General features: G+C 45.1%; 5 protein-coding genes and 1 long non-coding RNA gene across 16 annotated transcripts; 4 read left to right on the top strand and 2 right to left on the bottom strand.

Annotated features, from left to right (window-relative positions):
- The first annotated feature begins 2,695 nt into the window (after positions 1-2,695).
- Positions 2,696-219,978, top strand: OSBPL5 (oxysterol binding protein like 5). 4 transcript variants are annotated; one of them, XM_077453489.1, is made up of 22 exons: positions 2,696-2,805; positions 92,557-92,713; positions 102,004-102,077; positions 118,973-119,053; positions 129,385-129,486; positions 132,891-133,094; positions 133,185-133,269; positions 135,117-135,288; positions 143,246-143,432; positions 146,646-146,830; positions 165,717-165,798; positions 167,532-167,630; positions 169,121-169,217; positions 186,781-186,879; positions 189,761-189,858; positions 192,990-193,079; positions 195,271-195,407; positions 198,029-198,214; positions 210,080-210,197; positions 210,690-210,807; positions 213,296-213,398; positions 216,777-219,978. In XM_077453489.1, the coding sequence occupies exons 1-22, from the start codon at positions 2,791-2,793 to the stop codon at positions 216,913-216,915; spliced, it is 2,628 nt and encodes an 875-aa protein (XP_077309615.1). In that variant the 5' UTR covers positions 2,696-2,790; the 3' UTR covers positions 216,916-219,978. The 4 variants fall into 4 exon arrangements, with proteins under 4 accessions (XP_077309615.1, XP_077309613.1, XP_077309614.1 ...); XM_077453487.1 differs by lacking the exon at positions 2,696-2,805 and adding an exon at positions 19,634-19,884; XM_077453490.1 differs by lacking the exon at positions 2,696-2,805 and adding an exon at positions 24,161-24,678.
- LOC143929540 (uncharacterized) lies at positions 21,129-22,007 on the bottom strand. Its single transcript, XM_077453422.1, has one exon. The coding sequence runs from the start codon at positions 22,005-22,007 to the stop codon at positions 21,129-21,131; it is 879 nt and encodes a 292-aa protein (XP_077309548.1).
- A 15,362-nt stretch (positions 219,979-235,340) lies between the features above and the next one.
- LOC143929600 (tumor necrosis factor receptor superfamily member 6-like) lies at positions 235,341-308,731 on the top strand. 4 transcript variants are annotated; one of them, XM_077453493.1, is made up of 12 exons: positions 235,341-235,510; positions 260,527-260,593; positions 261,134-261,265; positions 263,882-264,005; positions 266,123-266,199; positions 270,922-270,945; positions 272,310-272,408; positions 282,751-282,815; positions 295,428-295,487; positions 298,232-298,311; positions 302,266-302,302; positions 305,999-308,731. In XM_077453493.1, exons 1-12 carry the CDS (start codon positions 235,457-235,459, stop codon positions 306,164-306,166), a joined length of 987 nt encoding a protein of 328 aa, XP_077309619.1. In that variant the 5' UTR covers positions 235,341-235,456; the 3' UTR covers positions 306,167-308,731. The 4 variants fall into 4 exon arrangements, with proteins under 4 accessions (XP_077309619.1, XP_077309618.1, XP_077309617.1 ...); XM_077453492.1 differs by having other exon boundaries at positions 235,342-235,510; positions 260,527-260,665; positions 272,310-272,402; positions 305,999-308,730; XM_077453491.1 differs by having other exon boundaries at positions 235,343-235,510; positions 260,527-260,665; positions 305,999-308,730.
- Positions 308,732-386,535: 77,804 nt separating this feature from the next.
- LOC143929602 (uncharacterized) lies at positions 386,536-437,481 on the top strand. Of its 2 annotated transcripts, none has more exons than XM_077453496.1 (14): positions 386,536-386,697; positions 405,528-405,666; positions 407,178-407,309; positions 407,396-407,507; positions 409,330-409,448; positions 412,210-412,251; positions 413,029-413,064; positions 415,073-415,108; positions 417,755-417,859; positions 419,751-419,767; positions 420,136-420,270; positions 424,773-424,904; positions 427,331-427,370; positions 430,433-437,481. In XM_077453496.1, the coding sequence occupies exons 1-14, from the start codon at positions 386,653-386,655 to the stop codon at positions 430,717-430,719; spliced, it is 1,377 nt and encodes a 458-aa protein (XP_077309622.1). In that variant the 5' UTR covers positions 386,536-386,652; the 3' UTR covers positions 430,720-437,481. The 2 variants fall into 2 exon arrangements, with proteins under 2 accessions (XP_077309622.1, XP_077309621.1); XM_077453495.1 differs by having other exon boundaries at positions 386,537-386,697; positions 427,328-427,370.
- Positions 437,482-468,388: 30,907 nt separating this feature from the next.
- On the top strand, positions 468,389-545,316 carry LOC143929603 (uncharacterized). 3 transcript variants are annotated; one of them, XM_077453498.1, is made up of 12 exons: positions 468,389-468,469; positions 487,964-488,093; positions 500,940-501,074; positions 504,938-505,046; positions 506,368-506,475; positions 512,597-512,692; positions 513,121-513,161; positions 515,641-515,685; positions 520,670-520,840; positions 527,962-528,129; positions 539,063-539,099; positions 541,157-545,316. In XM_077453498.1, exons 3-12 carry the CDS (start codon positions 500,973-500,975, stop codon positions 541,438-541,440), a joined length of 1,161 nt encoding a protein of 386 aa, XP_077309624.1. In that variant the 5' UTR covers positions 468,389-468,469; positions 487,964-488,093; positions 500,940-500,972; the 3' UTR covers positions 541,441-545,316. The 3 variants fall into 3 exon arrangements, with proteins under 3 accessions (XP_077309624.1, XP_077309623.1, XP_077309626.1); XM_077453497.1 differs by having other exon boundaries at positions 468,411-468,540; XM_077453500.1 differs by lacking the exon at positions 520,670-520,840 and having other exon boundaries at positions 468,411-468,540.
- On the bottom strand, positions 484,311-517,096 carry LOC143929604 (uncharacterized). Of its 2 annotated transcripts, XR_013262548.1 has the most exons (3): positions 516,983-517,093; positions 512,634-512,667; positions 484,311-484,645 (listed from the first exon to the last, which is right to left on the bottom strand). It is a non-coding gene; the product is annotated as an uncharacterized LOC143929604 (long non-coding RNA). The 2 variants fall into 2 exon arrangements; XR_013262549.1 differs by lacking the exon at positions 512,634-512,667 and having other exon boundaries at positions 516,983-517,096.
- Positions 545,317-552,689: the final 7,373 nt, after the last annotated feature.

Consider the following 552,689-nt stretch of genomic DNA (forward strand, 5'->3'; position numbering starts at 1 on the left):
CAACGGTCTGTTGTCAGATTTTCCTATGGTGTGTACACAAGCCCGTCACGCAAAAGTTGAAAAAGTACAAACACGCATGCTCGGAATGATCGCTCACCAAACACGACATTAGCAGAAGGTGCTCAAAGGGTGGCTGAAATACCTCACGTGTTTGTTGGCCGACAATTGTGTACTGTTTGCTAGACATGTGCATTCGTTTTCGTCCGAATTTCGGGTATTTTCGTTATAGTTTTAACAACCGATAACGAACGCGCAGAATCCGAAAACCGAAAGATCCGACATAAACAAATGCTTTATTTTTTGTTTACTTTGTGACAACAGTTCACTATAGATAGGAGATTCCACATGTTGCTGACAATAGCGATCTGTGTCCATCGAACCTGTGGTCGAATGTGCCTGACCTTAGCTCTATTAGTCCAAGATTATTCTACATAGAGAGAAAAGATTCGACACAGAGAGAAAAGATTTGACATAGAGAGAAAAGATTCGACATAGAGAGACAATAGCAAAAAAGGTTGAATGTGCCTAACCTAACTCTATTAGTCCAAGATTATTCGACATAGAGAGAAAAGATTCAACATGAAGATTCGACGAAGCAGTCGCTGCGAGTGGACATTTATGGTCAAATGCTCCGCCCATAGGCTGTAGAAGAATTCTAATGTTGGTTGACTAGTAATAATAATTATTAAATATAATTATTACTAGTGTCATACATTAGAATTCTACTATAGCTTGTAGGCGGAACATTCAACCGGAAATGTACGATTGCGGCGTCGTACAGTTTAGCTGCTCCGTCTAATCTTTTTAGAACATTCGACAGACACCATCAGCCTTCAATGACAGATTCGACCTTAATTATTACGGATTTTCGAACAAATGTATTTTTTAATGAAACTAAATAAATAAAAACGAATTTCGGGAGTAACTAAATAAATTTATTTTTCGAACTAAAACAACATTTCCGAAACAAAATATTTCAGTGTGCACATGTCTACCGTTTGCTCACAAGAAAGGTTCCCGGCACACGCCCCTTCAGACCAAAGTCTGACGCTCTGTTGGCCAACAATCCGATCGTGTGTACGAGGCTTTAGACTAGGATGCAATTAAAGTTCAGGTGCGTGTAAAGGAAAGCGCCCGATACTTTTGACAAATAGTGTAATGGTGTGTCGTGTTGCGCTCTACTGTACAAATCAATGGGTTTGGAAAAAGGGGGGTGTGGTTGGAAGAACCTCAAAAAATACGGCACCTCATCCCTATTGGTTAAACGAGAAATATAGGGAGAGATAAGTGTGGGGAGGGGTGTACTGTGTGAAAACATTCACACAGTACAAGCAGATATCAGTACAACAGTACAAGCAGATATCATTTCCCCGAAAAAGCCAATGGTTTGGCGAAACATGTAGGAGTTGATATCTCAAATCATGGGCGTATATATAATCTGTGCCCGTGTTTTCCTGTTTGCTCAACATTTTGCAATTTATCTGTAAAGTACCCGTCTGCACCAATTTATGTTAATGTGTGAATGTTTTTTTTAAGTTGTTTTTGTACTGTGTATTCAAATAAAATATATTGTTTTTTACATAATTGTGTCGATGTAGTCTTTGGCACCGCTGTAATCCCCCTCCCCACCCTTATCTCTCCCTATATTTCTCGTTAAATTAAGGGGTTTCTATTCAAATTGAATGCTAATGCAACACATGTAGAGCATGCACGTTGCCACGTGTCTTGGCAATGCGCATTAAAGAGGAAGTAAACCCTGATGGGTTTTTACTTCCTCTTCGTTTCCCTGCAAAGGTAAAGCATAATGGGCTACTATGCACCGCATAGTAGCCCATTATGTGTCACTTATCTGACACAGGAGCCAGCGATGTCACCGCCGTCCCCTCTTCCACGGAGCGTCCATCTTCTTTCCGGGTATCGTGGCTCCGGCGCTGCGATTGGCCGGAGCCACTATGACGTCACTTACGGAGCCGCCACTTACGGCATTAGCAATGGCATGCTCGGTGCGCCTGTGCGCCACTGTCTACGGCGCTGTCTATGGCGCATGCGCCTGTCTTTTTGCAAATATCTCCTAAACCGTGTAGGTTTAGGAGATATTTCTTGGACCTTCAGGTAAGCCTTAATCTAAGCTTACCCGTAGGTCAAAGTGGTCTGTAAGGGTTTACAGCCACTTTAATGCGTGCATTTTAGCAGCACGTGCGTGAATGGGCCCTAAACTAGAGGGTAGAGCTTTTTTTCATAAAATAAAAAATAAAGACTTTGCTCCAGTAATTCCCCCGAGTAAATAAATTCAGGCTGAACACAGAACAGTGATGGATGTTCTCTATGCGAGGACATGCTGTAAGCCTGACCTTATCTCTAATACAGAGAGTGCTTGTCCCACTTATTGATCTGCTGGTCCTATTACCATATTGCTGCGCTATCTGTCTCTGCGTCTCCTCTTGGCTTTCCCCCATCGCAGCCCTTCGCTCGGCTCTCCCTGACAAAAACTGTGTTAGAGATCCCAGATTAATTGTCCCCCTTGCTCTCCCGTAACGTCAGGTGTTACCAGCATCTGCTTCCTCTGGGTACCAGACCCTTGACAGCTCCGCAACCGATGCTAATGAACAGAGAGCTCCGTGCAGTCTGCCAGCTTTCTGCCCGTTGATTGGCCGTTCAGTCATCCCTTGTGCTGGCTGGCCTCCAAAAAAAAAGAAAAAAAAATCCCGTAACGGGCAGCAATCAGGAAAATGAGCAATAGGTCCTCCCCCGCCTGTGGGTAGAAGGAACCTGCGCTGGAAGAGCCCACTCATGCCCTGCTGTACGGTAAGTAGAATTAAGACCTATTCCTGGAAAGCGAACCGTAGAAAGCTAGAAGAGTGGCGGCAAAAAAAAAGACCAAGTAGTCCATCCATCTACAAACACCAATGATGGTGTGCAAAGTGCGGTAAGCCATACCGACCCATTACTCATCACCATTGGCCATAAAAAGGCGACCGGTTACCAGGGGTTACTGCCGTCCGCTGCATCAAATGTACGCCTTGGTGCCACGTGGTAATAAATTATCTCGCCCCGTAATGCGAAGGGCTTGTTATTATTCTTGCCTGATGGCAAATTGAGGTCTTGTGTGGAGTCTTTCAAGTGGGAAGACGCTTTTTATCAGCCGAGGCTTTTATCTCGGCACAATGGGAGCGTTTTCCGAGCTGCAGAGACGCTGTTTAATGCAGTTCTTTTGTTAAGGAACAATGTGCTATTTGGTGGCAGCTGGATGCCTTTACAAGGTACGCCGGGAACCGTTCTCCTGGAATCCATGGGAGAGAGAGAGAGATAGACTAGATACTGCATTGCACCCAATTTACCGGAGAGCCCAATGATGAATAATGACTTGTGGAAGTTTGGAGTTGTAAACTCCTCGGTGTGCTCGGGGGAGGGGGGGGAGCTGTGGATGCCGGTTATATGGAAGGAAGAGGTAGGATGCTGCAGAGATGGATTGGGGGGGGGGGGGGGGGGATGCAGAGTTCTGCAACCTGAAGATTAAAGTGCTTGTGGGACTGCAAGGTTCGTCCTGAGCTTTGCAGTTCCCCATTCAAACAGGGTATATATATAATTAGTATTTTAATGTAAATAACAATAATTATTGTTATTTATTAATAATAATGATAATAATAACAACAATGTATATAACAATAATTTTTATCATGTATTATTATTAATTATAATAATAATAACAACAATGTATATAACACTAATTATTATTATTTATTATTATTATTATTAGTATTATTATTTATAATAATAATAATGATAATAATGATAATAATAACAACAACAATGTATATAACAATAGTTTTTATTATTTATTATTATTATTATTAATAATAATAATAATAATAATAATAATAACAACAATGTATATAACACTAATTATTATTATTTATTACTATTATTATTAATTATAATAATAATAATAATGATAATAATAACAACAATGTATATAACAATAATTATTATTATTTAATAATAATAATAATGATAATAATGATAATAATAACAATAATGTATATAACATCAATCATTATTATTTATTATTATTAATAATAATAATAATAATAATAACAACAATGTATATAACACTAATTATTATTATTTATTAATAATAATAATAATAATGATAATAATAATAATACCAACAACAAGAATGTATATAACAATAATTTGTATTTTTTTTTAATAATAACGATAATAATAACAATAACAGCAAGAATAACAACAATAATTATTATTATGTATTATTAATGATAATAATAATAATAATAATAACAACAACAACAATGTATATAACAATAATTATTATTATGTATTAATAATAATGATAATAATAATAACAACAAGAAGAATTTATATAACAATATGTTTTATTATTTGTTAATAATAATGATAATAATAATAATAATGATAATAATTCCTCCCCCCTTGGCATCAGAGCCTCTCCTCCTTTACATCAGAGCCCTCCCCCCTTTGCATCAGAGCCTCTCCTCCTTCACATTAGAGAAGGCCCCCCCTCCCCTCTTGGCATCAGAGCCTCCCCTCCTTCACATCAGAGCCCTCCCCCTTGCCCCCTTGGCATCAGAGCCTCCCCTCCTTCACATCAGAGCCCTTCCCCTTTGCATCAGAGCCTCCCCTCCTTCACATCAGAGAGAGCCCCTGCCCCTCTTGGCATCAGAGCCTCCCCTCCTTCACATCAGATCCCTCCCCCCTTGGCATCAGAGTCTCTCCTCCTTCACATCAGAGAGAGCCCCCCCCTTGGCATCAGAGCCTCTCCTCCTTCACATCTGAGCCCTCCCCCTTTGCATCAGAGCCCTCCCTATACATCAGGGGTACCATTATACTTGAGAGCCCCTCATCATATCAGCGTTGGCCCTATACATCAATAGCCCCTATACATGAGTCCAGGGATGTGCAATGAGGGGAGGCACCTGCCATGAACATTAAAAAAAAAAGATCGAATTTCGACTGAGAATTAGCTGCTTGGGAGCGGGGTCATGGGCCTCCGCACTCACAGTCTGTCTTCAGTCTTCTGGGTTGAGCGACGCTGCTCATCATTCAACCCAGGAAACTGAGGACATCTTGTGGTGAAAAAAAGGTACTGCAGGCGGCAATTTAAAATTAAGGGCCAATTCACACTGCACCTCCATAAAATTGCAGAGAAGCTGGAGCGATTCACTGATCAGGCCGCTCTGCATTGCAGCTGCGCTAAGGGGGCCGTGGGATGCACGATTAATCGCATTGCGCTGCTCCCTTTATTTGAAGTGTACTAACTTTATTTGAAGTGTACAAAATGTGCACTTCATTCACTGCAATGCGATGCGCTGCACTGCCCGACATTGCAGTGTGATTTGGGTCGGTGCGCTGCGATAAAATGCAGCATGTCTGCATTTTACCACAGCATGCTGCAGCAAAGTACTAGGCTGCTTTGCAGTGTAAATGGGACACATAGGAAACAACAGTTTCCTGTGTGGCCCTGCGATGACAGGTGTTTTACAATGCGGTAAGCATTGTCGGTCATCACAGATAGCGTGAATTGGCCCCTGGGCTTTATGCACACAGGACCCTTTTTCCCTCGTCTGAACGCCTATGTGCATTCATGCGTTTGGTGTTAATGCATTCTATTGGCCAATATATTATATTATGCTGGCCAGTAGAATGCATTAACACACAAATGCACCTATGGTGCGCAGCTGTGCGTTTTTTGTGTGTTTGGTATTTTTTCCGCCCAAATGCTCCACTCCTGAACACACTGGCGGTGCGTTTTTTTTTCTGCCTCTAAACGTCTGTACGTGTCTGGACACATAAGGGCTGATTTACTAAAGGCAAAAATAATTTTTTCACTTTGCAAAATGCATTTGCTCCAGAGCTTAGTAAATGAGGGGAAGCTCTGCTGACTTCCATCATCCAATTACGTGCAAGCAAAAAATGCTGTTTTTTTTTCTTTTCCCTTGCATGTGATTTTTTTTTTTTTAGCAAAGTGGAGCTCTGGAGTAACTGTACTTGCAGAGTGCACAGTCTATTTGCCTTTGTTAAATTAACCCCATAGGCTTACATAGAGGGGAATTTAAAGGCAGGGAAAAAAAGTAAAACACCTGTAAAAGAGGCGTTTTTTTAATATCCTGTGTGGATGAGACCTAAGGGTTATTATTGCAGCCTGAGAGTCAAGTTTTAAAGTGGTAATAAACCATAGCTCCCAACTGTCCCTGATTTCAAGGGACTGTCCTAGATTTGGAGCAATGTCCCTCTGTCCCTCATTCCTCCTCATTTGTCCCTCATTTTGGTCTGATCCATATAGATGTGTATAAAATGCACTTTTTATCTTTCAAAAAGTGTTTTCCGGCGCTAAACCTTTCATCTGATTTCTAAATTGTTGCATTTGTAAATTCCAAAAGCCAATATAAAGGAATAGTAGTGGTAAAAAAAAAGCACTTGTGGGTTTAGCCATTCTTGTTTTTTTTATACAATTCTCCTTTAAGGGGGCGTGGCAAGGGGTGTGTCCTATGCCTGCATACTTTTGCTGATAGGTGTCCCTCGTTCCTATCTCAAAAAGTTGGGAGGTGTGATAAACCCAAGAGCTTTTCTTATAATACTATTTTTCAATAAACTTTTCTTTGTACTTTTTATACTTGATACTTGTTGTACGTGCCTAAAAAGTCCACCACTAGGGGAGCTCCAATTCTTGATAAACCCAAGAGCAAACATTTATTATATTGCAGTTTACCACACCTTCACCTCCTTCATGTGGACAGTGAAGGGTGAAGCCGGAGGTTGATGAGCTCATCTCTTAGGCCCCTTTCACACGGGCTCCGCCACCTCCGTTTTGTAGAATCCACTTACTGATCCTCACTGAGCAGGCGGATGACAGGTCCATCTCCGCTCCCTGTGCTCCCTGTGCAGAGCGGACACGGACACAGTGCCGCTCTCCTCTATGGGGAAATAGGGTGTCCATTTTCATGCAATCACATCCAATCCGCCAGACGGATGGAAAATTTGGCCACCATCCGTCTGGATTTGGCGGACAGGATTGGATCGGATTGGAGAGCGGCGGATGTCAGAGGACATGTCACTGCCGACATCCACCACGCCTTAAGGGTGAATGGAGCATCTGATCAGGTCCGCCTGAAAAACCGTCAGGACGGTCCATGTGAACGTACCCTTATTCTCGCCGCTCTCTCCTCCTATCAGCATGCCCCTTGCACTGCAGCACACCTGGTTGTCTCTTTCTTCCCCATCCTCCTCTCTGAGCCCTGCTGTACAGAGGCTTTACTTAGTAAAGTAAATGTATTAATGTCAGTGGCGACTGGTGCTCTATTTTTTGGGGACGGCGGTAAAACAAAAACACCCGACCCCCCCCTCCGTTCATTTGGTCAGTCGATTGGTCAGTCGACCACCCCCCACTCGAGTGGCTCAGTTGATAAGTGAAAAAACACTCCCCTCCATCGCTTGCTTGTCCGTCCACCCATCAGCCCTACACTTGCCCTACCCAGGCCGCGGGCCCCTGCGTCTCCTCCTCGGCGCCTCCTTCCCTGCTCCCAGCCAATACGGTCGCTTCTCCTCTTGGCCAGTCGCTTCCTGATTAGCCAGGAGGAGAAGCAGGAAGACAATAGTGAATATTAATTCGCTATTGTCACACAATGGGGTGGGTCCAGGCGCAGGGCTCTGTGTCCCGAGCCCACCCTTTTTTTAAGCCAATGAGTGCCTCAGGCTCTAATCATATGCTTAAAAAAAAAAAAACTCCATTGAAATCCATGCGTCCGGCGCCCTGCATGTAGATTAGGGGCCAGGCGCATGGATTAGGGAGGGCGGTGCCCCTGATGGAGCGCCCGCCACTTATTAAAGTGTTAATTAAACAGAACTGCATTAATTTGTGCCATTAATCTGTCTGCTGTTCAGCTTTAAATAAATTCTTCTGGTATTGTACATCGGATTCTGAAAGCACCAAACAAAAATGTCATAATTATTCTAAATCAGTGAACAGGAACTGGGTGACTGTTATTAAAGAATGGCTGAAGGATAATTATATAAAAGGTCAGTGATCCTTAAAGTGGTAATAAACTTGAACCCCAAAATGTCATATATTGCCGCTTAATAATTATTGTGTAATAATCAGATGTGATGGCTGCATTGTTTTTTTTATTTTGTTAGGTTTTTTTGGGGGCTTTTTGCTCTCTGTTTTCACCTGTTGATCTGGCCAGCAACACACCTCCTGTATTAGATGGACCCAACTCTGGATGAAGGAGCACAGGAAGCACAGCAGACAGCAGCATTGTCAGTCTGGGGGAGGGGAGTGTTAGATGGACTAGAAGATTTAGATATAGTATGAAAATGAAGACAAACTCCAGCTCACACTTTATAATCGCCTACAGCAAACATTATTTGTCCTTTTGGGATAAAAATTTTACATGAATAAATAAAAGCTGATTATTGAAAGCACCCCTGCCAGTGGCAAATGGTTTGTCTGATCTAATTTCTACTTTTGCAAGACAGCTTGTTCTGTTGAAAAAAAAAAAGGCTCTATTCACACTTGTGCAACTTGTCATGTGACTTTTGGATATAAAAGTCGCACCACATGTTTTACAATGAGTACCGTTCATATCTATGCGACTTCAAAGTAGTTCACCCACTACTTGGGTCTGACTTACATGTGACGCGAGTGCTATAGACTTCAATGTAAACTCTCAAAAGTAGCATGAAAGTCGCACCTGAATGTTTTCCATGCAACGGTTTTGTCTGGCTTTGGAAGCACATCCTAGTTGTTAAGGATGCAAGCGGGTGCCCACTACATAACAGCCAGTAAACAACATGGTGGTTTAGGAGTGAGTGTCTGCCGGTGTCCTTAAAGCGGGAGTCCGCCGTTTTTTTTTTTTTTTTTAAAGCCAGCAGCTACAAATACTGCAGCTGCTGACTTTTAAAACAATGACACTTCCCCGCCCAGCGCGCCCGCGATGTCGGCACCCGAAGCCGATCTCTCGATCATCTCTCGGGTGCTGCCGCCGCCATCTTGGGTATGGGAATCAGGAAGTGGAGCCTTTCGGCTTCATTTCCCGGTTCCCTACTGTGCATGCGCAAGTCGCGCTGCGCAATAAGGACGGTCCCCGCTGTCTCTGGGATCCGTGTGTTTCCCAGCAGGCAGCGGGGGACTTTCGGAAAGGGGCGTAGATTCTGCGGAAAGGGGCGTACCTTCTGCAGAATCTACGCCGGAAGTGGTGCAGATACCTGTACTGTACAGGTACCTGCACCCCCCTCCCCCCTGAAAGGTGCCAATTGTGGCGCCGGAGGGGGGGAGGGTTCCAATGAGCGGAAGGTCCACTTTAGGGTGGACCTCCGCTTTAATACTCAGTGAATAACGGGTCTTTAAGCGCTTGCCGACAAGCCGCCGTCATTATACTGCGGAAGGTCGGCACGATCCCACGAACTGTCGTTGCTATAAGCGGGATAGCAGGTGCGTCCGCTGCATTGCGGGAGTGCCGATGCTCGTGACGGGCGGTCACGATGACCGCCGACCACGAGCGATCGCGGGCACGAGCGGCAGAACAGGGATGTGTGTGTGTGTGAACACATACATCCCTGTTCTGTGAGGAGAGGAGAGACAGATCGTGAGTTACTAATAGCTAGGAACCATAATCTGTCATCTCCTATAGTCAGTCCCATCCCCCTTCAGTTAGAATCACCTCCCAGGGAACACACTTGACCCCTTGATCACACCCTAGTGTTAACCCTTCCCTGCTAGTGAAATTTTTACAGTAATCAATGCATTTTTATAGCACTGATCGCTGTATAAATGCCAATGGTCCCAAAAATGTGTCAAAAGTGTCCGATGTATCCACCATAATGTCGCAGTCACAATAAAAATAGCAGATCACCACCATTACTACTAGTAAAAAAAAAATGCTATAAATCTATCCCCTATTTTATAGACACAATAACTTTTGCGCAAACCAATCAATATATGCTTATTGCCTTTTTTATTACCAAATGTGTAGAAGAATTCATATCAGCCTAAACTGAGGGAAAAAAAATTAGCTTTTTTTTTTTTAAATGAAGATATTTATTATAGCAAAAAGTACAAAATATTGTGTTTTTTTTTCAAACTTGTCGCTTTTTTTTTGTTTATAGCACAAAAAATACAAACCGCAGAGGTGATCAAATACCACCAAAAGAAAGCTCTATTTGCGGGAAAAAAAGGACGTAAATTTTGTTTGGGTACAACGCCGCACGACCGCGTAATTGTCAGTTACAACGACGCAGTGGCGAATCGCAAAAATTTGGTCTGGTCTTTCAGCAGCCAAATCTTCTGGGGCTGAAGTGGTTAAGGAGCGGACAACCACCACGTCTCTAACAACCGAAGACTCATCAGCAGTCAGGGGGATTCCCCTCTGACAGCTGATTGTAAACAAAGGGATAGATGTGGATTTTTTTTAAATAGACGTGGAGGACCCCCCCCCCCCAAAAAAAATTATTCATACCAGACCCTTATCCGAGCATGCAGCCTGGTAGGTCAGGAAAGGGGGGGTGGGACGAGTAAGTGTCCCCACCCCTCTTGAATCATACAAGGTCACATGCCCTCAACATGGGGGTGTGCCCCCCCCCCCCCTGCCCCGAAGCAACTTGTTCCCATGTTGATGAACACAATGGCGTTTTTCTCACAACCCTGGTCCGGTTGTGGGTATGCTGGGGGTGAATTATCGGAATCTGGAAGCTTTAACAAGTGAATGATTATGAGGTGCATAGTACCCCGTCTCATTCACCAAAAAAATATTCAAAGTAAATAAAAACACACAGCCAGTTTTTGACAAATCCTTTATTCAAAAAACAGAAAAATAAATAAATAAATGTCCCCCAAAGTAGACCCAACGTCAATCATGATGAATGCTGGCCTGGGGATCCCCACCCCTTAGTACATTTAGTGTCAGCTATGAAGTGGAGCTGTCTGTTGTCCAGAACCAGCGTCGGGAGCGGACCTCTTTTTTCTATGTGGGTCGGCAGAGCGCCAATAATCAGAATTGACGATGGATCTACACCGGGAGGGACATTTTTTTTATTTTAATAAAGGACTTGTCAAAAACTGGCTCCTGTCTTTATTTACACTACTCTTTTTTTTGTGAATGAGTAGGAGCACTATGTACCCCATACTCATTCTCATATGTGGGGGCCTGAGATCTGGGGGCTCCCTTGTTAAAGGGGTCTTCCAGATTCTGTCTCCCCCCACACTCTCACAACCACTGGGCCAGGGTTGTGGGCAAGAGGCCCTTGTACTCACCAAAGCACCTACCAATGTTGAGGGCATGTGGCCTGGTATGGTTTGGGGGGGGGGGGGTGCTCGCTCACCCCCCCCCCCCCTCCTGGCCTGCATGCTCAGATAAGGGTCTGGTATTGATTTTGGGTGGACCCCCCCACAGCATTTTTCTTTTACATTCTGGTGTAGGGTTCCCCTCAAAATCAGTATGGATTGTAGGAGGGATCCCACACCGTTTAAAAAAAAAAAACCTGAGGGGCCTGGTAGGCATGGGGGGGGGGGGATCCCCACCAGTGATGTAAATAAACAGTTATGTAATGCAGTTACTTTAGAGGGTAACAAGTAATCTAACTGATTACTCTTCCCCTCATGGTAACGCAATTCCCATTACTTGGGCGGCGTTACTGCAAATACATCTACCGCCCGGGACCAGGTAGACAGGACTAGCGAAGGAGGTGAATGTCGCCGCCTCCATCGGCGAGATTGACACCTCGCTAGCCCTGTCGCCTGGTATGGATTTAAAGGGGAACCCCTACGCCGAAAAAACGGTGTGGGGGTCCCCCCAAAGTCCATACCAGACCCTTATCCGAGCACGCAGCCTGGCTGGTCAGGAAAGGGGGTGGGGAACGAGCAAGCCCCCCCCCTCCTGAGCCATTCCAGGCTGCATGCCCTCAACATGGGGGGGTGCTTTAGGGAAGGGGGGCTCTGCGGCCCCCGCACTCCAAAGCATCTTGTCCCCATGTTGATGAGGACAAGGGCCTCTTCCCGACAACCCTGGTCGTTGGTTGTCGGGGTCTGTGGGGGGGGGGGGCTTATCAAAATCCGGGAGCCCCCTTTAATAAGGGGGCCCCCAGATTCCGGCCCCCTACCCTATGGGAATGAGTATGGGGTACATCGTACCCCTACTCATTCACCTGGAGAAAAAGTGTACATAAAAAAGCACAACACAGGTTTTTAAAGTAATTTATTAATCAGCTCCGGAGGTCTTCTTCCGTCTTCGGGGTCTTTTTCCGACTTCTGCGCTCTGTTCGGGCCTCTTCTCCCGCTCTCCGGCGTCTTCTCTCGCTCTCTCCGGTTCTTCTTCTGGGCTCCTCCGCTATATTCTTGTAGCTCTTTTACTAGCGGAGGAGCCCGGTCTCCTCCGTCCTTCTTCCCTCTTCTCTCTTCTTTCTTCTTCCAATGTTGACTCAACGCTCTCTCCCACTGTAATGCCGTGTGAGGGCTGCGTGATCACTTATATATGAATGGGGCGTGGTCACCGGGCGATGTCACATGGTGGCCCCACCCCTTATGACGTCAGGTCTCAAGGCATGCTGGGACGGAGGATAGTAGAGGAGCCCAGGTGAAGAACCGGAGAGAGAGGGAGAAGACGCCGGAGAGCGGGAGAAGGGGCCGAACAGAGCAAGTCAGACGAAGACGAAGACAGCAGAAGAGAGCTGATTAATAAATTACTTTAAAAACCTGTGTTGTGTTTTTTTTATGTACACTTTTTTACCCAGGTGAATGAGTAGGGGTACAATGTACCCCATACTCATTCACATAGGGTAGGAGGCCACCTTATTAAAGGGGGCTCCGGGATTCTGATAAGCCCCCCACCCGTAGACCCCGACAACCAATGGCCAGGGTTGTCGGGAAGAGGCCCTTGTCCTCATCAACATGGAGACAAGGTGCTTTGGGGTGGGGGGGCCGCAGGGCCCCCCCTTCCCCAAAGCACCCCCAATGTTGAGGGCATGCGGCCTGGTACGGCTCAGGAAGGGGGGGGCGCTCGCTCATCCCCACACCCTTTCCTGACTGACCTTGCTGCGTGCTCAGATAAGGGTCTGGTATGGACTTTGGGGGGACCCCCACGCCGTTTTTTCGGCATAGGGGTTCCCCTTTAAATCCATACCAGGCGATGGTGTCAATTTCGCCGATGGAGGCAGCGACATTCACTTCCCTCACTAGTCCCGTCTATAGGATATTTTAAAAAAAGTCAGTTACTTTGCTGAGTAACTATTTACTTTTGCAATGTAGTAACTGAGTTACTAGCGCAATTACTTTTTGGGAGAAGTCATTTGTAACTTAACTAATTACTTTTTTAAAGTAAGATGACCAACACTGATCCCCACACAGTTTTCTTCTATTCATTCTTTTGTTTACATTCAGCTGTCAGCAGGGAATCCTGCTGACAGCTGATAAGTCAACCATTGTTAAAAACGCGGCAGCTGCCCACTCCTTAACAACCTGCTAGCCACTGGTTGTTAAGGACCCCGCGGCCGCCCGCTGCTTGACCAAAAGTTGCATCCAAGTATCACCCATCCAAATTTGAAAAAAAGTCAGAAGTCGCAATGTAAAATCGCACTGGGAATCGCACGATTTTGAAGTGTCAATGGAGCCTTACTGGCCAGATCACCAGATGAGCATGAGAAAGAAAATCTAAAAAAAGGAAACGGTATGCGGCCATCACATCTGAGTATTGGTAAGCTGCAATATAATAAATGTTTGCTTTTGGCTTTAATACGGCTTTAAGTTGGAAAAGTGAAATGACAAACAACGGAGGAAATCGTTCGTCTCTGTATAGATGAGGAATGACTCATTCCATGACTAGGAAGCCCTTTTAAATGATCTTGTGGGAGTCAGGTATATAGTGGCCGTGTATGCACCATTCATGTACTCACAGATTACAATCCGCTACATAATTACATCACAAGGGCAGAGCAACCTTCGCATGACTCAATGCCGTCAACAACCCGGAATATAAAGTAGGCGGAAAACCAATCACTGAACTCAGAAATGCATTAACATATTTGTATGGAATGGCAATTTTATTTTTATTTTTTAAGTTTGTATAGAGTTGGGGAGAATTAGAACCCCTGCTGGGTGTACTACTGGTACCCCATTAGAGAGATTTCCTCTCACTTCCTGTCCCAGGGACAACCTTTTATCAGACGGGCAATGATGGAAACTGTCAAATACCAACACCTAAGGCTGGATGCAGACTTGAGCATCTTTTGTTTTTTGATTTTGGCCTATTTTTTAGGCGTTTGAAGGGACTCTCATGTAAGTGGGGACTCTGATTAGAGGGAGGTTCTGATGTAAGGGGGGCTTTGATTGGAACTGTGATGTAAGGAGGGGCTCTGATGGGAACCCTGATGTAAGAAGGGACACTCATGTAAGGGGGGTGCTCTGATGACATGGGAACCCTGATGTAAGGGCGAACAGTGTCTGTGGCCAAATTACGTTGACGGTGAGAGGGACTTAAGGGGTGGGGTTAAATAAGACAAGGTCAGTCTATCCCCCAGTACAATCCTTCCACCTCAAGTCAGTGTGTCACCTTTACAATCCCAAGATTATTCTGTCCCCCAGTATAATCCTTCCCCCCCCCAGGTCTGGCTGTCCCCCAGTATACTTCCCCCCTCCAAAGTACAATCTGTCCCCAATATAATCCCCTCCAGGTCAGTCTGATCCCCGGTATAATCCTTCCTCCCCAGGTAAATTTGTCCCCTAGTATAATCTTCCCCAGGTCAGTCTGTCCCCTTTACAATCCCCCTTAGGTTATTCTGTCTCTCAGTATAACCCCCCCCCCCCCCCCCCCCCCCCCTTCTCCAAAGTACAATCTGTCCCCAGTATAATCCTTCCTCCCCAGGTCAATTTGTCCCCCAGTATAAACTTCCCCAGATCAGTCTGTCCTCCAGTATAACCCCCCCCCCCCCCGGTCAATTTGTCCCCCAGTACATTCTCTCCCAGGTCAGTCTATCCTCCAGTATCCCAGTAAAACCTCCTCAAGGTCAATCTGTCCTCCAGTATAACCCCCCTAGGTCAAGGCCAGGTCAGTTTGTCCATCCCCTCATTCAGACTGACATAAGGAGATTGTACGGGACGACAGACTGACCCCCAGTACGATCCCCTTAATAGTACAATCCTCTCCAAGTCAGACTGATCCCCAGTATAATCCTTCCCCCTCAGGTCAATTTGTCCCCAGTATAATCTCCCCCAGGTCAGTCTGTCCTCCAGTATAACCCCCCCCAGGTCATTTTGTCCCCCAGTACAATTGCCCCCAGGTCATTCAGACTGACATAGAGGGATTGTAAGGGAAGACAGACTGAACCCCAGTACGATCCGCACAATAGTATAATCCCCTTCAGGTCAGTCTGATCCCCGGTATATTCCTTCCCCCTCAGGTCAATTTGTCCCCCAAGATTATCTTCCCTAGGTCAGTCTGCCCCCTTTACAATCTCCCCTAGGTTATTCTGTCTACCAGTATTATCCCCCCCCCCCCCCTTCCAAAGTACAATCTGTCCCCCAGTATAATCCCTTCCAGGTTAGCCTGATCCCCAGTATAATCCTTCCTCCCCAGGTCAATTTGTCCCCCAGTATAATCTTCCCCAGGTCAGTCTGTCCTCCAGTATAACCCCCTCAGGTCAATTTGTCCCCCAGTATAATCTCCCCCCAGTCAGTTTTTTCCCAGTACAATTGCCCCCAGGTAATTCAGAATGACATAGGGGGATTGTACGGGATGACAGACTGACCCCCAGTACGAACCCCACAATAGTATAATCCCCTTCAGGTCAGTCTGATCCTCGGTATAATCCTTCCCCCTAAGGTCAGTTTGTCCCCCAGTACAACCTCCCCCCGCCCAGGTCAGTTTGTCCGCCCAGCAAAATTGCCCCCAGGACATTCAGACCGACATAGGGGGATTTAACTGAACAACAGACTGATCCCCCTCAATAGTTGATTTTTTAGGACCCCCGCACTAGTTTATTAAATCTCTGCTATCACTACAAATACAATAAATCCATTATTAGCACACATAAACATAACGTACCTTAGAAAATTCCTAGTAAGGTGCGTTAACATGGGGTGAACTGAAGTGTATGCCCATGTGAGGGCTGTGTTTACACGTATGGGATGTGCAGGTGTTAGGTGCATCCCTGTGCAGGCAGTCCCATTCATCGACGGCTGCATGGACACAGCTGTTGCTCCCAATCTTACATCAGTATGAGTGGGGATGCACAGCCCTCAAATACAAAATAGCGGCTGTATTTGTGCAGACGCAGCTTCCAAACTGACATCTATGGGACTGCCTGCACGGGATGTTTGGAACACCTGTGCATCCCCATGCAGGTAAACACAACCTTGCACGGGCGTACTTTCTAGCATGCCCCGTGAGACCCCTGATGACACTTTTTTGAGACAAAGGGACTGAGGACATAGAGTCCTTATTCCTCTTTCCTCCAGACTCAGCTGCACTGCAGATGAATGAATAGAAGTCTCTCTACAGAGAATTTCTATTCAGGAGAAGAGAGGAGGAGAAGCCGGCAGCTGCAGGGGAGCCACAGGGGATCAGTGCTGCGGGGAGGGCACATACTGTAAGAGCGGAAGGGAGGCATTTTGGAGCACAGGTGGAATGTGTGCAATGTGTGTTAGAGCACAGTGGGTCATACTTCCCTCAAGGCCCGTGTCAGACGCATAGCCAGAACAATCAGGGCCCCGATGCACGATAGGCCCCCCGACCAGAGCTCAGGGCCCTTCCCACTAATCCCAAGGCCCTTTACAGAGTTTCCCCTTTACATCAGAGCTCCCAGTGTTCCCAGAGACCCCTATACATCAGAGCTCCTCTTTATAGTACATCAGAGCCTGCAGGATTCCCCTTTACAGTGGGTAGGTACCCTGATGTAAAGGGGAACTCTGCAAACCCAAATGTAAAGGGGAACTGTGCAAACTCAAATGTAAAGGGGAACCCTGTGGACCGTGATATAAAGGGAAATGATGTGGACCCTGATGTAAAGGGGAACTCTGCAGACCCAAATGTAAAGGGGAACTCTGCGGACCCTGATGTAAAGGGGAACCCTGCGGACCGTGATATAAAGGGAAATGCTGTGGACCCTGATGTAAAGGGGAACTCTGCAGACCCAAATGTAAAGGGGAACTCTGCAAACCTAAATGTAAAGGGGAACCCTGTGGACCAGAATGTAAAGGAAAATGCTGCAGACACTGATGTAAAGGGGAACTCTGCAGACCCAAATGTAAAGGGGAACCCTGTGGACCTGGATGTAAAGGGAAATGTTGCGGACCACGGTGTAAAGGAGAATTTGGCATTCTGCTGGTTAGGTGAATTTGAAAGTAAATGCAAGGGCGGGGGGGGGGGGGGGGGCTGGGGACCCCCATAGTGGCGAACCAAGGGCCCATTTGCAAGCGTGACATTTGTGACTCTGGCAGTTTCGCACACATTACACTCATAGAAGATCCGTCACTGGGGGAACTGTGATTGGATCTCTAAAGTGGGGGGGGGGGAACTCAATTTAATTGGACTGTCTTTGCTTTGTTCCACTAAAAAACATTTCTGTGGCTCTGAATCATATCATGCTGGTTACCAAAACCTCCAAGTAAAACATATTTATTAATTCAAATTTTATTTCTAAATTTATAAAATATACAATGTGGCCTTCGTACTGTGAAGTTTGGAGACCCGTGTTTTAGAACTCATACACTGGAGCACTTTGCAGGCGCTACAGTGCTAAAAGTAGCGCCTGCAAAGCGCTCTGAAAGAGCCGCTGCTGTGTCTCCAATGTGAAAGCCCCCGAGGGCTTTCACACTGGAGCGGTGCGTTGGCGGGACGGTAAAAAAAGTCCTGCTAGCAGCATCATTGGGCGGTGAAGGAGCGGTGTATACACCACTCCTTCATCGTTCCTGCCCATTGAAATCAATGGGGCAGCGTGGCTATACCGCCGGCATAGCGCTGCTGTAGCAGCGCTTTGCGGTGGTTTTAACCCTTTCTCAGCCACTAACGGAGGGTAAAAGCGCCCCGCTTGCAGCTGAATTGGTGGTAAAGCGCTGCTAAAAATAGCTGCGTTTTACCGCCAGTGCACCCACCTCCCCAGCGTGAAAGGGGCCTTAGAGAAAATCTGTCCCCTGCAGTGGATTTGTACTGTGGGGTGGATTTACTGAAGGCAAATAGATTGTGTACTTTGCAAGTGCAGTTGCTCCAGAGCTTAGTATATAAGGTAATGCCCGGTACACACGATGAGATTATCGGACAAATGATTTTTCTTTTTTTGCATGCTAATCTCTCTAAAATTCCCATACGACAGAATAAAAATTCGGAAGTGATGTCACGTGTTTATTGTATTTTCGATTGATAGTTGTATTGATTAAATGAAAATCTGGCATCGTCCGAAAAAAATGATCGTGCATGTCCGATAGAATAATATCGGATGAACTGTCATGATCAGCTCTCGATAGCTCTGTACTAACGTTCCGGTTATCATACGATCGCTTCGAAAGCTTTATTTTTCGTACGATTATCTAAACGTGTGTACGGGGCTTAAGGCTTGACTTTGCAAAGAATGTATATAAAAATATGTGGAAAAAAAAGCGCGCTGTCTTATACAAATAGTGATATGCTGCCAGCACATCAGATAATCTGTAGATTAGTGAACAATTAAAGTAATATAATAGTAATATAGTGCAGCGCTGATGAAAAATGAAATAAACAATGAGATTATTTCCAATAAAAATCGATACAATATATAAACGTGCAGATAAATACACAATAAAATTAAGATTGCCCAACAATAATGAAAAATGTAAGCGCATATAAAGTGCATATAATCCATATAATATGGAAAAGAATAATGTGACTGTGAATCTGGGTGAAATGGGACGAAACGTCGGGACGCCGGGGCGGGCTCTGCTGATGCCACTGCATTACTTGGTTTTATCCATATGCTTTTAATGTCTTCTCAAATGTGAGTGACCATTTTATAATTTTTTTCAATAAATGTTTTACATTTAAAACAGAATCACACTATGTGACCCCATTTTTCTCCTTTTGACTTTGCAAAGAATACGCAATCACGTGCAAGGAAAATGACAAAAAACAGTATTTTTTTGCTTGCACATGATTGGATGATGAAAATTAGCAGAGCTTCTGCACATTTACTAAGCTCTGGAGGAACTGCTCTTGAAGTGTCTACTCAACCCCTTTGCTTTGGTCTGAATGCACCATAAATACAGCATGAAGTATTGGTGGAAAATCGATCTGTACGCCGCAGATCTCCAGTATCTACTCCTACAATGAGCGCCGTTTATGACACCCAGAGCCAGGAGGGGAAAGCGACCAATCAAATCCTTTGTTCCAGTGCAGGTTATGGAATGCCGCTAAAATATGGAAACATTCCGTGAAAGTCTTCTGCCTCCATTCCCCCCGGATCGCCTCCCTTGTTTTGATGCATCTATATAGTTGCAAGGTTTGTTTTCTCCGGTCTATTTTCCTCGCTCGCAGTCGTTGTTTTGTTTAATGCGTTCACCGGGGAATTGGGGGGGGGGGGGGGGGGGCGGGGAGAGGAGAGCGGTGGAAATTTGAGATTACATGTGAATTATTACACTCACTGATGAAATCTTTGCTGCGTCTTACATAGTCATAAACGATTTGGCAGCGGAGGATCCGTGTGTCCTCCTGGTATTGGGCGCCGAGAAGAATGAGGCCCATCACAGGACAGGTGGACATCCTTAAAGGGTGACTCCACCCAGAACTGATGTATCAGTTTTGCATTGTTGCCGGTAAGAATAATCACACGCTGGCTTCTTCGGATCAGGATTTGGGAGCTGGTACTACTCATGCTGCTTTTTGGCGACACAAGGTAAGTACCAACTTTTTAGGGGCCTACCTTGCTGACTAATATATCCCACCCCAGATCCAAGCATCACAAGCAGTGGCGGCTGGTGCTCCAATTTTTTTTCTTCTGCCCCGGTCCGTCAAACCCCCCATCGCTCGGTCGATCGGCAAACGAACCCCCTCCATCGCTCACCTGTCCGCCCACCAGTCCCACAATTACCCCATTCAGGCAAACAAACCCCCCATTGCTCGCCGTCCGCCCACCAGTCCCACAATTACCCCATTCAGGCAAACAAACCCCCCATTGCTTGCCCGTCCACCCACCAGTCCCGCAATTACCCCATTCAGGCAAACAAACCCCCCCATCGCTCGCCCGTCCACCCACCAGTCCGGCAATTACCCCATTCAGGCTTCAGGGTTCAGGGCACCTTTGGCAGCTTCCTCCTGTGTCTCCTCCTCGGCGGCTTCGCCCTGCATCTCCTCCTCGGCGGCTTCCCCGTTTGTCTCCTCCTCCGCGACTTCCCCCTGCGTCTCATGCTCTGTGGCTCCTCCCTGCGTCTCCTCCTTGGTGGCCTCCCCCTGCGTTTCCTCCTCTGTGACTTCCCTCTCCTCCTCTGTGGCTCCCCCCTGCGTCTCCTCCTTGGGGGCTCTCCCCTGCGTCTCCTCCTTGGGGGCTTCCCCCTGCGTTTCCTCCTCTGCAGCTTCCTCCTGTGTTTCCTCCTCTGTGGCTTCCCTCTGCATCTCCTCCTTGGCGGCTTCCCCCTGCGTTTCCTCCTCTGCGGCTTCCTCTTGCGTCTCTTCCTTGGCGGCTTCCCCCTGCGTTTCCTCCTCGGTGGCTTCCGCCTGTGCCTCCTCCTCGGCGGCTTCCCCCTGCATCTCCTCCTCGGCGGCTTCCCCCTGCGTCTCCTCCTTGGCTGCTTACCCCTGCGTTTCCCCCTCTGAGGCTTCCCCCTGCGTCTCCTCCTTGGCGACTTCCCCCTGCGTCTCATCCTCTGTGGCTCCCCCCTGCGTCTCCTCCTTGGTGTCTTTCCCCTGCGTTTCCTCTTCTGTGGCTTCCCTCTCCTCCTCTGTGGCTCCCCCCTGCGTCTCCTCCTTGGGGGCTCTCTCCTGCATTTCCTCCTCTGCGGCTTCCCCCTGCGTCTCCTCCTTGGCGACTTCCCCCTGCATCTCATCCTCTGTGGCTCCCCCCTGCGTCTCCTCCTTGGTGTCTTCCCCCTGCGTTTCCTCCTCTGTGGCTTCCCTCTCCTCCTCTGTGGCTCCCCCCTGCATCTACTCCTTGGGGGCTTCCCCCTGCGTTGCCTCCTCTGCGGCTTTCCCCTGCGTCTCCTCCTCTGCGGCTTCCCCCTTTGTTTCCTCCTCCGTGGCTTCCCTCTGCATCTCCTCCTTGGTGGCTTCCCCCTGCGTTTCCTCCTCTGTGGCTTCCCCCTGCGTCTCCTCCTCAGCTACTTCCCCCTGCGTCTCTTCCTCTGTGGCCCCCCCCTTGTGCCTCCTCCTTGGCAGCTTCCCCCTGCGTTTCCTCCTCGTGGCTTTCCCCTGTGCCTCCTCCTTGGCGGCTTCCCCCTGCATCTCCTCCTTGGCTGCTTCCCCCTGCGTCTCCTCCTCTGTGGCTTCCCCCTGTGTCTCCTCCTTGGCGGCTTCCCCCTGCGTCTCCTCCTCTGCGGCTTCCCCCTTTGTTTCCTCCTCCGTGGCTTCCCTCTGCATCTCCTCCTTGGTGGCTTCCCCCTGCGTTTCCTCCTCTGTGGCTTCCCCCTGCGTCTCCTCCTCAGCTACTTCCCCCTGCGTCTCTTCCTCTGTGGCCCCCCCTTGTGCCTCCTCCTTGGTAGCTTCCCCCTGCGTTTCCTCCTCGTGGCTTTCCCCTGTGCCTCCTCCTTGGCGGCTTCCCCCTGCATCTCCTCCTTGGCTGCTTCCCCCTGCATCTCCTCCTCTGTGGCTTCCCCCTGTGTCTCCGCCTTGGCGGCTTCCCCCTGTGTCTCCTCCTCTGCGGCTTCCCCCTGTGTTTTCTCCTTTGTGGCTTCCCTCTGCATCTCCTCCTTGGCGGCTTCCCCCTGCGTCAACCACACCAGTCACCACCGGTCCTCGCGATGTGCGCCCCCACGGGTGCCCGAGAACGGTCCACCTAGAATGAGAGCCGCGCCGCCCAGCTGTCATTTGGGCAGGAAGAGGTTAATCAATGAGGTGAAGCTTCACTTTGCAAAGAATACCCAATATCGTGCAAGGAAAATTATATATAGAAAAAACTGAATTATTGCTTGCACATGATTGGACAATGGAAGTTAGTAGAGCTTCTCCTCATTTAGGGCTACTTCACACCACACAAATGTCCTCCAGATCTATTCCAGGTGCATTTCTGCATGTGCGTTTTTGATGCATTCCAGATACTTTTTTTCCTCCTTTTTTTTTCTTCCTCTTCCTGTTTTTTTTTTTTACTGTACTGGGGTCCCGTGCGTTTTGATGCTTTCTGATGCATCCCGGCAGGGCCGTCTTTAAGGCAGGGCAAAAGGGGCAGCTGCCCTGGGCCCTGTCATTGTTGTGGGGCCCAAAGCAGCTGCCTCATACTTGCCAACTATCCCAGTGTAAATTCCCTTGTCCCTTGAAGTTTTAGTCCTGTACTGTGTCCTGATATCTCAGTGTGAAGTGATGGTACTAATGCTGCCCAGCTCTGCCCTAAGCAGCCATTAAGCAGTAACGATATGCTGTAACCGCAATTGCTGCCTGATCTGATACAGTAAACTGATTTTAAGTCTAGCTGATATTTATTGTATGTCTCAGAGCAGGTGGAGAGCAAAATTGCATGGGGGGGGGGGGGGGGGGCCAAGAAATTTTTTGCCAAGGGTCCAATCAATATTAAAGACGGCCCTGCATCCCGGTGCATTTTTTATGTGTTTTATCATACTCCAGTACAGTTCTGTGCAAAAAAAAAATGCGGCACGTTCTACTTTTTTTTTCTGTAACCGGAACACACTGGAACTGCACTCCCAGTGTGAACTATGCCATCCATGTAACCTACTTTCTATGCATTTTGGATGCAGGAAAAACAAAAGCACTGGAACGCATGTAGTGTAAACTAGCTCTTAGGCCCCTTTCACACTGATGCGCTTTTGCTGCGCTAAAATATACCTTTCCAGCGTGAAAAAAAAGTGCATGAAAATGATTCCTCTTTAAATCCTTATGTAACTGTTCACGTTGTTGCTCTGCGTTTGGAAAAGTCCTGCATGCTGCATCTTCAAAACCACACCAAAAATGCCCCTCCCATTGATTTCTATAGGAAACGCAGCAGAAACGTAAAAAAAAAAATGCATAAAAAAAGGCATCCGTAGTGCTTTATTTTGAGTCATATGTCCATAAGTTTCACAAGTGCATGCTGGGAGACGAGAATTCAGAAATGAACCAAAAACACATTGAAAATGCTTTAAAAATGCGATATGTGTTTTTTTTTTAAAAGTGCACCAGTGTCAAAGAGCTCTTGCTAAGTTAGGGGGGCAATTGCACTTGCAAAGGGTGGTTGATTTACCAAAGGCAAATAGACTGTGCACTTCGCACAGAGCGCGCTGACAGCGCAGGAGGACTAGCCACCATTATAATCTATGAAGCTCTTCACCTCATTGGGGGTGAATTTATTAAAGGCAAATAGGGGTTGATTTACTAAAGGTAAATAGACTGTGCACTTTGCAAAATGCAGGTGCACTCTGCAAGTTGCAGTTGCCCCAGAGCTTAGTAAATGAGCAGAAGCTCCGCTGACTTCTATCATCCAATCACGTGCAAGCAAAAATGTTTTATATATATATATATATATATATATATATATATATATATATATATATATATATATATAAATTTATTATATATATTTAGTACATATATATATATATATATACTTTTTGCTAAATATATATATATATATAATAATATATATAATTATAATATATAATATAATAATATATATAATTAAATTATATATATATATATATATATATATATATATATATATATATATATATATATATATATATATATATATATAATTTATTTATTATATATATTTAGTATATATATATACTTTTTGCTAAATATAAATATATATATATATATATATATATATATATATATATATATATATATATATATATAATTTTATTATTTATTTTTCTTGCATGTAATTGGTTACACTTTGCAAAGTGAAGCTTTACCTCCTTTACTAATCTCTGGAGCAACTGCAACTTGCAGAGTCCACCTGCATTTTGCAAAGTGCACAGTCTATTTGCCTTTAGTAAATCAACCCCTATTTGCCTTTAATAAATTCACCCCAATGAGGTGAAGAGCTTCATAGATTATAATGGTGGCTAGTCCTCCTGCGCTGTCAGCGCGCTCTGATCCTGCGTTGTAGCGCACATAGAACGTTCGATGTGATCGGGGCCTTGGATTGAACCTGGAGGGGGCAGTGAGAAGCAGCGCAGTGAAAGTGAATAGCATCCTCTCCTCCTCATCCCCTCTGCTGACATCACAGCAGAGCCTCCGCCGCCGTCTTCTCTCTCTGCTGCCTCTCCCTGCAGTCTGTGTGTTGCTCAGTCCTCACAGCCTGCAGCATCCTCTGTTCCTGGGGACACAGGCAGAGCACAGGGACACCGGGGCTGAGAGCTCCCAGCCTCCTCCGTCTGCAATCCTCTGGGAGAACACACCTGCTACACCGGATTTGGCAGCAGAGCGATCGATGCTTTTGCCATGAAGTTTCAGTGCTGGGGACGCAGCAGCAGACAGGGCATCTTTAGGGCAGAGCCCCGTCGCCCCTACATGTCGCCGTACCCTGTCCACAGCTGAGACGGTAAGCGGCATTGTTCTTCTGGGTTTATTCCGTGTCAGCCTGACAACGATCGTATATGGCATTCCTGGGCGCTCTTATGAATCAGCAATGCTGAGGATGTTCAGGATTGCAGGGCAGAGGCTATAGAACTGTGAGGATGGAGCTGATATATATATATATATAGAGAGAGAGAGAGATGGTACAGGAGAGAGGGTGAGAGAGGGAAAATAGAAAAGAGAGAGATGGATAGAGATAGGGAGAATAAAAAAACGGAAAGGATAAAGAAAGAGAGAATTAAATAGAGAGAAGGAGAGAACATAGAAAAAAAGAGAGGGGGAGAATAAAAAAAGAGAGGGGGGGGGGGGAGGAGATGGATAGAGATAGGGAGAATAAAAAATGGAAAGGATAAAGAAAGAGAGAATTAAATAGAGAGAAGGAGAGAACATAGAAAAAAAGAGAGGGGGGAGAATAAAAAAAGAGAGGGGGGGGGGGGAGGAGATGGATAGAGATAAGGAGAATAAAAAATGGAAAGGAGAAAGAAAAAGATAATTAAATAGAGAGAGAGAGAGAGAAAGAGAATAAAAAAGAGAGAGAAAGAAGGAGAGAACGATAGACTAAAAGAGAGAGAGAGAGAGGGAGGAATAAAAAAAAGAGGGGGGGGGGAGATGGATAGAGATAGGGAGAATAAAAAAATTGAAAGGAGAAAGAAAAAGATAATTAAATAAAGAGAGAGAGAAAGAGAATAAAAAAGAGAGAGAAAGAAGGAGAGAACGATAGACTAAAAGAGAGAGAGAGAGGGGAGGAATAAAAAAAAGAGGGGGGGGGGAAGGAGATGGATAGAGATAGGGAGAATAAAAAAATGGAAAGGAGAGAGAAAGAGAGAATTAAATAGAGAGGGACAAAGGAGAGAGGGAGTGAGAGAGAGAATAAAAAGAGAGGAAAAAAAAGAGAAAGAGGCAAGGAACGATAGACTAAAAGAATGAGAGAGGAGAATAAAAAAGAAAGAATGAGAGAGAAAGATGAGGAAATGGAAAGAGATAGGAAGAATAAAAAATTGGAAAGGAGAGAGAAAGTGAGTATTAAATAGAGAGGGACAAAGGAGAGAGAGAGAGATAGTAAAAAAGAGAGAGAGAAAGAGAGAAGAAAAAAGAGAAAGAGGGAAGGAACGATAGACTAAAAGAATGAGAGAAGGAGAATAAAAAAGAGAGAATGAGAGAGAGAGAGGAGGAAATGGAAAGAGATAGGAAGAATAAAAAAATGGAAAGGAGTGAGAAAGAGGGTATTAAATACTGTGGGACAAAGAAGAGAGATAGAGAGAGATAGTAAAAACGAGAGAGAGAAAGAGATAAGAACAAAGAGGGAAGGAAAGATAGACGAAAAGAATGAGAGAAGGAGAATAAAAAAGAGAATGAGAGAGAGAGAAAGAGAGGAGGAAATGGAAAGAGATAGGAAGAATAAAAAATTGGAAAGGAGAGAGAAAGAGGGTATTGAATAGAGAGAGAGGGAGAGAGAAAGAGGGAATGTGAAAAAGAGAGAGAGAGAAAGAAAGGCAGAATAAAAAAAAAAGAGAGAGCGTAAGAAGGAGAAAATTATAGAATAAGAGAGAATAAAAAAGAGAGCGAAAGATAGAACAACAAGAGATTTAAAGAGGGGATAAAAAGAGAGAATCAGAGAGAGACGGAGAAAATAAAAGAGAGAGAGTGAATGTAACGCAAAGCAAGGCATATTATATTATGTGTTTGTAAGTTAAAAAATACACTAATTAAAATCAGAAGGAGAAAGGAGAGAAAGATAAAATAAAGAAGAAAGAGAGAGCAAGAGAAAGAATGAGAGAAAGATAGAATAAAAAAGAGAGAGGATGAGATAGATGATAGATAGATAGATAGATAGATAGATAGATAGATAGATAGATAGATAGATAGATAGATAGATAGATAGATAGATAGATAGACAGAGAAAGAGAGAGAGAGAGAGAGACACAAGGAGAGAGAAAATAACAAAAAGGGTGAGAAAGAGACAGTAAAGAGACAGAAATAAAGAGGGGATAAATAAAAGAGAGAATGAGAGAGAGAAAATAAAAAAAGAAAGAGAATGCAACACAAGGCATATGATACATGTGTTTGCAAGTTTAAAAAAATGCATTAATTTAAGAAAAGGGAGAAAGAAGACAAGAAAAAGAGAGAAAGAAAAAAGGAGAGAAAGATAGAATAAAAAAGAGAAAGAATAAAAGAGAGCGAAAGAGCGAGAATGAGATAGATAGAGAGATAGAGAATTAAAAAGAGAGAGGATGAGATTGATAGAGAGATAGATGGATAGAGAGAATTAAAGTGTGAGAGAGAATAAGAGAGATAGAGATAAGGAGACAAATTTAAAAAGAAAGAAAATAAAAGAGACAGAGAAAATGAGAGAGAATAAAAAAGTGAGAGCGAAGGAACGAGAGAGAGAAGTAGAGAATAAAAGAAGAGAGTAAAAAAGCGGGGGCGAATGAGAGTGATTTAGAGCAAGAGAGAGAAAGAAATATAGAAATACATAAATAAAGACATTGAGAGAGAGAGACTCAGAGGAATGAGAGAGAAAACGAGAGAGAGAGAGAGAGAGAGAGAGAGAGAGAGAGATGAGAGAAGAAGAAATATTCTGAGATTTAGGATTTTGGAATGCTGAGATGTATTATTCTATGGGGGTGGATTTACTAAAACTAGAGAGTGCAAAATCTGGTGCAGCTGTACATGGGAGCCAATCAGCTTGCAGGTTTTATTGTAAAAGCTTAATTGAACACATTGAAGTTAGAAGCTGATTGGCTACCATATACAGCTGCACCCGATTTTGCACTCTTTAGTTTTAGTTGTGTATTCTGTGCCCGGTAGGGATCTGTCATTGTATATCGGATCCCTCCTGAATGTATGAATAGGGAATATGACAAGTGAGAGTCGGTATTTTTGCTAGTAGGAGGTTTTGTTAGATGAAAAAAACTTTCCTTCTTCAGGAATAATGACATAATTAGCAGCTATGGGCACAACGATTCTAAAACTCTATGGGGCTGGGGCTCCATACACAATGAAAGTCTGATTGTATGATTGCATAACTAGAAATCTCTCCATGACCAGTCCTGGTATCTTCCACGATCGTCCATGTTGGCTCCCTCTCTCCCAACCACTACACAGCAGCCATGCCTGATAATGGATCTTCCCGGTCTGTGTGATTGGTCCATATCTCTGCTATAGTGTTACGGGTCTGGTAGAACATCCATAAGACAGAACAATACTTTGTGGGTGAGATTCCAATGCACAATGAACAATCTGCATGTAGCCCCACCTCCCTGGCATTCACAAAGCATTAGTGGCCATTGCCGACGATATGAACGCCGTATCATTTTTTATTGAATTGGATAAAGTCCAATCAAACTTTTCGTTTAAATCACCTACATACGTTCCTGGTGCATCAAGACAAAAGATGTGCAAAGTCTTATACCCTGTACACACGGTCGCAAATTCCGTCGGAAAAGGTCCGATCGGATTATATTATCGGAAAATCCGACCGTGTGTGGGCTCTATCGGAACTTTTTCCGTTGGAAATTCGGACAGAAAAGATTTGAGAGCAGGATCTCAAATTTTCCGACAAAAAAATCCGAACGTTTATAGAGAATTCCAATCGGACAGAGTGCCACGCATGCTCAGATCAAATTACAAGACCAAAGCTATTGGCTACTAGCCTCAACGTAGTCCCCGCCGCAATGAACGAACGTCATCGATCGGATTTTCCGACAACTTTGTCCGACCGTCCGTGTGTATGCAACACCAGTTTAGGACAAAATCCGTCGGAAAAAATCCAACGGATTTTGTGGTTGGAATGTCTGACCGTGTGTACAGGGCATAACAGTTCATTTTCTTTAGAAAGCAACCACAGCCAGAGTAAAAAAAAAAAAAGCCTGTCCTCTGCCAGCATGCTGCAGAGAAGGACCCTTGTGTGGAAGCAGCAGTCTCTCTGAATAGGTCCGTTACCCTCCCCCCTCCCCACACACATACACTGAATGAGATGCTCGCTGTACAGCAAAGAAAGAATGAAGGTGAGGAGTCCGAGATGTCGGCTCCCGATCCTCTATCCTGTTTTTACTAAATACATTCCGGGGCTATCAAAACAAAAGAAGCGCAAAATCTTTTTTTTTTTTTTTTTTTTTTAGAAAGCAGCCTCAGAGTAAAAAAGCCTGTGCCCTGCCAGCAGCTGCAGAGAAGGACCCATACTTTATGTGGAAGCAGCGGTCTCTCTGCAGAAGTCCAACACACCCTCCCCCACTCAGTCAGAGTTCTCCAATAAGCAAAGGTTATTAGACATGTGCAGAGTGAAAACATTTGTTTTGTTTCAGATTGACTTGTTATGTTACTAATTTAGTTGCATTTGTAACGCAATTCGTTTAGTTTCGTCTGTTCATTTTTGACTGGATTCAAATTTTTCGATTGGATTCAAAGTATTCAAATTAAATTTGAAGTATTGACAAAGGAGCAAACTGGCATGTTACGAAACGCGTTACCCCAAGCGTGTTACCCCCCCCTTTCAAAAAGACGGCTATATTATATTACATTATATTTATATATATATTATATAAATCTATTTTATTTTTTAATATTCTATTCAATTTTTCCTATTCTATTCTTTTATTTTCTACCCTTCTCTATTCATTTCTATTCTATCCTTTTCTATTCTGTTCTATTGTATTATTTTCTATTCTATTATTTTGTTTTCTAGTCTATACTTTTATTTTCTGTTCTATTCTATTCTATTCTGTTTTATTCTTTCCTCTTCTTTTCCAATTTCAAATTTCGGGAGACGATTATATTCTAATGCGCACAGTCTTTGAAGGAAATCAGTAATAGTTAGTAATACGTTTACATTTCAAATTTTATTTTGAGTTTGATTTTGTTTTCAAATTTATGCAAAAAAAAAAAAAGGAGAAAGGCTGGCGCCATGGAAGTCGGCTAAAACATAGTTTTATTATTGCATGTAAACAACAGTCAAAAAGAAATCCAATGCGTTTCGGCCGTCAGGCGGCCATGATTAACCACTTCAGCCCCGGAAGAATTTACCCACTTCCTGACCAGAGCACATTTTGCGATTGGGCACTGCGTCGCTTTAACTGACAATTGCGCGGTCGTGCCACGTGGCTCCCAAACAAAATTGACGTTCTTTTTTCCCCACAAATAGAGCTTTCTTTTGGTGGTATTTGATCACCTCTGCGGTTTTTATTTTCTGCGCTATAAACAAAAAAAGAGCGACAATTAAAAAAAAAAACGCATTATTTTTTACTTTTTGCTGTAATAAATATCTCCTAAAAATATATAAAAACATTTTTTTTCCTCAGTTTAGGCCGATACGTATTCTTCTACATATTTTTGGTAAAAAAAAAATCACAATAAGCGATTATTGATTAGTTTGCACAAAAGTTATAGCGTTTACAAAATGGAGGATAGTTTTATGGCATTTTTATTATTTTTTTTTTAAATGGCGTCGATGAGAGATTTTTATTGTGACTGCAACATTATGGCGGACACGTCGGACATTTTTGACACATTTGTGGGACCATTGTCATTTATACAGCAATCAGTGCTATACAAATGCACTGATTCCTGTGTAAATGACACTGGCAGTGAAGGGGTTAACCACTAGGGGGCAGTGTAGGGGTTAAGTGTGTCCTAGGGGCGTGTTGCTAACTGTGGGGGGCGTGGCTGTATTTTACACATCAGTGATCTCTGCTCCAATCACAGGGAGCAGAGATCAGTGACACTGTCACTAGGCAGAACGGGGGAGATGCTTGTTTACTTTAGCATCTCTCCGTTCTTCCTCCCCGTGAGGCGATCGTGACCAGACTCACGGAGCTTCCCGTGGGAGAGCGCCCCCCGCCGCCTCATAAAGGGCAAAGTACAGGTATGTGATTTTGCCTGTACGTGCCCTTCTGTCGACGTATATCGGCGTGAGGCGGTCGGGAAGCAGTTAAGGCCTGACGGCTGAAACGCGTTGGCTTTTTTTTTTTTGACTGTTGTTTACATGCAATAATAAAACTACGTCTTAGCCGACTTCCATGGCGCCAGCCTTTCTGCTTTTTTTTTTTGCATAGACTATATGGAGGTTTACAGAGACTTCACAGGCTGAATGCTGTGTTCTTGAGGCTCACCGGGCATTGCACGGGTGGTAGTAGTTCGGATGCACCTGTTCTTGTTTTCAAATTTGTTTCAAATTAGATTTAGATAATTCGATATTTCTGACAAAATATTGTTTCTTTATTTAATATTTGTTTAACCTCTTGAGATCCGCGCTATAGCCGGATGATGGCTACAGCGCGGACCTTCTTTGCCGGGACTACGTCTATTGAGGGGCGCGCGCGGCGCATTCTGTGATCGGCGAGTCAATGAGACTCGCCTGATCACCGACCCGAGCAAGGGGTCGATCCCGACCCCTTACCACGTGATCAGCTGTCAGCCAATGACAGCTGATCATGTGACAAAACAAAGCCGGTAATCGCCTATTTTTCCTCCTCGCGCTGAGAGCGCGAGGAGAGAAGAAAAAACACAGACATCAGTCCCGATCACGGCCAGTGTATCAGTGCCCACCTGCCCCCTGCCAGTAACCCCCAGAGAATTAAAAAAGTGCCACCCAGCAGTGCCACCCATCAGTGCCCATAGTGCCACCCAGCAGTGCCACCCATCAGTGCCCATAATGCCACCCAGCAGTGCCATACATCAGTGCCCACAGTGCCCTACATCAGTGCCCACAGTGCCATACATCAGTACCCACAGTGCCACCTATCAGTGCCCACAGTGCCACCTATCAGTGCCCACAATCTGCCTCAACAACATTGCTGCACCTCAGTGCCACATATCCGTGCCCATCAGTGTCATCTACCAGTGCCCATCAGTGCCCCCCATCATGCCCAGCAGTGCCACCTATCAGAGCCACCTATCAGTGCCACCTCTCAGTGCCCATCAGTCCCTTCTATCAGTGGTACCTATCAGTGCCCCTTAGTGCCACCCATGCGTGCCACCCATCCGTGCCACCTATCAGTGCCCATCAGTGCAGCCTTATCTGTGCCTATCGGTGCCACCTTTTCTGTGCCTATTAGTGTCGCCTTAACTGTGCCTATCAGTGCCCACCAGTGCCGCCTATCAGTGCCCACCAGTGCCGCCCATCAGTGCCCACCAGTGTCGCCCATCAGTGCCCACCAGTGCCACCTCATCAGCGTATTTCAATGAAGGAGAAAAATGACCTGTTTGCTAAATTTTATAACAAACTATTAAACATGATTATTTTATTTTTTTTGCATCTTTTTTTGTTTGTTTAGCAAAAAATAAAACTCCGAGCTGTAATTAAATACCACCAAAAGAAAGCTCTATTTGTGGGAAAAAAATGATAAAAATTTCATTTGGGTACAGTGTTGTATGCCCGCGCAATTGTCATTCAAAGTGCATCAGCGCTGAAAGCTGAAAATTGGTCTGGGCATGAGAGGGGTTTAAGTGCCCAGTAAGCAAGTGGTTAAATTCATTGCTATTGTAATTCGGAAATTCAAATACATCCGAATCTCCGAATAGTGAAAAACGCATCCGAATTTCGATTCGGAATGAAACAAACCACACATGTCTAAAGATCATAACGTTTGCTGAGTGGGGAACCTCTGCAGAGAGGCCGCTGCTTCTACTCAGAAAGCAAGGATCAAGCTGGCAGGGGACAGGCTTTTCTACCCCAGATGTGGCGACTTTCTGGAGAAAACAAACTGTAAGACTTTTGCAGAGCTTTTGTTTTGATGCCTCTGGAATGTGTTTAGCTGATTTAAACTGGAAGTTTGTGAGAGCTTTAATGGCAGGCGAGATTTCAGAGAGGTCGCAGTGTGGTACGGACCGGCGTTCGCCTCTTTTCTGTCCTCGGTGTAGCTGATAATCTGCCGGCGGTTTTGTGGTTTCCTTACAGTGTAAATTCCGGAACGGAGCGATGCGACTTGTTACAATAAACAGGGATAAGGAGGATTTGGCTGCCGGGATTTGTTATTGTTCCTTTCACACTGCGGGAACCGGATACATTCCCGGGGAGGACCGGGACACCGGCCTGCCTAAAGATCCATGCAAAGAGCTGTGTTTTGGTTCTGTGCTATTTTTGAGGTTTTATTTATTTTTGGACAATAGCGCAGTTTTATATGTTTTTTGTTTACATCCACCTGCCTGGTCAGCCTCCTATCTGTCCTCACATTGGAGGCCACTTAACCTTTTCACGCCCGCGCTACAGCTGAAAAACGGCTACAGCGAGGGCCCAAATTGCTGGAAAGGGGCGTCCATGTACGTCCTCCTGTGCACGCGCTCTGTGATTAGCGATCCAATGACAGCTGATCACGTGATGCAAACACAAGCCGGTAGTCAGCTTTTTTTTTCCTGCCGCTGAATGCATGAGGAGAAAAAAAAAATAAGTTGATTAGCGTCTTGTGTAAACAGGACATCGGTCCCATACACAGAGAGCAACTGCTACTGACTAGTGCCCAACAGTGCCACCTACCAGTTCATATCGGTACTGCTAAGCAGTGCCCACCAGTGCCACCTATCAGGGTCCATCAGTGCCACCTATCATTGCCCACCAGTGCTGCCAATTAGTGTCCATCAGTGCCTCATCATCAGTGCCACCTATCGGTGCTGCCTATTAGTGTCACCCACCAGTGCCACCTATCAGCGCCTTCAGTGCCACATATCAGTGCCACCTCTCAGTGCCCATCAGTGCTGCCAATCAGGGTCCATCAGTGCCTTATCATCAATGCCACCTATAAGCTATGAGTAAGCACTATCTTTAGTGTGAAACGCGTCAGTTTCTTTGTATCGCTTTGCTGTGGTCTGTATTTTTGTGATCCTGATTTTTTTTTATAAAAGGCTAAATTGTTTTTTCAGAGTGCAGCTGTCCAGAACTTTTTCCTCATCTTTGCTATCAGTGCTGCCTATCAGTGTCACCCACCAGTGTCTCATCATCAGTGCCACCCATCAGTGCTGTCTATCAGTGTTACCCACCATTGCCCATCAGTGCCACCTATCAGTGCCCATCCGTGCCACCCATCAATGCTGTCTATCAGTGCTGCCTATCAGTGCCCATCAGTACCACCTATCAGTGCTGTCTATCAGTGTCACCCACCAGTGCCCATCAGTGCTACCTATCAGTGCTTATCCATGCCACCCATCAATGCCGTCTATCAGTGCCACCTATCAGCGCCCTTCAGTGTCGTATATCAGTGCTCATCAGTGCTACCTATCAGTGCCCATCCGTACCACCCATCAATGCTGTCTATCAGTGCCGCCTATCAGCGCTCTTCAGTGCCGTATATCAGTGCCCATCAGTGACACCTATCAGTGCCCATCAGGGACTTATGATCAGTGCCACCTATCAGTGTCACCCACCAGTGCCACCTCTCAGTGCCCATCAGTGCCACCTATCAATGCTGTCTATCAGTACAACCTATTAGTGCCCTTCAGTGCCACATATTAGTGCCACCTATCAGTGCTGCCTCATCAGTGCCTCCTGATCAGTGCCCATCAGACCGGCCTCATCGGTGCATCCTGATCAGTGCCCACCATTGCCACGTCATCAGTGACCATCAGTGCCAACTATCAGTGCCTATTAGTGAAGGAGAAAAATTACCTTATAACAAACTATGAAGACTGTTTTTTTTTTTTTTAGCAAAAATAAAAACCCCAGTGGCGATTAAATACCACCAAAAGAAAGCTCTATTTGTGGGGAAAAAAATCATAAAAATAAAATTTGAGTACGTTGTTGTACGACCGCGCAATTGTCATTCAAAATGTGACAGCGCCGAAAGCTAAAAATTTACCTGGGCAGGAAGAGGGGGAAAGTGCCCGGTAGGCAAGTGGTTAATGATATGAGGATCTGTAGGGGTGATCGGGTGGTATCGGAATGTTGGAAGGTGGGTTTTTGTAGGAAGAGATTCTCGGGAATTGTGTGATCTCTGTGTATGGCTCTCCCATTGTTCCTTTCCTGTGTTGGGTACAGAGAATTCAGCACTCGGCTTCTCTCTGAATTATCGGATCATGGTTCAGCATGGATTTGTGTTTTGTATTATTTCAAGATACGCAGTAAGACATCCGGAATGATTCATGTAGGTTATTATTGTGAGCGGCGCTCGTTTTCCATAAAATCTAAACCATTCCCTGAAAAAACGACATTTCCTGTAAAGACGATTCTATTGATAATGATAAATCTGTACAAAGTGAGTGATTGTCATCCACTTCTTCCTGTGTACAGATTTATTTAAAAAAAATGATAACCATGTGCCGTAATCCATAGCAGCCAATAAGTAACAAACTCTTTATAGATTTCCCTGCAGCCAATGAGAAATAACCAATTTATAGGTCCCCCTACAGTTTATACATCTCCTTGCAGATAATAAAAAATAACATCCTTTCAGGTCTCCCTATAGCCAATGGGAAATAACCAATTTAGAGGTCTCCCTACAGGCAATCAGTAATAACTTAATTTTAGATCTCCCTACAGCCAATCAGAAACAACCAATTTATAGATCTCCCTGCAGCCAATCAGAAACAACCAATTTATAGATCTCCCTGCAGACAATCATAAATAACCAATTAATAGATCTCCATGTAGCCAGTAAAAAATAAATCCTTTTCAGGTCTCCCTATAGCCAATGAGAAATAACCAATTTAAAGATCTCCCTGCAGCCAGTCAGAAACAACCAATTTATTAATCTCCCTGCAGCCAATCAGAAACAACCAATTTATTAATCTCCCTGCAGCCAATCAGAAACAACCAATTTATAAATCTCCCTGCAGCCAATCAGAAATAACCAATTTATAAATCTCCCTGCAGCCAATCAGAAATAACCAATTTAAAGATCTCCCTGCAGCCAATCAAAAACAACCAATTTATAAATCTCCCTACAGCCAATCAGAAGTAACCAATTTAAAGATCTCCCTGCAGCCAATCAGAAACAACCAATTTATAGATCTTCCTGCAGCCAGTAAAAAATAAACCCCTTTTCAGTTCTCCTTACAGCCAATCAGATTTTTTTTTTTTATAGGTCTCACTGCAGCTGATCAGAAACAATCAATTTAAAGATCTCCCTGCAGCCAATTAGAAATAATCAATTAAAAGATCTCCCTGCAGCCAATCAGAAACAACCAATATATAGATCTCCCTGCAGCCAATCAGAAATAATCAATTTAAAGATATCCCTACAGCTAATCAGAAACAACCAATATATAGATCTCCCTGAAGTCAATCAGAAATAATCAATTTAAATATATCCCTACAGCCAATCAGAAACAACCAATTTATAGCTATCTCTGCAGCCAATCAGAAATATCCAATTTAAAGATCTCCCTGCAGCCATTCAGAAATAATCAGTTTACAGATTTCAGTACAGCCAATCATAAATAATCTCTTTATCGATCTCCCTGCATTCAAGCAAAACACGATTGGCCGCTGTAGCCCGCCGCACTCACACATTCAGCATACAATTTTTGTTCAGACATTCAGCATGACTCCATTTGCGGTGGTGGTGATGTTAAGTTGAAGTGGGTGTCAGTGATGTCACAAGTAATAGCTGAGCGCGGGGTCATTCCTCCCCCTCTCTCCTGACAGTCGGGGCAGTTTAATTATCTTGTGATGTGCAGAGGGTGACAACCTCTGGGGATCGGTGACACTGAACATAATAAGGCCGCAGTTCAGCCCGGAGACAATCTGCCAGGTAGTGACAGGCGAGGCCGAGCCGCAGTTTGGTCCACGTCTCCGGATGCTCCAGACAGACACATTATAAAGCCGTGTCAGGCATATTGTAGCAGTGAACTGAGGATGCTTTGCAGGAAACACTGCAGCTGTGCTAAAGACCAGAAGCCCAATCAATTCACAATTAAGTAGAACTCCAGCCACAGTGTTTTTGTGGAGTTTTTTGCATAGAATGGAGAAAGTTTAGGACCTCTGTTAGGTCTTTATTTCTGTCCCTGCCAGGGAGATTCACTCCTACTTCCTGTTCTAGTGACACAACAGGGGAAATTCCCTTAGTGAGGACACAGCAACAAACATCTCATGAGGTTCTCACCTTCTTCTATGTTACTGGTAGTGTAATGTGTGTCTATTGGAGATGTTCAATTAATTTACTGAGTGGTGACCCGTCCATTAGGGGTTCAGGGGCACCACCCTCTTAATCCATGCGTCCGGCCCCAATCTACGTGCAGGGCGCCAGATGCATGGATTTTAATGAGTTTTTTTTTTTTAAAGCACATGATTAGAGCCTGAGGGTCTAATTGGCTTAAAAAAAAAGGGTGGGTTTGGGGTGCAGAGCACTGCGCCTTGTGCCCTGTGCCCACCCAGTTGTGTGACAATAGTGAATTAATATTCGCTATTGTCTTCCTGCGTCTCCTCCCTCCTGAGACCCGACTGGCCAGGGAGTCTTAGGACTGGTGATCACCGCCGTCCGTCTCCCGTGGGAAGGGGGGAGGGGTAGGTTTTTTTAATTATGACTGACCTTACCTGAGGCAAGTGAGGCCTGTCGTCCTTTAGATGTTGTTCTGGGTTCTTTTATGGCCTCCTGGACGAGTCGTCGTCATGCTCTTGGAGTCATTTTGGTCGGTCGGTCACTCCTCGGTAGGTTCCCCATTGTTCCAAGTTTTCGCCATTTGTAGATAATGGCTCCTCCTGTGGTTCACTGGAGTCCCAAAGCCTTAGAAATGGCTTTGTAACCCTTTCCAGACTGGTACATGTCAATTACTTTGTTTTTCATCTGTTCTTGAATTTCTTGAGATCGCGGCATGTTGTGTTGCTTTTTTAGATCTTTGAGCATGCTTCAGTTTGTCAGACAGTTTCTATTTAAAGAAGAACTGCAGTCTGCTCGCATAATTTATAATAAAAACATCTTCGCCATTCTGAAGCTTCCCTCCAACCACTTTGCACATTATTTTATATATACTGTGATTCTGTACTTGCCAAATATGCTGCAGAATTCTCCCTCCACTGAGTCTGGCTGCAGCCATTTCAACTGTGGGCAGCTGAAGCTGTTGCCTGTTCACTTCCTGGATTTACACAGAGGCACAGAGGCACACTTCCAGCTCTGCAGCTTTCATTGGCCCTCTTATGACACCTCCCCCCTCTCTTCCTGGCAAACGGTCACGAGAGAGAGAGAGAGAGCTGTGCATGTTTTTATAAGCCGAGGCTAATGACCAGACAAGAAACAGGAAGTGGGCTGTATAAGGTATTTACTGGCAGAAAAAAAATGTTTTACTATCCAATTAAAATTGGAGGTCTTCCCACCGCTGCAAAAATTAAAAGCCAGCAGCTACACATACTGCTTTTAATAATCGGACACTTACCTTTCCTGGAGTCTAGCAGTTTCGGCACCACAGATGAAGTTTCCATCAGCTGTCGGGTGCATGCCGCCTCTATTGCGAGTAAGGGAACCCAGCAGTGTAGCCTTTCAGCTTCACGATGAGGACCCTACTGTGCATGCGCGAAGCTCCGCTCCTCTCTCCTACTGGCCCAGTGACAGGGGGAGGAGGAGGGAGCCCCAGCCGTGACATCAATACCCGTGGCTGAGGCTCCCAGAAGTGGGGAAAGCATACTGGTAAAAGACAGGTATGCTGTCCCCCTTGCCCCCCGAAAGGTGCCAAATGTGGCGCCAGAGGGGGGGGGGGGAGGAGTACAATGAGCGAAAGTTCCACTTTTGGGTGGAACTCCAATTTAAAACAACAAGGGCAGAAGATTTAATAGATGGAAAGATTAAAAAATGACTGAAGTGGTTTTCTTGAGTCAACAGGTCTATTAGTAATCAAGTGAAAGTATTTAATAAAAATTAATTAAATCGCTCTCTCTGTGAATAATTACAATCCCAATATGCAAAATTTTCAAAGATCGTGACTGCAAAGAATTTATACAAATATATATATATAGTGTCCCAAGTGGTGCACAAATTGCACCAAAATATAAATGCAAAAAACTGCAAAAAAAAACTGTGATGCAATAGAGTTCATTCAATTTTCAGTGCTCTATCATGTATTCCGGGTCTTGGTTAAAATATTCCACCACCATCAACACCTGCCACACATCCTACTCACCAGAATCCCATGACACCCATTACAGGTATCATAATAGGCCCAAACGACAATCCCAACCGAAATACCCAACGGCCACAAAGGTTGTCAGTAACAGGATTCAATCAGCATTCAATTGGCATCAATCGCTGGATGTTTTCAATGGATATACTCCAGATGGATGTCCTCAGCAGTAAACCAGTGTTATTAGTGGAAAAGAAAGATGGAACTTCCATGGTGAACTACGTTTAGCATTTATTCCAAAAAGATTCCATTAAAAGTTTGAAAACAGCTTAAAAACAGCACAAATGTTTTTTCTTCAGCAGCTGGCACTTCCACGTGTTTGAAAAAGCGCCGTCAGCGTTCCAGGCTGCGTTACAAACGGAGGTGATGTGTCTCAATCAATACACCTGAAGACGTCAGAGCTCGCTGATGAAACATGAAGGGTGTATTGATTGAGACACATCACCTCCGTTTGTAACGCACCCTGGAACGCTGACGACGTTTTTTCAAACATGTGGAAGTGGCAGCTTCTGAAGAAAAACCATTTGTGCTGTTTTTAAGCTGTTTTCAAACTTTTAATGGAATCTTTTTGGAATAAATGCTCAACGTACTTCACCATGGAAGTTCCATCTTTCTTTATTTTCCACTAATAACACTGGTTTCCTGCTGAGGACATTACATCCATCTGGAGTATATCCATTGAAAACACCCAGCGATCGATGCCAATTGAATGCCGATTGAGTTGCTGACAACCTTTGTGGCCGTTGGGTATTTCGGTTGGGATTGTCGTTTGGGCCTTTTATGATACCTGTGCCGCACTAACCCCCGAAGGAGCTGCTAGTTATTTTTCTGGGCTTACCGTTACCTTCCGCTCAGGGGCGGACTGACCATTCGAGCACTCGGGCACTGCCCCAGGGCCCCATGCCACTAAGGGGCCCCATCAGGGTTGCCAGCCTCAATAAAACCAGGGACAGTATGTAAAAATCTGTGTTTTTAAAAAAAATCCCAAGATTATACCTGCCCCGCCTCTCCAGTACCTTTTCAATGTGTGTATTCTGTGTGTGTATATTGTGTGTCTGTGTGTGTATACTGTATGTGTGTGTGTGTGTATACTGTGTGGCCCCCATAATCTCCTATTGCCTGGGGGCCCATAAACTCATATTGCCTGGGGGCCCCATAATCTCCTATTGCCTGGGGGCCTCATAATATTCTATTGCCCAGGGGCCCCATAATCTCCTATAGCCCGGTGGCCCCATAATATTCTATTGGACGGGGGCCCCATGAGTTGTCAGTCCACCCCTGCTTCCGCTTCTTCTTATGACACATCTAGGGGATGTCCCGTGGTAGGTGACCCAGTAACTTGAGACTGACAATAGATCCACTTGAATGGATTTTATTTGCAAACTTCAACCATTGAACAGTCTTTCAACTTGGGATCAGAGGGTTGGAAAGGAGTTCAGGTACTCTAAATGTCAAAGTCCAAAACGTTAAAGAACTTGCTTACTTTGACTGCATCCAGAGAATAGCCCTTCACAGCTGGATGATCACTCAGATTGGACAGTCCCTCTCTGACAAGGCCTAGCAGCCAACAAGGTGCTTTACTCAGGAACAAAATCCTTATCACCGACGATGTTGCAGAACATGTAGGGAAACTAAGCTGTAGAACACTTGTAGGATACCTGGATCTTTCAGCCTGCTTGGTGATATCCACAAGACCGGATTCTCTCGGTTACTTCAGCCCTTCCAGGCTCTTGTTAAGAAAACCAACCCGTACGTGGTGTTCTTCTAAAGAGTCCTCCCCTGGAATGCTTGAAGTAGTCTGGGTCTCTCCCAAACCGGAGTCGGCACCCAACCACCTCAGAATCCTTCCTTTAGTCTCCCTGCCTTGGGCTACCCTGCCCTGAGGCATTAAAGTTGGGTGGATCCGCACCCCAGGCCATAGCCTTCCTGGGGGCTGGTCAGGAGGACCGGGACCATGTAATCAGCACATAATACTGGACCGGAACCCCGAACCACGTGACATCCGTGTCTTAAATACCCTCTCCCAGAGGGCACAGTGGGAGGGCCACTCCCACTGACCTGGCTCCGAAAGAGAGTAACCAAACGCTTGACTAGACCATAGTTCCACGCCTGCCACCAGAGAGCAGCGCCCCCCTGTGGCCAGACTGAACATTTGACACAAACGTCTAATTTAGACAAATAGGCCCAAACCAAATTGTAGTCTGGGCAAAGTTTTAACTTTGAAAAACATAGCGGGTGCTCTTCAGGAGCCCGCCGCTACACCTGTAATGGGTGTCATGGGATTCTGGTGAGTAGGATGCGTGGCAGGTGTTGATGGTGGTGGAATATTTTAACCAAGACCCGGAATACGTCATAGAGCACTGAAAATTGAATGAACTCTATTGCATCACAGTTTTTTTTACAATTTTTTGCATTTATATTTTGGTGCAATTTGTGCACCACGTGGGACACTATATATATATATATATATATATATATATTTGTATAAATTCTTTGCAGTCACGATCTTTGAAAATGTAACATATTGGGATTGGAAGAGCGCGGTTTAATTCATTTTTATTAATTACTTTTCACTTTTTCACTTTTTAATTACTTTCGCTATTTTATTTCACTTATAACGAGCTGCTCCTATCTTGTTGTTTTTTTTTTTTTCATTAGTCTTAATTGACACCATTTGCACAGGTCAAGTGTGTTTTCACTCTTAATTTTTCATTTGGTAATAATCAAGCCTGGGTGTGGCAAGTGAAATTTAAGATTTTTTTTTTACTGATCAGCGTAGGTGAGTTGACATGCACTGCCATTCAAAAACCCAGTTTAAAAGAATAGTAGTGTTTTTTTTTGTGGTTATGTCCCCTTTAAGGGGTATGGCGGGGGGGGGGGGGGTCCTATGCCTACATATGTTTGCTAGTAGGTGTCCCTCATTCCCATCTCAAAATGTTGGGAGGTATGTAGAGCCCATATATAGCGCACATCAACAGATGTCAACCTAATACATAATCAGCACCATTACAAACAACGGCAAACCTCTACGGATGCCTTAATGCATGTTAAATGCGTGTGTTGAAATGCATCGGTGTGAAATGGTCCTATGGGGTTTAGTAAGCAGTTTAGCCAACTGCAGAAGATCAATGACGGTTGGAGCCATCGATCGAGGGAATCCTAAAGGAAGAATTCATGGCTTCCCTGTGCAAGTTTACATTCGTCTTTATGTGGTATCCACTTTTCATTTGCTGCCACTGTTATCGATGTTGTATCTACTGATGCATTTAGCAAAAAGCACCATATAAAACCATGGCTATCCTATAGAAAAGCATCGATGGATGTTGTGAATGAGCCCCAAATGGGTTTAAAATGACCCTGTACTTTGCCCATAGTGGGAAATGGGTACATTATATGCTATGGAGCATAAGTGGCATGGACCCTCCTTTCACCAGCTCCCCATCTGTTCTGATCCACAGCTGGCCCACCCATGTTATTTCATAGCCACATTTTTACAGAATCACAGCCAACTAGAAAACAGCAGGGGGGGGCGCTAGAGAAACCTTTTGCTGGTTATTTGATAGCTGCAATTTTTCAGTGTTACAGCCAACCAGAAAGCAGAAGGGGGCATTAGAGAAGCTTTTTATTGGTTGACAGACACATTTTTTTTTTTGTGTGTGTGAAAGCCAACCAGGAGGGGGCACTAGAGAGGATTTTTGTTGGTTATCTGATAGCAGTATTTTTTCAGCATCACAGCCAACCAGAAGGCAGGTGGGGAGCGGGGCACTAGAGGAGCTTTTTATTGGTTATTTGATAGCCGCATTTTTTTCAGTGTCACAGCCTACCAGAAAGCAGGAGGGGGGCGCTAGAGAAGATTTTACTGGTTCATCAACATGTTTTTTTCAGTGTTACAGCCAACCAGAAAGCAGGAGGGGGGCACTAGAGAAGCTTTTTGTTGGTTATTTGATAGCCACATTTTTTGAACATCACAGCCAACCAGAAGACAGGAGAGGGCGCTATAAAAGCTTTTTATTGGTTATTTGATAGCTAAATTTTTTCAGTGTTACAGCCAACCAGAAGGCAGGAGGGGGCGCTAGAAAATCGTTTTATTGGTTATTTAATAGCTACATTTTTTCAGTGTCACAGCCAACTAGAAGGCAGGTGGGGACTGGGCACTAGAGAAGCTTTTTATCGGTTATTTGATTGTTTTCAGTGCCACAGCCAACCAGAAAGCAGAAGTGGGCGCTAGAGAAGCTTTTTATTGGTTATTTGATAGCCACATTTTTTCAGCATCACAGCCAACCAGAAGACAGGAGTGGGCGCTATAAAAGCTTTTTATTGGTTATTTGTTAGCTACATTTTTTCCAATACAATGTAACAATTCTGGAGAATGCTAGAGGGAATTAGCAACCATGATTTGCATTTGTTTGCTAACAAATCTAGCCATGTAGTGGCCATAATGCAGTATCTTACTAATACCCTGAATAAAAAACCAAAACAAAAAACAACAAAAAAAAAACATTTGTTATGAAGGGAAAATAGCCTAAAGAACATTAATCTTTTTACCAATTCATGAAAAATGAATGTACATGCAGATTTTCTGGAAGAATGTAATTTTTTTTTATGAATACCCCCTTAGTGTCTGAGCAGTCAATCATCTTGTATGCTGTCACATGACAGTAAAGGGGGGGAGGGGGGGTGCACAGACCCCCGTGTAAATCTGTAGGGGAACAAAAAGAAGGGAAATGTCACTCCCCATAGAGCAAAGTGAACCTGTTATTTTCCTAGTATGTACAAAGGACAGGTTCACTTTAAATAAGTCCACTCTTGCTGTGGATGGAACCGCTCGGCGTGGAATAAATGATGGCGCCAGCTTGTTGCTCCTTATGCTTTGGCACTGTACTGACTCAATCCATCAGGACCATCGCTGGAGCGGCAGATATAATTGATCGCCCACCTTGTCTGCCAAAGCCCCAACAGCCAAGGAAATCCTTTGGAATATTAACAAAGATAAAATCAACAGCTCCTTGGATAAAACAGCCATAATGAATCGACTTCATTTTTACCGTGCTGCCTAATGAACCTCATTATCCCGTAATCATTCCTAAGTATCTCAGTGCCTGTTGTACATAACTAGGGGAGGTAATGGCTCAATTCAACCCGCCATCTTGTCTATAGGAAAAGGACACATATACAGTATAATGTATATATAAAAAAGGAAAAAAATCATATAATAGAGTTTATATAGTATAGTATGACACAATTACTAGATTAGCATGGCAGGTATAGGCTTGCTGAAAGATCTTTAGCATTGTGCACTTTTCTGGGTGTATTGGATGCCCCCCCCCCCCACTGCACTCTTTGGTTCCTTCTACTGCCACCTACATTACACCTGCATACTCCAGTGACATAAGGGAGGGTGTATTGGATGTCTGGTCCCCTGTTGCACTTTTTGCTTTCTTCTGCTGGCGCCTAGCTTACTACGGTGTACTCCCGTGATGTAGGGGTGTATTGGATGTCTGGTCCCCAACTGCACTCTTCGGTACCTTCCACTGGCACCTACATTACTACTGTCTACTCCATATATAGAACGATGACCATTAAGGCTATGAGGGTACCTCATCCTTATTTAAACTTTACATAGATAGAGAACCAATATAATGGATTATTGCAGTACCAGAGAGGGACTTATATAATCGCGGAGAAGGTTGACGCGTTTCACTTATTAGCTTCTTCAGAACCGATTACTCCGTGATTTGTTGTTGCAAATCACGGAGTAATCAGTTCTGAAGAAGCTGATAAGTGAAACCCGTCAACCATCTCAGTGATTATATATGTATATATGTATAACTACTGTATCGAACCTCACAAATGTATTTGATGTTTTACTATGTGTTTTCTTTTGTGTATAATTTTTTTATAATAAACGTATTCTTAATTAATTTGTGAATAAAAACCTCTCTGGTACCGCAATAATCTATCGTGTTGGTTCTCTATGTATGTACTGTTTAGTCCAGTAACGTAGGTGTGGATGTATTAGATGCCTGGTCCCTCACTGCACTCTTTGGTTTTTCCGCTACCACTTACATTACTACGTGATGTAGGTGTGGATGCAGGGGTGGACTGACAACTCATGGGGCCCTCGGGCAATAGGAGATTATGGGGACCCCGGGCAATCAGAGATTATGGGGCCACACAGTATACACACACACAGTATACAATCACACAGTATACACACACACAGTATACACAGACATGTTTCTATTGGCTGAGAAGGTACTGAAGAGGTGGGGCAGCTATAATCTCAAGATTTTTAAACCAAAAGGATGTCGGTAAGGGACATTTCAGAGACATATGTAAAAAAAACACAGATTTTTACGTACTGTCCCTGGTTTTACTGAGGCTGGCAACCCTGAGGGGGCCCCCTAGTGGCCCTGGGCCCTCGGGCAGTGCCCGACTGGCCAAATGGTCAGTCCGCCCCTGTGTGGATGTATTGGATGGCTGCCCCCCCCCCCCCCACTGCACTCTTTGGTTTTTCCGCTAGCACCTACATTACTACTGTGTACTTCAGTGACATAGGGGTGGGTGTATTGGATGCCTGGTCCCCCACTGCACTCTTTGGTTCCTTCCACTGGCACCTACATTACAACTGTGCACTCCAGTGAAATAGGGGTGGGTGTATTGGATGCCTGGTCCCCCACTGCACTCCTTGGTTCCTTCCACTGGCACCTACATTACTACTGTGTACTCCAGTGATGTAGGGCGGGTATATTGAATACCTGGTCCCCCACTGAGCTAAATGCAAAACCAATAAATTGCAAAAACAGAAAAGGCTAAAAGCGAAAAAGTAAAAAGAAACTAATGTAATCAAATGAAGTGATGGTGAGGAGATTCGCAGCTGTTGACACAAACCGAGGGAGGATGGATCCAAGAGGAAGGGGAACCGCAAATAAAGATCTGCAGACAGATCCAGGGGAGATCCAAAAGCTTGCAAAAAAAACATAAAAAACAAAACACAGATGCCAAGGTGCTAAATCAATAAACGCAACTTAATTTTTTGGAACAAACATTTCCAGACTTACAAATGGGCACAGGTAGAGCAGCGGGCATTGGGTATACTGGAGGCCTGGTCCCCCACTGCACTCTTTGGTTTTTCCGTAAACAAGATTGGTTATTAAACCAAGTGATTTTTTTTACCACTACTATTCCTTTATATTGGCTTTTGGAATTTACAAATGCAGCAATTTAGAAATCGGATGAAAGGTTTAGCCCTGGAAAACACTTTTTGATAGATAAAAAGTGAATTTTTGTATACATCTATATAGATCAGACCAAAATGAGGGACAAGTGAGGAGGAAAGAGGGACATTGCTCCAAATCAGGGACAGTCGCTCGAAATCCGGGACAGATGGGAGCTATGGCAGTGGGTTATGGACGCAGTGCGTGGCTTTCCTGTGCGAACCGGCCCTGAGGACATCTAGTGGCAGAAAAAAAGTACTGCAAGGGAACTGAATAATCTAGTTGAGAAGGACTATTTATTTTCATCTTGCTGTTTTTGCCTGGGGGGTTCAGTGCTGTACTTTCCCTTTAAGAGCTGTATGTTTTCTAATGCTGTAAAAGGGTTATATCTCAGATATTAACAGCCTTACCAACAGAGCCCTTTAAGGCTGCATTTGACCCACATTCCGTGCATTGCGTTGATTCCCTTCCTACATAAAAGCACCCTGGACGCATGAAGCGCAATAAAAGTGATGCGTCATAAATACGGCTGGTCTATTGTCCTGCCATTCTTGTTTGTACAGAGACTATTGACTGCATCCAGAGAATCAATAAGAACACACAGTACAGCTACAGACGTTGTGGCTGCTGTTCATGATGTGAAAAGCCTGCGGGTTCAACTGACCTTCCTGACAAGTGTGAAGACCCCCTCCTATGGAGGACGGATCAATCCAAACTGATGCCCAGGAGGGCTCCGCAGAGGTCATTAGGCAACATGCCGAAAGTAATCTGCACCCCCCTTCTGTAGCATGCATATATTATCCAACTGAGAACAGGTGCTGCTGATTATAACCAGAAATATATATATATATATATATATATATATATATATATATATATATATATATATATATATATATATATATATATATATATATAGGAGCTGTTTGTATTTCTGTCTATCCAGTTCTGAGATTTACAAAGCTCTGCCACTCAGCTCAGCACAGCCCTGTCAGGGCGGGGGAGGTGTCTTTTTTTTCTCTATCTAGGGGTAGTGATGAACAAAAGTTCGCGAACCACAAAGTTCGCGGCAGACCCCATTGACTTTAATGGCGGGCGAACCTTAAAAACCTACAGGTCATATTTTCAGCCACAAAATATTTACTAGCTGTGCACACATAGTCCCACCACATGGACACTGACATAACAAAAGTATTAAGTGAATCTGGGTTCGACAACGACCAGCATTCTTTTTTTATCTGTGAAATTTTGACAATTCAGGAGCGCATGAGGGCCATGGAGGAGAGGCAAGATCAGGCCAGGCTATGAAGGGGATGCAGGAGATGATCAGTGCCACAGTCAGGGCAGCACAGTCCTGTGCCAGTGTCCCAGTGTGCCAACCTGTGCTTGAGCCCCTCCCTCTGCCTGGCCCTTACCCCCACCTATGCAGGGCTCCACTGCGGTGGTCCGGAGGTGCCAGTCCAGTGCTGATCCTCAGCCATGGTGCTGGCACAGCCTGCTGATTGGCTTCTCCGCTGCTATCTCCCTCACTGTCTGAAACCAGCACCGCGATAGAGACTGAGCACTGACACCAGCACCGAGATAGAGAGCACTGACACCAGCACCGTGATAGAGAGCACTGACACCAGCACCGAGATAGAGAGCACTGACACCAGCACCGTGATAGAGAGCACTGACACCAGCACCGAGATAGAGAGCACTGACACCAGCACCGTGATAGAGAGCACTGACACCAGCACCGTGATAGAGAGCACTGACACCAGCACCGAGATAGAGAGCACTGACACCAGCACCGAGATAGAGAGCACTGACACCAGCACCGTGATAGAGAGCACTGACACCAGCGCCGTGATAGAGAGCACTGACACCAGCACCATGATACGTCCTTTGACGTAATCGCATGCACCTTCTGCAATTTGCCACTTTGGCTCAAGCCTGTTGCTCCTGCCCTACTCCTACCACCCCTGCGGAAGGGCCTGCCTCTTCCTCTGCCTGTCATTTTTTAAATGACCATGTGACAAAAGTCTCTAGAGAAGTGCAGTATGTATGTGGAAGAAGGTATGTAACACCCCGCTTCAATCTGTAGTTTTTGGGGGCCACTGGTCTATCTCACCAGTTATAATACTTTTTTCTAATTGCGTTTGTCACTCTTTGTAGTATCGCTGCAGAACCGCTCAGCAGTCACAATGCTGCACAGTGGAAATGCACTATACTATGCTTTCTATATGTGCAAGTATTTTAAAGGTGTATTACGCCCCTATATACTGCACACCAAATAGTACACCTATACCAGTCCTTAAAAGGACCTTTGTGGACCTAGTAGCTAGTGATTTGCAGACTGTCCCTCAGTCCCTACACTGATAAAAGACAGCTGCAGAATCGGTCAGCAGTCAAGTATAATAGGCTTTCTATATCTGAAAGAAAGTATATTATACGTGTACAACCCTATATACTGTACACCTATACCAGTCCTTAAAAGGACCTTTGTGGACCTAATAGTAATAGCTAGTGATTAAACTGACTGTCCCTGCTCCACACAGCGTCCTGTCCCTACACTGACAAAAGACAGCTGCAGAATTGGTCAGCAGTGCACTCAGCAATCAGCAGCACAGCAGTCAGCAGCAGTGCACCAGAACCCTATATACTATACACCTAAACCAGTCCTTAAAAGGACTTTTGTGGACCTAATAGCTAGCGATTTGTGTCACTACAGTCTGTCTCTGCTCCACACAGCAACCTCTCCCTACACTGACAAAAGACAGAATGTAAAATGGCCACCAGATCAGGTCTATTTATAAGGTAGGGGGAATGCCCATTGTCCATGTGCTGAAATGTCTCAATTGGCTGTCCTGTACCCCATGATGGATGTGTCATGGGTCAAAGTTCTTTCACGTGTAAACGCATATGTCAGCCGGCTTGGCGAATCCCGAACACACAAAATTCGCTGCGAACCGACCGCCGGGCGAACCGCAAGGCCATCCCTATCTAGGGGTGACCATACTTTGCTGGAGACTTATGTCAGACCCTTTTCATCTACTGTATAGCTGATAATTTGTGGCTCTTAACACTACACGGCACCTTGCACATCAACAGATTGTGCATCTGGTCCATCTGAGCCTTTTCTGGCCGCTCTGTGCGCCCTTTGGGGGTGGCCGTCTTGGTCTCGGTGTCTACTTGCAGCTTTTGGGAGCTGGATTTGGTGACGTATATTGTGCTATCAAATATATCCCCCATGAGGAAGCCCAAGGTTGACGAAACATGTCGGGATAACTTCAATACCATCACCTTCTTATACAATAAGATACTCCCACATATATACGGCATATCACAAAACAAGTTGTATTGATACGCATGTTTGTTTCCTAATAAAAAACTTTTTATATTTTGGACTTGTGTCTTTTTTCAATCTGACTAACTATGTAACTATACTATGTATGTATTAAGAAAAATCGGCGGTGGATATTCACTTTTTTTAGAAGTAAAAAAACTGCCCAATATTACCGATATTGCTTCAAGGGGTTTTATGCCCCTGCAACTGCCGTTCTTAATAGCGGACAGTCGGCTTTATTGTAATAACATAGATGCAGCTCAGCAGCAGCTGTTATTAGAAGCAGCGGAAAGGGACATCCCCCCCACCACTCGCCCGCTCGTCCCACCGGGAGGCCAGAGCAACCAGTCAGCACGTCTGCAGGCTGGCTGAAGCATCGGCTTCGTTCGGTTCTCAGATATAGTAACCCGGAAGTGATGTCATGACGTCACTTCCCGGATTACTGGCATCTTAAAGGCACCCGTCTTAAAAAATTAAGTATTCAAAAACGCAGATCTTGGGGTGCAGAGGAGGGGTTTGGGGTCTTATAGGCCCCCGATCTCTCCATAAAGAGTACCTGTCACATGCCTATTACTGTCACAAGGGATGTTTTTTACATTCCTTGTGACGGCAAACAACAGTGATAATAATAAAACAAAAACAGATATATATATATATATATATATATATATCCTCCTGTACCTTTTGTATTGTATTTTGTATTTCCTCCTGTACCTTTTGTATTGTACTGTAATTGTGTTGTCCCCCTTATACATTGTAAAGTGCTGCGTAAACTGTTGGTGCTATATAAATCGTGAATAATAATAATTTTATATATATATATATATATATATATATATATATATATATATATATATGTGTGTGTGTGTGTATATATATATATATATATATATATATATATATGTGTGTGTGTATATATATATATATATATATATATATATATATATGTGTGTGTATATATATATATATATATATGTGTGTGTATATATATATATATATATATATATATATATATATATATATATATATATATACACACACACACACACACACATATATATATATATATAAAATGACAGCGTAAATTTTTTTTTTTAAATGTACAAAGTATCGGCAAAAACTCGGCTATCGGCGGGAGAGGTGGTCGAAATATCCCCCCCAAAAACCTCTCTGTATCCAGTGTTTTTTCTCTGTTGTGGTTCAGTAATACTTACAGGAGTAGAGCTACCCCTGTAGGAGCTGTTGATTAGGCTGGGTCCTATGTTCTTTGCCTCAACCAGGTGCGGTAAGGGTTCGGTATAATGCGGTATAGAGTTCATATAGGTGTAGTCTAGGTTTGGAACAAGTGCAGTATAGAGGACGTGGTATGGATTGGGTACACTTGGTGTTCTGCTCTCAGTGGCCCAGTGTTGCTGGCAGTATCAGCAATGGGCGAATACTCCTCTCACCAGTCCCCAGGATGCTGCAGTGCATTTTTCCAACACAATTTTTGGGGAAAAATACACTTTTTTAAAATTTCAATGCAAAAAAAAAAAACACAATACATACCCCCATTTTTGGGGGGTGAAAATATAAAAGATGATGTTACGCAGAGTAGACAGATACCAAACATGTGACGCTTTAAAAATTTACTTTTTTTTTTAAATTCAAATTATTAATTTATTAATTCATTCATTCAATTTTTTTAAATCACTTTTATTGCAGTCACAAGAAATGTAAACATCCTTGTAAGAGCAAAAGGCATGTGACAGATTTCCTATTGAGGGTCTGCCCTGGAGTGGAACCGGCCTTTCTGGTCTGGCTCTGACTCATCCTCTCATCGAGCCTACTCTGCAGGAACTAGACAGGTATTTCAAACTGTCAGGAGTGCCTAGCTTCCCCTCATCCGTATCACCTATAATAGGACACCCACGCTGCGTGCCAGGCGCCTTAGACAAATCCCTCCGAATTCGTCAAGACCAGGAACTAGCCAGAGCCTCTCTCTTCTTGGGGACAGGAGAATGGAGAGACCTTTCGGTTCTATATGCAGAACTAGGGGGTTCCGCGATGGGCAGATGGAAATTGGCCCAACTTTTCCATTTCCTCAAATCCCTACCAAGAGTTGATAGCTTCCGCAGATCTTTGGCCCCATTCGAAGAGTTGTGCATGGTGGAAGGACTAATACGCAGGTCCCTCTCCTGCTCATATGGCATTCTACTGGAACATACATCCCAGGTGGACCCCCCGTTCCTTAGAAAATGTGAGAGAGACCTCAATGTTCAGCTTTCGGAAGACCAAAAGAATCGCATACTTCTTTCAGCGCACAAGTCCTCCTTGTGCAGCAAATATCAAGAAATCACATACAAAATTCTGACCCGCTGGTATAGAACTCCCACAGTCCTGGTTGCCATCTTTCCAGGACACAGCCCAATGTGTTGGAGATGTTGCACACAAAATGGCACATTGCTGCACATCTTTTGGGAATGCCCGAACCTGACCCAGTTCTGGAGGCAAGTCCTCTGGATTATATACAATCTTACCAAGGTTGACCTCCAAGATAACCCAGCAGCAATATTTCTCAACTTGACCCCCATGTCTAGTAGAAAATATTGTAAATCACACCTTTTAAATGCGGCCAGGGCATGCATCCCTAGTGCGTGGAGGCAGCAGTCCCCACCGGTATTATCGCAATGGTTTGCAAGGGTCTGCGACATTCATCATATGGAGCAGCTTACGTCGACCATGGGGGACAGGGAGGAGTAACACAACGCCCGATGGATGCCTTGGATTCTTTTCAGGTTCTCAGATGAATATAAGACTTATTTGTGAGCCCGCTCGTTAGTGGGGAGTGGAGGGCCCGGCTCGCAAGTCCCACTGGAGTCTCTCCTCTTTGCTTTGCTCCCCTTTGACCACTCTGGTCTACCTTATCCTTCCACTACACCCTTCTGTCTCCTTTCCTCTTGACCTACCCTTCCCCTTTCCTATTCACCCCCCTGCCCTTACCCCTTAGAAACCCAGCAAAAACTTGTTTCTTTCCAACCCTAAACTCCCAGATAGCTTGACCCATCGGATGTCCTGGCCATGGGCTTCCCGCAGTCTGTTCCACCTGGGACACTTGGTGGACCCCAGAACGAGAAGACTGTTGCCTTTCTCGGAGCTCCAGGCTAAGTATGACCTCCCCCGACAGACGTTCTACAGCTACTTACAAATTAGACATTTTGCGCAAACTATAGCCCCGCTGCTCCAATTCTCCCCACCCTCCCCATTTGAACTGATCATACTGGAAGGACGTCATCGCAGGGGACTGATTTCAGTCAACTCACACCATTTCCACATAAGGGGTAAACACGCATATATGAAACGCTGGGAGAAGGAGTTGGGCACTTCCACTAGAGGCATGGCGGGGGGCGTGGAGGCAGGCAGCTAAATCTTCCCTATGCACCCTTTATAAAGAAAACTCTTATAAAATACTTTTTTTTTGGTACCAGACTCCGGACATACTACACAAAATGTATTCCTCCACCTCGGACCGTTGCTGGCGCTGCCTGAAAGACAGGGGCTCCCTGTTTCATATATACTGGACCTGCCCTCTGATAACCCTATTCTGGAACCTGACCCGACAGATCCTTACTCGGCTATTTGAAGTCCCTATACCGTTTGACCCCAAATTCTTCCTACTTGGCCTATCCCAACCTAAGATAGCTAAACCATCTCGGAAGCTCCTAAGGCACGTCCTCACAGCAGCCCGTTGTTTGATAGCCAGGGGCGTAACTATAGGGGGTGCAGCAGTCGCGACCGCAACCGGGCCCTGTGATGCAGAGGGCCCATGCAGCCCCCTCTACATATGGCCAGCAGCAGCATAGGCAGCTAGGGGGTACCAGTGCACCATGCACACGGGTGGCTGGAGGTGGAGGGTGACTAGCAGAGCTCCATGCTCTACTATCGCACTGGCTGCTGTTTAGTTGTGCATTCCCCGCATGACCTGTGTCCTCGGCCGGCTCCTCAGGGTACCCCTCTCCTGCTCCATGCATTGCCGCTCAGTCCATTGTCTGTTCTCCCCAACCAGTGGTGGAACTACAGGGCTCACAAAGGTCATACCTGTGACCACGCCCTGGAGTTCCACCGCCAGACTCGGAGGGAAGGGCCCTGGCTGGAGTTCAGGGGGGCCCTTCATGGTTTCTTGCATCGGGGCCCTGAAGGTTCTAGTTACGCCACTGTTGATAGCCCTTAATTGGAAGAATCAAATGGCCCCAACCATGGAAGCCCTCTACTCTAGGATTAAGGACGTAGAACTTATGGAAAAGATGACTGCCAGAATACGAGATAGGCTGGAGGAACATGACCAGATCTGGGGGAGATGGCGGCTGCTGGAGGACTAAGGGCGAGCCGATGGAGGTATGGTGATGTGGATCTCTGGCTCTTCCCTATCCTTTTTCTCTCTTTTCTTTCTCTTTCCACTTTCTATGTTTATACAGCGGACTCTCTCTACTGCGCTTTTAGTTTCTCGTGTAGGCCGCATACTAGACCCTGTCGGGCTATAGGGGTCTGGGCATGAACAGCTGACTTATGGTGTCTTCTGTCCCCCAGTACACCGCCGGCCAGTTTAACCACTTAACAACCGCCCTATAGCCGAATGACGGCTACAGGGCGGTTTCTTAACTCTGGGAGGCCGTCATATGACATCCTCCCAGAATTCCGCTCTCGCGCGCCCCCTCGAGAGCATCCGCGACCGCCGGGTCCACAGGACCCGGCGCATCACAGATCACGGTAAACGGCCGCTCATCGCGGCCGTTTACCACGTGATCGCTCCGTCAAATGACGGAGTGATCACTTGTAAACAAACCGGCGTCATAACATGACTCCCTCCCCCTCTCTGTACCGTTCGGAACAGCAGAGGGGAAAGAGATCGGTGTCAGCAGCGATGTGGGCTGCATCTGCAGTGTCCACATCGCTGCTCATCGAAAATTAACCCCTCAATTCCCTGCCAATACTCTGCAATACCCTGCCATTACTCTGCATTACTCTGCAATACCCTGCAACACTCTGCAATACCCTGCAATACTCTGCAATACCCTGCAATACTCTGCAATACCCTGCAATACTCTGCATTACTCTGCATTACTCTGCAATACTCTGCAACACTCTGCAATACTCTGCAATACTCTGCATTACTCTGCAATACTCTGCATTACACTGCAATACTCTGCAATACTCTGCAATACTCTGCATTACTCTGCAATACCCTGCAATACCCTGCAATACCCTGCAATACTCTGCAATACCCTGCAACACTCTGCAACACTCTGCAATACCCTGCAACACTCTGCAATACCCTGCAACGCTCTGCAACACCCGCCAATACCCTGCAACACTCTGCAATGCTCTGCAACACCCGCCAATACCCTGCAACACTCTGCAATGCTCTGCAACACTCTGCAATGCTCTGCAACACCCACCAATACCCTGCAACACTCTGCAATGCTCTGCAACACCCGCCAATACCGTGCAACACTCTGCAATGCTCTGCAACACCCTCCAATATCCTGCAATGCTCTGCAACGCAATACTCTGCAACGCCATACTCTGAGATACCCAGCCATACTCTGAGATACCCAGCCATACTCTGAGATACCCAGCCATAGTCGGTGATACCCTGCAATACCCAGCCATAGACACCCCCCCCCTCCCCCGCTGCCCTCCGGTGCTTCTACCGACTCGCCAATACGATCAAATCCAGAATCTTTTTTTTTCAGGCTTCCCAGCTTAGAGGTGAGATGCGGGGTCTTATTGACCCCATATCTCACTGTGAAGAGGACCTGTCATGCCATATTCCTATTACAAGGGATGTTTACATTCCTTGTAATAGGAATAAAAGTGAGCAAAAAAATTTTGGGGGCGGAAAAAAAATGTCAAACTAAAATAAATAAAGTAAAGTGAACAATAATTTTTTTTTTTTTAAAGCGCCCCTGTCCCCATGTGCTCGCATGCAGAAGCGAACGCATACGTAAGTCCCGCCCACACATGAAAACGGTGTTCAAACCACACATGTGAGGTATCGCTGCGAATGTTAGAGCGAGAGCAATAATTCTAGCCCTATACCTCCTCTGTAACTGAAAACATATAACCAGTAAAAAAAAATTTAATCGTCGCCTATGGGGATTTTTAAGTAGCGACGTTTGCCGCCATTCCACGAGCCTGTGCAATTTTGAAGAGTGACATGTTAGGTATCGATTTACTCGGTGTAACTTCATCTTTATGCGAAAATTGGACTAACTTTACTGTGTTTCTTTTTTTTTAAGCACAAAACTGTTTTTTTTCCAACAAAAAGCATTCGAAAAATTGCTGCGCAAATATGGTGCGAGATAAAAAGTTGCAACGACCACCATTGTATTCTCCAGGGTGTTTGCTAAAAAAACATATATAATGTTTTGGGATTCGATGTAATTTTCTAGCAAATAAATGATGATTTTTACATGTAGGAGAGAAATGTCAGAATTGGCCTGGGTGCTCCAGAACGCCTGATGGCGCTCCCTGCATGTTGGGCCTCTGTATGTGGCCACGCTGTGTAAAAGTCTCACACATGTGGTATCGCCGTACTCGGGAGTAATAGCAGAATGTGTTTTTGGGTGTAATTTGTGGTATGCATATGCTGTGTGTGAGAAATAACCTGATAATATGACAATTTTGTGAAAAAAAAAAAAAGTTAAAAAAATCTTGATTTTGCAAAGAATTGTGGGAAAAAATGACAACTTCAAAAAACTCATCATGCTTCTTACTAAATACCTTGGAATGTCTTCTTTCCAAAAAGGGGTAATTTGGGGGGTATTTGTACTTTTCTGGCATGTTAGGGTCTCAAGAATTCAAATAGGCCGTCAGTACTTCAGGTGTGATCAATTTTCAGATATTGGCGCCATAGCTTGTGGACTCTATAACTTTCACAAAGACCAAATAATATCCACCAATTTGTACTTATTTTTACCAAAGATATGTAGTAGTTTAAATTTTGGCCAAAATTGATGAAGAAAAAATTACTAATCTGCTAAATATTATAACAGAAACAAAGAAAAATTCATTTTTTTACAGAATTTTCTGTATTTTTTCTTTTATAGCACAAAAAATAAAAAACCCAGCGGTGATTAAATACCACCAAAAGAAAGCTCTATTTGTGTGAAAAAAGGACAAAAATTTCATATAGGTCCAGTGTTGCATGACTGAGTAATTGTCATTCAAAATGTGAGAGCACCGAAAGCTGAAAATTGGTCTGGTTATTAAGGGTGTTTAAGTGCCCAGTGGTCAAATGGTTAATCAATGTTAGCTCATATGCCCGTGAACTAATACCACATGCTGCATGTTTAACCTTGACCCTGCAATATTTCGAAGGCATACTGCTTTTACTGTATACATGTACTGTCTACCTTCCTACAAAAAAACGAAAACTAAATAAAATGTTATTTGAAAAAAGAAACCCAGAAAAAAAAAAAAAACTGATGTTTGTCAGGGTTTTGTCATGCTAGTTCCTCGCCTTCCTTACCGATGAGTGGCAACTATTAATGCTGTACTGGCCAGGCCTTACTTGACCAGCCCGAGAAGAGAACACCTAAGAGAACTATCCAAACGTGTGGGGCTCGCTAGTATGGAGGCCAGTAAAGAGACCTAGTGTCATCAACCTAGGGCTTTTGCTGTTGGTAACACTGAAGTACTATATTTCTGTAATTGATCTGTATAACGTGCATATTGTATCAATCGGTACCAAGGAAAGCTGAGTAACATGTTTTTGTTCAGTTTATTTTTGTACACCCTGCAATCCGTAAATAATAAAAAAAAATTAATAAAAAAGGCTTGTGACAGGTCCTCTTTATGCAGGGATCTTGTGGTCAATAACGATCTTTCTAAAATTTGAATTACGAATAGAAAAACTTGAATTAGAATAGAATAGAAAATAAAAGAATACAATAGAAAATAAAAATAGAAAATAAAAAAAGGAATAGAAAAGAATAGAATACAATACAAAAGAATAGAATAGAAAATAAAAAAATAGAATAGAAAAGAATACAATTGTATAGAAAAACAATAAGGCTGCTTTCACACTGGGGCGGGAGCGGCGTCGGCGGTAAAGCGCCGCTATTTTTAGCGGCGCTTTACCGTCGTTTTAGCGCGGTCTGCGGGCGCTAGCGGGGTGGTTTTAACCCCCACTAGCGGCCGAAAAAGGGTTAAACCCGCCCGCGGCGCTTTGCCGGCGGTATTGCCGCGGTGTCCAATTGATTTCAATGGGTAGGAGTGGTATAGGAGCGGTGAATACACTGCTCCTTCACCGCTCCAAAGATGCGGCTAGCAGGACTTTTTTCACCGTCCTGGAGGGAAAGGGGCCGGTTTTTTTCAGGCGCTACACAGGCGCTATTTTTAGCGCTGTAACGCCTGAATACCGCCCCAGTGTGAAAGCAGCCTTAATTAGAATGGAATAGAAACAATATAACCATCTTCCAAAATTAGAATTTTAAATAATAATACATTTGATTTTTAATGGTTGAATTGAGTTCAATAAGATCGAATTTGGAAAATTTGAATCGATTCGAACGCGAATAAGTGAAACTAATTCCAAAAACAAATTAAACAAATTTAACTAAAATCATTTATTTAAATAACGAATCGAAAAACAAAACGAAACAAATGTTTCCGTTCTGCACACGTCGATCTTTCTCCTTGTGCAGAGTGACTGATCTTGTCTCCGCCCCCCCCTTATTCTTTTCAGTAATGGGTGGAGCCTTCTTGGCCCCTCCCGCGCATTGCTTTCTGCACAGGTTATGTACAGCACAGAGATGATGATGTCACTGCTACTAATAAGATCTGGGTTTGCAAAGACATTTATTGCGCAATAAGTGGATTTTTATCCTTTATGGCTATTAAGGAATATATATTTAACCTCCTTGGCAGTATTCCCAAGTGTGGCTCGGGGTGAGATTTCAGTACTATTACCGGTAACCCCAAGCCACAGGGGATCGGGATTGCATCGCTGGATCCTGGAAGAGGTTACTTACCTTGTCCCCGGGATCCCGCAATGTACTCCCGCTGTGTACGGCGGCCGGATCCTCTCCCAGATCCTTTGTGTGTTCCGGCTTCCATTCCCTGCGTGCGTCACGACACGGGTGTGGGGGGGGGGGGGGGGGGTGGAACCGGAAGCAGATTCAAAAAGTGTAAAACAGAACACATACAATACATTGTAATCTTATTGGATTACATTACTGTATCAAATAAATTTACCTTAGTTTGCCTCTCCCAGTGCCTTGTCCAGTGCCCTTGCCTGCAGTTTTACTGAACTTTCTGCTGGGAAACTGGAGAATGACCATGGCATCAAAAAAGCGCGCCTCTACCTCAAAAGCGGTTTATGACTTGCTGGAAAACAGCGATATCGATATCTTGAGCAATGCTTATGGAATGCCTTCATTCTACTAAAAAAAGAGGGACATGCCCGTGGTTCATGCTGACTTTGTTTGGAAAGTTGCCGAACTGATCTTTCTGAACCACCAAACACCAACGGCTGTAAACAAAGCTGGACGTCGTGCTGCTGGTGTTGTCAACTCGGAATGCCTGACCGGTCGTCACTTCATGGACCACATTCCACCAACTGAAAAAAGTCAGCACCCACAAGGATGTGCGAAGTTTGTTGCTCAAAGCGCGAAGACACTGGAAGGAAAATCCGAAAGCAAACCAGGTTCTATTGTCCCGATTGTGACGTCGGACTTTGTGCAGTCCCATGTTTCAAAATTTACCATACCCGGCGTGTCTACTGAAGCAATATGACTAGTAATATTGCACCCTTGTTTGGCCCAAAAAAAATTCAGTGTTTTTGATTTGATTATATTATTGACTAAAATGTATTATTATTATTTGTTATTATTTATAGTTATTTGTCATATTATAATTTATGATTTTGTGTTTCAAACTTTATCATACCCGGGATGTCTACTAGACTCTGGTTTGGACAGATTTAAGTGAGTTATTCCTAATGCCGCGTACACACGACCGGACTTTCCGTCAGAATAAACTCTGACGGTCTTTCCGATGTAGTTCTTAGCCCTTGTACACACGGTGGGAGAATCCGTCGGAATGTGTCCTATCGGACCGTGTCGTCGGATAATCCGACTGTGTGTGGTATGCATCGGACTGATTCCGTCGGAATATCCGTCGGACCCAATTTTCCAACATGTTGGAAATATTTCCCGACCAACTGGGCCGGTCGGACATACTCCGATCATGTGTAGAGAGTTTTGATCGGACCAAGTGCCACGCATGCTCAGATCAAATTCCTACATCAAAGCTATTGGCTACTATCCTGAATGTAGTCCCATCGTAACGAAATTACGTCATCACGTTCTGAAAGATCGGATTTTTCGCCAACTTTGTCCAACCGTGTGTATGCAACAGTTTCGGACGAGATCCGACGGACAAAATCCGACGGGCAAAATCCGACGGATTTGGTTGTGGAAATCTCCGACCGTGTGTACGGGGGCTAACGGAGTTCTGACCGAACAGACTTGCCTACACACGATCACACCAAAGTCCGTTTGTTTCTAACACGATGACGTACGACGGGACTAGAAAAGGAAGTTCAATAGCTGCCCTTGCGTCATATTTGGTCCGTCGGAATAGCATACAGATAATCAGATTTCCCGATTGGAATTCATTCCGTCGGAAAGATTTAACACATGTTCTATTTCTAGTTCCCTCAGAATTTTTGAAGAGAAATGTCCAATGAAGCCCAGACACAATCGGAATATCCGATGAAATGATTCCATCTGACCTTTTCTGCTGGAAAGTCCGGTCGTGTTTCCGCCGCATTAGATATAATATACAATATAAAATGCCAAATTTCCATGGAAAATAATTGTACCACTTTCAGCACCTAAAATCCGACATAATCATACCGCCAGGGAGGTTAAATAGCATTTTTTTATGTGTCCGGAGTTCAGCTTTAAATCTTTAAGACTATAAATAGCATGTGCAGCCATGGCCGGAGGTCTCTGTAGCGCCATCGTTCTGAGGAGCTGCTGCACGGACATAAAGGAGCTGCGGAGAATAAACCGGAGTGCGCCACCAAAGCTTCACCCATCTTTATTAACAGTGACAGAGTGCCGTTAGCACAGGGCTGATAAGTGTCCTTATCGGGATCCTGGCTACAATATCTTAGCGTCTTCGACCTGACAGCACTATCTGCGCAGAAAAATGTAATTCTCAGCCATAAGGAAATCTTCGTTGTCACCGCCTGTCAGAGCGCGACTTATAAATTGGTGCAAACTAGAGCGGAGACACGGGAACCATGTTTGCCGCAAATAGATAGGAGGCTGTGGAATTTTAATCAGCCGATTTCTCAGCTGTCGGAACACGAACGCGTCCGCCCGGCTTGTTATATCCCAGTTAGAGTTAATAAGGGACATCGACCAAGTCAGCCCGCTCTTAATAAACAACAAACCGCCGAAGACGCACCGCGGTGAGGGGAGGGCGGCTGAAGATATTGTTTTACCTGCAATGTACACAATTTCTACAACGTCCTTCTTCCGCTATAAACATCCATCAGAAAAATGGATGCGTTGGTGTCTGTGTAATATTTCTTTCTGCACCCGCTCTGCTTTATACATGTAGATGTCAAATCCAAGACATCGGAAATTCAGTGCAGTGTTTACTTCCAATAAAATATTTGTATTCACTTGCAATAGCCCTCTCCACTTCTGGGAATGTCTAATTACTGTCTGTGCTGGCCCAGCTCCTCTGCCCCTCCACTTAGCTTTCTGCAAAACATTTTAGATTGATAATTTGGGAAGGAGTGTTTGGGAATACTAAAGATCAACAGAGGTTGCTAGGGGTTCTAATAACAAATGGATCCCCCCACCTACAACCAATACAAAGCAATGGCAATTTTCCACTGACCACCACAGTAACATGGCCAAGTAGTGGTAACGGAGACCACCACTAGTGTTAGAGAGCTCCACTGCTAGTGTTTGGGGACACCAGTGTTAGAGAACACCACTTCTTTCAGAGAACACCACCACTTGTGTTAGAGAACATCACCATTAGTGTTATGCCACGTACACACGATCGGAATTTCGGCCAGCAAAAGACAGATGAGAGCTTTTCATCGGAAAATGCAACCGTGTGTATGCTCCATCAGAATTTAGCTGGCCGAATTCCCACCAGTAAAAATTTGATAGCATGTTCTCAATTTTCCAGATGGAAAAACTTTCTATCGGAAATTACGATCGTGTGTATGCAATTCCGACGTGCAAAAACTCACGCATGCTCAGATTCAACAACGTGATGGAACTAGGTATTGAACTTCCTTTTTCTAGTCCCGTTGTACGTGTTGTACGTCATCGCGTTCTTGGCGATCGGAATTTGGTGTGACCGTGTGTAGGTAAGACAGTTTGAGCGGAATTCCATCGGAATTCCAACGGGAAAACCATCAGAGCTTTTTCCGACAAGAATTCCGATCGTGTATACGTGGCATTAGAGAATATCGCCACTTCTGTTAGTGAACACCAACATTAGTATTAGAGAGCACCACCATTACTGTTAGAGAACACCACCATTACTATTAGAGAACATCACCATTAGCATTAGAGAACACCACCATTAGTGTTAGAGAATACCACCACTAAAGTTATGGAACATCAACACTAGTGTTAGAGAACATCACCAATAGTGTTAGAGAGTATCACATTTAGTGCTAGAGAATATTACTACTGGTGTTGGAGAACACCACTACTATAGTTATGGGATATCAACACTAGTGTTAGAGAACACCGCCATTAGTGTTAGAGAGCATCACCATTAGTGTTATAGAACACCACCATTGGTATTAGAGAACACCACCATTAGTGTTAGAGAATACCACCATTAGTGTTAGAGAATGCCACCATTAGTGTTAGAGAATACCACCATTAGTGTTAGAGAATGCCACCATTAGTGTTAGAGAATACCACCATTAGTGTTAGAGAACGCCACCACTATAGTTATGGGACATCAACACTAGTGTTAGAGAACACCGCCATTAGTGTTATGCCGCGTACACACGGGCGGACTGTATGGCCTACTTAGTCAGTCCAAACACATTTCAGCGGACAGTCCGCTCGTGTGTGGGCTTCAGCGGACTTTTTCAGAGTGCAGTCTGGCGTACTAAGTATTTCGGATTTTTCGAAATTCTGTCCGTCATACTTTGGTTTCAGCGGACAATCCGCTCGTCAGTAGGCTAGTTCGACGGACTAAGAATGGCGCATGCTCAGAAAGGATTTACACGGCGGAAGGGTGCATTGCTGTGTATTGGACTTCCTATTTCTAGTCCCGTCGTACGTGCTGTACACGTCATCGCGCAAGCTTTCGACGGACTGTTTGTGCATCCGTGTGTGGTCAAGTCCATTCATTCGAAAGTATGACGGATTGTCCGTCGGATTGTATGACGGACTAAGTAGGCCATACAGTCCGCTCGTGTGTACGCGGCATTAGAGAACACCACCATTAGTGTTAGAGAATACCATCATTAGTATTAGAGAACATCACTATTAGTGTTAGAGAACATCACCACTATAGTTATGGAACATCACCAATAGTGTTAGAGTGTATCACATTTAGTGTTAGAAAATATCACTACTAGTGTTGGAGGACACCACCACTATAGTTATGGGACATCAACACTAGTGTTGGAGAATAACACCATTAGTGTTAGAGAGCATATCCATTAGTGTTAGAGAACAACACCACAAGTTTTATGAACACCACTAGTGTTAGAGAGCATCACCATTAGTGTAAGCCCTTGTACACACGGTCGGACATTCCGACGGAAAATGTCCGATCAGACCGTGTTGTCGGATAATCCGACCATGTGTGGGCTCCATTGGACTGTTTCCATCGGAATATCAGACGGACCAAGTTTTCCAGCTTGGCTATAAAACTTTCCGACAACATGATCCGATCGAACCCGATGGATTTGGTTGTCGCAATGTCCGACCGTGTGTACAAGGGCTTAGAGAACACCACCAATAGTGTTAGAGAGTATTACCATTGGTGTTAGAGAACACCACCATTAGCATTAGAGAACATCACCATTAGCATTAGAGAGCATCACCATTGGTGTTAGAGAACATCACCACTATAGTTGTGGAGCATCACCACTAGTGTTAGAGAACATCACCATTGGTGTTACAGAACATCAAAACTATAGCTGTGGAGTATCACCACTAGTGTTAGAGAACATCACCACTATAGTTCTGGAACACCACCACTAGTGTTAGAGAACATCGCCATTGGTGTTGGAGAACATCGATACTATAGATATGGAACATCACCATTAGAGCACCATTGTTAGAGAGCATCACCATTAGTGTTAGAGAACATCACCACCATACATCACCATTAGTGTTATGGGACATCCACATTAGTGTTAGAGAACACTTGCATCAAAGTATCAATTTGCTGCTGCAATTTGATACGTTGATACAATAAACTATGAATCAGTGTCTTGCAACTCCCGTCTTGGATTACAGTAGACAGAGGAGGCTGTGATTGGGTCATCCTCCTGTTGTCACACTACTGACTTTCCTATAGGTGTAGCAGATGCATAAATGTGCCACAGCAATGTACATACAATATATGATACAGCAACAATGTAAAAGTAATGTAAATGATTGTATGTGTATTTAGAGGAAAGTCTAATTCTACAAAGCAGAGTTGTGTGTGTCTATATTATCGAAGTAAAATGACCCCCTTTGTACTATATCAGAAGATTAAAGGATTTCCATCCTTAAATCGCAGCTGAGGGATTATAACAGCAGCAAGGAAGCCATCTACTTTTTACCGTATATGAAAAGATTAAAGGATTTTCATCCATGCAGTTTTACAAACACAATGAAGCACTTTTCATATGAATCTCCGCACTCGCTCACACAAACCATGGTTCTAGGTTTCCATTTGTCATTGTTCAGGGAAAGAAAACACAGTCTAATCAGAATCTGGTTTTATGGTTTAAATTAGTCACGGATAATAATCGGATCACACAATTTATTCATTTTAGACAAAATTGCACAGATATTGAAATGTGTGTGGGCTCACATCAATTCCAAATTAATTGCAAAAAATAAAATAATAATAAAAAATAAATAAACTTGGTTAGAACAATGATTGGACTGTCTGGAAAAAAGTGTTTGAGATTATTTAACCACTTCAGCCCCAGAAGATTTTACCCCTTCCTGACCAGTGTTTGCGATTTGGCACTGCGTTTTTTTTTAACTGACAATTGCGCGGTCCTGCGATGTTGTACCCAAACAAAATTGATGTCCTTTTTTCCCCCCAAATAGAGCTTTTTTTTGGTGGTATTTGATCACCTCCACAACCGCCTTCTGGACACTCCCCTACATGGATTGACTAGGGCAGAGGTGTTCAAAATGACTAAACCAAAGGCTAGTTTATTGTCGTTCAGACTTAAGGGGGGGCTGGACTGTGGTCATTGGGAGTAGAAAAGGTCCTGACGTTAGGGGGAATAAACAATGCCCCATCAGTGAGAAGAATTGTGCCCTATTGTTGGTGTGATTGGGAGGAACTGTGCCCTATAATTGGTGTCATTGGGTCCCATTGTTGGTGTCATTGGGAGGACTTGTGCCCAATCGTTGGTGTTATCGGGAGGAATTGTGTCCCATTGTTGGTGTCAGTGGATGAAATGCCCAAAGGACAACTGGGCTAGGGCACGATACAGTAAATATTCAGGATGGTCATTTGACTCTCCCAACCTTATGTTCTGAAAACTTCTTCCAGAAGAAGGGGGAAGCAGTTCATTTTTCAGCCTGTGAAACCCTGAACAGACATGAACAAACGATCACAACACCCTTGGCTACAAAAGGAGCCAAAAACCAAATTTGCGTAGCATACCGTACTACGCTAAGAGGGTGCTACACATGTGACCACTGTCATAGTGGTCCCATGATAGGAAGATGGTTCCAATGGCTACCAATCTTGACCAAGAGTTGTCTTTGACAGCTCGTTCTTTGAGCATGCCCTCAGCACAGAAACATTGGCTGCCCTTTTTTTTTAGCTGTACATATGTGTTGGGCGCTTGCAAAGGGGTTAAAGTTGAAGTTTAGGCATGGTCCAGCTTGGACCAATTTAAACATGTATATTACCATACCAGATCTCAAAGCTGGAAATTACTGTAGTAGGCACCACTACTACATTACTACAGTGCTCTCTACCTGCTTCTGGATCCTCACAGGAGGCCAGCGGCTGGTCACGAGCACCATTCAGGGAACACTTTGCATTTTCATAATGAATGACAAATGTTCGCTGATTGGACTAGGTAGAGGTCATGATCTCACCAACTTGCCTTTCCATCTCGTCCAATCAGAGAATGATTTGCATTCATTGAGAAAATGCAAAGGTTCCCCTACATAGTGCCTGCAGCAGGCGAGTGAGCTCTGGTGGTCACAGTGCAGCAGGGCAGTAGAACCCAAAAGAAAGTAGAGATCACTGTAGTTGCGGTGCCCTGTAGTAGCAGTTCCAACAGGTATTGCACATACATAGTTACATTGGTCCAAGCTGGTAACAATTGTCACCTGGAATACCTGGAATTTTTTAATGCAGATGGTGGTGACCACTAGGGGTTGTCAGCTGAAAATAAATAACCTCAAGAGGACCTGTATAATAGACCCAATCTGACTCATGGCGGTCCATTGAACATAATTGTCTTCTTAATTGAATTACTATCTGTGTGCGTCCTTTTCCCACTAATACATATTTCAAGGATCAGAGGATGAAAGTAAAAGCTTTGCCGCTTAGCCACAAACATTGGGTTTAAATGGCTTTCTAGGCCATACCCCGACAGCCCATACCACTTGGAGGATTAGCGTGTAATCTCTCCTCGGCTGCCTAGATAGAGGCCGGGCGCAGCGAGGCTTCACAGGCTGCAGATCCTTGGGCCAATATCATCGTAATTGTGACTGGGACCTCCAGCGACAGCGCCTCCATCTCACTTGCACGCATCCGCCTCATTAACTTGACAGATTGCATCCACCAGCTGAGATGATGCCACCCTTTGCCAAGTCCAGTCTGGAGAGCACTGAGATGTACATCACAGACCATAAATCTCTATGCATTGGCCACACTTCCTGTGTCTTTAGCTTAAAGCAGATAGATTGCGCTTTTAATTAACAGCCTATAAGCCCCTCGAGGTTATAAGAGTGCGTTCCGTCTGTTTCCAGGGTCGGGCCGCATTGTAGTTCTCTTCTAAAGTGACTGCTAATTAATGTGGCCCCTGCAAAGAAGAAAGTAAATACCTTTTTTTTTATTATTATTTTTTATTAAATTCTCACCTCTCCCACTACCCACGTCCCTAATTTCTCTGTCAATCTCCTGGTCCCCTACTGCACTCTGTGGATCCCCTCGCCAATCCCCACATTAATAAAGGGCACAGTAGCAAAGTTATTCAATAACATTTAGGTTGTTGGAGCACTGTGTATCACAAACAATTGCTATCCTTAAAAGCAGAACTCCAGCGAAAAACATCAAGATAAAAATGGTCTTTGCTACAACATTCACTTCCATTCTAAAGATTTTTCTCAGCAGTACATTTTTCTACCACTAGATGTCCTCAGTCTGATAGCCAGAATCATTCAACCCATCCCGGACGTGCCCCCAACCTGTGACTGGACATTGAAAGGAGAGGCAGCACAGTGATGAGTTTATCTCTCTGCTCACTCTTCTCTCTCCTTCTATCAGCATGCTTCTTGTCATCAGATGAACTGATTGGCTCTTTGTGCTGTTTTTTGCTCTCACACTCCAGCCCTGCTGTATAGGAGACAACTAGAGGCTGATACCAGGTCACATCCAGGTTAAATAGATAAATGGGTTTTTATCATCTCAAGTCAATGGCTGACAAGCTGTAAAAATCTAATTAAGGGCTCATCTAGACCGGCAGCCATGCTGAAGGAATGGCTTCTGGTGAGCACGGGGAGGAACCAATGCACAGATCCAGGTACATCACATTTTACTACTTTTTTCTATTTTGGAGCAAACTTTATTGAAAGCGGAGTTCCACCCAAAAATGGCTTTAAGCACTCCTCGCCCCCTTACATGCCACATTTGGCATGTAATTTTTTTGGGGGGTGGGGGAGTGAGGACTTCCTGTGCCACTTCCTCCTTCCTCCCAGGGACCACCAAGGCGACTCCTCCTTTCGCCTTAGGCGGCCCCTCCCTCTAGGCGATCTCCTGGGACACGCAACAGGTCCCAGGAGATCGCCTGTCCGCTCCGGGAGTGCAGCATGACTCACGCATGCACCATGCGTGCCCGGCTGCAAAGCCGAAAGCCGTCACAGCCGGGTGCCAAGACTGGCAATGGAGGCGCTAGCGGAGAAGAGGGGGAGAGGAGCGACACCCCGTTTGGCCACATTGCTGGACCGTGGAACAGGTAAGTCTCTGTTCATTAAAAGTCAGCAACTACACTTTTTGTAGCTGCTGACTTTTAATAAGCCTGGAACTCCACTTTAAGTTCTATAGAGGTGGCACAATGTGGTGGATTGCATCACACCATGCTGCACTAGAAAAAGTATGCATGTCATATTTTTTTCAGGTCATACCAAAGCAGTGTGCTGGCGTGAAATGGCATGATAGGGTACAAGGATTTTGCCTTGTCTTGCATTGGGACTGTGATTGGACTAGGTAGAGGTTATGATGTCACCAACCTGCCTTTACACCTCGTTCAATCAGGGAACGTTTTGCATTCATTGAGAAAATGCAAAGGTTCCCCTACATGGTGCCTGTGGCAGCCAAGTGAGCTCTGGTGGTCACAATACAGCAGGGCAGTAGAAACCGAAAGAAAGATCACTGTAGTTGACTGGAGATCACTGTAGTTGCGGAGCCCTGTAGTAGCGGTTCCAACACGTATCGCACATACATAGTTACATTGGTCCTGTCAGAAACTATTATATCAGGCCGAGACAGAAGTACAGTTAAATCACACTTGTTTAATAATAAATATAAAAAGAACAAACGTAGTCAAAACATAGCCAGAGTTCAGTAACCGGAACAGATAGTCAGCCAAGCCAGAAGTCAGGGATCAATGTAGTGGAACAGCAAGCAGGATCAGGAGCCAGAAGGGATGTCAGCAAAGCAAGTCTGGAACAGGGTCGCAGGAGATAATCTATGTCATGTTGACCAAGGCGAAGGCAGAGAACCTCTGGGCTGGAAGGCTTAATTAGGCAGGACTGACGAACAGGATATCATCAACAGCTGAGTAACTGTGGAGAGATAGGAGCTGGAAATTAGCCAACAGCTGAGAAAGAAGGGCTGGGCCCAGCCCTGACAGATCCAAGCTGGTAAAAATTACCACCTGGAATACCTGGAATTCTTTAATGCAGATGGTGGTGACCACAAGGGGTTGTCAGGTGAAAATACATAACTTCAAGAGAACCTGTTTAATAGACCCAATCTGACTCATGGCGGTCCATTGAACATAATTGTCTTCTTAATTGAATTACTATCTGTGTGCGTCCTTTTCCCACTAATACATATTTCAAGGATCAGTGGATGAAAGTAAAAGCTTTGCCGCTTAGCCATAAACATTGGGTTTAAATGGCTTTCTAGGCCATACCCCGACAGCCCATACCACTTGGAGGATTAGCGTGTAATCTCTCCTCGGCTGTCTAAACAGAGGCCGGGTGCAGCGAGGCTTCACAGGCTGCAGATCCTTGGGCCAATATCATCGTAATTGTGACTGGGACCTCCAGTGACAGCGCCTCCATCTCACTTGCACGCGTCGTTCCGCCTCATTAACTTGACAGATTGCATCCACCAGCTGAGATGATGCCACCCTTTGCCAAGTCCAGTCTGGAGAGCACTGAGATGTACATCACAGACCATAAATCTCTATGCATTGGCCACACTTCCTGTGTCTTTAGCTTAATGCAGATAGATTGCGTTTTTTATTAACAGTGCAGTGCTAGTCAATGCCCATCAGTGCCGCCTCATCAATGTCGCCTCATCAGTGACCATCAGTGCCGCCTCATCAGCGCACATCAGTGAAGGAGAAAAATGACCTGTTTGCAACCTTTTATTAACAAACTTTTTTTTTTTTACATTTTCAGTCTTTATTTGTTTATTTAGCAAAAACAGAAAACGAATTAATTAATTAAATATCACCAAGCGAAAGCTTTATTTTTGGGAAAAAAGTGATAAAAATGTTGTTTGGGTACAGTTACATGACCGCGCAATTGTCATTCAAAATGTAACAGCGCTGGAAACTCAAAATTGTCCTGGGCTGGATGGGGGTAAAAGTGTCCAGTAGGCAAGTGGTTAAGGGGGGCGTGGCAAGGGGTGTGTCCCATGCCTACATTCTTTTGCTAATCGGTATCCCTCATTTCCATTCCAGTTGGGAGATACGACCGCTACAGTGATTTCCAGCTTCTAGAGCAGTGATTCTCAACCAGGGTTCTGTGGAACTCTAGGGTGCCTCCAGAGGTTGCTAGGGGTTCCTTCAGCATTGGGCAATTTCTGCCTCTCAGATAAGTTCCCACCGACACCATTGATCTTTTTAACGATCTGTAAGGAGGTAATTCTTCCCAATGACCACAAACCACAAGTGTAAGGCCGTGTACACACGGGCGGACTGTATGGCCTACTTAGTCCGTCATACAATCCGACGGACAGTCCGTCATACTTTCGAATGAACGGACTTGACCACACACGGATACCCAAACAGTCCGTCGAAAGCTTGCGCGATGACGTGTACAGCACGTACGACGGGACTAGAAATAGGAAGTCCAATACACAGCAATGCACCTTTCCGCCGTGTAAATCCTTTCTGAGCATGCGCCATTCTTAATCCGTCGAACTAGCCTACTGACGAGCGGATTGTCCGCTGAAACCAAAGTATGACGGACAGAATTTCGAAAAATCCGAAATACTTAGTACTTCGGACTGCATGCTGAAAAAGTCCGCTGAAGCCCACACACGAGCGGACTGTCCGCTGAAATGTGTTTCGACGGACTAAGTACGCCATACAGTCCGCCCGTGTGTACGCGGCCTAAGGACCATCACACTAACGTATCATGAGTTGTAGATTTCTAATTTTTAGCAGGGGTTCCCCGAGACCAGAGTACTATTTCAAGGGTTCCTCTGTGTTGAAAAGGTTGAGAAAGGCTGTTCTAGAGGGATCCCACAGGTACACAATGTAAATATGTAATTTTATCCATACCTGGAATTTGTTTTTAACAATGGGGATGGGGATGAATTATCACAGGGGGGTGGAGCTTAATGTCACCGGATCAAAACATTTTTAAAAATAATAATCACGCACATGCTATTGCCTATCTCCTCTTTTACATTGTAGCGTTTCCTCCGGGGTTGCAGGTGCTCTCCTGGGCGCTCTTACTTTAATTGCTACATAGAAAATTCTATAGAGATTGGAAACATGTAAACCTGCCCAGGCAGAGACGTGTCACCCCCGGGTACAATTATCTTCCATTATACCTCTCTGCATTTCCCTGGACACGGTTGTACCGTTTATTCAGTTCTGAGTGGCCAGCTTTGGCCAGATTTATGATGTTCTTTTTTTTTTCTATCTTTCTGACGCCACATAGAATGTTTTTATCCATCTGCCTTTGCTCACAATTAGAGACGAGGTTCGAGTTTAATGTTACCATGGGTTCAAAGCGACGACGGCATGGGTTAGAGATTCCCAAGATCAAAAATCAATAGCTCTTCAAGGAATAAAATAAACCAAGGTTTTGCCACAATCTTCAGCCAGAGATTTTCTTAGCTGTGCTTGTTTCTGCCACTAGATGTCCTCAGTCTAATGGGCAGCGGTATTCAATCTATCCCGGACCAGTCCCCAACCTGTGACTGGACAATGAAAGGAGAAGCAGCACAGTGATGAGCTCCTCTCTGTCAGCCCACAATTTGATTGTGTCAGAAACCATGAAATCAGACCGAGACAGAAGTACAGTTAAATCACACTTGTTTAACCACTTGCTTACTGGGCACTTAAACCCCCCTCAGTCCCAGACCAATTTTCAGCTTCCAGCGCTGATGCACTTTGAGTGACAATTACGCGGGCATACAACACTGTACCCAAATGAAATTTTTATCATTTTTTTCCCACAAATAGAGCTTTCTTTTGGTGGTATTTAGTTACAGCTCGGAGTTTTATTTTTTGCTAAACAAACAAAAAAAGATGCAAAAAAAAAAAAAAAAAAATCATGTTTTAATAGTTTGTTATAAAATTTTGCAAACGGGTCATTTTTCTCCTTCATTGAAGTGCGCTGATTAGGCGGCACTGATAGGCTGCATTGGTGGGCACTGATGGGCTGCATTGGTGGGCACTGATGGGCTGCATTGGTGGGCACTGATAGGCTGCACCGGTGGGCACTGATAGGCATAGTTAAGGCGGCACTAATAGGCACAGATAAGGCGGCACCGATGGGCACAGATAAGGCGGCACTGATGGGCAAAGATGGGCACAGATAAGATGGCACGGATGGGTGGCACGGATAAGTGGCACGGATGGGTGGCACGGATGGGCACTGATAGGTACCACAGATAGATGGGACTGATGGGCACTGATAGGTGGCACTGATAGGTGGCTCTGATAGGTGGCACTGCTGGGCACTGATGGGCGGCACTGCTGGGCACTGATGGGCGGCACTGCTGGGCACTGATGGGCGGCACTGGGGTGCAGCACCTTTGAGCAGATTGGGTGGCACTGTGGGTGGCACTGTGGGTGGCACTGTGGGGTGGCACTGTGGGTGGCACTGTGGGTGGCACTGTGGGCACTATGGGCACTGACGGGGGGCACTGACGGGGGGCACTTACTTTTGCTTTTATTTAATTTCAGGATGGCACTGCGGGAGGCAGGTGGGCACAGGCAGGTGACAGGTGGTCCCTTGTATTGATGGCCGTGATCGGGACTGATGTCCCGATCACGGCTGCCGGTGATCGGCTTTTTTTTTCTCTCCTCGCGCTGTCAGCGCGAGGAGGAATAATAGCCGATTACCGGCTCCGTTCTATCACATGATCAGCTGTCATTGGCTGACAGCTGATCACGTGATAAGGGGTCGGGATCGACCCCTTACACGGATCGGTGATCAGGCGAGTCTCACGGACTCGCCGATCACAGAGCGCGCCGCGCGCGCCCCTCAGGGGGCGCGCAGGCCGCTCGTAACCGGGACTACGTCAATAGACGTAGTCCCGGAAATGTAGGTCCGCGCTAATGCCGTCATTTGGCAATAGCGCGGATCTGAAGTGGTTAATAAAAAAAAAAACAAGTATAAACAAGTGTAAATGTCCCTATTTTTTGGCATTATTTTTAATATTTATTTTATTTTTAAATGTATTGTATGCATTTTATTATCAGTGTGTCTATGGGCATTTGTAGAGATGTATCAAAATGTTTTATTGATATATTACATATTACATATATGTTTTTAATATTGTATTATGTTGTATATTATCGGTGCCCCCATATGAGAAGGCGGAGCATTGTGTACATGGGGCAGCCAGACTTCCGGATTCGGACGCGGCTTCCTATGTTTACTCTGCGCTCTCCATGGTGGCCGGGTTGTTATATTAGGTTCTCGGGTGACACTGTAGCTCCACCCACTGCTGACGAAGTCCGTACAGGACGTAACGTACGTACGGGGGGGAGGAGCTACATTGCAGACGTCATTGTTCGTCTGTGAACCTTGCTTGCGGTTGTTATACCGCTGTGTATATTCGGTTTTATTTCACTTCCTGCATGTTTGCTATGAACATTGTTAGTGCATTCAGCCTGCAATCTTTTTTATTCAATAAATGACCTACAAGTGTGCACTTATATCGTGTCCACTTTTTCATTTTTTATATACATCATCCATCCACTTTGGAGGTATTCCGTCTATGCTGCCGGACTGATTTATCTTCCTTACCCTAAGTGTGGTAAATAAGTGTGTGTGGCCATTTGTTCATTTAAGTGGTCCTTCTGATCCGGTAAGAGTGCATATTATTGACGGTGGAGGATTTGTCACTCTGAACATTTTACATCAGCTGAAAACCCTCTAAATATCACATGGTGGCTTCCATTATATATTAGGGCTGTTACTGATTAAAATGTTCATGTTCGATTAATCGATTTTTATTTTAATCGACTAATTTCGATTAATTATAACGAACATACAGATCCAACTACTTTTAGCTGATCTCCTTGGATTGCAACTCTGCATTAGTCAGTGGTAAATGTGGTATACACTATATACAATCACCCGACACTAGTTGGTTTCCACAATCCATGACTTAACTTCACAGTTCACACAAATATGTTTTAAATTCAAACTGTAGCACTGACGTAGGTAATTTTTTTCCCCACAGTAGTGTGACAATCCCTCCACCTCCGGTCTAACTAATCACTCTCACCTTATGGCATGGACCCCTGTGCAAACAGGTGGTCATGCAAGCTGGTATCAAAAGGGTTAACACGGACCATAAACTTCTCTCACGTCTCCTTAGATCCCAGCAAGGACGCCAGGTCATGGGTAGAAAGAAAAGATGTAAGTGCTCACCGCTTAAGTATAAGATTTAATTTTTGTGTTCAAACACAAACTACTTACATAAAGATTATAATAACAGAGCATGTAAAGCCGACAATCATGATAGTTCCGTAGGGCAGCAGCGGGTGAGGTCATTTGTAGCTCCTCCCCCGTACGCGTTACGATCAATTAGAACTTTGATGTCACCGGACTCCTCCCCCCTTCCCTTCGTTAGCAGATGGAGGCACTTGGGGAAGGGGGGAGGAGTCCAGTGACGTCGATGTCTGTGACATCATCGGATCTCCGACGGAACTCCCTGAAGACCTGGAAGCCGGCGGAGAGGTGAGTACTGATCAAAAGAATTTTGATCGATCAAAAAAATGAATCGATTAAACGAGGAATTCATCTTTCATTTCCACAGCCCTATTATACAGTGGTGTGAAAAAGTGTTTGCCCCCTTCCTCATTTCCTGTTCCTTTGCATGTTTGTCACACTTAAGTGTTTCGAAACATCAAACCAATTTAAACAATAGTCAAGGACAACACAAGTAAACACAAAATGCAATTTGTAAATGAAGGTGTTTATTATTAAAGGTGAAAAAAAAATCCAAACCATCATGGCCCTGTGTGAAAAAGTGATTGCCCCCTAAACCTAATAACTGGTTGGGCCACCCTTAGCAGCAACAACTGCAACCAAGCGTTTGCGATAACGTGCAATGAGGCTTTTACAGCGTCCTGGAGGAATTTTGGCCCACTCATCTTTGCAGAATTGTCCTAATTCAGTTACATTAGAGGGTTTTCGAGCATGAACGGCCTTTTTAAGGTCATACCACAACATCTCAATAGGATTCAGGTCAGGACTTTGGCTAGGCCACTCCAAAGTCTTCATTTTGTTTTTCTTCAGCCATTCGGTGGTGGACTTGCTGGTGTGTTTAGGATCATTGTCCTGCTGCAGAACCCAAGTTCGTTTCAGCTTGAGTACACAAACAGATGGTCGGACATTCTCCTTCAGGATCTCTTGGTAGACAGCAGAATTCATAGTTCCTTTTATCACGGCAAGTCTTCCAGGTCCTGAAGCAGCAAAACAGCCCCAGACCATCACACTACCACCACCATATTTTACTGTTGGTATAATGTTCTTTTTATGAAATGCAGTGTTCCTTCTACGCCAGATATACTTGGACACACACCTTCCAAAGAGTTCCACTTTTGTCTCATCGGTCCACAGAATGTTGTCCCAAAAGTCTTGGGGATCATCAAGATGTGTTGTGGAGAAATTGAGACGAGCTTTGATGTTCTTTTTGCTCAGCAGTGGTTTTCTCCTTGGAACTCTGCCATGCAGGCCATTTTTGCCCAGTCTTTTCCTGATGGTGGAGGCATGAACGCTGACCTTAACTGAGGCAAGTGAGGCCTGCAGTTCCTTGGACGTTGTTGTGGGGTCTTTTGTGACCTCTTGGATGAGTCGTCGCTGCGCTCTTGGGGTAATTTTGGGCGGCCGGCCACTCCTGGGAAGGTTCACCACTGTTCCATGTCTTCGCCATTTGTGGATAATGGCTCTCACTGTGGTTCGCTGGATTCCCAAAGCTTTGGAAATGGCTTTATAACCCTTTCCAGACTGATAGATCTCAATTACTTTCTTTCTCAATTGTTCCTGAATTTCTTTGGGTCTCGGCATGATGTGTAGCTTTTAAGGATCTTCTGGTGGACCTTACTGTGTCAAGCAGCTCCTATTTAAGTGATGCCTTGATTGTGAACAGGTGTGGCAAAAATCAGGCCTGGGTGTGGCTAGAGAAATTGAACTCAGGTGTGGACAACCACAGTTATAGTATGTTTTAACAAGGGGGGCAATCACTTTTTCACACGGGGCCATGATGGTTTGGATTTTTTTTCACCTTTAATAATAAACACCTTCATTTACAAATTGCATTTTGTGTTTACTTGTGTTGTCCTTGACTATTGTTTAAATTGGTTTGATGTTCTGAAACACTTAGGCCCCTTTCACACCAACGTCCCGTTCAGGCCCGCCTGTCAGTTTTTCAGGCGGACCTGAACGGGTGCTCCATAGAGCTCTATGGAGCGTCGGATGTCAGCGGTGACATGTCCGCTGACATCCGACCCGCTCCGATCCGAAAAAGTGTGACGGAGGAAAAAGCTATTTTTCCATCCGTCTGCGGATCGGATCGGGTGACGACGGGCACTGCGATCCGTCGTCATCCGATCTCCCATAGGGGAGAGCGGCGCTGTGACAGGTCCGTCCCTGCACAGTGTGCGGAGACAGACCTGTCATCTCCCTGCTCAGCGGGGATCGGCGGAGTGATCCCCGCTGAGCAAACGGACATCCACGGGGCTGATCAGAACTGATCCGCCCCGTGTGAAAGGACCCTTAAGTGTGACAAACATGCAAAGGAACAGGAAATGAGGAAGGGGGCAAACACTTTTTCACACCACTGTATATGTCAATACTTTGTGTTGTTAAAGTGTATAGACTTGTTTTATTGCGCTGTACCATTTTACATATTTAATAATAAAAGTAAATAGAAAAAACGTAGTCAAAACATAGCCAGAGTTCAGGAAGCGGAACGGATAGTCAGACAAGCCAAAGGTCAGGAAGCCGGAGATGAGTGTAGTAAAACAGCTAGCAGGATCTGGAGCCAGAAGGGATGTCAGCCAAGCAAGTCTTTTAGCAGGAGAGAGTCTCAGTGATGTTGACCAAGGCGAAGGCAGAGATCCTCTGGGATTGACGGCTTAAGTAGGCAGGACTGATGAGCAGGATATCATCAACAGTTGAGTAACTGTGGAGAGATAGTAGCTGGCAAATAGCCGACAGCTGAGCTGCCAACTCAGGGAAGGAAGGGCTGAGCCCAGCCCTGACAGATTGGCTTTTTGTGCTGGTTCTTACTCTGCCACTCAGAACTGCTGTACAGGGATTTCAAGATGATGTTACCACAAGGTCACATTCAGGTATTTACACCGTTGCACGACTTGAGGGCTTTTAGGAGGCTTTCTGAGGCAGGCTGCTGCCTCTTCCCACCAGCCACAATCTGCCTGCATTTCATAGAGAAGCGCAGAGACCAACTGATGACATCACTGGGTCTAAAATGAGAATGAATTCAATGAAAACAGAATGATGTCCAATAATTTCATTAGAATATTAATGAGGGGGAGAGGAAGAACCAGGCAAACTGTAATTGGAATAAACTTTAGATTTAAGGCTAGGTTCACATGTATGGATTTAATGCAATTGCTGATCTCCAGACACACTACAGTCCATTTAATCGTCTTTCCTATGGGTTATGTTCATATCTATGCAGTTACCTGCAATGCATTTTTTGGAAAGATGCAGGGACTTTTTTTACATGCAGCACAGTGCATTTTGGCTCTATAAACTTCAATGGAAATGCAATGGAAATGCATATAGTTACATTTTTGATGCATTTTCCTGCATGACAACAGATGCCTCTTTCTAAGCAACATCAACACATAGAGGTTGATTTACTAAAATGGGAGAGAGCAAAATCTGGTGCAGCTCTGCATAGAAACCAATCAGCTTCCAGGTTTTATTGTCAAAGCTTAATTGAACAAGCTGAAGTTAGAAGCTGATTGGCTACTATGCAACCAGATTTACTATTCTCCCATTTTTAGTTTAATCAACCCCATACACTATATTACCAAAAGTATTGGGGCGCCTACCTTTACATGCACATGAACTTTAATGACATCCCAGTCTTCAAAGGGTTCAATATTGAGTCGGCCCACCCTCTGCCGCTATAACAGCTTCAACTCTTCTGGGAAGGCCGTCCACAAGGTTTAGGAGTGTGTCTATGGGAATGTGTGACCATTCCTACAGAAGCGCATTTGTGAGGTCAGGCACTGATGTTGGATGAGAAGGCTTGGCTTGCAGTCTCTAAGGCTGCTTTCACACTGGGGCGGTATTCAGGCGTTACAGCGCTAAAAATAGCGCCTGTGTAACGCCTGAAAAAAACCGGCCCCTTTAACTCCAGTGTGAAAGCCGGAGGGCTTTCACACTGGAGCGATGCGCTGGCAGGACGGTGAAAAAAGTCCTGCTAGCCACATCTTTGCAGCGGTGAAGGAGCGGTGTATTCACCGCTCCTAAACCGCTCCTACCCATTGAAATCAATGGGACACCGCGGCAAAACCGCCGGCAAAGCGCCGCTGCAGCGGCGCTTTGCGGGCGGGTTTAACCCCTTTTCGGCCGCTAGCGGGGGTTAAAACCACCCCGCTAGCGCCCGCACACCGCCGCTAAAACGACGGTAAAGCGCCGCTAAAAATAGCGGCACTTTACCGCCGACGCCGCTCCCGCTGCAGTGTGAAAGCAGCCTTATTCATCCCAAAGGTGTTCTATCAGGTCGAGGTCAGGACTCTGTGCAGGCCATTCAAGTTCTTCAAACCCAAACTCGCTCATCCACGTCTTTATGGACCCGACCGGTCCGTCAGTGTAAAAGGGACCTAAAGCTGCTTTCACACTGAGGCATTTTATAGTCGCTATAGCGCTAAAAATAACGCCTGCATAGCACCTGTAAAGAGCCTCTCCTCTCACTCCAGTGTGAAAGCCCGAGTGTTTTCACACTGGAGCGGTGCGCTTGCAGGACGGTATAAAAAAAAATCCTGCAAGCTGTATCTTTGCAGCGCTGTAGAAGTGGTGTACACACTCAGGGCTGGGACAAGGGGTGGGCAGGAGGGACGGCTTCCCTGGGCACTGTGGTATCATGTGAGATAGGGGGCACCACAAGGAGGCTGGGGGGAGGGGATTTGTGTTACGAAAGGGAGTCTGGGAGGGGGCGTCAGGGGGTAATTGTTCAAGGAGGGCAAATTAGGGAGGTGTGCTAGAAGTGGGGATTTGGGGAGATTTGTGTTGGGAAGAAGAGAGATGGGAGAAGAGGATTTGTGCTAGAAGGGGGTATTTTGGGGGTTTGTGCTATAAAAGTAATATTGTAGAGTGGCAATATTTTTTTTTATTGTGTGGGGAGGGGCTGAAATCAATGAGCAGCGCCACCAAATTGCCAGAAAAGCACCGCTTCAGCGGGCGATTTTAACCCTTTTTCGGCCACTAGAGGGGGTTAAAAGTGCCCCGCTAGCCGCCGAATAGCACTGCTAAAACTATATATAAGTAGCGGTGCTTTACCGCCGATGCCCCCAACGCCCAGTGTGGAAGCAGCCTAAGTGATCCACAAATAAAATGCAGAGAATTATATAATCAAACAAGAATTATTTTGTATTTATTTGTTGTTTGTTCGAATGTGGCTCGATCTCAGTGCCGCTTACAGCGCTATCACATTCGCTTCTCGTTTCTTCTATGGCTACATAACTGGACTGAACGGTGTTTGCTTATAAAATTGCCCGCAGCTCTGCACCAATCAGAATGATGCTCTGCAGAGAAGAGCTGAAAGAGGCAGGCTTAGAACAATATCTAACCATCGGATCCTCCACTCCTATACCAGACATGTCTGCACAGAAAACAAGGTCACTGTCTCGTATTCTATATCTCCCTGTGGCCATGCAGCCAATGTGCGCTGTGTTCTGTTATTTCACTCCACTGACTGGAGGTAGGTTATGCGCAGCTATGTTACTGCCAGTGTCCGTACCGGACTGACACCGTTCACTGAGGGTTCTGGTCACTTTCAACTTGCAAACGTCACTTTCCATCAACTGCATAAAAAATAAAAACACTTACACACTGGACATTTAACGCATAAAAAAAAACACTACCAGGGCACCCAGGAGCAGAAGCATTTTGCCAGAAAAGAAAAAACGCTTGATGCATGTAAAACACATCTAAACGCATGTTAACCAGTGGCACTCTGCCCCCCCCCCCCCCCCTCCAATCCATGCACCTGACCCCTAATCTACATGCAGGGGTATGGATTTCAATGGGATTTTTTTTTAAGCACATTAGAACCCAAGGTTTCAATTGGCTTAAAAAAAAAAATTATAATAATAATAATAATATAATAATTATTATTATTATTTATTTTTATTTTTTTCTCTGGCACGCATAAAGTCCCTACAAAATTTCCCTTTCTTTACATTTATGTACTGGGATGTTGGTGCCTTCTGCTTGTCATTATCACCTACCCATATTTTCATTTATATATATATATATATATATATATATATAATTTTATTTAGCAGAGACAGTAAAAAGGCTTGACTTAAACCAACTTGATTTAAATCATAATTTTTAAAGAGCAACTGTCATCTCTGTCCCGCAGAGGCTCCTCCTCTGACCCGCTGTTGACTCACTGACAGTCCCATTCACTTTAATGGGACGGCTGGTGATTGGGCAGTGACACAACAAGGTGGGGGACGTGGCAGCAGCGGGTGAGTGGATGCCCGCTAACAGGCGCTGCCATGATGGATCTGAAATGACAGGTGCTCTTTAAATGTAAGGACTTATTCTTGCTGGTAGTTAGAATCTTTCATATTTGCAAACACAATTAGGATTTCTTATTTAGAATAAATTGCTGTCAGGGAAGTAAAACAGCGACATCAGAGGCAATTTTAGGTTAATCGCACATAGTTGGAGAATTACTCAAATTCTTTTATTTAATTAAAACAATAACATTATATTACATATTCTTCTATTTGCTTAACCACTTCAATACCAGGAACTTTCGCCCCTTCCTGACCAGACCAATTTTCCGCTTTGAGCGCTGTCGCACTTTGAATGACAATTGCACGGTCACGCAATACTGTACCCAGATTTAATATTTATCATTTTCTTCTCACAAATGGAGCTTTCTTTTGGTGGTATTTGATCACCTCTGGGGTTTTTATTCTTTGCTAAACAAACTAAAAAATACCAACATTTTTGGAAAAAAAAAAGTTGTTCTTAAGCCCCACTACACACTATCAGATTTTCTGCTGATTTTTTTCCTTCAGATTTACCAAAACCATATAATATGAGGTCAAACCTTAGGAGTTTCTATTTGTATGCAATCAGGCAGACCCTTCTACTACATGGTTTTGGTAAATCTAAAGACAAAAATCAGCAGAAAATCTGATATGCCCCATACACACGGTCGGACATTCCGACAACAAAATCCTTCGTATATTTTTTTCAGATTTTGGCCCAAACTTGTCGCACAAAGTTGTCGGAAAATCCGATAATTCAGAACGAGGTGATGTAAACCACGTACGTCAGGACTATAAAGAGGGCAGTAGCCAATAGCTTTCGTCTCGTAATTTATTCTGAGCATGCGTGGCACTTTGTGCGTCGGAATTGTCTACACACGATCGGAATTTAAATGAATGGATTTTGTTGTCGGAAAATTTTAGATCCTGCTCTCAAACTTTGTGTGTTGGAAATTCCAACGGAAAAAGTTTGATGGAGCCCACACACGATCGGATTTTCCGACAACACGATCCGATCGCACATTTTCGGTCAGGAAGTCCGACCGTGTGTACGTGGCATTAGTGTGTATGGGGCTTTAGTTTCTGTCATAAAATGTTGTTTTCCCCTTTACTGACGGGCACTTACGAGGCTGCACCGATGGGCACTGATGAAGTATCACTGATGGGCACTGATGAGTTGGCACTGATAAAGTGACACTGATGGGCACTGATGAGGAGGCACTGATATGTAGAATTGATGGGCACTGAGAGGTGCCACTGATATGCAGCACTGATAGGTGCCAATAGGTGGCACTGATGAGCACTTACAAGCAGAACTCATGGGCACTGACAGGTGGCTGTGATGGGCACTGACAGGCAGCTGTGATGGGCACTGACAGGTGGCACTGATAGGTGGTACTGATTGGTACTGAAAGGTGGCACTGATGGGCAACACTGATGATGAGGTACTGACAGGTGTTACTGCTGGGCACTGATTGGCACTGTAATGGGCACTGGTTGGCACTGTGGTGGGCTCTGATTGGCACTGTGGTGGGCACTGATTGGCACTGTAATGGGCACTGGTTGGCACTGTGGTGGGCTTTGATTGGCACTGTGGTGGGCACTGATTGGCACTGTAATGGGCACTGGTTGGCACTGCGGTGGGCTCTGATTGGTACTGTGGTGGGCTCTGATTGGCACTGTAGTGGGCACTGGCAGACTTTATTATTGGGGCACTGCTGGGCACTGATTGGCAGCTCATTGGCACATCTAAAGGGGCTGTGCTGATAATCAATGTGCTGATAATCAGCACAGACCCCCCCCCCCCCCCTCTGAAGGGGAAAGCCGCCGATCGGCTCTCCCTGTCAGCGCAAACCAAGGAATGTCGTTTACCGGCAACTTCCTGATTCACACGATGATCAGCTGTGATTGGTCACAGCTGATCATGTGGTAAGCAGCCTCTGACAGACACGCCGCACTTTTGCGATCGCCCGGGGTGTGAACACCCTCCAGGCGCGCCGGCATGACATCCTGCTGGACGTCATAACAGAACCACTTCCCGGCTGTCAATCTGCTATAGGCCGGCCGGGAATAGGGTTGCCACCTTTTCTGCAAGCCAATCCCGAACATTCTTGTACCCATAAAATTTGCTTACAATGCTGAGCCACAAGTAAGTCTCTCGCAGACATGCATAAACCTCAGAACAATGATTAAAAAATAAAACTCTTTCAATACATATGATTTGTGGACTGAATGCAAAAAACGGATTCCTCTTATCACACAAATTAGGTGGATGGAGGAATTTCCTCCCTCCTTAGGGGGAGGGGGCCAGAGGATCTGGCTATTTCTGATTAGTGCTCTGTGGAGGGGCAGAGATCCCGCTGACTGGGAGAGGGGGGGAGGGGTAGTAGAGTGTTCCTCCTGCCTGGGACAGTAAGCCACAGTTCAGTGTGAATAAATGTGTCCGGGTTTTATGCAGTCTGAAACCTGTACACATGATCCAAAACCTGGACTGTCCGGGTGAATCCTGGACAGGTGGCAATCCTAGGCGGGCCATCCTAGGCGGGAAGTGGTTAGTCCACAAAAAACTTTAAACATGGTCCTTTCATCACGTCTTCTCATGATGTTGTTTCATTCGGGCCACCAGGCCTTGCATCTCTTTTTTGCTGAACTAAATTATTAATATGTCTTAAATAGAAAACTATGTTTTTAGAAAGATTTTTACTTCAAGACGCATTTTATTAAAATAAATTTGATTAAAAAAATCAAAAAAATCGATTCAAATAAAATAAAAAATGTGATTTTTTTTAGCTTTCTTTTTAAAAATCATCGATTTTTATCCACCCTGACTGACCCTAAAGTATAACTGTAGGCAAAATTTTTTTTTTTTTTGGATAGCGTAAGAGAGGGTTATAAACCGTAAGATTAAATTTTTTCACCATTTCAGCGATTTCCTTTCACTTCCTGTTTGGCTATGGGACAGGAAGTGCAGGGGAATCTCTGAAATGGGACACAGATGATGAGCCCCCACCCCTGTAAATTAAGGGAACCTACTGGGGCCCTCCGGGTCACCAGAACCAGTGTCCCCAATGGAAGATGTCCCCTCTATTCATTTTCTGGGAACAACCCAAACTTTGAGATTTTCCTTCATTTTCACTTTCAATGATAATAGTAAACAGGACTAATAGAGAGGGCGAATCTCCCTAACTGGGGCACAGACAGCAATAAATACCTGACAGGGGGTCAATCCCTCTCCACTCTATCCAAAACTAAAAAAAAAAAAAAAAGTTTTGCCTTTCTACTTAAAAGGTTGTTCTGGCCAATACATTTTTTTAAAATCAGCAGCTACAAACACTGTAGCTGCGGACTTTTAATAAGGACACTTACCTGTCCAACGATCCCGCGATGTCGGGCGCCCTGAGGCCGATCCGTCCATCGGATCGGCTGCCGGCGCCTCCATCCTAATGAAGGGAAGCAGGCAGGGGAGCCTTGTGGCTTCACTGCCCATTACCTACTGCGCATGCGCAAGTCGCGCAGCGCTTTGTGAATGGCCCCGTTGTTTTCTGGGACACACACATGTCCCAGAAGGCAACGGGGCCGCTCACCGACGAGGAAGAAGTGCCGCGGAATAGGAAGAGGCAGATTAGGAAGACTGCCTAGCAACAGCGTTTCAGGTAAGTGAAAAAAATATTTTTATTTTTTATTTATTTATTTATTTATTTATTTATTTTATTAATGCATTTTTCTTTTTCTTTGGGGGGCCCTACACTTTAAGTTCTACTTTAACCGCTTGCCGACCATCTACCACAGTTGTACTGCAGCAACATGGCTCAGCTGCGCGAATCGCCGCTATGTTACATCGGTAACATAAACGGCCATTAGGGGGGCGCTTGCACCCCCCGCTCTCTCCCCTAGCCGATGCGAGTGCCCGGCGGTCTCGATCGCCACCGGGCTCCTGCGATTGCCCAGGGCACATGGAGAACTGGGAGCTGTGTGTGTTTAAACAACCGGTTTCCGGTTCTCTGAGGATTGAACTGACAAATTGTCTGTTCATACAGAGCATGAACAACGATCTGTTCATTTCCCTGCACAGTCCCCTCCCCCCTTCCATTAGAACACGTACTAGGACACACGTTAACCCCTTCACTGCCCCCTAGTTTTAACCCCTTCACTGCCAGTGACATTTTTACAGTAACCAATGCATTTTTAATCGCACTGATTGCTGTATAAATGACAATGGTCCAAAAAATGTGTCAAAATTGTCCGACGTGTCCGCCATAATGACGCAGTCAGGATAAAAATCACTGATCGCCGCCATTACTAGTAAAAAAAACAATTATTAATAAAAAAGGCCATAAATCTATCCCCTATTTTGTAAACGCTATAACTTTTGCGCAAACCAATCAATATACGCTTATTGCAATTTATTTAATTTTTTTTACCAAAAATATGTAGAAGAATACATATCGCCCTAAACTGAGGAAAAAAACATTTTTTTAATATATTTTTTGGGGATATTTATTATAGCAAAAAGTAAAAAATAATGCGTTTTTTTTTTCAAAATTGTCGCTCTTTTTTTGTTTATAGAGCAAAAAAATAAAAACCGCAGAGGCGATCAAATGCCTGACTCGTAAAGGTCACATCTGACTGAATGAGGACAGGTTCTCTTCACAGATGCTGAGATTCTTTTTTTGAGGAAACAAAAAATAGTAATTAGTAAAAGCAACCACATTCTGGGGACTGAAGAGACAGACGGAATGCAAACCTGCTTGGCTGCGATCTCCATCCATATGGGAGCGAACGTCTATCTTGTTCTAGAATGCAGAATTATTGACGTGACAGGAGGTGGGTCAGCTGACTGCATGAAAACATTTATTGTGCTGCTGGTTTCACGGCACAGATCTCCCTCCCCAGGCGTGTTGCAGCCCTGCTGCTCAGAGATTGAAGAATCAAGGAATGATTTAAAAAAAAAAAATGGTTGGAAAATATTTTCTTAACAGCTTCAATACCAGGCACTTTTACCCCCTTCCTGCCCAGGCCAATTTACCGCTTTCAGCGCTGTCACACTTTGTATGACAATTGCACGGTCATACAACACTGTACCCATATGACATTTTTATCATTTTGTTCACACACACATAGAGCTTTCTTTTGGTGGTATTTAATCACCACTAGGTTTTTTTTAATAAATTTTTTGCAAAATAAATAGAAAAAGACTGATTATTTATAAAAAAAAAAAAAAAAAGTTTTTGTTTCTGTTATGACATTTTACAAATAAATAATCTTTTTTCATGAATTTAAACCAGAATGTATTCTGCTACATTTCTTTGGTGAAAAAGACAAACATCAGTTTATATTATTTAGTCTGTAGTAGAGCCGCACGATTCTGGCCAAAATGAGAATCACGATTTTTTTGCTTAGAATAAAAAGATCACGATTCTCACGACATAAAATCTTTCACATTATACAAAAAAAAAAAAAAGGGCTAACTTTTCTGGTTAGTTTTTTTTTTTTTTTTTTTTTTTATTCATTAAAGCAATTTTTTCCCAAAAAATTGCATTTGAAAGACCGCAGCGCATATACAGTGTGACATAAAATATTAAAACAACCACCATTTTATTCTCTAGGGTCTCTACTAAAAAATATATATATATAATGTGTGGGGGTTACAAGTAATTTTCTAGCAAAAAAAAAAAAAATGATTTTTAAAGCGGGAGTCCGCCGTTTAAAAAAAAAAAAAAAGCCAGCAACTACAAATACTGCAGCTGCTGACTTTTAAAATAGTGACACTTACCCGCCCAGCGCGCCCGCGATGTTGGCACCCGAAGCCGATCTCTCGATCGTCTCTCGGGTGCTGCCGCCGCCATCCTGGGTATGGGAACCAGGATTCATTTCCCGGTTCCCTACTGCGCATGCGTGAGTCGCGCTGCACAATAAGGATGGTCCCCGCTGTCTCTGGGATCCGTGTGTTTCCCAGCAGACAGCGGGGGACCTTCGGAAAGGGGTGTAGATTCTGCTGAAAGGGGCGTAGCTTCTACAGAATCTACGCCGGAAGTGGTCGCAAATACCTGTACTGTACAGGTACCTGCACCCCCCTCCCCCCTGAAAGGTGCCAATTGTGGCGCCGGAGGGGGGGAGGGTTCCAGTGAGCGGAAGTTCCACTTTAGGGTGGAGCTCTGCTTTAACCAACAAATGTCAGAAAAAGGTTTAGAGCTTAAGTGGTTAAACTTTTTTCACTTACACGCAAAGTCTATTCCATTGACAAATTGTTACAATGTTTATACTTAAGTTCAACTGATAAAGAATGTTTTGATTGTTGGCAGACTGCCCGGTTTTTCTCCTTCCTTTCTTTTGAAGGCTGTGGCTTCAGAAGAGCAGAGAGAATTCTCTGCATAGAAAGAATTGTGAAACACTTTAGTCAAGATTGCGATAACGATCCTTGACAATTAATTATGCAGCTCTAGTCTGTAGAAAAGTTATAGTCCACAAACCATGGGGTATATATCTGAAAATCGATCACTCCTGATATACTGACGATCTCATTTCTTGAGGCCCAAAAAATGTCAGGACAGCACAAATACCCCCCCCCCCCCCCCCCAAATTACCCCTACAAGTAGACAGTACAAGTACAAGGTATTTAGTAAGAGGCATGGCGAGTTTTTTGAAGCTGCCATTTTTTTTTTGTCAGAATTTTTGGGAAAATGGAGAAATTACATTTTTATTTCACATACTGTCACCAGTGCAGTACAGCGTCTTCATATAATGGGTGTCACAGTATGAAAAAAAAAAATTATATATATATATATATATATATATATATATATTTTTTTTTTATTATATATATTATTTCTTTTTTTAACAATTTTTTTTTTTTTTTTACACACTTGGACCAGAGCAATATAATGTTACCATAGTAACATTGTACTACTCTGGGGAAGTGATCTTTTTTTTTTTTTCTTTACACATTATGTTTGCATACAGCAATACATTTCATTGCTATATGCAAGCATTTTACTAAGTAATATTGATTGATTCAATTTGTTTTGTTGTGATTAGCTGTGATTGGCCACAGCTGATCTCATGGCACAGATGGGCTGTAGACTTTAGGGCTCTTTCACGCGGGACGGATCCGTGATGATCCTCCCCGCGGACATGGGCTTGCTCAGCAGGGATCACTCCGTCCATCCCCCGCTGAGCAGGAAGATGACAGGTCCATCTCCTGCACACTGCGTGGGGAACGGACCTGTCACAGCGCCGGTCTCCCCTGTGAGAGATCGGATGATGACGGACCGCAGAGTCCATCGTCACCCGATCCGATCTGCAGACGGATGGAAAAGTAGGTTTTTTTCTCCGTCACACTTTTTCGGAGCGGGTCGGATGTCAGCGGACATGTCACCGCTGACATCCGACGCTCCATAGAGGTCTATGGAGAGTCCGTTCAGGTCCACCTAAAAAACTGACAGGTGCACCTGAACGGATCGTTCATCGAAAGAGGCCTTAATCCTACAGAAAATTGATTGGAGAGAGCTGAAACTTCCAGTTGCCAAGTGGCAGACAAGAAACCTTAGACCCCTTCCACACCAAGGGCGTTTTGCAGACGCTATAGCATTAGAAATAGCGCCTGCAATCCGCCCTAAAACAGCTCCATCGTTGTCTGTACTGTGAAAGCCCGAGGGCTTTCACACTGCAGCGGTGCGCTGGCAGGACGTCAGGAAAAGTCCTGCCAGCAGCTTCTTTGGAGCGGTGAAGGAGCGGCGTGTTTACCACTCCTCCACCGCTCCTCCATCACTCATCCACCGCTGCTCCCCATTTAAATCAATGGGGCAGTGCTGTAATACGGCCGGCAAAACACCGCTATTGCGGTGTATTGCCGGGGGGTTTTAACCCTTTCTCGGCCGCTAGCGGGGGGTAAAAGCGCCCCGCTAGCGGCCGAAATGCGACGGTAAAATGCCGCTAAAAATAGCGGTGTTTTACCGCCGATGCTATGAGCGGCATGGTGTGAAAGGGGTCTTAAGGATTTAGAGAAGATCTGTAAAGAAGAGTGGATCCAAAATCCCTCCTGAGATGTGCAAACCTGGTCACCAACTACAAGAAACGTCTGACCTCTGTGCTGCCAACAAGGGTTTCTCCACCAAATACTAAGTCATGTTTTGCATGGGGGATCAAATACTTATTTTACTCACTGAACTGCAACTAAATTTATAACATTTGTATCATGTTTTTTCTGGATTTTTGGTTGATATTCTGTCTCTATCATATAAAATACACCTAGGATAAAAATTAGACCCTTCATTGCTTTGTAATCGTACAAAATCTGCAGGGGACCAAATAATTATTTTCCCCGCTGTATCCCTATATAGGGAAAGGAGGTCTTAGGTCATGGATACAACAGACGGCTGGTGTGACAGCAGCGGGTGACATGTGGGGCTCTGACGTGACGCTTGCTCCTGCCACGGGGGGGGGGGGGTGCCGGTCGCGGTCCATGCCTGATTACGCCTCGCAGCTCTTCTGCAAACAGAAAACGACAGGAGAAGATTGCACCCTGAGTGGCTTTATGTAATCGGAGCAATAGCCGCCGTCCTCTCGGAATTCTGGGGGTTTGTAGGAAAACGGTTTTGATGTTTTATCGAGTGCCGGGGTGTCTAAATTTAGAAGCTTTCAGAGAGATAATCTTGTTCCAGCAACTTGCACACAGCCAGCGACATTAGTCATAGGGATGGTGTGCCGAGTCGAGCGGCAGAATCTGCAAATAATGATTATCTTATGGAGAGCGGCAAAACAATCCTATCGCCGCACCAGTCCCGCTCAACGCCGCTTCCAAGGCTTCGCCGTGATCGGCGGAGTTTATATAAGAGCGCCTGTTACAGCGCAAGGTCACTTTCATAATATTTATTTTGCTTGCAACATGTTTGCTTTGCATCCCTTGTGTTCTCCACTATTATGCCCCGTACACACGGTCGGACTTTCCGACGGAAAATGTGCGATCGGATCTTGTTGTCGGAAAATCCGATCGTGTGTGGGCTCCATCTGACTTTTTCCATCGGAATTTCCGACACACAAAGTTTGAGAGCAGGATCTAAAATTTTCTGACAACAAAATCCGATCGTTTAACCCTTGACCACTGGGCACTTAAACCCCTTCTTAACCAGACCAATTTTCAGCTTTTGGTGCTCTCACACTTTGAATGACAATTACTCAGTCATGCAACACCGTACCTATCTGAAATGTTTGTCCTTTTTTTCAAACAAATAGAGATTTCTTTTGGTGTATTTAAACACCGCTGGGTTTTTTATTTTTTGCGCTATAAATCAAAAAAGACTGAAAATTCTGTAAAAAAAAAAAAAACACAAATTCTTTGTTTCTGTTAAAATTTATTTCAGAGTACTGGCGAGTATTGGCAGAGTACTGGCGAGTACTGGCCAGTATTGGCAGAGTACTGGCGCGTACTGGCGAGTACTGGCGAGTATTGGCAGAGTACTGGCGAGTACTGGCGAGTATTGGCAGAGTACTGGCGAGTATTGGCGAGTATTTGCAGAGCATTGCAGTGTTGCAGAGTATTGGCAGAGTATTGGCGAGTATTGGCGAGTATTTGCGAGTATTTGCGAGTATTGGCGAGTACTGGCAGAGTATTGGCAGAGTATTGGCGAGTACTGGCGAGTATTGGTGAGTATTTGCAGAGTATTGCAGTGTTGCAGAGTATTGGCAGAGTATTGGCAGAGTATTGCAGAGTATTGGCAGAGTATTGCAGAGTATTGGCAGGGTATTGGCAGAGTATTGCAGAGTATTGCACAGTGTTGCAGAGTATTGCACAGTGTTGCAGAGTATTGGCAGAGTATTGCACAGTATTGCAGAGTATTGGCAGAGCATTGCGCAGTATTGCAGAGTATTGGCAGAGTATTGCACAGTATTGCACAGTATTGGCAGAGTATTGCACAGTGTTGCAGAGTATTGGCAGAGTATTGCACAGTATTGCAGAGTATTGGCAGATTATTGCACAGTATGGGCAGAGTACTGCAGATTATTGTCACAGAGCAGCGCTGTTTACCGCGATCCGTCATGCGGCAGGTCTTCCGGACCCGACGGTCACGGATGTTTGCAGGGGGCGCGCGAGAGCAAGATACTGGGAGGACATCCATGGACATCCACCCAGAAAACCCAACCGCGCTGTAGCCGTCTTTTGGCTATGGCCCAGTTGGCAAGTGGTTAAATTCCGATCCTGTGAAGACAATTCCAACGGACAAAGTGCCACGCATGCTCAGAATAAATTACGAGACGAAAGCTATTGGCTACTGTCCTCTTTATAGTCCTGTCGTACGTGTTCTACGTCACGCTTTCTGAACGATTGGATTTTCCTACAACTTTGTGCGACCGTGTGTATGCAAGACAAGTTTGGGGCCAAAATCCGTCTGAAAAAAAAAACAGTCGGATTTTGTAGTCGGAATGTCTGACCATGTGTACGGGGCATTACTGTAAATAGACATGTGCGATTCGGTTCGTAATAAATAGATTTTCGTACGAATTTGTTAGTACTCGTACATTCGGATTAATTCGAACATCTGAATAGCTAAAAGAACCAAAAATACAATAATTTCGAAATTACGAATAAGCAAACTAACAAACGCGCGAAAATACGAACTTATGAACGGACAAACTTAAGAAAATAAACACCAAAACAGTAAAAGAAACAAAATGAGATCTATAACGAATGATTTGCATTCCTTATTTTCAATCCTTTGTCTGTTGATAATTTCGTATGTTTGTATTTTCATTCCTGTGTTCGTAATTTCGTTTGTTCGTGTTTTCTAATCGTTCTTTTGAATGGACAGTGTAAGTGTATCTTAATACGTATGTTTATAATTTCGTATGTTATTAATTTCGTCTTCTCGAATCGTTCTTCGAATGGGCAGTGTATTAGTGAGTGATGTATCTTACTTAATATCTTTAGCCAATCAGCTTATCCCTTTTGTGTTGGAGTCAGACGGCGTTCCTGAATCTTTTTAGATTCAGTTGAGGAAGAGACGGAGTCTGGTCTGGTGACTGAGGGAGTGGACTGGAGTAAGTACAGGACTTATTAGAAAAGCAAGCATAGGATTATTATTCTTTATTTCCTACAAAAGTACGAATCAACGGAAAAGGCAATCTCACAAAAGTAACAATTACTCAATCACGAGTAGTGTTTAACCCCCTTCCCGACCGCCGCACGCCGATATACGTCGGCAGAATGGCGTGGGTGGGCAAAAAGGCGTGAAGGTACATCTCCTTTAAGATGCGGCATTGTGTGCGCACACACGCCCACCGCGTGCTCCGTGACCACGGGTCCCGTGGACTCGATGTCCGCTGAGTGCCCGCGATCGTGTCACGGGGAGGACATTTCCCCATTCTGCCTAGAGACAGGACAGAGATCACTGCTCCCTGTCATCGGGAGCAGTGATCGCTGTCCTGTGTGTGGAAGCCCATCCCCCCCACAGTTAGAATCACTCCCTAGGACACACTTAACCCCTTGATCGCCCCCTAGTGGTTAACCCCTTCCCTGCCAGTGTCAATTACACAGTATTTTTATAGCACTGATCGCTGTATAAATGACAATGGTCCCAAAATAGTGTTAAAAGAGTCCGATTTGTTCGCCGTAATGTCGCAGTTACAATAAAAATCGGAGATCGCCGCCATTACTAATAAAAAAAAAATTATAATAAAAATGCCATAAATCTATCCCCTATTTTGTAGACGCTACAACTTTTGTGCAAACCAAACAATATACACTTTTTGCGATATATATATATATATATATATATATATAGATATATATTTTTTTTTTTTTTACCAAAAATATGTAAAAGAATACATATCGGCCTAAACTGAGGAAATAAATTAGTTTGTTTATATATTTTTGGGATATTTATTATAGCAAAAATTTAATAATATTGCTTTTTTTCTCAAAATTGTCGCTCTTTTTTTTTTGTTTATAACGCAAAAAAAAATGCAGAGGTGACAAAATACCACCAAAAGAAAGCTCTATTTGTGGGGAAAAACTGATGTAAATTTTGTTTGGGTGCAACGTCGCATGACCGCGCAATTGTCCGTTAAAGCGGCGCAGTGCCGAACCGCAAAAAGTGCTCTGGTCAGGAAGGGGGTAAATCCTTCCAGGGCTGAAGTGGTTAAAGTATAACTTCAGTAAAAGTGAAGACCTTGAAACCTGACATTTGTGAAATAACAGTTCGGTATGCAATGGTCACAGGGGAAGGGCAGGGGGGGGGGGGGGCACAGTGAGAAAATCGATCCATATTTTTTGCACAATGCGTTTTTATTGCTGAACCAAATGTTTTAACGTAACGATTGCCATTAACATTGACATCTCCATCCCTCATTCTATATAATTAATTTCTATGTGATCTCTTCCATTCACAGAAAACCTCGCCAGCGCACACTATGAAGGAGGAAAACTTCCTCCGACGCAGATTCTCCTTGTGTCCGACCGCCATCGCCGCCCAGAAGAATGAGAGCAACAAGCTGACGCGGAATCTCTCTTTTGGACCCGACCATGATATCCATTCTCTGAGCACAGGTGAGTGTGAGGACCTCCAATCCAGTCCTGCAAAGGAACTTTCACCTTTTCACGGAAAATGAAAATGGTGAATTAACTCCAAATATCATGGCCTGCCCCCTCCGGAGTCTGCTGCACATAGCGCCCGTGGTGCCCCGTGCTGCCAGTGTAGTGGTCTGTACATATACATCACAATACACAGCCCCGGAGTCAGTATTCTTCATAATGCTCACACAGGAAAGTGCTCTCTGGTTGGTACAACCAATGAAAAGCACTTTTTTCTTCTGGGACACCTTATTCAGTTGGGCTTCTCATTGGTCAGCAGGGTCACGTGTCTGTACTCAGGGCTGGGACAAGGGGTGGGCAGAAGGGGAAGCTGCCCTGGGCACTGGGATTTCATGTGAGATGGGCGAGGGTGCTGCTAGGAGATTGAGGGGGAGGGGATTTGTGTTGGGAAGTGAAATTTGAGGGGGGGCATGGGGTAAGAATTGCTAGGAGTGGGGATTTACGGGGGATATGTGTTGGGAGGATGGATGGGGTAAGAGGATTTGTGCTAGGAGGGGGGATGGGGGAGGGTTGTGCTAGAAGAGGTGATATGGTGAAGGGGAGAGAAAAATTGTGCTAGGAGAGGAAATATTTGTTGAGGGGGGATTTGTGCTAGGAGGGGTGCTACGAAGAAGGGTGAGGAGAATTGTGCTAAGAGAGGAAATATTTGTTAGGGGGGGAGTTGTGTTAGGAGGTTTTTTTTGGGAGGAGTTGTGCTAGAAGAGGTGCTATGATGGGGGGGGGGGGAGAGAATTGTGTTAGGAGAGGAAATATTTGTTATGGGGGGGGGGGGGGATTTGTGTTGGGATGGTCAATTTTGGAGGGGAGGCAGGGGTAAAAATTGCTAGGAGTGGTGATTTAGGGGGATTTGTGTTGGAAGGGTGGATAGGGGAAGAGGATTTGTGCTAGGAGGAGGGATTTGGGAAAGGGGGTTGTGCTAAGAGTGGTGATACAGTGAAGGGGGAGGAGAATTGTGCTAAGAGAGAAAATATTTCTTGAGCTAGAAGAGGTGCTATAAAATTAGCTAGGAGTGGTGATTTAGGGGGATTTGTGTTGGCAGGGTGGATAGGGAAGAGTATTTGTTCTTTGAGGGGGGAATTTGGGTGTGCTAGAAGAGGTGATATGGTGAAAGGGGGAGGAGAATTGTGCTAACAGAGAAAAATATTTCTTGGGGAGGGATTTATACTGAGTGGGAGAGATTTTTTTTTGGGGGGGGGGGGGGCGCTAGAAGAGATGATATGGTGAAGGGGAGAGGAGAATTGTGCTGGGGGGGGATTTGTGCTAGGAGGGGGGTGGTTTTGGAAGAGTTGTGCTAGAAGAGGTGCTATGATGAAGGGGGGAGGAGAATTGTGCTAGAAGAGGAAATATTTGTTATGGGGGGGGGGATTTGTGTTGGGAGGGGGCAATTTGGGGGGGGTAAAAATTGCTAGGAGTGGTGATTTAGGGGGATTTGTATTGGCAGGGTGGATGGGGAAGAGGATTTGTGCTAGGAGGGGTGACTTTTTTTTTGGGCAAGGGCATTTGTGGTGGGTGGATTTGGGAGATGGGGGCAGAGATGTGTGCTGGGAAGGGGGAAATGTCAGCAGGGGGGGTGGATTTGTACTGGGAGGAGGGGAGATTTATGCTTCGGGAGTAAGCATGCAGATAAGTGCTCGATTTTTTTTTGTGGGGGAATTTTACTAACATATAATGTACATACATCTTGGGGGGAGGGGGGGCGCAGTTTGGAATTTTGCCCCTGGGCTCTAGATGACCTTGTTCCGGCACTGCCTGTAACTATATAACTATATAGCTATGTAACTATATAACTATGTAACTATGTAGTGGGAACATTGATTCGAGTAATCACATTGATCTCTATTAACCTCATGTAACATCCTCCCAGTTTTGTTTTGTCTTCTGCATATCCCCGGCCAAAAGGGGCCAATCGCGCTCTGCCCAAGGGCCCCGGGCCACTAGGGGGCCCCATCAGGGTTGCCAGCCTCAGTAAAATCAGGGACAGTATGGAAAAATCTGTGTTTTTTTTTTTTTTTACATCTGTCTCTGAAATGTCCCTTACCGACATCCTTTTGGTCTAAAAATCCCGAGATTATAGCTGCCCCACCTCTCCAGTACCTTCTCAGCCAATAGAAACACGTGTATACTGTGTGTACATGTATGTGTATACTGTGTAATTGTATACTGTGTGAGTGTGTATACTGTGTGGCCCCATAATCTCTGATTGCCTGGGGGCCCCATAATCCCCTATTGCCCGGGGGCCCCATGAGTTGTCAGTCCGCCCCTGCCGGCCACCCATATATCCTCTCCTCTCTCTCTCGGACCCTCATTCCCTCTCTTAGGTCTGCAGTCTCTGACAGTCCTCTTCAGCATTCCATATTCAGTATGTGGCCCTTTGGTAATGTCGGGGGCCACATCTGAGGCCCCCTTTAGCTCCAAAGTTGACAACTTATATGCTCTATGCATTTTTTTTCCCATTCTATGCTGTAGGCGGCGCTACTTTAGCACGATTTCTAAGCTACAGATCAGTGCGATTTGGATCTCTGATTTCATGGCGGTTTGGGACTTCATTAACAGAAGCCAATGCAAGTCGCAATGACATCACAGAAAAGTGGTGCAGGGCGTTTTTCAAAGTTGCTTCGACTTGAGTCGCAGCGATTTGAACGGTTCCATTGCTGAAAATGGGGTGTGACTTGTCGGTAGGGTGCGATTCTGAACTGTCAAAATGCATGACAAATCGCATTGGTGTGAACGAGGGCTTACACAGAAACAAAATACTAATAATACGCTCGGGGGGGTTTATATTCCATCTGCTGACAATTCAATGCGCATGGAATAGGAAATATCTCATACACAGCTTGGTGGAGACTTTATGTACATCCGTATGACTTTATAACGGTAATATAATAAAATTCTTCTTTATGATACTTTATATTCAGAACATTTTCCAAGTACAAATCACATAAGTAGAAATGGTCTGCTTGTTCTGTAACCAGCATCTGGTAAAGTGGGGGATGGGTCTGTAGCATTATATGATAACTGGGGGGGGGTGGGTCTATAGCATTATATAATAACTGGGGCGATGGGTATTTAGCATTATATGATACGGGGGGGGGGGGGGGGATCTATAGCATTATATGAAAACTGTGTGTGTGTGTGTGTGTGTACGGGGAGGGGGGTCTATAGTGTTATATGAAAACTGGGGGGGGGAGTCTATAGTGTTATATGAAAACTGGGGGAGGGTTCTATAATGTTATATGAAGACTGGGGGAGGTCTATAGTGTTATATGAAAACTGGGGGGGGGGTCTATAGTGTTATATGAAAACTGGGGGGGGGGTCTATAGTGTTATATGAAAACTGGGGGAGGGGGTCTATAGTGTCATATAAAAACTGTGTGTGTGTGTGTACGGGGGGGGGGGGGGTCTATAGTGTTATATGAAAACTAGGTGGGTCTATAATGTTATATGAAAACAGGGGGGGGGTTTATAGTGTTATATGAAAACTAGGGGGTCTATAGTGTTATATGAAAACTGGGGGAGGAGTCTATAGATTTATATGAAAACTGGGGGGGGGGGGGGGCTATAGTGTTATATGAAAACTGGGGGAGGGGGTCTATAGTGTTATATGAAAACTGGGGGAGGGGGTCTATAGTGTTATATGAAAACTAGGGGGGGGTTCTATAGTGTTATATGAAAACTGGGGGAGGGGGCTATAGTGTTATATGAAAACTAGGGGGGGTTCTATAGTGTTATATGAAAACTGGGGGAGGAGTCTATAGATTTATATGAAAACTGGGGGGGGGGGGCTATAGTGTTATATGAAAACTGGGGGAGGGGGTCTATAGTGTTATATGAAAACTGGGGGGGGTCTATAGTGTTATATGAAAACTGGGGGAGGGGGTCTATAGTGTTATATGAAAACTGGGGGAAGGGGGGTCTATAGTGTTATATGAAAACTGGGGAGGGGGTCTATAGTGTTATATGAAAACTGGGAGGGAAGCAGTCAAATGGGGGATGGGTCTATAGCATTATATGAAAACTGTGGGGATGGGTCTATAGTGATGGAAAAAAAGTATTTGAACCCCTGCTGATTTTGTACATTTGCCCAATGAACAATTTGCGCAAAGAAATGATCAGTCTATAATTTTAATGGTCGGTTTATTTTAACAGTGAGAGACAGAATAACAACAAAAATACTTATTTCACTCATTTAAATGCAAATCAATTCATAACTTTTTTGAAATGTGTTTTTCTGGATATTTTTGTTGTTTTTCCGTCTCTCACTGTTAAAATAATAATCTAAAATTATAGACTGATCATTTCTTTGTCAGTGGGGCAAACGTACAAAATCAGCAGGGGATCAAATACTTTTTTCCCTCACTGTATAGTGTTTTATGAAAACTGGGGAAGGGGATCTATAGTTTTCTATGAAAACTAGGGGGGGGGGGGGGTCTATAGTGTTTTATAAAACCTACGGTGGGGTGGATCTACAGGTTTATATGAAAACTGTAGGGATGGGTCAAAAGAGGTTATCTCGCAGTTGCTGGCCCATTTAACTTACACGGTAGAGTTAGACAGGTGGTGCCGCCTGTCATGCCCTGCATGTAGCGTTACAATTGCCATGCTGTGATGCAAAGCATGTGCACTGCTCCAGGTGCATAGCTCCCAACTGTCCCTGATTCTGAGGGACTGTCCCTTATTTGGAGCAATGTCCCTCTGTCCCTCTTTCCTCCTCATTTGTCCCTCATTTTGGTCTGATCCATAGAGTTGTATATAAAATACACTTTTTATCTTTCAAAAAGTGTTTCCCAGGGCTAAACCTTTCATCCAAATTCTAAATTGCTGCATTTGTACATTTTAAATGCCAATATAAAGGAATAGTAGTGGTAAAAAAAAAGTCCCTGTGTATTTAATTAACCTTTTTTTTGCTATTTCTCCTTTAAGGGGGCGTGGCAGGGGGCGTGTCCCGTGCCTTCATACGTTTGTTAGTAGGTGTCCCTCATTCCCATCTCAAAATGTAGGGAGGTATGCAAGTGGCATCATATTTTGTAGGAGGGCAGTCAGGGCTAGGGCTGGTACTATAGGGGAGGGCGGGAGGGACAGCTGCCCTGGGCGGAATGATTTAGTGAGGTAAAAGGGCGCAGTTTGCCAGGTACAACCATGCCAACACAAAATATGCTGCCGGGTGCCGAATGTAACACAGGGGTAGTAAAAACATAAATCTACCACCTGTTTTTACCGCCCTTCCCCCCCCCCCCGACCGCCTATGTGAAAGGAATATTAATGACAAAAATATGTGAAGTCTTCTCTGCAGACTGCAGAGAGAGTTAGAGAGCTCAGCGGATTTCGGGAAGGATCAACAGGTATTTTGTTGAACTTTTCAAACAGATCTAACATAACATTTAGGATTCGCTGCTAAATCTGCCATTCAATCAGAAAAGGTCATTGTTGGGGTTGATTTACCCTTTAACTTTTATACTCTGTGCTCGTTCTGGCTGAGTATCTCAGAAAGCACTGACCCCCCCCCCCCCCCCCCGGGACTGCTAGACAACTCATATTTCCAGGAGAAGGTCAATATTGGCAGCCAACCCTTTATTTTTTTGTACAGATCGGCTAATAATATGCACATTTGTTTCTTTCTCCGCTTCTGAAATGGAGAACAAAAAAGTCTTGAAAAGGTTATATTAAGACATCAGACGGTTCTATTATTAGAAACTGTAGAAGAGTTAACGAAGTCAGCTCTGAATCATCTAATTAAAGGGAACCTGTCATCACCGCCGAGCTGCTGCTGTCTGTTACTATTATGACGGTAAGGAGCTCCATGCGGGATTGTCCTGGTGGACCTTCACCCCATGCGGGTTTGTCCTGGTGGACCTTCACTCCATGCGGGTTTGTTCTGGTGAACCTTCACCCCATACGGGTTTGTCCAGGTGAATCTTCACCCTATGCGGGTTTGTCCTGGTGGACCTTCACCCCATGCGGAATTGTCCAGGTGGACCTTCACCCCATGCGTGTTTGTCCTGGTGGACCTTCACCCCATGCGTGTTTGTCCTGGTGGACCTTCACCCCATGCAGGTTTGTCCAGGTGAATCTTCACCCTATGCGGGTTTGTCCTGGTGGACCTTCACCCCATGCGGGTTTGTCCAGGTGAATCTTCACCCCATGCGGAATTGTCCAGGTGGACCTTCACCCCATGCGGGTTTGTCCTGGTGGACCTTCACCCCATGCGGAATTGTCCAGGTGGACCTTCACCCCATGCGGGTTTGTCCTGGTGGACCTTCACCCCATGCGGAATTGTCCACGTGGACCTTCACCCCATGCGGGTTTGTCCTGGTCGACCTTCACCTCAGGCGGGTTCATCCTTCCAAGCGGACCTCCACCCCTTTTCTTTTTGTCCTCCCTCACAACCCCTACCCCCCCCCCCCCAACGAGCATAAGCGTCAAAACAGTCAGTTAAAGTTTTAATTACAAATAAATATTTCATACATTTACAAAAAAAATGTTTAAAATATTTAAGGCATTATAAAATGCCAATGTATGTGTTTTTACAAATGCTCAATGCACATATCGCAACGTGAACAGACCAAGTAAAATCTATGTCCTTAACCAACTTCAGCTCCGGAAGATTTACCCCCTATCATGACCAGGCCATTTTTTTGCGATACAAGACTGCGTTATTTTAACTGACAATTGCGCTGTTGTGCGACGCTGTAAAATGTTGGACTTTTTCCCCACAAATAGAGCTTTCTTTTGGTGATATTAGATCACCTCTGCGGTTTTTATTTTTTTGTGACAAACAATTTTGGAAAAAAAAAACAACAATATTTTTTGATTTTCTGCTATAAAATATCCAATGTAAAAAAAATGTAAAAAATCAAATTTCTTCATCAATTTAGGCCATTTAGGTATTCTGCTACATGTTAACCACTTCAATACAGGGCACTTTCGCCCCCTTCCTTCCCAGCCCAATTTTCAGCTTTCATCGCTCTAGCGCTTTCAGTGACAATTGCGCGGTCATGCTACACTGTACCCAAATGAAATTTTTATCATTTTGTTTGCACAAATAGAGATTTATTTTGGTGGTATTTATTCACGACTACGTTTTTTATTTTTTGCGATATAAGCGCAAAAAAGCGGAAATTTTGAAAAAAAAACAATATTTTCTTTTTTCTATTTAAAAGAAATCCAATAAAATCAAATTTTGTCATAAATTTAAGCCAAAATGTATTCTGCTACATGTTTTTGGTAAAAAAAATTCCGTTAAGTGTATAATAATTGGTTTGTGTGATCACGGACATATGTACGCAAATGATCATGTACATATGTGTGCAGGTGATCACGTACATATGTGTGCAGATAATCATTGGGACATGTGATTTTAGTGGGACATATGTGGGGGACATGTGTTTTTATTATTAGGGACATGTGTTTTTATTATTTGGGGACATGTATGTTTTGGGGACATGTGTGGGGACATTGTGTTTATACTGTGTGGTGTGTTTACTGTGTGGTGATTTGTGTGTACACTAGACTGATGATCAGTGAGTAAAAAGCTGTAAAAAACAGCTCATACTCACTGATCATCAGCCGGCTGCAGCGATCCGCTCTCCTCTCCTCAGCGATGACTTCTGTGTGAGGAGAGGAGGAGCCGATTGCCTAGCAACCGGCTGTTTGTTTACATCACATGACGGCCGTGATTGGACACGGCCGTCATGTGATCAGGAGGGCCAATCACAGAGCCCTCCTGCCGATCTGAGATGCGCTGTGTCCGGGTGAGACGGGCGCATCGGGATCGCGCCGCTGCGCGGGCACGCGATCCCGCTACTTCTGATGGATGTTCCTGAACGTCCTATCAGGAGTAGACGGCTCCCACCCGGCCGTATATGTGCATTGGCCGGATGGGAAGTGGTTAAAAAGCATATATTGATTGGTTTGCGCAAAAGTTATAGTGTCTACAAATTATGGGATATGTTAATTATTATTTTTTTTTACAAGTAATGTCAGCGATCAGCGACTTATAGCGGGACTGTGATATTGGGGCAGACAAATTGGACACTTGACTGACACTTTGGAAATTTTTTGGGGACCAGTGACACTAATACAGTGATCAGTACTAAAAAATATGCACTGTCACTGTACTAATGACACTGGCTGGGAAGGGGTTAACATCAGGGGAGATCAAAGGATTAAATCTATGCCTAAGCTGTGCTTACTCCCTGTGGGGGAGATGCTTTGACTAGGGGAAGGCAGAGATCTGTGTTCCTGCTTAGCAGAAACACAGGATCAGTACCTTCCCCTCTGACAGAACAACAATCTGCCTTGTTTACCTAGCGCTGGCAGACATAGAGTCTGCGCTACACACCGCTGGGCTCTTGCTGCTTATAACCACAGCAGGAGCGGCGGGCCGGTGGCGCGCACGCGCACACCAGACTCGGGGGCGTCAGATCACGTACACCCTGCACAAGGAGAGAGAGCAGCAGCGGTCTATATTACAGAAGGAAAGTGTCACACTGGATTACTGAACAGATCTAGAAGAAATACACAAAACACACCACCACAGTGATCAGTGCTAAAAAATGTGCACTGTCACTGAGATGCTTTGAATAGGGGAAGGCAGAGATCTGTGTTCCTGCTTAGCAGAAATGCAGGATCAGTACCTTCCCCTCAAACGACAATCTGCCTTGTTTCCCTAGACAGATTGTTGTTCTGCTTCTGTATGGTATAATCGGAGGGCGCTGGCAGACATAGAGTCTATGGTTCAGGCCACTGGGCTCCCCCTGTGTATAACCACAGCAGGAGCGGCGAGGTAAGTAATTCAAGTAGATAATATATATAGAAAAATATTTTTTATTGAAGTATACATAAGATAATACCATGGCAGTTAAAATATGAGCTCTGCTAGGAGAATAAAAACCATTCCAAATACATAAAATGCAAACAGAGAATTATACATGGCATTACATAGCCGAATGTCAGTTGTATAAAATCTTGACACGTTTCGACCCATATAATTAGGGTCTTCTTCAGGGATTTAGTTTGCTGCAAAAGAATGATGTATGTATTTTTTCAGCTATAACTCCCCCCCCCTATCCAATACTAGAAGAAGTTAGGCTCACACCATCGTCACTGGTACTTCTGTAGCAGATACCTGAACCCCCGTTGTACACGATCTGCAAATGTCGCCTCAGATAAATGTAAAACCGCCTGTGATAGACCTTGTTTTTTCTATAGATCAGCGTCATTGTATCTGCTCTGTTCTCTTCTTCTAGGGAGAGACGCCGAGCACATGACGTTACAGATCGTGAAGGATGAAGGCGCGCTGACACCAACCGCCGCTAATAAGGTATCCGATGTTGATGTGAATATTTTATTGTCAATTACTACATACATACCAAACAAAGCAACAGGTTCTCTTTATTGCCCCCCCTTATATACCCACCTTCATTTCACCCCTCCTCCCACCGCTTCATTTAAGCTGTTGGTTGTAAAAGGAAAGTCCAATCAGCTTAAAGTGGAACTTTAGTCATAAAATGAAGTCCTGCAAGATCACTTCAGGCTGGCCCCTTTTGCAGGTACAGCGATATGAAACATTAAAAATAAGTGTCTACACTGTCTAATATAAGGTGACCACATTTACTGTCTAATATAAGGTGACCACATTGACTGTCTAATATAAGGTGACCACATTGACTGTCTAATATAAGGTGACCACATTTTTTTTTAATGAAATCCAGGGACAGTTTTTTATATTTTTTTCAATTGGCAAATGGTAAACTATTTTATAAGTATATTTTCCTCAAATTATATATGCAGTGTATTTGCTATGTGTTTATGGAATTATTGTATGATATATACGTTATTTCTCACATTTTGTCTATGAGATGAAGAAAATATTTTTTTTTTTGAGATATGACTACCAAATGTTATAAATATAAGATAAGAGAAAAAAACTTAGTGCGAAGTTCAGTGGTGCGCTACTTACAGAGTGCAGGGTTCAGGAATCCGTTGTATAAAGAATGCAGGGCTAAGTAGCGCTCAGAAGCGTGCTACATAAAGAATGCAGGGCTAATGAGTGGGCTAAATAAAGAATGCAGGGGTAAGGAGTGCGCTACATAAAGAATGCAGAACTAAGGAGTGCGCTACATAAAGAATGCAGAGCTAAGGAGTGCGCTACATAAAGAATGCAGAGCTAAGTAGCGCTCAGGAGCGTGCTACATAAAGAATGCAGGGCTAATGAGTGGGCTAAATAAAGAATGCAGGGGTAAGGAGTGCGCTACATAAAGAATGCAGAACTAAGGAGTGCACTACATAAAGAATACAGAACTAAGGAGTGTGCTACATAAAGAATGCAGGGCTAAGGAGTGTGCTACATAAAGAATGCAGGGCTAAGGAGTGTGCTACATAAAGAATGCAGGGTTAAGGAGCGTGCTACATAAAGAATGCAGGGTTAAGGAGCGTGCTTCATAAAGAATGCAGGGAGCAGGAGTGCACTATATAAAGAATGCAGGGCTCAGGAGTGCTCTACATAAAGAATGCAGGGATCAGAAGTGTGCTACATAAAGAATGCAGGGCTAAGGAGCGTGCTACATAAAGAATGCAGGGTTAAGGAGCGTGCTACATAAAGAATGCAGGGCGCAGGAGTGCACTACATAAAGAATGCAGGGCGCAGGAGTGCACTACATAAAGAATGCAGGGGCTCAGGAGTGCACTACATAAAGAATGCAGGGATCAGAAGTGTGCTACATAAAGAATGCAGGGCTCATGAGTGCACTACGCAAAGAATGCAGGGCTCAGATGCGCCCATCTATGCAGCCTCACCAGTTGCCATCAATACAGCCTCACTAGTGCCCATCAATGTAGCCTCACCAGTGCCCATCCAATGCAGCCTCACCAGTGCCCATTCATGCAGCCTCCAGACCAGTGCCCATCTATGCAGCCTGACCAGTGCCCATCTATGCAGCCTGACCAGTGCCCATCAATGCAGCCTGACCAGTGCCCATCCAATGCAGCCTGAGCAGTGCCCATCCAATGCAGCCTGACCAGTGCCTATCAATGCAGCCTGGCCAGTGCCCATCCAGTGCAGCCTGAGCAGTGCCCATCCAATGCAGCCTGACCAGTGCCCAGTCAATGCAGCCTCGCCGGTGCCCGTCAGTGCAGCCTCACCACTGCCCAACTATGCAGCCTCACCAGTGCCCATCAATGCAGCCTCACCAGTGCCCATCCCATGCAGTCTCACCAGTGCCCATCCAATGCAACCTCACCAGTGCCCATCAATGCAGCCTCACCAGTGCCCATCAATGCAGCCTCAGCACTACCCATCCAATGCAGCCTTACCAGTGCTCATCTTAGACAGCCTCACCAGTGTCCATCCAATGCAACCTTACCGGTGCCCATTCAATGAAGCCTCACCAGTGCCCATCCAATGAAGCCTCAGCAGTGCCCAGCAATGCAGCGTCACCAGTGCCCATCCATGCAGCCTCACCAGTGCACAGCAATGCAACTTTACCAGTGCCCATCTATGCAGCCTCACCAGTTGCCATCAATACAGCCTCACCAGTGCCCATCAATGTAGTCTCACCAGTGCCAATCCAATGCAGCCTCACCAGTGCCCATCCATGCAGCCTCACCAGTTCCCATCTGTGCAGCCTGACCAGTGCCCATCTATGCAGCCTGACCAGTGCCCATCAATGCAGCCTGACCAGTGCCCATCCGATGCAGCCTGAGCAGTGCCTATCCAATGCAGCCTGACCAGTGCCTATCAATGCAGCCTGACCAGTGCCCATCCAATGCAGCCTGAGCAGTGCCCATCCAATGCAGCCTGACCAGTGGCCAGTCAATGCAGCCTCGCCGGTGCTCATCAGTGCAGCCTCACCACTTCCCAACTATGCAGCCTCACCAGTGCCCATCAACGCAGCCTCACTAGTGCCCATCCCATGCAGTCTCACCAGTGCCCATCCAATGCAACCTCACAAGTGCCCATCAATGCAGCCTCACCAGTGCCCATCAATGCAGCCTCAGTACTACCCATCCAATGCAGCCTTACCAGTGCTCATCTAAGACAGCCTCACCAGTGTCCATCCAATGCATCCTCACCGGTGCCCATTCAATGAAGCCTCACCAGTGCCCATCCAATGAAGCCTCAGCAGTGCCCAGCAATGCAGTGTCACCAGTGCCCATCCATGCAGCCTCACCAGTGCACAGCAATGCAACTTTACCAGTGCCCATCTATGCAGCCTCACCAGTGCCCATTGAGAACAGCTTTGTCAGTGCCCAGCAATGCAGTCTCACCAATGCCCATCCAATGCAGTCTCACCAGTGCCCATGCAATGCAGCCTCACCTGTGCCCAGTAACGCAGCCTCACCAATGCCCATCTATGCAGCCTTGCCAGTGCCCATCAAAGCAGCCTCACCAGTGCCCATCTATGCAGCCTCACCAATGCCCATCTATGCAGCCTCGCCAGTGCCCATCAAAGCAGCCTCACCAGTGCCAATCAATGAAGCCTCACTAGTGCCCATCTATGCAGCTTCACTAGTGCCCATCTATGCAGCCTCACTAGTGCCCATCTATGCAGCCCCTCCAGTGCCCAGCAATGCAGCCTCACCAGTGCCTAGCAATGCAGCCTCACCAGTGCCCAACAATGCAGCCTCACCAATGCCCATCTATGCAGCCTCACCAGTGCCCATTCAATGAAGCCTCACCAGTGCCCATCTATGCAGCTTCACCACAGCCCATCCAATTAGAGTTGCCACCTCATCCCTTTAAACCTGAACACATATGAATTCCACAGGTTCTGAGGCTAATTTAATACAGATAAGGCACCAAGCGAGTTTAAAGGGTCACTAAAGGAATTTTTTATTTTTTTTAAATAACAAACATGCTATACTTACCTCTACTGTGCAGCTCCATTTTGCACAGAGTGGTCTGGAATCTGGTCTTCTGGGGTCCCTTGGCGGCTGTCTCAGCTCCATCCCACAAGGACTCCACAACTTCATGCAAGCTCCCTCACATGATGTGGAGTACTTGTGGGAGCGCGCTCCCATGATACAGCTGGTGGCCGTAGCCGCTCACTGTATCACTCTGCCCCCGCCCCCCGTCACGCCGCGTCATTGAATGTGATTGACAGCCATGCGAGCCAATGGCTGTGCTGCTTTTAATCCATCCACTCTAGCCAATTAACGGCCAGGGTGAGCGGCGAAGAGGACATAGGGGGCGAGCGCGGGACTTTCGCGAGGTCAGGTAAGTAAAACGAGGGAGATGGGGGGTCGGCACTGTCGGATGTTTTTTCACCTTAATGCATAGAATGCATTAAGCTGAAAAAACTTTTACTTTTACAAACCCCTTTAATTACCGTATATACTCGAGTATAGGTCGATCTGAATATAAGCCGAGGCCCCTAATTTACCACAAAAAAATGGTAAAACGTATTGACTCGAGTATAAGCCGGGGGTGGGAAATGCAGCAGCTACTTTAAGTGGCAAAGAGGGTCAACAATGCCCATCTGCAGCTCAGCTGCATGTCTCACTGTGTCTATTTCATGCCTCCCTGTGTCCTGTGCAGATCTGCCTACCTCACTCTGTCCTGTTTATGCCTCCCTGTGTCCTGTGCAGATCTGCCTACCTCACTGTGTCCTGTGCAGATCTGCCTACCTCACTGTGTCCTGTGTATACCTCCCTGTGTCCATTGCAGCCTACCTGTGCTAATCTTCATCCTTTGTGTCCTGTGCATGCCTCTGTGTGCCCATCTGCAGCCACCGATCAGCATGTCATAAAAACATACGGCGGCCATTCCAGTATTCAAAAGCCGCGCCTCCTTTTTCGTCTGTGATAGGCAGAACACTCAATTTCCCAGCAGTCAGTTTTCAGCCTATCACGGACATCCCCTCATCCTCGTCTGAGGTATGAGGATGAGGGGATGTCCGTGATAGGCTGAAAACTGACTGCTGGGAAATTGAGTGTTCTGCCTATCAGACGAGGAGGAGGCGCGGCTTTTAAATGCTGGAATGGCCGCTGTATGTTTTTATGACACGCTGGCCACCGTCTGTCTACATGACATGCCTGATCAGGTAGGCAGACGGCGGTGACTCGAGTATAAGCCGAGGGGGCACTTTCAGCCTAAAAAAAGGGCTGAAAATCTCGGCTTATACTCGAGTATATACAGTACCACCTTTATCAGAAACAGAAACGGTGTAATTAATATGTGTTTGGTTTTAAAGGGATGAAGTGGCAACCCTACATCCAATGCAGGCAGCCTCACCAGTGCCCATCCATTGCAGCCTCACCAGTGCCCATCCTATGCAGCCTCACCTGCGCCCATCCAATGCAGCCTGCCAGTGCCCAGCAATACAGCCTCATCTGTTCCCATCTATGCAACCTCACAAGTGCCCAGCAATGCAGCCTAACCAGTTCCCATCAATGCAGCCTCGCCAGTGCCCATCCAATGCAGCCTGACCAGTGCCCATCCAATGCAGCCTGACCAATGCCTATCCAATGCAGCCTCATCAGCTCCCATCCAATGCAGCCTGACCAGTGCCCAGTTCTAATATACAGTATAAAATATAGTTTGTAGATGCTATAACTTTCACACAAACCAATCAATATACACTTATTGGTTATTACATTTTTTTTCGACAGGCATGTAGCAGGATATATTTTGGCCAAAATTTATGAAGAAATTTGATTTTCTTTTTTATTATTGTATATGTTTTATAGCAGATATATAGCAATTTTATTTTATTTTTTTCAATGTTATTTTTTTTTTTGCAAAATAAAACAAAAAACAGTGGTGATCAAATACCACCAGAAGAATGTTCTACACAGTGTTGTATAACCACGCAATTACCAGTTGAAGTAGCGCAGTGCTAATTAGCAAACAATGGCCTGGCCATGAAATGGGTAAAACCTTCCGAAGATCAAGTGGATAAAGAAGACAGAAAATGTTTTTATGAAGATCCTGGAAGGAGGTGTTCTATATATTGTGTACTGGGGAAGAGGGTCCATGACAGATTATTTATATATTTTATTTAGTAATCTGTGGATGTGATCAGGATTAAAAAAAAAGGCATTTTGTAATTTAGTGTCAGTGTCAGTTAGTGTCTATTGTGTTTTAGATAGGATAAAAAAAGCAAAATCCACACTGTTGATTCTGGGCCCTACTGCAGGTACAGACAAAAAATAACATGATGGCAGACGCAGCCAGGACAGCGGCTTTTGGAGGGGACTGCAGGGTGGCCTCTTCCTTACTGATTATGGGCCCTTGGCATTTGAGAGAGCAGATCATTCTCTAATGATGGACAACCACGTGATGAATGCTGAGGGCGATGCTTGGGTTAATTCTCTGAATAAGGACACTTCTTTTAGAGTGGATGGAGAGGTGTAATATTAATCTTGTACAGGTTAGTGGTCGGAGGGAGTATGATGGCCCTCCTGCAGACTGGGTTGGAGAGGCTCCTTCGCTTGGGATAAAAATATTTATCAACAATCTCCCTCAAGAGATCTATGAAGATAAATTAATTCCACCTTTTCAGGTTGCTGGAGCATTGTATGAGTTTGCCTCATAGACTGTTGTAGACTATTGTGGGACAGTCTGAACTGGGGTTTGTTATGTGTGTCTCTCCCATTGTGTGCCTCCTAGGTGTGAATTCCCATGGTTAATTGAGTCACCGATTGTTTCTGTCTGTCTGATCATCTCTTTGAAATGTGATTAATATTGTGACCACTTTACATTGTGGGATGTTATATGTTGATTAGCTTACCGTTTAATTAGATGATATTTATGTTGGCTGTTCCTTTATGTTAATTATCTTACTGTTTGCATAACGTGATCAAATTCATATCTAATTTTGTGTGGTATATATATATATTCTGTGTGAGTTTACAATAAAGTGGGTTCCAGTTAGCATCTAAGCTAGTGTTGCCTAGTCTTGTGTGCTGTCTGAAACCATGAATCAGACCGAGAGAGAAGTACAGTTAAATCACACTTGTTTAATAATAAAAGTAAATAGAACAAATGTAGTCAAAACATAGCCAAAGTTTGGTAACTGGAACAGGTAGTCAGATAAGCCAGAAAGTCAGGAGGCCAGGAATCAGTGCAGTGGAACAGCAAGCAGGATCTGGAGCCAGAAGCAATGTCAGGCAAGCAAGTCTTTAACAGGAGCGCAGGAGAAAGTCTCTGTGATGTTGACCAAGGGGAAGGCAGAGATCATCTGGGCTGGATGGCTTAAGTAAGCCTGACTGACGAGCAGGATATCATCAACATGTGAGTCACTGTGGAGAGATAGGAGCTGGCAATTAGCCGACAGCTGAGTGGCCAGCTCAGAGAAGGAAGGATTGAGCCCAGCCCTGACAGGTGCTCAGCGATAATATCCGGTTCCTGGTTCCAGACTAGAGCAAGCTATATCTAGACAGAAGCACCCAAACTGGATGCTGGACAGTTCCGTCACATTTGGTGGCAAGTCGTCGGATACTTCCTGTAGTCTAGGACATCCAAACCACCTCCGGGATCTGAGGTCCGGTTAGCAGAAGAGGAGAGGAAGCTAGCTGCCATGGAAGAGGAATTTGTCAGGAAACTACAAGAGATGCACCTACAGCACAGAGGACCAGTGCCAATGCAGATCCTACTGATGGTATGACTCTGTCTGGTGGCAACTCTGGAAGAAATAGCTGGACCGAGAGCAGCGCTGCCAGGGAAAAATGTTCCTCTTTTCAGGAAAAGTACTGGTTGCAGTATGAAGTGCTGTTATTGGGGGAACAACCGCACATGGAGTGGACAGCTGAGTTAAACAGGCTGGTCCGGGCAGACATGCGGCTGGACGAGAGCTACAGAGTCCTCCGGTGGCATGTAGCCCAAGTGTGCCCTCGGACAGCCCGACAGAGGGCTTTGGCTATGGCAGCCTGGGGCTATTGTATGGGAGGCTGTTACAGGACCCTGACTTTGTGACCGATCTGAAGTGGTATTTGGAAAATGCGTGGATTACAGAGAACAGATGCTAAGCATCTCGGAAGTGCGCTGGGCACAGGAAGATTTGAAGTTTCTAGTTGTTCAGAAATGAGAGCTGGAAATTTTCTTCAGACAGCTGCTAGACTCTGCTCAGCAGCAGGGCTGGGCTCCCTTTGCCTGGGACTATCAGGAAGTACCAGCCGACAGCTCTGAAATCCCGGCTGAAGTGTCGGTAATGGGGCAGAGTGACAGTGTGCTTTGCCAACCTCCATCTATGGAAGCGGAGCTCTTATGGTGGATGCCGCAAGTGTTGACTCACCTTGTTCAACCTGTTTCTGCACAGGATGAGCTTTGAAGGAGGAATACATCTGTCCAGCAGCCAGATGAGGGTACAGAAGATGGAGCAGCCGGCTCATCTCTGCAGTGGCAGTTCAAAGACCTGGGAGAGGAGATAGTGAACCTCCACCAGTTCCAGAGACTGGGGAGTTATTAGAACTTTTCTGCTGAGGAGGAACAACCCAGTGAACCTCCAGCAGAGGAGCTGGCATCAAGGCAGAGCACTGTAGACCTCTGCCCCACACCTGCAGCAGTTCCGGAGACCCAGGGTGAGAAGGTGGCAGTTCTTCTTCCCCAGCAGAAGTCAGAGATGCAGGGAGGGGAGGAAGCCGTTCCCCCTCCCCAGCAGCAGGCCAAGGACCAGGGGGTGGAGTTGCTTGTCCTCCCTCCCCAACAGAAGATCCACAGTCCAGGAGCAGAGGAAGCTCTCCTCCGTCCCCAACAGTCAGCCAGAGCAGAGGAACCGTCTTCCCTCCTCAGCAAAGATCCATGTACCTGGGAGACAATACCAGAGAAATATTATCCCAGCAGGTAGATGAGAGTACGGGAGATGGAGCATCCGGCTCATCTTCCCAACGGCAGTACAAGGACTCGGAAGAGGAGGAAGCCGTCCTCACTTCCTAGTGACATATCCACAGCCATGATAAGGAGGTGGTTGTCCTCCCTCCCCAGCAGCAGATCCACAGTCTGGGAGTGGAGGAAGCCGGCCTCACTCCCCAACAGTTAGCTAGAACAGATGATGTGGGGTCCCCAGTTGAAGCGCTGGCAACAGGGCAGAGCCCTGCTGGCCTCTGCTTAGCACCTACAGTGTATCCACGGTTTCAGTGAAGCGGGCAGTTGGTCCCTCTCCCCAGCAGCAGACCAGGCCCTGGGATAGTAAAGACCCCCCAGCTGAAGCGCTAGCAGCCAGACAGATTCCACAACCTCTGTCCTACACCTATCGATGACAACTATTCCTTGCGACCAAGAATGGAGATCATGTGGACCGACTATGTGGGTTCACTCTGCCCAACTAACGCATGTCCAGACCAGGTGGAGGTCTGAGACCTGGTTAGTCTACTTTGGATCGGGGAGTAATGTGACAAACCCAAACGGGACAAGCGCATTTGGAGGGGGCTGCAGGGTGGCCCATACTGACTATGGGCCCTGGCTTTTAAGAGAGCAGATCATTCTCTAATGATGGACAATGACATGATGAATGCTGAGAGCAAGGTTTGGATAAATTCTCTCAATAAGGAAAATAAAGCTATCCTTCTGGAGTAGATGGAAAGGTGTACTATTAATTTTGTACAGGTTAATGGTCAGTGGGAATATAGTAGCCTTCATGCAGACTGGGTTGGAGAGGCTCCTTCACTTGGGACAGAAACATTTATCAACAATATCCCTGAAAAGATCTATGAAGATAAATCTATTCTACCTTTTCAGACTGCTGTAACATTGTATGAGTTTGTCTCATAGACTGTTGTAGACTATTGCCGGACAGTCTGAGGTGGGGGATCTCCCCCATTGTGTGCTTCCTACAAATTCCTCCTATGAATTCCCATTGTTAATTGATTTCTATCTGTCTTGTCTGATCAGCTCTTCGAGATGTGATTAATATTGTGACTATTTTACATTATGGGATGTTATATGTTTATGTTGATTAGCTTACTGTTTACTTATTGCCTAGTTTACACTGAGCGGAACGGTTCATGTCGGTACAGTTTGGGAGGGTTAGAATGGTTCTGCCTATTCAGGTGAGCGTTTCCACTGCAAGTCGGACCACCAGGGGCCATACGGGGCTTAGAAAAAATGCCTTTGACTTGAGCATTGACGTTTGTTCTGTCCACCAATCAGTGGAATGTATTGTGTGATGCCAATAGCTCCACCCTAACCGTACCGTACCATTTTCTATGGCCCCACATCTGAAGCAGGACCATGAATGGTGCGGTATGGTTCGGTTTTATGGGCCGTTTTCATAATGTAAACACTCAAAATAGCGTACCGTACCGAACCAATCCGAACCACTCCGCTCAGTGGAAACGAGGCATTAGAGGATGTTTATGTTGGCTGTTCCTTATAGCTATGTTAATTATCTTACTGTTTGCAAAATGTGATCAAACTCTTATCTGTGAGTGTGAGTTTACAATAAAGTGAGTTCCCGTTTGCATCTAAGCTAGTGTTGCCTAGTCTTCAGTGATGAGCTAAAATACCGGCTTCCTGGGTCCAGACTGGAGGAAGCTATATCTTAACGAACACACCCAAGCTGGGTACTGGACGGTTCTGTCACAAACATACATATTTGTGATATCGCTGTGATCGTCAGGAGCAGGAGAATTTACTTTGGGTTGTTCCTTGGTGGTAGATTACGGTAAAAAAATACACAGCTACATTAAAAAAAATATATATATATATTTTTTTTTTTTTTTTTACTATTTTGTGCCAGTTGTACTTTCATAATAAAACAAAGTCAGGAAATAGCCATTACTATTTACTACCAAATGAAAGCCAAATTTTTCTTGAAAAAAAAAAACTAGGTATAACCTGGATACATTAAGTAGTTGCAATGATATCTACAGATTTACTAACACATGTCAAAGTTGCAAAACTATGTTCAGACATTGAGGTTTGTTTTACCCTCCGTCATGAAGGGGTTAAAAAAGAACTACAAATTACCAAAAAAATGTGGTCTTCATTAATGTCATATAATATATATATATATATATATATATATATATATATATATATATATATATATAAAAGAGGAAAAGCCGCGCTTATCAAAAAAAATAAAAAACTAGGAAAAAGCAGCAACCCAAATGTTATACTACATTTGGCATAAAGGAAAAAAGGGTGGGTTGCGCTAAGATAATAGATAATATATATAAATTCAATGGACATATGAACAATATGCAAATCTGCTCTGCCCCTATATGATGAAGGGGGATATAGGTACATATTTGGTGAGGGTATCAGGCGCTGTATTTTCAATGCTTTCCTGGTAAAAGGAAAGAAGACAAATATGCTAGTCTTTTATAATACATCATTCCAACAATATTCAAAGTGAATTTTTGATTACATTTAAATTCCATAAAAACAGACAAATCTGCGGGTGGCATAGTATATGTGATGGTCCTATACAGTAAAAACAATTCATCATCTGAAGCTTCCCTCGTAATACGGAACTTGTATGGGCGTACACTTGGCGTTTGCAGCAGTCGGTGTTCTGGTACAGTGTGTGCCAGATTCTGAGTGTGAATAATTCATCTGGGCAGCTCTGCAGTGAACACCCGCTACGTAGTAGCACGCAGCGTGCCCTGCATTATTCATAGCGCGGATCGCTGGCTGGGCAAATATGCTAATTATCCAGATTGTCAATAAACACCAGAAATTATTAGATTCCACTTATGACGATGAAATATTGATGGTGCTGGCTGTGAAGGAGAATGTTCTTCTGAAGAGCCTGGAAGGAGGTGTTCTATGTATTGTGACTCAGTGTACTGGGGAAGAGGATCCATGACTATGTATTTATTATTGTATTGTGTAATGTGTGGATGTGATCAGTGTTTTGTCTACAGACTCATCATCACATCCGATGTTCTATAAACAACTCAGAGAATGTCATAATAACCAGAGGAAGTACAGAGAGAGCAATTATCACCTTATCCAGTAATGGCCCCACTACTATATACTATATGAGAAAACCTAGTGATCTATCTATCTATCTATCTATCTATCTATATATCTATCTATCTTCCACTCTCTAGGTAAATGAATAAAAACTGAGCGGTTTTTGCTACGGACTTTGTATGACAATTCATCTATATATTGACTGGCATTGTACCAGCACGGGGCACGGCTCTGCAATGTGCTTTCTGCTGAGACAAGCACGGCGAAGTACCAAGATTCCCCGGTGACATTTAACAGCAGGCAATGTGCCGCAGTTTATAGCTGAAGCAACAGCGGCATCGCCTGTATCCCCGAGAACATACATCACAATGTTCTTTCACAATGCTTTGCAGTCATTAAAGTGCCGTTTAAATTTACACCGGAGAATCCATACAGCACATGTCAGCATTATCCAATTACATTATTATTCTGAGTACAGAGTATTTCTTTCCTTTCCCCAAGCTGCTGAGCACCCCCATGTGACCTGTAACCTAGGCAAGAGATCACATTGTCTTTAGCATGCTGGATAATTGTTTCACACCATTGGGGACTGCATTGATTATATTGTTTTTAAACAGATCTATTTAGAAGATTTGCAGTAGAATAACAGGGTGAGCAAGACAGACCGCTCCTGCCTCTCCACCTCTTCCAATCAGAGAAGACTTTGCATTAATTCAAGAAAATGCAAGGCATTCTTTCCATGGTGCCCATACCGAGCAGTTGACTTCCTGCATTTTCAATGCTGCAAGGTAGCCGCTCAACAAAGGACTTGATACAGAATCAAGGTTAGATCACTGGAGTAGCGGTGTCTACTTCAGTGATTTCCAGCTTTTTAGGGGCATTGGCCAGGTATGTCATATACAGTATCTCAGAAAAGTGAGTACACCCCTCACATTTTTGTAAATATTTTATTCTATCTTTACATGTGACAACACTGAAGAAATTACACCTTGCTATAATGTAAAGTAGTGAGTGTACAGCTTGTATAACAGTGTAAATTTGCTGCCCCCTCAAAATAACTCAACACACAGCCATTAATGTCTAAACTGCTGGCAACAAAAGTGAGTAAACCCCTTGGGCCCTCGGGCCCAATTAGCCATTTTCCTTCCCTTGATGTCATGTCATTCGTTGGTGTTACAAGGTCTCAGGTGTGAATGGGAAGTAGGTGTGTTACATTTTGTGTTATCGCTCTCACTCTCTCATACTGGTCACTGGAAGTTCAACATGGCACCACATGGCGAAGAACTCTCTGAGGATCTGAAAAAAAGAATTGTTGCTCTATATAGCCTAGGCCAGTGATGGTGAACCTTGGCACCCAAGATGTTTTGAAACTACATTTCCCATGATGCCCAACTACACTGCAGAGTGTGTGAGCACCATGGGAAATGTAGTTCCAAAACATCTGGGGTGCCAAGGTTCTCCATCACTGGCCTAGGCTATAAAAAGATTGCCAAGACCCTGAAACTGAGCTGCAGCACGGTGGCCAAGACCATACAGCGGTTTAACAGGACAGGTTCCACTCAGAACAGGTTTCTCCATGGTCGACCAAAGAAGTTGAGTGCACGGGCTCAGCGTCATATCCAGAGGTTGTCTTTGGGAAATATACATATGAGTGCTGCCAGCATTGCTGCAGAGGTTGAAGGGGTGGGGGGGGGGGGTCAGCCTGTCAGTGCTCAGACCATACTCAGCACACTGCATCAAGTTGGTCTGCATGGCTGTCGTCCCAGAAGGAAGCCTCTTTTAAAGATGATGCAGAAGAAAGCCTGCAAACAGTTTTCTGAAGACAAGCAGACTAAGGACATGGATTACTGGAACCACGTCCTGTGGTCTGATGAGACCAAGATAAACGTATTTGGTTCAGATGGTGTGAAGCGTGTGTGGCGGCAACCAGGTGAGGAGTACAAAGACAAGTGTGTCTTACCTACAGTCCAGCATGGTGGTGGGAGTGTCATGGTCTGGGGCTGCATGAGTGCTGCCGGCACTGGGGAGCTACAGTTCATTGAGGGAACAATGAATGTCAACATGTACTGTGACATACTGAAGCAGAGCATGATCCCCTCCCTTTGGAGACTGGGCCACAGGGCAGTATTCCAAAATAACGACCCCAAACACACCTCCAAGACGGCCACTGCCTTGGTAAAGAAGCTGAGGGTAAAGGTGATGGACTGGCCAAGCATGTCTCCAGACCTAAACCCTATTGAGCATCTGTGGGACATCCTCAAATGGAAGGTGGAGGAGCAAAAGGTCTCTAACATCCACCAGCTCTGTGATGTCATCATGGAGGAGGGGAAGAGGACTCCAGTGGCAACTTGTGAAGCTCTGGTGACCTCCATGCCCAAGAGGGTTAAGGCAGTGCTGGAAAATAATGGTGACCACTCAAAATATTGACACTTTGGGCCCAATTCAGACATTTTCACTTAGGCGTGTACTCAAATTTGTTGCCAGTGGTTTAGACAATATCGGCTGTATGTTGCTTTATTTTGAGGGGACAGCAAATTTACACTGTTATACAAGCTGTACTCTACTAGTGTAATTTCTTCAGTGTTGCCACATGAAAAGATATAATAAAATATTTACAAAAATGTGAGGGGTGTACTCACTTTTGTGAGATACTGTACATATTGTAGTTACATTGGCCCAAGCTAAACTAATATAACTATGTATAAAAATATCTATAGCTGGAATTCAGCTTTAAAACATTGTGCATGGGGCAGTTGCCCCTCCTATCCCCTGGTCCTAGCCCTGTACACTAGTGTAGTGTTGACCTACAGGCTCCAGCCCAAGACATGCACTGTAGGTCACCATCACAAAGAAGAGCAAGGTGGCAAAAAATCCCTATTCTTACCTCCCATGGAAAAGTCTACACAAGCCAAGAGGGAAAGGACCAGGTAGACCACGTGATACTGGCATGTGACATCATCAAAGGCATAGCCAGAAGTGCAGCTGCACTGCAGCTCAGGAGATTGGGCTCTACTCAGGGATCCCATTAGAAGTAAGGCCATGGGCTTAATCCAGGGGGAGGGAGTAATCAGCCAGTCAAGAAGGCCCCAGGACTTAGCAGCCCCCTGAACCACACAGTCCCCCTTCCTCCAGGGGAAGAACTGATCAGCTCGGGCCACCTGGCTATTTATCTGCCTCCCACCCACCCTCTGGGCACACCTCCCATGGGATTGACTGGAGCATGATAAAAGCCCACCCCGAACTCTGGAACATTCTCAACAAGGGGAATCAATCAAATCCTAGCTAGAATAGACCAAGGCAACAGATCATAGCTCCTCTGGGTTACAGAGTAAGACACACTAAATTTACCTAGCATCTTTAGCCTAGGAGGGCGCAAGTCAAATATTAAACATGTGCAATTTGTTTGTTCGAATGTAAATTCGGACACATTTTTAGATATTCGGAGATTCGGATGTATTCAAATCTCCAAATTAAATAGTAACAAATTTTGTTGAAATTAATTCAACTTTGTTTAGTTTATTCATTTTCTAACAAATTCCAAATTTATAGAACGATTCGAATTTGAATTGGTTGAAAATGATCGACTGATTCAAATTCTGTGTGAAAATGAATAGCTGGTTGTTAAGGAGTGGGCCAGGAAGCCGGACACTGTGTCCTTTACACCCGATGACTCTTCAGCTGTCAGCGGGCTTCCACACTGACAGCTGAAATGTAATAAAAAGAATGGCAGAAATAGAAAACTAAGAAAAAAACAGTGTGGGGTTCTCCCCAATTCATACCAGGCCATTCGGGTCTGAATTTAAGGGGAATCCCACACCAAAATTAAAAAAAAAAGATTTGGGGCTTCCCCCCAAAATCCATACCAGACCCTTACCCGAGCACAGCCTGGCAGGTTAGAAAAGCAGGGGGATGAGCAAGCGCCCAACCTCCTAAACCATACCAAGCTACATGCCCTCAACATGGGGGGGGGGGTTCTTTGGGGCATGGGGGCAGTGCAAAGCACCTTGCAACCATGTTGAACAAGGGCCTCTTCCCCACAACCCTGGGTGGTGGCAGTGGGGGTCTGTTGGCGGGAGGCTTATCAGAATCTGGAAGCCCCCTTTAACAAGGGAGCCCCACCTATATGAATGAGTACCCCTTCCAATTCAACAATTCGGCCACCGTTAAAAGAAAAAACAAACTCTGGTCTCATCGAATGCTCCTGTCAACTGCCTGCTCCTCCATCTGTTGCCCCCTTGTGATGTCACTGACCGGGGCATGCTGGGTTGATGGTCCCCCCATTTCCTGGCCTCCCAAGCTTGCTCGGATAAGGGTCTGGTATGGATTTTGGGGGGAACCCCACTCCATTTTTTGTAAAATTTTTGGCACGAGGTTCCCATTAAAATCCATACCAGACCCAAGGGGCCTGATATGGATTGGGGGAGGGAGGACCCCACACTGTTTTCTTTCCTGAATTTTCTATTGCCAGGATTCTTTTGTTTAGATTTCACCTCTGAGAGGGGAAGCTCACTGACAGCTGATCGCGGTGGCCAGCTTCCTGGCCCGCTCCTTAAAGCGGATTTCCACCCATAAATGGAACTTCCACTGATCCGGTCCCCCCCCCCCGGTCTCACATTTGCCACCTTTCAGGGGGGAGGGGAAGCAGATACCTGTCTAATCCAGGTATTTGCTCCAAATTCTGGCGAAAAATTGCCACAGTATCCACGGCGATCCACGCCATGTCCGGCCTCTCCTCCATTCCCCCTCTGTCTTCTGGGAGACACACAGGTCCCAGAAGACTGCAGGGACCAGTCAGAATGTGCAGTGCGACTCGCACATGCGCATTAGGGAAACAGGCTGTGAATCCGCTACCTAATTCCCTTACCTAAGATGCCGGCGCCTCCACCCGAGAGCTGAGGGACAGGTCAGCTTCGGGTGAGGACATTGTGGGCACCCTGGACAGGTAAGTGTCCTTATTTTAAAAGTCAGCAGCTGCAGTATTTGTAGCTGCTGACGTTTAATTTTTTTTTTCTGGCGGAACTCCGCTTTGACAACCAGCTATGCTTCACACAGAATTCAAATCAGTCAGTCATTTTTCGACCGATCCGAGTTCGAAAATTTAGAATTAGTTAGAAAATGAATAAACAAAATGAAAAATAAATGAAACTAAACTAAACTATTTATGAAAAGAATCAACAAAATGAAATTAATAACATAACAAGTCTATCCGAAACAAAACAAATTTTCCTGTTCTGCTATGTCCATAAAATATGATGCATGGATCCCCAATCACTCAGGTGAGAGGGGACACTTAACAGTTAGATAACATCCTCCAAAACGGTCCTAACACGTCCTGTATTCTCTGCTATGTTTTGCAGATTGATAATAAGCTTTGCAATGGCACAGACAAAGAATGTGTATCTCCCACATCTAAATCGGCCAAGATGGACACTCTCAAGGTAAGTAACCCTCATGAGCCTTTAAAGGTCAATACCGGGCAACAACCCGGTATTGAGGCGGTTTCTGTTCTACTTTAGACACATGTATGGTGTAGCATGTATGAGCTTTTAAATATTTATTAATACATTTCCAATACACTCACCAGCTTTATGAACAATTTGCGCATGTCATTAACATCCAATGTAATTTTCCAACAAGATGGCAGCAGTACTCGTACGCAGTCATATCACGTGTCCAGGTTCCATCCAGCGCGTTTCGACATAATTAGACATCATCAGGGGGCGACATACTACACCCTGAGATGGATTCTGTTCTACTTTTGACACACATGCATGGTGCTTTGGAGGGAAGGGCGCCACCCTCACGGTCGGTCAGGTCACACGCGCCTCACGCCACCCTCCCCCTCGGTCGGTTGGACGGCCCCGCACTTACCCCATGTAGGTCACGGACAGCGCTCCTCCGGACGGCAGCTTCCCTTGCATCTCGTCCTCCCCTACATCACGCCGTGCTTATCCTCCCTCCTCTCCTCCATGCGCCGTGTGTCATCTCCCTCCTCCACAATCGGATTGCCTCCCTGTTTGGCCAATCGGGTGATGAGTCTCAGGACCCGCTTCCTGATCGGCCAGGAGGAGAATCACAATAGCAAATATTAATTTGCTATTGTCACACAAGTGGGTGTGCTTGGGCACAATGCTCTTTGCCCCAAGCCCACCCTTTTTTGAAGCCTACTAGAGCCTCTGGCTTCTAATCACATGCTTCATGACAAAAAAACAAAAAAAAAACGTGTCCGGCGATTAGGGGGGCCCGGACACATGGATGGGGGGACGACGCCCCTGTGCCCTGCATTACGGGCCACCACTGGTTCTGGCATTTGGAGAGACGATTCTAGAAGGGACATCTGGACCGGACTACAATCTTGTACTGTCTACTGGGAACCTGACCGTACCAGATGGAGGATTCAGCGCTGTGAGACCACTTATAGCTTGGTGGTCCATTTCTGAGGGTAAGAGGCCCAGTATGCTGTGGTGTTGGTGGAGGATCTGTTTAGCACTCATAGAAGAACTCTTGATATACACCAGGGGTGCTCTTCTTGGATTTATATGGATCATTGTGAAGGACTTTTGTGTATTTAGAAGTGTTATATTTTATTTTTTCATATGACATGCTAAACTCTGGGTGCTGAGTTTTGAGTAGAATGTTATTGGTGTATTGGCCAGCTGTAGACCAACAAAGCTGAGCTTGTTGAGTGTTCTGCTTAAAAGCTACTTTAAGTAGGTTGCTGATTCCTGTCTCCAATACATGAGAGAGCTGGTTTTGTATCTCAATGTAATCGGCATATCGCAGACTCAGAGCTAAGGACTCTTGCTGTGGGAGGCTAATAGGGTCACGGCCCCATACCTGCTTCTAGAAGATGAAAAATCTCCAGATAATTACATTTTTTACACTTTCGTTCGGAACTGCTGAGTGTTAATCTGCACTCAGCCTATATAAAGAAACTTGTTATTGTTGTGTGCGGAACACAGCGTAATGATTTTCCTCATTCGGTTTACATAGAAACAGGCTAAACGCTTCAAATATCCACAAAGACATTGGATGAAAACTCCAGGTTCCATTAATGTTCTTTTTCACATTTGTCATGGCTTTTCGGTCGCAGTTTGCCCCTGTGTTAGAAACATTTTGATCAGGTTTACTTTTTTTCTTTTAGGGTACTTATAGATTTTCACATACACTATATTATCAAATATATTGAGACGCCTCCTAAAACTGTTGCCATAAAGTTGGGAGCATGAAATTGTCCATAATGTCTTGGTATGCTGCCGCCTTAAAGCGGGAGTCCGCCGGGAGTTCCGCCGTTTTTTTTTTTTAAAGCCAGCCTACAAATACTGCAGCTGCTGACTTTTAAAATAAGGACACTTACCCGCCCAGCGCGCCCGCGATGTCGGCACCCGAAGCCGATCTCTCGATCGTCTCTTGGGTGCTGCCGCCGCCATCTTGGTTATGGGAATCAGGAAGTGGAGCCTTTCGGCTTCATTTCCCGGTTCCCTACTGCGCATGCGCGAGTCGCGCTGCGCAATAAGGATGGTCCCCGCTGTCTCTGGGATCCGTGTGTTTCCCAGCAGGCAGCGGGGGACTTTCGGAAAGGGGAGTAGATTCTGCAGAAAGGGGCGTTCCTTTCTGCAGAATCTACGTCGGAAGTGGGTGCAGATACCTGTACTGTACAGGTACCTGCACCCCCCTCCCCCCTGAAAGGTGCCAATTGTGGCGCCGGAGGGGGGGAGGATTCCAATGAGCGGAAGGTCCACTTTAGGGTGGACCTCCGCTTTAAGCCCTTGTACACACGATCAGACATTCTGACAACCAAATCCGTTGGATTTTGTCCGTTGGATTTTGTCCGACGGATTTTGTCCGAAACTGTTGCATACACACGGTCGGACAAAGTTGTTGGAAAATCGGATTGTACATAACTTGATGACGTTATTTCGTTACGACGGGACTACATTCAGGCTAGTAGCCAATAGCTTTGGTCTAGGAATTTGATCTGAGCATGCGTGGCACTTTGTCCAATCGGAATTCTCTACACATGATCGGAGTATGTCCGATCGGAGCATTTTGTCTGAAAATTTTACGAACAAGTTGGAAAACTTGGTCCGTCGGATACTCCGACGCAAACAGTCCGATGGAGACCACACACAGTCGGAATATCCAACAAAACGGTCCTATCTAAGGGGCCAAGCCCAACCTCTGAAAAACACCCCCCCCACACCATAACCCCCACCTCCACCAAATGATTTGCACCAGTGCACAAAGCAAAGTCCAAATCATGTACCTGTACATCGTTTGACTTCAGGTGGTTATACCGGTACCGTTTTTTAGAGCAGACGGTTGGATTTCTTGTTATAACAAAAAATGTGGCTGAGCAGCCACTTGGTGGGTAATTACAAACATGTATGTGTACATTGTCATAACATCACTTCTGGATTACTGGTGTCTTAAAGGCGCTGGTTTTAAAAATAGAAAGTATTCACAAATGGCGATTTTCGTTTAGAATACTTTCAATTGCTAAGGAGGGATTTGGGGTCTTATAGACCCCCAGATCCCTCCATAAGAATACCTATCACATGCCTAATATTATCACAAATGATGTTTACATTCCTTGTGACAGGAATAAAAGTGATAATATATATATATATATATATATATATATATATATATATATATATATATATATATATATATATATATATATATATATATATATATATTTTTTTTTTTTTTTTTTTTTTTAAAGCAACAGTGGAAAAAAAAAAAAAAAAAGCATGCCATGTTTGGTATCTATTTACTCAGTGTGACATCATCTTTTATATTTTACAAATAAAAGGGGGATATATATATATTGTGTTTTTTTGCATTAAAATAAAAATAAAAAAATCCCACAACTGTGTTTGAAAAATCGCTGTGCAAATACCATGTGATATAAAAAAATTGCAAAGCCGCCAATTTATTCTCCAGGGCCTCTGCTTTAAAAAAAAAAAAAAATATATATATATATATATATATATATATATATATATATATATATATATATATATATATATATATATATATATATATATGTGTGTGTGTTTGGGTTTGTTACAAATTGTATAGCAAAATAAAACAGATTTTCACATATAAATAGAAAGTGCCAGAAAATGCCTGGTTTTCAACTGGTTAAGGTCTGGAGGAAAACGTAACATTGTATTCATTTTTTTTTTTTACTTTTTTTTAACTTTTTTAGTCAGGTAAATATAAAATATTATAAGTGGAACTTTTATATTTACTGCATCCACTTCAGTGAGCTCTAGGTTTCTTTTTGCATTGGTATGAGGCTATTTGTTTTTCTGATAAAAAAGCTTGTTGCTTACAGAGCCATAGGGAAGAACTTACATTTCTAATGTAGCCTAATAAGTTAGAGCAGTGGTCTTCAAAATGCAGCCTATAGGCCGGCTACAGCCCTTTGCTTGCAGTTATCCAGCCCTTGGACACCATTCATCCCGCAGATACAAAGCACTATTCTTCCTACTGACACCAATGATGAAGCACCATTCCTTCCACTGACACCAATGTTGGGGTATAATTCCTTCCAGTGACACCAATAATAGGAAATAACTCCTACTGATCTAAATGATAGAACACTATTCATTTTGTTCTGGAAATTTGATAAATAGGCAATTCCTATCTTAATATTATTCATTCATAATAACAACAGCAGTAGGAAACAGACACAAAGGATACACCCAGGATCTTTCCAAATAACTGTTCTGTTTATTGAAAGTTTTTTTTTATACAAATGATTATATAGGTATCACATTAATATTGCAATTGTACTTTATGGTATAAGGCAGGCTAATTTTAATCAGGACTTGAAAGAATGCAAACATGCACTGAAAACATTATTAGTGCCGTGTGCACAGTGAGTGCAGTGTGCAATACATAGGCAAACATGCAAAATAGAATACAGTACAGTTTCCTTAACACTTCCACTGTGGCAATATTCCTTACACTGACTCCAACGATGGGGCACTATTTCTAAAACTTACATCAATCATGGAGCATCATTTTTCCCACTGATATAAACAATGGAGCACTATTCCTCCCACTGACACCATAGATGGGGCACTATTCCTTCAACTGACACCAATAATGAGGAACTATTTCTCTCACTGGCACAAATGATGGGACACTATTCCTCCCACTGGTGCCACTGAGTGGGCACTAATCCTTCCACTGACACCAACGATGGGGCACTATTCCTTCCACTGACACCATAAATGGGGCACTATTCCTTCCACTGACACCATAAATGGGGCACTATTCCTTCCACTGACACCAATGATGGGGGACTGTCCCTTTCACTAATACCAACGAAGGGGCACTTATCCTCCTACTGACCACAACCATTATATCATTTTTAATTACGGTTCTCTCACTGACCACCAAGCGTGAGGAATTGTTTACTCCCACTGACATTGGGGCACTTTGTACTCCCACTAGCCACAGTCCAGCTCGCCTAAAATCTGAAGGACAGCAAATTGGCCGTTTGTTTGGAAAGTATTGAGACCCCAGGGTAAGAGGAGTGAATTAGTGCAATCCGATCAGCCCTGTCTGCTTTGTTCTGATAGAGTACAGGTAAAGTGTTACAGGGTATGTTGGAACTTCTTTGTCACCAAAACTACTAGCAGGCAGAACCAGATTGTAGTACAAAATTTTGAGGTGAAATCAGACATGAGGTCAGGTATGAGGTTAGACATGAGATCAGGTAGGAGGTCAGACATGAGATCAGGTAGGAGGTCAGACGTGAGATTAGGTAGGAGGTCATACATGAGATCAGGTAGGAGATCAGACATGAGATCAGGCACTAGGTCAGACATGAGATCAGGTAGGGGGTCAGACGTGAGATTAGGTAGGAGGTCAGACATGAGATCAGGTAGGAGGTCAGACATGAGGTCATGCATGAGGTCAGGCAGGAGGTCAGGCATGAGGTCAGACAGGAGGTCAGGCATGAGGTCAGACAGGAGATCAGGCATGAGGTCAGGCATGAGGTCAGACATGAGGTCAGGCATGAGGTCAGACATGAGGTCAGGCATGAGGTCAGACATGAGGTCAGGCATGAGGTCAGACATGAGGTCATGCATGAGGTCAGACATGAGGTCAGGCATGAGGTCAGGCATGAGGTCAGACATGAGATCAGGCATGAGGTCAGACATGAGATCAGGTAGGAGGTCAGACATGAGATCAGGCATGAGGTCAGAGCTGAGGTCAGGCATGAGGTCAGAGCTGAGGTCAGGCATGAGGTCAGAGATGATCTCAGGTAGGAGGTCAGAGATGATCTCAGGTAGGAGGTCCGACATGAGATCAGGTAGGAGGTCAGGTGGGTATTTCAGGTCATAACACAAATCAATCATTAACACATATTAGCCAAAAAAATGAAAATATCGATTGGACACAGACTGAATGTACTCAAGTCCATTTAAGGACTTCTGATTGAAGGTAGATGTGTGCTGCAGCGTGACCTTACCTGCAGTGCTGAGTAATGACCATCAGGTGGCAAACACTCAAGGCCTAACATTCTAAAGAGGTCATCCCAAAGGGTGAAGCTACTGCTGTGCTTTAACAGTTAGGCTCGGTTCACACCAGACGCGATACGACTTGCCGTGCCGCGACCTGACAAGTCGCCCCCGTTCTGTACTACGAAACCGTTCTAAGAGGAGCGACTCAAGTCGCTCCGACTTAGAAAAAAGGTTCCTGTACTACTTTTGGCATGACTTCGGGCGACTTGCATTGACTTCTATACAGAAGTCATTTTGCAAGTCGCTGCTGAGGTCTCGGCAGGTCGCGGCGCTGCAAGTCGTGCCGCGTCGTGCCGCGTCCTGTGTGAACCGAGCCTTAAAGATGTTCTATTTTCAGAAGTTCATCTTGCGCTGCTTTGTTTACTGTGTGGGGTTGATGGTATTTGGAGTTTGGCACCGGAATTTTCCAACTGTATTATAGTGCCTTGAAAAAGTATTTATACCCCTTGACATTTTCACCTTTTGCCATGTTACAACCAAAAACATAAATGTATTCTATTTGGGATTTTATGTGATAGACCAGCAGTATTGCCAACCTATCAGAATGAAATTTACTGACACGACACCCAAAATTTACTGGCAAAGCCAAGTTTTTACTGGCATTTCCAAAAAATACCAAATGTCAGCTGTAAGTGCAAATTTCAGTATTTAGGCTACAAATAAGTACAATATGCAATTAGCAATGTGATTTAAGGTAGATATTAAGACAAAAAGCATATTTCCTATTTTATTCTCAGGGGCAGGAAATTAGAATGGGCGACACACGCCCATGAAATGGACTCTCACAGTGTCGCTCACAGCGATGTGCAGCAGCACAGATCACTGACACGTCCCATCCTGAGTCACAGTGACAGTCTCTCCATGCCAGGTGGTCCTCTCAGTCCCCTCCAGTCCAAACAGCACTGACAGTCCTGCTCCCGGCTTGCCCTGCTCCTGTCCCACAGACCCGTACACAAGGCTCTGGTCGCTACACTCGGCTCCCTTGCATCATGACATCACACGACACGCTCAGGAACCACCTCCATCAGACCCACCCCACCCCTCCCCCCCCCGCTGATACCACTTGAACACACTCTAGTAGGCACTTGGATGGTCATGCCCGTCTCCGGACTCGAGCTGTGCATGCCCAGTTCTGAGCCAAGCGTCACAGCCATATTTTTTACTGGCAACCTTTTCCTCTTACTGGCATTTACTGGCAGGAGAAAAGTACCCATTTTTACTGGCTGCCAGTAAAAATACTGATGGTTGGCAACACTGTAGACCAGTGATGGCAAACCTTGGCACCCCAGATGTTTTGGAACTATGCTTCCCATGATCCTCAGCTACACCGCAGAGTGCCATAGCATCATGGGAAATGTAGTTCCAAAACCTCTGGGGTGCCAAGGTTTGCCATCACTGTGATAGACCAACACAAAGTGGCACATACTTGTGAATTGGAAGGAAAATCATAAATGATTTTCCAAATTTTTTACAAATAAATATGTGAAAAATGTGGTGTACATTTGTATTCAGCCCTCGTGAGTCAATACTTTGTAGAACCGCCTTTCACTGCAATTACAGTCTTGCAAAGTCTTTTGGGGATGTCTCTACCAGCTTTGCACATCTAGAGAGGGACATTTTTGCCCATTCTTCTTTGCAAAATATCTCAAGCTCTGTCAGATTGGATGGAGAGCGTCTGTGAACAGCAATTTTCAAGTCTTGCCACAGATTCTCAATTGGATTTAGGTCTGGACTTTGACTGGGCCATTCTAACACATGAATATACTTTGATCTAAACCATTCCATTGTAGCTCTGGCTGTATGTTTGGGGTCGTTGTCCTGCTGGAAGGTGAACCTCTCAAGTCTTTTGCAGACTTTAACAGGTTTTCTTCTAAGATCGCCCTGTATTTGGCTCCATCCATCTTCTCATCAACTCTGACCCACTTCCCTGTCTCTGCTGAAGTAAAGCATCCCCACATCATGATGCTGCCACCACCATGTTTCACAGTGGGGACGGTGTGTTCAGGATAATGTGCAGTGTTAGTTTTCTGCTACACATAGCATTTTGCTTTTTGGCCAAAAAGCTAAATGTTGGTCTCATCTGACCAGATCACCTTCTTCCCCATGTTTGCTGTGTCCCCCACATGGCTTCTCGCAAACTGCAAACAGGACTTCTTATGGCTTTCTTTCAACAATGACTTTCTTCTTGCCCCTCTTCCATAAAGGGCAGATTTGTGGAGAGCACGACTAATAGTTGTCCTGTGGACAGATTCTCCCCCCAGATCTGTGGATCTCTGCAGCTCCTCCAGAGTTACCATGGGCCTCTTGGCACACACAGGTTTACACACAGATGGACTCTATTTACTACTAATTAGGTGACTTCTGAAGGCAATTGGTTCCACTAGATTTTAGTTGGGGGTATCAGAGTAAAGGGGGCTGAATACAAATGCACGCCATACTTTTCATATATTTATTTATAAAAAAAATTGAAAAGCATTTATCATTTTCTTTCCACTTCACAATTATGTGCCACTTTGTGTTGGTCTATCACATAAAATCCCAATAAAATACATTTAAGTTTTTTGGTTGTAATGTGACAAAATGTCAAGGGGTATGAATACTTTTTCAAGGAACTGTATTGAAAAAACAATAAGCACTATTGTCAGCGTGAACACCTATGGTAGCCAATGTAATATCAAAAAGAAATACCCTCCTGTAAAAAAAAAAAAAAAAGACTACCGTAACTCGTTAATTTGTATAGCGCTCCAAGCGAACTGAATCGCATCAAGGCGCTGTGCTGAGCTTTGTTGTCCAGCTTCTAGAAGAGGAAGGTCTTGAGTTTTTTCCTGAAGACCTGGAGGTTTCCTTCCTAGCGGATGTTGCTTGGTAGAGCGTTCCATAGCCGTGGTCCTTGGACAGCGAATCTCCGTTCCCCCTTAGATTTGTACCGAGATTTGGGAACGAGGAGGAGGTTTTGGTTAGAGGATCGAAGACTGTGGTTGGGTGTGTAGTGATTTATTTTCTCGAATAGGTATCTATAAGAATCATTCACATGTGTTAGATGTAAAAAATTGGACCTTTGGGCGACCGCTCCTTCTCCATAGAATCTTTTAGCTGGTAAATGGCGTGGGTGGCCAATGATCCTAAACTAAACCTTACATTTAAATAATAAATCTCGTGACACATGCACTGTCCACCCTTGAATAGATGGCCAGATGGAAGCTCCAATGGTTGCATCAGTGAGGCTAACGGTGTAGATGTGGCTCTTTTATGGTACTTAAGCTAAGAGCTATAAATTTGACAACAATAAACAATATCCTTGGTTAAAGGTGAAGTAAGCCACCGCATGGCGTGAGCCAATACAGATGACTTAATTCAAATGTTCTAGCATGTATTGGTTTAAATCAGGGGTCTCCAATCTTTCTAAACAAAGGACCAGGTTACTGTTCCTCAAACTTTAGGGGGGGTTGAACTGTGGCCAATGGGAATAGAAAATGGCCTGGCATCAGTGTGAGAAGACAATTTCTCAAGCTTAATGGTTGGTGGGAGTAGAAAGATCACATAGCATCTGTAGTCAATAGAAGGGAGAATAGTTCCCCATCGTTAGCATCAGCAGCCCCATCAGTGGTGCCAGTGGGAGGAACAGTGCCTCATCGTTGGTGTCAATGGAGGGAATTATGCCCCGTCTTTGGTGTCAGTGGATGGACTAGTGCCCTATCTTTGGATGCAGTGGATGGAATAATGCCCCATCGTTGTTTTCAGTGGTGGGAATAATGCCCCATCATTGGTGTCAGTGGGAGGAATAGCTCCCCACTGGTGTCAATGGTGCCTCATCCTTGGTGTCAATGGAAAGAATAGGTAGGGACTGATGTGAGTGTGCAATGTACAGGGATAGGGACAATTGTAGACACTCACTCAGGTTGAACTGGATGGACTGGTGTCTTTATTCAACCTTACTAACTATGAAACTATAATAAGGGCTCATACCATTGAGGGGAACAGTGCTCTAAGGGGGCAGATAAAGGCAAGCAAGGGGCCGCATCCAGCCCACAGGCTGTAGTTTGGAGACCACTGGTTTAAAGAATTCATATCATATGTGGACACATTCCAGAAACTGGACAGCACACGGGTGCTGCAGTTTTTTGTCCAGCTCAGCCCAAATATCTCAAAGTTTTGGGTTGTTATTACAATTTTGAATGCACATATCTATTCAGCGGCTGATCATCTTTTTTTATTTTTAGGTTCAGAAGAAGAATTATCGTCAGGAGAAGAAGAGAGCCACCAAACAGCTATTCAGCGCTCTCAAAGATCCCAGTGTGGTGATTGTGGCTGACTGGCTAAAGGTTAATTTAGAGAACAAATTCCATGTGACCTCTTGTAATCGCCAACTTGTAACGGGCAAAAAGTACAATTAGAAATCAGAAAGTCCACTGCATATTCCTCCCTTCCAGTGATGCCTCCTCAAGCTCCCGCATTACTGCTGACACCTTCGCCCGGTTTTCTTCTGGGTTCAGCATCATTGGCCATCTTGATTGAAGGTCATTTGTCCCAGGACCCAAGGCTTGCAATTTATTAAATTGGTATATAAAGTGTAGCGCTAAATGTGATAGTCTGGTTAGAATGTGCCAGGACCACCTAACTCACAAAAGTGCGAAAAAATGATATAATAAACTAGTGGCCTATACTAGAGTGATATCAAATAAGATTACAAAAATATGATAATATCAAATTCAAAAGCACAAAGAATATGATCAATGAAAAAAAAAGTATCAAATTTAAAAGATACAAAATTGTAACCCGTGCAGGTATTAACATCTCACATGTATAAACCTGAAAATAGGCTGGTAGTGAACTTGCACAGAAAACCAAATTATTACAACATAAATAAGTATAAAACATGCAGAAAAGTCTTTAAGTGCAAAAATCCCACGTGGTTTGATTTGGGCGTTCCTCGAGACCCGAAAAGATGTATGTTGACACGCAATCACTAATGTGACAGTACCACCACCTGTAAAGATGTGAGCTTACCGAATAGCACGGACCCAAAAGAACCTACGTTCTATGAGTCAACAGAGCTTGAAAGTGTCAGCTGGCAACATAGGATGTGATATTTGTAACTGCGTCCCCAAACCTTTCAAAAAAGGTCCGTCTCCACACAGGGATCAAATTTCAACCTGTATAATGGAAAAGGATAGAGAAGACCATATAGCGCATATCCATATGACCAAAAATCTTTCTGACGCGTTTCGTCTCAGTAGACTTCGTCTGGGGTGTCCCTCCACTGCTGCCTTACTCACATTAAGTTAAGTTAAGTTAACATAGAAGTATTAGACCCCTCTAATGAGAATCCAGCTGATGGTGTCACCGTTTGATTGTGCCGCCTACTTCCGGGTAACGCCAAAATGGCCGACCGGTGTGCCTTCCACGCCTCAATATCATGTTACATCCGGAATGCCCCGGAACATCCGGTCGTTATGCGTTCCACGCCCCTGTAGCGTCTGAACGGTATGATGTAACATCCGATCCGTATGCGTTCCACTCACCATCCAGTTTCAATATGGAAGGCCATCAAGCTGCATACCAAGCCTCGATGTGGAAACGACAATTTTGGTTTCTATGGGAAGAGCAGTCCAAGTCCGACCGTATACCAAGCCTCAATATGAAACCTGGCTTGCGTTCCGACGGCATATCCATATTCAGTCCAAGTCCAAGTCCGACCGTATACCAAGCCTCAATATGAAACCTGGCTTGCGTTCCGACGGCATATCCGTATTAGGGCATATATATTAAACTTTACTAGACTAAAATGTAATTAGTAAAATTGAAAAATATAAATAAAATAAAGCAGTGTTAATAATAATGGTGATTGTGATCCAAAACTGCAAGGTGTAAATTGATTCTCTCAAAGGAGCTGCATAGTATTTTAAACAAATTTGCAGGATAGGTTCTCATAAAGACCCTACCATAGTATATATATTGAAAACAACTTACTTCTAAAATCCCATTAGACACCAGTCCAAAATGGATTCTCCTAGAGTGGCCCAACACCCACCACATTAGTCACATATGTACAAACTTGGAAGTTGAGAAAAAAAAATGCAATTTATTAAGGCGCCCAAGGCATGCTGAGATTGTACACTGAGCTGTGCACTTTAATGGGTGGAATTTTGTTGGTGGCCATGAGCAATGCTGACTTTTTCCTATTTACTGGAAAAGTTGCAACTAATGCTCAATCAATTGTGATGGACAATGGTGGTGTTGGGCTATTGGTGAGGGTAAGACCTGGTAGAACTAGTACTGCCCATCATTTGCAAATAAAACATATCCGTATTCAATTTGGTCATAATTTGAAAGGAAAACAAATGTATGACCATGTAATTACCACTTTATTGAATTGATTAAATGTAATTATGGCAACGGTAGAGAAGGGCTTAAAGAGGAAGTAAACCCTGATGAGTTTACTTCCTCTTTCATTCCCTGCAAAGGTAAAGCATAATAGACTACTATACATCGCATAGTAGTCCATTATGTGTCACTTACCTGACACAGGAGCCAGCGAAGTCACCGCTGTCCCCTGTAGTCCGGCGCATCCATCTTCTCGGTGGGGTCTCGCAGCTCCGCCGCTGTCATTCGGCGAAGCCGCGATGACGTCACTCACGCGCGGCATCACGCGGCATCTTCGCCATTGACGATGTCACACATCAGTGCGCCTACGCGCCGCTGTCTACTGCGCATGCACCGTAGACAGCAGTGCCTGTCTTTGGGCAAACATCTCCTAAATCGTATAGGTTTAGGAGATATTTCTTGGACCTACAGGTAAGCCTTAATCTAGGCTTCCCTTTAGGTCAAAGTGGTTTTTAAGGGTTTACAACCACTTTAAGCAGGGAGCTACGAGATTGGAGTGGAGATACTTTAGACGTTAAAAGGCTAATAGTGTTTGAAGACAAATGTGGAAAGGTGAGAACTTATCTGATTGGTGACTCAGGGTGGAATTAATGTAACATATCTGGTGCTCATCCAGAGGTCAGCCAGATAGCTTGCTGAGAACAAGCTTGGATGACAGCTACTCCTAAACTGTATCTTTAGCCAACACTTTTTTTCTTTAGTCAGCTCCATCTAGTGGCCGTAATGTGGTATTTTTTATCATTTAGTATTTCAGGAAAATCGTGCACTATGATTATGGCCACTAGATGGAGCTGCTAATCATAGGAAATAAAAAAAAAAAAAGACACAAAGCGGTGATTATTTGTGACAACTGTGCTAATGCTTAAGGCATTTGCACAGCAATCTTTTGACTAAATAGACTTCCTAGATGGGGTTGCTATTAGTCTAGGTTTACACTTATGAGCATTTACGTGTGCATGTGGCGTGTAAGGCAGTCCATTCATTTCCATGGGTTGACCTATGCATGTGAAACACAGAGAAAGAAGCCTCCAACCCTTTTTTTTTTTTTAAATCACGCAACACTAAACCGCAAACTAAGAATTGGTGGTCTGCTAAAGAGCGGTGTAATAAAATGACCCATGTTCCTGGCACACAATAATATGAACCAGGCCTCAGAGTGAAGTATTTAACAGATTTTTGGGATGGTATAGTATTTGCTAATAAAAAAGGTGCTGTGAGCAGCTAAAATCCTCATGGTCATTTTGGGGTCGTAGGCTGGGTGAATGGGGCCAAAAGACACTTTGTACATAACACAATGCATACGACTTTCTGACGGGTCTATTTTTTATTTATTTATTTTAAGATTCGCGGATCACTGAAAAGCTGGACCAAACTGTGGTGCGTGTTAAAACCGGGACTGCTCCTGATTTATAAAACACCAAAGATTGGACAATGGGTGGGGACGTTACTCCTCCACTCCTGCGAGCTGATCGAACGACCCACCAAAAAAGATGGGTTCTGTTTTAAACTTTATCACCCTCTGGATCAGTCTATATGGGCAGTTAAGGTACATAAGGTGCAAAAAAACATTAAAGGTCAACTGATGGCTCGTACCCATTATAATATAAGAGAACTGGATGTTTTTGTTTTTTTTCAGGGTCCGAAAGGTGAGAATGTCGGGTCCATCACTCTACCTCTACCCAGCAGCCACTTAATATTCCGAGCAGCGTCTGAATCAGATGGTAAGACCGAAAATGATCAAGGCAGAAAGTAAAACCATCCATTATCAGGAACGGGATCACCTGCTGGTGGCACTGTGCTTCCCAGATTGGGAGATTTTAGTTCTGGTGTCCACCAGTAGGTGTCAGCCAGCAATTTCCAGTAATCAGTCTCCACCTGATACTGGCTGCTGGGAGGGTATTTTTCCTCTACTAGTGCCTCTCATGTCAGTGTTTTGCTTTGCCGCCAGATAGTGCTAGTCCTTTTTTTCCCTTTCCTGCTCTTGATCGTGCTCTTTGCCTTGTGTCTATACCCTGAACCCTGCTGCCTTGTTTCCACTCCCTCTTGTTCCTGATCCCAGTTTTGGTTTCCCCTTCCTATGTTCCCCGCACCTTCAGTTTTACCTTGCTTTTCTGTGTTCCTCATTTGTATATATTGCATATAGTTAGTTCGCTAGTTAGGCTTTCTGTTTGTTAGGGTGTTTCATTGGTATTTTGTCACTGGGCTTTTGGTTCACTTATCACTTATCTTTATGTTTGATGTTTGCTGGTGTTTGGATGGATATTGGTTTCATGGTGAATATAACTCATTTTAAATATGGTTTGGTCTCAGTTTCCTGAGTGTAGCTATGCAGATTTGACCATCTCTGCTGCTGATTCCTGACACCATTTCTAGTAGTGTTATAAGCAGACTTAGGGGTCTATTTATGAAAAAAAAAATAATGCTGCATGTAATCCCTGTACTGTGTCTAATATGTGTACTTCCTAAGATCACTAGCTCCATCTAGTGGCTATATAGTGGTATTTTCCTATTTGTGTTACTTCAGGAAAAAAAAAACTCCATTATGGCCATTAAATGAAGCTGACAATAAAAGGAAATGATCTTATTAGACACAAAACAGGGATTATTTGCAACAGGTGTCTAAATGCTGAGGCATACGTACAGTAAATTACAAAGTACAAAAAACGGGGGAGAATAAAAAATCACAAATGAACTGTATTCTGTCACTAGCATTAACACAGCAGTAACATAGTTTTATTACTTGTTGATCCGACCAGTAGATCAGATATTTTTCCCCTTCAATTAAATAATACTGTGGATATTTGAATTTACATTATTTATTTATTTATTTTTAAGGGGGCTCGTCCGGAATGCAAAAATTAATACATTATTTATTTATGTGCTTATATCGCTGGTTGTTGGTCTCCAGCCACTTTAATTTATTTTTGCACTTCCCGTAAAAAAAAAGGTGACAACGCTGCTTGTTCTGCAGTAAAATAACAGCAGTGTTGTCACCCTGTGGACAGAACAGTCTTAGATGGACATGTCGTTTTTACATGAGTTGCCAATTATGGATTCCAGAGCAGGGTGTAACCTGATTGGTTTCTGGGTGTTAGTGACCATAGCCCAACTGGTACTTCAATATATCGATCCAATTACTGTTCGACAGGGGCGGACTGACCATTCGGGCACTCGGGCACTGCCCGGGGGCCCCATGCCACTAAGGGGCCCCATCAGGGTTGCCAGCCTCAATAAAACCAGGGACAGTATCTAAAAATCTGTGTTTTTTTAAAATCCCAAGATTATAGCTGCCCTGCCTTTCCAGTACCTTTTCAGTGTGTGTATGTGTATTTTGTGTGTGTATATTGTGTGTCTGTGTATATACTGTATGTGTGTGTGTGTATACTGTATGTGTGTGTGTGTGTACTGGGTGACCCATAATCTCCTATTGCCCAGGGGCCCTATAATCTTCTCCTATTGCCCGGGGGCCCCATAATCTCCTATTGCCCGGGGGCCCCATGAGTTGTCGGTCCGCCCCTGCTGTTCGATGTCATATGAAGAATAGAAATTACCACATTTTGCATTTCAGGGAGATGTTGGATGGATGCTCTTGAATTGGCTCTCCGCTGCTCCAGTTTATTCAAGATTAATTTGCCTAAACATGGAAAGGATGGTGAAGTCGTGTCGCCAACTGATTTGCATCACACCGGACTTTATACGCTGCTCCAAGTGGCCACTGTTTCTGAGCAGGAACTCTTCCAGTAAGATTTCCAGTTAATTACAGTAAGATGTACTTAGTAAGAATTTTTCAGGTGTATTAAAGAAGATTTAAAGGGGTTGTAAAGGTTCGTTTTTTATTTTCTAAATAGGTTCCTTTAAGCTAGTGCATTGTTGGTTCACTTACCTTTTCCTTCGATTTCACTTAAAAAAAAAAATTTTCTTTGTTTTCTTTGTCTGAATTTCTCACTTCCTGTTCCTCCTCAGTAAGCTGTTGACTGACTAACCACCAGCTCGGATAATGGTGAGAAGTTTACTGAGGAGAAACAGGAAGTGAGATATTCAGACAAAGAAAAAAAACATTTAGAAGGGAAATCGAAGGAAAAGGTAAGTGAACCAACAATGCACTAGTTTAGAGGAACCTATGTAGAAAATAAAAAACGAACCTTTACAACCCCTTTAAAGACTGATTACATTTATGCAGTGTGGGAACACATGGGGGGGAGGGGGGGGGATTTACTAAAACTGTAGTGGTTCTGCACAGAAACCAATCAGCTTCCAGGTTTTATTGTCCTAGCTTAATTGAACAAACTGAAGTTAGAAGCTGATTGGCTACCATGCACAGCTGTACATGTTTCTGAGTGCTCCAGTTTTAGTAAATCCCCCCAATATGTGTTTAGCTGTGTGTTACCCTAAAGCATGGCAGCACATGTAGCAAAGGAAAGACACATACAGGAGAGATACAACAGCTGCACACCCCAGAACAAATTGTGTAATATGGGAAGGTTCCCCCAGGGGGGCTTTGAAACAGCAATACAAGCAATTAAGAAAGGAATTAAGTATCAAAAAAAAATATTGAAAACATGTAAGTTCAATGGCATGTTGCCATATCAAAAACTATAATCTGGTAGGGGATAACAACAACATTTGACATTTACAGAAAGCAAACACAAAATTACAGCAACACATGTCATTGTTCTGTTGTGATGATGCCCTGACGTGTTTCGTCCCATATGATCTTCTTCAGGGGGTTGGTTTGCTATAAAGAGATATATTTAGTATCTCAGAAGTAGACATTCCAACATGATTTCAATTTATATATATATATATATATATATATATATATATATTGTACAGGACGCCAAGGTTGGGTCCTGGACGGGTACTATGTATCGCCTATATTTGGGATGTGGTCCCTTTAAGGGAATAATGGTAGGCTCAGGGGGTCACCCAAAATGGGTGACAGATTCCGGGTGTAGTTTGCAGGAGTGGACTGATTCGCGGTCCTCTCTGTATTTTAAGAGAGGTAGTTGGGTCCCGGAATTTGGGAGGCTCTAAAGTGTCATTTGGGTGGGAAAGAGCCTCCCTCCCTGACCACAGGGGGTTAACAGCCTCCAGGAGGACACACAGGCCATAAAGACAGGAAGTGGTCAGAAAGGTGTGGTGAGAAGGAGAAGGAGTTGAACACCTGTCTGAGGAGCTGTCTGGCTGTGCTGTTATATTGGCTGTTTGCTGTTTGCTGTTTTGGAGGCTGCATAAAGGTCTCTACAAGGACTCTTTTTGGTGAAGACCTTTTCTACAGAACTGTAGGTGTTTTTCCTTTTTGTATTATTTTTGTGCTGAAGACAAGCGGACTTTGATTTATAGTTTTACATGCTGAAGAAAAGCTTTATTTTTGATTTATTGATAAATAAATATATTTTTGGTTTCACCTGACAACGGTTTAAGCACTTAATCCCGCGGAGCTAGTATCCCCAAACTTCACAACTGGTGTTTTGGATGCTGGCAAAAGTGCATTTGCAGCCGCAAAAACCGTTTAAAAACTGACATTTAAAAGAGACTGTGTACAAATTGTATGTCTTGAGTGAAGCCAGCCCAGACGCTGCAAGCGGCAGGCAAAGACATGGAGGAGGTCATCAGGGCTTTGGCACAAGCCACCATGACTCAGCAGCAAGCCTCAGCAGACGCAAACCGTCGCCATGAGGAAGCGATGGCTCAGCAGCAGCAGGCCCTGGCACAGGCCATAGCTGCACAACAGGAAAGCACACGGCTGCTAGCCGCCCAGTTTACTTCTCAGCAGGAGTCCACTCAAGCACAGGTGGCTGCCTTGCAGGAGACAGTACAGCGGCTGGCTCAGGGACGTGAACAAGTGGCTGTTGCCACTGGCAACCAGGTGTCTGTGAGGGCCAGCCATTTTTTACAAAAATTAATGCCCAGCGATGATGTAGAGGCCTTTCTCACCACCTTCGAGAGGATAGCGGAGAGAGAGGGGTGGCCCCGTGACCAATGGGCCGGCGTTATCTCCCCTTTCCTCACCGGTGACCCGCAAAAGGCCTATTTTGACCTCCCAGCAGAACATATCAGCGACTATGAGCGTCTGAAGGCAGAGATCCTGGCCCGCCTAGGAGTGACCACAGCTGTCCGTGCTCAGAGGGTGCATCGCTGGCGGTACAAGCCTGACCGACCACCCAGGTCACAAATGCATGAACTGGTTCAGCTAGTTAAAAAATGGCTGCAGCCAGAAAAACTGTCAGGCCCACAGATGGTGGAACGAATAGTAATGGACTGGTACCTGCGGTCCCTGCCAGATGACCTACAGCGCTGGGTAAGCCATGGAGACCCCGCAACCGCTGACCAGCTGGTGGAGTTGGTGGAAAGGTACACCGTGGTGGAGGACCTACTTGGGCCTGCCAGGCGCAGGGAACCCACACCAAGGGCAACCAGACCAGCCATAGCGCCTAGGAGAGAAGCCCTGCCAGACGCCGGGATCCACAGAACCGCATCATCTGCTACAGAACCTCGAAGGGTGGTTCCTGTCCCAAGAACAGGAGACCTACAGTGTTGGCGATGTCGGTCCTGGGGAAGTACCCGGGCGCAATGCCCACTTCAGGAGGAGCCTATGGACTGCGGAATTGGTCGGAGAAGCTCCTTCTACGTGCAAAGAGTCTGCACCACTTACCTGGATCCAATCTCAGGACAATTCGAGTGTGAAGTGCGGGTGAACCACCTTCCTGCCAGGGCGCTACTGGACTCTGGTAGCATGGTAACATTGGTACATGCCAGGGTGATTGGGAGACTTGGCCCTGTAAGGAAAACCCTACGGGTAGTGTGCATCCATGGGGACACCAAGGAATACCCCATGGTTTCAGTGACTGTGTCATATGGCCATATCTCAGTTACCCAAGAGGTCGGGGTAGTGAGAAGTCTAATACATGACATTATAGTGGGGCGGGACTGTCCACTGTTTTTCGAACTGTGGAGCCAGGTACAGATGGGGCTGCCAGGACAGCCAGGAGAGTCTGAGGAACATGGGCCTGAAACCCCCACAACCCACCCCACTGATACAGATATACCCATTGGTGATAAAGATACTGTAGAGAATATTAAGTTAAAGGATGTGTCTGTTTCAGGTTGCAAAACCGAGTTAAACTCTGAGGGGGGGGAAGTCTTCCCGTTACAGGTTATGCTGGGGGAGGACGACGAGGACCTCTCCCCATTGCAGTCCCCGGTTGAGGAAAGTGAAGGGGAAACGTCCTCAAGGCCAGTACACCAAGATCTAGATGTACCCAGGGGTGCGTTTGGCACCGCCCAGCTGCGGGATCCTACCTTGGTCAATGCCCGAGAGCAGGTTTCTGTTGTGGATGGGGTCTCACAAATGCCAGGAGCAGACCAGAGGTTTCCTCATTTTGCCTTAAAGGGGGACTTGCTTTATAGAGTGGCTGAAAGCCGTGGGGAAATTATAGAGCAGTTGCTGGTTCCCCAACCGTATAGGCGGATGCTACTCGATCTAGCCCACAACGACGCACTGGGAGGACACTTGGGGGCTGAGAAAACAGAGGCCAGGATAACTGACCGGTTTTACTGGCCAGGGGTGAAAGTTGAGGTTAAAAGATAATGTGCATCTTGTCCCGTTTGCCAGTTAACTGCCCCAGTGCCCCACTATAGAAGCCCTCTGGTACCCTTGCCAATTATCGAGGTTCCATTCGAGCGGATCGCTATGGATCTCGTGGGACCCCTGGTAAAATCGGCAAGAGGGCACCAGTATATATTAGTCATCCTAGACTATGCAACCAGGTACCCAGAAGCAGTTCCTTTGAGGAAAACTTCCTGTAAAGCCATTTCCCGAGAACTATTTCAGATGTTTTCGCGAACCGGTTTTCCTAAAGAGATATTAACGGACCAGGGGACCCCTTTTATGTCAAAGGTGATGGCGGACCTGTGCAAACTGTTCCAAATTAAGCAGTTGCGGAAGTCCGTCTATCACCCGCAGACTGATGGCCTAGTGGAGAGGTTCAATAAAACTTTGAAAACCATGCTCAAAAGAGTCGTCCAGAAGGACGGGAAGGATTGGGATATGTTACTCCCTGCCCTTTTGTTTGCCATCCGGGAGGTTCCACAAGCATCCACAGGCTTCTCCCCGTTTGAGCTAGTGTATGGGCGACGGCCTCGGGGGTTGCTGGATCTGGTAAAGGAAACGTGGGAAAGTGAGTCCTCACCACACAAAACCATTGTGGAACATATATCTCAAATGCGAGAGAGGGTGGCTAAGGTGATGCCGCTGGTAAGGGAGCACATGCAGAGGGCTCAGGAAGCCCAAAGAAGGGTGTACAACCGGTCTGCAAAAGTCAGACAGTTCCAAGTAGGAGACCGGGTGGCTGTCCTAATACCCACGGTGGAGAGCAAGTTCTTGGCCAAGTGGCAAGGTCCATTTGAGATAGTGGAAAAAGTGGGGGAGGTAAACTACAAGGTACACCAGCCAGGGAAAAGGAAACCATATCAGATCTACCACGTGAATTTGTTGAAACCCTGGAGAGACAGAGACCAGGTATCCGCGGTGGTAGCGGTACAGTCAGGAGACCAGGCAGGGATCGACCTGGTGCAGGTGGCTGCTACCTTAACTAGACCCCAAACCCAGCAAGCAAAGGAATTTCTTCAAAGAAATAGGGACATGTTTTCAGGGTTGCCAGGACTCACCAACGTCATTGAGCACGACATTGTAACCGACCCTAAGGTAAAAGTGCGGTTAAAGCCTTACCGTATCCCAGAAGCTCATAGAGTGGCAGTATCTGAAGAGGTGAAAAGAATGCTCGAGCTTAATGTCATTGAGGAATCACAGAGCGAGTGGTCGAGTCCAATCGTGTTGGTACCCAAACCCAACGGCACTCTTCGCTTCTGTAATGATTTCAGAAAACTGAATGAAATTTCCAAGTTTGATGCCTATCCCATGCCACGGGTAGATGAGCTCATTGAGAGGTTGGGGCCTGCCAGGTATATTACCACACTGGACCTCACGAAAGGGTACTGGCAGATTCCCCTGACCAAGGAAGCTAGGGAGAAAACGGCCTTCTCTACCCCGGAAGGCCACTTCCAGTACAAACGAATGCCGTTTGGTTTACACTCTGCCCCCGCTACGTTCCAAAGGGCCATGGACAAAACTCTGCGTCCACATCACCGGTACGCTTCGGTGTATTTGGATGACATTGTCATCTTCAGCCCTGATTGGGAGTCACATCTTCCCCGAGTACAGGCAGTCGTAGACTCCCTCAGAAGAGCAGGATTCACCATAAACCCAGAAAAATGTGCAGTTGGGGTGGAGGAAGCCAAGTACCTTGGGTACATTGTGGGTAGAGGGTTGGTAAAGCCCCAAATGAGCAAGGTGAAAGCCATACAAGACTGGCCCCGTCCCCTAACCAAGAAGCAGGTCAGAGCATTTTTAGGCATAGTTGGCTACTACCGGAGGTTTATACCCAACTTTGCCACCATTGCTGCTCCCTTGACTGACCTGACCAAAGGCGGAAAGTCAGTGATGATAAAATGGAATAACGATGCCGAAAAAGCTTTTCAGAAGCTTAAGACGGCATTGTGCCAGGATCCGGTGCTTGTTGCGCCCGACTTCAATAAGGATTTTGTAGTACAGACAGACGCTTCAAATGAGGGGTTAGGAGCAGTCCTGTCGCAGGTAATCAACGGGGAAGAGCACCCCGTCGTTTTCCTGAGTAGAAAGCTGACGGCAGCGGAGAAAAATTACGCGGTGGTAGAGCGGGAGTGTCTTGCCATTAAGTGGGCCTTGGACTCCTTGCGGTATTTCCTCCTGGGCAGAAGGTTTCGCCTGGTATCCGACCACGCTCCGCCTGGATGAGGCAAAATAAACACACGAATGCTAGAGTAACGAGGTGGTTCTTGTCTCTCCAGGAGTTCAATTTTGTGGTAGAGCACAGACCTGGGAGACTACACCAGAATGCTGATGCCCTCTCCCGGGTCCACTGCATGGTGTCAAATGGTGCCTCCAACACCTCCGCGTTGAGGCAGAGGGGGGGGATATGTACAGGACGCCAAGGTTGGGTCCTGGACGGGTACTATGTATCGCCTATATTTGGGATGTGGTCCCTTTAAGGGAATAATGGTAGGCTCAGGGGGTCACCCAAAATGGGTGACAGATTCCGGGTGTAGTTTGCAGGAGTGGACTGATTCGCGGTCCTCTCTGTATTTTAAGAGAGGTAGTTGGGTCCCGGAATTTGGGAGGCTCTAAAGTGTCATTTGGGTGGGAAAGAGCCTCCCTCCCTGACCACAGGGGGTTAACAGCCTCCAGGAGGACACACAGCCCATAAAGACAGGAAGTGGTCAGAAAGGTGTGGTGAGAAGGAGAAGGAGTTGAACACCTGTCTGAGGAGCTGTCTGGCTGTGCTGTTATATTGGCTGTTTGCTGTTTGCTGTTTTGGAGGCTGCATAAAGGTCTCTACAAGGACTCTTTTTGGTGAAGACCTTTTCTACAGAACTGTAGGTGCTTTTCCTTTTTGTATTATTTTTGTGCTGAAGACAAGCGGACTTTGATTTATAGTTTTACATGCTGAAGAAAAGCTTTATTTTTGATTTATTGATAAATAAATATATTTTTGGTTTCACCTGACAACGGTTTAAGCACTTAATCCCGCGGAGCTAGTATCCCCAAACTTCACAATATATATATATATATATATATATATATATATATATATATATATGGTATAATTGCTTGTATTGCTGTTTTAAAGCCCCCCTAGGGGAACCTTCCCATATTATATGACAGCACATGTATTCATGATGGCATTTTAAAAAGTTATTCAACAGGTTTTTGTATTGTTACGTTTATTTTCCAATTCCCTTCAGCGTTCTCTAGAATTATTACATCGTATCTCTTGTTACATTATATTTCCTATGCTCCTCGGCTCCATTAAGTGGCCATAATGCGATATTTTACTACTGTCCATAGGAAAAAAGCATTTGTTCAGAAGAGATAATAGCCAAAACATTTGTTGTTGTTTTTTTGCCCAATTTACACAGAACAAATGGCTGTACATATTTTTTATAAAGAGAACCTCTCCTGTTTCATAGTTAGTAAGGTTGAATAAAGATACCAGTCCATCCAGTTCATCCTGAGTGTCTACAATTGTCCCTATCCCTGTACATTACACACTCACATTGGTCCCTACCCTCAAGGAGCCCACAATCCAAGGTCCCCATTCATATACTAGGGCCAACTTTGGACAGAAGCCAATTAACCTACCTGCATGTCTTTGGTTTGTGGGAGGAAACCGGAGTACCCGGAGGAAACCCACGCAGGCACAGGGAGAACATGCAAACTCCAGGCAGGTAGAGTTGTGGTTGGGATTCAAAAAGTGACCCTTCTTACTGTTAGGCGAGAGTGCTAACCACTACACCACTGTGCTGCCCTGTTCTAACAACGCTCACCTGGACAGGCAGTTGGTGGGGGGGGGGGGGGGGAGTGTAAACCTGGAAGACTTTCCAACCCTTCCTCCATCTACAGGAAACTGTTTTACTTGTTTCCTGTATATACGTAGATATATCTGTGGGGGGCGGGGCGGGTTACACCTGTTAAAAAAAACACAGATGAAACACAAACAGCAATAAAATGTAGACGGGGTTTAATCTTTTCTCGCACTCTAAACTGCAAAAAAATAAAAAATCTGGTATCCAATCTACCTAAAATATCACTATTTTTAGGCTTGCTGAGATAATTCCGGAAAATGACGCTTTCTCTGACAAGTCTGAAAAAGACAACATAGAAGAATCAGAAAATGAGCACAGCAGGAAAACCAGCGAGAGCGACCAGTCTGAGCTGCACGGAGAGATCTCATTGGACCGGGAAGGGACCACCTACATGGAGGAACTGTATGAAGAATTTGGGGAGGTACGATGGTGACTCTTTGTGTAGGTAAAGCAGAATTGAACCCATTAATTTAAAGGGTTCTTAAAACAGTTACATTCAAGACACGCTGCGAAAGCCAGCTGGGCGCCGATAGTTTTGGCTTCTGACAGCATTCATTGAAGACACATGACTATTTTTTAAAGCAGAGTTTCTCAACCAGAGCCTCATGGAATCCTAGGATTCCTCCAAAGACTACTAGGGGTTAGGGCAGTCTTTAAAGCGGAGGTCCACCCTAAAGTGGACCTTCCGCTCATTGGAATCCCCCCCCCCCCCCCCCCCGGCGCCACAATTGGCACCTTTCAGGGGGGAGGGGAGGTGCAGGTACCTGTACAGTACAGGTATCTGCACCCACTTCCGGCATAGCTATCTAAGTCCCCCGCTGCCTGCTGGGAAACACACGGATCCCAGAGACAGCGGGGACCATCCTTATTGCGCAGCGCGACTCACGCATGCGCAGTAGGGAACCGGGAAATGAAGCCGAAAGGCTCCACTTCCTGATTCCCATACCCAAGATGGCGGCGGCAGCACCCGAGAGACGATCGAGAGATCGGCTTTGGGTGCCGACATCGCGGGCACGCTGGGCGGGTAAGTGTCCTTATTTTAAAAGTCAGCAGCTGCAGTATTTGTAGCTGCTGGCTTTTAAAAAAAAAAACGGCGAAACTCCCGGCGGACTCCCGCTTTAATATTGACTTCGGCAAACATTTTCTTGGGCCCCCTCTTCCATGCAATTTTTGCTTTGAGACAATACAATAAATAGCAGCTAGACTCAAAATCATTTAACTGATTCAGGTCAGGCAGTGATTGTGATTGGTTGCCAGAGGTTACAGTGTATCATTACTGCTTACTGACTGGCTGCTAGATGTTACAGCACACATTATGGCTCACTGTTATTTTGTAGAGGTTACAGCACATGACTTCTGCTTGTTTATTGGTTGCTAGAGATTACTGTACATTAATACTGCTCACTGATCGATTGATAGAGGTTACTGAACATCTATACCACTCACTAATTGGTTGCAAGAGGTTAGTGCACAGCATTACTGCTCACTGATTGGTTAATAATGGTTACAGCACATCATCTCCTTGCGTATTCACATGCACCAAAATTCAGGGTGCGATGGCACCGTGTTATTTTGAAGAAGGGTTCCACCTCCAGTTTGCTTACTTTTGCAGAACAGGCTGATGTTAGGCTTAACGACCACAGTTGTAGGCAGGACTTTCAAGCTTGCTCCTTTACCTCCCCAGTGGGCAGTATTCAGAAGAAGTGATGGTGGATGTGACCTCAGAGGGAAATGATATACATATGAATGCCTCCTCTATTTACATATCAATGCCGCAGCTCACGACTATTTACATGTAAACACAGGGTCTGCAGGTGAGTCACCTGTACATGGCAGTAGGGTCGAGCTGGGCAGCAGCAGCAGGAGTTTACACTGAGATATCAGGACATATCATGGGACTAAAACTTCAGGGGATGAGGGGATTTAAACTGGGATAGTTGGCAAGTATAAGACAGCTGCTTTGGACCCCACTACAATGATGGGGCCCAGGGCAGCTGGCCCTTTTGCCCTGCCTTAAAAATGGCCCTGCTAGGGGTTCCTTAAAGAAGAGCTCCAGTCATTTTTGTGTTTATTAAAAGTCAGCAGCTACAAAAATTGTCCCAGGATCCCAGCGATGTACTCACCCAAGCCGCCCCTTATCTCTGTCTTCTGTCCCCGTTGACAACATCTCAACTGTGGGCACCCAGCTGTGACAGCTTGAAGCTTCACAGCCAGGTGCCAAAAGCTCATGTGCGAGCTGCTCTGCATGTCGTGAGTGGTCCCGTAGTCTTGTGCAACCTGTGATTTGTCCCAGAAGACTAACGGGAGGGAGGGGGAGAGGAGAACCAGGTACCCGCTCCTATCCCCCCCCCCCCCCCCCAAAAAAAAAAAATTGCCATTTGATGAAAAGGAGGGGAGAGGAGGCCTTAAAGTGGAATGTTCCCTTTTGGGGGGAGCTCTGCTTTAAGCAATGAGAAATTTCTGCCTTACAGATAAGTTCCCACTGACACCATTGATCGTTTTAGCTATCTGTAAGGGGATAATTCTTCCCAATAAGCACAAGTGTAAGAAGCATTCTTTCTAATGGCCATCACCATCACACAAATGTATTCTTCCTACTGACTATCACACTAATGTATCATGAGTAGTAGATATAGTCATTTTTAGGAGGGGTTCCCTGAGACCGGAAAGTTCCTCTGTGTTAAAAATGGTTGAGAAAAGCCTCCACCACTAGGAGGTTTGGACACTCTTTAAAGTGGTTCTACACCCTGTACAATCACTTTTACATACAGGTAAGCCTATATTAAGACTTACCTGTAGGTGCTGGAAATATCTACTGAACGTCTACGGTTTAGAAGATATCTACAATGTCGCCTATGTCTATGGCGCATGCGCACTTTAGAAAGGGCAGATCATTTCTAAAGGGGGTCGCATGCGCGGGAGTGATGTCACATGACTCTGGCCAGTCGCAGCCCTGGAAGTAAGAGGGGTGAATATGGACACCTGCTGCTAGTGGGGACATGGGTGACATTGCCGGCTTCCGTTTCAGCTAAGTGACACATAATGGGCTACTATGCATTATGCTTTACCTTTGCAGGGAAATAAAGAGAAAGTAAAACCCATCAGGGTATATTTCCTCTTTAAATAAAAAGAAGCATAACCCCATCTAGTGGCCATACCCCTGCAACTACAAGAACTATATTGCCAAACGGCTTTCTGGCTACAACAGCCTCCATTCTTGTGGGAAGGCTTTCCGCAAAAATTTAGATTGCGTAATTTCAGCCATAAAGAGCATTTGTGAGGTCAAGTTCTGGTGTTGGATGAGAAGACCTGGCCAATTCATCCCAAAGGTGTCCAGTAGGGTTGAAGTCAGGGCTTGATGCAGACCATTCAAGTTCCATCACATCAAACTCATCAAACCATGTCTTTATGGAGATGGCTTTGTGCACAGGGGAACAGTCATCCCCAAACTGTTACCATAAGGTTAAAAAAGCACAATTGTCTCAAATGTCTTTGGCTGCTGTAGTATTAACAGTACTCTTCACTGGAAACACCTGAAAGCCATTATTTGGGGGGGACCAAATACTTTTGGGCACTCAGCGTATAAGGTAGGTAACCAGTGTAAGATCTAAGCTCTCCTATGTTCTGTCTGTAGGTCGGAGAGGCTTCCCAGACAGAGACGGTGTCGGATGAAAACAAAAGTTTGATGTGGACTTTGCTTAAACAGATGAGACCGGGGATGGACTTGTCTAGAGTCGTGCTGCCAACCTTCATACTGGAGCCTCGCTCGTTCCTGAATAAATTATCTGATTATTACTACCATGCTGACATTCTGTCACAGTGAGTACTGTTTGGTGTTTTAATATCTGCAAAAGGTGTGTCTAAGCTGCCTAGCAGCCCACCTACTTTATACAGTATATACCATGGTTTGTAGGTCCTATGACTTTCATGCAAACCAATCCATATACAGTGGAACCTTGGTTTACAAGTAATGCGGTTTTGAAAGACGAGCAATTTTTTTTTTTAATTGGGAGTCGGTTTGCAAGTGTTGTCTCTCAAAACGAGCAGAATTCAAGCTAATGCTAATGGGTGGTGCAGTACTGCATTTAGCCAGAGGTGCGGGGGCGTCGGGGACACTCGGAACGGTTCGGAGCTGTTCAGAAATACTCGGAAATGACTCTGAAATACTCAGTTCCCGAGTGTTTCCAAGGCTTTCCAAGCTGTTTCCGAGTATTTCCGAGTTTCTCCGGCGCCCCCCCCCCCACCTCTGGCCACATGCGGTATTGCATCTTATAGAAGTCAATGCGGAACAAATTATCTTCGTTTCCATTGACTACTATGGGGAAACTCGCTTTGATATGCGAGTGCTTTGGATTACAAGCATTCACCTGGAACGGATTATGTTTGTAATCCAAGGGTCCACTACACGCTTATTGGGGTTTTTGTTAGCAAAGATACATAGCAGAATACATTTTGGCCAAAATTTTGAAAATAAATTATATATAAAAAAAAAATAGTACATTGTAGTCAATGTAGGAATTTACAGCATCCAACCATAAAATTTGCATGAGCTATAGAGCAACAGAGAAACTTTTGTGACGCCCAGCAGCTCATGATCCATCCTAATGACCTGAGATCAGAGAAACGGTGTAGAGATGAGCGATAGAACACTTTCCTTTATATTATACAAAGAGAATTTTACATCGGATTGGCCGCTCGTATTTTCTTCTGTTGTCTTTGATATTCAGAAGCCCATCAAGAGATGAAAGGCTTCTATAATACATTCTCCTCGCATCATCTGAGACTGGCACGGATCATTATTTGTCGACCTTCTAAAGACAGAATGTCGTCCGTGAAAGGCTCGGTCCATTAAAGGATGAGCCGTGAATATCCGAGGACTATAGTCTATTCAATTATTTCACCTTTCGATGTCACTGTAACACTGATGAGACGTGAGCGCAGTCCGCGCAAGATCAATTCCGCCTCGAGACAAAACGTTGGCATAAAACAAATGACTGGGGATGAGCCGAACACACCTGGGTCGGGTTTGAGGCTAGTTCAGCGAATGTGAATAAAGCTCAGGTGCTAAATCCAAACCCCATTGAAGTCAATAAGCTGAATGTTAACCACTTGCGGACCGCCCACCGTAGATATACTATGATCTGACACTTCCAGGTCTGGGGTGCGCATGCGCGCCACCACCGACCCGCTCCCGCTGTGATTAGACACAGTGGGAGCTGATCGGCAGTTACGGTGGACCATAGGTTTCATGCAGCCCTTTGCACTAGGGTGTGAATCCAAAAGCTCAAACACACATGCCTTTCTCTGCCGAGCCATTGGTCAGTGAATGAATGGGAAGTGCTGAGTGGCTTTCCTTTCATTCACAAACTGAAACATAGTAAACACAGCTTACTATGCTTCGGTTATTAACCACTTCAGCCCCGGAAGGATTTACCCCCTTTCTGACCAGAGCACTTTTTTGCGATTCGGCGCTGCGTCGCTTTAACCCACAATCGCGGCGGTCGTATGACGTTGCACCCAAACAAAATTGACGTCCTTTTTTTCCCACAAATAGAGCTTTCTTTTGGTGGTATTTGATCACCTCTGCGGTTTTTATTTTTTGCCCTGTAAACAAAAAAAAAGAGCGACAATTTTGAAAAAAAAGCATTATTTTTTACTTTTTGCTATAATAAATATCCCCCAAAAATATCTAAAAAAAAAAATATTTTTTTTCCTCAGTTTAGGCCGATATATATTCTTCTATATATTTTTGGTAAAAAAAATTTCAATAAGCGTATATCGATTGGTTTGTGCAAAAGTTATAGCGTCTACAAAATAGGGGAAAGATTTATGGCATTTTTATTATTAATTTCTTTATTAGCAGTGGCGACGATCTGCAATTTTTATTGTAACTGCGACATTATGGCGGACACATTGGAACACTTTTTATTCTATTTTGGGACCATTTGTCATTTATACAGCGATCAATGCTATAAAAATGCACTGATTACTGTCTAAATGACACTGGCAGGGAAGGGGTTAAACACTAGGGGGCGTTCAAGGGGTTAAGTGTGTCCTAGGGAGTGATTCTAACTGTGGGGGGGGGGGGGGGGGTGGGCTACCTAGAACATGACAGAGATCACTGCTCCCGATGAATGGGAGCAGTAGATCACTGTCATGTTCCTAGGCAGAAGAGGGAAATACCTTGTTTACATAGGCATCTCCCCGTTCTGCCGCTCCGTGACATCGATCGTGGGCCCCCGGCAGACATCGAGTCCGCGGGAATAGTCACGGAGTACCTGCCGGCAGCGCATGCATGCCCATAATGCCATGATTTAAAGGGGATGTACCTGTATGCCCATTTGCCCAGCCGTGCCACTGTGCTGTCATATATCATCGTGCGCTGGTCGGCATGTGGTTAATGAACACAGTGAGTGTGTTCATTTAGAAAAGGAAGGACCCGATAAATGGCATATTAATTAGCCTCTTCCCCCAATCTCCATCCTGAAACATCCCCCACAGGAGCTGGGGTGAGAGGAGGAAAGCCAGCAGCACTTGCATGCAGGGGGGGTGCAACACGGGGTGGGGGGGGGGAACCTGGGCAGTAGGGGGAGTCGGCACTGCGCAGAGTGATTCGAGTATGCCCAGGCACACCTGTCACACCCCCGGCGCATGCCTATTCGGTGGACCTGATGTATGCCAGCACCCGCCAGTCCTTCGGTACAGAGAGAAAACGGCAATCTGCCTATTTAAACATGGCAGATCGCTGTTCTGTTAGTACAGAAGACATAGATCCTGCGTTCCTGCAAAGCAGAGGCACTGATCCATGCCTTCCACAAGTACAAGCACCTTCCCCGTAGTAATAAAACACCAGCTAGGCACACAGTTAAAATAAAAATAAAAAGACAGCACTGTGTCCAGGTGTATACTAAATGATGAAACAATACTAAAAATATCAAGTGCGTGACATAAATAAAATATTATATAAATATAATGATCTCCAATATCAACAATCTTACAGTGCTAGTGGTATATCTATATATCGGAAAAAAAGAAACTATGTGTTGTACAAACTAAATTAGATCAACACCACGTCACCTGTAAAATGACAATGAATAACCCACGTACACACGTGTGCACTGTGGAAAAAATGACAAACCAAAAAACACAAGAAGGTATAAAAAGAAATAAAAACTCACATACACATACTGAATGTGTACTGCGGAAAAAAATGTCAAACCAAAAAAAAAACAAGACGGTATAAAAATAAATAAAAACTCACATACACATATGTGTACTGCAGAAAAAATGTCAAACCAAAAAAAAACAAAAAGGTACATAAATGTGTCCAAAAAAGAGCAACAAAAAACAAAAAGTTTCAGTAATGTGTCAAAAAATATATATACAATCTTTATTCAATTCCATGTGTATCCAAATCAAACAGCAATATGACAATTCCTTCTTCTTATCACTGTCACAGCTATCACCGCTAAGCAGGGGCGGACTAACAACTCATTGGGCCCCCGGCAATAGGAGATTATGGGGCCCCCGGCAATAGGAGATTATGGGGCCCCCGGCAATAGGAGATTATGGGGCCACACAGTATACACAAACACACAGTATGCAATCACACAGTATACAATCACACAGTATACACAGACATGTTTCTATTGGCTGAGAAGGTACTGGAGAGGTGGGGCAGCTATAATCTCAGGATTTTTAGACCAAAATGTCGGTAAGGGACATTTCAGAGACAGATGTAAATCAAACATAGATTTTTACATACTCTCCCTGGTTTTACTGAGGCTGGCAATCCTGATGGGGCCCCCTAGTGGGCCGGGGGCCCTCGGGCAGTGCCTGAGTGGCCGAATGGTCAGTCCGCCCCTGCCGCTAAGTCACTTGGTGCCTTTGTGTTTCAGGGACTTTTCTAAATGCAAATTGGTGCTTTTTTTTTTTTTGGGTTTAAAATAATTCAATAAAGAAGCTGCAAAAAAGCATGTAGTGTGTTTTTGCCACGATTTGCATTTTTTAATCTGCTCAACAACAAATTTGCCCAAAAAAAGCATAAAAATGCAGTAAAAAAAAAAAAACTCAAAATGGACAGCAAAAAGCACCGCAGAAACTATCAAAAGCAAACTGCATAGGTGTGAATTGTGCCTTAAGGCTGGCTTCACACCTATGGCATTTTTAGTGCTTTTTGCATTTTGCAGATTTGCACTACAGAACGTGTTCCATAGGAAACCATGTTAAATGGACTGTAGTGCAAATCTGCAAAATGCAAAAAGCACTAAAAATGCATAGGTGTGAATCCAGCCTAAGAGGGGGAAAAAATGGGGCTCAACCGCACATTTTTGCCAACCCCCCCCCCCCCCCCCCCCCCAACCGCACATCCAAACTTTTAGCCTAACAATTAACTAAAACTCCCCTGATCCTATATCTGGGAGTGAAGACTCCCCCAGCCCTCAAGTGAATGTACATATTTAGTTAAAGAAAGATTTTAAAGGTAAACAATGTCTAGTTTGGGTCAGTGTTATGTTTGTTTTTATGTCACGTTTTACAATATGCATAACATAACTATATACATAACAACTACAGGGCAAATGAGTTTTAATGTAGAAAAATGTAAAATAATGCATTTGGGTGGCAAAAATATGAATGCAATCTATACACAGGGGGGGAGAACCTCTGGGGGAATCTAGGATGGAAAAGGACCTGGGGGTCCTAGTAGATGACAGTGTGTGCAATGCCAAGCTGCTGCTAACAAGGCAAACAGAATATTGGCATTAAAAAGGGGATCAACTCCAGAGATAAAACAATAATTCTCCCGCTCTACAAGACTCTGGTCCGGCCGTACCTGGAGTATGCTGTCCAGTTCTGGACACCAGTCCTCAGGAAGGATGTACTGGAACTGGAGAGAGTACAAAGAAGGGTAACAAAGCTAATAAAGGGTCTGGAGGATATTAGTTATGAGGAAAGGTTGCGAGCGCTGAACTTATTCTCTCTGGAGAAGAGACGCTTGAGAGGGGATATGATTTCAATGTACAAATACCGTACTGGTGACCAGGGGCGTAACTATAGGGGGTGCAGCAGTCGCGACCGCAACCGGGCCCTGTGATGCAGGGGGCCCATGCAGCCCCCTCTACATATGGCCAGCAGCAGCATAGGCAGCTAGGGGTACCAGTGCACCATGCACACGGGTGGCTGGAGGTGGAGGGTGACTAGCAGAGCTCCATGCTCGACTATCGCACTGGCTGCTGGGAGTTGTGCATTCCCCGCATGACCTGTGTCCTCAGCCGGCTCCTCAGAGTACCCCTCTCCTGCTCCATGCATTGCCACTCAGTCTGATGTCTGTTCTCCCCAGCCAGAGTCCCACCCCCCCGAGTCCGGACCACACTGCACTGCATACTTCTCCCGGATAAACAAACTTTAAGCACACAGATGCAGTTCAGCCCTATGAGAGCTGGCTCCCCGGAGGACACTGCAGGCTTGTCTGCCAGCCCCCCTCCTCCGCCATCATACACAGATGATGAAAGGTCTTTCTGGGAGATATGCTGATCACCCGTCCAGCACACTGGATGGAGCCCAGGCCAACATGGATGAGTGTGCGGCCTACAGCTTGGTCATGGTGAGTGAGAGGACCCCATCCCCCACACACCATTACATACCCCCTCCATCTCCCCCTGGGGACAGGGACCCCTTCTCACGAGGGGACAGGGACCTCCACCTCCCCTGGGGACAGGGACCCCTTCTCACGTGGGGGCAGTAACTTCATCTTCCCTGGAGAAAAGGACCTCATCTCTTCTGGGGACGGGGACCCCATCCTGCCTAGGGACAGTCCCCCAATGGGGCACCTAAAAATTAAAAAAAAATTATTAAAAAAAACTACTGATACCAGTGGTGGAACTACAGGGCTCACAAAGGTCATACCTGTGACCACGCTCTGGAGTTCCACCACCGGACTCGGAGGGAAGGGCCCTGGCTGGGGTTCAGGGGGGCCCTTCATGGTTTCTTGCATCGGGGCCCTGAAGGTTCTAGTTACGCCACTGCTGGTGACCCCACAATAGAAGGGAGTTGAACAAGACTCATGGCCACTCATTAAAATTAGAAGAAAAGAGGTTTAATGTAGAGGGTTCTTTACTGTATTACCCCGTAGACACAATCGGACTTTCCGCCAACAAAACCGTTTAATTTGTTCGAAGGTTGTTGGCTCCAACGTGTCTTGCATACACACGGTCACACAAATGTTGGCCGACAATTACAAACGTGGGAACGTGGTGATGTACAAGGCGTACGACGATCCGAGAAAAATGAAGTTCAATAGCCAGTGCGGCTCCTTCTGCTTGATTCCGAGCATGCGCAAACTTTTGAGCGACGGACTTGTGTACACACGATCGGAAATTCCGACAACAACGTTTTGTTGACAGAAACTTTGAGAACCTGCTAGCCAACATTTGTTGTCAGAAAATCCGATCGTGTGTACGAGGCATAAGAGCGGCAAGGATGTGAAATTCCCCTCCACAGGCGGTGGTCTCAGCAGGGAGCATCAATAGTTTTAAAAAACTATTAGATAAGCTGCTGAACGACCGCAACATACAGGGATATACAATGTAATACTGACATATAATCACACACATAGGTTGGACTTGATGAACTTGTGTCTTTTTTCAACCTCACCTACTATGTAACTATTACTTTACAACAAAACAACAGCATTATGGCTTTTCTGAAGAAAGCAGAAGATGTTTGATTTCAAACTGTCTCTCTATAATTCAGTCTCCTCACTTCTTACTCAATCAGTTACACTGAGTTGGAAACATTTCGATTATTTTTTTTGCCAATTTATTTTTTTCATTTTTTTAATGATGACATGAATAAAAAATGAAACAGAACTAATTATACAAAACAATTATAGATTTTTTAAAAATAAAAGGGAATCTTTATTTGACTAAAGGTGAAAATGGAAGGTACTCCTGGATGGGGGATTCCGGGTGGTGATGGAAGTTATAGTGACCTGATAAAAAGTGGGGCCTTAGCAGTGCCAGATTAAACTCCATGGAGGTCCTTAGGCAGTCAAAACCTTGGGAGCCCCCCAATGTGGGTTTCTGGAGGTTTCTCGTGGGCGCTCTCTAGTGGGATAACATTGAACTAAGTAGCTGCTACATGGAGATGAGCATCAATACTGTACATTACACTGAGGTAAGTTGCACAAAGTTTTTTTACAGACTGACAACTGAAAGAAGATGAGTTTTTAAGAGACAAATTATAATGTGAACCTAAGTCTATGACTTACCTACTTTAAGTTGTTATTGGATTGGATACATTACAATAAAGTGATTCTGAAGGCAAAAGTTTTTATTTTATCTTAATGCATCTACGCATTGAGATAAAAAAAAACTTCTGTGTGCAGCAGCCCCCCTAATACTTACCTGAGCCCCATCCCTATCCAGCGATGTTGCACGAGAGTCTCGCCTTTCCAGGACTTCCCCTCCTCATTGGTTGAGACAGTAGTGGGCACCACTGGCTCCCGCAGCTGCCAATCAAAGTCAATGAGCCAATGAGGAGAGAGATAGGGGGCAGGGCCGAACCACGGCCCCGTGTGTAAATGAACACACAGAGCAGCGGCTCGGCCCCATAACAAGCTGCTTGCTGTGGGGGGAACTCGGGCAAGGGGGAGGGGCCAGGAGCACCAATGGGGGACCTGAGAAGAGGAGGATCTGGGCTGCTCTGTGCAAAACCACTACACAAAGCAGGTAAGTATAACATGTTTGTTATTTTTAAACAAACAAAAAAAACAAAGACTTTAATACAGCCTTTTCTCTATAGAGTCTTTAATGTAACGTTTTCATTTCTTTAAGTTGATTCATTATTTCTATCTTTTGTATACAATTTAAGAAAGCCTCAAGCGTTGTAATTTTTTTTTTTTAAGATCAATTCAATATTATTTTAATTCCCTGGTGCGGGGGCCCTTAAACGGCGGGGCCCATAGGCCGGTGCCTAATCTGCCTATTTGTTAATCCAGCACAGGCCCTTAGGGGTCCTTTGCCCTTTCATGAATGGGGTTTACACCCGTGACTGCCCATACCGGCTGAGGCTCTCTATTGTACACATGGAGGTACCCCTAGCTGAGCACCTTGGCTCTATGTATTATGTATCTCACGTCTATGTATTCCGCGCTAGTCCAGGTCATGTGGTACAGTATGTATTTATCATGTTGCAGATATTATTTATCATTGCATGCGTATTATCTGATAGTCATACATCATACAGACATTTATATGTCAGGTGTGTGGGATGATAAGGTATTTGTGTATGTATGGGTATCTCGAGTTAATGAGCAATACATCATTTCCCAAAGGCCGGTTCCTTTCATTCTGTATTGCATTTCTAAGAAGAAAACCCGTTTCCACCGAATTGACCTCACACAATTAGCTATGTGATCTAGTTAGAAAATCCTCTGAGATTTGCTACTTTTTCCACTAAGGAATTTTAAAAGGCTCGTTTTTTTTTTTTTCTAGAACAGCTGAGGAAATTCTCATTGTTTCTGCAATCATCTGTTTTTTTGTTTTATTTTTACCTGAAAATGACTCCAAAAAAGATTTAAAATGGAGAATATTGGAGAGAAAAGCGTCTTTTTGCTCAGGGTGTTGATACGGTTTTTAACCACTTGCTTACTGGGCACTTAAACCCCCCTCAGTCCCAGACCAATTTTCAGCTTTCAGCGCTGATGCACTTTGAATGACAATTGCGCGGTCATACAACACTGTACCCAAATGAAATTTTTATCATTTTTTTCCCACAAATAGAGCTTTCTTTTGGTGGTATTTAGTTACAGCTCGGAGTTTTATTTTTTGCTAAACAAACAAAAAAAGATGCAAAAAAAAAAAAAAAAAAAATCATGTTTTAATAGTTTGTTATAAAATTTTGCAAACGGGTCATTTTTCTCCTTCATTGAAGTGCGCTGATTAGGCGGCACTGATAGGCTGCATTGGTGGGCACTGATGGGCTGCATTGGTGGGCACTGATGGGCTGCATTGGTGGGCACTGATAGGCTGCACTGGTGGGCACTGATAGGCATAGTTAAGGCGGCACTAATAGGCACAGATAAGGCGGCACCGATGGGCACAGATAAGGCGGCACTGATGGGCAAAGATGGGCACAGATAAGGTGGCACGGATGGGTGGCACGGATAAGTGGCACGGATGGGTGGCACGGATGGGCACTGATAGGTACCACAGATAGATGGGACTGATGGGCACTGATAGGTGGCACTGATGGGTGGCTCTGATAGGTGGCACTGCTGGGCACTGATGGGCGGCACTGCTGGGCACTGATGGGCGGCACTGCTGGGCACTGATGGGCGGCACTGGGGTGCAGCACCTTTGAGGCAGATTTTGGGTGGCACTGTGGGTGGCACTGCTGGGTGGTACTGTGGGTGGCACTGTGGGCACTGCTGGGTGGCACTGTGGGCACTATGGGCACTGCTGGGTGGCACTGACAGGGGGGCACTTACTTTATTTCAGGATGGCACTGCGGGTGGCAGGTGAGCACTGGCAGGGGGCAGGTGTCCGCTTAAATTGCTGGCCGTGATCGGGACTGATGTCCCGAACACGGCCGCCGGCGATCGGCTTTTTTTTTTTCTCCTCGCGCTGTCAGCGCGAGGAGGAATACTAGCCGATTACCGGCTCCGTTTTATCACATGATCAGCTGTCATTGGCTGACAGCTGATCACGTGATAAGGGGTCGGGATCGACCCCTTACACGGATCGGTGATCAGGCGAGTCTCACGGACTCGCCGATCAGAGAGCGCGCCGCGCGCGCCCCTCAGGGGGCGCGCAGGCCGCTCGTATCCGGGATGACGTCAATAGACGTAGTCCCGGAAATGTGGGTCCGCGCTGTTGCCGTCATTTTGCAATAGCGCGGTACCCAAGTGGTTAATGGACATGCGCTTTAAAGGGCAATGGAGCGAAGAGGGAAAATTGAAGTGTATCTAAATAAAAAATTTCTTTTTTTTCATAATTGGATGGAGTGATGGGGGGAGGGGTGGGGTCAGATCCCTTGGGCAGATTTTAACAGCTGTTGGTGTCCCAGCTCAAAAGAGTCACCTTCTCTATTCATCATGGCTAAATTGGGAAAATCCAACATTTTGCGTTATCAGAACAGGATGTTCCAACATGTTCCAGTGACGACTGGCTTAGAGGAAATATGGTTCAATTTGGAGGGATTTCCTCTCCTTTTTGTATCAGTAGGGCAGGGATTGAAAGAAAGAGAAACATTTCTGTGCTCTATTCAAAGTGGGAAAAAAAGTCTCTGATTTAAACTGTAAAGCTCCCCATACAGAAGTAGAATTTTTCACTTAAAGCGCGTTCATTTTCTAATCATTGGTGGGGTCAAATCAACATTCATTTTTAACCGCAGTGATGGGAAAATTCAAAGGAGCAGAGTAGAAAATTGTTCTTCAATAAACAAATGTCCAACAGTGGAGGTGGTTTTCATTTGGGAAAGTCCATTCGATCCAAAATCAGATGTTAAAAGCAAACTCATTTTTAAACTCCCTTTGAAGTACATTCATTAAGCCATCAAATTTTCATAAATACCTCCTCAGGTATCTTCTAGATCAGTGGTCACCAACCTTTCGGATCTCACGGACCACTAAACTCACAATTTGAAATCCTCAGACCCCCCCCCCCCCGACCTTCCCCTCCTCCGATCTCCCCAGACCTTCCCTCTCCTCCTCAGATTCCCCCCCCCCCCAGTCCTTCACCCTTCTCCTCAGATGTCCCCAGACCTTCCTTCTTCTCCTCAGATTCCCCCCCCCAGACCTTCCCCCTCCTCCTCAGATGTCCCCAGACCTTCCCCCTCCTCCTCAGATGTCCCCAGACCTTCCCCCTCTTCCTCAGATGTCCCCAGACCTTCCTTCTTCTCCTCAGATCCCCCCCCCCCCCCAGACCTTCCCCTCCTCCTCCGATCTCCCCAGACCTTCCCTCTCCTCCTCAGATTCCCCCCCCCAGTCCTTCACCCTTCTCCTCAGATGTCCCCAGACCTTCCTTCTTCTCCTCAGATCCCCCCCCCCAGACCTTCCCCCTTCTCCTCAGATGTCCCCAGACCTTCCTTCTTCTCCTCAGATTCCCCCCCCCAGACCTTCCCTCTCCTCCTCAGATATCCTCAGACCTTCCCTCTCCTCCTAAGATGTCCCCAGACCTTCCCCCTCCTCCTCAGATGTCCCAAGACCTTCCTTCTTCTCCTCAGATTCCACCCCAGACCTTCCCCCTCCTCCTCAGATCTCCCCAGACCTTCCCCCTCCTCCTCAGATGTCCCCAGACCTTCCCCCTCTTCCTCAGATGTCCCCAGACCTTCCTTCTTCTCCTCAGATTCCCCCCCCCCAGACCTTCCCCCTCCTCCTCAGATGTCCCCAGACCTTCCCCCTCCTCCTCAGATGTCCCCAGACCTTCCCCCTCTTCCTCAGATGTCCCCAGACCTTCCTTCTTCTCCTCAGATTCCCCCCCCAGACCTTCCCCTCCTCCTCCGATCTCCCCAGACCTTCCCTCTCCTCCTCAGATTCCCCCCCCCCAGTCCTTCACCCTTCTCCTCAGATGTCCCCAGACCTTCCTTCTTCTCCTCAGATCCCCCCCCCCCCCCCAGACCTTCCCTCTCCTCCTCAGATATCCTCAGACCTTCCCTCTCCTCCTAAGATGTCCCCAGACCTTCCCCCTCCTCCTCAGATGTCCCAAGACCTTCCTTCTTCTCCTCAGATTCCACCCCAGACCTTCCCCCTCCTCCTCAGATCTCCCCAGACCTTCCACCTCCTCCTCAGATGTCCCCAGACCTTCCCCCTCCTCCTCAGATCTTCCCAGACCTTCCACCTCCTCCTCAGATGTCCCCAGACCTTCCCCCTCCTCCTCAGACCCCCCCCCCCAGACCTTCCCCCTCCTCCTCAGTTCCCCTCAGGTATCCCCTCTCCTCCTCACACTCCCTAAACCTTCCCTTTCCTCCTCAGATCCCCCCAGACCCCCCCTTCTCCTCAGAATCCCCCCCCCCCAACCGTCCCCCTCCTCAGATTCCCCCAGACTTTCTCTCTCTCCCTCAGATCCCCCAGATACCCCACATTCCCCTCAGACACCCCCTCAGACCTTCCCTTTCCTCCTCAGACCCCGCAAGACCTCCCTCTCCTCCTCAGGCCCCCTTAGGAGGGACACCAGGGGTGCACCTGTTCCAGTAACGGCTTAGAGAGAATTTGGTTCAATTTGGAGGGATTTCCTCTCCTTTTTGTATCAATAGGGCAGGGATTGAAGGGTAATCCCCCCAAAGCTGAACATTTCTGTGCTCTATTCAAAGTTAAACTGTCAAGCCGGCGATACACTAGTAGAATTCCATTAGACATTTTTCATTTAAAGAACATTAGCTTGATTTTCTAATCGTTAGTGGGGTCAAATCAACATTCGTTTTTGACTGCAGTGATGGGAAATTTTGAAGGAGTCGGATGAAAACAAATCTCCAACAGATCCGAATGGTTTTCTTGCGGGAAAATGCATTTGATCCAAAATGAAATGTTAAAATAAAATAACATTTTTAACTCCTCTTGAAGGGCATTCATCAATTTGTTGTAATAGTATATAGCCAGCTTTAATCTACTCTACCAAAACCTGTATTGGCATTGCCTGCATGTCTCCTCAGGTAACTTCTAGAGCAGTAGTCATCAACATTTTGGTTCTCGCGGACTACTAAACTCACAATTATGAACCCCCACGGACCACTAACATGAATTTTACAGGCCTTATACACATAGGGTTGCCACCATTTCTTCAAGCCAAACCCGAACACTTTAGATGCCTGGGACACCTTTGGGTGCCCCAAGGAGAGTAGTAATGTGGTGTGCATAGCGTGCCGCATTGAACAGTGGGTGTGGCCAAATTGCTCTTTCTGACATCATCACCCTGCCACCCAGTGATGCCGAACTTGCCCCAAGACAGCCACCTGCAGCTACCAGATAGCAACAGATTTGTGTGACTATCTTGGTTACTTGAGGAGCCACTGCTCGGTTTGAATAATGTGTCCGGGTTTCAGTCCGTCTGAAACCTGGACATATGATTCAAAACCTGGACTGTCCGGGTGAATCCTGGACAGGTGGCAACCCTATATACACACAATGCTCCAGCTCTCTGTCCCCCTCCCCCTGGATCACACTGCTGCCTTATACACACAATGCTCCGGCCCTCTGGCCCCTCCCACTGGATCACACTGCTGTCTTATACACACAATGCTACAGATCCCTTCCCCCCTCCCCCAGATTACACTGCTACCTTATACACACAATGCTCTGGCTCTCTGCCCCTCTCCTCCTGGATCACATTGCTGCCTTATACACACAATGCTCCAGCTTCCTTCCCCCCTCCCCCAGATCACACTGCTGCCCTATACACACAATGCTCCGGCTCTCTGCCCCCCTCCTCCTGGATCACACTGCTGCCTTATACACACAATGCTACTGCTCTCTTCCCCCCTCCCCCTGGACCACCCTGCTTCCTTTTACACATAATGCTCTGGCCCTCTGCCCCCCTCCCCCGGATCACATTGCTGCCTTATACAATATACCAGGGATATGCAATTAGCGGACCTCCAGCTGTTCCAAAACTACAAGTCCCATCATTCCTCTGCCTCTGGGTGTCATGCTTGTGACTGTGAGAGTCTTGCTATGCCTCGTAGGATTTGTAGTTCTGCAACAGCTGGAGGTCCGCTAATTGCATATCCCTGCAATATACTGTCAATATTGAACCCTGGTCTAAAGCCCCATACACACTATCAGATTATCTGCTGAGTTTTTCCTTCAGATTTACCAAAACCATGTAGTAGAAGGGCCTGCCTGATTGCATACACATTGAAACTCCTAAGGTTTGTCCTCATATTATATGGTTTTGGTAAATCTGAAGGAAAAACTCTGCAGATAATCTGATAGTGTGTATGGGGGCTTTAGACTGGGGTGCCATTAAAATTCATGTGTGTGTAAAGGCAGACATCCCAATACTTATACAATATAGTGTAAGTCATGCCGGTGACATTGCTTTGTTTAAATCAAAGCCAATGATTTCAGTCCTGGCATTTGAGGGTAATTTCGACCACAATTTTGTTAAATGATAAAAATGGTCATTTTGCTGCAAAATCAAAACTTGGCTACATCAGTCTGCTCATTCCAACCAGCAAAGGTCCCAGAGCACCATAGCTCCATAGTCATCATATTGTTGATAGATTTGCTACTTAGCAGCCAAGCACGCATACAGTACATCTTGCCCCAGTTGTCTGATGCCACATTCCACCTATTATTCTCCTCTCACGAAAATCCACCGGCACTGTGATCGTTAATAGCAGATCTGCTAGGGAGGGGGCAAAATCATCCCAAAAGTGACACATTGCTTACAATGCCTCATCCTTTTTATGCCTCATACAATCCATTAAATCCTTTTAAAGTCAAAGATTTTTTAAAAAAATAATGGAAAGCCTCAACGCACAGGAACATAAAACTTCTACCGCGTCTTCTTGCAATTCTCATGTATTTAGCGCACCTAGCAGGTGCCTGTCAAAGAACAGCATGAACTAAAAATGTTAACCACTTGCTGACCGCCGCACGACGATGTACGTCCTATTTTTGAAGAGGGATATCTCGGTAACGGCAGCAGCTGCTGCCACAACCGAGATATCCATCTCTTCAGGCGGCGGTCGGCTGTACGATAACGGTAGTCTCCGCGGCAGATTCGCCGCGAGATCACCGCTATCGGCGGCGGGACGACGAGCTTGTGCACAGAAGCGAGCGCATACGTGAGTAGCGCCCGCATATGAAAATGGTGGTCAAACCACACATGTGAGGTATCGCCGCGATCGGTAGAGCGAGAGCAATAATTCTAGCCCTAGACCTCCTCTGTAACGCAAAAAATGCAACCTGTAGAATTTTTTAAATGTCGCTTATGGAGATTTTTGAGGCTAAAAGTTTGACGCCATTCCACGAGCGGGCGCAATTTTGAAGCGTGACATGTTGGGTATCAATTTACTCGGCATACCATTATCTTTCACAATATAAAAAAAAATTGGGCTAATTATACTGTTGTCTTATTTTTTTATTCAAAAAAGTGAATTTTTTCCAAAAAAGTGCGCTTGTAAGACCGCTGCGCAAATACGGTGTGAAAAAAAGTATTTCAATGACCGCCATTTTATTCTCTAGGGTGTTAGAAAAAAAAACAATATAAAATTTTTGGGGGTTCTAAGTAATTTTCTAGCAAAAAAAACTGTTTTAAACATGTAAACACCAAGTCTGAAAAAGAGGCCTGGTCCTTAAGTGGTTAAAGATGCCGGTAAGTTTCCACAGCAGGAAACAAAAAGCTGCTCACCTTTCCCGTAACGAAACAAACAAGTTCTGCAGGATTTTTCGGGTATAAACATTATATTTACAGAGTGTACAAAAATAGTTTCCATTAAGGCTGGGTTCACACTGAAGCGATGCGGGAACGCTGCGAATCCGCGGCGGGTTCCCGCATCGCATGCCTCCCGCCGGCAGTTCACACTGCCCTATGCGGACTGCTGGGAGTGTCAGTGAAATGTTAATGACACCCCCAGATCAGTTCGCATATCGCAGTGCGATCTGCAAACTCGCACAGGAATCGGATCGCATGGTGTGAACACCCATGCGATCCGATTCTGCTGCGGACCAAAAAAAGGGTCCTGTGCGAGTTTGGAGCGGGTGCGATGCGAATTCAGCCATACTATCTGTATGGCTGAACTCGCATCGCACAGAGATCGGATGTGATTTGCACTGCAGTGCGGTGCGAATAACATCCGGGTCTCCTAGCCGCAGCAGTGTGAACCCAGCCTAAGAGCCGGTTCACACAGCGGGCGATGCGAGGCGACACGACTCGCCTCGCCTCGCTCTCGCAAGTCGCCCCCGTTCTGTACAATGGAACCGTTCTGAGAGGAGCGACTCGAGTCGCTCCGACTCAGAAAAAAGGTTCCTGTACTACTTTTGGGCGACCTCGGGGCGACTTGCATTGACTTCTATACAGAAGTCATCTGCAAGTTGCCGCTGAAGTCGCGGCAGGTCGCGGCGAGGCAAGTCGGAGTCGCCTCGCCTCGCCTGCAGTGTGAACCGGCCCTAAAGGTGAACTCCAGGGAGGTATAAACGGCACAAATGAATGCAGTTTTATTTATTAATGCATTATTAAACTATTATTTTTTAATTAATACATTATAAAAAAAAGAGACACTGTTAAAACCTTGTCCCAATAAAGTAGAAAACAGAATAGGCCTCAACTGGAGTATACTCCCATGGCCTATAGAAATAGGACTATAGTACAGCAAGGAGACAGCAACCAATAGAATAAAATATAGTCTTATTTATGCAATGTTAAAAAGAAGAAGATAAAACAAAAATAAACTTGTATCCCATGTATATTCATGAAGTGAAGCCCTCTCATTATTACAGCTGATAACCATATACAGACTCAGATGAAAAGCTAAGGTGGGATGGACTTATATTTATATCTGTAAGGTCAACATGTTTTTGCCAATAATTTGGCTTCTTCAGCACCCAGACATACAGAGAAGGCAAACGATCACTCAGCGTTGCAGGATGTCTGTCCATCAACGTCTAGAGTGGGCATAGGAGCACAACAGGTCAAAAAAAAAAAAAACCCTATAAGAACGACAAATGTAACCACAGGTGGCCAGGACAAAATTTGAATATAAGCAAGCAGACCAGATGTACACCATATTACCAAAAGTATTGGGACCCCTGGCTTTACAAGCACATGAACTTTAATGGCATCCCAGTCTTAGTCTGTGGAGTTCAATATTGAGTTGGCCCACCCTTTGCAGCTATAACAGCTTCAACTCTCCTGGGAAGGCTGTCCACAAGGTTTAGGAGTGTATCTATGGGAATGTTTGACCATTCTTCCAGAAGCACATTTCTGAGGTCAGGCACTGATATTGGACAAGAAGGCCTGGCTTGCAGTCTCCACGCTAATTCATCCCAAAGGTGTTCTATCAGATTGATGTCAGATTGGTGTAGGCTAGTAAAGTTTCTCCACCCCAAACTCGCTCATCCATTTCTCCATGGACCTTTCTTTGTGCATTGGTCCAAGTCATTTGGTGAAGGGGAGGATTATGGTGTGGGGTTGTTTTTCAGGGGTTGGGCTTGGCCCCTTAGTTCCAGTGAAGGGAACTCTTAAGGTGTCAGTATACCAAGACATTTTGAAAAGCTTCATGCTCCCAACTTTGTGGGAACAGTTTGGGGTAGCCCCATCCTCCAACATGACTGCGCACCAGTGAACAAAGCAAGGTCCATAGTCATGTTCTAACAGGAAGGGGCCTTCCCTAAACGGTTCCTACAAAGTTGGGAGCATGAAGTTGTCCAAAATGTCTTGGTATGCTGACGCCTTAAGAGTTCCCTTCACTGGAACTAAGGGAGCCAAGCCCAACCCCTGAAACACAACCCCCACACCATAATCCCCCCCATCACCAAATGATTTGGACCAGTGCACAAAGCAAGGTCCATAAAGACATGGATGAGCGAGTTTTGGGTGGAGGAACTTGACTGGCCTGCACAGAGTTCTGACTTCAACCCGATAGAACACCTTTGTGGAGACTGCGATCCAGGCATTCTAATCCCACATCAGTGCCTTATTTCACAAATGCGCTTCTGGAAGAATGGTCAAACATTCCCATAGATGCACTCCTAAATTGTGTAGACAGCCTTCCCAGAAGAGTTGAAGCTATTATAGTGGCAAGGGTGGGCCAACTCAATATTGAACCCTACGGACTAGGACTGGGAGGCCATTAAAGAGGAAGTAAACTCCCTCTGCTGACATTTACCTATAGGTAAGCCTATAATATCTCCTAAACATTTACAGTTGAGATATTTACATTGCATGCAGTGCATGCAACCAGTGACATCACTGGCACATGCGCTCTCAAGGAACGGCTATGGGTGCCTTCCGAGCCCCGTGCTGTGAACGTCGAGTCATCGCGGCTCTGGCCAATTACAGTGTTGGAGCCCGTGAACCCAGAAGAAACTCGGGGGAAAATGTCAGGTGTGTCAGCGGTGTGCGGGCGCCACTGCAACAGCTTCATTCTAAGGTAAGTATTTCATAATGAGCTAGTATGCGATGCATACCAACTCATTATACCTTTGTTTTTTTTGGGGGGGGGGGTTGTTTTTTTATATTTTTCTGAGGTTTACAACCTCTTTAAATTTCATGTGTGTGTATCCCTTAATCCCGTGTATCCCTGAAGATGGAATTATAACAAGCCCAGAGATGTAAACAGGGTCAGTCACAACAAGATGTTTCAAACATACCCTGGCCGCCCGTAGCCAAACACCGCTAGACACAGATGGTAGAGATGCTGGTAAGCAAGGAAACAAAAAGCTGCTCACCTTTTCCGTGACTAGACAAACAAGTCGTGCAGGTTTTTTTTTATTAATACAATATTACATTTATTAAATATTAAAAGATGTGCAAACAGTCTAAGTATTGAACTTGGTAGCAGCTTCTTGCATTTCCGACAGGGGAATTCAGTACAGCAGAACTCAGGTAAGTGAAGGGGGAAGCAGCATTAGGAGCCAATGCTGCAATGCTAGTAGAATGCGGTCAGGAGGAGAGTGCACAGTGACCAAGAGATACGCTCTTAAATGTGCTACTTCGGTTTTACAAACCCTTTCCTTTATTATAGTTTTTTGCTCTTATTGTAGGGCTGCTGTGGAAGACGACCCTTACTCTCGTATGAAGCAAGTTTTGAAGTGGTATTTGTCTGGATTTTATAAGAAGCCAAAGGTAAAATAAAGGGAACAGTTCCATCTATTCATCATTCCTAATCCTTCCTGCCACTGGCATCCTATTTCAAAAAAGAAGAAAACAAAAGTTACATTACCAGCACATAGTAGATTTATTTCCTTTGTCACTATAAGCATAGCTCCCAACTGTCCCTGATTTTAAGGGACTGTCCCTGATTTGTAGCAATGTCCCTCTGTCCCTCTTTCCTCCTCTTTTGTCCCTCATGTTGGTCTGATCTATATAGTTGTATATAAAATGCAGTATTTGTCTTTCAAAAAGTGTTTCCCAGTGCTAAACCTGTCATCCAATTTCTAAATTGCTGCATTTGTAAATTCCAAAAGTTTATATAAAAGGAATAGTAGAGGTAAAAAAAGGCACTTTTTGGCTTAACCAATTGTTTTTTTTGTACAATTCTCCTTTTAAAAAGGGGGGGGGGGCATGGCGGCATGGGGGTGTGTCCTATGTCTACATACTTTTGCTAATAGGTGTCCCTCATTCCCATCTCTGAAAGTTGGGAGGGATGCTTTAAGGAATATATGTAAATTAAGTTTTTCAGTTTTAACTGCCATTTTCACCTTCTCAAGGAAGATGACAAAGAACATAGGCAAAGTCTGAAGTCAAACCCTATAGACATAGCTATATCCACAAAGGCTAAACCACTCCACACATGGTTCTCCTGTCCCGGTGCCTCACTTTCGGCTCATTTACACATGCAGGCCCCTCTTTCCATAGACAAAATAAAAGTTAGGCATACTCCAGTTAGGCCTATTATCCGTGATTAAAATGTTTGGGTCTTCTTCATTTGGACTATTGCAAAAACCCAGGACTTTCACAGGAATAGGTTAAGTTTTTGCATGTGATTTCAACTGCCTGGATCTCTGATTCTAATGATCATTCTGCATTTTTTTTTTTAATGAAAGGTGACCTCTGCTTTGGAATATGTATGCTTTGAGGATTCTGACAGCTTGACTTGTTACATGAATAGGATAGTCATATTCCACAGACCAAATACAGGGCAAAGCAATAGGTTTGCTCTAAGGGCCGGTTCACACAGGGGGCGATGCGAGGCGACACGACTTGCCTCGCCGCGACCTGACAAGTCGCCCCCGTTCTGTACAATGGAACCGCTCTGAGAGGAGCGACTCGAGTCGCTCCGACTCAGAAAAAAGGTTCCTGTACTACTTTTGGGCGACCTCGGGGCGACTTGCATTGACTTCTATACAGAAGTCATTTGCAAGTCGCCGCTGAGGTCGCGGCGAGGCAAGTCGGTGTCGCCTCGCATCGCCCCCTGTGTGAACCGGCCCTTATGCTCCCTACCTAGCAGAACATCCCTTAAACCTCTAACCTACCCCACGGCCACTCCCTTCAGAGTCTTGAGGCAAGAAATGTAAGCGTGGTCATTCTATTCGAGGCTAATACAGGGATGTGGACTCTCTCCCTACCCCTAAGGGGCAGCACTGGACCAATAGCCAAGCACCAGTGCTGCCATATGGGAGGAAGAGGAGTCACATGCCCTCCATATTCAAAACTACCTGATATGTCGGTTTCCCCTTGAGGTTGAATGTAGTGGCAGAACAGCAAAGGTAAGTATGTGCTGCTGGGGAGGGACAAGTGCACCTGTTGCAGATTTTCTTTTAAAATATGCAAACCCAGACCTGCAGAGTTCCATGTCCCCATCTAAAGATTGTAAACCAAAACTGACCATTATGACTTCTCGTGTTTCTGTGCCACAGGGAATAAAGAAGCCGTACAACTCAATTTTGGGTGAGAAGTTTCGATGTTGCTGGTTTCACCCACAGACCAACAGTCATACTTTTTACATAGCAGAACAGGTAAATACAGCCAGTGGGGTTGATTTACTAAAACTGGAGTATGCGAAATCTGGTGCAGCTGTGCATAGAAATCAATCAGCTTCCAGGTTTTATTGTCAAAGCTTAACCTCTTGCCGACCGCCTACCGTCGTTTGACAGGGGCAGAAGGGCTCCCCTGCACGAATCGCAGTAGTTGTATGACAGATGATTTAAGGGGTATAGGGGGCCCCCTGCATCACTGAGGAGCCGATGCACGTGCCCGAAGGCTGCAATGTCCGCCAGGCACCCGCAATCGCTTCTGACAAAGCCAGAATTGTGTGTGTGTGTGTAAACACACACATCCACGTTCTGGCAGGGGAGAGGAGACAGATCGTGTATTCCTAGTATGTAGGAACAGCAATCGGTCTCCTTCCCCAGGCAGTACCATCCCCCCTATAGTTAGAACACACTGAGGGAACACATTTAACCCCTTGATAGCCCCCTAGTGTTAACCCCTTCCCTGCCAGTGACATTTATACCGTAATCAGTGGCTATTTTTAGCTCTGATCGCTCTATAGATGTCACTGGTCCCAAAAAAGTGTCAAAAATGTCCGATCTGTCCGCCGCAATGTCGCAGATCACCGCCATTACTAATAAAAAAAAAAATGCCATAAATCTATCCTCTATTTTGTAGATGCAATAACTTTTGCGCAAACCAACCAATATACGCTTATTTCAATTTTTTATGTAGAAGAATACATATCGGCCTAAATTGACGAGGATTTTTTTTTGTTGGGAAATTTATTATAGCAAAAATGTAACAATATTGTGTTTTTTTTTTCAAAATTGTTGCTCTTTTTTTGTTTATAGTGCAAAAAAATAAAAACCACGGAAGTGATCAAATACCACCAAAAGAAAGCTCTATTTGCGGGAGAAAAAGGACATACATTTTGTTTGGGCACAACGTTGCACAACCGCGCAATTGTCAGTTAGGCCCCTTTCACAGTGCAGCAGGAGCAGCGTAGGCGGTAAAACGGCGCTATTGCTGACGGTATATCCGTGCTGCCCCATTGATTTCAATGGGCAGGATCGGTGAAGGAGCAGCGTACACACCGCTCCTTCACTGCTCCAAAGATCCTGCTAGCAGGATTTTTCTTACCGTCCTGCCAGCGCACACCGCTACAGTGTGAAAGCCCTCGGGGGCTTTTACATTGGAGACACAGCAGCAGCTGTTTCAGGTCGGTTTGCAGGCGCTATTTTCAGCGCAATAGCACCTGCAAAACGACCCAGTGTGAAAGGGGTCTTAAAGCGACGCAGTGCCGTATCACAAAAAATGGCCCGGTCAGGAAGGGGGTAAATTCTTCCAGGGCTGAACTGGTTAATTTGACAAGCTGAAGTTAGAAGCTGATTGGCTGCCATGCACAGGTGTACCAGCACCAGCGTTAGTAAATCTCCCCCAATGTGTATGTTCAAGAAGAACTCAGTATAAGGAAAATAAAAGTATGTGTATTCAAAATGTACTTTTCTTGCAGGTAAGTCATCACCCTCCAGTGTCTGCCTTTCACGTCAGTAATCGGAAGGATGGCTTCTGCATCACTGGGAGTATTCTGGCCAGATCCAGATTTTACGGTACTGATCAGCATCAATCTGAATGCAACTGATAAGCTTTCCTTTTGATATTTCTGCCTAGATTTAAAGTGTTTTTGGATAGAGTGGAGAAAGATTAGAACCCCTTCTGAGTTTTACTGCTATTTAGGGCTCCGTTAAAGCCCCACCCAGGGCCAGGGCTGTCTTTAGGGCAAAAGGGAAGCTGCCCCGGGCCCAGTCATTGTTGTGGGGACCAATGTAGCTTTCCCTTGAGCCCGCAAATAGTTGATAATTGGATTCGGGAGGGCCCAACAAAATGTTTGCCCAGGATCCAGTCTAAATTAAAGAGGGCCCTGCCCAGGGCTGCTTTTAAATGTACCCACGCACTGTGGGACGAAACACCAATGCGTGGGTAAACGCTTTTTTTGGTTCAGAGGACAATTAAATACAAAGACTTGCCTTATTCAACCCTCCAACAGCCTTTCTCATTTCCCAACTCCGAAAGCTGCCCATTCTGACTGGTCACAGCTCTCTGACGTCTCCAAATACAATGCAGGACCAGCAGCCCTACATCGTATGGGAGGGCGATGAAGGCCGCCCAGATCTCAGAGTGTCAGGCAGAGGAGGAGACAGAAATACAAAACCGACAAGTCTTCCAGAAGTTCAAGTCGTCCCCTGCTATGTGTCTGTGTTGCTTTTGGAGAGTTCCCTTCGCTTCTTGCCTGGTAAAACGTAATCCGCAGGACAGGTAATGAGGGGAGCCCTGGACAGCAGCAAAAAGCTGACAGGGGTTCTAATCCTTCCTTGTTCCATCCAATCCAAAGCTGGAAAAAATGTTTTCCACTTAAATGATAAATACACGTATTGATGGATTAATAGTCTAACAATTTAGTACAGTGGAACCTAACCTAGTGGAAGTAACGGGTTTAACGAGCGTTTTGAAAGACGAGCAATTATTTATTTTTTTAATTCTGACTCGCTTTGCGAGTGTTGTCTCACAAGACAAGAATTCAAGCTAATGGGCTGTGCAAAGGTACGGGGGGCGCCGGGGACACTCGGAACGGTTCGGAGCCGTTCGGAAATACTCAGAATGACTTGGAAACACTTGGAAATACTCCGTTCCCAATTTTTTTGAGCCTTTCCGAGCTGTCCCCGAGTATTTCTGCCGCTCTCCGGTGTTACCCCCCCACCTCTGGCCTCATACGGTATTGCATGTAATATAAGTCAATGCGGAACAAATTATCTTCATTTCCATTGACTTCTATGGGCAAACTCGCTTTGATATGCGAGTGTTTTGGATTGCAAGCATTCTCCTGGAATGGATTATGCTCCTAATCCAAGGTTCCACTGTACCACGATAGAGCAGACAATAGGTCTACTTGTGTCATGTATTTATTTTATCTAATTTGTTTATATTCCTTTGCTCCTAATTTATCCAATCACAATCTCATACAAGCGGCTCTTCAGTCATTTTTTCAACTTTCCATCTATTAAATCTTCTGCCCTTGTTGTTTTAAAGCGGAGTTCCACCCACTTTTGGAAGGTGGCCTTAAACCTCGTTTTTGGATATTTAAAAAAAATGTTTCTTTAGTACCTTTTTGGGAGTACTAAGTATACTTCCGTCCTAGGTCGCCCGCGGCCCAGGACCTCATGTTCTCTTCTGCGGTGAGCTCTCCTCCTTCTCCCCCACAGTCTTCTGTGACCTGTGTGTGTCCCAGAAGACAAGCTGACCATTCACAAAGTGCCGCGCGACTCACGCATGCGCAGTAGAAAACTGGCAGTGAAGCTGCAAGGCTCCACTGCCTGTTTCCCTTAGTTACAATGGCAGCGCCTCCGATGGATGGATCGGCTTGGGGGGGCGACATTGTGTCCTTATTAAAAGTTAGCAGCTACAGTGTTTGTAGCTGCTCACTTTAAAAAAAAAAAATGTTTGTGGCTGGAACTCCGCTTTAACTTTGGATAGTAAAACATTTTTCTTTCTGCCAGTAAATCCCTTATACAGCCCACTTCCTGTTTCTTGTCTGGTCATTAGCCTAGGATTATGGCCTCATACACAGCTCTCTCTCTCACTTTCGTGAGTGCTTGCCAGGAAGGGAGAGGGGGGGATGAGTCAAAAGAGGACCAATGAGAGCTGCAGAGCTGGAGGTGTGCTTATGTGAGTCTGTGTAAATCCAGGAAGTGAACAGGCAGCAGCTTCAGCTGCCCACAGTTAAAATGGCTGCAGCCAGACTCAGCGGAGGGAGATTTCTGCAGCATATTTTTCAAGTACAGAATCGCATTATATATAGAATAATATGCAAAGTGGTTGGACTGAAGCTTCAGAATGGCAAAGATGTTTTTATTACAAATTATGTGAGCAGACTGAAGTTCCTCTTTGAGTTTGGGAAGAAACTGACCAGAATTCTTTTGAGTAGTGGGAAGAGAACATACAAACTTGATGCAGATAGTATTCCCTGAAAACCCAGTACCCCCGTGCCACCCAGCATTCCTTATGCCCAATCAGATTACTGTTTCCAGCTGGGCATTTGGGGTTGACTTCGGATCACTATCCTGTTGGTTGTTTTTTTTTTTTTCTAGGAAAACAAAGAGCATCTTCCCTGCTTCCTCCATAAAATAGCAATAGAACTGCAACTAAGGTCATGCACATTCAAACAACTAAGTAGCAAATACATAGCTTCCCACTGTCCCTGATTTGGAGCAATGTCCCTCTTCCCCCCCTCATTTGTCCCTCATTTTGGTCTGATCCATATAGTTGTATATAAAATGCACTTTTTATCTTTCAAAAAGTGTTTCCCAGCTAGGGTTGGCACCTTTTCTTCAAGTCAAATCCGAACACTTTAGCGCGCACAGCAATTTTTAATTTTTTTTTGTATAAATTATACATATATTTTGCTATTAAATAACATTTCTAATCATATGAAGTTAATAACAAGAGTCCCCCCTTACATCAGAGTCCACAGAGTTCCCCTGTTACATCTGAAATTGCAGAGTCCCCTATCACTGTAAGGGGGAATTCTGCAGATTCTGATGTAAGGGAGAACTCTGGGGCCTCTAACATAACGTTATGCTCTGGGAACGCTGATTTAAGGGAGAATACTGAGAATTCTGATGTACGGAGAAGACTCTGATGTAAGGGGAAACACTGTGGCTTCTGGTGTAAAGGGGAAATCTGATGTAAGGGGTGCTCTGAGAACCCCCCGATTTGCCTAAGCCCTTGTACACACGGTCGGAGATTCCGACAACCAAATCCGTCGGATTTTGTCCGACGGATTTTGTCCGAAACTGTTGCATACACACGGTCGGACGAAGTTGGCGGGAAATTCGATCGTGCAGAACGTGATGACGTAATTTCGTTACGATGGGACTACGTTCAGGCTAGTGGCGAATAGCTTTGGTGTAGGAATTTGATCTGAGCATGCGTGGCACTTTGGAACACTCTACACATGATCGGAGTATGTCAGATCGGAGCATTTTGTCGGAAAATTTGGTCCGTCGGATACTCTGACGGAAACAGTCCGATGGAGACCACACACAGTCGGAATATCCGACAAAACGGTCCGATCGGACACATTCCATCGGAATCTCCGACCGTGTGTACAAGGGCTTAGTGTACTTAGTCAGAGGCAGGAGAAAGAAGGGGGAGACTTCAGACAGGGATGGATGGTGAGCTCACTCACCCCTTGGCAGTCAGGTCCACTCATCCAGATGTATCTGAGGCTGCTGGACTTCAAATTTCCGGACCCCACTTTCCTTTTCTGAAGCACAGCGCTGGGGATTGGAGTGTGGACAGACACAGAGGGGTAGGGGTATTTGAGAGGGGGGGGGGTTGTTAGTGCTGGCTTTGGGCAGTGTGAAAGTGTACAGCAGACACTCTCAGCTCAGACAACTACAGCCAGCAATCCTGCTGGGAAGTCACAGTCCAGTCTAAATAATGTGTCCGGGTTTCAGGTAGTCTGAAACCCGGACGCACGTTTCCAAACCCGAACTGTCCGGGTGAATCCTGGACAGGTGGCAACCCTATTCCCAGCGCTAAACCTTTCATCCGATTTCTAAATTTTGTACATTTTAGAAGCCAATATAAAGGAATAGTAGTGGAAAAAAAAAAGTCCTTGTGAATTTAATTAACTTTTTTTTGGGGTTAATTCTCCTTTAAGGGGGCATAGGACAGGCCCCTCGCGTGTCCCATGCCTACATACATTTGTTAGTAGGTGTCCCTCATTCCCATCTCAAAATGTTTGGAGGTATGCAAATCATGTGGCTTCAATACACTGCATGAACCATTCAGACGTGGTCTAGAAGCTCAGTTGTTGTTCCGGCAAATGTTGGATAGGGGTTGCGTGATCTAAAGAAACTTTGTTTGTGAAATGTTTGTTGGTGGCAGACCTGTTGCAGCATATCAGAAGCTGCTGGCCTCCGGGTATTTTCAGACAGTAAGGTCTCTAGAATTAAAGCGGAGGTCCACCCTAAAGTGGACCTTCCGCTCATCGGAACCCTCCCCCCCTCCGGCGCCACAATTGGCACCTTTCAGGGGGGAGGGGGGTGCAGATACCTGTACAGTACAGGTATCTGCACCCACTTCCGGGATATCTCTCTGCGGAAAGGGGCGTCGATTACGCCCCTTTCCGCAAGTGCCCGCCCCTTTCCGCAAGTGCCCCGCTGCCTGCTGGGAAACACACAGATCCCAGAGGCAGCGGGGACCGTCCTTATTGCGCAGCGCGACTCGCGCATGCGCAGTAGGGAACCGGGAAATGAAGCCGAAAGGCTCCATTTCCTGATTCCCATACCCAAGATGGCGGCGGCAGCACCCGAGAGACGATCTAGAGATCGGCTTCAGGTGCCGACATCGCGGGCGCACTGGACAGGTAAGTGTCACTATTAGGGATGAGCCGAACACCCCCCGGTTCGGTTCGCACCAGAACTTGCGAACGACCCCCGCGTTCGGCACGAACGTTAGAACCCCATTGAAGTCTATGGGACTCGAACGTTCGAATTGGAAAGTGCTAATTTTAACGGCTAATATGCAAGATAGTGTGCTAAAAAGGGTTTGGCGATCTGCCTCCTGCCTCAGGGGACATGGGTCACTGCAAAAAAAAGTTTTAAAAACTACCGTTTTGGCGGGAGCACTGATTTTAATGACGATTAAAGTGAAAAAAAAAAAGTGAAATATTCCTTTAAATATGGTGCCTGGGGGGTGTCTATAGTATGCCTGTGAAGTGCCACGTGTTTCCCGTGTTTAGAACAGTCCCTGCACAAAATGACATTAAACGGAAATAACACCATTTAAAACTGCTTGCGGTTTTAATGTTATATCTGGTTCCTGTAATATGGTTGAAAATCATTGAGAAAAATGGCATGGGTAGCCCTCCCTGCCCATTACCAGCCTATTTGGGTCTTGTACGCATATTAAGGGGAACCCCGTACCCATATTAAAAATAGGAAATGCGTGTGGCCCCCAGGCCCTATATACTCAGAACAGCAGTATACAGGCGGTGCAAACAAGACAGGGACTGTGTAGGTTTGTTGTGTTAAGTTGAATCTGTTTGTCATTTTCAACTGGTACATTTTTAAAGTGTAGCTCCAGTCAAAAAAAATATCTTTAAGCTTTTTGGAAAACATAGGGAAGGGTTATCACCCCTGTATAATTTGTTTTGTCGTCCATCTTTTTTCATCTCACTTGCTGTTGTCTCCTTCCGTTTGCAAGTAGGAGATGTTTGTAAATTGGATGTTTGAAAGTAGGGGCCTGCCCTATATGCTCTGCAGAAATGGCGGAACAAGGTGTTGGTTTTGCAACAACATTGTAAGCCCTCAAAGTGACTCTGGAGCGCCCTGCTGTGAACGATTATATCAAGAATTGTAATTACATGCCATTGTTGAACAGTGGTAGAAAAATTGACCTTTGGTGGTTGTGGTGCTGGTGCTGGTGCCACAACACTATAAGTCCTCACAGTTACTCTGGGTGGGCACAGGAAGGGGCCCTCCTGTGAAATATTATATCAAGAATTGTAATTACATGTCCCTGTTAAACAGGGGCAGAAAAATTGGGCCTTAGGCACTGGTGCCATCACACTGCAACCTCTGCCATACACTCTAGTTTTATTGCAGGAATTAGCCCTGCTGCAAAGCATTGCATCAAAAATTGTACTTAAACGCCCCTGTTAAACAGGGGCAGAAAAATTGGGCCTTAGGCACTGGTGCCATCACACTGCAACCTCTGCCATACACTCTAGTTTTATTGCAGGAATTAGCCCTGCTGCAAAGCATTGCATCAAAAATTGTACTTAAACGCCCCTGTTAAACAGGGGCAGAAAAATTGGGCCTTAGGCACTGGTGCCATCACACTGCAACCTCTGCCATACACTCTAGTTTTTTTGCAGGAATTAGCCCTGCTGCAAAGCATTGCATCAAAAATTGTACTTAAACACCCCTGTTAAACAGGGGCAGAAAAATTGGGCTGCTGGCATCACCCAGAACCAAAAATGTTCTTCCAACATATCAGCGGAGGAGGAAGAGGATAGACAATCAACATAACAGGACAGTCACTCAGCATCAGCATAGGCAGTCTTGAAGGGATGTGGTATTTCAAAAAAAATTATTCGGTTACATCAGCTTCAGGTGCTTGGTAGCTGTGGGTGATCCAAGACTGATTCATCTTGATGAAGGTCAGTCGATCAACTGATTCGATGGACAGGCGCACCCTGTGATCGGTAACGAAGCCACCAGCAGCACTGAAGGTGCGTTCCGAAAGAACGCTGGATGCAGGACAGGCCAGGAGCTCAATTGCATACTGTGCAAGCTCTGGCCAGTGATCCATCCTCAAGACCCAGTAAGCCAGAGGATTTTCAGTGGGAAAGGTGTCCAAGTCTGACCTTGCCCCTAGGTATTCCTGCACCATGTAAATTAGACGCTGGCGATGGGTGCTGGAACCAATCATACCTTGGGGCTGCGGACTAAAAAATTGTCTGAACGCATCAGTCAGACGGCCACCTTCTCCACCGCTCCTTCTGACTGATGCCTCAGCATCACGTTGTCCAGGACCAGGAGTTTGTGACCTCCCAGTCTCTGGGAACGCGTTGCACAGAGCTTTCTGCAAGGCCTCCCGGAGATGTCTCATCCTCTGCTCCCTCTGCGATGGCAAGATAAGGTCGGCAACCTTACCCTTGTACTGTGGATCAAGGAGAGTGGCCAGCCAGTAATGGTCCCTCTCCTTGATCCGAAGAATACGAGGATCCTTCCGCAGGCTTTGCAGGATCAGGGAGGCCATGCAGCGTAGGTTAGCTGAGGCATTCGGTCCGGAGTCCTCTGGGTCACTAAGGACAACATGATCCGCAGCTACCTCCTCCCAGCCACGTACAAGTCCATGTGTTTCTTGGGACTGTAAATCATCCCTATAAGACTGCTGCTGCTGATGCTGAGTGCCAGCCTCCACCTCCATGCTGACACAATCATCCTCCTCCTCCTCTTCCTCCTCCTCACCCTCTTCCTGTGTGATGGGTGGCACAGCAGGAACACTGTCTGGATAAAGGGGGCCTTGAGAGGCAAGGAAGTCCTCCTCTTCCTGCCTCTGTTCTGCCTCAAGTGCCCTGTCCATTATTCCACGCAGCGTATGCTCCAAGAGGTGGACAAGAGGTATAGTGTCACTGATGCATGCACTGTCACTGCTCACCATCCTTGTGGCCTCCTCAAACGGTGACAGGACAGTGCATGCATCCCTGATCATGCCCCACTGGCGTGGTGAGAAAAAACCAAGCTCTCCTGACCCTGTCCTGGTGCCGTAGTCGCACAGGTACTCATTGATGGCCCTCTGCTGCGTGTGCAGCCGCTGCAGCATGGCCAATGTTGAGTTCCATCTGGTGGGCATGTCACATATAAGGCGGTTCTTGGGCAGGTTCAACTCCTTTTGGAGCTCAGCCAGCCGAGCACAGGCATTAAATGATCGGCGGAAATGCACACAGACTCTCCTGGCCTGTTTCAGGACATCCTGTAAGCCGGGGTACCTGCCCAAGAACCGCTGCACCACCAGGTTAAGGACGTGAGCTACACAGGGCACATGGGTCAGTTGTCCCTGTCGGAGGGCGGAGAGGAGGTTGGTGCCATTGTCGCAAACCACCATTCCTGGCTTAAGCTGGCGTGGCGTCAACCACCTCTCGGCCTGCCCCTGCAGAGCTGACAAAACATCCGCCCCAGTGTGGCTCCTGTCCCCCAAACAAACCAGCGCAAGCACGGCATGGCATCGTTTTGCCTGCGTACTTGCGTAGCCCCTGCAACGCCTACGGAGCACCGCTGGTTCTGAGGACAGAGCACTGGAAGAGGCCGTGCAGGAAGAAGAAGAGGAGGGGGTGGAGGAGAGAGGTGTGTCACAACCAATAGTAGCATTTTGGAGGCGTGGTGGCGGAACAACCTCCAATACTACTGCACCTTGTCCTGCATCCTTCCCAGCAGCCAGAAGAGTGACCCAATGGGCCGTGAAAGACAGGTAACGTCCCTGTCCATGCCTGCTGGACCATGAGTCAGCGGTAATATGCACCTTACCGCTGACCGCCCTGTCCAGCGAGGCAAGGACATTGCCTTCCACATGCCGGTAGAGAGCCGGAATTGCCTTCCGTGAGAAAAAGTGGCGTTTGGGGACCTGCCACTGAGGAACCGCACATTGTACAAACTCACGGAAGGGGGCCGAATCTACCAACTGAAAAGGCAGCAGTTGAAGTGCTAGCAATTTAGCCAAGCTAGCATTCAACCGCTGGGCATGTGGATGGCTGGGAGTAAATTTCTTCCGCCGGTCCAGCAGCTGGGGCAGGGACATTTGTCTGCTATAATCGGACGTGGATGTACCACTAGCAGAGTTCCCGGAAGCACTTGGCTGTGACACACCTAATTCTACACCTTCATTCCTCTCAGAGCAGGTTTCAGAGAGGACTGAAGGTCTAGTGGGGTTGGAGATGCCAGCTGATGAGGAGCAAGGAGAGGTCCGCTTTGTTCTTTGGTGTGGGTCTTTGAGGTATGCTTGCCAACGAGCTGCATGGCAGGTCAACATATGTCTGGTCAAGCATGTGGTGCCCAAGCGGCTGATGTTTTGGCCACGTGAGATACGCTTGAGACATATGTTGCAAATAGCAGCGGTGCGATCTGATGCACTCGTCTCAAAAAAGGCCCACACCAAAGAACTTTTAGAATAACGCGCAGAGGAAGCGCTCTGCGCAGGCGGAGCTCTGCGGTGTGATTCAGTCGGTGTGCTGCCCCTAAGCTGGCCCCCGGAGGGCATCCTGCCTCGTTGGACATGTGCCTCCTCCTCCTCCTCCTCCTCCTCCTCCTCCCTCCTTCCAGGCACCCACGTGGAGTCAGTGCCCTCATCATCCCCTCCCTCTTCATCGCTGTAGCAAACCTGGCAGTATGCTGCAGCTTGTGGAACATTACTGCCAGATTGCTGTCCTTCTTGAGCATCCCCTCTCTCTGTGCTCACGCTACTGCCTTCCTCTAGCTGAGTGTCATCATCAGAGCCCACCAAACACTGGGCATCCTCCTGGAGCATGTACCCAACACTGTGCTCAAAGAGTTCAGGAGACTCCTCAGGAGGACGTGGTGGGTCTAGGGAAGGAGTCACTGATGATGACATTGAGAGGAGGGACGACGATGTGTTGGCAGCTGCTTTTCTACTACCCTGAGACTGGGTGAGAGAGGATGAGGAGGATGAAGAGGGCTTGGTCATCCACTCTACCAAGTCGTTGGCATGTTGCGGTTCAACATGTCCAGCTGCAGAAAAGAAGGACAAGCATGTCCCATGGCCACGTGCTGATGACAATGCACCGCGTCCCCGACCAGCACTGTTGTCTCTAGACACAGAGCCTGCTTGCCCTCTTTTATCGGCTCGCGCCTGTCTGCCTCTCCTTGCTGGCCTTCCAGACATGGTAATGGCCTGAAGGGAGTTGGGTAAAACAGTAGTTGGGTAGTTTATATTGTGCTGGAGGCACACAACACCCACTAACTCCTGCAGATGCCTTTTTTTATAGAACAGCAGAGTTAAAGGGGTATATACAGATGTATACTGTGCTGTGCTGGAAGCACACACAACTTCCAATAACTCCAGCAGATGCCAATCGGGCCCAAATACAGAACAGCTATGTAGGTGGATAATAGCGGTATGTACTGGGTACAGAGCAGGCACACAGCACGCACTATCTCCTGAGTGACACTGCTGACTGCAAGCTCTATTGTTAAAGATGGACCACTAGCTATATAGGTGAGGTGAATATCACGGTGTATACTGCGGTCAGGGCACGCAGACAATAACAAGAAAACAGCAGAGTTAAAGGGGTATATACAGCTGTATACTGTGCTGTGCTGGAGGCACACACAACTTCCAATAACTCCAGCAGATGTCAATCGGGCCCAAATAGAGAACAGCTATGTAGGTGGATAATAGCGGTATGTACTGGGTACAGAGCAGGCACACAGCACGCACTATCTCCTGAGTGACACTGCTGACTGCAAGCTCTATTGTTAAAGATGGACCACTAGCTATATAGGTGAGGTGAATATCACGGTGTATACTGCGGTCAGGGCACGCAGACAATAACAAGAAAACAGCAGAGTTAAAGGGGCATATACAGCTGTATACTGTGCTGTGCTGGAGGCACACACAACTTCCAATAACTCCAGCAAATGACAATCGGGCTCAAATAGAGAACAGCTATGTAGGTGTATATAGTGGTATGTACTGGGTACAGAGCACGCAGACAGCACGCACTAACACTACTGACTGCAAGCTCTATTATTAAAGCTAGATCACTAGCTATATAGGTGAGGTGAATATAGTGGTGTATACTGCGGTCAGGGCACAGACAGTAACCACTACACAAGAGCAAAATAGTAAATCAGCCAAAAACGATTGGTGTGTAACTGTGTTGAAGGTACACAGAACACCCACTGCTTCAGATGCTAACAAACACTACACGAGGCCGCCTGAAAGGCAGCTTTATATAGTGTGGGGCGTGCACTACACAGTCTGAGCTATGATTGGCCACAGGCAGGATGCCTGTGGCCAACCATTGCTCTTCCCGCCACTGGCGCTGCGATTGGCCAAGCATGCGGGGTCACAGTGCATGCTTGGCCAATCGTGAGACAGCAATGCATTGCGCCATCGCAGTGCATTGTGGGCCACACGAATTTTGCTGCGAACGGCCCAAACGTTCGGAATTCGGCGAACGCACGAACGACCGATGTTCGAGTCGAACATGCGTTCGACTCGAACACGAAGCTCATCCCTAGTCACTATTATAAAAGTCAGCAGCTGCAGTATTTGTAGCTGCTGGCTTTTAAAAAAAAAAAAAAAAAAACGCGGAGTCCCGGCGGACTCCCGCTTTAACATTGATTAGCCCTAAAAACAAAAACCATCCAGTGCACTAAATGCATCTAGTTCTTGAAAAAAAGGTCAGGGAAATGGCCAGACTTGTTTAAGCTGATAGGAAGTCCACGGCTGCCCAAATAGCCACTATATACAAACACAGCGAAGAAGGACCTTTCTGAATATAGACAAAGCATTGAACCTTGAAGAGGACAGGCTACCACAGAAGAGCATGCTGGGTTCCACTATTGTCAACTAAGAACAGGAAAATGAGGCTACAGTGGGGATGGAATTGCCAAAAGTGGACAACTGAAAACAAAAATACTTTGCATGGTTTGACAAATCTAATTTTCTGAAGATGCATGTAAGGTCAAGGTTTTAGGTACCCAGCATGAATGCTTTGCTATGAGATGAAACGGGAAATTGGCAACTTGATAATTACATCGTCCCCTCCGTTCTTCTCAAGACCTCCTACTCTCAAGCTCTCTCACTCGTCTCCTCCTCCCATACTCGTCTCCAGAATTTCTCCAGAGCCTCTCCAATCCTCTGGAACTCGCTACCTCCACTGGTCCGGCTATCCCCTACTCTCGCTACCTTCAGGCGATCCCTGAAAACTCATCTATTCAGGGAATCCTATCACGTCTCAAACTAATCTCCTACCACTTCCATCATCTCATTCCCGACAGTTATAACCTTTTGTACCACCTGCCCCTCACCCTATTAGATTGTAAGCTCTTCTGAGCAGGGCCCTCTTAATCCTCTTGTATTTTATTGTATTGTAACTGTATTGTCTCCTTTTTATATTGTAAAGCGCTGCGTAAATTGCTGGCACTATATAAATCCTGAATAATAATAATAATAACATAGCAGGTGAGGTCAAAAAAAGACACAAGTCCTTCAAGTCCAACCTATGTTGGACACATAGTTACATATTTAAACCAAAAGAACAATCAGCGCTCACATGTATTAAAAGAAAAAATTATTGCAAGCTGAACACCTCAAGGAGCAATACACAAAACACCTTACTAGCACGTTAAGTTATACAAATGGTGCAGCGCAAAATACAAGTCCACAAATATTGGTCATATATGACAGCAGAAGAACGTGTAGAAAGAAGACTCCATGTGGGGAGACAGCTTTTCGCTTGTATGTGACCACTCCTTCCACCAGTAGGAATAAACTCTTACCAGAAGGGATGGACCTCTTTTAAAGTGAAGTTTTTCGGTGAATAATTTTTTATTCATTTTTTAAAATGTGCATTTTAATAAAACGATCTTTTTTAAGCTACACTTAGATCGTTTTTTATTTTATTTTTTCTTTATTTATTTATTTATTTTTTGGTTGGAGTTTCTTCTTGGATTTTCTCCTGCTTATACATACCTGCTCATATATACCTGGAGTGAAACTGTTGGGCATTTATCTGGAGTCGGCCGCATCTGATTAATCGGATCTGAAAACCTCCTCATCCGTACGTGGGAAGTCAAGCAATAAGGCTCCTGCACACCTCGAGTGTGAATCTGCGCTTTTGACCATCTGAGATTTCAGAGGTCCATCCCAGCCAGGGCCGTTTTTAAGGCAGGGAAAAAGGGGCAGCTGCCCTGGGCCCTGTCATTGTTGTGGGGCCCAAAGCAGCTGCCTCATACTTGCCAACTATCCTGGTTTAAATTCCCTCGTCCCTTGAGGTTTTGGTCCTGTGCTGTGTCCCAATATCTGAGTGTGAAGTGCTGCTACGAATGCTCTGCCCTATTGTTGTGTACAGATGACTCACCTGCAGACTCTGTGTTTACATGTAAATTACCGGCATTCATATGTACATAGCGGTGGCTATATATATATGTATATCATGCCCCCTGAGGTCATATCCACAGTAATCTCTAGCAACCAATCAACAAGCAGAAATCATGTGCTGTAACCTCTAGTAACTAATTAGTGAGCCGTAATGTGTGCTGTAACCTCTAGCAACCAGTCAGTGAGCAGTAATGATACACTGTAACCTAAGCAAACAATCGCAATAGCTCCCTGATTGGATTCAGAAAACTGATTTTGAGTTTAGCTGCTATTTATTGTATGTCTCAGATCAGGTAGAGAGCAAAACTGCATGGGGGGGGGGGGGGGGGCCCAAGAAAAGTTTTGCCCAGGGTCCAATCAGTATTAAAGACTGCCCTGATCCCAGCTGGTAAGAGTTTATTCCTACTGGTGGAAGGAGTGGTCACATACAAGTGAAAAGCTGTCTCCCCCAGCTGTCTTCTTTCTACACATTCTTCTGCTGTCATATATGACCAATATTTGTGGACATAGTTACATAGTAGTGAGGTAAAAAAAAAGACACAAATCCTTCAAGTCCAACCTATGTGTGTGATTATATGTCAGTATTACATTGTATATCCCTGTACGTTGCGGTCGTTCAGGTGCTTATCTAACAGTTTCTTGAAACTATTGATGCTCCCCGCTGAGACCACCGCCTGTGGAAGGGAATTCCACATCCTTGCCGTTCTTACAGTAAACAACCCTCAAGTCCTCCTAGCCATTGTAGCCAAGCAAAATTTCTTGTAATCCAAGAACTGCCACGGGCTGATTATTACTATAGATGTACAAAGTAACCCTAAGCCCTTGTACACACGATCGGAGATTCCGACGACCAAATCCGTCTGAGTTATTCCGGACGAGGTCCGGAAGTGATGTTGCATAAACACGGTCGGACTAAGTTGTCGGAAAATCCGATTGTACATAACGTGATGACGTTATTTCGTTACAACGGGACTACGTTCAGGCTAGAAGCCAATAGCTTTGGTCTAGGAATTTGATCTGAGCATGCGTGGCACTTAGTCCGTCGGAGTAGGCTACACATGATCGGAGTATGTCCGATCGGAGCATTTTGACGGAAAATATTTCCGGCAAGTTGAAAAAGTTGGTCTGACGGATATTCCGACGGAAACAGTCCGATGCAGACCACACACATTCGGAATATCCGACAAAACGCTCCGATAGGAAACATTCCGACGGAATCTCCAACCGTGTGTACAAGGGCTTAGTGGGAATTCCAGATGCTCAGTGGGAATAGTGCTGCTAGGGTGTTTTTGATGGACAACACAGGTTAATTTCATCAGTTCTTGGGTTTCAAACTAGACCTTGGATCAAATACTGGAACATTGCTGGGTAAAAGAGCTTTCTTAACAAAGATACAGTACAGTCTGGAAATTTCCAACAATTGTCTTAAAAAAACTGTACAACGTGCTTGTCAGCATTACGGGGAAGCCTCAGGGCCATTGTTATTTTAGAGAATATGCTAATTGTGCATTATACTTTACCGGATCTTTTACTGTGCTATAAATACAGTGGAAAATTCACATAACACAAGCCATTTCGTTTTTATGATTAACTTGTAATAATATCAGCCTAGAAAGTAGGTTATGGAGGTGTGAAGAATATTATTATTATTATTATTATTATTATTATTATTATTATTATACAGTATTTATATAGCGCCAACAGTTTATGGAAACTTGTAAGGCCCCTACCATGTGTTACAAAAGTTGCTTTGGAGGCTCAAAGCACCAAAAACGAATATTGCTGGGAAATGTACTTTATGGTTTCCTGTAGCTCTCAGGGCCAATCATCTACAGCTATTAAGGGGGCACCCCACTCTCCTTGTTTTATTTTCTATATTTTTTTCTTCATTGGAGTTGGAATGATATCAGAAATCATGATGGGGATGCTTCACAACAGGGTCCCTTAGTAGTAGGGAAGAGCAGAATGGTTTAGGCATATTTGAACAGGCCATGATTTACTAAAATCCTAAGCAGTGTAGCTAGCCCTACCTTAGTTTTCTTCTGCTGGATCACAGAACACCTTATCTTCTCATCTCCATAACATAAGGGGTAGGTGTCCTGTAGTCCATAAAGGAAGAACCCAGGCAGGACTATAATCAACACTTCCCACTCGCAAATGTGATCATTCATACAACCAGGACATCTCTCATGTTGTCCTCCGGAACTTCCCTCCATATGCCATTGGGTTTTCACCAACATTCTAAGTATCTAATCCTTGATTCACAAGATCAGCGCTCTAACATGTCCGATTCTCTACTTACATTCAATCAAACTACAGCTGCCTCACTTCGGCCGCGTACACACGGGCGGACTGTCTGACGAACTTGGTCCGCTGTTTCAGCGGACAATCCGCTCGTGTGTGGGCTTCAGCGGACTTTTTCAGCGGACAGTCTGGCGGACTAAGTGTTTCGGAATTTCCGTAATATTGTCCGTCCAACTTTGGTTTCAGCGGACAGTCCGCTCGTGAGTAGGCAAGTTGGACGGACTAAGTATGGCGCATGCTCAGAAAGGATTTACACGGCCGAAGGTTGCATTGCAGTGTATTGGACGTCGTATTTCTAGTCCCGTCGTACGTGCTGTACACGTCATCGCGCAAGCTTTCAGCGGACTGTCTGTTCATCGTGTGTGGTCAAGTCCGTTCATTCAAAAGTAGGACGGACTGTCTGTCGGATTGTCTGACGGACTTAGTTGGCCAGACAGTCCGCCCGTGTGTACGCGGCCTTCTAGTGCCTATGATGTTCCCTTTTGCGATCTTATTTTGACATGGTCCTCATTCCTGGTCATTCTTGTGTCTTCACACGTTCTAATATCATTGTATATATATATTTATTCTCAGTTTGTATGGTACTCTGCAAAATTGCGCTGCTATATAAATAATAACTGCTGAATGTGAAAGTGTGTCTTTGGGTCATACATGACATATTCATTGCGACTTGAGGTGCCTCTAGAGTTGCGTTCTTTTGAATTATACTCACATTATGACAGAACTGGTCCAGGATTTTGATATTTGAAGAGTTGTACACTTTGGCTGACCTCTGAGTTAGGCTGTACATTCAGCCAATCAGGATGGGAGCTGTCATTTTGTGTAGCTGGAGTTTATATATTGCCCGCCAACCTGTCAGCTCTCATCCGGCAATGGCAGCCAAAAGAGCAAAGAAAAATAAACTTAGACATCAGAATGCAAAACTATTCTTCATGTAAAAAAAAAAAAAGGAGAGTACTGTATTCTGCATTATGGATGCAATTGAACCATTACAGATATGTCCACAAGTTGAGATTTCAGGTATGGTGGAGGAAGTTATGCTAAATTCTTTATGCCGCGTACACACAATCGGACTTTCCGGTGGACTTGGTCCAGCGGACCGGAATGTGTCAGAACAATTTGATTGCGTGTGGGCTCCAGCGGACTTTTTTTTCCCCAAAAGTCTGACAGATCTAGAAATAAAACATGTTTGAAATCTATCTGACGGGCTCAAGTCCGACGGACTAAAAATCGGAAAACCATTCGTCTGTGTGCTGGTCCAACGGACCAAATACGACGCAAGGGCAGCTATTGACTACTGGCTATTGAACTTCCTTGTTTAGTCCCGTTTACGTCATCACATTCAAAACGAATGGACTTTTGAACAGACTTAGTCCGGTCGTGTGCGGCCAAGTCCGTTTCGTTCAGAAAGTCAGTCGGGCCTTCTTCGAAAGTCCGCCGGGAAGACCGTCGGACCCAGTTTATCGAAAAGTTCGGTCGCGTGTACGCGGCATTAGGATTTCAAGATCAAGATCTGAAAACCCAGCTCTGAATTTTTATACTAGCTGTATTCTCTATCATTTAAAATGAATGTTGGGCACAACTATTATAATGGATGTGACTTTACGGTATAAAAGCTCAGATTATTAATATTTTATATGCAGACATAAGGGGGTTGATTTACTAAAACGGGAGTGTGCAAAATCTGGTGCAGGTCTGCATGGAAACCAATTAGTTTCAATATTTTTTTTTTTTGTCAAAGCTTAATTGAACAAGCTGAAGTTAGAAGCTGATTGGCTCCCATGCACAGCTGCACCAGATTTGGCACTCTCTACTTTTAGTAAATCAACCCCAAGATGCCTAAAAAAAATTTGTGCCATGACATTACTCACTGGCTTTTTGCCAAATTAAAAGGACACTTGCCCATTATAGTAGAGATATAGAGAGACATTGCTTGACACAAGGCCAAAAAGATACTGTATATAGGACAATATCCAGTAAAGGGTCCCTATGCAAGACTGATTTTTTTTGGACAGACCCGTAACAGTAAAATCCCACCCAAACAATAGAGACAATAAAAAGTTGAGGTTTCTAACCTTTACCTGCTTTATCCAAAAATAAAAAATGATGTGGCCAAAGTGGGCTTCTAAGTTCTGGGTCATGACTTACTGTATTTTTCATGGTCTTCATTAACAGGTAATTCCCTCTCCGCAATATTAGACGGGAACGCAAGACTTACATTCCTGGCCCGTGAGGAAGAATACATCATCACCATGCCCTACGCTCATTGCAAAGGTACTGCTTACATATGCCCCAGGTGTCTTACATAATGAGATGCATAAGTCACAGCCTGCTACTTATACTGATATTATTTCAAACTACGTCAGTGTGTCTCCACATTCTGGTGGTGCACCAGGTGCATGTAGGGGCAGCTGAGCTGAACAAGGACCTTCATGGTCAGATCACCGGGAAATATCTTAAAAATGAGCATTTTTTTAAACATTGGAAATGGCTTTTGAAATAACATTAAAGTGGATGTAAACCCCCACATATACCCAGTGAAGTGAACAGACTCAGACGATAAACAGAGATGAAACAAATCTCCCTACATAAGTTTTACTTGTATATCTGCTGTCTTCCCCTTTCTACACTCTTTGAAAAGTGCAGATGATGTTAGGAATATTTCTTCCTCTTTCAGCAGTAGGTGGGAAGTCTGGGCTTACACTGTGTGAGAGTTGAATGGAGGAAAGGGATACACCCGCCTCCTCATAGGCAGAGGAATGAAGGACCATGCAGAGCTGTAGTCTGAATAGACAAGCTCCCTGCTAATCTACCTCTAAGTACACTCCTCTACACAATGTTTCAGCTGCTATTATCTCATGTGTCTGAGAACTTGTCAGAAGTGACTCATGCTAATAACAGAGGAATGGAGCACCAGAGAGAAACAGCACTTAGAGCTTTGGAGAGAGATAAGTAAAATATATGTGCTTAGGTCAAATTTCATGAATGGGGTTTACAACCACTTTAACATACTTATAATTATATGGGATTTTAGTAATTGGGTTTTCTACTTCCTGCCTGTAGGACTCCCATTCCGATAAGCCCCACCAGCTGCAGACCCCTAAAAACCACAGCCCAGGGTTGTCAGGAAGAGGCTCTTGTCCTCATCAACATGGGGACAATGTGCTTAGCCCCCTGCCCCAAAGCACCCACCCCCAATGTTGAGGGCATGTGGCCTGGTATCGTTCAGGAGGGGGGCTCTCACTGTTTGGGAGTTCTGCTGCCAACTGAACAGGGGGATGTTAGGCCCATCCCTATTTAGCATCACAAAAAACACTGATATCAGGGTCATGACTGAAACGGCAGTTCCTATGTCACCCGGTGGCACCGCCCCCTTCTGATGTCAGGTGACATCACATGACAGCAGAAAGCAGCGGTGACATCACGTGATGTCAGAAGGGGCAGTGCCAGCGGGTTATGTAACTGGGTGGCCCCGCCCCTTGTCTATATTAGAAATGTCAAAGCACAGAGCGGGCATATGGCAGAGGGCTCCCAGGAGGCGAGAGCATTTTTATTTTTTTCTATTTTTTGGGTCCGACGGGCGGTGTGATTGACGATGGATTTACATCAAGGTACACTTCTTTTTACAATACCCATTTACATAGGTTAAAGGGGGCTTCCAGATTCCGATAATCCCCCCGCCCGCAGACCCCAACAACCACAGCCCGGGGTTGTCAGGAAGAGGCCCTTGTCCCCATCAACATAGGGTCAAGGTGCTTTGGGTGGGGGGGGCAGAGCCCCCTTGCCCCAAAGCACCCACCCCTCCCATGTGGCCTGGTATAGTTCAGGAGGGATGCTCGCTCATCCCCTCCCCTTTTCTGATCTGCCAGGCTGCATGCTCGGATAAGGGTCTGGTATAAAATTTGGGGGGGGGGACCCCATGTAGTTTTTCTTTTCAATTTTGGCATGGTATGAATTGGGGGGGGCATTTTTTTCTTTATTTTTTTACCGCCACTTTTTTTTAAAAATCCAGCTGTCAGAGGGGAAACCCATTGACAGCTGATGACTCATCAGATGTTAAAGACGCCGTGGACGGCTTCACTACCCTGCTCCTTAACAACAAACTTACACTGCAAAGCTTTGCCCAATCAGGGTGCAGAATTGCTCAGTGCAGTGCTCAGTGCATTGCAGGGTGTTCATTGGGGCAAATACCCTGCATGGCTGTCAACAAGGTTTAGGAGTGTGTCTATGGGAATGTTTGACCATTCTTCCATAGAGACATGGATGAGCGAGTTTGGGGTGGAGGAACTTGACTGGCCTGCACAGAGTTCTAACCTCAACCTTTGGGATAAATTAGAGCGGAGAGTGTGAGCCAGGCCTTCTTGTCCAACATCAGTGCCTGACCTCACAAATGCGCTTCTGGAATAATGGTTAAACATCCCCATAGACACACTCCTGAACCTTGTGGACGGCCTTCCCAGAAGAATTAAAAGCTGTTATAGCGGCAAAGAGTGGGCCAACCCAACATTGAACCCTACGGACTAAGACTGGGAGGCCACTAAAGTTCATGTAAAGGCAGGTGTCCCAATACTTTTGGTAATAAAGTGTACATTAGTGTGATGGTCAGTGGAAAGAATGTTCCTTACATTTGGGATCAGTGGGAAGAATTATCCCCTTACAGATAGCTAAAATAATCATTGGTGTCAGTGGGAACTTATCTGAGTATCAGAAATTGCTTAAGGGCCGGTTCACACTGCAGGCGCGGCGAGGCGTCTCCGACTTGCCTCGCCGCGACCTGCGGGGACCTCAGCGGCGACTTGCAGAGGACTTCTGTATAGAAGTCAATGCAAGTCGCCCCCGAAGTCGCCCAGAAGTAGTACAGGAACCTTTTTTCTGAGTCGGAGCGACTCGAGTCGCTCCTCTCAGAACGGTTCCATTGTACAGAACGGGGGTGACTTGCGGGAGCGAGGCGAGGCGAGCCGTGTCGCCTCGCATCGCCTCGCTGTGTGAACCGGCCCTAAGGAACCCTTAGCAATCTCTGGAGGAACCCTAGAATTTCACGGAACCCTGGTTGAGAAACCTTGGGTCATAGGCTAAGATTAGATAAGGCCATTGTGTATTTGAGGTCTGAGTTATCTACTAGGCTTAACTGCTTGTATCGTTACATTTTTATTAGGTCTGTTGTACGGTACAATGACAATGGAGCTTGGAGGTAAAGTTACAATAGAATGTGAGAAGACAGGGTATGTGACGGAGCTGGAGTTTAAGCTGAAGGTATGTGTGTTTTTTTGAAACCTCAAAAAATCTTAAATTTTCCAAGGAATAGTGTTTTTTTTTTTTTTGGGGGGGGGGCATTAACACTGAGGGTGACTGCAACATTTGGATAAGAGGGCGATACAGACGGATAATCATTTTAATGGTACAGTATGAGGTCAGTTTGGTGATACAAAGCCCAATGTTAAACATTGAATATTAGGTGGATGGAGGTCAGTCTTATACCTGGCAGTATATGGGGGAAGGGAGGGCCTTGGTCAATGGACTGCAGGTTATGGTTTGGAGAGAAAGTAGGATTTCAATTTGAGGATCGTTGAATAGACATGGCACTCCTCGCCTTCTTCCTCCAGCAGCTACACAAAGGGATATGTAGGGAGGCAACGGGAGTGGTGGAAGAGCTGGCCCAGCACAGACAGTAATTGGACACTCCCAGGAGAGGAGAGAGCTAGGATGTGAAAAGAGAGAGGGATTGTTGTGGGGAATTGACTTCCCCGGAGTAGTAAAATTTTCAGCAATTTCCAGCATTTTATTAAAAGATGTAAAATAATAATAGATATAGTAATAGTATATACTCACAAAAGAAACGTAAATTTATAACAGTGTAAATTATCCAGGAACCCAAAGATCAGCCCTTTGATGGAGCTCATCTGGTTAAAATGGATGTCCTAAAGCCAGCTGATGCATTTCGGGGGGGACATAGCACCTTGCTCTGAGGAAGAGAGGAAAGGACATGTCCCCTGAAATGCGTCAGCTGGTTTTAGGACATCCATTTGAACCAGAGGAGTACCATCGAAGGGCTGACCTTTGGGTTCCCTGATCATTTACACTGTTGTTCTTTATATTCCTTTTGTGAGTATATACTATTATTTTACATATTTTAATAAAGTGCTGTGGATAATGCACTAGGCGTTTGCGCCCTTTATATTACTGTACTTGTTTGTACAGCTGGAAGATTCCCCGGTCTTAAAAGGGCAGCATCGTCTATAGACATGTGCAGAACTAAAAAAGGGTGTTTTGTTTCATTTCAATTTGTTATTTAAATAATTTAGTTTAGTTAAAGCGGTAGTAAACCCGCTAATGTATTTTATTTATTTTTTTACCACCTGCAAAGCAAAAGGCATAATGAGCTAGTATGCACCGCATACTAGCTCATTATGACATACTTACCTTAGAACGAGGCCCGATCCACGCCGAGGGAGCTGACATGCTCCCTCGGCGTTTCTTCCAGGTATCACGGCTCCGGCGCTGTGAGTGGCCGGAGCCGCGATATCGTCACTCAAGCACATGCGCGCGGGAGATTTCATCCCGGCCGGTTGGCCACTGCCGGATTTGCAGCCGAGAATCCCCTTGTGCGCATGCGCTGCTGCAGTCAGCGGCGCATACCGAGGGGAATATCTCCTAAACCGTACAGGTTTAGGAGATATTTTTTTTACCTACAGGTAAGCCTTATTATAGGCTTTCCTGTAGGTAAAAGTAAAAAAAAAAAAGAGTATACAACCACTTTAAATGAATTGAATTTGTTTGTTTGTTTTTGTAATTTGATTCAAATTCAGCATTCTAATTTGAACTTATTCTATTCGAATTTCAGAAGATGGTTATATTCTTTCTATTCTATTAGATTGTTTTTCCTTTTCAGTTTTTTTTTTTTAGTCTGTTCTCTAATTTTCTATTCTATTCTTTTCTATTCTATTCGAAATTAGAATTTTGGAAGATGGTTTTCTATTTAAAGCGGGAGTCCGCCGGGACTCCACGTTTTTTTTTTTTTTTTTAAAAGCCAGCAGCTACAAATACTGCAGCTGCTGACTTTTAAAATAGTGACACTTACCTGTCCAGCGCGCCCGCGATGTCGGCACCGGAAGCCGATCTCTAGATCGTCTCTCGGGTGCTGCCGCCGCCATCTTGGGTATGGGAATCAGGAAATGGAGCCTTTCGGCTTCATTTCCCGGTTCCCTACTGCGCATGCGCGAGTCGCGCTGCGCAATAAGGACGGTCCCCGCTACCTCTGGGATCTGTGTGTTTCCCAGCAGGCAGCGGGGCACTTGCGGAAAGGGGCGGGCACTTGCGGAAAGGGGCGTAATCTACGCCCCTTTCTGCAGAGAGCTATACTGGAAGTGGGTGCAGATTACCTGTACTGTACAGGTATCTGCACCCCCCTCCCCCCTGAAAGGTGCCAATTGTGGCGCCGGAGGGGGGGAGGGTTCCGATGAGCAGAAGGTCCACTTTAGGGTGGACCTCCGCTTTAAGACACATTAAAAAATGTGTTTATTCAGCATGAAATGGAGCTTAGTTATTGTTTATGGTACTTATATAGCGCCGTCTATTTATGCAGCGCTTTACATATACATTGTACATTCACATCGGTCCTTACAATCTGAGGTCCCTAACACACATTCATATACTAGGACCAATTTAGACAGAAGCCAATTAACCTTAACCAAAGCATGTCTTTGGAGTGTGGGAGGAAACACAAATTTACAGTAACCATGAGATAAACCAAAGTTCAGGAATATTCCTTTATCCCATTGTTTTGCAAACTGTATGATTGAATTGGTTCTGATATCGCTGTTTTACTAACCTAACAGCTTATTATTCTAAATAAGAAATCTTAATTTTGTTTGCAAATATTAAAGATTCTAACTACCAGCAAGAATGAGTCCTTGCATTTAAAGAGCACCTGTCATTTCATGGCAGCGCCTGTTAGTGGGCATCCACTCACTGCCGCCACGTCCCCCACCTTGTTGGGTCCCTGCCGCATCACCAGCCATCCCTTTAAAGTGAATGGGACTGTTGGTGAGTCAACAGCGGGTCAGGGGAGGAGCCGCTGCGGGACAGAGATGACAGTTGCTCTTTAAAAATTATGATTTAAATTGAGTTGATTTAAATCCAGCTTTTTACTAGTGATTTAAATCAACTTGATTTAAATAAAGACAATAAGGAGCAAGGTTTGGGATTTTATATGATTTAAATCAAATCCACCCTGATGATATATGTCAAGTTCCACCTCCCTTCCCTTCACCATTTTTATCATGACGCCTACAACTTTTTAGTTAACCTTTGTATTATAAATATGTATATAGCTGAAAGTCTGCAGCCTCCTTATCTTGTGTATTTTTATTTTTTTTTACCTACAGCCGTTCTTTGGAGGAAGCGACACATTAAATCAGATCAGCGGAAAGATCAAAGTGGCGGGTGAACTCCTGGCAAACCTCGATGGGCACTGGGTGAGGAGTTTTGAAGTGTTTGTTTACCCAAAAAAAATAAAAAATTCTGATCCTAGTCCCTTAAAGCAGATTAAAGCGCCTAGAGGCGATTCAGTTCGCATTGTGCGCTATACAAGTATTTAATTCATTCATTCATTCATTCATTAAAGCGGGAGTCCGCCGGACTCCGCGTTTTTTTTTTTTTTTAAAGCCAGCAGCTACAAATACTGCAGCTGCTGACTTTTAAAATAAGGACACTTACCTGTCCAGCACGCCCGCGATGTCGGCACCCGAAGCCGATCTCTAGATCGTCTTGTCGGGTGCTGCCGCGGCCATCTTGGGTATGGGAATCAGAAAATGGAGCCTTTCGGCTTAATATCCCGGTTCCCTACTGCGCATGCGCGAATCGCGCTGCGCAATAAGGATGGTCCCCGCTGCCTCTGGGATCCGTGTGTTTCCCAGCAGGCAGCGGGGCACTTGCAGAAAGGGGCGGGCACTTGCGGAAAGGGGCGTAATCTACGCCCCTTTCCGCAGAGAGCTATCTCGGAAGTGGGTATCTGCACCCCCCTCCCCCCTGAAAGGTGCCAATTGTGGCGCCGGAGGGGGGGAGGGTTCCGATGAGCGGAGGTCCACTTTAGGGTGGACCTCCGCTTTAAACAGGACACTGCTTGTGCTCTAAAGCCCCCCTCTAAACTGTAAAAAAAAAAAAAAAAAAACTCCCTGATCCTGCCACTTCCTGTATCCCCTCTCTCTACTAGATATGTGCAATTTGTTTAGTTCTGAATTCGTTTTTAAATTAATTTTTACAAATTCGTTAATTTCGGAAATTCTGAATTTCCAAAAATTCGGAATTTCCGAAAACTTGAAATTTTGGAAGTTCAGAATTTTTGGGAAATTCGGAATTTTGGAAATTGGAAATTTTGACATTTTGGAAATTCGAAATTTCAGAAATGCGAAATTTGGAAATGCTAAATTTCGGATATTGGAAAATTTCAGAAATTGGAAAATTTGCAATGAGGATATTTGGAATTTCAGAAATTTGAAAATCCAAATATAAGAAGGAAAATCCGAAAATTCGAAAACATGAAAATTTGAAATAACTAACTAATAATAACTATTAAATTATAGATATTGGAATTTCCTTTTAAATTTGGCTGTTAGTGAATGTAACGAGTAAGGATTTATCCGAAGTTACGAATTATCTGAAATAACAAATGCCGTATCTAAAAGAATGGAATGTAACGATCTAATAATAATAAATAACAATAATAATAATAAAATATTTTTATTATTATTATTATTATTTATTATTCATTTGTTCCATTCGCTTTGTTTAGATGCAGCATTCATTATTTTGGATAATTCGTAACATCAGATACATTTGTATTCGTTACGTTCACTAACAGCCAAGTTTGAAAGGAAATTCCAATACCTATAATTTAATAGTTATTATTAGTTAGTTATTATTTTGAATTTTTCAGATTTTCTTTTTTTCAGATTTTCTAATTTTATGTCAGTGCACATGTCTACTCTCTACTGACCACGATAACCAGGGCTACTCAGCCCTGACTCCCGTGGTCAGAGTGCGTCCCTCCGTCATACTCTGCCCTGCTTTCAGCTCTCCTCTCTCTCCCTCACCCCCTCCTTCCTGCCTATCAGTTTCCCTCTGTGTGTGTCCGTTTCATCCCCCCCCCCCCCCCTGCGCCACTATTATTAAAAAAAAAAAAACTACAACGGTCACTGCCAGCCCCTCTATTAGAGGCTGGCATACCACACTATGTAAATCCTTTCAAAAGACAAGCCGTGTAAATAACTATTTTGAGTTTTCTTCAGGCTGCTTTACAGCTCCGAGGCAGGGCTTTTGCGGGAGGAGGCCACGTGATCTCCCCGGCTGACATCAGAGGGAGACCTCGGCCCCTCCCACAGAAGCCATCCAGCGGAGCTGGCAAGCGGCCGCGAGTCACGTGACCGGCCTGAAGACAGCTTAAAATCGGTATTTACAACGCTCGTTTTTCGAAATGACTTCCATAGAGTGCTATGCCAGCCTCTAATAGAGGGGCTGGCATAGACTTAAAGAAATTGGTTCACAAAAACTTGAACTACCTTTTAGCATTCAATAAAAGCAAAGGAAAACTTTTTTATGTATAATGTGGCGCGGGCTGGCTTTACCCTTACATTTAGCTGAACAGCTCTGTAACTATATTCTTTCCAGGATCGGGAAGTGTATTTAAACGATGTACAGGGTGGCGACAGGGACATTTTCTGGAATCCAACGTCGGACATTAGAAGACAGAGGTTGAAGCGGCACATCGTGCTTTTTGAAGAGCAGACAGAAATGGAGTCAGAGAGGTAAATAATTTAAAGCAACTTGGTATCTAAAGTACAAGTCCAAATGCAAGAAGACTGCAGCGGTCTAGGGCAGTGGTCTCCAAACTGAAGCCCCTTTTCTTGCCTTTATACAGCCCTTGAGTCATTATTCCTGCCACTGACACCAACAATGGGGCACCATTCCTCCCAATGACACCAATGATGGGGCACCATTCCTCCCAATGGCACCAATGATGGGGCACCATTCCTCCCAATGGCACCAATGATGGGGCACCATTCCTCCCAATGACACCAATGATGGGGCACCATTCCTCCCAATGACACCAATGATGGGGCACCATTCCTCCCAATGACACCAATGATGGGGCAACATTCCTCCCAATGACACCAATGATGGGGCACCATTCCTCTCAATGACACCAATGATGGGGCACCATTCCTCCCAATGACACCAATGATGGGGCAGTATTCATCCCACTAAAACCAATGATGGGGCATGAAATAAATATTAGGTGGTTATGGATTTCCCCTACTTATGTATTAATTTGTCTATTCCTATAATTAGCTAGGCTATCAAAGCTCTGTTATAGTTAATGGTCATGGTACAATAATAAGGTTGGCTATTGAAAATAAACACACGGCTTAATTAAACAAGGGTCTTAGTTATTTCCCAAGAAAATAGGAATGCTAACATAAAACACTAAAAGAAAATATTACAGAGCATATAAAACAACATCAATGATACGTTAAGTAAGGTCGTCCTTTAGATGCCGTTTCAGCTGAGCTTAATGGAATAGAGGACGTAATTCCAGCCGGTCAGTGCTTTTAAAGCCCACTCAGACAACACCCACTGCCAGCCTATCTAGCCATCTGTATCCAATAAGAATCTTTAAGAGGCAGTCCTTGTTAATATCTGTCCATCCTCCAGGAAGCATGCTGTAGTGTCCACTAGGGGCAGCATTCGTCCATGAATACCCGCTATTCGACCCAGGTCATCTTCAGTGACAGCTGGCTTTTTGTTGTTTTGGAACAGGAAATTTGAATTTGCACCTTTCCAGCCCCGGAAGATTTGGCTGCTGAATGACCAGGCCATTTTTTCGATTCGGCACTGCGCCACTTTAACTGACAATTGCGCGGTCGTGCAACATTGTACCCAAACAGAACTTACGTTGTTTTTTTCCCACACATTGCCTCTGCGGTTTTAATTTTTTGCGCTATAAACAAGAGCGACAATTTTGAAAAAAAACACAATATTTTGTACTTTTTTGCTATAATAAATATCCCCATTTTTTTTTTTTTAAAAAGCTATTTTTTTCTCAGTTTGGGCTGATATTTATTCTTCTACATATTTTTGGTATAAAAAAAAAAATCGCAATAAGCGTATATTGATTGGTTTGCACAAAAGTTATAGCATCTACAAAATAGGGGATAGATTTATAGCATTTTTATTATTATTTTTACTTGTTTTTTACTGGTAATGGTGGCGATCTGCGATTTTTATCGTGACTGTGATATTATGGCGGAAAAATCTGACAATTTTGACACATTTTTGGGACCATTGGCATTTATACAGCGATCAGTGCTAGAAAAATGCAACGATTACTGTAAAAATGTCACTGGCGGTGAAGGGGTTAACACTAGGGTTAATGTGTTCACTGGGAGGTGATTCTAATTGAAGGGGGAGGGGACTGACTAGAGGAAGTGACGGATCGTGGTTCCTAGCTAATAGGAACACACGATCTGTCACTCCTCACAGAACAGGGATTTGTGTGTTTACACACACACTTCCGTGTTCCGCCCCTCGTGCTCACTATCGCTCGTGGCCGGCGGTCATCGCGACCATTGACCACGAGCATCGGCACCCCCGCAGTGCAGCAGGTGCGCATGCGCCTGCTATACCGATCCCGCGAGGCGACATATAGCTATGACAGTTCGTGGGATCGTGCCGACCTGCCGCAGTATAATGACGGTGGCTGGTCGGCAAGCGGTTAAAGGGAATTGACAGCCCCAAAAAATATCTCGAACATTGCTGCAGATGTAGAGATAACTGAGATATCGCCTTTCCAATCCAGCGGCGTGCCGGTACGTCGCTGCTTGGCAAGTGGTTAACACTCTTTCAATTGCTGAATCATGTTAGTTCCTAGTGAACCTTGTCACTTGAGTAACGTCAGGCATGACACTGCTTCATGTAGAACAGGGGTCTCCAACTTTCTATACAAAGGGCCAGTTTACTGTCCTTTAGACTTTAGGAGGGGCCGGACCGTGGACATTGGGAGTAGAAGAGGTCCTGACATCAGTGGGAATAAACAATTCCCCATCGTTGATGTCTATGGGAGGTATCATGACCCATCGTTGATGTCTATGGGAGGTATCATGACCCATCGTTGATGTCTATGGGAGGTATCGTGACCCATCGTTGGTGTCAATGGGAGGAATGGTGCCCCATTGTTGGTGGCATTGGGAGGAATTCTGCCCCTTCATTAGTGTCGGGTGGGGGGAATTATGCCCTATTATTGGTATCCGTGGATGAAAATATTGTCTCAAGGGCCAGATAAAAGCAAGCAAAAAGGCCACATCTGGCCCCCGGGCCGCAGTTTGGAGACCACTGATGTAGGGGATATTTTGCTCTGAATGTATTCCAGGTTGTGGCAGCATGTGACGAGCGCTATCCACGATGGAAACCAAAACCAGGCTACGGATGAGAAGTACATTATAGAGGATGCACAGAGAAAGTCGGCAAAGGATCGAAAAGATAAAGACGAGGAATGGATGCCCCAGCTATTCATATATGATGACTTCCAGAAAGAATGGAGATATAAGCATGAAGAGTAAGTGCTTAGTGGAATTTAAATGGCTACAAGTCTAGATCAGCCTTTCTCAACCTTTTCAACACAGAGGAACCCTAGAAATAGTTCTCTGGTATCAGGGAACCCCTTCTAAAAATTAGAAATCTACAACTCCTGATACATTAGTGTGATGGTCAGTGGGAAGAATGGTCCTTACATTTGTGGTCATTGGGAAGAATTACCTCCTTACAGATAAGCTAAAAAGATCATTGGTGTCGATGGGAACTTATCTGAGAGGCAGAAATTGCCCAATGCTGGAGGAACCCATAGCAACCTTTGGAGGAACCCTAGTGTTCCACAGAACCATGGTTGAGAATCACTGGTCTAGACAATATTTTCTTCATACCAATACTCAAGAAATATTTGAACTTTTTTGCAGGGTGGTTATGCAGTCATGCTAGTTTGGCTGTACTTCTGAAGCCCACTGTTGGCTGACGTCATGAAGCCAGTCCAGGCTGTGGCAAGAGCGTGACAATGGAGTCGGGATCCGCCCACATGCCTGGACTGGCACCCAGCTCAGCCTCTCAGCGAGCCACTGAGTGCCTGAGCCGGACACTCCCCCCCCCCACAGCTCAGCGCTCCAGTGAGCAGAGGGGATGGGGGGCAGAGCAGACACCGACAGTCACCAGCTCTCTGCTTGGGGAGCTGTGAGAACCAAGAGATCGGCGGTGTTTGATCACTCAGTTCTCAGTCTTATAGCCAACAGGGGACCGATGCTGCATCCACCTAGGTAGGTATGATTCGAAAAAAAAAAACAGAAAAAAAAAATACTTATTTTTTAGGGACCCAGTCTTTTTCTGATATTTGTTATTTACAAGTAAAAAATCTGTATTTTTATGCTAGAAAATTACTTAGAAACCCCAAACATAATATTTTTTTTTAGCAGAGACCCTAAAGCATAAAATGGCAGTTTTTTATGGCACATGTTTTTTGCGCAGCGTTTTTTCAAACTAATTTTTTCTCTCGAAAAAATACACTTTCACAATATATATATATATATATATATATATATATATATTTTTTTTTTTTTTTTTTAATAACATAATACGGTATATACCCCAATTTTTGTATAACGTGAAAGATGATGTTACACCGAGTAAATAGATACCCAACTTGTTGTGCTTTAAAATTGCACATGCTCGTGGAATGGCGCCAAGTTATGCTACTTAAAAATCTCTATAGGCGACTCTTTAAACATTTCTGCTGGTTACCAGCTTAGAAATAAAGAGAAGGTCTAATGCATAGAATTATTGCTCTCACTCAGGCGTTCGCAGTAATACCTCACATGTGTGGTGCAACTGCAAATACCGTTTTACATATGTGGGCTTTTACACGCACATGAACTTTAATGGCATCCCAGTCTTAGTCCGTAGGGTTCAATATAGAGTTGGCCCACCCTTCACAGCTATAACAGCTTCAACTCTTCCGGGAAGACCGTCCACAAGGTTTAGCAGTGTGTCTATGGGAATGTTTGACCATTCTTCCAGAAACGCACTTGTGAGGTCAGGCACTGATTTTGGATAAGGTCAGGTCCATAATCCCCCCTCCACCAAATGATTTGGACCAGTGGACAAAGCAAGGTTTGAGGTGGAGGAACTTGACTGGCCTGCACAGTGTCCTGACCTCCCAGACTCTCACAGTAACATTGACAGTGTGCTGCAGCACAGATGATGATGATAGCTCACCAACATGAGGTCAACACTTGTGAGGTCAGGCACTGATGTTGGATAAGGTCAGGTCCATAATCCCCCCTCCACCAAATGATTTGGACCAGTGACAAAGCAAGATTTGGGTGGAGGAACTTGACTGGCCTGCACAGAGTCCTGACCTCCCAGAGTCTCACAGTAACACTGACAGTGTGCTGCAGCACAGATGATGATGATAGCTCACCAACATGACACGTCCCATCAGTGGCAGCTGGTTCTCAATATTTTTTTTTGGGGGGGGGGGGGGCGGCAAACCAACATCCCCCCCTATGGGAGACAGATGGGAAGGTGTTGATTCCCCCCATAAGACATGGATGGGAAGGTGGTGATCACCCCCCTGGGAGATGAATGGCGAAGGCGGCGATCAGAGGACTCCCTACCTTAGGAGGCAGATGTTAGGACTGCTGCTCCTCGCTCCAGGGCCATTGCTTCTCCTCCCGTCTGAACAGGAAGTGGGTCCTGAGACTCCCTGGCCAATCGGATGTCAGGACCCACTTTCTGATTGGCCGGGAGGAGACTCAGGAAGACAAAAGTGAATATTAATTCTCTATTGTGACACAAATGGATGAGCTTGGGGCACAGTGCTTTGCGCCCCGAGCCCACCCTTGTTTTAAGCCAATTAGAGCCTCAGGCTGTAATCATGTGCTTAAAAAAAAACAAAAAACATTGGAATCCATGCGTCTGGCACCCTGCATGTAGATTAGGGGCCGGGCACATGGATTAGGGGGCGGCGCCCCTGCATCCCATATGGACGGATCGCCACTGCGTCCCATCCTGGGTCACAGCGACAATCTCTCTCCATGTCAGAAGGTCCCTTCAGTCCACTCCAGTCCAAACATCGGACAGTCCCGCTCACGGCTTGCCTTGCTCTCGCCCCACAGACCCACACAAGAGGCTTCGGGCATTCCGCTAAGCTCCCTTGCACCATAACATCACATGACGGGCATTGCCTCCCCGCCCAAACACATTATAGCAGGCACTCGGCTGGTCTCAACATGTGCCGTTATGAGGTGAGCGTCACAGACATTTCTTTTATTTTTTTTTTTACTGGCAGCCTTTTACTGTTACTGGCATTTACTGGCAGGAGAAAAGTACCCGTTTGATTTGTTTTAACTTCCTCATGAAGGGGTTAATGTTTACAGAAATGCACTTTATGTGTTTTTTATATTGTGAGGGGTTTAAAGCACAGCTTTATAAGAAACTTTAACAACAGAACTTTAATACTGGAACTAACCTTTAATTTTTTACAAATCTTTTCCTTATTTGTACTATGAGGATTATTTACTAAAAGAAAATCCACTTTGCACTGCAAGTGAACTTGGAAGAAAAGTCGCTGTAGATCCGAGGGGGACATGCAAGGAGAATAAAAAACAGCATTTTAGCTTGCACATGATTGGATGATAAAATCAGCAGAGCTTCCCCTCATTTCCGATCTACCCCTTAGATTTAGAGCGACTGCACTTCCAAGTGCACTTTCAGTGCAAAGTGGATTTGCATTCCGTAAATAACCCCGTAAATAACCCCCAATATGTTTACACATACACTCTATTCTTCCAGAATCACATTTGTGAGGTCAGGCACTGATGTTGAATGAGAAGGCCTGGCTCACAGTCTCCGCTCTAATTCATCCCAAAGGTGTTCTATCAGGTTGAGTTCAGGACTCTGTACAGGGCAGTCAGGTTCCTCCACCCCAAACTCGCTGATCCATGTCTTTATGGACCTTGCTTTGTGCACTGGTCCAAATCATTTGATGGAGGGGGGGATTATGGTGCAGAGTTATTTTTCAGGAGTTGGGCTTAGCCACTTAGTTCCTGTAAATGGAACTCTTAAGGCGTCAGTATACCAAGACATTTCATGCCCCCAACTTTGTGGGAACAGTTTGGGGATGGCCCCTTCCTGTTCCAACATGACTGCCCACCAGTGCACAAAGCAAGGTCCATAAAGACATAGATGAGTGAGTTTGGGGTGGAGGAACTTGACTGGCCTGCAGAGAGTCCTGACTTTAACCGAACACCTTTGAGATGAATTAGAGCACAGACTGCGAGCCAGGCTTTCTCGTCCAACATCAGTACCTGACCTCACAAATGCACTTCTGGAAGAATGGTCAAACATTCCCCATAGACACACTCCTAAACCTTGTGGACGGCCTTTCCAGAAGAGTTTAAGCTGTTATAGCTGCAAAGGGTGGGCCAACTCAATATTGAACCCTACGGACTAAAGCCGCGTACACACGGGCGGATTGTATGGCCTACTTAGTCCGCCGAAACACATTTCAGCGGACAGTCCGCTCGTGTGTGGGCTTCAGCGGACTTTTTCAGCGTGCAGTCTGGCGTACTAAGTATTTCGGAATTTCCGTAATATTGTCCGTCATACTTTGGTTTCAGCGGACAGTCCGCTCGTGAGTAGGCTAGTTGGACGGACTAAGTATGGCGCATGCTCAGAAAGGATTTACACGGCGGAAGGTTGCATTGCTGTGTATTGGACTTCCTATTTCTAGTCCCGTCGTACGTGCTGTACACGTCATCGCGCAAGCTTTCGACGGACTGTTTGTGCATCCGTGTGTGGTCAAGTCCGTTCATTCGAAAGTAGGACGGACTGTCCGTCGGATTGTCTGACAGACTAAGTACGCCATACAGTCCGCTCGTGTGTACGCGGCTTTAGACTGGGATGCCATTAAAGTTCATGTGTGTGTAAAAGCAGGTGTCCCAATACTTTTGACAATATAGTGTATAAATGCACATAATATATGGACCATACTCGCATTTTCTGGCCAGGAACTTTCTGCCAATAAGATCCGGCGTTCATACATCGTCTGCCAGGACCCTAATTGAGAAGCAGCTTTTTCCTCAGAGCAGAGCGAGCCGTGATTCAGGCCATGCGTGGGTGTCCTCTATAAATAGAGAAGAGACGCTGGTACAAAAGTGGAAGGCAAAGTTTTAAAACGATGAGGAGGGGGATGCAGGTAGCTGAAAATAATTGTATGTAGCGCCGGCTCCTGAAGAGCACGTGCTATGTGTTTTTGGCATTTAACATTCCTGGAACTGCAGTTTGGTTTTGGGTTTAATTACTCTAAATTTTGGTCTCAGTACTAGTCTAGCTGGATTGCATTATGTCCTGCTTGACCATAGGTGGCCTGGTCATCTCTGGCAAGTTCCAGAACGTAGTCCAGTTGGGTGCATTGGGTGCCAGTTCTCTCTCGGAACCAGTCCAGTGGGAGTGTCACTCATGCATTCTGGGAGAGGGTACTTAAGGTGCTGACATCACGTGCTTCGGGATTCCGGTCCAGAAGTGCTTTCGGACTGTTTGGTCCTGGTCCTCCTGACCAGCCCCCAGGGCTCTCATGGCCTGGGGTGCGGATCCACCCGACTTCAAGTCTCGGGGCTGGCTGGCCCGAGGCAAAGTAACTGAAAGGAGGATTCGAAGGTGGTCGGGTGCCGTCTCAGTTTGTGGAGAGGCCCAGCAACTGGAGAAGCATCCAGAGGAGGACTCTTCGGAAGAAGGCCAAGCAAAGGTTGGCTTCTCAGTAGGAGCCTGGAGGCTAAGTTGAAAGACCCCAAGCGAATCTAATCTCGTATGGTATCGCCGGGCTGGCTGCAAGATACTGGTACCATACGAGGGTTCTCTGAGTTGTTGTCTGCATCTTCAGTTATTCAAGTGTTCTACAAGTCTGTGGCAGAGACTTTATTCAAGTGTTCTACAACAAGTCTGTGGCAGAGACTTAGCCCTTGTACATACGGTCGGACATTCTGACAACCAAATCCGTTGGATTTGTCCGAAACTGTTGCATACACACGGTCGGACAAAGTTGTCAGAAAATCCGATTGTACGTAACGTGATGACGTTATTTCATTATGAGGGGACTACGTTCAGGCTAGTAGCCAATAGCTTTGGTGTAGGAATTTGATCTGAGCATGCGTGGCACTTTGTCCGTCGGAGTAGGCTACACATGATCGGAGTATGTCCGATCGGAGCATTTTGTCAGAAAATTTTACCGGCAAGTTGGAAAAGTTGGTCCCTTGGATATTCCGACGGAAACAGTCCGATGGAGACCACACACAGTCGGAATATCCGACAAAACGGTCCGATAGGACACATTCCATCGGAATCTCCGACCATGTGTACAAGGGCTTAGTTCGATTTAAGCACCCTGTTGGCTTCTAGGCCTGGTGAGAGAAGGACTATCCGTTAAGGGTGGGGTTCCAGCTGTGAATGGCTATTCTCTGGATTTCCTAATGTCAGAGACTCTTTTTTTCTATTTGACTTAGTCCCAAGAGTACTTGGACTTTCCTACCTAAACCCTTTTACCCTACTTTGAGAGACTGTGTTAGTTTACTCTTTTTGCAAATAAAAATCCCTTAAGCGGATCTGGTGTCGGTCTGTGCAGTTCTTGGGCCATCTACCTCGGGAAACCCCTAGACATACACGAGGTCAAGAAGGTAACAGTAAGCCCAATTAAATCAGCCGCTCCTTCGGGGGTCAGTGCTAAACGTATTTTCTCTGCTTCAAGGACAACAGGAAAGGTTCCTTCATGTCCTCAGTGAGATGTCCAGGCTTGGTCCAGGTGATTATATACGGAATTAAAGAAATGAATTGCATTGCCCGTATTCAGAGGAGGAAGGTAGTCATCATCACAGATCACTGGGTCTTGCCACCCAACTTGCTGTCAGCGCTTGCTTTGTGTGGAGAGGCATGGCCACTGGCTCTTGCCATTCAAACGGGGGGAGGGAGCCACTAGTGGGAGCTCTATCTGTGTTCGAGGTCTGGTGCCCTATACTCATGCCTACACATCTGTAGTTGCAGGGCAAACGTGAGGTTCTCATAAAAAAATGCTCTTTGTTTCTGGTGTACTTGGGTCACTGGAGAGGATTGTACACTGTCCAACAGAGCACGTAGCAGCGGTCACCAACCTTTTTGTGGGGGGGGGGGGGCACGCCGGTGGTGAGCCATATTTCGCAGGCAATGGCTGGTGTTGGCTCTTCAATCATCAAGGCACCATGGTTGATACATTCTAATATATAATGAAGTGGTTCAACTCACCATAATACAGAATCAGTGGGAGCCCTGGGCGTGTCCTATCTCCTGCCGCCAGATGCAGCGTGCCACTTGCCACCGTCGCCTGTCACCAGATGCAGCGTGTCACTTGCCACCGTCGTCTGTCACCAGATGCAGCGTGTCACTTGCCACCGTCGTCTGTCACCAGATGCAGCGTGTTACTTGCCATGTTGTCTGCCACCAGATGTGCATTTTCACTTGCCTCTTTCACCTGGCAGCCAATGTGGATTGTGCAATCATAAAGGCACCATGGTTGATACATTCTAATATATAATGAAGTGGTTCAACTCACCATAATGCAGAATCAGTGGGAGCCCTGGGCGTGTCACTTGCCCTATCTCCTGCCGCCAGATGCAGCGTGTCACTTGCCACCGTGTCACTTGCCACCGTGTTACTTGCCATGTTGTCTGCCACCAGATGTGCATTGTCACTTGCCTCTTTCACCTGGCAGCAGATGTGGATTGTCACTTGCCACGTCACCTGACACCATTTGCAGATTGTCACTTGCCACGTCACCTGCCACCATTTGCAGACTGCTACGTCACCTGCCACCATTTGCAGATTGTCACTTGCCACGTCTCCTGCCACCATTTGTAGATTGTCACTTGCCATGTCACCGGCCACCAGATGTGGGTTGTCACTTGCCATGCCAGCCAGTGCCACCAAATGTGCATTGACGCTGCATTGGTGGCAGGCTGGCAACACTGTGGGTCCATTTAGTGAGGGCAGAGGAGAGGTGATGTGGGGCGGGCAGTGAGAGATGATGTCATTTTGCTACTCCCCGCCGCACCTCTGACATTGAAGCAAGGGGGTCTGACTGCAAAGTGGAGCTCCACTGATGACAGGAAGCACGTGACCTCCACTCCACCATGCTGTGCCGCAGAGGAGCGCTGATGTGTGGTGGGCATTGAGAGATGATGTCGCCTCACTGCTCCCCGCGGCACCTTGCTCCCACATTGAAGTGGCCCGGCTGTGAAGAGCGCTGATGTGGCGCGGACGGATAGAGATGTCATTTCTGCTTGTCCGCTCGCTCCCTTATCTCCTCTCCTCCGTCTGTCTCATGCAGCCAGCTTGCCCGCCGCAGCGACCTGCTGGTTAGGTAGGGACCCTACGGCAAGAGACTCGGGGCTATGGGCCCCAGATTCAGGGCTATAGCCCCAATAGCCATCCCCTAGTGATGCCCCTGCTTCTGAGCCCCTGACTGAATATATTTAATACTCTCAGTGTCCAACCATTCTCCAAGAAACCCAGGTCTAAAGAAGGTGGAGGCAATTTCCCTGAATTGATTTGGATCCACTTGTTTATTTTTATCTTTACTAAACAACTATAAAAATCATCAAGTGACATTTTTCTGGACACTGGGTACTCCTTTCCAATCACCTAAGTGGTGTTCCCTGCGGAAACAGCCCCATTGCCCTTATCAGAACTGTAGCAGCCATAGACCCCAACGGAGTCTATCACATATCACCTACAATTGGGATATAGCCCATTGGAAGCAATTTTTTTAAACCCTCCACACAGTGATCTGCCACTAGCATGCCCCTAGCAGCACCAGTCCAGGGCTGTCTTCCACCCAAATTCATTTTTGGTATGGATTTTTTTTCATTACGCAAAAAAAAAAAAATGTGTATGGCCCCCCCAAAAATAAATACCAGACTCTCAATCTCAGCATACTAGACCATGTACCTGTAACTTGGGGGTGTGTTGATGAGAACAAGGGCCTCAGCCTCACTACCCTGGCTGGTGGTTGTGGGGATCTACAGGCAGGGGGCGTATTGGAATCTGGAAGCCCCCTTTAAAAATAAGGAGGCATCTACATACTGGCACCATCCTACATGAATGAGAAAAGGGGTAGTTAATACCCCTATTCATTATAACAAACTATATATAACCTCAAAATAAAATATACCCAAACATTTGAAAAGTCGTTTATATTAAAAAATAAAAATACAAAAAACATATTGCCCTTTCTAAATCCATTGTCATTCATGATGTAATTAAAAATCTGAAAGACTCAGAGCAACAGATCCCGACGAACCTGATCTCCAAATGACCACTCCCCAAGCTGTCATCAGCTATACAAATACCGCTTCTTAACCACTTAAGCCCCAGACCATTTTGTTTGGCCAAAGACCAGACGACTTTTTGCGATTCGGCACTGCGTCGCTTTAACTGACAATTGCGCGGTCGTACGACGTGGCTCCCAAACAAAATTGACGTCCCTTTTTTTCCCACAAATAGAGCTTTCTTTTGGTGGTATATGTCACCCCTGTGGTTTTTATTTTTTGCGCTATAAACAAAAAAAGCAACAATTAAAAAAAAAAAGCATTATTTTTTACTTTTTGCTATAATAAATATCCCCCTCACCACTATTTCCTGGCCTGCTGGGCTGCATGCTCAGATAAGGAGCAGGTATGGATTTTGGAGGGCACGCCCCACCAATTTTGGCATAGGGTTGGGATCCCTTCAAAATCCATACCAGACCTGAGGGGCTTGATATGGATTTGGAGGGGACCCCCACACTTTTTTTTACATTTTTAAATGCTGCAAATTCTTTTATTAACATTCTGCTGATGCAGATGAGTCATGGTTGTTAAGGACGCAGCGGCTGCCCACTTCTTAACAACCAACTATTTACTGGTTGTTAAGGATGCCAGCAGATGTTCTCCCTACCAACCAGCTTGAAGTATTGCATGTCTGGAACACTTCCTATTTACCGCATGCATTTATTTATTCATTTCCTTTAGCGAACTGACTTAAAGTGGTTGTAAACCCTTTCAAACCACTTTGACCTACAGGTAAGCCTAGATTAAGGCTTACCTGTAGGTCCAAGAAATATCTCCTAAACCTATACGGTTTAGGAGATATTTACCCGAAGACAGCCACCACTGTCTATGGCGCATGCGACGTAGACATCGGCGCGCAGGCGCACTGGGCGGGCCGCAGATTGCGGCGATATGCCGCGAGTGTCAGCTCCCATGCGCATGCGCGGGATTGACGTCATCGCGGCTCTGGCGAATCACAGCGCCGGAGCAGCGAGACCCGGAAGTCACTCCGGGATCCATGGCAGCGGCGAAGAGGAAGACGGAGGACCACTTCGAGGGCTTCGTTCTCAGGTAAGTTATTCATAATGAGCTAGTATGCTATGCATACTAGCTCATTATGCCTTTGCCTTACAGGGTGTGTTTTTTAAGTTTTTTATTTTTTTGCCTTTACTTCCTCTTTAAAGCTGTTTTATCCGGTATTTACCAAGTGTTTTTCCTTTTTAAGATAAATACTGCATTAAGGAATAGCGAATTAAAATTTTTAGCATTGCATACGGTATTTGGGAAAAATGTGTCATTTAAGTACCGCATGCAATCTGCTTTAGTGAATGGAGCCCAATATTCCTTTACCCACTTTAAGACCAGCCGTCACAGTTGTACTGGGACAGGTTGGCTCTCCTGGGCGAATCGCCGTCATTGTACATTGGTCGCTTCAAGAGCTCTAGGGGGCGCACGCGACGCTGGAGCTGATGCTCGTGGCAGGCGGCCGCGATGTCTGCCGGCCACCCGTAATCGCTCCAGAATGGGATCTGTCAATGTAAACAGACAGATCTCCGTTCTGTTAGGGGAGGAGAGACAGATCTTCTGTTCCTAGTGATTAGGAACAGCAATCTCTCTCCTCCTTCAGTCACTACACTCCCCCCCACAGTTAGAAGCACCTCCCTAGGGAACACTTAACCCCTTGATCGCCCCCTAGTGTTTAACCCCTTCTCTGCCAGTGACATTTATACAGTAATCAGTGGCTATTTTTAGCTCTTGGTCCCAAAAAAGTTGCAAAAGTGTCCGACTTGTCCACCGCAATGTCACAGACCTGCTAAAAATCGCTGATCACCGACATTACTAGTAAAAAAATAATGAATAATAAAAATGTCGTAAAATAAACCCCTATTTTGTGCAAACCAATCAATATTCCCTTTTTGCGATTTTTTTTTTTTACCAAAAATATGTAGAAGAATACATATTGGTCTAAAATAATGAAATAGTTAATTAAAGTGGAGGGCCACCCTGAAAACAAAATATTTTTTAAAAATTACAAAAAAAATTTTTTTTTTTACTTACCAGAAATGCCTGTTGCTAGCACATAATCCTAATCTTCCTCTTCCTCCTCCGCGGAGATCTTCTGTCTTCTCTCTTCGTTGCGGCGTCTTCTGGGTAATGGGTCGCGCTGTGTTCTGGGAACTGTGTGTTCCAGAACACAGCGCGTCCCATTCAGAAAGCGCTGCGGGACTCGCGCATGCGCAGTAGCTGCGGGACTCGCGCATGCGCAGTAGGAAACGGGCAGTGAAGCCATAAGGCTCCACTGCCTGTTTCCCTTAGAGGGAATGGCGGTGCCAGGACCCGAGAGCCGAGGGACGGGTCGGCCTCGGGCGGCCGACATCGCGGGCGCCCTGGACAGGTAAGTGTGTTTATTAAGTCAGCAGCTGCAGTGTTTGCAGCTGCTGACTTTTTTTTTTTTTTTTTTAAACGGACCTCCTCTTTAACTTTTTACTTTTTTTTGGGGGGGGGGGGGGATATTTATTATAGCAAAAAGTAAAAAATATTGTTTTTTCAAAATTGTCGGTCTTTTTTTGTTTATAGCACAAAAAAAAATGCAGAGGTGATCAAATACCACCAAAAGAAAGCTCTATTTGTGGGGAAAAAAGGACATCAATTTTGTTTGGGTGCAATGTCGCACGAACGCACAATTGCCAGTTAAAGCGACGCAGTGCTGTATCGCAAAAAATGGCCTGGTCATTAAGGGGGCAAATCCTTTCCGGTCCTTAATTAGTTAAAGGTGAGGCAGCACTGGTCCTCCCTCCACCGCTGTCACCACCAGGTGCAACCGGGGACACCAGCAATTGCTCATAGAGAAGAGAACTATTCTTTATGCATACTTGTAGGTTGCAGTAAGGAACAAGAAGATTATCAGGAAGAAAGTATGAGGTTATTTCCCAAGAACTTTCCGTAATTTTGAATCAATTGGTTTTCACGGTCTCTTTACCCCGCGGGGGTTATCCAAGCAGCAGAAGGCCTGACTTGTGCAATATATGTCCCCATTCTTGTAGCATGCGTCCTTGGAACCCGCTAACGGACATTGCCCAGTACGAAAAAGACGGGATGCTGCAAACTGTGAAGAGGAACCTTACCAGCATGCTGGCACCCCGCACGAACCTGGCGCACAAGGTACTGGGGCTAATTTTCCTTTGATTTACATACACATTGCATCATTTTTCAGCTTGGTCCAATCTAAGGGACAACAACAAAAAAAAGGTGTGGATAGGACTTCACATGTAAATATGTATGATAATTGCATCTCTAATTCGATTTTTATTTCTTACACTGCAAAAAAAAAAAAACCCTTTCCGGAGGATTGTAACTCCTTCATCATGGCTAAAAACAATTAAAACCAATCATATACTTTTAATTCCCACACCTCTCCTTAGCTGCATATCCTTTAGCTATGCCCACACCCACTTTATCCTAGATGAGAACCCACCAACTGTCTTCTCCACTAAACCTCCAAGGACAACTTTCCACCTTTTCACCACAATTTTTTACATTGCTTTTCAATTTGCATATATCTTTTGTCGTGTCTCTTACCCCATTGTAGCTGCCATCAACTGATGAGGACACATTAGGAAAAGTGTATTTATTTTACTGTGTTTCCTTTACTAGAGGAGTAATCAGGAGGGCCGACGTCGTAAGGCCAGTGAGCAGCCGTCCATCAGCAGCCAGACCACTGAGAGCAGCTGTTCCACCCCTGAGCCGGGACACGAATCTTCTGATGAGGAAGGTATTATACTGCTCTGAGTCCGTTCATCTTTTCTGTATCAACTAATGCTGGTTCAATCCTCCCTATGAAAATCTACTGAAAAGTGTCAGTGCATAAAGTAAAAAGGCTATCCTATAGATCAGTGGTCTCAAAACAGTGGCCCAATTCCTCCCAATGACACCAATGATGGGGCCCAATTCCTCCCAATGACACCAACGATGGTGCACAATTCCTCCCAATGACACCAACAATGGGACACAATTACTCCCAATGACACCAACGATGGGGCACAATTCCTAACAATTACATCAACAATGGGGCAGAGTTCCTTCTAATGACACCAGCGATGGGGCCCAATGACACTAATGTTAGAGCACAATTCCTCCCAATGAAACCAATGATGGAGAACAATTCCTCCCAATGACACCAGTGATGGAGTACAATTCCTCCCAATTACACCAGTGATGGAGCACAATTCCTCCCAATGACACCAGTGATGGAGCACTATTCCTCCCAATGACACCAATGATGAGGGATGGCTTACTCCCACTGATGCTGGGACATTTTGTACCAGTGATGGCTACAGACCGGCCCCCCTAAACTCTGAAGGACAGTAAACTGGCCCTTTGTGTAGCCAAGTCCTGGGGCCCCTAAGGCCTAATTGTGACCTCCAGGGTTAGGGACAGCTGACATCCTTCTGTGTAGAGTGGGTTACAAGGCATGGTGGGTGTAGTCCAAATTAGATTGATGGGCGCCAGACACTTCTTAAATGCAAAGAGATTTATTGTCTCTTAAACAGAACTGTGGGAGAGAGGGTTGGGGCCAGGACACCCTTAAGTGGATGCAATGTTAATTGGCAGACTCAGAGACTTCTATAGGTAGACAGCTATACAGGGAAAGGTATCTAGCCAGACACCACATCTGCATGAGTAGGAATGCTGTCTCCTATGGCAACAGTCTTGTAACAGTTTCTAACAAAGTTTGCAAAGAACTCTTTCACTTCTTCTACAATCTCCTATTGTGGAACGTCACTTCCACTGAGCTCTCAGTCTTTCACTAGACTTACTGATCCACTGCCACTGGATCCCCTGATCTCTTCCAATCTTCTCACTCAGTATCTTCCTCAAGCGTCACCCCCTCTTCACCGGCTTGGCACTCGCAGATACTCCTCTAGCTTCACCCTTACTGACACATTAGGTCCCTGGCTTGGCACTCCACAAGCGTCTCCTCTGCTGTCCTGCTGAGTCCCTGACTTGGCACTTGCAGAAGTTTTTCCTCTTCTTCACTGTCCCCTGCTGGCAAGAAGTAAGGTGGTACTGGTCTCACCCAGGCATGTACTGGCCATCGGGACTACAGGGAGTTTCCCGGTGGGCCGATGGCTCAGTGGGCCGGTTTCAGTGACAGCCTGCCAAGTAATGGCTGCGCGGCTCACCCTCAACTTTACTCAGTGATGTGAGAAGGATGAGAAAAAATACAGAGGAGAATAAGTGAAATAATAAGAGGATAGTGAGGACTCCTTATGTTATGCTACTTATGTTTTTTTTGCACAATTGCGTATAGTTTATATACTGTTTTTGTGCTTGTTTGCAAAATTAAAGTAGGCCGGTCTGCATGAAGTCCAGGGCCAAATTTTTGTCCTAGTCCAGCCCTGGGACTCTCACCTTACTCACAATGGTCTCCGGTAGCAAGGTGGATGGTCCCTTAGTGATGACAGCTTTCCTTCTACCCCCGACCACAACTGGTTCCCCGGCCGGCGGAACCGTTACTTCTGGTTGAACTGCAAGCCACAGTCCCTACTCTACCCTGCTCTCTTGCTTCTGGATAGGCTCTCAGACAGCTTAGCAACCAGATGTCCCCGGGATAGGCCCAAGGCTAGCAACCCGGGGCATTACAACACACATCCACACAGACAGCTGTCCATGTGGCACAGAACTCCAATCAACTGACTCCACCCAAATAAATATGCTCTCCCAGCAGGCCATGGGACCCAAGAAGATTAGATAAGACAAGCACAGATTAGGAATGAATGGGGCAGGGCCATTCATTCCTAATCTGTGCTTGTCTTATCTAATGCCACCAGATACCCGGCCACCTAGTGACAGAAGAGAGAAGTGCAGCAATTCCAGAATTAGGGTGAAATCTATTGACCTCCTATCAATTGGCCAAGGCAACTATCACTTGGCAGATACATTTAATGGCCACCCTGCCTAAACATCAGGGTGCTACATTTAGAAAGTTTGGAGACCCCTGCTATAGATCAAAAATACAACAATGTACATGCATTACATTAGCATGCACATTTCGAATTTTAGAATTCTGAAAAGCCAACCAGACCTAATATAACCAGCATTAGAGGTAACTTACCTGCACCTAGCAAAAGTAAAAAAAATATATATAAATGTTCCTCCTGCAGCTCCAATTTAATTGTGTTTTTTTTTTTTTTTTTTTTTTATTATTATTATTATAACCTCAGTACAATTTTATTAACCATTTGTTTGTTGTTGAAAAGCTTTTCCAGGACCATGTTCACAATGTGGAAAAGAAAAGAATGAATTGAAAGAAATTCAAGCTGCAGTTATATCTTTACAGAAAACACAACAGGATATACACAGGTAAAACATAGCATACCGATCTAGTATTGCTTCCTCCTCCACCAACTGACAAGGCACATACGGTCCCCCTTATATACAGTGGTGTGAAAAAGTGTTTGCCCCCTTCCTCATTTCCTGTTCCTTTGCATGTTTGTCACACTTAAGTGTTTCGGAACATCAAACCAATTTAAACAATAGTCAAGGACAACACAAGTAAACACAAAATGCAATTTGTAAATGAAGGTGTTTATTATTAAAGGTGAAAAAAATCCAAACCATCATGGCCCTGTGTGAAAAAGTGATTGCCCCCCCCTTGTTAAAACATACTATAACTGTGGTTGTCCACACCTGAGTTCAATTTCTCTAGCCACACCCAGGCCTGATTATTGCCACACCTGTTCACAATCAAGGCATCACTTAAATAGGAGCTGCTTGACACAGTAAGGTCCACCAGAAGATCCTTAAAAGCTACACATCATGCCGAGACCCAAAGAAATTCAGGAACAATTGAGAAAGAAAGTAATTGAGATCTATCAGTCTGGAAAGGGTTATAAAGCCATTTCCAAAGCTTTGGGAATCCAGCGAACCACAGTGAGAGCCATTATCCACAAATGGCGAAGACATGGAACAGTGGTGAACCTTCCCAGGAGTGTCCGGCCGCCCAAAATTACCCCAAGAGCGCAGCGACGACTCATCCAAGAGGTCACAAAAGACCCCACAACAACGTCCAAGGAACTGCAGGCCTCACTTGCCTCAGTTAAGGTCAGCGTTCATGCCTCCACCATCAGGAAAAGACTGGGCAAAAATGGCCTGCATGGCAGAGTTCCAAGGAGAAAACCACTGCTGAGCAAAAAGAACATCAAAGCTCGTCTCAATTTCTCCACAACACATCTTGATGATCCCCAAGACTTTTGGGACAACATTCTGTGGACCGATGAGACAAAAGTGGAACTCTTTGGAAGGTGTGTGTCCAAGTATATCTGGCGTAGAAGGAACACTGCATTTCATAAAAAGAACATTATACCAACAGTAAAATATGGTGGTGGTAGTGTGATGGTCTGGGGCTGTTTTGCTGCTTCAGGACCTGGAAGACTTGCCGTGATAAAAGGAACTATGAATTCTGCTGTCTACCAAGAGATCCTGAAGGAGAATGTCCGACCATCTGTTCGTGTACTCAAGCTGAAACGAACTTGGGTTCTGCAGCAGGACAATGATCCTAAACACACCAGCAAGTCCACCACCGAATGGCTGAAGAAAAACAAAATAAAGACTTTGGAGTGGCCTAGCCAAAGTCCTGACCTGAATCCTATTGAGATGTTGTGGTATGACCTTAAAAAGGCCGTTCATGCTCGAAAACCCTCTAATGTAACTGAATTAGGACAATTCTGCAAAGATGAGTGGGCCAAAATTCCTCCAGGACACTGTAAAAGCCTCATTGCACGTTATCGCAAATGCTTGGTTGCCGTTGTTGCTGCTAAGGGTGGCCCAACCAGTTATTAGGTTTAGGGGGCAATCACTTTTTCACACAGGGCCATGATGGTTTGGATTTTTTTTCACCTTTAATAATAAACACCTTCATTTACAAATTGCATTTTGTGTTTACTTGTGTTGTCCTTGACTATTGTTTAAATTGGTTTGATGTTCCGAAACACTTAAGTGTGACAAACATGCAAAGGAACAGGAAATGAGGAAGGGGGCAAACACTTTTTCGCACCACTGTATACTGCTGACAGCACTGCTTCTTCCTTCACCTTCTAACAAGCCATACACCATCATTTTAAATACACTTTACTGATCCAGCAATGATGCCTCCTCCACTATCGGAGAAGAAACATGCCACCACCTTGCCAGGGGTGTCAAACTCAATTTCATTGCGGGCAACACCACATCCGCATTATGGTTGCCCCCAAAGAGCGAGTTGTATCTGTAAGACTAGATGTCCAGAGCACCCCGCCACCCTTTACATTAGCTGTCAAGAGCATCCACCATCAGAAATCAAGAGTTCCACACTCTCCCTTACATCACAGTGCACCCCCTTACCCTGTGTTGTTTTGGGGAAGAAGCTGGGGACATAACTGAGAAGCAAAAAATGCAGGAGGACCAGAGGAGACAATAAAGACCAAACTCCAGCTCTTGAGAGAAAGTCAATCAACAATCTTTGGCTAATACAATCCAATTCCCACCCTTTAAAGCTATAATATCTTCAGCTTTTCTAGGAAGGCTGTCCACAAGGTTTAGGAGTGTGTCTATGGGAATGTTTATGAGGTCAGGCACTGGATGAGAAGGCCTGGCTTGCAGTCGCCGCTCTAATTCATTCCAAAGGTGTTCTATCAGGTTGAGGTCAGGACTCTGTGCAGGCCAGTCAAGTTCCTCCACCCCAAACGTATCCATATCTTTATGGACCTTGCTTTGTGCACTGGTGCGCAGTCATTTTGGAACAGGAAGGGGCCGTCCCCAAACTGTTCCCACAAAGTTGGGAGCATGAAGTTTTTCAAAATGTCTTGGTATGCTGACACCTTAAGAATTACTTTCACTGGAACTAAGGGGTCAAGCCCAACCCCTGAAAAACAACCCCCCGCCATAATTCTGCCCTTGATGAAATTGTCCAAAATGTCTTGGTATGCTGACGCCTTAAGACAGGCGTGCTTAACCTGTGGCCCTCCAGCTGTTGCGGAACTATAAGCCCCATGAGGCATTGTAAGGGTGACAATTACAAGCATTACTCTCAAAGGCAGAGGCATGGTATGACTTGTAGTTCCATAACAGCTGGAGGGCCACAGGTTGAGCACCCATGCCTTAAGGGGCCAAGCCCAACCCCTGAAAAACAATCCCACACCATAAATCCCCCTCCACGATTGGACCAGTGCACAAAGCAAGGTCCTTAAAGACATGGGGAGCAAGTTTAGGGTGGACTTTTGGAAGATTGGTCTAACATTCGCATAGGCACGCTTCTAAACTTTGTGGATGGCCTTCCCAGAAGAGTTGAAGCTGTTATAGCTGCAAAGGGTGGGCCGACTCAATAATGAACCCTACGTAATAAGACTGGGATGCTATTAATATTCATGCTACAAAAGATGGTCAAAGCCTGTGAACATACTATGAGAGATAGTCAGAGACTAGGGACAGTCTACAGGTTTTGGTTGGAGATGGGAGACAGGAAAGAGAAATATGAGACTGATAGAGATTACTGCCATCATAGTCCATTTACCTATAAATGGTCTTTCTCCCTTTACTGATTGTTTGGGCCCAAGAGGGCCATGCAATAAGAACCCAAAGGCCACATGCAGTTCTCAAGCCACAGGTTGAGCATCAGGGCCTTACAGGAAAATAATGTGTTTTGTTGTGGGCACATACCCGTTCATTTCGCACTTCTGAATCTTTAACTTTTTTTTTTTCCAGAAACCTCAACACGCTGACCAATCACGGCTCACTTTCCAAGTGCTCGCCTTCCAGTTCCTTGCTAATAACGTCCCGACACTGGCTGCTACTTTGCCTTTTTCTCGCCTGCCAGCTCTTCATCAACTTTGTGTTCAAGTAAAATTTCACAGGGACCCAGGATCAGGCTGGCGCCATCCATCCATGCCTTGCCCAATGAACATTTGCAGGGAAAAAAACACATAGGAAGTTCTAGTTTGGGACATTCAGAGAGCACGTTGCCCAAGAAGTTCCCTACTAACGAGTGTGGAAGAAAAACATCAGCCAGAAGCATGACATTCAACAGCATGGCTCTATTAAATGAAAGACTTGTACTATGTGCACAGGAGCAATGTATAACCCTTCTTTCTTCCATTACATTTTTTGGTAAAAGCAGTGAAAGGAAATTAGTGTATTGCATATGAGCCACTAAGGAGAACAATAATTGCCAAGAGTCATGGGGATATATTAGACTATAACACATGTATCCAATAATTGGCCAAATAATACAGAAGATAAGACCAGCCTAGAGCTTTAGATCTAAGCAGTGTATTTTTTAAACCAACATTTTATTAAACCAGGATAACTCTGTGCCAGCCAAAGATGTACTGGGAGCACCCAATATAACATTGGCTCAGCACTTGGTTTTACCACTAGTTCTAGACAGGCGTCCATCTAACCAAAGCTCACAGAAGGCCTAAAGACAGAATCATTGAAAGGGAGCAAGTAAAAAAACACCAATAATGCTGCAAAAATGTCAAAACAGGGTGAGTGGTTGAAGAGGTCCATAATGGCTGGTCAGGCTTCAAGAGGTCAGTGATACCACCCCTCATATACTTTAAGGTGCAACAAACTTTCCCACCCCAACCAGAAACCGATGGTGCAATTATTTTATTCTATATAATATTTAAAAAAAAGGTTTCCATGGGAGTGGGGAAAGGCCGAGAAACTGCCATGTTTCCAGTGGTTGAGGCACCCTTTCCTTTTAGACCAAGGGTAGGCAACCTTGGCACTCCAGGTGCTACGAAGCTACAAACCCCATGAAGCATTGCAAGACTGAGGCATGCCTTCCTGAATCAGAGGCATCGCTGGATTTGTAGCTTCACCACAGCCAGAGTGCCGATGTTGCCCACCCATTTTTTAGAGCAAGGGGTACTCAGTCTCTTTTCTCATTGATGTTGGATGGAACGAAGTATCTGAGAAGCGGGACACGCCGTGTGCTTCCACCTAATTGTTTCCGGTTGCCTGTTTTTAACAGCGGGGACATGAAATCAGTCACGGCTCACACCAATTTTGTTCTCTGCATCATGCTACTGTGCAATATGCCTTGGGTCCATCTCTCTTTTTTTGCCAAGAAAATGGCGGTGGAGAAGTGGCTATAAGACTCCGCTGTTTATATTGTCTGAATTATGCAGAAGTCAAACCATTTTTTTTTACAATGCTCAGTGTGCTCAGATGGAACATATTCATGGCATAAACCACTAAATACCTCTCACTGGAAATGTACTTTAATCTGCCCCGGTATCCTGTTTTCCTTGCAGTACAGGATCTTAAATCATAATATAGCACAATTAAACAGGGTTTAAGAGGCACAATGTTAGTAAAATGGGTAAGATAACCTAACCTACGGTCTAAGACACTTCAGAAATGTGTTTATCATTTTCTAATTTTTGATGTTTGTTACTATTGTCTGTCTATTTTGTCTATGCAAGGAGGTTTTGCTGTCTCTGATTACTCTTCCTAGTTCCTTCAAATCTCACTAAACCTTTTCATTGCCTGCCCACCCTCCTTATCAATTTTCATGACCAGCCTTCTTTATTTAAATCTTGTTTTGGAATGCCTTTTATCCCTAACTTGCCTGCCGACTCTTCTGATACTCTGTCTTGAACTAGATGCCCCCCCTGACTTGCCTCTATAACTCCTACTCTTGGCCTGCCTCTTATACTCCTCACCTTAACCCGTCTTCCCAACTACTCTTTTACTGTCTTTTCTCTTGATCTCATCTCCTTGGCCCAACTCTCTAAACCTTCTTCTCAGCCTTCTTAAACTCACCTGCAGAACATACCTCTCTAACCCTCTTCAGGGTCTTTCCTCTCCTTTACAGGCTTCTCTAATTCTTTCTCCCACCCATCTCCATGGTGCACCTCTCTAACTCCTCCCTTTGGACTGCATCTCTAACTCCGCTCCCAGGTCTAACACCCTAACTGGTCTCTTGGCTTACCTCTTCAACCCTTGTAATTGGCTTTTCTGTCGTACCCCTTTCCTTAGCCTGCATCTCTAATCCCTCTCCAAGGCCTCCCTAACTCATCTTCTTGGCCTACTTCTAAAAGTCCTCTCTAGGGCCTGCCTCTTGAGTCTCAAAGCCCTATAATTTGCTTTTTTCTGTCTAACCCCTCCGTTTGTCTTGATTCTCTTACCCCTTTCTTTGACCTGCCTCTGTTACAGCCTTCTTTGGGGTGGTTCTCTAATCGCTTTCCTTGACCTGCCTCCGTGAACCCTCTCCTTGCTTTGCCTTTCTGATCCCTCTCTTTGGCATGCTGCTCTAACTCTTCTCCATTGCCTACCTCTCTAACTTCTCTACATGGTCTTCCTCTCGGACCTTCTCCTTGGCCAACCTCTCCAACTTCTTATCTTGGCCTGCCTCTCTAACCCCTCTCCTTGGTCTGTGTCTCTTACTCTTCCCCATGGCCTGCATTTTAATTCCCGTTCAGAAATTCCTTACTGGGGCCTGCCTATCTATCTCCCCCTCGGGGCTTTTCTCTCTACCTGTCTCTTAATTTCTTCTCCTTCCTTTGTGTCTAACTCCTCTACTGGCCCCATCTCTTTTTTTGCAGCCCCTTTACTTTTTTTTTACAATACTTCCTTACCTTTCTTTCTTTCCTAAATCTATCAAAAAATCTTTATGAAACTGTTCCTGGAATGCCTACTTAATCTTTAACCTGGACTGCCCTTATCTCCTTAAATTTTTTCCTGCCCAACCTGTTTCCCTCTATGCTGGCATGCCTAATCCCCCCTATCATCTGGCTTAGTTTGCATGTTTTCTCTAACCAATTTACTTCCTTTCTTAAGATCCCCCGTGCCTTTCTTATCCTGTCAATGCTTAAAAAGGTAAACTTTTCCAAAAATTGATATTTCAGTTTGGGGTGAAGACTATTGAATAGAATCAACTGCTGGCATCTTACACCTTTGAAGGCTCTAGTGGTGAGATTTTTTTCTCCTGAGGAAGCACGTGTCTCTTCCCACTTCTTCAAAGCTTTATTAATGGTGTGAAAATCTTCCAGTTGGACTCCCGAGTTGGAGTCGTTTGTTCTACATTATCCAGGTCTATTTGCGTGGTTGCCTCAATTGAAAGGCTGATGCAATTGGCCAGAACTCACTACTGGACTCCCTGAGAGATATTAGTCAGCGACGTACTCGGATTTATTTAATAAAGCCGGAGAGTGCAAAATCAGGCTCACTTCTGCTTAGAAACCAATCAGCTTCCAGGTTTGAATGGCAAAGCTTGATTGAACAAGCTGAGGTTAGAAGCTAATTGGTTTCTATGCAGAAGTGAGCCTGATTTTGCACGCTTCGGTTTTAGTAAATAAGCCCCACTGTTTAACTTCCCAACTGAGATACTATATTTAAATGTGGGGGGTGACCTTTAACCTATTGCCTGGTCTGCTTAAAGGGAAAAAATGGAGAATCTTCAGCGAGCACATATTTTAGAATAGAATTGCAGAGTTTACCTTTAAATCATTTTGGTTTTGGTTTTTCACATTTTTGCAAGCTTGCCCTTCCACGGTTTTTCTGGATTAAAGCGGAACTAGTCTTTTTTTCTTAAATTGTGAGCAGGCAGGCTGTTTATTTCAGAAATAGACATGCAATGTCTTTTCTGCAGTAAAATAAACCTACCTGCCTGCTTGAAGCCTTCCTTAGAATGTAGGTGGAGCTGAGCATGCGCAGTTCAGTATACATTCCAGCACAGTGCCTTTGTGCTAAGGTGACTTCACTCCTACGCATCCATGGGAGTTTTATCATCCCGCACTGGCCAATCAAGATGGCCGAAGACCGGCACCCAGAAGAAGCCAATGAGGAAGTGCCAGCTCTGGTGAGGGGCCACTCAGGCGTGGCCAATGTAGATTTATAGACCCCCCCTAGTGGGATCTCCTAGTTGCTCAGTACAATTAATGTATCTCAACAGTTGAAAAAAATATTGAAAGCAAAATGTACGACTTTAATGGTGCTGAAACATCTCAGGACTGAACAAACATTGATTAAAAAAGCCTTCTTACATTTTATTGCATGCACAAAGGTTCAAAACAGTTCCTATTTGAAACATTCACAATTAAAATATACCAGACACTCCCAGCTTTTCGTTCCACCGTACCCGTGAATAAAAAATAAACCAAAATTGAACAATACAAATATAGAAATATCAACTCTGTACAGTGGAACTTCAAGAACTGTAAAATCTTAACGCATTTCTCTGCTTTTTGCTTCTTCAGGAGATAAATTGTGAACTGGTATAACAATGCAGGGTGTGCCATCTGCAGCCAATAAGGAGGAGGCGCTTTTTTCTGTGTGGTACAACTGGACATCTATGCACAGCTAATCCATGATGGTTCAAATATTGTGAGCAGAACCTTGGCGTCATTGGCCCTCTACTCTGCCCAGCATTGGGATTTTGGTTGCTAGGCTCTCCTCCATATGTATGCCCTGGGGTTAACAGGTTTTTGGGTGATTCCATCATCTGTGAATTTCCTCTTTTTGTCCTTTCTCCTTGCTGGTTGCAGACGGCGTCCCCTGTATTATTATACCAGTTCACAATTTATCTCCTGAAGAAGCAAAATTCAGAGAAACCCGTCAAGATTTCACAGCTCTTGCAGTTCCGCTGTACAGAACCAATATTTGTATATTTGTATATTTGTATTGTACAATTTTGGTTAGTTTTTTTGTAATGGGTATGGTGGCCAAAAAGCTGGGAGTGTCTGGTATATTTTAATTGTGAATGTGTCAAATAGGAACTATTTGTAACCTTTTTGTAATGTAAGAAAACTTTTTAATCGATCTTTGTTCATTCCTGAGATGTTTTAGCACCCTCAAAGTCACACATTTTTTTATTAATATTTTTTCAGTTCACAATACAGGGATGTGGTTTTGGTTTACCCACTCATGCTATGTTCATATTAACAGTTTCTCAACAGTTGTTAAGATATCAGCCACATGGGGAGAGCATTGTTTTCAGTGACTTGCATTGTGAGAAGGAGCAGTAAAGCACAACCATTGTGCAGTACAGCTTTTTGTTAAAAGCAAACATGGCTTCCCCCATATACATACATCATTTTAAATTAGAAATACAAATATGATTTTTAAATAAAATACACATTGATGATAATGTTCATCAAACAAATCTTTATATGTATAGCTATAAACATTACTAAAGGCAGGGGCGGCCCGTCCATTACCCCCCCCCCCTGTCCATCTCCGCCTTCCCTATCCATACGCTCGGCCCCTTTCAGGACACTGGCGCGTGGATTCCAATGCGGGGGGGGGGGGCTGTTTTTTTGAAGCACCGATTAAAGCCAGAGGCTCTAATATGGTTTAATATAGGGTGGGATTGGGTCGTGTGGGATCAGGTTGTGCTCCAAACTCACCCAGGTATGTTATAACAGCCAATTAATATTTGCTGTTGTAACACTGATCCTCCTCCCAGCCAATCAGGAAGCTGTTTTTTAGACACTGGTTACCCGTTTAGCTGAAAGAACAGGCGATCCTACTGGACGCTTAAGATGGAGGAGGGGAGGAGCTGGAAGCCACCTTGGAGGAGAGGACTCGGAGCCCAGCCACTTCACCACGCTGCCTGCCACCTGCCATAACCCGGCAAACAGCATGGGTTGGGGTGGCGCTCGGAGGATGGGTGGTTGTTTGCCGCCCCCCCCCCCCAAAAAAAGAGAAAGGTGTCCCTAATTGCAGTGGTTTAAAGATTTATTACGGGCACAATGGGATTAAAAACACAAGATAGTAAGAGGTCATAGACCTATAATGATTTGTCCTCGTGTCGAACGCTATTATCCTCGTCTGTCTGGGGGAGAAAGAAAGCTGTCCTGCAGCTGGCAGAGTCCCTGGGGACGTGGATTGGCGAGGAGGTGAAGATGTGATGAGGCAGCACAGGATTCCGGAACCAAGCTGCAACGCACACGTCCGATGTGAGAGGTGAAGGTGGTGGGTGGTAACGCGTTTCGGATCATGCACAGCTCCTTCGTCAGAGATCTGCATGAGGACAAATCATTATACGCCTATGACCCCTTACTATCTTGTAAGTGTTTTTAATCCCAGTGCGCCCGTAATAAATCTTTTAACCACTGCACTAAAGTGGGGTACACACTATAAGAAAATCAAGCGAACGTTCGTCCGATTTTTCTCGATGTTTCACAGCAAATCGGAACCGATGAAAGAAAATTAGTATGAAAATTCTCGTACGGCAAAGGCTTTTTTTTGTTGTTTTTATTGTTGCTGATCAAGCCCAGTCTTTCTTTTCTGATATTTGTTCTACAAAAATCATATGAAAATGGCGCACGTTTACCACTTCAGCCCCGGAAGATTTTACCCCTTTCCTGACTGGAGCACTCATTGCGATTCGGCACTGCGTCGCTTTAACTGACAATTGGAAAAAGTGTGGCTGGTATGTCCTTAATAGATAAGGCACCTCAGCCCATTGAATGGATACAATAGAGAGCAACGGGGAGGGGATTATTGTGGTGCCATGAATAACTCAACATCAAAATATAATAGAAACAAATCTTTTATTAATACAATTATAGTTAAAAAGAGGAGCCACAAATACAAAGCATTTGATCACAAATCGAAGATAATGAATAAATAAAAATATTGTGTTGACCAGTAGAATGATGGTAAGTAGCAGGCCAACTCTTCCCTACTAGTTTTGCCAAAACATTGGCTTCATCAGGGAAATGGAATATAGCGGTGATCAAAATGCATTAAAGCGGAGGTCCACCCTAAAGTGGACCTTCCGCTCATTAGATTCCTCCCCCACTCCGGCGCCACAATTGGCACCTTTCAGGGGGGAGGGGGGGTGCAGGTACCTGTACAGTACAGGTATCTGCACCCACTTCCGGGATAGCTCTCTGCGGAAAGGGGCGTAGATTACGCCCCTTTCCGAAAGTCCCCCGCTGCCTGCTGGGAAACACACAGATCCCAGAGACAGCGGGGTCCATCCTTATTGCGCAGCGCGACTCGCGCATGCGCAGTAGGGAACCAGGAAATGAAGCCGAAAGGCTCCACTTCCTGATTCCCATACCCAAGATGGCGGCGGCAGCACCCGAGAGACGATCGAGAGATCGGCTTCGGGTGCCGACATCGCGGGCGCGCTGGACAGGTAAGTGTCACTATTTTAAAAGTCAGCAGCTGCAGTATTTGTAGCTGCTGGCTTTAAAAAAAAAAAAAAACGCGGACTCCCGGCGGACTCCCGCTTTAACACTAAGAAAGAAAAACCAATCATATTATTTAATAGTAATAAATACGACGTGGCACCCAAACAAAATTGACGTCCTTTTTTCCCCACAAATAGAGATTTCTTTTGGTGGTATTTGATAACCTCTGTGGTTTTTATTTTTTGCGCTATAAACAAAAAAAGAGCGACAATTTTGAAAAAAAAGCAATATTTTTTACTTTTTGCTATAATAAATATCCACCAAAAATATATTAGATTTTTTTTTCCCCTCAGTTTAGGCCGATATGTATTCTTCTACATATTTTTGGCAAAAAAAAATTCGAAGCGTAGAAGCGTATTTAGAAGCGTATATTGATTAGTTTGCTTAAAATGGCAACGATCTGCGATTTTTCTTGTGACTGCAACATTATGACGGACACATCGGATACTTTTGACACTATTTTGGGACCACTGTCATTTATACAGCGATCAGTGCTATAAAAATGCACTGATTATTATTATTATTATTATCGATTTATATAGCGCCAACAGTTTACGCAGCGCTTTACAATGTATAGGGGGGACAACACAATTACAGTACAATACAAAAGGTACAGGAGGGCCCTGCTCGTAGAGCTTACATTCTAAAGGGAGGGGGTGGTGGTACAAAAGGTAATAGCTGCAGAGAATGATTTGATGGGGGTGCAAATGACACTGGCAGGGGAGGGGTTAAACACTAGGGGGCGATCAAGGGGTTAAGCGTGTCCTATGGAGTGATTCTAACTGTGGGGGGGGGGGTTGGGCTTCCACTCACATGACAGCGATCACTGTTCCCGATGACAGGGAGCATGATCTCTGTCATGTTGCTAGGCAGAATGGGGAAATGCCTTGTTTACAAAGGCATCGCTCCGTTCTTCCGCTCCTTGACACGATCGCGCACCCCCGGCGGACATTGAGTTACGGAGCACGCGGTGGGCCCACAATGCCCCCTCTTAAAGGGGGACGTACACGTACGTCCTTTTTGCCCACCCGTGCAATTCTGCCGACGTATACCGGCGTGCATCGATTGGGAAGGGGTTAAACGAAAATCCTTCGTTCTGTTGGAGTTTGTCCGTCCGGGAATTTTTCGTACGTAAATTCGGAGTCGGCTGACGAAAGTTGTGTACATACTATACGAAAATCTTACGAAAATTCTTTGGACGAAAATGTTCGCCCGATTTTCTTATAGTGTGTGCGAGTCTTTAGATCCAGGCTCCTTTCTCTTTCCTTTATGAGCTGCTTCTTCTCTACAAAGTGCTGCCTTCAGTGACATCTCTCCGCTGCTACAAAGGAGCGCATACCCAGCTTCACCTGGGCGCCCTCATCTCTCCTTCCTTTCTATAGATCAGGGATATGCAATTAGCGGACCTCCAGCTGTTGCAAAACTACAAGTCCCATCATGCCTCTGCCTCTGGGTGTCATGCTTGTGGCTGTCAGAGCCTTGCTATGCCTCATGGGAATTGTAGTTCTGCAACAGCTGGAGGTCGGCTAATTGCATATCCCTGCTATAGACGTTAATACATTCCCTTTAATCAGCCAACTCTCCCCAAACCATTCCTTGGCCCGCCTAACCTCTCTACCTCTTCTTTGGCTTGCCTTCTGTTTCCTGACCCTATATTGTCTTGTCTCACACCCTAACCCCTTAATTTATAGAGCATGACTGTAGCACTTTAATCTGCATTATGCTGAAAGATTAAAATACATATAAATGGTAAATTAAAAAAAAAAAAATTTTTAAAAAAATCTTTGAACCTATTCCCAGTAGCCAGTCTGATATACCAGTTCAATAAGTTAGCCTTTTTTTTTTCTAAAACTGGCACTTGACCCATTTTATTTTTTATGGGACTTTAGAATAAAAATTCTATCCACTTGGGAATAAGTTGACAACAGCATACACTGCACACAAATAATATTACGTGTTAAGATTATATTCATGTATTTAAAAAAAATTTTTAAAAAAATAAAAAAATAAAAACGTCATTATTGAGGGGGGTGGTCAGTCGACCTATTTTGTTCTTTCACGTCTTCAAATGCATATATTTTCAGACTAGGTGTCCTGTGTCTTGATAAACATTCCGCAGCTGAACAACTGGAATAAAGACAAATGGATCAAATAAATAGGAAGTCTGGTGATTTTTTTTTATGAAACCTTTTATTTATTTTTTAATGAATCTTCTGTTTCAAAAGCTGCTTTATGCATTGACATGCCTCCTCCTTAGACCCTGTCTGCCGGGACTGTATGGCCATCTGCTGACTCAGCACTATCCACAGGCAGCTGAAAGCGGAGTTCCGCTTAAAAAAAAAACAAAAAAAAAACATAAAAGTCAGCAGCTACAAATACTGCAGCTGCTGGCATTTAATAATTGGACACTTACCTGTCCCAGGGTCCAGACATGTGGGGGGGGGGAATCGAAGCCCCGCTCGTCTCCCCCCCGGCATTGTGATGTGGGCGCCCGGCTGTGGCTTTCACAGCCGGGGACCCACTGCGCATGTGCAAGCCGCGCAATCAGCTGGAACCTGTCATGTGTCCCAGATGATTGCCTAAAGGGAGGGGGGAGAGATGATCTCCCTTCCGGCGCTGAGGGAAGTGGCGTAAGGAGCCGAGGTGAGTAAAGAGGCAGATCATGAGGGACCCCCTAGAAACAGGCATTAAAAGGGTTGTAAAGGTAAACGTTTTTTCACCTTAATGCATTCTATGCATTAAGGTGAAAAAACATCCTACAATACCAGCCCCCCCCCCCCCCCATTTTACTTACCTGACTCCTTGAAAGTCCCGCGCCCGTCCCCGACATCCTCTTCGCTGATCAGCCTGGCCGTTGATTGGTTACAGTGGATGGATTGAAAGCAGCGCAGCCATTGGCTTGCGCTGCTGTCAATTACATCCAGTGATGCGGCGCACTGCGGGCGGGGCCGAGTGATACAGTGAGCGGCTATGGCCGCCGGCTGTATCACTGGAGCGTGCCCACAAGCACTCCTCACCATGCGAGGGAGCTTGCATGACGGTATGGAGTCCTTGTGGGGGGGGGCCGAGACAGCCGCCGAGGGACCCCAGAAGAGCAGGTTCGGGGCCTCTCTGTGCAAAACGAGCTGCACAGTGGAGGTAAGTATTACATGTTTGTTATTTAAAAAAAAATAAAAAATTCTTTAGTGATCCTTTAAGAGGTGAGTAAAAAAATAAAAAATTTCCAAATGTTTTTTTTTTTTTGTTTTTCATGCACATTAATGAATTATTATTATTTTTATTTTTTTTTGTGGTGGAACTCCACTTTATCTCTTCAATAAGATACTGAAATTATATCCAGTTCAATATTACTTCAGCTGATTCCAGTACAAATTATGTATTTCCAGTCTTTTGAAGTGTAAGAAGACAATGACTTTACTGACCACTGTCTCTGTGAAAAACGAACACTGGAACATGGAAGATGTGGGGGTCTAGCTGGGGCTATAGCAACTAGCACTAAACAGGATGAGAGACAGAGGAAGATACCAAAATCATATTAGTAAACAAGTTCTAATGGCCAGAAACTGCCACTGGATGTCAGCATACAACTGAAAAATGGGAAGCAGTATCCCAATTGCATAGTTACTATGAGTGGCTGTCACAGCGGTCACATGATGGGGAGCCTGTCCAATGGTCAGTGTGTCAGAAGTGGCACCTTGGAGCCCCATGGAACCATATGCTGAGTGTCAAGCCAGTTTTGTAAAGGTGATCATTTTTGCAATGCTGTGGACATCCACACCCGGACACGTCTTGGGGAGCCCAAGACTGCTGTAAGAGGCCAAGGCGGCTTCACACAGAGGAGATGGAGGAACATCGGATCCCTGATTTCCTCTGTGATGAATGAACCTGGAAGCAACAAGGGTTATTAAAGAGGAAGTAAACCCTCTCTAATAAAAAAAAACTAAAAAAAAACACCCTGCAGGACAAAGGCATAATGAGCTAGTATGCATAGCATACTAGCTCATTATGAATTACTTACCTGAGATGGAAGCCCCCGAAGGGACCCTCGTCCACATCCTCCGTCGCCCGCCATGATACCCGGAGTGACTTCTGGGTATTGCTGCTCCGGCGCTGGGACTGGCCAGAGCTGCGATGACCCCCCCGGCGCATGCACGTGGGAGCCGCTAGTGACAGCATGATAGCCTTCACTAACGGCACGCTGAGTGCACCTGCGCTGTTGTCTATGGCGCGCATGCGCCGTAGACTTTGGTGCCTGTTTTTAGGGAAATATCTCCTTAACTATGTAGGTTTAGGAGATATTTCTTGCACCTACAGGTAAGCCTTAATCTGGGTTTACATGTAGGTTAAAGCGGTCTGTAAGAGTTTACAACCACTTTAAGTCGCTCCCGGTCTCACAGTCGTCATTCCCTGGCTGTTATAGACAAGGAAGCAGCTAACCAAGCATGGTCTGTGCTTGGTTAGCTGATTTGGATGGCAGGAGAGACATCAGAGGTCTAATAAACCCATAAAAACCGCCTATCATCTGAACAAAGCTATCACAAAGGGGCTTGTTAGCCAGCTTGCTATGACAATAAGATTAAAAAAAAAAAAAAAAGGAAATAAATTAATATATATATTTAAAAAAAACATTTTAAAGCACCCTGGTCCCCTGTGCAAACATGCAAATGCAAATGTCAACAGCGATTGCATCACACTTATATCTCCAGGAAGTAACGGTGTGGGAGCCCAATTTCTAGGCCCTTATCTCAAGATTAACTCTAAGATAATAATTATATAAACTTTTTTAACTGCTTCCAGTCTGTGCCAATTCTCACATTTCTCTCCTATGTGTAAAAATCTTTTTTTGTTTGTTTTTTGTTTTTTGGTGGGTGTTGCATATTTTTTATGTCACATGATATCTGTGCAGCGCTTTTTCAATTGCAATTTTGTTGGAGAAATAAATTTATTAAATTTTAATTTGAAAAAAAAACACAAAAATTAAAAGACGATGTTAGGCTGAAATAGATTCCAAACATATCATGCTTCAAAATTGTGTACGCCCGTGGAACAGCGACAAACTGTGGTACCCAAAAATCTAAATGGGCCATGCTTTAAAAGCCTTTACAGGATTCCAGTTCAGACCTCCTCGGTGCTAGAATTATTGCTCTCGCTCTGACATTGTTAGCAATACCTCACGTGTGGTGCAATCACTGTTTAGATATGCGTGCGGGACCAACACGTGCTTTTGCGTGTGAGCATGGGGCACTTTAAAAAAAAAATGTTTTTCATTTTATTTTTAATTTTTTTTTTTTTTTTTTTTAACACTGTAGCTTTTTTTTTTTTTTTAGCAACTTTATTTCTATCACAAGGGATAAACAACATCCTTTGTGATAGCATAGGCCATGACAGGTCCCCTTTATGGAGAGATCTGGGGGTCTGTTGGAGGCCAGATGTCTCCTCTGGCCTCCAAAGCAGCCAATCAGACACAGATTGGTCTGACCAGCTGCTTCACTGGGCGGTAAACACAGAACCAAAACCGGAAGTGACAAAATCCTCATCGCTTCCGGTTTCTGACATCACACAGTGAGAGGAACAACATTAGTTCCTTTCACTGTGTCCCAGAAACCGAATGCTGCTGGCAGGGACGTTTTTAAGGCAGGGCAAAAGGGGTAGCTGGCCCTGGGCCCTGCCATTGTTGTGGGGCCCAAAGCAGCTGCTTCATATTTGCCAACTATCCTGGTTTAAATTTCTTCATCCCTTGAGGTTTTAGTCCTGTGCTGTGTCCCAATATCTCAGTGTGAAGTGCTGCTACTAATGCTGCCCAGCTGTGCCTTATTGTTGTAATACAGATGACTCACCTGCAGACTCTGTTTACATGTAAATTACTGGCATTCATATGTAAATAGCGGCGGCATTCATTTGTAAATAGTGGAGGCCGGAGAAGCAGAAATCATGTGCTGTAACCTCTAGTAACTAATCAGTGAGCCATAATATGTGCTGTAACCTCTAGCAACCAGTCAGTGAGCGGTAATGATACACTGTAACCTCTGGCAACCAAAAGCAATAGCTGCTTGATCTGATTCAGTAAACTGATTTTGAGTCTAGCTGCTATTTATTGTATGTATCAGAGCAGGTGGAGAGCAAAACTGCATGGGGGGAGGGGCCCCAAGAAAAGTTTTGCCCAGGGTCCAATCAATATTAAAGATTGCCCTGGCTGCAAGTCGCTTCTTTACCGGGCTCCCTAATTGGACGGGAGAGCCCAGTAAAGGCGATATCCTGGGGGGGGGGAGCTCTCGTTCCACCACCTGTCAAAGTAATCCAGCAGCTGCAGAGCCGCTTGCATTACTTTTACAAAAAAGAGAATCGCCAACAGAGAAAAAATGATTATACCTTCGGCCATTAAAAAACAGCTTAAGTACAGGAAAGTGGTTAAAGCATCACTGATCATCATTTATGGGCAAATCACGAGCATCTGCAATTTTACACTTTGACACATTTGATATTAGGGTCTTGATACAGGAATCGGTATCAGTGCCGATACTAAGCATTTGCGCTACTCATACTCCAATAGCTGAAACTGATAACTTTGTATGTAGGAATAATATAATTAATAACCCCGCTTTCAATTAAGCCAAAATTAAAAATAGAAATATATAATATTAAAAAAAAAAAATACTTGTACTTATATATTTCTTATTTTATATATTTCTGTTTTTAATTTTTGTTTAATTAAGAGCATGGTTATTAATGATATTCTTCCTACTATCTTTTGGCCAAATATGGTCTTATAATGAGCGGCTCTTAATTAATATATTTAAATTACATCAATTTTAATTTTTTTCACAAATTCTACATCCATTTGGCGCCAGGGGTGGACTGACAACTCATGGGGCCCCCGGGCAATAGGAGATTATGGGGCCCCCGGCCAATAGGAGATTATGGGGCCCCCAGGCAATCCGAGATTATGGGCCACACAGTATATATACACACAGTATACACAGACACGTTTCTATTGGCTGAGAAGGTACTGGAGGGGTGGGGCAGCTATAATCTCAGGATTTTTAGACCAAAAGGATGTCGGTAAGGGACATTTCAGAGACACATGTAAAAAAAAAACACAGATTTTTACATACTGTCCCTGGTTTTACTGAGGCTGGCAACCCTGATGGGGGCCCCTAGTGGCTCGGGGACCTTGGTCAGTCCACCACTGTTTGGCACAGATATAGGACTGGGTAGTCCATCACTTTTAAAGAATCACGTGATTTGAACAGAAATGTGGTGCGATTTCTGTCTGAATTAGATGCGTTTTTACCCCACAGCTCCTGTGTGAGCCCGGGCTTATCATTATTGACTTCAGCATGGGTTCACACAGGAGCGGTTTGGGAAACCGCATGGTATTTGGACAGGAATCGCAACGCATTCTTGTTCAAAACGCATGCGATTCTTTGCAGTGCAATTTGCACAAATCATTCCCACCGCAATGGTATTGGTACAGAATCAGTAAAAAAGCGGTATTGGTGCATCCCTATTTGGTACATACTCTGTAAATGTAAATGTCCAGAATAGTGTTCTCCCTTACATCAGGTGCCCCCACCAGAGTAATTCATTACATTGGGTGCCCCCATAAGACTACCCCCATAAATTAGTTGTCACCATCAGAGTATCCCCTTATATCAGGTGTCCCCATCAGAGTGCCCCTTTAGGTAAGGTGTCCCCATTAGTACCCCTTTACATCAGGTGTCCCAATTACAGTGCCACCTTACATCAGGTGTCCCCATCAGTGCCCCTTTACATCAGGTGTCTCCATCAGAGTGCCACCTTACAATAGGTGTCCCCATTACAGTGCTACCTTACATCAGGTGTCTCCATCAGAGTGTCCCCTTACACCAGGTGTCCCCATCAGTACCCCTTTACATCAGGTGTCCCCATTACAGTGCCACCTTAGATCAGGTGTCCCCATCAGATTGCCCCTTTACATTAGATGTCCCCATCAGAGTGCCCCTTTACATCAAGTGTCCCCATTACAGTGCCCCTTTTTCATCAAGTGTCCCCATCATAGTACATATGAATAAAGAAAGAAAGACTTATTATTGTTACTCAAGGCTGATGAAGAGAACATCCTCGAAACACGTTAGCGCACCTTTTGAATGCCTGTCCTTGTATGGGCGTGCCTGTTTTTAAAAACACGTTTTTAATGTGAATATGTTGTTAACCTGCTTTTATGAATACGTAGATACTTTGCATATGCTTTTATCATTTTTTTATGTGAATAAACTTTATACATCTTTTGATCAAAGCGTCAGATCACGCGCCTTCCATCTTTTCTTCTTCACCTGGCTCTTTTCGGACCACCCCTGGTCAGCTTAGGCAGTGGGACACGCACAATCATTTGTTAAATTCACTGCCTTTGAAAGTACTACCACCCTATACCAGCAGCACCTTCACAAGCGCAGGAGTAATTCATTCTTTCTTTATTCATATTTACTATGAAGGGGACACCTGATGTAAAGGGGCACTGTAATGGGGACACCTGATGCAAAGGGGCACTCTTAAGGGGACACCTGACCTGTCCCCCTTTACATCAGCTGTCCCCACTACAGTGCCACCTTACATCTGGTGTCCCCATCAGTGCCCCTTTACATCAGGTGTCCCCATTACAGTGCCACCTTACGTCAGGTGTCCCTTTCAGTCCCTCTTTACATAAGGTGTCCCCATTACAGTGCCACCTTACATCTGGTGTCCCCATCAGTGCCCCTTTACATCAGCTGTCCCCATTACAGGGCCACCTAACATCAGGTGTCCCCATCAGTGCCCCTTTACATCAGGTGTCCCCATTACAGTTCCACCTTACATCTGGTGTCCCCATCACAGTGCCCCTTTACAACAGGTGTCCCCATTGCAGTGCCACCTTACATCAGGTGTCCCCTTCAGAGTGCTTCTTTATATCAGGTGTCCCCATCAGTGCCCCTTTACATCAGGTGTCCCCATTACAGTGCCACCTTACGTCAGGTGTCCCTTTCAGTGCCCCTTTACATCAGGTGTCCCCATTACAGTGCCACCTTACATCTGGTGTCCCCATCAGAGTGCCCCTTTACATCAGGTGTCCCCATTACAGTGCCACCTTATGTCAGGTGTCCCCTTTAGAGTGCCCCCTTTATATCAGGTGTACCCATTAGTGCCCCTTTACATCAGGTGTCCCCATTACAGGGCCACCTAACATCAGGTGTCCCCATCAGTGCCCCTTTACATCAGGTGTCCCCATTACAGTGCCACCTTACATCTGGTGTCCCCATCAGAGTGCCCCTTTACATCAGGTGTCTCCATTACAGTGCCCCATTACGTCAGGTGTCCCAATCAGTGCCCCTTTACATCAGGTGTCCCCATTACAGTGCCACCTTACATCTGGTGTCCCCATCAGAGTGCCTCTTTACATCAGGTGTCCCCATTACAGTGCCACCTTATGTCAGGTGTCCCCTTCAGAGTGCCCCTTTACATCAGGTGTCCCCATCAATGCCCCTTTACATCAGGTGTCCCAATCAGAGTGCCACCTTACATCAGGTGTCCCCATCAGAGTGCCCCTTTACATCAGGTGTCCCCATTACAGGGCCACCTAACATCAGGTGTCCCCATCAGTGCCCCTTTACATCAGGTGTCCCCATTACAGTGCCACCTTACATCTGGTGTCCCCATCAGAGTGCCCCTTTACATCGGGTGTCCCCCATTACAGTGCCACCTTACATCAGGTGTCCCCATGAGTGCCCCTTTACATCAGGTGTCCCCATTACAGTGCCACCTTACATCTGATGTCCCCATCAGAGTACCCCTTTACATCAGGTGTCCCCATTACAGTGCCACCTTACATCAGGTGTCCCCATCAGTGCCCCTTTACATCAGGTGTCCCCATTACAGTGCCACCTTACATCTGATGTCCCCATCAGAGTATCCCTTTACATCAGGTGTCCCCATTACAGTGCCACCTTACATCAGGTGTCCCCTTCAGAGTGCCCCTTTACATCAGGTGTCCCCATCAGAGTGCCACCTTACATCAGGGGTCCCCACCAGAGTGCCCCTTTACATCAGGTGTCCCCATTACAGGGCCACCTAACATCAGGTGTCCCCATCAGTGCCCCTTTACATCAGGTGTCCGCATTACAGTGCCACCTTACATTTGGTGTCCCCATCAGAGTGCCCCTTTACATCAGGTGTCCCTATTACAGTGCCACCTTACATCTGGTGTCCCCTTCAGAGTGCCCCTTTACATCAGGTGTCCCCATTACAGTGCCACCTTACGTCAGGTGTCCCCATCAGAGTGCCACCTTACATCAGGGGTCCCCATTACAGGGCTACCTAACATCAGGTGTCCCCATCAGTGCCCCTTTACATCAGGTGTCCCCATCAGTGCCCCTTTACATCAGGTGTCCAAATTACAGTGCCACCTTACAGCAGGTGTCCCCATCAGCATGCCCCCTTAACATAATATGCGCCCCAATAGTGTGCCCCCACTAACATATGTGCCTATCAGTGTTCCCCCTTAACATAAAATGTGCCCATCAGCATGCCCCTTATTTTATGTTAAGGAGCACTCCGATGGGTACATTTAAAGTGGTTGTAAACCCTTACAAACCACTTTGACCTACAGGTAAGCCTAGATTAAGGCTTACCTGTAGGTCCAAGAAATATCTCCTAAACCTATATGGTTTAGGAGATATTTGGCCGAAAACAGGCGCCGTAGACAGCGGCGCGCAGGCGCACTGAGCGCGGCATTCTCAACGACGGACCTGCCGCGCGTGTCGGCTCCCGTGCGCATGAGCGGGAGTGACGTCATCGCGGCTTCGCCGAGATGACGTCGGCTGAGCTGCGAGACCCCACCAAGAAGATGGATGCGGCGGACTACAGGGGACAGTGGTGACTTCGCTGGCTCCTGTGTCAAGTAAGTGACACATAATGGACTACTATGCGATGCGATGCGATGCGATGCACAGTAGTCCATTATGCTTTGGCTTTGCAGGGAATGAAATAGGAAGTAAACTCATCAGGGTTTACTTCCTCTTTAAAGATTTTAATCTCTGTGTGAAAGATCTAAAAACCGCCCCAGGCAGCAAAGGAGGCGGATTTGTTGGCAAAACAAATTTTCTTTGCGGAAGCAAAAGCAAAAATAAATAGTCTGAGTTCCTGCAGGGAAATTATGCAAAGTACTTGTGTACATCGGTTATGGAGACATCGGCCACACCACGCTAAAGCTGCAGCATAGATATGGATATAATAAGACTGGCACCACGAGGGATGGCATTGTATTATCTTGTGACTGTAAGTAGCACCTTATTCTTGTGTTTTCTGATGGCAGTGCCCCCCCCCCCCCCGTCCCCCACAGGAACTCTGCAGAATGAAGTCTGCCTGGATCAGACAAGGCAAGCCAGCAGCCGAATATTATCAATGTATTTTCGAATGAATATGAGGTTCATGCCAAGGGGCAAAAAAAGGGCATTTACTCTGAAGTCATCAATGGACTTGCAAGGTAAAGAGACAGGAGTAGTGAGGTTAAAGGGGTTCAATTACTAAATGCAAATAGACGATGCACTCTGCAAGAGCAGCTGCTCTAGAGCTTTATTAACCACTTGCTTACTGGGCACTTAAACCCCCCTCAGTCCCAGACCAATTTTCAGCTTTCAGCGTTGATGCACTTTGAATGACAATTGCGCGGGCATACAACACTGTACCCAAATGACATTTTTATCATTTTTTTCCCACAAATAGAGCTTTCTTTTGGTGGTATTTAATTACAGCTCGGAGTTTTATTTTTTGCTAAACAAACAAAAAAAGATGCAAAAAAAAAAAAAATCATGTTTAATAGTTTCTTATAAAATTTTGCAAACAGGTCATTTTTCTCCTTCATTGAAGTGTGCTGATGAGGCGGCACTGATAGGCTGCACTGGTGGGCACTGATAGGCTGCATTGGTGGGCACTGATAGGCTGCACTGGTGGGCACTGATAGGCATAGTTAAGGCGGCACTAATTGGCACAGATAAGGTGGCACCCATAGGCACAGATAAGGCAGTACTGATTGGGCACAGATAAGGCGGCACTGATGGGCAAAGATGGGCACAGATAAGATGGCACGGATGGGTGGCACGGATGGGTGGCATGGATGGGTGGCACTAAGGGGCACTGATAGGTACCATTGATAGATGGGACTGATGGGCACTGATAGGTGGCTCTGATAGGTGGCACTGCTGGGCACTGATGGGCGGCACTGCTGGGCACTGATGGGCACTGGTAGATGACACTGATGTGCACGGATATGTGGCACTGGGGTGCAGCACCTTTCTTGAGGCAGATTGTGGGCACTGCTGGGTGGCACTGTTGGCACTGCTGGGTGGCACTATGGGCACTGCTGGGTGGCACTGACGGGGGGCACTTATTTTTTAATGAGGTGGCACTGGCAGGGGGCAGGTGGGCACTGGCAGGGCTGGCCGTGATCGGGACTAATGTCCCGATCATGGCCACCGGCTCCGTTGTATCACATGATCAGCTGTCATTGGCTGACAGCTGATCACGTGATAAGGGGTCGGGATCGACCCCTTGCTCGGATCAGTGATCAGGCGAGTCTCATAGACTCGCCGATCACAGAGCGCGCCGCGCACGCCCCTCAGGGGGCGCGCAGGGCGCTCGTGCACGGGACGATGTCTATTGACATCGTCCCGGCAAAGGAGGTCCGCGCTGTAGCCGTCATTCGGCTATAGCGCAGGTCTCAAGTGGTTAATGAGGGGTAGCTCTGCTGACTTCCATCATTCAATTGTGTGCAAGCAAAAATGCTGTTTTTTTTCTATTTTCCTTGCACGTGATTGGCTATTCCCTGCAAAGTGAAGCTTTGCCTCATTTACTAAGCTCTGAAGCAAATGCACTTGCACAGCCTGTTTGCCTTTAGTAAATCAACCCCTTAGTGTCTGGATTGAGACAAGTACACACTATAGAGGGATATGCTTTGTTCATATTTTATGTCTGAATTTAACGTAAAAAAAAGGGGGCAAACATTTGGAGTTGATTTACTAAAAGCAAATAGACTGCACACTTCGCAAAGTGTCATTGTACTCTCCAAGAGTATTTGCTCCAGGACTTGGTAAATGAGGAGAGCTTCACTTTGAAAAGAATACCCAATTACATGCAAAGAAACAAAAAAATTCATTTTTGCTTGCACATGATTGGATGATGGAAGTCAGCAGAGCTTCCCCTCATTTACTAAGCTATGGAGCAGAGCTGCAACTGCACTTTGCAAAGTGCACAGTCTATTTTACTTTAGTGAACCAGCCCCATTTTCTCGCGTTGTAAAACAAATGGAATCCTTTGGCACTGTGCATGCTACACAGCGTAACCAGCCGCGGGCTAAAACGGGCCGTTTAGTGCCCCAAGGAAATGACAACTGGCAGCATTTTGAATAAATGATGATGTTTAAGCCCACGATCACACTGGAGGTGACCTCTCATGCGATTCGACGGGTCCAAATCACACCCTATTGTCGGCAATGGAACTGTTCAAATCGGCACAACGCCGGCTTTGCGGTGCCTCACCGATTCGAAAAAGGAGTTCCTGCGCTATTTTTAGCAATTTCAGGGGAGACCTACATAGACAACCTACATTGTGCGACTTCATGCACATATTATGTTAAGGTGGCACGCTGATGGGCACATATTATGTTAAGGGGGCACTCTGATGGGCACATATTATGTTAAGGTGGCACGCTGATGGGCACATATTATGTTAAGGGGGCACTCTGATGGGCACATATTATGTTAAGGTGGCATGCTCATGGGCACATATTATGTTAAGGGGGCACGCTGATGGGCACATATTATGTTAAGGGGGCACTCTGATGGGCACATATTATGTTAAGGTGGCACGCTCATGGGGACATATTATGTTAAGGGGGCACGCTGATGGGCACATATTATGTTAAGGGGGCACTCTGATGGGCACATATTATGTTAAGGTGGCATGCTCATGGGCACATATTATGTTAAGGGGGCACGCTGATGGGCACATATTATGTTAAGGAGGCACTCTGATGGGCACATATTATGTTAAGGGGGCACGTTGATGGGCACATATTATGTTAAGGTGGCACTCTGATGGGCACATATTATGTTAAGGGGGCACTCTGATGGGCACATATTATGTTAAGGTGGCATGCTCATGGGCACATATTATGTTAAGGAGGCACGCTGATGTGCACATATTATGTTAAGGGGGCACGCTGATGGGCACATATTATGTTAAGGAGGCACGCTGATGGGCACATATTATGTTAAGGAGGCACTCTGATGGGCACATATTATGTTAAGGGGGCACGTTGATGGGCACATATTATGTTAAGGGGGCACGTTGATGGGCACATATTATGTTAAGGGGGCACTCTGATGGGCACATATTATGTTAAGGGGGCACGCTGATGGGCACATATTACGTTAAGGGGGCACACTGATGGGCACATATTATGTTAAGGGGGCACGCTGATGGGCACATATTATGTTAAGGGGGCACTCTGATGGGCACATATTATGTTAGGGAGGCACGCTGATGGGCACATATTATGTTAAAGGGGCACTCTGATGGGCACATATTATGTTAAGGGGGCACGCTGATGGGGACATATTATGTTAAGGGGGCACTCTGATGGGCACATATTATGTTAGGGAGGCACACTGATGGGCACATATTATGTTAAAGGGGCACTCTGATGGGCACATATTATGTTAAGGGGGCACGCTGATGGGGACATATTATGTTAAGGGGGCACTCTGATGGGCACATATTATGTTAGGGAGGCACGCTGATGGGCACATATTATGTTAAAGGGGCACTCTGATGGGAACATATTATGTTAAGGAGGCACTCTGATGGGCACATATTATGTTAAGGAGGCACTCTGATGGGCACATATTATGTTAAGGGGGCATGCTGATGGGGACATATTATGTTAAGGGGGCACGTTGATGGGCACATATTATGTTAAGGGGGCACTCTGTTGGGCACATATTATGTTAAGGGGCCATGCTGATGGGGACATATTATGTTAAGGGGGCACGTTGATGGGCACATATTATGTTAAGGAGGCACGTTGATGGGCACATATTATGTTAAGGAGGCACGCTGATGGGCACATATTATGTTAAGGGGGCACTCTGATGGGCACATATTATGTTAAGGGGGCACGCTGATGGGGACATATTATGTTAAGGGGGCACTCTGATGGGCACATATTATGTTAGGGAGGCACGCTGATGGGCACATATTATGTTAAAGGGGCACTCTGATGGGCACATATTATGTTAAGGGGGCACGCTGATGGGGACATATTATGTTAAGGGGGCACTCTGATGGGCACATATTATGTTAGGGAGGCACGCTGATGGGCACATATTATGTTAAAGGGGCACTCTGATGGGCACATATTATGTTAAGGGGGCACGCTGATGGGGACATATTATGTTAAGGGGGCACTCTGATGGGCACATATTATGTTAGGGAGGCACGCTGATGGGGACACCTGATGTGATGGAGACACCTGATGTAAAGAGGCACTCTGGTGGCTCTGTAATGAGGACACCTGAAGTCGCACTGACCTGCGGCTGTGAGATTTCGAGTGACATCACTTGATTTCAAAGCCGGCTTTGGCGCAAACGTGGGCGTAAAGCGGAATTAAACCCACAACCAGAAATGTAACATATCGCAGCTTACCAATCATTGAATGTAGCGTCTGCATTCATTTTATTTTTTTTGGCTTTTTTTCCTTCTGTTCTCACCTGGTGATCTGGCCGGTAACACACCTCCTGTATTAGAGCGCCCCCACTCTATGTAAATGTAAAAAAAAGACCTGGTGCCTAATGGCACGGCCTTACCGCTCCGGACTTTGGAAGACAGACCAAGTAGGTCGGTAAAATAAGTAAAGTTTATTACAATAACTTCCTAAAAATATTGGCATTGTACAAAATACATCAATACTTTTAATATTTTTAGGAATTTATTGTAATAAACTTTACTTATTTTACCGACCTACTTGGTCTGTCTTTCAAAGTCCGGAGGGGTTAGACTATTTGGATTGGACAGACCAGGAATATTATACACCCACCCATAACCTCAAATTTTTTCACTCGGGATAAAGTAGCAACAGAGACACCTCTGGACAGCAGCATTGTCATCAGTCTGTGGGGAGGAGAGGGTTAGATGTACTGGCAGATTTAGCTACACTAACAAATTGAAGCCAAACTCCAGCTCACACTTTATAAGCAGTTACAGCAAACCGTTTTTTTTCTCTTTTGGTATAAAGGTTTTCACAAAATAAAATCTGATTCTTGTAATCCCCCCCGCCAGTGGTAAATGGTTTGTCTCTAACTGCTATATCTGCAGGACAGCTTGTTCTGTTGAAAAAATAAAAAAATAAAAAAATAAAAAATAAAAAATGAACTGAACAGGTCATCAGGTGAAAATAGAAAAAAGAAAGCCTAAAAAAGAAAACGAATGCAGCCATCACATCTAAGAACTTGTATAATAAATGCTTGCGTTTGGGCTGAATACTACTTTACATTTTTCATCTTCTCTAACTGCCATTTTTTATGCAGAGCTTGGCCTACTAAAGGAAGTGGAAAAATAACTGGTTTTCTGGCAGGATCAACAGGTTATAAAACTGTTACCAACACTGCTGTTATTGCTAGTGACAGATTGCATCTGTTATGATTTCTCTTATAGTTGTACAGTCTAAATCTAAGACTCAGTTCTGGTTCTGGGTCCAAAAGTTATGGTATCGAAGCGTGTCTGGAGGAACATAGAATAAAACATGTCATTCTTTACCAGTAGTTCAAACATTCTGATATTTAGAGTATGAGTGAACCTGTTAGTTCTAACCAGTGGCGGCTGGTGGTGATTTTTTTTTGGGGGGGGGGGGGGGGGGGCTGGCAATGTGTCCGGCGGCACCACCCCCGACAGTCAGTTGGTCCCCGCCAGGGGCGGACTGACAACTCATGGGGCCCCCGGGCAATAGAAGATCATGGGGCCCCCTTTGTCCCCACACTCAAACCACACCTGCACAGGGAGACAGGGGGGGGGGAAGCACACAGGGTGTCACTGTGTGGGGGGGAGAGAAAGCACACAGGGAGACACTGGGGGGGAGCACACAGGGGGACACTGGGGGGAGGAGAGCACACAGGGGGACACTGGGGGGGAGCACACAGGGGGACACTGTGTGGGGGGAGAGAAAGCACACAGGGAGACACTGGGGGGGGGGGAGCACACAGGGGGACACTGGGGGGAGGAGAGCACACAGGGGGACACTGGGGGGGGGAGCACACAGGGGGACACTGTGTGGGGGGAGAGAAAGCACACAGCGAGACACTGGGGGGGGGGAGCACACAGGGGGGCACTGTGTGGGGGGGGAGAGAAAGCACATAGGGGGACACTGGGGGGGGAGCACACAGGAGGACACTGGGGGGAGAGCATACAGGGGGACACTGTGTGGGGGGAGAGAAAGCACACAGGGGGAGACTGGGGGGAGCACACAGGGAGACACTGGGGGGGGAGCACACAGGGGGGCACTGTGGGGCCGGTGGGGAGCAGCAACTGGGTGGGCTCAGGGTACAGTGCTCTGCGTCCCGAGCCCACCCTATTTTGAAGCTAATTAAAGCCTCAGACTCTAATCATATCCTACAAAAAAAAATTGGAATCCATGCGTCTGGCGCACTGCATGTAAATTAGGGGCCGGGCTCATGGATGGGGGGGGCGGGGCCCCTGCACCCCATGTGGACCGGCCGCCGCAGGTCATTGATTTGGTCGGGTCTATGCGGACCAGATTGTTCAGTGGACTGGTAATTTGTACATATATAATATTTGTTAACTCTAAAAGGATTGGATGGGGAGGGGTCATTAATGCATCTCAGATTTTATAAAATAGATGGCACACAAGGGAACTTCCTGTTCCTGAAGACGTCCCTGCTCGAGGACAAAACACGTTAAGAAGTTGATCCCTGCTTTACTTTCTGTCCGCAGGTGGAACACACGCCTGGTAACAGGCGGCATTTATCTTTTTGGATGTAACAGCGAACCATTTTCTATGATGTCCGATGGATTTTGTTACCGCCTTTAAGCCACTTTTAATAAATTTACCAAGAGATTTACTATGAGAGGCTTCTTCTCTGTTTTTATTTTGACTATACTGCCTGCCTATTGACCTTATTTGAGTAACACTGGGATCGCATTGAGGGGGGGAAAGGATGCGTACCAGGAGCCACCAGGAAGATCTCCCCATGACCTTTAAAGTGGAGTTTCGCCCCCTCCCCTCCAAAAATCAAAAGTCAGCAGCTACGCATATTGTAGCTGCTGATTTTTAATATTAGGACAATTACCTGTCCTGGAGTCCAGCAATGTCGACGTCCCAGCTGATGTTTCCATCGGCTGTTGGGTGCTGCAGCCGCCATTGCTGGCAGGGCTGGACTGGGACAGAAATTTGGCCCTGGACTTCATCCAGACCGGCCCACTTACATTTTGAGTGTCCCATCAGCACTCCCTTACATCAGAGTATCCCATCACCAGCCTCCTTACATCAGAGTGTCCCATCACCAGCCGCCTTACAACAGAGTGTCCCATCAGCACCCCTTACATCAGAGTGTCCCATCAGCACCCCCTTACATCAGAGTGTCCCATCAGCACCCCCCTAACATCAGAGTGTCCCATCAGCACCCCCCTAACATCAGAGTGTCCCATCAGCACCCCCCTAACATCAGAGTGTCCCATCAGCACCTCTTTACATCAGAGTGTCCCATCAGCACCCCCCTAACATCAGAGTGTACTATCAGCACCTCTTTACATCAGAGTGTCCCATCAGCACCCCCTAACATCAGAGTGTCCCATCAGCACCCCCTAACATCAGAGTGTCCCATCAGCACCCCCCTAACATCAGAGTGTCCCATCAGCACCCCTTTACATCAGAGTGTCCCATCAGCACCCCCTTACATCAGAGTGTCCCATCAGCACCCCCTAACATCAGAGTGTCCCATCAGCACCCCCCTAACATCAGAGTGTCCCATCAGCACCCCTTTACATCAGAGTGTCCCATCAGCACCCCCTTACATCAGAGTGTCCCATCAGCACCCCCCCTAACATCAGAGTGTCCCATCAGCACCCCTTTACATCAGAGTGTCCCATCAGCACCCCCTTACATCAGAGTGTCCCATCAGCACCCCCTAACATCAGAGTGTCCCATCAGCACCCCCTAACATCAGAGTGTCCCATCAGCGCCCCCTTACATCAGAGTGTCCCATCAGCACCCCTTTACATCAGAGTGTCCCATCAGCACCCCCTTACATCAGAGTGTCCCATCAGCACCCCCTTACATCAGAGTGTCCCATCAGCACCCCCTTACATCAGAGTGTCCCATCAGCGCCCCCTTACATCAGAGTGTCCCATCAGCACCCCCTAACATCAGAGTGTCCCATCAGCACCCCCCTAACATCAGAGTGTCCCATCAGCACCCCTTTACATCAGAGTGTCCCATCAGCGCCCCCTTACATCAGAGTGTCCCATCAGCACCCCTTTACATCAGAGTGTCCCATCAGCGCCCCCTTACATCAGAGTGTCCCATCAGCACCCCCTAACATCAGAGTGTCCCATCAGCACCCCCTAACATCAGAGTGTCCCATCAGCACCCCCCTAACATCAGAGTGTCCCATCAGCACCCCTTTACATCAGAGTGTCCCATCAGCACCCCCTTACATCAGAGTGTCCCATCAGCACCCCCTAACATCAGAGTGTCCCATCAGCACCCCCTAACATCAGAGTGTCCCATCAGCACCCCCCTAACATCAGAGTGTCCCATCAGCACCCCTTTACATCAGAGTGTCCCATCAGCGCCCCCTTACATCAGAGTGTCCCATCACCAGCCCCCTTACATCAGAGTGTCCCATCAGCACCTCCTTACATCAGAGTGTCCCATCACCAGCCCCCTTACATCAGAGTCCCATCAGCAGCCCCTTACTTCAGAGTGGCCCATCAGCACCCCCTTACTTCAGAGTGGCCCATTAGCACCCCCTTACATCAGAGTATCCCATCACCAGCCCCCTTACATCAGAGTGTCCCATCACCAGCCCCCTTACATCAGAGTGGCCCACTGAGCCATCGGCCCACCGGGAAACTCCCGGTAGTCCCGATGGCCAGTACATGCCTGATTGCCGGTAAGGGAACCTGGCAGTGAAGCCTTGTGGCTTCACAGCCAGGGCCCTACTGTGCATGCGCGAAATCCGCTGTGCTCTCTAACTCGTCGAGGTCCGACGAAAGTGGGTACAGGTATCAGTCAAAAACAGGTACCCATTCCCCCTTTCCCCAGAAAGGTGCCAAATGTGGCATGGAGGGGGGGGGGGGGGGGTGACTAATTAGATAAGCGGAACTTTCACTTTTAGGTGGGACTCCGCTTTAAACGTTGATGACTCCTCTTGCTGTATAGTAAGGGGGGTCACTGACATTTAGTGCGGTGTGTATTACCAAGCATGCAGTGGAATATTCACTATATGGGGTATCCTGGGAATCTGGTATTCAAGCACTCAAGATTTTACATTCTATAAAGACATTTGCACTAGTTCCCTTTAAGGACTTTTTTATGTATTGTTTCTATTCTTTTACAGTTGCATTTATAGTTTGATTGTTGTGACAATTCATGATGGTATATCTCTAAAAATTTGCATGGATAATTTACATGATCTCGTTCCTGTTCAACCCCAGCAGAGTACATGGCAGGACCTCACACAAGGGGAATCCCCTGTGTGACACCAATAAGGAAATCACATAGTATTGACGCTTGCTGCTTCCTTTTCCAGAGACATATAACACTAGGAAAAGGGGATTTCACAAACACCCCAGAAATGGGATCCCGTTGGGTGCCTGGGTGATGAGATAAAATTACATACAGTATCTCACAAAAGTGAGTACACCCCTCACATTTTTGTGAATATTTTATTCTTTCTTTTCATGTGACAACACTGAAGAAATGACACTTGTCTACAATGTAAAGTAGTGAGTGTACAGCTTGTATAACAGTGTAAATTTGCTGTCCCCTCAAAGTAACTCAACACACAGCCATTAATGTCTAAACCGCTGGCAACAAAAGTGAGTACACCAATAAGTGAAAATGTCCAAATTGGGCCCAATTAGCCATTTTCCCTCCCCGGTGTCATGTGACTCATTAGTGTCTCAAGGTCTCAGGTGTGAATGGGGAGCAGGTGTGTTAAATTTGGTGTTATCGCTCTCACTCTCTCATACTGGTCACTGGAAGTTCAACATGGCACCTCATGGCAAAGAACTCTCTGAGGATCTGAAAACAAAAAGAATTGTTACTCTACATAAAGATGGCCTAGGCCAGGGGTGTCCAAACTTTTTTCAAAGTGGGCCGGATTTGATGAAGTGAACATGCCTGAGGGCCAACCATTTTGCCTGACATTCTTTGAACCATTGAAAATTCGGTCTAAGTGTGTCCATCCGAGCACTAATACACAGCCCAACAAGAATTCTCTTGCCTTTGTCGCACTCGTTCCCAACACACAGACGAATGCTCTGCACTTTAGGGGGCACCGTTAATTCTTAATGGTACCCCACACATTGGAAAATGTAGGGTGCTTTTGGTGCAGTGCAATAAAAAAAAAAAAAACACACACACAGACACATGTGCGCACACACACATACAGACACATGTGCACACACACACATACAGACACATGTGCACACACACACACACACACATACAGACACATGTGCACACACACACACGCACACACACACATACAGACACATGTGCACACACACACATACAGACACATGTGCACACACACACATACAGACACATGTGCACACACACACATACAGACACATGTGCACACACACACATACAGACACATGTGCGCACACACACACAGACACATGTGCGCACACACAGACACATGTGCGCACACACACACAGACACATGTGCACACACACACAGACACATGTGCACACACACAGACACATGTACACACACAGACACATGTGCACACACACACACACATACAGACACATGTGCACACACACACACATACAGACACATGTGCACACACACACACACATACAGACACATGTGCACACACACACACAGACACATGTGCACATACAGACACATGTGCACACACACACACATACAGACACATGTGCACACACACACACATACAGACACATGTGCACACACACACACATACAGACACATGTGCACACACACACATACAGCCACATGTGCACACACACACACACATACAGACACGTGTGCGCACACACACACACATACAGACACATGTGCACACACACATACAGACACATGTGCACACACACATACAGACACATGTGCACACACACAGACACATGTGCACTCACACAGACACATGTGCACTCACACACATACAGACACATGTGCACACACACATACAGACACATGTGCACATACACACACACATACAGACATACATGCACACAAATACAGACACATGCATACACATACATACATACACACGCATGAATAAAGGCCTTTTTAACACGAATCTAGCTTGTAGTACAGTACCTTTGCAGCTTCCTCATTCAGCCGGGTACTGCACTGTAGGGGGAAGCAGAGAGCACAGCACAATCCTCTGCACTTTACTTTCACTTTTGAAGCTCACCGAGCTTCTCACAGTGCCGGGGATCGGCTGATCTGACAGCCCTGCTCCCATGGCACAATAAATTGAGAAAGAGCAGGCGGGCCGTTCAAAACCGGACCGCGTGCCGGACTTTGGACATGCCTGACCTAGGCTATAAGAAGATTGCCAAGACCCTGAAACGGAGCTGCAGCATGGTGGCCAAGACCATACAGCGGTTTAACAGGACAGGTTCCACTCAGAACAGGCCTCGCCATGGTCGACCAAAGAAAGTTGAGTGCTCGGCGTCATATCCAGAGATTGTCTTTGGGAAATAGATTAAAATAACAGTGTGCGCAATTTTAAAGCATGACATGTTGGGTATCTATTTACTTGGCGGAACATCATCTTTCACATTATACAAAAAAATCGGACTAACTTTACTGTTTTTTTTTTTTTTTATTATTCGTGAAAGTGTATTTCTTCCAAAAAAATTGCATTTGAAAGATAGCTGTGTGACATAAAAAATTGCAACGACTGACATTTTATTCTCTAGGGTTTCTGCAAAAAAAATATATATATATATATATATATATATATATATATATATATATATATATACCATATTTATCGGCGTATAACACCCACCGGCATATAACACGCACCCCAAGTTTAGGAGGGAATTTAAAAGAAAAAAACTTTTAGGAGGGAAGTTTAAGGAAAAAAAATTACATTTAAATGCCCATCAATGCAGCCTTATCAGTGTCATTTGCAGCCTTGCATTGCAGCCTTGTCAGTCATTTGCAGCCCTGTCCATCGTTTGCAGCCTTGTCAGTTGTTTGCAGCCTTGCATTGCAGCTTTGCATTTGCAGCCTTGTCCGTCATTTGCAGCCCTGTCAGTCATTTGCAGCCTTGTCAGTTGTTTGCAGCCTTGCTTTGCAGCCTTGTCAGTCGTTTGCAGCCTTGTCAGTCATATGCAGCCTTGCATTTGCAGCCTTGTCAGTCATTTGGCCTTTAAAAATGGTAGCTCTCGGCTGCTCTCGGCGGCTTTCGGGTATTTTCGGCCGCACTCGGCCATTCTCGGCTATTTTCGGCCACACTCGCCTTTCCGAAAGCCGCCAAGAACGGCCGAGTGCGGCCGAAGATAGCCGAGAACGGTAAAAATAGCTGAGAATGGCCGCGTGCGGCCGAAAATACACAGAAGCCGCAGAGAGCGGCAGAAAGCGTTAGCAACAGCGGGGGATCGGCGTATAACACGCACCCCCAATTTCCCCCTGATTTTAGGGGGAAAAAAGTGTATGTTATACGCCGATAAATATGGTATATATAATGTTTGGGGGTTCTAAGTAATTTTCTAGGAAAAAAACACTGATTTTAACTTGTAAGCAACAAGTGTCAGAAAAAGGCTTAGGCATGAAAAGTTGGGTGACACCATACGTGCATGAAAACTGAAGGGGAACCTGCACCGATTTCACTTGCAGAGACATCAGTTTACATCAGTTTTCATGCATGTCAGTTATGTGCCCGATTCATACCAATGTCGATGCCATGTCAGTTTTATCTCCCATGCAGAAAAAATCTGCACGTGATAACAGTGTTATGAAAAGGGCACATAGAGAACAATTGTTTGTTTTTGTGCCCTTGTAGAACTCGTGCAAGAAAAACTGACGTCTCTGCACCATGTTGTGAATAAGGGCCTAAGTGAAAAACATAGGAAGTACCCTCCTGTGTTGACTTTGAAATTCTACCTCTTTGTTGCTGTAAAGGGGATTACCGGAGGCTGACATTTCGAGAAATTCAGGTGCTTCATAGAGATATTATGTTACATTCCAATAAACCCATTTATTTACTTTTAATGACTACATAACTTTGGTTAAAAAAAAAAAATGACCTTTTAAAGTAAACCTTTCATGAGAAAAATACAAAGTGAGCCATCGTTGATATTCTTTTAAAAAAAAAATCCTAGCTATCTGAGGCAAGTATTTCAATTTAAATATATAATTAAAAGAAAAATTGCGCTTAGAGAATAGATAAGCTGTGAACACACCACTAGGCATATAGTGCAAAACAGGGTTAAAAACAATAATAGTGTGGCGCTAAAGTGAACAAACTGAAACATGTGAATCAAAGATGGCCGAAAGGAGCCAGAGCAAAATGTGAAAAATATACATGAATGAATATATAAAAAATATAACAATCAGAGATGATTTCCAAATGAATATAAAACCATCTTGAGAAAGTCCACCTTCAATCAAAAAATAAAAGTGAAATGAAAATAAAATAAAACTGATGTGCAAAAGTCTTTCTTGGGTGGTTCAATTTGATCTCGAAGGTGCAATCAATATGGTAAAGTGATCACGCTTACCCAGGGCTTTTTTTCAGCGGAACGCGGGGGAACTCAGTTCCGCCACCTCCAGCACTGACTGTATGTAATGGCAAGAAAAGCTGGGGTGTGCTGCTGGGTCTGTTGTTTGGGGAAATCTATTCTAGTTGGAGGGGGTCTATTTTTGCAGGGGGGTCTATTGTTGCTGAGGAGGTCTAATGTTGCTGGTGGGAGACCTATTGTTGCTGAGGGTGGGTCTTATATTGCTGGGGCGGGGGGGTAGATGTTTCTGGGAGAGATCTACTCTTGAGGGAGGGATCTATTGTTGTTGGCTGACGGAAAATCTATTGATGCTGGCTGTGGGGAGATCTGTTGTTGCTGCCGATAGTCTATTGTTAGTAGAGGGGAGATTTTGTTGCGTATGGTCCATTGTTGGTAGAGGGATCTATTGTTGCTGGGGGGGGGGGGTCTATTGTTACTGGCTTCAGGGTATCTATTTTACTACTTTTCTTGCTATAATTACCAAATTCCATACAAATTACTGAGCACCACAAAATGATATGTGGTTCTGTATTCTTTAAAAGGGGCGGTACTGGGAGGTGGGTAGGGGGTGGAACCAAGGAATAGGGCTCGGAGGTGGGTTTGGGTAGAGACAAGGGGTGACTCAGAAAGGGGGGGTTCCTGCATCTATTCTCTGAGAAAAAAAGCCCTGCACTTACCAGATTCGATGGATATATGCATCATATAGCACATGGGTCAAACAGGCAATCTTGAGGGAATAGCCTCAATGGAATCTCCCGCAACAGGAACCTGTCAGTTACTTTACTTTTCTATTATGTGCTGAAAAACAGCAACAATGTCATTTTTCAAAAAGCTCAACTTTTTGTCATTTAAAAGCCATAACAAACATGTATTTTGCACAGAGCAGCCCCGATCCTCTTCTTTTGAAGTCCCATGCCGGCGCTCCAGGCCCCTCTGTTTTGGTAGGCCCCACCGCATTGGTAGCCCCCAGAAAAAGCCGCTCCCGTGTCACTGGATTTGATTGGCCGCAGCGGGAGCCAAACGCTCCTGCTGCTATGAATCTGTCCTATGAGGAGAGAGACAACGGAAGGAGCCTCTGCGCTCGTGCACATCACTGGATCGGATCTGGCTTTTTAGGGCTGGGCCCTTGCTTCTCTGAGCTGGCTGCTCAGCTGTCGGCTAATTGCCAGCTCCTCTCTCGCCACAGTTACTCGCCTGTTGATGATATCCTGCTCGTCAGTCCTGCCTACTTAAGCCATCCAGTCCAGATGATCTCTTCCTTCGCCTTGGTCAAGTGCTAAGACCTTTACCTAAGATAACAAGTTTACAAGAAGCCTGTTGATGCCAAGGGGCAAAAAAAATGCATAACTGTGTCAAAGACCTTTCTTCTAGTTATGAATCCAGGGAGTATAATGAAAATTGATGCAGTAAACGCAGAGCTTACAATAGACGGAGTCTTATACAACAGTTTCCAGTTCAGTCCAACAGCCAATATACACAGTTATGACAGTCTCCTAGCAGCAATACAATAATATTGTGTAAATACCTACCAAACTATAGGACTATAGTAAAAATCGAAAAACCGCGCTATTCACCACCAGGAGTGGCTTAAGCCAGACAAATAAAGATAAAAATAAATAAAAATAGAAATAAACCTCTGTATAAATGTAATAAGCCTGTATGTAGGACACTACATAGGCTGCTGCCGCCCGGAGAAAAGAGAATCCCTTAATGGGGTTCCTTTGAGAGTGGATTTGCTGAAATAGTGTTGGGTTAAGTGGCGCTGCCTAAAAACAGGTTTCCATTCCAAAGTGGACTCAAAGAGTATAAATGTATAAAAATAAATACAAATAAGAATAATAATAAAAATCAAGATCTTTTTACCAAGAGCCCAATAGTATCTATTGGGGCTCCATATTAGTAAACCCAGAAAACTAGAGGGAACCTCAACTTCACCCTAACAAAATTAAAATAAACAGTGGGTGTAGTAAATCTATAGGCCACCGGGGACAGTGGACACAAAACCTGGAACTCTAGTATTGAGGACTACTAATCACATCCGTTGCGCATTAAATCTCCAAAAACCCAGAAAACTAGAGGGAACCTCAACTTCACCCTAACAAAATTAAAATAAAAATAAACAGTGGGTGTAGTAAATCTATAGGCCACCGAAAACAGTGGACACAAAACCTGGAACTCTAGTAATGAGGACTACTAATCACATCCGTTGCGCATTAAATCTCCAAAACAGCAGGGGTAACAAAAGCTTACGATGTTAGAACAGGTTAAAGTATTATCTTATAGGGGGTAAAACAACACTCAATCTCAAATCAAATATAGCTTTAGCCAAAAAACTGAAAATCACGTGTCACAAACTACATGTGCAACCTGATGCGATTATGAATCAAGTTGCAACAATACAAAAAAATTTTTGTTGCTCAATGTTAAACCTACTAGCAAAAAATACCAAAGTACCATAGGTACCCCAAAACAATATATAGTGATGGAAGTATCTATGTATATTTGGTATAACATACAATAATGGTCAAACTAAAATCCCATATGTATACTCAAACAGTGTTAGGTGACAAAAATGTTTTATCAGTGTCTAAGTTGAACCTGTGTGGTGTAACACAGATATATATATATAAACTTAATGGTTAATTGTAAAAAATATATGTAGACACTTTACATACCAAAAATCGAGACAATTATAAATAAGAAAGAAATGTGTATGTGTTAGTGCACACAAGGGGTGAAAAAACAATAACAAACCCTTTTTGTGATAGAAGGTTTAAAAAATGTATATATATATGAAAAAGTGCATATACCCGTAAAAAGTGAAAAAAATTATGAAGGAAAATAAAAATAAAAATATAAAAATAAAAATGCAAAAAATTGTACACAAAAAATATATATGTATATATACGTAAAAAATGCAGGACAAAATATATATGTGAACTAAGGTCCCAAATAAATGTTCAATAGTGTTAGTTCAAAAGGTCCTTAAGAAATCCTTAAAGTGACTTTGGTGCTTCCTATGCAGTCTTCACTGTGACTTCTGTGCTCCCCCACCAGGAATCCTACTCACCAAAAGTAAGTACCCCTGCAGGGGTTGTGCGCCTTAAGGATCAATCTCCAGATGTCCCGTTCTTTACTTTGTAGTAGATGACTGAATATGCATCAGCATGGATTCCATAAGTCCTCATGGGAAAAAAATGGAAGCCTCCATAGTGTAATCCGTAAAAAATGATTTATTGACACAACATAAAAAATGTTTTATATAAAACATAAAAAACACAACCCATAAGAGGCAAAAAAACAGCACATCAAAAGAAAAAACAAAAGAAAAAACAAAAAATTTATTATATTAAAAAATAGCCACAACTCTCGTAAAATGAGTTATACTGCGAGACCACAGTCCATCAGGGGGTTGGAAAAATAATCTCCCCAAAAAAGGGGGGTTCCGGGTTGCCCCCAGAAAGTACCTTAATAAGTGTATGTTAATGCTATGAACACAGCGTGAGTAAAAGGCACTATCTATGGGGATCCGAAAAACAAACCTCCCTATAGGGGTGATGAATCTCAGCTGCGTCCCCCTTGGGATAGAGCCCTTCCCGTAGTGTTCAAAGCCAGACAGCACAATTGTTCCTCGGGATCCGTGTGGTGTATACGCGGTTTGCGTTTACTAATATGGAGCCCCAATAGATACTATTGGGCTCTTGGTAAAAAGAACCTGTTTTTAGGCAGCGCCACTTAACCCGACACTATTTCAGCAAATCCAAACTATAGGACTGTTGTTATTTGAATATGTGATTTAATATTTAACCCTTTCATGACTAAGCCTATATTTCAAATTTGGTGTTTACAAGTTAAAATCCATATTTTTTTGCTAGAAAATTACTTGCAACCTCCAAACATTATATATATATATATATATATATATATATTTTTTTTTTAGCAGAGACTCTAGAGAATAAAACGGCGATTGTTGCAATATTTTATGTCACACAGTATTTGCGCAGTGGTGTTTTAAACGCAATTTTTTGGAAAAAGGGACACTTTCATGAATTAAAAAAAAAAACGAAACAGTAAAATTAGCCTAATTTTTTTGCATAATGTGAAAGATAATGTTACGTCGAGTAAATAGATACCAAACATGTCACACTTTATAATTGCACGCACTCGTGGATTGACGACAAAGTACGGTACCTAAAAATCTCAATAGGCGAAGCTTTAATTTTTTTTTTTACGGTTACCAGGTTAGCGTTGCAGAGGAGGTCTAGTACTAGAATTATTGCTCTCGCTCTGACGATCGCGGCGATACCTCACATGTGTAATTTGAACACCGTTTACATATGCGGGCGCGACTTCCGTATGGGTTTTCTTTACTTTGCGAGCTCGCGGGGACGGTGGGCGCTTTAAAAAAAAAAAAATTTTATTTTTATTTTATTTATTTGAAAATTAATAAATTGTTTTAAAAAAATAAATAAAAATTTGATCACTTTTATTGCTGTCACAAGGAATGTAAACATCCCTTGTGACAGTAATAGGTGGTGGCAGGTACTCTTTATGGAGGGATCGGGGGTCTAAAAGACCCTCCACCCCTCCTTTACACTTCAATGTATTCAGATTGCCGAAAACGGCGATTCTGAATACTGTATATATTTTTAAAACCGGCGCCATTGGCAGCCGAGTAAACGGGAAGTGACGTCATGACGTCGCTTCCGTGTTTACGATTAGGATACTGGAACGAAGCTGATTACGGCTTCGTTCCAGTTCCTCCCCAGCAGCCGGAGGCGCCGGATCTTGAATCGGTGCTCCCGATAGAGCGGGAGGTGCAGGCATCAGCGGGAGGTGCAGGCATCATCCCGGTATACCCCCGGAAGCCGAGTACGCACAGCTCGGCGGGAAGGGGTTAAAGCCCAACTCCAGACAAAAATGGCACCCAGCTGGTGTTAAAACCCCCTCCCGCAGTACCTATCCGCCGCCAAAAGATCTCAACAGTCTTCTGGGTTTGGTGATGTCCAGCATCACCCAACAGGGAAGACTGAGGAGATACTGTGGATGTAGGTTGTCTTGAACCCGCCCCTGAGGGGCCATCACCGTGGAATTCTGCACACACAGTTTAATAATGTGGAAATCATCATTCTCTAGGCACCTTAGGACAGCCCACTGCCAAGAGGAGATCCGATGATAAAAAGTACCCTATGTATCACATCATTACCTCCATATTGGAATGGGGGGGGGGGGGGGGGGGGCTGAGTCTGGATTTGGGCTTTAAAGTGTTTTGCTGTTTTTGAAAATAGGGGACCAATAATATTGAGCTTCCACTACGTGTTTTAGGAAGTCACATAATCTGTGGTTGCTACCTTGTTGTGAGCACCAGAAATCCACAAAGTACAAACAATACTGTGACAATTTTGTTCAGCTTCCCCTGTAAAGCCTTGGAAATACCTTTTCAAAACCCCAATGGCTCCACTGGCCAAGATCACCATGATCCACATACTGCAAAGATCCTAGACAGCAAGAGCTGCTGCAAACTTTCTTCACAAAGGGCAAAACATAATAAGTGCTCACCACGGTTCTTCATCTGATCCCCCCACTGGTGAACAGTAGACATGTGCGATTAGTTTTGCACGAAACAAAAATTCGTATGAATTTCCGGAAATTCGTACATTCTTACCAATACAAAATACTAATTTTTATGCATACAAATTCCGTACGAAATTTAGTTTACGAATTTCGGATCCAAATTCATAACAAAAATTCGTAATTTTTACGAAAAGTGATCGAACCTAAAAGTTAAAAACCCAGGAAGTCAGCACAGCACAGGGATGGTGGGAGCCCCTCATAATGATAAATTCATCATAACGAACTTTCGTTATTTTAACGAAAAGTTTGCGAATCTAACGAAAATTTGTATTTCGTACAAATCCAAATTGAATTTCATACATGAATTACGAAATACGATTTCATGACTAGGGATGAGCCGAACAACTCCCCCCCCCCCGGCCCCCACCCCGGTCCGGTTTGCACCGGAACTTGCGAACATGCAGACACTGCCCCAAGGGACATGTATCAATGTTTTTTCAAGAGCAGTTATTTTTAGAATGCTTAAAGTGAAACAATAAAAATGAAATATTCCTTTAAATATCATGCCAGGGGGGTTCCCTTAGTCCGCCTGTAAAGTAGCACATTTTTCCCATGTTTATATAAGTACTACAGCAAAATGACATTTCTAAAGGGAAAGATGTAATTTTAAACTGCTCATGGTTGTAATGTATTGACAGATCCCGGCAATATACATAAAAAAATCATTAAAAAAAAACAGCATGGGCCCCCCCCCCTTCCAGTCCATACCAGGCCCTTTGAGTCTGGTATGGATATTAAATTGATTGTAAAGGTAAAAATGTTTTTTTTTTTTAAATAACAAACATGTCATACTTACCTCCACTGTGCAGCTCGTTTTGCACAGAGTGGGCCCGTACTTGCTGTTCTGGGGTTCCTCTGCAGCTCTTGTGGCTCCTCCTCACATCTGCTAACCCCCTTGAAGACGTGCTTCCCAAGGGGGTTACCTTGTGGGTCCGCTCACGAGTCCAGCATTTCGCATCCTTAGAGGCCGAATGCAGGACTCACCCCCCCCCCCCCCCCCCAACGCTCGTGTCATTGGATTAGAATCCTGGGCAGAGAGACAGCGCGTCCCCATGGGTCAAGTTAGAAGGGTCAGGTAAGTAAAACGAGGAGGGCTGGGGGGCCGGTCACTGATAGGTGTTTTTTCACCTTAATGCATAGGAAGCATTAAGGTGAAAAAACACCAAACCCCCTTTTTGGTGAACTACACGGCAATTTTTTTTTTTTTAAATGGCATTGGGTCCCCCCCCCAAATACATACCGGACCCAAAGGGTATGGACGGGGGGAACCCATGCCGTTTTTTTCTTAATTCTGTCATAGGTCTCCCCTTAACCACTTCAATACACTATATTATATATTGTACACTGCACTATATACCCTGCACTGCAGTATATATACTATACGGACTGCACTATATAGTCTGAACTGCAGTGTATGTACTATACGGACTGCACTATATACTCTGAACTGCAGTATATATACTATACGGACTGCACTATATACTCTGCTGAAAAATTGGGCCTTAGGTGTTGATGGTGGCAGAACACCCCTCACAGTTACACTTGTTGGGTGCAGGAACGGTCCCTACTGTTAGATATTATTGCAGAGGCTTCTTGCCTCTTTAATGGTCTGTGAGCCTCTGCCTCTCCTTGAAAGCCTTCCAGGCATGATGTTAATTTTTATTTTTTTTAACACCACACTACACTGTATTATGTACAGTGTACACCACCTGAAGTGTATTAGAAACTGTACACCGCTGAATGCACTGTATATATAGGCTACGCTGAATGCAGAATATATATATATATATATATATATATATATATATATATATATATATATATATATATATATATATTATACAGTATCTCAGAAATGTGAGTACATCCCTCACATTTATGTAAATATTTTATTCTTTTAATAATAATAATAATAATAAAAAAAAATTCATCTTTTCATGTGCCTGGGCGGCACAGTGGTGTAGTGGTTAGCACTCTCACCTAGCAGTAAAAGGGTCGCTGGTTCAAATCCCAACCACGACACTACCCGCCTGGAGTTTGCATGTTCTCCCTGTGCCTGCGTGGGTTTCCTCCGGGTACTCCAGTTTCCTCCCACACTCCAAAGACATGCAGGTAGGTTAAATGGCTTCTGACCAAAATTGGCCTTAGTATATGAATGGGGACCTTAGATTGTGGGCTCCTTGAGGGTAGGGACCAATGTGAGTGTGCAATGTACAGGGATAGGGGTAGACACTCACTCAGGTTGAACTGGATGGACTGGTGTCTTTATTCAACCTTACTAACTATGAAACTATGAAACAACACTGAAGAAATGACACTTGTCTACAATGTAAAGTAGTGAGTGTACAGCTTGTATAACAGTGTAAATTTGCTGTCCCCTCAAAATAACTCAACACACAGCCATTAATGTCTAAACCGCTGGCAACAATATGAGTACTCCTTTGATGACGCCCTGTGGTAGGGCAAAACATTAATGCGATTTTCGGTATTACTGACATCACTTCCAGTCCCGTTAAATGTAAGCCACAAACGATCTTTCCACATGTTTGGATTTATATTTGAAGCTTGTTTGATTGTATTTTTTGTAAGTACCCATTCCCCTGTACAAATAAATTCGTTTTCATGGTACTTCACTATGAGTTCCATTCAGGGCTGGACTGGGACAAAAATTTGGCCCTGGACTTCATTCAGACCGGCCTACTTTAATTTTGCAAACACGCACAAAAACAGTATATAACCTATACGCAGTTGCGCAAAAAAAAATAAGTAAAAACATTGTAAGTATAAGTAACTAAGTATAAACGGCTTTTTTGTTTCAGGGTCCCCAGAGAGCCCCAGCCTTGCATAAGGGTCCCCAGAGAGCATCCCCCTTACATCAGGGTCCCCAGAGAGCCCCCCACTTACATCAGGGTCCCCAGAGAGCCTCCCCTTTATATCAGGGTCCCCAGAGAGCCCCCCCTTACATCAGGATCCCCAGAGAGCCCCCCACTTACATCAGGGTCCCCAGAGAGCCTCTTCTTACATCAGGGTCCCCAGAGAGCCTCCCACTTACATCAGGGTCCCCAGAGCGCCTCTTCTTACATCAGGATCCCCAGAGAGCCTCTTCTTACATCAGGGTCCCCAGAGAGCCTCCCCCTTACATCAGGGTCCCCAGAGAGCCCCCCACTTACATCAGGGTCCCCAGAGAACCCCCCTTACATCAGGGTCCCCAGAGAGCCCCCCCTTACATCAGGGTCCCCAGAGAGCCCCCCACTTACATCAGGGTCCCCAGAGAGCCTCTTCTTACATCAGGGTCCCCAGAGAGCCTCCCACTTACATCAGGGTCCCCAGAGAGCCTATTCTTATATCAGGTTCACCAGAGAGCCCCCCCTTCTTACATCAGGGTCCCCAGAGCGCCTCTTCTTACATCAGGGTCCCCAGAGAGCCTCTTCTTACATCAGGGTCCCCAGAGAGCCCCCCTTACATCAGGGTCCCCAGAGAGCCCCCCTTACATCAGGGTCCCCAGAGAGCCTCTTCTTACATCAGGGTCCCCAGAGAGCCCCCTTACATCAGGGTCCCCAGAGAGCCCCCCACTTACATCAGGGTCCCCAGAGAGCCTCTTCTTACATCAGGGTCCCCAGAGAGCCTCTTCTTACATCAGGGTCCCCAGAGAGCCTCTTCTTACATCAGGGTCCCCAGAGAGCCCCCCACTTACATCAGGGTCCCCAGAGAGCCTCTTCTTACATCAGGTTCACCAGAGAGCCCCCCTTCTTACATAAGGGTCACCAGAGAGATGTAATCTCTCTGCTGCCTGCGGCTGCACAGTGAGAGTGGAACAGCTGTGATGCAGGGCGGGCGGTGAGAGATGATGTCCTGGCTCTCCTGTGCTGCCCGCCTCATGGCTACAGAGAGGCCACAGCCCGGTAGTGGGCTGTAGCCCTGCGGTTGAGGACCCCTGGGAATCGGGGGGGCTATGGGCCCCAGATTCGGGGCTATAGCCCCAAAAGCCACCCCCTAGCAACGTCACTGGCTGTTCACTGAAACTGGCCCACAGAGCCACCGGCCCACCGGGAAACTCCCGGTAGTCCCAATGGCCAGTACATGCCTGGTTCCATTTTTTTCTTTACTTTTGGGTACCTGTTTTGTTCTGCTGAGAAACTACTTAAAGGGGTTGTAAAGGTTCGTTTTATATTTTCGAAATAGGTTCCTTTAAGCTAGTGCATTGTTGGTTCACTTACCTTTTCCTTCGATATCCCTTATAAATGTTTTTTTTCTTTGTTTTCTTTGTCTGAATTTCTCACTTCCTGTTCCTCCTCAGTAAGCTGTTCTGGCTGACTAACCACCAGCTCGGATGATGGTGAGAAGTTTACTGAGGAGAAACAGGAAGTGAGATATTCAGACAAAGGAAAAAAAACATTTAGAAGGGAAATCGAAGGAAAAGGTAAGTGAACCAACAATGCACTAGCTTAGAGGAACCTATGTAGAAAATAAAAAACAAACCTTTACAACCCCTTTAAAGAAACTTCGAATTTGAAGATCTGATACCACATCCATCTGTCCTGGACACCATTACAAAGCTCTAATACCGCTTACACACGATTAGACTATCTGGCGGACTTAGTCCGGCGGACAATCAGCCAGAGTTTGCAGTGGAGGTCTGCTTTTCAAATGAACGACTCGAACTCGAAGCTCAGGCCTATTCATGACACTTCAGGAATTTTAGTCCAAATTTGTATTGACAGAGCAGTGGTCTCCAAACTGCGGCCTGAGGGCCGGATGCAGCCCTTTGCTTGCCTTTATCCGGCCCTTGGGACACTATTCTTTCCACTGATACGAGACACTATTCTGCCATCTGACACTCACAACGGAGCACCATTTCTCCCACTGATACCACGAATGGGGCACTATTTCTCCCTATGATACCAACGATGGGGCACTATTTCTCCCCCTAATTCCAGAAGTTTACTCCCACTGATGCCAGAAAAATTTCCACTCCCGTTGGCCCCAGTCCGGCCCTCCTAGAGTCTGAAGGACAATAAACCAGCCCTTTGATCAGAATATTTGGAGACCCCTGACATAAAGTATTAAGAATACTTGTGTTTTGGGGGAACCGCCAAACCCTTCTTCAGGGCTGAAGCCGAGGATACAATTGGACTAGTAGAGAGACTAGATACTTGAAATGAGGTTTGATCTGAGCTGTTGGATCAGTTTTCTCCACCCGAAATGTGTTGGCTTTTCTCGATACTCTATATCAATAAAATGAAGTGCCATGAACTTTTCTTACTGGCAACTCCTCAACACTTACCCCAAAACCTTGCACACATACTGAAGGAAATGGCCTGGAGACTGCAGACATGTTATAGCAGTTGTTGAAGATAGGAGACCTGCTGCAAGAGACAGAGGACATGTTACATGAGACTGATAGAGATTGGTTCTATAACAGATTGCAAATCATTGCTCCCACTATTACTACTAGGGCCTGCAAAGGGCTGAATGCGTCCTTTGGACCACAGGTTGAGCACCAGGGCCTTAGACTTGGTGGGGGGTGACAGTGGCACATCCTCCATTGTAAGGGGAGTGGTTGTTCATTGTTATTTCTATAGTCAATGTTACAGATAAATGTGTTCTAATTAGACCAAGGGCAAAGTAAAAATTGAGGCTTTTTTTCTATCTACAGATCACAACTGCATACGGTTTGGAAAACATCGCAGAAGAAACATCTTCACCATACAATCAAGATAGAGGTATCATTACAGGAGGGTGCAATGACAATGAATATTTCGTGTCCAATAGGTGCTGCCAAAAGTGCCCAGCAGGTGACAGCTTATTCTCAAAATATTTACCTGATTTATACAACAAATACGATAAAACTATGAGGATACTTAACCCGATCCCTGGCCAGGCTATAGACATTAAAGTACAAGTTAATGTTTAATCAAAAATTGATGGTGGTGACAACACAATGTACTGCTCCGCCCTACACATTTTGTCACAGCTGACGTCATCAGGAGCCTACAGTATAGACTTTTTATTTATGAATAATTCTTAGTGGATGCCTTTACAATTACTAAAGTTTTTATTGCACTGTAGACAACAGTTATATTTGTTCTTTGTGCTGCACTTTTGTAGTATTGTATAGCCAATACTGTGCTTGATGCTTATTTGTTTGTTTTTTTCCATGAGCGTGTCTACATTTTTTAAAATCTTTGTACTATCCCATGATAATATTTGATGTTTGAGGAAGTGAGGAAGATGGTTTGACCCCCCTATACAATGTATTCCAGGCACACGTGTCTCCACCTCCTGCTCTGTGAATCATGGTCTGGGAGATTGCAGAAACTGCACAACTGGAAAAGACTTTACCGCCTTCCCTAATGGATTGAACACCTGCCTGCCATGCCGTGCTTGTAGAGCAGGTATTTCTTAAATTTCTAATAAAATTTGATATTTTAGTAAATTTACAAGTCTACGTGAATACATTCCTCACATCTCACAATACTCAGCAGAGGTTTTATTTTTTAGAAAATTTCCCCCTATTGGTAAAAAGCAATCTTCGAGCTCCAGTACCACTGGGTTTGCCTAGGTTGAAATGTGGCTTTCTACAAAGTTACAATGTTGCAGTCTGATCACTAGGGGAGTAGAGACTGAGGGAATGCTTCCTCCTTCCTGCAGCAGACTGATGACATTAGTTTGCTGCAGGCAGAAGGCAGCATTCCCTCAGACTCTCCCCCCACCCCACCCCATTGTAACTTTGTAGAAGGTATAGGAAGCATTTCCTCAGACTTCCTTGAGACTTCATGCGATGTCCATGACATGGACACCCCATTAGGCTTAAGCTGGCCATGCACTATATGAATTTCAGGCCAGTTCCTGATGAACTGGCCAAAATTCACTCTGTAGGTGACCTTGTCGCCTAGGCAAATTTAGTTTTTGGCTTCTACTGTAATCACAGGAGCAGTAGTTGTTTGGTTTGGTCTGCTCAGAGCTTCACGTGGTGAGAGTTTGATTGCCTCCCCCTGCCTTTATAAGAAGTTTCTAGAGCTTAGGGCCAGAGAATTAAAATGTCCAGCCAAAATATTCAGTAGGGCCTAGTCAATTCCTGGGGAGATGTGCCCTGATGGGGGCTATGTTGCTGTTAAATAGTCTGGGACGATAATTTTTTCCCCTGTAGGGATGGATCTGTAAGCTAAGAGGAGAGGGGCTGCATGCCCCTGGAGCCCAAACAGACTGAATACTGGACTTCTTTGCAAAAGGCTTCACCTATGGACTGTCTATATACCAGGATCCAGTGAGTAAAGCATCTACTTGCTCATACTGCTTCATGGTCCCCAGCTGTGAACCATTGACGGTTCCAATCTACCTTTAGTTGTGCTCATATTTCTTCATGGTCCAAGCCGTGAACCATAGACTATTCCATTCTGCATTTATTTGTTCATACTGCTACATGATCCCCAGCTGTGAACCATGGACTGTTCCATCCTGCTGTTACTTGTGCTTATACTGCTTCCTGGTCCTCAGCTGTGAACCATGGACTGTTCCATCCTGCCTTTACTTGTGCTCATACTACTCCATGGTCACCAGCCATTAACCGTGGACTGTTCCATTCTGCATTTACTTGCTCATATTGCTGTGAACCATGGACTGTTCCATTATTCTGTTACCTGTGCTTATACTGCTTCATGGTCTCCAGCTGTGAACCGTGGACTGTTCCATTCTGCCATTACTTGTGCTAATACTGCTCCATGGTCCCCAGCCCTGAACCATGGACTGCTCCATGTTGCCTTTACTTGTGCTCATACTGCTTCATGTTCCCCGGCCATGAACCATGGGCTGTTCCATCCTGCCTTTTCTTGTACTCATATTACTCCACAGCCCCCAGCCATTAACTGTGGACTGTTCCATTTTACCTTTACTGGTGCTCATACTGATTCATGATCCCCAGCCGTGAACCGTGGACTCTTTTAAATGCCATTTGAGGACAGTGTAGTTTGGTCTCCCTGCATGAGATGCCAGAGCAGCCAAGGGTGGACCTGCTTGAGAGGGTCATAGATTTTCTCTTCTCCTGTCCTCTCCAGTCATAGGGGGAATGCGAGATGCTTTTGCCTCAGTGAATCAATGGTGTATAAGAATGATACAATGTTTCATCCCTGAAGAAGATAATATTGTTTGAAATATCGAAACGCATTGGATGATCCGCTTATTCCATTTCCACTAGTGTCTGGAGGTCTTGGAACGCATAAGCGGACAGTATCACTCTTTCACCATTTAATTGTTTTTAGATACTATGTAGAATATGTAGTGTTTGCTCTATTATTCTGTTTTTTTTTTCTTTTGTGTTATGTACATTTCTTGATTATGTGAATACATTTATAGGTTTTACAATTTTTTTTCTTCTTTATATTGTTGCCCTTATAATCCCACTCAATAGAGTTTTTTTCAAATTTGTATCCCTAGACTGATTAATGAGCCGTAGTGAATGGACTGTTGTTTCTGTGTGCCTGGCTGCCCCAGCACTGTTCGGGAGACAACCTGTGTTACAATCGAGGTTGTTACATAGTTGCATAGTAGGTGAGGTTAAAAAAAAGACACAAGTCCATCAAGTCCAACCTATGTTGTGCTACAAAGGACTATTCTGACAGCCAGCGCTGGAGATTTGTCCATCTGCGCCATATAACATTGATGGAGAAATCTGACTTAAAAAAAAATGAAGATTGTATGGCCAGCTTTACCTTCCTTTGGACTCCAAGCTGAACACGGTTACATACCGCACGTTGACGCATCAGCTTGCCGTCCACAGGGAGTGAACATCCAAGGGTGACAACGCTGCTCCTGCTCAGCTAGCCACTCAGGAAATGTTGTCACCCTGGGTCAGGAAGTCAAGAAACTGTCAGGGGGTAAAGAACCTCTACTGACCCCTGATGATGACCATGATCATTTGATAGTGAACACCTGATGAGGCAATGTTGGAAATATTTCATATTTTAATTAGTAATAATACGGATCATGGTTGTGATTTTTTTCTTGTGCTATAGATGAAATATTGGTAGAAGAATGTACCCCGACGAGGAACACCCTATGTGAGTGCAAACAGGGAACATACTTGTGTCAGGTCAACATGAACTGCTCAAATACGGGGGCCTGTTCAACCTGTTCAAGGTAACCGCCAAATAATTTCTAGAACTAAAGGACAAATAAATATCTCTGTTCTCTTCTCTGCCTGGGCTGGAGCCAAACAAAACAGATGTTTCGGTATTGTTACCATTGATGTCAACAATGAATAGGTAAAAAATAAGACAAAACAAAAGAGGCTTTATTGAACCTCTTCCTGCCCACATCATGCATATGTGCAGCAGGGGATAGGGTGGGCCCTAATGCCCACATCCTCACTGCACGCTCACAGCACAAAGACCACCTCTACTAATGATCGGGAGCCAGCAAGACCGGCTCCTGATCATGTGAGGACCAATCACAATGGTCATGCCCTAGGCATCCCGAGCGTAATATTTCAGCAATAGGGACACCGGGGTTGGACAGGAAACATGGTTCCATCACCTGATGTAAGGGGGCACTCTGATGGGGACACTTGATGTAAAGGGGGCATTGTGATGGGGACAGCTGATGTAAGAGGACACTCTGATGGGGACACCTGATGTAAGGGGATATTGTAATAGATGGGGACACCTGATGTAAGGGGATATTGTAATGGATCGGGACACCTGATGTAAGAGGATATTGTAATGGATGAGGACACCTGATGTAAAGGGGCCATTGAGATGCATGGGGACACCTGATGTAAAGGGGCCATTGAGATGCATGGGGACACCTGATGTAAGGGGGCATTGTGATGGGGACACCTGATGTAAGAGGACACTCTGATGGGGACACCTGATGTAAGGGGATATTGTAATGAATGGGGACACCTGATGTAAAGGGGCCATTGAGATGCATGGGGACATCTGATGTAAGGGGGCATTGTGATGGGGACACCTGATGTAAGAGGACACTCTGATGGGGACATCTGATGTAAGGGGATATTGTAATGGATGGGGACACCTGATGTAAAGGGGCCATTGTGATGCATGGGGACACCTGTAAGGGGGCATTGTGATGGGAACATCTGATGTAAGGGGGGCACACTGATGGGGGCACCTGATGTAAGACGACACTGTGATGGGGAAACCTGATGTAAGAGGGCACTGTGATGGATGGAGACACCTGATGTAAAGGGAGCACACTGATGGGAAATACCTGATGTAAGGGGGCACTCTGATAGGGACACTTGATGTAAATAGGGCATTGTGATGGGGACACCTGTTGTAAGAGGACACTCTGATGGGGACACTTGATGTAAGGGGAACATTGTGATGGGGACACCTGATGTAAGAGGACACTCTGATGAGGACACCTGATGTAAGGGGGCACAGTGATAGGGGCACTTGATGTATGGGGGTGCACTGATGGGGACACCTGATGTAAGGGGGACACAGTAATAGGGGCACTTGATGTATGAGGGCACACTGATGGGGACACCCGATGTAAGGGGGTACTGTTAAGGGGACATAAGGAGGCACACTAAAAATTAGCAAAATATATTATTGAAATGCTATGAAAATTGTATTTGGCTTATTTTGAAAGACATGTAAATAATACATATATACTAGGATCTAAGTCATAGAACAAACATGAGATTGGGACTTTTGCTGGAAGATAAATTTACTGACCAGACCTCCTTAAAATTAAACGTAGTACCCCGATTTATGTTTTATAGATATCACTGTGTATTTTATAGATTATTATTTTTAATATATACTTTATTTTATTAACTATTATTTTTTGTAAAAAAAAAAAAATGTATACTTATATTCTATTTTTATTATTACTCTACGTCTACAACATTAATTTAAAATGTATGACTGTGTCAAATTGTATTCTATTGTGTCTATTGTTGTTAATGACAATAATACCATTATCTTGTCACATCTCATGTAGTCACCATACAATTCTCTTATATAACACCTCACCCCATCTAGTGGCTAAAATGCGGTATCGTTTTCCCAAAATATCTCAATCAGAAAACTATACTGCACTGCATTTTGGCCACTACATGGAGCAGAAGGCATTTATTTCTTACAACAATGACTGGACATTTCGCGCTGTGTGCACAAATGCTTCTGACATTCGTGCAGTGAATGTTTTAGACCCCCCTATTGTATAGAACCAGACACAAAGCTCTGCGTTGGACCCCACTAACCTCGTTTTCCTCTGTACCATAGTTGCCCAGAGGGACAAGCAATCAAACACCCATGCAATGCCACCACCAATACAGCTTGTGGGTATCAAGTCGAAATGTGTAAGTCACAATCGTTTTTGCTTAAATGGGTTTTTCAAAGGGGGCCTGTTATTAAAAGTCAGCAAGATATTTAATAGTTTTTTATTTTTTCCTTTATTTATTTTATTTATTGGAAACCCGCATGGAAAGTTGCACTGCAGAAGAAAAAAAAGTTAAAACATACAGTATATAATCCCAAAAAAGTAATACATTGCAACCTATCAGTGCTTATGGTTGCTGCATTAGTTTTTTTTTTTTTTTTTTAGGCTTTGTTATTCTTCATTTTTCACCTGCTGATCCTGCTAATAATATTTCCTGTCCTAGGGTGAAAGCAGCATTGTCACCATAGGCTGCTCTTCTTGTTTGAACTACGAACACCTCCTCCTTGCCTAATCTCCAATGCATAGGGAGGAGGTGCTTTGTAGTCCACAGAACATTGCTGGGAAAGCTAATAATGTTTGATATATATATATATATATATATATATATATATATATATATATATATATTTATATATATATATATATATATATATATAAATTGGCAAAATTTAGCAACAAAATACCAAAATAATCTCTATCACTAAAAAACAGTGACATTGGGAGGAGAAGCTGAACCTCAACAGCTTTCCAAAACTGTCATTAACCACTTCAGCCCTGGAAAATTTTACCCCCTTCCTGACCAGAGCACTTTTTGTTTTCGATTCGGCACTGCGTCGCTTTAACTGATAATTGCGCGGTCGTGCAACGTTACACCCAAACGAAATGTACGTCATTTTTTTCCCACAAATAGAGCTTTCTTTTGGTGGTATTTGATCACCTCTGCGGCTTTTATTTTTTCCGCTATAAAAAAAAAAAGAACGCAGATTTTGGAAAAAAATTCAATATTTTGCACTTTTTGCTATAATAAATATCGCAATTTTTCTTTAAAAAAAGCAATTTTTTTTCTCAGTTCAGGCCGATATGTATTCTTCTACATATTTTTGGTAATAAGAATCGCAAAAAGCATATATTGATTGGTTTGCGCAAATGTTATAGCGTCTACAATATAGGGGATAGATTTATTATTATTGTTTTTTATATTTTATATATTATTATAATTTTTTTTCACTAGTAATGGAGGCGATCTGCGATTTTTATCGAGACTGTAATATTGCGGAGGACACATCGGACACTTTTGACACATTTTTTGGTCGATTGATGATTATACAGCGATCGGTGCTATAAAAATTCACTGATTACTGTATAAATATCAGTGGCAGGGAAGGGGTTAACACTAGGGGGGGGGGGGCGATCAAGGGGTTAAATGTGTTCCCTAGCGTGTGTTCTAACTGTGGGGGGAGGGGATGACAGATCGTGGTTCCTAGCTATTAGGAACTCACGATCTGTGACTCCTCACAGAACAGGGATGTGTGTGTTTACACACTCACGTCCCTGTTCTGCCTCGTGCCTGCGATCGCTCGCGGCCTGGCGGTCATCACGATCGTCAGCCACGAGCATCGGCACCCCCGCAGTGCAGCGCGCTTGCTATCCTGCTTAAAGGAGTATAATGACGGCGGCTGGGCGGCAAGAGGTTAAAGTGGAGCTTCACTCTTTCAATCAATATTGACTAGCATTAGTAAATAGATAGAAATCTATATCATATTTACTTGTTATAAATATTTATTTTTTTTACGTTTGTTCAGTTGCTTCCTGGTTTCTTGCCTAGGCAAATTATGTCATACATCCCAGGAGTCTTCTGGTACGGAGGAGGGTTTTTTCAGCTAAGCACACCCTCTTGCATGCCTAAGCTAAGGGCATATGGATTCAGGAAAGTAAATGCTACATGAATCACCTGCCCTTACTCAACATGGCCACAGCCAGAAATGCTCGGATTGTTTTTTCAGAGTGATTTCTCAACAAGATAAAGCGCGGACACATGGATGAAATCACCTGTTCAATTGCTTGGTAGCACAAATTGCTAATCAGCCAATCACATGGCAACAACTAAATGCATTTAGGCATCTAGATGTGGTAAAGATGACTTTGCTGAAGTTCAAACCGAGCATCAGAATGGGGAAGAAAGAGGATTTGAGTGTCTTTCATGGGTTTGCCAAAAGGGCTGCTATCATTACATAGTCAGGTTGAAAAAAGACACAAGTCCATCCATTTCAATCACAAAAAAAAAAATATATCATACAATCCCATATACCCAATTCTATACCCACAGTTGATCCAGAGGAAGGCAAAAAACCCCAGCAGAGCATGATCCAATTTGTTACGGCAGGGGAAAATATTCTTTCCTGATCCCCCGAGAGGCAATCAGATATTCCCTGGATCAACTTTACCTCTAAGGCCGCGTACACACGGGCGGACTGTTCGCCCAACTTTGTTCGTCAAACAATCCGACAAACAGTCCGCTCAAAATTTGCATGAACGGACTTGACCACACACGATGAACGAACAGTCCGCTGAAAGCGTGCGCGATGACGTGAACGGCACGTACGACGGGACGAGAAATTCGACGTCCAATACACTGCAATGCAACCTTCGCCGTGTAAATCCTTTCTGAGCATGCGCGAAACTTAGTTTGTCGAACTAGCCTACTCACGAGCGGACTGTCCGCTGAAACCAAGTTTGGACGGACTGTCTTACGGAAATTCCGAAAAACTTTGTTCGTCAGACTGACCGCCGAAACTGTCCGCTGAAGCCCACACACGAGCGGACTGTCCGCTGAAACACTGTTCAGCGGACAAAGTTGGGCGAACAGTCCCCGCGTGTGTACGCGGCCTAAATGTCAGTATCCAGTTATATTATGTACATTTAGGAAAAAATCCAGGCCTTTCTTCAAGCAATCTACTAAGCTGGCCATAACCACCTCTGGCGGGAGTCTATTCCATCTTTTCACAGCTCTTACTGTGAATAAATCTTTCTGTATTTGGAGATTTCATAGTTTCATAGTTAGTAAGGTTGAATAAAGACACCAGTCCATCTAGTTCAACCTGAGTGAGTGTCTACAATTGTCCCTATCCCTGTACATTGTACACTCACATTGGTCCCTACCCTCAAGGAGCCCACAATCCAAGGTCTCCATTCATATACTAGGGCAAATTTTGGACAGAAGCCAATTAACCTACCTGCATGTCTTTGGATTGTGGGAGGAAACCCATGCAGGCACGGGGAGAACATGCAAACTCCAGGCAGGTAGTGTCGTGGTTGGGATTTGAACCAGTGACCCTTCGTTACTGCTAGGTAAGAGTGCTAACCACTACACCATTGTGCCAACCAAATCTCTTTTCCTCTAGATGTAAAGAGTGCCCCCTTGTCCTCTTTGTTGACTGTAAAGTGAATAACTCAACACCAAGTTCACTATATGGACCCCTTATATATTTATACATGGTGATCATATCCCCCCCTTAATCTCCTCTTATCAAGAGTGAATAAATTCAGTATTTTTTATTATGTGAGTATTCAATAACCTGCGGATCTACTGGGATTTTCACACACAACCATCTCTCGGGGTTTACAGAGAATGGTCCGAAAAAGAGAAAATATCCAGTGAGCGGCAGCCGTGTGGAGGAAAATGCCTTGTTGATGTCAAAGGAGAATGGGCAGACTGGTTCCAGATGATAGAAAGGCAACAGTAACTCAAATAATTACTCATTACATTCAAGATATGTAAAACACCATCTCTGAATGCACAACACATGCAACCTTGATGCATATGGGCTACAGCAGCAGAAGACCACACCAGGTGCCACTCCTGTCAGCTAAGAACAGGAAACTGAGGCTACAATTGGCACAGGATCACCAAAATTGGACAAAAGTAGATTAGTGTGATGAGTGATGAGTCTGGATTTCAGCTGCGACATTCAGATGGTCGGGTCAGAATTTGGTGTAAACAACATGAAAGCATGGATCCATCCTGCCTTGTATCACCGGTTCATGCTGGGGGTGGTGGTGTTATGGTGTGGAGGAGATTTTCTTGGCGCACTTTGGGCCTCTTAGTACCAACTGAGCATCGATTACACACCACGTCCTACCTGAGTATTGTTGCTGACCATGTCCATCCCTTTATGACTGCAGTGTCTCCATCTTCTGATGGCTCCTTCCAGCAGGATAATGCCCCATGTCACAAAGCTCCAATCATCTCACCACTGGACAATGAGGTCACTGTCCTCCAATGGCCTCCACACTCACCACATCTCATCCAATAGCTTCCACACTCACCAGATCTCATCCAATAGCTTCCACACTCACCAGATCTCATCCAATGGCCTCCACACTCACCAGATCTCATCCAATAGCTTCCACACTCACCAGATCTCATCCAATAGAGCACCTTTGGGATTTGGTGGAAAGGGAGATTCCGAATCATGGATGTGCAGTCGACAAATCTACAGCAACTGCGTGATGTTATCATATGGAGCAAAATCTCTGAGGAACGTTTCCAACACCTTGTTGAATCTATGCCACCAAGAATGAAGGCAAAAGGCGTTCCAACCCGGGACTACCAAGGTGTACCCAATATAGTGGTCAGTGAGTGGATATCACTTAGATGTCTTTTTGAAATGTTTTTGGAATGGATAGGAAACTGCCCTGGAAAAAAACCTTTTCCAGCAAACTTCACATGTAGAAAGCAGCTGGAGGTTCAAAGACACAACAATTGTATTCTCTTTTTTTTTTTTTTTGCCTGTAAATGTTTATTGCAATTTTATGTTTCCTGTAGAACTAACAATATTATTTTTTATTTTTTTTTATCTAGCTATGCAAAACTCGCACCAAATAGGTAAGGATGGCAAGCTTATTTCTATTACCCCACCATTATTCATGATATGTGCCAATAATTTTCATGGCTGGTTAAAAAAATGCTCCACCAACACAGGAACTATTATCCCCCATCCAAGTTCAAATGTAGGCGAGTGTTGGACCAATGTTGGGGTTGCAGTTTGTGAGAAGCCATGTGGAGGACACAGCAAACATGTGGAAGAAGGTGCTCTGGTCAGATGAGAACGTAATTTAACTTTTTGGCCTAAAAACAAAATGTTGAGTGTGGCGGAAAACTAACACTGCACATCACCCTGAACACACCATCCCCACCGTGAAACATGGTGGTGAACCTAAACATACAGCCAGAGCAATGAAATGGTTTAGATCAAAGCATATTCATGTGTTATGCCCTGTACACACAGTCAGACATTCCGACGACAAAATCCGTTGGATTTTTTTCAACGGATTTTGGCCGAAACTTCTGTTGCTTACGCACGGTCGCACAAAGTTGTCGGAAAACCGAGGTGACGTCAAACACGTACTTCGGGGCCAAAAACGGGCCAGTAGCCAATAGCTTTCGTCTCTTAGTTTATTCTGAGCATGCGTGGCACTTTGTCCGTCAGAATTGCCTACACGCGATCGGAATTTATGCGATCGGATTTTGTTGTCGTAAAATTTTAGATCCTGCTCTCAAACTTTGTGCGTCGGAAAATCTGATGGAAAAAGTCAGATGGAGCCCACACATGATCGGATTTTCCGACAACACGATCTGATCGCACATTTTCCGACGGAAAATCCGACCGTGTGTACAGGGCATTAGAATGGCCCAGTCACAGTCCAGACCTAAATCCAATTGAGAATCTGTGGCAAGACTTGAAAATTGCTGTTCACAGACGCTCTCCATCCAATCTGACAGATCTTGAGCTATTTTACAAAGAAGAATGGGCAGAAATGTCCCTCTCTAGATGTGCAAAGCTGGTAGAGACATCCCCAAAAAGACTTGCAGCTGTAATTGCAGTGAAAGGCGGTTCTACAAAGTATTGACCCCGGGGGGCGCCATACAAATGTACCCCCCACACTTTTCACATATTTATAAAACAAAATTGAAAACCATTTATCATTTTGCTTCCACTTCACTATGTGCCACTTTGTGTTGGTCTCTCACATAAAATCCCAATAAAATACATTTATGTTTTTGGTTGTAACATGAGAAAATGTGGAAAGTTTCAAGGGGTATGAATACTTTTTCAAGACACTGTATTACATCTTCTGCTGATAAATCCCAGGCTGTGTCTGTATAACCAGCATAGAACACATTCCCAAACATATCAATAATTATATATATCTAGCTTACTGAAACATGCAATTTTTTTTTTTTTAAAGAACTGATCATTGGTCTGGCTGCCGCGTTAGTCGTTATTTTTCTCATTGGTTTCTCCATTTATGGATATCGTCGTTGCAGGAAGAAAAGAGAAGGTAAAGGTAAGATATCGTTACCTATCTCTACATATAGATCAATACATTTGTATCATTTTTTTGTTAGCGTCAGCCTGTGGGGTGTCCATGCAAGACAAAGCAATAGGTTCACTCACGCTGCTCATATACAAGGCAGCCCATACACACTTCATGCAAGCTAAAAAATAAAATAAAAAATTGAACAGATTCCTCCATCCACGCTATACGGATGGACGAATCTCCCATTGAGGCTATTGTATTCTGACAGTAGTCACCATCGGCAGCTGTTAGAATACCCGAACAGGGGGGGCGCATGCGCGGCGGCTCCATGGACGGTCGCATGTCCTGAGAGCTCCGCTCCGCTCCGACCCGCCGACTCCGCCACAGCTATCATAAGCCGGAGATTGACACCGCCGATCACCCCCGCGGCATCCCGAGGCTCTGTTCGATCTACCCGCATGAACGGGAATACAGCCAGACGCTGCCTGACGAACCAACTGGCCTCCGTCCCACAGCCTGCGGCCTACCCTAAGATGGCGACCGCCCGAGCAGCGCGAGGCCTGCAGCAGGATCCGGACGAATCCATCGCCGATCCGCCCTCCGCAACTCCACAACGAGAGGTGTACCATCGACAGACTGTGAGTACCCTGCATCTGCCCACATTGTCTCCCTCCTCAACGGAATCTTTATTGGGCAGGACTCTCAATGGCTCCCCACTCACTCCAATGGAGGATATCTCTGCTTCCCCAGATCCTTCCGGGGCCCATCTTAAGCCAGGGGTCCCCTCAGACTTTACATCTCTAATGGAAACATTCTCTTCCATGCTCTCCAGAGGCCTAGCCCAAAACGCTTCACAAATAACATCTATAATACAGGCTGACCTGCAGCACTTGGGCGCCAGAATAGAAGCGATAGAGCAAAAAACTGACCAAACGATCGCCATGGCCCAACAAAATACCGACAGGATACAGGACCTGCATGACCAACTTGAGACAGCGTACTCTAAAATTGATGACCTGGAAAACAGGAATCGCAGATATAATTTCAGGCTCAGAGGAATTCCTGAATCATTTAAAGACACAGACTCAGTGATTAAGTCTTTTAAGAGCCTCCTCCCTGATATCCAGGAGCACAGACTGGAACTTGATCGTGCACACAGGGCACTGCAACCCCCCCGACAAGATGGTCTGCCTAGAGACATTGTTGTCAAACCACATTTTTTCAAAGTCAAAGAAGATGTAATGCGCAAGGCCAGGGAATCCGACACACTTTCTTTTCAAGGACATCCAGTACAAGTGTTCGCTGACCTCTCACCCTACACCATTCAGAGGAGGAGATCCTTGAAGCCTCTCCTGCAGGTCCTGTCCCAGAAATCCATTCCATACAGATGGGCCTTTCCATTTCGACTCTCTTTCTCATACCAGAATAAGTCTTACAGTTTCGCTTCCTTTGTTGACGGCGAACGCGTCTTGCTGCGCCTGGGCCTCATCTCTACCTCCCCGGTCCTCCCGCTGGATCCGAAACTCTCTCTTTCCACGAAGAGACCTCCACCAACGAGCCCTCCCAAACCTCTCTGGCAGAAGCAACAGGCAAAACGCTCGAAGGACGGACACCCTCCCTGAGAACATTACATCCTCAGGTCCTTTTCAATTTTTTCCGGCCTACCAGCCCTTTTTTTTTCGATTTTTCCTATTTGCTGGGTAGTGCCGCATACTGGGTGTCATCACATACCCGGTCTGAGACCTCATGTCTGATTTACTCTTTACCTTACAGGCAATGCAGCTTTTTGTTTGTTATTTAAGTTCCCGGCTGCTGTGGGGCTTGTTCCTTGGGATCCCTCTCCGCCCCCCCCTTTTTTTCTGGGGGCGCGGAGAGGGATTCCGGAGCCCTTTTAGGGCTGAGAGCGCTATGACAGCCCCAAAGACAATCCTTTCCAGTGCTATTAATTAATGAATAGTGGCTCTCCTCGGAGTATAATTCTGTTGGGATACTTGATACCTGGGGTTTGTCCTTTTTTCTTTGCTACTTGTATTTTGCTTTTCTTTATAGTTTTGAATAGTTAGGTTTATTTACCTCTCCAAACCTGTCAATCTCGCGTATAGCTCAGGGGTTTTTCACTTGATTGGCGGACGGGTCGGAGCGGCTGCTCCGCGTCTCCCATCTCTCTTAGAGTGGCCTTTTTCCCCTCTTTGAGACCTACTTTGAGAGGACCCCTATTTTTGGGGTTTCTCTTCCTCTATTTTGGTTTTTTCTCCCCTTTTTCTTTTCTTTACCCACCCCGATTTTTTTATTATTATCTGATGATGATCTGTGTAAGTGACATGGGATGGGGCGCAACCTCCCCACCCAGTCGGAAGACTTCGGTCTTGCTTAGGTTGCTTCTTTACAATGTGCTTTGTTTCTGTACTATGTTATGTTATAAATTGCATTTGGTGGCTATAATGTTTTCTATTCTCTTCTCAGGTGCCTCGATTTCTTTTCTTCTTGCTTTCTCTGTCCCCGCCTTTCACCCCCCCTACAGGTCTTCCAGACTCCAGGATCCTCCCCCGTCAGTTTGTTTCCGGAATCAAATGGTTGGGTCGCCCATCCTCAGCCTCTCCCCTCGGGGATTCAGGGTAAGATCCGTCCACACAAAGCAGTTCTTTCCAACTCTGGTCCGTGGCCTCTGATCCCAAACCAAACAACAATCTGAAGATTGTTACACACAATGTACAGGGCCTAAACTCGCCGGTCAAACGCCGGAAAGCTTTTAACCTTTACCATTCCCAACGCTTAGATGTCTTGCTATTACAGGAAACTCACTTCCCTACATCTTACAACCCTTCTTTTCTATCCGGGCATTTTCCCCAATTTTTCCTTTCTAAGGCCAGTAATAAAACAAAGGGTGTTGCTATCTGTTTTGGCAAAAACGTAGGTTTTTCTCACACTTCCACATTCAGTGATAAAGAGGGAAGGTACATCTTGGTAAAGGGCACTATTGAGGGCTCTGTGTATTCCTTTATTTCATATTATGCTCCAAATAAGAACCAGGCGGGTTTCTTTTCCTCCATGTTGTCCATTCTTGGCCCTATGCTGGAAGGGAGGGTAGTTATGGGAGGGGATACTAACCTTCCCTTTGACCATTCTCTTGATAAATCATCTCGGGGAGTCCCCAACTCGCGGAGACCCCCGAGACAGAGCACTAAAATTGCCTCCTCATTGTATTCTCTGGGATTGGTGGACATCTGGAGGGAACTAAACCCTAGAACAAAAGACTACACCCACTATTCAGCCCCACACCAACTTTACACGAGAATCGACCACCTCTTCCTTCAATCACGTGACATTCCAACCGCTTCTAAAGCACTCTCCCATTTCGGACCACTCTATGGTCATAGTTCATTTGTTAAGAACTTTTGACTCGGGACGTCGGTTTACTTGGCGGCTAAACGAGGCCCTTTTAAGTGACATGGCTAATTGTGTTTCCATTCAAAGAGATATCCAAGAGTATTTTGCACTGAATAACACGGGTTCGATTTCCCCAGAATCATTATGGGCGGCCCACAAGGCAGTGATCAGGGGTAAGATCATCCAACTTTCTACACAGCTTAAGAAGGGGCGGCAGAACGACATAGACAGACTCACCAGGGAATTTCATTCCTACAGTAAGGCGCATAAACGCAACCCTACCAGGGCGTCGCTACTTGCCTGCGAAACGGCTAGAACTGCATTAAACTTAGCCCTTACCACTGTGGCGGAGAAACAACTGAGATGGTCGGGTTCCCGCTTCTACTCCCAAACAGACAGAATAGGACCCAAACTGGCATTAAAGTTAACCCCGAGACCGCGTCTCCACGCTTTCCCCAAAATTCGTGTCCTCTCGGGTGATCTATCCAACAACCCTCGCAGTATCATGGAAGCGTTTCACAAATTTTATAGTTCCCTATATAAGGAGAATAATCCTGACACCTCTTCCCAGTTAGATGAATTTTTGGACTCTGTCCCTCTTCCGAGGCTCTCTTTGGAACATTCGGATCTCCTAGAAGATCCAGTTTCTGAAGCGGAAGTCCTGGGAGTCATTTCACACCTAAAACAGAACTCGGCCCCTGGCCCAGATGGCTTTTCAGTAGGATACTACAAAAAATTCGTGACTACTCTAGCACCTTTCATGGCCAAATTCTACAATTCGCTCGGGTCTGGGTCTCCCCTGGACAAGGCCCTGAACCTGGCTTTCATTTCCGTTATTCCAAAACCGGGCAAGGACTCCACACTAGTATCAAATTTTCGTCCTATTTCTCTAATCAATAACGACATCAAGATCTTTACGAAAATTCTTTCTAACAGGCTGTCTTCCTTTATTGCCCAATATATCCACAAAGACCAGGTGGGCTTTGTCCCGGGGAGACAGGGACCGGACCAAGTTAGGAGAACAGTGGATATTATATCGCTACTTAACTCGCGCTGGGATGGGGGTCCCAGCCAAGAGGGATTCCTTCTTTCAGTAGACCTACAAAAAGCCTTTGATACCATATCTTGGTCCTACTTATTCAGTGTACTGCAGAGATGGGGATTTGGTCCACATTTTCTACAATCACTGCGAGCTCTATATTCGTCCCCGTCTGCCCAAGTCAAGCTTCAGGGATGCTTTTCGGACCCCCTCGTAATAGAGAGAGGTACTAGACAAGGTTGCCCCCTATCTCCTCTCCTATTTGTTATAGCGATCGAAACCTTAGCCATTACCATTAGGAATCACCCTGATATTTCTGGAGTCAGATGTGGAGGCCAAGAACACAAATGTGCGCTATTCGCAGACGATTTATTATTATATATTACCTCCCCTCTGATCTCCACTCCTAACGTATTCTCTGTACTGGACGCTTTCGGTAAGGTCTCGGGTCTATGCGTTAATCCAGCAAAGTCTCTAGCACTTAACGTTACGGTCCCCGCAGAACGTCTCGAAAGCTTACAGAACCACTTTCCATTCACTTGGTGCCAGTCTTCCCTCCCATATCTCGGGGTGAACATATCCCCCTCAATAGACTCCCTATACGCCCACAATTACCCGGCAGCTTTCAGGAGGATCACATCAGACCTATTGAGCTGGGAAAAGCTACACATGTCCTGGTTGGGTCGTATTAATGCAATCAAGATGACCCTTCTTCCACGCCTCCTTTACCTGTTCAGATCTCTCCCTATTCCATTAAGAAAAGCCCAATTACAACCGCTGCAAACCAGAATTCTCCAATTCGTATGGTATCCTAAAGGCAGACGCTGCTCGAAACACATTTTATACAGATCGAGATCCCAAGGAGGTCTGGCCTTACCGAACCTCTGGTGGTACTATCAATCGGCGCAACTCGCACAATTAGCAACAGTTTACTCTAAAGGCCCGAAACCTGATTGGGTTGGAATTGAACGACAGGCTATCCCCCGCCATACTATCGATTACATCATTTGGTCCTCGCCCAAACTCCGACCCCCTATTCTATCCCCCACACTTTCACACTCTATTGCCCTATGTGACCAACTACATAAACAGCCGGCTCTTGTCTCTGCCCTCCGCCCTCTCACACACATTTTCCACAACCCCACCTTCCCCCCGGGAATGAATATTCTAGCTTTCAGTTGGTGGCTCAACAAAGGCCTTTTGAGAATTGGCGACTTCTTTACCCAGGCGGGCCCCGTTACAGCAGCATATTGTACCAGTAAACTCCAAATGCCACCGTCTGAACGCTTTAGACTCTCACAACTGTTACACTTTCTCCACTCACTTTGGCCCAAGAAGACTATTCCCCCCCGAGCTACCCCTTATGAAGCTTGGTGTTTTGAGGCTACGGACCAGAGGGGAGGGATTTCAATCATTTATGCCTCATTGGCTACTGCGCCCTCCAAGCACTCCTATGCTTTGGCCTGGGAGGCGGATTTGGATATTTCCTGGGATCAGAGTGTGTGGTTTGCGAACTTTCAACGTTCCTTTAAACGGATCTGCAATGTTTCCCTGATAGAGGCGAACCTTAAGGTCTTGACCAGATGGTATAGAGTCCCTGTCACCCTCGCCAGGTACTATCCCAATGCCTCACCGCTGTGCTTTAGGAAATGTGATCATCGGGGCTCCATGCTGCATATATGGTGGTCGTGCCCGAAAATCCGGGGTCTGTGGAACAGGGTGTTCCAGCTGATCCGTAAGGTAACATCAGTCCAGGTCCCGCAGACCCCGGAGATAGCGATTCTCAACCTAAAAATCGACAAGATAAACAAATACACCCAAGCTTTGATTTTCTTTATCCTATTGGGGACCAAGATTACTATCGCAGCCCACTGGAAGAAACCCAGTGTTCCCTTGGCAGCGGTGAGGCACAAAATATCCTGGATTATGGCTCAGGAAAAGATGGTCAGCATCACCTTAGACAAAACCCGAACCTTCGAATGCATCTGGGAACCCTGGGCGAAATATTGCCATATCTCCCTGGCCCCGGGGATTCCCCCGGCCTAATCTCCCATTCCGGAGGCCCTGGATATTTCCTCTTGCTGCTTCCCCTGTAGTCCCCTACCCTGTCCCTTATCTTCCTTTCCTTTTCTTTTTCCTTTCTACCTTTCTCCTATCTTCGCTTCTTTCACTCTCTGATTTTTGAGATCCTCTTCCTCTGAGAACCGAGGTACCTGGGTAGGGCAGAGCTTGCCCATTTCAGTTTGTTTTGTATCTTTTTAGCCTTTCTGGTAAATACGTCACGTCCCCCCATTTACCTGAAGGTGGACGAATATTTTATGGTTCATAAGTGCTGGAGGACCCTTTTTAAGTTTGCAACCAGTCTTCCTCCAGTATTCTTTCTCGGGTTTATGAGATACATTTAGGATGGCATTGGTTTCCTGGCCTCCTATTTTTTAGGCGGCGGGTGGCGCGTGGGGAGTGGGGGGAGTCGGGGTCTTCTCCTCCGCAGCAAGATCCCTCCAGGGGCGGAGGAGGGGCCTCGTTCTCGCCTCCTCGCTCGTTCTCCAACTGTTTGTGCATGGCCGGCTCTCTTTTTTCCTTATAAGGTGACCCACTCGAGTAGGCTTGCTAGGGCCAGGTCCATATTATCTCTGGCTATCATTTTCATAGACTTCGTGGTTAACTCCGCCAGTCACATGCATCCAGACTTGCTACATTCCCTCATGTACTCTCTATGTTGCTTATTATATGTTGTAAAGCTGTCATTCTGAAATTCGAATTTTGCTTACACCTAATGGCTGATGTTATTGTTATTGTTTATTACCTGTTACTATAAATAAAAAACTATTGAAATTAAGAATACCCGAACAGTGGTTGGATGCAGGTGCTGTTTGGCCTACAATTTTTCACCCGGCACCTTTACATTTTTACTCGGACAGGAAGTGGCCGACTGGGCCACCTACTAAGCTAATTTTGGTCAATAAGGCTGGGTTCGCACTGCTGCGGCTACGAGAACCGGATGTGATTCGCACTGCACTGTAGTGCAAATCACATCCGATCTCTGTGCGATGCGAGTTCAGCCATACAGATAGTATGGCTGAATTCGCATCGCACCCGCTCCAAACTCGCACAGGACCCTTTTTTTGGTCCGCAGCAGAATCGGATCGCATGGGTGTTCACACCATGCGATCCGATTCCTGTCCGAGTTTGCAGATCGCACTGCAATATGCGAACTGATCTGGGGGTGTCATTAACGTTTCACTGACACTCCCAGCAGTTCGCATAGGGCAGGGCTCGACAAAACCTGGGCGCCAGGTCGCATTGGCGACTAGAATTAGCGACTGGCGCCTGGGGCAGCACAGCTGGGGGTATCCTGTCTCCGTGGACCCCCCCAGCGTGATTGCGTCGGGCCGCGCCGCCGGCGGCCGGTAATTGAGCCCCCGGCTTTGAGGCCTTCTGTGATGCTAGCTATTCCCTTCTGTGATCCTATTCCTTCTGGAATCTGGCGCCCTCTTGTGGTGGCCGTTGGAATTACAACCATTAATGCTAATAGATCTCCTTCCATTTACTTAGAACACCTAAACATTACATACATATATACATACATATACATATACATATATATGTATGTATATATATATATATATATATATATATATATATATATATATACACACTTTTTTTTTCTTTTTTATTCTAACACCCTAGAGAGTAAAATGGTGGTCGTTGCAATAATGTCTGTCACACCATATTTGCACAGCGTACTTACAAGCGCACTTTTTTGGGGGAAAAAATAATTTATTTAATAAAAAAAAATAAGACAACAGTAAAGTTAGCCCAATTTTTTTTTATATTGTGAAAGATAATGTTACGCCGAGTAAATTGATACCCAACATGTCATGCTTCAAAATTGCGCCCGCTCATGGAATGGCGACAAACTTTTACCCTTTAAAATCTCCATAGGCGACGTTTAAAAAATTCTACAGGTTGCACGTTTTGAGTTACAGAGAAGGTCTAGGGCTAGAATTCTTGCTCTTACTCTACCGATCGCAGCGATACCTCACATGTGTGGTTTGAACAACGTTTTCATATATGCATTCGCTTCTGCACGCAAGCTTTGCAGGACAGGGCGCATTTAAAAAATTTTTTTTTTTTTATTATTTAAACTTTTATTTTTATTTTTTTTCACTGTTCTTTTAAAAAAAAAATGTGTGTCACTTTTATTCCTATTACAAGGAATGTAAAAATCCTTTGTAATAGAAAAAAGCATGACAGGTCCTCTTATATATGAGATCTGGGGTCAGAGAGACCTCACATCTCATATTTACACTAAAATGCAATTTAAAAAAAAATCGTCATTTGAAAAAAATAAAACAAATAAAATGTCCCTCTAATAGCTATGGGCAATGACTTGGAGACAGGTGAGGGGCTGGGGGCGCTATCTTCCCCTCACTCGTCTCCATGTCAGGCCAGGGACAGGTCCAGATCGCCGTCACGGACTTGGCTCCTAACTTTTTTAGCTGGCTCCTAGATTCCAAGCAAATTTGTCAACCCCTGGCATAGGGCAGTGTGAACTGCCGCCGGGAGGCATGCGATGCGGGAACCCGCCGCGGATTTGCGGCGTTCCCGCATCGCTGCAGTGTGAACCCAGCCTAAATCAGTAACTGCCGAAAATTTGAAGTGTATGACCAGCATATTATCAGGCATCTATTGCAATTGGTTGCCAGAGGTTACTGTGTATCATTACCGCTCACTGACTGGTTGCTAGAGGTTACAGCACACATTACAGCTCACTGGTTAGTTGATAGAGGTTACATCACATGATTTCTGCTTGTTGATCGGTTGCTAGAAATTACTGTGGATATGACCTTGGGAGGGCATGATATACATATCAATGCCACCGGCCGCCACTATTTACATATGAATGCCACCACTATTTACATATGAATGCTGGTAATTTGCATGTAAACACAGGGTCTGCAGGCGAGTCATCTGTACACAACAATAGGGCAGAGCTGGGCAGCATTAGTAGCAGCACTTCACACTGAGATATTGGGACACAGCACAGAACTAAAACCTCAAGGGAAGAGGGAATTTAAACCAGGATAGTTGGCAAGTATGAGGCAGCTGCTTTGGGCCCCACAACAATGACAGGGCCCAGGGCAGCTGCCCCTTTTTGCCCTACCTTAAAAACGGCCCTGCCTGCAATGATGATGACTAGGGACATTCCCCCTTGATCACCCCATTGACTTTTCCTGCTACTCTCCCACCTCTCCCTACTGGGTTTACACAGCTATACTATTCAACTGATTGTAACAAGCCAAAATTCTTTATTGTTCCTCGTCGAGACGCAAAGTATGTCACCAAAATTGTTCTGTATATAGTGCCTGTTGCACTTTTTTCATCCATTTGTTACTATATTTTTTATGCTCAATAAACTTTACTTTTGATTAAAAAAAATAAAGAAAACTTGTGGTCAATCCTCAAGAGGCGGTTGAAAAGAAAAAAAAAACAACCCACAAATTCTGACAAACTCCAAGCATTGATTATTCAAGTCAGGATGTGGCCCAGAAGTTGACTGACAGCAAGCCATTGCGAATCGCAGAGGTCTTGAAAAAGAACGGTTAACACTGCAAATATTGACTCTTTTCATAAACTTCATGTAATTGTCAATAAAAGCCTTTGACACTTATGAAATACTTGTAATTATACTTCAGTATATCATTGGAACATCTGACAAAAAGATCTAAAACACTGAAGCAGCAGACTTTGTGGAAAATGAATGTTTGTCTCAAAACTTTTGGCCTCGGTTGTACACAAGGGAGGAATTTACAGATAGATAACATATACTGTATATAATATGTTGAGTGCACATATAATCTTATAGGAGGATTGTTGATGGAATTAATACTCTGGTGACAGGGTCTCTTTAAGTTGCAACTTTTTTTTTTTAACCTATAGATCACCCGGTTGAAGAACAAACTGCAGGCATCAATCATTTCCCAGATAATGTCTCCAATATACAGGTAATAAGCCTTTTTATAGTGGCAAATGTAGAACACAACCAATAAGCACATAAGTATTCAGCAACAATGTTTAGAATTTTAGGGCAAATCCAACCAAATTATTAAAGCGGTAGTAAACCCGCAAATTTTTATTTATTTTTTTTAAACCTGCAAAGCAAAAGGCATAATGAGCTAGTATGCACCTTAGAACGAGGCCCCAACATCTGGCCCGATCCACGCCGAGGGAGCTGAGATGCTCCCTCTGCGTTTCTTCCGGGTATCGCGGCTCTGGCGCTGTGAGTGGCCGGAGCCGCGATATCGTCACTCCCGCGCATGCGCGCGGGAGATTTCATTCCGGCCGGCCACTGCCAGATTTTCAGGCCGAGAATCCCCTTGTGCGCATGCGCCGCTGCAGTCAGCGGCGCATACCGAGGGGAATATCTCCTAAACCGTACAGGTTTAGGAGATATTTTTTTTACCTACAGGTAAGCCTTATTATAGGCTTTCCTGTAGGTAAAAGTTAAAAATTCGAGTATACAACCACTTTAAAGGCCAACTTTACCCACAAGATTTTGGTTTTGTTTAGGCATTTGTTCATTGCGTCAACCTTAGGCTTTGTTGACCACTTCGAAGCTGAAGTCTAATCTGCTAATCAATTGCATTGTGCAAGACTGGAAGCAAGGCTGGGGTTCACCTATTTATTAGCTTTGTTGAGTGTTATAAAAAAAAAAAAAAAAAAAAAATGTATTTTCTACAAAAGAAAAAAAAATATTTATGAATGGATTTCTTTATGAATGAGCTGGTTGTGGAATGGCACCACCAACCAGAGACCAAGACAAATAGTAACTGCAATCTGCGATTTTTCTAAACAAGCGTAGAGTTGGAAGCAATAATGTAAAAGAGGTTCAGGATGGTAAAATATATGTACACACTGCAGAATACAGGCATACCCCGCTGTACGTACCCTCACTTTACGTACACTCGCGAGTATGGATACATTGACGTCTATGGGAAATCCTGGTCTTCTTGATATGACACTGTTCCTGGTTTTCAACATTTCCGTCTATTGGAAATCTTGGTCAGCTTGATATGGCACTGCTCCCGAACTATAAGGCCCCATTCACTCCTAAACGTAGCGTTTTCAGGCAGAAAATCGCACAATTTTACAGCAATTTTGCAGCGTTTTTTACTGCGATTTGTGGCGTTTTTTATGGGTTTTTCCACGATTTTGTGCAGAGCAAAAGGTCACCAATGTAAAAAGAAGAAAAATGCCCAATTCGAGCGTTAAAAAAGGGTCCAGAACTTGTTTGAGCTTCAGACGTTCGGCTTCAGGCGACTTGGAGTGGAGATGTGAACCATCTCCATTGAGAATAATGTATTTTTTCCCCTCCAGCGTTTTGTAGCTTCAGGCTTCAAGCTACAAAACGCTCAGTTGTGAATGGGGCCTAAGGGACAGGGGCACCAAACTTTAGGAGCACCGAGAGGGAAAGCAGGACTACAACATATCCAATTTTGGGGTTGGCCAAGCTTGCCTATGTAATCTTATCTTACCGTAATCCTGGGTCCCCTTAACATGCTCCCCAAGTTTGGTGTCCCTGTCACTTATGGTTCGGGAGCAGTGTCATGCCAATTTGACCAAGATTTTCCATAGACGCCAATATTAAATGTTAAAAACTGGGAACAGTGCCATGTCAAGCTGACCAAGATTTCCCATAGATCTAGTGTATTTACATGCATTGAGAAGTGAAAAAAAGGTATTGCTTCTCTTTAGGTACATTTTCGTTTTACATACATGCTCTGGTCCCATTGTGTACTTTAAAAGTGGGGTATGCCTGTAATGAAAGCTGCACTTGAAGTAGAACTATGGGCAAAACTTTTTGTTTTTGTTTTGGATAGAGTAAGGGAGAGTTATAACAACTGTCAGAGATGGGGAGATTTCCCTTCACTTCCTGTCCCATAGCCAAACAGGAAATGGGATGAAATCCCTGCAAATTAAGGGAATTCTTTGGGGACCCCCAGGTCACCAAAACCCAGATAGCAAGAAATTGAGCTGCAAGTTTGGACTTGCTACGCTATTGCTAGACTTGCCAGACTTCATAAGTTTGTTGCATTGCATGATTCCAGATCAACTTTCTTTGCAACGTGTACAACTTGCCAGTGAAAAAATGTGCAGCAAGTTAACAAGACTTAAGCCTCGACTTTCCGACAGGGAAATGTGTGATGACAGGCTGTTGGCGGTAAATCCGACCGTGTGTACGCTCCATCGGACAATTGTTGTTGGATTTTCTGCAGACAAATGTTGGATGGCAGGTTTTAACATTTTTGGCGGACAAATGTCTGTTGTTGGATTTTCCGAGCGTGTGTACACAAGTCCGTCCAAAGTACAAACGCGCATGCTCGGAAGCAAGGACGAGCCGGAAGCGGTCAGTCTGTAAACTAGTGTTTGTAATGGAGAATTAACATTAGTGACTTGGCAAATTATGAAGTCTTCAATTGCGGTGCACATTCTCTTCTTCTTTAACCACTTCAGCCCTGGAAGGATTTACCCCCTTCCTGACCAGAGCACTTTTTTTGCGATTTGCCACTGCATCGTTTTAACTGACAATTGCACGATCCTGTGACGTGGTTCCCAAACAAATTTGACGTCCTTTTTTCCCCACAAATAGAGTTTTCTTTTGGTGGTATTTGATCACCTCTGCGGTTTTTAGTTTTTGCGCTATAAACAAAAAAAGAGCGACAATTTTTAAAAAAACGCATTATTTTTTACTTTTTGCTATAATAAATATCCCCCAAAAATATATGAAAAAATTTTTTTTTTACTCAGTTTAGGCCGATACATATTCTTCTACATATTTTTGGTAAAAAAAAAATCGCAAGAAGCGTTTATTGATTGGTTTGCGCAAAAGTTATATCGTTTACAAAATAGGGATAGTTTTATGGCATTTTTATTAATAATTTTTTATTATTTTTTTTTTACTAGTAATGGCGGCGATCAGCGATTTTTATTATTCTATTTACGTATTCTTCGAACTATTTTTGGTAAAAAAATAAATCGCAAGAAGCGTTTATTGTTTGGTTTGCGCAAAAGTTATAGCAATAGTTTACAAAATAGAGGATAGTTTTATGTAATTTTTATATATATATATATATATATATATATATATATATATATATATATTTTTTTTTTTTTTTTACTAGTAATGGCGGTGCTCAGCGTTTTTTATCGTGACTGCGACATTGTGGCGGACACATCGGACAATTTTGACACATTTTTGGGACCATTGTCATTTATACAGCGATCGGTGCTATAAAATTGAATTGATTACTGTAAAAATGTCACTGGCAGTGAAGGGGATAACCACTAGGGGGCGGAGAGGGGTTAAGTGTGTCCTAGGGGAGTGTTTCTAACTGTCTAGGGGCGGGGCTGTGTATGACACCACACTGATCGCTGTTCCCGATGACAGGGAGCAGACGATCAGTGTGCTATCATTAAGCAAAATGGGGAGATGCTGTTTACATCGGCATCTCCCCGTTCTTGAGCTCCGTGACGCGATCGCGAGTATCCCAGCAGCAATCGGGTCCGCGGATCCTGCGGGCACGGTCACGGAGCTCGCGACAGGCCCGGCGGGAAATTCAAAGTAACGTACGTACTTTGCCCAGCCGCGCCATTCTGCAGACGTATATATTTGCCGACAGCGGTCGGCAAGAGTTAATGGGATAATAGTGAAGCTGCTTTGCTGGTGATACTGATGGAGTTATTGCAAACACATTTCCAAAGACTTTTTTTTGTCTAGTGATATCAAGAATAATATTATTATTATTTTTATTTTATTTTTTATTTGTGCAAGTTACCACAACACCATTATCCTGTAGTTTTTAAGATCAAAGATACAACTATGTTGGTGTCCTTTGTTAATTTTACATTGTATTCAAACTTTCAAACTTTCTTAGCAAAGGGCCGATTTACTGTCCTTCAGACTTTAACCACTTGCAGACCGGACCAATTTGCTGGTCAAAGACCAGACCACTTTTTGCGATTCGGCACTGCGTCGCTTTAACTGACAATTGCGCGGTCGTGCGACGTGGCTCCCAAACAAAATTGACGTCCTTTTTTCCCAGAAATAGAGCTTTCTTTTGGTGATATTTGATCACCCCTGCAGTTTTTATTTTTTGCGCTATAAACAAAAATAGAGTGACAATTTTGAAAAAAACGCATAATTTTTTACTTTTTGTTATAATAAATATCCCCCAAAAATATATAAAAAAACATTTTTTTCCCTCAGTTTAGGCCGATATGTATTCTTCTACATATTTTTGGTAAAAAAATCGCAATAAGCGATTATTGATTGGTTTGCGCAAAAGTTATAGCGTTTACAAAATAGGGATAGTTTTATAGCATTTTTATTAATAATTTTTTTTTTTTTTTTTTTTACTAGTAATGGCGGCGATCAGCGATTTTTATTGTGACTGCGACATTGTGGGGGACCCATCGGACATTTTTGACACATTTTTGGGACCATTGTCATTTATACAATAATCACTGCTATATAAATGCAGTGATTCCTGTGTAAATGACACTGGCAGTGAAAGGGTTAACCAGTGGGTGGCAGTGTAGGGGTTAAGTGTTCCTAGGGGTGTGTTACTAACTGTGGGGGGGTTGGGCTTTCATTTAGTGAACACTGATCTCTGCTCCAATCACATGGAGCAGAGATCAGCGTCACTAGTTGCTAGGCAGAATGGAGAAATGTTGTTTACACAGCATTTCCTCCATTCGGCCGCTCCGTGAGACGATCGCGGGAATGCCCGCGGCGATCGAGTCCGCGGGTCCCGCGACTGGACTCACGGGGGTCCCGACCAGCGCGGGGTCCCGACCAGCACGGGGTCCCGACCAGCGCGGGAGCGCGCCGCCGGCGGCGCACTCCCGATGGCAGGGCGGCAAATTTAAAGGGACGTACAGGTACGCCCATTTGCCTGCCCGTGCCATTCTGTCGACGTACATCATCGTGCACTGGTCGGCAAGTGGTTAAGGGGGCCGGACTGAGGTCTTTGGGAGTAGAAATTGTCCGGGCATCAGTGGGAGTAAGCAATACATGTTTGGTGTCCGTGGGAGGAATAGTGCCCCATCACTGGTATCAGGAGAAGGAATAGTGCCCCATCATTGGTATCAGTGCAAAGAAATGTTCCCCATCATTGCTATTAGTGGATGGAATAATGACCCATCCTTGGTGTCAGGAACAGGAAAAGCGTCCCATCATTGTTGCCCCATCATTGGTATACAGTAAGTGAAAAGAAAAGTGTCCCATCATTGGTACCAGTCCGAGGAATAGTGCTCTATCGTTGGTGTCAATGGGAAAAATAGTGCCCCATTGTTGATGTCAGTAAGAAGAATTAAAGAATTATACCCCATTGTTGGGGGAGGAATAGTGTCTTGCATCAGTGGGAAGAAAAGCGCTCCAAGGGCCCGATAATGGCGGGCCGCAGTTTGGAGACCAATGTTCTAGAGGGATCCCCCAGGTATGGTATATACAGTACATACAGTGAATTGAAAAAGATTTTATACCCCTTGAAATTTTCCACATTTTTCCATGTTACAACCAAAAACGTAGATGGCCCCTTTGGAGATTGTTAAATATAATGTTAGAGGGCTAAATAGTCCCAATAAGAGATATCAGATTTTGCAAGAATTGAAAAAATGGTCATCAAATATTGTTTTCCTACAGGAAACTCACTTTAAATGGTCTCATAATAGTGGTCTGAAGTCTAAAAACTATCCAACTTGGTTTCATGGATACTCCTCTAGTAAAAGGGCAAGAGGAATTGCTATAGGGTTTGACAGAAATACCCCTTTTATTTTAAAGGCTATGGAATCAGACTCTGAGAGGGAGGTATCTATTTATCAAAGGTTCTATTTTTAATAAAATGTATACGTTGGTTAATATTTACTGCCCTAACTACCACCCCTGTCCCTTCTTTGGGAAAGTACTGAATAAATTAGAATGTTTTAAGGAAGGAGGGGTGATTATGGCAGGGGATCTTAACTTTGTATTTGATCCTACCCTGGATGCCCAACCCCCATCCCTACGCTCAGAAGGTAAATACCTTAAGATAATTAAACAAAAATTACATCGGCAGCAACTAGTGGAGGTGTGGAGAATTGCGCATCCTGGGGGAAAGGATTTTACTTACTATTCTCAGGTGCATCACTCTTACTCAAGAATTGACTATATCTTCTTAGATCATCAGCTCCTGGAGGGACTAAGGGAAGTAGAAGTGAAATCAATAACCCTCTCAGATCACGCCCCCGTTATGGCTGTTATGGATCTGGAGGACATACCGGTCAGGCAAAGAGTATGGAGGTTAGATGAATCCCTTTTACATGATCATAAAATATTTGAAGCTTTGGAAAGGGAGATGAATCTATTTTTTAAGGAAAATAATGTAGAGAATATTACATCAACTGTTTTGTGGGAGACCCATAAGGTGTATATGAGAGGGAGATTGATAGCAGAAGCAGCCAAGAGAAGGAAAATAAGGTCAGCACGAAAGTTAATGATCCTACAGGAAATCCAGGAGTTGGAACAGTTACATAAAGGGATAAATGATCATAAAATAATGGCCGAACTTATGGGAAAACGGGAAGCACTGAGAGATCTACTGGAGCAGGAAACCAGACAGGCCTTTTTAAAGTCAGCTAAAAAGCAATATGAATTCGGTAATAAACCGGGGAGAATCTTGGCAGGGGTAATTAAACCTAGAAGAAATTTTAATTATATTGCAAAAATTAAAGATAAGAAGGGAGTAATGAAATACTCAACAAGAGATATTAGCAACATCTTCTCAGAATACTATCAGCTATTATATAAGGTAAACGATAGCCAGGACCTCAAGGACAAACAAAATAGAAAGGAAAAAATTGAACAATATCTCCAGAAGGTAGATCTACCGAGGATAGCAGAGGAGGAGGCTGGCATACTCGATAGAGATATCTCTATGGAGGAAATAGAGAGAGCAATAAAGGATAGTAAGAATGGGAAGAGTCCAGGGCCCGATGGGTATACATCAATATATTATAAAAAGTTTATGGGACCTCTGACACCCTATTTCCATCAGTATATGAATTCAATTAGGGAAGGGAGGGAGATACGTAAGGAAGCCTTGGGGGCCTTTATAACTATACTAGCAAAGGAAGGGAAAGACCCAACATTATGCTCCAGCTTCAGACCTATCTCTCTGATTAATGAGGACGTAAAAATCTATGCAAGGATCCTAGCTGAGAGACTGAAACAGCACATGCCAGATTGCATAGAAGGAGATCAAGCAGGTTTTGTACCTGGGAGGGAGGCGAGGGATAATATATTGAGGACAACCTTCCTAATGCAGGAAGTTAGGAAGAGGAAGCAGTCATCCCTTTTCCTATCGGTAGATGCGGAAAAAGCCTTTGATAGGCTAGAATGGGAATATATGCTGCAGACATTATATAAATTTGGTTTAGGCCCAAGAATGTTAAGATGGATAGAAGCTTTATACTCTAACCCCACAGCTCAGATTCAGGTGAATGGGACTCTTTCAAATACTTTTGGGCTTTATAACGGTACACGTCAAGGATGCCCACTGTCCCCCTTACTTTTTGTATTCTCTCTGGAACCTCTTTTGGCATCTATAAGAGCGAATCATGAAATCGAGGGAATAAAGGTTTCAGGGAATGAGCATAAGATATCTGCATTCGCAGATGATATTATGCTATATATAACGAATCCTAAACAGTCCATCCCTAGGATCTTGCAGGAGTTGGAGGCCTATGGGAGAGTTTCGAATTTTAAGATTAATAGGGAGAAAACTGAGATACTAAATGTCTATACCTCCCCAAAGGAGAGAAGGGAACTGAGAGCTCTATTCCCCTTTGTGTGGAAAGAGAGGGGCCTGAAGTATTTGGGAGTATATCTATCAATATCAGTTACAGATTTATATGAAGACAACTATCTCCCTCTCCTAAATAGAATTAAACAAGACCTTAAAGGATACCCCGCACATAGACTGTCATGGTTCGGCAGGATAAATGTAATTAAAATGATGACCCTACCTAAGGCATTATATATTTTCCAGAGTCTCCCGATAAAGGTCCCAGGGGCCTACTTTAAAATTATTAAATCCCTGATCCAGAAATTCATATGGAATAAAAGAGGAAGTCGCGTTCCCTATAAGATAATGAATAGACCTAAGGATAAGGGAGGGATATCCCTTCCAGATTTTCAAAAATACCATTCGGCAGCGGTAATGAGGAGAATTCTAGACTGGGTTTATAACGCCCCATATAAAAAATGGGTACTACTGGAAGATAATATGAGTAAAGTTGCGCTGAGCCAGACCATCTGGATTCCAATGAAGTTTAGGGGTCTCCCTAGAGAAATATCCCCGATTACAATGGAAACATTAAGAACATGGGATGGGGTACTTAAAGGTACAGTAGGACAAAATAATAGCCCCTTAATGCCCCTGTCAGGAAATAACTACTTCCCCCCGGGGAAGGAAAATAAAATGTTCTTGAAGTGGACACATAGTGATAGATTGAGATTAAGGGATGTGATAAAAGCAAATAGCTTATGCTCACTAGTGGAGCTACGAGAGAAATATGGCAGAACACCATGGGATGGATGGAGGTATAGACAACTCCAACACTTTGTAGAGTCCCTCCCTAAACCTCTCCGCTCAGGCAACAGTTTAAATCCCTGGGAGAAACTGATTGACCGAGGAGGTATAGGTAGACAGGGGATCTCTAAAATATACAGGACCCTAATAACTTCGATGGAGGATGAGGCGATGCCCTCCTTGGGGAGATGGGAAGGTGAACTGAATCAATCAATTACAGAAAAACTGAAAGGGAAAGTGATAGATTACACCCATTCCACTTCAATGGATACAAAGATACAAGAAATGAACTATAAATTATTGGTTAGGTGGTATTATGTCCCATCTAAAATGCATAAAATGAATCAAGTTTTATCACCCCTATGTTGGAGAGAATGCGGGAAGGAGGGAACTCATGCCCATATATGGTGGCAATGTAGTGCAATTCAGTTATATTGGGAAAAAGTGGTGGGCCTAATTAAAGAGATTGACGGGACGGAAATAGAACTGGACCCCTGGAAATGTTTGTTTCATGCGACTGAGGACCCTAGGGAAAAATATAGAATAGCATTAACTCCATTTCTGCTGAATGCAGCGAAAGCAGTGATCCCGAGATATTGGAAAGTAAAGGAAATACCAGGGATAGGAGACTGGTTTAGGGAAATAGACAGAATGAGGATTATGGAAGAATTAATATGCCTTCAAAGGGGAGTAGGAATGAGATTCCAGGATACTTGGAGGAACTGGATGGAATTCAGAAAGTCCTCAACGTATCTTGGAACTATGGGGGATGGAGTGGGAGTCTAGGGGCGTGTAGCTGGAGGTTATACTCCATAACCCACGGGAGTGTCTCTTCCTCCCCTTTACTTTAATTGTATTTTTTATTAATTATTTTGTTCCGGGGTTTTTTTTTTTTCTTAAAAGGAAGGGGAGGGGGGAGGAAGGGGGGAAAAAAGGGAGAGAGAGAGAAGGGAAATTTTTATTTTCTTTTTTTTTTTTGGGGGGAGGGGATGGGGAGAGGGGATGGGGGGACCTTCCCCCCTTTTTTTTTTTTTTTTTTCTTCTTTTTTAATGGTAGAAGAAGGTGGGGATTGAGAGAAAGAAACCCCCACCTTATATATATATCACAAATTGAATTGAGAAAAGGAACCACGGGAGAGAGCAATAGTAAGGGTAAGATAAAATCACAAGAGGATAATTTTGAACACTGAGGTGTGGAGGGTTGGATTCCCCCCTCCTCTCCCCCCCTCCCCTTCCCCCCTTTTTCTCTTTTTTCCCTTTTTTTTTTTTTTTTTTGAATATCCTCTTTTAAATATACATAGATACATATGTGTATATATATATATGTATATATATGTGTATCTGATACATTAAGGATCGATCCGGTCGGGTACCCAATATGTATTTTCTTTTTGTTTTTATATGAATGTTGAAAACACTGAAATATTATGAATCCTAAACAAAGTGATCTGAAATAGTATGTATAAGAAATATTTTTTTACTGTCTTTTGTAAATGTGGAAAACGAAATAAAAAGTATTTAAAACAACCAAAAACGTAAATGTATTTTATTGGGATTTTATGTGATAGCCCAACACAAAGTGGCTCATAATTGTGAAGTGGAAGGAAAATGATAAATGTTTTTTTCAAAATTGTTTACAAATAAATATGTGAAAAGTGTGGGGTACATTTGTATTCAGCCCCCTTTACTCTGATACCCCTAACTAAAATCTAGTGGAACCAATTGCCTCCAGAAATCACCTAATTAGTAAATAGAGTCCTCCTGCGTGTAATTTAATCTCAGTATAAATGCAGCTGTTCTGTGAAGCCCTCAGAGGTTTGTTAGATAATCTTAGTGAACAAACAGCATCATGAAGGCCAAGACAGGTTAGGGATAAAGTTGTGGAGAAGTATAAAGCAGGGTTAGGTTATAAAAAAACATCTCAAGTTTTGAACATCTCACAGAGCTCTGTTCAATACATAAACCGAAAATGAAAAGAGTATGGCACAACTGCATACCTGCCAAGACATGGCCGTCCACCTAAACTGACCGGCCGGGCAAGGAGAGCATTCATCAGAGAAGCAGCCAAGAGACCCATGGTAACTCTGGAGGAGCTGCAGAGATCCACAGCTCAGGTGGGAGAATCTGTCCACAGGACAACTATTAGTCGTCTCTCCACAAATCTGCCCTTTATGGAAGAGTGACAAGAAGAAAGACATTGGTGAAAGAAAGTCATAAGAAGTCCTGTTTACAGTTTGTGAGAAACCATGTGGGGGACACAGCAAACATGTGGAAGAAGGTGCTCTAGTTCTCTGGTCAAGTGAGACCAAAATTTGACTTTTTGCCCTAAAAGTAAAACACTATGTGTGGTGGAAAGCTAACACTGCACATCACCCTGAACACACCATCCCCACTGTGAAACATGGTGGTGGCAGCATCATGTTGTGGAGATGCTTTTCTTCAGCAGGGACAGGGAAGCTGGTCAGAGTTGATGGGAAGGTGGATGGAGCCAAATACAGGGCAATCTTAGAAGAAAACCTGTTATGCCGCCTACACATGGTCGGACATTCCGACAACAAAATCAATCTTTTCCGATGGATTTTGTGCCAAACTTGTCTTGCATACACACGGTCGGACAAAGTTGTCGGAAAATCCTATCATTCGGAACGAGGTGGCGTTTGTTGCATACAATGGGACTACGTAGAGTCTAGTAGCCAATAGCTTTGGTCTCGTAATTTAATCTGAGCATGCGTGGCACTTTGTCCGGCGGAATTCTCTACAAACTATCGGAAAAAGTCCAATTGGATTTTGTTGTCGGAAAATCTTAGTTCCAGCTCTCAAACTTTTTCCGTCTGGATTTCCGATGGAAAAAGTCAGATAGAGGCCACACACGATCGGATTTTCCAACAACATAATCCGATCCGACCTTTTCTGTCAGAAAATCCAACTGCGTGTACGGGGCATTAGAGTCTGCAAAAGACTTGAGACTGGGGCGGAGGGTCACCTTCCAGCAGGACAAGGACCCTAAACTTCCAGCCAGAGCTACAATGGAATGGTTTAGATCAAAGCATATTCATGTGTTAGAATGGCCCAGTCACAGTCCAGACCTAAATCCAATTGAGAATCTGTGGCAAGACTTGAAAATTGCTGTTCACAGACGCTCTCCATCCAATCTGACAGAGCTTGAGATATTTTACGAAGAAGAATGGGCAAAAATGTCCCTCTCTAGATGAGCAAAGCTAGTAGAGACATCCCCAAAAAGACTAACGACCCATACACACCATAAGTTTTTCCTTCGGATTTACCAAAACCATATAATATGAGGTCAAACCTTAGGAGTTTCAATGTGTATGCAATCAGGCAGACCCTTCTACTACATGGTTTTGGTAAACCTGAAGGAAAAACTCAGCAGAAAAACTGATGTTGTGTATGGGGCTTTACAGCTGTAATTGCAATGAAAGGAGGTTCTACACAAGTATTGACTCCGGGGGGCGCCATACAAATGTACCCCCCCACACTTTTCACATATTTGTAAAACATTTTGAAAACCATTTATCATTTTCTTTGCATTCTCATTTATGAGCCACTTTGTGTTGGTCTATCAAATAAAATCCCAATAAAATATATTTCTGTTTTTGGTTGGAACATGACAAAATGTGGAAAATTTCAAGGGGTGTGAATACTTTTTCTAGGCACTGTAGTTACATCGATCCAAGCTGGATGTAAAAATATACCACACATGGATTTCTTCTTTACGTGGTTGTTTTTTTCTTCTAATTTCCACAAGACGAAATTTGAGGACAAACACAGTAGAATTGTACAGAATTTAAAATGAGGAATTTAGTGATGAGATTATTTATAATCAACAAAATATCACATCTCCAGTCACGAGGAAAGAGGGGAGGACAGGCTATACTAACTAAAGGGTGGGCCAGTGTGGAAAATCTTTGCTGTCTGTGTTATGTGGTGATGTAGAATAAATGTAATAAAATTCATGTTATTTTTCAGTTTCCTGGTTCAGAACAAGACAGTATTCGTTCAAAAACCCCCCTGATAGATGCTGAGATGGTAGGTGCTGTCACACCTTTGTAAGAATGTCTGCAAATCTGTCTGTCTCTATGTTCTTTATTATGTCAAGCTATGCAAATAATATTGATATTGTATGTCTAATATCTATATAATCAATCCTTCCTTCCTTCATATTAAAACTCCCAAATGACGCTGGTAGCTCCGCCCTTTGCGTTTCGTCAGTACGGCATCATCGGGAGGCTGTGCTTTTTTTATCCCCTTCGTGACCAGGCCATCTGTCTGTCTCTATGTTCTTTATTATGTCAAGCTATGCAAATAATATTGATATTGTATGTCTAATATCTATATAATAAATCCTTCCTTCCTTCATATTAAAACTCCCAAATGACGCTGGTAGCTCCGCCCTTTGCGTTTCGTCAGTGCGGCATCATCAGGAGGCTGTACTTTTTTTTATCCCCTTCATGACCAGGCCATCTGTCTGTCTCTATGTTCTTTATTATGTCAAGCTATGCAAATAATATTGATATTGTATGTCTAATATCTATATAATCAATCCTTCCTTCCTTCATATTAAAACTCCCAAATGACGCTGGTAGCTCCACCCTTTGCGTTTCGTCAGTTCGGCATCATCAGGAGGCTGTGCTTTTTTTATCCCCTTCGTGACCAGGCCATCTGTCTGTCTCTTTTTTACTTTATTATGTCAAGCTATGCAAATAATATTCATATTGTACCGTATATACTCGAGTATAAGCCGAGATTGTCAGCCTCTTTTTTGAGGCTGAAAGTGCCCCCCTCGGCTTATACTCGAGTCATCGCCGTCTGCCTGCCCGATCAGCGTGTCGAGCAGACAGACGGCGGACATTCTACTATTCAAAAGCCGCGCCTCCGTCTGTGATAGGCGGAACACTCAATTTCCCAGCAGTCAGTGGTCCGCCTATCACGGACATCCGCTCATCCTCATACTACGGACGAGGATGAGAGGATGTCCGTGATAGGCGGAACACAGACTGCTGGGAAATTGAGTGTTCCGCCTATCACAGACGGAGGCGCGGCTTTTGAACAGAGGAATGGCCGCCGAGGCGCAGACGAAGAGCGGCGATCCTGGCATGGCAGAAGGACGGAGGCTCGGCACGGGACGGAGGCACGGGACGACGGAGGCACGGGACGACGGAGGCACGGGACGACGGAGGCACGGGACGGAGGCTCGGGACACAGGTAGGCTGGACACACAAGGCTGCACGGGCACACACACAGGGATGGATGGACACACACACAGGCATGGATGGACACACACACAGGGATGGATGGACACACACACAGGGATGGATGGACACACACACAGGGATGGATGGACACACACACAGGCATGGATGGACACACACACAGGGATGGATGGACACACACACAGGCATGGATGGACACACACACAGGGATGGATGGACACACACACAGGGATGGATGGACACACACACAGGGATGGATGGATGGACACACACACAGGGATGGATGGATGGACACACACACAGGGATGGATGGATGGACACACACACAGGGATGGATGGATGGACACACACACAGGGATGGACGGACACACACACAGGGATGGATGGATGGACACACACACAGGGATGGACGGACACACACACAGGGATGGACGGACACACACACAGGGATGGACGGACACACAGGGATGGGCGGACACACACACAGGGATGGATGGATGGACACACACACAGGGATGGACGGACACACACACAGGGATGGACGGACACACACACAGGGATGGACGGACACACAGGGATGGGCGGACACACACACAGGGATGGATGGATGGACACACACACAGGGATGGACGGACACACACACAGGGATGGACGGACACACACACAGGGATGGACGGACACACACACAGGGATGGACTGACACACAGGGATGGGCGGACACACAGGGATGGACAGGCATGTCTCACCCTCGGCTTATACACGAGTCAATAAGTTTCCCAGTTTTTTGGGGGTAAATTGGGGGCCTCGGCTTATATTCGGGTCGGCCTATACTCGAGTATATACGGTATGTCTAATATCTATATAATCAATCCTTCCTTCCTTCATATTAAAACTCCCAAATGACGCTGGTAGCTCCATCCTTTGCGTTTCGTCGGTATGGCATCATCAGGAGGCTGTGCTTTTTTAACCCCTCCGTGACCAGGCCAGCTACTTCAACTGACAATTGCGCGGTCATGCAATGCGGTACCCAAAAAATGTATATTATTTTTTTCACACAAATTGAGCTTTCTTTTGGTGGTATTTGATCACCACTGGGTTTTTTTTTTTTTATTATAATATAAATGAAAAAACACTGACAATCTTGAAAGAAAAAATAAATAAAATGTTTTACTTTCTACTGTAAAACACGTTCCATGATGTATTCTGCTACATGTCTTTGGTAAAAACAAAAATCCCAATAAGCGTATATTGATTGGTTTGCGTGAAAGTCATAGTGTCTACAAACTATGGTATATATATACGGTACATTGATCCAAGCTGGACCAATGTAACAATGTAAAAATATACCAGACCTGGAATTCTTCTCTGTTTTTTTTTCTACTTTTTCTAGCGGACAAATACAGCAAAATTTTACAGAATTTAAAATAACAAATTTTGTCATGAGATTAAACGCAACATGTAAAAAAAGGGGAGGATAATGTGGAAATTCTTTGTTGTCTCTGTTATTTGCTGGGGTAGAATAAATTATTTTATTTTATTTATTTTATTGTTATTTTTCAGTGCCTTGATTTAGAACACCACCGTTTTCTTCCTCACACCCCCCCAATGGATACTAAGGAGGTGGGTGGCGTTACACCTGTGTAAGAATGTCTGTATATCTGTCTGTCTCTATGTTCTTTATCTACAGTATGTCAAGCTATGCAAATACTATCCATATAGTATGTCTGATATCTATATAACCCTTCCTTCCTATCCTTCCTGTTACTGAGCACTCACATGTGTGTCAGACTGTTTGCCTTTGGCATCTTTTGGACAGTATCTCCGATTAATTTTCTTTTTATGTTATTGCCCTATAGGGCAGGGGTCTCCAAATTACGGCACAGGGGGCCAGACATGGCGCTTTGCTTGCCTTTATCTGGAGTTGGGGCGTTTTTCCTTCCACTGATATAAGACACTATTCCTCCCACTGACACCAACAATGGGGCAATATTCCTGCTACTGATGCCAATGATGGGGCACTATTCCTCCCACTGATACCAATGATGGGGCAAAATTCCTTCTACTGACATCAACAATGGGGCACTATTCCTCCCACTGACACCAACAATGGGGCAATATTCCTCCCACTGATGCCAATGATGGAGCACTATTCCTCCCACTGATACCAATGATGGGGCAAAATTCCTTCTACTGACATCAACAATGGGGCACTATTCCTCCCACTGACGCCAATGATGGGGCACTATTTCTCCCACTGATACCACTGATGGGAAACTATTCCTCCCACTGGCGCCATTGATGGGGCAATATTCCTGCTAATGATGCCAATGATGGGGCACTATTCCCCCCACTAATGCCAATGATGGGGCACTATTCCTCCCACTGATAGCAACAATGGGGCAATATTTATTCTACTGACATCAACAATGGGGCACTATTCCTCCCACTGACGCCAATGATAGGGCACTATTCCTCCCACTGACGCCAATGATGGGGCACTATTCCTCCCACTGATGCCAATGATGGGGCACTATTCCTCCCACTGATACCAACAATGGGGCAATATTTATTCTACTGACATCAACAATGGGGCACTATTCCTCCCACTGACGCCAATGATGGGGCACTATTTCTCCCACTGATACCACTGATGGGACACTATTCCTCCCACTGATGCCAGTGATGGGGCACTATTCCTCCCACGGATACCAATGATGGGATACTATTCCTCCCACTGACACCAACAATGGGGCAATATTCCTTCTACTGACATCTACAATGGGGCACTATTCCTCCCACTGACGCCAATGATGGGGCACTATTCCTCCCACTGACGCCAATGATGGGGCACTATTCCTCCCACTGACGCCAATGATGGGGCACTATTCCTCCCACTGACGTCAATGATGGGGCACTATTCCTCCAGCTGATGCCAATGATCGGGCACTAATAAAACTCAGAACACAATTCACTGCATGTTTAGTTGCTGTTATAAATTAAAGACAAATAAAACATATATATGCCTAGTTTAAAATAAAGCATTAACAGAGCTTCTTGTGAATACACAATATCCACTCAAATAATATTTCATATGGTGCAATAATCAGAACTGCCTACAGTTTGCTTGACACAAACTAAGTATTTTGCTTCTTACGAACAAGATTAAAGCGGAATCCGATTCCTACTAGAACTGTCCATCAGTCCATCTATATATTTAGGAAAAACGAGACATGCAATGAGTCCTTTCCTCCTGTTGGCAGATCAGTCTAGAGAGAGCAAAGAAGAGAAACTTCTGTAGGCGGTTCTGATTATTGCACAATATGAAATATTATTTGGGTGGATAGTGTGTATTCATAAGAAGCACTGTTAATGATGGGGCACTATTCCTCCCACTGATACCAAAGATGGGGCACTATTCCTCCCACTGATACCAAAGATGGGGCACTATTCCTCCCACTGATACCAATGATGGGGCACTAATTCTTCTCCCACTGACGCCAACAATGGAGCATTATTCCTCCCACTGACACCAATGATGGGGCACTGTTCCTCCCACTGATGCCAGAGATGGGGCACTGTTCCTCCCACTGATGCCAGAGATGGGGCACTATTCCTCCCACTGATACCTATGATGGGGCACTATTCCTCCCACTGATACCTATGATGGGGCACTATTCCTCCCACTGATACCTATGATGGGGCACTAATTCTTCTCCCACTGATGCCAAAAATGGGGTGCTATTCCTCCCACTGACGCCAATGACGTGGCACTATTTCTCCCACTGACGCCAGTGATAGGAAACTACAGTGCCTTGAAAAAAGTATTCATACCCCTTGAAATTTTGTTACAAATGTTACAACCAAAAATGTAAATGTATTTTATTGGGATTTTATGTGAAAGGCCAACACAAAGTGGCACATGATTGAGAATGGAAGGAAAATGATAAATGGATTTAAATTTTTTTTACAAATAAATATATGAAAAGTGTGGAGGGTACATTTGTACGGCGCCCCCCGGAGTCAATACTTTGTAGAACCGCCTTTCACTGCAATTACAGCTGCAAGTCTTTTTGGGGATGTCTCTACCAGCTTTGCACATCTAGAGAGGGACATTTTTGCCCATTCTTCTTTGTAAAATATCTCAAGCTCTGTCAGTTTGGATGGAGAGCGTCTGTGAACAGCAATTTTCAAGTCTTGCCACAGATTCACAATTGGATTTAGGTCTGGACTTTGACTGGGCCATTCTAACACATGAATATGCTTTGATCTAAACCATTCCATTGTAGCTCTGGTTGTATGTTTCGGGTCGTTGTCCTGCTGGAAGGTGAACCTCCACCCCAGTCGCAAGTCTTTTGCAGACTCTAACAGGTTTTCTTCTAAGATTGCCCTGTATTTGGCTCCATCCATCTTCTCATCAACTCTGACCAGCTTCCTTGTCCCTGCTGAAGAAAAGCATCCCCACAACATGATGCTGCCACCACCATGTTTCACAGTTGGGATGGTGTGTTCAGGGTGATGCGTAGTGTTAGTTTTCTGTCACACTCAGCAGTTTGCTTTTAGGCTATAAAGTTCAATTTTAGTCTCATCTGACCAGAGCACCTTCTTCCACATGTTTGCTGCGTCCCCTACATGCTAATAAAATGAAAAAAGCCTGAAAATTTAGAAAAAAATAGTTTTTCCTAGTTTTTGTTAGAAAACTTTGTAAATAAGTAATTTTCTCCTTCACTGTTGTGCACTGAGACTGCACTGATGGGCACTGATGGGCGGCACTGATGAGCAGACACTGATGGGCGCTGAACTGCAGCACTGATTGGCATCACTGATGGGCACTGACTGGCATCACTGCTGGGCACTGTTGGGGCTGCACTGATAATCAGGGCACTGATTATCTGTACAGATCTCTCCTGTGAGAAAATGACGCTGATCGACTCTCCTCTCCTCACACTCTTTAAGTGTGAGGAGAGGAAAGCCGATAAATGGCATTTCATTGTGTCCAATCACAGCTGATCACATGGGTAAAGCGATTCGCCATCGGCTCTTTAACGAGATTGGTGATGCGCTGTGTCCTGGGGACACAGTACACCACCGATTGCTGCGACGCACGCCCCAGTGGTAGAGCAAATGCGGCGAGAGTGGGACGACGTCATGTGACGTCACCCAAGAACGAGAGAGCCACCTTGCGCCCATCATTTTACTACAAGGTGGGTGGGAGGTTGTGAAAAAGCCAAAATTCAGCCCCATATATTTTGGATAGAGTATGGAAAAATTCAAATATGTGTCAGACTTTTGTTCCTGTCTGTGACTCCATTGGGGTGATTTTCCATCACTGTGACACCCATAAAAGAAATCAGGGGAGTAATTGTCACTGGGACAGGAAGTCACAGACAGCAATAAAAATATTGTCAGAAGTTCGAACCCTTCCTTATTATGCAAAATAGTGTTTTGTACTGCAAGAAAGGAGGGGGGATCTGTCCAATAGGGACACAGATGGAGATAAAAACATAAACTCTAAACTCTAATGGAAATAAAAAATTGTTGACTTTAACGAACCGTAAAATGAATCAAATGAATTTCATGTTTTTGTTTGGTTTCAGGATCCTCACAATGGCAGTACAATGTCCATCTCTAATGGTAATTATTTTAACATTAGTGTGTCAGTCCATCTGTATTTTAGCAGAACTGTTCCAAGTTTATAGGGACAATTGTGCCAGATGTGGGCGTGGTTTGTCTATATGTAGTCCAGGGGTGGACTGACAACTCATGGGGCCCCGGGCAATAGGAGATTATGGGCCCCCCCAAGCAATCAGAGGTTATGGGGCCACACAGTATACAATTACACAGCATACACGTACATGTACACACAGTATACACAGACATGTTTCTATTGGCTGAGAAGGTACTGGAGAGGTGGGGCAGCTACAATCTCATTTTTAGACAAAAGGGATGTCAGTAAGGGACATTTCAGAGACAGACGTAAAAAAAAAAAAAAACACAGATTTTTACATACTGTCCCTGGTTTTACTTAGGCTTTTCAACTCTCCTGGGCCCCCTAGTGGCCCGGGGCCCTCGGGCAGTGCCCGAGTGGCCAAATGGTCAGTCCGCCCCTGATGTAGTCTAATCATGATCAGAGTTTTGGTCAAGGTGGTATGCATTCCCATTTTTTTTTTTTTTATATTGCTTTCACTTTGAAACTTTATTACAATCTATGCTTTTTGGAAAGTCAAATGACAGGGTCTCTTAATATGTCTACAGCCTGCTGTTTTTTGTGACTAGCAAAGGCCTCTTCCTCACTATCAAGTATCTCTTCTCTACACCCTAAGGTACATGTGTCAAACACAAGGCCCGCAGGCTGAATCTGGCCCTCCAGGCCATTTTATGTGGCCCTCACCCCTTTCCTCCAGCCCTCCTCTGGTCCTCCTCCAGACCTCTACTTCTTCCCAGCAGCATCATATGGAAAGGGGGTGCACTGTGTTGTTAGGGAGAGTAGGGCACTCAACTTATGATGGTGGGGTGGCTCTTGACATCTATTGTAAGGGGAGGGGATGCGCTGGACATCTAATCTTGCAGATACAACCGGCCCTTTTGAGGACAATCATAATTCTGATGCAGCCCACGATAAAATTAAGTTTGACACCCCTGCCCTAAGGGTTTTCCTCTTCTTCCATGATGCTGAGCTGACTCTGACAAAGACTCCCCAGACACAATCACCCTGTGCCCTAAAGACGCCAGCTAGGGTTGTTGTGTGAAAGCTCTCATGGTTACTGGTTCCTCCTTGAGGACATACTGAGAAGCCCAGCACAAGCTGCAACCAGTGGGGGACTCCCAGAGATGGGATGGCTTCTCTTCCCAAAGGTTCCAGCCTTCCAGGTACTGATGGCACTCAGCCTTCCTTTGGATGTTTTCAGATTAGCAGGGAGAGCCAAAACCTCCTGCTGTCCATAGGTCCTTTGCTTTGGCCGAGGACAGGCCATTGCTCCCCACAGCAGAGCCTCTCTACCATTTAAAGAACCAGCCAAACGCAGCAAAAGGTAACTGGAGCCTTGCCACTGCTTGAAGCCAACCTTTAGCTTGGTGCCTAATCAACAAGATATGAAGTTGTGATGGCCAAGAGGAGGTTGTAGGTTAGGCATCATCCCATTGGACACAGTAATGACACTCTACATCGGCGCATGTGCACAGGGGATTCTCGGCTGAAAGCCCGGCAGACGCCAGACCCTGGCGGAAAGACATCTCCCGTGTGCACACGCGGGAGTGACGACATTGCAGCTCCGGCCACTCATAGTGCCGAAAACGCGATACAAGGAAGACACGCCGAGGGAACATGTCAGCTCCCTCGGCGTGGATCGGGTGAGATGTCGGGGCCTCCTTCTAAGGTAAGTATTTCATAATGAGCTAGTGTGCGGTGCATACTAGCTCATTATGCCTTTTGCCTTACTGGTCTGGAAAGAAAAAAAAAAGTCAGCGGGTTTACTACCGCTTTAAACCCCAATTCCTCACCCCAGTCATTTAACCCCACCATAAAGCCGTGCTTTCTCCCTGACTAACTTAAATAACCTAATATTACCATGAAACTTGGACCAGTGTTATGCTATGTAAGGTTGGAATGATACAATGTTAAAGTACAGTAAAACCTTGGTTTGAGAGTAACTGCTTAGAGAGTGTTTTGCAAGACAAGCAACATTTTTAAATAAATTTTGACTTGATATACAAACGATGTCTTGATATACAAGTAGCGTCATGTCACAACTGAGTATAAAAGAGAAGAGAGGCGCCTCAAATTTTAGCATTATGGTTACATTTAATGAAGGTACCACATTTAGCAAGTCACATAGTTGATGATTAAAACAGGCACATCTAAATATGCAGGGATCCGGGGTAAAGCTGTCCACATAGACCGTTCTCCGCATCGCCATCGACGTCATCCCTTCCACGAGCGGTTCAAGCCTCACTTTCAAAGCGCTCTACTGCGATTTAGTCTTCCCGGTCACGATTGCAGACTGACATCGGTGAGAGCCGGCGGTGCGGAGGACGGTCTATGTGGACAGCTTTACCCCGGATGCCTTCATACTTAGATGTGCCTCTTTTATTCATCAACCATGTGCGTTGCTAATGTTGTACCTTCATTAAATGTAACCATATTGCTACACTTTGAGGCATCTCTCTTCTCTTTTATACTCTGGAGCTCCTGCTGCATTTTGCTTCTAATCCCCTTGTGGAGGCTTCCATTTTGTGGATGGACATTTTATGGTTACACAACCTATCACATTGCTATAATCTTTTGATATGGACCAGCGTTTCTCAAGTCCAGTCCTCAAGGCGCCCCAACTGGTCATGTTTTCAGGATTTCCCTCAGATGAAACAGCTGTGGTAATTACTAAGGCAGTAAAACTGATCAAATCACCTGTGCAAAATAATGGAAAGCCTGAAAACATGACCTGTTGGGGCGCCTTGAGGACTGGAATTGAGAAACACTGATATGGACTATAAACTGAAGGACTTATGAATACAGGTAAACAGGAGCGGACTGACCATTTGGGCACTCGGGCACTGCCCAAGGGCCCCATGCAACTAAGAGGCCCCAACAGGGTTGCCAACCTCAATAAAACCAGGGACAGTATAATCCCAAGATTATAGCTGCCCCGCCTCTCCAGTACCTTTGTTTGTATGTGTATTCTGTGTGTGTGTATATTGTGTGTCTATACTGTATGTGTGTGTATGTGTATACTGTGTGGTCCCATTATTGCCTGGGGGCCCCATAATCTCCTATTGCCTGGGGGCCCCATAATCTCCTATTGCCTTGGGGCCCCATAATATCTCCTATTGCCCAGGGGCCCCATAATCTTCTATTATTGCCCGGGGGGTCCCATAATCTCCTATTGCCCAGGGGCACCATGAGTTGTTAGTCCGCCCCTGCAGGTAAATGGTTGTGGAACGAATCATCTGAGTTTTCATTATTTCTTATGGGGAAATTCGCTTTGATATACAAGTGCTTTGGATTACAAGCACATTTCTGGAACGAATTATGCTCGCAGTCCAAAGTTTTACTGTACTTTGCATAAAAGTGAGCAAAGAAATTTCCCCAAAATCTATTTCGAAGCAAAATTATGGATTTAGAGCTTACTATAACTTAATTGAAACAAAGTCTCAGATTTCGTCTTGGGGACCGTTGAGGCAAAATTTTCTTGTATAAAAAAAAAATCATCACAAGGATTTGTGATCCATATGTCATTCAAACTGTAATTAAATGTTTTGGTGGAACTTTCAGTTTGCCATGGAATGTCTACTATAATTGGCTTCTAACACTTTTTTTTATCATCTACTTTCTAGGACGATTACATCTTGATTGTGCTGTTATGGATAATACTCCATGAGATTACTAGAAGAAATGTTGAAGTCGTCAGGATTTACAAAAAAGCAACATGGTACCAGATTTATGGTATTCCATGCCGGCAACTGAACACAGTTGACTTTCACCATGGGGCCCTTCGATTTTGAAGCCAATGCTTCATTTTACATACATGCCAAGCATGCTGTTGCAGCGGTTAATATGGTGTTGAGGGTCAGGTTAGGCTCGTTTAAGGGCCAATGGTTGGCTTTAGGGCCAAGAGTTTTAGGGGTTAAAGTGTATGTACAGTAAAGGTATATTTTTTAGTTTGGATAGAGTAGTAAAACTCTTTACTCTCTAAAAGAAAAATAATTTTCGATTTTACATACACTTAACACTTGTTAATGTTAGGTACAGGACTTAAGTTTAAAGCGGTTGTAAACCTCAGACATGAAATATGAACAAAGCATACCCCTCTATAGCATGTACTAATGCCGCGTACACACGACCGGATTTTTCAAGGGACTAGGTCCAGCGGTCTTCCCGACGGAGTTTCGGCAGAGTTCCGAAGGACTTTCCGAATGAACAGACTTGGCCACACACAATCACACCAAAGTCCGGCGGATTCGAAGGTGATGACTTACGACTGGACTAGAATAAGGAAGTTCATAGCCAGTAGCCAATAGCTGCCCTAGCGTCGGTTTTTGTCCGTCGGACTAGCACACACACGAACGGATTTCTCGGTCCGGCGGAGTTCCGGTGGAAAAATTTAAAAAATGTTCTATTTCTAAAGTCTGCCGGATTTTTGGCAAGCAAAGGTCCGATGGAGCCCACACACGATCGAATTGTCCGACGGACGCGTTCCGTCGGACCTTTGCTGTCAAAAAGTCCGGTCGTGTGTACGCGGCATAAGTGTCATTTCTGTCTGCTGCCTCCTTCCTCTGCTATCAGCATGAGTCACTTCTGACACCAAGAGAAAACTGGTGACAGGGGAGGGACTGCTAGCAGATTGATAGTAAATTATGCTATGAAAAGGGGGGGGGGGGGTCACTTCCCTCCAATCAGCTCCAAGAGCTCTCCTCAGTTAGCTATATAATAGGTATATTTAAGGGTTCACAACCACTTGAAGGATTAGGTTAAATGTTAGGTTGGGGACCAAAGGGAATCTTAAAGCGGAGTTCCACCCAAAATTGGAACTTCCGCTTTTCCGGTTCCCCCAAGCCCCCCCGGTGTCACATTTGGCATTTGGAGGAATACCTGTCTAATACAGGTATTTTGCTCCCACTTCCGGGCATAGATACCCGAGCCACCCGTGGGTATCTACGCCCTCTCCCCCCGCCCCCTCCCCCCCGCTGTCTTCTGGGAGACAGCAGGCACCAGTGGGATAGAGCAGTGCCAGTTGCGCATGCGCAATAGGGAACCAGGAAGGCTTCACTTCCCGATTCCCTTAGGCTTGATTCACACCTATGGCATTTTTAGTGCTTTTTGCATTTTGCAGATTTGCACTACAGTCCATTTACCATGGTTTCCTATAGAACACCGAGGTACGGTTCGGCCTCCGGTGCCGACATCGCGGGCACCCTGGACAGGTAAGTGTCCTTATTTTAAAAGTCAGCAGCTGCAGTTTTTTGTAGCTGCTGGCTTAAAAAAAAATTGTCGGAACTCCGCTTTAAGTGCATTTGCAGAAATTATCTTTATTTATGTATTTATTATGTATTTAATTATTTTGTTCAGGCAAAGTAATTGCATTAGACATGTAATTAATTAACCTTGCATATGAATATTTCATAATTGCTATTGTCAGCCAGCAGGTGGCTATCTAGGTTCTTTTTCAAATGTTTTCCTGGCTAACCCCAGCTGCTCTGCTGAAGAAAAACATGTACTTTATGGTGGTAAATAGCTGAAGCTCAAAATACCTACACAGCTTAATGATCAAAAGAGTGATTCATCCTCCAGTGCTCTCTCTCTGCTCTAAATGTCTTCATTTGGAGACAGCTGGTTCTAAAACTAGTAGCTACCACTGTGGTCTCTTATTAAAAACCCCAGATGGGTGGGTGCATGGGTACCTCCGGCACATGGTGTGTGCAGCCTATTGCATTAAGGTGCGCACTTTAAAACTCAAACACACATGCGTGTGGATATATATGTGTGTGTGTGTGTGTGTGTGTGTGTATGTATGTATATATATATATATATATATATATATATGTATGTACTGTATGTATGTATGTATATATAGACACACAAACTCTTTTAAATAAATGTAAATAAACATTTTGAAATGTATAAAAACATTTTTAAATGCATTTTATATCTTATGGCAGAACCAGTCAAAGGGAGAGAGAGGGGAGTGAGGGAGGGGTTGAGAGAGAAGAGTGAGCAGAGGCGGCACAAGGCCATCCAATGCCCAGGGCAAAGATGCCAAACTGTGCCCCCCCCATTCATGATGTGCAAGCTTAGGGGATCCTATGTCTAGCAGTCACTCACTTGTCAAAATCTCTAATGCTGTCACTACGTTTCTTCGCCTTTGGCAGAAGGAAGGTGCCCCCATCCCTACAGTAAACCATTGCGCCCAAGGCAGGCGTCCCTCGCACCCACCCCTAGTCTCGGCCCTGAGAGTGAGCGAAAGAGAGAGAAGAGTGAGCGAGAGAGGGGTGGTGAGAAGGAGGGGCAGAGAGGGGGGAGGAGGTGTGAGAGAGAGAGGTGGTGAGGGAAGGAGGGGGTGACAGAGAGAGAGAGAGGGGGGGGTCAGAGAAAGAGAGAGGGGGAGAGAGGGGGTGACAGAGAGAGGGGGAGTGAGAGGGGAGAGAGGGGGGTGAGAGAGAGGGAGGGACAGAGAAAGAGAGAGGGGTGAGAGAGAGAAAGGGGTGAGCGAGGGTGAGAGACTTGGAGGTGTTCTCATCAGAAGGTGCGTATTTATTAGTCATGTAGCAACACTACCAACGCGTTTCATGGTATGATGACGGTTACTTCTTCATGGTCAGTGTACAGAGTTAGTGCTTAGGTCATAAAATAGAATATATATATATTTATATTTATGTATGTGTATATATATATGTATATATATATATATATATATATATATATATATATATATAATACCTATATTAATTGTAATTTAAGATAAATCGGACACAATAAATCTTGTAGTGGAAAGAGCGCATATACATGTACATACAGAAAAAAAAAGATAAATAAATACACACAATTGAATAAAATAAATGCAATAGTATAGAATAAATATGGTAAAATATAATGATATACACTGAGTTTATATAATGATCATATAATGTGAATTATTTATTATTTTATATACAAATTTGATGTGTTTGTGATTATTGGTGTGTTTATTATTGTGAGGGACAGGAGTAAAAGCGGCATTAAACCCAAAACCAAATATGTAATATATTGCTGAATGTATACAAATCATTAGATGTGGTGGCTGCATTTGTTTTCTTTCCTTTGGCTCTTTTTCCTTCTTTTTTTCACCAGGTGATCTGGCCGGTAACACACCTCCTGTATTAGCAAGATACAGCTCTGTATGAAGGCGCACAGGAGGCACAGCAGGCAGCAGCATTGTCAGTCGGGAGGGGAGTGTTAAATATATTAGCAGACTTAGATACACTAACAAACTGAAAGCAAACTCCAGCTCACAGTTTATAATCAGTTACAGCAAGCAGGTTTTTTTCCCCCTTTGAAAGAAAAGTTTTACATGAATAAATAAAAGCTGACCATTCTAAGCACCCCTGCCAATGTTAAGTGGTTTGCCTCAACCGTGTAAACTGATACATTCTGCTGGAGAGCTTGTGCTTTTAAAAAAACAAACAGACCTGCTGCTTGGTTCACTAGATGAAAATAGAAGAAAAAAAGCCTAAAAAACGGAAACCAATACAGCCATATCATCTAATGATTGGTAAGCTGCAAAATAGTAAATGTTTTCTTTTGAGTTTAATACCGCTTTAAAATAGAACTAAGGGTTTATTTTGGATAGAGTAAGGAAGGGTTATAACCCCTGTCAGTTGTTTTGGCCTCTGTGTCCCGTTGTGGAGATTTCCCTTCACTTCCTGTCCCATATCCAAACAAGAAGTGAAAGGAAATCCCTCCAAAGTGAGGGAACCCCAAGATTTCTGCTCTATTTTTGTTCTGGGGACAACCCAAAATTTGGCTTTTTTTTAGTTTTTTTACTTTCACTGTTGGTGATATTGGTAAATATAGAGAGTAAGTCTCCCTAACGGGGGGCACAGACAGCAATAAAAAAAAACTGACAGGGGCTCTAATTCTTCACTCTTTGGAGGGGAAGGGGTTAAAGTGTTAGTGCCACTATTAGGTTCAATGGATACTCAGGGGAACTTTGCTATTTTTACCTTTTTTTTTGGAACTGAAAAGCCCCCTGGCCAACAACCACCACACCGGCTCCTGACACCAAAAATCGTAGAACGTTTTTCTGTGAGCAAAAGTTTGCATTTGTGGGCAATTCTGTGAAGTTTGTGCATCAAGCAATGGATGAAGTGATATGTAATATAAGCGCACATAGGAAGAGTAAAGTAGATGGAAACCTGACATGGACATTTAATTAGATAAAGCATCATGTATAATAAACAATGTCTTTTTTTTTTTTTTTCGGAAAAAATAAGTAAATAAAAAACATTTTGTTTATATTTTTATCCTTTTATCCATCTTTTTTGCAGCCACATGCATTCTCTCCAGCATCAGCTGCACATCAATTGTTGGACCGGCTCACTGACATTGCTTAAGGTGTACCATGTCTGAGCAAGGTGTTCTGGTCAGATATGTGCAATTAGTTTTGTTCCGAATTCAGTTTTTTTTCAACGAAATTCAGCAAATTCGTTAATTTCGTAAATATTCGAATTAACGAAAACCCGTTTAACAAATTTTTACGAAAATTTCAAAATTCTAAAATCTAAATTTCAGAAATTCTAAAATTCGGAAACTCTAATATTTGGAAATTCTAAAAACTTGAAAGTACTGAAATTTGAAGATTCAGAAATGTGAAGATTCAGAAATTTGAAGATTCAGAAATTCGAAAAATTCAAATATCAAAAATTTGGAAATTAAAAAATCCGAAAATTCAAAAGAACGAAAATCTGGAAAATAAGTACAAAAATTTGAAAACCCGAAAATTTGAAAATCTGAAAAAATAACTAACGAATAATAGTTATTACTAACTAATAAATTATATGTATCGGAATTTACTTTCAAATCTGGCTGTTAGTGAACATAACGAAAATGAATTTATCCAAAGTTCTGAATCAACCGAAATAACGAATGCCACATCTAAATGAATGGAACGTAACAAATTAATAATAATAATAAAAACTTTTTATTATCATTATTTATTATTATTAATTAGCTACGTTCCATTCGTTCAGATGCAACATTCATTATTTTGGCTAATTCGTAACTTCGAATTAAATTTGTATGCGTTACGTTCACCAAATTTGAAAGGAAATTCCAATACTCTAGGCTTTTTGAGGCCTTAGGAAATTCTAATTTCTAGGCTTTGTGAGGCCTTAGGCAAATCTTAGACATGAGGCCCTACTTTCCCATAATGGGAAAAATAATTCAAATATTTTCCTGGCCCCCACCCCTAGCAATTTTGCTCCCCATCCCAACATCCCAAAAAACAAATGCACATAGACTTATCTAAAAAAACTTTAATAAAATAAACGTAAAGATCTGGTTCACACTCACCGATTTCTCCAGGCTCACTGATTGGTTGCTAGAGATCACTGCAAATCATTACCGCCCACTGATTGGTTGCTAGAGGTTACTGCACAATATTACCATTCAATGATTGGTTGCTAGAGGTTACTGCATAGGTTTGGTATCTTGGGCTATCCTGATTGACTGGCATAGGAGTTAATTCATCCCAACACACAGAAAGTGCTGGCATTGTGAACTGAGCTGTGCATGCACACTAAAGAAAATGGTGAAAAGAAATGTAAGAAGCTTTTATTGCAAAACAAACATAATATGTATCTTCTGCAATAAGGTAAAAAAACTAGACTCTAGATTTCTCAGCATTTTTAACCTATAGCATGACATTTCCCCCCAACAAGGGTTCTTGTCTTCTTCAGAATAAAATCTGGTTTCTTTCAAATTCGCTGTTATTTCTAAATAGACAGATGTTATATTTCCCAGCAGAATTTGACCGTTTACCCCAAGGGGCGCCATTTAGAATGACTGGTACTGCATCGCACAGCACATAGAGCAGGTACATTGCCTTGCATTATGACAATGCATGTTAATGCATTAAACACATTGCCACAATACATGAATGTAAATGGGCCTTAAATGTTCTCTGTTGTGTGGATTTTCATTACCACTAACCCACTGGTTGCTAGAGGTTACTGCACATCAATAACGCTCACTTATTGGTTGCTAGAGTTTACTGCACATTATTGCCGCTTACTCATTGGTTGCTAGAGGTTACTGCACATCATTACTGCTTATTGATTGGTTGCTAGAGGTTACTTCACATTATTAACACTCACTAATGGGTTGCTAGAGGTTACTGCACCTTATTACTGCTCACTGATTGGTTGCTATAGGTTACTGCTTATCATTATCACTTATTGATTGGTTGCTAGAGGTTACTGCACATTTATACCGTTCACTGATTGGTTGCTATAGATTACTGCTTATCATTATCTCTCATTGTTTGCTGACTGGGTGTTAGGGCAATATTATGGTGTGTGATGCAACTGTTGGGGTGCAGTTGGTTAGATGGCAGGATGCAGTTTGGGGTGATGGTGGCAATATTGGGGAGAGGCTGAGATCCTATCTCCCCTATAATGATAGGTGGTAGGGTGATAGGATGCCAGAGGTGGGGTACAGGAGGGATGAGGATGATAATGACAGGAGGTAGGGTGGTAGAATGCCAGAGATGGGGTAAAGGGGGATAATGATAACATGGGGTAGGGTAGGAGGAAGAGGAAAGATAAGGATGATAACAGAGGTGGGGTGGTGGATGTTAGAGGTGGGCTACATGGGCATGATGGGGATGTTGATGACAGGAGGCAGGGTGGTAGGATGTCAGGGTTGCAGTACGAGGGGGATGATGATGATGAGGGGTGGGGTGTTAGGAAGCAGGCAGTGGAGCACCAGGAGTGATTAAGATGAGGATGATGACAGGGGGTGGGGTGGTACTATGGTAGGATGCCAGGGGTGGGGTATAGAGGGATGATGGGTATGTTGATGACAATAGGTACGGTGGTAGGATGTCAGCAGTGGGGTACAGGGGGGATGATGATGAGGTGGGCGGTAGGCAGCTGACAGTGGGGTACAGGGGGGATGAAGATAAGGATAATCATAATGGATGATGATGACAGGAGGCAGGGTGGAAGGATTTCAGATGTGGGGTACAGGGGGAGGATGATGACAGAAGGCAGGGTGGTAGGATGTCAGAGGTGGGGTACGGGGGGGATGATAACTAGGGATGAGGTGGTAGGATGCTGGCAGAGGGGAATTAAGATGATAGGGGTTTGATGGTAGGATACCAAGCACAGGGGGATTATGATAAGGATGGAGATGATGTTGATGGGGGGTAGGTTGGTAGGAAGCTGTTAGTGGGGTACAAGGGGAATAAAGATAATGATGATAACAGAGGTGGGGTGGTGGATGTTGGAGGTGGGGTTCATGGGGATAATGGGGATGTTGATGACAGGAGGCGGGGTGGTAGGATGTCAGGGTTGCAGTATGAGGGGGGTGATGATGACAGGGGGTGGGGTGTTAGGAAGCTGGCAGTGGAGTACCAGGAGGGATTAAGATGAGGATGATGACAGGGGTTGGGGTAGTACTATGGTAGGATGCCAGAGGTGGGGTACAGAGGGATAATGGGGATGTTTATGACAATGGGTGAGGTGGTGGGATGTCAGCCGTGGGGTACAGGGGGATGATGATGAGGTGGGGTGGTAGGCAGCTGACAGTGGGATACTGGGGGGATGAAGATAAAGATGATGATAACGGGGGTAGGGTGGTGGATTCTACAGGTGGGGTACATGGGGATGATGATGACAGGGGGTGAGGTGGTAGGCAGCTGGCAGTGGGGTACAGCATAGATGATGGTAGGGTGGTGGGATGATAGGAACAGAAGAATTAGGATGAGGATGGAGATGATGACAGGGGTAAGTTGGTAGGAAGCTGACAGTGGGATGTATTACAGGAGGTAGGGTGGTAGGATGCCAGGAACGGGGATGATGAGGAGGATAATGATGATGGCATGGGGTCAGTTGGTGGCATATGCCGGATGTGTGTGAGATCACACAGGCGGAAGGCAGTGGTAATTCTTGGGGCGCCCTCAGTCAGGGGGTGACATCTCAGGATGGTGCAGTGTCGGGCACAGGCAAGGCCGATACCATTGCAGACTGGCTCCTGGGTGATCGCTATGCACCAACTCTGACAGGTCCTCCATTTCAGATCGTCCACACTGCAGAGAAGATCAGGGAACTGCTCAGCCTCTGTGGGCACATAGCCAGAGATCTGCGGTGCACGGCAGGAGGGGAGCAGGCAGAGAGGAGTACATGGTGCCAACCACTGGGACCTCGGGCAGCGGTCAGTGACAGTCCACCCCTGGGCGGGGAAAACTAGTTGCGGCCCCGGACAACTCTCACACAAACGTTAGGAAAATTAGGCGAGTTTATGGGAGCTTGAGGCCTTAGAGGCCTTAGAATGCCGCCTCTGAACTTATAACAGGAAGTAGCTGAACAAGGATCTTTATGGCAGGATCACCCAGTCATATTTTAATGAAGCTACAGAACAGATGGACACAGATTTTTGGATTTACAGGGGTATGTAATTAAAATTCACAGAGGTCTGATCAGTAAAATAAAGCACAAAAGTTGCACCGCTCCAAATGATATATGAGATCTCTCCTGCTAAGATGATTGCTGGGTGCCAGCCTCATGCCGCAACCAGAGCATGCGAAGGAAAGAAGGAAATGGCGGCACGGACAAGCGTAAAAAAAGCCGTTTTATTTCATATCCATTAAAAAGGAGGGCACAGCCTGCGCACACATCTCATGTGGCTTCAGCAAACGCGTTTCACACACCGGTGCTTGGTCATTGCTAATTGATCATAAGTTCTGCTCTGGCTTAAGGCCGGGTTCACACTGGTATGACACGACAGTCGTATGACTGTGGATCCGACTTTGCCTTGCGACTTGAAGTCCGACATCCATCCGACTTCAATGAACGGGGATCTGACTTTGATCCCGACAATACCAGACACTTTATCTGGTATGACTCTTTAGGAGAAACTCCACTCCAAATAAAAAAAATGGCATGGGGTTCCCCCTGCAGGAGCATACTAGGCCCTTCAGTCTGGTATGGATTTTAAGTGGAACCCCCATGCGTGGGATCCCCCCCCCTCAAAATCCATAGCAGACCCTTATCCGAGCACGCAGCCTGGCAGGTCAGGAAGGGGGGTGAGGACAAGCAAGCACCCCCCTCTCCTGAACCATACCATACCAGGATACATGCTCTCGTCATGGGGGGGTGGGTGCTTTGGAGTGGGGAGGCACCCCAATTATGGCTCCCCTCGCTGCCGGCGCTGTGATTGGCCAAGCATGTGGGGTCACAGTCCATGCTTGGCCATTTATGAGCCAGCAATGCACTGCGATGGCGTAGTGCATTGTGGGCCATTCATGCCACACTAATTTGGTGGGAACGTTCCACAAAGTTCTGAATTCGCCGAACGGCCGATGTTCGAGTCGAACACCGAGCTCTTCCCTAGTGATGTGCAGTGTTAGTTTTCCACCACAGATATCGTTTTGCTTTTAGGCCACAAAGTTCAGTTTTGGTCTCATCTGACCAGATCACCTTCTTCCACATGTTTGCTGTGTCCTCCACATGGCTTCTCACAAACTGCAAACAGGACTTCTTATGACTTTCTTTCACCAATTTCTTTCTTCTTGTCACTCTTCCATAAAGACCAGATTTGTGGAGAGACGACTAATAGTTGTCCTGTGGACAGATTCTCCCACCTGAGCTGTGGATCTCTGCAGCTCCTCCAGAGTTCCCATGGACCTCTTGGCTGCTTCACTGATGAATGCTCTCCTTGCCCGGCCTGTCAGTTTAGGTGGACGGCCATGTCTTGGTAGGTTTGCAGTTGTGCCATTTTTGGATGATGGATTGAACAGATCTCTGTGAGATGCTTTAAACCCTGTTTTAAACTTCTCCACAACTTTATCCCTGACCTGTCTGGTGTGTTCCTTGGCCTTCATGGTGCTGTTTGTTCACTAAGATTCTCTAACAAACTTCTGAGGGCTTCACAGAACAGCTGTATTTATACTGAGATTAAACAACACACAGGTGGACTCTATTTACTAATTAGGTGACTTCTGAAGGCAATTGGTTCCACTAGATTTTAGTTTGGGGGATCAGAGTAAAGGGGGGCTGAATACAAATGCACGCCACACTTTTCAGAAATTTATTTGTAAAAAATGTTGAAAACCATTTATGATTTTCCTTTCACTTCACAATTATGTGCCACTTTGTGTTGGTCTATCACACAAAATCCCAATAAATCACATTTAAGTTTTTGGTTGTAACATGACAAAATATGGAAAATTTCAAGGGGGTATGAATACTTTTTATAGGCACTGTATGTACTGTTGGTGGGGCCAGCATCAACCCATTGCTTTTCCTAGCATAGACAAAGCACATCTTAGCTTAAAGTGACCTGAGCTCTGAACAAGGAAAAGAAATGACCCCCCGGGCTTTTCCTTTGACCAAGCCTTATGTTGTAACATTTTTTGGCGTTTATTATTATTTTGTTGAGATCATGTGATTGCGTGATCAGAATTCTTTCTCAGTAAATTGAATCAAATCCAGCAGGACGCCTTCATTGACTTACAGTACATATTTTATAATGTCAGTTGGCCAGCAGGGGGCATTATCGCATAGGACTTCTACTATTGTTCGCAGTGACGAAAAGGAAAATGGAAACTCATTGGTGTGGGTGTCTACCAGGAATGTAGAGTCTATCAATTTGGGTATGAGGGATTATGCTTAAAGAGAAAATGTCATCTTGTCCATTCAGGGCAAAAGTGACAGTGTTTGTTCACAGGGCTCCCTACCCCGAACCCTTCATACTCACATTGCTAGCGTTCCCTCTTCTTTTACAATCAGGACTAAATTCCCCAGGGTCGGCTGGGGTCGAGCTCTGGGGAGCAGCGACTTCACTCTCTTTCTTGCATAGCTTCTGATTGGAGAGCTCTCTAGCTCTGGCTCATCAGGGGCATGTCAGACCTCTGCAGAGAGACCACTGCTGCCAGGGAACAAGCTGTGACTGTTTTCTAAAGAAAATTTTGTTGTGATGCACCTGGAATGTATTCAACTGGAAGTTCGGTATGGCTTTAACCGCTTCGCGCCCGCCCCATAGCCAAAAGACGGCTACAGAGCGGACGCTAACTGCCGGGAGGCCGTCCCTAGACGTCCTCCTGTTTACTTCCCTAATGCGCGCCGCCGCGGGCGCGCATCGGGGAAGTTCTGTGTTGGCCGTGTCCCTTGGACACAGTCAATCACAGATCGTGCTAAATGGCCAAGCACAGTGGCCATTTAGCACTCGATCGGGCTATCCAATGAGAGGTGATCTCACATATGAGATCATCTCTCATCGCCGGCTCCCCTCCTCACACAGAGACAGCGTGTGAAGAGGGAGAGCTTCCGTGCTGCAGTTGCAGCTGCAGCGTCTGTGACTGTGACAGTGAGTGTACAGTGAGTGTGTACACACACACACACACACAGTAAAACACACACCCACACAGTAAAACAGACACACAGTGAAACACACACACACACATGTCACAAGTAGGGCTCAGAAACAGCAGTGCGCATTTTTCTTTTTTATTCTACCTAAAACATGCTGACACTGATACTAATTCAAAAAATTCTTTTCAGAAAAATCCTACTCAAAATACACTGACAATGACCTTTGACCTGGGTATTGCCATTTGACTCCTACCTTGGACCTTAACACTAACCCTGGGCGGCATCTACTGTTGTTGGGGAATGTATTGTTGCCAGCTGCAGGGGATCACAAACATATACTTACCTCCTGCTGTGCAGCTCGTTTTGCACCGAGTGGCCCCCGATCCTCGTCTTCTGGGGTCCCTCTGTGGCTCTCACGGCTCCTCCCCACATCAGATAACCTCCTAGGACCTAGGAGAAGCCAACGCATCATTGGATTTGTTTGACAGCAGTGGAAGCCAATGGCTGTGCTGCTATCAATCTATCCAATCAACCCTGGGGAGAGAGGGACAAGCACATCTCCGGCGACAGAAATACGGGGCTCAGGTAAGTAAAATGGGGGGGGGGGGCAGTCACGGGCAGGTGTTTTTTTACCTTAACCACTTCAGCCCCGGAAGATTTTACCCCCTTCCTGACCAGAACACTTTTTGCGATTCGGCACCACGTCGCTTTAACTGACAATGTTGTCGATGTTGCACCCAAACAATTTGATGTCCTTTTTTTTCCCACAAATAGAGCTTTCTTTTGGTGGTATTTGATCACCCCTGCGGCTTTTATTTTTTGCGCTATAAACAAAAAAAGAGCGTCAATTTTGAAAAAAGCGCATTATTTTTTACTTTTTGCTATAATAAATATCCCCCAAACAATATATAAAAAAACATTTTTTTTCCTCAGTTTAGGCCGATGCGTATTTTTCTACATATTTTTGGTTAAAAAAAAACAAAAAAAAACGCAATAAGCGTTTATTGATTGGTTTGTGCAAAAGTTCTAGCGTCTACAAAATAAGGGATAGATTTATAGCATTTTTATTTAAAAAAAATTCTAGTAATGGCGATCAGCAATTTTTATCGTGACTGCGACATTATGGCAATTTTCACACATCGGACAATTTTGACACATTTTTGGGACCATTGGCATTAATACAGCGATCTATGCTATAAAATTGCGTTGATTACTGTAAAAATGTCACTGACAGTGAAGGGGTTAATCACTAGGGGGCGGGAGGGGTTAAGGGTGTCCTGGGGCGTGTTTCTAACTGTCTGGGGGATGGGCTAGCAGTGACATGACACTGATCGCTGCTGCCGATGACAGGGAGCAGACGATCGGTGTCCTGTCACTAGGCAGAACAGGGAGATGCTGTGTTTACAGCTCCATCTCCCCGTTCTTCAGCTCCCCGATCCCTCCTTTGTACTTCAAAGTATTCAGATCGCCGTTTTTGGCGTTTCTGAATACTGTATATTTTTTTTAAAACCGGCGCCAGTGGCAGCCGAGTAAACGGGAAGTGATGTTGTGGCATTGCTTCTGTGCAGTGGCGGAATTATCAGGGTCGCAACAGTCGCAGTTGCGACTGGGCCCTGGAATTCCATCACTGTCGGGGGGCCCCGGCGTGGTTGCTTTTCACAGGGCTGTGAGTGGAGAGCGTGTCTCATGTAAACAGCAGCACAGAGACACCGGCACTCCGGAGTGAAGTTTAATTTTCCCTTGTCCGCTCGCAAAACACACAGCTGATCCTGCTCCCCCTTCGGCCCCCCCTCCCCTCCTCTCCTCTCCTCTCCTCTCCTGTGTTCTCCGCGGGAAATGTGAGCTTGTTAGCTTCACACCTGAATGCCCGCGGAGAACACAGGAGAGGAGGGGAGGGGGGGCCGAAGGGGGAGCAGGATCAGCTGTGTGTTTTGCGAGCGGACAAGGGAAAATTAAACTTCACTCCGGAGTGCCGGTGTCTCTGTGCTGCTGTTTACATGAGACACGCTCTCCACTCACAGCCGTGCTGACCCCTCTCCAGTGTGTAGACTCGGGAAGATCCCGCCGCCCATCAACATCCATAGCGCTGCTGATCGCTGCCTCCCCCCAGGTGCGTGGGGGGGGGGGGGGGGGGTGTACAGAGATCTGCTGGGGGCCAAGGTGCACAGCAGAGTCCAGCAAGGTACAGCGAAACCTCTTTAAGGGGGGTGACTGTCTAGGGACCCTAAAGTAAGGGGGGCTCTCTGGGGACCCTAAAGTAAGGTGGGGTATCTGGGGATCCTGATGTCCAGTACCACCGCCACCCCTCCTCCAGTGCCACCCCTCCTCCAGTACCACCACCACCACAACCACCGTGCTACCCACCTTCAGTACCACCGCCACCCCTCCTCCAGTACCACCACCACCCACCTTCAGTACCACCGCCACCCCTCCTCCAGTACCACCACCACCACAACCACCGTGCTACCCACCTTCAGTACCACCGCCACCCCTCCTCCAGTACCACCACCACCCACCTTCAGTACCACCGCCACCCCTCCTCCAGTACCACCACCACCCACCTTCAGTACCACCGCCACTCCTCCTCCAGTACCACCACCACCCACCTTCAGTACCACCGCCACCCACCTCCAGGACCACCGCCACCCCCTCTCCAGTACCACCACCATGCCACCCACCTCCAGTACCACCGCCACCCCTCTCCAGGACCACCATGCCTCTCCAGTACCACCACCCACCCTCTAGTACCACCACCGCCACCCACCTCCAGTACCACCGCCACCCCTCTCCAGGACCACTATGCCTCTCCAGTACCACCACCCACCCTCTAGTACCACCACCGCCACCCCTCTCCAGGACTACCATGCTGCTCCAGTACCATCGCCACCCTCCTCCAGTACCACCACCACCCACCTCCAGTACCACCGCCACCCACCTCCAGTACCACCATCCCCCTCCAGTACCACCGCCACCCCTCTCCAGGACCGCCATCCCTCTCCAGTACCACCACCCCCCCTTCAGTACCACCACTGCCACCCACCTCCAGTACCACCACCACCCACCTTCAGTACCACCGCCACCCACCTCTAGTACCACCACCACCGCTCTCCAGGACCACCATCCCCCTCCAGGACCACCACCGCCACCCACCTCCAGTACCACCGCCACCCCTCTCCAGGACCACCATCCCCCTCCAGTACCACCACCACCCCTCTCCGGGACCACTATCCCCCTCCAGTACCACCAATGCCACCCCTCTCCAGGACCACCATCCCCCTCCAGGACCATCACTGCCACTCCCCTCCAGGACCACCACCGCCACCCACCTCCAGTACCACCATCCCCCTCCAGTACCACCACCGCCACCCACCTCCAGTACCACCACCCCTCTCCAGGACCACCACTGCACTGGTGACACAGGTTCCACTGGGGACACAGGCTGCACAGAAATGTTTTACTTTGTTGTACAGTGGAAAAAAAATATAGTATCAAAATCATGCTTTTCGGGGGGGGGGGGGGGCCCTTCCTGATTTCTTGCACCGGGGCCCTGAGGTTTCTAGTTACGCCTCTGCTTCTGTGTTTACAATCAGGAGACTGGCACTGTGACGAAACGTCCCCCACACTCCGCTTGAGTGCTTCCGTCAGTATACCGCTTCCTAAGTCCTAAGGAACACAAGTCCAATGGATCTGGCTATAGGAACCCCCAAGAACTAGACAACACCAGTCTTGGAGTACATCAGGAATAGCCTTTTATTTGAGATCTCACACAAATATATACAGCAGGATGACTAAAACCTAACCTAATTAGCATGAGATAATTATCTAATCATTGACCCAGACAAGTTGACTGAGAGATAAGACTTTTTTAGGGTAAGACTTTACGTCTCCTAGCTCACTGACTGACTATTCAATATACATTACTATAAACATCAACACAGGGTTAATTAGCACAAACAACAATGTGTGGAATACTCTTACAAGCCAGACTAGACTCATTTACACAACAGACAGGTGGCTGGAGTTGAGGCGGCGGGAGGTGGTGGGAGGGGGGGACGTCCGCACCCGCTCCTCCGGGATAAAACCCAAGCAGCTTTTAGCCGCATCGGTTGTTATCCCTGGAAAGCCAATCGCCCGCTCTAAACAACGGTACTGGGAAGATGCCTGCAGCTGCGGGCATCATCCCAGTATAACCCCTAAAAGCTGGGAGCAGAGCCAATCCACCCTTGGGGGCCCCCACACAGCGGCGGGGCCCTACGCAGCTTGCATAGTGAGCGTATAGGGCGGATCGGCTCTGTGTGTATATAACAGCATAAACAATGATGATAAAAGATATAAAGTGCTACTGCGCAAATATGTGCAATTCCCACTTTGATTATCCTGTATAGATTACCAGTGACCCACTAATGCATAAAAAAGTGCCCCTATGCATGTGTATAGCATCCAGTATTATATAGTATATCAATATTGCATTGCTGGGTTGTTCAAAGAAGTGCTCCTGTTCAAGTGTATGGTATCCAAAAAGAGTCTATCCAGATGTAATAAAGTTCATGCGATTATAAATTTCATGCGATTATAAAACCGCTAAGTGCAATAAAGTTAATGGAATTATAAAATCCAGAACATGCCGTGGTGTTCCTCACTCTGGTGCTCCCCTTAGGTATTTAATGCTCACCTCAGAGCATATGACCTTGCAACTAAGTGCAGCCAAATCACGCATATGAACCACCTCTGGGCTCTTGTAGTTACACCGGAATCCTGGACTCATCGGTATGGTGCCTCGGTGAGTGTATAAAAAATAAAGACTTGATAGTGTAATAGAGTTTTAATGGTTTAATAAACAGAATAGCAAAAAAGGCCCCCAACTGGGGTACTCACATAGATTAGGTGCACCAGTGCACCACTCTATATATCAGGTAAAACAATGGTAAATACCTGACTGGTATCGGGATGGTATGTTGTTCCTCTCTGTCAGATCACCTGTGCAAATGTTCCATCCTGTCCCCTACGTGTCTCAATACGGGGTTTCCGTATCTTCTTAAGGGGGAAAATTTGAATTGGAATCAAGGGACGGTGCTTGGAGGTGGGTAAAGGTGGAGGCAAGGGATGGTGCTCGGAGGTGGGTAGAGGCAAAGGCAAGGGGCGGTGCTCGGAGGTAGGTAGGGGGTGGAATCAAGGGACGGTGCTTGGATGTGGGTAGAGGCAAAGGCAAGGGATGGTGCTCAGAGGTGGGTAGAGGCAAAGGCAAGGGACGGTGCTTGGAGGTGGGTAGAGGCAAAGGCAAGGGACGGTGCTCAGAGGTTGGAAGGGGGTGGAATCAAGGGACTTTGCTTGGAGGTGGGTAGAGGCAAATGCAAGGGATGTTGCCCAGAGGTGGGTAGGGAGTGGAATCAAGGGACGGTGCTTGGAGGTTGGTAGAGGCGGAGGCAAGGGATGGTGCTTGAAGGTGGGTAGAGGTGAAGGCAAAGGAACATACAGACACCGGAAGTGACGTCCTGAGTATAAGCTCAGCACTTGTTTTGTTTTACTCTGCTTTGAAATGTTTTATGTGAGTACCGCAACATATGGTTTTTAAATAAATGCAATATTTTAAACATACTTCATTATTGGGGCTTCCTTTTTCTCCTTCCTCCCAGTCTGCCTGACATACTGCTCTGAGAGGCAAAGCCTGTGGATGTAGCAGAAAAACATACAAGTTACCAATACTGAGTTTGCTTCCTTGAAAGTAATAAGAATAAACATCCGGAGATAACATTTGAAGGATATAGCACCATGTATTTCACCCGATTATTAGTAATGATGTTTACCTTACAGCAGTGAGGTAAGGATCCACTTGCACCTGTGGGTGTGAGCACGCCGGAGATAAAACCACCCAGTCACTGTGTCTCTATTGTAGCAGCAGAGCACCCTAATCACCAGCACCCTTTCCTGAAGACTTTTTAATATTTATCTCATTCATCTAATTTTTACATTAATTTGGATACTTCCTTTTCTTCACATTCAATTATATGGTCTATCACATGAACTTTATGGACTGTATGACTGTATCGTAGTTTTTTTGTGATCACAGTATATTTGGAATTTTGAATATTTTACTGTATCTACTTTTGTATGGATTTTTTTTTGCACATTTAGCACGTTATTCATTTGGTGCTTGGAGGCAAGGGACGGTGCTCGGAGGTGGGTAGAATCGGAGGCAAGGGATGGCGCTCGGAGGTTGGGAAGGGGCAGAGACATGGGCTGAGGGGGAGTGCTTGGAGGTGGATAGAGGCGGATTCAAGGAACGGTGCTCAAAGGTGGGTAGAGGCAGAGGCAAGGGACGGTACTCGGAGGTGGGTAGAGGCGGAAGCAAAGGACGGTGCTCAGAGATGGGTAGAGGCGGAGGGAAAGGACAGTGCTCGGAGGTGGGTAGAGGCGGAGGCAAGGGACAGTGTTTAGAGGTGGGTAGAGGCGGAGGCAAGGGATGGTGCTCGTGGTAGGTAGAGGCGGAGGCAAAGGACAGTGCTTGGAGGTGGGTAGAGGCGGAGGCAAGGGACAGTACATAGAGGTGAGTAGAGGCGGAGGCAAGGGATGGTGCTCGTGGTAGGTAGAGGCGGAGGCAAAGGACAGTGCTTGGAGGTGGGTAGAGGCGGAGGCAAGGGACAGTACATAGAGGTGAGTAAAGGCGGAGGCAAGGGATGGTGCTCGGAGGTGGGTAGAGGCGGAGGCAAAGGACAGTGCTCGGAGATGGGTAGAGGCGGAGGCAAGGGACGGTGCATGGAGGTGGATAGAGGCGGAGGCACAGGATGGGGCTCGCAGGAGGATAGAGGTGGAGGCAAAGGACAGTGCTTAGAGGTGGACAGAGGCAGAGGCAAGGGATGCTGCTCGGAGGTGGGTAGAGGCGGAGTCAAGGGATGGTGCTTGGAGGTGGGTAGAGGTGGAGGCAAGGGATGGTGCTCGGAGGTGGGTAGAGGCTGAGGAAAAGGATGGTGCTAGGAGGTGGGTAGAGGCAGAGTCAAGGGATGGTGCTTGGAGGTGGGTAGAGGCTGAGGCAAGGGACGATGCTCGAAGGTGGGTAGAGGCGGAAACAAGGGATGGTGCTCGGAGGTGGGTAGAAGCTGAGGCAAGGCACGGTGCTCGGAGGTGGGTAGAGGCGGAGGCAAAGGACGGGCTTGCAGGTGGATAGAGGTGGAGGCAAAGGACGGTGCTTGGAGGTGGACAGAGGCGGAGGCAAGGGACATTGCTTGGAGATGGGAAGAGGCGGAGGCAAGGGACAGTGCTCGGAGGTGGGTAGAGGCGGAGGCAAAGGACGGGGCTTGCAGGTGGATAGAGGTGGAGGCAAAGGACGGTGCTTGGAGGTGGACAGAGGCGGAGGCAAGGGACATTGCTCGGAGATGGGAAGAGGCGGAGGCAAGGGACAGTGCTCGGAGGTGGGTAGAGGCGGAGGCAAGGGATGGTGCTTGGAGGTGGGTAGATGTGGAGGCAAAGGACGGTGCTCGGGGGTGGGTAGAGGCGGAGGCAAAGGACGGGGCTTGCAGGTGGATAGAGGTGGAGGCAAAGGACGGTGCTTGGAGGTGGACAGAGGCGGAGGCAAGGGACATTGCTCGGAGGTGGGTAGAGGCAGAGTCAAGGGACGGTGCTTGGAGGTGGGTAGAGGCGGAGGCAAGGGATGGTGCTTGGAGGTGGGTAGATGTGGAGGCAAAGGACGGTGCTCGGGGGTGGGTAGAGGCGGAGGCAAAGGATGGTGCTCAGAGGTGGGTAGAGGCGGAGGCAAGGGATGGTGCTCGGAGGTGGGTAGAGGCTGAGGCAAGGGACGGTGCTCGGAGGTGGGTAGAGGCGGAGGCAAGAGACAGGGCTTGCAGGTGGATAGAGGCGGAGGCAAGGGATGGTGCTTGGAGGTGGGTAGATGTGGAGGCAAAGGACGGTGCTCGGGGGTGGGTAGAGGCGGAGGCAAAGGCCGGGACTTGCAGGTGGATAGGGGTGGAGGCAAAGGACGGTGCTTGGAGGTGGACAGAGGCGGAGGCAAGGGACATTGCTCGGAGGTGGGTAGAGGCAGAGTCAAGGGACGGTGCTTGGAGGTGGGTAGAGGCGGAGGCAAGGGATGGTGCTTGGAGGTGGGTAGATGTGGAGGCAAAGGACGGTGCTCGGGGGTGGGTAGAGGCGGAGGCAAAGGATGGTGCTCAGAGGTGGGTAGAGGCGGAGGCAAGGGATGGTGCTCGGAGGTGGGTAGAGGCTGAGGCAAGGGACGGTGCTCGGAGGTGGGTAGAGGCGGAGGCAAGAGACAGGGCTTGCAGGTGGATAGAGGCGGAGGCAAGGGATGGTGCTTGGAGGTGGGTAGATGTGGAGGCAAAGGACGGTGCTCGGGGGTGGGTAGAGGCGGAGGCAAAGGACGGTGCTTGGAGGAGGACAGAGGCACAGGCAAGGGACATTGCTCGGAGGTGGGTAGAGGCTGAGGCAAGGGACGGTGCTCGGAGGTGGGTAGAGGCGGAGGCAAGGGACTGTGCTCAGAGGTGGCTAGAGGCGGAGGCAAAGGACAGGGCTTGCAGGTGGATAGAGCCGGAGGCAAAGGACGGTGCTTGGAGGAGGACAGAGGCGCAGGCAAGGGACATTGCTCTGAGGTGGGTAGAGGCAGAGGCAAGGGACATTGCGAAGAGGTGAGTAGAGGCAGAGGCAAGGGATGGTGCTTAGAGGTGGATAGAGGTGGAGGCAAGGGATGGTGCTTGGAGGTGGATAGAGGCGGAGGCAAGGGATGGTGCTTGGAGGTGGGTAGAGGCGGAGGCAAAAGACAGTGCTCAGAGATCGGGAAGGGGCAGAGACATGGGCTAACTCAGAAGGGGGGCGTTTGTGCTTACTTTCTGAAAAAGAAAAGCCCTGGTGGTATTGAAAACATAACAAGCCAGAGACTGACTGACCACTGGCCACCCACCAGGCACCACCTATTACTAAAGTATCCCTTTTTGGGAGGACTGGTCTTTGCAGGTAAAAAAAAAATTTCTATCATTTTATTACACAGAAAGACTGTTCAAATAGTGAGAAAACATTAGATTCATATAACAGAATAACAGTTAGCCCTTGTACACACGGTCGGAGATTCCGACAACCAAATCCATCGGAGTAATTCCGACTGATTAATTCCAGGAGAGGTCCGGAAGTGATGTTGCATACACACGGTCGGACTAAGTTGTCGGAAAATCTGATTGTGCATAACGTGATGACGTTATTTCGTTACGACGGGACTACGTTCAGGCTAGTAGCCAATAGCTTTGGTCTAGGAATTTGATCTTAGCATGCGTGGCACTTTGTCTGTCGGAGTAGGCTACACATGATCGGAGTATGTCCGATCGGAGCATTATGTCGGGAAATTTTACCGGCAAGTTGGAAAAGTTGGTCCGTCGGATATTCCGATGGAAACAGTCCGATGGAGACCACACACAGTCAGAATATCCGACAAAACGGTCCGATAGGACACATTCCGTCGGAATTTCCGACCGTGTGTACAAGGGCTAACACTGATGTAATACTGGAAAGAAAACTTACTCTGGTCTTAAAATGGTTGAGCATGGAAACTTATATCTTGAATAAGTGCTCATCTGTAAGGAATGCAGTTCAACAGGTTATTGTAGCTATGCCTTGGTTGGGTTATGTCATAACGCTGTGTCCCAGAGATGACTCATCTCCACTCCTCAACTCTTTGCCTTTGTGTAAATACATATTAGTTACCATTACCATTTCATTGAACGCCAGCCTCTTTCTTGCTGAGGGATAGTCCCCATAGTACATAGTTCAGAGGCTGGAAATCCATCCAGTATGTGTGATTTTTATTCTCTCGCAATTTTGATATTCCTGTATATTCTGCTTCCCGAGGAAGGCAACTAAAAGTTTTTTTTTTTAAGTTGTTGACACTCTCAGCTAATACCACTTCCTGGGGGAGGACATTCCCCATTTTTACTACTCTTAGCCCTTGTATACACGGTCTGAGATTCCGGCGGAATGTTTCCTATCGGACCGTTTTGTCGGATATTCCGACTGTGTGTGGTCTGCATTGGACTCCGACGGACCAAGTTTTCCAACTTGCCGGTAAAATTTTCCGACAAAATGCTCCTATCAGACATACTCCGATCATGTGTAGCCTACTCCGACGAACAAAGTGCCACGCATGCTCAGATCAAATTCCTAGACCAAAGCTATTGGCTACTAGCCTGAACGTAGTCCCGTCGTAACAAAATAACGTCAACGCGTTATGTACAATCGGATTTTCCGACAACTGAGTCTGACCGTGTGTATGCAACATCAGTTCCGGACCTCTTCCGGAAATAATCTGACGGATTTGGTTACCAGAATCTCCGACCGTGTGTACGGGGGCTAACAGTAAAGAACCCTTTCCACAATCTAAGTTTAAACCTCCTTTCTTCCTCATGGCTGCATACCCTCTTCAGGGACCTTAGCATAAACAGTTTATTACAATTATTAGTCACTTTTGATACATTTGTACATTGTTATCGTATCCCCTCCTAAAGTAGGCCCCTTTCACACAGGGCGGACTTAACAACATCTTTCCTGAGGTTGGTGATCAAAACTGCATATTCAAGATGAGACTGACTCATTGTTTTGTAAAGGGGTAGAATTATGGATTTATATTTGGAATGTATGCTCATTTTATTGCATGACAGTATTTCGATAGCTTTATTAGCTGCAGCTTGGCAATTTAATGCTATTGCTGAGACTGAGTTCCACGAGGGCCCCTATCCTTTTCCATTCTTCCAGTTGAGCCCTTACTAATGCGTGTTTTTGGCACCCAAGTTTATAACTTTACATTTCTTAATACTGAACCTCATCTACCATGTAGCTGCCCAACCCCCTATTTAATTGACGTCTCCCTGTAATGGTGCTACATCCTGTGCCAAAATGATTTTCCTGCATAATTTGGTATCATCAGCAAAGATTAAAATTAAGCTGTTAGCATTATCAAAGTAGTCAGGGCACGTGATTTACAGTTGTGCTCATAAGTTTACATACCCTGGCAGAATATATGATTTCTTGGCCATTTTTCAGAGGATATGAATGATAACACAAAAACTTTTATTTCACTCATGGTTAGTGTTTGGCTGAAGTCATTTATTATCAATCAACTGTATTTACTCTTTTTAAAATCATAGTCACAACAGAAACTACCCAAATGACCCTGATCAAAAGTTTGCACACCCAACTTTAACATCAATGACAGCTTGAAGTCTTTTGTGGTATTTGTGGATGAGGCTCTTTATCTTCTCAGATGGTAAAGCTGCCCATTCCTCCTGGCAAAAAGCCTCCAGTTCCTGTAAATTCTTGGGCTGTCTTCCATGAACGGCACGTTTGAGATCTCCCCAGAGGGGCTCAATGATATTGAGGTCAGGAGACTGAGATGGCCACTCCAGAACCTTCACTTTATTCTTCTGTAGCCAATGACAGGTGGACTTGGCCTTGTGTTTTGGATTATTGTCATGTTTGAATGTCCAAGTACATCCCATGCGCAGCTTCCTGGCTGATGAATGCAAATGTTCCCCCAGTATTTTTCGATAACATACAGCATTCATCTTGCCATCACTTTTGACCAAATTTCCTGTGCCTTTGTAGCTCCCACATCCCCAAAACATCCTCTTCTTGGGGTCAACCAATGCCATCTACTCCAGAATATGGAATAGGTTCACGAGCTTTGCAGCTGGACGTCAGTTTGACCCTAGAGACCCAAATGTATCTCAAATCCTGTCTTTCCTGCAATCTCGATTGGATTTGGGGCTCAGTTCGCTTAAGGAGCAGATTTCAGCCATCTCGGCTTTTACCCAAGAGAAATGGGCAGCAAACCAGCTGGTGGAGCACCTCATGAGAGCGGTAGTTAGACTACGCCCTCCCAAGAGAAATAGGTTCCCTCAATGGGACCTGGCAGCAGTCCTCAATTTTCTAGCAAACCCTCCTCGTACTCTGACAGATGTTAATTATGGGATATCATCTTAAAAACAGCTTTCCTATTAGCCATAACTTCAGGGGGAAGGGTGTCGAACTCCAAGAATTGGGGGCAGCAGAACCTTATTCCATGTTCTTCCCAGACAGGGTTGTGCTGAGACCATTGGATCATTTGTCCCAAAAGTGGCATCAATATTTCATCTCTCCAATGAATGGGTGCTTCCTGCCTTCCCAAAGGAATAAGAGTATGATCTGCACAAGTTGGACATTCCAAAAGTTCTCAAAGCCTATCTGCAGGCTACGTCTACATTCAGACGTTCTGACAGACTTTTTCATCATCATGAAAATTTAAAGGCAAAGAGGCCTTGGCCAGAATCATCTCGGCCTGGATAGTAAAAAATATTTACCGAGCATATAGAGCGGCCGGGAAGTGTCACACACCTGGTTCGTGAGCCTGACGAGTAGAGGAGGGCCTCTCGTACCACACCGGCTTGTGGGTTACTGAAGGTGAGACAGCAGCCACAGGAGTGCCTGAGATCAGCCCTGTAGTCTGTATGGCTGGTGGTCCGTGGATGGATGTGCAGCAGGCGGGCAAGTGTTGGTTAGGCAGACCAGGGCCGTGGCAGGCTGGGATTGCAGCTAGACCAGGATCAATATGCGTAGCATGTGACAGACTGGATGAGCAGGTGCAGGGTCAGGCAAGCTGGGTTGGTAGTGTTCAGGCAGATAGACAGAGCAGCAGGCAGCAGAGGAGTCCCAAAACAAGCCTGGATAGGGGTATCAAGCAGACAGCGTTAGTGAGAACAAGCCGATCAAGATCAGAGGCTAGCACAGATAACAGGTCAGAACACACAGAAGCTGCAGACCAAACAGCATTGAGTCTATGCAGGAGTTCAGTCTGAATAGCCCACCTGGTGTACCTGTGTACACCGATGTGCGAGTGCGCCTGTGCGTATGCCAATGTTCCAATGCGCTAGTGCGCATGCGCGTACGCCAAGAACCTCCAAGTATAGCGAGGACCTGTCTTTCCTGACATGAAGGATCCTCCAGAGGTGGTTAGAGCTCACTCAACCAGGGCGATGTCGTCTTCTTGGGCGGCACGGGCAGGATTGTCTCTGGAGACAGTCTGCAAAGAGGCTAGCTGGTCATCACATCATACGTTCTTAAAACACTACAGGGTGGATCCAGTAGTCCTTACTACAGTAGAGTTTGGGAGGAAAACCATCCAAGCTTTTATGTCTATTGTCAAATAAAGACTAAGTTTGTAGCATTAAACCCTCCCTCTCAAAATCTCATTATGTATTATATGTATCCTGCCATGTTCGGCGTCAGGAAAATTGTATCAAATACTTACCGTAATTTTCGTTTCCTGATGCCAATACATGGCAGCATACGAACCCTCCCTCTGATCTTTGTGCTTTATACAGAGAATGGGGGAGGTAGCTCTCAGTCAGACTTTTAAAGAGTTAAATGGGTCCTGTGGGTGTATATAGGGGCGGAGCTATATCATATGTATGCTGCCATGTATTGGCGTCAGGAAAGGAAAATTGCGGTAAGTATTATGCCGCGTACACACGGGCGGACTGTATGGCGTACTTAGTCCGTCAAAACACATTTCAGCGGACAGTCCGCTCGTGTGTGGGCTTCAGCGGACTTTTTCAGCGTGCAGTCTGGCGTACTAAGTATTTCGGATTTTTCGAAATTCTGTCCGTCGTACTTTGGTTTCAGCGGACAATCCGCTCGTCAGTAGGCTGGTTCGACGGACTAGGAATGGCGCATGCTCAGAAAGGATTTACACGGCGGAAGGGTGCTTTGCTGTGTATTGGACTTCCTATTTCTAGTCCCGTCGTACGTGCTGTACACGTCATCGCGCAAGCTTTCGACGGACTGTTTGTGCATCCGTGTGTGGTCAAGTCCGTTCAGTCGAAAGTATGACGGACTGTCCTTCGGATTGTATGACGGACTAAGTACGCCATACAGTCCGCCCGTGTGTACGCGGCATTAGATAAAATTTTCCATTTTTAGTCATCTGTTGATCACAGGGATAAACATTAATCTGCATATAATGTCAGGTAAAGCAACCTGACACGTAAAGAAAAAAAAATTCTTAACCCTTATACTCTTTTATATTTTATTAACTATTCTTATATAAACATTTTTGGTTTTATTTTGAGCAGAAAAAGTTGGGCAGATCCCAAGTTAACGATCACTTATATAGATAATATACCTATCTAATAATAAGTAATAAAACTGAAATTATTAATATATAAGAAAAAGTGGGCAACATAAAACTAGCGCAATGTTTGACTCTGTTTATAATAAACGAACGCAGCAATATCTGGTTCGGATGGAGCAGCAATTCTCAATTGAATTCTCAATGTGCTCATCAGATATTTTGGTTCTAATTTTGCCCTTCATGTGCTTCATCCTTGAAAATAGTCACCCACAAATATAGGCGCTGCCGAAAACTGATGACATTAAAGCGGAAGTCCGGCAGAAATGTATTTTTAAAAAAAGTCAGCAGCTACAAATACTGCAGCTACCGTCCCTCGGTCCTCGGATGCTGCCGCCGCCATCTTTGCTAAGGGAATCGGGAAATAAAGCCTTGCGGCTTCACTTCCTGGTTCCCTACTGCGCATTCGTATGCGCGAGTCGCGCTGCGCAATTCGAATGGTCTCTGCTGTCTCTGTGACCCGTGTATGTCCCAGCAGACAGCGCGGTGGGACGGGAAGAGGTGTAGACTCCCGTGGAAGTCTATGGCGGAAGTGGGTGCAAAGTTTGGTAAAGAGACACTGTCAAACTTTTCTTTGGCCGCATGTGATCACATTTTTACACCCCCCCCCCCCCCCCCCCAAGAAAAATCAACATTTTTAAATAAGTTTAGGATCTTGTGTTGGGCTTCATTCGTAGCAGGTTGGACACCCCTGGTTTAAAATGTGTGATTTATATCTGCAGTAATATTTTTTTGAAACTAATACTAATCACATTAATAAACTTATTTTTTTAAGTTTTGTTACCGTTTTGTGTAAGGATTGCATTAAAAAAAAATATAAAATTGTAAGAAAATATATATAAAAAAAGAAAGCCTTGTTTAAAAAAAATTATATATGTATGCTTTGTTATCTTTAATGAGATGTTAATAATGTTGCCCAAAAAAATGCCTATTGCAGAAGCGTAATCCAAAGAAAAATTAAGTGAATAAATTTACGACCAATATTATACATTCTATATCCCTGTATGTTGCGGTCGTTCAGGTGCTCAGATGCCCCCCACTGAGACCGCCGCCTGTGGAAGGGAATTCCACATCCTTGCCGCTCTTACAGTAAAGAACCCTCTATGTAGTTTAAGGTTAAACCTCTTTTTTTCATGAGTGGCCACGTGTCTTGTTAAACTCCCTTCTGCAAAAAAGTTTTATCCCTATTGTGGGGTCACCAGTACGGTATTTGTATATTGAAATCATATCCCCTCTCAAGCATCTCTTCTCCAGAGAGAATAAGTTCAGTGCTACTGAACTACTGTTTGCTTTTGGACGATCCAATAAAACCCTCCTCTTGAGCCCCTGTACACACGGTCGGAGATTTCGACAACCAAATCCGTCGGATTTTGCCCGTCGGATCTTGTCCGAAACTGTTGCATACACACGGTGGGACTAAGGCCGCGTACACACGAGAGGATTGTCCGTCCAACTAAGTCCGTCAGACAATCTGACAGACAGTCTGTCCTACTTTCGAATGAACGGACTTGACCACACACAATGAACAGACAGTCCGTTGAAAGCTTGCACGATGACGTGTACAGCACGTACGACGGGACTAGAAATACGACGTCCAATACACTGCAATGCAACCTTCGGCCGTGTAAATCCTTTCTGAGCATGCGCCATACTTAGTCCGTCCAACTAGCCTACTCACGAGCGGACTGTCCGCTGAAACCAAAGTTGGACGGACAATATTACGGAAATTCCGAAAGACTTAGTCCGCCAGACTGTCCGCTGAAAAAGTCCGCTGAAGCCCACACACGAGCGGACTGTCCGCTGAAACACGTTTCAGCGGACCAAGTCCGTCAGACAGTCCGCCCGTGTGTACGCGGCCTAAGTTGTCGATCATTCAGAACGTGATGACGTAATTTCGTTACGATGGGACTACGTTCAGGCTAGTAGCCAATAGCTTTGATGTAGGAATTTGATCTGAGCATGCGTGGCACTTGGTCCGATCAAAATTCTCTACACATGATCGGAGTATGTCCGATCGAACCAGTTGGTCGGAAAATATTTCCAACAAGTTGGAAAATTGGGTCCGACGGATATTCTGACGGAATCAGTTCGATGCAGACCACACACAGTCGGATTATTCGGCAACACGGTCTGATAGGACACATTCCGACGGATTCTCCGACCGTGTGTACAAGGGCTTAGAGAAGCCTATTCTGCCTCCACCCGACAACGGTACTTTTATTTTCTCCATCAGCTCATCCCCCACAGTTATTACCTTTTTCTATCACTTGACCCTCCCTCCTAGATTGTAAGCTCTAACGAGCAGGGCCCTCTGATTCCTCTTGTATTGAATTGTATTGTAACTGTAATATTTTCCTTTGTGATTGCCACACGCTGGCACCAATACCCACCACTACTACAGCCCTGCATAGACCTGCAAAAGAAGAAAGAAAAGTTAGGTGTCTCAACTACTGATGAATTTAAAGAAGAAATGGAATTCCTACAATGTTACAAAATATCCCACAAACACTGCAGTTTTTCTTTGCTTGTAACAGATTTCCATTACATATTATATACTGCAGTGGCGTCGCTAGGGGGTGGCTTTTGGGGCTATAGCCCCGAATCTGGGGCCCATAGCCTCGAGTGTCTGCAGGGGTCCCCAAGGGGAGGGGAGGCTCTCTGGGGACCCTGATTTTCAGGGGAGGTTCTCTGGGGACCCTGATTTTAAGTGAAGGTTCTCTGGGGACCCTGATTTTAAGGGAGAGGCTCTCTGGGGACCCTGATTTAAGGGAGAGGCTCCCTGGGGACACTGATTTGAGGGAGAGGCTCTCTGGCTACCCTGATTTAAGGGGGGCTCTCTGGGAACCCTGATGTAAGTGGGGGGGGCTCTCTGGGAACCCTGAAGTAAGGAGGAGGCTCTCTGGGGACCCTGACTTAAGGGGGGCTCTCTAGGGACCCTGATGTAAGGGGGGCTCTCTGGGGACCCTGATGTAAGGAGGAGGCTCTCTAGGGACCCTGACGTAAGAGGGGGCTCTCTGGGGACCCTGATGTAAGTGGGGGGCTCTCTGTGGATATATATATATATATATATATATATATATATACACACACACACGCACATATATTACTGTATATACATTTGTATACCCGCCCAAGCCTATGACTTTCTTTACTACGCTGCTATGGGCTCTACCCTCAGATCTTTTGTAGACCTAGGAACACCCCTGATATACTGTATATAGTCTGTGATCTGTGGTCAGATGTGTGGTCAGATGTGTGGACAGATGTGGCAATGCTCTACTTCACCTCTTGGTGGCCGTCACCTTTCTTGAAGAAGTTTGTCTCCAGTCCTTTAACTTCAGAAAATTGTCGCTCATTCTAAGAAGCCATTGTATAATGAAATATTGCTCAAAGGACAGGAAGGAACCAGAGGAATTGACTGCAGGTTGTACAAATAAGACATTTTCTTCTTGTGTAAATGTCTCATCTGTGGCTTATAGTAGGTCATGTGATTTCCAGGACTAGTTTCTCCTCTTTTGTGAGCAGCTCATACTGTATTATCTCATACTGTGGTTTTAAAATCTTTGTGTATTGCATGATTACATCTTATTGCAGTCCTCAACCAACGCCGCACATACCGCCGCTACTGAAACTGATCTGGGGTTAGAATTGAAATATAAAGGACTCTTTCACAATATATACTGTATATATATATAAATATATATATATATATATATATATATATATATATATAAATATTTTTGTACAATGATAAAATAAATGGCATTAAGCCCAGGTTCACACTGACAGCGGGAATTTTGCTTTAAATTGCTTCAAAAGAAGGACAGGATGCTAAATGCGCAAAATATGAATGACCCAAATGCAAACATTTATTATATTGCGGTTTACCATTTCTTAGATGTGATGGCTGCATTTGTTTTCTTTTTTTGGCTTTCTTTCCCTTATTTTCACTTGGTGATCCTGTCAGTAAATCTGTTGTTTTTCAAAAGAACAAGCTCTCCAGCCGAATGTATCAGTTACAGAGATGAGACGAACCATTCACCACTGACAGGGGTGCATACAATAATCAGTTGTTTGTTTATGTAAAACCCAAAACTGTTTGCTGTAACTGATTATAAAGTGTGAGCTGGAGTGTGGCTTCAATTTGTTAGTGCATATAAATCTGCTAGTACATCTACCCACTCCCCTCCCCCCAGACTGACAATGCTAGTCCAAAAGATGCACCCTGTGCTCCTTCATCAAGAGTGGGGGCGCTCTAATATAGGAGGGGTGTTCACCAGATCACCAGGTGAGAACAGAGGAAAAAAAGCATTAAAAAAAAAAAAACGAATGCAGCCACTACATCAAACAGTTACATTTTTTGTTTCCCGCCCAGCCTATAGTACAATGACCGGCGGCAGGAGCACTATTGTTCTGGGAGGATGTCAAGTGATGTCCTCCCTGAACAGGCTACGCAATCTGTCACCGACTGTGTCCCGGACACATTTGATGACAGATCACTGTAGCAACCTGCTGCCAGTACCATGTGATCACTGTGACCAATCACAGAAGATCATAAGACAATTGTGAACAATAAATGGCTTACTTTCATCCCATCCATTGTAGACATTTATCTTACTAGCTGTGATTGGTCACAGTGATCACATGGTACAGACAGGGTCAATCAAAGCCCATCTGTACTATGTGATTAGCTTTGGCCAATCACAGCTAATCACAACGAAGGATGCTGAATAAACCAGTTTCATTCAGTAAAAATGGTTTCTTATACCAATGAAATTCATCGGTATAAGCAGCAATGCAATCTGTCACTGACTGTGTCCCGGACACATTTGATGACTGATCACTGTACCAACCCGCTGCCAGTACCATGTGATCGCTGTGACCAACCACAGCAGATCACATGACAATTGTAAACAATGGATGGCTTACTTTCATGCCATCCATTGTATACCTTTATGTTGCTAGCTGCGATTGGTCACAGTGATCACATGGTACAGACAAGGCCAATTACAGCTAATCACAACAAAGGGTATTGAATAAACCAGTTTCATTCAGTAAAAATGGATTCTTATACCAATGAAATTCATCGGCATAAGCAATCAGAATGTGTAAAAAAAATCCTGATCATTTCCCCAGAGTAGTACTGTATTGCTCTGGTCACAGTGTGTTACAGAAAATAAATAAAAATTATTACTTTTTTTTTTCACATACTGTCACCAGTTGATGTCGCTGATCACTACCACACGCGCTGGTTACCGTATGATAAAAAAAAAAAAAACTTTAAAAAAATATTGCCATGCCTCTTACTAAATACCTTGGACTGTCTACTTTCCAAAATGAGGTCATTCTGGAATTAATTTTAATATCCTGGCATTTTTGGACCTCAAGAAATGTAACAGGGTGTCCGTACCTCAATTTTCAGATACAGTGCATCCGGAAAGTATTCAGAGCTCTTCACTTTTTTCCACATTTTGTTATATATTGTTACAGCCTTATTCCAAAATGGATTAAATTCATTATTTTCCTTAAAACTCTACAAACAATCCCCCATAATGACAACGTGAAAGAGGTTTGTTTGAAACCTTTTCAAACCTATAAAAAATAAAAAACGAAGATAAATCCCACATACATAAGTATCCGCAGCCTTTGCTCAATACTTTGGTGAAGCACCTTTGGCACCAATTACAGCCTCAAGTCTTGTTGAGTATGATGCTACAAGCTTGGTACTCCTATTTTTGGGCAGTTTCTCCCATTCTTCTTTGCAGGACCTCTCAAGCTCCATCAGGTTGGATGGGGGGGGGGGGTCGGTGCACAGCTATTTTCAGATCTCTCAAGTCTGAGCTCTGGCTGGGCCACTCAAGGACATTCACAGAGTTGTCCCGCAGCCCGTCCTTTGTTATCTTGGCTGTGTGCTTAGGATCAATGTCCTGTTGGAAGATGAACCTTCGCCCCAGTCTGAGGTCCAGAATGCTCTGGAGCAGATTTTCATCAAGGATGAGTCTGTACATTGCAGCATTCATCTTTCCCTCGATCCTGACTAGTCTCCCAGTTCTTGACGCTGAAAAAACATCCCCACAGCATGATTATTATTGGCCAGGTGATGAGCGGTGCTTTGTTTCCTCCAGACATGGAGGTCATTCAGGCCAAAGAGTGCAATCTTTTTTTCATCAGACCAGAGAATTTTGTTTCTCATGGTCTGAAAGTCCTTCAGGTGCCTTTTGTGAAACTCCAGGCGGGCTGTCATGTGCCTTTTACTGAGGAGTGGCTTCCATCTGTCCACTCCACCACACAGGCCTGATTGGTGGAGTGCTGCAGAGATGGTTGTTCTTCTGGAAGGTTCTCCTCTCTCCACAGAGAAACGCTGGAGCTCTGTCAGAGTGACCATCGGATTCTTGGTCACCTCCCTGACTAAGGCCCTTCTCCCCGATCGCTCAGTTTGGCCGGGTGGCCCACTCTAGGAAGAGTCCTGGTGGTTCCAAACTTCTTCCATTTACAGATGATGGAGGCCACTGTGCTCACTGGGACCTTCAATGCTGCAAAAAAATTTCTGTACCCTTCCCCCGATCTGTGCCTCCATACAATCCTGTCTCGGAGGTCTACAGACAATTCCTTGGACTTCATGGCTTGGCTTGTGCTCTGACATGCACTGTTACCTGTGGGACCTTCTATAGACAGGTGTGTGCCTTTCCAGATCATGTCCAATCAACTGAAATGACCACAGTTGGACTCCAATCAAGTTGTAGAAACATCTCCAGGATGATCAGTGGAAACAGGAGGCACCTGAGATCAATTCCGAGTGTCATGGCAAAGGCTGTGAATACTTATTATGTACATGGGATTTTTTTTTTTGTTTTTTACTTTTAATAAATTTGCAAAGATTTCAAACAAACTTCTTTCACGTTGTCATTATGGGGTGTTGTTTGTAGAATTTTGAGGAAAATGCTTGGCTGGCTGGGGAACGGCCCCTCCAAGAGAATTGAGCACCAGCCGCCACTGACTCTGACAAGGAACACTCTATGTGAATGCAAATCAGGAACATCTTCTTACGTAAGGCCAATATGAAATGCAATGAGACAGGAACCTGTTCAACCTGTTTAATTAAATATCAACACATTTCAGAAATTTAGGAAGAAAAAATATAACTTTCTCTGCCTGAACTCGGGTGATAGAAAACAAGATTTACCCCCTTCATGACTGTTTGAGGAACGACACTGCGCTACTTTAACTGACAATTGCGCGGCCGTGCAACACTGTACCCAAATAAAATAGTTGTCCTCCCCACCCCCCCCCCCCCCCCACAGACAAAGCTTTCTTTTGGTGGTATTTGATCACCTCTGTGGTTTTTTTTTTGTTTGTTTTTTTATAAACAAAAAGAAAAAAGAAATTGTAAATAAAAGAAAAACGACAATTATGAAAAAAAAACGATTACTTTTTTATTATTTTTACTTTCTGCTATAAAACATCCAATTAAAAAAAAAATTTAAAATCTAATTTCTTGATCAAATTAGGCCAATATGTATTCTGCTAAATGTTTTTGGTAAAAAAAAAAAAAATCATAATAAGCGCATATTGATTGGTTTGCACAAAAGTTATAGTGTCTACAAACTATGGGATATATGCTGGAATTTTTTATTATCTATTTATCTCTGACCATCTCTTGTAATATGTCTGCAGTCTCTGACCATCTCTTGTATCACGTCTGCAGTCTCTGACCATCTTTTATAATATGTCTGCAGTCTCTGACCATCTCTTGTATCATGTCTGCACTCTCTGACCATCTTTTATAATATCTCTGCAGTCTCTAACCATCTCTTGTAATATGTCTGCAGTCTCTGACCATCTCTTGTAATATGTCTGCAGTCTCTGACCATCTCTTGTAATATGTCTGCAATCTCTGACCATCTCTTGTAATATCTCTGCAGTCTCTGACCATCTCTTGTATCATGTCTGCAGTCTCTGACCATCTTTTATAATATGTCTGCAGTCTCTGACCATCTCTTGCATCATGTCTGCAGTCTCTGACCATCTCTTGTATCATGTCTGCAGTCTCTGACCATCTTTTATAATATGTCTGCAGTCTCTGACCATCTCTTGCATCATGTCTGTAGTCTCTGACCATCTCTTGTAATATCTCTGCAGTCTCTGACCATCTTTTATAATATGTCTGCAGTCTCTGACCATCTCTTGTATCATGTCTGCAGTCTCTTACCATCTCTTGTAATATCTCTGCAGTCTCTGGCCATCTCTTGTAATATGTCTGCAGTCTCTAACCATCTCTTGTAATATGTCTGCAGTCTCTGACCATCTCTTGTAATATGTCTGCAGTCTCTGACCATTTTATTTCGCATACATATATTGAACATTATGTACAGCCCTTTATCAATGTCAGAGGCCACACTTAGCACTGCACTAGATATGTCGGTTTTGCTATCTGGATGGATTTTCCCAAGCTGGTCACCTTCTTACACGCAGACACACGGGTTATACCAGCAGGATTGGTTATGAAGGACAGGAGACAGCCTGATGTCAGTTCTTCATAGGCTAATAATCACCCGACCATGACCGACTTCTACTAATCACGTCTATAGTGACGCTGCTGTGATGCATGATGGCTGGATCACAGCCAGGTATTTAATGTCTAATGAGTGAAAATATTTTGCCCGAGGGCAAAACTTTGCAAAATTTTTGTTTTAATCGCTTTATTTATGTTGCCATTTTACACTTTTGTGTGTACAGGAATGAATGAAACGTTTGTTTCCAATGCAACCGGAAGTACAAAACCAGCCGCTGTCACCTCAGCTCAAATGTAGTATAATAGTTCTGCACAACATGGGAGATTGCTTCAAAAGAAGGACAGGATGCGTTTCTAAATGCACAAAATATGAACGGCCCAAATGCAAACATTTATTATATTGCGGCTTTCCATTTCTTAGATGTGATGGCTGCATTGGTTTTCTTTTTTTGGTTTTCTTTCCCTTATTTTGCACTTGGTGATCCGGCCAGTAAGACTGTTGTTTTTCAAAAGAACAAGCTCTCCAGCAGAATGTATCAGTTACAGAGATAAGACGAATCATTCACCGCTGACAGGGGTGCTTACAATAATAAGTTTTTCTTTGTTTATGTAAAACCTGTGTCCCAAACGGCTAAAATTGTTTTCTGTAACTGACTTTAAAGTGTGAGCTGTAGTTTGGCTTCAATTTGTTAGTGCATGTAAATCTGCTAGTGCATCTAACACTCCCATCCCCCCAGACTGACAATGCTAGTTGTCCAAAAGGTGCCCCCCTGTGCTCCTTCATCCAGAGTGGGGGTGCTCTAATATAGGAGGGGTGTTCACCAGATCACCAAGTGAAAACAGAGGGATAAAAAGCCTAAAAAATAGAAAACGAATGCAGCCACCACATGTAATAGTTACATTTTGTGTTTCCTGCATGGCCTATAGTACAATGACCGGTGGGCGGGAGCACTATTGTTCTGGGAGGATGTCAAATTATGTCAAATGATGTCATCCCTGAACAGGCTACGCAGCAACGCAATCTGTCACCGACTGTGTCCCGGACACATTTGATGACTGATCACTGTACCAACCCGCTGCCAGTACCATGTGATCGCTGTGACCAATCACAGCAGATCACATGACAATTGTAAACAATGGATGGCTTACTTTCAAGCCATCCATTGTATACCTTTATGTTGCTAGCTGCGATTGGTCACAGTGATCACATGGTACAGACAGGGTCAATCACAGCCCATCTGTACTATGTGATTAGCTTTGGCCAATCACAGCTTATCACAACAAAGGATGCTGAATAAACCAGTTTCATTCAGTAAAAATGGTTTCTTATACCAATGAAATTCATCGGTATAAGCAATCATAATGTGTAAATTAAAAAAAAAATCCTGATCACTTCCCAAGAGTAGTACTGTATTGCGCTGGTCACAGTGTGTTAGAGAAAAAAACGTAAAAAAACAAAAAAAAATGATTGCATTTTTTTTCCGCGTATTGTCCCCAGTTGATGTCCCTGATCACCCCACACCCCTTATACGATAATGCTGTACTGCGCTGGTGACCGTATGTAATTATTTTCCAAATAATTGTAACAAAAAATTGCAACTTCAAAAATATTGTCAGGCCTCTTACTAAATACCTTGGACTGTCTACTTTCCAAAAAGGGTCATTCTGGGGTTATTTTTAATGTCCTGGCATTTTCGGACCTCAAGAAATGTAACAGGGTGTCCGTACCTCAATTTTCAGATACAGTGCATCCGGAAAGTATTCAGAGCGCTTCACTTTTTTCCACATTTTGTTATATATTGTTACAGCCTTATTTCAAAATGGATTAAATTCATTATTTCCCTTAAAACTCTACAAACAATCCCCCATAATGACAATGTGAAAGAAGTTTGTTTGAAACCTTTGAAAACTTATTAAAATAAAAAAAAAGACCTTTCAAGCTCCATCAGGTTGCATGGGGAGCACCGTGCACAGCCATTTTCAAATCTCTCAATCGGGTTCAATTCTGGGCTCTGGGTGGGCCACTCAAGGACATTCACAGAGTTGTCCCACAGTCCTTTGTTATCTTGGATGTGTGCTTAGGGTCAGTGTCCTGTTGGAAGATGAACCTTTGCCCCCCAGTCTGTTGGGATGCTTTTCAGCGTCAAGAACTGGGAGACTAGTCAGGATCGAGGGTAAAAAAAATGACTGCTGCAATGTACAGAGACATCCTTGATGAAAACCTGCTCCAGAGCATTCTGGACCTCAGACTGGGGTAAAGGTTTATCTTCCAACAGGACAACGCTAAACACACAGCCAAGATAACAAAGGAGTGGCTACAGGACAACTCTGTGAAAGTTCTTGAGTGGCCCAGCCAGAGGCCAGACTGGAACCCGATTGAACATCTCTGGAGAGATCTGAAAATGTCTGAGCACCGACGCTCCCCATCCAACCTGATGGAGATTGAGAGGTCCTGCAAAGAAGAATGGGAGAAACTGCCCAAAAATAGGAGTGCCAAGCTTGTAGCATCATACTCAACAAGACTTGAGGCTGTAATTGGTGCCAAAGGGGCTTCACCAAAGTATTGAGCAAAGGCTGTCATACTAATGTACTGTACATGGGATTTATTTGTTTTTGTTTTTTTTTAAAATAAATTTGTAAAGATTTCAAACCAACATCTTTCACGTTGTCATTATGGGCTATTGTTTGTAGAATTTTAAGGAAAATGCTTGACTGGCTGCCCCCCCCCTGGAGAAAATTGATCACCAGCCACCACTGACTCTGAGTGCTCATACACACGGACGTTTTAAAAAACTGGCTGCAAAGCTAGCTCCGACGCCTGGAAAAATCGGCGTTAAAAACGCGATTTTTACCACGTTTTTGCGCGTTTTTTAGCGTTAGCGTTAAGTAGCGTTTTTAAAGAAACACATCTCTTGGCTATAGCACTCAGAAAACAAAGAAAATATGTTGCGCGTTTGTGCGCGATTTTGCGCGTTTTCCAGCGATTCGCGTTTTTACAGCTCTAGCTCCGCGCCAAGGAACGCACTGGTCCTGGGTTTTTTTTACAGCTTAAAAACGCCTATGCCATTTGCAGCTCAAAAACGCCTAGGTGAGCATGAAGCCATAGACCAGTGATGGCGAACCTTGGCACCCCAGATGTTTTGGAACTACATTTCTCATGATGCTCAACTACACTGCAGAATGCATGAGCATCATAGGAAATGTAGTCCAAAAACATCTGGGGTGCCAAGGTTTGCCATCACTGCCATAGACTAACATGGACAGGCCTTTTTAAGCTGCAAAAAACGCTCAAAAAAGCGGCTGTAAAAACGTCCGTGTGCATGAGGCCTGATAAGGAACATACCAGTCCAACCTGTTCAATTAAATATCAACACATTTCAGAAATTTAGGAAAAAAAAAACATATAACTTTCTCTGCCTGAACTCGGGTGGTAGAAAACAAGATTTACCCCCTTTGTGACCAGGCTACTTTTTGTGGAACAACACTGTGCTACTTTCACTGACAATTGCGCGGTCGTGCAACACTGTACCCAAATAACATTATTGTCCCTTTTTTTCCCCCCTCAGACAGAGCTTTTATTTGGTGGTATTTGATTATCTCTGAGAAAGAAGGCGGTCTGAATACTGTCTCTTAATATGACACAACTCCATCCCTGTAATACACATAATACAAAACGAGTTAGCCCATGGGACTTTAAATGAGTTGGTCATAGAGGTCATAACAAATAAGTATAATAAATTAATTCAGAAAGATTTTATTTGAGTTTCACAGACATAGTCATAAATAAGCATAAAAACCATCATGAAGCATAGCTTGGCCTTTGACATGTTTGTTATAGTACTAAAAGTACATAGTATACATATACAACTTATATACTTGATGCGTTTCGCTCCGCTTCCTCAGGAGTAGATGCATATATGGGGTATCTAAAAAGACAGTAAGTTTCTGTGAGATATGGCATTCAATGATGATTATGGTTAAAGAAGCATATGACCGGAGTCCACCGGACAATCCGCCCGTGTGTGGGCGTCGGCTGACTTTTTTTCCCAAAAGTCCTGCGGACTTAGAAAGAAGTTTTGATTCAAAATTGTCCGCCGGACTCAGCAGTTGGCGGACAATCCAGCCATCTGTGTACTAGTCCGCCGGACTATGGCGGGAGTCCGCCGGACTTTTGAAATGAATGGACTTGCCCACACACGGAGAAAAGTCCGTTCATTTTGATCGTGGCTCCAGGTAGCCGGGACTAGCGAAGGAAGTCAATGTCATCGCCTTTGGCGGTGAGATTGACACGTCGCTGGCCCCGTCACCTGGTATGGACTTAAAGGGGAAGCCCTTCGCCGAAAAAACTACATGGGGGTCCCCCCAAAGTCCATATCAGATTCTTATCCGAGCATGCAGCCCAGCCGGTCAGGAAAGGGGGTGGGGACGAGTGAGCGCCCCGCCCCCCTCCTGAGCCGTACCAGGCCACGTGCCTTCAACATGGGGGGGCGATTTGGGCCCCCCACCCCAAAGCACCTTGTCCCCATGTTGATGAGACCAAGGGCCTCTTCCCGACAACCCTGGCCATTGGTTATCGGGGTCTGCGGGTGGGGGGCTTATCGGAATCCGGGAGCCCCCTTTAATAAGGGGGCCCCCAGATACCGGCCCCCCACCCTATGTGAATGAGTATTGGGGTACCATGTACCCCTACCCATTCACCTGGTAAAAAAAAGTGTAAATAAAACACAACACATGGTTTTAAAATAATTTATTGCACAGCTCCGGTGGTCTTCCGTCTTGGGGGGTCTTCTCGCCGGACTTCTCCGCTATCTTCTGCTAGCTCTTTTACTAGCGGGGGAGCCCGGCTTTCTTCTTCTTCATTGTCGCTGCCACCGCCGCCCGAGGGTCTTCTTCCGACTTCGGGGGTCTTGTCCCCCTCTTCGGGGGTCTTGTCCCCCTCTTCGGTTCTTTTTGCCAGGCCTCCGCTTTCTTCTCCCAGCTCTTTTACTAGCGGTGACCCGGTCTTCTGTCCCCGCCGCCTCTTCTTCCGACTTCGGGGGTCTTGTCCCCCTCTTCGGTTCTTCTTGCCGGGCCTCCACTTTCTTCTTCCAGCTCTTTTACTAGCGGAGGCCTGGCAACAAGAACCGAAGAGGGGGACAAGACCCCCGATGTCGGAAGAAGACCCTCGAAGTTGGAAGAAGACTCCTGAGCGGCCGGGCTCCTCCGCTAGTAAAAGAGCTAACAGAAGATAGCGGAGAAGTCCGGTGAGAAACCCCCCCCCCCCCAAGATAGAAGACCACCGGAGCTGTGCAATAAATTATTTTAAAACCTTGTGTTGTGTTTTATTTACACTTTTTTCACCAGGTGAATGGGTAGGGGTACATTGTACCCCATACTCATTCACATAGGGTGGGGGGCCGGTATCTGGGGCCCGCTTATTAAAGGGGGCTCCCGGATTCCGATAAGCCCCCCGCAGACCCCGATAACCAACGATTTTGCACTCTCCATTCTTTGTAAATCACCTCCTCTGTGTTCCTTTTCAATGGAGGTGTAATGCAGATCCTGATAACAGCGGCAGTTTTTAATACTTTTTGGTTTGTTTACAAATGCATCTGGCCCTGAATATTTTATTACTATTCTCATACAAAATATCCCTTTAAACAGCCCCAAGCACCTCAATCCGGATTTCCAGCGGGTCTGTGAATGTCGCTGCAAATGTTTGTATAACAGGAAAACATCAACTAAACAAGACGGATCACGAGATCTCCTAAAGCATTTGTACAGCTGGCAGTAAAATTCTACATTAAGATAAATACTGATAACAACACAATGGGGGTGTCATTCCGCTGGATTATCTGGTGCTTCGCCAAACATGTTAAAGTGATACTAAACACACACTGTTTAGACATTGTTCCTTCTATTTCTATATATGGATGACGGCTCTGTAATCATTTTATAAAAAAAAAAAAAAAAAAGTTGATATACATAATAATATTTAGCTGTCACATGATCCAGCTCTCTCCCAGCCTGTCTGCAGGGAAACAGTGGCAGGGGAGCTTCTAGTCTTTGGAATACAGACAGGGCCGGTGTTCTGCCGAGAAAGTTCCCCCCTCCGACAGATAATGACCCTCTTGTACTGCGCAGGCGCCGCGCTTGAGCAGTACGAACCACAACTGAGCCGCCGAAAATAGCCGAAGCTGAGCACCTGTGAGTCAGCTGTACACGGCGCCTGTAACAGGGCCCCCTCGCAGGCTCGCTTTGCTCGCCACGCTTTGGGCACGGCCTCGCTTTGCTCGTCACGCTTCGGGCACGGCCTCGCTTTGCTCGCCACGCTTCGGGCACGGCCTCGCTTTGCTCGCCACGCTTCGGGCACGGCCTCGCTTTGCTCGCCACGCTTCGGGCACGGCCTCGCTTTGCTTGAGCAGTACCAACCACAACAGAGCCACCGAAAATAGCCGAAGCTAAACACCTGTGAGTCAACTGTACACAGCGCCTGTAACAGGGCCCCTTGCGGGCTCGCTTTGCTTGCCACACTTCGGGCACGGCCTCGCTTTTCTCGCCACGCTTCGGGCACGGCCTCGCTTTGCTCGCCGCGCTTCGGGCACGGCCTCGCTTTGCTCGCCACGCTTCGGGCACGGCCTCGCTTTTCTCGCCACGCTTCGGGCACGGTCTCGCTTTGCTCGCCACGCTTCGGGCACGGCCTCGCTTTGCTCGCAACGCTTCGGGCACGGCCTCGCTTTGCTCGCCACGCTTCGGGCACGGCCTCGCTTTGCTCGCCACGCTTTGGGCACGGCCTCGCTGTGCTCGCCATATTAATTTTCTAACTCTATGTCCACTTGGATGGTGGGGCTTGAACGTGGACATAGGGCAGAATGTAGTGCGCAGGCGCTGTGTAGAGCTGACGATCAGCTGTTCATCTTCGGAGACTTTCGGAGGCTCCGTAGTCGTTCGTACTGCGCAAGCTCAGCGCATGCGCAGTACAGGGGGTGTTTATCCGCCGGGGGAACTTTCTCTGCAAGACACCGGCCCTACCTATAGGCAAGGTAGGTGCCGATCTAGAGCGCACATCAGTCAGGGGCGCTGTGTGGAGGGAGGGGGTGCCGCAAGCAGATGAGCACTCCGCACTCCAGCTACCTGCATGACAGGAGTGACACTGCAGTCACTCCCTGTTATTCCGAACAGAGCACAGTGATAGCTCCCGACTGTCCCTGATATGGATGGACTGTCCCTAATTTGGAGAAATGTCCCTCTGTCCCTCATCCCACCTCATTTGTCCCACATTTTGGTCTGATCTATATAGTTGTATATAAAATGCACTTTTATCTTTCAAAAAGTGTTTCCCAGTGCTAAACCTTTCATTTGATTTCTAAATTGCTGCATTTTATAAATTTAAAAGCCAATATAAAGGAAATGTAGTTGTAAAAAAAAGCACTTGTGGATTTAATTAACCTTTTTTTTTTTGGGGGGGGGGGGGGGGGGTTAATTCTCCTTTAAGGGGATGGGGCCATACCTCCCAACATTTTGAGATGGGAATGAGGGACACCTACTAACAAATGTATGTAGGCATAGGACACGCCCCCTGCCACACCCCCTTAAAGGAGAATTAAACAGAAAGAAAAGGTTAATTAAAGTGGAGGGCCACCCTGAAAAAAGAAAATACATTAAAAATTTGAAAAAAACATAAAAAAAAAATTACCAGAAATGCCTGTTGCTAGGCACATCATCCTAATCTGCCTCTTCCTCCTCCGCGGAGATCTTCTTTCTTCCCTCCTCCGTGCGGCGTCTTCTGGGTAATGGGTCGCGCTGTGTTCTGGGAACTGTGTGTCCCAGAACACAGCGCGTCCCATTCACAAAGCGCTGCGCGACTCGCGCATGCGCAGTAGGAAACGGGCAGTGAAGCCGCAAGGCTCCACTGCCTGTTTCCCTTACCCAAAATGGCGGCGCAGGGACCCGAGACCGAGGGATGGGTCAGCCTCGGGAGGCCGACATCGCGGGCGCCCTGGACAGGTAAGTCTACTTATTAAAAGTCAGCAGCTACAGTGTTTGCAGCTGCTGACTTTTAATTTTTTTTTTCAAAACCGGCCCTCCTTTTTAAATCCACAAGGGCTTTTTTTTTTTTTTTTTTTACCACTACTATTCCTTTATATTGGCTTTTAAAATAAATGTACAAATGCAGCAATTTAGAAATTGGATGAAAGGTTTAGCTCTGGAAAACACTTTTTGAAAGATAAAAAGTACATTTTATATACAACTCTATAGATCAGACCAAATGAGGGGGGATTGAGAGACAGAGGGACATTGCTCCAAATCAGGGACAGTTGGGAGCTATGTCTTATACCTACATACATTTGCTAGTAGGTGTCCCTCATTCCCATCTCAGAATGTTGGGAGGTATGCACAGGCAGAAATGGTTGCTGGAGGTTGGATTCTACCCCCCCCCCCCCTTTCTCCAGCTGAGGGACTGGATCTCCTCTGGCTACCAGCCAGGCTCTTGTTGTGTGGGCGACATGGGGATGCAGCTAGCTTTGGAGATCCCCCCACCTGATCTGCCTGATCGCCCGCCCACATGCCTGAACCACCTGGCACTAGCCCACTTGTCTGTACTATCTGCCTCCTTGCCATCTGCACCACACATTGGGGGGTGTATAGCTGGTGGTGCTTAGAAGTGCCAAGCCGGCACCGCTTATTGACTGGGGGTGTCTGGGCTGGCACCTGGCAGTAGCCAGTGGCGTTGCTATGGGGGTACAGGGGGTGTGGGCCGCAATCGGTTGACACCCAAGGCCGGTCGCCAGATTGCCTCCACTGATCACTAACACAGGAGAGCGGAGCAGGGAGCAGAACGGGGGAGAGAAACTGCAGGGCTGAAAAGACAGCGGAAGCTGCCCAAGTTAACTTTCCAAGGTAACCAGCAGGTGATTGGTTGCTGGGAAAGTTAACTGCGGCAGCTCTCGCTGTCTATTCAGCGCCTCTGTTTCTCTTTCCCCTTCTGCCTCCTGCTCCCTGCTCCGCTCTCCTGTGTCTCCCACTCTTCATCCCTGAATAAGGTAGGAAGGGGCAGAGCTGTGGGGCATACGGGCTGTGTAATGCAAAGGGGTCCTGAGGTGTGGGGGCTGTGGAATGTAAATGGGTCCAGAGGTATGTGGGGAGCTGTGTAATGTAAAGGGGTCCAGAGGTGGGAGGGCTGTGTAATGTAAAGGGGTCCAGAGGTGTGGGGGCCGTGTAATGCAAAGGGGTCCAGAGGTGGGAGGGCTGTGTAATGTAAAGGGGTCCAGAGGTGTGGGGGGCCGTGTAATGCGAAGGGGTCCAGAGGTATGTGGGGCTGTGTATTGTAAAGGGGTCCAGAGGTGGGAGGGCTATGTAATTTACAGTGGTCCAGAGGTGTGTGGGGGCTGTGTAATGCAAAGGGGTCCAGAGGTATGTTGGGCTGTGTACTGTAAAGGGGTCCAGAGGTGGGAGGGCTGTGTAATGTAAAGGGGTCCAGAGGTGTGGGGAGGCCATGTAATGTAAAGGGGTCCAGAGGTGTGGGGGGCTGTGCAATGCAAAGGGGTCCAGAGGTATGTGGGGCTGTGTAATGTAAAGCAGTCCAGAGGTGTGTGGGGGTAGGGACTGTGTAATGCAAAGGGGTCTAGAGATGTGGGGTGGTTGTGTAATGTGAAGGGGTCCAAAGGTGCGGAGCTGTGAAATGTAAAGGGGTCCAGAGGTATGGGGGCTGTGTAATGTATATTGGTCCAGAGGAGCAAGGGGTGTGTAATGTAAAGGGGTTCAGAGGTGCGGGGGCTGTGTAATGTAAAGGGGTCCAGAGGTGCAGGGGTAGGCACTGTGTAATATAAAGGGGTCCAGAGGTACGGGGGCTGTTTAACCACTTGTCACCCGTGCTATAGCCGAATGACGGCCACAGCGTGGACCTGAATTTCCTGGAGGCTGTCATATGACGGTCTGCCCTTTGCCTGCTCCCTGCGCGTACCCTGCAGGGCGCCCGCAGTGCATGCTGTGATCACTGAGACTCGGGTGATCACAGATCCAAGTAAGGGTCAGGTAACGGTCCCGGTTCCGGCCCCTTACCTGGTGATCAGCTGTCTGCCAATGACAGCTGATGGCATGATGTAAACAAAAGCTCAGTAATCTTTTTTTTTTTTTCTTCACACTGACAGCGTGAGGAGAAAAAAAAACGATCACTGGCTCATCTGCAAGGGACAACTGTTCCAAAGAGGAAGAGACAATTATGCCTCATCTGTGCCCAACAGTACCCCCTGCCAGTGCCACCTGCCAGTGCCCACAGTGCCCACCAGTGCCACCTATCAATGCCCATGCGTGCCACCTATCAATGCCCACAGTGCCATCTATCAGTGCCCACCAGTGGTGACAATCAGTGCCACCTAGCAGTGCTGCCTATCAGTGTAACGGATCAGTGCCCATTATTGTCACCTATCAGTGCCCATCACTGCCACCTATCTGTGTCCATCAGTGCCGCCTCATCCAGATGTGCGGGGCCTGTTTAATGTAAAGGGGTCCAGAGGTAAGGGGGCTGTGTAATTTAAAGGGGTCCAGATGGGTGGGGGCTGTGTAATGTAAAGGGGTCCAGAGGTAAGGGGGCTGTGTAATATAAAAGAGTCCAGAGGTATGGGGGCTGTGTAATGTAAACGGGTCCAGATGCAATAGTGAATTGTGGTGCCATTCAAGGTAAAGCCAAGACAACATGGGTTGCAATGCATTGCAATGCAACATAGTGCATTTCAGTGTGTTACAAGAAAAGTTTTGTGACCTGTCTGATTTTTGGGAGGTTCTGCTGCATCAGAGGCCTATTGATTATAATTGGCTACCTTAAAGCAAAGCAAGGCATTACAGGTATTAAGGTGCATGCATTAACACACTGCACAAATTTAAATCACCTTGGGTGTCAGAGGACCTTGTCCTGATACTGTACACAGTGCTTTAAGGGTTAGGGTTAAATAAGGTGTGCACGTTTTTATTTTATTTCATTTTTATTTAATTTCATTTCTATTTTGTTTTATTTTATTTATTTGTTCTATTTTATTTTGTGTTCTATTTTATTTCATTTCATTTTCATTTTATTTTATTTACTTATTTATTCTATTTTATTTTATTTATTACATTTTATTTCATTTTTATTTTTTGTTTTATTTTATTACATTTTAGTTTTATTTTATTTATTCTATTTTATATTATTCTGTCTTTATTTCATTTCCCTTCTGATTTATTAATTTTTATTTTATTTTATTTTTATTCTATTTGATTTCATTTTATTTGCTCTATTGCATTTAATTTGTATTTTATTGTATTTATTCTATTTTATTCCATTTTCATGTTTATATTATACTGTCTTTATTTCATTTCGCTTTTGATTTATTAATTCATTTTTTCATTTTATTTATTCTATTTGATATTGTTGTATTTATTCTATTTTATTTCATTTCATTTTTATTTTATTTCTATTTTGTTTTATTTTATTTATGTGTTCTATTTTATTTTGTATTTAATTTCATTTAGTTTTTGTTTCATTTTATTTACTTATTTATTCTATTTCATTTTATTTTTATTCGATTTTATTTCATTTTTATTTTTTGTTTTATTTTATTCCATTTTATATTATTCTGTCTTTATTTCATTTCACTTTTGATTTATTTTATTTATTTGTTCTATTTATTATTATTTATTATTTACTATTTATTCTATTTGATTTCATTTTATTTGTTCTATTGTTTATTTACTATTTATTATTTATTCTATTTGATTTCATTTTATTTGTTCTATTTTGTTTAATTTTTAGGTTATTGTATTTATTCTATTTTATTCAATTTAATTTTTTTATGTTATTTTCATTTTATTTATACTATTTGATTTCATTTTATTTATTCTATTTCATTTGATTTTATATGTATTTTATGTATTTATTCTATTTCATTTGATTTCCTTTTTTATGTTATTTTAATGTACTTTATCTCATTTCATTTTTTTGTTATTTTAATTTATTCAATTTTTTTAATCTCATTTCCTTTTTTATGTTATTTTAATGTACTTTATCTCATTTAATTTTTTTTTTTTGTTATTTTAATTTATTCAATTTTTTTATCTCATTTCATTTTTTTATTTTAATTTATAAAAAATTTTTAATCTCATTTCCTTTTTTATGTTATTTTAATGTACTTTATCTCATTTCATTTTTTGTTATTTTAATTTATTCAATTTTTTTTAATCTCATTTCATTTTTACGTTATTTTAATTTATTCAATTTTTTTAATCTCATTTCATTTTTACGTTATTTTAATGTACTTTATCTCATTTCATTTTTTTGTTATTTTAATTTATTCAATTTTTTTATCTCATTACATTTTTTGTTATTTTAATTTATTCAATTTTTTAAATCTCATTTCATTTTTACGTTATTTTAATGTACTTTATCTCATTTCATTTTTGTTGTTATTTTAATACATTCAATTTTTTTTATCTCATTTCCTTTTTTATGTTATTTTAATGTACTTTATCGCATTTCATTTTTTTGTTATTTTAATTTATTCAATTTTTTTTAATCTCTTTTCCTTTTTTATGTTATTTTAATGTACTTTATCTCATTTCATTTTTTTGTTATTTTAATTTATTACATTTTTTTAATCTCATTTCATTTTTACGTTATTTTAATTTATTCAATTTTTTAAATCTCATTTCATTTTTACGTTATTTTAATGTACTTTATCTCATTTCATTTTTGTTGTTATTTTAATTTATTCAATTTTTTTTATCTCATTTCATTTTTGTTGTTATTTTAATTTATTCAATTTTTTTAATCTCATTTCATTTTTACGTTATTTTAATTTATTCAATTTTTTTAATCTCATTTCATTTTTATGTTATTTTAATGTACTTTATCTCATAAAATTTTTTTGTTATTTTAATTTATTCCTTTTTTTTTAATCTCATTTCATTTTTACGTTACTTTAATTTATTAGATTTTTTTTTTTTATCTCATTTTAATTTTATTGTATTGTATTTGATTTCACTTCATTATATTTACTGTATTTTATTTATTGATTGTACTTTATTTTGCCTTTTTTCAGCCTCGCTTACAATGCCATGATACGTGCGGTTGCACATCTGGTCGGGGGGGGGGGTTGCTTGCTGTACTCATCACACAATAGTATTTCTCATAGACGGTGATAAGGGTTAATTCCCCGGAGGCGATGACGTCTTGCAGCCCCGGGAAGGGGGCGGAGGTACCTGTATCGGCACTTAGTGACGCACTTCTAGCTGACTTTTGGAATGAATTGAAATATAAACTTTTGCATATCTCATATTTTGTGATTACAGGTCACTTTCTCCTCTTCAAAACACAGCATTATTTTTGCCTGCGCTGCACATTGTATCATAGAAGTTACATGTGTAACAATGTATCCTGCGGTCACAGGGACCACGCCGCCGCCACCACCACCACGCCACGCCTCCCCATAAACAAGGAGGGGCTTTAATACGGAGTGCAGAGTACAGCGTATGAGATTGTGTGATTTTTTTTTTTTTTATCCACTTTCAGACCATTTTGCTTGCCAAAGACCAGAGCACTTTTTGCGATTCGGGAACTGCGTCACTTTAGCTGACAATTGCGCAGTCGTGCGACGTTACTCCCAAACAAAATTGACGTCCTTTTTTTCCCCCACGAATAGAGCTCTTTCTTTTGGTGGTATTTGATCACCCCTGCGTCTTTTCTTTTTTGCGCTATAAACAAAAAAAGAGCGACAATTTGGGAAAAAAAAACGCATTATTTTTTACTTTTTGCTATAATAAATATCCCCCAAAAATGTATAAAAAAACATTTTTTTTCTTCAGTTTCGGCCGATACGTATTCTTCTACATATTTTTGGTAAAAAAAAAAAAATCGCAATAAGCGATTATTGATTGGTTCGCGCAAAAGTTATAGCGTTTACAAAATAGGGGATAGTTTTATGGCATTTTTATTAATATTTTTTTTTTTTTTTACTAGTCATGGCGGCGATCAGCGATTTTTATTGTGACTGCTACATTATGGCGGACACATCGGACATTTTTGACACATTTTTGGGACCATTGTCATTTATACAGAGATTAGTGTTATAAATATGCACTGATTCCTGTGTAAATGACGCCGACAGTGAAGGAGTTAACCACTAGGTGGCAGTGTAGGAGTTAAGTGTGTCCTGGGGGCGTGTTGCTAACTGTGGGGGGCGTGGCTGTGTGTGACACGTCACTGATCTCTGCTCCAATCACAGGGAGCAGAGGTCAGTGACACTGTTGCTAGGCAGAACGGGGAGATGCTTGTTTACTTTAGCATCTCCCCGTTCTTCCTCCCTGTGAGACGATCGAGGGTATCCCCCGAGGCGATCAAGTCCGCGGGACCCGCGATCCGACCCACGGAGGTCCCGACCACTATGGTGTATCTGAGGGGGGGGGGGGGTTATATTAATTTATCTATATGTGTGGTTTGTTCACTATTGTATAAACACACACGCTTAATTTTTTAGTTTTTTCCACATTGCAGCCCCATTTGTTTTTATTATTACATGATGGCACCATCGTTTGCGCTCGCGGGCCGAACGTTCGTTTTTCGAAATTGGGTTCACCCGATTTTTCGTATAGTGTTTGGCCAGCATTAGTCTGTAGGGTTCAATATTGAGTTGGCCCACCCCTTGCAGCTATAACAGCTTCAACTCTCCTGGGAAGGCCGTCCACAAGGTTTAGAAGGGTGTCTATGGGAATGTTTGACCATTCTTCCAGAAGTGCATTTGTGAGGTCAGGCACTGATGATGGACGAGAAGGCCTGGCTCGCAGTCTCCATTCTAATTCCTCCCAAAGGTGTTCTATGGGGGTTGAGGTCAGGACTCTGTGCAGGCCAGTCAAGTTCCTCCAACCAAAACTCGCTCATCCATGTCTTTATGGACCTTGCTTTGTGCACTGGGGGGGCAGTCATAATGGAACAGGAAGGGGCCGTCCCCAAACTGTTCCCACAAAATTGGGAGCATAAAATTGTCCAAAATGTCTTGGTATGCTGATGCCTTAAGAGTTCCCTTCACTGGAACTAAGGGGCCAAGTCCAAGCCCTGAAAAACAGCCCCAAACCATAATCCCCCCTCCACCAAATGATTTGGACCAGTGCACAAAGCAAGGTCCATAAAGACATGGATGAACGAGTTTGGGGTGGAGGAACTTGACTGGCCTGCACAGAGTCCTGATCTCGACCTGACAGGACACCTTTGGGATTAATTAGAGCGGAGACTGCGAGCCAGGCCTTCTCGTCCAACATCAGTGCCTGACCTCACAAATGTGCTTCTGGAAGAATCGACTCCAATGGGGTATTTCTTTTTTGTTTTTGAAGCACAGGAGGGGGGCGGAGACAAGACCAGTCACCCTGCATAAGGAGAGAGAGCAGCAGTGAGCGGTCTTTATTACAGGAAGTGTAATAGGACAAAAAGATAAAAGAATAAACTGACAGATTGCTGTGGATGTCTCTGTAAGGGGTATTTACTAAAATGGGAACACAGCACAATTTGGTACATCTGTGTATAGTAACCAATCAGCTTCCAGGTTTTATTGTCAAAGCTTAACTGAGCAAGCTGAAGTTAGAATCTGATTGGTTACCAGATTCTGAGTGCACCAGTTTTAGTGAACCTCCCCCGGTATGCCACTTGGGATTAAATATACTTGATGGTATATGATGGCACATCGAGCGTTTCATCATACCTGATGTCATGGGTCATGTTGAACCCGATTGCAGGATTTGAAAGGGCGGAGCTAACAAGGCGGTTTATAAGCCTAATGATTCCGTCCTCATCTATTTATAGCTGTATTGGCTTTGGCTAAAACATCAGCGAGAGTGCAGTGATGTGAAATATATTTCCTTATCAAAATTACAGTAATTGATCTTGGTGCACATTTAATTTTCATATATTCCTGATAGCAAAAAAAGTATATTATATATATATATATATATATATATATATATATATATATATATATATATATTTATATATATTTTTTGTGCTCATAAGTTTACATACCCTGGCAGAATTTAGTATATTTTTTATTTTTTTTGTGCTCATAAGTTTACATACCCTGGCAGAATTTAGGATTTTTTTGATTTTTTGTGCTCATAAGTTTACATACCCTGGCAGAATTTATGATTTTTTCTATTTTTTTATTTTTTTGTGCTCATAAGTTTACATACCCTGACAAAATTTATGATTTTTTTTATTTTTATTAGATTTTTTTTGTGCTCATAAGTTTACATACCCTGGCAGAATTTATGATTTTTTTAATTTATATTATTATTCGATTTTTTTTGTGCTCATACGTTTACATACCCTGGCAGAATTTAGGATTTTTTTTTTTTTTTTTTATTTGATGAGTTTGTGCTCATCCGTTTAAGTACCCTGGCAGAATTTATGGTTTCTTTTATTTTTATTTGTTTTTTGTTTGTGCTCATAAGTTTACATACCCTGAAAGAATTTATGATTTCTTGGCCATTTTTCTGAGCATATGAATGATAACACGAAAACTTTTCTTTCACTCGTGGTTGGTGTTTGGCTGAAATTTATGATCAGTCAAACGTGTTTACTCTTTTTAAATCACAATGGCAACAGAAACTACCCAAATGACCCTGATCAAAAGTTTACATACCCCAGTTCTTAATACTGTTTATTGCCCCCTTTAACATCAGCTTGAAGTCTTTTGTGGTATTTGTGGATGAGGCTCTTTATCTTCTCAGATGGTGAAGCTGCCCATTCCTCTTGGCAGAAGCCTCCAGTTCCTGTAAATTCTTGGGCTGTCTTCCATGAACAGCACGTTTGAGATCTCCCCAGAGGGGCTCAATGATATTGAGGTCAGGAGACAGAGATGGCCACTCCAGAACCTTCACTTTATTCTGCTGTAGCCAATGACAGGTCAACTTGGCCTTGTGTTTTGGATCATTGTCATGTTGGAATGTCCAAGTACATCCCATGCGCAGCTTCCTGGCTGATGAATGCAAATGTTCTTCCGGTATTTTTTGATCACATACTGCATTCATCTTGCCATCAATTTTGACCAAATTTCCTGTGCCTTTGTAGCTCACACATCCCAAAACATCAGCGATCCACCTCCGTGTTTCACAGTAGGAATGGTGGACCTTTCATCATAGGCCTTGTTGACTCCAGATGACTTTGTGCCAGAAGTTTTGAGGCTTATCTCTGATGCAAGGGTCTGTCAGGAGTCCAGGAACTCATTGACCTTTTATACACACACACTAATTACAAGCAAACAGATCACAGGTGAGGATGGTTACCTTTAAGGCTGGGTTCACACCATAGCGATGCGGGAACGCCGCAAATCCGCGGCGTTTTCCCGCATCGCATGCCTCCCGCCGGCAGTTCACACTGCCCTATGCGGACTGCTGGGAGTGTCAATGAAATGTTAATGACACCCCCAGATCCGTCCGCATATCGCAGTGCGATCTGCACACTCGCACAGGAATCGGATCGCATGGTGTGAACACCCATGCGATCCGATTCTGCTGCGGACCAAAAAAAGGGTCCTGTGCGAGTTTGCGGCGGGAGCGATGCGAATTCAGCCATACTATCTGTATGGCTGAACTCGCATCGCTACGGAGATCGGATGTGATTTGCACTGCAGTGCGGTGCGAATCACATCCGGATCTCCCACCCGCAGCGGTGTGAACCGGACCTAATAGCCATTCAAACCCCTTTGTGTCAACTTGTGTGCATGTTATCAGGCCAAAATCACCAGGGTATTAAACTTATGATCAGGGTCATTTGGGTAGTTTCTGTTTCCATTATGATTTAAATATGAGTAAACACAGTTGACTGATAATAAATGGCTTCAGCCAAACACTAACTATGAGTGAAAGAAAAGTTTTCGGGTTATCATTAATAGGCCAAGAAATCATAAATTCTGCCAGGGCATGTAAAATTATGAACACAACGGTATATACATATGTAGCGGCGGGCTCCTGAAGAGCGCACACTATGTGTTTTTTTAAATTAAACTTTACCCAAACTACGGTTTGGTTTGGGTCTATTTGCCTAAATTAGACTTCTGTATCAGTCCGACTGGACTGTGAGATGTTCAGCCTGGCCACAGGGGACACTGTCTCGGGTGGCAGGCGTGGAACTATGGTCTGGTCAGGCGCTTAATACTCTCTTTTGGAGCCAGGTCAGTGGGAGTGGCCCTCTCGCCTGTGCCCTCTGGGAGAGGGTATTTAAGATGCGCATGTCACGTGGTTCGGGGTTCCGGTCCAGTATGATGTGCTGGCTTTATGGTCCTGGTCCTTCTGACCAGCCCCCAGGAAGTCTATGGCCTGGGGTGCGGATCCACCCAACTTTAATGTCTCGGGGCTGGCTAGCTAGCCCAGGACAAGGAAACTAGAGGAGGATTCTGAGGTGGTTGGGTGCCGTCTCCGGTTCAGGAGAGACCCAGAGTACTTCAAGCATTCCAGGGGAGGACTCTTTAGAAGAACACCACGTACGGGTTGGTTTTCTTAACAAGAGCCTGGAAGGGCTGAAGTCACCAAAAGAATCCGGTCTTGTGGATATCGCCAAGCAGGCTGAAAGATCCAGGTATCCTACAAGTGTTCTACAGCTTAGTTTCTCTACATGTTCTGCAACAACGTCGGTGATAAAGACTTTGTTCCTGAGTAAGCACCTTGTTGGCTGCTAGGCCTTGTGAGAGAGGGACTGTCCAATCTGAGTGTTCATCCAGCTGCGAATGGCTATTCTCTGGATGCAGTCAAAGTAAGCAAGTTCTTTAACGTTTTTGGACTTTGACATTAAGAGTACCTGAACTTCCCTTTCCAACCCTCTGATCCCAAGTTGAAAGACTGTTCAATGGTTTGAGTTTTTGCAAATAAAATCCATAGGGGGCGCCCGGGCGCCGCCCCCCCCCTCCCCCTAGTTGTAAAAAAAAAAAACGGGCCCTTTAAGACATTTAAAAAAAAAAAAAAATGTCATTTAACAATTTAACATAGTGTACTGTGGCGCCGGTCACAGTGCACTATGAGAAGCGCCACGTCGATGCAATCACAAGATTGCATCCATGGCGCTTCATTTGCGGGTTAAAAACCCGCCTTGCGGCGCACTGCAGAACGCCGACTAGCTTCCGCCCATAAAATCACTGTGATTCTACGGGCGGGAGCATTGTCATTCTTAGACAGGCAGGTCACTTCCGGCTTTCGGCTTCTTCACGAAACCCGGAAGTGACGTCGGCAGCTCCGTTCCTCAGCCTGAGCGGAGCTGCAAGACAGTGAGAGGTGAGTCACCGCATAAAGGCTTTCTAGTTTCTACTTTGTTGAGAATGTTCATGCATTTAGCTGAATGAATGGAAAAAAAACTTTCACAGAGCCAGAAAGGTTTTCTATACTTTGAGGCAACTTGGAGACGACTTGAACACGACTTTTAGACACGACCTGGGGCGACTTACAAGTCGCCCCAGGCCAGGCGACTTTTGCCGTGGCCAATCAGAGAATGAGCTCTGAAGGGGGAACTCCACACCAAATTTCTGAAAAAAAAATTGGCGTGGGTTCCCCCTCCGAGAGTATACCAGGCCCTTAGGTCTGGTATGGATTCCAAGGGGAACCCCCTACGCCAAAAAAACGGCGTGGGGGTCCCCCCCAGATCCACACCAGACCCTTATCCGAGCACGCTACCCGGCCGGCCAGGAAAGGGGGTGGGGACTGAGCCGTACCAGGCCGCGTGTCCTCAACATGGGGGGGTGCCTTGGGGGAGGGGGGGCGTGCGGCCCCCCCACCCCAAAGCACCTTGTCCCCATGTTGATGAGGACAAGGGCCTCTTCCCGACAACACTGGCCGTTGGTTGTCGGGGTCTGCGGGCGGGGGGCTTATCGGAATCCGGGAGCCCCCTTTAATAAGGGGGCCCCCGGATACCGGCCCCCCACCCTATGTGATCGAGTATGGGGTACAATGTACCCCTACCCATTCACCTGTAAAATAAAGTACAAAAAAAAACACAACACACAAGATAAAATAATTTATTGCACAGCTCCGGGGGTCTTCCGTCTTTGGGGGTCTTCTCGCCGGACAAAAATGGGGAGCATCAGTGCACAGCTATTTTCAGATCTCTCCAGAGATGTTCAATCAAGTTCAAGTCTGGGCTCTGTCTGGGCCACTTGAGGAAAGCCACAGAGTTGTCCCATAGCTGCTCCTTTGTTATCTTGGCTGTGTGCTTAGGGTCGTTGTCCTGTTGGAAGATGAACCTTCTCCCCAGTCTGAGGTCCAGAGCGCTCTGGAGCAGGTTCATCAAGGATGTCTCTGTACATCGCTGCATTCCTCTTTCCCTCGATCCTGACTAGTCTCCCAGTTCCTACCGCTGAAAAACATCCCTACAGCATGATGCTGTCACCACCATGCTTCACTGTAGGGATGGTATTGGCCAGATGATGAGCGGTGCCTGGTTTCCTCCAGACATGGCGCTTGCCATTCAGGCCAAAGAGTTCAATCTTTGTTTCATCAGACAGGAGAATTTTGTTTCTCGTGGTCTGAGAGTCCTTCAGGTGCCTTTTGGCAAACTCCAGGTGGGCTGTCATGTGCCTTTTACTGAGGATCGGCTTCCGCCTGGCCACTCTACCACACAGGCCTGATTGGTGGAGCGCTGCAGAGATGGTTGTTTTTTTTTGGATGGTTCTCCTCTCTCCACAGAAAAACACTGGAGCTCTGTCAGAGTGACCATTGGGTTCTTGGATAAATAATAATAAATAAATATAAAATAGAGCACCCTGATGCATTAACTTTGTCTTTTGATTTTGAAGATAAAGTTCTCATAAAATAAAATACTGAATACAGTGAGTACAGGAGGCTCAGTAAGCTGCGGTGAAGGTGAGAAGGACCATGCTGGGTATTTATAGTAAAGTGTGTGAGTATTTCATCATCTTATCACTGTGAGTTGCTTTCACTTCCGAAGATTGTTCTCTCTACAGCCAGATCTCCAGCCTGTGGAAATTCCTGCGATCCTGTGACTTACAATCCTGGCAGGAAAAGCAGGAGGATGTTATAAACATTAAATACAAATATGTTCCAATTGTTTGTTGCCAAATAAAAAACATATATATCTATATCTATGTATATATATATATATATATATATATATATATGTATGTATGTATGTATGTATGTATGTATGTATGTATATATGCATTTTAATATACCGTATATACTCGAGTATAAGCCGAGATTTTCAGCCTCTTTTTTGAGGCTGAAAGTGCCCCCTCGGCTTATACTCGAGTCACCGCTGTCTGACTGCTCGATCAGCGTATCGAGCAGACAGACGGCGGACATTAAAATTCAAAAGCCGCGCCTCCTTCTCCGCCTCCGCCTGTGATAGGCGGAACACTGAATTTCCCAGCAGTCAGTGTTCCGCCTATCACGGACATCCGTTCATTCTCATACTACGGACGAGTATGAGAGGATGTCCGTGATAGGCGGAACACAGGCTGCTGGGAAATTGAGTGTTCCGCCTATCACAGGCGGAGGACGGAGGCGCGGCTTTTGAATTGTAGAATGGCCGCCGAGAAGAGCGGCGATCCATCGGCACGACACGGGACGGAGGAGGCACGGGACGGAGGAGGCACGGGACAGAGGAGGCTCGGGACAGAGGAGGCACGGGACAGAGGAGGCACGGGACAGAGGAGGCACGGGACAGAGGAGGCTCGGGACGACGGCGGCTCGGGACGGAGGCTTGGGACACAGGTAGGCTGGACACACACACAAGGCTGCACGGACACACACACACACACACACACACACACACACACACACACACACACACACACACACACACAGGGATGGATGGATGGATGGATACACACACACACACACACACACACACACAGGGATGGATGGATGGATGAATACACACACACACACACACACACACACACAGGGATGGATGGATGGATGGATACACACACAGGGATGGATGGACGGACACACACACAGGGATGGATGGATGGATGGATGGATGGACACACACACAGGGATGGATGGACGGACACACACACAGGGATGGACGGACACACAGGGATGGACAGCCATGTCTCACCCTCGGCTTATACACGAGTCAATAAGTTTTCCAGTTTTTTGGGGGTAAATTGGGGGCCTCGGCTTATATTCGGGTCGGCCTATACTCGAGTATATACGGTAACACAAGATTTAATGAGATATATACTCACTGGCCACTTTATTAGGTACACCTGTTCAATTGCTTTGGTAACAGAAGTTTCTAATCAGCCAAACACATGGCAGTAACTCAATGCTTTTAGGCATCTAGACTTGGTGACACTTAAATGACTCAGATTATCAAACAAATTTTAATATTACACAAGATAACCCGAGTAAATACAAAATGTAGTTTTTTAAATGATGATTTCATTTATTAAGGGAGAAAAGGTGTCCAAACCGGCCTGGCCCTGTGTGAAAAAGTAATTACCCCCTTCCCCTTGCTAAGTCACAAATTAACTGATTTAACCACAATTTTTGGAAAGTTGAGTTAAATTTCACTTGCCACACTGATTACTGCCAGACCTGTTGAATCAAGAAATCACTTAAATAGAAACTGTCTGACAAAGAGAAGCACGCTAAAAGATCTAAAAAAGCAACACATCGATCTAAAAAAATTCAAGAACAGACGAGAAAAAAAATTTCAGTCTGGAAAGTGTTACAAAGCCATTTCTAATGCCTGGTACACACCACTATTTTTAGACTTTTGGGCAAACGTTCTGTGGATTGATGAAACAAAAGTTGAATTTTGTGGAAGGTGTGCGTCCCGTTATATCTGGCGTAAAACGAACACAGCCTTTCAAAAAAGAAGATCATACCAACAGTCCAGTGGTGTATTGAGGTTTTGTGCTGCCTTAGGCCTGACTAAACTCGTGCGCCCCTATTTTAAATATGATCCATCCCTTCCTGTCACGGCCACACCCCTTCCAGTCAAGGCCACACCCCTTCCTGGTTAAGACCCGCCCTGTCAACAAATACATTTTATATATATATATATATATATATATATATATATATATATATATATATATATATATATATATATATACTGTATACATAGATAGATAGATTAAATATATATATATATACACTACCGTTCAAAAGTTTGGGGTCACCCAAACAATTTTGTGTTTTCCATGAAAAGTCACACTTATTCACCACCATACGTTGTGAAATGAATAGAAAATAGAGTCAAGACATTGACAAGGTTAGAAATAATGATTTGTATTTGAAATAACATTGTTTTTACATCAAACTTTGCTTTCGTCAAAGAATCCTCCCTTTGCAGCAATTACAGCATTGCACACCTTTGGCATTCTAGCTGTTAATTTATTGAGGTAAGCTGGAGAAATTGCACCCCACACTTCTAGGAAGCAGCTCCCACAAGTTGGATTGGTTGGATGGGCACTTCTGGCGTACCATACGGTCAAGCTGCTCCCACAACAGCTCAATGGGGTTCAGATCTGGTGACTGTGCTGGCCACTCCATTACCGATAGAATACCAGCTGCCTGCTTCTGCTGTAAATAGTTCTTGCACAATTTGGAGGTGTGTTTAGGGTCATTGTCCTGTTGTAGGATGAAATTGGCTCCAATCAAGCGCTGTCCACTGGGTATGGCATGGCGTTGCAAAATGGAGTGATAGCCTTCCTTATTCAGAATCCCTTTTACCCTGTACAAAGCTCCCACCTTACCAGCACCAAAGCAACCCCAGACCATCACATTACCTCCACCATGCTTAACAGATGGCGTCAGGCATTCTTCCAGCATCTTTTCATTTGTTCTGCGTCTCACAAACGTTCTTCTTTGTGATCCAAACACCTCAAACTTGGATTCATCCGTCCACAACACTTTTTTCCAGTCTTCCTCTGTCCAATGTCTGTGTTCTTTTGCCCATCTTAATCTTTTTCTTTTATTGGCCAGTCTCAGATATGGCTTTTTCTTTGCCACTCTGCCCTGAAGCCCAAAATCCCGCAGCCGCCTCTTCACTGTAGATGTTGACACTGGTGTTTTGCGGGTACTATTTAATGAAGATGCCAGTTGGGGACCTGTGAGGCGTCTGTTTCTCAAACTAGAGACTCTAATGTGCTTATCTTCTTGCTTAGTTGTGCAACGCGGCCTCCCACTTCTTTTTCTGATCTGGTTAGAGCCTGTTTGTGCTGTCCTCTGAAGGGAGTAGTACACACCGTTGAAGGAAATCTTCAATTTCTTTGCAATTTCTCGCATGGAATAGCCTTCATTTCTAAGAACAAGAATAGACTGTCGAGTTTCAGATGAAAGTTCTCTTTTTCTGGCCATTTTGAGCGTTTAATTGACCCCACAAATGTGATGCTCCAGAAACTCAATCTGCTCACAGGAAGGTCAGTTTTGTAGCTTCTGGAAGGAGCTAGACTGTTTTTAGATGTGTGAACATGATTGCACAAGGGTTTGCTAATCATCAATTAGCCTTCTGAGCCAATGAGCAAACACATTGTACCATTAGAACACTGGAGTGATAGTTGCTGGAAATGGGCCTCTATACACCTATGTAGATATTGCACCAAAAACTAGACATTTGCAGTTAGAATAGTCATTTACCACATTAGCAATGTATAGAGTATATTTGTTTAAAGTTAGGACTAGTTTAAAGTTAGCTTCATTGAAAAGTACAGTGCTTTTCCTTCAAAAATAAGGACATTTCAATGTGACCCCAAACTTTTGAACGGTAGTGTATATATATATATATATATATATATATATATATATATATATATATATATACATACATATACACACACACACACATTTTTTTTCCTTGATTGTAGTTTAATTAAACTAAAAAACATAAAAAAAAAATATATATATATATATATATATATATATATATATATATAATAAAAATCTGCATATTATAAAACATTTAATAATGTAATAACTACAAAAATTAACATAGAGAAATTCAGTTTTATATAATACAGAGTTTTGACATGGATAATATAATATGCATTGCACATTGTACAGTATGTTGTAGAGAAGAAATAGTTATACTACTGATCTCAGCAACTACGTAAGATATTATCTGGGACTTGTTTTAGTTAAACTAGGACCTGCTCGCCTATATGTGCTATCATACTATGTCACTGGATTAGTAAAATGACTCCTATTTTGTAAGATATTTGGACTTGTGTTTGCTGCCACTGATTGTAATCATAGGATTATTTTACTTATTTGTATAATGACTAGGAATTCCCCAGTCATTATACAAATAAGTGAAATAATCAGCCCCCCCCCCAGCCCAGTATGCCCCATAAGACTGGCGCTACACTAAAAGCATAGCTCCCAACTGTCCCGGATTTCGAGGGACTGTCCCTGATTTGGAGCAATGTCCCTCTGTCCCTCTTTCCTCCTCATTTGTCCCTCATTTTGGTCTGATCTATATAGTATATAAAATGCACTTTTTATCTTTCAAAAAGTGTTTCCCAGCGCTAAACCTTTCATCCGATTTCTAAATTGCTGTGTTTGTAAATTTTAAAAGCCAATATATAGGAATAGTAGTGGTAAAAAAAAGCACTTGTGGGTTTAATTAATTTTTATTATTATTATTCATTTTTTTTTATATTAGTAATGGTGAGGATCTCCGATTTTTATTGTGACTGCGACATTATGGCGGACACATCGGAAACTTTTGACACTATTTTGGGACCATTGTCATTTATACAGCGATCAGTGCTATAATGCATAAATGCATAAATGCACTGATTACTGTGTAAATGACACTAGCAGGGAAGGGGTTAAACACTAGGGGGCGAACAAGGGGTTAAGTATGTCCTAGTGGGTGATTCTAACTGTGGGGGGATGGGCTACTACTCACATAACAGCGATCACTGCTCCCAGAGGGGTCTTCCTATCTCCCCCTGCATCACGACAGAGGGATCTTCCTAACTCCCCCTGCATCACGACAGAGGTGGAGTTAAACTATAGCCTAGGGTCTTCCTAACTCCCCCTGCATCACGACAGAGGGTTCTTCCTAACTCCACCTGCATCATGACAGAGGGGTCTTGAGAGGGGTACTGAGGCCGGTTTGGAGGGCAAAATAGATGCAAATTAAACTATAGCCTAGGGTCTTCCTATCTCCCCCTGCATCACGACAGAGGGGTCTTCCTATCTCCCCCTGCAACATGACAGAGGGGTCTTCCTAACTCCCCCTGCATCACAACAGAGGGGTCTTCCTATCTCCCCCTGTATCACGACAGAGGGGTCTTCCTATCTCCCCCTGCAACATGACAGAGGGGTCTTCCTAACTCCCCCTGCATCACAACAGAGGGGTATTCCTATCTCCCCCTGTATCACGACAGAGGGGTCTTCCTATCTCCCCCTGCAACATGACAGAGGGGTCTTCCTAACTCCCCCTGCATCACAACAGAGGGGTCTTCCTATCTCCCCCTGTATCACGACAGAGGGGTCTTCCTAACTCCTCCTGCATTACGACAGAGGGGTCTTCCTATCTCCCGCTGCAACATGACAGAGGGGTCTTCTTAACTCCACCTGCATCACAACAGAGGGGTCTTCCTATCTCCCCCTGTATCACGACAGAGGGGTCTTCCTAACTCCCCCTGCATCACGACAGAGGGGTCTTCCTATCTCCCCCTGCAACATGACAGAAGGGTCTTCCTAACTCCCCCTGCATCACGACAGAGGGGTCTTCCTATCTCCCCCTGCATCACGACAGAGGGGTCTTCCTATCTCCCCCTGCAACATGACAGAGGGGTCTTCCTAACTCCCCCTGCATCACGACAGAGGGGTCTTCCTATCTCCCCCTGCATCACGACAGAGGGGTCTTCCTATCTCCCCCTGCAACATGACAGAAGGGTCTTCCTAACTCCCCCTGCATCACGACAGAGGGGTCTTCCTATCTCCCCCTGCATCACGACAGAGGGGTCTTCCTATCTCCCCCTGCAACATGACAGAGGGGTCTTCCTAACTCCCCCTGCATCACAACAGAGGGGTCTTCCTATCTCCCCCTGTATCACGACAGAGGGGTCTTCCTAACACCCCCTGCATCACGACAAAGGGGTCTTCCTAACTCCCCCTGCATTACGACAGAGGGGTCTTCCTATCTCCCCCTGCATCACGACAGAGGGGTCTTCCTATCTCCCGCTGCAACATGACAGAGGGGTCTTCCTAACTCCACCTGCATCACAACAGAGGGGTCTTCCTATCTCCCCCTTAGTGATGGACGAACGTTTCGCCCGGCGGTCGTTTCGCGGCGAATTTCCGACATTCGCGGTCCGCACGTTCGAACGCCTTTTTCCGTCGTTCGCCGCGGCGGACTTACGTGTTTAATGTATACAAGAACTTTAACCTTTGGTGACACGTTTATCATGTGATACAGGACAGCCAATTGAGACATGACAGCACATGGACACTTGGACATTCCCCCTAACCTATAAATACACCCGATCCGGTGGCCATTTTACATTCTTTCTTCTGTTACGATAGGGACAGGTTCCTGTGTGGAGTAGGGAGAGATAAACCACTAGCTATTTGGTACACAAAAGTTCTTTTCAGGACTGGTATAGGTGTTAGGTGTTGATAGGTTTGCTGTGCTGCTGATTCTTGCAGCAGCCTGAGTGTCTTTTGTTAGTTTAGAGAAAGGGAAAGGACGGTGTATGCTACAGGGACAGCCAGATTAGTCTTTCATCATCATCATCATCATCATCATCATTAGCTGTTACTATCAAGGTCCACAAAAGAGCTGTTCCAGTAACCACTAATCGTTCTCTTTTTTTGCCAATTTGTATAGGGACAGGAAGGAAGCAGTGTTGTCAGGCAGTGAGGGTAATTTTAAAGACTTGCTGTTATTATTAGTTCCACAAAGGTTCTTTTCAGGACTGGTATCAGTGGTACAGTAATAGGCTTGTACATGTATAATATTCTTTCTTCCAAATATAGAAAGGATATTATACTTGACTGCTGCCCTTCTGCTGCAGTCTGCTAAACATTCACAACTCACTTGTTCCACAAAAGTTCTTATAAGGACTGGTAACTTGGTATAGGGTGCTACGGTACATAGGCTTGAGTGCGGTACAGTCTGCTGTTCTGTAAGGACCGCTATCGGTCCACAATAGATAGGGTTGACGTGCACCACTGCTGACCGCTGCCCTATACTGCAGCAGTCCTTCAGCGGTATAGGGACTGACGTACAGTCTGCTAATCACTAACACACAACCTGCTTGTTCCACAAAAGTTCTTATAAGGACTGGTAACTTGGTATAGGGTGCTACGGTACATAGGCTTGAGTGCGGTACAGTCTGCTGTTCTGTAAGGACCGCTATCGGTCCACAATAGATAGGGTTGACGTGCACCACTGCTGACCGCTGCCCTATACTGCAGCAGTCCTTCAGCGGTATAGGGACTGACGTACAGTCTGCTAAACACTAATACACAACCTGCTTGGTCCACAAAAGTTCTTATAAGGACTGGTAACTTGGTATAGGGTGCTACGGTACATAGGCTTGAGTGCGGTACAGTCTGCTGTTCTGTAAGGACCGCTATCGGTCCACAATAGATAGGGTTGACGTGCACCACTGCTGACCGCTGCCCTATACTGCAGCAGTCCTTCAGCGGTATAGGGACTGACGTACAGTCTGCTAAACACTAATACACAACCTGCTTGGTCCACAAAAGTTCTTATAAGGACTGGTAACTTGGTATAGGGTGCTACGGTACATAGGCTTGAGTGCGGTACAGTCTGCTGTTCTGTAAGGACCGCTATAGGTCCACAATAGATAGGGTTGACGTGCACCACTGCTGACCGCTGCCCTATACTGCAGCAGTCCTTCAGCGGTATAGGGACTGACGTACAGTCTGCTAAACACTAATACACAACCTGCTTGGTCCACAAAAGTTCTTATAAGGACTGGTAACTTGGTATAGGGTGCTACGGTACATAGGCTTGAGTGCGGTACAGTCTGCTGTTCTGTAAGGACCGCTATAGGTCCACAATAGATAGGGTTGACGTGCACCACTGCTGACCGCTCACCTATACTGCAGCAGTCCTTCAGCGGTATAGGGACTGACGTACAGTCTGCTAATCACTAACACACAACCTGCTTGTTCCACAAAAGTTCTTATAAGGACTGGTAACTTGGTATAGGGTGCTACGGTACATAGGCTTGAGTGCGGTACAGTCTGCTGTTCTGTAAGGACCGCTATCGGTCCACAATAGATAGGGTTGACGTGCACCACTGCTGACCGCTGCCCTATACTGCAGCAGTCCTTCAGCGGTATAGGGACTGACGTACAGTCTGCTAAACACTAATACACAACCTGCTTGGTCCACAAAAGTTCTTATAAGGACTGGTAACTTGGTATAGGGTGCTACGGTACATAGGCTTGAGTGCGGTACAGTCTGCTGTTCTGTAAGGACCGCTATCGGTCCACAATAGATAGGGTTGACGTGCACCACTGCTGACTGCTGCCCTATACTGCAGCAGTCCTTCATCGGTATAGGGACTAAGAGTTTTGTCACAGGGTCATTTAAAAAATGACAGGCAGAGGAAGAGGCAGGCCCTTCCGCAGGGGTGGTAGGGGTAGGGCAGGAGCAACAGGCTTGAGCCAAAGTGGGAAGTTGCAGAAGGTGCGTTCAATTACTTTAAAGGATGCACCAGACTTGGTTGAGTGGCTCGCTCAGCCTTACTCTTCTGCACCCTCCTCATCCTCTCGATCTGCACCCTCTTCTTCACTCTCTGCTATGTGCACCCCCAAAGACACTACCACCAACAACACGACCACCACCACCACCACCACATACCTTCCGCTTGAGTCACTGGAATTATTTTCCGATCCATATCAAGAGGACATTTCTGATGCGCAGCCACTCTTGGTATTGGATCAGGAAGAGGAGGTAGCAACAAGCGCTACTCAGCAGTCTGACGACAGTACCCAGATCAGCCCAAGGAGGAGGTTGGTCCCCGGTGTTGCTGCCTACTCCGAGATCTCTACTTATAGCGGTGGGGAAGGTGACGTTGATGATGACGTGTCTAGTGATGTCACGTGGGTGCCCACAAGAGAGGAAGAGGAGGGGAGTTCAGAGGGAGATATGGACCAGCAGATAGGGAGGAGAAGCAGCAATGACTTACATTGCACAGCAGGGACAAAGCAGACTGCAAATGTATCAGGAGCGAGTCATCGACCATGTACGGTCACATCTGGCGCTCCCAGGACACCGGCACATGGCTCCGCAGTGTGGGCTTTTTTTAACGTGTCCGCTGCTGACAATAGCGTTGCCATCTGCAATCTTTGCAGTCAACGCGTTAGTCGCGGTAAGCCCAATACTCACCTAGGGACGACCGCCTTAAGAAGGCACATGAGCAGCCATCACCGAGCCCAGTGGGAGCAACGGAACACACAAAGCCACACTGCAGGCTCTCACCGTCCAGCCTCGTCTTCTACTTCTCCTTCTCCTCTCTCCTCACAATTGTCCTCCACTCCACCTTCCATCACGCCAAGCTCACATTTTTCTGCAAAAAGGCAGGCTTCCGTGGGCCTAATGTTTGAGCGTAAAAAAATGATGACGCCGGATAACCCTCTTGCCCAACGGTTGGCGGCTGGCTTGTCAGAACTCATAGCCCGCCAACTACTGCCATATAAACTGGTGGACTCGGAGGCCTTTCGCAAATTTGTGGCCATTGGAACACCACAATGGAAGGTCCCAGGAAGGAAGTATTTCTCAGAGAAGGGCATCCCAGAGCTATATGGCCATGTTCAGCGGCAAGTGAATGTATCTCTGGCACACAGTGTCGGTGCCAAGATACATCTGACCACAGACACGTGGTCTAGCAAACACGGGCAGGGAAGGTATATCAGTTTTACTGCCCACTGGGTGAACCTTCTGACGGCCGTCAAGCATGTAACCCGTGGCACCCGTGTAGATTTGGTTTTACCGCCACGGATTGCATGCAGGCCTGACTCTTCTTCTCCTCCTCCTACTCCATCCTCCTCCCTCTCCTCCTCAGCTGCCTCCTCCTTTTCCGCTGCTAGCGTCTCTTCCGCTGCACCGCCCAAGCTCCCCAGAACCTATTCCACATGCCAGGTGAGACGTTGCCATGCCGTGCTGCGTCTGTTGTGCCTGGAAGCAAAGAGCCACACTGGCCCGGCACTCCTTTCAGCTTTGCGTTCACAGGCAGATGAGTGGCTAACACCGCTCAATTTGACAGTTGGTAAAGTGGTGTGTGACAACGGTGCCAATCTGCTTAGCGCATTGAAACAGGGCAAAATCACGCACGTGCCGTGCATGGCACACGTCTTAAACTTGGTCGTGCAGCGATTCCTTGTCAAATACCCTGGGGTCCAGGACATCTTGCGGCAGGCAAGGAAAATCTCGGCCCATTTCAGAAGATCTTACACGGCCATGGCTCGCCTTGCTGACATTCAGCGGCGACACCATCTGCCGGTCAGACGTCTTATTTGCGATTGCCCGACGCGATGGAACTCAACCTTCTATATGCTTGATAGGCTGCTCCAGCAGAAACGTGCAGTTAACGTCTACCTGTATGAACTCTGCGAAAGAAACGGTTCTGGGGAGCTGGGTTTTTTTTCACCGCGCCAGTGGCTGCTCATGCGCGACACATGCAGACTTCTGCGGCCATTTGAGGAGATCACCAAACTGGTCAGTCGCAGCCATGGCGCCATCAGTGACATGGTACCTTATGCCTTCTTTCTGGAGCGTGCATTGCGTCGTGTCATTGATCAGGCTGTGGAGGAGCAGGAGCGGGAAGATGAGGAAGTCGCAATGCTGGATGAATTCCCAGGGGGGGCTACTCTATCTGAGACAAGTCAACAACAGGAGTCTGATGAGGAGTCAGAGGAGGATGGTGCCGGGGCGGATGAGCAGGAGCAAGAAGAGCATGCTTTAAACCTTTCTGGGATCCCTGTTGTGCGAGGATGGGGAGAGGAGAATGAAGAGGACGACATTATCCTGGATGATGAGCAGGAGCCAGGCCACCACACCGCTTCCACTTTAGTGCAAATGGGGGCCTTCATGCTCCAGTGTTTTAATAGGGACCCCCGTATAAAAAGCATGAGGGTCAAGGACCAGTACTGGGTGGCAACGTACTTAGACCCCCGGTACAAACACAAAATGGCGGAAATGTTACCGCCGTCGCAGAGGGCTGTCAGAATGCAGCACTTCCAGGCCTTGCTTCGAGAAATGCTGCATTCTGCTTTTGCGTGCGCTGGCAGAGGAGCAATTCCCACTCCCAGAGAAGGATTTGCGGGTACCAATCCAACAGCGCCTGCAAGAAGAGGCCGGTTTGAAGATGTGTTGGTGACTTCGGATATGAGGTCATTCTTTCAGCCGACCCATCGACAGGTGTCATCCGGATCCAGCATCAGGGAACGCCTAGACCGTCAGGTGTCCGACTACATTGGGTTAACGGCCGATGTGGACGCTCTGAGGAGTGATGAACCCCTAGACTACTGGGTGGGCAGGCTTGACCTCTGGCCAGAGCTTGCCCAATTTGCAATCGAACTGTTGGCTTGCCCCTCATCCAGTGTCCTGTCCGAAAGGACGTTCAGCGCAGCAGGGGGGATTGTGACCGATAAGCGTACTCGCCTAGCTCACGACAGTGTTAACTACCTCACATTTCTAAAAATGAATGAGGCATGGATCTCGGAGGAATTCAACACATGTGACCAGTAGACCATGTATATGTCTATAAACTATTTTTTTAATCAAGCACACAGACCTTCTTAATTCATTTGGCTCACTTCCTTGACCCAAAAAAGCACACCGTACTATATGCCCCTACCCTCCTCTTTGAAGAGGTTGAGCGGTGTCATATTTCTACTGGGGCTGCTTATGATATCCCTGTGCTGTGCTGACTTCCTCCTGGGGGTTCTTATTATGAAGGGATCACACTATCCCTGTGCTGTGCTGACTTCCTCCTGGGGGTTCTTATTATGAGGGGATCACACCATCCCTGTGCTGTGCTGACTTCCTCCTGGGGCTGCTTACGGTGCTGCTGTCAGTGCTGTATGTCACGGTGCTGCTGTCAGCGCTGTATGTCACGGTGCTGCTGTCAGCGCTGTATGTCACGGTGCTGCTGTCAGCGCTGTATGTCACGGTGCTGCTGTCAGCGCTGTATGTCACGGTGCTGCTGTCAGCGCTGTATGTCACGGTGCTGCTGTCAGCGCTGTATGTCACGGTGCTGCTGTCAGCGCTGTATGTCACGGTGCTGCTGTCAGCGCTGTATGTCACGGTGCTGCTGTCAGCGCTGTATGTCACGGTGCTGCTGTCAGCGCTGTATGTCACGGTGCTGCTGTCAGTGCTCTGTATTACGGTGCTGCTGTCAGATGCCTCTATCACGGTGCATGTGTCATTCCGGTATGTCACGCTGCTGGTGATCATCTCCTGCACCCTCTTCTTTGCCTACCCTGGTCCCTGACCTTCCCTCTCCTCCATTGCCTTCATTAGCTCCATAGTCCTGAATTGTTAGAACAATTTCCCAAATAAAATAAAAATGCTTGTAGTTATCGATTCCAAATTCACCTCATACATGTATTATGTCATTGTCCAGATGGTGGGACTACGTTTTACCCCCTAATAATTACCACGTGGCCGCAAATTCGACATGAAGGTTTGCAAAGTTCGCCTCCCATTGAAGTCAATGGGGCCCGCGGCGAACGTTCGGTTTCGCGAACGTTTGGGTCCGTTCGCATTTCGCTTTCGCGAAACGTCCCGTCGGAAGTTCGTCCATCACTACTCCCCCTGTATCACGACAGAGGGGTCTTCCTAACTCCCCCTGCATCACGACAGAGGGGTCTTCCTGTCTCCCCCTGCAACATGACAGAGGGGTCTTCCTATCTCCCCCTGCATCATGACAGAGGGGTCTTCCTATCTCCCCCTGCATCACGACAGAGGGGCCTTCCTATCTCCCCCTGCATCACGACAGAGGGGTCTTCCTATCTCCCCCTGCATCACGACAGAGGGGTCTTCCTATCTCCCCCTGCATCACGACAGAGGGGTCTTCCTATCTCCCCCTGCATCACGACAGAGGGGTCTTGAGAGGGGTACTGAGGCCGGTTCGGAGGGCAAAATAGATGCAAATTAAACTACAGCCTTCACTTATGCCTAGTTTTCGCTAAACTATTTTTAGAACACAAGGAAATATATTGAATGTTAATACATCTCCTCTAATGCTGCCTTTGTTTTAGCCAAAGTCAATACAGCTATAGATAGAATTACTGAGTTTATAAACTGTTGTGTTAGCTCCGCCCCGACAAAATCCTCCAATCAGCATACCTCCCAACATTTTGAGATAGGAATGAGGGACACCTACTACCAAACTTATGTAGGCATAGGACACGCCCCCTGCCCCACCTCCTTAAAGGAGAATTAAACACAAAAAAAAGGTTAATTAAATCCACAAGTGCTTTTTTTTGTACCACTACTATTCCTTTATATTGGCTTTTAAAATTTACAAAATGCAGCAATTTAGAAATCGGATGAAAGGTTTAGCCCTGGGAAACACTTTTTGAAAGATAAAAAGTGCATTTTATATACAGGTATATGGATCAGACCAAAATGAGGGACAAATGAGGAGGAATGAGGGACAGAAGGACATTTCTCCAAATCAGGGACAGTCCCTCCAAATCAGGGACAGTTGCTTCAGTTATGATTAAACCCCCAATAAGAAATATCTCATCAATAGAACATATTTAAAGGGGCTCTAAACCCTCGTGGTTTTTCACCTTAAAGCGGTTCTTCACCCTAAAGGGGAAGTTCCGCTCATCTGATCCCTCCCCCCCTCCGGTGCCACAATCGGCACCTTTCAGGGGGGAGGGGGGTGCAGTTACCTGGATAATCCAGGTATCTGCACCCACTTCCGGGCAGACTGCCGCAGATCCCCGCAGACGCCCGCCCCCCGTTGTGTTCTGGGAAACACACAGTTCCCAGGACACAGCGGGGACCAGCAGAGACGCGCAGCACAACTTGCGCATGCGCAGTAGGGAACCGTGCAGTGAAGCCGCGATGCTTCACTTCCCGATTCCCTGACAGAGGATGGTGGCGGGGGCAGCAGCGAGACAAGCGATCGCTCGTCATCTGCCGCCGACATCGCTGGACCCTGGGAAAGGTAAGTGTGATTTTATTAAAAGTCAGCAGCTGTAGTATTAGTAGCTGCTGGCTTTTAATATTTTTTTTTTTTAGGTGCAGAACCACTTTAATGCATTCTATACATTAGGGTGAAAAGTCTGTGAGGCAGCAGCCCCCCAGAGCCCCCTTTTTACTTACCTGAACCCGATCTTTCCAGCAATGGGGAGCTCCAGCCGCTGCCTCAGGCCCTGATTGGATAGATTGATAGAAGCTATCAATCAAATCCAATGATGAGGGAGCCAGGGGGTGGGGCCAAGTCCTGCTGGACGCCGCAGCAGGACACGGGATGCGCCCGCACGAGTGCCTCCAATTAGCCTCTCGAGAAGAGGAGGAGCCAGGAGCGTCGCTGAGGGACCCTAGAAGAGGAGGATTGGGGCCGTTCTGTGCAAAACCAACTGCACAGAGGAGGTAATGCTGGCCAAACACTATACGAAAAATCGGCCAAACCCATTTTAAAAAAACGAACATTCGGCCGTCAGCGCAAACGATAGTGCCATCATGTAATGACCAATAAATCGTTCAGTGGACATAACTGAATGCATTTTTTGTTCATTTTTTTTTTTTTGCATATACCTAGTGCAGACAGTTCGTAAGGGAAACACATTAACCTTTCAATTTATCATTCGGTTGGCTAAAAATGTCCAAACTTGTCCTTCATTTTTTCGAAGGCAGAAGTTTTTTTTTTTTTTCTTTATCTTAACGCATTGTATGCATTAACCACTTGCTGCCCGCCCTATAGCAAATTGACGGCGGCAAAGTGGTTGCATAATCCTGATCGGACGTCATATGACGTGATCAGGATTATGAGCCGCTGCGCGCCCCCGGGGGCGCGCATCGCGGCGATCGTTGTTGCGGGGTGTCAGTCTGACACCCGGCAACTACGATCTCGGTAAAGAGTCTCCGACGGAGACTCTTTACCACGTGATCAGCCGTGTCCAATCACGGCTGATCACAGTGTAAATAGGAAGAGCCGGTGATCGGCTTTCCCTCACTCGCGTCTGTCAGACGCGAGTAGAGGAGAGCCGATCGGCTGCTCCTCTGACAGGGGGGGTCTGTGCTGATCGATTATCAGCACAGCCCCCCCGAGGATGCCCACACTGGACCACCAGGGACGCCACCAGACCACCAGGGATAAAAAGGACAAGGTATGCCACCCTAGACCACCAGGGATTCCAGTCAGTGCCACAATGGATGCCAATCAGTGCCCATAATGGATGCCAATCAGTGCCCACAATGGGCATCACTGATTGGCATGCATTATTGATTGGCACTGATTGGCATCCATTAGTACAATATATTAGAATACAATGCCGCCTATCAGTTCCCATCTGTGCCGCCTATCAGTGCCTACCCATGCCCACCTGTGCCGCCTACCCATGCCCACCTGTGCCGACTAACCCATGCCCACCTGTGCCACCTATCCATGCCCATCTGTGCCAGCTATCAGTGCCAATTTGTGCCACCTATCAGTGCCCATCCGTGTCGCCCATCAGTGCCACCCATCAGTGCCGCCTATCAGTGCCACATATCGGTGTCCATCAATGCCACCTCATCAGTGCCACTTCATTGGTGCCACCTCATCGGTGCCCATCAGTGCCGCCTTATCATTGCCCATCAGTGTAACCCCATCAGTGCCCATCAGTGAAGGAGAAAACTTACTTATTTGCAAAGTTTTAAAACTAAAACAAAAAAAAACTTTTTTTTTTCAAAATTTTCGGTATTTTTTTATTTGTTTAGCAAAAAATAAAAACCGCAGAGGTGATCAAATACCACCAAAAGAAAGCTCTATTTGTGGGAAAAAAATGATAAAAATTTAATTTGGGTACAGTGTAGCATGACCGCGCAATTGTCATTCAAAGTGCGACAGCGCTGAAAGCTCAAAATTGGTCTGGGCAGGAAGGTGTTTAAGTGCCTGGTATTGAAGTGGTTAAGATAAAAAGCCTTCTGTGTGTAGCAGCCACCCCAGCACCCCCTGATACTTACCCGAGCCCCATCTCGATCCAGCAATGTCCACAAATTCCTCGGCCGTCTGGGACTCTCCCTCCTGATTGGCTGAGACACCGCAGTGGCACCATTGGCTCCTACGGTTGTCAATCAAAGTCAGTTAACCAATCAGAGGAGAGAGGGGCAGGGCCGAATGGCAGCTCTGTGTCTTAGTGGACACAGGGAGCTGCGGCTCGGCTCGGGTGACCCAATAGCAAACTGCAAGCAAAATAAAAATCGCAGAGGTGATCAAATACCACCAAAAGAAAGCTCTATTTGTGGGGAAAAAAAAGGACGTTGATTTTGTTTGGGTACAACATCGCAGGACTGTGCAATTGTCAGTTAAAATGACGCAGTGCCAAATCGGGAAAAAATGGCCTGGTCATTGAGCAGCCAAATCTTCCGGCATCTTATTTAAAGCCCAATTGAACAATCAGCCCTATAAATTCCAAGTGCATCAAAACTGTTTGTTTGGCCTGGGTTCACACCGATGCGATGCGGGAACCAGAGCGATTACAGCGCCAGTTCCCGCATCGCATCGCTCCCGCAGGCAGTTCACACTGCCCTCCGCGAACCACTGCGGGTGCCAACACAATGTTAATGACACCCCCAGATTGTTCCACAGATCGCAGTGCGAACTGTGGATTCGGACAAAATTTGGAAAAAAATTCCCTGCACCTTTAGTCTGAAAACAATCACAGCCTGAGTAAAAAACGCCTGTCCCCTGCCAGCATACTGCAGAAAAAGGCCATTGTCATTGTGGAAGCAGTGGCCGGCATCCCCCCGCTGCTGACCTAGATTTGCTATCCTGCAATCTGCAAAGCTCCTGCTCCCTGCTGATTGGACAATTCTAGCTCTGACTCAGCAGAGGGCGCACCAGACTTCTGCAGAGAGACCACTGCTTCCACACAGTGAGCAAGGGTCCTGCTCTGCAGCATGCTGACATGGGACAGGCTTTTCTGCTCAGCCGTTGCTGCTTTCTAAAGAATACAAAACTGTAAGATATTTCATCATTTTTGCTTTGGTTGTGATGCACTTGGAATATGTTTAGTTGATTTAAAGTATATGTGAACTATCAGCTTGTGAAACAACCCATGTAGTTTTAAAATAGAAATGAAAGGCAAAACATTATAGATATAAAAACGTTATAAATACCTTTTTCCCCTTTTTTCTTAAGTGAATCACATTCCCTCTGTACTCCACTGCATAAGGAGCACAGAGAGCTGGGGGAGGAGAAACAGCAGAACAATGATCTCCCCAGTGAATGACTGTGCAGCAGGAGGGGGGAGGGGAGGCAGTCAGGACAAGTCTGTTCATTGGAGAAGAGCAGTCTGAGTTCCCAGCACAGCTAGAGAACTGACTACATTGTGCTCTCATGCTTAGCGTGGTCAGTTTTTGACAGGAAAGCAGAGGGACTGTCAGGAACACCAGGAATTTCTCACAAAGGAAGTAATACAAAGAGAACAGGAGACTTTCTCATACAATTACAGTGGAACCTTGGTTTGCGAGTAGCAACTTTTTTTTATTACTCTGACTGGGTTTGTGAGTGTTGTCTCACAAAACGAGCAGAGTTCAAGCTAATGGGGTGTGCAGTACTGCATTTGGCCAGAGGTGCGGGGGTGCCGGGGACACTGGAAACACTCAGAAATACTCCGTTCCCGAGTGTTTCCAAGCCTTTCCGAGGCTTTACGAGTTCAGCCGAGATGTCCCTGAGTATTTCTGAGGCTCTCTGGCTCCCCACCCCCACCTCTGGCCACACGTGGTATTGCATGTAATATAAGTCAATGCAGAACGAATTATCTTCGTTTCCATTGACTTCTATGGGGAAACTCGCTTTGAATCCCAGGTTCCACTGTACATGGTACAGCAGCCACATATCAGGAATATGGAATGTTGGGGTAACATATTCTTTAAGAGGAGCTCCACCCAAAAGGGGAAGTTAGCTTTAAGGCCTCTTTACCCACTTCTGTTTTTGAAATGGAGCTTTTGGGGAGAATGGGTGGGTACCTGATTTTGGTAGGTACCCGCTCCCACTTCTGCTCCGACCACTGGCCAGGCATATGCAATTAGCGGACCTCCAGCTGTTGCAAAACTCCCATCATGCCTCTGCCTCTGGGTGTCATGTTTGTGGCTGTCAGAGTCTTGCTATGTCTCATGGGACTTGTAGTTCTGCAACAGCTGGAGGTCCGCTAATTGCATATCCCTGACCTAGGCTATCATAAGCGTCAGTTCTTCCTCCCCCACCTCCCGTCGCTCACCTGTGTGCAGCGGGCACCCGGCTGTGAAGCTGGAAATAGTCACATTGACAGCCAGTTGCCCATTATAAAGATGTCCGGAGCTCCTCTTTAAATCAAAAAGTCAGTCTGGCTTTAAGAAATGGCAGTTGTGTATGTCATTTGGTTTGGGTTCACGTCTCCTTTATTCAAATTTTTTTCTTTCCTTTTATTATGTTTGAGGCGGAAACCATGCCCAGAGGCAGTCAGCTGTGGCCATTGACAGGTCCTTAGCACGGCACTAACAGGTACTTGAGATTGTGAACATTGCACTCCTCTGATATTCTCATATGTAGAAGTGTTTATATATATAGGGTGATATATACATCCACCAGACACTTTATTAGGTACACCTTGCTAGTCCCGGATTGGACCCCCTTTGGCCTTCATTCTTGGTGGCATAGATTCAACAAGGTGTTGGAACCATTCCTCAGAGATTTTGCTCCATAGTGACATGATAACATCACACAGTTGCTGCAGATTTGTCGGCTGCACATCCATGATGGGATTCCCCCATTCCACCACATCCCAAAGGTTCTCTATTGGATGAGATGTGGTGAGTGTGGAGGCCATTGGATGAGATCTGGTGAGTGTGGAGGCCATTGGATGAGATCTGGTGAGTGTGGAGGCCATTGGATGAGATGTGGTGACTTTGGAGGCCATTGGAGGACATGGACCTCATTGTCCAGTGGTGAGATGATTGGAGCTTTGTGACATGGTGCATTATCCTGCTGGAAGGATCAGAAGATGGGGACACTGTAGTCATAAAGGGATGGACATGGTCAGCAACAATACTCTGGTAGGTTGTGGTGTTTAAACGATGCTCAATTGGTACTAAGGGGCCCAAAGTGTGCCAAGAAAATATCCCCCAAACCATTACACCACCACCAGCCTGAACCGGTGATACAAGGCAGGATGGATCCATGCTTTCATGTTGTTTACACCAAATTCTGACCCCACCATCTGAATGTCGTGGCTGAAATCCAGACTCATCAGACCAGGCAACGTTTTTCAAATCTTCTTTTGCCCAATTTTGGTGATCCTGTGCCAATTGTAGCCTCAGTTTCCTCTTCTTAGCTGACAGGTGTGGCACCCAGTGTGGTCTTCTGCTGCTGCAGCCCATCTGCTTCAAGGTTCGATGTATTGTGCATTCAAAGTTGGTATTCTGCATACCTTGGATGTACCATTAATTTATTTGAGTTGCTGTTGTCTTTCTATCATCTGGACCCAGTCTGCCCATTCTTCCCTGACCTCAACAAGGCATTTTCTCAAATCGCCTTTCAGGACAATCTTGGAGAGAGCCCATTTTCCAGGAAACACATGCAGCCTTAAAATCCCTCCTCTTCCACCATGGCTTCAGTTATTGTGTTTCCTCTGCCATGGTGGAAGCACATGCTGGAACCAGGGAGCTGCGCTCTCTCCAGGGTGGAGGGAGAAGGCTTAAATTAAAGTGTGTCTGCCTGGAGTGCAGTGACCATCCCAGCACCCCCCCCCAGTAGGAGCGGGGGGTGTTCCAGAGTCCCCACCTTCTCCAGCTCAGGGGAAGCAATGGCCTACAAGAGGTGTCAACGTCTGAGTGCCCGGGGACCACAGGTATGACTCAGGTGGCCGGGTGGTATGCCGCTGCTGGTCGGCGGTGTGTCCCGCATGGTGGTTCCGGGCCCTGGCTGGCGGGTGATGTCACATCTGGTAAGGCAGCTTGCTGTGGAGGCGTGGCGGCAAGTGGTTTCCGTCGCCTGGAACGCAGAGACCAAGGGGGTGGGTCTATCGACCAACGCTTCCGATTCCGGCCCTCGTTGATGACACCGGAACCAGGTAATTTAAAACCAGATGGGGTTTTTCTCAGTCCCTGCTGCTCTCTCTGCTAAGGATGGATGAGAGACCGACAGCTGCGGCGGAAGCAGGTGGAGTCTGAACCAAGAAGAAGTCTTCTTGATGATCTCCGAAGCATGGAGGCAATCTCAAATAGATCTGTTTGTGAGCCAACATAACTCGAAAGTACAGAAGTTTTTCTCACTCCACCGAGAAGACTTTCTAACAGTCACCAAGGAAATTAGAAAGTTAAATGCTCTCTTTGTGATATTCTCAGGTTCACGTAAAGAGGAGAAAGCTTCCAAAACACTCTGGGCAGATGGCTTAGATGGGCAATCATAGAGGCCTACAAAGCTAAGGGAGAAGTACCCCCTTCAGGTATTGCTGCTCATTCTACAAGATCAACTGCAGTTTCCTGGGCTGAAAGGGCCGGTGCTACGCCGGAACAAATATGCAAGGCTGCCACTTGGTCCAACTCCTCGAAATTTCTCCGACATTATAGGTTGGTCCTACTGTCCGCCGAGATCAAGCCTTCGGCAGGGAGGTACTGCAGGCAGTGGTCTCACCCTAGGGCAGTGATGGCGAACCTTGGCACCCCAGATGTTTTGGAACTACATTTCCCATGATGCTCCACTACAATGCAAGGTACCAGAGCATCATGGGAAATGTAGTTCCAAAACATCTGGGGTGCCAAGGTTCGCCATCACTGCCCTAGGGTACGTTTCTCAGTTATCCTCTCCAAGGTTGTCCTGAAAGGCGATTTGAGAAAGGCTTAGTTAGACTTATCGGTGCCGATATTTCTAAGAGCCTTTCAGGAAAACCGTTACTTCCCTCCCTTTTATCTTAGAAGTGGTTTAAGTATCAATCATAGTTGTTTGGTGGTTTTCTGTGCTTTGGTTTCCAGTATGTCGGAGACCACACAATAACTCAAACCATGGTGGAGAGGAGGGATTTAAAGGCTGCATGTGTTTCCTGGAAAATGGACGCAGCTGCCCTCTCTCCAAGGTTGCCCTGAAAGGCTCTTATAAATACCATCACCTGTAAGTCTAACTTTTCCTCCACATAACTGCCGCTCACTGGATATTTTCTCTTTTTCTCTGTAAACCCGAGAGATGGTTGTGCGTGAAAATCCCAGTAGATCAGTAGTTTTTGAAATACTCAGATGAGCCCGTCAGTCACCAACAACCATGCCACGTTCAAAGTCACTTTTCTTCCCCATTCTGATGCTCGGTTTGAACTTCAGCATCTTCACTACGTCTAGATGCATAAATGTATTGAGTTGGTTCCGTGTGACTGGCTGATTAGCAATTTGTGTTACCAAGTAATTGAACAAGTATATGTAATAAAGTGGCTGGTGAGTGTATATTGGACTAACTAAGATTGTAATGCGAGTGTTTAAAGCGATAGTAAATGTGCCTTGTATTTGGAGATCTGGTGAGTTCATTACCTAAGGGATTTAAGGATTTAATCTCTCCTAATCATCCTTATGGGGATCTATTTTGTGTGAACTATCCCTGGAACACAAACATCTATAAGGAGCGACACACCTTGAACTGTTTATAAGTGTAATACACTGGAGGAGCGCTGCTAATGCTGCAATGAACAAATGTGATTTAACCACTTCCCGTCCGCGCTATAGCCGAAAGACGGCTACAGCGCGGACTTAATTTGCCGGGAGGGCACCCATGGACGTCCTCCTGTGCTTGAGCGGCCTGCACGCCTATCTATGAGTCTATGAGACTCAACTGATCGCAGATCAGAGTTATGGGTCGATCCCGACCCCTTACCACATGATCAGCTGTCAACCAATGACAGCTGATAATGTGATGTAAGCAGAGCTGGTAATCGGCTATTTTTTCTCCTTGCACTGGTAGCGTGAGGAGAAAAAAAAATCCGATCACCGGCGGCTGTGAGAGGGACATTGGTCCCGATCATGGAGAGCCTCTGCAGAGGCTTCTGTGTACACCAGCATCACCTACCAATGCCCACCAGGGCCACCTACCAGTGTCCACAGTACCACCCATCAGTGCCACCTATAAATCACCGCTCAGTGTGTCATCACCAGTGCTGCTTATCAATACCACCTACCAGTGCCCATCAGTGCCACTTACCAGTGCCCATCAATGCCACCTATCAGTGCTCATCAGTGACATCAGTGCCACCCATCAGTGCCGTATTATCAGTGCCGTCTTATCTGTGCCTATCAGTGTCGCCTTATCTGTGCCCATCGGTGCTCATCACTGCAGCCCATCAGTGCTGATCAGTGCAGCCTCATCAGCGAATATCAGTGAAGGAGAAAAATTACCCATTTGCTAAATTTTATAACAAACTATGAAACATGTTTTTTGTTTTTCAAAAAACTCTGTATTTTTTTTGTTTGTTTAGCAAAAAATAAAAACCACAGTGGTGATAAAAAACCACGAAAAGAAAGCTCCATTTGTGTGAAGAAAATTATAAAAATGTCATTGAGTACAGTGCAGAAGCACGACCGCACAATTGTCATTCAAAGTGTGACAGCGCTGAAAGCTGAACATTGGTCTGGGCAGGCAGGGCCGCTGATAGGCCAGTACAACTGGCCCTGCTGTACCGGGCCTGACCAGCAGGGGGGCCCGGGCAACCTGAACAGCAAAGTAAATTCAATGTAAAAAAAAAAGCCACCAATCAGCCCAGCCTTGACGCCATCCCACCGTTCCACTAACCCCCCCCCCACCCCTTCGGTAAACTTTTTGTTTTTTAGGACCTGTGTTCTTGTTACATATGTGGCTGCAGAGAAGGGACTATTTTTTGTATTTCGGACGCGGAAGGATGCGTGCTCTGCACCCGCTCCTCATGCTGGCACAGCCGCACAAATCCCGGCCAGCGCATCCTATTAAGTGGGATCGCGGAGTGATATTCCTCTCTCTCCGTGTGAGAAGAAGCAGCAGAGAGGTGAGCAGAGAGCAGGGGCCGGGCAAGGAATCCAATTCCAATCGAAATGCTGTGGACACTCGAACAGGGAGGAAGTGACTCTGCAATTACACAGGTGAGGTGTGTGCTTGCTTGGGGGGGGGGGGGGGCTTCAAGTTCTACATCTACCACCTCTGCAATAAACACCCTGCCAAGACTCTGCAACTAAACACCCTGCCAAGACTCTGCAACTAAACACCCTGCCAAGACTCTGCAACTAAACACCCTGCCAAGACTCTGCAACTAAACACCCTGCCAAGACTCTGCAACTAAACACCCTCCCAAGACTCTGCAACTAAACACCCTCCCAAGACTCTGCAACTAAACACCCTCCCAAGACTCTGCAACTAAACACCCTGCCAAGACTCTGCAACTAAACACCCTGCCAAGACTCTGCAACTAAACACCCTGCCAAGACTCTGCAACTAAACACCCTGCCAAGACTCTGCAATTAAACACCCTGCCAAGACTCTGCAATTAAACACCCTGCCAAGACTCTGCAATTAAACACCCTGCCAAGACTCTGCAATTAAACACCCTGCCAAGACTCTGCAATTAAACACCCTGCCAAGACTCTGCAATTAAACACCCTGCCAAGACTCTGCAATTAAACACCCTGCCAAGACTCTGCAATTAAACACCCTGCCAATACTCTGCAATAAACACCCTGCCAATACTCTGCAATAAACACCCTGCCAATACTCTGCAATAAACACCCTGCCAATACTCTGCAATAAACACCCTGCCAATACTCTGCAATAAATACCCTGCCAATACTCTGCAATAAATACCCTGCCAAGACTCTGCAATAAACACCCTGCCAATACTCTGCAATAAACACCCTGCCAATACTCTGCAATAAATACCCTGCCAATACTCTGCAATAAATACCCTGCCAATACTCTGCAATAAATACCCTGCCAATACTCTGCAATAAATACCCTGCCAAGACTCTGCAATAAACACCCTCCCAAGACTCTGCAATAAACACCCTGCCAAGACTCTCCAAAATACCATTTTATTTATTCATTAATGGTTTGTATTACGTATAGATATTAAAGAGGTCTGTTCTCCTCTGAAAACAGTATTTCTTTTGGATAAAAACTGGAGAAAACCAAATATCACTTGTAGACAAACCTACACTTTATTTCAAGGCGGGGTCTGGGGAGGGGCAATGGGTGGGGCTGAAGGAGGGACCAGGGGCGGGCCAGGGTGGAGCTGAAGGGGGCCCCGTCAGGTAGGCTGTACGGGGCCCCATGATTTCTATCAGCGGCCCTGTGGGCAGGAGGGGGGGTTTAAGGCCCAGTAAGCAAGTGGTTAAGGCATAGCATGTGAAATGATTGTTATTGTTTATACGGTGCAATGAACACTATGGGGGGTTATTTACGAAAGGCAAATCCACTTTGCACTATAAGTGCAAAGTGCACTTGAAATGGCACTGAAAGTGCATTTGGAAGTGCAGTTGCTGTAGATCCGAGGGGGACATTCAAGGAAAAAACCCCCAAAAAAACAGCATTTTAGCTTGCACATGATTGAATGATAAAATCAGCAGAGCTTCCCCTCATTTCAGATCTACCCCTCAGATTTACAGCGACTGCACTTCCAAGTGCACTTTGCACTTGTAGTGCAAAGTGGATTTGCCTTTCGTAAGTAACCCCCATTGTATTTGGCAGTATGTCATGCCTTTGTATGTAGCACAGAATGTTGCTGTGTCCAGTGGCGGCGTTTGCCGTTTATTTTCGGGCGGCGTGCTTTGAAGGCTCGCAATCAAATCTATTTAGTTAGCCATTAAATGGTATCGCCCGAAATCCAAACTTCTACTTCTTTCAATAGCTAATACAGTACAAACCTCTGCTACAGTCACATGCTACTCCGGCCCTCACCCCTCCCACCTGTGTACTGAGCCAATTGGGTGTGTGTATGACGTCAGTCGGTGGGTGTGGGGACATGTGTCACAAGCTTGGTATTTCCCTAAACTAAGTTCAGATCATGAATTGTATAGCACAAGGAACATCGCTCTATAACTCTTAAAAACTTTTTTTTTTTTTTTGGAGCAAAACATTTTTTTTTTTAAACTTCGTCCAAACTTTTCCCAGTATGGAGAAGCTGTGTTTGCTTGTATTCGGATTGTCGATTCTATGGGTGAGTCACGCACATCGTGTAATTCTGGAATGAGTAAATCTGTGTACAGTAGGGTCGGATCTCAAAGATCACGCCGCAGAACAATAATCCTTGTTTTCCAAAAAGTGACAGTTATTTTCAGCTGAGTCCAATGGGATCTGAAGGTCCTAGTCACGTGATCCAATGAAGATCCCGGTGATATAGGTTTGTGACCGGAGTCTGGTGCTGAACCGGTTCCATAGCCAGAGATGTGGGCAAAGGTGCGCGGACTGGGGCAAGGTGGGGAAGGTTTACTAAAACTGGGGCACTCAGAATCTGGTGCAGCTGTGCATGGCAGCCAATCAGCTTCTACCTTCAGCTTGTTCAATTAAGCTTTGGCAATATAACCTGGAAGCCGATTGGTTGCTCTGCAGAGCTGCACCAGATTTTGCACTCTCCAGCTTTAGTAAACCCCCCACGCAAAGTCCAGGAATTGTGTTTTTTGCGACTCACCTGTAAAGCGAATGTTTTGGAAAAAATAAATCTGCAGTCACGTGATGTTCCCCCGGAAAGTTTTCTGATTGCAGAATTGAAGCTGCCCAGACTCTGTATAATCTTCAAACCTAAACAATCCATTCAATACGTATCAAATCCTGTGGACTCTTGTGTTACTTAGTTAATGGTAGAGCTAAAGGAGATTGTACAATCGGATTGTATAGTGTATGGTAAGCCTAAAAGGGGAGCAAATCACAGGTTCGGTCTTCTGCTGGTACTTGTAGTTCTACAGCTGATCTGATTGCACTGATGTTTTCAAAAGTCTTGCTATGTTTGCGCTGGCTGAGAACAAATGACTGTGTGGTGTAATCACCATTGTGATATGAATACATAGTGGTAACAATGGTGTCTTTTTGGAATCTTATTTTTTTTAATGACTGTTACAATGTTGCGTTTGTGGTCTCCTCTTTTGGCTAACAAGTTTAATAAATTATAAATTAAATATAATAATATGTATTACTTAGCTATCTTGTGTCAATTGCACGAAAGAGAGATGGGGGGAGAGAGGGGGGAGAGGAGGGGGGAGAGAGGGGGGAGAGGAGGGGGGAGAGAGGGGGGAGAGGAGGGGGAAGAGAGAGAGGGGGGATAGGAGGGGGAAGAGAGAGAGGGGGAAGAGAGAGAGGGGGGATAGGAGGGGGGAGAGAGGGGGGAGAGGAGGGGGAAGAGAGAGAGGGGGGATAGGAGGAGGGAGAGAGGGGGGGAAGGGGAAGAGAGAGGGGGAGGGAGAGGGAACAGAGAGATGGGGAAGAGGGAGATGGGAGGAGAGAGGGGGGGAGAGAGAGAGGGGTGGCAGAGGAGGGGGAGAGAGAGGGGGGAGAGAAGAGAGGTAGAGGGGGGAAAGAGAGAGGGGAGGGGGAAGAGAGAGGGGAGGGGGAAGAGAGAGAGAGGGGGAAGAGAGGGGAGGGGGAAAGAGAGGGGAGGGGGAAAGAGAGGGGAGGGGGAAAGAGAGGGGAGGGGGAGAGAGAGGGGAGGGGGAGAGAGAGAGGGGGAGGGTGTTTTAATGTCTTTTGGTCCCATTTTACATACATGGGCTCCCCTCTGGCACAGAAGGGGTGTGAGCACACAGCACACTAAGGCTCCGGTCACGTGATATTGCACGCCTTTTCCTGTAGCACATGAAAATTCTCCATGTTCTGGCAGTTGTGGCGCAGTGCCATTCATTCCTAAAGCCACCCCAAATGTGCCAGGCAACACATGTACAATAAATCACACCCAAACATATTATTTCCATGCATTGTAGTGCGACTTTACGCCTCACCTGCAAAGAGAATGTTTTGTAAAATAAATCTGCAGTCACGTGATGTTCCCCCGGAAAGTTTTCTGATTGCAGAATTGAAGCTTCCCAGACTCTGTATAATCTCTATGATACTTAGTTAATGGTAGATCTAAAGGAGATTGTACAATCAGATTGTATTGTGTATGGTAAACCTTAGAGGGGAGCAAATCTCAGGTTGGGTCTTTTCTGAATTGGAAAGGTCCTGTATCTGATCCCTCATCCCTCTCATCTCACCGTCACTTGGCTGCTAAAGAACTTTGTACAGGGTGGGGATGTTGCATTTTACATATATGGAGTGCACTGAAAAAAATGCATGTGGGGTACTAAGTTTGCCTGGCTGGCGATGAATGTCAGTTGATTGGAAGGATAGAGGATGCAAAAAGACAAAAAGAATACCCTTTGGATTGCTGGTACTTTTAGTTCCACAGCTGATCTGATTGCACTGAGCTGCACCAGATTTTGCACTCTCCAGTTTTAGTAAATCCCCCCTCCCCACCCAAAGTCCAGGAATTGTGGTTTTTGCGACTCACCTGCAAAGCGAATGTTTTGGAAAAAAAATCTGCAGTCACGTGATGTTCCCCCGGAAAGTTTTCTGATTGCAGAATTGAAGCTGCCCATACTCTGTATAATCTCCAAACCTAAACAATCCATTCAACAAGTATGAAATCCTGTGGACTCTTGTGCTACTTAGTTAATGGTAGATCTAAAGGAGATTGTACAATCGGATTGTATATTGTATGGTAAGCCTTAGCCCTTGTACACACGGTCGGAGACTCCGCCGGAATGTGTCCTATCGGACCGTGTTGTCGGATAATCCGACTGTGTGTGGTATGCATCGGACTGATTCCGTCGGAATATCCGTCGGACCCAATTTTACAACATGTTGGAAATATTTTCCGACCAACTGGTTCGATCGGACATACTCTGATCATGTGTAGAGAATTTTGATCGGACCAAGTGCCACGCATGCTCAGATCAAATTCCTACATCAAAGCTATTGGCTACTAGTCCCATCGTAACGAAATTACGTCATCGCGTTCTGAATGATCGGATTTTTCGACAACTTAGTCCGACCGTGTGTATGTAACAGTTTCGGACAAGATCCGACAGGCAAAATCCAACGGACAAAATCCGACGGATTTGGTTGGCAGAATGTCTGACCGTGTGTACAGGGGCTTAGAGGGGGCAAATCACAGGTTCGGTCTTCTGCTGGTACTTGTAGTTCTACAGCTGATCTGATTGCACTGATGTTTTCAAAAGTCTTGCTATGTTTGCGCTGGCTGAGAACAAATGACTGTGTGGTGTAATCACCATGGTGATATGAATACATAGTGGCAACAATGTGTCTTATTTTTTTTTAATGACTGTTACAATGTTGCGCTTGTGGTCTTCTTTTTTGGCTAACAAGTTTACTAAATTATAAATGAAATATAATAATATGTATTACTTAGCTATCTTGTGTCAATTGCGAGAGAGAAGGGAGGGAGAGAGGGGCAAGGGGGGGAAAAAGGGAGAAGAGGGAGGGGAAGAAGAGAGAGGGGAAGAAGAGGGAGGGGAAGGAGAGAGAGGGGGGAGGGAGAAGAGAGAGGGGGGAGGGAGAAGAGGGAGGGGAAGGAGAGAGAGGGGGGAGGGAGAAGAGAGAGGGGGGAGGGAGAAGAGAGAGGGGAAGGGAGAAGAGGGGGGAGGGAGAAGAGAGAGGGGGAGGGAGAAGGGGGAGGGGAGAAGAGGGAGGGGGGAGGAGAGAGAGGGGGGAGGGAGAAGAGAGAGGGGGGAGGGAGAAGAGAGAGGGGGGAGGGGAGAAGAGGGAGGGGGGAGGAGAGAGGGGGGAGGGAGAAGAGAGAGGGGGGGAGGGAGAAGAGGGAGGGGGGAGGAGAGAGAGGGGGGAGGGAGAAGAGGGAGGGGGGAGGAGAGAGAGGGGGGAGGGAGGAGGGAGAGGAGAGAGAGGGGGAGGGAGAAGAGGGAGGAGGGGAGAGGAGAGAGAGGGGGGAGAGGAGAGAGAGGAGGGGTGAGAGAGAGAGAGGGGGAGAGAGAGAGGGGGGAGGGAGAAGAGGGAGGGGGAGGAGAGAGAGGGGGGAGGGAGAAGAGGGAGGGGGAGGAGAGAGAGGGGGAGGGAGAAGAGGGAGGAGGGGAGAGGGGAGAGGAGAGAGAGGGGGGAGGGAGAAGAGGGAGGAGGGGAGAGGAGAGAGAGGGGGGAGAGGAGAGAGAGGGGGGGAGAGGAGAGAGAGAGGGGGGGGAGAGAGGGGGGAGAGAGAGAGGGGGGGGAGAAAAAGAGGGGGAGGGGAAGAGAGAGGGGGGGAGAGAGGAGAGGGGGAGGGAGAGAGGGAGAGGGGGGGGGGAGACAGGAAGAGGGGGGGAGAGGGAGAGGGGGGGGGAAGACAGGAAGAGGGGGGGAGAGGAAGAGGGGGGGGGAGAGAGGAAGAGGGAGAGAGGGGAGAGAGGGAGAGGGGGGAGGGAGAGAGGAAGAGGGGGAGAGAGAGGAAGAGGGGGAGAGAGAGGAAGAGGGGGGAGAGAGAGAGAGGAAGAGGGGAGAGAGAGAGAGAGAGGAAGAGAGGGGAGAGGAAGAGGGGGGAGAGAGAGGAAGAGGGGGGGAGAGAGAGGAAGGGGGGAGGAGAGGAAGAGGGGGGGGAGAGGAAGAGGGGGGAAGAGGAAGAGGGGGAGAGAGAAAAAGGGGGGGAGAGAGAGAAGAAGAGGGGGGATAGAGAGGAAGGGGGAGAGTGAGAGAGGGAAGAGGGGGGGTATAGAGAGAGAGGAAGGAGAGAGAGGAAGAGAGAGAGAGAAGAGGGGGATAGAGAAAGAGGGGGAGGGTTATTTTAATGTATTTTGGTCCCATTTTGCATACATGGGCTCTCCTCTGGCACAGAAGGGGTGTGAGCACACAGCACACTAAGGCTCCAGTCACGTGATATGCACGCCTTTTCTGCAGCACATAAAATTCTCCATGTTCTGGCAGTTGTGGCGCAGTGCCATTCATTCCTAAAGGCACCCCAAATGTGCCAGGCAACACATGAACACTAAATCACACCCAAACATATTATTTCCATGCATTGTAGTGCAATGCAATTTAAAATAAACAGTCTGCCCTACATGTGCCTCACCAAACCCCACACACAGCATTGGCATGTGTGTGGGTGTGAACGGAGCCTTAGGACCGGTTAACACTATTGCGATGGCAGACATCGCATGTAATTCGCAGCGCCACTGCTGGTCACATTACATGCGATGTCAGTCATACAGATAGTATGGCTGATATTGTACCGCATTCGCTCAAAACATGCACAGGACCCCTTTTTATGTTCGGACCAGAATCTGATCGCATTTGAGTTCACACATATGCGATCCGATTCATGTCCGGAACTGTCAGTTCGCAGTGCGATATGCGAGCTGAAATGGGGGTGTTGTTAACATATAATGACACTCCCCAGCAGTTTGCATATGGCAGCGTGAACTGCCGTGCGTGTCGCGTGCGATGCGGGAACTCGCAGTTGAATCGCAAGGTTCTCGCATCGCAATAGTGTGAACCAGCCCTTAGGGGGCAATATACTCAAATTGATGCACCCAGAATCTGGTGCAGGTTGTGTGTCAGCTTCTAACTTTAGCTTGTTTAATTAAGCCTTGATGATAAAACCTAGAAGCTGATTGGTTACTCTGCACAGATGCACCAGATTGCGTGTGCACCAGTTTAAGTAAATCTCCCCCTTATGCTGGCCATACACAGTTAGAAAATCATTCTTTAAAAAAAATAAAAATAAATGGTCAGATTTCTAAATATCTGTCGAGCATGCACGCAATAACGCCATTATTGTATCAATAGATGTCGCCCAATTATCCACACATTATTGATCGATAACAACATAAACAGTAGCTTTTTCAACGATCGGTTACACTATCTAGGGTTACATTTTAACACGCGCGTGCGCTGTAGATTTGTTGAAACTGGTATCGATCGATTCTTCTACTGTTTAGAAAATCATTTGTTTTGGCACAAAAAATCCAACATGTTGGTTGTTTTGGCATAATTTTAGCATTTTGAGAATCAAAATTAGCCCACTAATGTTTCGAAAGTCGATCGAGTACATCGAATACTTTTTCTAATTATTTCTTAACTGTGTATAGCCTGCTTTAGAGTCTACTGACAAGTTCACGTTAAATATTTTAAGTGCTGATCTTACTTGAAGGATGAGAGAACAACTAAAATAAAATAAAATCACCTGTGCTTGTACTATGAAAATATATTCTATTTTATTTTCTGTAAATCAGTGTCTGATCTGCGGGGCCAATATGGCTGCCCCGACTCAATGAATCACAAACAAGCCCAGGCTTACATAATCTGCAGATGAGACATCTTAGACAATCCATTATATTGCTGACTTCTCCCGCCCAATCAGCGCCTTCCAGCAGTATGTGCCCATAGACTTGGCCCCGCCTTCTGTAGAGACGTAGATGGGGTGCTGGGCTGCCTGGTTTACAGCTATTCATTGTTGGTTGCACGTACGTTTAGCAGTGTGTATCTGGTTTTGTTTCTATCTTTTCAAACTGAAATACCTGAAAGTGATGAGGTTGTCGGTGGATTGTCTTTAAAGCGTTTGTTAACCCCCAAAAAAATAAACATGGATCTTGCTCCTTTAAAGCATGTTATATGACACAGTGCTTGTCCTGTGTCATTTGCTCCCCTGTAACACCTAAAAAAAACGTGGCTGATCTGGCCAGTTTCTCCCCACCACTCTGTAAACTGACCACGGTGTATCGTGACTGCTGAGACCAGACACCGTGGTCAGTTTATGTGCCCTGCTATCTGCACTCCTCCCCCCTCCCCTCTCTGTCTCTGTGAGCTGCCCCCCTCCTCCTGCTGCTTTCATAACACTAACCTGTATACACCATCAGCACTGCCTCCTATTGCTGTGTCCCCCTCTGTGAATGATTTATAAATATAAATGCTGTAAATACCTCATTTAAAATTACTGTAAAGATAAAAAAATAACAAAGATATCATACTTACCTCCACTGTGCAGCTCGTTTTACACAGAGTGGCCCCAAACCTGCTCTTCTGGGGTCCCCTGGCGGCTCGGCTCCTCCCCACATCTGATAACCCCCCTGGGAGAGTACTTCTCCCAGGGGGTTACCTTGTGGGCGTGCTCCCGAGTCCAGCATTCGGCGTCCATAGAGATCGAATGCAGGACCCCCGCTCACGTCATTGGATTTGATTGACAGCAGCGGGAGCCAATGGCTGCGCTGCTATCAATCTATCCAATCAACAGCCGAGAACCCTGGGCAGAGAAACAGCGCATCCGTGTGGGTCAAGTTCGAGGGTTCAGGTAAGCAAAACGGGGGGCTGGGGGGCCGGTCACGGACAGATGTTTTTTCACCTTAGTGCATAGGATGCATTAAGGTGAAAAAACACAAAACTTTACAACCCCTTTAAGGGCCGGTTCACACTATTGCGATGCGAGAACCCTGCGAATCAACTGAGGGTTCCCGCATCGCACCCGACACGCACGGCAGTTCACTCTGCCATATGCAAACTGCTGGGGAGTGTCATTATATGTTAACGACACCCCCATTTCTGCTCGCATATCCCACTGCGAACTGACAGTTCGGACATGAATCAGATCGTATATGTGTGAACACACATGCGATCCGATTCTGGTCCGAATAGAAAAAAGGGTCCTGTGCGTGTTTGCACCGAATGTGGTGCAACATCGCACCGCACAGACATCGCATGTAATGTGAACAGCAGTGCGCTGCGAATTACATGCAATGTCTGCCATCGCAATAGTGTGAACCGGTGTTCTGTAAAAAAAATGTCTGCCTATCGAATAGTGTCCGCTGTGTACTGCGCAGGCGCAGCGCTTGCACAGTACGGAGCACAAGGAGATCCGGAAAATCTCCGAAAATGAACAGCGCCTGCGCCGTGAGTCCAGGTGCAAGTCCCACCATCCAAGTGGACATAGGGCTGCACATAGTTAGAGGGCCCCTCGCGGGCTCGCTTCGCTCGGCTCTTTTATATTCAAACTCTATGTCCACTTGGATGGTGGGGCTTGAACCTGGACTCACGGAGCAGGTGCTGTTCATCTTCGGCTATTTTCGGAATCTGCTTGTCATGGGTACTGCGCATGCGCAGTACACAGCGGACACTATCCGACGGGGGACAGTATTTGACTAGACACCGGCCCTAAGAGCCGAGATTGCGATCACATGACCATCCAGCTCTCTCCTCCTCCCCTCCAGACTGACATCAGCAGGGGACTCTCAGCCCCGCCCACTGCATCTCTCAGAGGAGAAAAGGAAAAAAGCTGGCCAGTCATGTGATCACAATCTCGGCAATGAAATTAGGTATTTGCAGCATTTATTTTTATGAAGCACACACAAAGGGGGACACAACAGGAGGCAGTGCTTATGGTGTATACAGATCAGAGTGGCTTAAAGGGGTTGTAAATTAATTTTTTTTTGTTTTAAATAACATACATGTTATACTTACCTCCATTGTGCAGCTCGTTTTGCACAGAGTGGCCCCGAACCTGCTCTTCTGGGGTCCCTCGGCGGCTGTCTCGGCTTCCTCCCGCAAGTACTTCTCAGGTTCATGTGAGCTCCCTGCGGGCGCGCTCCCGTGATACAGACAGCGGCTATAGCCGCTCGCTGTATCACACGGCCCCGCTCCCTGGCACGCCGCATCATTGGATGTGATTGAGAGCAGCGCGAGCCAATGGCTGCGCTGCTTTCAATCCATCTACTCCAGCCAATCAGCAGCCAGTCTGAGCAGTGAAGAGGACGTCGGGGGCGAGCGTGGGACTTTCGAGGGGTCAGGTAAGTAAAACGGGGGGGGGGGGGGGGGGACCGGCACTGTGAGATGTTTTTTCACCTTAATGCATAGAATGCATTAAGGTGAATTGTATTATAATTGCGTGAGCTGGTCGGTGCGCAATTCACATGCTGCTATAGGCTTGGTTTGCATTCAAGGCCCGCTTCACATTTTGGCAATTAGGAATCGCAGTCAGAATCTGCACAATTCTGCCCACAATTCCATATCACAGCAAAATAATGGATTTGGGTTTAAATAGTGTAGTGGTTAGCACTCCTGCCTAGCAGTAAGAAGGGTCGCTGGTTCAAATCCCTACCATGACACTACCTGCCTGGAGTTTGCATGTTCCCCCTGCGCCTGCGTGGGTTTCCTTCGGGTACTCTGGTTTCCTCCCACACTCCAGACATGCTGTTGGTTAATTGGCTCCTGTCTAAATTGGCCCTAGTATATGAATGTGAGTTAGCGACCTTAGATTGTAAACTCCTTGAGGGTAGGGACTGATGTGAATGTACAATGCGTAAATATAAGCGCTATATAAGTATCTTAAATTATAATAGCGCTTTATTTTTTCTCCATAAATGGCATGTGGTTGCATCATACAGGTCGTGGTCGATGTTGAACCCGCTGATTTGATTTCTTTTCTGGGCGGGGCTAACCAGATTGTTTATGAACCCAGCAATCCAGGTCTGGTCTATTTATAGCTGTTGCTGAAATTGACAAAAGACAATAGCAGAGCGGATGTAGCGATGTGAGATTTATTACTGTGTGTTATGTAAACATCGGATGATTTGTTACATTGTGTGCGGGAAAGTGATCATAACTCGACATGTGTATAGAAAGCCAAAACATTTCTGGATGGAGTGCGGAAGGGTTGCCGTTCATTGATAATAACAACCCAAACGTGGTAAGCCAACGCTACAAACGTGTCAAAAACGCACAAGGCTCAAAAAGCTGCATGAGCCTATTTTGGCACATTTGTGGTGCATAGGGCAGCCCCACTGAAATGAATGTGCAGCGCTATGTTTGTAGTGCAAAAATGCAAACAAATGTGCAGAAATGCGCCACCCGCCACTATGGTGCTCCAAATTTTTGAGGGGGCGCAAACAAACTGAAAAATTCTGAAAAAAAAAACCCATCAATTGCAGCCACTGTACCATCAAACACAGTCACTGCGCCCATCAAATGCAGCCACTGTGCCCATCAGATGCCACCACTATGCCATCAATCGCAGCCACTGTGCCCATCAATCGCAGCCACTGTGCCATCAAACGCAGCCACTGTGCCCATCAATTGTCGCCACTGTACCATCAAACGCAGCCACTGTGCCCATCAATTGTCGCCACTGTACCATCAAACGCAGCCACTGTGCCCATCAATCGCAGCCACTGTGCCCATCAAACGCAGCCACTGTGCCCATCAAACGCAGCCACTGTGCCCATCAAACGCAGCCACTGTGCCCATCAATTGTCGCCACTGTACCATCAAACGCAGCCACTGTGCCATCAAATGCTGCCACTGTGCCCCATCAAATACAGCTACTGGTTACAGTGTTGCATTACATAACTGCGCCACTGCCAGTTAAAGAAGCGCAGTGCTGAGCAGAAAAAAAATACCCTGGTCATGAAGGGGGGTAAAACCTTCCAGAGCTCAAATTGTTAATGCTGTTGACCGACTGTATCCATTGTGTCATTTTTTTTTTAATTTTTTTTTGTTACACTTATCCAAACTATATACAGTGTTTCCCCGAAAATAAGCCTGGGTCTTATATTAATTTTTTCAACAAAAGACCCAGTAGGCTTATTTTCGGGGTAGGGCTTGTCATGTGCTGTCTTCTCTCCCCATTTCATGGAACAGAGTTAAAAGTGCCTGTAAAAATCAAAAAATGTACTGTATTACAGCCCCTATACAATGTAAAGTGTGCACCATACCTTCCTACAGCGCCTTTTTGGCGCTTCCGTGACCCAACTGATCGGTCTTCCATGCTCTGAGCACTGCAGAGGGCGAGGGGCCCGAGATCCCCCACTGACAGCAGGCAGAAGGAGAGCAGCGGGGTAATCAGCTGAGCCCCGCTCGGCGCATCCATGTACCACCTGATTAGTCTTTTCCCACTCCGAGCACTACAGAGCGAGGGGGGCCGAGATCTCCCGCTGACAGAAGAGGAGGAGAGCAGCGGGGATCAGCTGAGCAGCGCCGTTACGAAGGTGTTCCCCACAGAAACTTACACAGTGTAGACCACACAACACAACCCTTCCAAACTAGGGCTTATTTTTGGGGTAGGGCTTATATTGGAGCCTTCTCCGAAAATGCTTACTTTCGGGGTAGGTCTTATTTTCGGGGAAAACACGGTATTAAAGCGCTGTGCCGAACCTTCAGAGCACCGTGCCGGAAACCGAGGGCTCCCACGCTCGTGCACGGGAGTGACCTCATCGTGGCTCCGGGCCAATCACACAGCTAGAGCGCGCAAAACCCGAAAGAAATACTGGGGAAAGATGTCAGCCCTCTCAATGGTGACCGCGCGTACTGGAAGGCTGCGTTCCAAGGTAAGTACTCCATAATGTGCTAATATGCAAAGCACACTGCCACATTATGCAATTGTCTTACGGCAGAAATTTTATTTATTTTTTTTTCTTAACTGCAGCCGTTTACAATCTATTTATTATATATATATATATATATATATATATATATATATATATACACACAATGGGTATTATCTGCAGATATTCGGAATGTGTACAGTATGTGTCTCTGATAAAACAAGCTGATCCTTTATCATTACCAGCGTGCGATAGGGGACGACTGAGCGCTCTGATTGGCTGGTGACGATGTCATGACTATTTCCGAGGGGTGTGTGTTATGTTGAACTTTGATACATTGCAGCAACCTGATTCTAAAAATAGAAGCCAGGAATGCATGTTTGTGTCGTTTGTCCCAATTTTCCATCAAGTATATACATTATGAATCAGGTCACCTGCTGATATGAACCTTGTAATGAAAATCACACATTTTGTTTTTAAAGAACAGCTAACACACGCAAAAAATACATACAGCGGGGAAAATAATGATTTGATCCCCTGCAGATATTGGAAGTTTGCCCACTGACAAAGAAATGAAGGGTTTATATTTTTTTATCATACCCTGTTTCCCCCATAATAAGACCTAGCGTGATTGTTGGTGATGGCTGCAATATAAGCCCTACCCCCCAAGTAAGCCCTAGTTAAAGTCTTGTAGGTCTTATTTTCAGAGTAGGGCTTATTTTTCGGGGAAACAGGGTAGGGTTTATTTGGGGGGTAGGGCTTATATTGCAGACATCACCGAAAATCACGCTAGGTCTTATTTTCGGGGAAACAGGGTAGGTGTATTTTAAATGATAGAGACAGAATATCAACCACAAATCCAGAAAACACGCACACACGTGCATGTGTGTGTGTATATATATATATATATATATATATATATATATATATATATATATATGCAAATGTTATAAATGAAAATTGCAGTTCTGTGAGTGAAATAAGTATTTGCTCCCCTACCAACCAACAATAATTCTAGATCCCACAGACTGGCTACAATATGAGCTCTTGCAGTACACCGATCAGTCCTGTCAATGTAAGAAGGAGCTCCTAACGACAATTCATTATGTGTATAAAAGACACCTGTCCACAGAATCTTTCTTCCTTTTTGCCTAGGTTCACATTGGAGTGATTTGTAATACTCCGTTCCTGAGTGCTTCCGAGCCTTTCCGAGTTCATTCGAGCTGTCCCCGAGTATTTCCAAGGCTCTCCGGCCCCCCCCCCCCCCACCTCTGGCCACATGCGGAATTGCATGGAATAGAAGTCAATGCGGAACGAAATCTTAATTTCCTTTGACTTCTATGGGGAAACTGGCTTTGATATGGGAGTGCTTTGGATTACAAGCATTCTCCTGGGACGGATTATGCTCATAATTCAAGGTTCCACTGTATGTGTGTGTATGGTGATTGTGTTCAATACGTTTTTGACAAAGCATGTATTAAACGTGTGAAACGCGTCAACCTTTTTTTTTTTTTTACCACTGCCAATATGCCTTGTGCCTGTTTTTATTGATGATTATTTTGAATAAAGAGGCTTCTATCTGCATTATATGGGTGTGCAGCCGTCCAATCTTCTTTCTTCACATGTAATCTGCAGCAATGACAGGGCCTGCGCCCCATGCATAATTGGATTGCAGACACCATCATGTTTCGTCAGATTAGGCAACCCGTCAGAATTTGTAATGGAAGTGACACCATCTTGCTACACCCCACACTCATCCGCGGTAAGGATTCGGTGAGAAGGGGGTAAGCAGACATCTTGGTACACCCATCGAAGTCTTGCATTTCACACTTATTTTTAACAGTAAACAGGGCTTATATGGTGAAAAACAGTATTTACAAATCCGCCGGACTGTTTAGATGTTGAATTTTATAAGCAGCAGCAAGCTTGCTGACAGAGGTTTTGCTAAGCTCGCAGAACACCGCTGCTTTTTAAAATTCGACATCTAAACATTCAGGTGGAGTTCTAAGTGCTGAATTTCACGATATAACCTAAGTTTATAAATAAGTGTAAAATGAAAAACTCCGGTGGGTGTAACAAGATGTCCGCTTGCCGCCTTCTCACTGTATCCTTAATGTGGACAGGTGCTGGGTGTAGCAAGATGGTGACGAAGAAACGTCACTTCCGTTCCAAATTCTGACAGGTACCCTACTCTGACGAAACACGGATTCTTATGGAGCAGCAGGATTATTATTACTTCTATATCACCTTCATCTGTAGGTATGTACAAGGTATAGGAATCAAGATCTAATGTTTGCCGTTAAATATGCTGAAAAAGTTAACAGTTTCCAAGGGGGTATTTACTTTTTCACACAAGTGTACATAGGGATGTTTCTTTGCATTTATTGTTTTCAGCTATTCATAAAAAGCAAATGTCAGATGACTCAGTGATATTATACACCTGGGAATCAATGGCAGGCTGCCAGCCATGCCGCTAATATATGGCCGATATCTCTAGTGATAAAAGGGAGGTGGGGGCGGACATCAGTTTCACTGTTGTTTTCATGTGGTTTCTATTGCAGCCTATAAAATGCATGCAGGAAATCACATTTTAGGTGAACCTGGTGAACTTGCAATTTTGTAATAAGATATAATAATGGTTGTTGAAATGATTAAATAATATCTGGGCCAAGAGAACTTTTCTACATAGGACACCCGGCGGATTCTCAATGGGTATACATACCGCCAGGGCTGGTGCAAGGATTTTTTGACACTGTAGGCGAAACCTTATGTTGCTGTCCACATCCCCCCCGTCTCCATCCCTGACTCCACCCCCTTTTCCCTGCCCATGTAAACACCACCTTTTTAATGAAGTGCCCATCAAATGCAACCTCACCAGTGCCCATCAATGCAGCCTCACCAGCGCCCATCCAATGCAGCCTCACCAGCGCCCATCCAATGCAGCCTCACCAGAGCCCATCCAATGCAGCCTCACCAGAGCCCATCCAATGCAGCCTCACCAGAGCCCATCCAATGCAGCCTCACCAGAGCCCATCCAATGCAGCCTCACCAGCGCCCATCCAATGCAGCCTCACCAGCGTCCATCAAATGCAGCCTCACCAGAGTCCATCCAATGCAGCCTCACCAGAGTCCATCCAATGCAGCCTCACCAGAGTCCATCCAATGCAGCCTCACCAGATCCCATCCAATGCAGCCTCACCAGCATCCATCAAATGCAACCTCCCCAGTGTTCATGAATACAGCCTCACCAGCGCCCATCAAAACAGCCTCACCAGCGCACATCAATACAGCCTCACCAGCACCCATCAATGCATAGCGGCCAGGTACCGAGCGCCATGGTCCGTTACATCCACTGGACACAGGGGAAACAGGATCTCGCCACTGCATGCTCCAGGGGGTGCGGAAGTGAACACGTGCCAGCAACTGCTGCCCGCTTGCAATAAATGTACTGTGGGCGGCAAGTGGTTAAAGGACTTATTAAAAACTGTGTGCGTGCTTATTTATTTTGAACTTTTTCTCTAGCTGCCATAACCCCGGTAGCCTCTTCTTCAGTTAGCGGTCCGGTTTAAGATAAAAGTGATCTCTGCGGTGGATTCGCCAAGAGATCACTTTTATCGGCAGCGGGAGAGTGCCCCCTCGCCGCGATCTGGTGCCATCTACCGGTGCCGTCGGCAGCGGCGGAGGCGATTGGATCCTTTCCCTAGCCTGACATGGAGATGAGTGAGGTGAAAGATGGCCTCCATCCATCTTTCATCACTTCCGCCCATAGCTCTTAAAGGGACAATTTTTTTTTCCTGCCCATGTAAACCCCGTCTTTTTAATGAAGCGCCCATCAAATGCAGCCTCACCAGCGCCCATCAAATGCAGCCTCACCAGTGCCCATAAATGCAGCCTCACCAGCGCCCATCAATGCAGCCTACATGAACCTATCAAATGCATCAAAGGTCCTGTCATGTTTTTTTTCTATTACAAGGGATGTTTACATTCCTTGCAATAGGAATAAATGTGACTCTTTTTAAAAAAAAACAATGTAAAAATAAAAAAGGTAAAATAAATAAATAAGAATAAATTTATTTTTTTTAAACGCGACCCGTCCTGACGAGCTCGCAAGCAGAAGCGAACACATACGCGAGTGTATTTTTTCCCAAAAAAGTGCGCTTGTAAGACCGCTGCGTAAATACAGTGTGAGAGAAAGTATTGCAACGACCGCCATTTTATTCTCTAGGGTGTTAGAACCCCCAAAATTTATACATTTTTTTCTATCTAATTTTCCAGCAAAAAAAATATGTTTTTAACTTGTAAACAACAAATCTCAGAAAAAGGCTCGGTCTTTAAGTGGTTTAACCCCTTGCCGCCGAGCGCACGCAGATGTGCGTACTCGGCTTCCGGGGGTTATACCGGGATGATGCCCGCACCTGCAGGCATCATCCCTGTACCGTTTTTTAGAGCGGGCGATTGGCTTTCCAGCCATAACAACCGATGTGGCTAAAAGCCACTCGGCTGTTATGCCGGAGAAGCGGGAGGGGACGTCCCCCCTCCCGCCGCTCTTACTGGGGCTCCCGTTCAATCGGGACCACCGATGCACGATCAGATGCCTCTGGCGGCTAGGGAGGGACTGGAATGAAGCCGTAAGCGGCTTCATTCCAGTCTCCTTGATGTAAACACAGAAGCGACGTCATGACATCACTTCCGGTTTACTCGGCTGCCAATGGCGCCGGATTTAAAAACATATACAGTATTCAGACTTGCCGAAAACGGCGATTTGAATACTTTGAAGTGTAAAGGAGGGAAAAGACCCCCGATCCCTCCATAAAGAGTACCTGTCACCACCTATTACTGCCACAAGGGATGTTTACATTCCTTGTGACAGCAATAAAGGTGATCAAAATTTTTATATTTTTTAAAAAACTATTTATTAATTTTAAAATAAATAAAATAAAAATAAATCTTTTTAAAGCGCCCCCCCCCCCCCCCCGTCCCCGTGAGCTTGCGCAGCAAAGAAAACGCATATGGAAGTCGCGCCAGCATATGTAAACGGTGTTCAAATCACACATGTGAGGTATTGCCGCGATCGTCAGAGCGAGAGCAATAATTCTAGCCCTAGACCTCCTCTGTAACTCTAACCTGGTAACCAGAAAAAAAAATTAAAGCGTCGCCTATTGAGATTTTTAGGTACCGTATTTTGTTGTCATTCCACGAGTGCGTGCAATTATAAAACGTGACATGTTTGGTATCTATTTACTCGGCGTAACATTATCTTTCAGATTAAAAAACTTGGGCTAATTTTACTGTTTTTTTTTTTTTTAATTCATGAAAGTGTCCCTTTTCCCAAAAAGTTGCATTTAAAACGCCGCTGTGCAAATACCGTGTGACATAAAATATTGCAACAATCGCCGTTTTATTCTCTAGAGTCTCTGCTAAAAAATTATATATATATATACTGTTTGGGGGTTCCAAGTAATTTTCTAGCAAAAAATATGGATTTTAACTTCTAAACGCCAAATGTCAAAAATAGGCTTAGTCATGAAAGGGTTAAATAACAGAAATGACTTCTGAGCAGTTTGTGTTTTAGAAATGATGTAAGCAATGTTTTTTTCACTAAATGACTTTTCAGTGCTGAGTGCTGACCACATTAGATACTTTTCACCATCACCTCCGCCCTGAACTCCCACCACGTGTCATTCATTTAAAAAGAATAAAAAAATAATGTTGTTTTGCGATCACTGACAATAACCGCATGGCTACAGAGCTGCTCACCCCTCACTGGTGACATGCAGACCGCGTTCCAGAAATGTGGACGTGACACCCGCTTGGTGATGTCATAATCTGGGTCCTGCTTATCTACTTAGATATTAAACTGAGTACACGGAAATGTACACATGGATTATGTAATGATACAATGTAACCATTGATACTTCTGAATTAAAGTGTTTATTTAGGCCTCTTTCATATGGCTGTCTTTCATTCTAATCAGCAAGAGATTCCTACTGAATGGATGTCACTTTTGTCCATTCAGTTTTTTCCTCCCTCCAGCTTGTGACTGCAGGCAAATGCACAGGCATATCCTTTTCCATCCTCTTTCCTCTGATCCACCATGTTTAGGTTCAAATAAACCGGAAAGAACACCAACCTTTTTTCTTTTTTTGGACATACAGCTCCTTGCAAAAGTATTCACCCCCCCCCCCCCCCCGTGGCGTTTTTCGTGTTTTGTTGCCTCACAACCTGGAATTACCATGGATCGTTTGAGGATTTGCATCATTTAATTTACAGAACATGCCCACAACTTTGAAGATGTTTTTTTTTTTTTTTTATTGTGAAGCAAACAACAAATAGGAAAAAAATAATAGAAAAAAGTCAATGTGCAGAACTATTCACCCCCCTAAAGTCAATACTTTGTAGAGACACCTTTTGCGGCTATCACAGCTCCAAGCCACTTTGTATAAGTCTCTATGAGCTTGCCACATCTTACCACTGACATTTTTGCCAATTCCTCCTTGCAACATTTCTCCAGCTCCTTCAAGTTGGATGGTTTGCGCTTGTGAACAGCGATCTTTAAGTCTGACCACAGATTTTCTATTGGGTTGAGGTCTGGGCTTTGCCTAGGCCTGTGATGGCGAACCTTGGCACCCCAGATGATTTGGAACTACATTTCCCATGATGCTCAACTACAATGCAGAGTGCATGAGCATCATGGGAAATGTAGTTCCAAAACATCTGGAGTGCCAAGGTTCGCCATCACTGGCCTAGGCCATTGCAACACATTTACATGTTCTCCCTTAAACCACCCAAGTGTTGCTTTAGCAGTGTGTTTGGGCTCATTGTCCTGCTGGAAGGTGACCCTCCATCCTAGCCTCAAATCACACACAGAGTGGTGCAGGTTTTGCTCCAGAATATCCCTGTATTTAGCACCATCCATCTTTCCCTCAACCCTGAACAGTCTCCCAGTCCCGACTGCTGACAAAACATCCCCACAGCATGATGCTGATGGTGTTCTTCGGGTGATGTGATGTGATGATGGAGGGAGGAAATTTTTATTTTTTTTCACAATTAAGTGCTATAAGGCAGTGGTCATCAACCCTGTCCTCAGGACCCACTAACAGGCCAGGTTTTATGTATTACCTTGGGGAGATACAGACTAGAATACTGCAATCACTGAGCAGCAAATGATATCACCTGTGATGTATCTCAGTTATCTTGGAAACCTGGCCCGTTAGTGGGCCCTGAGGACAGGGTTGATGGCCACTGCTATAAGGCATCTGGAAAATGTTCAGGTCTATGGGAACCCCTGATTATAAAAAAAAAAGAAATCAGGGGTCAATGGGGAAAAATATCCCTTTTTGCTGGTGGTTAGTGGGAAGAATGGATTAGTAATGGACAGAATGGAACCTTACAGACCGCTAGGAAGAAGAATATTGGTGTCATACTACTGGCTCATCCAAGTGGCATTGGCCTTAGAACCATTCAGGCCCCATCAGATGGAAGGCCAATCAGACACAACTCAAGGAACATCTGGAGGAACCCTACAGTCCCATGGAACCCTTGTTGAGCATATTGATTCTCTTTATGAAATTAAATTCAGTAGATCTCCTAAAAAATCTTCTCAGGATAAGCCGTAAAGCATTTTTCAAGCCCATCCCGATCAGTGTATTCATGCGTTGTGATGAAGGTGTTTTTACTTACAAACATAAAACATTATTTTCTCTTACAGGTTAGTCGGACGTTGTGTCTTCCTGTACAGCCGGAAGTCCTGGAGAATCTTCCATCCCATAACCGGACACTGCGAGAAATACAGTGCAATGAGGAAGAGTATTCATTCCAAGACATATGTTGTCGGAAATGCCCAGCAGGTGAGAAGTTTATCTTAGATTTTTTATAATTTTTTTTATTTTGTCATTGTGCCGCAAATTTCCGTATTTGCTTTGCAGAATTTATGATAGTCTTTGCAATTTACAGTGCAGTATGATAGGAAATAAAAAATGGAGCAGTTATTTCTGGAATAGGAACAAAGAGATCGTTTTCCAGTGACAGTTGTCTTTGGGTTCATTCATGTGGGCAGGCATGTATGTCCCCCCAACTGCCCACCTAAAGAAGGACATGCAGCCACTCAGGGTTCTACACATGCTGTGACCACGGCAAAAATGAAATCCCTCATCGGGCAATGCCACAACACATACACAACAACAATACCGTGTTTCCCCAAAAATAAGCCTGGGTTTTATATTCATTTTAACAACAAAAGACCCAGTAGGGCTTATTTTTGGGGTAGGGCTTGTCATGTGCTGTCTTCTCTCCCAATCTACCTCCCAGCCTGTGAGGAATCCCCGGTGACCAGTGGAACCAAGTAAAAGTGCCTGCAAAACTCCAGAATACACTGTATTACAGTATCAGATAATGAGAACTGTACCTTTCTGTAATCCATGTGTAACACCTTCCCATAGCACCGCTCCTGTAACCTTCCGGAGCACTGCAGGGGGTCCCGAGATCCCCCGCTGACAGCTGGCAGAAGAGAAGAGCAGCTGGCTATCAGCTGAGTGCCGCCGCTTGGTGCTTCCATGGCTGGAGCTCTCCTTCCCGCTCTGAGAACTGGGGGGGGGGGGGGGTGGAGGGCAAAATCCCCCGCTGACAGCTGGGAGAAGAGGAGGAGAGCAGCGGCAGACCAGTTGAGCGACGCAATAGCGAAGGCATCCGGTGTTGTGTCAAATACTGTCCCCCGTCGGATAGTGTCCGCCCTGTACTGCGCTTGCGCAGTATGGAGGACAAGGAGACGCTGAGGGTCTCTGAAGATGTACGGCGCCTGCGCACTGAGTCCAGGTTCAAGCCCCACCATCCAAGTGGACATAGAGTTAGAATAAAAAATTGCAGAGCGAAGCGAGGCCGTGCCCGAAGCGTGGCGAGTGAAGCGAGCCCATGAGGGGCCCTGTTACTAAGTGCTACCGTATGTCCACTTGGATGGTGGAGCTTGAACCTGGACTCAGTGCGCAGGCGCCGTTCATCTTCGGAGACTTTCAGAGTCTCCTTGTCCTCTGTACTATGCAAGCGTTGCACCTGCACAGTGCGGGGCAGACACTATCCGATGGGGGGACAGTTTTTGGCAGAACTCCGGCACACACAGCCCACATCACATACCACATTAGGTCTTATTTTCGGTACAGGGCTTATATTGCAGCCCTCACAAAAAATCACAATAGGGCTTATTTTCAGGGTAGGTCTTATTTTGTGGGGAAACATGGTAATTCAAAATATGAGCTGTCAGATAATCCCCTATAGCAAAGCTAATAAGATTAATTATTTAAATCCTGAAATAAATACATTTACATATGTTATGAATGTATAATGTGATGTATCACTCCTATGCTAGGTACATACGTCACTGATCATTGCACTGAGAACCACCAACGCGGATCATGCCAGCCTTGTTCTGCCGGAGAAGATTATTTGGCAAGCCCCAGTGGATTTGAGGCATGCTTGACCTGTACGAATTGTAGACCAGGTAAGTGCAGCAGCCGAGGTTATCAGTGCAGACTGTGGGTCATTCCTACCAGGAGGACAACCTACTGATTGACCTTTGTGTTGCAGATCAAGTCCAGGTGTATGCGTGTACTCCGAAAAGCGACACAGTCTGCCAATGCAAACCCGGGACTTACTGCATCCCAGGAGATGTATGTGAAATCTGCTATAAATGTTCAAGGTAATTTTTTTTTTATAGTATATATGAGTAAAAAAGAATTCCGGACAAAATGTGTACTTTCCCATGCAGTGGGGCTGAGCCCGCAATGTATGGGTTAACTGCTTGTTTTGTACAGGGGTGCAAGGAAAGGCTGTAGTTACCCGATCCTTTGATCCTCTTGAAACCAGCGCTCCCCCACATCCAGCAGTGGACTGTTCCTGCTGTCCTCATAACCAGAGGCTGTCTATGGGTGTGATGACATCAGGAACAGTCCATTCACAAGACCGCTAGCATGTGGGGGTCAGGAGCAATGGGGGGACCAGTCTTGCACTTGAAGGATTAGCCAATTAGGTAAGTATATCTCCACTTTCCTCACCCCTAGAAAAAAAAGAACAGTTAACCCATCCTTCGATCTTCTGGAAAACAGCGCTCCCCTACGTCCAGCAGTGGACTGTTCCTGCTGTCCTCAATCAAGAGCCGGTGTCCTATCATATATGGTCCCCTATCGGATAGTGACCGCTGTATACTGCGCATGCGCAGTACACAGCACACACAGATTCCGAAAATAGCCGAGGATGAACGGCGCCTGCACCGTGAGTCCAGGTTCTATCCCCACCTTCCAAGTGGACATAGAGTAGGAATATAAAACAGCCGAGCGCAGCGAGGCCGAGCCCGAAGTGTGGCGAGCGAAGCTTGCCCACGAGGGGCCCGCTAATTTTCCCAACCCTATGTCCGCTTGGATGGGGGGGGGCTACCACCTCCACTCACGGCGCAGGCGCCGTTCATCTTCGGAGATTTTTCGAAGCTTCTTCTGCCCCGTACTGCCCATGCGCAGTACGGGGCGGACACTATATGATGGCAGGACACTATCTGCCAGAACACCGGTCTATGGGTGTGATGGCATCAGGAACAGTCCATTCACGAGACCGCTAGCATGAGGGGGGGCAGGAGTGGTGGGAACCGGTCTTGCTCTTGGAGGATTAGGAAATTGGATCTCCACTTTCCTCACCCATAGACAAAATTGAGCAGATTATTCATTCTTCGACCCCCCTGGAAACCAGCTCTCCCCCACATCCAGAGCCGGTCAATGGGCATAATGACGTCAGGTACAGTCCATTCACAAGACCTCTAGCGTGCGGGGGTCAGGAGCGATGGGGACCGGTCTTGTGCTTGGAGGATTGGCAGATTAGGTAAGTATATCTCCACTTTCCTCACCCCTAGAAAAAAAAGGGCAGTCAACCCGTCCTTCGATCTTCTGGAAACCAGCTCTCCCCTCCGTCCAGCAGTGGACTGTTCCTGCTGTCCTCACGTCCAGAGCCAGTCTATGGGGGTAACAACATCAGGAACAGTCCATTCATGAGGCCGCTAAAATACGGGGGGGTGGGGGGGGTGGGCGTTATCAGTGGGGACCGCTGTGGTACTTGGATTGTTGATGGATTAGTAAGTATATCTCCAATTTCTTCACCCCTAGACAAAAGCAAGCAGTTTTTTTTTGAAGCCCAGTCCCCCTTCCCTTTCTCTCTACTTCCCCTTTCCTTTTTCTTCCCTTCCCTTTCTCACCTCTTTCCTAACCCCCCTTCCTTTCTTTCCTCTTCCCACTAAATGCAGTGCAAGAGGTATGAATTGGCCCTTAGGAAGCAGCCACAGCCTGGATAGAAAAGCCTGTCCCCTGCCTGGATGCTGTGGAGAAGGGCCTTTGCGCTCTGTGCGGGAAGCAGTGGTCTCTCTGCAGAGGACCCGCATACCCCCCATGCTGAGTCAAGCCTATATTTTTCCAAAGAGAAAAGCTTGCGCTCCCTGCTGATTGTCCTACATAATGAAAGTTGTTTGTGATCTTCTTCAGATGTGGCACAGGAAAGCGCGTTAAAGAGAAATGCACCGCCGCAAAAAATACCGTATGTGAAGATATTCCAATAACACAACCTACCTCAAACACAACCAGCTCATACCTCCTGCCAAAAGGTATGTACCCTGTAAAGTATACATGTACAATTAATATAGATAAGTACCAGACATGTCACTTACTGCATACTTGACAATTAATGATAATTTCCAAGGGACTTTCCCAGATTTTGCCCCTGGAAATGATAAATGTATACAACTAGGTTACAAAATCTTTGGGTTTGTACAAGCATTGACAGGGATTCAGAATACTTTTTTTATTCAGGGCTTCAGATTGAGGGTCTCTTGATGGCTTGTCAATGGGACCTTATCAGGGTCCAAAGCAGTGGCGGTGCGTATCCTGGCACCGCTCTATCATCATAGAGAGATTCATGCATTGCATGAATCTATCTATGGTCGCCGCTGACACCCCCTATTCAGGTGTCCGTCCCCTTTTCAGGCGCCGGGCACCTGAATTACAGCGGCGGGGGGTGTTTTTTTGGAGTCACCTGATTAGAGCCCTAGGCTCTAATAGGCACCCAAAAAGGTGAATAGCGGGCGCAATGCTGTGTGCTCACTGTTTGCTCAGCTGTGTGTTAGCACAGCGAAGCAAATCGCAGGACACCGCTGCTGACCCGCTGCGAGACAGGTAAGTGCGATGCGATGCACACTGGCAGCATTTTATGGGGCAAAGTAGTGGCAATTGATGGGCACACTGGCAGCAATTAATGGGTACAGTAGCTGCATTTGATGGGCACAGTGGCTGCGGATGATGGGCACAGTGGCTGCGGTTGATGGGAACAGTGGCTGCATTTGATGGGCACAGTGGCTCCGTTTGATGGGCACAGTGGCTCCGTTTGATGGGCACAGTGGCTGCGTTTGATGGGCACAGTGGCTGCATTTGATGGACACAGTGGCTGTGCTTGTTGGGCACAGTGGCTCAGTTTGATGGGCACAGTGGCTCCGTTTGATGGGCACAGTGGCTGCGTTTGATGGGCACAGTGGCTGCGTTTGGTGGGCACAGTGGCTGCGTTTGATGGGCACAGTGGCTGCGTTTGATGGGCACAGTGGCTGCGTTTGGTGGGCACAGTGGTTGCGTTTGATGGCACAGTGGTTGCGTTTGATGGGCACAGTGGCTGCATTGATGGGCACAGTGGCTGCCATTGATGTTTGTTTTTTTTTCAGTTTGTTTGCGCCCCCTCAAAAATGATGAGCACCAGCCATAACTAGTCCAAAGCTTAAAAAAAGGAAGCTGATAAGGCCCCACTGACAAGCCATCAGGAAGCCCTCAATCTGAAAGAAATGATTGGTGCTGCCTCCTCAAGCTGGAAGTGTGTGTGTGTGTGTGTGTGTGTGTGTGTGTGTGTGTGTGATGAGGAGCGCCTTGAGTGAGAAGTCATACACAGAATAGAATTTGGTTCCAGGCTTTATTTGTAATTGATAAAAGGATTACAGACAACACAGTTCGGGGGGATTTTGGCTCCCTTCTTCAGGGTTTTCTAGTGTATCAGTGTAGATGTTCCACCCATACTTCAATGTGGCCCCCGATCCAATCATGACTAAGAAGGGCATTCGTTTTCTTTGTTATTCTTTTTTCCCCTCTGTTTTCACCTGGTGATCTGCCCAGTAACACACCTCCTGTGTTAGAGCGCCCCCACTCTAGATGGAGGAACACAGGGGGGCACCTATGGACAGTAGCATTTTCAGTCTAGGGGGGGATAATCAGTCAGGGTTGCTGATAAGGCAGTACAGTCAGCCCTCCTGTACTGGGCCCGGGCCCTATCAGTTCAAAAGGGAAGCCCGAGTACCTGCTGAGCAGGAGGTCCAGCTGTACTGTCTTATTGCAGACACTGATCCTCTTCTTTCTTCCCTTGCAGCACTGCCAGCTTCTCCTCTTCTTTCTCACTCTGGCTGCACTGCAGGGGGGATTGGTTCTAGCACATGCACCCCTTGCATATGCTGTCCCGGCCCCCCTGTGTGTCCCTTTCCCCCCGCAGTGCTGCTGGCTGCCATCGGGTACACATCGGGGATGTTTCCAGATGGAGAGCGAGGGAAGGGGCTGGTAAATATTTCATTTACTGGCCCCTTCAATTCCTGAATGAAAACAATGAGCAGTCGGTACCCATCAATCCTGTGTCCATTTATCACTGAAGCATAAGAAACTGTGTTTCTTATGCTTCGGTTGGTGAATGAGCAGGAAAGCTTGGAGTACTTCCTATTCATTCATTTGTGCAGCTGAGGTTACAGAGAAAGCGACTGATACATCTATGTCACTTTCGGCTGAGGGAAGGGGGCCCTGTCAGGCTGTATGGGGCACCATAATTTCTAACAGTAGTCCTGTAATAGGAAAAAAAAACTCAGCTTTTGGACAATATACCAACAGTATAACACAGCATCCCTTAGTTAATTGGTAGATAGGAGGTTTATGGGATTTTTACGGTACATATTAAATCAGCTAGAATAAATATTTAAAATTATTATTTTATTAATTATTTTATCAATACTTAAAAACAACACAATTATTTTATTAATACATAAAAACAATGCAATTGCATTAAAGAAGACTCATACAGTACTGTCCTTTAAAGTACAGCACTATGGTGTGATTCCCAACATGTTTCGCTCTATAATGGTGCTTTCTCAGGGGATGCTGTTCAATGAATATCATTGCATTCCAACAAGAAACAAGAATAATACATACATACATTATCATAATTTGATAGTTACATTTTTTGTTTTTATTCAAATTAAATATCCAAATCCTTTTTTACTGTAATCAGTAAATATATGATCCCACTAATATGTTTTATGTTTGATTTTTTATTTTATTTTTTTTTTTTAGATCTAACGTTGTCTAAGATCGTCAGTTCAACCCCTAAAACAGGTAAGATGACTGGTTGGTAATGCCATCGGCAGGCACCTCTGAAACGTTAGGTGCCCTGGTATGCAAGTATTGACCAGCTTCCATGCCTTCAGCTCCCAACTTGGTCAGCATCTTCTGGCCTCCTGTACCTCAGCATTGGTCCATCAAAGTGATGGTCAGTTTCATGGCCAATAGTGAGGTACAGAATGTTCTGGTCTTATGGCAATATGAGTTGGTCACAATTTGGATTTCAAGTACAGTGGAACTTCAGATTGCGAGTAGCGCGGCAAACAAGCGTTTCACAATATGAGCAATTTTTTTATTTTTATTTTTTTAAATCCTGTTTGCCAGCGTTGTTTCGCAAGACAAACAGGATTCACGCCGCTGGGGTGTGCAGTACCGCATTTGGCCAGAGGTGCTTGGAGACGCTCAGAGACACTCAGAGATACTCAGAGACACTCTGTTCCCCAGTGTCTCCGAGTGCCCTCGCAACCTCTGGCCACATACAGTACTGCATACAGTAGTGACCGTGGAACCAGTTATCGGAGTTTCCATTGACTTCTATGGGGAAACGCGCTTTGATATACAAGTGTCTTGGATTACAAGCATGCTTCTGGAAGGGATTATGCTCCTAATCCAAGGTACTACTGTGCCTCAAATTCCAAGGCTTATTGGGTACACAAATATCCAATATGGAAAAGCCTGCTGTGGTATACCATTCATCCTCGATTTATGTTTATATCTCTCCTTTTATTGGTACCACTAATATAGTTTAACCTCCATATTATTATTTTTTAGATGTCATGAAGCCCCTCAACTCAACACCTGAAAAAGGTATGGATAATTTGACAGAGGAATAAGACCAGAGAAAAAAGTAACAATATGATCGACATTTGCAGTTTGTTTTGTACCAAATTAGTTTTCGGATGAAATTCAACATATTCGTTCATTCGGAAGCATTCGGATGAATGAAGGACTCTTTTGATGAATGCAATGCGAAAACAAAATTTCAAAAGGAACAAAAAATCCAAAAGAACGAAAATCCAAAAATCTGAAATCCGAAAATTTGAAAGAATAAAAATCGAATAAATAGGAACGAAAATCCGAAATAACGAAAAACGGTTTAACGTACGCGTTTAACAAATCGATTACATTTGGATAATTTAGTTTTCCGTCTGACCGCAGTTCCCTGGTCAGACGTTTGTAATTCCAGTGTCCACCAGTGAGTGTCTCCAATCAGTGCTGGTGGCACCATAGTTCCCTGGTCAGACGTTTGTAATTCCAGTGTCCACCAGTGAGTGTCTCCAATCAGTGCTGGTGGCACCGTAGTTCCCTGGTCAGACGTTTGTAATTCCAGTGTCCACCAGTGGGTGTCTCGCTGCAGCCAGCCTCAGGTGGAATCTGATTTCTGGGATCTGCTGGCTGGTCCAAATGGTCAGCACTGAAATTACAATCCTCCACCCAGGGAACCACAGTGCCACCAGAAGGTGATCCAGGTCCTGATACCCCCAGTCCCATGGATCAGGGTAGGCCGCAGTACAAGGTAAGAGAGATTACATTGTGATAGAACCAGTGCTGGGACAAGGTCATCCAGCACCCAGGGCAAAGAAACCAAACTGTGCCCCCCCCTTCCCTTGGGGTTAGGGTCAGGGCACCCTCATCCCTGCAATAAACCATTACGCCCAGGGCAGCCTTCCCTCCTGCCCACCCCTTGTCCCCGGCCCTGGATAGAATTAGACAGAGTCACAGATCAGCTTTGTGACCTGTGACCCTTGCACTGATCATCTTCTACACTAACTGTACTGTTAACAATATTAATTGGAGGGAATTGCCAAAAAATGATGTTCCCTGGTCAGACGTTTGTAATTCCAGTGTCCACTAGTGGGTGTCTCCAATCAGTGCTGGTGGCACCGTAGTTCCCTGGTCAGATGTTTGTAATTCCAGTGTCCACCAGTGGGTGTCTCCAACCAGTGCTGGTAGCACCATAGTTCCCTGGTCAGACGTTTGTAATTCCAGTGTCCACCAGTGTGTGTCTCCAATCAGTGCTGGTGGCACCGTAGTTCCCTGGTCAGATGTTTGTAATTCCAGTGTCCACCAGTGGGTGTCTCCAACCAGTGCTGGTAGCACCGTAGTTCCCTGGTCAGACGTTTGTAATTCCAGTGTCTCCCTGCACCAAGCCTCAGGTGGAATCTGATTTCTGGGATCTGCTGGCTGGTCCAAATGGTCGACACTGAAATGACAATCCTCCACCCAGGGAACCACAGTGCCACCAAAAGGTGATCCAGGTCCTGACACTCCCAGTCCCATGGATCAGGGTAGGCCACAGTACAAGGTAAGAGAGACTACATTGTGATAGAACCAGTGTTGGGACAAGGTCATCCAGCACCCAAGGCAAAGATATGAAACTGTGCCCCTCCTTCCCTTGGGGTTAGGGTCAGGGCACCCTCATCCCTGCAATAAACCATTGCGCCCAGGGGAGCCTCCCCTCCTGCCCACCCCTTGTCCCCGGCCCTGGATAGAATAACACAGAGTCACAGATCAGCTTTGTGACCCGTGACACTGATCATCTTCTACACTAACTGTACTGTTAACAATATTAATTGGAGGGAATTGCATAAAAAATGATGTGAGGGTGTCGGGTTCTGGTCCTGCATATCAACTCCTCCCTTATAACAAGCAAGCAACAAAAGTAGGGGTGTCAGCTCGCTATGAAGTGGGCTGATTGGCTCATAATTCTATCAGGACGTCTTCTGTTCCAGGTAGACCGGCATGTAATATGTTGTTGCAGTTTGATAACTCCAGAGGTCCTCTACTATACTGACACGTCTGTATTACTTTATAGGTGGCCCAAAGGATCCCGACTCCAAAAATGTAAATGGTAAGACACAGACCAGAGGAGTAACTAGAACCTTCATTGCCCCGGGTTTTCTTATTTATTAATTTTTTTTACATTTTTTTAGAAGCCGGGTTGGGGGGGGGGGGGCTTTGTTGAGATATCAGGGGTCTAATTAGACCTCTGATGTTTCACCTTTGAGACAGAGAAAAGTGATCGAGGACACAGCCTTCAATCTCCAGCTCTGCTGTCTCAGCTGCACAGAATGAATGGACAGGAATAGCTCTGTACAGAGATTCCCGTTCATTTACAAACTGAAGCATAGTAAATACAGCTTACTATGCCTCATCTATGAATGAATAAAAAAAAAAAAAAAAACAGTCAATGTTCGGTATTCATTATGACAAGGAAGGGGCTGGTAAACAACACATTTACCGGCCCCATCTACGATCTCCATCCTGACTGATCCCCGGTGGGAGAGGGTAGGGGGGAACCCGGCAAAGTTATAGGGAAGGGGAGCGGGCAGGGTGTGTTCACAGGAGCCCAGGACAGCAGGAGGTGGATTGGAGGGGCAGCAGGGTGGCATGTAGAAGAACATATCCCCTCCATTTTCTTCCTGAAAGGCTGCAAGAGGGAAATAAAGGGGATTGGTTCCTCTCCTATCAAGGTGTACAGGGGGATGCATGGGGCCGGGTCACGATTGCTACCCTTGTGACCTCTGTACATACGCCCCTGACACAGACTTCAGATTGTTTAAAAAGTGTATTATTAGGACTGTATTCTTCCCAAACACAAGTCAAATGAACTATGCAGTACACGTGTGCAGGTAGGCAACAGAGGTTTGTGCTCAGTGTAGCCTTTCTAGCATAATTAGGTGGGGGAAGGGCAGCCCATTGAAATGAATAAGCTGTGCTACATGAGATGCACGCACCCGCACACATAGGATGTGAACCAAGACTAATGTAGATCTATGATAAATAATATTAAAATAATAGTTGACCCTCTGTCATCGCTTCCTTTGCTGCTCTACCTCTCTTTCCTCTGTTACCATACCCAAGGCTCCAACATTACTATCCTGGAACCTGTGGAGCAGCCTATTATTATAAACTGTACAGCACAGGGCTGGTGCAAGGATTTTTGACACCCTAGACAAAACCTAGTTTTGCCGCCCCCTTAGCTCCACCCCTGACTCCATCCCCTTTGCCCTGCCCACGTATACCCAACCTTTTTAACGAAGCGCCCATCAAATGCAGCCTCACCAGCGCCCATCAAATTCAGCCTCACCAGCGCCCATCAAATTCAGCCTCACCAGCGCCCATCAAATGCAGCCTCACCAGCGCCCTTCAAATGCAGCCTCACCAGTGCCCATGAAATGCAGCCTCACCAGTGCCCATGAAATGCAGCCTCACCAGTGCCCATGAAATGCAGCCTCACCAGTGTCCATGAAATGCAGCCCCACCAGCGCCCATCAAATGCTGCCTCACCAGCGCCCATCAAATGCCACCTCACCAGCACCCATCAAATGCAGCCTCACCAGCGCCCATCAAATGCAGCCTCACCAGCGCCCATCAAATGCAGCCTCACCTGCACCCATCAAATGCAGCTTTACCAGCGCCCTTCAAATGCAGCTTTACCAGCGCCCTTCAAATGCAGCTTTACCAGCGCCCTTCAAATTCAGCCTCACCAGCACCCTTCAAATTCAGCCTCACCAGCGCCCTTCAAATGCAGCCTCACCAGTGCCCATGAAATGCAGCCTCACCAACATCCATAAAATGCAGCCTCACCAGCGTCCATCAAATGCAGCCTCACCAGCGTCCATCAAATGCAGCCTCACCAGCGTCCATCAAATGCTGCCTCACCAGCGTCCATCAAATGCTGCCTCACCAGCATCCATCAAATTCTGCCTCACCAGCGGCCTTCAAATGCAGCCTCACCAGCGGCCTTCAAATGCAGCCTCACCAGCGGCCTTCAAATTCAGCCTCACCAGCAGCCTTCAAATTCAGCCTCACCAGCGCCCATGAAACGCAGCCTCACCAGCGCCCATGAAACGCAGCCTCACCACCGTCCATAAAACGCAGCCTCACCAGCGCCCATCAATGAATGTTTTCTTGCTTCCATTCATTCGGGAGTCGGGACACAAACACAGTCCTCTGTCGCTGCTGCACCTCTGACACTATGTGCGAACAGAGCGCCGGCTGCCTGCTGATTTTGAGACTTAGTTGCTTGCGGCAGAGAGAAGAGAGTAGGAACACCAGTGGCCGGGCGCCCTAGGTGACTGCCTAGTTTACCTAGCGGTAGCACCGGCCCTGGTACTGCACATGTCAAACCAAATTTTGCATCCATTGCTGACTCCTACTTACCTCTACAGTCACCTTTGGCTGCCGATTTACTATTCTTGCATTTAGCGCTGTTGATCAAATCTTCTTCCATCAGCCAGGCAAGTTATTCCTAAGTGTGTGGCGCTCCTATCTGTTAGTAAATCAACCCCATAGTCTGCTTACTTGCCAAGCTCTTGCTCGACTTCATACCTCTATCTATCTATCTACACACCAGCTTATGCCAGTTGGGACACACCTGAAAGCCAAAATCTAGTGCAGATCTGCAGCATCTACCCATATGAAATATTCATTTTTGCCGGAATGGCTTCATCATACATGCCTTGACCATATCTGTATTTTCTTTTACCCTCAGGGAACCAACACACAAGTTTTTTTGTGGCATTCGTAATCTTAGCAGCATTAACGTCATTAATTCTCCTAGTCGTTGGTGGTTGGTGCTTGTACAAAAAAACAAGAGGTAAGAATTAAGTATAGTGTCTTTCTACGCACTGTATTTGTATAATGTTGTGTGAAATATCCCAGCATAGACCTTTACATCCTTCCTACCTACCTCCAAAGGTACTAGAGTGTGACAAGGTGTTCACGGGTTGCCGGAAAGAGATTTGGCACGCTGGTTGTGCCCAGGTCGATCAATCATTCAACTTGGTACATTCAGTCTGCCCATACACGGTTTGAATCTCGGTGGGTTCCTGCTGACCCGGCTGAGATTCAAATGTGTATGGCTTGCCTAACACCTTCTTCTTGCCACACGGACAATGTTGCTGTCCAAAGGTGTCCCTGCTACTCTTCCATCCTGGATGGAGATATAATAAGACAGGAGGTGGGTTACTGGGCAGATAACCAGGTAAAAAACAAAGGGGGGAATTAAAAAATAAATAAATAAATGAAAAAAAACGAAATTCTCCCACCTGAGCTGTGGATCTCTGCAGCTCCTCCAGAGTTCCCATGGACCTCTTGGCTGCTTCTCTGATGAATGCTCTCCTTGCCCGGCCGGTCAGTTTAGGTGGACGGCCATGTCTTGGTAGGTTTGCAGTTGTGCCATACTCTTTCCATTTTCGGATGATGGATTGAACAGAGCTCCGTGAAATGTTCAAAGCTTGGGAGATTTTTTTATAAACTAACCCTGCTTTATACTTCTCCAAAACTTAAAGTGGAGGACCACCCTAAAAAACAAAACAGCATTAATATTCTTAAAAAATAAAACATTTGAAATATTTTTTTTTTTTTACCTTACCAGAAACCCCTGTTGCTAGGCATTCTTCCTAATCTGCCTCTTCCTACTCCGCGGTGATCTTCGGTCTTCTCTCCTCCTCGCGTTGTCTTCTGGGTAATGGGGCGCGCTGTGTTCTGGGAACTGCGTGGGGCATTCACAAAGCGCCGCGCGACTCTCGCATGCGCAGTAGGAAACAGGCAGTGAAGCCGCAAGGTTCCACTGCCTGTTTCCCTTAGTGAGGATGGCGGCGCCGGGACCCGAGAGCTATGGGATGGGTCGGCCTCGGGTGGCCGACATCGCAGGCGACCTGGAAAGGTAAGTGTCCTTATTAAAAGTCAGCAGCTACTTTTTTTTTTTAGCTGCTGACTTTAAAAAAAAAAAAATTCCCGCTGGAAAACCCCTTTAATCCCTGACCTTTCTGGTGTGTTCCTTGGCCTTCATGGTGCTGTTTGATCACTAAGGTTCTCTAACAAACCTCTGATGGCTTCACAGAACAGCTGTATTTATACTGAAATTATATTACACACAGGTGGACTCTATTTACTAATTAGGTGACTTCTGAAGGCAGTTGGTTCCACTAGATTTTAGTTAGGAGTATCAGAGTAAAGGGAGCTGAATACAAATGCACGCCACACTTTTCACATATTTATTTGTAAAAAATTTGGAGAAGCATTTATAATTTTCCTTCCACTTCACAATTACGTGCCACTTTGTGTTGGTCTATCACATAAAATCCCAATAAATTGAATTTACGTTTTTAGTTGTAACATGGCAAAATGTGGAAAATGTCAATGGGTATGAATACTTGTTCAAGGCACTGTAAGCACTATAGTGATACAATGTAACATGAATGCTGAAATAATACAATCTAACAAAACACTACTAAGAAAAGGAGGAGGAACCATAGCCCAGTACAGGAGCAGTACAGTAAAGGCACTGTTAATATTTAGAAATGATGAAATGTGATTGGGTGTAGAAGGCTTCCTATGTGATTAAACACATATGGGACCATTGTATACTATGGCAGTTTAGTCTGCTGTCATTCATAACAATTCACAAATCACAATGTAGATCAATCTGAACCTTATATTGCCTTCTGCTTAAATTTGTCTCTTTTCCTTTTTTTTTTTTTTAGAAAAACAAATCAACCAGGTAAGACCAGTTTTCTAAAATTGTAATGCTGTTCTCAATTTTGCTTTTAAATTAAATAAATAAATACATGTGTACATACACATTATATATATATATATATATATATATATATATATATATATATATATATATATATATATATATATATATATTATATATTTTGCTGTTAAATAAAATAAATAAATGTATGTGTGTGTGTGTGTGTGTGTGTGTATATATGTGTGTATATATGTATGTATATATATATATATATATATATATATATATATATATATATATATATATATATATATATATATATATATATAATCATTTATATGTGTGTAACATTGTAATATGATGTTCTTGGTTGATTATTTTTCACCTAGGATTTGCTCGCTAACATCAGCACCGCCGATCCCAGCGCCAGCTCTTCCTTACAGTCCACGCCGATAGCTGACAGGGCCAATCAAGGGGTACCTCAACAACAACTGGAGGCCGAGCCACTACTGAGAAGCTGCAATGTAAGACTTTTTTTCAATTTTTTATTTTTATAGTGGACCTCCAGCCAAAATCTTTTTTTTTTTTTTTTTACAGTTATATAGGGGGGGAAAAAAGTGTTAGGAACTCTTTTTAACCACTTAAAGTGGTTGTAAACCCTTACAAACCACTTTGACCTACAGGTAAGCCTAGATTAAGGCTTACCTGTAGGTCCAAGAAATATCTCATAAACCTATATGGTTTAGGAGATATTTGCCCGAAAAAGGGCACCGCTGTCTACGGCGCATGCGCCGTAGACAGCGGAGCGCAGGTGCACTGAGTGCGGCATTCTCAGCGACGGAGCTGCCGCGCGTGTCGGCTCCCGTGCGCATGCGCGGGAGTGACGTTATTGCGGCTTCGCCGAATGACAGCGGCGGAGCTGCGAGACCCCACCAACAAGATGGATGCGGCGGACTACAGGGGACAGCGGTGACTTCGCTGGCTCCTGTGTCAGGTAAGTGACACATAATGGGGTAGAATGCGATGCATAGTAGTCCATTATGCTTTGCCTTTGCAGGGAATGAAAGAGGAAGTAAACTCATCAGGGTTTACTTCCTCTTTAAGCCCTGGACCATTTTGCAGCGAAAGGACCAAGCCCCTTTTTGCAATTCGGCACTGCGTCATTTTAACTAACAATAGCGCGGTCGTGCGACGTGGCTCCCAAACAAAATTGACATCCTTTTTTTTCCCACAAATAGCGCTTTCTTTTGGTGGTATTTGATCACCCCTGCGATATCAAAAAGATATCTCAAATTCAAGCAATATTAAAAGGCTGCAGGTAGCCAATCAGAGGCTCAGGCTGTGAGTGGAGGAACCCTTTCCATTTTCACAGCCACAGCACGCACGCAGCAGAGCGAGCATAACAGTCCCTGGGCCCCCATTCTTAGGTAAGGACCACCAGTATTATATATATTCTTCCTTCAGTATGTTAAATAAATAATAATAAATATATAGTATATTTATTTAATAAATGACAAAGACCATATATATATATATATATATATATATATATATATATATATATATATATATATATATATATATATAAATAATATGAAGAGAAGAAAAGATCGATCGAACACTTGAATCCAAAAGATGCTGTCGAAATTTCTTTATTGTCATGAGCCAGACAAAATTGCAATGATGATCAGTTGATGCATTTCACACAAAGAGAACCGTGCTTGTTCTTTTCGTGTGAAACGCGTCAACTGATCATCATTGCAATTTTATCTGGCTCATGACAATAAAGAAATTTTGACAGCATCTTTTGGATTCAAGTGAGCGACCAATCTTTTCTTCTCTTCTTGATATTGCCTACGGTGATGAGCCGGTGATGTGTCGAATAGTGTCCCCCTGTCGGATAGTGTCCGCCCTGTACAGAGGACAAGGAGACTCCGAAGGTCTCCAAAGATGAACGGCGCCTGCGCTGTGAGTCCAGGTTCAAGCCCCACCATCCAAGTGGACATAGAGTTAGAATAAAAATAGCTAAGCGAAGCGAGGCCGTGCCCGAAGCATGGCGAGCAAAGCGAGCCCGCGAGGGGCCCTGTTGCTATGTGCTACCGTCCACTTGGATGGTGGGGCTTGCACCTGGACTCAGTGCGCAGGCACCGTTCTCCTTTGGAGACTTTCAGAGTTTCCTTCTCCTCCGTACTGCGCAAGCGCTGCGCCTGCGCAGTACAGGACAGACACTATCCGAAGGGGGGACAGTTTTTGACAGAACACTGGGGCCGAGTGTGTCCATTTTTTGGATGAAGCGTTGCGTGCACCCTTGTTCTGTTTCCTGATTACTATATATATATATATATATATATATATATATATATATATATATATATAATAATCTTAAAATGTACCATAAGGGGTTTAATACTGTAACTGGAAGGGACTCATTGGTTAGGAGCGAAAATGACTTGCCTTGCCCCGGGTGCTGACAATCCATGCTACACCACTGCCTTCACTTACCTGATCCACAGCACCATGCAGTTTGGCGCAGAGCAATTTAAAACAAAAGGGTTTTGGGGACGACGTCTTCGTGGGTAGGGAAGCCTATTGAAATGAATAGGCTGCTTACACACAGAACACATGTCACAATAATGTGAGCCGAGCCTTATACTTGTGACAAGTTTATGCGTAACCTAGTACTAATCATTTCACTAAGACCCCTTTTACACCACACCGCCCATTGCGTCGGCGGTAAAACGCCGCTATTTTTAGCGGCGTTTTACCGCTGGATTTGCGTCGGATTTGCGGCACATTTTGGCCGCTAGTGGGGCACTTTTACCCCCCGCTAGTGGCCGCGAAAGGGTTAAAACCGCCGGCAATACGCCGCAATAGCGGCGTTTTGTCGGCGGTGATAGAGCGCTGCCCCATTGATTTCAATGGGGAGCAGCGGTGGAGGAGTGGTAAACACACCGCTCCTTCACCGCTCCAAAGAAGCTGCTGGCAGGACTTTTCCCTGACGTCCTGCCAGCGCACCGTTGTAGTGTGAAAGCCCTCGGGCTTTCACACTACACATAATGGTGCAGCTTCTTTAGGGCGGATTGCAGGCGCTATTTCTAACGCTATAGCGCTTGCAAAACGCCCTGGTGTGGAAGGGGTGTAACATGTAAAAATTTCTTTTTTCAGACTGATATTTATGTGTCCTCATTTTATTGGATGCCCAGCATACCACGCAAGTTATTTTTAACCAACATGTGACGTTTAAAATTTGCGTGACGCAACCATTACCTGCCAAGACAGAATCAAGGTGTGCTGTTCTGCAGGCTTTATAGTTAAAGCCAGGCATGGTGATCAGGCATGTTCAGTATAAAAATTCCCTCCTTCCACTATAGTGTACTCTTGGCTCTTCTCTATCTAAGTAATTACTCCTTGTAAGTCAGTATAGCAGGGAAGTGGAGTATTATTTGCCAGAGAATGGAGTAATGGTGAATTTTTCTGGATCACACTTAGGGTTGCCACCTGTCCAGGATTCACCCGGACAGTTCGGGTTTGGAATCATGTGTCCGGGCTTCAAACTGCCTGAAACGTGGACACATTATTCAGACCAGACTATGGCTTCCCAGCAGGGTTACTGGCAGCAGTTGTCTAAGGCGAGAGTGTCTGTTACACTCTCTTTCACACTGCGCAAAGCCAGCACTAACAATTATCCCTCCCCACACACACACACACACACACACACACACACACACACACACACACACACACAGACAGGAGAGGAGAGAGGGCTCGATCTGCACCTCTCTGTCCCGCCCTTACCCCTCTGTGTCTGCCCACACTACAATCCCCAGCGCTGTGTCTCAGAAAAGGAAATTTGAAGTCCAGCAGCCTAGGATACATCTGGATGAGAGGTGCTGACTGCCAAGGGGTGAGTGAGCTCACCATCCTTCTCCCTCCTGCCTCTGAGTGAGTACACTAAGGTAAATCAGAGTTCTCAGAGCACTCCTTACATCAGAGTTCCCCTTTTGCACCAGAAGCCACGGTGTTCCCTCTTATATCAGAGTTCTCAGTGTTCCCCCTTAAATCAGGGTTCCCAGTGCATCCCTTATGTTGGAGTCCCCAGAGTTCTCCCTTACATCAGAGTCTGCAGAGTCCCTCCTTACAGTGTAAGGGAACTATTTGAGTTCAGATGTAAAAGGGGAACTCTGAAAGTTCTGAGTAAAAGGGAAACTCTGCGGATTCAGATGTAAAAGGGGAACTCTGTGGACTCTGATGTAAAAGGGGAACACTTGTGATTAAGTGCCGGTTCACACAGGGGCGACTCAGATCCGACTTCAAGTCGCCCCAAGTCACCTCAGGTCGCACAGCATGTAGAAATCAATGTAAGTGAATGAGAGCTGTCTTAATGCACACTACTGATGTTTCCTGTACTACTTCAATCCGACTTGTAGGCGACTGGTACATATTGATTTCAATGGAGGTCGCCTCCAAGTCGGATCTCCTTCTATACAGAGGCGACTCTCAGAGAATTATCAGCTCTCAAAAGGAGTTCCCCCTGAGAGCTCATTCTCTGATTTGCCACGGCAAGTCGCCTGGCCTGGGGCGACTTAAAGTAGTGTTGTAAGTCGCGTCCAAGTCGCGTCTAAGTCACGTCAAGTCACGTCCAAGTTGCCTCCAAAAGTCGTGTTGCCCCTGTGTGAACCGAGCCTTAGTTCATATGATTAGAAATGTTATTTAATTGCTAAATATATGAATAGTTTATACGTTAAAAAATTGCTGTGCTCCACTAATGTGTTCGGGTTTGACTTGAAGAAAAGGTGGCAACCCTAATAACAATCAAAATGTGTTATTTATTTTAGTCCTTTTGTCTGCTGTTAGCATTTCTTTATGTATGGCCCCCTCCACTGCCAGTGTGTACCAGGTAGATATACCAGTACATGTGGTTTCCCAACAGATACCACTAAATCAATGTGAACACATACAATTTTACTCTTTGTATCCAACCAAGATCACTTACCCAACCCATACTTCCCTCTTCTACCTGCATTAGATTACAGACCCTTCTAACAGGGTAACTGAGCCCCCAGAATCTTCCAGCACACAGGGACCCCAAGGCAGTGAAGATCCTGGGCCTGGCGGCGATGACAGGGGAGGAGGAGGAGGAGCCACTCAGGACAACGAAGTGAGTTTTTTTGATTAATCTGCATCTCCTTGAAGACTTTTCACAGTAAAGCATTTCCATTCCGCAAGAGGACTATTATAATACTATGGGATGATAGCTACATAGGTTGAAAAAAGATACATATCCATTAAATCCAACCAAGAAAGAAAAATGAGTACATTGAAAACTCGCATCGTCAGCAGGCGGTCCAGAAGAATGTGAGAAACCCATATTACACACAGCCGTATTTCCTCCAGTAAGAGAAAATACTTTTATGATCCTCAAAGGCCATGAGGATCCTCAAGTATCCCTAACAAGCCACCTTTTGGGACTCTCCTTTAGATAAAATAGCTATCACAAATACCAAGCCATTAAAATGCATTGAAAGCAACTGTGCAAGGTGTAGGACATCTGGAAAACATGACCCTTTGGGGATACTTGAGGACTGAGGTTGGGGACCATTGCCCTAAGGCAGGGGTCTCCAAACTTTCTAAACAAAGGGCCAGTTTACTGTCCTTCCAACTTTAGGGGGCCCAGACTGTGGCCAGCAGGAGTAGAAAATGTCCTGGTATCAGTGGGAGTAGACAGTGTCCCATCGTTGGCATCAGTGGTAAGAATAGTGCCCCATCTTTGGTGTTAGGGGAAGGAATAGTGCCCCATTGTTGGTGCCAATGGGAGAAATGGTGCCTCATCATTGGTGCCAGTGGGAGGAATAGTGTGCCATTGTTGGTGTCAGTGAGAGAAAAAGCCCCCCCATCGTTGGTGCCAGTGGAAGGAACAGTGCCCCACCATTGGTATCAGTGGGAGGAATAGTGCCTCATCATTGGTATCAGTGGGAGGAATAGTGCCCAATTGTTGGTGTCAGTGGGAGGAATAGTGCCCCATCATTGGTATCAGTTGGAGAAATATTGCCCCATTGTTGGTGCCAGTTAGAGCTGCACGATTCTAGCTAAAATGAGAATCACGATTTTTTTGCGCAAGACGATAGATCACGATTCTCACGCGAAACATCATCTTTCACATTAAAACAAAAAAAATTGGGCTAACGTTTTTGTTTTTTTTTGTTTTTTCTATTTATTGAAGTGTATTTTTTCCCAAAACATTGCATTTGAAAGAGCGCTGGGCAAATACAGTGTGACATAAAATATTGCAGCAATTGCCATTTTATTCCCTAGGGTCTCTGCTAAAATATATCTAATGTTTGGGGTTTCAAGTAATTTTCTAGCAAAAAATATTGATTTTAACTTAAGAAACAAGTGTCAGAAAAAGATTTAGACTTTAAGTGGTTAAACTTCCTGCATTTACACATTGTTTAAAAACTTGGCAGACTGCCAGGATTTTTTTCTTTACGCACAGAAGTTTTCCTTTGATCTAAGAAGGAAGAGTTAGTTACAATCTTTCATTTAAAAAACTTAGCAAACTGCCCAGATGTTTTCTTTTGACAGCTGAGTGAGCAGATAAGTCTCTCCAATTGTTACATGAAAGAATCGGCAAACTCTGCAATAGAGAGGGGTTGAATCGAGATCACAAATTTTTAACGATTAATTGTGCAGCTCTAGTGCCAGTGGGAAGAATAGTGCCCCATCGTTAGTGCTAGTGGGATGAATATTGCCCCATCATTAGTGCCAGTGGGAGGAATAGTGCCCCATCCTTGGTGCCAGAGGGAGGAATAGTGCCCCATCGTTAGTGCTAGTGAGAGGAATAGTGCCCCATTGTTAGTACTAGTGGGAGGAATAGTCCCCATCGTTAGTACTAGTGGGAGGAATAGTCCCTATCGTTAGTGCTAGTGAGAGGAATAGTCCCCATCGTTAGTACTAGTGGGAGGAATAATCCCCATCGTTAGTGCTAGTGGGAGGAATAGGCCCCATCGTTGGTGCTCGTGGGAGGAATAGTCCCCATCGTTAGTGCTAGTGGGAGGAATAGTCCCCATCGTTAGTGCTAGTGGGAGGAATAGTCCCCATCATTAGTGCTAGTTGGAAAAATAGTGCCCCATCATCGGTATCAGTGGGAGGAATAGTGCCCCATCGTTGGTGACAGTGGGAGGAATAATGCCACTTGTTGTCACCTTAGACTGCCCTCCTGACATGCACTACAAACATATCCCTATATCTTCATCTCCAGTACATGGGGTGCGGGCCAATTGGTAGATTACAGAAGATAGCTATGAAGGAAGATATCATTCGGTGCAGCTCACAGGAAGTGACAAGGAAATTTCTAGTATCATCAGAGGGGACACTCTGCATTTTCTGAAATGTTTTTACTGTGAAAAAAAAAAGAAAACAAATGCAGCGACTACATCCAAGGATTGTAAACTGCAACATATTACATTTTTGATTTCATTATCCTTTAGAGGTGACTATATTAGTAGGCGGAGTCATCACAGTTTTTTTTTTTTTTTACTTTTCCAGCTTATGGTTCTCTAATGTAATGTTTCTTTTCTTCAGCAGCCCTGTATTCACTGTAACCTGCCTCAGCCTTGTGACTGCTGTAAGTATTTTGTACACCCCATATTGAATTTAGCTACATTGTTGTAGCTAATCAGATGTCTTGTTCTTTGATACCACCACACACATCCATTCTTCTCAATACATGAATACAAGGATTTCTCCGACTGGGCAGAGTGGAGAAATGGGGGTGATGATTTCCAACTTATCAAATCAGAAAACGCTTTACTAATGCCGCTTACACACGACCGGACTTTTCGGCAGACTAGGTCCGACGGAATCAGTCCGTCGGACAATCCGATCGTGTGTGGGCTAATCCGATCGTTTTTCGTTAAAAAAAAATCAGACGGACCTAGAAATAGAACATGTTTCAAATCTGTCCGATGGACTCAATTCTTATTGGGAAAACCGTTTATCTGTGTGGTGGTCCGACGGAGCAAATATCACGCAAGGGAAGCCTTTGGCTACTGGCCGTTGAACTTCCTTTTTTTAGTTCCGTCTTACGTCATCACATTCAAAGCAAACAGACTTTCGAACGTTTGTGTGTGGCCAAGTCCATTAGTTCGGAAAGTCCGTTGGAACTCCGCCGATAGTCCGTCGGGAAGACCGTTGGACCTAGTCTGCCGGAAAGTCCGGTCGTGTGTACGCGGCATCAGAAATACCAACGGTAGTGCTGGATGTGCTTCTGTAGACCTCTACAGTCCAGTGAACCTCCAATTTCCACTTATCAACTGACACATTTTTTGGAGTAAAATGGGGCGTAGTGGCCATTTATTAACAATAATCAACATTCCTTAGAACAGAAATATAGAACAATAACAATAGTGACCCCCAGGTTGCCAATCCTTGGAGGCACTACCGAAACCAACACAAACTTTGTATCTGCGGAACCACTTGAAGGTCCTCAGCCGTAGAACACCGGCTCGAGGACAATACTAAATTTCCTGCACAAATCCTGTTAAACCACTGTTAACTGGAATTAACCATAGGACGCCATACCATAGATGGGACCTTACTCTCATCTTACACAGCAAAAGTTGGACACCTTTATTACGATTCCACAGCGGGGCCACCTTCCTGCTGTCTTGGGGTCCCCCCCACGGTGGTGGAACACCAGAGCCCAGGTGTAAAGGCAAACTTTGCAACCCTGGTAGTTCCACCACTGGTGTCATTAGTCTTTTTATTTTTGTTGTTTTATTTCTTCTTATTTGCCTTCCAGTTCCCTCCTGCAGCCTCTAAATGTCTGCGGGAGGGAGAGGAGGGGAATTGGGCATTCAGCGGCTGCATGAAGGGATCGGTTCCTTTACATGACACCCCACCGCCCTACTATCCAGGTATATAAAGGGGCTGCATAGGGCCCCTGTAGCATGGGGCCGGGTCACAATGGTGACACCTGTACATACACCCCATGGTGTACCGCATTCTAGCACATTATGACTGACTTACCTTCCAAATGGACCTCTCTCCACTGCTAAGCTGTCACCACTCCCAGCACTTCCATCTTCGCTTGGTCGATATTCTGGGTTCAAGCACTCAGGCCGTTTCACTGACCGGATCGCGATGACGTTACTATCGTAGCACGGCACTCTCTGCCTTCATGTCACTGCTTACCTGTAGGGCAAACTTTCACTTTAGAGTTTACTATTACTTTAAGGGTTTGATAAACTGCAATATAACACGTTAAAGTGGAATGTTACCCATAACAACTTGATAAAATATAATGTTATTTAGCAAGGAACATACATTCCACAATAAAGTGTCACTAAACCCACAACATTAAAATCAGTCTGTATATACAGCAAAGCATGCTTGTTATACTCCTAAGTGGGTAATCCTCTGCATTGTGTAAAAAAGGCTGTTTGATCCTGTCTTCTCTGATCCTCCCCTTCTTCCACTGTCTCCAAACCATCTGCTAATAATAGTACAGAGCACATGCTCAGTTTGGTGTGTATTGCTAGAGACTTTTTTTTTGGGGGGGGTGCATGTGATCAGCACAGTCCAGACAGAGGGTCAGGGGTCATGCAGCCTCATAGGGCAGTCAGAGTAGACTGGAAACTCCTGCTACAGAGCTTTAACCAGACACTGATAGAAATCACAAGACTGCTATATACTGCTGATGAGAAAAGGTATTTAGCAGTTTAAATTTACTAAAATAATTGCATTTCCATGTTGTGCGTACTGTGGGAGACCAGATATAGTGACTGCAGGCTCTTAGGCTTAGTAACACTTTAATAATTACGCTACCAAAATTAGTGTGTGCTGTAAATTGCCTCCAGCATTGCTCCTGTACCTTCTTGCTGGTGCCTGCCATTTTGCTAAAGTCCAGAGTCACTGAGCATCAGTAAATCTTTAAAGAGGAGTTCCAGCCTGTCAAAAAAAAAGAAAAAATTAAAAGTCAGCAGCTACAAATTCTGTAGCTGCTGACTTTTAATATAAGGACACTTATCTTGCTCAGGTATCCCGCAATGTCAGTACCCCTAGCCGATTCTAAGGGAAACAGGAAGTGAAGCCATGCGGCTTCACAGCCTTTTTCCTACTGTGCAATGCATGAGTTTCTGAATGGACCTACTGTGTTCTGTGACTGGTGTGTCTCCCAGAAGGCTGTGGGGGAGGGGAAGAAGGAGGGGCTGGAAATATTGTAGATCGCTGCGATCTGCATTGATCTTAGCCAGATGTGGGAGCGGTTACCTGGTTTTGACAGGCATACGCTCCCCCCCCCCCCCCCCAAAAAGGGCCAAATGTGGCAGTGGAGGGGGGAGTGTTCGAACAAGAGGAGCTTCCCCTTTTGGGTGAAGCTCCGCTTTAAACTGTCAGCAGATCGGCCTCTAGTGGCTCTGATTTTCGGCACAATGCCAAAAATAGAGAGCAACTGAGCATGTGCAGAGCAGGGTGAGACAGTGTATTACTGGATTTTAAACAGTATAGACACTTAATGATTTACATAGCTACAGTATACCTGCAAAAGGGGCCAGCCTAAAGTCATCTAGCAGGACTTAGGTTTCTGACTAAAGTTCCATTTTAATGTTTTGGGGTTTACACCCCTTTAAAAATAAAGTGAATCTGATTAATCCCATTCATTGCTTGTGGGTTTTGTTTCCCCAACAGACTGGACTTCTTGCATCCACTGTATCATTGACAATGTCCGCATGGAATACATCGTTCGCCTTGTGAGAGACCTGCGTGTCCCCAATAACACCATAGACTGTATAATTAAAGACCATCCTTACAATACTTATGAACAATGTTATAAACTGCTGGAACGCTGGCGGACCCTGACGGGGAAGCAAGCCTCTATGGAGACCATCTTTAGCGCCCTCCGGAACATGGAGTTGGGCGGGTGTGCTGAAAATATTATAAATTCTTTATGGGGTAAAAGCATTCCAATTGTTTAGGGGCCTGGCACCTGGAACGTCTACGATTTTGTTAGTTGTTCCTCTGGTGGTAAAACTTGACTTCTTGAAGGCCATTTTTGCCCATTGAAGCCATCTAATTATGGAAACACATGAGTGCGTTTCTAAGAGAACACTTCGGGTTCCATTGTGGTTTTTAACTTTTGAGACCGGGGGGGGGGGAGGCTCCCCTTCTATTATCCCTTCTGCACAATGGCCACACAATAAGGGAACTGAAAGTTGGAGATTAGAAGATTTTCTATGTCTATCCCTTTCAGGCCAATACTAGAGAATGTATCCAGTTAAAAGGTACTTGAATGGATCGCTGATAATCAGCTAACATGCGTTGACATAATATATAGTATTTAATTTTATAATTCAGTTTCCTGAAAGGAACTGAAAGGAACTGAAATGAAGGTGCCTTATTTCCTTTTTGTATTTAAAACGAAGGTAAAATATGTGCCAAAGTTTAAAGCCAACTAACAAAAGCCAGCTGTGGAAATTAGCAGAATATTTGCATTTGTATACCAAGCTGCTTTTCTGATACGGTTTACTAGGCTACTTTTGTATGGTTTTTCTTACTTTCTTCATGAAGTATATGCTGTACTATATAACAGAATGCTATTTTGTACTTTATGATTTGTCTAAAGCAAACATATGCTTTGATTATGATGGGTTAAAGACCTAACTTACACTGGTGGTGGTGAAAAATAGAGGGTTGGTCCCCAATTTTTACCACTCCTTACCTACGAGTGGATACGGCAGCTGCTTAGTTCTGTTTACATTGCTGCCCCCTGTCCAGCTTGCCCATTGAAGTCAATGGGACAGCACTGCAACCATGTGCCGAACATGGCCATGGCTGTTTTGGCGCAGTAGTTCACTGTAAAATCACAAATGTGATTGGATAAAAAAATATATAATTAAAAATGGCGGCTGCTTGATTCTTTTATCAATGAAATTCTTTGCGGGATCACAATTTTAAATTGGCATGTTGAGTTTGACAGGCCGCATCACCTGTCAATCTCGCTTATTAAAGTCAATGGGACAGCACTTCAACCACGAGCCAAACATGGCTATGGTGGTTGTTGTGTGGCAGTCCAATTTAAAATCTCAAATGAGGTTGAAAAAAACTAGAAGTCAAGATTGGCGATGGCTTAGTTCTGTTTACATTGCCGCAGCTGCAATTGGAACTAAACATGTTGAGTTTGACAGGCAGCATTGCCTATCAATCTCGCCTTCTAAAGTCAATGGGACAGCACTGCAACCACGGGCCAAACATGGCACTATTGTGGTTGTTGTGTGGCAGTTCAATGTAAAATCTCCAATGAGGTTGAAAAAAACTGGAAGTCAAGATTGGCGATGGCTTAGTTCTGTTTTCATTGCTGCAGCGGCAATTGGAACTCAACATGTTGAGTTTGACAGGTTGCACTACCTATCAATCTTGCCTATTAATGTCTATGGGACAGCACTGCAACCACAGGCCAAACATGGCACTATGGTGGTTGTTGCGTGGCAGTTCAAGGTAAAAATCTCCAATGAGGTTGAAAAAAACTCTAAGTTACCATTGGCGATGGCTCAGTTCTGTTTACTTTGCCCACGGCGGCAATTGTAACTAAACATTTTAAGTTTGATAGGTGGCAATGACTGTCAAACTCAAGTATTGAATTCAATGGGACAGCGCCGCAACCACAGGCCGGACTTGGCTATGGCAGTTGTGGTTTGTCAGTTTATTGTAAAATCCGCAATGGTATGGAAAATAAAACTGGAATTCAAGATGGCAGTTGCTCATTTCTGTTTACATTGTCGACTTTAACTTGGCATGCCGTGTTTGACAGGTGGCGCTTCCAGTCCAACTCACCCATTGAAGCCAATGGGACAGCGCTGAAACTGTATGCCACAACCTCTTCGCTGTGCTCAGCATGATGAGTTTGACAGGCAGTGCTGCCTGTCAAACTCGCTCATTGAAGTCAATAGGACAGTGCTGCAACTGCATGCCAAATGTGGCTATGGGGCATGGGGATTCCATGTAAAATCTTTGTAAAACAATAGCAGGTATTTGAAGCACAGGAGCTTGTAAATGTGCAAACTGTGCCAAGTCCTGCAGTAAAATACCTCTTGTAAAAAAGGTGAGACCTGGCTGGCTCGCCAAAATTGACTAAACACAGTGTTTGTGAATTATGGTCAGTTAAGGTATATTATTAAAACTGGGTTGACTGAGAGTAACAGCCCTTGCCTGTCAAACTGGCTCATTGAAGTCAATAGGACAGTGCCGCAACTACATGCCAAATGTGGCTATGGAGAATGGGGCATGGTGATTCCATGTAAGATGTCCAATGGGAATGGAAAAAAAAATTGGAATTGAAGAGGCAGTAGTCTGCCTGTACACCATCTCCAAACCACCTCCAAGAAAGCGACCCACTATGGATTAAGGCTGCTGCCAATGTGAAAGAAGCCTAATTCCGCCCTCCCCAGCAGCATAAACTCCTCTCTTTTCTCCCCGGTATCTCTGTTTGTGATGAGCAAAGAGGAATACCCGGTACTTCCGGTGAGGGGGAGCATATGACTCATTCCTCTTCCTCCCATCTGATACCGCTGATGCTTTGTGATTGGACAATTAGCCACCTAGGGTGGTCACATGGGAAGTGAAAGAGAGTCCTCAGCCAATATGTATTTAGCTCAACGTCCTAGCCCGGGGGGGGTTTCTCCTTTACTGTCATGGAACGCCACACCCGAGGGGTAGTGAGGGAAACAAATATAAGCAGGCGTTGGGGCCAACTCCGCTGTAGGTAGAATGTGAAATGAGTTTATTAGTTAGACTTTTATTATTTAAACCATTATCAGATGAAGAAGTTGGTAAAATGTGCATTATGGCTATTAAAAGGCCGCACTTGTATGCCATAATGGCAAGTTTTTTGTATATGGGCCAGATTTAAACAAAAGGGAAGAAATTGAATTAACAATAGCAGATATATGAAGCACAGGCGCTTGTAAATGTGCAAACTGTGCCAAGTCCTGCAGTAAAATACCTCTTGTAAAAAAAGGTGAGACCTGGCTGGCTCGCCAAAATGGATCAAATACAGTGTTTGTACATTAGGGTCAGTTAGGGTATATTATTAAAACTGGGTTGACTGAGAGTAAACAGCCCTTGGGCGTGTGCTTGTTCTTATGTTTCTTTTTGTTAGGGACACCAGTCCTCCTTGCAAAAGCCATGGTGCCCAGTCTGGGTCTGATGTGCACAAACAGGGCTTTGCACGTAACACTCCAGTCTTACCTCCAGTCTATCGCAGTGTGAAATGTAGGTCTACATATGACTGTACCACTGTAAACGTTTGATCCACAAAGGGAAAAATTGGCTGTAAAGGGAAGCTTTAATGATAGAACCATAGCAGGTGCCTATGCAGACGCGTGAGTTGAAGGCACAAGCTGTAGACATGAGTCAACTGGACTCATACTTGATTAACCACTTAGAAGTTCCGTACCCTGGAAGAAATATGCAGCCTGTGAAGTCAAACACTCCCTATCGCCGCTCTTGTTCTGGGTTTCTGTATGATATTTTGTTAGATCCAGAACATTATAAGAGCAAGCCGAATCATGTGATCTAAGATACCACTTTGTATTGTTTTTTTTTTCATGTATTTGGACAAGCAGGTGTTTTTTTCAAAGTGTTCTTGGGTGCATCTCAAACACATGATCATGGTGCTATCTCAAATTTGATTCTTCATTAATTATGGGGCTCAAATAAGGCCAAAGATTTTTCAATATTGGTTAAGGAATGGCGTGGCATTAAAAGTGGATTTTGGATGCATTTCAGTCGATAATGTGACTTTCAGCACAGATCCTTTGTTTACCCTTGCTGGAGTGGCCTGTAAAGAAAAGTCAGCAGTACCCAAGTCGATTTTGAAGGCACGTTAACACTCCATGACTTGCAGCCTTCTACCCATCTGTGTGCTTGCTGTCCTCCTGGCTGCCATTAGAGGGCGCTGTTGGGAGATAATCTGCTTATTCTGTCCCATGCAGAGTCTCCCAACACCGCCCTCTAGCTGGGAATGGCTCCCTTGCCAGGCCGGTGTTTCGTCACATATAGCGACCTCCCATTTGGCTACCCGCTGGACTGCACATGTGCGACGCTGCCATATGCGTTCCAACACTGTGGCGTTCTGCGCTTGCGCAGAATTTTGTGCCCACACCCCAGTCCAGGATCAAGCCCCATCATCCAAGTGGACACAGAGTTAGATTATAATTATGCAGAGCGAAGCGAGGCTGTGCCCGCAGCGAGCCCGCGAGGGGCCCTGTGTATGAATGCATAAGGCGGCGGCGCCCATGCGCACTCCAGCGGGTAGCAAAATGTGATGAGTAGCCGAATGTGACGTGACACCGGCATGCACACTGATAGACAGTAGCCTGTGCCTATTGAAGTATGCTGATATCTTGAACTTGGGTACCACACTGATTTATTTATTTTTTTCCTTTTTGACCACAGCCACAAGGGGCAAACATAGCAAGTGCAGCTCTCCTTTAACCTCTTCCCCTTGGAACTTAGGAGAAAGGGAAGAGTTCTATGGGCAGCAAGAGCCTTTTACTGTTTTCACACTATGCCTGATGTAGGATACTAATGGAGAAGGTCTTGCTGCCCAGAGTTGACAATTTAAGGATATATAAACCAAAGAACAAAAAATGTAATATATTTGCAGCTTACAAGTCCTTGGATGTGGTGGCTGCCTTAGTTTTTTAAGGGATGTAATGGGTTTTATTCCCTGCTTTGCAGGGAAAGAAATACTATTACTTCCCCGCTGACTGACTTGTTTACATAGGCAGAGCCCTGTCCTGTGTAAATTCATGACAATCGCCGGGTGCCGGCGGTAATCCATTGGCCGGTACCTGGTGACTGACATCTGCTGTGTTTAATCACAGCTTGGCCGGGTCGCCGGCAGGGCGCGCGTGCGCATGCGCGTGCACGCCCCCTACCTGGACGTGTCAGATCACGTACTAGGTAAATAATCTGGTGCAGCCAATCCGCCTTGCTGCCGTATATTTATGTAATACAGTCAGCAAGCAGATACATGGATAAAAGGCCTGACAAAAGAATAAAAATGCAGCCACCACATAGAAAGACCCGTACACAGGAATATATTATATATATTTTTTTGGGGTTTTGATGCACTTTAATTTTTTTAATCAAATCTGGACCGTACAAACTAGCAGTTGAAAGCTCATTAGTTTCTACAGGAAGGTGCAATAACCCACAGCAGCCAATCAGAAATCATTCCAAGTAGAACAAAATTAACAAAATCAAAGGCTGCATCATAGATGTCGCCTATCTCTAGCTTTAACAGAGCAGTTTTTAATGTGCCTTTATATGTCTATGATCATCAGCGCCATCTAATGGTCACAATGTGCCATATTTCTGAAATACCTTGAACAGGAATCGTATTATGGCCACTAGGGGGAGCTGACGATCATAGGAAATAAACATATTAGACACATTACCGCCAGTATTTGTAATGTCCATTGCAAATGCTCAAACGTTCACACAGAAAATTATTTACCTACAGACCAGTAGAGGACGATTTCTGATTGGTCACTATGAGGTTGATTTACTAAAACTAGACAAGTGCAAAATCTGGTGCAGCTGTGCATAGAAACCAACCAGCTTCTAGGTTTAAATGTCAAAGCTTAATTTATTATTATATTATTATACAGGATTTATATAGCGCCAACAGTTTACACAACGCTTTATTAATTGAAAAAGCTGAAGTCAGAAGCTGATTGGCTGTCATGCACAGCTGCAACAAATTCTGAGCAATGTTTATAAATGGGGAGATACTTTGTATCTCCCTATCCCTATCCCTAGGGTTAGGGAGGTACAAAGTATCTCCCTATCTCCCATCTGAGCAGTGTTTGTAAACATTGTTACTTTGTATCTTTCTAACTATCTTTGAACAATGTTTATAAACAATGTTACCTTGCTTCTCCTTTGCATCTAGTTTTAGTAAATCAACCCCTATGGGTTATTGCACCCCCTTGCAATGTATTACTGTCCGTGTAGCCAAGTCCACAATTAAGGCACGCCTGCCCTGGGTACTGAGATCATATGCACTGGTTATTTGATGCACTCTTTTACATTAAAATAATTAATGTAAGTTATATATTTATTTTATTTATAAAGCAGCAGTATATTTTATTATCATTATTATAATAATATTATTGAGGTATCTGAATTACTGCTGCGAGAGAACAAAGGTCTTTGGGGGATTTTGTGTGTTCAGTTTTTGGTTTACCGCACAACGAACCTCTTTTTGGCCACAGTGATCTCAATGACCCAGAAGGGGAAAAAAAAAAACATGAAATCATTTTACCTAGATGGACATTTCATCCCTTTTTGGGCCCATATCAATTTAGGAGGCATGACGAAAGTCACATGTTCAATTTCTACATCTTCCAGCTGCTGCTGATTGGCTGTAGACGCTGCAGTACACAGTTGTCAGAAAGCATAAAATGATGTTGTTTTTTCGTCATGCTACATGGGCCTGAATAAGATTGTATAGAATATAGGTAATTAATTCAAGTGCATGGAAACCGGTGATGCACTGTACTCAGATGAAGGGACATGAAAAGGGATATTTTAATTGTTTTGTTTTTTTGTTTTTATAAATACGGTTAATTGACTCCAAATGGTAAATGCTGTTTACATTGTTTAATTGCATGTGTAAATCTTTGTGAACTGGATGTTATCTTTCACAAATACAATAAAAAGATAAATGATGATTTGTATTTGTATTCTTTCTCAGACTTGCACTCGGATGTAAATAGAAAATGTTGAGTCATTTATAACCAAAAACATGGCGCTATGGCCCTCACAACAGGCCCTGCATTGTTTCACCTAATCTAGAATAATGGGTTCTGATTGGTGGCTGTCTACAGACACATTCATTGGAGGTAATGTAGAGCTATGACAATGGACAAAATGCAGGAAGTCACACCAACCAATCAGATCTGTTTTCTACAGTCAGATCACTACATTGATTGGCTTCTGTGCATTACTGTCTATTGTCATTGTATTAGCACTGCCTCCTTTATAAACCCATATATGATATCTATATATAAACCCTTATATCGCTATACATGGTGATCTATATATAATCCCATATATATCCATAGATGGTCATCTATTTCTCTACATAACAACTCGTATATGACCGTAGATGGTCAACTATATATCTATATATCAACCCATATATGGCTATAGATGATCATATATATAGCTACATAACAACTCGTATATGACCGTAGATGGTCATCTATTTATCTCTATATCAACTCCTATATGACCATAGATAGACATTTATATATCTATATATAAACTCATAGCTGGCTGTAGATGGTCATCTATATATCTATATATAAACCCATATATGGCCATAGATGGTCATCTATTTATCTATCTATATATCAACTCATAAATGACCATAGATGGTCATCTATATATCTATATATCAACCCATATATTACCATAGATGGCCATCTATTTGTTTATATATATCAACTCATATATGACCATAGGTGGTCATCTATATATCAACACATATATGACCATAGATGGCCGTCTATTTGTCTATATATATCAACTCATATATGAACATAGATGGTCATATATATCTATATATGGCTATAGATCATCTATATATCAACCCATATATGACCATAGATGGCCATTTGTCTATATATATCAACTCATATATGACCATAGATGGTCATCTATATATCAACCAATATGGCTATAGATGGTCATATATATATATATATATATATATATATATATATATATATCAACCCATATATGGTCATCTATTTATCAACTCATATATGACCATAGATGGCCATCTATAAATCTATATATAAACCCATATATGGCTATAGATGGTCACCTATATATCAACCCATATATGACCATAGATGGTCATCTATTTGTCTATATATATCAACTCATATATAACCACAGATGGTCATATGTATCTATATATAAACCCATATATGGCCATAGATGGTCATCTATTTGTCTATATATATCAACTCATATATAACCATAGATGGTCATATGTATCTATATATAAACCCATATATGGCCATAGATGGTCATCTATTTATCTATATATATCAACTCATATATGACCATAGATGGCCATCTATATATCTATATATCAAATCATATATGACCATAGATGGTCATCTATTTATCTATATATAAACCCATATATGGCTATAGATGGGCATCTATATATTTATATATCAACCCACATATGACCATAGATGGCCATCTATTTGTTATATATATATATATATATTATCAACTCATACATGACCATAGATGGTCATCTATATATATAAACCCATATATGGCTATAGATGGTCATCTTTATATCTATATATCAACCCATATATGACCATAGATGGTCATCTATTTGTCTACATATATCAACTCATATATGACCAAAGACGGTCATCTATATATAAACACATATATGGCTATAGATGGTCATCTATAAGGAAAGGAGACCTTGTCACCATGAGTTTAGAAAATTGAAAAATGAAAGTATATGTAAAGCCAAAACTTTTTAATTTTAGGGAGAACAGGGAATGATTTTGACCCCCTGTTAGGGTGCTTCTTGCTGTCTCTGTCCCGTCAATGAGATTTCCCTTCACTTCCTATCCCAGAGACACAGCAGAAAGTAAGAGAATATCTCTCACAATCAATGGGGATAGCCCCTCAGACAATTATCACTGGAACAGGTGTCCCCCGTTGGACGATGTATCCTCTGCTCCTGTCCCAACCTTACGATTTGGGAATTTCAAGTTGGAGTTACCCCAGCAGGTGTCCCCATTGAATGATTTCCCTCCACCTTCTGTTCCCGTGACAACTCAAAACATTTGCATTAGAGTGCAACTCTGTACCCATATAGAAATTTTGGGATTTTTTCCCCCCACAAATAGAGCTTTATTTTGGTGGTTATTAATCCCCACAGTTTTTTTTTATTTTTTTGCTAAAAAATAAATAAAAATAAAACAAAACCAAACAATTGGAAAACAACGTTTTTATTTTCGTTTCTGTCAGAAAATGTATAAGTAATTTTTCTCTTTCACTGATTGCCACTGATAGGCTGCATTGATGAGGAGCCACTAATATGCAGCACTGATGGCTGATAGGTGGCACTGATGAACATTGATGGGTGGCACTGACAGATGGCACTGATGGGTCCTGATAGGTGGCTCTTATGGGCAATGATAGGTGGCACGGATGGGCGGCACTGATGGGCAGCACTGAAAGGCAGCACTGATTTGCATCACTGATGGGCGCAGATTGGTGTCACTGATGGGCACAGACTGGCATCACTGCCGGACACTGTTGGGGCTGCACTGATGATCAGTGCAGTGATTACCTGTGCAGATCTCCCCTGTTACTGATCGGCTCTTCTCTTCTCACACTCTGTCAGTGTGAGGTGAGGAGAGCCAGTAACCAGCATTGCCTTGTTTACATTTGATAGGCTGCAATTGGACACAGCTGATCACATGGGTAAAGAGCCGCGTTATTGGCTCTTTACCAAGATTGGGGTTACGCCGTGTCCCAGAGACACAGTGTGTCCATGATTCCCGCACTGCACGCCCCCGCGGGCGCACGATCGTGGTGAGACTGGGCAACGTCATATGGCGTCAGCCCAGAACAAGAGAGCATCCCCACCCGCCGCCATTTGTCTATGTGATGAGCTGTTAAGGGGGTCCCAGGACCACAAAGTCTAATAAGAGCCCCAACCCAATGGTCCAGGAATCCCAACTCTTTTCATATTGGTATTAGTTCATATAGGGAACCACCAAACAACCAACGCGTTTCATGTTTCGGTCTTATGAACTCATACCAATAATAAAACATTTTGGACTCCTGGACTGTTGGCTTGGTGCTCTCATTAGACTTTTATTGTGAATATAGAGTAATAAGGTTTTATCCCTTCCACATTCTTTTAAAAACTAAAGAATAACATTTTGGCTTTACATACATTTTAATGTTAACAATCCATATTTACTTTATATTTTATTTTCTTTTTTTTTTTTTTTTGCAAAACTCTAGAAGACCTAGAAGAAAAAAACCTATGAGGAAGAGTCATGTTTGACCTTTTAGTTGTCAGGGGGAAGTGAGCCCTTGCATGCAATGATAGTCAGCAGAAGAACAAAGCATATCCCTCTATAGTGTGTACTTGTCTCAGTCCAGAGCACTAAGTGTCATTTCTGTCTGCCGCCTCCTTCCTCTGCTATCTGCATGAGTCACAGCACACAGCCTGTGGTTGATAGCCACAGCTCAGTTCCTGTGTGATGTGTGAAAGGGGGGGGGGAGGGGTGTCCCTTCCCTCCAATCAGCTCTCAAAGCTTTCCTCACTGAGTTCTGCAGAGTGTAACTTCAGCTCCCCGCCCCCTGCTTTCTGACAGCTCAGGCAAGCTTTATAAATTCTGGACTTTGAACAGCTGTAAAGAAGAGAAGACTGCAGATTAACAGGTACAAAACATGTAGTCACTTCTGACAAGTTTTTGGACACCAAGAGGGAAAAAAAGGTGATGGGGAGGGAGCTCCAGCACACAGCCTGTGATTGACAGCCTCAGCCCTGTTCCTGTTTGCTTCATCTCTGTGTATCACCTGAGGACAGTCACTTCACTGGGTATATGTAACGCTTTACAGCCACTTTAAAGCGGACCTTCGGTCATTTTTTCAACTTCCCATCTATTAAATCTTCTGCCTTTGTTGTTGTTTTAACTTTGGATAGTAAAACGTTTTTTTTCTGTTAGTAAATCCCTTATACAGCCCACTTCCTATTTCTTGTCTGGCCACTAGCCTAGGCTTATGACACCATGCACAGCTCTCTAGTGAGAGTTTGCCAGGACGGAAGGGGCTGGGGGAGTCATACGTGGGCCAATGAGAGCTGCAGAGCTGGAGGTGTGCCTCTGTGTAAATCCAGAAAGTGAACAGACAGCAGCTTCAGCTGCCCACAGTTAAAATGGCTGCAGCCAGACTCAGTGGGAGGGAGGTTTCTGCAGCATATTTGGCAAGTACAGAATCACAGTATATATAAAATAATATGCAAAGTGGTTGGAGGGAAGCTTCAGAATGACAAAGATGTTTTTATTATAAATTATGTGAGCAGACTGCAGTTCCTCTTTAAGGCAACTAAAAGGAAACTGCATATGAACTTAACAAGCAATGACTAAGCAGGGCCTCGGGGTTGGAAAATTGGCTTTGCCCCACCCTGGTGTGTCAGTCCCGCAGCCTTCAACTTTGTTTAATAAAAATGTATTATTTGTAATACCGAGGCCTGATGTGTTTTATTTAGTTTTCTATTCATCTTACTCTCCCTATTCACTAACAGAAAGTCTATTCAGATGATGCAGAAGGGTAATGAAGGCTGCATGGTGACATAGGTGTCATATAGGGTGCACTAGGAGTCACTGGTTGGCATAGGGGGCACTGAGGGACTCTTGGAATCATGGAACGGGCAGGCCACGCTGGAGGAAGTAGATGACTCAGCAGGATCTGGGGTGCATTGGCAGTCACCAGGCACACTGGGGTCACTAGATACCATATGGTGCTCTAGGGTGCATGGAAGTCAGTGGTAACTAGATAGAAAAGGATGATCTGGGATGCACTGGAGTCACAGGGTACATAGGGCTACTAGATGTACATGCCTTTATTATCCCATCCCCTCCTCCACCCAGGAATGTGTCGGAGGGCACAGTTTGCCACCCTTGCCCTAGGCACAGCATGACTGACATGTACCGACCGACATAATCCTGTCCTCTGCACTCTTATGCCCCATACACACGGTCGGACATTCCGACCACAAAATCCATCTGATTTTTTCCGACAGATTTTGGCCCAAACTTGTCTTGCAGACACACGGCCGCACAAAGTTGTCAGAAAATCCGATCGCTCAGAATGAGGTGATGTACAAAACGTATGATGGGACGACGTAGAGGCCAGTAGCCAATAGCTTTCGTCTACAAATTTTTTTCTGAGCATGCGTGGCACTTTGTGCGTCGGAATTCTCTACAGACGATCGGAGAAAGTCAGATCGGATTTTGTTGTCGGATAATTTTAGATCCAGCTCTCAAACTTTTTCCGTCGGAAATTCATATGGAAAAAGTCCAATAGAGCCCACACACGATCGGATTTTCCGACAACATAATCCATTCAGACTTTTTTCCGTCTGAATTTCTGACCGTGTATACAGGGCATAAGGCTCTTGACATCTGCGCATTTCATTTAGCTGTGTCCATTTTTCCGGTGCACAGATGCAGTAAAACATGTGGTTAAAACACGCACGGCTCAACGTGGCAAAAAGCTACAGGAGATACTTTTCTGTGTTTGACGTGCGTAAGGCAGCCAATTGAAATGAATAGACTGCCCTATGCGTGTAGCACGAGAACATGTACAAGACAAGTGCAGCGCGATTTTGCACACGTTGTCAGTAGGCTCGGCTGTGTTATGCAGCCTGACTACTGCACTGGATACACAATACCCTAAACTAAATAATTTAGCCTCCATTCACACCATGTTTGTGCGATGAAGAACATGTGCACTTCTGTGCATTTCCAGTGGCATCACTAGGGGGGGTGCAGGGGGTGTGGCCCACACATGGGTGACACCTGCCAGAGGGATGACACCATCCCGAGGGTGGCGAAAAGCCCTGGCTAACTTTGGCAGTTTTTTTATCAGCCGAAATACCTCTGGCACCGCGGCTGCGCCTGGCCTGTGTATTTCTCCTCCTCTCTCACTACTGCGCTGCTGAGCCTGTCACTATCTATTCTTCACACGGGTTGCATGGCTGCCGCACAAACTGTATCCTCTCCAGTTTCCGCCCAGGTGTACCGTGTACCTGAGGCTGAGCCGCCCGCCCTAGACCTGACCCCGTGCGGTAACAAGCTGGGGGGGGGCAGATTCTAATGGGGGTGTCCTCTGCCACCCGAGCCTGAGGTGAGCTTTTGTGATAGGGGAGGGTGAGTTGGCATGGTGTCTGCCACCCAGTTGCACCTGAGCCACCCAGAGCTGGTGTAATAAGAGGGATGAGAGTTTGTGTCCAGTGCCCTGTGCTGTGAGGCAGAGGTCGTTCTATTGGACGAAACGTACGTCAGGAAAGGCAAGGAGGTGAGCTGTTGTGATAAGGGGGGGTTGTGATTTGGCATGGTGTCTGCCACCCTCTGTTATCATTATATTGAGGAAGCACTATATCAATATTTGACAGCGCAGCAACTTTTTCTTTATATATCTCTTGAATCATGTCTGCAGCCTCTGACCATCTCTTGTATCATGTCTGCAGTCTCTGACCGTCTCTTGTATCATGTCTGCAATCTCTGACCATCTCCTGTATCATGTCTGCAGTCTCATACTATCTCTTGTATTGTGTCTGCAGTCTCTGACCATCTCTTGTATCATGCCTGCAGTCTCTGACCATCTCCTGTATCATGTCTGCAGTCTCTGGCCATCTCATATTTCATGTCTACAGTCTCTGACCATCTCCTGTATCATGTCTACAGTCTCTGACCATCTCTTGTATCATGTCTGCAGTCTCTGACCGTCTCTTGTATCATGTCTGCAATCTCTGACCATCTCCTGTATCATGTCTGCAGTCTCATACCATCTCTTGTATTGTGTCTGCAGTCTCTGACCATCTCTTGTATCATGCCTGCAGTCTCTGACCATCTCCTGTATCATGTCTGCAGTCTCTGGCCATCTCATATTTCATGTCTACAGTCTCTGACCATCTCCTGTATCATGTCTACAGTCTCTGACCATCTCATGTATCATGTCTGCAGTCTCTGACCATCTCTTGTATCATGTCTGCAGTCTCTGACCATCTCCTGTATCATGTCTGCAATCTCTGACCATCTGTTGTCTCATGTCTGCAGTCTCTGACCATCTCTTGTATCATGTCTGCAGTCTCTGACCATTTCCTATATCATGTCTACAGTCTCTGACCATCTCTTGTAGCATGTCTGCAGTCTCTGACCATTTCCTGTATCATGTCTGCAGTCTCTGCCAATCTCCTGCATCTTGTCTGCAGTCTCTGACCATCTCTTGTATCATGTCTGCAGTCTCTGACCATCTCTTGTATCATGTTTTGCAGTCTCTGATCATTTATTTTATACTCTCTGCCGTCTCTGACCATCTCTTGTATCATGTTTGCAGTCTCTGACCATCTCTTTTATACTATCTGCAGTCTCTGACCATCTCTTGTATCATGTCTGCAGTCTCTGACCATCTCTTGTACCATGTCTGCAGTCTCTCACCATCTCCTGTATCATGTCTGCAGTCTCTGACCATCTCTTGTATCATGTCCACGGTAGGGAGGGGAGTGTCACCATGTTTTACGGCACCGGGTGACACCACCCCTAGTGACGCCACTGGCATTTCTGTGCGTTGCGTGTAGGGCAGCCCATTCAGTTCAATAGGCTTCCCTACACATGAGAAATGTGCAAAAGAAGCCCCTAAACCGTTTTAAAATTCACACCGAACTGCTAAAGGGCAGCATGTTTCTGTACACGTCAGGAAAGCGCAAGACTTTGCATAAATTCCTAACACGCAAAACGCTGGGAACGCTTGCATAATTGTCTACTGACTCGCACAGAAACCGTGCTGCACTTTAGCAGACACACGGAGGGGGCACTAATTTAAATGGCACCCCCACGTATGGGCACCTGCGCAGTGACAGACCGCATGGTGCCACAGAATCATACAGTTAGGTGTGGCACAATTTAAAACAAAGGGGCGGGGACTTTGTTCCCTGGGGCGGGGACTTTGTTCCCTATGTTTCTCATGGGTGCAGAAGTCCATTCAAATGAATAGGCTGCTGCACCCGCTGCATGTGCGGGCAATTGCACCGCACATGTGAACCAGGTGTTAAGGGCACGTTCTACTGTCCTTTTTAATATTTTTTGCCCCTGTATAGTATAAAATAAAAACCCAGTAGTCATTAAGTGGTTGTAAAGGCAGAAGTTTTTTTTTTTTCACTTATTGCATTCTCGTAATTATGGCAAAAAAAACTTTTGTGTTCATTTTGTGTTTTTATTTTCCTTGTAACGGAGGGGGGGAGTCTTTTGCCTACATAATGCCAACATCATTTTTCGTCATAGGTGTCCGCTTTTCCCATCTCAGGAAGTTTGGAGGTCCGGTTGTGCCCCTGCCTGTGGGTGGGAGAATCTCGGAGTACGTGCATTGATGTATTAGCTACAAATGTAACTTGTGCTCTGTTGAAGTTGCCCTTTAACTGCCATTGCAGGCACTATAAATACTTCTAGCACGTGTTACACTTCCTGTCACCAGCGCGTTTCCTATCATTGTTCGTGCGCGGTGCAGAGGGATTAGCCAGGTGCTTTGTGCAGAGCTGTGATTGGCTGATCTGATCTAAGAGGCCAAAGATGGAGCACTGCCAGTTTCATGAGCTTTATGACTCATCTTCCTTTACCCTTCAATTGAACTCCATCACATGCCTGTGGCTGAGGCTCTGAGGCTCCTTAGTGTTTGAACGCTTCCCCCTTGCAGCGCCGAGGTTCTGGCTTCCAATTTCAGCAGGAACCTTACCTGCCCCTTTCTTCTGCGACTATCTTAATTGGCAAATGGCTGGAACGTGTGTGTCTGTATGGCTGTGGCAGGATCATTAAATTGTACGTTCTCTGTTAAAAAATGGTTCCGTTATCTCTGGACAGCTCTAATGCCCCGTACACACGATCGGAAATTCGGCCAGCAAAAGACCGAGGAGAGCTTTTGGTCGGAAAATGCAACAGTGTGTATGCTCCATCGGACTTTTGCTGGCGGAAAAAATAAAAATGTAAAGAGCCCCATCCCACCAAGCTTGCGTGCAGTAGCGAACGCAAACATAAGTCGCACACACATATGTAAATGGTGTTCACACCACACATGTGAGGTTCAACACGAACGTTAGAGCGAGAGCAATAATTCTAGCGCTAGACCTCCTCTGTAACTCTAAACAAGTAACCTGTAAAAAATGTTTAAAGCATCGTCTATGGAGATATTTAAGTATCGTACTTTGTCGCTATTTCACAAGCGCGCACAATTTTAAAGCGTGACATGTTAGGTATCTATTTACTCGGCGTAAAATCATCTTTCATATTTTACAAAAAAATTGGGGTATAGATTGTCTTTTGTTTTTTTTTTGTTTGTTTTTTTATTCATTAAAATGTATTTTTTCCAAAAATATTGTGTTTGAAAAACTGCTGTGCAAATACCATGTGACATAAATAATTGCAACAATCACCAATTTATTCATGAGGGTCTCTGCTAATATATATATAATGTTTGGGGGTTATATGTTTTTTTTTCTAGCAAATACTGATTTAAACTTGTAAACCAAAAGTGCCAGAATAGGCCTGGTCTTTAACCACTTGACAACTGGGCACTTAAACCCCCCTCATTACCAGACCACTTTTAAGCTTTCAGTGCTCTCACACTTTGATGAAAAATTACTCAGTCATGTAATACTGTACCCATATGAATTTTTTGTGCTTTTTTTCATACAAATGGAGCTTTCTTTTGGTGGTATTTGATCACCTCTGGGGTTTGTTTTTTTTGCGCTATAAATTATACATTTTTCTTCATAAATTTTGGCCACAATTTATACTGCTACATATCTTTGGGAAAAATAACCCAAATTAGTGGATATTATTTGGTCTTTGTGAAAGTTAAAGAGTCTAGAAGCTGTGGTGCAAATCATAAAAAATTGATCACATCTGAAGTACAGGTGGCCGATCTCATTTCTTGCGACCCGAACAAGCCAGGAAAGTACAAATACCCCCCAAATGACCCCTTTTTTGAAAGTAGACATTCCAAGGTATTTAGTAAGAGGCATGGTGAGGTTTTTGATGTTGTCCTTTTTTCCCACAATTCTTTGCAAAATGAAGATTTTGTTTTTTTTTTCATAAAATTGTCATTGTAATAGGTTATTTCTCTCACATGGCACGTGTATACCACAAATGATGCCCCAAAATACATTCTGCCACTCCTCCTGAGTATTACGATACCACATGTGTGGGACTTTTAGACAGCCTGGCCACATAGAGAGGCCCAACATGCAGGGAGCACTGTCACGTGTTCTAGGAGCTAAAATGGCACATCTAACTTCTTGACTACCTATTACACTTTTGAAGGCCCTGGAGCACCAGGACAATGACACGCGACACTGATGTGGCACTGATGACACGTGACACTGATGTGGCACTGATGACAGATGGCACTAATACGTGGCACTGATGACATGTGACACTGATGACAGATGGCACTAATATGTGGCACTGACACGTGGCACTGATGACACATGGCACTAATACGTGACACTGATGACAGATGACACTAATACATGGCACTGGTGACAGATGGCACTAATAACAGATGGCACGTGACACTGACAGGTGGCACTGGTGACAGATGGCACTGATACGTGGCACTAATGACATGGGACACTGATGACAGATGGCACTAATAAGTGGCACTGACAGATGACACTAATAAGTGATACTGATGACAGATGGCACTTATAAGTGGCACTGATGACAGATGGCACTTATATGTGACACTGGGGACAGATGGCACACGCTGTCTGTGTGAGGAGGGAGAGACGGAGATTAGAGATGATCTCATATGTTTACATATGAGTTCATCTCCCATTGGACACTGCAATCGAGTGCTAAATGGTCACTGTGATTGGCCATTTAGCACGATCTGTGATTGGCTGCGTCCAAAGGACACGGTCAACACAGAACTTCCCCGATGCGCGCCTGCGGCAACGCACATTGGGGAAGTAAACAGGAGGTTGAGGGACGTCCTCCCGGCAATTGGAGTCCGCACTGTAGCCGTTTTTCTGTACATAGAAAACCAATCAGCGTCCAGATTTTATTGTCAAGGCTTAACCACTTCCGGTCCACCGTACGTAATTAGGGTGTAATTATTTAAAGGATAAACCGTGTAGAAATGTGCTTGTATTTCAGAGATGTTCAGTGTATTTATTTATTTTTTTGCCCTGACATATACTAAATCACCATCTGCTCTGTGTTACATTAAAAGTCATTATCCTATTAGAAGTGGAGCCAAGATAATCAGGAGTGCTCTGTATCATAATAACAATCCTTATCACTCATCTTGTTTATGTCACGGGTTGTCACCTGTCACACTGCGCACAGGACTCACATCTCAACTAGTGTGGGATTCAGTAAAAGGAAGGGATGTGGTCACCATTAGTAGGAAGCACATGTTATCTGTAAACAAGGGAACCCCAGTGATTCTGTAAATTAAAGTGTATCTCTATCTCTGGGAAAAACTTTTTTTTTAATCTACTCTAGCCCAGCCCTGGTGTCCCTTTAACAGGAACTTTACAACCGGGGGGGCAGGAAGGTCAAACATCCAAAAAAACGTTAGCACTAAACCCAGGGGTAATCTTCCATTGCACTTCTTTCTAGAATGCGCATCAAAGGTGCAGCCCTCCTCCGACTGGGAGATCCTTAGAGCCAACTGCAAAAAACACACAGGAGAACCACCTCCAGCATTACCATAGATCATTTTTGTTTAACCCAACTAGACAAATGGATACTCCCATGCAGGGCTGGCACTCCCACTAGGCGAATTAAGCACCCGCCTAGGGCGCACTGCTGCCTAGGGGGTGCAGCAACGCCACTGACTTCCCCACTAGCCTGGCTGGGGAAAACGAGGTGCACTGACTGACTCTCCAGAGAAAGCAGCAGCCATGGAGGACATCCTTCATGGCTTCTGCAGAGGAGGTCAGTAGCAGCTCTGGCTGTGAGGAGAGCTATAGCTAGGAAGGCAGACACAAGGACAGCTGGGGAGGTGGAGGAGGCGGACATGAGGACAGCTTGGGAGACGGAGGAGGCGGACACAAGGACAGCTGGGGAGGCAGAGAAGGCTGGGGAGATGGGCCCAAGAACAGCTGGGGAGGAGGAGGTGGCGGACACGAAGACAGCTGGGGAGGTGGAGGAGGCAGATACAAGAACAGCTGGGGAGGTGGAAGAGGCGGACACGAAGACAGCTGAGGAGGCGGTCATGAGGACAGCTGGGGAGGTGGGCACAAGAACAGCTGGGGAGGAGGAGGTGGACACAAGGGCAGCTGGGGAGGAGGAGGAGGCGGACATAAGGATAGCTGGGGACATGGATACGAGGATAACTGGGGAGGCAGAGGAGGCGGGAGAGCCAGAAAGGAAGACAGCTGGGGAGGCGGGCATGAGGGCAGCTGGGAAGGTGGAGGAGGTGGACAAGGGGACAGCTGGGGAGGCAGAGGAGGTGGACACAAGGACAGCCGGGAAGGAGGTGGACACGAGGACAGCTGGGGAGGCAGGGGAGGTGGACACTGGGACAGCTGGGGAGGCAGAGGAGGCGGACACAAGGACAGCTGGGAAGGCGCACACAAGGACAGCAGGAGAGGTGGAGGAGGTGGACACGAAGACAGCTGAGGAGGCGGGCATGAGGACAGCTGGGGAGACAGAGGAGGCGGACACAAGGACAGCTGGGGAGGTGGACACGAGGACAGCAGGGGAGGCAGAGGAGGTGCAGGAGGCGGACATGAAGACAGCTGAGGAGGTGTGCATGAGGACAGCTGGGGAGAAGGAGGAGGTGAACACGAGGATAGCTGGGGAGGAGGAGGAGGCGGAAACAAGGATAGCTGGAGAGGCAGATACGAGGATAAAATCAAAATATAAGATCTGCGCTTGGTAGAAAATACTAAGATGAAGAAAATTATTTAAGAAAACAGCGGCTGAACACAATAACCCAGATACTAGGCCTAAGTAACAAAAATGTGAATAACAGTGCAGCGCTTGCTATTAAATGAATTTACATATAACTAAATACAATAAAATAAATTTTCATGAAAAACCTTAGTGTTAGTGATTCCGAAAACTGAACATCAGTGATGAGAGATATTATGCAAAAAGTTATTTAGTCGTTAAACCAAAAAAACATTCCAAAAAATTATTAATGCAAAAAAGTGTATTTACCAAAAATTGTTGCTAGAAAAGCAAACAAAAGACAAAACAAAAACATTCAAAGAAAGTCCCCTGCCTTGAATGTGTGAAAGTGACTTATCAAGGTCCCATACACATGAAGATAATTGTTTATCATATGAGATATAAGTGAACAAAAAATAAAATTGATCATATGAGATATAGGTGAACAAAAAATAAAGTTGATCCCGTGTATCTCAGGTGGAGGTGCTTGACCCCGTAAACTTTTTCACAGCAGCAACTCAAGTAAGTAATGCAAGCTTACCAGAACATCTATTAATGTGCGCAGATACGAATTCCCAAACGATTCGAATCGGTCGAGACGGTTCCTCAGACGCTCCACAGTCACCCGGACGACTCGAATCCTCTTTCCGGGCGGGAAGGTAAAACACAGCCCACACCTTCGGGTGTTCCGTGATCGAAGTCCGTTCCGGTCTGTTTGGAAGTCTCAAGGTGTTGTATCATCGAATGGATAAAAAAGGAGATAAAGCACGCCCAATCGTGTGATAAAGTTTCAAACACGTGGAATTTATTTCTCAACCAAATACATGTTGGAAACTACGAATGACTCGATCGAGTCGCATAAAATTAGTCGTAACATAAAAAACGGTTTTGCTAGCAAAAGTATAAGACGAGCGGATAAAAAATAGCACGAAGTGTAAGCGTATCTAACCGACGATCGTTTCGTCACAATAAATTTAACTACCGAATGACCAGTTTATTCGAACAAGTGAAAAAATGGGGGGGCTTGGATTGGAATCGAATGTTTGCACTGCTCAATAGTAATTTTTTAATGTTTGAAAAAAAAAGTTTTTATTATATAATAAGAGGGAATTCTAACCTTATTCGAACAAATTTGTTGTAAACTGTGCTGGAATATATTTGTTGGTTAGGGGACACCCTACCACTTGCGGTACCTTTTCCACCCTCCCAATAGATGGGAACTTGTTCGAATAAACTGGTCATTCGGTAGTTAAATTTATCATGAACGGACGTTTTCTGTCTGCACCTATGGCAGGGCTCCCTACCTTACCCATAGGATATAAAAGGTTTTAGCACGAGGGTGTGGGCGTACCCCTGATGACGTCATATTGTGACGAAACGATCTTCGGTTAGATACGCTTACACTTCGTGCTATTTTTTATCCGCTCGTCTTATACTTTTGCTAGCAAAACCATTTTTTATGTTACGACTAATTTTATGCGACTCGATCGAGTCATTCGTAGTTTCCAACATGTATTTGGTTGAGAAATAAATTCCACGTGTTTGAAACTTTATCACACGATTGGGCGTGCTTTATCTCCTTTTTTATCCATTCGATGATACAACACCTTGAGACTTCCAAACAGACCGGAACGGACTTCGATCACGGAACACCCGAAGGTGTGGGCTGTGTTTTACCTTCCCGCCCGGAAAGAGGATTCGAGTCGTCCGGGTGACTGTGGAGCGTCTGAGGAACCGTCTCGACCGATTCGAATCGTTTGGGAATTCGTATCTGCGCACATTAATAGATGTTCTGGTAAGCCTGCATTACTTACTTGAGTTGCTGCTGTGAAAAAGTTTACGGGGTCAAGCACCTCCACCTGAGATACACGGGATCAACTTTATTTTTTGTTCACCTATATCTCATATGATCAATTTTATTTTTTGTTCACTTATATCTCATATGATAAATAATTATCTTCATGTGTATGGGACCTTGATAAGTCACTTTCACACATTCAAGGCAGGGGACTTTCTTTGAATGTTTTTGTTTTGTCTTTTGTTTGCTTTTCTAGATACGAGGATAGCTTGGGAGGCAGAAGAGCCGGGGGAAGCAGAAGCTAAGACAGCTGGGGAGGCCAGGATGAGGGCAGCTGGGGAGGTGGAGGAGGTGGACACGAGGAGAAGCTGGGGAGGCGGAGGAGGCAGACAAGAGAACAACTGGGGAGGCAGAGGAGGCAAACACGAGGACAGCTGGGAAGGCAGAGCAGGCAAGCACGAGGACAGCTGGGGAGGCAGAGGAGGTGGGCACAAGGACTGCTGGGGAGGTGGAGGAGGCAGGCAAGAGGACAGCTGGGGAGGCGGAGGAGGTGGACACAAGGACAGCTGGGGAGACAGAGGAGGCAGTGGGCCAGAGGACAGCTGAGAAGATGGAGGAGGGGGACACAAGAACAGTTGGGGAGGCAGAGGAGGCAGCCCTGAGGACAGCTGGGGAGGCAGGGGAGGTGATCATGGGGACAGGGGAGGTGAAGGAGGCAGACATGAGGACAACTGGGGAGGTGGAGGAGGCGGACACGAGGGCAGCTGGGGAGGTGGAGGAGGTGGACACGAGAACAGTAGGGGAGGCGGAGGAGGCGCACACGAAGACAGCTGCGGAGGCGAGCCTGAGGATAGCTGGGGAGGCGGACACAAGGACAGCTGGGGAGGAGGCAGACCTGAGGACAGCTGGGGAGGCAGGGGAGGTGGACATGGGGACAGCTGGGGAGGCGGAGGAGGCGAACACAAGGACAGCTGGGGAGGTGGACACAAGGACAGCTGGGGAGGCCGAGAAGGCAATGGAGGCCACCAGAGAACAGCTGAGAAGGTGGAGGAGGGGGACACAAGGACAGCTGGGGAGGCGGATAGGAGGACAGCTGGGGAAGCAGGGGAGGTGGACACGAGGAGGACAGCTGGGGATGGCAGAGGAGGCGGACACAAGGATAGCATTAAATAGAAACTCTAATGGAATTTATTAGTATTAATATTATTAGCAATAGTATTATATTTATTAAACTCATCCATGTGAATTAATACATTCTGCTGGAGAGCTAGAGCTTTTGAAAAACAGACTCGCTAGCTTGATCACCAGATGAAAATAGAAGAAAGTAGGGATGAGCCGAACACCCCACGGTTTGGTTCACAGCAGAACATGCAAATAGGCAAAAAATGTGTTCAAACACGCGAACAACATTAAAGTCTATGGAACACGAATGTGAAAAATCAAAAGTGCTCATTTTAAAGGCTTCTATGCAAGTTTTTGCCATAAAAAGTGTTTGGGGACCCGGGTCCTGCCCCAGGGGACATGTATCAATGCAAAAAACTGTTTTAAAAACAGACTTTTTTTAGGAGCAGTGATTTTAATAATGCTTAAAGTGTAACAATAACAATGTAATATTCCTTTAAATATCGTGCCTGGAGGGTGTCCTTAGTATGCCTGTAAAGTAGCGCATCATTCCCATGTTTATAACAGTGCCACAGCAAAATTACATTTCTAAAGGCAAAATTGTAATTTAAAACTGCTCGTGGCTGTAATGTATTGTCGGATCTCGGTAATATAGATAAAAATACCAAAAGAAATGGCGTGGATGTCACCCCCAAAATCCATACCAGGCCCTGCAGGTCTGGTATGAATATTAAGGGGAACCCCGCACTCAATTTTTTTAAAAAATAGCATGGGGGTCCCCCAGGCCCCCAGGCACTATATTCTCTGAACAGCATTGTAATTACATGCCCCCGTTAAACAACAGCATGTAATTGATCCCTCTCCTTGATACCACAAATCCTAGGGTCCTTTCGCAGGCTTTGCAGAATCAGGGAGGCCTTTTTCTTTGATGTGGATCTTTCAAGTGCTGTTGCCAATGGACTGCATGGGAGGTCATCATATGTCTGGTCAAGCATGTGGTGGTCAAGCGGCTGCTGTTCTGGCCACGCTTGTCTACTTCAGATATAGGTTGCAAACAGCAACCTATATCTGCTGCACATGTGTCAAAAAAGCCCACACCAAAGAACTTTTAAAAGTCAGCGGGGAGTCGGCAGTGCCCTGCACCTGCGGAGCTCTGCGGTTTGATGCAATAGGGTGGCTGCCCTTAGGCTGCCCCCTAGAGGACATTCTGCCTTGTTAGAGTTGTGCCGCCTCCTCCTCTCTTCTCTCAGGCACCCAAGTACAGTCAGTGACCTCATCATCCCCTCCCTCATCATCACTGGAACAAACTTGGCAGCATGCTGCAGCTGGGGGAACATGACTGACAATTTCTTGTCCTTCTTGGGCACCCCCTCTCTCTAGGCTCACTTTACTCACTTCCTCAACCTGGGAACCAACATCAGAGCCTTCAAATCATTGTGCATCCTCCAGCAGCATGTACCCGTCCCTGTGGTTGAATAATTCTGGGGACTCCTCCATGCATGATGGTGGGGCTACAGTAGGAGTGACTTCAGACAAGGAGACGGTGGAATAGGCTGCTTTGGCAGCTGCGTTGGAAGGCAAACTACTCTGAGTCTGGGTGACAGAGGATGGGGAGGATGAGGACGGCTTTGTTATCCATGCCACCAACTCTTCTGCATGTTCTGTCTCAATAACACGGCCAGCAGCAGAAAAAAAGGACAAGCATGTCCCACGGCCACCTGCAGAGGATGCACCATGTCCACAACCAGCACAGTTGTCTGTAGACACAGAGGCTGCTTGCCCTCTTTTAGTGGCTTGTGAGCGTCTGCCGCTCCTCGGTGGCCTTTCGGACATGATGTATTTTTTGTTTTGCAACACCACACTACACTGTATTCAATACTGTGTACACCTTCTGCACTGTATTAGAAACTGTACAACAACTGCACTTTATTGTATACTGTATACACTACCTGAAGTGTAGTACAAACTGTACATACTGTATAAGATACTGTGTATACCGTCTGCACTTTATTAGAAACTGTACTACAGCTGCACTGTATTGTGTACTGTGTACACCACCAGAAGTGTAGTAGAAACTGTAAACACTGTATTAAATACTGTGTTCACTGCCTGAAGTGTATTAGAAACAGTACACCACAGAATTCACTGTAAATATAGACTACACTGGATGCAGAGTATATATATATATATATATAGTAATACACCATCTGAAGTGTATTAGAAACAGTACAACACAGAATGCACTGTAAATATAGGCTACACTGGATGCAGATGCACAGTATAATATATATACACACACACACGAGACCATAGGCGTGCCCACGGGGTATGCAGGGTGTGCCTGGGCATACCCTGCTATAATTATCCCTGTGCTCTGTCTGTGTTTCACACCTTTTGTTTTGTGTTGACTGCCTGCAACATGTCCCTGTGCAACTCAGTTACTCAGCCGTGGAGTAACCCAGCCGGGAGCCACATTTGCCGATGCAGCCTCTATAGTTCAGGCTGCAGGTCCCGCAGGCGCCAGAGGAGGGATCTACATCTGCACTCTGGCCTGCTCCCTCCCGCCCCCCCCAACTTTCTCTCCCTTAGAAGCAGCAGATTAGCCTGGATAGCAGCAGGGGAGTGGCTTCAGGCAGCCTGCTAGATCGAGCAGGACAACGGGTGGGCAAATGATGCACCCAGGGCTCAAGTCCTGCGGGAACGTATGGGAACGGAGTTCCTGTACTTTTTCCACAACAGGAACTCAGTTCCCGTTAGCAGCTGCGTCCTGCAAGACTTTGAAGTATGTGAGCTGTGTGGCAGGTGCTACACCAGCAGCCGCCGACACAGCTCGCAATAGTAAGTGCCGCACACCAGGGGTGGACTGACCATTTAGGCATTGCCAGTAAGGGGCCCCATGACAGCTTCCTCTTCGATCTACCTGTCAATCACAGCTAGCTGACGGGTAGATCAGGTCTCTGCTGCTAAGAGATTATATTTAGTCAGACCTCTCGTGATGCGTTCCTACCCGCTGGCCCCTCCTGATTTTCTGTCTCCTCATCCCCCTCCCTCCCCAGTCTCCTGCATACTTGCTCTGTGTGTCCCGCTGAATCCCCCCTCCTCTATCTTCAATGCCATATGATGAGAGACCCCAGAGGAGGAGCACGGCTATTCTGCTCACAGGACATGCAGGAGAGAGGTGAGCTGAGGGAGGAACATCAGTTTGGGGTGGTAAGCTGAGCACAATACCTGGCAAAGTTTAATGCCAGGAGGGAAGTTTATGTGGAAATATGTGAAGGGTTGGAATAGCAGCGAGTGTGTGTTGGAGCCCCTGCAGAGTTTGCAGCCCTCCCCAAGCTAACATACATCTCCTAAGCAGGAACACATCACTATCTCCCCAACCATTCTGTCCAGATAATGTGCAGTTCATTTATGACCTTTCTGTTTAACCCTGTGTTATCCAAACTCTGTTCAATGAAAAGTGTAATCTCACCACATAAACACTCTATATACAAAATAACATCCCCAATAAAGATCAGAACATGATTTTCACATTTGCATGGAAGCACAATTGAAAGAATGCTGATTATTCTGAGAATTACCGTATTTATGTTTATTGAGGATTGTGGTTTTTTTTTTTTATGTACTAACAGTTAAGCTTCATACGCACAATGCGAGAATTGGATGAAAAATACCACTTTTGAAGTGTTCGTGCATATGAGCGTATCATTTTTTATTTATTTTTTGGTGGGGGAGTGGATCTTGGGTGGGAGTTCCCACACTTTTTTCCCCAGGACTTGACCCCTGGCATGCACCAAAAAAAAGAAATAGCCATCCAATTGATGAACCTTACCCTGGCTTGTCACTATATATATTACATACTTTTTTGCTGACAAGCCAGGGTTCATATAGTTTTAATTGTATATGTAATATATATATATATTTGCACAATATATATATTTATATATATATATATATATATTTATAGTTGAAGCCCTATGGCTGATACGGATGTGAACAACATAGACTTGACATAAGACTTACAACATGAAATGGACCTGAATTGTGCCCTGGTCTGATGGTCGGTATACCAAAATAAGGGGGCATACCCAAGATTAGTAATAGATATTTGTGGAATGAAATTAATTTGAGAAATACCCTGAAAAGGGGATGGGAGGGTGGATATCGCGCACAGGAACCGACAAAGACCACGTGCGAGCAGACTGCTTAACCACTTTCAGACCGGACCATTTTTCTGGTCAATGACCAGAGGTCTTTTTACAATTTGGCACTGCGCTGCTTTAACTGGTAATTGCGCGGTCATGCAATGTTGTACCCAAACAAAATTTGCGTCCTTTTTTTCCCACAAATAGAGCTTTCTTTTAAAGGTATTTGACTGACTCTGCGATTTTAATTTTTTGCGATATAAACGTAAAAAGACCGCAAATTTTGAAAAAAAATGATATTTTCTACTTTTTGTTATTAGAAAAATCCGAATAAACTCAATTTTAGTCATACATTTAGGCCAAAATGTATTCAGCCACATGTCTTTGGTAAAAAAAAAGTCAATAACTGTATATTTATTGGTTTGCGCAAAAGTTGTCACATCTACAAACTAAGGTACGTTTTCTGGAATTTACGCAGCTTTTAGTTTATGACTGCCTATCTCATTTCTTGAGGTGCTAAAATGGCAGGGCAGTACAAAACCCCCCCAAATGACCCCATTTTGGAAAGTAGATACCCTAAGGAAATTGATAAGAGGCATGTTGAGCCCATTGAATATTTTATTTTTTGCCTTTTTTTTACACAAAGTTGTCACTAAATGATATATTGCTCACACATGCCATGGTTATATGTGGAATTGTACCCCAAAATACATTCTGCTGCTTCTCCTGAGTACGGGGATACCACATGTGGTCGACTTTTTGGAAGCCTAGCCGCGTACGGGGCCCCGAAAACCAAGCACCGCCTTCAGGATTTCTAAGGGCATACATTTGTAATTTCACTCCTCACTACCTATCACAGTTTTGAAGGCCATAAAATGCCAATATGGCACAAAACCCCCACAAATGACCCCATTTTAGAAAGTAGACACCCCAAGCTATTTGCTGAGAGGCATGTTGAGTCCATGGAATATTTTATATTTTGCCACAAGTTGCGGGAAAATTACAAACTTTAATTTTTTTTTTTTTTTTTTTCACAAAGTTGTCACTAAATGATATATTGCTCACACATGCCATGGGCATATGTGAAATGACACCCCAAAATAAGTTCTGCTGCTTCTCCTGAGTACGGGGATACCACATATGTGGGACTTTTTGGGAGCCTAGCCGCGTACGGGGCCCCGAAACCAAGCACCGCCTTCAGGCTTTCTAAGGGCGTAAATTTTTGACTTCACTCCTCACTACCTATTACAGTTTTGAAGGCCATAAAATGCCAAGATGGCACAAAACCCCCACAAATGACCCCATTTTAGAAAGTAGACACCCCAAGCTATTTGCTGAGAGGCACGTTGAGTCCATGGAATATTTTATATTTTGCCACAAGTTGCGGGAAAATTACAAACTTTTTATTTTTTTATTTTTTTTTCACAAAGTTGTCACTAAATGATATATTGCTCACGCATGCCATGGCCATATGTGAAATGACACCCCAAAATAAATTCTGCTGCTTCTCCTGAGTACGGGGATACCACATATGTGGGACTTTTTGGGAGACTAGCCGCGTACGGGGCCCCGAAAACCAAGCACCGCCTTCAGGCTTTCTAAGGGCGTTACAGTTTTGAAGGCCATAAAATGCCAAGATGGCACAAACCCCCCCCCCCAAATGACCCCATTTTGGAAAGTAGACACCCCTAAATTTAGGGGTACACTAGTGAGACTAGGTAATAAATGGCGGGTGCCCTGAAACTATAAAAAAATAACTAACCAACCAGCGTCACCTGTAACAGTTATATGGTGATCACTGGTGAAAGGGTTAACTAGGGGGCAATCAGGGGGCTTTATGCGGTAGTATATGGGGGTCCCTGGCGCTATAAAAAGCTGCGGCGAACCTAAATACCTACCTGCCTAACTAGCGTCACCTGTGACACTAATACAGCGATCAGAAAAACGATCGCTTATTAGGCTGGGTTCACACTGGAGCGATGCAGGAACGCCACGAATCCGCGGCGGGTTCCCGCATCACATGCCTCCCGGCGGCAGTTCACACTGCCCTATGCGAACTGCTGGGAGTGTCAGTGAAATGTTAATGCCACACCCAGATCAGTTCGCATATCGCAGTGCGATCTGCAAACTCGGATCGCATGGTGTGAACACCCATGCGATCTGATTCTGCTGCGGACCAAAAAAAGGGTCCCGTGCGAGTTTGCGGCGGGTGCGGCGGGTGCGACGCGAATTCAGCCATACTATCTGTATGGCTGAACTCGAATCGCACAGAGATCGGATGTGATTTGCACTGCAGTGCGGTGTGAATCACATCCGTTCTCATAAACCGCTGCCATGTGAACCCAGCCTTAGTGACACTGGCGACGGGGGGTGATCACGGGGTTAAACCTTTATTGGGGGGGTTAGGGGGGTACCTTAGAACTAAAGGGGGCTAACCCTAACTGCCCTAACAGTTATTACAGTCACAAATGACACCCGCCGGGTGATCAGGGGGTTAAACCTTTATTAGGTAATAAATGGCGGGTGCCCTGAAACTATAAAAAAATAACTAACCAACCAGCGTCACCTGTAACAGTTATATGGTGATCACTGGTGAAAGGGTTAACTAGGGGGCAATCAGGGGGCTTTATGCGGTAGTATATGGGGGTCCCTGGCGCTATAAAAAGCTGCTGCGAACCTAAATACCTACCTGCCTAACTAGCGTCACCTGTGACACTAATACAGCGATCAGAAAAATGATCGCTTATTAGGCTGGGTTCACACTGGAGCGATGCAGGAACGCCACGAATCCGCGGCGGGTTCCCGCATCGCATGCCTCCCGGCGGCAGTTCACACTGCCCTATGCGAACTGCTGGGAGTGTCAGTGAAATGTTAATGACACCCCCAGATCAGTTCGCATATCGCAGTGCGATCTTCAAATTCGGATCGCATGGTGTGAACACCCATGCGATCCGATTCTGCTGCGGACCAAAAAAAGGGTCCCGTGCGAATTTGCGGCGGGTGCGGCGGGTGCGGCGCGAATTTAGCCATACTATCTGTATGGCTGAACTCGAATCGCACAGAGATCGGATGTGATTTGCACTGCAGTGCGGTGCGAATCACATCCGTTCTCATAAACCGCTGCAATGTGAACCCAGCCTTAGTGACACTGGCGACGGGGGGTGATCACGGGGTTAAACCTTTATTGGGGGGGTTAGGGGGGTACATTAGAACTAAAGGGGGCTAACCCTAACTGCCCTAACAGTTATTACAGTCACAAATGACACCAATGCAAAAAAAAAAAAAAAAATGCAATTGGTGTCACTGTGACTGGGGGGGCAGGGGTAATTGGGGGGGGTGATCGGGGGGTGAAGGGGGGGTGTGAGTGTGCCTGGCATGTTCTACTGTGTAGTGTCGTGTTGGTGCAACTCACCGATCCTCTCTCCTCGGTGCCGGAACGAAAAATACCGACACGGAGGAGAGATTACATCACTTCCTCTGCCTGTGTTTACATTACAGGAGAGGAAGTGATGTCACGGAGCATTTCCATTCGTCAGGAGCGATCGCGAGGGGGTGGCCATGAATGAATGGCCGCCCCCTCATCCCGGATCGCTCCCGAATGAATACCGACCGCCGCAGGCACCGGGGGGGGGGGGGGGGCCCGATCGGGCCCCCCACCCGCGGGAAGGCAGGGACGTACAGGTACGCCCATATGCCTGCCCGTGCCATTCTGTCGACGTATATCGTCGTGCGGCGGTCGGCAAGTGGTTAAATACCCCCCGAACTCCTCCCATAAATTCAGGCCATATACATACACACACAGGCGCACGTGTGTTTGAGCTTTGGCTTGAGGTGCACACCCAATAACCTGCCTGCCTAATCTAACCCAAGCCACGCCAACAACACTACACATGGCTGCTGTGTAGGCAGCCTTATATAGTGTAGGGTGTGGACTTAGTCCCCTTGAACCACGATTGGCCAAAGGCACCCTGCCTTTGGCCAATTATGGCTCTCTTAGCAAAACAGCTGTGATTGGCCAAAGCATGCAGGTCAGGTGCATGCTTTGGCCAATCATCATACAGCAATGCACTGCGATCTTGCAGTGCATTATAGCGGGTTCCGTGGAACTCAAATTTTCAGTGAACGCCCCATAATGTTGGGCTTACACCTGATGTTCGACCCGAACATCTAGCTCATCCCTTGAAGAAAGAAAAAAAGAAAACAAATGCAGTCTCCACATACAAGAATTGGTAATCTGCAATGTAGTAAATGTTTGATTTTAGGTTTACTATTGCTTTAAGTAACAAAACACCCCATGTAGCGATATGTATCATCTGTGAATGAAAGTGAAACTTTATTAATCACATCTCTCATGTTTTGGAGGTTCCTCTGGGATTTTCTCATTACAGATAAAATGTAATTCTGATCAATAGTAATGTATCTGTTCCGGTCATTTAACCCCGCAGTGGCTGAGCTCTGATTCATTGCTGTACATGGTTCTGTATACAGTATATCAGAAGGTCACAACCCGTGATATTACGGATGACTAATACGCTTTATTGTGAAAGAAGCACAGCTCTCCTGACCGGCTTGGCTGCATTCCCGGAACCCTATTATAGGACTGCTGACCTGACTTGTGACTTACTATAAGGCATCATGGGCATAAAAAAATCACTTTTAGGGCCCATTCACACCATAAAATGTGTGTTTTCCATGAGTTTCCACTAATGCATTTCATATGCTTGCACTTATATGCATTTGTGCTGAGTTTTTTCAAAGCCTTTTGGAATGGGGAAGGACAGATCTTCAAAGGAGCCAAATTAGTTTTTGTTCCCAGAGTTGCTTTTATATGCATGGTGTTTACATACATTTACATGTGTTTATGTGCATTTGTGGTATAAAAAGATGGAGCTTGTTGTGCTTGTTTTCACTACAACGCCGTGCAGTGGTGTGAGCATTGGATAATATGGATTTCAGATTGTTTATGCCAGGGGTCTCCAAGCTTTCTAAACAAAGGTCCAGTTAAGACTTTAGGGGGGCTGGACATTGGTGGCAGTGGGAGGAATAGTGCCCCATCATTGGTAGTAGGAGGAATAGTACCCTATTGTTGGTGTCAGTTGGAGGAATAGTGCTCCATCATTGGTAGTAGGAATAGTACCCTATTGTTGGTGTCAGTGGGAGGAACAGTGCCCCATCATTGGTGTCATTGGGAGGAATAGTGCCCCATCATTGGTGTCATTGGGAGGAATAGTGCCCCATCATTGGTGTCACTGTTGGCGCTATATAAATACTGTATAATAATAGTAATAATAATTATAATTGTGAGGAATAGTGCCTCATCATTCATTTCATTGGGAGGAAGAGTGCCCCATCATTGGTAGTAGGAGGAATAGTACCCTATTGTTGGTGTCAGTTGGAGGAATAGTGCCCCATCATTGGTAGTAGGAATAATACCCTATTGTTGGTGTCAGTGGGAGGAATAATGCCCCATCATTGGTGTCATTGGGAGGAATAGTGCCCCAACAATGGTGTCATTGTTGGCGCTATATAAATACTGTATAATAATAGTAATAATAATAATAACTGGGAGGAATAGTGCCCCATCTTTGGTGTCACTGTTGGCCCTATATAAATACTGTTTAATAATAGTAATAATAATTGGGAGGAATAGTGCCCCATCATTCATGTCATTGGGAGGATAGTACCCTATTGTTGGTGTTAGTTGGAGGAATAGTGCCCCATCATTGGTAGTAGGAGGAATAGTACCCTATTGTTGGTGTCAGTGGGAGGAATAGTGCCCCATCATTGGGAGGAATAGTGCCCCATCACTGGTGTCATTGGGAGAAATAGTGCCCCATTATTGGGAGGAATAGTGCCCCATCACTAGTGTCATTGGGAGGAATAGTGCCCCATCATTGGTGTCACTGTTGGCGCTTTACTAAGCTCTGGAGCAGCTGCATTTGCAGTGTATTTGTCTTTAGTAAAGCAACCCTATAGTGACACTTTTTGGGCACCAGTGACACCAATACAGTGATCAGTGTTAAAAAATTAAAAAAAATGCACTGATGCCTGATACTGGCACAGTGTGCCTGGGAGTCATTGGGAGTCACCAGTGCCAGTGCCAGGCATCAGTGCTTTTTTTTTTTATCACTGATCACTGTATTGGGGTCACTTCTCCCCAAAAAGTGGGAGGTGCTTACTAACATTGTGGAGGACGGATACACTGAAGGAAAAGAGAGATCTGTGTTTCAGCTTAGCTGAAACACAAGATCTCTCTTTTGCTCCTTGACAGTTCAACGGTCTGCCTTGTTTACATAGGCAGACCGCTGCTCCGTGTCTCCACCGAACGGTCGGCGGGTCACGGCGGCTATCACGGCCGGACACGATTCGGTAGTCCGCGCACACCCCCTACACCGCGTGCACAAAATCACGTACAGGTACATGATTTTGCACAGCCGGGCCGCCCTGCCGCAGTATATGTATGCGGTGGGCACTCTGGACATGGTAAAAGCAGGCCATTAAAAAACGCCCCCCAACCTGCGTTCAGAGAAGAGCTGCCTGGCATAGTTTACACGCATACACATGCTAACACGTAAAAACATATGAATTCTGGTAGCTAGAATGAATGAATGTTCTAGCCAATAGAATGAGTTTATGCGCATATGCTTCTATAATGCCGCACACCTGTAAACGCATGTAATTACATGCTATTTTTTGATGATCCTGACAGAAAGCTTCTGTCCTAGGCTGACAGCGCCAATGTGCCAGAGATACAGTACAAGCGAGGGCTCATTCCATTGTAATGCATTATTGCATGTTTTAGCATGCATTGTGTGAAGGCAGCCCATTGATTATGAATTGGCTGCCAACACAACACAACCAATAAAAAAAATATGCAAATTGCAGCACACAGGATGTGCGTTGAGGTCCACAACGTATTTGATGTGCACTGCTGTTTGCTGCAATTTCAGGCAGTGTGTTACTATGTATTGTGCTCACAATGAAAGGCACCGCGATGCACTGAACATAGAACCGGTGCGTTTGTGGATAAAACGCATGCATTTTAGCAGGTGCTGTTGCAACACACGAGTCTGAATGGGATCTGAATGTTGTCAGTATAGGACAGAAATTGTTGCACTGGCAGGATCACCAAGTGATAATGCAGAACACACACTAAGAAAATAGAAAACAAATGCAGCCACCACATCAAATGACTGGTGGGATAAGATCTGTTACAGTCTTGTTCTTAGGTTTAGATACGCTTTAAAGTAGTTGTAAACACACAATGTTATAGACACGTTCTAATACAGGTATAACTGTGCTGGAACCATAACTGCTTTTGCTTCCTTTCAGAAATGATCCTTCTTATCTCTTTCACAAGGTTAAAATAATATGTCATGTGACCATACATCTCTTCTCCCTGATTGTGGTAGGTGGGGTTACAGTACACTGTGCAGACACACTGCGTGCCTGTATTCTATAGTCAGTTCAGCCCCAGGAAAGATGCAGGCTGTGCTGGGGCAGGGAGTGTGGTTAAGAGGCAGTCTGTGATTAAGCAGGGTGTGTGTTCAGGAGACAGGCAGTAAATGAGCAGGGGGCATGTTCAAGAGGCAGGTAGTACTTGCACAGGGGGTGGTTTCAAGAGGTAGGCTGTGATTGGGTGCGGGCGTGTTCAAGAGACAGGCTGTGCTTGAGCAGGGATTGTGTTTAAGAGGCAAGCTGTACTTGATCAGGGGGTGTGTTCAAGACTCAAGCAGTGCTTGAGCAGGGGGTGTTTTCAATAGACAGGCAGTGCTGGAGCAGGGGGTGTGTTTAAGAGGCAGGCTGTGATTGGGAGGGGGTGTGCGAGAGGCAGGCTGTGCTTGAGCAGGGGGTTTGTTCAAGACTTAGGCAGTGTTTGAGCAGGGGGTGTGTTTAAGTCTCAGGCGGTGCTTGAGCAGGGGGTGTGTTCAAGAGACAGGCGGTGCTTGAGGAGGGGGTGTGTTCAAGAGACAGGCGGTGCTTGAGAAGCGGGTGTGTTCAAGAGACAGGCGGTGCTTGAGAAGCGGGTGTGTTCAAGAGACAGGCGGTGCTTGAGAAGCGGGTGTGTTCAAGAGACAGGCGGTGCTTGAGCAGGGGGTGTATTCAAGAGACAGGCGGTGCTTGAGAAGCGGGTGTGTTCAAGAGACAGGTGGTGCTTGAGCAGGGGGTGTGTTCAAGAGACAGGTGGTGCTTGAGCAGGGGGTGTGTTCAAGAGACAGGTGGTGCTTGAGCAGCGGGTGTGTTCAAGAGACAGGCGGTGCTTGAGCAGGGGGTGTGTTCAAGAGACAGGCGGTGCTTGAGAAGCGGGTGTGTTCAAAAGACAGGCGGTGCTTGAGTAGGGGGTGTGTTCAAGAGACAGGCGGTGCTTGAGCAGGGGGTGTGTTCAAGAGACAGGCGGTGCTTGATCAGGGGGTGTGTTCAATAGGCAGGCGGTGCTTGAGCAGGGGGTGTGTTTAAGAGGCAGGCTGTGATTGGGAGGGGGTGTGCCAGGGGCAGGCTGTGCTTGAGCAGGGGGTGTGTTCAAGACTCAGGCAGTGTTTGAGCAGGGGGTGTGTTTAAGTCTCAGGCGGTGCTTGAGCAGGGGGTGTGTTCAAGAGACAGGCGGTGCTTGAGGAGGGGGTGTGTTCAAGAGACAGGCGGTGCTTGAGAAGCAGGTGTGTTCAAGAGACAGGCGGTGCTTGAGCAGGGGGTGTGTTCAATAGGCAGGCGGTGCTTGAGCAGGGGGTGTGTTTAAGAGGCAGGTTGTGATTGGGAGGGGGTGTGCCAGAGGCAGGCTGTGCTTGAGCAGGGGGTGTGTTCAAGAGACAGGTGGTGCTTGAGCAGTGGGTGTGTTCAAGAGACAGGCGGTGCTTGATCAGGGGGTGTGTTCAATAGGCAGGCTGTGCTTGAGCAGGGATTGTGTTTAAGAGGCAAGCTGTACTTGATCAGGGGGTGTGTTCAAGACTCAGGCAGTGCTTGAGCAGGGGGTGTTTTCAATAGACAGGCAGTGCTGGAGCAGGGGGTGTGTTTAAGAGGCAGGCTGTGATTGGGAGGGGGTGTGCGAGAGGCAGGCTGTGCTTGAGCAGGGGGTTTGTTCAAGACTTAGGCAGTGTTTGAGCAGGGGGTGTGTTTAAGTCTCAGGCGGTGCTTGAGCAGGGGGTGTGTTCAAGAGACAGGCGGTGCTTGAGAAGCGGGTGTGTTCAAGAGACAGGCGGTGCTTGAGAAGCGGGTGTGTTCAAGAGACAGGCGGTGCTTGAGAAGCGGGTGTGTTCAAGAGACAGGCGGTGCTTGAGCAGGGGGTGTATTCAAGAGACAGGCGGTGCTTGAGAAGCGGGTGTGTTCAAGAGACAGGTGGTGCTTGAGCAGGGGGTGTGTTCAAGAGACAGGTGGTGCTTGAGCAGGGGGTGTGTTCAAGAGACAGGTGGTGCTTGAGCAGCGGGTGTGTTCAAGAGACAGGCGGTGCTTGAGCAGGGGGTGTGTTCAAGAGACAGGCGGTGCTTGAGCAGGGGGTGTGTTCAAGAGACAGGCGGTGCTTGATCAGGGGGTGTGTTCAATAGGCAGGCGGTGCTTGAGCAGGGGGTGTGTTTAAGAGGCAGGCTGTGATTGGGAGGGGGTGTGCCAGGGGCAGGCTGTGCTTGAGCAGGGGGTGTGTTCAAGACTCAGGCAGTGTTTGAGCAGGGGGTGTGTTTAAGTCTCAGGCGGTGCTTGAGCAGGGGGTGTGTTCAAGAGACAGGCGGTGCTTGAGGAGGGGGTGTGTTCAAGAGACAGGCGGTGCTTGAGAAGCAGGTGTGTTCAAGAGACAGGCGGTGCTTGAGCAGGGGTGTGTTCAATAGGCAGGCGGTGCTTGAGCAGGGGGTGTGTTTAAGAGGCAGGTTGTGATTGGGAGGGGGTGTGCCAGAGGCAGGCTGTGCTTGAGCAGGGGGTGTGTTCAAGAGACAGGTGGTGCTTGAGCAGTGGGTGTGTTCAAGAGACAGGCGGTGCTTGATCAGGGGGTGTGTTCAATAGGCAGGCGGTGCTTGAGCAGGGGGTGTGTTTAAGAGGCAGGTTGTGATTGGGAGGGGGTGTGCCAGAGGCAGGCTGTGCTTGAGCAGGGGGTGTGTTTAAGACTCAGGCGGTGCTTGAGCAGGGGGTGTGTTCAAGAGACAGGCGGTGCTTGAGCAGGGGGTGTGTTTAATAGGCAGGCGGTGCTTGAGCAGGGGGTGTGTTTAATAGGCAGGCGGTGCTTGAGCAGGGGGTGTGTTTAATAGGCAGGCGGTGCTTGAGCAGGGGGTGTGTTGAAGAGGCAGGCCTTGCTTGAGCAGGTCCTGTACCTCGGCATGGCCAGCCAAAGGATGAAAAACTGACCAAGCAAGCACAGATCAGCTTCTGCACTTTGTGTGGTCAGTTTAGAAAAAGAAAGAAAAGTGACTGGCAGGATCAACCAGAGGTTCTTCAGATGTACAAGAAAATACACAGATGTGAACACACACATAGAAAAAATAAATATTTAGGGCAACAGAAAGAAGAAGAAGAAGAGTCAATTCTAAAGTCTAGTGTTGTGTTCCATATTCTGCAGAAGCATTTCTGAATCCCAGGTCAGAAGCACAAATATATATATATATATATATATATATATATATATATATGTACAGTACACGGACTCTTCTTAATAATCCACTGCAACCGGCAGGGCCACCACGAACTGCAATCCGCTCAGGGCCCACGTTTCCATGAATCCCGTGTTGGGAACTTTGTACAGATATTGTTGGTCGCAGCGGCAGATCCCATTTCTACCGACAGGTGGCAGTAAAGGACAGATGAATCATGTGTAGGACGCGTTCAATTAATGAAGTAATTTTACAGGAAGGCTTCCTAGATCAGGAAGAGGTGTGAGCGGAATTTCCCTGAATTCTGTTTTCTACGTACTGCAGAGGCGACCCGACATTCACAGGTAATGTTGGTGAAAGAAGGAATCTCAGAATGGTTCTCTGGTCGCTGAGCTTTTTAGGATTGTCCGCAGTGGTAAGTGACCCCCCCTACAATGTATTCAAATGTATCGCACTCCTGAAACGTCGAATGTTGTAAAACTCCAAAACAAACTACTTACCGTTCGATGCAACTCTGTCCAAAACAAGATCGCAGTGCCGTACAGAAGACTGAAACGTTGTAGAAGTCACCTAACCTGTTCAGCTGTCACACCCATACCCCCCGCTATGGACCACAGCGATTTCTACATTTCCACTAACATCGTCATTACTTAAGATAAGATAAATTAAATGTAAAGTTATATATTTACAGTATATTTTGGTAATATTGTCTTACAATTTTTTTTTTTTTTTAATGCAATCCATAGACAAAGTAGCAAATGTAAAAAAACAAAACATTTTGCTACAATGATCAGTGTTTGTGTAAAATAAAATAAAATAAATAAATTTAGTTCTACTTTAACTATTATTTTTCTGATGATTTATTTTCAATTTTTTTTTTTTTTAGCATTGCATTAAAAAGCACAACTTAATTAGGCACTATATAAATCCTTTATAATAATAATAATATAATAATAATAACAATAATTAAAACTGTCTCAATATAATAGAGTTTTCACAAACAAAAAAAAAAAATATGTAAAGTTATATATTTACAGTATATTATGGTAATATTGTCTTACAATTTTTTTTATTGCAATCCATAGACAAACAGAGTAGCACATGTAAAAAAAACATTTTGCTACAATGATCAGTGTTTGTGTAAAATAAAATAAAATAACTAAATAAAAAAGTTTTGCATTTAGTTCCACTTTAACTATTAATTTGCTGCTGATTTTTTTTTTTTTTTTTTTTTTTTTTTTTAGCATTGCATTAAAAAGTACAACTTAATTAGGCACTATATAAATCCTGTATAACAATAATTAAACTGTCTCAATATAATAGAGTTTTCCCCCCAAAAAAATGTAAAGTTATATATTTACAGTATATTATGGTAATATTGTCTTACATTTTTTTTTACTGCAATCCATAGACAAACAAAGTAGCACATGTAAAAAAATTTTTTGCTACAATGATCAGTGTTTGTGTAAAATAAAATGAATAAATAAAAAAGTTTTGCATTTAGTTGTACTTTAACTATTATTTATTTTTCTGATGATTTTTTTTCAATTTTTTTTTTTTTTTTTTAGCATTGCATTAAAAAGTATAATTTAATTAGGCGCTATATAAATCCTGTATATTATTAATAATAATAATAATAATAATAATTAAAACTTTCTTAATATAATAGAATTTGCAAAAAATAAAAAAGCTTTTATTTAATTTGCAAATAACTGCATTGCTGTGTACCAGTATCATCATTTCAGTGTGATTTTTCTACAGGACAAATTATAGGAAAAAACGTATAATGCAAAGCTATATATTTACAGTATATTGTGGCAATGTTGCCTTGCAAAAAAAAATATATATATATATATATATATATATATAATTTTTTTTTTATGCAAGCCAAACTAGCAAAAGTAAAAAACATTTTGCTACTATGATCAGTGTTTATTTAAAAAAAAAAAATTGCATTTAGTAGTACATTAAATATTGGTTTTCCGATGATGTTTTTTTTCCATTCGATTTTTTTTCAAAGCATTCTTTTTTTAGCATTGCATTAAGTACAACTCACTTAAAAATGCTTTACTATAATAGAATATGCAAAAAATAAATAAATAGGATTTAAAGCGGAGGTCCACACAAAAATTGAACTTCTGCCTTTCGGAACCCTCCCTCCCTCTGGTATCACATTTGGCACCTTTTTCGGGGGGAGGGGGGTGCAGATACCTGTCTAATACAGGTATTTGCACCCACTTCTGTGCATAGATCACTGCAGTGATCACGCTGACCTACGCCACTTCCCATTCTCCCCCCGCTGTCTGCTGGGAAACACACGGGTCCCAGAGACAGCAGGGACCATTCGGATTGCGCAGCGCGACTTGTGCATGCGCAGTAGGTAACCAGGAAGTAAAGCCGCAATGCTTCACTTCCTGATTCTCTAAGTGAAGATGGCGGTGGCAGCATCCGAGGACCGAGGGACGGTTCAGCCTCGGGTGCAGACATGGCGGGCGCCCTGGACAGATAAGTGTCCTTATTTTAAAAGTCAGCAGCGTATTTGTAGCTGCTGACTTTAAAAAAATAAAAAATTTGGCGGACCTCCACTTTAATTTGCAAATAACTTTGTAATGCTTTGTACTACTATCATAATTTCAGTGTCATTTTCAGCAGGAAAAATCATAGAATAAAATGTATACTTTTTATCAACATATTTTTATTTGAAAAGATGAAAGTATACATTTTATTTTATAATATGTCATGTATATTTTAAAAATGTAATTATTCTAGGCCCATTATTCACGGTTAAATCTAAACGGGTGACCTGTAGGGGCTTTTAAAGCATCGCCTATGGAAAATATCGGGTGCTGAAGTTTGTCATTGTTTTCACAGGCGCATCCAATTTTAAGATTTTACATATTGGGGAGATTTACTAAAACTGGCGCAGGCAGAAAACGGTGCAGCTGTGCATGGTAGTCAATCGTCATCTAACGTCAGCTTGTTCAGTTAAGCTCTGACAATAATAAGTCATGTGATTTGACAGATCCAAATCACATGACAAGTTGCATCCCATTGCCAGCAATGGAACCACGCAAATCGCTGTCGACTCATTTCACAACGATTTTGAAAAAGGTTCCCGCACTACTTTTTTTATTTGCAGATTTCATTGTGACTTCGTTTAAGAGAAGTCTATGCAAGATGCAATGAAATCGTAAAAAAAAAAAGTAGTGCAGGATCCCTTTTCAAAGATGTTGTGACATGAGTCAATGGCGATTTAGCGATTTGCTGCAATGAAATCAGAAGTGCAAATCGCACTGATTTGCGGCTTTGAAATCACTCTGAAGTAGCGAGATATGAATGCCGCACTGGTGTGAACCATGGCTAAAACCCGGAAGCTGAATGGTTTCTGTGCAAAGCTGCACCAGGTTTTGCACGCTCCAGTTTTAGTAAATTCCCCCCACTGGGTATCTATTTACTCGGCGTAATCTCATCTTTTTATTGTTTACCAAAAACTTGGCTAAAATTAACTTTAGTGTATTTTTTCTACTGAGCTTTTGCATTTTCTAAACTGTTGCGCTAATATCATGTGACATAAAAAATTGGAGCTACCACTGTTTTATTCTCTAGGGCGTCTGCTGTCAGAAGAGATATAATGTATGGGGATTTTCTGTAATCTTCAGGCCTAATATTATTTTTTAATCACTTAAAGACCAGGCCTATTTTTCGAACTTGGTGTTTACAAGTTAAAATCATTTTTATTTTTTTGCTAGAAAATTACTTAGAACCCCCAAACATTGTACATATTTTTTTCAGACACCCTAGAGCAGTGATGGCGGACCTTGGCACCCCAGATGTTTTGGAACTACATTTCCCATGATGCTTAAAGCGGGAGTCCGCCGGGACTCCGCGTTTTTTTTTTTTAAAAGCCAGCAGCTACAAATACTGCAGCTGCTGACTTTTAAAATAGTGACACTTACCTGTCCAGCGCGCCCGCGATGTCGGCACCCGAAGCCGATCTCTAGATCGTCTCTCGGGTGCTGCCGCCGCCATCTTGGGTATGGGAATCAGGAAATGGAGCCTTTCGGCTTGATTTCCCGGTTCCCTACTGCGCATGCGCGAGTCGCGCTGCGCAATAAGGACGGTCCCCGCTGCCTCTGGAATCTGTGTGTTTCCCAGCAGGCAGCGGGGCACTTGCGGAAGGGGGCGGGCACTTGCGGAAAGGGGCGTAATCTACGCCCCTTTCCGCAGAGAGCTATCCCGGAAGTGGGTGCAGATACCTGTACTGTACAGGAACCTGCACCCCCCTCCCCCCTGAAAGGTGCCAATTGTGGCTCCGGAGGGGGGGAGGATTCCGATGAGCGGAAGGTCCATTTTAGGGTGGACCTCCGCTTTAACTACACTGCAGAGTGCATGAGCATCATGGGAAATGTAGTTCCAAAACATCTGGGGTGCCAAGGTTCGCCATCACTGCCCTAGAGAATAAAATGACGGTCGTTGCAATACTTTATGTCACACTGCATTTGCGCAGCGCTCTTACAAGCGCAATTTTACAGTAAAGTTAGCCCAATTTTTTTTTTTATATTGTGAAAGATAATGTTACGTCAAATAAATTGATACCCAACATGTCACGCTTCAAAATTGCGCACCGCTCGTGAATGGCAACAAACTTTGACCCTTAAAAATCTCCATAGGCGACATTTAAACATTTCTACAGGTTACCAGTTTTGAGTTACAGAGGAGGTCTTTTGCTAGAATTATTGCTCTCGCTCTAACGATCGCGGTGATATCTCACATGTGTGGTTTGAAAGCCTTTTTCGTTTGCGGGTGTGACTTACGTATGCGGGTTGCTTCTGAGCGCGAGCTTGGCGGGACAGGGCGCTTTAAAAAAAAAAATCTTATTTATTTTACTTTTTGTTTTTTATTTTTACACTGTCCTTTTAAAAAAAAAATATGTTTTGGGTCACTTTTATTCCTACTACAAGGAATGTAAACATCCCTTGTAATATAAAAAAAGGCATGACAGGACCTCTTCAATGTGAGATCTGGGGTCAAAAAGAGGTTCGAATCGATACATTTTGAATCGGTTGAATCGAAAACTTTAGATTTTTTTTTTTTTTTTTCGATTTGAATGTGGCAAAGTGAACAAACAAAAGAAAAACCTTCATTGAAGGATTACAATGACTCTTTAGCCCAGGTATCACGTTGACGATTTCACTTCCGCATGTCAGTCCCCAATTTCGGCGGCGATTTCACAGACTTCTGTGCGGGTTTCTGCACAGATTGTCAATGCAAATCGCACCCCGAAATCGAAAAAAAAAGTAGTACAGAAACTTTTTGAAATCAGTGTGGCGCCGCAAATGCAGCGTCGCACTGATTAGGATGGTGCCATTGCCGCTAGTTTGACATGTCAAGTCGCATGTCAAAACGCACCAATGTGAACCAGGGCTTAAATCCCCTTTTGGCTTAACTAAAACAGAATTATTTCAATATGGTACTTTAATAACACGCACAGTCTTTGATTTCAGAAGTATGTTTACAGTTCGGATTCGACTGGAGCTCGATGTAAAATTAGATTTGAATTTAACCACTTTCTGTCCAAAGACATCATATGACGTCTTTTGATTTTCAGCGGGAATATCTGAATGATGGGTGCAGCTACAGGCATATCCTTGTTTTTTTTTTTTTTTGCAAATATCTGTTTTATTGGTTTTATATCACATGAATACAGAAACAGAAAATAGAGGATAGACCCACAAATCCCGGTCCCAAGAGGTCAGATACAGAAACGTACATACAGAAAAAAAAAGGTAACTTCTACAAGCGAACACAGGACATCCTCTCTACCAGCTATAACACATTGGCATGTGAGTAATATTGTCCATAGTACAGTTCTCTTACGCCAGGCTCTCATATTTTCCACACCCCTCTGACACGCAGATCCTAGAAGGTCGGCGATCCGTGGGCCTCACCGAAGAGGAAAGAGGAAAGACTGAGAAGAGAGTGAAGATGGGAAAGAGAGGAGAAGGGGAGAAAAGGCAAAAGAGGGAGGAGAGGGGGTGGGTGGAGACGGGATAGGAAAGATAAGTGGGGAGCATATCCTTGTTTTCACCCGGCGATTGTGTGTGTGATCATAGCGGCGTGATGGGACATGCCCCCGTCATCCGGTGCTTCTCCGGGCTCTCCTGTGCCATTGGGGACCCGGAAAAAAAATTGACCCCCATCGCATGACTACCATAGAGATTTCCAGTGACCAGCTGGTCACCAGTCATCTCTATGACCGTCAGAGGCCTGGGCGTGACGTCACATCCGGGCCATTGTTGTAAACAAAGCCGTAATCGCGGCTGGTAAGCATGAGGATTTTTTTTCCAGATCTAATGCTTTCCAGCCTGGAGGAGAGATGTGGGGGTCTTATTGACCCCGCATCTCTCAATCAAGAGGACCTGTCGCAAACGATTCCTATTACAAGGGACGTAATAGGAATAAAAGTGATAAAAAAAAAATGTAAAAGTGTGTGTAAAAAAATAAAAAAATAAAATAAACAAATAATAATTTAAAACGCCCCTATCCCCGGTAGCTTGCGCTCAGAAGCGAACACACACATAAGTCCCGCCCACATATGTAAACGCTGTTCAAACCACACATGTGAGGTATCGCCGCGTGCGTTAGAGCACGCGCAACAATTCTAGCACTAGACCTTCTCTGTAAACTGGTAACCTGTAAAAAAAAAAAATTAAATATGGATATTTTTAAGTACCAAAGTTTGGAGTCATTCCATGAGTGTGCAAAATTTTAAAGCATGGCATGTTGGGCATCTCTTTACTCGGCGTAACATCATCTTTCACATTATGCAAACAAATTGGGATAACTTTACTGGTTTGTTCATTTTAAATCATGAAACTGTCTTTTTTTCCACAAAAAAACGCTTTTGAAAAATTGTGCCTTGCGCCTTGCATTGTGCCTTGCATTGTGCCTTGCGAAAGTATTCGCTCCCCTTGAACTTTTCAACCTTTTGCCACATTTCAGGCTTCAAACATAAAGATATAACATTTTTATTTTTTGTGAAGAATCACCAACAAGTGGGACACAATTGTGAAGTGGAACGAAATCTATTGGATTTTTGAAACTTTTTTAACTAATAAAAAAATGAAAAGTGGGGCGTGCAAAATGATTCGGCCCCCTTGCATTAATACTTTGTGGAGCCACCTTTTGCTGCGATTACAGCTGCAAGTCGCTTGGGGTATGTCTCTATCAGTTTTGCACATCGAGAGACTGAAATTTTTGCCCATTCTTCCTTGCAAAACAGCTGGAGCTCAGTGAGGTTGGATGGAGAGCGTTTGTGAACAGCAGTTTTCAGCTCTTTCCACAGATTCTCGATTGGATTCAGGTCTGGACTTTGACTTGGCCATTCTAACACCTGGATACGTTTATTTGTGAACCATTCCTTTGTAGATTTTGCTGTATGTTTGGGATCATTGTCTTGTTGGAAGATAAATCTCCGTCCCAGTTTCAGGTCTTTTGCAGACTCCAACAGGTTTTCATCCAGAATGATCCTGTATTTGGCTGCATCCATCTTCCCCTCAATTTTAACCATCTTCCCTGTCCCTGCTGAAGAAAAGCAGGCCCAAACCATGATGCTGCCACCACCATGTTTGACAGTGGGGATGGTGTGTTGAGGGTGATGAGCTGTGTTGCTTTTACGCCAAACATATCGTTTTGCATTGTGGGCAAAAAGTTTGATTTTGGTTTCATCTGACCAGAGCACCTTCTTCCACATGTTTGGTGTGTCTCCCAGGTGGCTTGTGGCAAACTTTAGAGGAGACTTTTTATGGATATCTTTGAGAAATGGCTTTCTTCTTGCCACTCTTCCATAAAGGCCAGATTTGTGCAGTGTACGACTGATTGTTGTCCTATGGACAGACTCTCCCACCTCAGCTGTAGTTCTCTGCAGTTCATCCAGAGTGATCATGGGCCTCTTGGCTGCATCTCTGATCAGTCTTCTCCTTGTCTGAGCTGAAAGTTTAGAGGGACGGCCAGGTCTTGGTAGATTTGCAGTGGTCTGATACTCCTTCCATTTCAAAATGATCGCTTGCACAGTGCTCCTTGGGATGTTTAAAGCTTGGGAAATCTTTTTGTATCCAAATCCGGCTTTAAACTTCTCCACAACAGTATTACGGACCTGCCTGGTGTGTTCCTTGGTCTTCATGATGCTCTCTGGGCTTTCAACAGAACCCTGAGACTATCACAGAGCAGGTGCATTTATACAGAGACTTGATTACACACAGGTGGATTCTATACATCACCATCAGTCATTTAGGACAACATTGGATCATTCAGAGATCCTCGCTGAACTTCTGGAGTGAGTTTGCTGCACTGAAAGTAAAGGGGCCGAATAATTTTGCACGCACCACTTTTCAGTTTTTTATTTGCTAAAAAAGTTTAAAATATCCAATAGATTTCGTTCCACTTCACAATTGTGTCCCACTTGTTGGTGATTCTTCACAAAAAATTAAAATGTTATATCTTTATGTTTGAAGCCTGAAATGTGGCAAAAGGTTGAAAAGTTCAAGGGGGCCGAATACTTTCGCAAGGCACTGTAGATGTGTGTGTGTTTGGGGGTTCGGAGTAATTCTAGCAAAAAATGATTTTTACATGTAGGAGAGGAGTGCCAGAATAAGCCCGGCATGGAAGTGGTTAAATTCTAAATTTTGTAAATTTGCACAAATTTTGGAAATTTGGACGAATTGAGTTTCGTTATTCGGAGCATTCAGTAAACTTTGTTAATACTGTAATTTGGGTATTCGGATACATCCGAATTTCCGAATAATGAAAAATTTCTTGAACATTTATTTGGAACGAAACGAACCACATATGTCTAATTGGGAGATCTGTCATCATTGGCTGCATGCTTGTTTCAATTGAAAGTATTGAAGCTATTAGACCAGAATAAGGACCGTGTAGTGGAGGACTGAGGTTGGGGATCGCTGCTTTATACAGTAATGCTTTTCTATGGCATAATTAGACCTGTCCCTCATCCATAGTCAGGTGCCCCTCGTACCACAGCAGTTCATTCTTTATATATTAAGTTCTTTAATAAACACTCACGTACATGTGACACCTTTTTATTTCCCTACAACAGGAAAACAAGTCCTATAATTCACCGTCATAAGGGTTTATTGGCATAATTAACTGATTGTAGCATTGCGCAATTGTGTGCAGTCAGTTATGGGCAGCAATGGTCAAAGTTATGGCTCAATCTATTTTTGTATGTATATTACGGGGCTTTTCCTTGTGCTTGCCATAAAACTATAAATAAATATATATATATATATATATATATATATATATATATATATATATATATATATATATATATATATATATATATATATAGTTTTTTGATTTTTTCAATTTTTTCGGGTCATTATGATATAAATTATAGGTATTGGAATTTCCTTTTAAATTTGGCTGTTAGTGAACGTAATGATTACAAATTTATCCAAAGTTATGAATTACCCAAAATAAATGCCGTATCTAAACAAATGGAACAAAATAATAATAATAATAATAATAATAATAAAAAATTATTATTATTATTCATTATTATTAATTCATTACGTTCCAATCGTTTAGATGCGGCATACATTATTTTGGATAATATGTAACATTGGATAAATTCGTATTCGCTACGTTCGCTAACAGCCAAATTTGAAAGGAAATTCCAATACCTATAATTTAATAGTTAGTTATAGGTAAGTTATTATTAGTTAATTATTTCAGATTTTTGGGTTTTCGGATTTCCGAATTTGCGAATTTATGAAATTTACAAATATTTGGAAAGATTCGTTAAATGGGTTATGTCAAAATTCGTTAAACTAATTTGGAACAAAATGAATTGCACATGTCTAATAAACACTATGGTCAGAACTATGTAATGTACAATATATTGTATATAGTGCAGGAGTTTGTAATGTAAAATACAGTGTATATAGCGCAGGTGTCTGTAGTGTACAATTACAATGATAATCTGGTCATAGATGGATAGTTTTTTTTAAAACATTCTGCCCTCCTGTACAAACCCCTCCCCCTCAGGTCAGTGTGTCCCCCAGTACAATCCCCCCAGGTCATGGGAAATGTCCTTCTTCCTCGCCTCCTACTGCCAGCGGTTAGATGAGCATCAGCAGCTCGCCAACCCGTGCCTCCCAAACACCAACAGGATCCGTGAGGGTAAGTCACACAGGAATCCTGTTACAGGGCAGCACTTAAAGTGGTTGTATACTCATTTTTTTAACTTTTACCTACAGGAAAGCCTATAATAAGGCTTACCTGTAGGTAAAAAAAATATCTCCTAAACCTATACGGTTTAGGAGATATTCCCCTCGGTATGTGCCGCTGACTGCCGCGGCGCATGCGCACAAGGGGATTCTCGGCCTGAAAATCCAGCAGTGGCCGACCGGCCGGAATGAAATCTCCCGCGCGCATGCGCGTGAGTGACGATATCGCTGCTCCGGCCACTCACAGCGCCGGAGCCGCGATACCCGGAAGAAACGCCCAGGGAGCATGTCAGCTCCCTCGGCGTGGATCGGGCCAGATGTCGGGGCCTCGTTCTAAGGTAAGTATTTCATAATGAGCTAGTATGCGGTGCATACTAGCTCATTATGCCTTTTGCTTTGCAGGTGTTAAAAAAAAATTAAAAAAAATTTGCGGGTTTACTACCGCTTTCAGGCAGGTTGGAATCACAATTCCCCTGCATGGGTGCAGTGTCTAAATGCCCCCCGTATGCACTGCACACACTGCCCCTATGGGGGATACGACACTGTATTCAACCCCTTCACAATGAAAGTAAAACAAATCGTAATGCCCGATACCAGTTTTGTATATTTCTTGCCGTTACCATGACCTACCTCCAAGAAATAACCCAAAATAAATTCTGCTGCTCCTGATGATCGCGGCGCTACCACATACAGTGGGGAACATAATTATTCAATCCCTTGCAGATTTTGTAAGTTTGCCCACTTACAAAGAAATGAAGGGTCTATCATTTTTATCATAGATGTATTTTAAATGATAGAGACAGAATATCAACCAAAAATCCAGAAATAAAACACATGATACAAATCTTATAAATTTAGTTGCAGTTCAGTGAGTAAAATAAGTATTGGATCCCCCAAGCAAAACATGACTAAGTACTACTTGGTGGAGAAACCCTTGTTGGCAAGCACAGAGGTCAGACGTTTCTTGTAGATGGTGACCAGGTTTGCACATCTCAGGAGGGATTTCGTATCCACTCTTCTTTACAGATCTTCTCTAAATCCTTAAGGTTTCTTGGCTGTCGCTTTGCAACTCGAAGTTTCAGCCCCCTCCATATATTTTCTATAGGATTAAGGTCTGGAGACTGGGTAGGCCGCCCCATTACCATAATGTGCTTCTTCTTGTGTCACTCCTTTGTTGACTTGGCGGTATGTTTTGGGTCATTGTCATGCTGGACGACCCATCTTCAGTGTTCTGGCTGAGGGAAGAAGGTTCTCATCCAAGATTGTACAATACTTGGCCCCGGCCATTGGCCCCTCAATGCGGTAAAGTCGCCCTGTACCTTTAGCAGAGAAACAGCCCCAAAGCATAATGTTTCCACCTCCGTGCTTGACTGTAGGGATGGTCTTCTTAGGGTCATAGTCAGCATTGTTCTTCCTCCAAACACAGAGAGTTGAGTTGATGACAAAGAGCTCAATTTTGGTCTCAACTGACCAAAGCACTTTCTCTCCATCCTTCTCTGGATCATTTAGATGTTTATTGGCAAACTTCAGATGGGTCTGTACATGTGCCTTCTTGAGGAGGGGGACCTTGCTGGCACTGTAGGATTTCAATTCATGGCGACATATTGTGTTACCAAGGGTTTGTTTGGCCACTGTGGTCCCAACTGCCTCGAGATCATTCACAAGCTCCTCCTGTGTAGTATTGGGCTGATCCCTCACTTTTCTCATGATCATCCTCACCCCATGAAGCAAAATCTTCCATGGAGTTCCAGACTTAGGACGATTGATGGTTATTATTATTGTATTTCTTCTACTTGTGAATAATCGCTCCAACGGTTGTCTCCTTCTCACCAAGCTTCTTGCCTATGGTCTTGTAGCCCATTCCAGCCTTGTGCCGGTCTACAATCTTGTCCCCCGATGTCCTTTGGCAACTCTTTGGTCTTGCCCATAATGGTAAAGTTTGAATGAAAGAAAGAGATTGTATGGACAGGTATCTTTAAAGGGGTTGTAAAGGTTTGTTTTTTATTTTCTAAATAGGTTTCAAAGCTAGTGCATTGTTGGTTCACTTACGTTTTCCTTCAATTTCCCTTCTAAATGTTTTTTTTCTTTGTTTTCATTGTCTGAATTTCTCCCTTCCTGTTCCTCCTCAGTAAGCTGTTCTGGCTGACTAAACACCGCTCTTATGATGGTGTGAAGTTTACTGAGGAGAAACAGAAAGTGAGAAATTCAGACAAAGAAAAAAAACATTTAGATGGGAAATCAAAAGAAAAGGGTAAGTGAACCAACAATGCACTAACTTAAAGGAACCTATTTGGAAAATAAAAAATAAAGCTTTACAACCCCTTTAAGGTTTACCTATTTTACTCGCTGAGCTGCAACTCAATTTATAACATTTGTATCATGTATTTTTTCTGCATTTTTGGTTGATATTCTGTCTCTATCATTTAAAATACACTTATGATAAAAATGATAGATTATTAATTTCTCTGTAAGTGGGCAAACTTACAAAATCTGCAAAATAATTTCGCCCACTGTATATGTATATTATTTGTTGTCTGTACTTGTAGTAAGGTCTATAGAATGAATACTGTAGTGCGGATTTTTTTATTTTTTTAACCTACCAAAAATACATCGACTCTAACACACGATCTGACTTTTCGACGGGTTAGGTCCGACAGTCTTTTCCGACGGACTTTGTAGCGGAGGTCCGCCGGACTTTCAAACGAACGGACTTGCCCACACACGATCACTCCAAAAGTCTGACGGATTCGAACGTGATGATGTACAATCAGACTACAATAAGGAAGCGCATAGCCAGTAGCCAATAGCTGCCCTAGCGTCAGTTTTCGTCTGTCGGACTACCATACAGACGACCAGATGTTTAGACCGGACTCGAGTCCGTCGGAAAGATTTGAAGCATGTTTTATTTCTAGGTCCGTCTGACTTTTGGGAAAGAAAAGTCCGCTGGAGCCCACACACGATCGAATTGTCCGATGGATTCCGGTTCCGCCGGACCAAGTCTGCCGGAAAGTCCAATCGTGTGTACGCGGATTTAGGCCCCTTTCACATGGGATGGCTCCGCCTGTGATCTGCTTGCTTAACAGATGAAAGGTCCATGTCCACTCTGCATAAGTGGCCCGCTCTCCTCTACGGGCGGTTGAATGTAAACGGACCGCCTGTCCGTTTTACACCCAGCTGTCATCCGGTCCGCTGGGTGGAAGAAGAATGGATCTCCATCCGTCTGTTTTTAGCGTATCGCATTGGATGCATTCGGGTATAAACAGACACTTGTCCATTTACACCCGTCGCTCCATAGAGGAGAATGAAGGATCCGATTGGGTCCGCCTCAAATACGGACAGGCGGACCTGATCTTAACATTTGTGTGAAAGGGCCCTAACTGACATCGATACAAATTTTTTCTTTTTTTTTCCTTTCAGAAAGAATTTTATTAAAGCGGAGGTCCACCCTAAAATGGACCTTCCGCTCATCGGATTCCTCCCCCCCTCCGGCGCCACAATTGGCACCTTTCAGGGGGGAGGGGGGTGCAGTTACCTGGATAATCCAGGTAACTGCACCCACTTCCGGGCTAGCTCTCTGCGGAAAGGGGCGTACATTACGCCCCTTTCTGCAAGTGCCCGCCCCCTTCCGCAAGTGCCCCGCTGCCTGCTGGGAAACACACAGATCCCAGAGGCAGCGGGGACCGTCCTCATTGCGCAGCGCGGCTCGCACATGCGCAGTAGGGAACCGGGAAATGAAGCCGAAAGGCTCCATTTCCTGATTCCCATACCCAAGATGGCGGCGGCAGCACTCGAGTGTCGATCTAGAGATCAGCTTCGGGTGCCGACATCGCGGGCGCGCTGGACAGGTAAGTGTCACTATTTTAAAAGTCAGCAGCTGCAGTATTTGTAGCTGCTGACTTTTAAGAAAAAAAAAAAACGCGGAGTCCCGGCGGACTCCCGCTTTAAGGAAATAAAACTCATAACAAAAAGTAGTATATACAAGACTAAGCCAAGACATCAGCACACTTACAAATTAAGCATTTGCAAACACAACATGTAGCGATAAAAAGGCTGAGGACAAATTCTGAATAAGTAAAGACAATTGAACCCGAGTTAATACAACATCCCTTCAATAAAGATTTTAAAGGTATCCTCCCTTCCATTGTTATCTTGCAGTGGGTTACATAGTTACAGTCCTAAAAAACCAAAGTACCTATCCAATGAGTAGTCTTTCCATCACCAGTTCCAGCCGGCTCAACCCTGGAGTGTCCAGCCAAGGGCCCCATAAGTTATTACATTTATGGGGGGGCGCCCCCTGTGCTGATAAATATAATTCTGTAATCTAAGGGTCTCCCCCATACATTGAACCCATTCATTTTATTTATTTTTTATTCTACCTAAAACATACCGACTCAACCCTGATCTAGCTATTTATTTATTTCAGTCTTATCCTCTAGTATATTTTTTTCCACTATTTATGAAGGAGTACAGGGCAGGGTGGATTCGATTTAAATCAAGTCCATTTAAATCATGATTTAAATCACTAGTAAAAAGGCTTGATTTAAATCATAATTTTTAAAGAGCAATTGTGCTCTCTGTCCCGCAGAGGCTCCTCCTCTGACCCGCTGTTGACTCGCCGACAGTCCCATTCACTTTAATGGGACGGCTGGTGATTGGGCAGGGACACAACAAGGTGAGGGACGTGGTGGCAGCGGGTGAGTGGATGCCCGCTAACAGGTGCTGCCATGATGGATATGGAATGACAGGTGCTCTTTAAATGTAAGGACTCATTCTTGCTGGTAGTTGGAATCTTTAATATTTGCAAACAAAATGAAGGTTTCCTATTCAGAATAATAAGCTATCAAGTTAGTAAAACAGCGATATCAGAACCCATTCAATCATACAGTTTGTAGTGTACATAGATTTGCAAAACAATAGGATAAAGGCATATTCCTGAACTTTGTTTTATCTCACGGTTACTGTGAAATTGTGTGAATGCATCAATGCAGTGCATGTTATCTCAATTTGTAAAGCTTGGATTAATTGATGAGTTTCCCAAAAAATGTAACTATTGCAGAATATATAGCCTTGTGCTACGTAACTAAGCTCTATTTCATGCTGAATAAACAAAATTATTAATGTATCTTAAATAGAAATCTATCTTTGGATAGATTTTTATTCCAAAAGCACTTTATTAAAATAAATTTGATAAAAATAAAAAAAAAATCGATTTACTTAAAAAAAAAAATAAAAATAAAAAAAATATATATATATATATATATATATATATATATATATCTCAATCATTGATTTATATCCAGCCTGGTACAGAGACAGGCTGTATAGTGACTGGCATAATTTGTGCAAGTGTGCAGAAATCCGCTACCAGTCCCAAATACCTGGCAGAGAATGGTGGTGCATGGGCACATGTGCCAGATTTTGGAAGATGGCAGCGCTGAAGAGTAACAGAAGGTGGTATTCATGCGGCGGATAAGTTCCACTTTAATGCCATGTAGACACGACCGGACTTTCCGGCAGACTAGGTCCCAACGGACTTTCGGCGGAGTTCCGACTGACTTTCCGAGCGACGAGCATGTTCTATTTCTAGGTCCGTCTGATTTTTATTTTTTTGAAAAACGATTGGACTAGCCCACCCACGCAATGAGCTATGACTAAGCGACATGATAGGGCTTGAAACGCGTTAGATATTTGCCCTATTTTTTCCCTATTTATGAGTTGACTGTATTTGAATTTTATCATTTCACAATAAAGATGCCTTTTTTTTGGTGTGCGGCCATCCAGGACTTCTTTCACTCCACACAATCGGATTGTCCCTTCGGACCTAGTCTGCCGGAAAGTCCGGTCGTGTGTACGCGGCATTACACTTTCAGGGAAATGCATAAAAGGGGTAATATGAGGATAGTGTCAGGAACCATGAAACAGACAGAGACAGAAGTACAATCAAATCACACTTGTTTATTAATAAAAATAAAAAGGTAAATAGAAAAAAAGCGTAGTCATGCATAGCCAGAGTCTAGTAGCCAGATCGGGTAGTCAGCCAGTCCAAAGTTCATAAACCAGATCGGGTAATCAGCCAGGCCAGAAGTCAGGGTTCCAAGGAGAGCAACTGCAAGCAGGATAGAAGCCAGGAGGGATGTCAGCAAGCCAGTCTTTGAAACAAACAGCAGGAGATGGTTCCTTGTGATGTGACCACGTGAAGGCAAATGAAAGAGTGAGCTGGAAGGCTTGAAATAGGCAGGTCAGACGAGCATCATCGGGAACAGCTGGTAACTGTGGAAAGAGAAGAGAGCTGGCAATTAGCTGACAGCTGAGCGGCCAGCCCAGAGGAGGAAGGGCTAAGCCAGCCCTGACAGATAGTGTCTATATTTACTACAGCTTGCAGTATACAAACATAAAAACTTGTTTAATATTTCAAGTGGGGAGGGAAGAAGGGATTATCACTGTGCTTACAAATAATAATGGAAACCAATATATAAAAGGTAAAAGTTTAATAACAGTTACAATTAAAAACCAAACAAGGCCAAATATTCAATAGTATTCAACATTTCATGATGAAAGTGGTCATGAGGCCGGTGTTCAGATTGAAACAGGAAATACGAATTTGTATATTAACCCAACATGTTTCGCCTAATAGCTTCATCAGGGGGATATACGAATCACAGCATGTCTTTAACTGTACATAAATACACAGAAGAAACAGAATGAGTGTAATAAATCAAAACAGTCATATAACATTATGCACAAAGGAAAATTAACAACAATTGCCAATCCTCCCCCCCAAGGAGGGGGAATCTACTGCCTCGAATTTCCCCCGAAAAGGGCCACCGCCAAAAGGGACCAACCAACCAAAAGGGGAAATGAGTCCTGCGCGGCCACAGAGGACACAAAAGGACCAGGCTAAGAAATGCAATAAAAGAAAAAAATATATGTGAAAGGGCCTATATGTGAAGGGCGACTGGGATATAAGATGAGTTATACTAGCTCATTATGCCTTTTCCCTTGCAGGTGTAAAAAAATAAAAAATAAAAGTCAGTGGGTTTACTACCGCTTTAAGCAGCACAGGATATTAAAAGAAAAACGTGTATCCTTTTCATAAATGTTACATGTAGGAAACAAAGTACCATAAAAAATAAACACATTGTATACATAGTTACCGTACATAGGTGGCTCGGGCCAGATGTATTATATCGGGAAGATCAGATCAGTCATAGAACAGGAATGTCTGGCATCTGGGTGTAGCGGTGTTCAGTCTAACATACCAGGAAATCCCAAGCTCCAGGCTTTGTAACATTTAAAACTTTGTTTCTAAATTAAATTACCATTGGATTTACTTGCAGCCTAGTTGACTTAGGGTCCTTTCACACGGGGCGGATCAGTTCTGATCCGCCCCGTGGATGTGCGTTTGCTCAGCAGGGATCACTCCGCCGATCCCCGCTGAGCAGGGAGATGACAGCTCCGTCTCTGCACACTGCGCAGGGACGGACCTGTCACAGCGCCGCTCTCCCCTATGGGAGATCGGATGACGACGGACCGCAGTGCCCGTCGTCACCCGATCCGATCCGCAGACGGATGGAAAAATAGCTTTTTCCTCCGTTACACTTTTTCGGATCGGAGCGGGTCGGATGTCAGCGGACATGTCACCGCTGACATCCGACGCTCCATAGACCTCTATGGAGCACCCGTTCAGGTCCGCCTGAAAAACTGATAGGCGGGCCTGAACGGGACGTCAGTGTGAAAGAGGCCTTACCGAATAACACTTGGACAGGAGGGGTGGCTGCCACGGGCACTGTGGTTTCATGTGAGGTGCGGTGGCACCACAAGGAGATTAGGTTGCTTTGTGCACTGGTGGGCAGTCATGTTGGAAATGGAAGGGGCCATCCCCAAACCAATGCATTTGTATTCAGCCCCCTTTACTCTGATACCCCTAACTAAAATCGAATGGAACCAATTACCTTCAGAAGTCACCTAATTAGTAAATAGAGTCCATCTGTGTGCAACTTAATCTCAGTATAAATACAGCTGTTCTGCAAAGTCCTCAGAGGTGTTTTAGAGAACCTTAGTGAACAAACACCATCATGAAGGCCAAGGAACACACCAGACAGGTCAGGGATAAAGTTTTGGAGAAGGATAAAGCAGGGTTGGGTTATAAAAGAAAATATCCCAAGCTTTGAACATCTCACGGAGCTCTGTTCAATCCATCATCTGAAAATGGAAAGAGTATGGCACAACTGCAAACCTACCAAGACATGGCCGTCCACCTAAACTGACCGGCCGGGCAAGGAGAGCATTCATCAGAGAAGCAGCCAAGAGGTCCATGGTAACTCTGGAGGAGCTGCAGAGATCCACAGCTCAGGGGGGAGAATCTGTCCACAGGACAACTATTAGTCGTGCCCTCCACAAATCTGCCCTTTATGGAAGGGTGACAAAAAGAAAGACATAAGAAGTCCTGTTTGCAGTTTGTGAGAAGCCATGTGGAGGACACAGCTAACATGTGGAAGAAGGTGCTCTGATCAGATGAGACAGATATTAAACTTTTTGGTGTAAAAGCAAAACAGACAGAAAACTAACACTGCACATCACCCTGAACACACCGTCCCCACTGTGAAATATGGTGGTGGCAGCTTCATGTTGTGGGGATGCTTTTCTTCAGCAGGGACAGGGAAGCTGATCAGAGTTGATGGGAAGATGGATGGAGCCAAATACAGGACAATCTTAGAAGAAAACCTGTGAGAGTCTGCAAAAGACTTGAGACCGGGGCGGAGGTTCGCCTTCCAGCAGGACAACGACCCGAAACATACAGCCAGAACTACAATTGAATGGTTTAGATCAAAGCATATTCATGTGTTAGAATGGCCCAATCAAAGTCCAGACCTAAATCCAATTGAGAGTCTGTGGCAAGACTTGAAAATTTGTATCAGATCAGTTTGGCCCTTGCACTATAAAGTTGATGATAGATTTAAAGAAAACTGCAGAATGAGATTGTATAGTATATGGTGACCTATCACATGGGTGGATTACTTTTTTCACGTGGAACTGTTTAAAAACTTCATGTAAGTCTATGGGCAGGTGGATGTAAACGAATGTGCGTTTGTTTACATCCAATTACCACTAAGTCTGTCCAGATCCAAAAAAACAAAACAAATGGAAAGGGTCTGAATCCTTTTATGCATTTTTCAAATCTAAGTGTGACAAAACAGAGGTAGTCTGATATAAATGGACACAAGTCTGCTTACATCCAGCCATCCATAAATCCAACGCGCTTCCATGCAGCTCCGGTATCCCCTCACTTTCTGTCCTGGTGTAGATTTCAGCAGCTCAACAGGTTGTCTATTGAATTGTCTGACACTGACTCTATTAGGGAGTAACAAATAAGTGTTCTAGGTGCCCAACCGACCAATCACTGGGTCACAATTGGGGTGGGGAAGGGGGTAATGCTGTAGAAGTAAAGGTAGGATTTACCGCTGACTCAATGGCAAAAGCAAATAGGAATTTATCTATAAAAACATCTTTTTACTGTCCACACTTCTGTGTAGAGGGTGTTCTGTGCTTCCTGCCACCTGATCTCCATTCTTCTATCCTGTCCTACAGATGACCGCTGGAATGGACCAGAACAAATTATCCGCAGAACATCCAGCCAATAACAGAACGGCGCACAGCCTTCTCTGTACACCAAATGAATATTTCCACAATGGACGATGCTGCATGCACTGCCCCGCCGGTAAGACCCTGCATAATTATCACTCAATAAAATTCTACAGGTCTATTCTATCTATCTATCTATCTCTCTAAATGAGGTGTGCTCACAGGGTGTATCAGTGTCAGGGCTGGGCTTAGTCCTTCCTTCTCTGAGTTGGCCGCTCAGCTGTCGGCTAATTGCCAGCTACTATCTCTCCACAGTGACTTGCTTGTTGATGATATCCTGCTCATCAGTCCTGCCTACTTAAAGTGGAAGTAAACCCATCGATTTAAACAGTTAAAAAAAAAAAAGGCATGCCGGGAATGCTAACTGCACATTGGCTGTGCTCTCAGCCAAACTATAAAACCATCCAATGGCTGGTGTCATAACGAATCACATGTGCAGCACCATAGCAGTTGAAGATTAAACAGAGTCAAAGATGGCAGCTTCCTTGGCTGAAAACGATAGGGGAGTTTACTTCCACTTTAAGCCGTCCAGCCCAGAGGATCTCTGCCTTCGCCTTGGTCAACATCACTGAGACTGTCTCCTGCATTCCTGTTAAAGACTTGCTTTGCTGACATCCCTTCTGGCTCCAGATCCTGCTTGCTGTTCCACTATACTGATCCCTGGCTCCCCGACTTTCTGGCTTGTCTGATTATCCGTTCCAGTTACCAAACTTTGGCTATGATTTGACTACATTTGTTCTACTTTTAGAATTAAACAAGTGTGATTTAATTTGACTTCTTCTGTCTCGGTCTGATTCATGGTTTCTGACAGTAGGCAAAGGCCATGAATTCAGAAGATGCAGACAATCCAGTTGTTGGTAATATTTTTTCGAGATTGGATGAGCAGGATCACCGCATTGGATCAGTTTGCCATAGCGTTACAAACGCTTCTGTGCAACAATAGTAAGAAGAGCCGGCAAGACTGTAATCCTCGGAATGTCGTTTATTGGTACATCAGAGTGACAATATAACAATAATGCTATTGCATTATTGTTATATTGTCACTCTGATGTACCAATAAACGACACTTCAAGTATTACAGTCTTGCTGTCTCTTCTTACTATTTTTGCATTGGATTGTTGGGATACATTGTGCCTCGGCACCTGTGAGTGGACCTGTTGTATGGACTGGGTTGCCCCTGCAGAGAGCGCTGTTACCCTTTTCTTTCATAAACACTCCTGAGTTGCACGGCTCACCTGGAATCTCCCACTGTGGCTGCTCCGGTACAACTTATGTTGCAGGCGTACCCCCTGCTGCTCTAGTCTCTGTGCAGGCACCTGCCTTGAGTATTACCTCTATAAGAGGTATGTCTGGTTCCACTCCACTCCCCCAGAGATTTGGGGGGCGATCCAGTCCAAAGCAGAGCGTTTCTCAACCAGGTTGAGATATACTTTTGAGATGCTGGCCCAGGCGTTTCCCACGGACAGAAGCAAAGTAGGTTTTGTGATATCTTTTCTTTCTGAAAGAGCCTTGGCCTCGGCAAACCCTCTATGGGAGATGCAAAAACCTGTTGTCTTGAGTTACCCTGAGTTTGTGGCTTCTTTTAAAAGGGTATTTGACGTTCCCGCACGCTTCGCTTCTGATTTGACTGCCTCGGTTAAGGAAGTAGATGAGTGAAAAGCTGTGTTTAATACCAGAACAGGTCATTATGAGTACCTTGTAATGCCTTTTGGCCTTTGTAACGCCCCGGCAGTTTTCCAGGAATTTATTAAAGATGTCTGAGATTTGTTGCAGTTATGTGTGGTGGTTTATCTCGACGATATCCCCTTATTTGCAGATGTCTGATGTCTGTTGTGTGCTTCAGAAACTAAGAAAGAACAATCTCTATTGTAAATTGGTGAAGTGTGAATTCCACCAACAGGTTAAATTCCTGGGTTATGTAATTTCCACTGCTGGTTTTTCGATGGACCCAGAGAAACTTTCAGCAGTCCTATAGTACCCATGGGTTTACGTCCTCTGCAGCGTTTTCTTGGCTTTGCCAACTATTATCGGAAGTTTATTCATAACTTCTCATCTCTGGTCAAGCCTCTGACTGATATGACCAAAAAGGACGGCAACCCACAGAGTTGGTCTCCGGAGTCCATTAAAGGGGTTGTAAAGGTTCGTTTTTTATTTTCTAAATAGGTTCTTTTAAGCTAGTGCATTGTTGGTTCACTTATCTTTTCCTTTGATTTCCCTTATAAATGTTTTTTTTTTCTTTGTCTGAATTTCTCACTTCCTGTTCCTCCTCAGTAAGCTGTTCAGTAAGCTGTTCTGGCTTACTAACCACCGCTCCGATGATGGTGTGAAGTTTACTGAGGAGAAACAGGAAGTGGGATATTCAGACAAAGAAAAAAAACATTTAGAAGGGAAATCCAAGGAAAAGGTAAGTGAACCAAAAATGCACTAGCTTAGAGGAACCTATGTAGAAAATAAAAAACAAACCTTTACAACCCCTTTAAGGCCTTTGAGAGTCTCAAGGCTGCCTTTGTTTCTGCTCCTGTGTTGGCACATCCTGATCCTACATTACTTTTTATCCTTGAGGTTGATGCTTCTGAGACTGGAGTTGGCGCCCTTCTATCTCACCCTACCTCTGAGGGCGCTATGCATCCGTGTGGCTACTTTTCCAAGAACTTGTCACCTGCGGAGTACAATTATGAGATTGGTGACAGAGAGCTGTTAGCGATCATTTTAGCCCTGAAAGAATGGAGACACCTCCTCGAAGGTACCACTGTGCCGGTTCTCGTTCTTACTGACCATAAGAATCTCACATTCTTGTCTGAGGCTAAACGTCTCTCTCCCAGAAGGGCGCAATTGGCTTTTTTCTTGTCAAGTTTCAATTACATTGTCTTGTTCTTACCCGCTACTAAGAATGTAAGGGCTGATGCCTTGTCACGACAATTTTCCTCCACTTCCAAGTTGGAGTCAGTTCCGGTTCCTGCGATTCCTCCTGATCGTATTCTGGCTACGTTTCGCACCAGTCTTACTTCTCCTTTGGGTGACAAAATTCTTGCTGCTCGGGTCCATGCTCTTCCTGAGAAACCTTGTGACCGCTGCTTTGTCGCTGAGAGTCTCCGTACTGCAGTGCTCCATACTTACCATTCTCCCAAGGCAGCTGGCCACCCTGGGAGGAATCAACTCTTTTGGGCCATTTCCCAACCATTCTGGTGGCCTAGTCTACGGGCTGATGTAAACGCTTCGTAGCTGCTTGTTCCGTGTGTGCTCAGAGTAAGACTCCACGACACCTTACCGTGGGCCTCCTACAAACCATACCCATGGAGAGAAGCCCTGAACCCACCTGTCTATGGATTTCATTGTGGAGTTACCCAACTCCCAGGGCAGCACAGTTATCCTTATGGTGGTTGACCGGTTCTCGAAAATATCTCATTGTATTCCACTTAAGGAATTGCCCACTTCTAAGGAACTGGCTTCCATTTTTGCTCGGGAGATCTTTTGCTTACATGGGCTACCCAAAGTGATTGTCTAAACTGCTGGTAACAAAAGTGAGTACACCCCTAAGTGAAAATGTCCAAATTGGGCCCAAAGTGTCAATATTTTGTGTGGCCACCATTATTTTCCAGCACTGCCTTAACCCTCTTGGGCATGGAGTTCACCAGAACTTCACAGGTTGCCACTGGAGTCCTCTTCCACTCCTCCATGATGACATCACAGAGCTGGTGGATGTTAGAGACCTTGTGCTCCTCCACCTTCTGTTTGAGGATGCCCCACAGATGCTCAATAGGGTTTAGGTCTGGAGACATTCTTGGCCAGTCCATCACCTTTACCCTCAGCTTCTTTAGCAAAGCAGTGGCTGTCTTGGAGGTGTGTTTGGGGTCATTATCATGTTGTAATACTGCCCTGGGGCCCAGTCTCTGAAGGGAGGGGATCATGGTCTGCTTCAGTATGTCACAGTACATGTTGGCATTCATGGTTCCCTCAATGAACTGTAGCTCCCCAGTGCCAGACCAGGACACTCCCACCACCATGCTTGACTGTAGGAAAGACAGATTTGCCTTTGTCCTCCTCACCTGGTTGCCGCCACACACGCCTGACACCATCTAAACCAAATAAGTTTATCTTGGTCTCATCAGACCACAGGACATGGTTCCAGTAATCCATGTCCTTAGTCTGCTTATCTTCAGCAAACTGTTTGCGGGTTTTCTTATTTATTTAGAAGAGGCTTCCTTCTGGGACGACAGCCATGCAGACCAATTTGATGCAGTGTGCGGCGTATGGTCTGAGCACTGACAGGCTGACCCCCCCACCCCTTCAACCTATGCAGCAATGCTGGCAGCACTCATACATCTATGTCCCAAAGACAACCTCTGGATATGACGCTGAGCACGTGCACTCAACTTCTTTGGTCGACCATGGCGAGGCCTGTTCTGAGTGGAACCTGTCCTGTTAAACTGCTGTATGGTCTTGGCCACCGTGCTGCAGCTCAGTTTCAGGGCCTTGGCAATCTTCTTATAGCCTAGGCCATCTTTATGTAGAGCAACAATTCTTTTTTTTTTTTTAGATCCTCACAGAGTTCCTTGCCATGAGGTGCCATATTGAACTTCCAGTGACCAGTAAGGCCCCATTCACACCTGAGCATAGCGTTTTCAGGCAGAAAATCGCACGATTTTACAGCGTTTTTTGCAGCGTTTTTTACCCCAATTTTGTGTAGGGCAAAAGGTCACCAATGTAAAAAGAAGAAAAACGCCCAAATCTGCCCGATTCGAGCGACAAAAAAGTATCCAGAACTTGTTTAAGCTTCAGGCGTGGGTGTAGGCCAATATGGCGGCCTATCGTAGTCAGCTTGCCATTTGATGAATAGTACAGATGGTCGAGGGGGCGTGACAGGATGTGCAGAGTGGAGTGAGTGAGTGCGTGAAGACGCTGTGTGTGTCTCCCTCCCTGGCCCCCATGGCGAAAGCGTGGTGTGCTTAAAAATTACGGCCGGGTACAGCAAGAGAAGGGTCGGAGCTGAGCAGCCTGGCAGCATAGCAGGACGCTGGACGGGAGGAGGAGCGACGGCTTTGCATCACCTTGGTGTGTGGAGATCTCGGAGATGCTCGCTGACCCCTGCTGAATTCCGCTGATTTCCGGGTTCCGTATCCTGACGGCCGCAGAGAAGGACGAGCCCACGAATACTCCCGACCAACGCCGAACCCCTCGGACCGAGAGACGCCGCTCACAGTATCGAGTAGTTCCGAACGCTCCCCCGCTCCCCGGTAAGCCGCGACAGGAGGAAGGAGGTAAGCGGCGGGATTGTGGGGGAGGAAGAAACCGGCTGACTGAGGGGCATTGCAAGCAGAGGCTTGGTGGAGCAAGTAGGGATACAGTGAAGCTCGTGGGCCGGTAACAGTTAAATAGGCACCGAAGGGGGTAAGAAAGTCCTGTATCCCCCTGTTAGTTTTCTTTTTTTTTTTTTTTTCCTCCTCTCCCTCTGGATGTTTGGATGCCCGGACTCTACCGCCCTGTGTGTGAGGCTGTTATAGGAGAAAAAAAAAAAGGGGAAACAAACCCCCGAACATTTTGTATGCAGTGTTCAGGAAAATCAGACTTTGGGAACCTGTGGTCTGTGGACTGACTGTGAGTCCAGCTCAGTACTGCGCTAATGTAACAACTGAACTATATGTATTAATTGAAGGACGGTGTCTGGGTAATAACGGGCTGAACGGTACACGAGCTGATGTGAGCAAAATAAAAGTGTGTGGTGTTTTGAAGCCTAGAAAAATCAAGAAAACAGGAAGAGTCTGTGATACCTGAAATGTACACTGGGAAACGGCTTTCACCGCATTTAAAGTTTATTGTTTGGTGGGCGGCAGGGTTAAAATCCTTTTAAACTGTGCTATACCCAGGATTGTTCTGAAGGAAGCGGCGAGAAAGGGAAAGTAATATGCAGCACCTGCGCTCAGCAAAAGAAAGGGGGGAAAAAAGTTCGCAACAGTCCGCCACAGCAGCCAAATTAGAACAATATGCTCATAACCCTGCACAGTCTTCTCAGACTCCTGCAAAAAAAGGACAGTCAAAGGTGCAGCAAGGTGTAATGACCGAAAGGAAAAGTATGGGACAGTCAAACATTAATATTAATACGCAGGCTGGAGCAGGGGCAAAATCCTCAGTAAATAAAAATGCGGATGCAGGGGAACAGCATACAGAAACTATAACAGGCGACTCCCCCTTGATAGAAAAAGAGCCAACTATAAAGGACGTGCTATTGGCCGTAAATGCATGTAACATCTCTCTGAAAGAACTTTGTAAACAAATGAAGGGAGTGAAGGAGGATCTACTAGTGGTAAGGCAAGACCTACAGAAAGTGGTGGAAAGAACGACCGAACTCGAGACGAGGACTAGTAGACTAGAAGATGATACAACCTTCTTAATTAAAGAAGTAGAAGGCTTGAAGGAGCAGTTTAGTAGTTATAGTACAAGAATGGAAGAAATGGAAAACAGGCTCCGGAGGGACAATGTGCGAATAGTGGGACTTCCTGAAAAAAGCGAGGGTGTAAACTCTGCTGAATTTATGGAGCATCTTTTGGTTGATCTGTTCGGAAGGGAGGCTTTTTCGACAACATTTTCTATAGAGAGGGCACATAGGGTACCCTTTAGAGCCCCACCTGAGGGGGGGCGCCCTAGGCCATTACTGATGAAATTACTCAATTATAAAGTTAAAGTGGTGTTATTACGGAAAGCAAGGGAAATGGGGAATGTATTGTATAGGGGTGTTAGAATTTCATTATACTCTGATTTTTCCCCAGAACTCCAGAGAAAAAGGGCAGAGTTCTTTCAGGTGAAACGCAAGCTACAGAAGCTTAGTGTGTCATATGCTCTTCTTTATCCGGCAAAGTTACGGATTAATGCTCTAGGACATACTCAGGTTTTCTGCTCCCCAATGGAAGTGGAAAAATGGATAGAGGAAAATAAAGAAAAATTTTAGCCCCTGGGGACCGTGGCTAGGAGGGTGCTGGGAAGATAGGAAGAGTTGGGGGGGTATAGTATGCATGGTTCTTTTTTTTTTTTTTTTTGTGTGAAAGGGGGGGGGTGGGAGGGAGGCAACACACAGCGAGGGTAACAGGTGTGGGTGGTGAATAGGTTGTGAAGAGAGTGGTATATGGTCACTAATAGCCCCTTGGGTAACACCTGGGAAGGTGGGGGAGGGGGTAGAATGGGAGGGGAGGGAAGAAAAGGGGGGAGGTTGAGGGTGGGAAAAAAATATATGTTTGCACTAGAAGAAGTTCAGGAGATAATCCAAATAAAGAAAGGATACAAAGTTAGGGGTGGTAAAATATGGGGTGGTAAAAAACAAGGAAAATCTGTTGGTTTCACGGGGAAAAATGGTAATAAACAATTATATAGTATAATTCACGTTAAGAGACACATAATATATGAAATAATGATGATGTTTGGGAAATTTATTGTTACCGTATATACTCGAGTATAGGCCGACCCGAGTATAAGCCGAGGCCCCCAATTTACCCCCAAAAAACTGGGAAACCTATTGACTCGTGTATAAGCCGAGGGTGAGATATGCCTGTCCATCCCTGTGTGTCCATCCATCCATCCATCCCTGTGTGTGTGTCCATCCGTGTGTGTGTGTGTGTGTGTGTGTGTGTGTGTGTGTGTGTGTGTGTGTGTGTGTGTGTGTGTGTGTGTGTGTGTGAGGCCTTGTGTGTCCAGCCTACCTGTGTCCCCAGCCTCCGTCCGGTCCCGAGCCTCCGTCCGGTCCCGTCCCGTCCCGAGCCGAGCCTCCGTCCGGTCCCGTCCCGTCCCGTCCCGAGACTCCGTCCGGTCCCGTCCCGTCCCGAGCCGAGCCGAGCCTCCGTCCGGTCCCGTCCCAGGATCACCGCTCTTCGTCGGCGCCCATTTTCCTGTTCAAATGCCGCGCCTCCCTGTCTGTGATAGGCGGAACACAATTTCCCAGCAGTCTGTGTTCCGCCTATCACGGCCATCCTTTCATCCTCGTCCGTAGTACGAGGATGAGCGGATGTCCGTGATAGGCGGAACACAGGCTGCTGGGAAATTCAGTGTTCCGCCTATCACAGGCGAAGGCGGAGCCGGAGGCGCGGCTTTTGAATTAGAATAGAATGGCCGCTGTCTGTCTGCTCGACACGCTGATCGAGCAGGCAGACAGCGATGACTCGAGTATAAGCCGAGGGGGGCACTTTCAGCCTCAAAAAAGAGGCTGAAAATCTCGGCTTATACTCGAGTATATACGGTATACTGTGGTTTAATAATAGGGGAGGTTGGTATAATTTAATTAAAAGGGTGGGAGTGGATCCTAGCAGTGTTTTCATAAGACTGTTCATCGTATCCTCTCTCCATCCTGTTTCACTTCCCTTTTTCATCTATTGGTGTTAATGCAGGATGGAAAAATTAAGGTAGGCTCCTGGAATGTGAGGGGCCTGGGGACGCAGGTGAAACAAAAAGCGGTGCTTTCAAGGTTGGAGGGATATGGAGCAGGGTTGTTATGTCTGCAGGAGACTCATTTAAATAGAGATACAATATACCGGTTGCAGAGTAGAAAATACCAATCTCAATACCATTCTGTTTACTCGACATATAGTAGAGGGGTGAGTGTCCTGGTAAGAACAGGGGTGAATTTTGTATGTAAGCGGGTTAGCCTGGATGAAAAGGGTAGATACATTTTCTTACACTGTTTAATTGAAAATAGAGAATGCATGCTGGCAAATATTTATATTCCCCCACCATTCAAAATGGAAGTGCTTTTTAAATTACAGGACTTCCTAGTTGGGATAGATGGTGTTCCTATAATAATAGTAGGGGATTTCAATACGGTTTTAGATATTAAAGTTGATAGATTCCCAGAAAAAAAACTGGTGGAATCGGTTGGGCAGGGGAGAATGGGTCAGTACCTGGAAGAGGTAGGACTGCTGGACTTATGGAGAACCGGGAATCCAGGAGTCCGGCAGTATAGTTGTCACTCGGTAGCGCATTCTACACTATCCAGGATTGATATGATACTGGGGAATGACCTTGCCCTACAAATGGTGGAAAAGATTGAATACCAGCCCAGGGGGATTTCAGATCATTCTCCAGTGATAGTAGCATTGAAAATGAGAGAACGAAGGGTACAGAGGGCGTGGAAATTGAACCCGCTTTGGTTGGAACTAATAAAAAAAGAGACGGAAGAACGCCCTGAGAGAATCCAGTGGGAGCTAAAAGAATTTCTAAAAAATAATCGGGGTACAGTAAGGTCAGGGATCCTATGGGATACTCTGAAAGCTTACCTGAGGGGTCTGCTGATCCAATCAATAGCAAAAATAAATAGAAAATCCAAGGAGCAGGAGGTAAGAATAGGTAGAGAAGTGCTGGAGGCTGAAAGAGATTTTATTAGTGACCCCATCCAGGGTAAGAAAAAAATCTGGTTAGACAAACAAGAAGAATTTAGGTTAATAACCCTGAAGAAAGTGGAGATACAACATCAGTTACATCGGCAAGTCTCCCTTGCTGAAGGGGAAAGTATGGGAAAAATGTTAGCACAACTGGTGAAGAACAACATGGGCCCCTCTTCAATCCCGGCGATTAGGACAACTGAGGGAGAAGTTATAACGGAAACTGGGAATATATGTCAAGTATTTGGAGGATATTATAAAAAACTTTATACTGCACAAAAAGTGGGGATGGATGAGCAGATGGAAACATTTTTAGGCCACCTAGAGGTACCATGTCTGACACAAGAAGAAAGAGAAGAACTGGAAGCCCCTATAACTCTGAAGGAACTTCAGGAAGCAGTTGCGAGTATGCCAAATCAGAAATCGCCTGGGCCAGATGGGCTACCGATTGAAGTTTATAAAAACTATGGCGAGATACTGCTTCCTGAGCTTCTGGAGATGTTAAGAGGAGCATATGGGGAGGGTAAACTGCCACCATCAATGATGGAGGCAGTTATAATCTTGCTGTACAAAGAAGGAAAGGACTCACTAGATGTAGCAGCATATAGACCAATCTCTCTCTTGTGCACTGATACAAAGATACTGATAAGGTTCTAGCGATTAGGCTTAATCGAGTTATAGCAAGATTAGTCCATACGGACCAAACAGGGTTCATTGCCAATAGGTCAACTAGTATAAATATTAGAAGAGCGTTCTTGAATCTTCAGATCCCAACGGATAATGATACCCCGGGGGCAGTTGTGGCATTGGACGTAATGAAAGCATTCGATAGTGTAGAATGGGGATATATATGGAAAGTCTTGGAGAAATTTGGCCTGGGTCCTTTTTTTATAGGATGGATTAGGATGCTATACGATAAACCTAGCGCTAGATTAAAAATTAATAACGAGTTCTCTGATAAAATAGAGCTGGGGAGAGGGATGAGGCAGGGGTGCCCATTGTCGCCCCTGCTCTTTGTGTTGGCTATAGAGCCTTTGGCATGTGCAATCAGAGCAAACCGGGAAATAGTTGGATTTTTGAGAAAAACGGGGGAGGAAAAAATCTCTCTCTATGCAGATGATATCCTGTTATTTCTGGGGGATATGAGGCACTCACTGCCAAAGGCAATAGGATTGGTGCAAGGGTTTGGAGGCTTCACAGGACTGGAGATTAATTGGGAAAAGTCGGAATGTCTTCCGTTAGACCCAACTGGTCAACAAACAGCCCTGGGAATCCCCCAAATGGCAACAGTAGATAAGCTGAAATATCTGGGAGTAACCCTGACAAGGGATCCTAACCAGTATATAAATTATAATCTAGTCCCATTAGTGGTTAAGTTTAAACAAAAAATTGCTATATGGAAGAGAATGCCTCTCTCGGTGGCCGGTAGATGCAACCTGATAAAAATGATATGGATGCCCCAACTTTTATACATATTGCATAATTCCCCTATATGGATTAATAGATGTTGGTTTAATAAGATCGAGATGCTGTTTAGGGAATTAATATGGAAGGGAGGACAGGCTAGATTGAGGTTGCGGATGCTCCAGCTACCGGGAGAGGAAGGTGGTTTCGCAGTCCCCCACCCGGAGTGCTATTTTTGGTCATCCCAATTACAACAGTTAGGGGGAATAGAAGAGGTGAATGGTGGAACCCCAAACGGGATATTAGTATTAATAGGCTCCCCGCATAGAACGTTGATTGAGACCCTGGAAGCGGATTCATTCCAGTATAGATGCCCCACAGTAAAAATGATGATAAAACTATGGGATATAGTTAAAAAAAAAATGGGATACAGTAAAATAACAAAGTTTACACCCCTTTGGAATAATAAGAAGCTACAAGAAATATGGTGGGTTGGAAAAATTGTAGAATGGGAAAAATGTGGTATTGTAAGGTTGAGTCAGCTATATGGAGGTAGGGGTTTTAAATCTTTTAAACAATTACAAAAAGAATTTAAGTTACCACAAAAGTCGTTTTATGCTTATATACAAGTAAGGCACGCTTTAAAGACCCAGCTTGGAAATGTAGTATCAACATGGGAAGAACTGTCCCTGTTACATCTAGTAGCACAAGTAGGACCCACTAAAGGATTAATATCTAAATTTTATGCCCAGTTGGGTGCACAGATTAATTGTGAGAAGAAAGGGAGGGTTGAGAAAGGGAAATGGGAGCAAGACATAGGTAATATAACACGAGCGCAGTGGAAAAATATTCTAGAGGCATGTCCAAAAGTCTCAGTCTCTCCCCCCCATAAGATATCTCACTTGATGGTAATTAATAGAGCTTATTATACCCCCCAGAGATTATTTAGATTTGGTAAGAGAGCAGACGATTGCTGTCCTAGGTGTGGGGGGACAGGAAATTTAATACATATGCTCTGGAAATGTCCTAAATTATTTAGATATTGGGAAGGAGTGGTAGAAACACTAAGCAGAGTCTTTAGGACGGTAATAGAATCAAACCCCATAGTGTGTATCCTGGGATATAGAGACGAGAAAGCAGAGAGAAAGGGAGTAACTATCGTAATTCTAAGATGCCTATTTCAAGCTAGAAGAATGATTGCTAGAAGATGGCAATCAAATCTAGCTCCTACAATAGAGGATTGGGTGAGCGCTGTAAACGAATATCTATGTAAGGAGAGAGCGGTATATGCAAAACGAAATAACCTAAAAGAGTTTAACAGAAACTGGCGAGATTGGTTAGTAGAGATGCATACCCCAGTCTAAAACACATTAGGAAAAGGGAGTAGAGAAGGGGGGGGGGATGGGAACTGGGTGCGGGTAGGGTAGAGGCTAATAAAGGTATTAGAATTACTACAACACATTACAACACAAGTATGTTACATTGAAGGTTAAAAGCACAAATATATACACTTGAGAGGGGGAGGGGGGGTTGTAAAGATATAAAGGGAGGGAAGGAGGGAGGGGGGTATATTAATAGGAAAAATGTTGGAAGAGTAAAAAGAGTCGAGGAGGGGTAAAGGGGGTTATAGTACTGTCTAGATAATGTTTTCATTTTCCTTTTTTTCTGTTCTTCTTATTAAATTATACTCGTTGTATGGATGTATACTTATTGCCCCCTTCTTCCTGGCACTTTAAAACCCAGACTCCTGGTTGGAAGGAATATGTAATGAACTGTTGGCAATTTTATTTGAAAAAGGTGTTTTGTATAGTCTGAAAATTTAATAAAGATTAAATAAAAAAAATAAAAAAAAAAAAGCTTCAGGCGTTCGGCTTCAGGTAACTTGGAGTAGAGATGTGAACTATCTCCATTGAGAATAATAGAAACGCTCAGGTGTGAATGGGGTCTAAGAGAGTGAGAGCGATAACACCACCAAATTTAAAATATTTACAAAAACGTGTGGAATGTGCTTACTTTTGTGAGATACTCTTATCTATCTATCTATCTATCTATCTATCTATCTATCTATCTATCTATCTATCTATCTGTTATAGTTCTCCTATATAAAATATGAGTCCTTCAATTGTTTAACCCTATGATGTGTCTGTGATCTCTCCTAGGAACATATGTCTCCTCTCATTGCACTGTGAACCATGGTCCGGGGTCATGTTTACCATGTACTCCAGGGAAGGATTTCGCTGCCGGACCCCATGGAATGGAGTGGTGCTTGGCATGTCACCCCTGTAGATTTGATGGTAGATTTTCATAGTAAAGTTATGGATATTTAGATCATACTGTTTTACCGTAAAGAGCTGTCTTTAGTACAAGGTATCAGAAATATTTTTCTGACTTTTTGTCTTGCTGTCGGTCCGGGTACAACTTAAATGTGGGATTTCAGTATTATTGACAGAACAACAATCTAGTGCATGGATAAAAATAAATAAATTGCGGCGCTGCCAGCAAAATAAACTCAAAAGGAAAAAAAAATATTGTCTCAAAACATATATGGTTGAAAAAAAGTGAATCCACCTCACTAAGTGATAGATGTGCAATATAGGGCAATCAATGTAGTATCTAATACAATAATAAATGTGCATAAATAAAACGATCATGCATAAATAAATGACACAATCAGAATAGCAAAAAAAGTGGTTGAAATTATATGTGCAAACAATGCAATAAGCAATAGGTAGTGCTCCTTAATCAAGTCCATGCAATTGCTTCGTGAACAAACATCAAAGTCCATGCACAAAAAAGTGACTTCCAAACACGTGATTGTCCAGCGACTAACTTCAGAGCCAAAAGCCACCAGTTTCCCCCAGCCTCTCACCTCATATGCTTAGTATACAGACACTGTATGCAAGCGGAAGCTAATCCATCATCATCCGTCCAGCAGATAGTATACACCTGTACAATCCTTTCCCAGGTTCTTCACATAGCTCCCATTATAGTCACTTACATCAAAGTAGAAAACAGGAGTAACGTAGTACAATCCGAACTTCCGGTCTCGGCCGCGACCGTAAGTAATGAGTGTAACACAGCTCTTCCCTGACGCGTTGCGTCATGACCTCGTGACTTTTCAAAGGGTAATCACCCTTTGAAAAAGTTCGGATTGTACTACGTTACTCGCTGTTTTCTACTTTGATTAAGTGACTATTTATCTTATTAAATCGCTATATTCAAATACTACACATGAGAGCCCCTCTGTCCTTTTATTCCATGCTCTATGTACCGCCCACTATAATGGGAGCTATGTGAAGAACCTGGGAAAGGATTGTACAGGTGTATACTATCTGCTGGACGGATGATGATGGATTAGCTTCCGCTTGCATACAGTGTCTGTATACTAAGCATTTGAGGTGAGAGGCTGGGGGAAACTGGGGTGCACCTGTTTGGCTCTGAAGTTAGTCGCTGGACAATCACGTGTTTGGAAGTCACTTTTTTGTGCATGGACTTTGATGTATGTTCACGAAGCAATTGCATGGACTTGAATTAAGGAGCACTACCTATTGCTTATTGCATTGTTTGCACATATAATTTCAACCACTTTTTTGCTATTTCTGATTGTGTCATTTTTTATGCATGATCGTTTTATTTATGCACATTTATTATTGTATTAGATACTACATTGGATTGCACTATATTGCACATCTATCACTTAGTGAGGTGGATTCACTTTTTTCACCATATATGTTTTGAGACATTATTTTTTTCCTTTTGAGTTTATTTTGCTGGCAGCGCCGCAATTTATTTATTTTTATTTATATTACTTTTAGTGCTGAGATCACTATTTCTTGCCGGCTGCTTCCACACACTTATATATTTATATATATTTACATATATTGACTTTACACATTTTTTAGGTTTTTTTCCCTACACATTCATTAGTGAGGTGAAGCGCATTAGCACTTTTCATTTATAATCTAGTGCATGGATGTCTATAAACCCTGCCAGCTGGGGGTGACATTTCTGTACAGTATTAGAGTCCCCACCAGAGTCCCTCCTTACATCAGGGTCCCTATCAGAGTCTCTTGTTACATCAGGGTCCATTTCAGAGACACTTGTTACATCAGAGTCCATATCAGCATCCCTTGTTACATCAGGGTCCATATCAGAAGTCCTTCTTACATCAGGGTCCCTATCAGAGTCCCTCCTTACATCAGGGTCCATATCAGAGTCCCTCCCTACATCAGGGTCCCTATTAGAGTCCCTCCTTACATCAGGGTCCCTATTAGAGTCCCTCCTTACATCAGGGTCCCTATCAGAGTCCCTCCTTACATCAGGGTCCCTATCAGAGTCCCTCCTTACATCACGGTCCCTATCAGAGTCCCTTGTTATATCAGGGTCCCTATCAGAGTCCCTTGTTACATCAGGGTCCATTTCAAAGACACTTGTTACATCAGAGTCCATATCAGTATCCCTTGTTACATCAGGGTCAATATCAGAAGTATGTTCTCTGATTGGATGTGGGGGGGGGGGGGGGGGGGGGGAGAGGCTGCTCCATGTCAAGATCACTTCTTTGTCAATGAAAAAAATGCAAAACATTCTCTGAATGGTGATTGTGCCAAGCGGGCAACCTCCTGTGGGCACAATGCAGCAAGACAGCTGCTGGGCACGAGACCTGAAAGCAAGTGAAGATCACTGGAGTTGCGAGGGGGAAAAGGACATTACAAGGAGGCAGAAAAACTCAGTAAGCCCGGGTTCACACTGCCCGTGACTTCCGCACGAATTTGAAGTCGGACCCCATCGCAAATTCTTTGCAAAACTTGCATGCTGCTTCTTTAACAGAAATCAATGCAAGTCATATCAAAAGTAGCGCAGGATCCTTCTTCTAAGTCGGAGCGCCTCAAGTCGCACTGATTAGAACGGTTCCATTGCACTGAATGGGGTCTGACTTCTGATGTCACATGCCCTCCAATGTCGGTGTGATTCTTGCATCAGTGTGAACCGGGCCTAAAAATAAAGATTTCATGAAAAATAGATTACAGGCCCATGAAGTGGTTGGTGTGTATGAATCATTTCTGGAAAATAAGAATTTTATTTAGTGTCACTTTAAAGCCCGACGCCTGCAAAGAAAGGTTTTCCTGTACAGTTGAGCCGTGTCCACACTCACCCGAGCCTCCACTCCACCAGCAAACAGCACTCCCTGTGTTCCAATGGTGGATCGTTCCTGATGTCCTCATATCCATGACATTAGGAACAGTCCACCGCACAAGACCGCTAGACCACAGGGAGGGCGGCAGGTGCTGCAGACACCGGTCTTGTGTGCGGAGGATTGGAGGATCGGGTAAGTATATCTGTGTTCTTCCATTGCCTAGACCAGGGATCTGCAATTAGCGGACCTCCAGCTGTTGCAAAACTATGCCTCTGTCTCTAGGTGTCATGCTTGTGGCTGTCAGAGTCTTGCTATGCCTCATGGGACTTGTAGTTCTGCAACAGCTGGAGGTCCGCTAATTACATATCCCTGCCCTAGACAAAACCAAGCAGCTAACCCATGTAATAAGGGCACAGCCCCACTGCATGGGAACATTTTTTGCCCAAGGCCGGGCTTTAAAGAAACACTGATAAAAAAAAGCAATGCTTTCTTATGCCGCGTACACACAACCAGACTTTTCGACGGACTAGGTCCGACGGTCTTCCCGACAGACTTTCCGCGGCGTTCCGATGGACTTTCCGAACAAACGGACTTGACCAAAAACAAGCACACCAAAGTCTGACGGATTCGAACGTGATGACGTACGACCGGACTAGAATAAAGAAGTTTATAGCCAGTAGCCAATAGCTGCCCTAGCGTCGGTTTTCGTCTGTCGGACTAGCATACAGACGAGCGGATTTTTCGACCGGACTCGAGTCCATCGGAAAGATTTAAAACATGTTTTAAATCTAAAGTCTGTCTGATTTTTAGACAGCAAAGGTCCGATGGAGCCCACACAAGATCGAATTGTCCGGTGGATTCGTTCCGTTAGACCTTTGCTGTCGAAAAGTCCGGTCATGTGTACGCGGCATTACCGTCCTTTCATTGTAGAATGTCTGCTGCAAAATGACAGGTGCACTTTCAAAAAAATGTATCAATGAGTCTGCGTGTGCTTACTGAATATGTGTTTTTTTTTCCCCATAGATCAGGTCCAAGTCGCAGATTGTACAGCCACTGAAGATTATCGGTGTCAGTGCAAACCGAACACCTTCTGCACTGATAACTGCCACCTCTACTGCAAGAAATGTACCAGGTAACCCTCACCATATACAAGGGGTGGTCATAGATGGTCAAACAGTTCACTGATATACACTGTATTGTCAAAAGTATTGGGGGCACCTGCCTTTACCCGCACAATAGGTGTGCGCAGCCTGTTGCATTAAGGTGTGCACCCCAAAGCTTAAACACACATGAACGCCACCTGCTGTCACATGGAGGAGGCTCCGATGGTGGGAGATAGTTGATTGGGAGCATATTATGCTACACTCTAAATACGAGTCTATTGTGTTACAATGGTTGAACCTAGCCTTTAATACAATATGGGCATTTACACTCGCCACTGGCACCCCAAACCATCCACTTGGTGCCACTCCTGGATAATGCTAATGCACATGGGCTAATTAGGGTGTGCCGAGGAACACCCAGCACACACCTGAATATCTGAATAACGTGTCTGGGTTTCAGTCCGCTTGAAACCTGGACACGTGATTCAAAAAGCAAGGGCCATAAAGTCATGGATGAGCGAGTTGGGGTGGAGGAACTTGACTGCCTACACAGAGTCCTGACCTCAAACCAGATTGAACACATTTGGGATGAATTAGAGCGGAGACTGCGAGTCAGGCCTTCTCGTCCAACATCGGTGCCTGACCCCACAAATGGCTTCTGGAAGAACGGTCAAACATTCCCATAGATACACTCCTAAACCTTGTGGACAGCCTTTCCAGAGGAGTTTATAGCTGCAAAGGGTGGGCCAACTCAATATTGAACCCTACGGACTAAGACCTTGTAAACACGGTCGGACATTCTGACGGAAAATGGTCCGATCGGACCGTGTTGTCAAAGAATCCTACTGTGTGTGGGCTCCATCGGACTGTTTCCGTCGGAATACCCGACGGACAAAGTTTAGAGCTGGGCTATAAAACTTCCGACAACATGATCCGATCGGACTTTGTCCATTTGTGTGTAGAGAATTCCGATCAGCAAAGTGCCACGCATGCTCAGATCAAATTCCTAGACCAAAGCTATTGGCTACTAGCCTGAACGTAGTCCGTCGTAACGAAATAACGTCATTACGTTCCGTACGATCGGATTTTCCGACAACTTTGTCCGACCGTGTGTATGCAACACCAGTTTTGACCAAATCCGACGGATTTTGTTGTCGGAATGTCCGACCGTGTGTACAAGGGCTAAGACTGGGAGGCCATTAAAGTTCATGTGCGTGTAAAGCCAGGTGTCCCAATACTTTTGGTAATATAGTGTAGGTTTGTGAGTATAGAATGTTCGGTTAGTATCTGAGTTATTTGTATTTGGAGGACTATGTATTACATGACCAGTCTGTTCTTGTCTGGTTCCAGCTGTCCTGAAGGTCAGTACGAGAGAAGCGGAATGTACACCGACCTCCGACACCGTGTGTGAAGATATTGGTACCCCTCACCCTAAGGCCAATGGGGGTCCTGATGATTGTACGTTACTCTGTGCTTTTCATATCATCTCAATCATTATTACTTGACTGTTCACTAACAATTGCTCTATGTCTTCAGCCTCAGCCCAGATATTAGGTACCATAGAAGTTTTTCTCAATTTCATTATCTTAAAGAAAAACTATAAAGGTTTTGGGTCCTTTTTTAGTCTTTTAATATACAGTGCCTTGCGAAAGTATTCGGCCCCCTTGAACTTTTCAACCTTTTGCCACATTTCAGGCTTCAAACATAAAGATATAACATTTTTATTTTTTGTGAAGAATCACCAACAAGTGGGACACAATTGTGAAGTGGAACGAATCTATTGGATTTTTGAAACTTTTTTAACTAATAAAAAAATGAAAAAGTGGGGCGTGCAAAATTATTCTGCCCCCTTGCGTTAATACTTTGTAGAGCGACCTTTTGCTGCGATTACAGCTGCAAGTCGCTTGGGGTATGTCTCTATCAGTTTTGCACATCGAGAGACTGAAATTCTTGCCCATTCTTCCTTGCAAAACAGCTCGAGCTCAGTGAGGTTGGATGGAGAGCGTTTGTGAACAGCAGTTTTCAGCTCTTTCCACAGATTCTCGATTGGATTCAGGTCTGGACTTTGACTTGGCCATTCTAACACCTGGATACGTTTATTTGTGAACCATTCCTTTGTAGATTTTGCTGTATGTTTGGGATCATTGTCTTGTTGGAAGATAAATCTCCGTCCCAGTTTCAGGTCTTTTGCAGACTCCAACAGGTTTTTCATCCAGAATGGTCCTGTATTTGGCTGCATCCATCTTCCCCTCAATTTCAACCATCTTCCCTGTCCCTGCTGAAGAAAAGCAGGCCCCAAACCATGATGCTGCCACCAACATGTTTGACAGTGGGGATGGTGTGTTGAGGGTGATGAGCTGTGTGCTTTTACGCCAAACATATCGTTTTGCATTGTGGGCAAAAAGTTGGATTTTGGTTTCATCTGACCAGAGCACCTTCTTCCACATGTTTGGTGTGTCTCCCAGGTGGCTTGTGGCAAACTTTAGACAAGACTTTTTATGGATATCTTTGAGAAATGGCTTTCTTCTTGCCACTCTTCCAGAAAGGCCAGATTTGTGCAGTGTACCACTGATTGTTGTCCTATGGACAGACTCTCCCACCTCAGCTGTAGTTCTCTGCAGCTCATCCAGAGTGATCATGGCCTCTTGGCTGCATCTCTGATCAGTCTTCTCCTTGTCTGAGCTGAAAGTTAGAGGGACGGCCAGGTCTTGGAAGATTTGCAGTGCTCTGATACTCCTTCCATTTCAAAATGATCGCTTGCACAGTGCTCCTTGGGATGTTTAAAGCTTGGGGAATCTTTTTGTATCCAAATCCGGCTTTAAACTTCTCCACAACAGTATTACGGACCTGCTGGTGTGTTCCTTGGTCTTCATGATGCTCTCTGCGCTTTCAACAGAACCCTGAGACTATCACAGAGCAGGTGCATTTATACAGAGACTTGATTACACACAGGTGGATTCTATTTATCACCATCAGTCATTTAGGACAACATTGGATCATTCAGAGATCTTCGCTGAACTTCTGGAGTGAGTTTGCTGCACTGAAAGTAAAGGGGCCGAATAATTTTGCACGCACCACTTTTCAGTTTTTTATTTGCTAAAAAAGTTTAAAATATCCAACAGATTTCGTTCCACTTCACAATTGTGTCCCACTTGTTGGTGATTCTTCACAAAAAATAAAATTTTTATATCTTTGTTTGAAGCCTGAAATGTGGCAAAAGGTTGAAAAGTTCAAGGGGGCCGAATACTTTCGCAAGGCACTGTATGTATATTTTCCTTTTAGGGCTTCATTCATACTGGTTGTACTTATCTGTACGCTCGTGTGAAGGGCCATCTTCACCCACCTGGGATGCCCCTAGGTGCCCCTTGCAGAGGGGTTCAGGCAGCCCCATAGAATTAATGACAGGTGGTTGGCTGGCTGTATGGACTTCCCTGTGCATTGCTGAGTGCACATCGGTGAGGGTCCGATGTACGGATCAGGATGCGTACAGATTGCGTTCTGATCTGTGTATCGGACACACGTGGATGTACATGCCGAGATGCATGTGATGGTCTGTGGAGGTCCGTGCAGCCAGTCATTGAATCAAAGGACTACCAGCACGTCTCTGCAAGGGACACCTATGCATCCTGGGCAGCTGGTGACGCACCTTCACACGGTGTACAGATCGGTATGCCCATGTGAATGAGTCCTTAGTGTGAGGACAGCGGTCTTACTTTCCCTGTCTCCTGGAGTAGACATCCTCCATTAGAGGGATTCTGCTTGGTTTGGTTGAGTTGAGTGTTTGAGGGTTTTGTTTAGAAGAAGGTCATGTTAAACTCATTTATGTCATCAGGAGCTGGTGCTTTAGATGGGCAGTGATGCCCGATGCCCGGTAGGCTGGGCTCCTGATCATGTGAAACTGTTTGTCTACACAGTGCTGATGTCATCAGATTCCGACCTGACCGTGCGCTAGTGGTGTGTGTGCATGTATGTGTGTGTGTGTGTGTGTGTGCATGTATGTGTGTGTGTGCATGTATGTGTGTGCGCATTTATATATGTGTGCTTATATATACAGTATGTGTGTGTTTATATGTGTGTGCATATGTGCATTTATATATGTGTGTGCTTACATGCGCACACACACATATACTGTATATATCTGCTTAAGGAACGCCTCCTGCACATATACGACGGCAGAATGCCACGGCTGGGCACAAGCACGTACAGGTATGTTGCTCTTTAAGTGCCCAGCCATGGGTCGAGAGCGAGCCGCCACCGGCGCGCTCCCGACTCGGTCCTGAGCTCCGTGGCCCCGGGAACCAGCGGACCCGATCGCCGCTGGTGTCCCGCGATCGGGTCACAGAGCTGAAGAACGAGGAGAGGTCTGTGTAAACAAACCTCTCTCCGTGCTTCCCTGTGTGGCTGTCACCGATCGTCTGTTCCCTGATATAGGGAAAGACAATCAATGACGTCACATGCCAGGCCACACCCCCCTACAATAAAAAAAAACACATAACGTCACACATAACCCCTTCTCGCCCCCTAGTGGTTAACTCCTTCACTGCCAGTGTCATTTACACAGGAATCAGTGCATTTAAATAGCACTGATTGCTATATAAATGACAATGGTCCCAAAAATGTCCGATGTGTCCGCCATAATGTCGCAGTCACAATAAAAATCGCTGATTGCCACCATTACTAGTAAAAAAAAATAATTAATAATGCTATAAAACTATCTATTTTGTAAACGCTATAACTTTTGCGCAAAACAATCTATAATCACTAATTGCGTTTTTTTTAACCAAAAATATGTAGAAGAATAGGTATCGGTCTAAACTGAGGAAAAAAATGTTTTTAATATATTTTTTGGGGATATTTATTATGGCAAAAAGTAAAAAATATAAAAATGTTTTTCAAAATTGACGCTCTATTTTTGTTTATAGCGCAAAAAATAAAAACCGCAGAGGTGATAAACTACCACCAAAAGAAAGCTCTATTTGTGGTAAAAAAAAGGACGTCAATTTTGTTTGGGAGCCACGTCGCTCGACCGTGCAATTGTCAGTTAAAGCTCCGGAGTGCCGAATCGCAAAAAGGGGCCTGGTCCTTTGGCTGCAAATTAGTCTGGGGTGGATATATGCACACACATATAAACACATGCACACACACACACATATATATATATATATATATATATATGTGTATATGCATGTATGTGTGTGTGTGTGCATGTGTTTATATGTGTGTTTGTATTTTATATATATGTGTGTGTGCACATTTTATGTATGCGCTTTTAATCCTGATCCCTTATATGTGTACAGTCAGAACTGATTTTTTTTTGTTTGTTTGTTTTACCGCTTGTTCAGAATACCAGCAAGAAAATGCCATTCCTCTGAAAAGCGATCAATGCTCAGATCGCTTTCAGAGGTATTTGACAGCCAGTATGTTGCCTCCGGACCGCCTGTTTTAACCCCCTAAATACATCACTATGCTGCGTGCAATGCAGACAGTTGCGGGGTGCTTGCAGTGCAGCGCCATTCACCTAGGGGTATACTTCAAGGGCGCCCTGACAGGAAAAAGATTGAGAAACACCGACATAGAGGAACCGATCTCTCCATTTTCCTCCTGCAGGAAGGAGAGGAGGAGAAGCGGGGCGGGATAGAGAGAGATTGGTTCCTTTATATGCAGCCACCCCCACAGCTCCTCCTATGCCGCTTCTTTCTGCAGCCCCCCCCCCCCGTGTGCTCTCCAGCTCCCTCTGTGTGCTCTCCAGCTCCCTCTGTGTGCTCTCCAGCTCCCTCTGTGTGCTCTCCAGCCCCCCTCTGTGTGCTCTCCAGCCCCCCCTGTGTGCTCTCCAGCCCCCCTCTGTGTGCTCTCCAGCCCCCCTCTGTGTGCTCTCCAGCCCCCCTCTGGGTGCTCTCCCGCTCCCTCTGTGTGCTCTCCAGCCCCCCTATGTGCTCTTCAGCCCCCCTCTGTGTGCTCTTCAGCCCCCTTTGTGCTCTCCAGCTCCCCTGAGCTTTTTCCTGCCCCTCCCCCTTATCCCCACAGCTCTGCAGGGTTCTCCCCTCCCCCGCCAGCTGTTGTGGGGGATTTGTCAGTATGAAGCCTTTTCTGAAAGGAGAGTCAGTGATCCGTACCAATCACTGACTCTGTCTCTTAATAACAGAAGCATAGTAAACTGTTTACTATGCTTCAGTTTATGAATGGGACGCTCTGTACAGATTCCTGTCCATTCATTCTGTGCAGCTGAGGCTGCAGAAACGAGCTGTGTCCTCCATCTCCTTTCTCTATCTCAAAGGTGAAACATCAGAGATCTGTTTAGACTCCTGATATCTCACCAAAGCCCCCCCAATGGGGATCCTAAAAAAAAAAACTATAAAAAAAATTGTAAAAAAAAAGAACTACCACACAAACTTCACCCTTGTGACTGAGCCCTGGCGTTCCGCCACCGGGTTCCTTGGGAAGGGCCTTGTTCGGGGGTCAGAGGGGCCCTTTGAGGAGTCTTGCATCGGGGGCCCTGAAGGTTCTAGTTACGCCTCTGACTGGAGGAGCAATGGAGACACCTTTGGACAGCAGCATTGTCGTTCTGGGAGAGGGTAGTGTTGCGGTGGATACACACTATACAAGTTTTGTTGTTCAATTTCCTAAATTTACCTTCAACTATGTAGTGGAAGCGCCTACCCGATTCCATACAAATTGAAAGTGTTTAGGTTTGACCTCCTATTACATGGTTTTGGTAAATCTCTAAAGGAAAAGTATCTAAAGAAAAATGTGTAGCCAGCTTTAGATAGACTAGTAGATTTAAATGGACTTGACTAATTATATGCTGGCCATTGTAAGCACCCTTGTCAGTGGTTAATGGTTTGTCTCCACCCTGTAAGGTCCCTTTCCCACGGGCTTTCTGATCAGGTCCACCTGTCAGTTTTTCAGGCGGACCTGATTGGACCCTCCATTCACCTCTATGATGTCAGCGGTCACATGTGTCCTGCAGACGTCATGTATTTTCTGGGGTGCTGTGGGAAAATGTTTTTTAAAAGTATAAATCTTTTAGCACTTTTAGGGTCCTTTCACACGGGGCGGATCAGTTCTGATCCGCCCCGTGGATATCCGCTTGCTCAGCGGGGATCACTCCGCCGATCCCCGCTGAGCAGGGAAATGACAGCTCTGTCTCTGCACACTGCGCAGGGACAGACCTGTCACAGCGCCACTCTCCCCTATGGGAGATCGGATGACGACGGACCGCAGTGCCCGTCGTCACCCGATCCGATCCGCAGACGGATGGAAAAATAGCTTTTTCCTCCGTTACACTTTTTCGGATCGGAGCGAGTCGGATGTCAGCGGACCTGTCACCGCTGACATCCGACGCTCCATAGAGCTCTATGGAGCACCCGTTCAGGTCCGCCTGAAAAACTGACAGGCGGACCTGAACGGGACGTCAGTGTGAAAGGGGCCTTATTGTGTACACATTTGATTGCTACTATGGATGACCTCGGTGGCCAAATACCGTTCTTTGTATTTGTTTTGTACATTTTCCTCTGTAACCTTAAATATACAATTCATGTTTTTACACAAGGATCTGTATTTATTTTTTTTTTGTTTGCAGCTCTCTCTGTTGCATTACTTGTTTCCATCGGACTTACTACAATCATCGTCGCTTGTGTTGTCGTCTTCTTACTATATCGAAGAAAACAAATCAAAGGTAAAATGATCTGTCAGACTATTTTCTTATCTTTCTGAACAGATTACAGAAAAAGTTGTCTTACAGTCTAAACCGCTGGTCTCCAAACTGCAGACCAAAGGCCGGATGTGGCCCTTTGCTTGCCTTTGTCCAACTTTTGAGGTACTATTCCACCTAATAACATCAACAGTGAGGCACCATTGCTTTCACTGACACCAACAATGAGGCACCGTTGCTTTCACTGACACCAACAATGTGGCACCGTTGCTTTCACTGACACCAACAATGTGGCACCGTTGCTTTCACTGACACCAACAATGAGGCACCGTCGCTTTCGCTGACACCAACAATTAGGCACCATGGCTTTCACTGACACCAACAATGTGGCACCATTGGTTTCACTGACTCCAACATCAATCTTCTGATTGCTGATTGTTATTTTTTTGCAGAAGCAAGGAAACTAGCTGAACTTAGGAATGAAGTCTATCAGGTGAGAGTTTTGAAGTTTATGCCTGTGAAATTTTTATAAAAAATGTAACTTTCAAGGACTTATTGATGCAGCCCCATATATATATATATATATATATATATATATATATATATATATATATATATATATATATATATATATATATATATATATATACACATATACCCACCAGCTGCTTTATTAGGTACACCTTGCTAGTCCCGGGTTGGACCCCCTTTTGCCTTCCTTCTCCGTGCATAGATACAAGGTGTTGGAAACATTCCTCAGAGATTTTGCTCTATAGTGACATGATAACATCACGCAGTTGCTGCAGATTTTTCGGCTGCACATCCATGATGGGAATCTCCCGTTCCACTCAATCCCAAAAGCGCTCTATTGGATGAGATCTGGTGAGTGTGGAGGCCAATGGATGAGATCTGGTGAGTGTGGAGACCATTGGATGAGATCTGGTGAGTGTGAAGGCCATTGGGTGAGATGTGGTGAGTGTGGAGGCCATTGGAGTACAGTGACCTCATTGTCCAGTGGTGAGATGATTGGAGCTTTGTGACATGGTGCATTATCCTGCTGGAAGGAGCCATCAGAAGATGGGGACACTGTAGTCATAAAGGGATGGACATGGTCAGCAACAATGCTCAGGTAGGCCGTGGTGTATAATCGATGCTCAATTGGTACTAAGGGGCCCAAAGTGTGCCAAGAAAATCTCCCCCAAACCATTACACCCCCACCACCAGCCTGAACCATTGAAACAAGGCAGGATGGATCCATGCTTTCATGTTGTTTATACCAAATTCTGACCCGACCATCTGAATGTCGCAGCTGAAATCCAGACTCCTCAGACCAGGCAACGTTTTCCCAATCTTCTATTGTCCAATTTTGGTGATCCTGTGCCAATTGTAGCCTCAGTTTCCTGTTCTTAGCTGACAGGAGTGGCATCCAGTGCGGTCTTCGGCTGCTGTAGCCCATCTGCTTCAAGACTCGATGTGTTGTACTTTCAGAGATGGTATTCTGCATACCTTGGGTGTAACGAGTGGTTATTTGAGTTACTGTTGCCTTTCTATCATCTGAAACCAGTCTGCCCATTCTCCTCTGACCTCAACAAGGCATTTTTCTCCACACAACTGCCGCTCATTGGATCTTCTCTTACGGACCATTCTCTGTAAACCCGAGAGAAAATCCCAGTAGAACAGCAGTTTTTGAAATATTCTGACCAGCCCGTCTGCCACCAACAACCATGCCACGTTCAAAGTCACCTAAATTTCCTTTCTTCCCCATTCTGATGCTTGATTTTTAACTTCAGAAAGTCGTCTTCACCACATCTGGATGCCTAAATGCATTGAGTTGCTGCCAATGCGATTGGTTAATTAGCAATTTGTGTTACCAAGCAATTGAACAGGTGTACCTAATAAAGGGGCCGGTGAGTGTGTGTATATATATATATATATATATATATATATACACATATATATATATATATATATATACACACACACACACTGTATATAGAGTGATAGTGTATATAATAAAGGTATATATATATATATATATATATATATATATATATATATATATATATGTGAGTGTGTGTGTGATAGATATATATATATATATATATATATATATATATATATATATATATATATATATATATATATATATTTCAACAAAGCATGAAAATGTTTTTTCTCTTTGCAAGTACAGGAAAATGGCTTTTGATCCTGCCAAAAAGTCTGAGACCTTCAAACGCACTGTAGTAAGCTGACAACATTGCCTCTGCTGCACTGAAATCCCAAACAGTGTTGTCAGCCACCCTTAATTTTCCTTTGTGAACTACAGAACAACTCTCCCCAATGTTATAGAATTGAGAAGTGGAGAGGGGATCTGTGGTCCTAACACACTTACTGTTGTAGGATGACATTGCTTCTCCTCCACAGACACAGTACAATGATTGAATGTTGTCACCCGGGGCAGGAAATGCGTTACTGGCAGGATCACCTGCATTAGCACAGCTGAGGACAGGACTCCAGGCGTCCCTTGCCTTGGCATGGTGTGCTGAGAATCCCAATTAAGGGAGCAAAGACACAAACTGACAATGCTACAATGGATATGTAAAAAGGAATATATATTGACAGTTCTAACTTTTGGGTTTCCATACAAAGAGAGGTCTATTTATAAAAAGAAAAATGCTGTGTGAATTTCGCAGCATTTGCACAGCCGTCAAGAATAATATGTCTGATATGTTTATTTCCTGTGATTGTCAGCTCCACCTAGTGGTCATAGTGTGGTATTTTGCTGAACTACCTAAATCAGGTAAATGGAGAATTATGTCCACTAGATGGAGCTGACGATCATAGGAAATAAATAAATTAGACATATTGCAGGGATTATTCGTGACCGTGGCCGGATGCTGTAACATTCAAACAGCAATTAAAAAAAAAAAAATTTGCACAATTTGCCCTAACCCCTATTCATTTCTTTGCAGAGGCTACCAGCTCAGGAGCGAGTGGACAACCTTCGAGCTCAAGAAGTATGTTACCTCTATAAACCTATATATGTAGTGTTCTTATATTCAGGGCCGGCTTTAATATTCATTGGACCCTGGGCAAAAATCCCTCCCCCCCCCATGCAGTTTTGCTCTCAACCTGCTTTGAGGCAAACAATAGATAGCAGCTAAATCAGTTTACTGAATCAGATCAGGCAGCGATGGGCTGCCAGAGGTTACAGTGTATCATTGCTGCTCTCTGATTAGTCGCTAGAGGTTACAACACATGATTTATGCTTGCTGATTGGTTGCTAGAGATTACTGTACATCAATACTGCTCACTGATTGGTTGCTAGAGGTTATTGCACATCATTACTGCTTACTGATTGGTTGCTAGAGGTTACAGCACATCATCTCCTTACTGCCTGCACACCATGGACTGAGAAGGTGAGGGGACCCATCAATAGACAGAAAACTCCCAGGGATCCTAGGACTTCTGGGATCAGTGACAGTGCTGGGAAGAGCAGTGGGTTTGATCAATTTCCAGCATGCCCCTTTATTTTGCGGTTTCCCATGGATGGAGGTCAAAGTAGTTTAAGTGTACATGAAGCCTTAAAGTGGTAATAAACCTCTGAAATGAAAAAAGAACAAAGAATATCCTTCTATAGTGTGTACTTGCCTCAATCCTAAAGCACTAGTATGATAGTATGAGTATGATTTCTGTCTGCTCTCTCATTCCTCTGCTCTCTGAGTCTTTTCTTACAGTCTGTGCCAACACCAAGGGATCCCAGGACAGTCTGGCCCCCTACAGCTCACAGCAGGTGATTGCCAGCCTCAGCTGTGCATGTTTCCTAGAGATCATGTAGAGGGGGGAGGGGACTGTTCTCTCCATTCAGGTCTCATATTACACTCAGTTCTATGCTGTGCGCTGTGCAGTGTGCGACATCAGATCCTCGCCCCCTTGCCTTCTAAAGCTTAGAAATGCTGTGTAAATTCTGGACTTTGAATGTAGTTAGAGGAGAGACGGCTGCAGGTAAACAAGTACGATTTATGTAGGATTTTGTTTTTTTTCATCTCTGTGTATCTAGCCTGAAGCTAGTCCCTTTACTGGGTATATGTGAAGGTTTACAACCACTTTAATTAGCTTTGAAGGCAAAGTTCAGCATGATTATACACTGCATGTGCACAAGTGCGAGTTCATAGCAGCCGCTTAGAACTTGTGATAAGGCTTATAATTCTGGTTAGTAGGTGCTTTGAACAGGGTGCGGGTTTTGTACACATTCTTTAAACTAGATAAACATACTATTTCTTAAGTCCAGAAAGCTTACAATCAATGATTTACCTTTTTACAGAACAAGCGATAGTAAAAGTTACAATGGATCTTTTGTAGTGGGCTGAACAAGTGTCATGGTTATGCAGTGATCTTCCTCTGGTTGCTTACCTCCCCTCGTGTTCTGACTAAGAGGCCAGCCACTTCCACCTGGTGGTTTTTATAACCCTCTCCTCTAAGCATGGCTCCACCCCAGGCCCTATCAGGGAACCCTATATTAACCTGTGCACTGCAAGCCATCAGGGCTGATCAACCATTGTGTGTTTGGCTTCCTGGTTCCTGCTTGCCGTGTGCTCTATGTTTGTCTCTGTTACCGACCTTGGCGTGTTCTCAATGATTCCTGTCTGCTTGTGACCTTGACCTTTTGGCATTTCCCTGACCATCCCTGTCTGCCTGTGAACCTGAACCTTTGGCGTGTACTCTGTTGTTCCTGTCTGCTAGTTGCCCTGACCTCTACCTTATCCCCTTACTATTCTTGTCGTTCCAGCCTGCTGCTTCCTTCTCCTGTAGTCTACTGTGAGTGTGAGCTGTGAGACCCTAGGGGCCGTGACCTGGAGCCAGACTGCAGCGAAGTCCATCCTCACCACTAGAGGCTCTGGTGAACACCCGCTGGCTCTTAGGCCGCGTACACACGCGGGGACTGTTCGGCCAACTTTGTCCGCTGAACAGTGTTTCGGCGGACAGTCCGCCCGTGTGTGGGCTTTCGGCGGACAGTTTCAGCGAACAGTCCGCTGAACAAGGTTTTTCGGAAATTCCGAAAAACTGTCCGCTGAAACTTTGTTTCAGCGAACAGTCCCCTCGTGTGTAGGCTTGTTCGTCAAACTAAGTTCCGCGCATGCTCAGAAAGGATTTACACGCCGAAAGTTATAATGCAGTGTATAGGACGTCGTATTTTTCGTCCCGTCGTACGTGCCGTTCACGTCATCGCGCACGGTTTCAGCAAACTGTTCGTTCGTCGTGTGTGGCCATGTCCGTCCATGCTAAGTTTGAGCGGACTGTTTGCTGAAACTGTTTGACAGACAAAGTTGGGCGAACAGTCCCCGCGTGTGTACGCAGCCTTAGACTCCGCGCCCTGGGGAATCTATGCTCCAGCTTCCGTTGGGATCTGTGTTAGTGATCCTGTAGACTTGTGTCCTGAATCTCCCTGGGTACAATCCGCAGCAGTCAGTCCTAAGGTCCACTACCTAGCGGTGCACTTCCGACTCATACGGAGTGCATCTGTCACCTGGTCTCGGGTGACCTGACAACAAGGCTGGAATCCTCAAGTTTTTACTTACACTTATGACCTTCAGCAGTACAGTCTAGTAAACTAGGGATGAGTAAAATTGAGATTTTTTTTTTTTCCATTTCCCTGAAAAATCGGATTAACCACTTCAATACCGGGCACTTTTATCCCCTTCCTGCCCAGGCCAATTTTCTTCTATCATCGCTGTGATACTTTGAATGACAATTGCGCGGTCATGCAAGCTGTACCGAAATGAAAATTTTTAGCATTTTTTTTCCCCACAGATAGAGCTTTCTTTTGGTGGTATTTAATCACCACTGGGGTTTTTATTTTTTGCTAAACGAATTATTATTATACATGATTTACATAGCGCCAAAAGTTTATGCAGAGCTTTAAAATGTAGAGCGGCGACAGCAAAATTACAATACAGTTCAATATAGAAGGGACAGGTGGACCCTGCTCGTAGAGCTTACATTCTAAAGGGAGGGGGTGGTGGTACAAAAGGTGGTAGACGCGGAGAATAATTTGAATGAAAAACACCAAAAATTTTCCAAAAAATTAGTTTTTCTTAGTTTTCAGTAAATAAGTACATTTTCTCCTTCACTGACGGGCACTGATATGCAGCACTGATGGGCACTGATAGATGGCACTGAACTGACATGCATTACTGATGGGCACTGGTGTTTTTGGTGTTTTACCAATTGTCTCTCTATGCATTTGTTATAAATCAAATAAATTGTGTGATATTAAGTCCATTCTTTCCAAATCTAATGTCTTGAATAAGTTATAGGACATTACATATTATATCTTGCTGTGCTGTCCACAGTGCCATCCTGTGGTGACAGCATTAACATAATTTGTTTACTGATGGGCACTGGTGGGCATATCAGGTGGGCATCACTGATGGGGCGGCACTAATAATCACTTCACTGCACTGATTTTGAGTGCAGACCCCTCCCCCCCCCGTCAGGAGAGCCGCTTAAAGGCTCTCCCCTACTGACGCCCTTGCAATTACGCGGCCATGCAGCTCTGTACCCAAATTACATTTTTATATTTTATTGCCCTCAAATAGAGCTTCCTTTTGGAGGTATTTAATCACAGTTTTTTTTATTTCTTGTTAAACAAATCAAAAAAGGCCAAAAAGTTTGAAAAACAAAAAAAGTTTTTCTTTGTTTCTGTAAATAAGTAATTTTTCTCCTTCACTGATGAGGCTGCACTGATGGACAATGATGGGGAGGCACTAATATTCAGCACTGATAGATAGCACTGGCAGGCAATACTGACAGGCACTGACAGGCATTATTGGTGGGCACTGATTGGCATCACAGGTGGGCAGCGCTGATGGGGCTGCACTGATAATCACTGCACTGATCACTCTGCCCACCATTTAAACCCCCCCCCCCCCTCCACGCTTATCGGCTCTCCCTTACTCGCGTCCTGTCAGCAGTGACTAGAGGAATGCCGATAACTGCCATTTCCTGGTAACGCTATGATCAGCTGTGATTGGACACAGCTGATCACATGGTAAAGAGCCTATGTCATAGGCTCTTTACCGTGATCAGAGATGCAGTGTTTCAAAGCGACACACCGCACTACCGATCACCATGTCACGTGCCAGAGCGGCTTGTTCTCCTGGACATCATATGAAATCCGGTCAGAACGGGGGAGCCACCGCCCAGCCATCATTTTGCTATAGGCTGGGCGAGATGTGGTTAAAATAAAAAAATATTACCATTTTGGAGAAATGCATTGGAGTCAAACTATAAGACAACATTTTAATTAAGTTAAAGGTAAGTTTGCTTTTTTACAAAAAATTAAAGGGTGAACTAACTCCAAATATCCCGGCTACCCCATTTAGATCCCGCCACATATAGCAGTTGTGATACCCAGTGCAGTCAGCGGACACCATACACCAAAATACACAGCTCAAAGTGAGTATCCATCATAATACTCTCAATGGCAAACACTCATTGGTCAGCAAGACCACTTGACTATGCTGACCAATAGGAAGCATTTCTTTCTTCTGGGATACCTTACCAAAAGAAGAAGCCTTAAATGCACTACTCAATGGTCAGTATGGTCATGTGACTGTGCTGACCAATGAGCACTTGCCATTGCGAGTATTATGATAGATACTCACCCAAGATCTGCATATTGTGGTGTACAATGTACAGACTACTACAACGGCAGCACAGGGCATTGCAGCCACTATGTGTGACGGGGTCTGGAGGGGTGCCAAGGATAATTCTGTGGTATTTTGCTTTGTCTCAAATGCATATTGACCAAATGGAATTTGTTTACTGCCGTTGTAGCATCTACGTTCCCACTGCCAGGCTTTTTATTGCTGTGGTTATCACCCGGAGCTAGATGTCCCCTCACATCTTGTCCAGGTGATGGGTGTCAGAAAGAGAGAAAGGTTTGGGCTGGAGTTAGGCTTTAACCCTTTTTTTTAGCCACAGTTCTTTTCATTTCAGGTGCACACACCTCGGGGACAGCAAGAGAGAGATTATTTTATTCAAGTTGGAAAAAGTGATGAGGAGTGTGGTGTGATGGAACTTGGTTGTGGAGAGAAAGTGCCATTGACCACGGACCCTACGGATAAAGAGCAACCCGGTTTGGGGGCTTGTAGCTGTATCAGTGATAGAGTAAGTGACTTTACTTTCCTCTGTATGGACCACGGGGGTTATTTACTAAACCCGGAGAATGCAAAAGCTGGTGAAGCTCTTCATACAAACCAATCAGCTTCCAGGTTTTATTGTCAAAGCTTAACTAAACAAGCTGAAATTAGAAGCCGATTGGCTACCATGCACAGCTGCACCGGATTTTGAGTGCTCCAGTTTTAGGAAATGTCCCCCTAAGTATCACCTTTTCTTTAATTTTTAAGTGTTGTTGTTCAGTCATTTAGCCGTGTCCGGCTCTTTGTGACCTCATGGACCATAGCGCACCTGGCTTTTCTGTACTCCAGTGCCTCCCGGAGCTTGCTTAACTTCATGTTCATTGTTTAGATGATGCTGTCTATCCAACTTTGTCGTCCTCTTCTCCTTTTTCCTTCCATGTTTCCCAGCATCAGGGTCTTTTCCAATGAGCCCTCTCTGCGCATTAGGTGACCAAAATGTAAAGTGTAACTTTACTAAAGTGTTAACTTTAAACTTAATAAAAGTTAACTTCTTCAGATCCGTGCTATAGATGAATGACGGCTACAGCGTGGGCCTACTTTGCTGGGAGTACGTCAATAGACATCCTCCCGTGCCCGAGACAAGGCTGATCACAGATCGGAGTAAGGGGTTGATCCCGACCCCTTTCCACGTAATCAGCTGTCAGCCAATGACAGCTGATCATGTGATGTAAACAGAGACATAATCGGCTAATGTTTCTCCTCGCGCTGATCACCAGCGGTTCTCAGAGGGATATCGGTCCCGATCAAGGAGAGCTCCCACCAGCTCATCTGTGCCCACCTATGTCACCGACCAGTGCCACCTACCAGTGCACAACAGTGCCACCTGCCAGTGCCCACCAGCGCCACCCATCAGTGTTACCAATTAGTGCCTCATCAACAATGCTGCCCATCAGTGTCCTCTACCAGTGCCCATCAGTGCCACCTATCAGTGCCCATCAGTGCCCATCGGTGCCACCCACCAGTGCCATCTTATCAGTGGCCATCAGTTCCGCCTTATCTGTGCCTATCAGTGCCCACCAGTGCCGTCTCATCAGTGCATATCAATGAAGGAGGAAAATTACCTTTTTGCAAAATGTTACAAAAAACTATGAAACATGATTTTTTTTCTTTTTTCAAAATATTCTATCTTTTTTTTGTTTGTTTAGCAAAAAATAAAAACTCCAGGTGTGATTAAATACCACCAAAATAAAGCTCTATTTGTGGGAAAAAAATGAAAAATTTCAGTTGGGTACAGTGTTGTATGACCACTGATTGTCATTCAAAGTGCGTCAGCGCTGAAAGCTGAACTTTGGTCTGGGAAGGAGGGGGGTTTATGTGCCCAGTAAGCAAGTGGTTAACCTAATTGTAACTAAACTGTAAGGGAAAACTTTTTTTTTTTTTTTGGATAAAATGGGGAGGGATTATAACACTGTTGTACTTTGAATGACAATTGTGCGGTCATGCAAAGCTGTACCAAACGTACATTTTTATATTTGTTTCTCACAAATTGAGCTTTCTTTTGGAGGTATTTAATTACCACTGAGTTTTTTTATTTTTTGCTAAACAAATTAAAAAAGACCGAAAATGTTGAAAAAAAATGTTTTTGCTTTATTTCTGTTATAACAATTTGTAAATAAGTAATTTTTCTTCTGCTGATGGGCACTGATGAGGCTGCACTGATGGGCAATCATGAGGAGATGAGGAGGCACCAATATGCAGCACTGATAGGCTTCACTGATATGCACTGATAGATGGCAGTGATATAGATGGCACAGATGGGCAGCACTGATTGGCATCACAAGTGGGCATCGCTGATGGGGCTACACTGATAATCACTGCACTGATTATTAGTGCAGACCCCCCCCCCATCAGGAGAGCTGCTTATCGGCTCTCCCCTACTCACGCCCTGTCAGCAGTGAATAGAGGAATTCCGATAACCATCACTTCCTTGTAACGCGGTGATTGGATACAGCTGATCACATGGTAAAGAGCCTACGTCATAGGCTATTTTCCGTGATCGAAGATGTGGTGTGTCGGAGTGACACACTGCACTACTGATTACCGTGGGTCGTGCCCCTTGGGGTGCGCACTAGCGGCTTATTCTGCTGGACATCATATGATGTCCAATCAGAGCAGAAGAGCCACTGCCCAGCCGTCATTTTGCTATAGGCTGGGCGAGATGTGGTTAAAAAAAAAATGGCCATTTTGCCAAAATGCACTGGAGTCAAAGTAAAAGACAAATGAATTAAGTTAAAGGTAAGTTCGCTTTTTCACAAAAAATGAAATGGTGAACTAACTTCAAATATTCCGGCTACTCCTCCAGACTCCGCCACACATAGCAGCTGTGATGCCCAGTGCTGTCGGCGGACACCATACGCCACAATACACAGCTCAAAGTGAGTATCCATCATAATACTCTCAATGGCAAACACTCATTGGTCAGATAGACCACTTGACTATGCTGACCAATAAGAAGCATTTCTTCTAGGATAACTAACTGGAGGAAGAAGAAGCCTCATTGGTCAGTATGTTCACGTGACTGTGCTGACCAATGAGCGCTTGCCATTGCGACCATTATGATGGACACTCAACCCAGAGCTACTCATTGTGGTATACAGTGTACGGACTACTACAACGGCAGCATGGGGGGCATTGTAGCCACCATGTGTGACGGAGTCCAGAGGAGTGTGAAGGATAGTTGGGCTTAGTTCACCCTATAATTTTTAGTGAAATGTGAACTTACCCTTTATTATTATCGTTATTATTATTATTATACAGGTTTTATATTGCGCCAACAGTTCACGCAGCGCTTTACAACATAAGGGCAGACATTACAGTTACATTACAATTTGGTACAAGAGGAATCACATGGCCGTGCTTGTTAGAGCTTACAATCTAAAAAGGAAGGGGCAATTGATACAAAAGGTAATAGCTGTGGGGGATGAGCTGATGGAGGAAGTAAAACAGTGTTAGTTAGAAGCAGGATAGGCTTCTTTGAAGAGAAGGGTTTTCAGAGATCGCCTAAAGATGAATAGATCAGGGGATAGTCGGACAGATTGGGGTAGGGAGTTCCAAAGGATGGGAGAAGCTCTGGAGAAATCCAGGAGGAGGTAACAACCGAGCTAGAAAGCAGGAGATCTTGATATGACCGAAGAGGGCGGCTTGGTTGGTATTTTGGGACTAGGTTAGTGATGTAGCTGGGGGCAGAGTTATGGATGGCTTTGTAAATTACTGTTAGTATCCCTGCATCCCAAAACTGCTTCCGCTTTTGTACCCCATATTCGGGGGGCGCGGGGGGACTTGATCTCCTCACCCTCTAAGATGGCTGAGGAATTCAGGGACTTCTATCAATCTCTGTACAATATCCCTCTGTCTCGACAAGTAGGATCCCCTTCTATCGAGTTGGCAGACAAACTATCCTATATCTCGGAAACCGCTCTCCCTACATTAGATGGTGACACCATTGCAGACCTGGAAACCCCTATCACTGAGGACGAAGTTGCCAAAGCCATAGCGGGAACGCCAAGTGGAAAGAGCCCAGGCCCCGACGGCTTCACTCCTAAGTTTTACAAACTCTTCGCCACCCTCCTCACACCCTTTCTAACCCGGATGTTCAACTCCTTGACAGAGGGATCTAAGTTCCCTCCACAAACGCTTGAGGCCCACATCTGCCTCATCCCAAAACCAGACAAAGACGCCACTCTATGTGCAAACTATCGGCCAATATCCTTGATTGGTGTCGATTTGAAAGTCTTTGCCAAAATCCTTGCCAATAGATTGCAACCGTTGCTGCCCAAAATAATACACTTAGACCAGGTTGGCTTTGTGAGCGGCCGGGAGGCTAGGGACAATACTCTAAAGACCCTCCTTCTGACTAATTATGCCCGGTCCCATAATATTCCACTATGCCTCTTAACAGTTGATGCGGAGAAGGCATTTGACCGGGTAGACTGGCAGTTCCTCAGATTATCCCTGCAGCAAATAGGGTTGGGAACTCATATGGTCGCGAGAGTGATGTCCCTATACTCCTCTCCGTATGCTAGGATTAGACTGAATGGTTCATTATCTCCAGCCTTTTCTATCTCCAACGGGACACGGCAGGGGTGCCCATTGTCCCCCCTCCTCTATGTCCTAACTATGGAACATTTGGCTATTGCTCTACGCAACAATCCTTCTATCCAAGGCATAACAGTCGGGCCCACTCATAATAAACTCGCCCTATTCGCAGATGACCTGCTCCTGTACGTGACTCACCCACACACATCCTTACCCTCAGTGCTGCAGGAATTCCAAAAATTCGGAGCGGTTAGCAACTTCAAAGTTAATTATAGTAAATCAGAAATCCTTAACATATCCATGCCTCAGTCGGCCATACGAAGACTCTCGACTACTTTCTCTTTTAAAACTGATTCTTCTTCCATTAGGTATCTCGGAATTCAAATACCGGCGGACGCGTCCCAGCTCTTTGCTCAGAATTTTGCCCCCCTACTCCTTAGGGCCCAGGCAGATCTAGCTACATATACGTCCAAACGGCTCTCATGGCTAGGTAGAGTGCATGCTTTGAAAATGGACGTTCTTCCTCGTTTCCTATATTTGTTTCAAACCGTTCCCATCCACATACCTAATTCGTACTTTAGGAAATTACGCCAACTGTTCTCCAAATTTATTTGGAATGCTGCTCGCCCCAGAATACGGTATGAAACATTATCTCGTCCGAGGGTTCGGGGGGGGGCGGGGCGCCGGATGCCTCCCTGTACCATAAAGCAGCAGTGCTCACGCGCATACTAGATTGGTTCCACCACTCTTCCACCAAGCTTTGGGTTCAGTTGGAATGTCATATGAACCCAATTGATCTCTCCGCCCTCCCATGGACCTTGCCCACGGTCCGGGGGGGGTCGGGTCCCCTCAACGACCTTACTCGTCACACAATCCAGATTTGGGACCGTATGATGACCAAAAGGGGCCTATCAAAATACATGGGGCCTATGACTCCCTTCTTTGGGACCCCGGCCTTTCCTCCGGCTATGAGGGTATCAAAATTCGGACCATGGCAAAGAGAAGACCATAGGAGGCTTGCCCAAGTCCTTCGGGCGGATCCCACTTTGAGGACAGATACCCCTACCAGTCTAACCTCCCGGCATCCCATGCAGTGGATGCAGAGACAACAGACTATTTCCTACATACGGACTTTCTCATCCATTCCAGATGTCCTTGCTGAACCGACGGGGTTTGAGAAACTGATCTTGCAGGCAGAACCTCCAACACATGTAGTATCTCAACTTTACTCCCTCTTGCTTGATATCTCTTTCCCTGACCTCCCTCCATTTACGGTGGCCTGGGAGACAGAACTACAACACCCTATCTCTCCTATTGACTGGCAAAAAAGCTTTCTTTTGACGCACAAAATATCCCTTGCCACTAAGACCCAGGAAAAGGGTTTTAAACTGGTAACGAGATGGTACAGATGCCCATCAACTGTACACCATTTCAACCCGGAAGTACCGGATACCTGCTGGCGGTGTCTTAGCTCCCGGGGAACCATGCTCCATATATGGTGGGAATGCCCTCCGGTCCAAAGGTATTGGCAACAGATATTCAAACTTTACTGCAAGCTGATGGCGACCTCTCTACACCCCTCACCTGAGGTGGCTCTCTTGTCTATACTCCCTGGTACGTTCAAATCCATCAAAAGAGATATTCTACGTCACTTCCTGGCGGCGGCCAGGGTAGTGATTCCCCGTCATTGGAGATCAACGGTCATGCCTTCCCTGGGGGACTGGGCGACGGAGGTGGACCGCATAAGGGACCTGGAACGTCTGTTGGCAGAGGAATGTGGTAAAAATGAACAGTTTACTCTCACCTGGACATCATGGTCCATGTTCCGATATTCCTCTGAGTTTATCTCCTGGGCTGAACATGGCCTAGATAGCGTCGCCCTGGGACCATGATGGAGTGATCCTTGTCCCCTATCTCTATGCCCTCTCTTATATACCCTTGATCCTTTTTCTTTTCTGTATATTTCCATACATCCCCAGAAATCCATGTAGCTAGTGAACCATGGCTTCGGCTTATCTGTTGTTCCTGAATCGGTGTAAGAACCCCACGTAATATTTTTCTATATAATTTCGTCTGTTGCTCTGTATGGGGGAGTTCTTTAGCGTATATGTTTTATCTATTTCAGTCTATATGGATGTATGTGGGTGTGTATGTATGTATGTATGTATGTATGTATGTATGTATATGTGTATATGTGTGTGTGTATGTGCGTATCTATGTATGTATATATATATATATATATATATATATATATGTATATATGTGTATGTGTGTGTGTATCTATATGTGCATGCATGTTTTTTCCCTCTCTCTGCCCCCTTTTCCCCCGCACAAGGATTGGTATCATTAAAGGTTTCTTGATAGGATTTCTATGCATGCTCTCAATCCGTTTATTTGTACCATGGACATGTTTTTGTTAAGACACATACGATGCATATTGTTGGTATATCTTGTTATCGTTTGTAATGTTTAACTTCTCTTTCTCAACCTTTCTCCTGAATAAAATTAAGATTGAAGTAAATTACTGTTAGTACTTTGAATTTTATTCGTTGGGTGAGTGGAAGCCAGTGGAGGGATTGGCAGAGAGGGGTGGAGGACACTGAATGGTAAGGTGGATGAGTCTTGCAGCGGCATTCATTATCGACTGAAGGGGGGATAGTCTATTTAAAGGTAATTCAATGAGGAGGGAGTTGCAGTAGTCAAGGTGAGAGATAACCAGGGAGTGAATTAGAAGCGGTGGTGTCATTAGTTAAAAGGGGCGTATTCTGGAAATGTTGCCGAGGCTAAGGCGGCATTAATACCCTTTACTGTGGTATTTTGCTTTGTCTCCAATGCATATTGACAAAATGGAATTTGTTTACTGCTGTTGTAGCAGCACCATCTACGTTCCCACTGCCAGGCTTTTTATTGCTGTCTTTACCACCAGGAGCTAGATGTCCCCTCACATCTTGTCCAGGTAATGGGTCTCAGAAAGAACAGGAAGAGAGAAAGGTTTGGGCTGGAGTTAGGCTTTAACCCTTTTATAATTTATAATCACAGTTCTTTTCATTTCAGGCGTACAGACCTCTTGGACAGCAAGAGAAAAAGAATTATATTCAAGTTATAAAAATGAATCAGTGTGGTGTAACAGGACTTGGCTGTGGAGAGGAAGTGCCATTGACCATGGACCCAACTGATAAAGACCAACCCAGTTTAGGGACTTGTAGCTGTGTCAGTGATGGGGTAAGTGACTTTACTGTCCTCTGTATGGACCAAGTGTCTCCTTGTCTTTAATATTGAAGTGTTGTTGTTGTTCAGTCGTTTAGCTGTGTCCAACTTTTCGTGACCTCATGCACCATAGACTAGCAGGCTTTTCTGTCCTCCGCTGCCTCCCGAAGCTTGCTTAACTTCATGTTCATTGTTTCATATATGGCGGGGACAGGGATGCCGCCCCCCTAATCCATGTGCCTGGCCCCTAATCTATATGCAGGGCGCCGGACGTGTGGATTCCAATGGGTTTTATGTTTTTAGAAGCACTTGATTAGAGTCTGAGGTTCTAATTGGCTTAAAAAAAGGGTGGGCTCTGTGCCCCAAGCCCACCCGGTTGTGTGACAATAGCGAATTAATATTCGCTGTTGTCTTTCTGATTCTCCTCCCGGCCAATCAGGAAGCAGGTGAGACCCGTCACCCAATTGGCTGAGAGGAGTAGCGATTCTATTGGCCTCCTAGGAGGAGGAGATGCAGGGGAAGCTGCCTGTGGCCTACATGGGGTAAATGTGGGGCTGGTGACCGACCGGGAGGATTGGGGTGTGGGTGATCCGACTGAGCGTGGGAGCATTGTGCGAGTGATAGGAAATCAAACCTCTTACCAGAAGGGATTGTGAGTCATCCCATGGAGACTCCTATAGAAATACTCTAATTTTCTGTTGTGTCTTTGGGTCAGGAAATATAGGAAAATCTCGCTAATGGGACACAGACATAAAAAAAAAAAAAAGATTATTATTTGGCTACACGTACACTTTAAACTCTTGGCAAATATATCACAGTAGGTATTAAAAGCATATACAGCCTGTTCACATTGATGTTTATGTAGTACTACCCCTGTATGAGTCGCTCAGTAGTAGTGATGGACGAACTTCCGACGGGACGTTTCGCGAACGCGAAACGCGAACGGACACAAACGTTCGCGAAAACGACCGTTCGCCGCGGGCTCCATTGACTTCAATGGGAGGCGAATTTCGCAAACCTTTAGGTCGAATTTGCGGCCACGGGGTAATTATTAGGGGGTAGCACGTAGTCCCACCACCTGGACAATAGCATAATACATGTATGAGGTGAATTTGGGATCGATAACTACAAGCATTTTTTTTTTATTTGGGAAATTGTTCTGACAATTCAGGACTATGGAGCTAATGAAGGCAATGGAGGAGAGGGAAGGTCAGGGACCAGGGTAGGCAAACAAGAGGGTGCAGGAGATACAGAGCACTGACAGCAGCACCGTAATACAGAGCACTGACATCAGCACCGTGACATACAGCGCTGACAGCAGCTCCGTGACATACAGCGCTGACAGCAGCTCCGTGACATACAGCGCTGACAGCAGCTCCGTGACATACAGCGCTGACAGCAGCTCCGTGACATACAGCGCTGACAGCAGCTCCGTGACATACAGCGCTGACAGCAGCACCGTGACATACAGCGCTGACAGCAGCTCCGTGACATACAGCGCTGACAGCAGCTCCGTGACATACAGCGCTGACAGCAGCTCCGTGACATACAGCACTGACAGCAGCTCCGTGACATACAGCGCTGACAGCAGCTCCGTGACATACAGCGCTGACAGCAGCACCGTGACATACAGCGCTGACAGCAGCTCCGTGACATACAGCGCTGACAGCAGCTCCGTGACATACAGCGCTGACAGCAGCTCCGTGACATACAGCGCTGACAGCAGCTCCGTGACATACAGCGCTGACAGCAGCTCCGTGACATACAGCGCTGACAGCAGCTCCGTGACATACAGCGCTGACAGCAGCTCCGTGACATACAGCGCTGACAGCAGCTCCGTGACATACAGCGCTGACAGCAGCTCCGTGACATACAGCGCTGACAGCAGCTCCGTGACATACAGCGCTGACAGCAGCACCGTAAGCAGCCCCAGGAGGAAGTCAGCACAGCACAGGGATGGTGTGATCCCCTCATAATAAGAACCCCCAGGAGGAAGTCAGCACAGCACAGGGATGGTGGGAGCCCCTCATAATAAGAACACCCAGGAGGAAGTCAGCACAGCACAGGGATGGTGGGAACCCCTCATAATAAGCAGCCCCAGTAGAAATATGACACCGCTCAACCTCTTCAAAGAGGAGGGTAGGGGCATATAGTACGGTGTGCTTTTTTGGGTCAGGGAAGTGAGCCAAATGAATTAAGAAGGTCTGTGTGCTTGATTCCAAAAATTGTTTATAGACATATACATGGTCTACTGATCACATGTGTTGAATTCCTCCGAGATCCATGCCTCATTCATTTTTAGAAATGTGAGGTAGTTAACACTGTGGTGAGCTAGGCGAGTACGCTTATCGGTCACAATCCCCCCTGCTGCGCTGAACGTCCTTTCGGACAGGACACTGGATGAGGGGCAAGCCAACAGTTCGATTGCAAATTGGGCAAGCTCTGGCCAGAGGTCAAGCCTGCCCACCCAGTAGTCTAGGGGTTCATCACTCCTCAGAGCGTCCACATCGGCCGTTAACCCAATGTAGTCGGACACCTGACGGTCTAGGCGTTCCCTGATGCTGGATCCGGATGACACCTGTCGATGGGTCGGCTGAAAGAATGACCTCATATCCGAAGTCACCAACACATCTTCAAACCGGCCTCTTCTTGCAGGCGCTGTTGGATTGGTACCCGCAAATCCTTCTCTGGGAGTGGGAATTGCTCCTCTGCCAGCGCACGCAAAAGCAGAATGCAGCATTTCTCGAAGCAAGGCCTGGAAGTGCTGCATTCTGACAGCCCTCTGCGACGGCGGTAACATTTCCGCCATTTTGTGTTTGTACCGGGGGTCTAAGTACGTTGCCACCCAGTACTGGTCCTTGACCCTCATGCTTTTTATACGGGGGTCCCTATTAAAACACTGGAGCATGAAGGCCCCCATTTGCACTAAAGTGGAAGCGGTGTGGTGGCCTGGCTCCTGCTCATCATCCAGGATAATGTCGTCCTCTTCATTCTCCTCTCCCCATCCTCGCACAACAGGGATCCCAGAAAGGTTTAAAGCATGCTCTTCTTGCTCCTGCTCATCCGCCCCGGCACCATCCTCCTCTGACTCCTCATCAGACTCCTGTTGTTGACTTGTCTCAGATAGAGTAGCCCCCCCTGGGAATTCATCCAGCATTGCGACTTCCTCATCTTCCCGCTCCTGCTCCTCCACAGCCTGATCAATGACACGACGCAATGCACGCTCCAGAAAGAAGGCATAAGGTACCATGTCACTGATGGCGCCATGGCTGCGACTGACCAGTTTGGTGATCTCCTCAAATGGCCGCAGAAGTCTGCATGTGTCGCGCATGAGCAGCCACTGGCGCGGTGAAAAAAAACCCAGCTCCCCAGAACCGTTTCTTTCGCAGAGTTCATACAGGTAGACGTTAACTGCACGTTTCTGCTGGAGCAGCCTATCAAGCATATAGAAGGTTGAGTTCCATCGCGTCGGGCAATCGCAAATAAGACGTCTGACCGGCAGATGGTGTCGCCGCTGAATGTCAGCAAGGCGAGCCATGGCCGTGTAAGATCTTCTGAAATGGGCCGAGATTTTCCTTGCCTGCCGCAAGATGTCCTGGACCCCAGGGTATTTGACAAGGAATCGCTGCACGACCAAGTTTAAGACGTGTGCCATGCACGGCACGTGCGTGATTTTGCCCTGTTTCAATGCGCTAAGCAGATTGGCACCGTTGTCACACACCACTTTACCAACTGTCAAATTGAGCGGTGTTAGCCACTCATCTGCCTGTGAACGCAAAGCTGAAAGGAGTGCCGGGCCAGTGTGGCTCTTTGCTTCCAGGCACAACAGACGCAGCACGGCATGGCAACGTCTCACCTGGCATGTGGAATAGGTTCTGGGGAGCTTGGGCGGTGCAGTGGAAGAGACGCTAGCAGCGGAAAAGGAGGAGGCAGCTGAGGAGGAGAGGGAGGAGGATGGAGTAGGAGGAGGAGAAGAAGAGTCAGGCCTGCATGCAATCCGTGGCGGTAAAACCAAATCTACACGGGTGCCACGGGTTACATGCTTGACGGCCGTCAGAAGGTTCACCCAGTGGGCAGTAAAACTGATATACCTTCCCTGCCCGTGTTTGCTAGACCACGTGTCTGTGGTCAGATGTATCTTGGCACCGACACTGTGTGCCAGAGATACATTCACTTGCCGCTGAACATGGCCATATAGCTCTGGGATGCCCTTCTCTGAGAAATACTTCCTTCCTGGGACCTTCCATTGTGGTGTTCCAATGGCCACAAATTTGCGAAAGGCCTCCGAGTCCACCAGTTTATATGGCAGTAGTTGGCGGGCTATGAGTTCTGACAAGCCAGCCGCCAACCGTTGGGCAAGAGGGTTATCCGGCGTCATCATTTTTTTACGCTCAAACATTAGGCCCACGGAAGCCTGCCTTTTTGCAGAAAAATGTGAGCTTGGCGTGATGGAAGGTGGAGTGGAGGACAATTGTGAGGAGAGAGGAGAAGGAGAAGTAGAAGACGAGGCTGGACGGTGAGAGCCTGCAGTGTGGCTTTGTGTGTTCCGTTGCTCCCACTGGGCTCGGTGATGGCTGCTCATGTGCCTTCTTAAGGCGGTCGTCCCTAGGTGAGTATTGGGCTTACCGCGACTAACGCGTTGACTGCAAAGATTGCAGATGGCAACGCTATTGTCAGCAGCGGACACGTTAAAAAAAGCCCACACTGCGGAGCCATGTGCCGGTGTCCTGGGAGCGCCAGATGTGACCGTACATGGTCGATGACTCGCTCCTGATACATTTGCAGTCTGCTTTGTCCCTGCTGTGCAATGTAAGTCATTGCTGCTTCTCCTCCCTATCTGCTGGTCCATATCTCCCTCTGAACTCCCCTCCTCTTCCTCTCTTGTGGGCACCCACGTGACATCACTAGACACGTCATCATCAACGTCACCTTCCCCACCGCTATAAGTAGAGTAGGCAGCAACACCGGGGACCAACCTCCTCCTTGGGCTGATCTGGGTACTGGCGTCAGACTGCTGAGTAGCGCTTGTTGCTACCTCCTCTTCCTGATCCAATACCAAGAGTGGCTGCGCATCAGAAATGTCCTCTTGATATGGATCGGAAAATAATTCCAGTGACTCAAGCGGAAGGTATGTGGTGGTGGTGGTGGTGGTCGTGTTGTTGGTGGTAGTGTCTTTGGGGGTGCACATAGCAGAGAGTGAAGAAGAGGGTGCAGATCGAGAGGATGAGGAGGGTGCAGAAGAGTAAGGCTGAGCGAGCCACTCAACCAAGTCTGGTGCATCCTTTAAAGTAATTGAACGCACCTTCTGCAACTTCCCACTTTGGCTCAAGCCTGTTGCTCCTGCCCTACCCCTACCACCCCTGCGGAAGGGCCTGCCTCTTCCTCTGCATGTCATTTTTTAAATGACCCTGTGACAAAACTCTTAGTCCCTATACCGCTGAAGGACTGCTGCAGTATAGGTGAGCGGTCAGCAGTGGTGCACGTCAACCCTATCTATTGTGGACCTATAGCGGTCCTTACAGAACAGCAGACTGTACCGCACTCAAGCCTATGTACCGTAGCACCCTATACCAAGTTACCAGTCCTTATAAGAACTTTTGTGGACCAAGCAGGTTGTGTATTAGTGTTTAGCAGACTGTACGTCAGTCCCTATACCGCTGAAGGACTGCTGCAGTATAGGGCAGCGGTCAGCAGTGGTGCACGTCAACCCTATCTATTGTGGACCGATAGCGGTCCTTACAGAACAGCAGACTGTACCGCACTCAAGCCTATGTACCGTAGCACCCTATACCAAGTTACCAGTCCTTATAAGAACTTTTGTGGACCAAGCAGGTTGTGTGTTAGTGTTTAGCAGACTGTGCGTCAGTCCCTATACCGCTGAAGGACTGCTGCAGTATAGGGCAGCGGTCAGCAGTAGTGCACGGCAACCCTATGTATTGTGGACCGATAGCGGTCCTTACAGAACAGCAGACTGTAACGCACTCAGGCCTATGTACCGTAGCACCCTATACCAAGTTACCAGTCCTTATAAGAACTTTTGTGGACCAAGCAGGTTGTGTGTTAGTGATTAGCAGACTGTACGTCAGTCCCTATACCAATGAAGGACTGCTGCAGTATAGGGCAGCGGTCAGCAGTAGTGCACGGCAACCCTATGTATTGTGGACCGATAGCGGTCCTTACAGAACAGCAGACTGTAACGCACTCAGGCCTATGTACCGTAGCACCCTATACCAAGTTACCAGTCCTTATAAAAACTTTTGTGGACCAAGCAGGTTGTGTGTTAGTGTTTAGCAGACTGTGCGTCAGTCCCTATACCGCTGAAGGACTGCTGCAGTATAGGGCAGCGGTCAGCAGTGGTGCACGTCAACCCTATCTATTGTGGACCGATAGCGGTCCTTACAGAACAGCAGACTGTACCGCACTCAAGCCTATGTACCGTAGCACCCTATACCAAGTTACCAGTCCTTATAAGAACTTTTGTGGAACAAGCAGGTTGTGTGTTAGTGATTAGCAGACTGTACGTCAGTCCCTATACCAATGAAGGACTGCTGCAGTATAGGGCAGCGGTCAGCAGTAGTGCACGGCAACCCTATGTATTGTGGACCGATAGCGGTCCTTACAGAACAGCAGACTGTACTGCACTCAGGCCTATGTACCGTAGCACCCTATACCAAGTTACCAGTCCTTATAAAAACTTTTGTGGACCAAGCAGGTTGTGTGTTAGTGTTTAGCAGACTGTGCGTCAGTCCCTATACCGCTGAAGGACTGCTGCAGTATAGGGCAGCGGTCAGCAGTAGTGCACGGCAACCCTATGTATTGTGGACCGATAGCGGTCCTTACAGAACAGCAGACTGTACTGCACTCAGGCCTATGTACCGTAGCACCCTATACCAAGTTACCAGTCCTTATAAGAACTTTTGTGGACCAAGCAGGTTGTGTGTTAGTGATTAGCAGACTGTACGTCAGTCCCTATACCAATGAAGGACTGCTGCAGTATAGGGCAGCGGTCAGCAGTAGTGCACGGCAACCCTATGTATTGTGGACCGATAGCGGTCCTTACAGAACAGCAGACTGTAACGCACTCAGGCCTATGTACCGTAGCACCCTATACCAAGTTACCAGTCCTTATAAGAACTTTTGTGGAACAAGCAGGTTGTGTGTTAGTGATTAGCAGACTGTACGTCAGTCCCTATACCAATGAAGGACTGCTGCAGTATAGGGCAGCGGTCAGCAGTAGTGCACGGCAACCCTATGTATTGTGGACCGATAGCGGTCCTTACAGAACAGCAGACTGTAACGCACTCAGGCCTATGTACCGTAGCACCCTATACCAAGTTACCAGTCCTTATAAGAACTTTTGTGGACCAAGCAGGTTGTGTGTTAGTGATTAGCAGACTGTACGTCAGTCCCTATACCAATGAAGGACTGCTGCAGTATAGGGCAGCGGTCAGCAGTAGTGCACGGCAACCCTATGTATTGTGGACCGATAGCGGTCCTTACAGAACAGCAGACTGTACTGCACTCAGGCCTATGTACCGTAGCACCCTATACCAAGTTACCAGTCCTTATAAAAACTTTTGTGGACCAAGCAGGTTGTGTGTTAGTGTTTAGCAGACTGTGCGTCAGTCCCTATACCGCTGAAGGACTGCTGCAGTATAGGGCAGCGGTCAGCAGTAGTGCACGGCAACCCTATGTATTGTGGACCGATAGCGGTCCTTACAGAACAGCAGACTGTAACGCACTCAGGCCTATGTACCGTAGCACCCTATACCAAGTTACCAGTCCTTATAAGAACTTTTGTGGACCAAGCAGGTTGTGTGTTAGTGATTAGCAGACTGTACGTCAGTCCCTATACCAATGAAGGACTGCTGCAGTATAGGGCAGCGGTCAGCAGTAGTGCACGGCAACCCTATGTATTGTGGACCGATAGCGGTCCTTACAGAACAGCAGACTGTACCGCACCCAAGCCTATGTACCGTAGCACCCTAGACAGACCAAGTTACCAGTCCTGATAAAGAGCTTTGTGGAACAAGTGAGTTGTGAATGATTAGCAGACTGCAGCAGAAGGGCAGCAGTCAAGTATAATATTCTTTCTATATTTGGAAGAAAGAATATTATACGTGTACAAGCCTATTACCGTACCACTGATACCAGTCCTGAAAAGAACCTTTGTGGAACTAATAGTAACAGCAAGTCTTTAAAATTATCCTCACTGCCTGACACACTGCTTCCTGCCTGTCCCTATACAAATTGGCAAAAAAGAGTAGGCTGGAACGATTAGCTGGAACAGCTCTTTTGTGGACCTGATAGTAACAGCTAATGATGATGATGATGATGATGATGAAGAAAGACTAATCTGGCTGAGCTGTCCCTAAAATAGCAGCATACAGCGCTCTGTCCCTTTATCTAAACTGACAAAAGAAACTCAGGCTGCTGACCTAACACCTATACCAGTCCTGAAAAGAACTTTTGTGTACCAAATAGCTAGCGTTTTCTCTGTCCCTACTCCACACAGGATCCTTTCCCTACAGTGACAGAAGAAAGAATGTAAAATGGCCACCGGATCGGGTGTATTTATAGGTTAGGGGGAATGTCCAAGTGTCCATGAGCTGTCATGTCTCAATTGGTTGTCCTGTAACACATGATAAACGTGTCACGAAAGGTTAAAGTTCTTGTATACATTAAACACGTAAGTCCGCCGGGGCGAACGACGGAAAAAGGCGTTCGAACCCGCGGACGGCGAAAGTCGGAAATTCGCCGCGAAACGACCGCCGGGCGAACCGTTCGGCCATCACTACTCAGTAGATGCTCAGGGTTCTTTTCCTGAGCACTGCCCCACAGCCAGGCACAAAACCACTCTTCAGACTCTTTACCCAGTCTAAGCGTATGCTTTTTTTTTTTTTGATGCTTTAATGGAAACTTGAACTTGGATATTCCAGTAACCTTTAGCAGTAATTTGAGGATACTAAAACTTTCTCCTTTAGCACTGCAAGCAGTGGCGGCTGGAGGTATATATTTTTTGGGGGGTAGAGGGGCGGAAAACAATGCACCCACGGTCGGTCGGTCAGTTGGATAACCCATCTGTACTCACTAATTTCCTTGGATAATTAGTTGGCTCCTTCCCTATCCTCCAGACACTTTTTCCCAGTGCTACCAGTCTAGATACTCAGACGGCTTCAGCAAACCCTCAGCAAAGTAGTCCTCCAGCTAGCCCACTTCAGTCCCAAATGAACCACAGGTACATGTCAGAATTTGCCTAGGGAGGCAAACAGCCCCCCTGGGCTGTGATCTCTTCCTCAGGAAAAAAAGATACTGCTCTCAGTCTCTCAGAGTATTTATACACACTCCCAGCCACCATCTGGGCAACTCTCCCCAGGGATTGGCCAGGGCCGCATAAATATTCAGCTGCTGATTAGACTCTCCCTGCCCACTATCTTTCAGAATTTTTGGGGAAAAACGGGGAAGCAGTTAATCCTGCAGCCACTGAAATCTAGAACAGACCACAACGATCAAACCCAACTACACTGATTACAGTGAGCCAGCGCAAAATTTGCCTAACAACGAAATGCAGCTCCACTGGATACAGCGAGCCAGAACTACTTTAAACTAATTCAAGCACCTTTCTAGGAGGGTGTTATATATATAGAAATTTAAAAAAATGTGTTTTCATAGGCATATTTATAAGGAATTGTGTGCATGAAAAATAATAAAATTGAATCAAATTGAATCAAAAAGAATAAAATTTAGCCACACGTCTAAATATAGCATATCGCAACACTGCCCATCAGGCATCTGTTAACCAGTAGACATGTGCACTGACAAAAAAATTTGTTAGTTTTCGTTTCATTTGTTTTCTTGCCTTTTTCTGAAATTTGGAAATACTAATTTTCGAATTTCAAGAAAAAAAAATCAGTAAAATTTGAAATAATAACAAACTAATAATAACTATTTGGCTGTTTGTGAAAGTAACCAATACCAATTTATCTGAAATAACGAATGCCACATCTAAATAGATGAAATGGAACACATTAAAAATAAATAATAATAATAAAAAGGTTTTATTATTATTGTTATTTATTATTATTAGATCGTTACATTCCATTCGTTTAAATACGACATTCGTTATTTCAGATAATTCGTAACTTCGGATAGATTCGTACTCCACCAGCAGCCAAATTTGAAAGAAAATTCCAATACTTATAATTTAATATTTATTATTAGTTATTATTTCAGATTTTCGGGTTTTTTAATTTTCAGATTTTCATTCTTTTGAATTTGCAGATTTTCATTCTTATTTTTGGATTTGAAAATTTCCAAATTTTAAAATTTTCAACTGTATAAAATTTAGAATTTTTGAACTTCAGAATTTCCGAAATTTCAACTTTTCCAATTTCCAAAATTTTGATTTTTTTTCAATTTTCCAATGTCTGAAATGTAGAATTTTTTCAATTTTCCAATTTCCGAAATTTTGAATTTCTGAAATTAGCAAATTCGACATTTCAGAAGTTTGAAATTTCAGAAATGTTTAAATTTCCGAAATTTCGAATTTCTGAAATTCCGAATTTCCATAATCAGAAAATTCTGAAATTTCTGAGTTAACGAATTTTGTCAAAATTTGTTAAAAAACGAATTCAGAACTAAACAAATTGCACGTGTCTATTAACCAGGGACTGATCCTATGCTACAAAGTAATTCACATCCTCTATATTACTTACCATCGTGTGTTGTCCATCAATGCAAATACTTCCGTGGAATGAAAAAAACAAACCAATTATGAGGATTCCCACTGAATTTTTTTTTTTAAAGAAATGAGACGTGTACTGAAATGTAAACTACGTTTTATATATCTAACTTATTTGGGTTTTTTTTATTTTAGTTTTTTAATTATTATATTAAAGACTTAATGTCAAAACAATACTTTTGTATTACTTATTATTTGTATTTACAGATCAAAACCAAAAGTGAAAAAATACTAACTGATGAAGGTAAGCAAAATATATGTGGATTCTTTCCTAAAGTTATAAAAGGTCTAGTCATAACTTTGCAATCGGCGCACCCATATTTATTAGCAGTTCCCTATTAGCCCTTGTACACACGGTCGGCGATTCCGACAACCAAATCCGTTGGAGTAATTCCGACGGATTAATTCCGGAAGAGGTCCGGAAGTGATGTTGCATACACACGGTCAGACAAAGTTGTCGGAATATCCGATTGTACATAACGTGATGACGTTATTTCGTTACGATGGGACTACGTTCAGGCTAGTAGCCAATAGCTTTGGTCTAGGAATTTGATCTGAGCATGCGTGGCACTTTGTCCGTCGGAGTAGGCTACACATGATTGGAGTATGTCTGATCGGAGCATTTTTTTACCGGCAAGTTGGAAAAGTTGGTCCGTCGGATATTCCGACTGTGTGTACAAGGGCTTATGCTGACCATACATTAGTACATTTTTGAATGAACGTTCAAACAAAGATTTATATGAAAATTCATATAGAAAGGAATCAATACTTTTGATGACTTGACAAATGTTATTCAAAATCAAAACTACTCCAAAATTTTGTTGGTTTTTAACATTCAAAACACACACTTTTGAAATGAATCTACATTATCAAAAGTATTGGGACACCAGCCTTTTTATACACACACACACACACACACACACAAACACACACACACACACACACACACACACACACACACACACACACACACGAACTTTAATGGCATCCCAGTCTTAGTCCGTAGGGTTCAATATTGAGTTGGCCCACCCTTTGCAGCTATAACAGCTTCAACTCTTCTGGGAAGGCTGTCCACAAGGTTTAGGAGTGTGTCTATCACTGATATTGAACCAGAAGGCCTGGTTTGCAGTCTCCACTCAAATTCATCCCCAAGGTGTTCTTTCGGGGAAGAGATCAGGACCAGTCAAGTTCCTCCACTCCAAACTCGCTCATCCATGTCTTTATGGACTTTGCTTTGTGCACTGGTCCAAATCATTTGGTGGAGGGGAGATTATGGTGTGGGGGTTGTTTTTCAGGGGTTGGGCTTGGCTCCTTAGTTCCAGTGAAGGGAACTCTTAAGGCATCAGCATACCAAGATATTTTGGACAATTTCATGCTCCCAACTTGCACAAAGCAAGGTCCATAAAGACATGGATGAGCCAGTTTGGGGTGGAGGATCTTGACTGGCCTGCACAGAGTGCTGACCTCAACCCGATAGAACACCTTTGGCATGAATTAGAGCAGAGACTGAAAGTCAGGCCTTCTCGTCAACATCAGTGCCTGATCTTACAAATGCGCTTCTGGAAGAATGGTCAAACATTCCCATAGAGACACTCCTAAACCTTGTGGACGGCCTTCCCAGAAAAGTTGAAGCTGTTATAGTTGCAAAGAATGGGCCAACTCAATATTGAACCATTTGGACTAAGACTAGGATGCCATTAGTTATTTCATGTGCACAGTTCATGTGTATGTAAAGGCAGGCATTCCAATCTTTTTGCAATATAGTGTGATTCCCCAAACTAAAACCACATTCACCGTTAGACATTTGTTCATTCAAGAAAAATTTTCCATCCTGATCCTTTGAAATTTTCACATCACTGCAGTCGAATATTGATTTGACCCCACTAACGATTGGAAAAATCTAAAAAAAATAATTCCTGAAATGAAAAGGAAAGTTTCCAAATAAATGAACCTAATGTATGCCCAGCTTTAGCTTGGAAGCTCCTGAACTCTTGAGTTTACTTTGCAGGCAGATCTCGGCTTTGTCCTGCACGTTACGAACTCAGATAAATACAAAATATTGGAAATTAATATAATGTAGCCTTTTATCCAGTCAGCAGTTGGCTTACAGAGCTTAACAGCTCAAGCTGAAAGTAAATAAGTAATGATCTTACTGTTTCACCGAGGAAAGCAGACTAGACAAAGGGAGGATTGACTGGTTTGCCAAAACGTAGGTTCAGATTCTTTGCAAGCCAATTAATTTATCACCCTTAGTTGTGCAATATGCTTCAATTACATTTGTGATTCTCTATTTTCTTCTAGAATGGCTTGAATGCTACAACTGTCTCGGAGAACATGTGACCCCGAACAGGTGGAAAGAAATGATGAGGCATCTGGGGCTACGTGAAGGGGATATCCAGTTGATCCTCCTAGATCATACGAACTTTCGAGAAGCAAGCTATCAAATGTTTCTCCTGTGGAGAATTCAGAATGGTCAGAGTGCCTCTATGAGCAAGGTGTTCCATGTTCTTGACAAGATGGAACTTAGGGGATGTAAAGAAAATGTTGCTAACGATTTAATTTCTAATGGAATCCTTGTTGCCTAAAACCAAGCTGTGAGATGCTGGATTGTTGGAGAGACTGTTAACCTTTTTTACTTTATCCCTTGGAACATTTCTGAACATATCGGATGTGCTTGTGTAGGGAATAAGTCCATAAGCACCTTACTTTTACTAGGCCATAGTGTCTACATGCTAGCCAAGTATTCTTCCTCAATTTCCTCTACCCCATACTTTACTTATCGTATTGTCCACCAGGTAGGTTTGATTTGTGTCCACTGTCCATTTGGATGTCTCAGATGTAGGACTATGAAATAAGGTTTGCAGGTTCAATAGCTGGCCAATTCCTGGGCAGCCTAGCCCAAAGGCTTGATGAGGAGGGGAACTGTTAACTATCTGTGGAATATGTTCTGGAAAGGTTCCTTCCATTTCTCCTTCTGGCTGAGAAGGAACTGAAAGGGATTGCACCATGTATGACCTGACCAGCTGCAGACTTTGGAGAGGTACAGCAAAGAAGCTGGATACAATGGGATCATAGCAGGTACATGAACCTCCAGAGGCTCTCAAGTCTGACTAAACCTGAAGCTTCCAGTTGAAGCAGACACTGGGACTTCCAGAGTCTCTCAAGTATAACCAAATCTAAAGCCTCAGGTTGGAGTAGACACTGGAACCTCCAGAGGCTCTCAAGTATGATCAAATCCAAAGCGTCCTGTTGTAGCAGACACTGGAACCTTCAGAGGCTCTCAAGTATAACAAAATCTAAAGCCTCAGGTTGGAGTAGACACTGGAACCTCCAAAGGCTCTCAAGTCTGACTAAACCCTAAGCTTCCAGTTGGAGCAGGCACTGGAACCTTCAGAGGCTCTCAAGTATGACCAAATCCAAAGCGTCCTGTTGTAGCAGACACTGGAACCTTCAGAGGCTCTCAAGTATAACAAAATCTAAAGCCTCAGGATGGAGTAGACACTGGAACCTCCAAAGGCTCTCAAGTCTGACTAAACTCTAAGCCTCAGGCTGGAGCAGACACTGGAACCTCCAAAGGCTCTCAACTATGACCAAATCCTTATCCTCAGGTTGTACCAGACACCGCAACCTTCCGAGGTACTCAAGTATGACAAAATCCGAAGCCTCTGGTTGAAGCAGACCCTGGAACCTCCACAGGCTTTCAAATCTGACTTAACCTGAAGCCTTTAGTTTGAGCAGACCCTGGAACTTCCAGAGGCTCTCAAGTATGACCAAATCCAAAGCCTAAGGCCGCGTACACACGGGCGGACTGTCTGTCCAACTTAGTCCGCTGAAACGTGTTTCAGCGGACAGTCCGCTCGTGTGTGGACTTTTTCAGCGGACAGTCTGGCGGACGAAGTCTTTCGGAATTTCCCGTAATACAGTCCGTCCAAACTTGGTTTCAGCGGATAGTCCGCTCGTGAGTAGGCAAGTTGGACGGACTAAGTATGGCGCATGCTCAGAAAGGATTTACACGACCGAAGGTTGCATTGCAGTGTATTGGACGTCGTATTTCTAGTCCCGTCGTACGTGCTGTACGCGTCATCGCGCAAGCTTTCAGCGGACTGTCTGTTCATCGTGTGTGGTCAAGTCTGTTCATTCAAAAGTAGGACGGACTGTCTGTCGGATTGTCTGACGAACTTAGTTGGCCAGACAATCCGCCCGTGTGTACGCGGCCTTAGGTTGGAGCAGACACTGGAAGCTCCAAAGGCTCTCAAGTATGATCAAATCGGAAGCCTTTGCTTGGACCAGACACTGGGACCTCCAGTAGCTCTCAAGTCTACACAAATCCTAAGCTTCAGGTTGGATCAGACACTGGAGCATCCACTTTTGGAGAGTTAACCTGCAGGACTGGGCTGGAGTTTCTGGTTGTAAGGAGCCTGCTCTAGGACAGGAATTTTTCCATTAGGTATTCTGACATCATCTTTTCTTCTGATTTTATCCAAGTTACTGAACTGTTTGAAAGAATAAAAAAAAAAAAACAGGTGGTGATTGTTATGTATGCACCCGAAGCAAGTGGTTGTTTTACTGGGACACTAAGGCTCGGTTCACACAGGGGCGACTTGTCCAGGTGACTTCGCCGCCTGACAAGTCGCCCCCGTTCTGTAGTACGGAACCGTTCTAATAGGAGCGACTCGAGTTGCTCCGACTTAGAAAAAAGGTTCCTGTACTACTTTTGCGGCGACTTCGGGCGACTTGCATTGACTTCTATACAGAAGTCGTCTTGCAAGTCGCCGCTGAGGTCGCGGCAGGTCGCGGCACTGCAAGTCGTGCCGCGTACTGTGTGAACCGAGCCTTAGGGGTGTAACTACAAAAAAAAAAAAAACTTGGTAAAGTTCTTTATCCAGTGAAACTGCTGGTACATTGATTGTGTGTGAATGGAGGAAAATGAAATGTTCTCAGGGTATTTGCTGTGTTTTTTCACAAAAACGTCTTTAATTGTCAGCTTCATCTAGTGACCATAATGTGGTATTTTCCTGAACTGTGCTATGGTTTATGAAAGAATAACATTTGACCTGTAGAGGAAATAGGAGAACATCTGAATTTGCCTCATGTTTACAGAGCAAATGTACTAGCAGTTTTGCTGGACAAAGTGCTATGCAACTTTTTTTTTAAATAATAAATATACCCCTAAATGTATGATATGTGCGTTCCAAAATGGGTATCTTGCTTGTTATTCACAAATCCTGATGTAATGGAGGTGCTGTCAAGAGATTTTTAAAGAGACCCTGTCACCTTGCTTTTTAGTGGGTGGTAAGGCAACTGCTGGCAGGCATTTTGGAGACACTTCTTCAACCTCTTGTTTTTTTCTTTTTTACTTTGGTAACTGCTGAACAGCAATTTTTCATTGCGTGGTTGTGCAGCAACTGTAAACCAACCATTTGGCTTGGGGTTGCCGTGCAGCCCTAGTGATCTCAATGGATGAGCCACCTGTTAAACTCTGCAGCTTAAGGTAAAATTACTGCAAAGCATCACAGCGGTGGCATACGTACAACCATGTCAGACTCTATTGTTAGAGATCTAGTGGGCGGCAGGGGGGGGTGGGAAAAAACTGTGGCTCAGCTGCCTGTTTTTACTGCTTTCTGGCCGCCAGTGTGAAAAAGCCTTAAAGCTGCCTCTTTGACCACCTTATCTACTCACTATTGATATGATTATAGAGTCAATTGCGTTTAAAATTGATTGGTTTTAAGCATATTGATCAGCAATATAATGAACATGGGCAGGTATAAAAATTATAGTGTACAGTATAGCCAATGACATATAGTAATAAGTTTAGAGCGATCAAGTTTCAAGACGGAGTGTTATTTAGAAATACCTGGACTGCAGGGACTTTCCTGCTTTATCCATCTTGCTTGCTGCCAATCTTTGTGTAATTGATGAATTACACAATTTTTTATTTATTTATTTTTTGGAGAATGAAGAACAATTTGATTGGTCACATCCATTATTTTACGTTACGTATCAAAGTGTATTGAAGTGTTCTCAACTCTGGTGACTTTGAAGGGATCTAAACAAAGAGGTCTCAGGGTGTAGTTTGTAAGAGGGGCTTAGTGATTGGCTAGAATTGGCGCCAAGGGCCCACGTCCCTATCCCTGCTCCTGTGCTGCTAGAACACTGCCCCTGCTGCTGAGGCTGTACCCTCCACCATATTGTGCCCACTCCACGCCAGAGGACTCCATACAACATTCCTGGCCTTTGACTTATTATATCCCATGGAAGGAATGCCCACACACATATGAGTAGAATTATTGCACTTTACTGATGGAGTTCAGGGAATGGCATAACAGTCACATCACATCAACATACATCCCTGCAGTCACCTGACAGTACATACAGTAGTCAGTTCCTTTTTCTTAATATAATCTTTATTTTAGAAATATTTTTTCATTACAACAAGGGGTCGCGTATGTAAAAAGAAAAGGGGGGGGGGAGAGAACGGGGGAATACATTTAGCATGGTCCCAATGAGGACAACAGTATCAACAGGCAGACATAGCAATTTGTTGTAATTATAAGAGCACCCTTCTTCTCCCAGACATTCAATCTAAATGGACCAGCCTCTCTCCCAGGGTAGGGTACTCGCAAGCATAAGGTCTAGAGTTATTGCATATATGACTCCCATAGTTTAAACATCATAGGTGAACTTGAGGTACCTAGGCTGGCCAAATACCAGGAGACCGTCCAGGTAGCCCGAAGACAGATACACAGGTATCCTATGGGTGTAATGCCCTGTACACACGATCGGACTTTCGGAAAATGTGTGATCAGAGCGTGTTGCGATCAAAGCGTGTTCTCGGAAATTCCGACCATATGTAGGCTCCATCGGACGTTTTCCATCGGATTTTCCGACACACAAAGTTTGAGATCTGGATATAAATTACAAATTCTACGATCTAACAGCTTTGAAAAAAAGCGTACGCAGCTCGGTCAGGCGGCGAAACTCCTCGGGTCCAATGTCCGTTTGTGGCTTAGCTCAGCGTGTTGTAGCGCATGTAGAACTCTCTGGAAGTCCCCCTGCCTCTCTTTTTATTTTGGAACCTAGTGCAGTAAGGGTGCCTCGAACAACTGCTTGTGTCCCTCGTATAGAATGCCATCGCTGACCTCACCATTGGCATTTTCTGTGAAATAATGGGGCAAAGTCTCCTGTACCCCCACCACCACCCCCAAATCGTTTAGTAAGTTCTCATTTAATTTCCAGGACCTTGTTTTGGCCATTGCTTGGGATAGCGAGAATGTGAGGGTTGCTGGGGCATGGTCAGAGATAGTGGTCGATAGTGGCACCTAGCAGCAAGTTGAGTGAACCCTGGTCTACTAACAAGAGGTCTATTCTAGTGTACACTTTGTGGACGCTAGAATAATAGCTAAAGTCCTTCTCTGAGGCATGTAGTGCTCTCCATTAGTCCACCAAGGTATGTCCCTGGAGGTTCTTATGGAAGTGCCTTAGGAATGCATGTGAGTGTGTTGATCTGTTCGCAGAAGTATCCAGGGAGGGGTCAGGGCTAACATTAAAATCTCCTCCTAGGATTAGTCTACCCTCCTGAAAGTCTGCCAGTTTGGAGAGGACTTGGTCAATAAATGTAAGTTGTTGGGCGTTAGGAGCATATAAAGTGGCGAATGTGTACATCTGGACCATAATGGTACCCTTCAGGAACACAAAGCAACCCTGAGGGTCCACTTGGTGATTGGAGGGTTGAAATGGGCAATTCTTATGTATAGCTATGGCCGTGCCTCTGGATTTAGGTTTTGGGGAGTTGCTCAAATACCATTGTGAGAAGAGGTGGGTGGATAGTTTAGGGAGTGAGGAGTCAGTGAAGTGGGTCTCCTGCAGACACAGCACCTGTGCCCCCAGTCATTTCAATTCTAACCATAGCCTATTGTGTTTGTTGGGGAAGCACAGACCACGCACATTGTATGACACTACCTTAATCGTAGCCATGTTGCATCAGGGGAGGGTTTTCCAGACAATCATCTCGGACCTGCTGAACCCGGTGAGGGTGAGAGCGGTTCCACCTTCTGAGTGAAGAAGAAAGAGGTAGAGTAGAGGAGGGGAGAGAGAAAGGAGAAGTTACCATAACATAAAAGTAAACATAACAACTTGTAGTTCGGGGCCACTAAGGCATCCAAGGCCGAAAGTGGGTTGACCCTTAGCTGCTTGCCTGAATCGTACAGCCCTCCTAACATGGGGGGGCCATCTGAGTGAGGCAAGATGCCCATATCTGGGCTAATACCCAATACGGGCAGTCCTATGTGGGGTACGTGATCAGACATAGAAAGACAGGAAGTTCCTGCTCCTCACTGGAATTAAAGCTGTAGTTTTCCAGGGAGTTAGCATGTCAAGACCCCGGATAATAGGGGTACTTAAGTGACATTGCCCTCAAGCAGTCTCTCAGTCAGGTCACCTATGTGCAAAGGGTATAGTAAAAACTGTGGCCTCAAAAGAAAGAACGGGGTATCCCACTCTTGATGCATCTGTAATTTGAGAAGCCATTTTTAGGGCTAACAATAAAGCTGTAGCAGGGTTTGGAAGTGCCTCAATCACCGTAAAAGGGATGCCTGTCTCGCAGTTGCGGAGGAAAAGCGATTGCGGTTCCTTGAGTTCTGATCGGGCCAGGCTTGCTGCCAGGGTTGGGGTTCTGGTATTATTTGATAAGTCCACAGGTGCTAGGTTCAGTTGCAACAGAAATCACGGGAGGTCATATTTAGTGCGTAGGGTGGCAGACTTACCATCTCTTCCCACATGAAGGCTGAAGGGGAACCCCCACCTATACGTTATGCCAGCTGTGTGTAAGGATTCCAAAAGGAGGTGTAATGCTCTGCGCTGCATCAGGGTGCGATGGGATAAATCCTGGTGAAAGAATCCATCTGACAGTGGAATTGGGTTATTCCAGTCATTTGCTTTTTGCTGCTCTTTCCACCATGTGTTTGTTTTTATCTCATTTTTTGCATTGTATAAATCTATATATTTTTGTACCAATCAATTTGTAATTTCTACGAATTTCTACTGTTCATAGTCTGTTAAAGTCCCACCTTTGAGGAACCGGTTGTTCACACCAGGATCGTTTACAGTCCTCAACATGAACTATTTTTAATCCTTATGCTGCTAGCATTACTAAATAGATAAGAATGTATATTATGTTTACTTGCTTTAAACTTTTTTCTTTTCTTTACATTTCTTCAGTTGCTTCCTGGTTTTTGCCCTAGGCCAAAACAATGTCATACATCCCACTAGTCTTCATGAGTATTTTTTGTTTTCTTCCATCTGGAGGAGGGAAGGAGGGGCTTTCTCAGCTAAGCACACTCTCCTGTCTGTGTGCCTGAGCTAAGGGCAGATGGGTTCCAGGAAGTAAATACTACATAAATCATCAGCCCTTATATAACAAGTTGCAGACTTTGGGCGCTCTATACACACACCCCTCCAAAAAATGTAATCGTTGTAAACGTGGATGCGTGTAGTATGTCCAGTCCTTCTGCCCCGCTGCCGGTGATGTGTCTAATACTGTCCCCCATCGTATAGTGTCCACCCTGTACTGTGCTTGCGCAGTACGGAGGACAAGGAGATGCAGAAGGTCTCTGAAGATGAATGACACCTGAGCACTGAGTCCAGGTTCAAGCCCCACCATCCAAGTGGACATAGAATTAGAATGAAAAATTGCAGAGGGAAGCAAGGCCGTGCCCGAAGCGTGGCAAGCGAAGCGAGCCCGCTAGGGGCCCTGTTACTAAGTGCTACCGTATGTCCACTTGAATGGTGGGGCTTCAACCTGGACTCAGGGCAGAAGGTACTAGCAAGTGTGCAGGCGCCGTTCATCTTCGGAGACTTTCGGAGTCTCCTTGTCCTCCGTACTACGCAAGCGATGCGACTGCACAGTACGGGGCGGACACTATCCGATGGCGGGACAGTTTTTGGCAGAACACTGGAGCCCCCGTCCCAGTACACAGCAGTTCAGTTCTGATTAATCACAGCTACATTGCTGAGTACACAAAGAAGGCCTCGGCTATTGGAGTGGTCAAAAAAAAAAAAAAACAGGCTGGCAATGTTTATCAACAATAATGCTCAGCTTCCAATATAGAAAGATACAAAGAAACATTTTGTTAATTTTGCATTTTTTTGTTCATTCATCTACAGATCAAAGGGATGAACTTTGATCTCCAGATAAAGTCAGTTTAAAATTTTGAATTCAATATTCCTCTGCCTCTCCCCTTTGTTTCTATATTATTAAATAATAATATTTTAACTTTTTTTTGTTTTGTTTGGTTTGTTCTTTAATATTTTGACGCCTTTAACGTATATTTACACGTATCACATTGAAAAAAAAATGTGCAAAATTAAAAAAAACACAGTTTACATAATTTGTAAAAAAAAAAGTTGCACCAAGGTATTGCAGGCACATTTTTTCAAAGTCGCTATAACTCGAACCAATTTGAATAGGTGCCATTGCCTAGAATGGGCTGTGACTTGTTATGTGACTTTGATGTCACACAGGTGTGAATGGAGCCTTAAGTAAAAATTTGTCAGACGGAGATCAGGGTTGCAAGCTTTTGGAGATGCATCAACTGTTACTTGTCAGGAGGAATAAAAAGCAAAGCAACACATGGCACGTCCGTTAAAAGTGTGTCATGGACTGACTTCAGGCTGGGTTCACACCATTGCGAATTGGATGCGGACAACCGCATTCAATTCACGATAGCAGGAGATTTTGACTGGCTCTCTATGAAGCCGGTTCACATTTCTCTGCAGCAGGTTCAGTCCGTTGTGCGTCTTTTGATCAGTTTCAGGTCTGAATTTGGCCTGAAATCGGACCTGAAACGGTGTACGGGGACGCACCAGACCCCCTGCTGTGAGCCGAGCCTCAAACTAAAGCCTTACACAAATCCCGGGCACGCTGCTCTTACTCATAGTTTTTGATTGGCCAAAGTGATCTGTATTCTTTTCAGTCATCCAACCACATATTAATATTAGGGGTGCACCAATACCATTTTTCTTACAATGAGTAAAAGTACCAATACTTTTTTTTTTTTTTTTTTAGTATTCACTGATATAAATTACCGATACCTACTGCAACTGTTTTGTTTTAACTTCAGCTGTCAGCAATGGTACAAAGCATTAAAAAGTTATTTAAAAATGAAATAAATAGATTTTTTTTTTAATTTAGCACTTTTTGAAATGTGTGATATGTGTAAAATATATGACAGAGGAACATTTGTTTTTCCCTTTGATCTGCAGATGAAGAAAGAGAAAGATACAAAAAGAAACAATGTTTCTTTTTATTTTAATGTTTCGGGGCTGAGCAATGTTGTTAATAAACATTTTTTTTGACAGCTCCAATTACCGGACTTCTTTAACACTGGAGAGATCTACTGACAGCTCAAAGAGCTGTCACTAGTTGAAAAGTATCGGTGCATTTGCATGAGTACCGATACTTTTGCAAATACTCGGTATCGGCACTGATACCAATCCCGGAATCGGTGCAACCCTAATTAATATGGTGACTCGTATGTGCTTATCATTATTTTTTTGTAATTTATTGTAAGAACGGAATTTGTAATTTATCAAAGGTAACTTATTTAGTAAAAACTTTTAAAAAAAACTCTTTTGTCTGAGATTTTATTTATATGTACCCTTAAAGCTGATTTTTCTTGTGTTTTTTTGTTCCCTGGCTGACACCGTCCTCTGCTGATATACACACACACACACACACGTGTGTTTGTGCTCTGGGGTGAACACCCTAATGCAATAGGCTGCGCCAACTAATGAGGATTGGGCATTCCTATGCAGGCTACATTTGCATGCAGACCACCCCAGGTAACGCCCACGTGGGATGTTGAGCCTCCATGATTGAAGGAGCTGAAATCCAATGAACGAAAGGGGCGGGGCCAAGGAAAGTCAGACTGGAAAGGAAAGGGTTAGATGATGTTGGATGTCCTTCAACCAGGAAATGAGGCAGGCTCTGTGACATTTGCTGTACCTTCTCTTTCAATGGATTTTTATACAAAAGTTTAAACAAAGTACAGACAGGCCAATGTAGTTAGACAAACATCAAGGAGGGATGTTCCCTCCACTACAATCAAGAGTCTGAGTGTTATGCACAGGATCCAATTAAATGACCCTAAATGGGTGAGCCCCCTTAACCACTTCAGCCCCAGAAGATTTGGCTGCTCAATGACCAGGCCATTTTTTACGATATGGCACTGCATCACTTTAAATGACAATTGCCGCTGTACCCCAAACAATTTTTTTTACTAGTAATGGCAGCGATCTGCGATTTTTAGTGGGACTGCGATATTTGCGGCGGACAGATCGGACACTTGACACAAAAATGAGATCTGTGTGTTTACACACACAGATCCCGGTTCTCGCTGTGTAACGAGAGATCGCGGGAGCCTGGTGGTCATTGCGCCCGCCAGACACTCGCATCAGCACCGGGCACACGACGTGGGTGCGCAGCCCTAGCGGAGGTTATTATTGCGTCCACCAACACCAGTGCTGGGGGTTGTTATTGCATCCACCGACACCAGTGCTGGAGGCTGTTATTACATCCACCAACACCAGTGCTGGGGGTTATTATTGTGTCCACCAACACCAGGGCTGGGGGTTATTATTGCGTCCACCGAAACCAGTGCTGGGGGTTGTTATTGCATCCACCGACACCAGTGCTGGAGGCTGTTATTACATCCACCAACACCAGTACTGGGGGTTATTATTGTGTCCACCAACACCAGGGCTGGGGGTTATTATTGCATCCACCAACACCAGTGCTGGGGTTTCTTATTGCGTCCACCGACACCAGTGCTGGGGGTTATTATTGCATCCACCAACACCAGCGCTGGGGGTTATTATAGCATCCACCAACACCAGTTCTGGGGATTATTATTGCGTCCACCAACACCAGTGCTGGAGGCTGTTATTGCGTCCACTAACACCAGTGCTGGGGGTTATTATTGCATCCACCCACACCAGTGCTGGGGGTTACTATTGTATCCACCGACACCAGCATATCTTCCAACTGTCCTTGATTTGGAGCAATGTCCCTCTTCACCCCCTCATTTGGGTCTGATCTATATAGTTGTATATAAAATGCACTTTTTATCTTTTAATAAGTGCTTCCCAGTGCTAAACCTTTCATCCAAATTCTAAATTGCTGCATTTGTAAATGTTAAAAGCCAATACAAAAGGAATAGTAGTGTTAAAAAAAAAACACTTGTGGAATTAACCTTTTTTTGGTTAATTCTCCTTTAAGGGGGTGTGGCAGGGGCGTGTCCTATCCCTACATACATTTGCTAGTAGGAGTCTCTCATTCCCATCTCAAAATGTTGGGGGGTATGCACCAGTGCTGGGGGTTATATTACATCCACCGACACCAGTGCTGGGGGTTATATTACGTCCACCGACACCAGTGCTGGGGGTTATATTACGTCCACCGACACCAGTGCTGGGGGTTATATTACGTCCACCGACACCAGTGCTGGGGGTTATATTATGTCCACCGAAACCAGTGCTGGGGGTTATATTACATCCACCGACACCAGTGCTGGGGGTTATATTATGTCCACCAAAACCAGTGCTGGGGGTTATATTACCTCCACCGACACCAGTGCTGGGGGTTATATTACGTCCACTGACAACAGTGCTGGAGGTTATATTACGTCCACCGACACCAGTGCTGGGGGTTATATTACGTCCACCGACACCAGTGCTGCGGGTTATATTACTTTCCACCGACACCAGTGCCGGGGGTTATATTACGTCCACCGACACCAATGCTGGGGGTTATATTACGCCCACCGACACCAGTGCTGGG

This window comes from Lithobates pipiens, unplaced genomic scaffold, assembly GCF_037356315.1.
Source record: "Lithobates pipiens isolate NorthernLeopardFrog02 unplaced genomic scaffold, aLitPip1_a1.2 Scaffold_24, whole genome shotgun sequence".
Taxonomy (NCBI): Eukaryota; Metazoa; Chordata; class Amphibia; order Anura; family Ranidae; genus Lithobates; species Lithobates pipiens.

Coding starts and splice junctions, on each gene's coding strand:
- LOC143929603 (XM_077453498.1), top strand. CDS start 500,973: ATGGTCCGGGGTCATGTTTACCATGTACTCCAGGGAAGGATTTCGCTG. Junction 501,075..504,937: donor TCACCCCTGTAGATTTGATG/GTAGATTTTCAT, acceptor TTTTCCCCATAG/ATCAGGTCCAAGTCGCAGAT. Junction 515,686..520,669: donor ACAACCTTCGAGCTCAAGAA/GTATGTTACCTC, acceptor TTTTCATTTCAG/GTGCACACACCTCGGGGACA.
- OSBPL5 (XM_077453487.1), top strand. CDS start 19,780: ATGTATCAGTTTTGCATTGTTGCCGGTAAGAATAATCACACGCTGGCT. Junction 133,095..133,184: donor AGTCTATATGGGCAGTTAAG/GTACATAAGGTG, acceptor GTTTTTTTTCAG/GGTCCGAAAGGTGAGAATGT. Junction 169,218..186,780: donor GGCCAGATCCAGATTTTACG/GTACTGATCAGC, acceptor CTTCATTAACAG/GTAATTCCCTCTCCGCAATA.
- LOC143929602 (XM_077453495.1), top strand. CDS start 386,653: ATGGAGAAGCTGTGTTTGCTTGTATTCGGATTGTCGATTCTATGG. Junction 407,310..407,395: donor CTGTACGAATTGTAGACCAG/GTAAGTGCAGCA, acceptor TTTGTGTTGCAG/ATCAAGTCCAGGTGTATGCG. Junction 424,905..427,327: donor GAGCCACTCAGGACAACGAA/GTGAGTTTTTTT, acceptor TCTTTTCTTCAG/CAGCCCTGTATTCACTGTAA.
- LOC143929540 (XM_077453422.1), bottom strand. CDS start 22,007: ATGACAGCTGGGCGGCGCGGCTCTCATTCTAGGTGGACCGTTCTCGGG.
- LOC143929600 (XM_077453491.1), top strand. CDS start 235,457: ATGGATATAATAAGACTGGCACCACGAGGGATGGCATTGTATTATCTT. Junction 264,006..266,122: donor GCCTGTTCAACCTGTTCAAG/GTAACCGCCAAA, acceptor TCTGTACCATAG/TTGCCCAGAGGGACAAGCAA. Junction 295,488..298,231: donor CCCTGATAGATGCTGAGATG/GTAGGTGCTGTC, acceptor GTTATTTTTCAG/TGCCTTGATTTAGAACACCA.